This window comes from Lycorma delicatula, chromosome 8, assembly GCF_047948215.1.
Source record: "Lycorma delicatula isolate Av1 chromosome 8, ASM4794821v1, whole genome shotgun sequence".
Lineage (NCBI taxonomy): Eukaryota > Metazoa > Arthropoda > Insecta > Hemiptera > Fulgoridae > Lycorma > Lycorma delicatula.
The window spans coordinates 112,735,604-113,312,319 of NC_134462.1; the positions used below are offsets into that span (position 1 = coordinate 112,735,604).

The 576,716-nt window shown below is 30.8% G+C and overlaps 4 protein-coding genes across 11 annotated transcripts; 2 read left to right on the plus strand and 2 right to left on the minus strand.

Moving 5' to 3' along the window:
* Positions 1-16,538: 16,538 nt before the first annotated feature.
* LOC142329311 (uncharacterized) lies at positions 16,539-58,477 on the plus strand. Of its 6 annotated transcripts, none has more exons than XM_075373792.1 (6): positions 16,539-16,674; positions 48,544-48,605; positions 50,749-50,901; positions 54,207-54,348; positions 55,690-55,959; positions 58,155-58,477. In XM_075373792.1, the coding sequence occupies exons 4-6, from the start codon at positions 54,325-54,327 to the stop codon at positions 58,278-58,280; spliced, it is 420 nt and encodes a 139-aa protein (XP_075229907.1). In that variant the 5' UTR covers positions 16,539-16,674; positions 48,544-48,605; positions 50,749-50,901; positions 54,207-54,324; the 3' UTR covers positions 58,281-58,477. The 6 variants fall into 6 exon arrangements, 4 of the variants coding, with proteins under 4 accessions (XP_075229907.1, XP_075229908.1, XP_075229906.1 ...); XR_012757458.1 differs by lacking the exon at positions 16,539-16,674 and adding an exon at positions 46,101-46,633 and having other exon boundaries at positions 55,690-55,942; XM_075373791.1 differs by lacking the exon at positions 16,539-16,674 and adding an exon at positions 46,101-46,633.
* Positions 58,478-73,733: 15,256 nt separating this feature from the next.
* Positions 73,734-87,924, plus strand: LOC142329308 (uncharacterized). 2 transcript variants are annotated; one of them, XM_075373782.1, is made up of 3 exons: positions 77,702-78,522; positions 81,196-81,341; positions 85,639-87,924. In XM_075373782.1, the coding sequence occupies exons 1-3, from the start codon at positions 78,438-78,440 to the stop codon at positions 85,732-85,734; spliced, it is 327 nt and encodes a 108-aa protein (XP_075229897.1). In that variant the 5' UTR covers positions 77,702-78,437; the 3' UTR covers positions 85,735-87,924. The 2 variants fall into 2 exon arrangements, 1 of the variants encoding a protein (XP_075229897.1); XR_012757457.1 differs by lacking the exons at positions 77,702-78,522; positions 85,639-87,924 and adding an exon at positions 73,734-74,006 and having other exon boundaries at positions 81,196-81,333.
* A 7,285-nt stretch (positions 87,925-95,209) lies between these two features.
* Positions 95,210-105,023, minus strand: LOC142329516 (discoidin domain-containing receptor 2-like). The gene is made up of 3 exons (XM_075374189.1): positions 105,016-105,023; positions 99,205-99,346; positions 95,210-95,353 (listed from the first exon to the last, which is right to left on the minus strand). Exons 1-3 carry the CDS (start codon positions 105,021-105,023, stop codon positions 95,210-95,212), a joined length of 294 nt encoding a protein of 97 aa, XP_075230304.1.
* Positions 105,024-114,472: 9,449 nt separating this feature from the next.
* On the minus strand, positions 114,473-427,499 carry LOC142329012 (discoidin domain-containing receptor 2-like). 2 transcript variants are annotated; one of them, XM_075373255.1, is made up of 18 exons: positions 427,481-427,499; positions 393,381-393,458; positions 248,462-248,564; positions 233,523-233,754; positions 209,282-209,429; positions 184,129-184,305; positions 179,288-179,421; positions 173,450-173,657; positions 172,126-172,236; positions 159,052-159,218; positions 154,366-154,516; positions 153,546-153,757; positions 144,661-144,798; positions 142,362-142,594; positions 138,613-138,705; positions 132,973-133,114; positions 127,294-127,443; positions 114,473-115,177 (listed from the first exon to the last, which is right to left on the minus strand). In XM_075373255.1, the coding sequence occupies exons 2-18, from the start codon at positions 393,448-393,450 to the stop codon at positions 115,028-115,030; spliced, it is 2,619 nt and encodes an 872-aa protein (XP_075229370.1). In that variant the 5' UTR covers positions 393,451-393,458; positions 427,481-427,499; the 3' UTR covers positions 114,473-115,027. The 2 variants fall into 2 exon arrangements, with proteins under 2 accessions (XP_075229370.1, XP_075229371.1); XM_075373256.1 differs by lacking the exons at positions 233,523-233,754; positions 248,462-248,564; positions 393,381-393,458; positions 427,481-427,499 and adding an exon at positions 224,073-224,359.
* Between the last annotated feature and the right edge of the window lie 149,217 nt (positions 427,500-576,716).

Sequence of the window (576,716 nt, forward strand, 5' to 3'; positions counted from 1 at the left end):
TGAAAAATATTGTATATAAGTTGCGCGGGAGAAAAATGAAATATATTAGTATACTTCAATCATCGTAACACTATGCGTGCGTGCGTGCGTATGTGTGTGTGAATTAATTTTTTTTTCTTTAATTATTATAGTTCTATTATATATTATAATAAAACTAAATGATCTAAAACTGATCTAATCGCTTCAAAATATTCAAAAAAATATACACTCTGACGTAATATTAATCGAGTAAATTTTTAATTAATAAAAAACAGAAACCCGAGGGACGCGAAAACACGGGGTTTTAATACGGCCGTCTTACCTGAAATGTAAAACTCCTTCTATACACATGAAAAATATACTGTTTTACTTAAAAAAAACTATGTAAATTAACTACAAAACTAAATAAATGAACCCGAGATTGAAATGTTTAAGTTAAAACGGTCCAAAAACAAAAAGATAATTTCGTCTGATGTACAGACTATTAAATACATAATCGAACTTAATTTAACCGATAGAAGTTTTTGTTCGTTTCGATATATCGCATCGTTTGTATTTCCACGGCAACATTCTGTACTTAAGAAAGGAAACCGAATATAAAAGGATATTTAATAACAGGCGAGAATTTAAAAACAAAAAAAAAATAGAAAGTAAAAATACACAGCAATAATATTCATTCTTCACTAAATTAACACCGTTTGAAATATTTTACGGTCATACTAATTCTAATTCATTACTAGAAGTAGACACGCGTAAAAAATAGATTTAATAAACAAAATTACTTCGATCAATAATCAAAGAAAAACATTTTGTCGGGAACTAAATTTAACGAATCCTAGTATTTACAACCTATAGTGACACCGGCAAATATTAGTTTTTACGTTACGAACAATACTCAAATTTATAAAGAACTAATGAACTTACATATCTAATAACAGAATATCAAATTGAAGGACCGCAGGTAAAATTATTCATTCTTTAAACAAAATTATACAGAATCGACTAATTATTATTTCTTTTACTCACTATGTACACGACAGCGTTGACTTTTCGTTTCGTTTTTCGAAGATAGATTTTCGTGTGATAGGTATCTTCTTACGACTCGAAGATGACCTTCACGTTTACTAAAACTTATGTACGTAAGTAACAAAGAACTAAGAATTGTGAGAGTAGGACTTATATCTTGTTTTCGTTAACATAATACTATACTACAACTCGCTTAATAATAAAACTTTATCTATATGCACGTATATTACATTTATACTTTATATGTTTTCCATATAATGCTATGAATACCTACTTCAATTCGCGATAATGAAACATAATGTAATAGACTTCTACGTGCGCTTCCTGTAATAAACGCTTAGTAACATAAAATACTATTTTATTTTTCACGCCTTATGGATTTTACTAAATTTTCTTAATTTTCAAACGATCCTTTTTTTCCCAGAATCGATTATCAATTAGATTAGATTAACTTCCATCGGTCTTTTTTAGGGTCAACTCCCTCCCCAAAAAAATCCTTTTCGTCTTACATTCCCATCCTCGCGAAAAAAAAACACAATCGGCATGGAAATTAACAGGAGCTTAAATCGATCGTAGCATTGTAAATAATTCTCCTCGTATTACTTTTCCTTCCTCACGGAACGAGTGTCAAAGAGATAATAGCTTCATCGTTCGTGAAAATTACTTAGGTTTGAACAGAAACCATCTCTAGGAAGGCGATATTTGTTTACGTACCATTTTTAACCGCTTAGAAGACGTTGCCTCGGTCGGCCTTTGAAGACGTACTGTTCGAGATGTACCGTGCGCTAGGTACAATATAAGTTATTGACGATGGTAAATTGACGTTCGGTGTAGCGGTAAAACCGGTACGGAAATCGCTAAAGCCCTTAAACCTATACCGGATAAAAACAAAATGCAACCTTTTCGTTTCGGGTAAAGAGTTTTACAACCACCTCACCGGGATAATCTGATTGTTAGATCGATCGAAAATCATAATAGAAAAATATACACTTGGAAAAAGCCAGGCGATACTGTAAGGTATCAGATAGATTATATCATGGTTAAGCAAAGATTTAGGAATCGACTCGTTGACTGCAAAACTTACCCTGGAGCAGACATTGATAGCGACCGTAATTTGGTGATAATGAAATGTAAATTGGGATTTAAAAACCTGAAGAAAAAAAGAGGAGATAAAGAATATTTTTCAGGAGGACATACTCAGAGGTCTGAGTAAAAAAGATAAGGTAGAAAATGTAAAAGAAGAATGGGAGAATGTTAAAAAGGAAATTATTAAATCAGCAAAAGCGAACTTAGGCGGAACAAAGAGAACCGGTAGAAAACCTTGGGTTTCAGACGATATATTGCAGCTCATGGATGAACGTAGAAAATATAAGAATGCTAGTGATGAAGAAAGTAAAAGGAACTATCGGCAATTAAGAAATGCTATAAACAGGAAGTGCAAACTGGCGAAAGAAGAGTGGATTAATGAAAAGTGTTCAGAAGTGGAAAGAGAAATGAACATTGGTAAAATAGACGGAGCATACAGGAAAGTTAATGAAAATTTTTGGGGTACATAAATTAAAATCTAATAATGTGTTAAACAAAGATGGTACACCGATATATAATACGAAAGGTAAAGTCGATAGATGGGTGGAATATATTGAAGAGTTATACGGAGGAAATGAATTAGAAAATGGTGTTATAGAGGAAGAAGAGGAAGTTGAGGAGGATGAAATGGGAGAAACAATACTGAGATCTGAATTTAAGAGGGCATTAAAAGATTTAAATGGCAGAAAGGCTCCTGGAATAGACGGAATACCTGTAGAATTACTGCGCAGTGCAGGTGAGGAAGCGATTGATAGATTATACAAGCTGGTGTGTAATATTTATGAAAGAGAGGAAGTTCCGTCAGACTTCAAAAAAAGTGTTACAGTCATGATACCAAAGAAAGCAGGGGCAGATAAATGCGAAGAATACAGAACAATTAGTTTAACTAGTCACGCATCAAAAATCTTTACTAGAATTCTATACAGAAGAATTGAGAGGAGAGTAGAAGAAGTGTTAGGAGAAGACCGATTTGGTTTCAGGAAAAGTATAGGGACAAGGGAAGCAATTTTAGGCCTCAGATTAATAGTAGAAGGAAGATTAAAGAAAAACAAACCGACATACTTGGCGTTTATAGATCTAGAAAAGGCATTCGATAACGTAGACTGGAATAAAATGTTCGGCATTTAAAAAGAATTAGGGTTCAAATATAGAGATAGAAGAACAATTGCTAACATGTACAGGAACCAAACAGCAACAGTAACAATTGAAGAACATAAGAAAGAAGCCGTAATAAGAAAGGGAGTCCGACAAGGATGTTCCCTATCTCCGTTACTTTTTAACCTTTACATGGAACTAGCAGTTAATGATGTTAAAGAACAATTTAGATTCGGAGTAACAGTACAAGGTGAAAAGATAAAGATGCTACGATTTGCTGATGATATAGTAATTCTAGCCGAGAATAAAAAGGATTTAGAAGAAACAATGAACGGCATAGATGAAGTCCTACGCAAGAACTATCGCATGAAAATAAACAAGAACAAAACAAAAGTAATGAAATGTAGATGGACGAAGCAGTAGCGATATAAAATGCCGTATAGCACAAGCTAAACGAGCCTTTAGTAAGAAATATAATTTGTTTACATCAAAAATTAATTTAAATGTCAGGAAAAGTATAGGGACAAGGGAAGCAATTTTAGGCCTCAGATTAATAGTAGAAGGAAGATTAAAGAAAAACAAACCGACATACTTGGCGTTTATAGATCTAGAAAAGGCATTCGATAACGTAGACTGGAATAAAATGTTCGGCATTTAAAAAGAATTAGGGTTCAAATATAGAGATAGAAGAACAATTGCTAACATGTACAGGAACCAAACAGCAACAGTAACAATTGAAGAACATAAGAAAGAAGCCGTAATAAGAAAGGGAGTCCGACAAGGATGTTCCCTATCTCCGTTACTTTTTAACCTTTACATGGAACTAGCAGTTAATGATGTTAAAGAACAATTTAGATTCGGAGTAACAGTACAAGGTGAAAAGATAAAGATGCTACGATTTGCTGATGATATAGTAATTCTAGCCGAGAATAAAAAGGATTTAGAAGAAACAATGAACGGCATAGATGAAGTCCTACGCAAGAACTATCGCATGAAAATAAACAAGAACAAAACAAAAGTAATGAAATGTAGATGGACGAAGCAGTAGCGATATAAAATGCCGTATAGCACAAGCTAAACGAGCCTTTAGTAAGAAATATAATTTGTTTACATCAAAAATTAATTTAAATGTCAGGAAAAGATTTTTGAAAGTATATGTTTGGAGTGTCGCTTTATATGGAAGTGAAACTTGGACGATAGGAGTATCTGAGAAGAAAAGATTAGAAGCCTTTGAAATGCGGTGCTATAGGAGAATGTTAAAAATCAGATGGGTGGATAAAGTGACAAATGAAGAGGTATTGCGGCAAATAGATGAAGAAAGAAGCATTTGGAAAAATATAGTTAAAAGAAGAGACAGACTTATAGGCCACATACTAAGGCATCCTGGAATAGTCGCTTTAATATTGGAAGGACAGGTAGAAGGAAAAAATTATGTAGGCAGGCCACGTTTGGAATATGTAAAAAAAAATTGTTAGGGATGTAGGATGTAGAGGGTATACTGAAATGAAACGACTAGCACTAAATAGGGAATCTTGGAGAGCTGCATCAAACCAGTCAAATGACTGAAGACAAAAAAAAATTCCCCAAAAACTTCTTTATCACTTATTTAAATGCTTTCCAAGCTTCTTTTTCAATGTCCTCTATATTTTTTTGAATGACTCAGTCTTCAAAAAGTTTACAAACATCTGGACCATTGAAAACACCTTTCACTTTCAGTTCTGACAGTTGTGGAAACGTATGGCATATACATTTAAAACACTCTCCTTCTTTAGAGAGAACCTTTACAAATTGTTTCATCAATCCCAGTTGTAGTAAATCTACTTGGCGTAATAAAAAACAATAAATGAATGCTACAAAGTAAATAATTTATGATTTTTTGTTTAATTTATCAAATTAAAAAAAAAATGTATTTCTAATTCACTTACCACAAACATTAAAAGTGCAGCCACAGTTAAATTATTATTACTTGGTGACCCTTAATTTTGACTACAAAATGTTATCATCCAAACTTAAATGTTAAAAATGCTGCTACTCACTTTACAGATTTTTCTACAAAATGTAATCTTTTACAATTAAATAATTTGTTATAACTCTTGCGGCAATTCTCATGATTTAGTTTTTTCTAATCTTACTGACGTTAAGTGTTAATGCTCATGGTGAAATGTTTTATCGTTATAAATATATCATTTACCTTAAGACAACAACGTTGTCTTAAGATTTTGAATTCTAGTCTTATCTCTCATAAATATTTCACGGATTATAAAAATATTAGTATTGTAAGATTTAATATTTACTAAATGATGCAATGTACATCTACTAATTTTAAGAATTATTTAACAACAAAGTGTATGTAATACACTTAGTTGTAAAGATTTATTATTAAATTATACTGTTAATGTTGAGGAATCTTTATTTAATTATTCATAAGATTATTTTATAGCTAACAAAAATGACGATAGATCTTCTCCATCTCATATGGATTTTGAAACTCTAACAATGATTTTTTCAACTGAAATTACATTTAATTGTAATGACTGCTACAGAAAATGTTATTCTGAGAATGATGTTAAAGTCATTTGCTGACTAATTACAATTTTTTGATTGGCCCAGAAAATATTCATTCTCTTTTAGTGAAACAGATTCTCCGCCTTTTTGTACAGTTTTCAACTAAGCTCTTAAATTGTTCTTTAAATACTCTTGTTTCTAATAGCGTTTGGTAAATTTGCTACATATGCCCATTATTTAAAAACTGTAATATCCATAATTATTTCACTATCAGCAAATGCAAAGTTTTTGCCAAACTCTTAAATAAAGTAGTTTGAATGAAAATTACACCTCGTATAAAGAAATTTGTAATTCCTGAAAAGCATGGTTTTTTGGAACGTAAATCTATACAAACGACCTTTTGTGTATATATGGATAATAATGTTGATTCACTAAATGATGGTTATTAAATTGATGAAATTTATACTGATTTCTGTTCTGCATTTGATGTAGTTAATATCATATTAACCCACCGGGTTGGTCTAGTGGTGAACGCGTCTTCCCAAATCAGCTGATTTGGGAGAGAGTTCCAGCGTTCAAGTCCTAGTAAAGCCAGATATTTTTACACGGATTTGAAAACTAGATCGTGGATACCGGTGTTCTTTGGTGGTTGGGTTTCAATTAACCACACATATCAGGTATGGTCGAACTGAGAATGTACAAGACTACACTTCATTCACACTCATACATATCATCCTCTGAAGAATTATCTAAACGGTAGTTACGGGAGGCTAAACAGGAAAAAGAAGAAGAAACTAACGAGTATTACTTTTACACACTATCAACTGTAGAGTCACATAAAGCTCAGCAAAATGGTTCCTTTTAGAGTTTAATCAAATAATGTTATTCAAAACGTTGTGATGCGTAATATTCGAGGACGAAACGTATGTTTTGGAACTGAAATGAAAGATTTATTATAATTTTCTGAACGTGCTCTTTTCAAAATACACGTCCGCCAGTCGGTCATAAAAATAAATTGTTTTTCTCAAAGACGGACTAAGTGCATATAAAAAAAGATATTTGCGAAATTGCACTTGAAAGCGTCAATATTTGCCGACAAAGACACATGTATAAGGCCTCCTAAACATTTATTAACCATTTCGGAAATTGTATTGAAGATCTTAGAACTAACCGCTCCACGTGCTTCCCTTTAACACATTGAAGGGTCATGTAACTTTCTACCTGCCTGTACTATGTTGAAATTGTACGACGCGTTCGTTAAATAATTTTTTATTTGTTTTTATAAAGGTTATTTTTCCGCCCCCCCCCCCTCAAATTGACCGCTCTGGGTCCGTACTTAGATCTGGGCCTGTCCACTCCAATGGTCTATAGTAACAAAATATATTTTTTTCATTTTTGAAAAACCTTCTTTAATCTAAATCTATCCTGAATGTTACCCGTTGAATTTAAAATTTAACTTTTTGATAGCACTTTTTAGTATTCATTTAAAAAAATACCCAAAAATGTTCACCCTTTTTCTAGAAAATTAACAATTTTTTATTTATTTAGAATTACGAATATATCTTTATATTTTTTTATTTATTTTTTACATTTACTTTTAACATTTAAAGTTCATTCTATTAAAATTTTATTTTATCCGAATGCTACCTCTTGAGTACGGGAATCTCCAAAATATAAAAAAATTCTCAATTTTAAATATTTAATTCTCAAAACGTATTTTGTTAAACAATAAAGTAACAAAAAAAATTAACCCCTTCCCCTTCCCCTGATGGGGAGCTGCCAAAATTAAATAAAAAAAAAACAAAAAACGTTTTTTAGATTTATTTAAAATTAATCTTAGTGAATATTTTAATCGATAGAAAGAAACCGCTGATGAATAAGCCAATATTATAAAGAAGACGAAAACATATATTTCGATATACGATTGTAATGTTTTTTTTAATTATTACCTTCATAGGACAAAATATTGTTGATTTTTGCATTCGTAAATGTTGAATAACATTTACAATTTAAAAAAAATATATAATAAATTTTATTTGACAACATAATTTTATTGTATTATTAGCAGACAATGCTCGCTATTGTTAGATTTGAGTATATATATATATATATATATATATATATATATATATATATATAGATTAAATTAACACAATTGAAAGTTTGATAAATTATTCAAAAAATTAACACTACGAACTTCACAAAATTTAACTTTTCACTTTTCCATTTCCCTGTACCCTTTTCCCTTTCCCGCTATTTCCTTCTTTCCAATTTTACAGTTTCCTCAATTTACTTTTTCCCATTTACCCCTTTTCCACTATTCCCTATTTCTCTTTTTTATTTTATCCCATTTTTTCCGTTTTTCCCGACGCGTAATTCGGTCCAGTAGTATTTTAGTCTATAGATGAGATATATATCAACATTGCATTTTATATATATAAACTGATTATGATTCAAATCGGTCCATAATAAAAATTTTTCTAAATATCTCAACCTCAGTGCCACCTAGCAACACTATTTTTCGCAAAAATATCTCTTTTCACAAAATTAATACATTTTCTGAATATGAACCAAATCGGACCACAAATGCAACTTTTTCAAATATCTCGACTCCAGCGCCATCTAACGGGTCCGTTTTTTTTCAGAGGTATCTATTTCCATATAAGTAACTTATATTCTGAATATGAGCCGTATCGGACCATAAATAGAATTTTCTGAAATATCTCGACCCCAACGCCACCTATCGGGTCCAAACTAACTCAGAAACCTTCCCTGACATGCGTCCAACCGTTTCCCAAAATTTCATCGCTATCGGATGAACGAATTAGGAAGGCATAAGAGACATACAGACAGACAAACAGTTATATATATAAATTTCAATTTTGTTGAATATAATGCAGAGAACCGGAAAACATTTACAATTCCCTACTGATTTTTAAAGAGCAACTATATTTCATTGTATTTTAAATTTTAAATATAATGAATAAAATACAATTAATTGGATTTTAAAATACGAAGATGGAATTCTGATTTAATTGTCCATTAATAATAAATGATTTTTTTTTAATCAATACGTTTAAATATTAAAATAAATAAATAGATATTTTTATTTACAGAAAAGAAATTATCTGTAATATCACATCATAAATTACTTTTGTTTTTTTACAAGATTTCTTAACTTAAGAAAACAAAATTATTAAAAATATAATAAAGTTTTTACTTACATTTAATAGTCCGTATAATTTAAATAATACATAAATAAGATGTAAAAAATAAAAACCGTTTATAATATAATACATTAGCACCGATAAAATTAAAGAACAAATAAAAATATATAAATTTAAACATAACAAACAGGTTCTCCTCCGCGTTATTTCTTTATAAATTATTGATTTTAAATGACCGCCACAAAAAAATGTCCAGTGGTGTAAGGTCAGCAGATCTTATCGGCAACAACTGTTTCTCTTCTATCTATCGATGCTTGGGAAACAACATAAAATTTAAATAACGGACATCGATGGGGGGTAAAACTTTATTATTGCGGCTGCAACTCTAATAAAATTTAATAAATTTTATTGTAAAAAAAGAATCTGTACTAGATCATATCACCTGAAAAGGCGTAATTTTGTCTTTTATATTATTTACAGGAAGAAGAATATCTTAATAAAAAAATGTTACTTCCATATAAAAATTATTTCTCCAACAATATTTATTGACATGTTTATCACATAAATTATACTACGTTAAAAGGATGCTTGTTATTCTTTAAAATGACTGTGTCAACCGGTTTTTCATATCACAATCAATAATCATTCCGGTAATTGCAGATTAACATAAATATTAATTATGGGTGATTAAGAAATCTGGTTTTCAATGCTTGCAACCATTTTTTATTTTTTTTGTTCAGCCTCCGGAACCATGGTAAGGTATTACTTCAGAGGATGACATGTAGCAAATGAGAAATGTATTCTTGTACAGTCTCAGTTAGACCATTCTTGAGATATGTGGTTAATTGAAACCTAACCGCTAAAGAACACCGGTATTCACGATCTAATATTCAAATCCGTATAAAACCTTTACTAGAATTTCAACCTTAGAACTCTCGACTTCGAAATCACCTGATTTCTAATGACGAGTTTAACTAATAGACCAAGCCGGCGAGTTAATGCTTGCAACCAATAAACAGCTTAGATGTAAGTTTTTATTTACACTGGATTAATATGAAACAAATAACTAAACGAAAAATTAAATACAGAAAATATCTTTATTTAAGTATATATTGAAAATATTTGTGTAGGCAATAAAAAGAAAAAAATTAGAATACCTTAGTATTACAAAATAACTTTTATAGTGAGGTTAATATTTAATTCCTCATTATGAACGAAGATGAAAGTTATTTTTATCTTCACAAGTTTACTTATTTTATTAATTAAAGAAACCTATTGAGAAATATTATATAAATAAATAACTTTTTACATTTTTTAAATAGGTAAAAATATTTTAAAATTCACAGGAACCCCCCATTTTATACCGACGAATAGTAATGTAGGGTTCTATAAAATTTAGTTTTGATAATATCATTAATTTGATTATTTAAACAACAAATTCATTACTGATCATATAAATATTCATATTGAAAAAATGTTATAAAATCAATAATTTATGAACTTTATTTAGACAAATTTATTGAATTAAAATTTTTAAGGTTAGATAAGTTAAAGAAAAAATTTAAAAAATGAATTAACCTAATTATTTTTTTCAATAATATTTCTTATACTAAACAAAGAAACGCAATATAGATATAACGTACTCCAATTTAAACCCAGTCAAACCAGATTTTAATTTAAAAAAAGTACAGATTAATCTTCAGGAGGTCCCGGGTTTCTATCGAAATGAATATAATAAACCTTCCGATGTAGGAGATTAAATTAGAATTCTGGCCGTTTCCAGTCGTATTTTAAAACTAATGGCTACTGTATAAATTCTCCCGTCCAATATTCCGGTTTTGGGTTCTAATAAATAATATACTCTTGTTATATAATAAGTTACAAGTATTTAAACTATATGAAATAAGGGACGCAGTTGATAATGGCGGTCGAATGAAGTATAATATGTAAGCAAACATTTCCAGGAAATCGTACGAATCAATAAATTAATATATATATATATTTATGTAATAAATATTTTCTAAATAAATCAAATCAAAATATATCGTATACTGTACTTACTTATATTTTTAAAGTCGTATTTTGCCTGATATCCATTCAAAAAACTTTAGTTGTTACTTATTAAAAAATCTTCACGTTAGTTTCACTGCAATGTATCACATTAATGATGGAAGTACACTAAAGTAAACTATACAAATTAAAAGATAAACATAATTCAAATTCTTTTGTTAATTTATTTTAAATATATAAACTTTGATTTAATCAATTAAATGTTTTTTCAAACCAAAACAAAACAAGTATTAATTTTAAAATAAATGATTTATCTTAAACGACTGTTAACTATATACTAAATTAATTCTAGTTTTAACTTTACTCTCTAGAGAGCATTATTGGTTTCTGAAATAAAGAATACACACGATGACTATTTTTTACATCCCTCACACCCTTGTCGACTGAACATTGGTCACGTACAAGGCTTTTTGTTATATAGTTGTCTTATGCAATATCACTTGTCCTTGAAGTCTACATATAATAGCGTTTTTTTTTTTTTTTGTTTTATCTTGTCATCTTTAATATAAGGTTTTTTTTTTAGCACAAGAGCAGCTGTGGAATTTTAAAAAGAGTTTTAGACTATATATATATATATATATATAACAAAAAAATATCTCGGTAACCCAAAGAAATTTTTTCAGCCATAGTACGGAATAAAGAATGATAAATGAAATGGTTTCCTGTCTTGACAAAAGACGAATATGTATTTCATATATTGATTTACAGATTCAAAATGTTTATTATATTCGCTAAATGGTTTGTCTAATTAATAAACATTATTCATTACTTTCATATAAAATATTACTCTTATATCAGCAGAGAAGATATTTTACATACATCATAGTCATTAGAAGAAATAGAAATAATATGTAAAACAATAAATTAATATACGTAGAAGTTTTACACAAAATTCTTTAAATAAAAGAATGACATTAGAATATGAATAATCACACTATAATAAAGCAACGTAATGATAATTATCTTCTAATCGTTTATTTAGACTAAATAATTTTCCGTTCATATAAGTTATAAAAAAAAATTTCTCAGAATTATCAGAGGAATTCCCATACGAAATACAAAAAATTATCATTAAAATCATTCAATTTAATGAAGAATAAACCTTGAACATCTATCATTTTTACTTTTCCGAGGAACGGATCAAATTTGACCTCCTTCATCAAATTATGTGTTTAATTAAAAATTTATACAGTATTAAAAGCATTAATGTGAAATAAAATTCTTTTCAGCACCTGAGTGCTGAAAAATTCCAAACGTTGCCTGCCTACACAATTCCTTCTACATGTCCCTCCAATATTAAAGCGACTATTCCAGGATGCCTTAGTATGTGGCCTATAAGTCTCTCTTCTTTTAACTATATTTGTCGCAATACCTCTTCATTTGTTACTTTATCCACCCATCTGATTTTTAACATTCTCCTATAGCACCGCATTTTAAAAGCTTCTAATCTTTTCTTCTCAGGTACTCCACTCGTCCAAGTTCACATCCATATAAAGCGATGCTCCAAACATATAGTTTCAAAAACCTTTTCCTGACGTTTAAATTATTTTTTGATGTAAACAAATTATATTTCTGACTGGAGGCTCGTTTCGCCTGTGCTATTCGGCATTTTATATCGCTCGTGCTTCGTCCATATTTAATAATTCTACTTCCCAAATAACAAAATTCTTCTACCTCCATAACCTTTTCTCCTCCTATTTTCACATTCAGTGGTTCATCTTCGTTATTTCTACTACATTTCATTACTTTCGTTTTGTTCTTGTTTATTATCATGCGGTAGTTCTTGCGTAGGACTTCATCCATGCCGTTCATTGTTTCTTCTAAATTCTTTTTACTCTCGGCTAGAATTACTATATCATCAGCAAATCATAGAATCTTTATCTTTTCACCTTGTACTGTTACTCCGAATCTAAATTGTTCTTTAACATCATTAACTGCTAGTTCCATGTAAAGATTAAAAAGTAACGAGGATAGGGAACATCCTTGTCGGACTCCCTTTCTTTTTACGGCTTCTTTCTTATGTTCTTCAATTATTACTGTTGCTGTTTGGTTCCTGTAAATGTTAGAAATTATTCTTCTATCTCTCTATTTGAACGCTAATTTTTTAAAAATGATGAATATTTTATTCCAGTCTACGTTATCGAATGCCTTTTCTAGGTCTATAAATGCCAAGTATGTTCCTTCTACTATTAATCTGAGGCCTAAAATTGCTTCCGTTGTCCCTATACTTTTCCTGAAACCAAATCGGTCTTCTCCTAACACTTCTTCTACTCTCCTCTCAATTCTTCTGTATAGAATTCTAGTTAAGATTTTTGATGCGTGACTAGTTAAACTAATTGTTCTGTATTCTTCACATTTATCTGCCCCTGCTTTCTTTGGTATCATGACTTACATCCCACTTTTTTTGAAGTCTGACGGAAATTCTCCTTTTTCATAAATATTACACACCAGTTTGTATAATCTATCAATCGCTTCCTCACCTGCACTGCACAGTAATTCTACAGGTATTCCGTCTATTCCAGGAGCCTTTCTGCAATTTAAATCTTTTAATGCTCTCTTAAATTTAGATCTCAGTATTGTTTCTCCCATTTCCTCCTCCTCAACTTCCTCTTCTTCCTCTATAACACCATTTTCTAATTCATTTCCTCTGTATAACTCTTCAATATATTCCACCCATCTATCGACTTTACCTTTCGTATTATATATTTGTGTACCATCTTTGTTTAACACATTATTCGATTTTAATTTATGTACCTTAATACTATAAAATAATGAATTTTTTTTTCAAAAAGAAAGCGATAAAAAAATAATAACCAAAGAAAATCCAAAACTTTTATTTTAAAAATAACATAATTAAATAATTAATTTTTTATCTTCATAACGTAATTTTCAAAATAACAGTAATTATTATTATCGTTTTAAAAATTAATCTAGGAAGATATTTGATCGATAATATCATTCGAATAATAATCGTTAAAGCGGTCGTCTAAATCTTATAAACATAAGATTTTAATAATTTAGTTCGGAAATTAAAAAAACGGTAGCACCGTTTACAAATAACATCATTTACAAATAACAGTGTTTACGTTCAACACAGGCCGGTTTTCAAAGTAGGTGACACGGGGAGACAATATAAACGGTGTTAATATCGGACACCATAACATCAGCGGACAAACAGTATCGCATAAAATAAGTTACAATTTAACCGACGCAACAAATAATACTATTTGAAAGCGATAGTCGGGGTAAAGATCGAGCGAGAAGAAATAAATCTTAACTTACAAAAGGAAAAGACATTATCAGTCGGTCAGACGGTCGGTATAGCCGACTTAAAATATGAAATACGGTCGAATAGAACGTTGAAGTAAAGAGAAGAGTAGAGAAATGTCTGAAAAGCAACAGCAGTTTAGAACTTCGAGAACTTTAGAAAGAATAATTAACATTATTAAGGGACCGAACCTGGTTATTAAATTATTAAGACCTGACCGAACCTGGAACCGTCAGTTGGTGTATTATTTAAGAAAGAGCTGCCGCGTCGGTACCGTCGTCTCATGTCCTTTATTCACACCTCTTCTACAAGTAGTGTAGCGTTTCAACCCCGCCTTCTTTCATTACACTTCTTGTTTGTTTCATTACAGACATTGTTAATCTGTACCCTCTTATTACCCCTGAACTCATCTCTTTCTCTTTAATTTTGAGTTTCATTTATTTTCTCGTTTAATAACAGCGCATTTCAAATCGTGTTAAAATATTTGTATTTAATTATTAAAATGAAATGCTACCTGTACTAGAAAAAAATAATAAAGTTTACACATTCCTTCTCTAGTTGTATAACTGGAAAAAAATAAATATATTTCTAAACAAATGTAGTTTTTTCTGCGGTATTGAAATATATAAAAAAATATATGTTGTGTATATTATAATAGGAAACTAAAAATAAATTTAATTCGTTTAAAATACTAATCGCTAATTAAACAGCGCATATAATATTAAATGAAGTACTGACACATTTCGATTAGAACTGAAATTTATTTTTGTCTTACCAACAACTAACGGTTACTCAGTTAGATTGAAAGATCATTTTATATTTGTCGCCGGGCAAAGTCGTTTAATAAAGATCGCCCGGGATGTGTTGAGTACTGCTACCGATACATGTCACGTCTCATTATCGTAACATAATATAATTACAAATTAGCGTAAATGTAATCGGCGAGAAATCGATGTATTAAAAATATAAAATAACGGGTAACTTACCGATAACATTAATTTCAACGGATGTAACACGATATTAAATAATAATACTTACGATTATTAAATTATAATATTTTCTCTAACAGAAATATTATAATAACGATGTTAAAGAACAATTTAGATTCGGAGTTAACAGAACAAGGTGAAAAGATAAAGATGATACGATACAGGGAAAAATCGGAAAAGTAAAACAATAAAAAAAGAGAAGAAGGGGAAAACGGGAAAGGGGAAATAGGAAGAGGGAGAGAGAGAATGGAAAGAAAAACAGGGAAAAGGAAAATGGAACGTGGTATAATTAAAATTGGGAAGGGAAAAGTTAAAGTGAGAAAGTGAAAAAAGGATAAAGCATTTTGTTAATGCTTTATCTAACTTTCAATTGTGTTCATTTATATATATATATATACTGAAATCTAGCGTAGTGAAGAAATTGCCGGGTCTGCTAGTTAAAATAAATAAATTATTTAAAATAGATAAAGAATATTTGTTTTAATAATGCGTGAGATGAAGAAAAAAACTGTTCTTTGCTGGCGTTCGTTGTTTTGTAAACATTCCTCACTCCACCGACTACGAACGTTCAAGGTTAACACAGAGTCTAGTGCTTTTATAAATTTCTTACGCAATAGCAGGATTGAGTGTTATCTTATAAAATAATTAAATAAAGTCAAACATTTTTGGATTAAATTGTTTTATTCATTGAGAGCCAAGTATTAATTAAAACGACGAAATATATTTTTAAATATCTAAATAAAATAAAATTAGGATTTACATGTATAATAAAGTGAATTAATAAATATATCTACGGGTGTATGTACGCGCTACAAACTTAATATTTTTTTTTTTAATTCCTGATTTGATATTTAAAAAATATAGTAACACTTAATAACAAAATTGTATGTGCGCGCGCGTGCGGGTCCGTATTTACATGTACTATATCTTGAGCTTGATTTCGTATATAAAATAATTATTATATGTAATTAAATAATAAGTAAAAATCTCGTTATAACCCCTTTGTGTATGGTTGGCTGTTGTAGTAATATGTCCATTTATAGTTTTAAGTGAAAATTTATTCTCTTTAATTTTTTATCTAATTATAAGTTCGGCAAGATTGATAGTAAATTTTAAAAACAATTTAATATTAGACGACGTGTAATGATGGATGATCTAACGTTAAAAAAATTTGATGTAGAATGAAACAGTTTGCGAACCAAATTTTAGATTGAATAATTTTTCATTACTTTTGTTGTTTAAAATAGTCTATCGATGACGTCATTCCGGAGTGGGGAGACGATGAGATGAGAGTGGGGAGACGATGTGTTGTGTAACTAAAGAAATTCACCGAGATGTTTTGTCTTGTTATTGGCGGGAATTATCGGTAGATAGGCGACTGAATACGTAGTGCCGTCACATAACAGTGTTGTTTAGTCTAACCTAAAACACATGTAACGTTATCCAAATTTCATCTTTTTATTGAGATATTCCTTATTACTGATTTAAGGTGAGTTTTATTTATTTTGTTAATATTATTACATTTGTTAGACAATAATTGGCAGTTGTTTTATTCTGTGTATGTATTATTCAAATTATTTATTAGATTAAAAATGTTAGATTCCAGTTAACGCCGATTGATTTTTACAAACTAAATTTAATAATAATAAATCAATAAATTTGTTGTATTTATCAATTAATAATTTATCCAAGTACTAAAGGGCGGGTAAACACTATCGAAAAAAATAAATAAAAAGAAACAAGTTATATGGTTGTATTTTAGGTTATTTGGCCATTAACGGTGTATATATTTAACTAAACTGATATAAGCAAAGGGTATTTCGTGAGTGATATATTAGATATAATTTTTAAGTCTGGTAACGAGAATGAATCGTGCTAAGCGAGAAAATAATTCGCGTCTGTATCCTTATAAAGAATATTCCTCACATCCACCATCGTAACATAATATCAGCTCCTGGGTTCGACACCCAAAATAGCTTACCGTTTCTTCACCGATCTCAGTTAATGTCGTTAAATATTCATAAATGAATGTATTCTCGGGAATAACACAAAAATTTGAAAAAAATAATTTTTGATAGGAAAGAAAGCTACAAATAATCATTTTAATAAATTCGTAAAAATATTTTTAGAAATCTATCGGCGTATTTTTTATTTAACATATATATTTAACAATAATTAATCGTAAGAAAAGAAAAAAAAAACATCGGTAGCGAGTTTGTAGAAGGCGACCGATATTTATAATTTATGTGAGGTTCTGAGTTCGACACCCGGTAATTGTCATATATCTTAATAATTATGCGTACATAGTATTTAAAGCAGAAATTATTCGTAAAAAGTGTACGACATATATACAACAAACAGTCATTACAAATTTTTATATTTAACATTTCCCGTGTTTACTTTATATTTTTTAAGCTAAATTAAAAAAAATCACAACATTGTTGAAAATGTATAGTCGATCTTTTAGAGGAAAACTATTTTTAAGAAAGATATAACGATCCTCCTTAGATCGATCGGTTGATAAATTAAGCGACTGATATACCAATAATCCTAGGTTCTAATCTCGGCATCGTTTGGCATTCCTTATCGGTTACAGTTCATTTAATTCTTTACTTACAATTATAAACGACGCAAAATAAAGAAATTACAAAAAAAAAACTATGTTTATTTGGCTGATCAAAGGAGCACTGAAATTAAAAAAAAATTGAAGTAACATAATTTAACGATGTACTCGTATTTTCGAAATAAAATTCTATACGCGTAATTTTTTATTACTACAAACGACGTTGTAACTTTTCTTCTCGTCGGGAAAAATCTTTGGATCAGAGGTTAAATTTTACGTAAATTTTTCATTTACAGTTACCGTTTTTTTGTTATAATTCCAACGAGAAATTTTTTAAAGCTTTTTCACGAACGGAAAGGCATTAATAAATTTAAAAAGTGTCGAAAACCTTAACGGTCAATTTTTTTATTACAAAGTTTTTGTAAAAATGCACTTTGAGTGAGAAAATTGAAAAAATACAAACATGTTTAAGTAGCCCACCGCATACAGCGAGAGAGATTGACGGAGGGGGAGTGTGAGAGAGTGACTGCGAGAGAGAGGGGTCGAGTGAGAGACAGAGCGGGTAGTGGGAGAGAGAGCGAGGGTGATGGAGAGAAATTGAGAGAGGGGTTGGTAGGGGGATCAGTGATGGAGAGGAAGCGAGACAGAGGGGGTCTCTCTCTCTCTCTGTTACTTCTCTTCTCTTCTAATACTATTCTTAATACGGAGTGGTATATAAAACGCAGCTCTAACATTGTGACTACAACAGGTGCCCCTATGTTGCCAATTAACCTGACTTTTCCTCCCCCTCTGGCCCTTTGGCCGCAAAGATCGGCATCATTTAATTTGCTGCGTTGCGTCCCATTTACGTAGAATAAATCTTCCAACCTAAACTAGTAAGCAAGATGAATACAAAAAAATATTTTTAATAAAATTTTTATTATTAATTTTTTTTTTTAAATTTAATAACGAATCATATTATTTATTATTTTACTATTATTTAAAAAAAAAAAAAAGTTTACTACTATTGGGGCAAATGTCAAACCTCTTTTTCCCCTTTTCCTTGACTTTTTTCATTCATAAAAACTATATTTTTTTAATTTATAAAGAAAAAATCATTAACAAAAGTATAAAGAAAAGTTTATACTGGATTTACTCGTAAAAAATAATACGCATTTTACTAACAAATAACTGTGCAATTAAAATGTTTAATTTGTAACTCACTAGTTCGATTTTTTTTTTTTACTAAACTGTTGATCATTTTATGAAAAAAAATGATTACGATAACTTTTGTTATTAATTTTGTAAAAGTGCTTTTAAGAAAGAAATAATTATATCGGTGGAATAACTATCTGATATAGACTTAATTACTACATTCCACAAGGACTGGAGTCTGTGTATAACATATCATTTCCTGAAAAAAGAATCCATTAATTTGTCGCATTCTTTCTTGTGATTGTGATAAATATAAACGGTCTCTGGTATAGGAGGTACTAATAAGAATTGCTTTCTCTGATAGTAATGATGCTCGGTATATACAGCCTTTGTTGAGGAGAAAGAAGTGAAGGTGTCATTTGTACGACTGAACATCATTTCCGTTTCAGTAGGTTAGCACCTTGTTACGCGACAACATATGTTAGCTAAGTAAAGTATCTAACGGGAAACGGCTTCTTCCTAATTCTTCTTAAAGAATTTGCTAGTCGTAACTCGATTACAAACTGTTTTCGGACGTATGTTTGTACGAACCCTTCTTCTTAATTTCAAGCTCTAAAATCGGTTCCCAAATTATTTCTCTTTCCTCCTAAATCATCTTATGTGTGTATACATATATATTTAATTACACAAATTAAAATATAAAGTATAGTTTACATTTTATAAAATTATCTTTTTAAAAACATCATTTATGATAAAATAATTTCTTCACTAAAAGTCTATTTAAAGTTTGTAAATTCGATGCGACGATCAACTTGAACGTTAAAAAAATTTAGACGGGATTACTCTCCATTTACAGTGAGAAGTATAATTTTTGTACTTATGAAATAATTTCATAGAATCGATACACGTACATAAAAAAATATGTCAGAGATTCGAATTAAATTTGATTTGACTATATTTATTCCTTATAATATTTAACATAACTAATAAATAAAATAAATATCGTGGAGGTTGGAAATTGAAAGCGCCCTTGAGAAGTTAGATCCGATAACGAAATTATTATCCACTATAGTGCATCTTCGGTAAGAAATTAAATGATCTTTATATCCCTCAAAATTTACGCGCGCACACGCACCCACAGAGAGAACGAGAGAGAGAGAGAGTGTGAGTGTTAGAGAATTTTCGCGCTGTCTGAGACAGAGTGAGGTTTAAGAGACGGGGTGATGATAGTGATTGTGATGTTTTATTACTTTCCAAGAGCGACTCTTATTTTGATAATCGTATTCTCTAAATAAGTATATAATTTCGTACCAAATTCTTACGGTATTTTGTATTTCACTTTTATTCGTTTCTGAAATATTAAATTTCGTATTTTAAAATGCTTGAAATTTATCGGTGATAAATTATAATTTTAAACTTGTATTTACGAGAATAAAGAGTAAAAATTGTATGTAAAACATTGGCAAAAGACACCAGAATTGTAGGTAGTACAGGTAGACAGAAAGTTCTATGTTCAAATTTCGGTCAGAATTGGCTTTTTTAATACGCTTTATTAAAATTTGAAATAAAAGTAAGTGACGAACTGAATGTGGGTCTATTGCCCATACAAATAAATAAATAAATATAAAAATGTATTAGGTATTAATACGAGTTAGGAATAAATAGCATTAATAAAGATTACGAGGTCGAATTGTAAATAAAACTGGACAAATTTTATCTGTTATTATGTAATATTTTTTTTTGTAAATTACTTTACAAAACTGATAAATTTAATCGTAATATTTAAAAAAAATATATTAAAATTAAGGGAGATTAATTATTATTTTAAATAAAATGAGATATAAAATGATCGACAAATCTTGATTTAATTTAATTATATCGAACGTCTATATAAGAAATATATTAGGGATATTAACTTTGTTATTCGACCGCAATACACACACACGTACGCACATTTACGGTTGTATTTGAATTGTTGTACCATCGCGTGACCAGTACTGTCCGAGGGTAGCCAATCAGAGTGAAGTTAGCCACCTGCTGCATTTGTTTCATCTCCCCCCTCTCACCGCACCGTCGTCGCAGTAGTCAGACTGACAAGTTGGCTTTACTCGATGCGTCATCCCAATAAAATTAAACAAAAAAATAATTACCTCTGACAGCGTATGAACGATACAGTTTTATAAATTATTGTTTTATTTTTTATCATTGACTATCGAAGTATTGTTTTTCTATTAAAGCATTTATTATTATAAAAAATTTACTTATTACATTTATTTTATTTATATTTAATTTTTTTTTTAAACACTTCGCTTTTATTATAATCTGAATTTTTTAAAATCTAGCACAAATTATGTATTACAGTAAATAAATTTGTACCTTCAAAACTAGATTGTATGTTAGTTCAATCTAGTTTTGAAGGTACAAATTTATTTACAAGGGGTTGTTGATGAAGCTTTCTATCATTTAATAAAATCTAATGTTACAGCTGGATAAAACTATGTGTGTATGTCTTTATTACACAGAAATCCTTTACTACATAATTAAAATTTTTAATTTTTATTAAAATATTACATACGTTTACTTCTTAACAAATGTTAAAATCGAACGTAATCGGCTCGAAGTGCAGTTATTTTAGCGTCGCGTTATTCGTCTATTTTTGTCAGTTGTAAACTGTTCCAGCTACAGTGCAATATAGTTTCGTTCTTTACGATTATGTTTATTCTAAAATACAGTATTCCATCGAGGAAAGGGCTGCTATCGAGGAAGCTTTGGATCCTTTCAAGAGAAACGTAAAATATTTTCGCTAAGTTTTCGAACGTCAGTATCCCGATAAAGAGTAGTAGTACACGATTCGGTTAAAAAACGGCGCACAACGGAGTCCGTTTCAAACTCAAAAACGAAATAGGCGACCTTTCGTCAGGACTCCGTAGGCCATAGCCCGTATTCAAAAAACAATATCTGCCGGTCCGAAAAAAATCTATACGGTAAATTATCGAACCAAGATCGTGTAAAATACACATCTTGTAAGATTCTTCACGACTTCAATCGGAAACCTTATCGTGTAAAAACTAAGCAAAACAGACTAACCGAAACGTCTTAATTTTTAAGGGGGTCATAAAAGGAGTAAACTTGACGGGTTCTTATGATTTTCACCTGAAAACTCGAATAAAGCAGGTCCCAATATTGTATCTCCCATAGATTTAACGATAACCACCGTAAAACAGAAAAATTCAGTGACGAAAAACGCGTTTTTTTAGGTTTGAACTACAATAATTTTGTTAAACGACTGAAAAATGCGTAAATTTGATTAAGAAAACGTGTAGAGAACTTAATTTTGAGAAAATAGATGAAATGAAGTCTACGAAAAACAAAAAAAAAATATCAACTTTTATTATTAAAAACAAAACTGAACAAATTTTAACAGAAAACAACGAATGAATTTATGAAAATTAAGAACAAATTTTTAGTGTGATAAATTTAGATCGCAAACAATAAATTGATTTGTAGAATTTAATAATCTTCGTGAGAGTAGTACACTTTGCAGCACTCGTGTTTCATCTGAACCCCGACCGTTACAAGCCGATGAAAAGAAAAAAATTCTTCAAGTAGTACAGTTTAGTTCCAAAACGAGCATGCGAAGAATTTCTACGCTACTCGACATTCTACAAAGTACAGTACGGAGGACATTACACGCTCAAGGACTGAATCCTTGTCACATCCAGAAAATAAAACACCTCAAGCTTTGTGACCGTGCCGGACGGGTTTTTTCAGCGGGTTAACATAATTACTTTTAAATCTCATTCGTACTATTTTCGGACAAATCTACTTGTATCCGTAACGGCGTAAACAACACGTGAAATTCACATCGGTGGTGTGAAGAAAACCACACGCTCCAGTCGGATCAAATTTCCAGCCGTAATTTTCGGTGAACGTTTGATGCGGAACGATCGACAACAAATTAGGCCCTTTCTTACTAGAACTTGTCACGGGGAGACGCTGTGACTCAAAATAGATAACGATATGGCAGTCCAAGTAATCCCAAATATTTAAAAGCTTATCTCCTCCAACAATACAAACAGAATTTCTGATATGGAGTTTTAAGTCATATACATTAACCGGAAAAGGAGAAATTTCAGTCTTTATAAAACCCCATAAAAAATAATCTAATCGCAAGGCATTATGCGTGGACTTATCGGATCAACGCCACATTTTCGTCAGTCGCTCGACCAAACCCATCTCTTAGAATATATTTCAACATAATTTCTAACCTCTTTGTCCCGGTGATGCGATCTCCATCTCGTAAAAGAATTAAGTTCTCAATGTCTTCATCAACTTGAGGCGTTAACCGTTCACTTATCATATCGAGATAAATTCCTTCAGTTACTGCGTGTTTCTGGAAAAATGAAGATTTTTATATTCATTTTCGCAGGAAGCATAAAATATTTTCATTTTACGCAAATAGCTTATATAATGCACATCATTATCTCTAGGGTTTTTCTATAATATGAATAGTACACTCGTTAACAAAAATTAGCGATTACAAAAACTAATTACTTCGAAAACAGGTCTTTGCATGTACACATAAACCTTCACGTAAGGCAATATCATCGTCGCTTCTCTTTTAAAACCATATATATATATATATATATTCATTTTTTTAACTGGATATTTAAATCCATATAAATGTTGAAAAAAGTAATATTGTATAGTACTCAGAGTTGATTTTTTTTTCTCTAACAGTTTAAAGATCTGATGCGCTTTTACACGTTTGTAATTCTTAATGACTTGTTAATCTGACTTGGCCAGTAACATTAGTCGACGGAAAATGTTTATTATACATATATGAGTTGTGTTTAGAGAAATACAGTTATTTTTGTTGTTTTAGCTACAGAAAGTGGCCACCGGTATTAATGAATTTATTATTAAAAGATGTGACTGAACTGAACGAATGGCTACTTGGGTATGCGGCAGGTAATAATTGACAACGCTAATAAAAATAAAATATATTTACGATTATGTGATATAAGATGCGTTCACTTATAGTATGGTATATAAATAAATACTTTTAATATCATCTTGTGTGTATATATATACTGTTTAAACGACTTCATATTCAAAACTGGTGGTTACTGGGACGTAAAAGTAAGTGCGGATCTTCTTAGTTACAAAATTACAACTTCATGGGTGTTCAAATTCTTTTCCGCTACCTTGGATACACAACACCGACCGTGGTGTGGCGGAGTGCGTAGTATCTCGGCATTTCATCCGGAGGTTCCACGGTGGAATCCCGGTCACGCACGGCACCTTTTTCATTCGCTACAAAATTTCATTTCCATACGCCACGGATAAGCTTACAGTTTATTTAGCGAAATCATCCGGAAATAAAATATAAGAATTAAACGGAAAACCGACCCGTTAATCATCATATCACAGAAGTAAACAAACTAGCTTATTTATTTTAATATAATCTTAAAGTATAAAATAAAATATTTAAATAATTTTTTTTACCGTTCATGTTTAAGCATTCCGATACGTGAAGAATTTCGTATTTAATCACTTTGATATATATATGCTCAGAGCAAGCTATACACATGTGTGGTCGTTGTTAAGCTCTCCATGCGAACAGACGACTGAATTTTCGCTCTGCGAATTAGTACTCGTTTTCGTTGTTTTTCTATTTATAATATTAGTTTTTGTTATTAAGTGTTATTTTGTTGCATTTTTTCCGTCGTTTTGTTTACGTTGTTGTGTTTGCTGTTAATCGTTTTGCGTATTTTTTGCACTTTTGTGTTTTACTTAATTCCGTAGCGTTAATTAAGTTATTCGTTTTAAACAGTTTTTCGTTTCTATATTTATAAGAAAATTTCTTAGCCTGCGGTTGTCAAGGCTTATCGACTGGAAATCAGCTGTGTTTATTTCGTTTAGATTTCTGTTTACATTCGACTTAGAGAGTTTAGGTCGACTTTTATAATTTTATTTAAATTAACGTTTCACAAGATACAGAAAGACAGCTCTTTTTATAAATACAATTTATCTATTCGTAAACGAATTAAAACGTATAAAATTCGACCGATGACTTTTTCTTGTCCACTAGCGCAAATTAAAAATATACAGTATCCTATTTAATACAAAGTATAAAAACCGTGTTTGTTTATCGAATTTATGTCAAAAGATATTGAATTGAACACAAAATTAGTTATTTTTAAACCGTTTAATCTAATCGCAAACACATAATCATTATCGAATAAAACCAAAAATATTAACAACTTTTGTAAACTTAGAATCTTTATTGAAATATAATCTTTTATTGTGTGTGCGCGCGTGCGTGCGTGTGTGTGTATTATATATAAATAATTTTCTCGGCGAATATAGCTAGAATAGCTATGTTAAAGAAGTATAATTTTCATGTCAAAACTGGAGTAAAGAGTTTTTTTGGTAATGTTAACGTTTTACAGCCAAACTAGTTCATCTAGACCGTTCGTTATTTCGTTTTCAAAAGGGGCGATAACGCTCCCTTGGAAGCGCTGTAGGCCTTCAGAGGGGACGGTAGAAAGCCTACAGAAAATTGGGGGCGTTCAAGCGGTCTAGGATCGTAGATACCAGTGTTCTTTGGCGGTCGGGTTTCGATTAACCGCAACCTCAGGAACGGTAGAACTAAGACTGTACAAGACTACACTCATACATACCGTCCTCATTCATCCTCTGCAGTAATACCTGAACGGTAATTCCCGGAGGCTAAACAGAAAAAAGAAAAAAATCAGTCTAAGAAGGGGATGAACGATTAAAAAAAAGGTAAAAATGACGTTTACCTGATATTTCAAAGTAAAATGTAAGTTTCAACTCAGAAATAGGATATGCCACGTTTAAAAACAATAATTACAATCGGTGTTTTTAAGAGCGCATCTTAAAATCAATAACTGCTATTATTAATTTTAACAGACGGTACGTTTAAAAGTTTTGGGGGACGCTAGAAAATGTTTGATTCCTAATATTGGCAGCGGGCGAAAAAGTTTGAGAATCGATGGTCTAGATCAGCGGTTCCCAAACTTTTCCGAGTCGCGGCGCCCTTTTTCAATAAAAATGTTTCCACGGCGCCTTATCCTACGTAAATGTATATTTACTCGTACGTAAGATAAAAGGAAATAAACTCGGGATCTTCATTATGTTATTTTATTACTTTATTAACATTAAATTAATAATTATAAATATCTTGGTTCGATTAATTATGAAGCTTTTACGATTTTGTATAAAAATTATATCTATTTATATTAACGATAAAATTTATTTAATTTTACTTAATAAAAATTATAAACTTCACGGGACTAAACGCTATTTGTTTTTTCTAATCCGTAAAAGCTGAACAATATAAATATTGACGATTTGTATTAAAAATTAATTACGAATATTTATACTAAATTCGCTTTAGAGATATCCGGTTATAAGCAAACCGCGTTGAGTTGTAATAGAATCTCTCAAAAGTTACGCGTATAAATGATATATTTTGATGTTTTACGTACGACTTACTATCCGATAAATGTTTGATGTTTTCATTTAGCGCCGACTGAATCGAGGTATTTACATGATGAATTTATTACAAAGCAGCTATATTTAAAATTACATATTGCTGTTGACAAAAACACTATAAGTATTATATAAATACTTTTTTCGGTTTAGCTTCCGGAACCACCGTAAGGTATTACTTCAGAGGATGATATGTATGAAATTAAATGAAGTGCAGTCTTGTACAGTCTCACATCAACTATTCCTGAGATGTGTGGTCGGTTGAATCCCAGCCACCAAAGAACACCGTCCATTGATTCCCTGAAAGGTCAAGGTGGACGCCCAGGGGTCCACGGGAGACTCTACGGGGGTCTACGTTGGCGTGACAAAAAAAAGGGGGTTCACAATTCGTAAGGGTCCACGATTTATGAAGTAATTTATGAAGAAATTTATGAAGCAAAATATTAGTCGGCGCTTATTTTCCCAGTTTTCAAACTTGTCACAGGTAGAACGCCTTGATGAGGATATTCAAACATATGTTCAACATTTAATCGCCCTGCACGATGACTTCAAAATCAGATTTGAAGATATTCTGACGATGGAAATACCACCACGGGTCATAAATCCATTTGATGAAACGGATGTGGAGAATGAGATATTACAAGAGGAGCTACTCGAGCTTAGCACTAATGAGGAGCTGAAGGTGAAATTTAAAAGAAGGTATCAAACATTTTGGATGCAGGCAGAAATACCAGAAAAATATCCTGGACTGTGGGGAATTGCGAGAAAGCTTTTGATAGCGTTCTCCTCGTCATATCTTGTCGAAGAAAGTTTTAGTGTCGTTACAAACCTTTTATCAAAAAAAAGGAGTAGATTCAATATCACTGAACGGGGAGATTTGCGCTTATTCCTAACAAAACTGAAGCCAAATATTGATAATTTGCTGTCAATCCATCAAGTACATCCCTCCCATTAAAATTGTAAATATTTTGTGATCGTCATTGTAGAAGTTACATTACGTTATTAATGTCTAATTTTAATTATATTACGACAATTTTAAAATATTACATTGCAATACGATAACAGTAATAATTAATAGCGTCATGATTACATATTTGAATAAATGCGACACAAAAAAATATACTATTTTTCTTTTGCTTTTTACCACTCTGAATGGGAAGTTTTCTAAATAAAATAAGTGAGAATATATTGCTTTCTTGTGCTGTGAGTAGATGTCAAAAATGAAAAGTCGGATGGAAGCATTTATTTTTGATCGGCCAACTTTATTTTTTTGACATCCACTCACAGCACAGTAGATCAAAACTTAACCGATCGAATCTCACTTTTTTCGGAAGCTGTTAGTTCGTGGAACTCAGCCGTAACGCAAATTTTCATAGTTAGATCTAATCTTCACATTTTCCGTCGGGTGGAAATACGGTAGAAATTAGCTGCAGGGGGTCCGCCGGAACCAGCAAAATTTTGAAAGCGGTCTATGAGAAAAATAAGTTTGGGAACCTCTGGTCTACACTTAGCGTTCAAATCCGTATAAAAGTAACTAGTCTTTACTGGAATTTGAACCTTTAGAACTCTCGACGTCGAAATCGGCTGATCTGCGATGACGAGTTAACCGTTAGCCCGACCCGGTGGACATTATATAAATAACGGTGGGGGGACTAATAAATTGAGTAACCCGGTGGATTATATCGCTAACGCAATCGCACACGCTGCAGTAAAATCTCGCTACTGCAAACGACAGCTATCATGCTGAACGCGATGTAAAAACTTAATTTTTCAACGATTAAAAAGTTTGTCGAACAAAGAATAAACTTTGTTGATATAAATTATAGTTTGAAATTAATCATAATACGCTAATACATATAAATACGTCAATTAACACTTGTTTTGTCGTGTTAAGATTAATTATTGTGAAAAAAACCATACATTTTAAAACGTATACGTTATTTTTTATTATCGATTTCTTAAGTCGATGTTGTTGAAATACCTACAATCTTTGGTCTGTTTTGTTTTTTTTTATCTTAAATTATTTTTTAATAATAAAGTCGAATGAATTTTCGCTTACGCACGAACGCATACACAAAATAAACAATGAATTACTAAAAAAAAATTAAAGTGCAAATAATTTACTTAAAACATTTTTTTGTATTAGGTCATCATTAGAAAACTAATTGAAATTAATAAATTAATCAAAGATTAAAAAATTTCGAAAGATTTATAAAAGAAAGAAAGAAAGTTAAATAACTATTATATCGTTCATAAAAATTGTTTAATCGAAGCTAGGATAACGGTGAGATTTAAATATTAAAATTATTGTTAAAATATGCAGCGTGTAAATTGGTAACAAGGATTTAAAAATAATGAGAAAAAAGAAATATGGCGGTGATGTTAAAAAATATTAAAAAAATTAATGGTAGAACGTTTTATTTAATTTTCAAAAACTAATTTTAAAATAATTTCTTTAATAATGTTGTATTATAGTGGAAAAGTTTTAGATAATTATTTTACTTTTTATGATATTTTATGCCGATTAATTATTCTTAATATCGTTTGTATCACGCTTGTTTTTTTAACTTACTTAGAAATAAAACACTTAAAATTTACTTCACGCTCATAAGGGTTACGACGTTTATTTTCAACATTAGTTGAATTACTCCTTATGTAATATCGTCCGTCCGTCGGACTGCTTTGATCGTTCATTCAAAGTCCGATGAAGTTCAATTTCTCATCTTAAGATTACATTATTTTATTCGGTAATTTATATTTATTAAGTTTTACTATGGAGTATTATTTGATCTTTAAAGTGAGAAATCGGACGATATTTTTGCTAAAAAAACAAAGCCTTTCCCCCGTTGTATGTTTATATGAATTTTTTTATCGTTTTTACGTAAGGAATATAAATACAACATATCCCAGGAAGGGGTTGGACAAACTTAAGGGACTAATTTAGAATATCAAAACAAATTTAAAAAAAAAAAAAAAATGCGGAAAAATCGCTTACCTCGATATATTTTCTTCTCTGTCCACCATTTTGTCTTTTTCAATGAAATTTTAAATATTAAAAACGGATAGAATCGAGGGTCATTTAATTATCAAAAACGTAAACAGCTGTGGACACAAAACAGTGTCAGAGGGTTACGATACCTTAAGAACAGTTGAGTCGGTAACCCTACTCTCCGGGTCGGTTTAGTGGTGAACGCGTCTTAGAAAATCAGTTGATTTCGGAGGGTCGAGAGTTCCAGTGTTCAAATTCTAGTAAAGGCGGTTCCTTTTATACGGGTTTGAATACTAGATTGTGAATATCGGTGTTCTTTGACGGTCGGGTTTCAATTAACCACACATCTCAGAAACGGTCGACCCGAGACTGTACAACACTACACGTCATTTACACTCGTACATATCATCCTCAGAAGTAATCCTGACGGTGATTCCGGAAGCTAAACACAAAAAGAATAAAAGTCGGTAACCCTGAGATGGCTTTTGCCAACCGTTTGAATAAAATTGTTTTCTTTATAACCTCAAAATCTCATTTTACCATGGCGAATTCTCTTGAAGTTTGCGAATTAGTTGAACCGAATGCAGCGATCTGTTTTTTTTTACTTTCCTTAGGTGAAAAATAAGTTAAAATTTAATCTCGTACGATCAAACAATACAGTCAAAGTTGTACGAACCGCTGAAATTTTTACAAGCGGATAAAAAAATTTAAATACAGTCGAACTGAATGATTGACGGCCACCGTTGCGGGCGACCTATTGAAGTGTCAACTTCAGCCTTCAAAACGGTAAAAATTCTTTCATCTAAGATTTCCGAGAGTTACAGTTCAGATTATAGCCTAAATAGTACGACTAAGTGTCGGTAAAGTTCATAACAATGTCACCGATAAGCTTCCGTATTGTAAAAAAAAAGCGCAAGGTGGATTGCAAGAGAGTCGACGTATCACCCAAAGGAGACGAAACTTTGTATAGACGGAGACCTGAAAAAATTGTATCGGCGCGGGAAGGTGATGCTTTTTTTGGACGGCAGTCAAACCTGTAATCAGTAACAAATGTAATCGATCAAGTAACAAAGAGCGTTTCGGTCGGCAGAAAGGAATACAGAGAGCAAACTTTCATCTACAGGTGACGGTAAAGTCGCGCAACCCAAATTGTTCTGCTTTGTAGGAATGTAAAAGATATTTTAATTTGGATAATTTTTTGTGCGACAGAATAATGTACGGTAGCACCGGTAGATTACGCCTACGGGCAACAGTCGGTGTGGCATAAAGCAGTTTGTTTAGTCCGAGCAGCAATCTCTTTTACGCAAGAACAACGCGCCTTTATTGTTGGGAGTTCCTGCGAAACGGTATCGTACGCGAAGCGTCAAGAAGATTTTTAAAATGTTTTTCCAGGTGCTAATGCGCCAAACAGATCCTCTATATGTCGTTTATTAATCGTTTTCGGGATACAGCTAGCGCGCACGACCGTAAGCGTACAAGCGGTCCGACTGTTTTAACTGACGACAGTCTGCAGACGATAAATGAAACACTTGTTCGTTCTCCAAAAACGTTTCTTCCAGAACTTTCTAGCCGGATCGCGCTATCTTACGGAAGTGTTCATAAGGCTACTAAAATTATAAAATCGCATCCGTACCGGATTAACGTAAGTCATCGGCTCCAACAACCAGATAAGGAGAAACGAATGCAGTATTGCCGGCGATTTAGAAGTTTCATTCGAAATGTCACTTCTGTTCTAGGCAAGGTGTTTTTCAGCCGTGATGCTTGGTTTCATGTTGTACGTTAACAGTCAAAATTACAGAATAAAAAAAATACAAAGATCAAATTTTAAGATTTTTACGTTTTAAATGTAACGGGTAACTCGAAAGATGAGTTTAAATTAATTTTTTTTTTTAAATTAAAATAGTATTATTTTTTCTTACCACAGTACGGGTAAAAGGTTTTTTACGGTACAGTCTGAAAGCCCTATTGATGTACAAAATATAAATGTAACAAACTCCTATACCCCTTTTTTTTAAGCAAAATATAGCTAAAATGTACATACTTATATCGTATAAATAATAAAATTTTGGGGAGTGGAAAATATGAAAATATTTTGGGTTTTGTTAATTTATAATCTCGATAAAAAATCTTTGCGAAACGTTTTTTGTTTAAGTTCCCCGGTAAAAATTTGAAATTTAAACTTTGTAGACCGGTATTACCTTCGGAGAGAAAGGATGTATTAATTTTTTTCAAAGATTGGAGAAAAGGGTTAGAGGTGCTTTGGTCGAAATATAATTTCAAATTTTTACCGGGGAACTTAAACAAAAAAGTTTCACAAAAGATTTTTTATCGAATGATTTTTTTATAGAGGGTTTCCAAACCCTCTATATACATCTTTATATTTAAAACATGTGAGAGTTTGGAGCTCAGCGCCAAAGTTAAGATGATGTACAATTTTAATAAAAAAAAAAAAAATGATTCTTTTTTTATTTGCATAAGGAACAAGTAAGAAAATAATTTTGAATGTAGGGTATTTTAATTACAATGTTCAACCGATCTTATTCAGAAACACGAACAATAAATCTACAATAATTGTTGAGTTCTACTGTAAACGTTTTTTTAGCGTACATAACATTTTCTAATTTTACATCTTTTTACAATTTTTGACACGCCGCGCCATAAATAACTCATCTGAAATCTAATTCCTCAAACAATCAATCCTTAAAGGTATTTACGTTAATAAACTGAATTATGTTTTAAAACATAAGTTTTAAATCGGTTAGCTTTATAAGATATTTCCCAGTTTGCTGACTGACATATAAACTTCTTGCGATAATTTAAGGAATTACAAACCTCAAGTAACATCGAGTTGTAATTATAATATTTTTATTTATTTTATTTTATTTTACATGTTTACAAGTAAACGTGTTACAAAGTAATAAAATACGACAAATTTTATTACTAATAAAACAAATCTAAATAAAGAAATAATACGTTGTTTGTTGTTAAGAATAAAACTAAATAACACAGAAATTATATGGAGGGTATATCAGTAATAAAACGATCCGTCACTACTTGCGGGGGTTACGTTTCGCGAATGCCAAAAACACAATACATGTAAACCTAACTTTAAACCTTAAGAGCGGGTTATTAAACACGTAAGCCTCCGTGACGCGAACGGTAGCGGTCTAGCCTTTCATCCGGAGGTCCCGGGTTGGAATTCCGATCAGGCATGGCATTATCACATACGTTACAAATCACTAATTTCATCCTTTGAAGCGATACTTAACGGTCATCCCGGTTCCGGAGTTAAAACAAAAAAATTCTTAAATCACAAACAAATGCATCGTTACACAGAAATAAAACGGTAATACGCGATAAATACTTTCTAGTAAGTACATCCAGATTAAATAAATATTTTAAGTAATTTTTGCATCCGACTTTATTGCGAAACATTCGATGTTCAGTAACATTAACATTACAATGTTTTATTTCAAAACGGAAAAACTAAAAACCTGAACCGTCTCGTTTGATAAAAAACTTCATTATTTGTGTTTGGTTTTAATTTTTTCCGAGTTCTTTAAATTCTTCATCGTACAATGCCGGTGCCAAGTCTAGTTAAATTGTAAAATTCATGGAAAGTTCTAGAAAAGTATCAATTTCAAAACCTTTAGTCGCTAACTGTCCGCATAAACCAAAAATTACATTCAACGATTTTAGGTTAATAGGCGTAACTGAAACCTCGTTGTCGTTATCCTTTTCCAAAAGGGTAGTGAACGGTTTCGTTAACAGCTCTTCTAGTTCTTTTCTCGGGAGTTCCTCGTATTTAGTTTGCAGAAGTTATTGAACGTCTGAAATTTCAATTTCGTTGAAGTTTTCGTTTTTAATTTCACGTGTTAATGACACAATTTCTATCACTATACCATCGAAGGCCAAAAGGGCACTGTTTTCTAAAACACTTCTAGAGTTACAGTCCAATAAAATTTTAGTTAATGAAATATTTTGAAATTACAAGGGTAATACACATCGGTTCGAATTTGACTTCATTCCTTTTTTAATTTAAATATATTCATTTATTAATAATTATTAACAAAAGATTATTAGGAAAAAGATGTTTACAATAAATAATAATTCATTGTATAACAAAAAGCAATGTTCACAACAGCCAGACTACCACACCCAACGCACACAGACAGCAGACTGGCGACAGCTGATGTCGACATTCTTACACAGCTCAGAACAATAATAATAAACAACTTGGATTGATTAACCCAGTCCTAATGCGAAATCAGCAACTCTTAATAGTAGGTTTCTCTTAATAGTAATATTTTTAACTATTTCTCATACATTTATATAAAACAAAAAAAAAAAAAAAAATAGAATGTTAAAAAGCATTTTTTTACTTCAGTGCTGTAACATTGATTATAAATTATAAATTCATATTTTGATATTTGTTACATTACGACCTTCATAAAAAAAAAAAAAACATTATTTTACTGTTCGTATAATTTTGATAAAAGCATGTTAAAATAGGCAATGTTTTTTCACATCAGGACATGATGATATATTTTTCTTTATTATTATTATTTTCAGAGATTAATAATATTTATATAACATTAATTATTAATAAAAAATAATTATATATTGCTAAATAAGGTATAAGTTTATTAAATAATATATTTTAGAAATCCTTAATAATTGAAGATGTAATCGATATTATTTATTATAATCGTGAATTTTATTGTTTGTTAAAAAATTAATGTGTAATCCACCGGGATTTGTCTGGTTGTAAACTGGTCATCGTAAATCTGCTGATTTCGAGGTCGAGAGTTCTAAGGTTCAAATCCTAGTAAAAATTAGTTGCTGTTATTCGGATTTAGATATTAGGTCGTGGATACCGGTATTCTTTGATGGTTGGGTTTCAATTAATTACACCGCTCAGGATCGGTCGGCCAAAGTCTGTTCAATACTACACGTTTACCGGTACATTCAGAAAGATATTGATGAATCGCTAATGGCTTTAATTGTTGATGCGACTATAAATAAAAATGTCTAAATCAAAAGTTAATTATAAACGTTGCGTGAATCGCTTTATATCTTTGCCTATAAGTTATATATTTTGTAAATACATATTTTCTAATATGTCGGCCTAACAAATCGAAAGTAAGTGTTTTTTACTAATTTTTGAAAACGACTATCCCTTTCTCAAATAAATTTAGTTAAGAAACTGTTAGTAACCAGAAAACCGTTGATTTAAAAACCCGTATGTCGGATTATGTCGATTAAAAACGGTTGGTTATTTAGTTATAAATAAGACATAATTTTAGAATATTTTTGGTCGTTCCACTCCGATGAGTAAGATTAAAAAGGATTATACTTTTCTTAAATTTAAAAAAGTAGGATTATCTAAAGAATTTAAAATCCCACGGGTTAATAGAAGAGGAAATAAAATTATGCATATCAGTTTTTTACCGCTTATATTATGCAAGTTATTAAGTTTACAAACCGATTAGAAAGTATAACTTATTTAATATTTTTATTTATTTTAATTTCAACATATTTGGCTCTTGAATTTTTCAGCGGTTTTGAAAAAAATTAGTGATATTAACCTGAGAAGTTTAACGCATGAGAATAAGCTAATTTTGTTTTAAAATTAAAGAGATTTCCCAAATCGTAAGAAAAATAATCTAGATTGCACTATTTGTGTAATAATTTAAAAAAATCTAAATTGACAAAATTAAATTTAGAACTGTTTATTGTATTAAAACAGATGTAATATTATAGTAATTTTAAAAGGCTAAATTAACGTAACGGTTTTTTTACTTACAATTTAAGGGTGGATTTCAAAAATATATTTCACTGTTTCTCTACGCATAAGTATCTTTTCAAAAATATTTATTGACATTCAAAAATATATTGTATTATACTCGTGGTGAAGTATTGTTTTTGTTGAACGTAATAGGCGACGAAATAATTAATCATTCTGTAACATTAATTCCGAGGGTGGATAACTATGAATTTTACCCGAAGAGATTTTTCTTTCATTTTAGCCGCTATGTACTAAAATGTGTGTGTTGATCTTACATATTAAAAAAGAGCTCGTGCTACGATGAAGGTTATACGATATATATTTCTTTCCTCACTATCTGTCTCGCTCTTTCTAACTGTCCTAGTCAGAATCACGTGATGTTTTGTTGTGTGACAAAGGAGACTGTTTGTTTAGTCGACTAGCAGACCTGACCTACCCTATTTCTTTTATCTGTCGATAAGGCAACCCCAGATTGCTTCTATCATAAATATTTTGATTTATTGAAATCGATTCCTTTTTTCTTATTAAAATTTCTCTTTTTTTGTTGCCTTCCTATTTCCACATACCTTTTTTTTATATGGCACATCTAAAAATTATAAACACATTGAAAATGCTTTATATTAAGCAATTTTACCATTTTACATTTCATTCTTATTTTTCCTGTTTTAAATGCATCAAAAGGTTTAATTCACGGATCATATTAGTAAACGCTTCCTAGCAATTGTTTACATTATTTGTTGTGTGTTTTCTACTTCACAACACTCTGCAAGCAGATTATTTTCAATAATTAATATTATTAATTTTCTAGACGAGATTTTTGACACAGTGCCGTTAATCGAAATTCCAATGATATTATAAATAACTGTGAGTAAACTAAGTGAATAACATTATATACGGTAATATAATAAAATTATTATACGGTATTAGGAGTGTTTCTAAATTTTTTTTAATAGAATTAATAAAATATAGCTGGATGATGTTCAGCACTGGGTATAGCGAGGCTCTGGCGGCCTTAGCCCTCCGGGTCGCATAATTTACATGTTCGCCGAAGGTAAGCCGCCTGTCCAACACCACCCCCAGGTACTTAACTGTTTTCTCAAAAGGGATTTTCTCCCCTGAGATTTCCAGCTGTCTGGCCGGTTTTCGTGTCTTGCATGTGAACATCACGGCCACCGATTTTTCACCGTTGACCCTGATTCTCCACATGTCGAGCCACGGTTCCACTAAGTCCAGCTGCCTTTGGAGCCTCCGGACCGCGTAATCCACATTTGCGGATTCGTAGAAATATGCCGTGTCGTCTGCGTAAAGGGCCGTTTTGACCCCTTCCGACAGCGGCATATCGTTCACGTACAAAGTGTAGAAGAACGGGGATGGCACTGCTCCTTGGGGAACCCCAGCGGCTATTTCTCTGGTAGAGGAAATCGTTTCCCCTACGCGCACGACAAAATGTTGGTCTAGCAGATATGACCGCATGAGTCTGACATAGCGGTAAGGGATCGCCGATCGCGCTAGCTTATAAAGCAGCCCGCTATGCCAAACTTTGTCAAAGGCCTTGGCCACATCCAGAAAAACGGCTGCAGTCACCGCTTTCCTGTTCAGGCCTCCGACAAGGTCATCTATTATTTTTACCAGATGGAGGGTAGTTGAGTGACCCTCCCTGAACCCAAATTGCTCGGGCCGCACTTCTCCCTCCATGTATCGCCTCAGTTTTTCGAGGAAAATTCTCTCGAACAACTTAGACAATACCGGTAACAGGGAGATTGGCCTATAATTCTGTGGGAAAAGTGAACTTTTCCCCGGTTTGGGTAAACATACGACTTTGGACGTTTTCCAACAATTCGGGAAATATCCAACGTACAAAATGGACGTGAATATCACCGAAATTGTTGTAATCACGGAGGCCGGTATGTTCCGGAATGCACGGGCGCTGATCCCGTCGACACCCGGGGCCTTGTCGGGGCTTGTGGCCTTAATGGCTGCGGAAACTTCCGCTTCAGTGACTTGGCCAATCTCTAGATGGGCGTCCTCCACCTGTGAGAAATAATCTACAAGAAAGGATTCCACCTCGGTTGTGTGCTCGTCGTTCGGGGCCGGAGGGGGGTTTGGAGTGAATTGCTCCTCCAAGGTATCGGCGAAAACCTCGGCCCTCTCTGCCTCCGAATAGGCAAGAAAACCTCGCTGCCCCACAACCGGATGGCGAGGCTTCTTCCCTTGTCGCAGTCTCCTGTTCAACCTAAACACCGAGGAGATGTCGTCAGAGACCGAGGCGAGGTACTCGTTCCACGAATCCTCTCGATGGCTTGTCAGCAGTTGTTTCACCCTGTCCGTTTGATTATAAAAGGCCCGCTTATCAGCGGGGGACAGGGTGATTCGATATCTCCTTCTCAGTCCTCGTTTCTCCGTTATGGCTTCGGAGATATGAGGAGGGAGGTCGATTCAAACAACTGCTGGAGTTTTGGCCGATGAGCTGCCTGCCAGGGCCTCGGTCATTGACGACGTGACGCGCCCGACATTGTCGTCGATTTACTCCGGGGTGTTCAGGAGCTCAGGATTTACCGGCCTGTACTCCCGCTGGAGGGTCTCGTAGAACCTTTTCCAGTTAACTGACCTTCGGGGTATAGGCGGGGGATCTCGGCCACCCCCTGCCTGACCTAGTTCCAACAGGACAGGGGAATGGTCCGAGCTGAGGTCTTCTATCGTTTCAATCATGAACGGGAGGGTACCTCCCTTCATGACTGCGATATCCAGCATGTCAGGCCTACATCTGCCTGTGCGATGAACGAACGTGAGCACCTCAGGGCCTACGACGACCAAGCGGCGGGCTCTCGCCCTTTCGTACAGCAATCTGCCATTCGGATTTGTCAGATTGCTGTTCCATGACACGTGTTTGGCATTGAGGTCGCCCATGAGTATCATGGGCCCATCCCAATTTTCCAGCACGGCATTCAGATCTGCGCCGGTTACCGCATCGTTCGGCCTGCTATAAGCCGAAACCAGCTGATACACCGTGCCCAGATGCTCCACATGCACACACGTTTGCTCTATCACGTTTGTATGAAGAACAACGCGCGTATGCATGTGGCGTCTGTGGACTAAAACCGCAGTTCCACCAAAGGTGCGGTTTCCGGGTCGAACTGGCCTATCCGTCCTATATGTAAAATAGTTCCGAAGGGTCAGTTGCCTGTTTGGGTTCAAGCACGTCTCAGACAACAGTATCACGTCTATCAGTAGATCCTCGGCCAGACGGCTTAGTTCCTCCGTCCGGCCTACTACTGAGTTGGCGTTCCACTGCAAGAGTCTGAGGGTGGGCCTAACCATACCTGGACAGTACAGCTATGAGGCACTCTATTAAGGACTGAATACAGTCCTTGAGAGATTTTGCCTGGAGCAGGCGTGGCAAAACCATCATAATGTCTGGGAGGACATCCCTCACTGTCATCTGTGACAGGAAGTCCATGCCCGTGGTCTCCAACGGGGTAGCCGGTTTCGGTTTGCCGCTGGAGGCGCCTTTTGTAGCGGCCGCCCTTTTGGTGGGGCGCGGGGCCACAGGGGCCGCGGTGTTTTTAACAGCCTGCTTGGCCTTCCCAGCCGGAGCAGGCTTTGCCTTTCCCGTCGAGGAAGGCTTGGCCTTCTTCGCCGGGGCCGGCTTTGGCGCGGCCTTTTGTTTTACCACCTTCTTGGTGGTTGCCGCCGGTTTTGGCTTGGCGGGTGTTGGGGAGGGTACCTCCCCTTTTTTCACTACCGCCTTGGACACAGGTGCCGGCACCTCCGGTTTGGGGGCTGATTTTCCCCCACCGGCAACACGGGCCCAGCTGCGGCCGTCAACAGTCGCGGGCTTTTTAATACCCTTGACCCTGTTGACTTGCTCCTTATAATAGGGGTAATTGGCCGGATGAGGCCCCTTGCAGTTAACGCATGAGGCTGGTTCCTCACGCGGCTTAACACATGTGACAGTGTCGTGGTCCCCACCACACTTGACACATTGCTGGGCTCTCCGGCAATAATTCGAAGAGTGCTCAAATTTTTGGCATCTGTGACACTGGGGCGGCCCCCCTCGTGACACAAAAGCGGTCACTCCGACCTTGCAATAAAAAATATCGCTGAGGTCATAAACTTTGCGGGCGCTAGGGGTCCTCTTAATGGCTACTAGGCAGGTCGGGGTTTCCCGACCGTCCCTCGTGAGGAGCTTCTTGACCGAAGTCACCTCAAAACCAAGGGAGGTCAGTTCCTCCCTTATCTCCTCCGGGGTAGCCCCATAGGGGATCCCCCGTATAACTACCTTCAGCTCCCTGTCCTTCGGGAGCTGAAAGGAGTGGAAGGCAATTCCCTTCGAGTGCAGGAAACTCTGCACCGCCCGGTAATCTGCCTCGCTGCCCAGCTGCAGCCTTATTGAGAGCCCGGTGCTTTTTGCCACCAGGCGCCCCCCAATCCTTGACTTTATGTCCCTCGCCAATGCTGGCCACTCTTTCGGGCAGTCCAGCATTATCGGCGGGATTTTCTCCCGCCTGACGGTAGCAGGCTGTGATGGGCCCCATCATCAGCCTGCGGGTTGGCGGCTGCTGTAGCCCGCTACGGGCTCCGTCTCCATAGGAGGCGCGGAGTCCCGGCGTTTCTGGCGCTTCCTAGCGCCAGACCCGCTTTCCTCTCCACCGTCGGACAGTTCCGGGGTGGCAGAACGGGGTGGGGGAGGCCTTATTTTTTCTTCCATTGAGGAAAAATAAAACAGAAAAATTAAAAATTAAACTTAATGTAACACTTCTTAATCTACACTTGCTGCAAAAAAAAACACTGACAAGAAAAATCAAAATAAGATATAACCCGAAAACAGATTAAATTAAAACTTCAAGTTTGAAGGGGTTCTTAAAACCCCTTCAAACCGTTACTGTTGTCTGAAAGACCTCTGAAAACGTTTTCAAGTTTTAAAAAAATGTTTTATTATACAATTTGATGTATTGTAGAGTTTTCGACATACACAATCAGCTATAAATATTCATTTTATTTTATATTTCCTTCCTTATAAAGTATTGACTCTAGTACAAAATGTATGCATCAATGTCACCGACTGATATTACATACTAGATTATCCTTAAATATTTAACACTAGTAATTACTAGGTGTTATAGAGAGAAAAAAAATTAAATAATGATATTTCAAAATGTTTAATGGTATTTTTACCATTAAATAATAATTATTTTGTTATAATTTAAGGATGATAAGCAGTAATTACATTACTTATGCAGTGCATTACTTTTTGTACAGATAGTTGTGCTCTAGTAATTGGAAGAATCGTGAATGAGTCATTCGTTCGATTTGATTCTTTAATCGGTTTGCAGGAGAAATGAATTGGATAGGCGAGAGGAAACCAAATCTATCTCAGTTATGATTCGATTAGATACGTATCAATCTTTCTTATGCATAGCTTGTGATGGGGGATCCTCCTGCCATACTAAATTCTAGCTTGCATTGTTTACTTCATATCCACAAGTGATGCATAACTTATTACATCACCACCACTAATGTCTATTGAACATTCGGCAAATTTATTACACTGCTGATTATAAGATATTTTCAGTAACTGTGCTATTTAACCAAGTTAATCTTAAACAATTAAATTTTATCTGAAGCCCCAAAACACATTTTTTATGTTTTATCACCAACTACAGCGAAATAAGAGCTAAATAACATATTTTTAAATTTCAAATCATTAAAAGTATTTATATCTTTTTTTTTCTGTTTGACCTCTGGAAGTACCGTCAGGAATTACTTCAGAAGGTGAATATGGGTGATATGTATGAGTGTAAATGAAGTGTAATCTTGTACAGTCTCAAGTTGACCATTTCTGAGATGTGCGGTTAATTGAAACTCAACCACTAAAGAACACCGGTATTCAAATCCGTATAAAAGTAACTGCCTTTACTAGAACTTGAATCTTAGAACTCTGGACTTTGAAATCAGCTGATTGGCAACATGTTCACTGCTAAACCAACCCGGTAGGTAAAAGTATTTAAAATAAAAAATTTATCTTAAATTAATTTCTCTAAAATAGTAAATGACAAGATGAATAATTATTATACATGACATAAATAATTAAGCTGACATCAATGTCAAATTGTACAGGACAAAATCAATCATTCAAAATAATATAGCCTGTACTGTACTTATTTTTGAGCGAGCCATTCATTCCCTCTTTGTGTTTTTTTTTTATTACATCGATAGTTATGATTTATACTTACTTTGATGTTTTTACTAATACTTACACAGACACACACACAAACATTTTGTTTTTAAAATTTTTTGGTTCTATTATCACAAAAAAATAATGAAAAATAATAATAAAAAATTATTAATACTTTTCAAAGAAATTATCAATACTTTTACATGGAAAAATATAATTTTTTTGAAATTTGTCGATATTCGTCTATTTTGCCATTCAGTTATTAACTGTCCAGCTTTTGAAAACATTCGTTCAGAGGAAACAGAGGTAGCAGGAATGCAAAGTCTAGTTTGCATTATTTTGAATAATCTTTGATAAATTAACTGCCTTTCTTTCCACCAAGAGATAGGAGTTTGTGTTCTTGAGATGAGCGGTTCATTTATATATTTAACTACCTCTAAAATTCCTGCTACTGTTGGGTTTGAATTAGTTAAAATTGGTGTGTTACTTTTTTATCAAAATTCTCCCATGCAGTTGAAATGCAGGGTTCAATAAGTTCTTGTTTGATTTCAAACCTATCGCCTTGTTTGATCTGAATACTTTGAACTTTCTCTGAAAGTTTTGTGCAAGTATTTTGATAAAATACTTGTTTTGGTAAAGCCTTGTTTTTTAAAGCAAGGATCAAATAGTAACATGCTTTCAAGCAAAATAATATTATTTTCAACATCCTTAAATCTATGTTGCAGTTGGTCTAACATCTTGTTACGTACTTTAATGATTTATGAATTTTGAGTAGAAGATGTAATCTTAAGTTCACCTTGCCATCGCTCGCACCAGTAAAGAAAGTTTTGATGCAGTGACAGTTTTTTGAGAATTTATTTTAATAGTTATCTCTTCAAACATTTTCAATAATTTGCACATTTCAGCTATAACTGTCCATTCATCAAATATAATATTACTAAGTATTGGATTCACCTAATTAATAGTCGAAATTAATGGTTCTATTGTTTCTAATAATCAAACACATGCAGAAGTGAGTTCCTGTTAGGTACTTCCTGTTTTAATTTTAATTCTTTGAAATTCATTTGTCGCATGTTTTTAAGTTTGGAGGCAGCATGAGAACTTCATTTAAAAAATTCAACAATTGCCTTTGATTTTACCACAATTGTTTTTATTTCTGATACTGCTGCTTGGACAATTAAATTAATTGTATGCGCTAACCAAGGGATATGGCATAGCTGACAATTGCCAATAGCAGCTTTTAAATTTGTTGCATTGTCACTAACTGCAATTATTTTGTCACTCACTAATAGCCCATTCATTGAATTTACCTTGCAATTCAGTTGCAATGTTTTCAGCTATATGCTGACTACAGATATGCATACAAGTAAGTAACCAGGTATTTAAATTACAATTATGGTCAATTAAATGGACAGTTATGACCATATAATTATTATTTGAAACTGATGTCCAACTGTCAGTGATTATTGTGCAAGCTTCTATATATAGATGTAGGATTTAAATTGTAATACATTTCTACAATATGATAATCAGAAGGACAAGGATTTTTTTATCTTGAAATATTAACTCCTGGGTGTTTAACTTTAATATGTCGAGATAGATTACTACTCGTTCCCAAGTGTAGGATACTGAACTACGGCAAAGATTACACAAGGCTTGCTCCAGAAACGTAAGTTCAGATGTTACTTCTTTTTCTGCAGCTCATGTATATAATTTTAAACAAAATATTCTTCTGTAAAAGTAATGATTTAAAAAATAGAATACCAATAAATCATTCAGAAAAAAATCGGCTCTGATTATATAAAGTAAAAAAATCTTACGAAAATGTGTAGGCCCAAATAAAAAAATATAAACGAACTAAAAACACAAGTCTAAATAGAATACGCAAACATTATACACCATGTAAATGGAATAAACTGTTGTCTTTTATCCGTTTACTAAGAATAATTGTAAAATATATCTTGAGCTTGACAGTATACGCTTAAAGAACGACAGTAATTAATTTTGTGCAACTTAGCTTCCCGCCCGAATGAAATAAAGAGAAAAAAGAATAATGATGTGTTATTGAATGTGTGCGTAACAGTTTAAATTTTCCCTTCTCTTTGTAGCGATAAGGTTTGTTGATATAAGCTTGGTTTCGTTAAGGAATCGAATAAGAGATGAAATATGGAGTATCGTTAGATAGATGAAGAGAATAGAGCATGCGTATTAGAAGTGATAGGCTACCAAGTTTAACCCATCGGGTTGGTCTAGTAGTTAACGCGTCTTCCCAAATTAGCTGATTTGGAAAGTCGAGAGTTACAGCGTTCAAGTCCTAGTAAAGCCAGTTATTTTTACACGGATTTGAATACTAGATCGTGGATACCGGTGTTCTTTGGTGGTTGGGTTTCAATTAACCACACGTCTCAGGAACGGTCGAACTGAGAATGTACAAGACTACACTTCATTTACACTCATACATATCATCTTCATTCATCCTCTGAAGAATTATCTAAACGGTAGTTACCGGAGGCTAAACAGAAAAAAAAAGAGAGAGGCTAGTAAGTTAGAGGCTACAAAAAATCATATTAAACCGAAAAAAGAATCAGATGTTTATTTAAGGAGTCGAATGAAACTTGAAATGAGAAAGAAAATCGAAGACATTTAGAAGGTATGTGTCAATTGAGTAGAAAGGAGTATGAAGAGCGATGACTGCTAAACATGTCTTTTTTACGGATTCTTCCTGAAAATCGAATCGAGAGAACCGATTATTGAAAAAGAATTGTTTGTCTCACCACTAGTAATGGGAAGAATCGTGAACGAGTCGTTCCTTCGATTCCATTCTTTATACTGAACGAAAGATTCGAGAATCGGTTTGCAGAAGAAACTGATTCGTAACAATGAATTGGGCCATTGATTCCGTCTTAGTTTTTTTTTTATCACATCGATGTTACGATTTTATATTTACTTTGATGTTTTTACTAATATGCGCACAGTTACTTACACAGACATACACAAACATTTTGTTTTTAACAATTTTTGGTTCTATTATCACAAAAAAAATAATAAAAATGAATCAAAATAAATAATTAGTTATACCTTTCAAATAAACTTTATAGTATTTTATATATTTACACGTAGAAATATAATTTTTTCGAAATTCTTTGATGCAAGTCTATTTCGCCTTTCAGTTATTAACTATCCCGCTTTTGAAAAAAATCGTTCACAGGGAACAGAGGTTGCAGGAATGCAAAGTCTAGTTTGCATTATTTTGAATAAATTAACCGCCTTTCTTTCCATCAAGAGAGAGGATTTTGTGTTCTTGAGATGAGCGGTTCATTTATATATTTATCTAGCTCTAAAATTCCTGCTAGTGTTGGGTTTGAATTACTTTTTTATCAAAATCTTCCCGTGCGGTTGAAATTGAGGGTTCAATAATTTCTTGTTTGGTTTTAAACCTATCTCCTTGTTCGATCTAAATACTTCGAACTTTCTGTGAAAGTTTTGTGTAACTATTTTGGTAAGATGCCTCATCTTTAAAGCTAAGATCTAATAGCATGCTTTTAAGCAAAATATTATTATTTTCAACATGCTAATATCCATATTGCAGATGGTCTAACATCTTCTTACATACATTAACGATTTCAGAATTTTGAGTAGAAGATTTAATCTAAGTACATATCTTGTCATCGCTCACGCCAAAAAACAGATTTTTGAAATAGTAACAGTTATTTGAGAACTTATTTCAATAATTAATTATCTCTTTAAACATTTACAATAATTTGCACATTTCAGCTATAATTGTCCACTCATCAAATGTAATATTATTAAAATAGGATTCACCAAAGCGGTAATCGAAATTAGTGGATCTTTTGTTTCTAATAATCTATTAAACATGTGCAGGAGTGAGTTCCATCGGGTAGGCACTTCCTGTTTTAATTTTAATTTTTTAAAATTCGTTTGTCGCTGCATGTTTTGCAGTTTGGAGGCAGCATGGAACTTCGTTTAAAAAATTCGACAATTGCCTTCGATTTTACCACAATTGTTTTACTTCAGACTCTGCTGTTTGGACAATTAAATTAATTGTATGCGCTAAGCAAGGAATATGGCGTAGCTGACAATTGCGAATAGCAACTTTTAAATTTGCTGCATTGTCATTGACAATTGCTCCTATTTTGTCAATAATAGCCCATTCATTGAATTTACCTTGTAATTCAATGTCATTGTTTTCAGCGGTATGTTGACAACAGATATCCATACAAGTAAGTAATTGGATTTTTAAATTGCAATCATGGTCTATGAAATGGATAGTTATGGCCACATAATTATTATTTGAAACTTATGTCCAACTGTCAGTGGTTATTGAGCATGCTTCTACATTAATTATAGAATTACGAATCTCACAAGAAATTCTATCATATAATTGTGGAATTAACGTAGTTGTAATTGTTTTTCAACAAGGAAGCGAATACCCAGGATTTAACATGTGAACAAACTTCTTGAATTCTTCACCTCAACGAGTGAAATAGGTTGATATTCTTTAGTTATTAACCTAATTAATTGAATATCCATCGCTCGGCTTTTACTTTGAGGGACAGGTTTTGTAACAAGTAAGGGACAACTGTTGAGTTTTTTTTAAGGACTAATTGCTGCCATTCATTTGGTTCAGTTGCAATAGACGTACTAGGATTTAAATTATAATGCATTTCTGAAACAATTAAAAGGTCTACTAAGAATTCTACTAATATTAGATGTTGGTCATCATGTAAACAATTTGGCGGCAAGCACTTTCTTGTAAAGTTATTTTCGTTTACAAATGCAGGAAGATTTAGTTTCTTTCGTCTTAAAGTATTGCACTGGTATTTTGTTTGGTAGTATGTACGTAGTATTAAATGAAAGTTTCTGCTTTCATTGTTGTGAAGTATAAAATTTTGATCCATGAAAAGGGATTTTGTATAATGTAATGTTTTGAGGTTAGAACAGATAGTATTTTTCATAAAATAAAGTGTATTTCTTGTTAGAACAGGTCAAAACTGCATAAAAGATAGTCAAGTTTAATTAATAACCGTTCTACGTGTAAGAAGTATGATGTGCTGCAATCCAGACGATATTGTTGGCAATTTGCTTTTATTGGATTTGCCTTTTGTAAATGTTTTGAGAGAACGAATTGTGGAATTCAATAATGTTCTATTTAATCAAAGTGAAGAAAGAAGAGAACTATTGTGTGAAATTATTTCTTTTATTGACAACGATTTGAAATTGCATTTGGCAAATATAGAAAAGGATGAACTTGAAAATGGTATATTTTTGAATTAATTTTCTAATTTAGCCCTGTGTGCAGTGTAAATTAATTTACTAAGTTACAATATCAGTATTGTTAATGCTTTGTATTGATGATTAGATTTCATCTTAATCTTGGGTACTCTTCTGTTATAGTCTTTATGTAATTTAAATTATCCAGTTTTATTGTTAATTGGTATTTGTTCACAATTTCCTTAGGGAATTCTGACCTCTGTGTTGGAGTAATGGCTTTCTTGTATTTGGTTTGAATTCTTGTCATAACTGGATACACAAGTAATCATTTTATATTCCCACATAAAGCCTTCAGCATATGTAGTGGATCAATCATTAAAAAAATAAAAACAAAAATTGTGGATCATTCCAAATTTGTACTTTGCTATTAGTTTTAAACAACAAAAATGTTATCATAATGTATTTTCTTATATATCATTCCTTGAAATAAATGAGGTATATAAGTAACTTATTTTTGCATTGCTATCTAAACCAGAGGTTCCCAAACTTATTTTTCTCATAGACCACTTTCAAAATTTTGCTGGTTCCGGTGGACCCCCTGCAGCTACATTTTTACCATATTTCCAGTCGACGGAAAATGTGAAGATTAGATCTAACTATGAAAATATGCGTTATGGCTGTGTTCCACGAACTACCAGCTTCGAAAAAAAAGTGAGAATTGATTGGTTAATTTTTGATTGACTGTGCTGTGAGTGGATGTCAAAAAAGTAAAGTTGGCAAATAAAAAAAAATGCTTCCATCCAACTTTACATTTTTGACATCTACTCACAGCACAAGAAAGCAATCAATTCTCACTTATTTTATTTAGAAAACTTCCCATTCAAAGTGGTAAAAAGCAAAAGAAATATAGTATATTTTTTTGTGTTGCATTTATTCAAGTATGTTATCATTACACAATTAATTATTATTGTTATCATATTGCAATGTAATATAATAAAATTGTCATAATATAATTAAAACATTATCTGCCTCGATTGATACGCAAAGTCAAGCCAACATTTTAGTTCTTCACTATCGAAACCAGATGAATTTTCGTGGACCCCGCTTACGAATTGTGAACCCCCATTTTTATGTCACGTCAACGTAGACCCCCGTCGAGTCTCCCGTGGACCCCTGGAGGTCCACCTGGACCACTTTGGGAATCAATGATCTAAACAAAAGCAGAAACTTTTTTTTTAATTTGTTATGTTTATAAGAGTCTTATTGTGTTAATAAGATTGACCAATCATTCTCATAAATATTTATCTTTAGTAGAGCAAATTTTGTATACTGTTACTTAATGAATTTGATGATCTCTCAGTCACACTCTCCTCCCTCTCATACTCTGTGAGAGTATGTGTGTTGTAAAAGGTATCAGAAGAAATTATGTATAAGGAATCTATAGTAGTGCATTATATCCATTCTAAACATCTGAATGACGTGATGTATTTGAAAACTTATTTTTACTAATTATAAAGTTAGTATTTCTCAATATTAATTTTAAACTTTTTTCAAATTCCTAATTGAAAATCAAGTTGAAGAAGGTGTTAATAAACAAAATACCTTTTGGTTGAACATAGAAAAGAAAATGTGACAGTAAATTGAAGAATGTTAATAAGAAATTATCTAATAAATATTAGTATAAGTATTACCTGTTAGAAAAACCATTTCAGAATATTCTTTAAAGCAAAAGATAAGAAAAGCCCTGTTCTGAAATACACATATTTCATCTTTTTAGTGTTAGTTCATTCCATTCTGTTAATTTAGGCATTACTGTATAAATTCATACAATGGATATTCTGTTATTGTAAGTTGTAGCCATTTCTGATGTAAGTTTTTACACAAGTTATTTAGATTGATGATTGAGATGTTTTAATTTAATTTTATTTAAATTATTTAATTATTGTCTTTTTTCAGAACTGATCCAGTTTTATTTCGGATTGGGTTTTATTAAAAAGTCTGAAGAACCATTTATATCAGTGAGTCCTAAATTTGTTCTTGAAATTTTTTTTTGTGGATTCTATTTCATTTATTTTCCTGCACATAGTAGGCTCATTAATTATTATTGTTCAAAATTATGTAACATTAACATTTTAAGCCTAAACTTATGTAAGCTTGGAAATGGAAACGCTACATTGTTTGTCAAAGTTGGGGGTTTATTTTAAGAGTTTCAAGTGACATAAATGGTATTTAAACAAATTATTTATATATTTAATAATATGATCTGTAATTTTATTATTAAATTAAATTATTCAGCCTGACTGATTAGTTTTTAAGCATACTCTACATTTGAAAAGTAGGAAGTATAGAAAGAAGTATCTGTAACAAGACACTAATTGCCCTCAGTGACTACTAGTTTTCAGGAGGAATGTATAATATTGCTTAAATTTTTAAAGATATTTTGGTGGTCAAACTTGAACCTGTTGTAGCATTTAAAACACGTACGATATTGTTGATTATTGACTTATACTAATTTGACAGCTATATTGCGTAGGCTGTAGCATGCCTAGCAAATAAAATTGAATCTCATGCTTAGTCCAATTGAAAAGTATAAAATTCAAAGTTTATTGTTAATCTTAAGAATTTTTACCGATCTCAAAATTATGAGTAATTTAAGATTTTTAAATGATCTTAAATTCTTTTTTCAAAAACTTGGCTGATTTGAGATGTAATGTGATAAGTTTTTTTAAGGGTAAAATATTAAATTTAAAAAGAAAAAAGTACAAATCAATGTCCACTGCATGATTGAGATGGGAAGCCATAGGAAAAAATGAGACAATTTCCATTTTTTCACATATTTCCAGAAATAAGGATTTATTAAAAAAAAGTCAGGAAAACTTCTATAAGCTTATAAATCAACTTTAATTCAGTCTTTGTGTTTTTTAAAGTTTATTTTCAGATAAATTTTCTGGGCATTTCCTTATCTATCCTATTTAAAGACTGTATAAGATCAAATTGTAGTCATAAATGAGGCATTCTTCCTTTATAGTGAAAACAAAAGTTAAAGTAATGTTTTGTCATTAGACTTTTTGGGCATTTTCTTATCACAGCTCAAAAATTGTGTAAGGTAAAATATACACCAATTAGTGTGTGGAAAGAATATTTCTTGTTTTGTATTGATGTGAACATTTTTCTTCAGGGATGTAATAAAGTGTCCAAGTTTCAATTCCCATCACAATGTTGCAAAGGAAGTAATTTCCTTTGTCACAATAACATTTCAGAAGCTGCTCACAACATTCCTTTCGTTTTTTGTTCTTTTCTTTGAGTTTACATGGCACCCACCATGATTTTTCAGCAGTCCAGTTGTACAATAATGTGCCCTTCTTGTTCTTTCGATAGGCTAGGCATACCTGGATGGTGGATGCATTGTTGTGTAATGCAAAGGTCATTTTGACTCATCAGTTTATATTCATCTCCTTTTGGTGCTTCTCATTAGTTACAGACCATTTGAACACTGCAAAATTCATCCTTAATACTTGCTTTATCAGCATCTGATGTAAAAAATGTTATTGCCCACCTATTCACAGTTTTATCGCTGTAAAAGGCTTTTAGAAGATGATGAATGTTACTTTTTGGCCTGTTAAAACTAAATCGCTGCACATTAATTTAGTTGCATTGACATAGCCGGAATATTTGACTCCATATCAATGGGGACTGGAAAAAATGAGAGGGCATGGTTCATTGAGTTTTGGAGAGTTAGTAGTAGGGGGAAATGAAACCACAGATGGCAGCACCTGTTGCTTTGTGCGACATTTTGTTCTCTCATTATGGTCCAGTATGCATTACATTTCAGCTGCCTCTCATTAAAGACTTATGTAAACACTAATTTTATTAAAAAATAGCCATTATAGAAAATTAAAATTATAAATAAATGTAAAAAAAATTCCTTTCAAAATTTTTTAAGTTTGCAAGATGATCCTAAAAAATGTTGTTTAATTGTTAAGCAACAAATTAATTTCAGATAGGTTAACTTCATTTTGACTGCAAATATGAACATTTTATTGAACTATAATTTCTCAAAATATTTAGTAAGTTTAATTTAAATTAATTTAATAAATAAAAGAAATTAAATTAATGTTTATTAAAATGTTATTTATTTGATACCTTAACGTTTTATTACAGGGTAATATGGGTATAGCTGAACAATGCAATGTTTGGTCCAATGTTATAAGTGTCTGAAGGGTCTTCAGAGTCAGCCCAGTTTAAATGAAAAATATGAAAACTGTAACCAGAGACTAAATTATTAATAAAATAATTCATAATCCTGCATTTAAGGTATGACTTATTCTGTGATATGCAAGTTGGTATGTGTAAAGTATTCATTTCAAAAACAAATTTTTTAAATAAAAATAAATAAAAAATAATTTCAAAATTTAGATTTAGTTAAAATTATAACAAAAATAATTCATCTAGTGATGTTTAGAATAACTTATAAATTGTTATTTATATGCATTCTAGGGATAAAAGTATTAAAAATATTTAACATTTTTCAAAAATGATTTTTTTACAAAATTTATCTAACATGAAAAAACTTTATTGGGCATCTTGTTGTTTCTGAATGAACATTTAAAAAAGGATCTAATTCTTGGTTGAAATGAACAAATCTGAGTAAAATATTTGGTTTGTAAGGATTTACATGCACTAGTTTTGCACAAAATGTTTTTGTATCTGTTTGTGTACAGTGAAACAGATTTTCGCTGATTGATGGAAATGACAAAACCTCAGAATATTTACAAAATTTTTTGTAAATATTCTAGTAGTAAATTAACTTATATGTAATATTAAGAGTGAATAATTGTAACTGAGTAAATAACTATTCGGTTACACTGAACGGTTATAAACAATACTTAAATACTGTAGCAGTCATTTCTTTACAACTACTGTCCCTTCATATTGTATTGTTTTTTAAACATCTGTAAAGGTGCTGTAGGAAATGTACACATTTTTTTTAAGATGAAAAGTCCATAAAATTTTATTTCATTAATAACTTCTGATATTTTTTCATATTTCATTTTTTATTGTTATTATTGAATTATTATTATTGTAATTTTTTTTCAGTCAGAAGAATTATTAATAAATCAATATATTTAAATAAAAAAAAAAAAAAGTGGATGAAGTCTGATTCGAACCAATGTACTTTCCCTGTATAAGATCCAAATATTTCATTAATTAAAATTTAATTTGGCCATAACTCTGGAACCAATGAAAATAAGTACCAGTTATTTCATTTTTTAGAGCTTTTCAACAATATAAGTACCACTTATATTGTTGAGAAGCTCTAAATTAATGTTTATTAAAATGTTATTTATTTGATACCTTAACGTTTTATTACAGGGTAATATGGGTATAGCTGAACAATGCAATGTTTGGTCCAATGTTATAAGTTTTTCAACAATATAAGTACCACTTATATTGTTGAAAAGCTCTCAATGAGTTCTTATTACTGCAGTTAGGAAAAAGTCCAAAATCCAATTTTTTTTTTGGATTTTGGGTGTTTTGGACATTTTTGGTTCAGTCAATTGCAATCAAAAGGGAAGGTACACAACTAGATGTCACAACAGTCCTAAATCCAAAATCTCAACATCCTACAGCTAATCGTTTTTGAGTTATGTGAGATACATATGTACGTACATACATACATACATAAGTATGTATAGACGTCATACCGAAACTAGTAAAAATGGTTATTTCCGTTGAAATCTGAAATTTTTCATGATCACAATACTTTTTTTACTTTGTACAAGTAAAAATGAAAAGTGCACTGGAGATAAGCATTAGGAATATGGTTATAGTTCTATTTAATGTAAATATGATGGGCAGTGACAATGAAAGCTTAAAAGCTTTATGTGATACATCAGTAAAGCCTGATTACTTATTTGTCAAATAATAAAGCATAGATGATGAGTAAAATTCATTAATGGGAAGAAGCTTTTTATAAACAAAAAAAAATGTTACGGTAGGCAACTACCATGCACATCCCAAATTGACAAATTTTAGCAGTGTACCAAATTTGTTTCTTACTTCAAAACATTAAATCTGTTTTTCAATGTATGGATCAAGGTGTGATTGGAATATTTTAGAGATTCATTTCATCTCAGACATATCTTATAATTTATTTACAAATAATGTGCAATTTAGCTTCAATTTACATGCAGAAGTGCTTTAAAAAAGCAAACTTATTCCATTTCAACCTGGTTATGGACTTCAGTGAGAATAACATTTCTTTATCAGAGTGGATTAGGAGCCAAAACATTAATATTTTTGATAAATGTACTTGCTGAGTTAGATGATTATGGAGTTAAAATAAAAGCATTACAACTTCTGGTATATTGATGTGAAATCTTTATTTAAATTTCTACTTATACATCAGAAGGAACAAAGAATTCTGATGATGATGGAAGTACTATTTCTGATATTATCAGAATAATCTTTCATGGGATGAAGCTGAAAAAGGATTAAAAACTTTTTTTTGGAGCCATGTTTAGATTAAATTGGTGAGTTAATTTCTACATTTAATAACTCATTGAAATAAAAAAAAAAACATTTTTAAACATGAAGTAAGTGGTCAAATTCACATTTTCATTTATTTCAATAGCATTTAAGATAGATTGATTTAATTCTTAGCTGATTTTGGATTAAATTTTGTCAAATTTGAGTCAAGTCTTTGCAGATGGCAGGGGTCTGGAAGAGCTGTACTTCAGTTGGCATATGCAGTATCAAGTTAATCAATTGTAGACTAATCATTGTCCCAGCTATATATCTATACTACTATTTCTTGTTGTTATTTGATGAAAACATTTCAGAATATTTTTATATATTTGATATATACTACCTGCAAAATTAAAAAAAAAAAAAAAAATTAATTTGAATGTATTATTTAATATTTATTATTTCAGTGATAGCTGATCATTTCCTTACATATAGTATTCATTTTAACAGTTATATTTAGATTAATAAAATTTATCTATGGTCTTAGGTGAATTAACTCAACTGTTTTAATATTCAATTAAAAACATCAATTTTCATTTATATGATTTAATTATTTACTTTATAAATCTATTACCGTATGAATATATTATGAAATATTGTGAGAAACTACGTGTGGGTTAATGTTAGATTATTACTTTATACTGCTTTATATTAATAACAATTTAGTGTGACAACTTAATTTTAAGAGTTTTTAACTTTTATTGTTTTATTTAAAAAAATTATCTTAAAGTGGTAAAATTGCTGATGACAAATAAAATGTGAATATCTTTAAAAATATGATCTAGACTGGTGAAAGACTGAAAAGTGTGATCACTTTTTCTTTTTTGATGATTTTTGTAATTCTGACAAAACTGATTATGCTCACAAATGAACAGAAAAATTATTCTGATTTGGATTGATAATTGAATGAATAGTGGATGAGTGTAGTAAATATTAAGTTATATGTGATTAACTAGAATAAAGTTACACTGAAGGTCCATAAGCGTATGTGTAAAAAGGTTCATTACTTTTTACCAGAATGAAAACCGTTGTGTGTTTGTAGTAAAGAGAATTGATTTCATAAAATAATGTGTATTTGTTTATGTTTACAGGAAACATTAAATAAACGTATAACAGTTGTTAATAATGTTGAATTTAAGAAAAATTTAATCAACATAAATAATATTAGAGAAGAACTTCTAGAAATTAACAATAGTATAAATGAATTAAATGAAATTCTATTATCACATGGAGGTTTGTTTTATGTATTTAGATTATTTGTAAGCTAACCTACTATAACTATTATGTTGTTAACTTTTGATAAATTATCTTATTTCTTTTTAGGATAAAATATTTGACAAAATCAGTTGTGCTGAAGATTAGAAAAGAAATTAGTTTGATTTAATTCTTAGCTGATTTTGGATTAAATTTTGTTGAAATTTGAGTTACGCCTTTGCAGATGGCAGGAGTCTGGTAAGAGATGTACTTCAACTGGCATCTGCAGAATCTAATTAATCAACTGTAGACTATTCATTGATCCAGCTATATCGATACTACTATTTCTTATTGTTATTTGATAAAAACATTTCAACATATTTTTATATATTTGATATACTACCTAGAAATTAAAAAAAAAAATTAATTTCAATGTATTATTTATTATTTCAGTGATTTCAGCTGATCACTTCCTTAAGAGTGTTGATGTTTTTAGTAGTAGGTTTGAATTTATGCAGTATGCAATGTGCTCAATTCCTTTTTTGTACAAACAATTTATGAAAACTGCATAAATACCTTTTAGACTTTCTTGTTAAATAATATTTAATTGAAAGAGAACTAGATTTTTGAATTTGTTTTAATACAGTTGAATATTGTTAAACTTATTTTTAAATTGATTATTGACAATATTGTTTAAAGATCTACTATTCATAAAATAATTACCCAAATAACCTGAATTTTAATGAAGATAAAAATAACTCTTTCAGTCAATTTGTTAATTAGATCTTTTTCAGATTTGTTTTATGAAAGTTATTAAGCTCAAAAATTGTGTTTGAAAAGATGAAGGGAAAAACTCTTTTCCCAAGTTTTTTATTTAATGAAAATGTTGTATTTTTGGTTGATTTGATTTTTCTTATAAAAAATAGAGCAATTCTAAGGCTGTATAGTGATAGCATGTTGGCTTGTAAGCTGGTCCTGGATTTATTTCCCACTGGGGTTTTATTATCATTGAAAAAAAAAATATTTTGTTTTTATTGGTACCTGTACTATTTTATTATTGGGCTAATGCTTAATAATCAGGTATTAGGCTGATGTGGTGAAATAAGTTAATCCATTTTATTTTCTAATATATTTTTATAAAGAATTTCTTTTTTTGGTAGCATATTTACAGAATTTTTTTCAGCTTGCCTTATAAGTAAAGTTTCCATATCTTATAAAAGATCTTTATAAAATTCAGATTTAGTTATTTCCAATAATGTCTAGTTACCTGAAGCATTCTAGAAAGTGAAATATGGAACAAGTTATTAATTACTGTGTATTTATTAGTAAAACAGAGAATTTTTGTTTTTTAATGTACTTATGTTAGCTTTTCATTTTAAGGATATTGATGAAAGTTCAGCACCTTTATCAGTAACAGAGGAGTTAAAAAAGAGTGATCATGAAACTGTTCATATACTTTTAACTGAATGGGTTAATAATATCAAATCAAGAGGTTCATTTCATCATGACATGAATTACGTGGCTCACTTTTCTCAGCTTTCATCTGGTTATGAATCTGACCATGATGAGTCAAATTTTGAGGATTCGTTTCATAAAGATTTCAGTGCAAAAATACTATTATTATATAATAATTGTAAGTCAGTGTCAGAGGTAGATATAGAAATTTATATATTTTTAGAATTAAGCCTATTAATTTATATGTATATATATATTTTTTTACAGAAGAAAATGAACAATGTGTGAATAAGTAATAAAATTGGATTTATGCTTCTAAAAATCTACTACTGATCATTATTCTTTGCTCTGCCAATTCAGTTAATTACAGGATTGTGACATCCATAATTCCTAAAAAAAAATTTCATATATTTATTATCTTATAGAATTTAATTCTCCATTAGATGTAATAACTTCTTGAAAAAGTGAAAATTCTGAATAGTGTACAATGTTGGAGCCAGATTGTTTGTAGTTTAGGGGTGGTGTTTAAAATAGCTTCACTACTTTGTCATGGAAATTATGTTTTTTCAATTTTGAACTTGCACAAAAATTGGAGAAATTGGGTACAACAGACAGAAGCTTGTTTAACCAAAATAATGTCGGCCGATTCAGTTCCAAATAAGCATGAATGTTAGAAAATAAATTTCATGTTCTAGGGATGATAAAAAAATGAGAACTTTTTAATTCTGCTCACTATGGTTTTTGACTGAGTTCCATCTTTTACCTATGCGATGGCAATAATATCTGCAATGTGTAGTAATATTTTCAGCCATATTAAACACATAGCTCAAATTTGGCAGCCAAGTAATTAGGTCATATTTTATTACAAGTGATGATTTATTTTGTCTGAAAAAGATGGAACTATTGATTTTTATTAAAACTTGAATAAAGTGTTGTAAAATGGTGAAGATGTTAGAGAAGTATTTTGGTGAGGATTTTATGTTGACAACAAGGGTTTATGAGTGTTAAAAATGGTTTTAAGAAGGCTGTGGAGTTGTTAAAGTTGACAACAGGGTTGATATCCAAACACAACTACAATCAATAAAAAAATCAAAACAAAGAACATAAGATCAGTTATCGAATTACTATTAGAGAAGTTGCTGAAGAGGTAGGAATCTCTTGTGGCTCGTGTGAAACAGTTTTTACTGATATTTTGGTTATGAAATGAATAGGAACAAAGTTTACTCCAAAACTGTTCAATTTTAACAAAAGTAGCATTGCAGAACAGTTGTTGATGAAATTGCTGATGACTCTGAATTACTTGAACATGTCATAACAAGTGATGAAATATGGATGTACAGTTAGGATATTGAAATGAAGGTCCAATCATTCTAAGGGAAGCAGAACAAAAGGGTTGAAGACTGAAAAAGCATGCCACATTCAAAAGAATGTATGTTTTCCTTACTGCTTTTATCAATTACAGTGATATTATGAACTCTTCTTACAAGATTATACAGTTAACAAAAAGTGTTACTTAGAAGTTTTATGCTGTTTACATGAGGCAAATGAGTTCTGAAGAAAACAACCACAAATGTGTGAGGAAACACTTTTAGCAGCGGGATAACGCTCCAATTTATACTTCACTGTTAATTTGTGATTATTTAGTACAAAGGAACAACAGACCGATTGTTTAGCCTCTGCATTCTCCTTACATCATTTTTTCTTGTTTCCACTGATTAAAAGGAAAAAAAATTGCGACTATAGATGAGATAAAGGAAAATTGCTTAGTAACTAACTTTAGGCTATACTAAAAAATGCTTTCTATAAATGTTTTGAGGATTGGAAGAAACACTACTTTGAAGGGAATATAATTCATATAGAAGAATAAGTAAATTTTCTTGATAAAATTTAAAATGGTACAATTTTTGTGAAATTCATTTCTTGGAGATTTCTGTTTCTTTGCATCTCCCATTTCATGAAATGTTAAATCTATCTTTGAATAACCTTATCAACAGATTTTCCTTGTTCATGTATTCATAAAAATTAATGTTGAACAGATGCAACTGATTCTAATTCTGCGCACTGCTGAATGCATTTTGATTTTTTGTTGCACACCCATGGGTACTTTTGTTGTACCCATGATTCAGCAACCATGAATGTGTTTCGTTTATATATATCAAAGTCATGTTGAATCCATTTCCTGTACATAAGGCAAAATTTTAAAAGGTTTCTTTACATTCTACCACATCCAATAATTGATACTCAATATTTGTAGAGCTGTGTTTTTTTTTTTAATTCTAGCATTCTTTTTTGTTAATCCTAATTATATGATTACATTTGGTACTGATTTGTTTTACTTCATGTTTTATTTATATAGTTTTTTAATATAGTTCTTTTGTTATTTTTTGCAGTTTATTTGTAGTCTTAAAGAAATAAAAGAGGAAACAAATAAAATTCTAACATCTATTGAAAATGAAGATGCTGTAAAAAGTCTTTTGTCATATATACATGCTTTGAAAGGAATTATGGAAGTGTAGAAATATATTTCTCTGAACATCATGGAAGATATATTTATTTATATTTTGTTACAGAATGATTAATTTAAAGATAGTATGTTATATTAAAATAAATTCTTTATGTGCTTTAGAAAAAAAATGTCTCTCAACTGCCGATATAAAGGTGTAAAATATATAACGCTGCCAATGATAAATAAATATTTATTATGATTATACTATGATTAGTTTTTTATTTATTTATGTGTTATGTGATATAATGAAAGGTAAAATATATAATAATGCTGCTAATGATAAACTAATATTTATTATGATTAGGTTTTTTATTTATTTATATGTTATGTGATTAATGAATAAATCTATTATTTTCATTTAACAAAATTGGTTGCTTGAGGGAACAAGTTTGTGCACATTGCAGCTGTATAGGAAATTATGAAAACGCATGTACTAAAATTGGAAAATGTATTGTAAGAGTTCAAATTTGGCAACGTCTTGAGAATGTCCTCTTTATAAGAAGGAACAGACAATTATTAAGAATTTTTACTGAACAGAAAGTGTCCTTTCCTGTGGTTCTTTGGAAATACAGAAAATCCCTCAACACATGAGGAATCTGGTACAGCCCATTGTTAGTTTTGTCCAGAATCTTTCTAACAGTGCACAAAAGAACGAGTGTACATCATACAAAGAACTGACCAAATTGTTCAGGCTTTGTCGTACTAGTAAAATCCCTCACTTTTGCTGCTGCAGCATTGAGAATAGGCAAGAAGAAGGATATTTTTGGTGGAAAAACTGACAGTCAACTAAAAACTACCAGCAAATTTACAACATTTTTGTAACTCTGAGGTAAATTTTCAAAGGTGGTATTCCTCTGTGAAAGGGAGATCCAAGTGAAGAGAACAAGCCTAGGTGGAGGTAAGCAGCTTGATTGGTTGTCAGAATCGGGTCTTTACTTGATCATTTTCAGAATCAAAATTATCACAAAAAAGACAATGGATTGATAATTTTCAGAATTCTTCATGATTGATTAGCCATGCAGGATTAAAGTTTTGTTGTTAATTATAATTAACACAAACCCTTTTGAAAGAAGTAAAATGTACAATGAACATTTTAAAATCAAACTGCTACAGACTAAACATAGTTGCAGCATGTAATAACATTTTATGAATGAAATGAAAAAAAAAAAGTAAATTAAATTCTGTGCTTACATTAGCAAAAGTTTACATATTTACCACATTTTTATAAAAGATATTCAAAATGGGCACCCTGCACAGCGATTTACTTTGCAAAGAAAATAAAAAAATCAATAAAAACAATCTTGTTTTTAAGCAATATTGTTTTAAATATTAAAAATAAACCACAACACCATAATTTATTAATTTATTTACTTTTGACAAAATATAGAACAATATATTGTAATATTTTACACAATTATTATTAATTTATACTGGAATGAATATATATATATATATATATATATATATATATATATATATATATATATATATATATGTATATATACTTATTAGATGATGCATTCTAAGTAATAATAATTCAAGATACTGAACTATTTTTATAATTATTTTGATAAATAATTAGATAATAACATAGTATTTCATTTTACAAAACCATACAATCAATAATCCAACATTTTTGTTTTTTTTTATTATAGATTACATAAAATCACAATACCTTAAAAAACATTTTTTATATAATATCTTACATTACTTTCTTATAAAATAAATAATATGACGATATGATAAACAATAAATTTTCATTTTTTAGTAAACATTATTTTACAGAACATTAATAATTTGCTTGCAGTATAAATAATCTACCTTAATCCTTCAATCTATAATTAATCGTAACTCACTTCTTTAATTTATTTCCATTTACACTTATACATATAGACACAACATACATAACTAAATTCTTTAACACACAGATTATGTACATTGTAAACATATATATTTTACATCATAATTACATATTGTAATACTAATAGTGAACAAAAACTGTCATTAGTTTAAAAAAACATAGTAAATTAAATTTTAAATGTTTATTTATAAAAATATAAAACAAAAACCTTATTAATTTGATATAATATAGTTTTTCTTTCATAAAAATCAATTTATATACATATATGATGAGGTGCATAATAAATAATTTATAAAATTATTTACAGTGATCGGATATATTCTTTAAATGCTGACTGCTTTAAAAATATGTTTTTTATCCAATTATCTATTTCTGTCTTAATTAATTGCATTTTTATAATGAACTTATAAATTAATATTGTATTATATACCACTCCTCTGATCTTTCTGGCAGAGTGGTAACATCTGCATCATTCATCTGGAGATTCTAGGGCAATGTTTCACAAGCAATGAATGATAATAAATAATAATATTAATTTTCATATATTAAATTTTCTGTTGTTGGTTGATATTGAGAGAGGAGGGTGTTCTCAGTAGTCAAATAATAAAAATAGAAACTGTTAACTAAAAAATTATTCAATATAGTTTCAGGCAACGTAAGTCTAAAGTATAGCTTAATAATGGTCTGAACTACTTAACAGATGATTAGTTTGAGGAGGTTAAATGATTTAAATTGTTTTTAAGCTTTTTTTTCTGCTTTGAGCTTGGCATATCTAAAATGATATTGTATAATCTCTTAGTCACTAGTACTTTATTTTACATTCTGATATTTTATCTAATTTATTAGTGTGAGGTAGAAATACTTTTTGTTTGTGAAATTTAGTATTTGTTGATTAGATTATTACTAATTTATTTTTTTATCTCTTAGAAAGTCTTGACTTTATAAATATTTACATTTACCCTATTCCCCTGCATCAACTGAGAATGATTGTTTATCTATAAAAATATGCATTTATTTTGAGATTTTTGTGTTTATAAACAATTTCTGAACATTTTTATTTACGATTTCAATTTTATTTCAATAACGGTTTAACAAAACTGAAAAGCAGTTTTTCAAAAGAATAATAAAAACACTATAAATTTATTTGCTATAGAAAGAATCTTCTTTATTTATAAGTCAAGAATCAGAGAGGTTATTGCCATGTGAAAAGTGCAAAGAAAGCAATAAAATGTTGCTCTATGGTTAAATAGAAAAAAGAAAAGAAAAAAATAAGCTTATTACTTTGAAGAAGAAATTTTCTGAATGAAAACATAGACAAGATATATGTATATATTTTTCTAAAGTCGACTTTTCAAGACCCATATACCTTCTGTACTAATAATTATTGCATGTGTAAAATAAATTCAACTTGATCCACCCAAGTAAAATTGAATAAAATAAAATGACACTCATCTTATTTTTTCATACAATCTCTACAAAAGTGCTTTCGCGGTGATCCACATTTTCAGTTGTAGATTTTTCTTTTTTGTAAACACTAAATATATAACAAATATTTGTTAACACTAAATATTTTACAAAAAAGAAAAAATCTACAACTGAAAATGCGGGCTGAAATAAGATGTCATTTTATTTTTTTCAGTTCTGTACTTGGGTGGATTAAGTTGAATCTATTTTATATATATATATATATATATATATATATATATATATATATATATATATATATAGAGAGAGAGAGAGAGAGAGAGAGAGAGCAGAATGAATGTTTTAACTGTAGATTCAGGATTTCTATAATAAGGGTGCATCAAAGCCAGGGAATATAATATTAATCAGGTTCCCCACCTTGGCTTGATTATCAGGTTCTGATAAGAAACATTAACTTTGAAATAGCTAATAAAACATATGATACGAGCAATTACTAGAATCACACATTGTATAAAAAGATGTAATCAGAACTCAAGTCATAGAAGTTTAATGCTAATTTCCTAATAATAAAATCAGTCATTGATAAGCTCATCATATAAATTACTAGAATCACACAAGCAATTACTATTACTAGAATCACGAGCAATTACTAGAATCACACATTGTATAAAAAGATGTAATCAGAACTCAAGTCATAGAAGTTTAATGCTAATTTCCTAATAATAAAATCAGTCATTGATAAGCTCATCATATAAATTAAAGTAGTCATATAAAATAATTCTGTATTCATCCTTGGAACTGTTCAATTCATCTGGGAATATGCAGACCAATATTCTAAGTTATAATAATAATTATTTATATATATATAAAATATAGATTATTGTGTTTTGCTAAAAACAGTATAAAAAGCATATAATAAAGTTTATAATAAAAAAAAATCCAGCAGGATAGGATGAGAACTATTTTAAATAATTTCAGTAAAACATTTTTACCTAAAGTATATTGTATTTATTCAGTTATTTTAAAGATGTTACCTGTGTGTATAAAAGGTATATTAATTTAAATAAAATTATCAACTGTTAACTTCAGTTATCTGTATCTTTTGGGTATCTATTAAGTCGTAATTGGGAAATAGGCTGTAATAAAACTGCTGGTATGAGGCAAGTCATCTCTGAAAATCTTGTCATTCTCATGATTAACAATTATCTAATACCAGGCCTACTCATAAAAGAGAATTGAAGCTGTTTCCTACTGCCTTCTTCACTAAGGTAAATGTATTCGTACTTAACAGCCCCACATAATGCAAACTATGTTCAGCTCTATAAATGAGATGTTCACTTTGTGGACCACAGGGATTGGCTGTATAATGAGTTTCAAAATTCTCAGAGAAAACATTTGACTAATGCCACTTATGTTACAGATGGTTAAAATTTATTACATTGATAAGAAACACTGGGACAGGTGGTGAATTGCAAAAAATTAATGTTTGGCTTTCTGTCCAGAAAACTGTTTCCACTTATTTAAGTGGTTATCTATAATTTATTAAGAGGTAAAAAGATAAAAATAAAAAATGTTTATTTAGATATTTTTTAATGAATCGGTTATGGGTTAAATCAGTTTTGATCAATTTTTAAAGAATAGTTTACAATTACATTATATTTTCATAAAATAGTAATATGCAATTTTTACCCAGATAAAGAAAATAATTTGAAAGTTAATAATTGATATTCCATCGTATGATGAAGTGTCTTAAACAATAACTTATAATTTAAGGAATTGAAAAACAATATGAAAAAATTCAAGGAGAGTTAGTCAGTTTTTAAAAGTTTTATATTAGTATGTTTAATGGTTCATAAATCTGAGTAAATAGTTAAGTGAAATGTTTCATTTTTCTATATTTTATTAATTATTTAAGTATATTGTGCTCATTAAACTATGTGATGTATTAATATTGCTCTACTGACAGAAGTTCAAAGGAATATCCAGGTGATATAGTAGTTAGGCTTCTTTGAACTAAGTTAGGATATAGCTTTTTTACCTATCTGATCTTCTTTTCTAAAATATGTGCAATAGCTAAGCCAAGATTATAAGAATAGAAGTTTAACAAAAGGTAAAATTTATTAATTTTTAGCATGTTCTTTTAGTTACCAATAAATAGAAGAAATATGTAATAAACATAGTTTCTGTTGGGTATAACTGGACAACATAAAATCTTCATAATAAACAATTATTTAGGTCGTTTAATGAAACTAAAGGCTGTAGTAACAATTAATAGTTATAAATAATAAAATTGCATGATAAATATGAAAATGTAACCCAAGCCTTTAAATAAAAGTTTTCAAAAGAATAAAGGAAACTAAAGTATGAGTTATGCTGATGAGATTTCTTAGAAATGTGGTACGGTAGGTCTCAGAAATGTGACTGCATGAAGAATGTAGAAGTAAAAGCTCTCACAAATACAGAAAGTGTATTGAAACAAAATAGAGTGAGCAAGAAGTAAATGATGTAGATATGTTAAGGTAATTGTGGAAGAAAGAACAATATTGAAAGGGTGAAGTGGATGGGAAATTGGAAGAGAAAGCTAAGGAAAAGATAGCTAAATAATATTAAGGAGAATTGGGAGTAAAAATAGAAAAGAATTCAGAAGGGATAGAACAAGATGGCCTATCTATCAAATATTTCCCAACTCAGGGTACTAGATAAGGAAAAGAAAAAGTATCAAAATATGTTCTGCTACTAATTTTTTATAATTAATTACAATATCTAATATTATTAACATTTAATTAAACTACAATAATAACAAAACAATAAAATAAGTTCACTGTTTGGGTCCATTAAACAGTAAAAACTTACTATTGTAAATAATTGTTATCTAAAATCTACTAATACTATATATTAATAAAATTACAATATTATGAAAAGCTATTTATCTAAAATGTATTACTGTGTGGTTATTAATGATTATGACATAACTATTGTACCATATAATGTTTAATAGTTTGAATATTATGACATGTAGTTACATATAATATATATTTATACTATTAAAATAAGATTGTTAGCAAAAATCTCAATTTAAAAACTTCATCAGTAAATAAAAATAGATAAATTGATTACATTTACTAAGTTAAAAAAAGTAACATATATGATCCAATGTGTATTTTAATATTTGTTTTTTTTGTTATAATGTCCCCTTAAATAAATGTTATATAGAATACATGTGAATAATAATTGTATTGTTACTTGATTAGGAAAAGCCTTTATATTCTTTGACTTTGATTTACTAGCTATATCCATATTTTTAGATTTGAGCATCTTTCTTCATTTGCTGCCCTTCCAATTAACTAACCTGTTATTTTGCAATTTATAGCATTAAAACAGTTATTTTCTTCTACTTTTCTTTCCATGATCATTTACTGTAGACTATTCCAATATGGATTAGACATATTCAACTACCAAACTGAATAATTATCTGAATTATGGAAGAAAAAAGAAGTAAAAGTGCAATTCAATGGATCTTTGAGAACGTGTTTGGATAGTAAGCGACATCCCATTCTTTTCTCACCACTACCTGATAATTGTGCTTTGGCTCACTACTAGAATATCCAGTACATTTAAAACAAATGAACAAGTAGACACCTTACATGAAGTACATTGTACTGGTAGATGGAGGTAGATCCACCAGGATGCGATATTTTTTTTTAAGGTTAAGAAATAATATAACATTGAATATCCCTGACTTATTACTTGGGGATGGTTGTTGGGCAACTCAGCCCAAAATGTTTTTACTCTTTATCATTCTTACAAATTGTGTTCTTCTTTTCCCCACTTGCCTCTATTCTTCATTCTGACTTTCCTTTTCATTTTCTCCACAACTTAATTTAACTTTCATCAAATTCTGATATAAAATTAATCTAACCTATATAACAACCAAAATTCTAATATAAATGTTAATTATAAATTTGCTGGTTAAAAGTCAGAACTAATAAAAATATTACATTTTATAACATAAAAATCTGTGTATCTAAATCTCACTTTACCTTTTATCTCATTTAACCTTAAATTAAATTATAATTTTATTTTTTGTTAATTTTGCGCTAAATATTAAATAAATAAATCTTTTATTCTGATTGGTCTGTAATAATACTTTATATTGATCACATTGGATCTGTCTTAACATTATTACTGGTAAACAAATAACTAAGTGAAACATATTTAGTATGAATATTACTGTTTATAAAAGTAACATTTTTTGGTCTTATTCATTTGTTCAAATCTTCAAATATAACATTTTCATGCTGAAGAAAACATTCTGATTCCATACTTCTTATATAATTGTATATATTCATTGTTTTAATAAATAAAATAAAGAATTAGCCAAAAACAGAGGTTAACGTTCATATGAAAATATATATTGGCATTTTGGAATAATTATCAGTTGGATTTATACTTAGCACCATAGTAAATTAATTGTTATAACTGTTATGTAATGGTGCACCAATTGTAACATTTAATAGAAAAATATATTTATTTTTAATTAGATCTTACTATTGATGTGCTCTGATAATGATATTGAATTCCTAAAACTATTTAAAACCAATAAAAAAAGAGTAATTGAGTATTTCCGTCTGTTGTATGTTGGTGGTTTAATTTCAAAACATATTTTTCATTTATAAAAAGGAATGACTTTTGTTGTCCATGATGGTCACCAAAGAAAATTATATGAAACTGTTAAGTTTAATAAAGAATGAAACCAAACCGATGAATTTATTTCATTAAGTCAAATTGTTTTAGTGTAAAAAACCTGTTTGTTTTTCATTTTGTATGATGTGATACTTAAACAAATAAAAACTTTCAGTTTAGTTCAGATGATTGCATATGACAATTTGAAGTTTACAAAATCTCAAATTAAAACTAAGAAAAAAGGAATCGTTCTATTTAAAGTTATTTGAAATTTTCATTTTGATAGTTATTAGGCCTAGTTTTTTTTTTTGTAATTTTAGATGTTATAAATATATTTATTTCATAATTTTATTCTTATTTACAAAATTATTTAATTTTATTGTAAATTTAAATTAAAAATTTTTAATGATTCACTGAAAGAAATCGAATTATAAAATATTTTTAAAAAATTTCAAAAGGTTTTCAGTTGTCTACGTGATCATTGACTGGTGCTGCTCTTTTCACACTGGATCAGATGATTGCAAATCATGATTTGAAAGAAAATGATTTGAAAGCTTTTTAAAAACGTTTTATTACACAATTTGGTTTGATATTTTGTTAAAGTTTAAAATTCAAATTAAAACATTGCCGATCATCATGTACAAGAAAGTAAATAATCTCAATGTTCCAGATAATTATGGATTGCTGGATAGGCTATCAAAATAATTTTGTAGTATTAATTGCATGTATCAAATGTATAATAAAAAACAAAATTCAATCATTGTGTATAATAATCCAATCATTATTGTATGTAAAAAAAAAATTAAATTGTTACTAAAATTTTACAGTTTGTTTAAAGGATTATATATAATTTTTTTTTAATCATACCAGGATTAACTAAACCTTTTTTTCATATTTTATTAAAACCTTCCAATACCTGTATAGTCAATGTATTTGATATTCTGATTAAATGATGAATTTATCTATTCTGTCATCTATTAACAGTAATTATAATTTTTTACATCTTATCATCACTGACTCCTAATAATTCGATCTACATATCTGTAAAGTAAGTAAAATATACTTGTACTTTAATTTTATATATCTAATTTTCAAGTGAACTACTTTAATAATAAAAAAAAAAGATTACGCTAAATGATAGATATTACAATATAACCACTACTTACTTATTATCATGCAAATATTAGAGAGAATAAAAAGCACAAATATTTGTAATGAAAACAATGCTGATATAATAATTTGTTGTCATTCAGCATAATAAAAATAATGTTATATCATTACTATAAAATTAGATATTTAACAATAATTAAATTAAAAAATATGTTAATACTGAGTAAATATTAGTAATAAATATTATTTAATAACATTAGTTTAAGATAAATAGTAAAGTATATTTATTAACATGCAATACGTTAATAATTTTCAGCAGAACATATTTTATCGATTTTTTATTTTTATCTAAATAAGTTCAGAGCTTGTGTGTGGGTATATGAAACAGATTTTATAGAGTGTGGAAGGGATTCAAACTCTGGACCTTCTGGATGAAAGGGTGAAACATTATTACTTCACCATGGTGGTTCTAGTTTCGATCTTAATTATATATTTTTTGATAACACACTTAATATAAACTCATAGTCCTCTTTTTATTTTTAGAAGTAACTATCACAATATCTTTTACAGGTAAAGTTGATATGATGAATTCGTATGCTCAGGTTTATTATGCAATGATTTTGGAAGTTTCAAATAACAGAAATAAATTAATGACAAAATTATCATAAGTTGTGTGATTGAACTGAAATTTTATTCTTATAAAAGTATTTATTACACATTGTAGAGTAATACATAATAAAAGTATATATTATTTATTTTAGGACAAATTACCTGCAGTTTATCAATTTAATAATTATTATGTGATCATAATGTTTTTGTGTTGAATCTATTGTCATAAGCGTTATGTGCACGCTTGGTTTTGTTTGTGTGCTGTGAACCTGCTCTTCATCTGTGGTTCTTTATTGAACTACAGACCAGACATAATTTATAAGTTTTTGTGTAAATTCAGCACATTCTCATGAGATCTGTTTTGATGTATGTTCAATTATGAGAATTAATAAAACTGAGAAATAACATCAATAATAACTGTCATGAAGATAATGGAGAACTTAAAATAATATTAATTAACTGTTTAGACATATGGAATGTATTCAATGTACATCTCCACAGTAGTAAAAAAAATATTGTTGTTATTCTGACAGTCATCTTTGTTCTTTGCTTTTGATTGTCTGAACATGTTTGAAGACTTACAGGGTGATGAATGAATTTTGATTTTTGGTTCATCCAACTTTCAACACTAGTACATGTTGTTTCAGTTTGGGTACCATTTAGCTTACAATAAAACTTATCTTAAATTTGTTCAACATCTACTGTCACCACTCAAAAAATAATAAAATGAAATTATTTAACATTCCATTGTGAAGCAGTGACTGATTATCAATAAAGCTAGAAAAATTAAGCATTCATAACAAGGTAAATATAGAATGTGCTTCTTGATTTCAACAGCTTGTTAAAAAAAAGAAGTTTGGATGTTTTTGAACAGAGCTCATGCTTAATATTATATTATGTAAAATAAATTATTATTTGAGTAAACAAATAAAAGATAAGTGGAAACTACTACACCTTAATGGTTTAAGAACTAAAATGGGGTGGCCCCCACCCTACTCTTTTCAGTAATAAATAAATAAGTAAATGATTTTTTTTTTTGTCTTCAGTCATTTGACTGGTTTGATGCAGCTCTCCAAGATTCCCTATCTAGTGCTAGTCGTTTCATTTCAGTATACCCTCTACATCCTACATCCCCAACAATTTGTTTTACATACTCCAAACGTGGCCTGCCTACACAATTTTTCCCTTCTACCTGTCCTTCCAATATTAAAGCGACTATTCCAGGATGCCTTAGTATGTGGCCTATAAGTCTGTCTCTTCTTTTAACTATATTTTTCCAAATGCTTCTTTCTTCATCTATTTGCCGCAATACCTCTTCATTTGTCACTTTATCCACCCATCTGATTTTTAACATTCTCCTATAGCACCACATTTCAAAAGCTTCTAATCTTTTCTTCTCAGATACTCCGATTGTCCAAGTTTCACTTCCATATAAAGCGACACTCCAAACATACACTTTCAAAAATCTTTTCCTGACATTTAAATTCATTTTTGATGTAAACAAATTATATTTCTTACTGAAGGCTCGTTTAGCTTGTGCTATTCGGCATTTTATATCGCTCCTGCTTCGTCCATCTTTAGTAATTTTACTTCCCAAATAACAAAATTCTTCCACCTCCATAATCTTTTCTCCTCCTATTTTCACATTCAGTGGTCCATCTTTGTTATTTCTACTACATTTCATTACTTTTGTTTTCTTCTTGTTTATTTTCATGCGATAGTTCTTGCGTAGGACTTCATCTATGCCGTTCATTGTTTCTTCTAAATCCTTTTTACTCTCGGCTAGAATTACTATATCACCAGCAAATCGTAGCATCTTTATCTTTTCACCTTGTACTGTTACTCCGAATCTAAATTGTTCTTTAACATCATTAACTGCTAGTTCCATGTAAAGATTAAAAAGTAACGGAGAAGTATCGCAAATAAAAAATGATAACATCTACTATAACTTTAGATTGATAATTTTTCAAAGTAGCATCTTGAAAATAAAAGGATGTAAAAATTGATAAAATGTCAGCAGTGAATCATTCGCCGTATCATTAAGCATAAATAATGATGATAACTTAATAACTTACAGAAAAAAATAACTATGTATATGATTTTGTTAGATAAGAATTTTGGTTTTGTTTAAGGTGTATCTCAAAGTAATTTGATAATTGTAAAATTTTCTGAAAAAGCACTAATGTTAGATAATTTTTTAATTATTTTGCTTCTAGAAGTAACCTTATTTGAAATCAAATCAATTTTTTCCTCTAACATGTATGTTATTGGTTTAAGAAAAAACAACCTATTTATATTATTTTGAATACTTCAATAAAATTATTTTTAAGATTATGCTAAATTTATCTGAATACGCTTCAAACATACTGAAAGCCTGAATGTGCACTTATCTATTGGAATGTGGTACATGACATATGTAATTAGAGCCAAAGCATTAATAGGGTTTAAACCAACAATTTTCAGGTGAAAGACAGAGATACTTATTAGTTTTTTTAATAATATCGCAACAAATAGTTCTTACATCTTTACTGAAAACAAAATAATCATTTATCAAGAATTCTTAGCCAAGTTGACACTTTTACATTACAAGTTATATATCAATTACAAAACATTAACTTCACGTTCAAATAAATATGTAAATTAATTGATAGGTATTTAACACATTGGTACTTTCATTAGCAATTGATCATTTCTTAAAAAAGTTCTAAAAAAAATAAAATATTAAGTGAGATTTACTACGAGTAAATCTTATGTAATACTGAAGTTCGATCTACCTGTTTGTTGGTATGTATAAATGAATAACCTTTTTATATTTTTCTGTTTTAGAAATTTAAAGGTTTTTGCTACATAGGGTAGCAAAAACCTTTAAAAACCTAAAAAATTATTCTAGCTCAATGAAAATTCTGATACTCCATTGTACTGTGGTATTTACTGTAGTTGATAGAATAAATAACACAAAATGTTATATTCTGACAAAATATTGCTATAGCTTCAAAATAGAAAAGCAAAAGTATCCAACAAGTGTAACATTATGAAACAAACACAAAAAGTATTTTATAGCAAATCAAAACAATTTGTAAAGAAATTCAAATGAAAACAATAAATAATAACACTAATACCAGATGAAATAACAAAAAATTGCTTCAGTAGATGATAGTTAATTGGTTTTTAAAAAATTAGTGATTTCATTAAGTATTAATGGTAAGCTTGTTTATAAACTAAAATAAATAAAAATTTATTTATTCACAGATTGTTGCAGATGTCAATTGATGTTACAAAAGTACAAAAAATATACAGTAAAACTTTTAAATTTGATAAATGATATCTTTAACATACCAACAGGTATGTCAAACACAGTCATATCAAACAATATCTGTAAATGTCACAAAAAAGCTGTAGGTAACAGCTCTGATTCAATAGGGATTATACTTATTAGTTACAATGCTTATTGGGTCAAGCCAGGCGTCCTAATCCCATGTAATCAATGCAGTCAATATAATAATTGCCTATATTAAATAAAAAAAAGGATAGTCACCAGTAAATTAATGGTTAAAAAATTGTCTATAACAAGCTGGAAGTAGGTAGATGGAGATCTACTCTATTACTAATGTTGTAGAAACTTCATAGTTGAGTAATAATAATAGGGACCAATAAAATAAGTTTTTAACATTTTAAATATAAAATATTTTTAAAATATAATATTTTCATGAACTTTCTCTATAATAAAAATTTAATGATTTTCCCTTCTTTAAAATTTTGTTTAAGGAAGGAGACTCGTTTAATATTCATTCTATCTCTATCTTTCTTGAGGTTGAGATAGGCAATTTGAGTTTAGGGTGTTTTTAAGCTAAATTAACGCTTTTGACTGGGATGCCTAAAATAAATTTCTTAATATTTCATCAAAAGCAATTTTTATTTTACCAACCTCCATACCCGAGAAGGTGGTGTCTCAGTATTTTGTGCGGTGCACATGGGTTCAAATCCCAGTCATGCATGGAGGCATGGCATCTTTTCACACGCTACCAATTTCTACAGGGCTAATGATCATAGCTGTTAATGCCTAATCTTTCATAATAAAACAAAAAAAAATTATTAATATATGTTGAAATACTCACCGCATTGTTTTTAAGTATTATTTATTTAGTTATTTTTTATTTCATTTTATTAAGTTTTTAAATAATTAAAAAAAAAATTAAAACAATCAGTTGAAATGATTATGTAATTATTTATATTTTAAATAATTTTTTGTAAAAAGTATTTTAATTTTAAAATTTATTCCACTTTTTCGTAGTGGGTTTATTTTTGATTTTTTTGATTCTTTATACCCACAATTTAAGAAAAATTCATTTTACGAGATAGCGAGATATATAATTTAAAACTGTATTTCTAAAAATGAAACCGAATTAGAAGACTGAACTAGGGAAATATTAAGCAGAAGATTTTTGTTTTATAATTTCAACAGAAAAATGTTATTGATTTGAAGAAATATAACTTAAGGGATTTTTCTATTATTTTCAATATTAAAAATAGATTTTTCAAAGAAATTAATTACTCAGAGAGTTTTCAATCTATGAATTTACTTGTACTTTTCATATTTCTTTTTTCCCCTTTTGTAGTTGTGTAGATGTTGCATTACTATCCAGACCTCTTAATTACCCCTTTTAAGATTCTCTTAAGAATGCATTTTCACAGCATAATATGGCCAATCCTGGTTGGAATTAAAAAAAAGTCGATAATTTATATTATTGAAAAAAAGGTAAAGTTGCTAATGAATAGCAAATGAAATCAAATTGTGGTCGATGACAATCCAAGTGAAAAGGGGTATTAAATAATGCAAATACTAAATGTAATATTGAAGTTACCCTTATCCGTAGGATTATAGAAAAAAATTAAATCTTATTATTAAGTAATCCATAAGGAGGTCTTTCTTTTTTCATCAACGATATGTAATATGTACAAAGAAATTCTATACATGAACAATGGGAGGTGCAGAATGATTAATAGCAGGTGACAGGTACTGATTAAATTCGTAATTGATGAAATTCTAATTTCGTATAAGAAAAGAGAAGGTGCTTGATTTCAGTTTTACACGGTTTGGGAAAATGGTTTATAAAAAATATACATTTATAGAAATAAACTAATAACCAGGCAAGATATGGCATATACTCTAGAAGTATAAATCAGCAGGTTTATATATATAGTTTACTCATACAAAAGGTTTAATGTAGTGTATTTTTAGGTTTAATATTCCTGTAAAAGTTATAAAAGGTGTAATAGTGATGGGCCTTTTAAATAGAACTAAAATGATTCCTGACCGACATACTGTAATAGTTCCTTGATGTTTCTGGGCAGAAGACCAGTATATGTTCAAATACTGCGTGACTGTGTCAAAAATAGATTTATGTAATGTTAGATGCTTTTAGAATACTTAGGACAAGGTAGAAGATGTTTTTAAATGAAAGCTAAAAAAATCTGATGATGTGTTGTATTCTAAAATTTGTTTATATATACATAATAAAAGGGGCATTTTGGATTTAATTTTGTTGTTAAATATGACTATTTATTTAAGCAATTATTTCATATAATTATAAAAATAAAGGCGAATTAGACTGTTTTACATAAACAGATCTAATACGATAAAAAAAGCCAATACTATGAATTAACAAATCACAAATTTCTATTTATTTTTAAAAAAATGGTAAAAGTTGTCTTAAGTGGTTTATATACCATACCCTCTTCCTTAAAATCAATTATATTATAATTTAACCTCTTTGAAGACACAGTTTTAATTCACATTTGTAATGACACAATGTTTTGTAAAAGTGAGGTTAGTTTTTTCTCGTAGTTTTGTGGTACGTGATTGAATTTACCATCTTATTTGAACTAAAAGGTGTTTATTTTGTGAAAAATATGATCAACTTTTATTAATTTTTTTTAATAGCGTAAACATTTAAGTGATGATATTTTGGATGAGCTAATTAATACAAATTTTGAAATGACGTTAGACTGTGACTATATAATTAGGTTTTCGAAACAACTTCTGTTTTGGTAAGTAAACTTTGAGAGTATTATGACACTGTAATAGTAAAAATGAGGTAACACCTAGTTTTAGTAATGTGAATTTACCAGAAGTTTTCGAAGATAAAAATAATGAGCTCATGTTTGAGAATCAAAGTAGGATTACTATGGTAATATAGAGCAGAACTTATTTTTAAATAATGTAAACCAACAAGTTTGCTTTACAGAATTGTCACTAGAACTCAAGAATGAATTTTATGGGCCACACTTCATATCAGGAAGAATAAATATTGCTGACAGTTTTTTTTTTTTGTTTTCAGTCATTTGACTGGTTTGATGCATCTCTCCAAGATTCCCTATCTAATGCTAGTCGTTTCATTTCGGTATACCCCCTACATCCTACATCCCTAACAATTTGTTTTACAAACTCCAAACGTAGCCTGCCTACACAATTTTTTCCTTCTACCTGACCCTTCAATATTAAAGCGACTATTCCAGGATGCCTTAATATGTGGCCAATAAGTCTGTCTCTTCTTTTAGCTATATTTTTCCAAATGCTTTTCTTCATCTATTTGCCGCAACACCTCTTCATTTGTCACTTTATCCACCCATCTGATTTTTAACATTCTCCTATTTTTTTTTTTTTTGTCTTCAGTCATTTGACTGGTTTGATGCAGCTCTCCAAGATTCCCTATCTAGTGCTAGTCGTTTCATTTCAGTATACCCTCTACATCCTACATCCCCAACAATTTGTTTTACATACTCTAAACGTGGCCTGCCTACACAATTTTTCCCTTCTACCCGTCCTTCCAATATTAAAGCGACTATTCCAGGATGCCTTAGTATGTGGCCTATAAGTCTGTTTCTTCTTTTAACTATATTTTTCCAAATGCTACTTTCTTCATCTATTTGCCGCAATACCTCTTCATTTGTCACTTTATCCACCCATCTGATTTTTAACATTCTCCTATAGCACCACATTTCAAAAGCTTCTAATCTTTTCTTCTCAGATACTCCGATTGTCCAAGTTTCACTTCCATATAAAGCGACACTCCAAACATACACTTTCAAAAATCTTTTCCTGACATTTAAATTCATTTTTGATGTAAACAAATTATATTTCTTACTGAAGGCTCGTTTAGCTTGTGCTATTCGGCACTTTATATCGCTCCTGCTTCGTCCATCTTTAGTAATTTTACTTCCCAAATAACAAAATTCTTCTACCTCCAAAATCTTTTCTCCTCCTATTTTCACATTCAGTGGTCCATCTTTGTTATTTCTACTACATTTCATTACTTTTGTTTTGTTCTTGTTTATTTTCATGCGATAGTTTTTGCGTAGGACTTCATCTATGCCGTTCATTGTTTCTTCTAAATCCTTTTTACTCTCGGCTAGAATTACTATATCATCAGCAAATCGTAGCATCTTTATCTTTTCACCTTGTACTGTTACTCCGAATCTAAATTGTTCTTTAACATCATTAACTGCTAGTTCCATGTAAAGATTAAAAAGTAACGGCGATAGGGAACATCCTTGTCGGACTCCCTTTCTTATTAGGTCTTCTTTCTTATGTTCTTCAATTGTTATTGTTGCTGTTTGGTTCCTGTACATGTTAGCAATTGTTCTTCTATCTCTGTATTTGAACCCTAATTTTTTTAAAATGCTGAACATTTTATTCCAGTCTACGTTATCGAAAGCCTTTTCTAGGTCTATAAACGCCAAGTATGTTGGTTTGTTTTTCTTTAATCTTCCTTCTACTATTAATCTGAGGCCTAAAATTGCTTCCCTTGTCCCTATACTTTTCCTGAAACCAAATTGGTCTTCTCCTAACACTTCTTCCACTCTCCTCTCAATTCTTCTGTATAAAATTCTAGTTAAGATTTTTGATGCATGACTAGTTAAACTAATTGTTCTGTATTCTTCACATTTATCTGCCCCTGCTTTCTTTGGTATCATAACTATAACACTTTTTTTGAAGTCTGATGGAAATTCCCCATTTTCATAAATATTACACACCAGTTTGTATAATCTATCAATCGCTTCCTCACCTGCACTGCGCAGTAATTCTACAGGTATTCCGTCTATTCCAGGAGCCTTTCTGCCATTTAAATCTTTTAATGCTCTCTTAAATTCAGATCTCAGTATTGTTTCTCCCATTTCATCCTCCTCAACTTCCTCGTTTTCCGATTTATGTTTACGTAAAACGTAAACAAAAAAATTTTTATTATTTTTGGCTATAGAATCATGCCTTTATTTACCTTAGTGAAGTTCATCAGCTGAATGGTTGTAGTTTTTACTAGTTCTTGTAATTTACTGTTTGTTAGTTTCACTTTATACTTAATCCATCACAAAAACAAAATTCAAATATTTTAAAATTGTATAACAAGATGTTAAAAATTTCAGTTCAATGATTTCAATTTTCATCATAAATCTCATATTTTATTTATGTTAAAACAGATTTAAACAGAACTGCATCTATTATTTTGCAAATATGTAAATATCTTGATTTATCATGTCATCACTACACCTAAGATGAAATATCTGAAAAGCTAAGGTTCATAACCGTGAGGCTGTGACTACACTTTCAATATAAAAAGATTTTTGTTACAAGCCTTATTCTAAGGATATGCATATATCTCCCATTTCCTCCTCCTCAACTTCCTCTTCTTCCTCTATAACACCATTTTCTAATTCATTTCCTCCGTATAACTCTTCAATATATTCCACCCATCTATCGACTTTACCTTTCGTATTATATATTGGTGTACCATCTTTGTACAATTAAATTACAATTAAATACAACAATTAAATTTAAACAATTAAATTTTAATTTATGTACCCCAAAATTTTCCTTAACTTTCCTGTATGCTCCGTCTATTTTACCAATGTTCATTTCTCTTTCCACTTCTGAACACTTTTCTTTAATCCACTCTTCTTTCGCCAGTTTGCACTTCCTGTTTATAGCATTTCTTAATTGCCGATAATTTCTTTTACTTTCTTCATCACTAGCATTCTTATATTTTCTACGTTCATCCATCAGCTGCAATATATCGTCTGAAACCCAAGGTTTTCTACCAGTTCTCTTTATTCCGCCTAAGTTTGCTTCTGCTGATTTAAGAATTCCTTTTTAACATTCTCCCATTCTTCTTCTACATTTTCTACCTTATCATTTTTACTCAGACGTCTTGCGATGTCCTCCTCAAAAATCTTCTTTACTTCCTTTTCCTCAAGCTTCTCTAAATTCCACCGATTCATCTGACATCTTTTCTTCAGGTTTTTAAACCCCAATCTACATTTCATTATCAGCAAATTATGGCCGCTATCAATGTCTGCTCCAGGGTAAGTTTTGCAGTCAGCAAGTTGATTTCTAAATCTTTGCTTAACCATGATATAATCTATTTGATACCTTGCAGTATCTCCTGGCTTTTTCCAAGTGTATATTCTTCTATTATGATTTTTAAATTGGGTGTTGGCAATTACTAAATTATACTTCGTGCAAAACTCTATAAGTCGGTCCCCTCTTTCATTCCTTTTGCCCAGCCCGTATTCACCCACTATATTTCCTTCCTTGCCTTTTCCAATGCTTGCATTCCAATCTCCAACTATTATTAAATTTTCATCTCCTTTTACTTGTTTAATTGCTTCATCAATCTCTTCGTATACATACTCTACCTCATCATCATCATGGGCGCTTGTAGGCATATAGACGTTAACAATCGTTGTCGGTTTAGGTTTTGATTTTATCCTTATTACAATGATTCTATCGCTATGCGTTTTGAAATACTCTACGCTCTTCCCTATCTTCTTGTTCATTATGAAATCTACTCCTGCCTGCCCATTATTTGAAGCTGAGTTAATTATTCTAAAATCACCTGACCAAAAGTCGCCTTCCTCTTCCCACCGAACCTCACTAATTCCTACTACATCCACATTTATCCTATCCATTTCCCTTTTTAAATTTTCTAGCCTACCAACCTTTTTTAAACTTCTAACATTCCACGCTCCTACTCGTAGAATGTTATTTAATTTAATTTTCTGGTGACCCCTTCCTTAGTAGTCCCCACCCGGAGATCCGAACGGGGGACTAGTTTACCTCCAGAATATTTTACCAAGGAAGGTGCCTCTATCATTGCTATATGAAAATGCAGAGAGCCACATTTTCTTGGAAAAAAAGCAGCTGTAGTTTTCCATTGCTTTCAGCTGCGCAGTACTCAGAGGACTGAGTGATGTTGATGTGGTCGTTTAAGTCATTCTGACTCACGCCCGTAACAATTCAGGAATCATTCCTTAGTCTGGCTCTCAACAGATACCTCTTCGATATGGTTGCACCTTTGGTCCAGCTACTCTGTATCCCTGAGCACTCAAGCCCCCTCACCAACGGCAAGGTCTCATGTTTCATAGAGGAGGGCTTTGACAGTAGGAAATGAAATTGGCAGAAAATTTTTAGAATGTGGATTTTTAATGGGTGAAACATCTATAAACAACATAAAACAATTTACAATTCTAAAGGGTGGAACAAGGAATTTCACACTTGTTTGGCTTCCAGGTTTGTGTGTATTGCTTTAAAATGAAGAATTTGTTATTAAATTTGCTGTATTCATTATGCATTATTTAAAGGGTTAAAATTTCTGAATTGTAGAATCAGTACTTCTTTAATGTAAAGGTTATAGGGGTGAATTCCATTAATTTTCATATGTAAATTAGTTCCTGGTGTCCCCTTTTTTTAGAATTGAGCTAATTCAAAAATTATGGTGATGAATCCAATTCATCCTTGTTTGTTCAATTTTGTAATAAATAACTTTCTAACTTGTTGATTCGTGAATTACAGTATTTCATCCCATTCTACACTCTAGCAGAAAAATAAATAATATTATGCAAATATCACTCTACAGTAATGCCGCTGATGCCAGAGGTGATATCATAGTTCCAAGGGAACTATGCACATATACATTAATGCCATAGGTTCTGAGGGAAGATCTTTTTTTTTATTGTTATAAGTCATAAAATGGAAATTGGATTCCATTCAAAAACAATTTATAAAAATTATTAATATGAATACATGTGTGATAAAAGAGGCAAATGTAATTATTAATTGACATATAAACAGTTTTTTTCTTATACTTCAACTTTGTGTTTTAGATTTTAAGTAAAATTTTTGTAAACAGCTTTATAAATTAGTCAATCTAGTTTTCTGGTTTATTTTAATAACCCGTATTTTTATATGGAACAAGTTGATTTATTTAAAATTTTTCCACTACTTTCATTTTTATTTATTTCTTTTTTTACTTTTAAGAATTATTGAATTAATTTTATACATAAAGATTTTTGAGAAAAGAGAAATCTTTGAATTGTTAAGTTGAAATGACACCTAGTAATGGCAGATTTTTAATATTAATCATATCTCAAAGCATGCCATTTAGTTGCTAAAAATTTGTGATGGGATGAACAACATGCCATTACGAGATATATAAAATTCTTCTATAGAAACAATGACTATATGAAAATTGTGTAGTCTGAATTTTGGTTCATTTTCAATTTGTCAACAGTATCTAGTTTGCCAGCTTACACCATTAGGAAAGAACTTGATCAATTTAAAACAGTGGGCTCAGCACTTGAAAAGGAATAGAAGCTTAAAAAATTTTTGAAACCAGGGAAGCTTTCACTTAAGAGTATAACATTCTGCCAGATGACTTTCCACATTAGTTTGTCTTACCACACTTTTTATAGAATATTTTTTTTTAGGATTTAGATTAAAAGAATTCCCAAATTCTCTACATTCCACTTACTCAAATTGTATTTTCTCTATTTTTATTGTTATTGCAGTTATTACTAATCATTTTAACCCCTCAAAACTAAAAAAAACATTAATTACATCCTACGTAGCTGCATATACATTCAAGCCTTTCTCAGTACCGAATGAATAAATTTTAATTTTTTTTTTATTTTGTAAAGGATACTTGTTACTGTATAGTTAGTAACTTAAGTGAAAGATTTTTTAAACAAAAAGTTACATTGAGTAAATAGATAATTTGAAGATTTTTTTTGTCATTACTGCTTAGTTTTTCTTTTTGTACCATAACATTACTTTAGAGCTAATATTAAGCGATGATGATAGTATATTATATAGACTGATGTAATGGTGATTTTCACAAGTATTTTCTTGTGAAAATTCAAGAAAATTAATGGAACAAGTTAAAGAAAAAATAATCCTTATTTCTGCGTTTCACAAAATTACCTCATATTCTGTAACAGTCTCTTTACATTGTTTCTCTGCATTTGTTTTCTTATTTTTACAAAGACAGAGTAAAAAACAAATATATATTCCCTCATTCCAAAGAGTTTTAGCATCAGCACTCTACTTCATCCCACTACGTTCCTTAATATCTCATAAAAAAATAGATCCATTTAATAAGATTCAGCTGAACAAATGTACATCTCACAATAAACAAAACTTAATCAATTTCATTATAACAAGATATCATGTTAGCAATCTTAACAGTTATGGTTACAATTAGGTGTGGTTTTTTTGTTGTTTATTTCAGGGTATAATAATGTACCTTTAATGTAGGTTATAGTATACAAGTTGTTTATACCAAGGTATACCTGAAACTGACTCTATAAGGGTAAATTAACTGAAGATCGATCTAGTATTTATAAGTCAAAAAAACTTATACATTTAACATAAACAATTCTTAAAGTCTCTTCTTAATTAACACAGAAGGTGAATTAACATTCACAATTATAATCGGGTTACAACAAAATTATTCTACTGCCCAATATTATATCATAGAAAAATTTAGTTCTCTTCAGCTATCTTTTAAATATATATATATTTTCTTATTTATGTATAAATATTATTTCATGTTTAAACAAATGATTTTTTTTTTATCAATAAAAATATAATAATAAATGTATCCTGTTTTTGTAGGATAAAAAACTTGTTTTATTAACAAACTTTGGGTCCTCTGTAGTAAAGTTATGAAAGTTTAAAGGAAAGTTAAATCTGAAAAGGAACAAAATCTTCTGTCAAGAGGATTCCTGAGAGTTAAGCAGTAAAGTTTAGTTAGGAATAAGACTATACTGCAGTAGGCATTAAAATAAAATTCATGTTTAGAATGTCAATTCTAACTTAGATCTTTAGAACTTTCCAGTTCAAATTAGTATGAGTGTTTTTTCTCTTCAGTAAACATATTTTCATTTTTCTTTTTTTCATTTTTAGATGATATTAAGTTTATAATAAATGGAGAAGAGAAGTCTATTATATCATCAAATGGCAACAAAAAGCTAAGTTCTGCAGTTGAATTAAATGACTTATGTGACAAGCTTTGGGACTCTGAATCAAAAATTGCACCATTTGATCAAGCTGTAAGATATAATTATTAATGTTGTATAATCAGTCAAGCTCTTAATTAGTATTAGCAAATAATTTATCTCAAAAGTGGTTGAATGGATTTTACTAAAGAACAAATTTTTAGATCTGTAGATTTCATGCTTTTACATTGCAAAATTTATTAAGTCTAATCTGATTGATTAGAAAACAAGCGGTTCTTTTACTTTTTGGAACCAAGCTGCTTGAAGTAACATGCTGATTATTACTGTTTTATCTAGTTACATTGCATAGTTACTCTGTAGTAAGTATAACAATATATTTCCATTTATTTATGATTAACAAAAAACTTATTTTGAAGCAAAACTTCATTAACTCAAGAAGTCCAAGGATACAAGAGACTTAAGTATACCTATGAAGTACCTAAAAATAAAACTTAAGGATCTAAGGATCTAAGTAAAGAATCCTATTCTATCCTTCCTTTATCCACTGTATCCATATATTTTATATTCACCCTATGTTCCTTTTTAAGTTTACTCCTTCTACGTACATACTATCATACTTTCAAATTTGGAACCCAAAATTTAATGTTTACAAGTTACATTAATTTTTTTTACGACTTGTTTATCTATTAATACTTATCCCTATATATTATCCAGAGTGATTCAGGCGTAAAGGTAAATAATTTGGAAATTGATTTTAGAGCTTGAAATAAGGAAAAAGGTTCATACAAACTTATGTTCCAGAACACTTTATCAAGTTAAGGCTAGAGAAGAATTTTGCTTGAATTTCAGATCCCTCACTGAAATGAGGTCATACTGAAATTTGCAAATTTGGATAAGGGAATACTGAAATTTGGGTAAGGGATAAACTTGATGGTGTCTTACGTTTTTGACCTGAAAAACCAAATCAAATGATGTATCTTCCGTAGTTTTCATTATATTTAACATCAAACAGAAAAATTCTGTGACAAAAAAAACAATTTCTTTAGGTTTGAAGTACAATAACTTTATTAAATAACTGATGAATGCATAATTTCAAACAAAATAAATTCATTCATGGCTAATGTGCTATTTATGAATTGTGAACACAACACGGAATTCTAAGAATTTCATATACTTATTTATAGTCTACTCTAATCATGCGACACCAAAATCATGGGTAGACACAACAAACCTTCATGAGGGATTGAAAACACCAGTATCCAAGGGCTCACTATTAATAATTGTTCATGCTGCCTTTGGTGTTCTTTATCACAGTAAAAGAACACTTAACAAATTAACTGTTCTTCTTAACTGTTCTTTTTGTTGGATGTTTTCATAATTCTTCTGCAGTCAAGCCATCATTTGCTACTTATTTAATTGCCTGATGATTTTGTTTATTTTTATTTGATTAGGTGGTATGGATTTTTCATTTCATGTTGCTGGATTTTGGAATTCAAATCTTACCTCAGGTTCTTGATAGTTTAATAATCTTTCATAGTACTTACTATAATTTTGCAGTTTCTTTGTTGTTAAGGCCTAATTTTCCATTTTTATCCTAAAGCATAGGCTGGTTGATTGGTATTTGGTAGGTTTTAAAATTTTGTTAAGTGTGGTAAATTTTAAACCTTATTTATTTATTTCAAATAAACAGGCTTGAAACCCACGAATACTACATCTTAAAAAAAAACATTAATAGGTAAAATTATTATTCATAAGTTAGAATAGCTCTTGATAAGGTGTTAAGTTTACTTAATCTAGTATTATAAATGTCTACCTTAAGTTACTTTACATAGTAAAGATAGCCTAGTGATGGGTGATCTCCTTTGAGATTCATCAATAAAGATATAAAAATATTGAAAATTATGCCTAAGCATTCTGGTTGATTTATGAATGTCAAAAGGTTGCAATAGATTAGATAGGCAAAATAATTACTGAAAATTTTTTACACAGATATTAAATTTGCCCTCATCAGAGATGATTCAGTACTTTGCATTTTAAACAAATCTGAAATATGAATAAAATGATGACTAGAAAAGTGCATAGCATCACGGATTTTGTAGGCAGCATATCTAAGAAAGATTCTATGTGGTATTTCTAATTTTAATTGCAAGTCAGTAAAACTTTGCCAGACAACAGAGCCATAATTTAGTACTGGATTCATAAAAGTATAAGCTAAAGTTCTGAAGAGTTATTTCTAAAATTTGTAGATTGTAATAAAATTTTCAATTTTTAGTGTCTTAGATACAGTATAACCAATCTATTCACTGAAGGATAACTTGCTATCAAAATATATATCTAAGTTTTTAATTGAAGATACCTTTGTATTGCATTATCTTTCATTAAATAATTATATTATCATTTACAAACCTTCCAAATTGAATATGAAAAAAAAAATTTTTTTAGGTTACAAGAAATACCATTTAAGTCCATCATTTTTACACAGAGCTCAAGTCAGTTTGAAGTAACTGAATATCAACTACATTTTAATAGGCTTAAACAGTTACATATCAACTGCAAATTTGGAAAATTGGAGATCACAAATGCTTGCCTACCTTGTCTTTCTCCAGATCTAACTTAAAAAGGCTTAGAGATAAAATCATCAATATTAATGTAGGTAATTCTGTTTGTACAAAATGAATGTATCAAAGATAACAATTTATTGTTATATCCACACCTAGCAAGTGTGCAATTAGTAATTTATTATTAACTACGTCAGTGTGTTGTAATTTGATACAACCTGCCCAGTTATGTAGTGATTCAACTTGTCATCGCAAAATCAGCTAATTTTTGATGTTGAGACTTCTAAGGTTCTAGTACTTGTAAATGCAGTTACTTCATATAGATTTGAATACTAGACACTTTGGATACTGGTGTTATTTGGTAGTAGGGTTTCAGTTAACCACATGTCTCAGGAGTGGTCGACCTGCATATGTTCAGGATTACATGTTTACTGGTACATTTACATTTTCTGCTACAGAGCTGGCAAGCTACTAGCAGTGCATTGGCTTATGCACCCACGCATCAAGATTTGGTAGTAAGCTGGAAAAACTTGTTGAAATAATAATAACTACATCAAACATTGAAAGTTAGTATAATTTGCATCAAGATAATCCATCATTTAGTGCATGAATAGTATCATCCATATATACACATGAGTTCATTTGCGTAGATTTACCTTCCAAAAAAACCATGCTCAGAACTATAAATTTCTTTAGGTAAGGTGTAATTTTCATAAAACCTAATTTATGTTAAAAACTTGCATTTGCTGATAGTACAATAATTATTGGTATCTGAATGTCACCACTAGGAAAAACACCATTATTTAAGTAACAATTGAAGAACTTAGTTAAAAATCGTTAGAATTAATAAGTTTACTAGAGAAACATGTTTCTGTAGTAATTATTATCACAGTTAAAGTTCAATGAGCTTCAAAAACAATATAGATTGAATTATTAAGAATTATTTAAGAGTGAATTGTATGTAATACTCGTATTCGTGAAGATTTATTATTAAATTATACTGTTAAAATTTAAGGAATCTTTATCTAATGATCCCAAAGATTTTTTTTAAACTTGCTAATAAAAATGACAAAAGTAGTAGATCTTATCCATCTTGTATTGATAAGATTATTATTTATACCAAAATTATTAATGCATAGCTGTAATTCCTCAGCAAAAATTTCTGTGTCATGATCAATATTAAATCATATTTTTAATACCTTGGATGGCATTTTTCATGCACTACAATATTCAGTTTCTATCTTTCATGCATAAGCTTCAAGAGTATGTGTTGATATAAAAAAAAATAAATAAAAATGAATAATTGTAATAAATAACTATTATTTAGAATCATATTCTTATTTAGTAAATGTTGAATCTTACAAAATTTATATTTTTATAATCTAATATGAATTTATTAGATATAAGATTAGAATTCAAAATCTTAGGTAACGTTATCCAAAGATAAATAATATTTATCACAGTATTAAATAATTTTGTCGTAAACAATATTAACATTAATGTCAGTAAGGTTCTAAAAAACCAAAGAAAATTATCGCAACAGTTTAACAAATTATTTGATTGTAAAAGATGACAGTTTATAGAAAAATCTCTAAGGTGAGTAGCAGGATTTTTAAATTTGGATGATAACACTTAGCAAAAAAAAATGTTCATGGTTTTACCATACAAAAAATGGCACATTAAAGCTACCTAATAATAATAATTTAACCATGACTGCACTGTTAATGTATGTGGTAAGTGAATTGGAAATAAAATTTATCTTTCTAATATAAGTTACACAAAAAATAATAAACATATTTATGTTATAGCATTCATTTTTTGTTTTGTTACAGCAAGTAGGTTTAGTACGACTGAAGGAGGAACCGCTTGATCAGAATGTGAGGCTAGACGATTTACTTTGGCTGAATTTGATACCATGTGGCATCTGAAGGCCGTGTGTTCAGATGCCACAGGTGGAACACCCACAGAATCAGAGCTGTAATTACCGGATGAACACTTTTGGGTGTTCATCCGGTAATTCTACTAGGTTTTTCCTAGTAGAATACATGTTGAAAAAAGAAGAACAATGGAGGCAGGTTGAGGAATTTGCTACAGAAGTGCTCTGATCCAAGGACCAAGAGGAACATCAACTGGGTATTTAGCATAGGGTTGGATGTATGGCCCCAGTGATGAGTGCTAACATGCCTAGGTGTGTCATTACCGATGATCCACTGGGAATTTCAGGGAACTATATAGGTCAATAAATGAGAAAAGACACAATGATGTGTTTGGCAGATATGTCTGGGCATGGTGTCAAGATGGGCACTCTTGTGCCAATCTTGACACCAAAGAGCTGACCTACCATGCTGGACATACAGCTAGTAAGTGGGGAGGCTCATTTGAGTAATCGGACACTCGTCTGGATGGTGTTACACCTACCAGTTGGACCGATCCAGAGGAGTAGAGAAAAAAAAGTATATTATCCATAAGGAAACCTTTATGGGTAATAAGGATAAAATCAAACCCTAAACCGACAACGATTGTTAACGTCTATATGCCTACAAGCACCCATGATGATGATCAGGTAGAGTGTGTATACGAAGAGATTGATGAAGCAATTAAACACGTAAAAGGAGATGAAAATTTAATAATAGTTGGAGATTGGAATGCAAGCATTGGAAAAGGCAAGGAAGGAAATATAGTGGGTGAATACGGGCTGGGCAAAAGGAATGAAAGAGGGGACCGACTTATAGAGTTTTGCACGAAGTATAATTTAGTAATTGCAAACACCCAATTTAAAAATCATAATAGAAGAAAACTTGGAAAAAGGTAGGCGATACTGCAAGTTATCAGATAGATTATATCATGGTTAAGCAAAGATTTAGAAATCTTAAATACATATCTTAAATCTTAAATACAATCTTAAATACAATTTAAAAATACATAAGAATCAGTTATCAAAAACAAAAAAACACAACCATCACAGGCTTGTGTTATTAAATTATAGGTGGTATAAAAAGAGTCAAATGGTTATTGTTGTTAAAATGTACATACATTATGAATGATGTACCATAATGTGTAAATATGCATGTAATATATTTGTTATTAATTAAATAAATTTACTTTAAATAAATAATAAAGAAAACAGTAAACATTCCTTATTTTCCTTAATAGGACTGGCATGGGGTGCTTATTATTCTTGGGAACAGCTATGTCTCTTTTGAGAGTGACTTTGTTCTGTATCAGGGTGCCTACAACTGTTACTGTTATGACATTTAATGCAATCGTACTAAATTAATCTTTGTGCATAATAATTCTGGTTCACAAACATGATATAAATTTAATTTATTCTTTTTGGCATTCCCCTGCATAAATACAAAACATTATTAATAAACTCAAGCATTCTTTTTTCCTTTAACTTTTGACTGACCAGAATCCGACCATAAAACTGTACTAATAAAGTAGAAAATTAAAAAAAACTAGGAATGCTAGAAATTATACAAAAATTAATCAAAATAAATTTGGCAAATAGTAACTATAAACGAAAAGGTACATAACATGCTATAGTAATTATAAAAAGTAAACAGTAAAATAAAATAAAGATTTCAGCAGGTATAAACCTAGAACCTAGATAATCATTTGACAGATTTGCAGAAAAAAACCAATAAAATTTTTAACAATTAAAATATATTAACTGCATGTACAAACATCAATAACATGTGTGACAACATTATCTTGCCTTGCATATTGCTATTAGTTGACTCAAGTAAGACCTTAAGATACTTGTTTAAAAGTATGTCAAATTCTGTACCTTTTAGCATCTATTTTAGTTGTACAAGTAACACCCTTGTGAATATAGTGAATACTCCCTTGAATACTTATTAATACTAGCATGTTTCTTTTCCTATAATCATCAATTTCAACTGCACTATTGAGAACTGACAAAAAATGTTTTCTTATAAGCGGCTTAACAAAACTTTTTAATTCTACATAAGCTTTATAAGATTTAAAAAAACTCTTATTAAAATTAATTTACCAAACAAGAAAATAATTTCAGTGTCATGATAAATAATATTTTATACTATATAACAGTGTATGTTGTTAGCAAATTCTTTGACATGATGACTGATTACAGCCTTTCCTTAAACGGCCATGTACATTATACACTCATTTACAAAAGAACCAATATCAAAAATGTTTATTATAAGACTACTGTTGCATATTGTACTCATTACTTTTTTATAGAACATCTAATGAAGATTAGGAAATGTTCTTAGTCTACAGAAGAAAGCCATTAGATGCTTGGTTATTAATTATTTAATCATAAAGCAATAATCAAACTTAAGGCAGACAAATTTTAAAAGAACACTCATGAGACAAGAAGTTGGACATGTAGGTTTATGAAAATTGAATTTTTATTTACTGCAACTTACCAGAAGTATACTTTCCCAAGGTAACCAACGAATAGCTGCAGGAGGTCTACCACCAATTTCACTATAATCTTTACTATATACAGGATTGCACATGGCAATATCAGCTACTTTAATAATGTACCCCACACCAACTAAACAATTTCTGTAAGAGAAAAATTAATACATTAAATAAAAAAAGAAATCATTATATAGAATTCTAAATTATTCATTTGTTACCAGTCAACAAGAACTGTTCTACCATAGTCAATACTACTGATCAACAATGATTTTGATAAATCAGACTGAATAACTGATTCTTAAAGTATTTTTCATGCTGATTTTAAATGTGAAATCAGAATTCTTCTATCAGGCTTAGTTTTTTTGTAACTACCATTCTTATTTTCAGGTAGTATCGTGCATGAACTCCATAAGCATAGCATTTTGTAAACATATTTTATTATATTATTTATAAACTAAGTACCTTTTGTTTATTTATTACAGTCCCGTAATTTCTGTTACATTTATTAGTTAGACATTAGTCATCATGTTTATTATTTACACACTAATTAAAATGAACAAGAATGTGAATCATTCGTCCTATTTTCATCTTACTATAAACATATCATCCACTCATTAGTTATTTCAATCATTATTATATTTACTTATACACTGTCGTGCAGACTGGTTCTGGACTTGGAGATTGGACTGTCGTCCAGACTCTGGTTCAGTACCACCAGAAATATGAAACTTAAATGAAGATGAAAATGTTGAATCTTGTGCTGACTTATCAGTCGATGAAGAAAGAGATCCAAACTCTGATATACTGAACCCCATTTAATTAATCAGAATTAAATGATCTGGTTCATGATAACTTTATCAAAGAATCAAACAGAAATACTGGCATCAAGACTGAAAGGATGGCATCTTTTACAACCAAACACTAAAATAAGTGCTTTCTGTGACAGACGGTCAGAATTTGAACATTTCTTCTCTCAGTATAAAAACTTAGTATACTGTAATTATGTGGACTCTATACTGGAAGCTTTGGGACAAATGCACCATCCTGACGAATGGAACTTTTTATTGAGTTGTCACAGCTTAGTTTTTTGAAAGCAGTTTTACTTCACACTGGAAATAAATACTCATCATTGGCATACACTGTTCACATGAAGGAGTCTTATGAAAATACGAAACTTGTATTGAGCAGGATTCAGTCTGAGAAATATTTATGGCATATTTGTGGAGATCTGAAAGTAATAGCAGATACACTAAGTTCTGTTGCTTTGTGTGCTAGTGGGACAGGATAAATCATTACATAAAAGAGCAGTGAACAAAGAGAGAGGTACTGATTATAGTTGAGAATAATGTTGTTAGTCAACATAGTTGTTAGTAATTAGTGATGAACATGGAGAATGCTTTCTCTAGGAGATATCTACAATGGAAATACGATACCAGGAAAAATGGAACCCAAAAATGTTAGCTACTATTAGAATCTAAAGAAGGATTTACCTACAGCAAATTACAGCAGAAAATCCAAAAGTAATAGATTCTGGATAACTTGGTCATTTGTTAAATGAGGAAATGGTTTGTCTTTGGCATAACTTAAAATTTCCCAAACAGTTACACCAAACGCCCATACGCCACTGCCACAAGTATAACGATCCTAAAAAATCAAAATTGTAATTTTCAAAACTGATTATTTTATTTAGATTTTTTTTAATATAAATTCTAATACTAATTTATAAAAATAAATAAAATTTAGGGGTAATTATTTCATGAAGAGATTTTTTTCATAATTTTCATTAAAAATAGTCATCAGGTGAATTTTTATAAGAATGCATTTTTCCCCACTACAATACTTTTATATTATTGTATGTTAAAAACATTAGCTTGTGAGTCTTCATACAATATTTACTATTTAAATATTTTAACATTTTACATTTTCTAATTCACATTTCCTAAGTCCATTTGATGAAATTCCCTTCATATATTTTAATCACTTTTTTTAAGTCTTAACAGAACCATTATTATATACTGCTACATACTTCCAGAAGATAAAATATAAAATACAATGTTTTCTACAGAAAAGGGTACATTAATGTGAAATAGAAGTTTCACTTGTAGGCTGAAGATCACTGGCATTTCAGTGATTTTCTGCTATGCAACAGTTTTAGTAAAACAAATTTCATACCATTCAGTTACTATAATGACAATTTACCAAACTTTGATAAAATAGAAGCTCAGATAATAAATAATGATCAAGTAACAAAGATTGATGTTAAGAGAACAAATTGATTAAAATTTCTTGGTTTAGAGATTGATAGCACCTTAAATCGAGAGTGCATCTAAATAGTATAGCTAATGAACTGAAATGTACTGTTTACTTAATGAAAAGACTTAAACAAGTATTACAAACTCAGCATTTATTCATAGTCTACCATTATCTATTCCATTCAGTGATAAGCTGTGTTATCATAGCATGGGGTGGAGCTTATACCAACGTACTCAACTCATTCAACTTTGTAAAACAGCTCATTTGTAAAAATCCATAATTTACTATTATTATTTATTACATTTAGAGGAGGAAATAAAATCAGGCAAAAAATTATTAGCTTGCATTATGGTGTGCAAATGTACTGGCGGGTTAATTGCCTGCAATAACTTGATTGTTTGTTAATGGATTTTTACAAATGAGGAGTCACTTTGTTCAAAATAAAATGCTTAATAAATTTTGTAATCAGTAAAAAATTGACCAAACAAATAATTACAAAAATATTGAACATTAAAAAATTAAGATGGTCGCTATTTTGACATTTTTGAGGACATTTTCAAATTTTTTATTTTGTAGAATAAGACTCTAGTCTTGATTTGCCACATTTAATTAAAGTAGGTTTACCCTTTCCCAAGAAATAATTTTTTTGTTGAAAATCACAAAATGGCGTCCAGAAGGAAAACAAAGCAAAATAGGACTTATATCGATATGAACTTTTTTGCTCATTTTGGTGTCCTGAATTAGTTACTGAAATTCAGCGAATACGTCCTGGAATACTCTGCATATATTTTAAAAAACTGGTTGTTACAAATAAGACAAAACTGCAAAAATTTGGGTTGTGAAATGGTTTTTACCTTTTGATAATTGATTCGTATGTATGTTTTAGCGCTGAATCCAAAAACCTTCATTTTTTCCATCACATCAGGATTTTTTGTAAATCGCAAATTTCAAAATTTGTGAAAATTTGCAATTTTGAAAAATTGCAAAAATATGATATTATAAAATGGACATAAAACTTATTTTTTATAATAAATTAATGTAATCATTTTTTTGGCTTATACTATGCATTCTTATAGCTAAACAGTTGAGTAGTCTGAAGAGGGGGGCAATGGGGGTTTGGGTTGAAGATGACGAGATGATGGGAGAGCTTGGCTGAAAAAACTTGTTGTGACAAAACTTAACAACATTTAACAAGTTTATTGGAAGCTATCCAAGCCACTCATGCACCATGAAACTACTATCAATGCTGTTTCAACCACTGGTGTGCATAAACAGAGTTTTTTCTATGCTCCATGATCAAACGGGTTTTTGTTGGTGAAAAATATATTTTCAGGCCATAAAGCAAACTTTCTGTTTTCAAAATGCCTTCAAGAGGTTGCTAAAATTCTGCGGGTTCTTTTTGTTACATTTATGGTGAGTTATTGGTGAAAAGGCAAATAAGTTTCATTTGACAAGTGTACCTCATGTATTTTGGAGTGAAATTAAGAAGTCAAGATAAAACTTGGGCACTCCACCATGTCTGCTACATATGTGTTGATAGACTTAGACAGTGGTCAAAGGCTGAACAAGAAGCATTCAGATTTGGAGATTGAATGGTGTGGCAAGAGCCACGAAATCACACCAATAATTGTTACTTTTGTTTGGCTGCTGTTCATGGTTTCAATTTAAAGAATAAAAAAAGAATCAATTATCCAAATATGTCATTCGCTTTACGCTCAGTACCTCACAGTCCAGATGTACTAGTGCCAATTCCACCAGAAAATTTATCTGAAATAGATGATTCCACAAGTGATTTAAATGAAGATAACATTGAGGAGTACAGACCCAGAGATAGCTGTGCACCAGAGCATTACTCACAGTCTTAACTAAACACCTTTGGTTCGAGACTTACATCTGAACAAAGAAAATTCAGAACTGCTTGGTTTGAGGCTTAAAGAGAAGAACCTGCTAACAGTTCGAACCTCATTTTCCTAGTTCTGGTACAGAGAAAAGGATTTTCTTCTATATTTTCAGAAGAAGGAGAATTAGTCTGTTGCACTGATATACATAGACTTTTGACTCAATTTAACATTCTGTACAAAAGTACCGATTGGAGACTGTCTATAAATTCATTCAAAAGAAGCCTCAAAGTTGTCCTTCTTGTCAATGGGAGTATGTGTCCATCAATACCTGTTGGACATTCTGTCCAGTTAAAAGAGGGTTACAATAATTTGGAATTTGTTCTCGATAAAATTAAATACGTCTTAAGTGTATATTGTGCGGCGATCTCAAAATAATATCAATGCTCCTAGAACAGCAAGGAGGATACACAAAGTTTCCTTGTTATTTTTTTGTGAATGGGATAGCAGGAACAGAAAAAATCATTGGATAAGGAAAGATTGGTCAAAAAAAGTTTCATTAAAACCCAGAACCAAAAATGTGCCTTGAAAAGCTCTCATGTATCTGAATAAAGCTCTCCTTCCATCTCTGTATATTAAGTTAGGCTTGAAGCAATTTGTCAAAGCCATACCAAAAGAATGTAAATATTTTAAATACATCTGTGATAAATTTCCAGTCTTATCAACCGCCAAACAAAAAGAGGGTGTCTTTATGGTCCTGACATTAGAAAACTTCTCAAAGATGGTAATTTTGAGAAACAAATGAAGTTGAGAAAAAGAAGTCTGGGGGGGCCTTTAAAGATGTAGAAACCAAGTTTCTGAACAATAAGAAGGATCAAAATTTCAAATCAATCGTTGAAAACATATTGTTGAAGTACAAAATGTTTTCTTATAAGCGGCTTAACAAAACTTTTTAATTCTACATAAGCTTTATAAGATTTAAAAAACTCTTATTAAAATTAATTTACCAAACAAGAAAATAATTTCAGTGTCATGATAAATAATATTTTATACTATATAACAGTGTATGTTGTTAGCAAATTCTTTGACATGATGACTGATTACAGCCTTTCCTTAAACGGCCATGTACATTATACACTCATTTACAAAAGAACCAATATCAAAAATGTTTATTATAAGACTACTGTTGCATATTGTACTCATTACTTTTTTATAGAACATCTAATGAAGATTAGGAAATGTTCTTAGTCTACAGAAGAAAGCCATTAGATGCTTGGTTATTAATTATTTAATCATAAAGCAATAATCAAACTTAAGGCAGACAAATTTTAAAAGAACACTCATGAGACAAGAAGTTGGACATGTAGGTTTATGAAAATTGAATTTTTATTTACTGCAACTTACCAGAAGTATACTTTCCCAAGGTAACCAACGAATAGCTGCAGGAGGTCTACCACCAATTTCACTATAATCTTTACTATATACAGGATTGCACATGGCAATATCAGCTACTTTAATAATGTACCCCACACCAACTAAACAATTTCTGTAAGAGAAAAATTAATACATTAAATAAAAAAAGAAATCATTATATAGAATTCTAAATTATTCATTTGTTACCAGTCAACAAGAACTGTTCTACCATAGTCAATACTACTGATCAACAATGATTTTGATAAATCAGACTGAATAACTGATTCTTAAAGTATTTTTCATGCTGATTTTAAATGTGAAATCAGAATTCTTCTATCAGGCTTAGTTTTTTTGTAACTACCATTCTTATTTTCAGGTAGTATCGTGCATGAACTCCATAAGCATAGCATTTTGTAAACATATTTTATTATATTATTTATAAACTAAGTACCTTTTGTTTATTTATTACAGTCCCGTAATTTCTGTTACATTTATTAGTTAGACATTAGTCATCATGTTTATTATTTACACACTAATTAAAATGAACAAGAATGTGAATCATTCGTCCTATTTTCATCTTACTATAAACATATCATCCACTCATTAGTTATTTCAATCATTATTATATTTACTTATACACTGTCGTGCAGACTGGTTCTGGACTTGGAGATTGGACTGTCGTCCAGACTCTGGTTCAGTACCACCAGAAATATGAAACTTAAATGAAGATGAAAATGTTGAATCTTGTGCTGACTTATCAGTCGATGAAGAAAGAGATCCAAACTCTGATATACTGAACCCCATTTAATTAATCAGAATTAAATGATCTGGTTCATGATAACTTTATCAAAGAATCAAACAGAAATACTGGCATCAAGACTGAAAGGATGGCATCTTTTACAACCAAACACTAAAATAAGTGCTTTCTGTGACAGACGGTCAGAATTTGAACATTTCTTCTCTCAGTATAAAAACTTAGTATACTGTAATTATGTGGACTCTATACTGGAAGCTTTGGGACAAATGCACCATCCTGACGAATGGAACTTTTTATTGAGTTGTCACAGCTTAGTTTTTTGAAAGCAGTTTTACTTCACACTGGAAATAAATACTCATCATTGGCATACACTGTTCACATGAAGGAGTCTTATGAAAATACGAAACTTGTATTGAGCAGGATTCAGTCTGAGAAATATTTATGGCATATTTGTGGAGATCTGAAAGTAATAGCAGATACACTAAGTTCTGTTGCTTTGTGTGCTAGTGGGACAGGATAAATCATTACATAAAAGAGCAGTGAACAAAGAGAGAGGTACTGATTATAGTTGAGAATAATGTTGTTAGTCAACATAGTTGTTAGTAATTAGTGATGAACATGGAGAATGCTTTCTCTAGGAGATATCTACAATGGAAATACGATACCAGGAAAAATGGAACCCAAAAATGTTAGCTACTATTAGAATCTAAAGAAGGATTTACCTACAGCAAATTACAGCAGAAAATCCAAAAGTAATAGATTCTGGATAACTTGGTCATTTGTTAAATGAGGAAATGGTTTGTCTTTGGCATAACTTAAAATTTCCCAAACAGTTACACCAAACGCCCATACGCCACTGCCACAAGTATAACGATCCTAAAAAATCAAAATTGTAATTTTCAAAACTGATTATTTTATTTAGATTTTTTTTAATATAAATTCTAATACTAATTTATAAAAATAAATAAAATTTAGGGGTAATTATTTCATGAAGAGATTTTTTTCATAATTTTCATTAAAAATAGTCATCAGGTGAATTTTTATAAGAATGCATTTTTCCCCACTACAATACTTTTATATTATTGTATGTTAAAAACATTAGCTTGTGAGTCTTCATACAATATTTACTATTTAAATATTTTAACATTTTACATTTTCTAATTCACATTTCCTAAGTCCATTTGATGAAATTCCCTTCATATATTTTAATCACTTTTTTTAAGTCTTAACAGAACCATTATTATATACTGCTACATACTTCCAGAAGATAAAATATAAAATACAATGTTTTCTACAGAAAAGGGTACATTAATGTGAAATAGAAGTTTCACTTGTAGGCTGAAGATCACTGGCATTTCAGTGATTTTCTGCTATGCAACAGTTTTAGTAAAACAAATTTCATACCATTCAGTTACTATAATGACAATTTACCAAACTTTGATAAAATAGAAGCTCAGATAATAAATAATGATCAAGTAACAAAGATTGATGTTAAGAGAACAAATTGATTAAAATTTCTTGGTTTAGAGATTGATAGCACCTTAAATCGAGAGTGCATCTAAATAGTATAGCTAATGAACTGAAATGTACTGTTTACTTAATGAAAAGACTTAAACAAGTATTACAAACTCAGCATTTATTCATAGTCTACCATTATCTATTCCATTCAGTGATAAGCTGTGTTATCATAGCATGGGGTGGAGCTTATACCAACGTACTCAACTCATTCAACTTTGTAAAACAGCTCATTTGTAAAAATCCATAATTTACTATTATTATTTATTACATTTAGAGGAGGAAATAAAATCAGGCAAAAAATTATTAGCTTGCATTATGGTGTGCAAATGTACTGGCGGGTTAATTGCCTGCAATAACTTGATTGTTTGTTAATGGATTTTTACAAATGAGGAGTCACTTTGTTCAAAATAAAATGCTTAATAAATTTTGTAATCAGTAAAAAATTGACCAAACAAATAATTACAAAAATATTGAACATTAAAAAATTAAGATGGTCGCTATTTTGACATTTTTGAGGACATTTTCAAATTTTTTATTTTGTAGAATAAGACTCTAGTCTTGATTTGCCACATTTAATTAAAGTAGGTTTACCCTTTCCCAAGAAATAATTTTTTTGTTGAAAATCACAAAATGGCGTCCAGAAGGAAAACAAAGCAAAATAGGACTTATATCGATATGAACTTTTTTGCTCATTTTGGTGTCCTGAATTAGTTACTGAAATTCAGCGAATACGTCCTGGAATACTCTGCATATATTTTAAAAAACTGGTTGTTACAAATAAGACAAAACTGCAAAAATTTGGGTTGTGAAATGGTTTTTACCTTTTGATAATTGATTCGTATGTATGTTTTAGCGCTGAATCCAAAAACCTTCATTTTTTCCATCACATCAGGATTTTTTGTAAATCGCAAATTTCAAAATTTGTGAAAATTTGCAATTTTGAAAAATTGCAAAAATATGATATTATAAAATGGACATAAAACTTATTTTTTATAATAAATTAATGTAATCATTTTTTTGGCTTATACTATGCATTCTTATAGCTAAACAGTTGAGTAGTCTGAAGAGGGGGGCAATGGGGGTTTGGGTTGAAGATGACGAGATGATGGGAGAGCTTGGCTGAAAAAACTTGTTGTGACAAAACTTAACAACATTTAACAAGTTTATTGGAAGCTATCCAAGCCACTCATGCACCATGAAACTACTATCAATGCTGTTTCAACCACTGGTGTGCATAAACAGAGTTTTTTCTATGCTCCATGATCAAACGGGTTTTTGTTGGTGAAAAATATATTTTCAGGCCATAAAGCAAACTTTCTGTTTTCAAAATGCCTTCAAGAGGTTGCTAAAATTCTGCGGGTTCTTTTTGTTACATTTATGGTGAGTTATTGGTGAAAAGGCAAATAAGTTTCATTTGACAAGTGTACCTCATGTATTTTGGAGTGAAATTAAGAAGTCAAGATAAAACTTGGGCACTCCACCATGTCTGCTACATATGTGTTGATAGACTTAGACAGTGGTCAAAGGCTGAACAAGAAGCATTCAGATTTGGAGATTGAATGGTGTGGCAAGAGCCACGAAATCACACCAATAATTGTTACTTTTGTTTGGCTGCTGTTCATGGTTTCAATTTAAAGAATAAAAAAAGAATCAATTATCCAAATATGTCATTCGCTTTACGCTCAGTACCTCACAGTCCAGATGTACTAGTGCCAATTCCACCAGAAAATTTATCTGAAATAGATGATTCCACAAGTGATTTAAATGAAGATAACATTGAGGAGTACAGACCCAGAGATAGCTGTGCACCAGAGCATTACTCACAGTCTTAACTAAACACCTTTGGTTCGAGACTTACATCTGAACAAAGAAAATTCAGAACTGCTTGGTTTGAGGCTTAAAGAGAAGAACCTGCTAACAGTTCGAACCTCATTTTCCTAGTTCTGGTACAGAGAAAAGGATTTTCTTCTATATTTTCAGAAGAAGGAGAATTAGTCTGTTGCACTGATATACATAGACTTTTGACTCAATTTAACATTCTGTACAAAAGTACCGATTGGAGACTGTCTATAAATTCATTCAAAAGAAGCCTCAAAGTTGTCCTTCTTGTCAATGGGAGTATGTGTCCATCAATACCTGTTGGACATTCTGTCCAGTTAAAAGAGGGTTACAATAATTTGGAATTTGTTCTCGATAAAATTAAATACGTCTTAAGTGTATATTGTGCGGCGATCTCAAAATAATATCAATGCTCCTAGAACAGCAAGGAGGATACACAAAGTTTCCTTGTTATTTTTTTGTGAATGGGATAGCAGGAACAGAAAAAATCATTGGATAAGGAAAGATTGGTCAAAAAAAGTTTCATTAAAACCCAGAACCAAAAATGTGCCTTGAAAAGCTCTCATGTATCTGAATAAAGCTCTCCTTCCATCTCTGTATATTAAGTTAGGCTTGAAGCAATTTGTCAAAGCCATACCAAAAGAATGTAAATATTTTAAATACATCTGTGATAAATTTCCAGTCTTATCAACCGCCAAACAAAAAGAGGGTGTCTTTATGGTCCTGACATTAGAAAACTTCTCAAAGATGGTAATTTTGAGAAACAAATGAAGTTGAGAAAAAGAAGTCTGGGGGGGCCTTTAAAGATGTAGAAACCAAGTTTCTGAACAATAAGAAGGATCAAAATTTCAAATCAATCGTTGAAAACATATTGTTGAAGTACAAAATGTTTTCTTATAAGCGGCTTAACAAAACTTTTTAATTCTACATAAGCTTTATAAGATTTAAAAAACTCTTATTAAAATTAATTTACCAAACAAGAAAATAATTTCAGTGTCATGATAAATAATATTTTATACTATATAACAGTGTATGTTGTTAGCAAATTCTTTGACATGATGACTGATTACAGCCTTTCCTTAAACGGCCATGTACATTATACACTCATTTACAAAAGAACCAATATCAAAAATGTTTATTATAAGACTACTGTTGCATATTGTACTCATTACTTTTTTATAGAACATCTAATGAAGATTAGGAAATGTTCTTAGTCTACAGAAGAAAGCCATTAGATGCTTGGTTATTAATTATTTAATCATAAAGCAATAATCAAACTTAAGGCAGACAAATTTTAAAAGAACACTCATGAGACAAGAAGTTGGACATGTAGGTTTATGAAAATTGAATTTTTATTTACTGCAACTTACCAGAAGTATACTTTCCCAAGGTAACCAACGAATAGCTGCAGGAGGTCTACCACCAATTTCACTATAATCTTTACTATATACAGGATTGCACATGGCAATATCAGCTACTTTAATAATGTACCCCACACCAACTAAACAATTTCTGTAAGAGAAAAATTAATACATTAAATAAAAAAAGAAATCATTATATAGAATTCTAAATTATTCATTTGTTACCAGTCAACAAGAACTGTTCTACCATAGTCAATACTACTGATCAACAATGATTTTGATAAATCAGACTGAATAACTGATTCTTAAAGTATTTTTCATGCTGATTTTAAATGTGAAATCAGAATTCTTCTATCAGGCTTAGTTTTTTTGTAACTACCATTCTTATTTTCAGGTAGTATCGTGCATGAACTCCATAAGCATAGCATTTTGTAAACGTATTTTATTATATTATTTATAAACTAAGTACCTTTTGTTTATTTATTACAGTCCCGTAATTTCTGTTACATTTATTAGTTAGACATTAGTCATCATGTTTATTATTTACACACTAATTAAAATGAACAAGAATGTGAATCATTCGTCCTATTTTCATCTTACTATAAACGGTCAGAATTTGAACATTTCTTCTCTCAGTATAAAAACTTAGTATACTGTAATTATGTGGACTCTGTACTGGAAGCTTTGGGACAAATGCACCATCCTGACGAATGGAACTTTTTATTGAGTTGTCACAGCTTAGTTTTTTGAAAGCAGTTTTACTTCACACTGGAAATAAATACTCATCATTGGCATACACTGTTCACATGAAGGAGTCTTATGAAAATACGAAACTTGTATTGAGCAGGATTCAGTCTGAGAAATATTTATGGCATATTTGTGGAGATCTGAAAGTAATAGCAGATACACTAAGTTCTGTTGCTTTGTGTGCTAGTGGGACAGGATAAATCATTACATAAAAGAGCAGTGACCAAAGAGAGAGGTACTGATTATAGTTGAGAATAATGTTGTTAGTCAACATAGTTGTTAGTAATTAGTGATGAACATGGAGAATGCTTTCTCTAGGAGATATCTACAATGGAAATACGATACCAGGAAAAATGGAACCCAAAAATGTTAGCTACTATTAGAATCTAAAGAAGGATTTACCTACAGCAAATTACAGCAGAAAATCCAAAAGAAATAGATTTTAGGTAGTACAAAATGCATGCAATGTATTTTCATATTATATTCTCTATACATTTTTAGTTTCAAAAGAAATTTCAATTACAAAAAACTGAGCCGATAAAAAAAATTTATTAACATATATGAAATCAGCATAAAAAGTACTATAAGGATCAGCCATTCACTCACTCTCATTTAACAAACACAAAGTTAAATTTTGTTGATCAGTGTAATGAAAAGTGGGTAAACCAGAACCATTCCAGGAAATACATCTGACAGAATTCAACAACAGTTGAATTCCTTAAGATTCCAGTTGGGAAAGGATTCCATTTAATTATATACCACACTGGTTGCTATGAACTTGGTTTTATAAAAGACGGTGCTCTTGTTTTTCAGTCAAATCATACAGGGAACCTTCCACCAAGAAATGTAAAGTGATGTATTCTGAGAATAGTTTGTAAATCTGTTGCAATCTTTATAAAAAGGCTGTGTTGTAATGAATAACGTCAGCAATCATTCTGCACTTAAAAAGGCTTATTTCATGGTTAGAAGAGAAGAAAATACCACAAAATCCTTTGCATACAATTCCCAAATTACTCTGTTGTTAATGAAACTGAGAAAAATACAGATGGTATGAGATTGACAACACTGCAACAGAAATAGGGCATGAAGTCATTTGCCTACCACTGTATCACTGCAAGAATAACCCAATTAGCTAATATTCGCACAGATAAAAGGTGAAGTGGCAGTCAAAATCAGTAAAATTAAAATAAATTGCATAAAAAGGTTATTGGAAGATGCCTTAAACGACATAACAGTAGATGACTGGAGAAAATGCATTCAGACACGGAGAAATCCTTAAAGTAAAAGATTTTTATAAAGAAGGATTGTGGATGACCACTTACCACTTTACCATTTTAGTGAACTTATAAGAAGATAACAGTGACGAAAATAAAACAGATTTATCAGATCATAATTTATCAGATTTTATAATTTATTTCAGGTGATACTGACTTTCATATCATAATTTATTTAGATTTTGTGTAAAGTTTTATGAATTTTTTAGTTTTAAAGTCAATATTTAAATTTAGCTGTAACATTTCCACACTTTTGAACATGTGGGAAAATTAGGGAAATATTTTATGTAAAATAAAACGTTTCAGATGTAAGATAGTAACTTCTGTGCACCAGAATAATGTAATAAATATTTTGCTAATAAATATGTGTAAGATGAGTTGATAAAACGTTATCCTGTACAGAGAAAAGGAACAAATCAATATTGCATTACTACAGTGGTGCAGAGGAATGAGGAGAAACCTTGGGCAGTGGAAGGGGAAAGAACATGTGACCTTCATTCGCAAAATGATTTCAAATCTATATAAGTATTAATTAATGCTTATACTTTTAATGAAAAAAAAATTGTTTAATTTTGATCAAAATTAGATCAGGATATATATCAAGGTGTGGATATAAATTCAGTATTTTAGAATTTATATTTTTATAGTATTTAATTCTTTAGTCAATTTTACAGATTGTCATCTTACTACTCTTTTATAAACTGAATAAAATTTTCTATGTGGCCTATTAACTACAATATAACTTAAATGAACAGCTTAATTTTTATAAGTGTGACTTTAAATTCATTTTTTTTTGTATAAGTTTTGAGCATAAGTACGCATTTTGAATAACTTTAAATATAAAGAAGTAATTAATCATTATATGATTTGAAAAGTAAATCCTCTAAAAGCCATTTAAATTACTGACAATTTTGATAACAATAGTATGTAATAAAATGCTGTAAAAGAGAAATAGGCAATTTCAAAATAAATAGTGGCTAATAACAATGGATTATCAGGTTACTGATAACTCTCTCACAATTTTCAAGTTTTACAATTTGCTAATTTCTATATAATTGGTACTGAGCAGTGGATTGGTGTATGGCATGATTTTTAGTTGAAATATCTTACAAAAATAAGGACAATTAGGAAATTGTTAAGTGAGTTATTTTGTATACTTGAATGGCCATTACATGCCTAGTTATCAAACCATCAGTATGCTGGACTATACAACAGAATCTTCAGTGTAATAAAAAGTCACTTCTGTATGAACATTAAGTAACCAAAAGAACACTGCTTTATTAATAAAGTAGTTGGCAGGAATCCAAAGTATTATGCTAAACATCATTCAATTGCTCAAGATGATTTTTTAAGTATATAAAAAAAATTATATGTCAAAATTTAGGTTTTAATCTAAATAAAATTAAAACTGTATATTGATTGTAACCTAATGATCTCGAAAATATTGTAAACTTTACCTAAGCATTTTTTTACTTTTAACTATATAACATATTTTTCTTCATGAACTGGTTATAACAAGTTAAAGTGCTTTGCAAATATTTTCAAAGATCCTTACTGAAATAATATTATTTTTCCAAACAAGTTTATTAAGGTCATCTGTAATGTATTGAAGGTGTAAAACAAACAAAAAACACACAAATAAACAAACAAACAGAAAACACAGGAAGAAATCTTGAACATAACCAAGATAAATTATACAATGCAATATGTGGTTTTTGTCAAAGATTTGAAGGGTGGCTTCAAGGAATGGAACGCATCTTAGCTATATTCAAAATATATATGCTATGCAAAGTCTGTTCAGAAAATAACTAAACCTTATATTTTTAATCTTACAGATTATTGATCTATAAGATTTTTTAAAAATCTTATAGATTAATTTTACTAATTATTGGTCCTTGTTCCGTTCAAAGTACTCCCTTCCCCTAGTCACACACTTGATGTGATGATTCCACTTCACGAAGCAGTCCTGGAGAGCTTCATTTGAAGTGGCATTTAATGTCTGATGAATTTCGTTCAATGTCATCAACAGTTTCTTCAAAACAATGCCTTTAATCACTGATTTTCATTTCAAAAATAAAAAAAAAAAATTGCAAGGAGACAGGTCTGGTGAGTAGGGAGGCTGAGGGAAAACAATCATCTGATTTTTGGCACAAAACTGATGAATTGACAAAACTGGGTGTGCGGGCGCATTGTCATGGTGAAGGAACCATGAGTTGTCTTGCCACAACTCTGGTCTCTTTTTGTGGATTTTTTCATGTAACCGTCGTAAAATGCCTTGATAGTACCACAGTTCACTGCTTGAAAAAACAGAGCGCATCACTTTGACACTGGGTCGAGGCTGATGTGCTTTCTTGGGGTGTGGAGATCCTTTACCAATCCATTGTGATGATTAAACCTTTCTCTCAATGTCAAAGCCATAAATCCAGCTTTTGTCTCTCATAATGATCCTTTGCATGACTCTTTCATCATCACTGGATTGTTCAAGAAGTTGCTACAAACATCAACTTGATATTCTTTCTGCTGTTTGGTCATCAAACAAGAAACAAACTTTGCTGCAATTGGATGCATGTTCAATTTTTCAATCAAAATGACATGGTATGATTCATTTGAGATACTAACTTCTTCTGAAAGTTCTCTGACAGTCAATCGGTGATTTGTATGCACCAGATTATTGATTTTCTGAATGTGGGTGTCATCAGTTGAAGTCAAAAGCCTTCCTGGTCAAGAGTCATCTTAATTGACTGTTGATCATTTTTAAATTGTGAAAACCATTTGTAACATTGCATACAACCCAGAGCAACATCTCTGTAAGCTTGTTTCAAAAGTTGAAATGTTTTTGTGAAATTTTTCCAAGTTTCATGCAAAATTTTACATTGTATTGTTGCTCCTGAAAATTGCATATTATAAAAATCGCTACTAACACTTAAATTCATTGAATTCAAATAACAATAACACAAAAATTAAACAAGGTATCAACAATTCAAGAACATACGGTTACATAGGAGGTTAGCGGAACACAATGCTGCCAACCGGATGTCACTAAATGTCTCCTTTGGTGTGTAATTAAATGTGTTCGGTTATTTTACAAACAGACCTTATATTTGGTAGAACCCTATTTATTTAGATCTCATTTATCCAAATCTCCAGATCATTAAAAGCAACTTTCATGACCTTTTCATAACACTTGAAATTATTACAAAGATTACAGATTACAAAGTTTATTTATCTTTATAAATAAGATGAATGAAATTTCTACTCACTGTTATATATTTACATATAGATATAAAAATTCATTGTAATTATTAAATTGAACTATAGTTATTTTAAAGTGTTGTATACCTATACTGAAAATATGAACTTTTCCATAATATGAAAAACATTTATACAGTAGAACACAGGCTCACCTTTAGCTTCTACGAATTAGCTAATGACTTGGCATTCAGCCTTCATTGTAAATACATTATGTTGTAATTATTTGTCTAACAGACAAATCATCTATTATTTTTCATCAGTTTTGTTTTTTATTTCATTATGTAATATATATCATTTGCAGCCATAGATCAACAGGTACAAACAAAAGTGGATTTAAAAAAGAATAATTGAGAAAAATAATAGACCTAGATGATGAAGATAAAAAAGGTGTTCTACAGTTTGTAAAATATTTATCATAATTAAAAATGTTATTTACATGGTTGCAATATCATGGGATAAATAAAAATTTGATTAATAACAAATCGTGGAATGAAAATGTGATCTGAAATAATTGCAACAAAGAAACAATTAAAAAAGGCTAGCTTACAGATTCATCATAACAATTGCAAATCTATCTATATACAAAAATCTATATAAAAATGGATGTATGTATTTGTGTATGTTCCAGCATAACTCTGGAATGCCTACAACCATTTCAACCAAACTTTGTAAATATATGACTTATTATCTGGAAAAACATACTGTGGTGATAAGACACCCTTGCACTCCTATTAATGAGGGGAAAAAGTGACATGTAAAAATAATAAAGAATAACTGATATTAGTGTTGAATCCATGGTTTTTGAGGTTGTTAAGGTGATTGATGACAGTCCCAATGCCATTTAAGTATAAATTAATCAAACAGAATGAATACTCAGGTAATGCCGGGTAATCAGCTAGTATATCATTAAATAGGCAGTCACTCTGCCAACTTGCACAATGAAAATGTGCACAATATATTACAAAATAGTGTTTTTCAAAAATCAACATAAAAACCAAACTTCCTACCTGTTCTGAGAACATTCCTGGTGCATAATAGGTTCATCTTCAGCCTCTTCCAGGAGCTTTCCCTTTAGTTTTTTTTCTTTCTTAGTTGACAATTATACAACACCGACATGTAGTTATTTACACCTCATAACTATTCATTGTCTAGTTGTTTCATACCATCAACCATATTACACCCTAGCTGTATTCCAAGATAATGTAATAATGTAGTTAGTATAAGACACTTAGAAAGTTTCCCTCTGATTATATGGATCATATATCCTAAACTTTAGTGTTTCCTTCATAATAAAATCCTTTTGGGAACTCAAGACCAAACTACATTATTTAAACTTTCATTTACATAATGTGAATACATTTTCTTAGCAGGTTGGGATGTGATAAGCCTTTTGAACACTGACTGAATAGCTTCCATAATAGTCTCAGGGATGGAATGTTCATGTATGTATGTATTTATGACCAGTGGCGTTTGCCTTTTGATACTTACACCACGAGTTTTCTCCTACTGGGCACAGTCCATGAATTTGGCTTCTTGTCGGTAGAATTACAATGAAAGAACAAAGCCTAGATAACTCTTCTCATTTTATCAACATCACACTACAATTTTCTGTAACTGCTCGCCAGTAATAATTTTGTAACTGAAGAAGTGCACCCATTCCCTTTTTCAAATGCTCTATGCACTCTATGGTTTATCATCAACAGAAATATAGCCTTTACTTTCTCCATCCCCCAAGTAACTAACATATATTATGTTTTAAAACAGACCTTTTCTTTTTCCTGTTTAGCCTCCGGTAACTACCGTTTAGATAATACTTCAGAAGATGAATGAGGATGATATGTATGAGTGTGAAAGAAGTGTAGTCTTGTACATTCTCAGTTCGACCATACCTGAGATGTGTGGTTAATTGAAACCCAACCACCAAAGAACACCGGTATCCACGATCTAGTATTCAAATCCGTGTAAAAATAGCTGGCTTTACTAGGACTTGAACGCTGGAACTCTCGACTTCCAAATCAGCTGTTTAAAACAGATCAATGAAAAAATGTCCTTACTCCAATAACCTCCATACCGCCACTTGTCCTTGATAATTTGCTTAACATTTCACGGTATGTTGGTCTTTATCTAACCAATGACAGTACTTAGATAAAATTTCAATATCTAATACCTTACCGTGTCCAATGCAACTAAGCACTCCATTCATGGAATAAAGTTGTTTCATTCATAATTAACTGCTTATTTTTAAATATTTGTTCTGTTGTTTGAAGTAATTGGATATAGGTATAAGTTTCCAGAATAGATGCATTAGTTTATATTTATTAGAAAACATATTTTAAAGAAAAATAGCTTCGAATTTATTTGAAAACTTTTTAACATACAATTTAAAAGTCTCCATGTATGTAGAAATGGATAGAGAGTTAAAAGGAGATAGCTTTATTCATGAAGAATTATTTATCTTATAATATTTTAAAAGTTACATGTTTAGAAGAGGGCTGGGTGAAATGCACAATCATCATAACTGGCAAATGAAAATATATATTTAAATGAAACAAATATGGCATATATGGTACACTTTATTTGCTATATAAACTTCCATTTATTTTTCCACTTTGTCATCATTTAGAATTGCACATTTCTCCCAACAATGACCAGATTTCTCATTCATCCATGGTGAAATGGAATGGATACATTCCTCTTTTATTTGAGAAAGAAGTGAAAATCACAAGAGGCCAAATGGTGAGTATGGACGATGTGGAACGGACGGGTTCAAATTTCAACTTCACAAGATCCTCAGAGCTGCATGCGATATGTGAGACTAAACATGTTGCAGATTTATTGCCTTTGGATTGTTGAACACAATCCACATATCTACTAACATGTGTTAGCAATTAAATTTAATGTAACTACACATTTGATGACAGAGATTTTTATAAAAACTCATTTTTTATAAAAATTAATAAATACAAAATATTTTCATAACATTTATAAAAACAAAACATAAATTTTTTGTTAGGCCAATAATAAAATCAGCATGCGAAAAAGCCAAATTTAATGAATTTGTTAAAAAAATAGAATGCATTAAAATAGCTAGAGAAATGGAGTATGCAGTGTGGTAGTACTGTATGTTTGGTTATTGCTGCTGTCAGTTAAGCTCTGGTTTTTTGGTAACTAGTTAATTTGCTGGACGAGCAGTAGTGTTTGAGAAGGTCGGTTCAGCACCTTTCCCTTTACCGGTCATATCAAAATTGTCATAATTCATTCTTATAATGAATTAGTTTTGTTATCAATAGTAAGTTTTCTGTTTAATAGTGTATTAAACAATAGTGTTGTAAATTAAACATTAGTGATTCACACATCTAATGATCCACTACCACTACCTATACAGTCCACTTAGACTTAAGTTATGACCATTCATTTTGGTCCTTTTCGTGGTCTGGATGTGTGAATATTCATTGTTTTTACAATATACAACGTGCATGAGACGTTTCTAAGTACAGTTTTTTGATGAGACAATATTTTCTTTTAGTTTTGTTTGTTTAATATACGTGCGCAAGCAAATTATGTACCGTCGTCTTGTTACAATTAAACATAGTCTTATCAATAACGGCGGGCGGCATGCAACAAGCATGATTCATCGTCTACCAATGTTTCACAATAATTACGTAACCTTCATTCAGACATCTGCGATTGTGAGGCAAGTAAACACATTTCATACTTATCTATTAGCAGTTATCGCTCAGTGTAGTTATCACGTAATATTATTCCTTATCACAAATATTATTCTCAATATTCCATTAATTTATTTAATTCTCATTATTCAATATTCTCGTTTATTCAAAATTTTTCCTTGTTTATTTTTATTGTTATCAATGCCTTATTGGTGTATATCCATATTGTGTATTAATGTTTACTTTGACTATTTGTACCTCATCCTACAACCTATACTGTTGTCATTTACTCTGTACATCTATTATTTAATTAAAATTCAAGTGAATTTATCTAATTTATAATGGTCGGTGAAGATAAGGATAAGGAAGATAAAGATTTAGAATTAAGAACTCTCGTTCATCATTAAGTCATTTAGGTTGACTAAACTTAATAAAATTGTAGATGCTTTAGAAGCTGAAAACAAGAAATGTTGATTTGTTAATTCTTAAACAAAATACATTGCTCACAATTTCCCAGGAATTTGAAGAAATTCAAAACAAAATAGAAGTAGTTTCTCAATCCACTGATGTAGAGCTCGATTATCGAGAAGAATTTGAAAATACAGTTTATCAGTTGTCCGTTAAACTATTAGGTTGGATTGATAATAAAAAGGGTCCTAGTTCTAATTCCTCTAGTTTAAGATCCAGGTCGGACAAGAAAATTTATTAGATCAATAAAATTACCTATTATAAGCATTTCGTCATTTCAAGGTGATTTCAAAGACTGGGTTCATTTTAGAGACACCTTTGAATCATTAGCTGTAAAAAAATGAAAGTTTATCTGACATTCAAAGATTTCATTAACTGTTATCTGCAATTCGTGGTGAAGCGCAAAGGTTAACAAAAAAACATACTGATTACAGATGCAAATTTAAGAATGCCTGTAAGATAGACTAGAATGTCTATTAGATAGACTAGGTATATTAAAAAACGAATAATTGTTACAATCATATCAAATCATTATTAAATTTACCTTCAGCAAGCAAAAGTAATCCTATTCAGTTGCATAAATTGATCAATGAAGTGTCAACTAATTGTAACACTATTACAGCGCTAAAGTTAGAAGAAAATTTAGAGGAGTTAATATTGATACAATTAATATTAAACAAAGTTGATCTGTCAGCGAAAATCAAATTTGAATCATCTCTTAAAACAGAACAAATAGCTACTTTAAAATCTCTTATTACTTTTCTAGAACATAAATGTCAAACAGAGCAGGTAATTCAATTAACTAGTGAACCACGTCAGGTACCTTCAATTACACTAAATCAGCCAAATTCAAAGTTTTCCTATAGTAAATCAAATAAGACCAATTCTATGGTAGCTACTAGTTCATCTTCTTGTTTTTTATGTATGGGCACTCATAAATTACACAAATGTATAAAGTATACCTCACTCAGTCCGTCAGAAAGACTGAATCGAGTTAAACAGTTCCATTTATGTTTGAATTGCCTGAAACCAGGGTCATTTAGCCAAACATTGTTCTTCTTTGACATTGTGCTTCAAATGTAATAAAGGTCATGATACATCCTTTCACTGGGAAAGAACAGACAAGTCACACAATTCGACTGTAATTCAATCTCCTGTAGCAAGTAAACAAATTATTGAAAATAATGCACCTGATTTGTCAGATCAATCAATTAAAAGTTGTTATGCTAGCCCAGACAATCAAATCCAGGTTTTACTTGCTACAGCTTTAGTTGATGTGCAAGACGTCCATGGCAATTATATAACATATTGAGCAATCCTTGACAATAGCTCACAAGTTAATTTCATAATGGAAGATATAGTACATAAATTACATCTTAAACGTTTAAGAAATCCAATGCCTATAGAATCTTTTAATAATTTAGCATATGAAACCAAATACAATGTTAACACACAAATTAATTTTTTGAAATCAAATTTTCCCATGAAGTTAACCTGCAACATCCTTCTAAAGCTTACTACAGATCTTCCAGCTAGCAAAATTAAACATGACTCTTGGAACATCCCTTTTGATATTGAGGTTGCAGATCCAGGGTTCAGTATACCACAGCGTGTAGATTTGCTGCTTGCAGCCCAGGTCGTTATGAAGATAATTGTTGATAGAATAGCAAGCATGTCCAGGTTTAATACCCAATTTTGCAGAAAACTCAACTTGGTTGGATTGTGAGTGGTAAGTTTCGTAATGGGAGACAAGAAGGAAATTCTGTCCAACAGCAAGGTCTTCTAGTTCGACAATACTCAATTGAAGATCAGCTTCAAAGGTTTTGGGAACTTGAAGAGGTCACTGCTCCAGCTTGGTCAGTTGAAGAAAAGGAGTGTGAAGCGCATTTTATTGCCAACACATCGAGGAATAAGGAAGGACAATTTATTGTCAAGTTACCTCTAAAGCAAGACACTTTAACTGAATCCAAGCAAGCTACTGAATCCAAATCAGTAGCTCTTCAACGCTTACAAAATATTGAACATCTACTTGCCTTAGATACGAATCTGAGTAGTGAGTATCGTGGATTTCTTAATGAATATCTTAGACTGGGACATGTGCAACTTGCTTCATTAACTAATCAACCATGTTGTTTTTTACCACATCATGCAGTCTTCAAACATGATAGTACTACCACAAAAACGAGAATTGTCTTCGATGCATCTTCTAAAACATCTAACATGTCCCTAAATGATATTTTAAGAGTTGATCCCATTGTACAAGATTTGTGTTCAGTTTTACATTTCCACACACACCAAATTGCATTTATTGCAGACAATAAAACAAAAATGTTAACAAAATGTTACTGGCAGATGAAAATTCATCCAGATGACTGCTTATGACTGCCAGCAAATACTGTGTTGAAATTCAACAAGTGAACCAGTACAAGAATATCAACTTACTAATTACTTACTTACCCCATCAAAGTGTTGAAAAATGATTTTTATGTTGCTGACTGCTTTTCAGGTGCAGATCAATTGGATAAGGCAATTAAACTAGTCTCAGAACTACAATTACTTCTAAACAGTGGCAGTTTCAAACGCTGTAAATGAGCACCAATCAGTAGTCAGCTATTGGAAACAATTCCTCGCAAACTTCAAGAGACTCAGCTGTCTGAAGCTAGATAGAACTGAAAAAGTGAAGGGCTTAGGACTAAGATGACAACCATCTCAAGATTGTTTTCAAATCATTAGGGGAGCTAATTCAACAGATCAACAATTTCGGCCAATGACTTTTATGAAAAGAAATGTTTTTGCGATTATTTCATCTATCTTTGACCCACTAGGAGTTCTTGCTCCTACATTAATTCTTTGCAAAATATTTATGCAAAAATTATGGATGCAAAATCTTAACTGGGACGACAAATTACCATCAATTTTACAGCAACATTGGGAACTCATCTACAATTGTCTTAGATTGGTCAATGAAATTCATATTGATAGATTTACTATGATCAAGAACCCTAATCACATAGAACTACATAGCTTTCAGATGCCTCTGAGGCTGCCTATGGTGCTTGTGTTTAGCTCAGATCCTGTAATAATGAGGGAGAAACAATTGTTAAATTACTTTGTGCAAAATCTAGGGTAGCATCACTTAAGCAAGTATCTTTACCCCATCTTGAATTATGTGGTGTAGTAATGCTTGCTCGTTTGATAACCAAGGTAAACACCAGAATTGATTTGAAAATACATGATATTCATCTATGGACAGATTCTAGCATTCTTCTCGCTTGACTTAGCAAACCTCCATTGACTTGGAAGACTTCACAAATCATATCTGCAAAGTGCAAGAGCTAACATGCAACTGCAAGTGGAACCATGGGATGTCAGAATCAAATCCTGCAGACATGGTTTCACATGGAGTAACTCCTCAAGAACTCAAGTGTATGAGTTATGGTGGCATGGACCACCTTGGTTGACAAAGGATTCTTCTCAGTGGCCAACGCATATGCCAATAAAACTTGTATCAGGTGATACTCCTGAAATATGTGTCACCAGCCACAGATGATAAATATACAGTCACCAGCTCAGATGATTCTATTATGAAGGAAACATCTGCTCTTTCAAGAGTTCAGCACTCGCTGAACAATTACTCCAATTATTCAATTTATCCAATTACTCATTTTTCCAATTACTCAATTGGATATTATTTACGTTTCATAAACAGCTGTAAGTTAGCTGAGAAATCACATAGTTTTGGACCACTAACTACCATAGAACTAAAGGAATCCTTAACTACTTGTATCAAAGTGGCGCAAAGAGTTTGTTACTTCCACGGCATCACCTTACACAATTATTAATTGAGCATGAGCATAAGCGACTTATGCATGCAAGTCCACAGTTAGTTAACTCACTTAGATCTACCTATTGGATTCCTACATAAATGTATTCATTGTTTTCGTTTATCAGCAAAACCTCATACTCAGCTTATGGGAAGTTTACCGTCTAAACGAGTTGTACCTGCTCGATCTTTCTTTAGGAGTGGACTTTGCAGGTCCATTATATATAAATTCAAGCTCTTGTCACACTAAAATTCGTGTCAAATGTTACATTACAATATTCGTATGTTTAGTTATGCACGCCATTCATTTGTAACTTGTTAGCGATCTTACTTAGAAGTCATTCCTTGCAGCCCTATGCCGGTTCATGTCTCATCAAGGAATCTGTGCTAATATCTACAGTGATAATGGATCTAACTTTATTGGTGCTTCTAATGAGTTTCGTGACGTCCATGACATGATCAAAAACAACAATACATCCATCTTGGAAAAACTGTCATTGGATTTCTGTCAGTGGCATTTTATCCCCCCTAGGACTCCCCATTTTGGAGGTATTCGGGAAAGTGCTGTTAAATCTATGAAACATAATCTCCTTCGCATTGGTGGCAACAGCTCTTTAACATTCAAAGAAATGGCAACATTACTAATGCAAGTATGTCTAAACTCAAGGCCACTGTCTAAATTATCCGATGATCCCACAGATCACTCCTACTTAATACCAGTCATTTCCTTATAGGTGAATCCATTAACTACCTTTCTGATCCTGATCCGAGTGATATACCTGTTAATAGATTAAGCAGGTGGCAACATGTACAGCAGCTCACTCAGCAACTATGGCGAAGATGGTCAACAGATATTTAACATCTCTTCCGTAGCGTAGTAAATGGTTACCAGTGAAGCAAAATCTCCAGAAGGGCGCAGTTGTTCTGATCAAGGACGATCAACCTCCACCCTTAAGGTGGAAACTGGCAGTCATCAAGGATCTTCATCCAGGTGCTGATGGTCTCGTCTGAATAGTTTCAGTCCGTATTGCTCAAGGTGCGGCATTTATATGACCTATTGTTAAGATCTGCCCACTTCCAACAGTGGACAAAGTCTTTGTGTAATGTTTTCTTGTTTTTGTTTTTATGTGCTATTATTAACGTTATCAGAACATTACATTGTTGAGTTTACGGTGTGAATAATTTTTTGTAGTTATTACTAGTCTGCACTGATTATTTGCATATGTATTCTTACATTGATGAATTTGTTGATTTTTGTATTATTTTTTTTTCTATTGATAATCTTGCAATGTAATCTTAGGTTATTTGATTTATTTTTGTTGTTTTGGACATTATTAAAATACTATGTATTTTGGCGGGTGGTATGTTTGGTTATTGCTGCTGTAAGTAGGTGCGATTCGGTGCAAGTGGATTTTTTGGCAACTAGTTAATTTGCTGGACGAACAGTGGTGTTTGTGGTGTGTACTGAGAATGTCGGCTTAGCACCTTTCCCTTTACGGCTCTCATGTCAAAATTGTCATAATTCATTCTAATTAATTAGTTTTGCGTTATCATTAGTATGTCTTCTGTTAATAGCGTATTGTTGTTGTAAAATAAATATCAGTGATTCACACATCCAGTGATCATTTACCACTACCTGTACATTCCACTTAAGACATTTAAGTTAAGACCGTAGACTGATATGTTGCTTTTTACACTTAAAAATGTTTTTTGTTAATAGTTTTTTTAATCAAGAATGTAACATTATCAAGTTGTTAAATAGCTATAATAGTATTTAATTTTCATCTAAGAAATGAAGTAGTAGAAAAATACTACTTATAGTAAATAGTCATGTTAAAAAAATATTTAACATGATTATTAAACAGCAAAAAACTATTATTATTAATAATAATAATAATAATAATAATAATAATAATAATAATAATAATGATGGAATGAATAATTTCTTTTACAGAAGCAGATGAGTTTGACTTCCCATAACCATCAGAAGTAAATGTTTATTTGTTTGCAGATATATGATCTATTTTAAAAAATAAATTAATAACTAGAATTTTAATTGATTTTATTCAATAAAAATGTACTTAAATTATTTAAATTTGACAAAACAAAAAATAAAGTTAGTGAAAAGAGTTGTATTCAGGGAAGAACGATATGAAAACATGCAGCTAAATGATTTTATTTAATACCAGATTAAAGCTTGCTAAAATCTGATTAAATAACATTAGCTGTAATTAAGTCTTATTTCCAATTAAAAATTTTTGTAAAATATACTTTGAATATAATCACCCATAAAAATTCAGAAAGACAGATGGTGTTTGTTATATTAAAATAATACTTTATTGTGTTGTTATATTTATATGATTAATATTCATTAGCTAATTAACAAATACTTTATTTAATTTATCATAGTCTTATTAACAAATTAATATTGCTTAAAAGAAAAATCACATTACATGTCTGTTTATTATTATTATTATTTAGTAACAACATTCTTACACAATAAAAATTATATATTACGCTATGATTTGTTTAAATCAATCAGTTAATACATATTTAACAAGTACAATGTTATAAATATTACTTATTCATTACTATTACTATCATAGCTGTCCGACACAGTCAAAATTTTTCTGTTTAAAGAATTTATAAATCTGTTTAAAAGTAGGTCGTAATGACTGGTCCCTCTTCCAACAATCTGTCATCATCTCATAAACTTCCAGAGGACATAAAGTTGGTTTTGATAGTTGCACCTGAAAAAAAATGAATTTGATAATTTAAACAATAACTAAACTTGAAATACTTCCTATTTTCAACTTAAAAAATATAGTCTTTTTAACTAGTTAGTCACAAAGAGAGGAATCCTTTATTTTAAAGCATTCTTTAAATACCTTTAATAATGTTATTAATGAACTTAATTCTTTAAAACAAGTGTGCCTCTTGTTTAGTTTACATCTAAAAACTACTGAAAGAAAATAAATTGCCGATCTCTGTGGTGGAGTGGTAGTGTCTCGGCCTTTCATTTGAAGGTCCTAAGTTTGAATCCCAGTCAGGTATGGCATTTTCATATGCTATAAAATTCCATTTCCATATTCCATGTGCAAGCTTCAAGCCCCCCCCCCCAAAACAAAGAAAAAAATATATAAACAGGTTTGAAAATTATATGGATAAAGAAAAACAAATGATTGGTTGACTCTTCAACCCAAAAAGCTCATAGTTACATATCAACTGCAAATTTGGAAAATTGGAGATCACAAATGCTTGCCTACCTTGTCTTTCTCCAGATCTAACTTAAAAAGGCTTAGAGATAAAATCATCAATATTAATGTAGGTAATTCTGTTTGTACAAAATGAATGTATCAAAGATAACAATTTATTGTTATATCCACACCTAGCAAGTGTGCAATTAGTAATTTATTATTAACTACGTCAGTGTGTTGTAATTTGATACAACCTGCCCAGTTATGTAGTGATTCAACTTGTCATCGCAAAATCAGCTAATTTTTGATGTTGAGACTTCTAAGGTTCTAGTACTTGTAAATGCAGTTACTTCATATAGATTTGAATACTAGACACTTTGGATACTGGTGTTATTTGGTAGTAGGGTTTCAGTTAACCACATGTCTCAGGAGTGGTCGACCTGCATATGTTCAGGATTACATGTTTACTGGTACATTTACATTTTCTGCTACAGAGCTGGCAAGCTACTAGCAGTGCATTGGCTTATGCACCCACGCATCAAGATTTGGTAGTAAGCTGGAAAAACTTGTTGAAATAATAATAACTACATCAAACATTGGAAGTTAGTATAATTTGCATCAAGATAATCCATCATTTAGTGCATGAATAGTATCATCCATATATACACATGAGTTCATTTGCGTAGATTTACCTTCCAAAAAAACCATGCTCAGAACTATAAATTTCTTTAGGTAAGGTGTAATTTTCATAAAACCTAATTTATGTTAAAAACTTGCATTTGCTGATAGTACAATAATTATTGGTATCTGAATGTCACCACTAGGAAAAACACCATTATTTAAGTAACAATTGAAGAACTTAGTTAAAAATCGTTAGAATTAATAAGTTTACTAGAGAAACATGTTTCTGTAGTAATTATTATCACAGTTAAAGTTCAATGAGCTTCAAAAACAATATAGATTGAATTATTAAGAATTATTTAAGAGTGAATTGTATGTAATACTCGTATTCGTGAAGATTTATTATTAAATTATACTGTTAAAATTTAAGGAATCTTTATCTAATGATCCCAAAGATTTTTTTTAAACTTGCTAATAAAAATGACAAAAGTAGTAGATCTTATCCATCTTGTATTGATAAGATTATTATTTATACCAAAATTATTAATGCATAGCTGTAATTCCTCAGCAAAAATTTCTGTGTCATGATCAATATTAAATCATATTTTTAATACCTTGGATGGCATTTTTCATGCACTACAATATTCAGTTTCTATCTTTCATGCATAAGCTTCAAGAGTATGTGTTGATATAAAAAAAAATAAATAAAAATGAATAATTGTAATAAATAACTATTATTTAGAATCATATTCTTATTTAGTAAATGTTGAATCTTACAAAATTTATATTTTTATAATCTAATATGAATTTATTAGATATAAGATTAGAATTCAAAATCTTAGGTAACGTTATCCAAAGATAAATAATATTTATCACAGTATTAAATAATTTTGTCGTAAACAATATTAACATTAATGTCAGTAAGGTTCTAAAAAACCAAAGAAAATTATCGCAACAGTTTAACAAATTATTTGATTGTAAAAGATGACAGTTTATAGAAAAATCTCTAAGGTGAGTAGCAGGATTTTTAAATTTGGATGATAACACTTAGCAAAAAAAAATGTTCATGGTTTTACCATACAAAAAATGGCACATTAAAGCTACCTAATAATAATAATTTAACCATGACTGCACTGTTAATGTATGTGGTAAGTGAATTGGAAATAAAATTTATCTTTCTAATATAAGTTACACAAAAAATAATAAACATATTTATGTTATAGCATTCATTTTTTGTTTTGTTACAGCAAGTAGGTTTAGTACGACTGAAGGAGGAACCGCTTGATCAGAATGTGAGGCTAGACGATTTACTTTGGCTGAATTTGATACCATGTGGCATCTGAAGGCCGTGTGTTCAGATGCCACAGGTGGAACACCCACAGAATCAGAGCTGTAATTACCGGATGAACACTTTTGGGTGTTCATCCGGTAATTCTACTAGGTTTTTCCTAGTAGAATACATGTTGAAAAAAGAAGAACAATGGAGGCAGGTTGAGGAATTTGCTACAGAAGTGCTCTGATCCAAGGACCAAGAGGAACATCAACTGGGTATTTAGCATAGGGTTGGATGTATGGCCCCAGTGATGAGTGCTAACATGCCTAGGTGTGTCATTACCGATGATCCACTGGGAATTTCAGGGAACTATATAGGTCAATAAATGAGAAAAGACACAATGATGTGTTTGGCAGATATGTCTGGGCATGGTGTCAAGATGGGCACTCTTGTGCCAATCTTGACACCAAAGAGCTGACCTACCATGCTGGACATACAGCTAGTAAGTGGGGAGGCTCATTTGAGTAATCGGACACTCGTCTGGATGGTGTTACACCTACCAGTTGGACCAATCCAGAGGAGTAGAGAAAAAAAAGTATATTATCCATAAGGAAACCCTTATGGGTAATAAGGATAAAATCAAAACCTAAACCGACAACGATTGTTAACGTCTATATGCCTACAAGCACCCATGATGATGATCAGGTAGAGTGTGTATACGAAGAGATTGATGAAGCAATTAAACACGTAAAAGGAGATGAAAATTTAATAATAGTTGGAGATTGGAATGCAAGCATTGGAAAAGGCAAGGAAGGAAATATAGTGGGTGAATACGGGCTGGGCAAAAGGAATGAAAGAGGGGACCGACTTATAGAGTTTTGCACGAAGTATAATTTAGTAATTGCAAACACCCAATTTAAAAATCATAATAGAAGAAAACTTGGAAAAAGGCAGGCAATACTGCAAGTTATCAGATAGATTATATCATGGTTAAGCAAAGATTTAGAAATCAACTCGTTGACTGCAAAACTTACCCTGGAGCAGACATTAATAGCGACCACAATTTGGTGATAATGAAATATAGATTGGGGTTTAAAAACCTGAAGAAAAGATGTCAGATGAATCGGTGGAATTTAGAGAAGCTTGAGGAAGAGGAGGTAAAGAAGATTTTTGAGGAGGACATCGCAAGAGGTCTGCGTAAAAAAGATAAGGTAGAAAATGTAGAAGAAGAATGGGAGAATGTTAAAAAGGAAATTCTTAAATCAGCGGAAGCAAACTTAGGCGGAATAAAGAGAACTGGTAGAAAACCTTGGGGTTTCAGACGATATATTGCAGCTGATGGATGAACGCAGAAAATATAAGAATGCTAGTGATGAAGAAAGTAAAAGGAACTATCGGCAATTAAGAAATGCTATAAACAGGAAGTGCAAACTGGCGAAAGAAGAGTGGATTAATGAAAAGTGTTCAGAAGTGGAAAGAGAAATGAACATTGGTAAAATAGACGGAGCATACAGGAAAGTTAAGGAAAATTTTGGGGTACATAAATTAAAATCTAATAATGTGTTAAACAAAGATGGTACACCAATATATAATACGAAAGATAAAGTCGTTAGATGGGTGGAATATATTGAAGAGTTATACGGAGGAAATGAATTAGAAAATGGATGAAGAGGAAGTTGAGGAGGATGAAATGGGAGAAACAATACTGAGATCTGAATTTAATTAAGCATTAAAAGATTTATATCGCAGAAAGGCTCCTGGAATAGACGGAATACCTGTAGAATTACTGCGCAGTGCAGGTGAGGAAGCGATTGATAGATTATACAAACTGGTGTGTAATATTTATGAAAAAGGGGAATTTCCTTCAGACTTCAAAAAAAGTGTTATAGTAATGATACCAAAGAAAGCAGGGGCAGATAAATGTGAAGAATACAGAACAATTAGTTTAACTAGTCAGCATCAAAAATCTTAACTAGAATTCTATACAGAAGAATTAAGAGGAGAGTGGAGGGAGTGTTAGGAGAAGACCAATTTGGTTTCAGGAAAAGTATAGGGACAAGGGAAGCAATTTTAGGCCTCAGATATTAATCTGAGGCCTAAAATTGCTAGAAGGAAGATTAAAGAAAAACAAACCAACATACTTGGCGTTTATAGACCTGGAAAAGGCATTCGATAACGTAGACTGGAATAAAATGTTCAGCATTTAAAAAAAATTAGGGTTCAAATACAGAGATAGAAGAACAATTGCTAACATGTACAGGAACCAAACAGCAACAGTAACAATTGAAGAACATAAGAAAGAAGCCGTAATAATAAAAGGAGTCCGACAAGGATGTTCCCTGTCTCCGTTACTTTTTAATCTTTACATGGAACTAGCAGTTAATGATGTTAAAGAACAATTTAGATTCGGAGTAACAGTACAAGGTGAAAAGATAAAGATGCTACGATTTGCTGATGATATAGTAATTCTAGCCGAGAGTAAATAGGATTTAGAAGAAACAATGAACGGCATAGATGAAGTCCTACGCAAGAACTATCGCATGAAAATAAATAAGAACAAAACAAAAGTAATGAAATGTAGTAGAAATAACAAAGATGGACCACTGAATGTGAAAATAGGAGGAGAAAAGATTATGGAGGTAGAAGATTTTTGTTATTTGGGAAGTAGAATTACTAAAGATGGACGAAGCAGGAGCGATATAAAATGCCGAATAGCACAAGCTAAACGAGCCTTCAGTAAGAAATATAATTTGTTTACATCAAAAATTAATTTAAATGTCAGGAAAAGATTTTTGAAAGTGTATGTTTGGAGTGTCGCTTTATATGGAAGTGAAACTTGGACGATCAGAGTATCTGAGAAGAAAAGCCCAGTTATGTAGTGATTCAACTTGTCATCGCAAAATCAGCTAATTTTTGATGTTGAGACTTCTAAGGTTCTAGTACTTGTAAATGCAGTTACTTCATATAGATTTGAATACTAGACACTTTGGATACTGGTGTTATTTGGTAGTAGGGTTTCAGTTAACCACATGTCTCAGGAGTGGTCGACCTGCATATGTTCAGGATTACATGTTTACTGGTACATTTACATTTTCTGCTACAGAGCTGGCAAGCTACTAGCAGTGCATTGGCTTATGCACCCACGCATCAAGATTTGGTAGTAAGCTGGAAAAACTTGTTGAAATAATAATAACTACATCAAACATTGGAAGTTAGTATAATTTGCATCAAGATAATCCATCATTTAGTGCATGAATAGTATCATCCATATATACACATGAGTTCATTTGCGTAGATTTACCTTCCAAAAAAACCATGCTCAGAACTATAAATTTCTTTAGGTAAGGTGTAATTTTCATAAAACCTAATTTATGTTAAAAACTTGCATTTGCTGATAGTACAATAATTATTGGTATCTGAATGTCACCACTAGGAAAAACACCATTATTTAAGTAACAATTGAAGAACTTAGTTAAAAATCGTTAGAATTAATAAGTTTACTAGAGAAACATGTTTCTGTAGTAATTATTATCACAGTTAAAGTTCAATGAGCTTCAAAAACAATATAGATTGAATTATTAAGAATTATTTAAGAGTGAATTGTATGTAATACTCGTATTCGTGAAGATTTATTATTAAATTATACTGTTAAAATTTAAGGAATCTTTATCTAATGATCCCAAAGATTTTTTTTAAACTTGCTAATAAAAATGACAAAAGTAGTAGATCTTATCCATCTTGTATTGATAAGATTATTATTTATACCAAAATTATTAATGCATAGCTGTAATTCCTCAGCAAAAATTTCTGTGTCATGATCAATATTAAATCATATTTTTAATACCTTGGATGGCATTTTTCATGCACTACAATATTCAGTTTCTATCTTTCATGCATAAGCTTCAAGAGTATGTGTTGATATAAAAAAAAATAAATAAAAATGAATAATTGTAATAAATAACTATTATTTAGAATCATATTCTTATTTAGTAAATGTTGAATCTTACAAAATTTATATTTTTATAATCTAATATGAATTTATTAGATATAAGATTAGAATTCAAAATCTTAGGTAACGTTATCCAAAGATAAATAATATTTATCACAGTATTAAATAATTTTGTCGTAAACAATATTAACATTAATGTCAGTAAGGTTCTAAAAAACCAAAGAAAATTATCGCAACAGTTTAACAAATTATTTGATTGTAAAAGATGACAGTTTATAGAAAAATCTCTAAGGTGAGTAGCAGGATTTTTAAATTTGGATGATAACACTTAGCAAAAAAAAATGTTCATGGTTTTACCATACAAAAAATGGCACATTAAAGCTACCTAATAATAATAATTTAACCATGACTGCACTGTTAATGTATGTGGTAAGTGAATTGGAAATAAAATTTATCTTTCTAATATAAGTTACACAAAAAATAATAAACATATTTATGTTATAGCATTCATTTTTTGTTTTGTTACAGCAAGTAGGTTTAGTACGACTGAAGGAGGAACCGCTTGATCAGAATGTGAGGCTAGACGATTTACTTTGGCTGAATTTGATACCATGTGGCATCTGAAGGCCGTGTGTTCAGATGCCACAGGTGGAACACCCACAGAATCAGAGCTGTAATTACCGGATGAACACTTTTGGGTGTTCATCCGGTAATTCTACTAGGTTTTTCCTAGTAGAATACATGTTGAAAAAAGAAGAACAATGGAGGCAGGTTGAGGAATTTGCTACAGAAGTGCTCTGATCCAAGGACCAAGAGGAACATCAACTGGGTATTTAGCATAGGGTTGGATGTATGGCCCCAGTGATGAGTGCTAACATGCCTAGGTGTGTCATTACCGATGATCCACTGGGAATTTCAGGGAACTATATAGGTCAATAAATGAGAAAAGACACAATGATGTGTTTGGCAGATATGTCTGGGCATGGTGTCAAGATGGGCACTCTTGTGCCAATCTTGACACCAAAGAGCTGACCTACCATGCTGGACATACAGCTAGTAAGTGGGGAGGCTCATTTGAGTAATCGGACACTCGTCTGGATGGTGTTACACCTACCAGTTGGACCAATCCAGAGGAGTAGAGAAAAAAAAGTATATTATCCATAAGGAAACCCTTATGGGTAATAAGGATAAAATCAAAACCTAAACCGACAACGATTGTTAACGTCTATATGCCTACAAGCACCCATGATGATGATCAGGTAGAGTGTGTATACGAAGAGATTGATGAAGCAATTAAACACGTAAAAGGAGATGAAAATTTAATAATAGTTGGAGATTGGAATGCAAGCATTGGAAAAGGCAAGGAAGGAAATATAGTGGGTGAATACGGGCTGGGCAAAAGGAATGAAAGAGGGGACCGACTTATAGAGTTTTGCACGAAGTATAATTTAGTAATTGCAAACACCCAATTTAAAAATCATAATAGAAGAAAACTTGGAAAAAGGCAGGCAATACTGCAAGTTATCAGATAGATTATATCATGGTTAAGCAAAGATTTAGAAATCAACTCGTTGACTGCAAAACTTACCCTGGAGCAGACATTAATAGCGACCACAATTTGGTGATAATGAAATATAGATTGGGGTTTAAAAGCCTGAAGAAAAGATGTCAGATGAATCGGTGGAATTTAGAGAAGCTTGAGGAAGAGGAGGTAAAGAAGATTTTTGAGGAGGACATCGCAAGAGGTCTGCGTAAAAAAGATAAGGTAGAAAATGTAGAAGAAGAATGGGAGAATGTTAAAAAGGAAATTCTTAAATCAGCGGAAGCAAACTTAGGCGGAATAAAGAGAACTGGTAGAAAACCTTGGGGTTTCAGACGATATATTGCAGCTGATGGATGAACGCAGAAAATATAAGAATGCTAGTGATGAAGAAAGTAAAAGGAACTATCGGCAATTAAGAAATGCTATAAACAGGAAGTGCAAACTGGCGAAAGAAGAGTGGATTAATGAAAAGTGTTCAGAAGTGGAAAGAGAAATGAACATTGGTAAAATAGACGGAGCATACAGGAAAGTTAAGGAAAATTTTGGGGTACATAAATTAAAATCTAATAATGTGTTAAACAAAGATGGTACACCAATATATAATACGAAAGATAAAGTCGTTAGATGGGTGGAATATATTGAAGAGTTATACGGAGGAAATGAATTAGAAAATGGATGAAGAGGAAGTTGAGGAGGATGAAATGGGAGAAACAATACTGAGATCTGAATTTAATTAAGCATTAAAAGATTTATATCGCAGAAAGGCTCCTGGAATAGACGGAATACCTGTAGAATTACTGCGCAGTGCAGGTGAGGAAGCGATTGATAGATTATACAAACTGGTGTGTAATATTTATGAAAAAGGGGAATTTCCTTCAGACTTCAAAAAAAGTGTTATAGTAATGATACCAAAGAAAGCAGGGGCAGATAAATGTGAAGAATACAGAACAATTAGTTTAACTAGTCAGCATCAAAAATCTTAACTAGAATTCTATACAGAAGAATTAAGAGGAGAGTGGAGGGAGTGTTAGGAGAAGACCAATTTGGTTTCAGGAAAAGTATAGGGACAAGGGAAGCAATTTTAGGCCTCAGATATTAATCTGAGGCCTAAAATTGCTAGAAGGAAGATTAAAGAAAAACAAACCAACATACTTGGCGTTTATAGACCTGGAAAAGGCATTCGATAACGTAGACTGGAATAAAATGTTCAGCATTTAAAAAAAATTAGGGTTCAAATACAGAGATAGAAGAACAATTGCTAACATGTACAGGAACCAAACAGCAACAGTAACAATTGAAGAACATAAGAAAGAAGCCGTAATAATAAAAGGAGTCCGACAAGGATGTTCCCTGTCTCCGTTACTTTTTAATCTTTACATGGAACTAGCAGTTAATGATGTTAAAGAACAATTTAGATTCGGAGTAACAGTACAAGGTGAAAAGATAAAGATGCTACGATTTGCTGATGATATAGTAATTCTAGCCGAGAGTAAATAGGATTTAGAAGAAACAATGAACGGCATAGATGAAGTCCTACGCAAGAACTATCGCATGAAAATAAATAAGAACAAAACAAAAGTAATGAAATGTAGTAGAAATAACAAAGATGGACCACTGAATGTGAAAATAGGAGGAGAAAAGATTATGGAGGTAGAAGATTTTTGTTATTTGGGAAGTAGAATTACTAAAGATGGACGAAGCAGGAGCGATATAAAATGCCGAATAGCACAAGCTAAACGAGCCTTCAGTAAGAAATATAATTTGTTTACATCAAAAATTAATTTAAATGTCAGGAAAAGATTTTTGAAAGTGTATGTTTGGAGTGTCGCTTTATATGGAAGTGAAACTTGGACGATCAGAGTATCTGAGAAGAAAAGATTAGAAGCTTTTGAAATGCGGTGCTATAGGAGAATGTTAAAAATCAGATGGGTGGATAAAGTGAAAAATAAACAGGTTTTGCGGCAAATAGATGAAGAAAGAAGCATTTGGAAAAATATAGTTAAAAGAAGAGACAGACTTATAGGCCACATACTAAGGCATCCTGGAATAGTCGCTTTAATATTGGAAGGACAGGTAGAAGGGAAAAATTGTGTAGGCAGGCCACGTTTGGAATATGTAAAACAAATTGTTAGGGATGTAGGATGTAGAGGGTATACTGAAATGAAACGACTAGCACTAGATAAGGAATCTTGGAAAGCTGCATCAAACCAGTCAAATGACTGAAGACAAAAAAAAAGGAAACTCTGCATTAATAATAAAAAAAAAAAAGATTAAAAATTGTTTAATTTAATTTTGTCACTAAGATTTTTTTAAATTAAAATACTTATCAAGTAAATAAGTCACAAAAAAAACAATTCACTGTAAAAAAAGAGGAAGGGTATTACACTTGCAATTTCAAAAAAAGTAAAAGTGAAAGTAGTTAAAATTACATTTGGCTTTAATTTTCATGACTTTAATTTTGTTGTTAAAATAAATTGTTGGTTGACTAGCAAACCTTAATAAACACTGTATTGCCAAAAAGAGGGCAGAAAATTTCTGTTTGCAAATCATAAATCATTAGATTAATAAAATTTTCAAAGTCATTCAGTTTATCATTTATATTAGTTACTAATTCTGATATGTCAGTAAACTGGGTTATTTAAAAAAGAAATTTAAATTGTAGGTATAGCAAGTACTCAACCTTCCCACATATCTGGGAAAAAGCTTGAATGTGTCAATAAAATATTTTATATATATCATTCTCTAATATTTAACTTTTTAAATAAAAGATGATATTTAGGGAAGCTAGAAAGACAGGTCATTTACAGTTATTTGATCTAGAAAGAAGTTACGCTTTCCTATTTACAATGTGAAAGTAATCAGACGTAATGCAATATAATATTTTACATCTTAAGAAAATAATTTAATCATAACTGATGACATTTCAAGCATACAAATTAATCTGAACACATAAATTTAATTAAAAGTAACTTTATTTAGAAAAAAAATCATGCCCGCACAATTTGTGAATATCTAGTAATTAGTATGTCCTCCTGTATGCATAATTACTTCACATACACGATTTGACATCAATTCAACAAGTATACTGTACATTTCTGATATCATCATCATGAAACCATACTGACAACATTCCTTAATGAGGTCAATTTTTATGGTACAGTTTATTTTTAAGTCATTTTTTGACTACTACCCAAGGATTTTCAATTGGGTTTAAGTCTGGGGAATTGCCTGGGCAAAGGCACTTAAATGTTTAATTTTTTGAAAATTTTTTCCATCTTTTTGTTAGTATGGCATAGCACCAAATCTTGTTGAACACTCCATTACCTTGTGAGAATTTGTTTTGAAGTTGTGTCACAATTCTTTCCTTTAGAATCTTGATGTATCCATCAATTTTCAACATAACATCTACTGGAAGTAATGAACAAGGCCCTTCAAGTGTGAAACAAACACAAAACATTTTTTCCTGGGATGTTTAACTAATTGTTGCATATGAGGGGGGTGATGTATTTTCATCTAATGCTTTTCCAATATTTGTCCCTGAACATAAAAATGTGACTCGTTGGAAAACATAACAATTTTCCAGTCTTCTTTGGTCCAGTTAGCATGTGCTTTGGCCCACAAGTCTTTTTTTGCATATTACTGCTGTTAAAAGCTGTTCTTTAGCTGGCCGACAAGCTCTTCATCCAGTTGTAAGCAGCAAGCAAATAACAGTTGCCATGAGTAAATCTGTTACACAGGTTGTTAATTCTTGATTTAAGTCCACGGCAGTTAATTTTGTATAAAGTTTACTTTTTCTCACTAATATCCAACCCAGTCTTGGAGTATTTTTTTATGGCCACATCTGCCTTTCCTTTCAGATAAAAAGAAAACAGTTTCTTTGAATTACTTTAAAATAGCATTCATTGGTCCTAGTCAAACACCACACTCAGAAACTGTTTGTCATTGTTTCATACTAGTATGTTCAGAAAGAGAACTAATCTTGAAAGCTTTCTTGGTGCAATGTCCATTGTTACGTATTCAAGACAAACAGAACAAAAAATACAGAAATATGATTTTGTAATAAAAAATGAAATAAAATTTCACATAACAGTATTTATAATATGAAAATTTCTAAATAACCAAATAACAGCAATCTCACAATACACAGACAACTTAACTGAGTGTAATCAAGAAGTGTAGCCACAACATAGAAATAAACAAAAACTTCGCTGTGTTTAGATTAATTTGCAAGCTACTGCAAGTGAATGATCTTAACTAATCTATAAAATTTATTTTTAACAAACCTGCAATTCACTATCATAATACATGTGTTCTGCATTCTGGATAACTTGGTCATTTGTTAAATGAGGAAACGGTTTGTCTTTGGCATAACTTAAAATTTCCCAAACAGTTACACCAAACGCCCATACGCCACTGCCACAAGTATAACGATCCTAAAAAATCAAAATTGTAATTTTCAAAACTGATTATTTTATTTAGATTTTTTTTAATATAAATTCTAATACTAATTTATAAAAATAAATAAAATTTAGGGGTAATTATTTCATGAAGAGATTTTTTTCATAATTTTCATTAAAAATAGTCATCAGGTGAATTTTTATAAGAATGCATTTTTCCCCACTACAATACTTTTATATTATTGTATGTTAAAAACATTAGCTTGTGAGTCTTCATACAATATTTACTATTTAAATATTTTAACATTTTACATTTTCTAATTCACATTTCCTAAGTCCATTTGATGAAATTCCCTTCATATATTTTAATCACTTTTTTTAAGTCTTAACAGAACCATTATTATATACTGCTACATACTTCCAGAAGATAAAATATAAAATACAATGTTTTCTACAGAAAAGGGTACATTAATGTGAAATAGAAGTTTCACTTGTAGGCTGAAGATCACTGGCATTTCAGTGATTTTCTGCTATGCAACAGTTTTAGTAAAACAAATTTCATACCATTCAGTTACTATAATGACAATTTACCAAACTTTGATAAAATAGAAGCTCAGATAATAAATAATGATCAAGTAACAAAGATTGATGTTAAGAGAACAAATTGATTAAAATTTCTTGGTTTAGAGATTGATAGCACCTTAAATCGAGAGTGCATCTAAATAGTATAGCTAATGAACTGAAATGTACTGTTTACTTAATGAAAAGACTTAAACAAGTATTACAAACTCAGCATTTATTCATAGTCTACCATTATCTATTCCATTCAGTGATAAGCTGTGTTATCATAGCATGGGGTGGAGCTTATACCAACGTACTCAACTCATTCAACTTTGTAAAACAGCTCATTTGTAAAAATCCATAATTTACTATTATTATTTATTATTAATAATATTTATTACATTTAGAGGAGGAAATAAAATCAGGCAAAAAATTATTAGCTTGCATTATGGTGCGCAAATGTACTGGTTAATTGCCTGCAATAACTTGATTGTTTGTTAATGGATTTTTACAAATGAGGTGTCACTTTGTTCAAAATAAAATGCTTAATAAATTTTGTAATCAGTAAAAATTTGACCAAACAAATAATTACAAAAATATTGAACATTAAAAAATTAAGATGGTCGCTATTTTGACATTTTTGAGGACATTTTCAAATTTTTTATTTTGTAGAATAAGACTCTAGTCTTGATTTGCCAAATTTAATTAAAGTAGGTTTACCCTTTCCCAAGAAATAATTTTTTTGTTGAAAATCACAAAATGGTGTCCAGAAGGAAAACAAAGCAAAATAGGACTTATATCGATATGAACTTTTTTGCTCATTTTGGTGTCCTGAATTAGTTACTGAAATTCAGCGAATACGTCCTGGAATACTCTGCATATATTTTAAAAAACTGGTTGTTACATATAAGACAAAACTGCAAAAATTTGGGTTGTGAAATGCTTTTTACCTTTTGATAATTGATTCGTATGTATGTTTTAGCGCTGAATCCAAAAACCTTCATTTTTTCCATCACATCAGGATTTATTGTAAATCGCAAATTTCAGAATTTGTGAAAATTTGCAATTTTGAAAAATTGCAAAAATATGATATTATAAAATGGACATAAAACTTATTTTTTATAATAAATTAATGTAATCATTTTTTTGGCTTATACTATGCATTCTTATAGCTAAACAGTTGAGTAGTCTGAAGAGGGGGGCAATGGGGGTTTGGGTTGAAGATGACGAGATGATGGGAGAGCTTGGCTGAAAAAACTTGTTGTGACAAAACTTAACAACATGTAACAAGTTTATAGGAACCTATCCAAGCCACTCATGCACCATGAAACTACTATCAATGCTGTTTCAACCACTGGTGTGCATAAACAGAGTTTTTTCTATGCTCCATGATCAAACGGGTTTTTGTTGGTGAAAAATATATTTTCAGGCCATAAAGCAAACTTTCTGTTTTCAAAATGCCTTCAAGAGGTTGCTAAAATTCTGCGGGTTCTTTTTGTTACATTTATGGTGAGTTATTAGTGAAAAGGCAAATAAGTTTCATTTGACAAGTGTACCTCATGTATTTTGGAGTGAAATTAAGAAGTCAAGATAAAACTTGGGCACTCCACTATGTCTGCTACATATGTGTTGATAGACTTAGACAGTGGTCAAAGGCTGAACAAGAATCATTCAGATTTGGAGTTTGAATGGTGTGGCAAGAGCCACGAAATCACACCAATAATTGTTACTTTTGTTTGGCTGCTGTTCATGGTTTCAATTTAAAGAATAAAAAAAGAATCAATTATCCAAATATGTCATTCGCTTTACGCTCAGTACCTCACAGTCCAGATGTACTAGTGCCAATTCCACCAGAAAATTTATCTGAAATAGATGATTCCACAAGTGATTTAAATGAAGATAACATTGAGGAGTACAGACCCAGAGATAGCTGTGCACCAGAGCATTACTCACAGTCTTAACTAAACACCTTTGGTTCGAGACTTACATCTGAACAAAGAAAATTCAGAACTGCTTGGTTTGAGGCTTAAAGAGAAGAACCTGCTAACAGTTCGAACCTCATTTTCCTAGTTCTGGTACAGAGAAAAGGATTTTCTTCTATATTTTCAGAAGAAGGAGAATTAGTCTGTTGCACTGATATACATAGACTTTTGACTCAATTTAACATTCTGTACAAAAGTACCGATTGGAGACTGTCTATAAATTCATTCAAAAGAAGCCTCAAAGTTGTCCTTCTTGACAATGGGAGTATGTGTCCATCAATACCTGTTGGACATTCTGTCCAGTTAAAAGAGGGTTACAATAATTTGGAATTTGTTCTCGATAAAATTAAATACGTCTTAAGTGTATAATGTGCGGCGATCTCAAAATAATATCAATGCTCCTAGAACAGCAAGGAGGATACACAAAGTTTCCTTGTTATTTTTTTGTGAATGGGATAGCAGGAACAGAAAAAATCATTGGATAAGGAAAGATTGGTCAAAAAAAGTTTCATTAGAACCCAGAACCAAAAATGTGCCTTGAAAAGCTCTCATGTATCTGAATAAAGCTCTCCTTCCACCTCTGTATATTAAGTTAGGCTTGAAGCAATTTGTCAAAGCCATACCAAAAGAATGTAAATATTTTAAATACATCTGTGATAAATTTCCAGTCTTATCAACCGCCAAACAAAAAGAGGGTGTCTTTATGGTCCTGACATTAGAAAACTTCTCAAAGATGGTAATTTTGAGAAACAAATGAAGTTGAGAAAAAGAAGTCTGGGGGGCCTTTAAAGATGTAGTAACCAAGTTTCTGAACAATAAGAAGGATCAAAATTTCAAATCAATCGTTGAAAACATATTGTTGAAGTACAAAAATTTAGGTTGTTGCATAAGCTTAAAGGTTCACTTCCTAAATTCACATGTGTACTATTTTCCTGAAAATCTGGATTCCATTAGCGAAGAGATGGGTGAGAGATATCATCAGGACATGAAAGGAATGGAAAGGAGGTATCAAGGAAAATGGGCTACTGTGATGATGGCAGACTATTGTTGAATGTTACACCGAGATGAGCTCTTTAGAGAACATAGAAGGAAAAGCCCAAAGGAGAGTATAAGCCGTCTAAAGAAACTTTGATACATGTAATAAAACTGTAAGTATTTTACATACTTCGTCATTATGGGTGGGTGAAGAGGTTTCCAAAGGTATGATGTACCTCATAAAAATTAAATAAATAACTTAATTTACAAATGAACTATAATAGAAATTAGCCTTATTTTATGGCAATTTTCACTAGAAATTAAGAGGTCAATGACCCGTCATCCTTCTCTTCAGATCACTCAACTGTTTACCTATAAGAATGCATAGTAAAAGCCAAAAAAGTAATATATTAATTTATTATAAAAAAAGTTTTATACCTACTTGATTGTATCACATTTTTGGAATTTTTAAACTTTTACAAATTTTAAAATTTGCGAAAAATCCTGACATAATGGAAAAAATGAAGGTTATTTTCAGATTCAGTGCTAAAAAATACATAAGAATCAGCTATCAAAAACAAAAAAACACAACCATCACAGGCTTGTGTTATTAAATTATAGGTGGTACAAAAAGAGTCAAATGGGCATTGTTGTTAAAATGTACATACATTATGAATGATGTACCATAATGTGTAAATATGCATGTAATATATTTGTTATTAATTAAATAAATTTACTTTAAATAAATAATAAAGAAAACAGTAAACATTCCTTATTTTCCTTAATAGGACTGGCATGGGGTGCTTATTATTCTTGGGAATAGCTATGTCTCTTTTGAGAGTGACTTTGTTCTGTATCAGGGTGCCTACAACTGTTATTGTTATGACATTTAATGCAATCGTACTAAATTAATCTTTGTGCATAATAATTCTGGTTCACAAACATGATATAAATTTAATTTATTCTTTTTGGCATTCCCCTGCATAAATACAAAACATTATTAATAAACTCAAGCATTCTTTTTTCCGTTAACTTTTGACTGACCAGAATCCGACCATAAAACTGTACTAATGAAGTAGAAAATTAAAAAAAAACTAGGAATGCTAGAAATTATACAAAAATTAATCAAAATAAATTTGGCAAATAGTAACTATAAACGAAAAGGTACATAACATGCTATAGTAATTATAAAAAGTAAACAGTAAAATAAAATAAAGATTTCAGCAGGTATAAACCTAGAACCTAGATAATCATTTGACAGATTTGCAGAAAAAAACCAATAAAATTTTTAACAATTAAAATATATTAACTGCATGTACAAACATCAATAACATGTGTGACAACATTATCTTGCCTTGCATATTGCTATTAGTTGACTCAAGTAAGACCTTAAGATACTTGTTTAAAAGTATGTCAAATTCTGTACCTTTTAGCATCTATTTTAGTTGTACAAGTAACACCCTTGTGAATATAGTGAATACTCCCTTGAATACTTATTAATACTAGCATGTTTCTTTTCCTATAATCATCAATTTCAACTGCACTATTGAGAACTGACACAAAATGTTTTCTTATAAGCGGCTTAACAAAACTTTTTAATTCTACATAAGCTTTATAAGATTTAAAAAACTCTTATTAAAATTAATTTACCAAACAAGAAAATAATTTCAGTGTCATGATAAATAATATTTTATACTATATAACAGTGTATGTTGTTAGCAAATTCTTTGACATGATGACTGATTACAGCCTTTCCTTAAATGGCTATGTACATTATACCCTCATTTACAAAAGAACCAATATCAAAAATGTTTATTATAAGACTACTGTTGCATATTGTACTCATTACTTATTTATAGAACATCTAATGAAGATTAGGAAATGTTCTTAGTCTACAGAAGAAAGCCATTAGATGCTTGGTTATTAATTATTTAATCATAAAGCAATAATCAAACTGAAGGCAGAAAAATTTTAAAAGAACACTCATGAGACAAGAAGTTGGACATGTAGGTTTATGAAAATTGAATTTTTATTTACTGCAACTTACCAGAAGTATACTTTCCCAAGGTAACCAACGAATAGGTGCAGGAGGTCTACCACCAATTTCACTATAATCTTTACTATATACAGGATTGCACATGGCAATATCAGCTACTTTAATAATGTACCCCACACCAACTAAACAATTTCTGTAAGAGAAAAATTAATACATTAAATAAAAAAAGAAATCATTATATAGAATTCTAAATTATTCATTTGTTACCAGTCAACAAGAACTGTTCTACCATAGTCAATACTACTGATCAACAATGATTTTGATAAACAGACTGAATAACTGATTCTTAAAGTATTTTTCATGCTGATTTTAAATGTGAAATCAGAATTCTTCTATCAGGCTTAGTTTTTTTGTAACTACCATTCTTATTTTCAGGTAGTATCGTGCATGAACTCCATAAGCATAGCATTTTGTAAACGTATTTTATTATATTATTTGTAAACTAAGTACCTTTTGTTTATTTATTACAGTCCCGTAATTTCTGTTACATTTATTAGTTAGACATTAGTCATCATGTTTATTATTTACACACTAATTAAAATGAACAAGAATGTGAATCATTCGTCCTATTTTCATCTTACTATAAACGGTCAGAATTTGAACATTTCTTCTCTCAGTATAAAAACTTAGTATACTGTAATTATGTGGACTCTGTACTGGAAGCTTTGGGACAAATGCACCATCCTGACGAATGGAACTTTTTATTGAGTTGTCACAGCTTAGTTTTTTGAAAGCAGTTTTACTTCACACTGGAAATAAATACTCATCATTGGCATACACTGTTCACATGAAGGAGTCTTATGAAAATACGAAACTTGTATTGAGCAGGATTCAGTCTGAGAAATATTTATGGCATATTTGTGGAGATCTGAAAGTAATAGCAGATACACTAAGTTCTGTTGCTTTGTGTGCTAGTGGGACAGGATAAATCATTACATAAAAGAGCAGTGACCAAAGAGAGAGGTACTGATTATAGTTGAGAATAATGTTGTTAGTCAACATAGTTGTTAGTAATTAGTGATGAACATGGAGAATGCTTTCTCTAGGAGATATCTACAATGGAAATACGATACCAGGAAAAATGGAACCCAAAAATGTTAGCTACTATTAGAATCTAAAGAAGGATTTACCTACAGCAAATTACAGCAGAAAATCCAAAAGAAATAGATTTTAGGTAGTACAAAATGCATGCAATGTATTTTCATATTATATTCACTATACATTTTTAGTTTCAAAAGAAATTTCAATTACAAAAAACTGAGCCGATAAAAAAAATTTATTAACATATATGAAATCAGCATAAAAAGTACTATAAGGATCAGCCATTCACTCACTCTCATTTAACAAACACAAAGTTAAATTTTGTTGATCAGTGTAATGAAAAGTGGGTAAACCAGAACCATTCCAGGAAATACATCTGACAGAATTCAACAACAGTTGAATTCCTTAAGATTCCAGTTGGGAAAGGATTCCATTTAATTATATACCACACTGGTTGCTATGAACTTGGTTTTATAAAAGACGGTGCTCTTGTTTTTCAGTCAAATCATACAGGGAACCTTCCACCAAGAAATGTAAAGTGATGTATTCTGAGAATAGTTTGTAAATCTGTTGCAATCTTTATAAAAAGGCTGTGTTGTAATGAATAACGTCAGCAATCATTCTGCACTTAAAAAGGCTTATTTCATGGTTAGAAGAGAAGAAAATACCACAAAATCCTTTGCATACAATTCCCAAATTACTCTGTTGTTAATGAAACTGAGAAAAATACAGATGGTATGAGATTGACAACACTGCAACAGAAATAGGGCATGAAGTCATTTGCCTACCACTGTATCACTGCAAGAATAACCCAATTAGCTAATATTCGCACAGATAAAAGGTGAAGTGGCAGTCAAAATCAGTAAAATTAAAATAAATTGCATAAAAAGGTTATTGGAAGATGCCTTAAACGACATAACAGTAGATGACTGGAGAAAATGCATTCAGACACGGAGAAATCCTTAAAGTAAAAGATTTTTATAAAGAAGGATTGTGGATGACCACTTACCACTTTACCATTTTAGTGAACTTATAAGAAGATAACAGTGACGAAAATAAAACAGATTTATCAGATCATAATTTATCAGATTTTATAATTTATTTCAGGTGATACTGACTTTCATATCATAATTTATTTAGATTTTGTGTAAAGTTTTATGAATTTTTTAGTTTTAAAGTCAATATTTAAATTTAGCTGTAACATTTCCACACTTTTGAACATGTGGGAAAATTAGGGAAATATTTTATGTAAAATAAAACGTTTCAGATGTAAGATAGTAACTTCTGTGCACCAGAATAATGTAATAAATATTTTGCTAATAAATATGTGTAAGATGAGTTGATAAAACGTTATCCTGTACAGAGAAAAGGAACAATTCAATATTGCATTACTACAGTGGTGCAGAGGAATGAGGAGAAACCTTGGGCAGTGGAATGGGAAAGAACATGTGACCTTCATTCGCAAAATGATTTCAAATCTATATAAGTATTAATTAATGCTTATACTTTTAATGAAAAAAAAATTGTTTAATTTTGATCAAAATTAGATCAGGATATATATCAAGGTGTGGATATAAATTCAGTATTTTAGAATTCTTGGGGTGTGGAGATCCTTTACCAATCCATTGTGATGATTAAACCTTTCTCTCAATGTCAAAGCCATAAATCCAGCTTTTGTCTCTCATAATGATCCTTTGCATGACTCTTTCATCATCACTGGATTGTTCAAGAAGTTGCTACAAACATCAACTTGATATTCTTTCTGCTGTTTGGTCATCAAACAAGAAACAAACTTTGCTGCAATTGGATGCATGTTCAATTTTTCAATCAAAATGACATGGTATGATTCATTTGAGATACTAACTTCTTCTGAAAGTTCTCTGACAGTCAATCGGTGATTTGTATGCACCAGATTATTGATTTTCTGAATGTGGGTGTCATCAGTTGAAGTCAAAAGCCTTCCTGGTCAAGAGTCATCTTAATTGACTGTTGATCATTTTTAAATTGTGAAAACCATTTGTAACATTGCATACAACCCAGAGCAACATCTCTGTAAGCTTGTTTCAAAAGTTGAAATGTTTTTGTGAAATTTTTCCAAGTTTCATGCAAAATTTTACATTGTATTGTTGCTCCTGAAAATTGCATATTATAAAAATCGCTACTAACACTTAAATTCATTGAATTCAAACAACAATAACACAAAAATTAAACAAGGTATCAACAATTCAAGAACATACGGTTACATAGGAGGTTAGCGGAACACAATGCTGCCAACCGGATGTCACTAAATGTCTCCTTTGGTGTGTAATTAAATGTGTTTGGTTATTTTACAAACAGACCTTATATTTGGTAGAACCCTATTTATTTAGATCTCATTTATCCAAATCTCCAGATCATTAAAAGCAACTTTCATGACCTTTTCATAACACTTGAAATTATTACAAAGATTACAGATTACAAAGTTTATTTATCTTTATAAATAAGATGAATGAAATTTCTACTCACTGTTATATATTTACATATAGATATAAAAATTCATTGTAATTATTAAATTGAACTATAGTTATTTTAAAGTGTTGTATACCTATACTGAAAATATGAACTTTTCCATAATATGAAAAACATTTATACAGTAGAACACAGGCTCACCTTTAGCTTCTACGAATTAGCTAATGACTTGGCATTCAGCCTTCATTGTAAATACATTATGTTGTAATTATTTGTCTAACAGACAAATCATCTATTATTTTTCAACAGTTTTGTTTTTTATTTCATTATGTAATATATATCATTTGCAGCCATAGATCAACAGGTACAAACAAAAGTGGATTTAAAAAAGAATAATTGAGAAAAATAATAGACCTAGATGATGAAGATAAAAAAGGTGTTCTACAGTTTGTAAAATATTTATCATAATTAAAAATGTTATTTACATGGTTGCAATATCATGGGATAAATAAAAATTTGATTAATAACAAATCGTGGAATGAAAATGTGATCTGAAATAATTGCAACTAAGAAACAATTAAAAAAGGCTAGCTTACAGATTCATCATAACAATTGCAAATCTATCTATATACAAAAATCTATATAAAAATGGATGTATGTATTTGTGTATGTTCCAGCATAACTCTGGAATGCCTACAACCATTTCAACCAAACTTTGTAAATATATGACTTATTATCTGGAAAAACATACTGTGGTGATAAGACACCCTTGCACTCCTATTAATGAGGGGAAAAAGTGACATGTAAAAATAATAAAGAATAACTGATATTAGTGTTGAATCCGTGGTTTTTGAGGTTGTTAAGGTGAATGATGACAGTCCCAATGCCATTTAAGTATAAATTAATCAAACAGAATGAATACTCAGGTAATGCCGGGTAATCAGCTAGTATATCATAAAATAGGCAGTCACTCTGCCAACAAGTAAATGTTGGCAACGTAAATTCTGAGCTACAATATGAAAATGATAATCATGATATTATTTGAGAAGAAATAACTGCAGCTTATTGTTCTAAAGACATAGTCAAGAATGAAACCTCAAGTGATATAGTTACTAACCTCTGTGATGGAGTGGTAGCATTACTACCTTTCATTTAAAAGGTTCTGGGTATGAAAACTTATCAGGTTGACATTTTTTGGATGCTAGACAGATTTATCTATCATCAATAATGATAACAGTAACTGAGGTAATACTTAAGTTTACTTAAATAAATAAATTAATAAATACTAAATGCAAGCAAAAAGAAATCTGCGGTATGAAAGCAGCCTAGTCATTAAAAATAAAATAAAGCAGGCCAGACATTCAAAATAAATGTTACCTCCTAACAATGCCAACTAGATATTATCTGAAATATAATAATGTATTTAATGATGCTTAAATCTTTACTTAATTGTCTGCATTGTTAATAATTTAATAAATTAAGCAAAACATATTAATGATTTTTGAGGTTATAATATGTAATTACTTGTATACTGTTTATTTCTGGGTTATAGTTGTATTAACATTTACATTTTTATATAGAATTTTCAGACTTTTCTGTCTATTCAAACTTAATGTGTTTTTATGTTTAATCTCTTTTAAAATTAACATGCAATGTTACTGTCTGTGGTTTGCTTTAATAAATAAAATTAAAAGAATAGAAAAAAATAAGTTAATTAATTTTATGTCATATACATCAGGAAGCACATCTAAAAAGAGAAAGAGTAAATTCATTAGAAGTAAAAGAACATTAGGAGTACCATTAATATTAATGCATTAATATCATAAATAGTATTTCACTGTGCACATTACTACCAGTCTTTCACTGTATTTTACACTATTACACTATATTTCAGAATAAAAAATTATGATTTTATTGTTTAGATTGTTTAAATTACTTAATATTAACAAACAGGGTTTTACTACACACTATAGAGCTATATTTATAATTAAATAAATTAATATAGTAGTTTAATATCTATTGGTATTTAATTATTATACTTTTTCCTGTTGTACTGAATATAAAGTAAAAAAGTACTAGATATATAAAGTTTAAAACATGCACATAATTACTTTAAAAAGGAAATACAATTATCTTTTTTACCTTGCTGCAAGATCTTTATGAACAAGATTCTTTGATTCTAAATATTTCATACCAGATGCTATTTGAGTAATGATAAACATAAGACAACTATACCTGAAAAAAATTAATATTTTTTAAATTTTACAATCATTATCAATATCAACAATACAACTAATTTTATAACCTGAGGAGTTATTGAAGTCTATGTGTATGTATGTGGGAACACACATAATTTAATTCTTTTAGAATTAAATCTATTTTTACATGATGTTTTTCTTTATCACATGGTGGATATTTTATTTAAAATTTTTATTCAGCGCTATTTCTTACATAAATAATTTTCAAGTGTTAAGCAAGAGTATATATATAATTTTTTGAATATTTAAATAATTCATTAACATATTGACCACTTTATTAATAAAATTTAAAATAACAATAAGATTGTAAACGTTTATAATGAAAATACAATTACACTAATAAAATAATAGAAAAAATTATTAATATAAAGAGTGGTGCATGAAACGATCCAACATTTGTTTTGGCAATAATTGTTTAGACAAAAAACAATAATAACATAAAACACATTAATGTGTTCTGTCAACATAAAACACACTAATGTGTTTTATGTTGGCAGAAGTGAGAGCAATTCATGAATATTAGTTTCTTCTCTTTCTGAGTGCACTGTTTGGGAACTGTTCCAAGATGCCTGACTGCTGAACATCATGTAAAGAATGTTTTTTAACGAAACAAAGTGTGGTGCTTGCACAAAGATAGTGTGGTGTACATTTTCAATCTCGGTGGTTCCCTCATTTAAAACAATATGTAGACTTTATGAAAAATTGAATAGTGATGGTTCACTAACTGAAAGGAGGCATGCTGATGTTTGTTCTCCACAGAATGTTGAAGCTGTCAGAGCAGCATTGCTGAGGTGTCCGGGCAAATCAACAAGAAAACCAGCAGCACAATTTGGGATTTCTAGGCGATCTGTAGAGCAAATTTTAAAAACTGATTTGCATTTGTATTTGTAGTAAATAACAGTGTTGTCTAAATTAACGGTTGACAACAAACATTAAAGAATGGCATTTGCTGAACAGCCTGTGAACCAAGACGTATTGTTGAACAATGTTTGGTTTTCAGATAAGGTACATTTTCACCTAGATAGGGTTCTTAAACAAAATGTGTGTTTTTAGGCTTCTGTAAATCCACATGCGCTTCATGAAGAGGTGCATCATGCTCCTAGAATTACACTGTGTGCCGTTATTTCAAGTCACGGGATAATAGGGCCATTCTTATTTGAACAAACAGCAAACGGTAAATGTCATCAAAATATGTTGAATAATAATTTTGTTCCTCAGCTTTTTGCAAAAATGTTTCAATCCCAAAACAACAGGTTCATGCAGGATGGAGCCAGATCGCACACAGCTAATGTTGTTTTAGATTCTCTGTATGAAACTTTTAATGCAAATGTCATTTCAAACCGATTTCCTAATTGTTTTGCGTGTGGACAGAACTGGCCCCTGAACAGTCCTGATTTGAAGACATGTGATTATTTTCTTTAAACATTTGTAAAGAAAAAGATTTTCTGTAAACTGGTACAGGGATGGAACTGTGAATGCAGATCATTGAGATGTGCAACGAGATAATAGTGATATGTGTCGTCAAGTTATTAACAACATAGGAGTTCGTATTGAAGAAGTTGCTAGACATGGTGGTAGTCATGTTGAACATGCAATAAGTAGAACATAATTTTCAGGTATATAAAAAACATATTGTATTTTACTTTTCTGTAATGCGATTCAAATAAACATTTTTTAACAAAACCAAATGTTGGATCATTTTGTGCGCCACTCTGTATATGATAAAAATAAAAAAGCATATAAACCAAATAATCACATTATAAATATTTAAAAAGTAATAATAATAAAAACAATAGAGAGGAATATACTAAATGAAATGAAATGAATGTAATAATATTTATATTGGTAAACTAATAAATCATTTAAAAAAAGATTTACAGAACATTATACAAAAACAGACAGAGGTATCTAATGTAGCTGACCATCTGTTAGTAAACAAACATAGTATAACAGATTGCAAAAAATAATTTTTGGGATTTTTGAGATTTGTAATAATGATAAAAAATGAAGATACTCGAGAAATATTTTATATTTGTAAATAAATAATAACAAAAATTTGAAATGATGACCACCAGATCACATTTAGAGATGATTTAATTAAAAACATAATAAAAGTACAATCTAACAATTGGCAATAATGACAACAGAACAAAGGAAAATAATACTAGTACATTTTAAAGGTTTAATCATTCCAGTACTGGACAGTAAAATTTGCATGTACATTCATGTCATCAACATTTCCAAAATAAATAACATAACTTCAAATAAAATAACAAATTATTAAAATATATATTTTAATGTAACAGATATAGAATTTAATACCAACTGAAGATGTAGAATACCACTAAACTGGCAATTGAAAATTAACATAGTAAGTTTAACTTATCTAATTACTGTGTATTGGTGGCTTATATTCCATACAGTATATATAATAATATAAATAAATATTTCACTTGTACTGAATGAGTCAAATTTTGGGTAAAAAATCAAGAGATTCCACTGAAGTGAAAAGTTAGATCAAATAAGAAAAACCATCTTGATAAGATAAGAACATATTTTTTGAAAAGTAAAGATGCAAAAACCTTGTCATAATCATCATGAATGTTTTTTCAACTGAGTTATTTTTTGAAATCTATTAACTAATGATAGTCGCAAAGTGTGAGATTTGGCATTTTGATAGGAAATGATACACTTAAATAACTTGAAGATCCGTAAAAGATTTTGTTTGACACAAACAATTTAAAGATAAACAATGTTATGTAGTTGACAGACTTCTCATGTCAATATTTCCCATCATTTTTTTGTATTGCCTGACACAACTTTCTTAGACTTGCATAAGATCAATCTTTTAGTGTTTTTTGAGGAAAAAATTTAATGAAATAAATCCACCATCCAGTTCTAAAATACTGCTGCATGATTTTCTATTATAACATTTGGTATTTTTTTCATTGGTGGTGGTTTTGAAATTAACTAATGTTTAGTCTACTGACGACATTTTTACCATAAACAAAAATTAAACAGTGTACATTTTCAGCAATAGTTTCTTCTTTTATATGAGGAACGGAATAACTACATCATTCTGAATTTGGTAAGATTTTGAATTAATATGGATACTTTAAACATATATCATAGGCACAATGTTGCTATGATTGAGACATGGTATAATATAGACATCAAGTGAACATGGTCACAACCATGTTTACTATTGTCTCTCATTGTCATGGTCTCTAATGTAAAAAGTAAGTTCCCTTACATTTTAAGTAACAAATGCTCCTTGCATGTATATGTGTAAACAAACTGATTATTTTTCTCTTATTTCATCTTTTTTAGTTTAGTAATAAAAATACCATGTTATTATTCTCATAGTTGTTTAATAAACAAAAAGGTATAACATTGACTTTTCTGTATCCCATTCCATATGTACACAAATATATGCTTAAAATTATTTTCAACAGAGCCTTCTGAACTGTGAATTATTTTGTATGTTTAATGTATATACCTTAACATTATTTCATGTGTTAAAAATCTTATCTTATAAAGATGTAATCTACATAATGTATTAATATGTACTGATCAGAATAAATATTTACACAAATAACATTTTTAAAACTAAAGTTTGTTGAGAAAACTTACTTTAATGATTGATTATTGTGGAGAACTTGTACTAGATCTCCTAATTCAGCAGGATATTCCATAATAGCCCAAGGAGGTTCTTTTTCTGTACATATACCTAAAGTATGAACTACATTTGGATCTGATAAACCAGCCATAAGGCGTAACTCTCTAATGCACTCTGGTTTCAATGTGCGTGCACAAACTTGAACTTGCCCTTCTCCTTCTGCTACTTCAGTTTCACATATTAATACCTGACAGAAAAAAAGAAATAAATGAATATAAAAATTAAAGTTCTGCTGGATAATTATGTCAATTTCAGAAGTATCTCACATTAGAAGTCCAAACAAATATTAATTTAATTTAATACAAATTAAAACTCTCATGATGAATTTATCTTTAAATATTTAATTAAAAAATAAAAAAATACAGCATTCGAGACTGACATTAAATGAGAACACAAAAATTCCTTAAATTTTATCTAACCAAAAAAATATGATAAATCTTTTCATTTTCATAATATGATTTCCTGCATTTGTACAATTTTACAAGTTGACTAATAGTTTGTTACAATGAGGTGCAATTGAAAAGTTCCTGAACTTAGCTTATGAAAATTCTATTTAACTTTCATGTATCCTCCATTTTCTATGAAGTAATTGCCTTATGATTTACTGATCACAGTTATTCTGTAATCCTTTGAAAGCTTTTCGTAAAAACCCTTTTCTTTGAAAGAATTAATTATTTGTTTATCTTCTTCCACATTGTCAAAATGTTCTCTTTTCACATTCAAATACATTTTTTTTTGGAAAGAATGCCAAGTTAAATGAAAGTAAAGTATTAAAATTTTGGTAGGTCCTAAGCAAAACAGTAAACTTATATGATCTACCTTGACGGGCCAGTTTCTCTTTTCTTACCTACTCCCATTTTACTTATCCTTGGTCCTTTCTTTTCCTTCTTTCTTTGATGGCTAAAGTATTTATCAAGTAAAGTTGACCCTTATAATATAAACAAAAAGAAAAGCTTGGAATAACTAGCATGTTATCTGACAAAAAACTGTTATTCTCAGGGAAATGTGAATTAGTAGAGCAGAAAAAAGCCTGATCTCCACAAACTTGAAAACTAATTTACTGCCTTGATATCCTGAGTTCAATATAAAAATTATCCACACTTTGATAATATAAAAGCCAAAAAAAAATTATAGATCAGCTCTAATGCAAGGTTATAAAAATATATCACTCTGGCTTCATTATAAATAGTACTTAAAAGACCTGTGGACACCTCAGGTGTCAGTTCCACCATTAGGTAGTTAACTGTGATGTACTTCTCAAGATCAATTAATTGTTAATACAGTGAGGGAATTCTTCAGCAGCAAGACATTATCATGGAAACAACGTGAATGAGTTTTAATTAAATGCAGTTTCCCTGTAGATATGAATTGATTTGTTGAGTGACTGGCACTAATTTTCCTTAATAAATTGTGTCTGTAAAATTTAGATTTAAAGATTTGCATTATTTGACTTCTAGAACATAAATCTGGGTGAAAGTTTACTCTAGCCGTAACTCATCAACAAAAATTGTTTTCTGACATATATTTGTAGGTACTCCTTTCATTATTTTGATGAAAGGAATATGTTGATAAAGTATGGTAGAAGAAACATCCTGAAACAAGCTGTGTAATTTTCTATAAAAGCAATTACAAGTAAAACATTGTTCATTTAAGATTGAAATTTTATCTAGAAAAACTATACTGTAATTTACCAAAAGAGAATGTGTCCACTCAAAATTTCAAATATATCTATAAAATTTTTAGACAAATATTGAAAATTCTATAAGGTTTAAAATTTACTTTAATCATTTTTTTTTTTGAGAGTGAATGTATCATACAGAATAGGAACATGCCAAAAAAAAACAACAAAAAAACAATAATTTCATAAGTAGAAAGCCTAACAAAATTCTAAAAACAATTAAAAATACACAATTTTTAATTAACACCATGTAATTTAAAAATGCATGATCAAAATAAAAAAAAATAATTTTTTCATCAGAAAAAAACAAAAAAATCTCTCAAATCTTACTACGATTGATGTGACTATTTATCTGATAAGACTGAATAGTTCTAAAAATAAATTACTAAGTAGATAAAATTCCAAAATTTAAAATCTCTTAATTCTTAGATTTAAAACTGAAAACTTGAAATGCCTAAAGACATAAAGATAGAAAAAAATTAGTAATTTATATAATAAGATTGGAAATTTTAGACAGTAAATTTTTACTTTTATTATTTATTAAATTTATTATGTGTTATAATTTATAAACTGACCTCACCAATAGAGCATGAACCAAGTGTTTTTAAAACTGAGAGACAATGATATGGTATAACAGTCAATTCAACTTCTCTACAGCGATATGTCTGTCCCATGCTTGGAGCTATATTCCATGAAACTGATGGTGGTGCAAGCTAATGAAATAAACAAAAGGATGCAAGTAAATAGATTTTTAAAATATGGATAATAATCTTTTACATATATTACCTTTACAGTAATTAAACAAAAACAGCATAATTACCATGTATAATCTAATTTAATATATTCTAGAAAAGGAATTTCTAAAAAGCTTAAAAACGATTTTTAAAGGAAAACTCATGAACATACTATAAAAAACGTAAAAACTTAACTAAATTTTGTAATATAATGCATAAAGTAATGTATTTACCAGAATAATGGAAACTTTTAAAAGAAATCTAATAAAGGGTTCTTTATCTAACTCATAAGCCATGTTGTTGTTTTCACAAGTGACAACCAGAATTTAATTTAACTAATACTATAGCAATAGGATGTTTAGCAGAACAGAGAATATTGCATAGCAAAATGGTAAGCCTCAATTTGCAGTAGTGAGGCAGATTTTTCTTTCAGAAGAAAAAAATTCAAATGAAGTTATATAATTCAATCATCTGAAGTCATCTGGAACATGTTTACATAGAACCAAAAAGTGATAGGTTGGTTTGCTTGGCATTTCTCCCTTCACCATCCCATTCGGTTGCCCTAAAGCATAAGACCGAATGTCTGTGCCACAAATGGCTACTGAGCCACAAAACAGTTTAGTGACTAGTGTCCTAACTAGCTCCTAGAGCTAACCTAAAAGCGTGAGTGGATAAGCGTGGTATCATACACCAATCACTTAAATGTCCCACCGCCCACTTGTCTATATCACTAAAATGGGTAGGTGCACCCCGTCAACTATCACATATGACTATCAATAATTAAATTTATCTCGTTAAAGACAGCAGTTCGCTGCCACGCCTAGGCCGCTGATTGTCAGCAAGTACCGGTCCACCATTAAAGTGCTTGGAGCCTTAATCTGGTTGGTAGCCAGCCATATCTCTTGTTAGCTTCCTACAGCAGCGCGATATGAATCTTTTCCCTTAGGTAGACTACTGATGTCGGCTGAACAGAGCAACGGGATCAAGGAACTCCCACGTGGTCCAACAATGCGGCTCTTGCCACATTGACTTGCCGCTTTTGAGTGGCAAATTTTCCCCTTGACCTCTAAGTTCTAGGGTGGCCTGAGTTCAGGCCCCCCCCCATAAGAGCTGGGCAGTCGAACATCATGTATTCGTTTGAATGGACCTCCCCGTATATGTACAGCTAATGAGCTGGCCTAATATTGGTTTAAATTTACATGAGCACCCGGGCTCATGTTGCCCTTAAAAACAAAGGGGAGGCATACCATCCTCCCCGATCATGCATAAAAAAGTACCAAAAGTGTACCAAAAAGTGATAGAGATAATACTTAAAAATTAAGTGAAGGAATCCTGAACAGTCCTCTGTCGTGGTTAAGGGGAAAGTCTAATTCAGAGTCTGAAGGCGTGACATTAAAAAAGGTTACAAAAAAATTATATCAAATTCTGGTGAAACCAAGAGTTTAATTCTTTCCAATCTTTTCCATGGCTACTTTCTAGGCTGCTTTATTATACCTGATTACTTCATTAGTAATTTTATGCTATTTTTTAATTTCTATCCTTACTGTGATATGTTTCATCAACAGTCAGTACATGTATTGGGATTGTTCAAAGATACCAATAATTTTTTTTTAGAATTTCTGAATTTAGTGGAGTAATGTCTACTGGCAATTGAAGACTATCATTTTCTTTTATAATATGTGTTAAGTTTTAATATCATGTTTTCTTATTCAAATATTGTAATGGTAGCTTGTTGTTGTAGTTACATTTCACGCCGCTAGGGCTGACGACACGCGTGCACTTCTTTGTTACAATCGGGGTGTGGACACGTTGCAAGATGATGTAGTGGGACGGTAACATACAATGCATTTAGTTATTTAATCATTCGTTTACGTTAATTAGATTCAATATACTTCAGTACTCAAAATGTTGTATGTATTATTAACATTCAATGTGTTATTACTAAACTGAAATCAAACTACAACAAACAAGACTACCACATATACTTAGTCAAAAATGTATTCTACAAATGAATAAATACTACATAAACTCAATATGGATTTGTCTACTTATTCAATCTCCAACTAATCACACACATATTTTGGTCCTCCGAGCCGCATAGTGAACTTCAGCAACATATTCGATACGACGTATTCAATTTTAAATTATAAGTTTCAAAATGGACTTAATTCGTATAGACATTCATTCGTATAGTTATACAAGCTACTCCAAAAACTGTAATGCGTACAAACATTATACGCAGTGAAATTTAACTATAAAGGTGTAAGTAATAGTGATATGTAACTGTGATTTTAGTGATATGTAACTGTGATTTCCAAATTGTACGTTTCTTTCTTTCTTTGTTACTAATTCTATTGGAATCGATGTGTTGGAAATTTCCAGATTGAACTGGATAGTGGTTTTCTTACGTCACCGAGTCTAATCTTAAGCAGGTACAACTACGTCATTTTGGCTAGACAAATATATCACGGCCAAGTTCAACTATCTACGAATACGACAATCCACAAGGAGCTACAAGTATCAACATTCATCATATGCGTAACCCATTGTTCATCTTATTAATTAATTTGTTTACCTTTCTTATTATTATGTCTAATTTCTTATTATTATTATTAATGTTTACGTTAATATAATTAAATTCAAAACGACTGACGAGGAATCAGCCAATAGCAAGACTTTGCATTTGCAGACTAATAAGCAAGAACTTATTAAAAAATGTAGTGTAATTAAGGCATCAATCACACGAATAAACACCTTTGTTGATAATTTCAACCCCGCAAAAAATGAAATATATTCTTTACAAATAAAATTAAAAAATTTATTAGAATTACAAGTTAAATATGATGACATTCAGTTGGAAACTATTGATTATGATGGGACTGATGACAGAATACAAACTGAAGATAATCTATGAAACATAGAATGTAAATTAAAATCTTTGTCAGATAAAAATGTCTATAAAACCTCCTGATAAATCAGATGTTACCGATATTAAACCAATTATTAATAACCAAATGCAGTTTTTACAGCCAATTAAATTGCCATGTTTTAGTGGAAATTTACTTGAATGGCAGCATTATTTTAATACATTTAATGACTTAATTCATTCTAGAAATGACCTTTCTGATATTCAAAAATTACATTACTTACAGTCATCTTTGAGGGATGAGGCCGATTAATATCATAAAAAACTTACCAATTACAAGAGAAAACTATTCAGTTGCTTTAAATCTCCTTAAAAAAAGATTTGATAATAAATACATAATCTCTTGTTCATCTTATTAAAAATATTTTAAAAATTGGTTTCATTGATAAAGAATCTGCAGATAATTTAGATCATTTTATTAATAAAATTAATAAGTTCATTGGAGGCAATGAATTTACCTGTAAATCCTTATGAACTCATTGTTATGCAATTACTAGCATCAAAATTAGACAAAATTACTTGAAAAAATTGGAAGGAAAGACTTTCTAATGAAAACTTTCCTAATTTCAAAGATTTTGTTGAGTTGCTTAATAATAGAAGACAAATACTTGAAAATGTTACAGCTAAACTTGAGTATAATTCGCAATCAAATAACACCCACTCTATTAACAAACAAGTATTTAACAAACCCTTTAAAGATCAAGGAAAATATAACAATTCAAATAAAAATTACTGAGGAAATTTAGTTAGTTACCATGCAAATTCAAAAATTATTCAATGTACTATGTGTAAATCCGTTCATTATTTATATACATGAAAAAAATTTCTTGATTTAACAGTAGACAAACGCAAGGAATTTTTAGTCCAGAATAAGCATTGTTTTAATTGTTTTCGAACAGGTCATTATGTTAATAATTGTATGAATAAGCATGTATGTAAAACATGTTCCAAAAGGCATCATTCCTTAGTCCATACCGAGGAAATTAATAAATCTAGCTCTAAGCCTGAAAATAATACTTATTGTGCATTAAAATTACAAACAAACAAAAATGTTCTATTGTCTACTGCTGTGCAATACTGTGGACAAACATGGAAATTATCAGACATATAGAGTGTTGCTTGATTCAGGCACTCAAGCCAATTTCTGCACAATGGAATTTGCTCGTAAACTTGGGCTAACCTTAACAAAAAATAATCTTCCAATTTCTGGAATTAATAACTCGTTATATCAATCAAATTACAGTGTCACAGTTAAACTATACTCTCGCTATGAAAACTTCACAGTAGACATTGTTTGTGCTGTATTACCGAATAACTGACAATCTTCCTGCTGAATCATTTCATTGATCTCATCTCAATTTACCTGAGAACTTATTTCTTGCGGACCCAAACTGATAATAAATACATTTCTTCTAATATTGATGTCCTTTTAGGTGCACAGTACTTCCTAAACCTTATTCTGCTGAATAAATTTGTACGTAACCAGGATTTTCTCTTGATACAAGAAACAAGACTAGGATATATATTAGCTGGAAACCTTCCTTTAAATGTTACACGCAACAATTCCGTTTCTTCTTTTTTCATTCGTAATGACAATAAACTTCTTTTATCACAGATAGAAAAATTCTGGGAAGTAGAAGAACCTATTTTAGTCAAACAAACCTCTCATGATAACTCAATATGCAAAAGGAATTTCATAGAAAATACAATTAGAAATAAGGATGGTAGATTTATAGTTACGTTACCTCGTAAATCAGATAACATCAAACTTGGTGATTCTCTTAATAACGCCAAAAATAGATTTTTGTCTTTAGAATGCAAATTTATTCAAGACCCCAGTTTTAAGAAGGAATACTCTAATTTTATTAATGAATATATAGATCTAGGTCATATGTCTGAACTTAATTCAAAGGATTTATTGATATCTGACTCAGAAGTTTTTTATCTACCTCATCACGCTGTTTTCAAGGAAACAAGCTTAACAACCAAACTAAGAGTTGTGTTTGACGGCTCAGCCAAATCCAGCAATGGTCTTTCTCTAAATGATATACTAATGATAGGACCTACGATTCAACAAGACTTATTTTCAATCATTTTAAGATTCAGAGTCCATAATTATGTTATCACATCTGATATCACAAAAATTTACAGACAGATTCTAGTTACTCAAAGGGACAGTAATTTGCAAAGAATTCTGTGGCATGAAAACCCTGAACAAGACTTAAAGCATTATGCCTTAAGAACAGTAACCTATGGTACAACTAGTGCCTCATTTTTAGCTACTCGTTGTTTAGTTCAAATTGCCAATGATAATAATGATCAATTTCCTAATGCCTGCAGAGCCATATTAAATGATTTTTATGTTGATGACCTTATTACAGGAGCTGATAGTGTACATGAAATCAAGCAATTAAAAACTGATGTATGTAACTTATTAAAACAGTATGGCTGTCCCCTTCGTAAGTGTTTCTCCAACTGTCAAAATATTGTTTTCTCAACTGATGATACTATACCATTAAACACATCTATATCATTAAATAAAAATGGAAACATATGTACTTTAGGTATATTATGGAATAATTACTTAGATAAATTAACTTATGAAGTCAATCAAAAGGAAGTTAAAATATTCACTAAAAGACATATTTTGTCAATTATTTCTGGTATCTATGATCCATTAGGTCTCATTGGACCCATTATATTTTTATGCAAAGCCTTTGGCAAGTCAAGTGCAATTGGGATGATACTTTACCCGATAATTTACTATCACAGTGGCAAATTTTATACAATCAATTAAGTTTAGTTAGTTCTATAAATGTTGACAGATGTGTAAAGTTAAGCATCAAATCCTTTCAACTCCATGGATTTGCAGATGCATCTCTTAGGGTTTCGGATGTTATATATATGTTAGAATTACTTACTGTAATGATAAGGTTTCATGTAATTTATTGTGTTCCAAATCACGAGTTGCCCCTTTAAAACAAATGACTCTTCCAAGACTTGAACTTTGTGCTTGTTTGCTCTTATCACGTTTACTCAATCAAGTTACATTAGCTTTAAATGAAAAAATCAATGAAATTCATTTATATTCTGATTCCATGACTGCACTCCAGTGGATTCATGTTTGTAGCCAATCGAGTTTCAGAAATTCAACAGTTGACTTCTAATGCGAAGTGGCATCATATTGAATCACCTTCGAATCCTGCCGATATACTCTCTCGGGGATGTCTTCCGGAAAAATTAATTAATTTTGTATTATGGTGGCATGGTCCAAGCTGGCTTTCACAAGATTCTTCCTGTTGGCCAACTAATCATCACTTTAATTCTACTGAAAAAAAAAATTGATCCTCAATGCCTTGTTGAAAAAGTCAAACTGTTCAGGTATCTCTTTTGACCGCTAATATTACTGATTATACTGAGAAATACTCATCGCTGTCTAAAGTAATCCGTGTTTTTACTTATTGTTTGAGATTCATTCAAAATATTAAGCATAAGTCTATTAACCATAGAAAATTTGATGCATTGTCTTCAAATGAATTAGAATTCACTCTTGAATTTTTCATTCATCAATCTCAGTTAACATATTTTCAGTCTGAAATTAATGATCTTCAAAACCAACATTTCATTTCGAAACAAAGTAAACTCAGTTCACTAGATCCACTTTTAGACAGTAAAGGTTTACTTCGTGTAGGAGGTAGACTGGAACATTCTAATTTGTCTTTCGATAAAAAACATCAATTAATACTACATCCTCATGCAAACATAACAAGGTTAATCATCCACAGTGAACATTTACGTCTTTTACATGCTGGACTCCAATTAACTCACAGTTCTCTTCGTCAAAGATTTTGGATTGTGAATGCAAAAATAGCTATTCGTTCTATAGTTCGGAAATGCCTAAAATGTTTTCGTTTTAATGCTGATAAGCAATCTCAGCAACTTGGTCAATTACCCTCTTCTAGAATTACAACTTCTAGAGCCTTTTCTAGTTGCACTATTGACTATGGTGGCCCTATTATGATTCAGCATGGCGGACAGAAATCTAAAATTCTTTCAAAGGTCTATATTGCGCTTTTTATTTGCTTAGTTACTAAGGCTATTCATTTAGAACTTGTTTCAGATTTAACAACTGAATTCAGATAACGCTACTAATTTTCGTTGTACTAGGAACACTCTTTATGAATTGTTTCAATTTTTTGAATCAAAGGACTTCAATTTGGCTATTCAGTCTTTCTCAAATTCTCAATATTTCAAATGGTCATTTATTCCCCCTTCCTCGCCCCACTTAGGTGGCTTGTGGGAAAGCGGGATCAAGAGTGTTAAATTTCATCTTCGCCGTGTCGTTGGACAAACCATTCTTACCTTCGAGGAATTTTATACAATTTTAACTCAAATCGAAGCATGTCTTAATTCTCGCCCACTTTTCGCTATTTCTAATGACCCTAAAGATCCTGAACCGATTACTCCTGGCCATTTCTTAATCAGCTCTCCTCTCACTTCATTTCCTGACCCAGACTTTTCCGAAATTCCAGAAAATCATTTAGGTAGGTGGCAATTATTGCAGAAATTTATTCAAGTTATTTGGAAAAGATGGTCTAAAGATTACTTGCATCAATTGCAAAAACGCAATAAATGACATTTTCCCAATAGAAATCTTTGTGAGGGCGATTCTGTTTTAATTTGTGATGACAATACTTCTCCATTATTTTGGAAATCTGGAATTGTTACTCATGCTTTCATGGGTTCTGATAATTTAGTTAGAGTTGTTGACATTCATACATCAAATGGTGTATTTCGTAGACCAATACATAAATTGTGTCTGCTACCCTTATCAGATAATTAATTAAATCTTAATAGTTTTTATTCAATGTTTTTTTATTTTTATATGTATTCATTTTATTACTTATGTATATCTCACTAACTGTTATATGATATTACCTCATATTGTATTATTTGTCAAGGTTACATTATGTTAAAAAACTGTATTATATTTGTATTACATTATACTATGAATTTTCTTATAACTTAATTATTTATATATTACTCAATCGTTTATATTCAAAATCTGCCGATTTTGGTGGGCAGTTATTTTAAGTTTTAATATCATGTTTTCTTATTCAAATATTGTAATGGCAGCTTGCTGTTGTAGTTACATTTCACGCCACTAGGGCTGACGACACACGTGCACTTCTTTGTTACAATCGGGGTGTGGACACGTTACGTTAGATGGTGTAGTGGGACGGTAACATACAATGCATTTAGTTATTCAATCATTCGTTTACGTTAATTAGATTCAATATACTTCAGTACTCAAAATGTTGTATGTATTATTAATATTCAATGTGTTATTACTAAACTGAAATCAAACTACAACAAACAAGACTATCAGATATACTTAATCAAAAATGTATTCTACAAATGAATAAATACTACATAAACTCAATACGGATTCGTCTACTTATTCAATCTCCAACTAATCAACACAACAATATGTCTCATTATAGCTACACACATTGCACTGCTAACAGGATTGGTTAAATTTATTCTTGGTAGTTATTTGCGATGATGACCTCAACATGGTATATGAGATTAACTTAATCATAACAAAAGGGCATATTCTGGGTCTTTGATAAAAATACAGGATGCTTCCCCATTACAAATATTGAATACTGAATACACCTTAAAAATTTGTGATTCACGAATGGGATTAGGCTTCTCAGATTTAATATTAAACCTATGGTGATTTTTCAATAAAAAAACAGCATAGAAATTAAATAAAAATTTAAACCAATTAACTTACTCTATGTTTATCTCGTGGAGCAGTATGATAACGTTTTTTACGAGGTACGCTTTCAGTATTTCCATGTTTATTCAAAGGATGAACAGTCTGTGTGTTACATTTCTTTAATGGTGTATTATGAACACTGTACATTTGCTGTGAATAAATAGTGCTGTCTTCATCAGCATTTATTTCCTCTTTATCTTCATAATCATCCTCAGACTTTATTGTATCTAAAAAGGAAAATGATATTACAAATAATATAAAGGTCTCACAGGAGCTACCTATTTATTTATAAATTTAAAGCAAAAGGCTAAACCATAAATCTTATAGCTAGAGAAGGTAGAAGAAGTGTATGACACAATTTCGCAAAAAGAGAATTGTATCTGCCAATTGTATTTTAAGGAATCTAATTAGTATGATTTGTTGCTCGAAGTTAATCAAAATAAAAACTAAATTAAAACAAACATTAAATTACATAAAACAGAACTGGGAAAGTTACATACACGTTAATGCTATGTATTTTTATTACTTTCAAGGTTTATCATCATTTGAATACTTTAATAATATCTTCTGTTCCTTGTTCTACACTAATCTTTTTAAGTAAGATATATCAAACATTCTCAGTTATCAATTACATACATTTGATTCTTTATCTTTCTCTACTGTTTGTGCCCTCAACACATTCCTTTATTAGCAATAAAAAGAAACTGAATGTTTAACATTCTCTTATAACAACATTTAAATAATGTATTTTTTTTTTCTAAATTAATTACATTTTTTAATTTAAATAACAGTAATCTGGATAAGCTTAAAAAAAATAACTGCATATTATATATACCTTTTTCAACCACTGTATTTATATCAATATAATGTGTCTCAGAAGGAAAACCAACTGATGGTTCGCTAGGTAATCCCTGGGTACAAGGTGTAGAACTTCCACCATTCATGTGCATCATTCCATTAACAGGAGATAGATTTAAAAAAAGATCCTGTAAAAATATGATATTTATTGTTACAGCAAATAACAGTAATATGATCTGTAAATTAATACATATGTTATAAATAAATACTATCCTGAAATCTAGTTTAGGAAAACTCTATCCATAAAAGTACAAACTAAGAACAGTATGTTTATCAAACTCATATGATTACAACAAAATTATTTTTGAAATATTGTCACAGGTAGAAAAGCTTCTAGTAATGGAAAGCACGAGAATAAGAAAAGGAGAAAATGAAGAATGTAAATCAACAAATACATTTTAAAAAAATCTAGAAATAACGAAGAAGTGCAATAGAAAGAATTTCTAGGGTAGTGTAGATGGTTTAAATAATAGAAACTATTTAGTTTGAACGAATAAAAGAGTAGATCAGCTATGGTAAATAAAGCTCCAGGTCTAGAGATATAAATACTCTCAAGGACCAGTGAGCATTGGAAGAATGTGATAAATGTAAGGACAGTGTGCAATAAAATTTGAAGAGTTTTCGTAATAACAATTGAGGACATGAGCAAAGAGTGCATATAAGCTGTTCTTTTGAATTCATTGTGAAAAGGGGCAAAGTGACATTATTCATAGATAAAAGCGTAAACTAATTTCTTTTTGTAAATATTAGAGATAAATAATTCTTGTATTGAGTTAATTAATTATTAGTTTTGTAATATTTAAAGTACTAATTACATATTTCCATAAAGTTAAAAGCAAGTTTTCATGTTCTGTAGTACGTATGAAAGTTTGGCCTTGAATTCCTTTTGATGCCCCTAAATATTCAGTTCCCATCAACTACACATTGTAGCTTGTACTTCCTACACCCTACTTTTGCTTCATTATTATTGATAACTTTCCTTTTACACCACAAGGAGGAATTTGAAGTACACTACATTAAAACATTTTACAATTGCTAATTATACTTTTATTTAATTTCACTTTTTTTTTGTCTTCAGTCATTTGACTGGTTTGATGCAGCTCTCCAAGATTCCCTATCTAGTGCTAGTCGCTAAAATTTCACTTAAAAAATAAAATTGATTTTATTTTATACAAAAAAAAGAAAAGAAAAAATGGGTGGTGGTAAGGTAGTACAACTCTTAAACTACCATATTACCCACCTTCAAAAAAAAATCTTGGGCATAAAATTTTTTGACGGCTAATTTCACTTATATTTGTCATTTTAACTTCAAAAATGTGTATTTCATTAAGAGGTGAAGACAATAATTAAAAATCACCAATAAATATTTTATATACAACATTTATTAGATTTCTGCATTTCATTCTTTTACTTCATCAAAGTCTGTATACAGAAATTAGTGAAAAAAATTTCTGAAAACTGAAGTTATGATTTGTTTTAATGATCATCTGTATTAGAAATGAATGCAGAAAAGTAAAATAAAGAATTAATATTTTTATTTGAAAATAATAAATTTATCTTAATAAATTATTAAGAAGACCCTTTTGTTTGAAAAGGAAGATCTCTTTCTTTACCAAATGAAGTGATTTAAAAAAAAAATTGTTGTAGTTTTCAAATACATTAATCTGGATATTTATTTTTTTCCATCGTTTATTTATAGTCACATCAGTGATTTCAGTATTAGCAACTTAAATGTAACTACATGATCATAAATAATTAAACAATAAAAACCAAACACAAAAACAATAACAGAAAGCAATGAACAAAAACTGCCGGCCTCCATGGCATGAGTGGTACACGCTACTAATCATTCATCTCTTCCTCTGAAGCAATACTTAACTGTGGACCCGGAGGTTAAAAAAAAAATCCTGGAGCAGAAGAGACGTGGTGGGCAGTCCACCAATACTATGATTAGCAGGGACTTATGGCAGTACATCTGGGAGTGCAGTACATTCACCTGCCTCAAATGGGGGTCAAACCTTCCACTAGACAATCACCTCGGAGGCCTACAGCTTGTTGAAAGCATGTGGTGACTGATTTAATGGGGCCATATCCCACAACAGAATGAGGCAACAAGTTCCTAGTGCTGGCGACTGACCTGTTTTCTCACAGGGTAGAGGCTAGGCCCGTTCCTCAAGCTGACATTAACACAATTTTCAGCTGTTTGGAGGAGGAAGTGTCTTGCCACGGGACTGCGCTCACAAGCCGGTAGTAGAAGAAGTTATGCCACCAGTGACACACTGCACACTGGTCTACACCTTTATACCATCCACGGGAGAATCCTACAGAGCGCCATAATAAGGAGGTGAAGAAGACATGGAGAATAGTCCTTAGGCGGGATATCCAACATCTAACCTGGGATAAGAGTATGCCACAAGGGCTGTATGCATTAAGAAATCTGGCTAACGTCGTGACCATAAATAAAAATTTTTTATATATGGACCACCAAGCAAACTGCTCATTGGGAGAAAGTTAAACAGACCCGGGAACTGGCAGCATCCAAAAGCAGAAGAACCACCACAATCCATTGAGGAAAGAGAGGAGAAGGCAGCATCACACCAGGAGGTCTATTGTCAAAAGAAGTTCGTAGACAACACAGCAACCGAGATTTGAGGTAAACGACCAAGTGGTTGTCAGGCACAGCATGCTGGCCCTGCTTTTGTTGGTTGATATACAGGATTGAGGCTCCATGATAAGGCTCGTACATTGTTCTTTAATGAACAGGGCAAGTTTATGAAATCGACCAAGAAGGCACCTGGCTAAAAATACAAGTTTCTGGACTCAAACGTGCACAGCATGCCATGACAATTTAACTACAGTGAGATCCATCAGATCTGCATCTGTATGCACCTGCCTAGATGGAGGAGAGTTGTTACCACATATATGCCTAGCTTAATATCGGCGGACGCAATGCTAGCAACTCAGATGTCAACAGGAGTTCAGTATACGTACGTGCTTTCATAAGCGTCACTCTCACCACGTAGCTGACCACACAGATCTCCTACCATAGTGGCGCTGCAGCCCCACCATTCCCAGGCTCCAATAAATGAGCATACACCAGAGTGAATTTTCAATTTGTTGTTGACCACCGCTTGGAGAAGATCAAGAAGAAGAAGACGGAAGAAGACAGATATTCCCTGATCGGTACAATGGGGGACTTCCCAGCGGATGCCAACAATCCTGTCGAGCAGTAGGCCTGGCCGGCCCACCGAAGGAGCCGTTGGACGCGGACGTTACCTTCCGGCTCCAGCTTGCCGGGCTTCAATCGCCCTGGCCTGGCCGGTGGACTCAGCAGCAAGAGCCGGCCCTGCGTGGGATCGCTCGGAGAGAACCGCCGCGGCCGCGCCGGCGGAAGACGACCAACGCCGACCCTAAACTGTGTAGCTCTGGGGGCCACCACTTCCATGCTGTAGTGGGGATCCAACTGCCGCTGAAGGGAAGCCCGGTCTGAATTTAATGGATGAGCCGCAACTCTCTGACTACAGACGAGTCGACATCGCCGGAGATCAGCTCTTCTTAGAGTTAATGCAAAAACGACCCTTTTCAGGGCCACCACTCCAGAAACTTCAAACGGCCCTTTTCAAGGCTACCAGAATTTTTTAAATTACAACGTGCCGTTGAAGCCATTTGGCGACAATATCTATTGAACACATTCTTTGATGCTTGTTTTGCTAATTACATTTGTTGTTCCACCAAGGAATATGTTTTTTACCTATGAACACAGATGTTTTAGCTAAACTGAGCTCAGAAGCGTGCTTTACAAGATTTGGAAAGTCACTGACATGTTCATTAATCTGTGCCCCGTCGCCTGTCTTATATAGACCTCCAACTTCTTCAGAAATCAATTCCTTAAATCTATTCCAGTCAGTGTGCTGCAATAGCCATCTACAGTTCACGCTTCTTGAAATATTGTTTATTTTGTGGTGTTTAATTGCTATCTTAATAGGAAAATGGTCACTGTCGTACAATTCCTGTAGGACTTCCCATTCATAGAGCTGGGCGACGAGGCATCACATATGGTTAGGTCAATGGCACTAACTTACCCCTACATTCCAACCTATTGCATCCCCAGCTGATGTTGTGGGCATTAAAATTGCCTATCAGTAGAAACGGGTTGGGCAACTGCCTATCTGTTAGTTCCTCTACAGTAAACTCCTGACAGCTAGGAAGATAGATATTACATACAGTAAATGCACCAGAAGTAAGTGCCAAAGTCATAGCCACAACTTCAAGTTTAGTATGTAGTAGATGAATTTCAAGTTAACTGAACACTGTTGTAGATGGTCACACCACTGCTGGCATGGAAAACATCCAATTTGTTTTTGAGAACAACATTATAACCCTTCAGTACTGCACAGTGGTTATCCTTAAAACTAGTTTCTTGAAGCTATATCAGAGTTGGATCAAGCCGATTAAAAAAAAACTGCAAATTTTCTCTGGATATTAGTAACCAAAATAAACGTAAATATTTGGCCTTTAATAAAATTAGATAGATAGTAGTAGTATTAATAGATATTAGTAAATATTTTATCCTGTTCAATACCATCATCAAATTATTAATGATTTAAAATATATTATTCTGGAAATAAAAACAATACTAATATTAATTGGTTTCCTCACTTACCTTCATGTTAAATGGATTTCTTAAAATTGTTGTAGGTGAACCATGCAGTTTCTGACGACGACTTAATAAAAGAATAATAGCAAAAACACTTAAGAGAAGCAACATTATTGCAGTCAAGACGCCAATAACCACTTCCATATAACCTTGAGATCCACTGGGTTCTGCAACTATATTGTAAAATATGTATGATATATTGAAATTAAAATCAACAGGGAAAATGTAGATGTATAGCAAAATTCTGTAATTTAAAACAAATAATTCAAATTTTGTTACATTTTTGTCAGTGAGGTTGACAATGAGAATTATTTGAAACCATAAACCTTTGAAGAACATAGGAAATTTAACTTTTTAAATAGTGTTTAACTTCTTTCAAAATGTTTTAAGTCACCTTTGCATTCAGTCATATAGTTTGGTTTAAAGAGCGACTGAAAGTGTAAGTTACTGAAAAATTGTATTTCTAAAATTTAGTTTGGTTTCTAGCTTCAAAGTTAGTATTCTTAAAATAATTAAAAAAAAAAAAATTATTTATCCTCATTATTTTCTTAGATCAAATAACTGAATTATCTAAGCTAAAATTTACAAATAAGATTATTTTTAAATTTCAAGTATTTAAAAAAAAAATCTGCCATTGATCAATATTGAGCTTTTATCTGTTCATTAAGCTTTGGAAAAAAATATTAAATTGAAATAATTCAGACTAGTCATATAAGTAATGAAACTGTGGAATATTACTGCATGAAAGAATGAATTTAAATTACAATAAATTTCTGTTTAAAATAGTCTCATTTAAAATCTGTGAATTTATTCTTCTTCTTCCTCCAAAGAGTTTGTTGTAAATTTGTCGTTACTCTAATTGCTTAACGTTCTACATGTGAAAAGAAGTAGCAAAAAAAAAAAAACAGATAGGAATATGAGAAATACAATGCAATGAATAATAAATATAAAACACTCCATAATAAACAAAGTTAGGGTGTAAAAACCATCTCATATAACAATAAAAAAAAAAATTCAGCTAAATCAAGGGCAAGCTAGAGATTCAACAAAAACTAATAACAAAGTTATCGAGAGTGTGGTTGAAAAATATAAAAACTCCCAAAACAATAAAATTGTTAAGTTTTCGAAAAGAATTTGCCGTCAATTGAAAACATCAAATATTGAAATTCAAAATTCAACTATTTATTTATTTATAGCTCTTCAAAAAGACATTGCCCGAATCAAAAAAGCACAGAAATGTATGAAAGCCGAGATAATAACTGTTATATATTTTTCCTACTTCATTTTCTCAAACACAAAAATATTCACGGTTAAATATTTTCTTCCTGCTCTACTAATATTCTAACTAAATGATAGAACGTTTTTAATATAAAACAAATACGAAATATCGAGAAATAATTGGAGGTAAATAAATTTTTTATATACTTTCATAAATACTTAATAACATAAATCATATAATAAAAAATTCGTCAAATTTACTAATATGTTGATTGAAAATGCAAAAAACTTTGCGGCTCGATTTCAAAGCTTTAAGAATAAATTTGAACGAAACTTCAAAATTTTACGTTTAACATAATTTATGGTTCACGCAAATGCACTACGATCTCAACAATAAATTCATCTTTGTCCTTTACGGCGAAAAAATTCTATAAAGAACAATAAAAAATTTCAGATTCCAGTGGAAAGATCACTTAATGAACAGATCAAGTGTTGATCAAATATCAAAATTGAAGGCAGTATGGGTCGTTGTGACAATTTAAAGTGAATTAACACCTTATTAAATGAACTAATTAAAATTCATAGGTTTTTGCTGATACGTTTATCAAATGTTCCTAATGGTTAAAACGCCACACGATATTAATCATATGTAATTTTTCGTTTAATAAGCTGTTTAGTTGATATTTTGAAAATTCAAAGTGACGAAATCATTTCTAATGAAACCTTCACTCAAAAATATCGTAAATACCAGTACTGACTCTAATTATGTATTAATTAGCTTGGTAAAACCACCTATAAGTTAATATTTTACAAAAGCACTTCGTTTCACGTAACAAATATATGTTCTGAATATGAGCCAAATCGGACCATAAAAAAATTTTCTGAAATATCACTACCCGAGCACCACCTATCAGGTTCGTGTTTGGCAAAAACAATTGGTTGACGTAACTAACATATGTTATGGATATGAGTGAAATCGGCCATAAATTGAATTTTTCGAATTATCACGTGTCCAGGCTCACCCATAAGGATCATATTTTTCTACAATACTTGCATTAACGTTAACTAATAAGTACTGTAACTATCAGACAAATCGGATCATTAATAGAATTGTTTAAAATATTACAACCCCAGCACCACATAATAAGTTCATATTTTCAAAAACACTTCGTTTCACATAACTAATATGTGTACCGTATATCAGCTAAATCGGAACATAAATAGAATATTTACGATGTATCACAACCTATCAGATACATATTTAGCAAAAATACTTGGTTTCTCATAACTATAATAAGTACAGGATATGAATTCAATCGGACCGTAAATAGATTTTTTTCAAAAAAATACGAACCCAACACCACCTATCATCAGGTTCATATTTTGCAAAAATACTTGTTTGACGTAACTATTATAAGTACAGGATATGAATTCAATCGGACGGTAAATAGATTGTTTTGGAATATCACAAACACAGCATCACCTATCAGCTTCATATATTGCAAAAATACTTCGTTTCACGTCACTGATACATGTTCTGATTCAGCCGAATCGGAGGATAAATAGAATTTTAAGATGTATCTCAACCTATTACACGTATTTTCCAAAAATACCAAGTTAAACGTACATAACTAAATTCTGAATATTATCCAAATCGGACAACAAATATAATTTTACAAAGTATCTCAAACGCCAATTATCAGATACATACCTTTCTATAATATTTGGTTTAACGTAACTAACTACAACCTATGAAGATAATTTTTTGCAATAATACTTTGTTTCATTTTACTAATTTAATTTCTGAATACGAGGCAAATCGGACCATAAATAAATATATTTCGAAATATTACGAACCCAACATCACCTATCAGTTTAATTTTATGCTGTAATACTTGGTTTAACGTCATCTAACATATAAAGTGGACTTTAGGCAAATCTGATAATAAAGAGTTTGTCGAAATATTTCGATCTCGGCACCCCGTATGAGGTTGATATTTTAAAAAAATTCTTCGTTTCACATAATTAATAATATTTTCAGAATATGAACTAAATCGAACCATAAATAAAAATTTTTTTAACTACGATGAACCCATCCCAACCTTTGAGGATCATTTATTGCAATAATACTTTGTTTCACGTTACTAATTTAATTTCTGAATACGAGGCAAATCGGACCATAAATAAATATATTTCGAAATATTACGAACCCAACATCACCTATCAGTTTAATTTTATGCTGTAATACTTGGTTTAACGTCATCTAACATATAAAGTGGACTTTAGGCAAATCTGATAATAAAGAGTTTGTCGAAATATTTCGATCTCGGCACCCCGTATGAGGTTGATATTTTAAAAAAATTCTTCGTTTCACATAATTAATAATATTTTCAGAATATGAACTAAATCGAACCATAAATAAAAATTTTTTTAACTACGATGAACCCATCCCAACCTTTGAGGATCATTTATTGCAATAATACTTTGTTTCACGTTACTAATTTAATTTCTGAATACGAGGCAAATCGGACCATAAATAAATATATTTCGAAATATTACGAACCCAACATCACCTATCAGTTTAATTTTATGCTGTAATACTTGGTTTAACGTCATCTAACATATAAAGTGGACTTTAGGCAAATCAGATAATAAAGAGTTTTTCGATGTATTTCGACCTCGGCACCACCTATGAGGTTGATATTTATCAAAAAATCTTCGTTTCACATATCTAATATATTTTCAGAATATGAACCAAATCGAACTATAAATAAACATTTTTTTTTAAATACGATGAACCCATCACAATCTATGAGGATCATTTATTGCAATAATACTTTGTTTCACGTTACTAATTTAATTTCTGAATACGAGGCAAATCGGACCATAAATAAAGATATTTGGAAATATTTCGAACCCAACATCACCTTTCAGTTTATCTTTATGCTGTAATACGTGGTTTAACGTCAACTAATATATTATGTGTACTTTAGGCAAATCGGATAATAAACGTTTTTCGAAATATTTTGACCTCGTTTTACGGTGAAACTAAAAACGTCACCGTAATCACGAACTTCCGGGCCGCAAAAAAATTAACGGAAAGACGGGTTTGCATCGGCTGGGTTCATTGTGGAGCGTACATAAGAGAACCGGAAGAAAGATGTTTTAGATGTTGGTCTTTCGGCCACGTCTCTGCGACCTGCAAGGGTGTGGACCGTACGCAACTGTGCTTCGGGTGTGGAAAAGCGGGTCATCACAGAGCACAATGTAAAAACCTGACAACGTGCGTGCTATGTGGTAAGGAGGGCCACAGGACCGGTCGGTGTACTGTTGCAAAATAAGATTTCTACAAATCAATTGCAATAGGAGCCGACAGTCATTGGCTTTATCGTGGGACACCGCTTTGACGGAGCGCTCAGACGTCATTTTTGTGTCGGAACCTCCTTATGATCTTACTTCTGGAACAGGATGGCTAGTGGGTACGACAACGACAGCAGCTATTGGTTTTCCGGTGTCTGGGGTCCCTATAATTAGCAGTGGCAGCAGTGACGGTTTTATATGGGCCGACCTCGGTGAAATCGTGGTATTTTCTTGCTACAATTCTCCAAATGCGGGAATAGATAATTTTGTAGTATTCCTAGAAAATCTTGCAGGAGAAGTTATGAGGCATACAGGTCGTAAAGTCTTAATCGCTGGAGACGTTAACGCCAAAAGTCCCGAATTTGCGGGAACTGTAAACAGTCTAAGATGGCGTCACCTGAGTGAGTATGTTAATACACTAGGGCTGACGTGTATAAACGGTGAAGATATGACGTTCCGTAGACGAATGTCGTGTTCGGCAATAGATTTAGCCTTTACAACGAGTACTGATATTAACGACTTCTTTGATTGGAGGATTATTAATAAAGAGAGTTTATCGGACCATCTATTTATAGCATTTGAGTCCCGATCTAGGGAAATTCGTGTAATGTCGGGAAGGCTGATCGTCTCCAAAAAAGGATGCCTACGGTTTAGGGACAGAATAATCCTATGACTTGCTGGCGATATGTCCCCCGAAGACTTTGTGGAACAAGTTCAAGAGGAATGCGGAAAAGCGGGGGTCTTAGTTTATCCCCGGAGGCAGCAACATGCTTACTGGTGGTCGCCTGATTTGGAACAACTACGGAAGGCAGCATGGAAAGCAAGAAGAGCCTACCAAAGATCGGGTAGGCAGAATGCTAGATTAAGGGATGCTGCGCGTGAGGTATACGTGGAAGCAAGGAATGCATATAATGCATCAATTAAAAGGGCTAAAGCCAGTTGCTGGAAGCGACTGTGTCAAGATATAGATGCTGATCCATGGGGCAGGGGTTTTAAAATTGTTACCAACAAGTTAGGGAAGAGATTACCTGCCTTAACAGACGATAAGATACATCGTGTTGTTAAGGAATTATTTCCTCAGCAAGCGGATCCTATTCGGGAAGAGATTGTGATAATAACTTTGAACTTCTTGACGCTAGTGAGCTATTAATGGCGGTGAAAAGACTGAAGCTACATAAGGGACTCGGGCCAGATGGCATTCCAGCCGAGATAATCAGAATATTAGCAGAGAGGATGCCTGCAGAGCTTCTTAATATCATGAATAAGATCCTGAGAGATGGTTGTATTCCAATGCAATGGAAAGAGTCCAGGTTGGCCCTTATAAAGAAACCGGGGACCGATGACTTACAAGTAGCATATAGACCTATATGCAAGATCAATAACATCTGCAAACTCCTAGAGAGATTGTTGGAATTGCGGCTGAAAAATGCGATTGAAGAACATGGTGGCCTTTCTAACGCACAATTTGGTTTCCGTAAGGGGCGTTCTACGGTGGGTGCTGTTAAGACAGTTATGCGTCTGGATACCAATTGTGATATTGCTTGATGTGAGCAATGCTTTTAATTCGCTGAAATGGGATGCGATCCTACAAGCGTTGAGAGATAAGGATATTCCTGGATACCTAAGAAGAATTATCCAGAATTACCTGCAGGATAGGTTTGTTGTTTGTCACCAGGGTAGATCCTGCTTCCGCTTCAAAATGACGTGTGGAGTGCCTCAAGGCTCTGTCTTGGGGCCACTCCTTTGGAATCTGGTCTATGACGGAATTCTCGGGCTGAGTTATCCTCTGGGTGTTTTCCCAGTGGCTTTTTCTGACGACCTGGCCTTGGTTGTTACTGGAAAAACTGAAGTAGAGGTATCGGAGAAGGCAAACGTAGCGATACGAATGGCAGAAGTCTGGATGTCCACTAAAGGCTCAAAACTTTCGCATGGTAAAACAAAATACGTAGTCATGACAGGCCGTAGGAGAATATCTGACATCCTGTAGGAGAATATCTGACATCCTAATCCGAGTAGGGGGTAATCTTGTCCAGCAACAGACTTCAGCCAAATATTTAGGGATCTGGCTTGACAAGAGGAGGAGTTTTACGGCCCACGTGAATGAAATACGTAAACGAGCTGAATGCACGGTCAAAAATCTTAGCAGATTACTCGGTAATATGACAGGATCCAGAACTGCGAAGCGTAAGATTTACGCTCACGTAGTTAATTCCATCTTACTTTACGGTATACAAGTCTGGGAAAGAGCTCTGCGTGCCGACAAGAACAGAAGAGCCCTTGAAGGAATTCAACGGCGCATGGGCTTAAGAGTGATATGCGCATATTCTTCAGTCTCCACCGAGGCAGTAATCGTAATTGCAGGAGTTCCTCCGCTTAAACAACCGGCGGAGATGCGAGTGAATATAGCACGTGGACAACCTTCTAAAGAAGCATATGAAGAGATGCTGCGTAATTGGCAACATCGTTGGGATGTAGCCAACACGGGACGATGGACACATCGTTTGATACCTTTGATCCGACCGTGGATAGAAAGGAAGTTCGGGGACATAAATTACTGGATAACGCAATTTTTTACAGGGCATGGGTCGTTCAGGTCCTATTTATGTGCAAGACTAAGGGTAGATAACAACAACTGTCCTTACTGTGGGGCATATGATTCCCCTGAACATGTAGTATTTGAATGTAACCGTTGGACTGAAAGCAGGCAATCCTGTGTAAGACGTATAGGGCCATTATCTACGGAGAATGTGGTGGATAAAATGCTACTTAACGAGGATAACTTTAATGTGATCTCGTCGTTTATAACCGCAGTTATAAAGAAGAAAGATGAGGAAGCACGTCAAGAAGAAACCGCTCGCTGATGACGGCTTGTCGTAGGTGGAATTTCCGTTTGTCAATATTTGAGAGAATGGGCAATATTGAGATATAGCTTTGAGTGTGGTTTACACACCAAAAAAAAAAAAAAAAAAAAAAAATTATAAAATATGTATAAAAATGTATTAATATACTGAAAACTTACAAGAGAAAATTGTTTGTTGTTGAGGGGAAGCTGATGATGGAGCTCTGGTTTGTAGGTTTTATCGGATAAGTGGTGAAGGAACTTATAGATTCTTAAACTTTGTGTTTCTTATATTATAAGTTTATAAAAATTTGTTAAAAGATACTGAAAACTATCATAAGGTAACTGTTTGTTGTTGACGGGTAATTTAAGGTGGTGCTCTTGCTCGATTGTGATGACGGACAGCCGAAGGTGGAGCTCATGCTCGTTCGTGCTTGCGTGGATGGGCAGAGAGGTGAAGAAACCTGAGGACTCCGTGGCTTAAGTTTTAAACTAATTGGTTGGGTTGGTAAGATATCATATTAAAAAAAAAGAGAGAGATTAAAGAATAGGGGTGACTGTTGCTGAGAGAACAAGGGTGGTGGACTCTCAGTAATCAGTGTATGATGAATATCTATAAAATAAATAAAAGAGCTAACCGGTGAACTGACCTGCCGTGCCGGACATACAGCCGGCGGGCGAGGAGGTGAGCTAGAGTAAAGGACACTCCTCTGGCGCGAGTCAAACTTGATTGTAGATCCGTTCCAGAGGAGTAGGTGGGAATATAAAAAAAAAAAAAAGATAAAGAGTTTTTAGAAATATTTCGACCTCGGCACCACCTATGAGGTTGATATTTATCAAAAAATCTTCGTTTCACATATCTAATATATTTTCAGAATATGAACCAAATCGAACTATAAATACAATTTTTTTTTAAATACGATGAACCCATCACAACCTATGAGGATCATTTATTGCAATAATACTTTGTTTCACGTTACTAATTTAATTTCTGAATACGAGGCAAATCGGACCATAAATAAAGATATTTCGAAATATTACGAACCCAACATCACCTATCAGTTTAATTTTATGCTGTAATTCTTGGTTTAACGTCATCTAACATATAAAGTGGACTTTAGGCAAATCGGATAATAAAGAGTTTTTCGAAATGTTTCGACCTCGGCACCACGTATGAGGTTGATATTTATCAAAAATTCTTCGTTACACATAACATATATATTGTAAGAATATGAACCAAATCGAACCATAAATAAAAATTTTTTTAAATACCATGTACCCACCACTAACTATGAGGATAATATTTTGCAATAATACGTTGTTTCACGTAGCTCAACTATTCTGAATATGATCCAAATCGAAAAATAAATAGAATTTTTCTAAGTATCTCGAGTGCGGCACCGCTTATCAGGTGTTATTTTTCTATTATATTTGGGTTAAAGAAACTCAATTATGTTATGGATATGAGTGAAATCGGACCTTAAATTGAATTTTTCGAATTATCACGCGTCCAGCACCAAGTAACAGGTTCGTATTTTTCTACAATATTTGTTTAAACAAACATAAGCTGTAAATATCTGGAAAATCAGATCTTTGATATAATTTTTAGTTATATTACCCCACACCTTATGAGGTTGATATTTATCAAAAATTCTTCGTGTTACGTAATTAATATATTTTCTGAATATCAGCCGAATCTAAACGGAAATAAACATTTTTCGAAATATCCTATACCGAACACTACCGAACAATTAGGTTGATATTTCTAAAAATACTTCGTTTCACTTAACTAATACATGTTCTGAATCAGCCAAATCGGTGAATTTATAGAATTTTTGGATGTACTAAACCTGTCATATACATGTTTCGCAAAAATGCTAGGTTTCTCGAAAGTATTACAAGTAAAGGATATGAATTCATTCGGAACGTATAACGATTTTTCCGAATATTACGAACCCAACACCTCGTATGACGTTCATATTTTGCAAAAATTCTTCGTTTTACGTAATTAATATATTTTCTGAAAATCAACCGAAACTAAACGGGAATAAAAATTTTTCGAAATACCCTAAACCGAACACAACGTATCAGGTTGATATTTTGAAAAAATACTTGGTTTCACGTACCTAATATATTTTCTGAATATGAGCGAAATCGATCCATATATATAAATTTTTCGAAACACAACGAACCCAATACAACCTATCAGAGGTTTATATTTTGCAAAAATACTTCGTTTTACGCAACTAATGCATGTTCTGAGTCAGGCAAATCGGAGCATAAATAGAATTTTCTGATGTATCACAACCTATCAGATAAATACTTTGCAGAGATACTTGGTTTCTCGTAAGTTTTATAAGTACTGGACATGAATTCAATCGGACCGTAAATAGATTTTTTTCGGAAAATCACGAACCCAGCACCAGCTATCAGGTTCAAATTTTGCAAAAATACTTTGTTTCACGTACCTAGTATATTTTCCGAATATGATCCAAATCATAAAATAAATAGATTTTTTCGAAGTATCTCGTGCGCGGCACCATTTACCAGGTCCATATTTTCCTATAATATTTGGTTTAACGTTATTAACGTATGTTATGGAAATGAGTGAAATCGGAGAATAAAATTAATTTTTCGTATCATCACGTGTCCAGCACATCCTATCAGGTTAATATTTTGCTGTACTACTTGGTTTAACGTTAACTAACATATGTTGTGAACATCAGGCATATCGGATCATAAACAGAATTTTTCGACATATTACGCCCCCCGCACCACCAATGAGGTTCATATTATTCAAAAATACTTTGTTTAACGTTACTGATATGTTTTCTGAATATGAGCCAAATCGGACCATTAATAAAATTGTTTCGAAATACCACGAACACAGCATCACCTATCAGATACATGTTTTGCAAAAATACTAGGTTTCTCGAAAGTATTACAAGTCGAGGATATGAATTCATTATGACCGTATAAAGATTTTTTCGGAATATCAGGAAGCCAGCACCACTTATCAGTTTCATATTTTTTTATTATATTTTGTTTAACGTAACGATCTTATGTTATGGATATGAAAGAAGTCGGACCATAAATTGTATTTTTCGAATTACCACGTGTGCAGCACCACCTTGCAGGTTAATATTTTTCTATAATAATTGGTTTTACGATAACTTACATATGCTGTGATATGAGGCGAATCGGATCATAAATAGAATTATTCGAAATATCATGACCCCGGCACCACCTATGAGGTTCATATTTTGAAAAAATTGTTCGTTTCACACAACTAATACTTATTCTGAATATCAGCCAAATCGGAGAATAAATTGAATTTTTCGATGTATCGCGATTCCACCTCAACCTATCAGGTTCATATTTTCCAAAAGTTTTTCGTTTCACGTAACTAATATATTTTCTCAATATGAGTTAAATCGGACAAAAAATATAATTTTTCGATAATTCAGGAACCCAGCAATACCTATCAGGTTCACATTTTGAAAAAATACTTCGTTTCACATTACTAATACATGTTCTGAATATCAGACAAATCGGAGATAAAATATAATTTTTCGATGTCTCACGATTCCACCATAACCTTTCAGGTTCACATTTTGCGGTAATCGTTGGTTTCACGTAAGTATTATATATTCTGGATATGAATTCAATCGGATCGTAAATAGTTTTTTTTCTTAATATCACGAATCCAGCAGCACCTATCAGGTTCTTATTTAGCAAAAATACTTGGTTTAACATATGTTATGGATAAAAGTGAAATCGAAATCAATTTTTCTAATATCACGTGTTCAGCACCTCCTTTAAGCACCTCATATTTTGCAACAATACTTCGTTTCACGAAACTAACATATGTGGTGAATAAGAAGCAAATCTGAAAATAAATGGAATTTTTCTTAGTATCTCGACCGCAGCACTACCGATCTGGTTCATATTTTGTTATAGTACTTGGTTTAACGTACCTAACATATGTTGTGAATATCAGGCAAATCGAACTATAAATAGAATTTTTCTAAGTATATCACGTAAGTAATATATGTTTTCGATATAAGCCAAATCGGACCATATATAAAATTTTTCGAAATATCAGGAATTCAACACTACCTATCAGGATTATATTTGGCAAAAATACATGGTTTAACGTAACTAACATATGTTAGAATATGAGTCAAATCGGACCATAAATAGATTTTTTCGAAATATAAAGACCCCCAGTGCTACTAAACAGTTCTAATTGTTGAATAAAAATTTTACCAATTTATTTCTGTTTTATTTATTTTTTTTTATAAAAATGTGTATAATCTCTTGTAAACTAATATTTTTGTTGTATGAAGTGAAGGGAATTTTATTTTATTCTTTATGAAGTGATGGGACTTAAAAAAGTTGTTTCATCTTCAGTAATTTCATACATGTAAAATTATTTACTATTAAAACAAGCTGTATTGTAATTTTTTTTAAATTTTTTTTTATTTTATGTATAAATTATTAAGTTTCTGTATATTTTCAAATAAAAAATGTGAAAATACAAAAATTATCATATATATATATATATATATATATATATATATATATATATATATATATATATTTTCATTAAGAACATTTAGGTGATGATGCAGCTTTATTTCATCAACATCATTATTTTTTAAATATTTTAAACAGTTTTTAAAAAGTCGATTTGCGAGTTGGTCAGAGTAAATAAGTCTTTCGGCGTGGGCAAACTCTCGTCGGTGTCATTCTACTGAACAACTTTATATTAATTAAGATTTTAATATACATTTAATTAAAATATATAATTACATAAAATCAATTTACTAAATGAACTCACTTAATTTAAGTATAATATACTTTGGTCTATTTTTTAATTAACGGTTTCCTGACTCAAAAATCTCACAGTAATATCTATGGCTGTAACCACAGTGTAACAACAGCAACAGTGTAATTAATGTAAACTAAAAATGTAATTTGAAAATGTTTTGATTTAAGAATAATGGATAAATACAATGACCTATATATATTCCAACCGAGTCTTACAAACAAAATCCAAAATATTACAAGGAAACTTAATGTTTCTCTGTTTAAATAAATTTATATTTCACGATCAATGCAACAGAGACATCAGAAATGAAACTAAATTCCATGCAGTTCACATGACCACATAATATTAAAGATTCAAGAAATACATAGCTTTTGTAAATGCAAAAAAACAAATGTACATTAAATATGAAAACAAAGATAAAAGAGAAAAATATCCAGAACATCATATAAAATAGGGGGAGAAATTGTAAAAATATAAGTAACAAATTTGAAACTAAAAGCAATAATGGATATTACATGCAGTAAAATATTGTCAGATATATCACTTCATGGAAAACAAATTTTTATTGAACATACTATAAAAATATTCCTTGCCAAGGAAAGGAGTCACCACAACAAAGCTATATAGTCTTACCACTGGCCTGTGATTTAAACAAAAATAATGATAGATAGGCACTTCAAGGGGTCAATAGGTTAATTTATACACGTTTTTAGATGAACATCTTTAAATCAGGTGCTGCAAATTTATTTCTCAGATATTTATTACTAAATTTTAATAAAACAGATAAAAATAAAATATTGAATCAGAAAAATATTCAGTAATAACTTACTAGTTCCATATGTGTCCCACGATAAATCTACAGCATCTCCAGAATAGATGATGATTTCTTCTACAGTTGATGAAGTTTCAACTTCTAATGAATAATTCAAGGGCACAGATTCTGTAACAAAATTTAATTTCTTTAACTTTTTATGTAACTTTCATTAACGAAGCATGAAAAAATGCAATGTTTTTTTTTAACATATTCTGTAGTGAAAGCAAAAAGGATGTAAACATCCTTTGAAGTTGAGAAGTTTGACCTTCTGAAATGTTTAAATTCAAAAAAATATATTTTAGATGAACTGTACATGTTTTTGTTAATCATTTTTTTAAGAAAGTAATAAAACGAAAAGTAAGAAAAACTGTTTAAAAAAATCATCCCAAAACTAAATCATCTTTAATTTAAAAAAAATCTTCATTAAATTAAAACATAAGTAATATCATAGCAGGAATGACTGGTTGGCTATTCTATGAATAAAAAAGGTGTTTATTTGGATTTTGATAAATCAAAGAGGATTTCTGCTGATAAAAACTTGTGCCATTACATAATTGTGCTTGAAACAGTTTTTAATGTTTTGTACTTTTTATTGTATTTATAAAAATGGTGCCTCTGGCTGAGAATAAAACATATATAGCTCTTTTTCTAAACAGTTAAGATTTTGACTTCAACTGCATCTTTATTTTTTGAACACAAATAAAAACCATACACAAAAAAAAAATTTGTAGAAAATAGTACATCTTCAGAGATTCAAATGAACACAACATTTTTTTTCAGTTTTCAATCCAAGTAAACTGTATAAAATTTTGTTGAGTCTGATAAAAGCTAGTTATAATTTAAATACTCTAAAACCCAGTACATATTCTTCCATTTCAGTCTAATGAAAAAATAAAGATACAAATTCCTGGGCTAAGGCTTAATAAATCCCTCGATTACAAAACATCCATGTTTGTTTTCCTATAATTTTGAATGTTTGATATTACTTTTAAACTTATTTTATTTTTATAAATATTTGATTAATAAGATTTTAATCAGTCCTATACGTATATCATAATATGTGAATTAAATAACACAAGGTTCTGGAATGTGGAATAAATATTTCATACATGTTTACTATTTGTTTATTATTAAACTGAAAAATACTAACGTAATACGTAATAAATGTTATTTTTAACTGATAATTTTATTCCTCTATTTAGATATTTTCTATTCAAATACATAAGCAGATTAGAATTAAACATATGAAAAGGGTTTATCTAACATTACTGAGAACTACACATAACATTTGTTGATATTACTACTCAAAACAAAAAAAAAATAAAAAAATAAAACTTACCTGAAAAGAACGTAACTTCGCTAAGCATTATCCAAGTAGATGCAAAGAATAATTCTAATTTCACAAAACGGGCTAAATTGTAATGTAGATTTATGGTGACATTACGAGCATTTTCTAATGCCATATCAGGCATGTAGTTATAACTGACTGTACGACCCCTATACAATTTTCCTCCAATACTAAATTGAATTTTTGCTTTAGAAAATACCTGTATAAAAAAATAAAAGGTATATACTTATTACATATATCAAGCAAATGCTACCATATACAAAATGATTAGGTAATCTGAACAGAAAAAAAATTCAACTGAAAATAAACAAATAATACAATTTTTTTATACTCTTAATTAAAATATACGATTGTTACTAATAATGTACAATATTTTTTTTTTTATTATTTGGTAATTATATTATATATACTATTACGAATCTTTCTTTATTTTATGTTCTTATGGTAGACAATGATTATGATCTAAAAAGAAAAAGTTTTAAAAGTAAGATTATACCTAATAAGGTTAAACTAAAAGATAACACAGCAGCTTCTGATTTGTGTAATGTTTATATAAAAAAGTATATGAAAATTCAATCCTCCAATGATTTTGATGAATAAAGGAAGTTTTACAATTGAAAGACTTTTTTTGAAAAAAGTTTTAAATTAGTTTTATCCTTTTAATTATAATTTTATTAAGGACAAAAGATTGTATGTCTAGTAAACTGGAAATGTTCTCTGAATAGAGACTTCACTTGTTAATTGTTATTATTATTACGATTGTAACACATTCTTAGACATAAATCTAGTGTTTTCAATTTCAATTTATCAAACACCTAGAAAACATAATCTGTTTTTTCTATTTTTAAAAAGATAATAAATTTTAATGTTTTTTTAAATACTCATCTGATGAAAAGGCAATTTCTACTAAAGTAATAAAGAGTGCGTAAACAATTTATAAAAGCAATATGAGGTATTAAAAAAAAAATAATTATAATCTTCTTCTTCTTCTTCTTCTTCATTGGTTTATGGATTAGATTCTTGTTGAAACCTGTTTTTGACATAAAATCCTATTTTTATCTGGCACATAATCTTCCTCGGTTTCTCCTTCGATTTGGTTGATATTTCCAGATGTTCACTGGTAGTTGTCCACTATTCATTCTGTGTAAATATTTTAACCGTCTGTTGAGTTTGAACCTTAGTGATGCTCATGTTATGTGAATATCCTCATTTCTAAACCAGTCCATCCTGGAACAATCTTTAACTGCTCTTTTGAACCACATTTGTGTAGTTTTCTACTCATCGTTCTTGCTTTCTTCACAACCCATGTCTCATTGTTATACAGTAGCATAGTTACAGCTTATCTTACATAATTTTAAGCAGATTTATCTTGATGCTTTACCTCGTAGAGTACTTTTAATTGCTTTACAGATACTAAACTTTTTTATAGTTTTAATTAAATCCATTTTCCTGTCAAAGTTAATTTCAGTTAAACAGTTTGAACTGATCCAAAACTACATCATTAAACTACAATCTTGGATCTAACTATATGTTTTCCAATAAAATCTATAAATTCCTGGCAGCTACTTTTTAAACTGAATTCATCCCAATCATCCTGAAGTTGATACCATTTCTGCAATTCATCTTCTTAATTTTGAATGATAACCAAATCATCTGGATATGCTACAGTATTCAAGGTTAGGTTGTCTCCTAAGTCTATGCCCTTACAAACTAAAATTGTTCATTCTCATAGAATGTCGTCTAGATACAAATTAAACAAATAGGTGAAAAGTTGCACCCTTGTCTAACTTCCTGATTTATTCTAGAACAATCTAGCAGTTTCTGGCCTGTATCTATCCATATACTCATACCATGTGAAGACTTTTAATCACACTTATTAATCGCGAAGGTACTCACTCCCATTCTCTCCAGAATTTGCCAAAATTTCTCTATTGAAGGCCCTCTCTATATCTACAAAAGCGATCTGTGTTTTGATATTGTATTCCTTGTGTTTATCAATAATTTGTTTTAAAGTAAAAATCAGTACACAACTGCCCAATTTGGAAACCCTAATGTTCTTCTATAAGTATAGTCATCTAACATTTTAATTGCAATTATTTAATTATAATTTAAAACTATATATTTAATTAGATTTCAGGATCTGTGTAAAATAGTAAACTGCATCTCTTACCATCTGATAATACTGCAACACATGGAATGTTTAAGGAGTACCATCCTGTCAACTGACGAGTGTAAAATAAAGTAAAATATTAATGATTGACCAAAGTAATATTTAATGAACCGGTTCTTATATGAGTAACAACCAAGTTACGAATGCTGGATGCAATTTACTGCATGTTGTTAGCATTTATTGGTTATTAATGACCATAACAATCAGTGCAAAAAACACTCTTAGATAATTAATGTATTTCACAATAGATATTTTAAATAATATTTAAAGAATAAATTACTATAATTTAATATTTCACACTAATAAGAGAGTAAGTTAACAATATAACAACAAAAATAATGTTTAACAGGTTAAATAAAATACCAGGCAGAAGAGCAAAAGCTACAGCTTTTATTTATATATATAAAATATTTTTGTAGCATTTAAGTTAACTAGAAGCATACTATTTTATCTCACAATATAATAGTAATAAAAAATCTCAGTTAATTTAAAATACTGGTCATTTAATCTTGAAAGGGAATTTCTACCAGTGAGTAGTTATAGAATTTCATATACTGTTAGAGAAAGTGAGGGTGCCTCCTCTAGGAGGGAAAGCCTAATGTATTATTCCTGAGGGCACAACCTCCTCTGTATCATAATCTCTTGGCAGGTTCTCCACTGATTTATTGCACTACGTTTATTTCCTTCCAAATCCTTGGGATCACCCAAGTTACTATTAATTTATTTCTTTTTAACTTGAAAAATGCTATAAATTAAAACAATGGCAATAAGTAATTAGATGTAATTAATATTTTTGAATTGTTTTTGATGTGAGTTTACATGAAAAGAATGATAACATGAAAAACAGTAAAGTAATTTCTTTATAATTGTAAACAAAATAAGAGAGTTAAGACAGACAATTAATATGTTAATAAGTTTTAATATTTTATGAAATAAAACAATTTCTGCACTATCTTTTAAAAACTTATTACTGAAACATTCTTCTCCTTATACTTGCATTGCATTACATTACATTTCCTCTCCTTACATTAATGGGAATATGTAGCTTTTCCTTTTTTTTTTGAACGGACATAGTGACTGACTGGTTTCATGCTTCATTCCTTTCTGCTCTGTGTTGATATATAAATCTTAAAATATTTACTATATCCTACTACCTGTACAATTTTGACTTACACAATTCTGGGCAATAAACAAATATTATCTTACTTTGCACATTTATCCTCTACACACCTCAGTTATTTATCTCATTAAATAAACATGAAAGTTTTTAAGAATGAACCATAAACCTAAACCATAAACTTACACATATTAATTCTTGTTGTGTTCGTGAATTTTATATTCTTCTTCTTCATTGTTTTCCTATTTTTTATATAATGTCTGATTTATTTTTTTTATCTTGCTTTATATTACTATTATCTCTTTATATTATTTGGTCAAAACATTTTTTCTTTTTGAAATTATCTTAAAAAATGTTTTTATTTAAAATTTTAACTATCCATCTAATCAACTTTCCTCCAATATCACTGCTTTTCAAAATTCTTTATTCTCTTCTTTTCTAGTTTTCTTGTTGTCAGTTTTTTACCAACTTGTTTTTACTTGTATGAAGTAAAAGAAGTATTGTGATCATGAAAAATTTTGGTTTTTTATTTCAACGAAAATATCCATTTTGACCATCTCTGAATCCATTTTGACTAGTTTCGGCGTGACGTCTGTACGTACGTATGCATGTTTCTTGCATAACTCAAAAACAATTAGCAGTAGGATGTCGAAATTATAGATTTAGGACTACTGAACCTATACCTGTAGTTGTGCACCTCCCCTTTTGATTGCAATCAACTGAACCAAAAGTGCCCAAAAAAGCCCAAAATCCAAACAAATTTAGATTTTGGACTTTTTCTTAACTGCAGTAATAAGCACTCATTGAGAACTTTTCAATGCTACATTGTTAAGTGGTACTTATTTTCATTGGTTCCAGAGTTATAGCTAAATAAAATTTTAATTAATGAAATATTTGTATCTTACAAGGGGAAGGCACATCGGTTCGAATCAGACGTTTCCTTTTTTTTCTTTAATTTAAATATATTGATTTATTAATAATTATTAACCTCTCATTATAAAAAATGTTTACAATGAATAATAATAATAATTCAATAATAACAAAAAAATATAATATGAATAAATATTAGAAGTTTTTAATGAAATAAAATTGTAAGTGCTTTTTATTTTTAAAAAATATGTAAATGTAATTTAATAGGCGCACAAGGAAGTCGTGTGCTGTCCACATCAGTTTTTTTGTCTTCTTTACTTTAATTAATTATTCTGTGATTTACAAATCAAGCAACAAAGTTTAGCAACATCTGGAATACACACATACATATATATATATATACCTTTTTGGTATCGACTACCAATTTCATTAACTGCTAGTAAATGCCAACACCATGCACCAAAACTTCACTCAACATTGTTGAAATTCAGTGATTTACAGGAAAAATGTTTATAATAATATATGGCTTTAGCCATTGACATTTATATTTTTTTCAGTTTCTATACTACTCCTTGAGATGATCTGTTTTCCAGAAACTTCAATTCTAAGATGTAGTTAATCATCTTAACCGGGACGTTCTGGTATATGATGCTGCACTATCACAATATTAACTTTCTATCCTTCCTTCTGTTACATCTCATGACTTTTGTGTACTGAAAGTGAATTTCTCTTTGAGCAATAAATCCACATCAATTAGTATTTTCTACTACTCTGCCACAAAAAATGAATGTCCTTAATGGCTTGTAACATCTTTCGTTTTATTCTTGGGTTACTACCAAAATTTTTCATTAATTCTCATATGATTTTTTCTATACACAAGTTGTAAAAGACTCTAACATCATTAACTCTATTTTTGAATTAAGTTTACATTTTTTTATTTTGCATTTGTTACGGCATATTATATAGATCTGTCAAGAGTTGTGTACAGATTCTTCTTTCTTTGCATTTTAATTCAACTTTCCTTAAAACAGCAATATAACTTCATTTATTATTTTAGCCTTACTGAATACTCCAATTCTTTAATTTCCAGGTTTCTTTTCTTTTTTTTTTAGCCTTTGAAACCACCATTAGGTATTAATTTAAAGGATGAATGAGGATACTTTGTAAACAAAGTGCAGTCTTGTAAAGTCTAGGTCAACCGTTCCTGAGATGTGTAGTTAATTGAAACCCAACCACCAAAGAACACTGTTATCCACAATCTAGTATTCAAATCTGAATAAAAGTAACTGCCTTTATTAGGATTTTAACCTTAGAACTCTTGACTTCAAAATCAGCTGATTTGCGCTGATACGTTCATCACTAGACCAAACTGGTGGGTTTAATTTCCAGGTTGCTACTTCCTGAGATATTCCAGGAATTGTAGAACCATCAGGTTACAAAATTTACTGCCTTATTACCCAGACTAAAAGAAAATATCTTTTTTCATAATATTACAATGTGCGAGTTAGTAGGAGTAACTAACTGTATGTTGAAAAATTATAAAATGAATAATAAACTTTTTAAAATTAAACTTTTATTAGAATGTTTTTATACAATTTCATTAAATTTCAATAACATTTTAGATAATAACTAATTAAGTAAAAATATTGGGAAAAATATAAATTATTTATACCTGGACATTTTTCTGAAACCAATTATTGGCGAATATGCTTACAGCACTAAAATTCCTTATTGTATCAAATTCAAATATTAATTCAATGCAGTTTGATGGGAATGAGTTATTTTTCCAACCAACCCAACCATTTCCTGCAGAAAAATAAATAAATAATTAAAAAATGTTAAAAAATTTTTTTTTTTTTTTTCCATTTATAGAATCTAAGGCCTCCTCTATGAATCATGAGACCTTGCCGTTGGTGAGGGGGCTTGAGTGCTCAGGGATACAGAGTAGCTGGACCGAAGGTGCAACCATATCGGAGAGGTATCTGTTGAGAGCCAGACTAAGGAATGATTCCTGAAAGAGGGCAGCAGCTCTTTCAGTAGTTGTTAGGGGCGTGAGTCAGGACGACTTAAACGGCCGTATCAACATCACTCAGTCCTCTGAGTACTGCGCAGCTGAAAGCAATGGAAAACTACAGCTGCTTTTTTTCCAAGAAAATGTGGCTCTCTGCATTTTCACATAGCAATAATGGAGGCGCCTTCCTTGGTAAAATATTCCGGAGGTAAAATAGTCCCCCGTTCGGATCTCCGGGTGGGGACTACTAAGGAAGGGGTCACCAGAAAATTAAAAAATAACATTCTACGAGTCGGAGCGTGGAATGTTAGAAGCTTGAAAAAGGTTGGTAGGCTAGAAAATTTAAAAAGGGAAATGGGTAGGACAAATGTGGATATAGTAGGAATTAGTGAGGTTCGGTGGGAAGAGGAAGGCGACTTTTGGTCAGGTGATTTTAGAGTAATTAACTCAGCGTCAAATAATGGGCAGGCAGGAGTAGGTTTCGTGACGAACAAGAAAATAGGGAGGAGAGTGGAGTATTTCAAGACGCATAGCGATAGAGTCATTGTAATAAGGATAAATTCAAAACCTAAACCGACAACGATTGTTAACGTCTATATGCCTACAAGCGCCCATGATGATGATGAGATAGAATGTGTATACGAAGAGATTGATGAAGCAATTAAACACGTAAAAGGAGATGAAAATTTAATAATAGTTGGAGATTGGAATGCAAGCATTGGAAAAGGCAAGGAAGGAAATATAGTGGGTGAATACGGGCTGGGCAAAAGGAATGAAAGAGGGGACCGACTTATAGAGTTTTGCACGAAGTATAATTTAGTAATTGCCAACACCCAATTTAAAAATCATAATAGAAGAATATACACTTGGAAAAAGCCAGGCGATACTGCAAGGTATCAGATAGATTATATCATGGTTAAGCAAAGATTTAGAAATCAACTCGTGGACTGCAAAACTTACCCTGGAGCAGACATTGATAGCGACCATAATTTGGTGATAATGAAATGTAGATTGGGGTTTAAAAACCTGAAGAAAAGGTGTCAGATGAATCGGTGGAATTTAGAGAAGCTTGAGGAAGAGGAGGTAAAGAAGATTTTTGAGGAGGACATCGCTAGAGGTCTGAGTAAAAAAGATAAGATAGAAAATGTAGAAGAAGAATGGGAGAATGTTAAAAAGGAAATTCTTAAATCAGCAGAAGCGAACTTAGGCGGAATAAAGAGAACTGGTAGAAAACCTTGGGTTTCAGACGATATATTGCAGCTGATGGATGAACGTAGAAAATATAAGAATGCTAGTGATGAAGAAAGTAAAAGGAACTATCGGCAATTAAGAAATGCTATAAACAGGAAGTGCAAACTGGCGAAAGAAGAGTGGATTAAAGAAAAGTGTTCAGAAGTGGAAAGAGAAATGAACATTGGTAAAATAGACGGAGCATACAGGAAAGTTAAGGAAAATTTTGGGGTACATAAATTAAAATCTAATAATGTGTTAAACAAAGATGGTACACCTATATATAATACGAAAGGTAAAGTCGATAGATGGGTGGAATATATTGAAGAATTATACGGAGGAAATGAATTAGAAAATGGTTTTATAGAGGAAGAAGAGGAAGTTGAGGAGGATGAAATGGGAGAAACAATACTGAGATCTGAATTTAAGAGAGCATTAAAAGATTTAAATGTCAGAAAGGCTCCTGGAATAGACGGAATACCTGTAGAATTACTGCGCAGTGCAGGGGAGGAGGCGATTGATAGATTATACAAACTGGTGTGTAATATTTATGAAAAAGGGGAATTTCCGACAGACTTCAAAAAAAGTGTTATAGTAATGATACCAAAGAAATCAGGGGCAGATAAATGTGAAGAATACAGAACAATTAGTTTAACTAGTCATGCATCAAAAATCTTAACTAGAATTCTATACAGAAGAATTGAGAGGAGAGTGGAGGAAGTATTAGGAGAAGACCAATTTGGTTTCAGGAAAAGTATAGGGACAAGGGAAGCAATTTTAGGCCTCAGATTAATAGTAGAAGGAAGATTAAAGAAAAACAAACCAACATACTTGGCGTTTATAGACCTAGAAAAGGCATTCGATAACGTAGACTGGAATAAAATGTTCAGCATTTTAAAAAAATTAGGGTTCAAATACAGAGATAGAAGAACAATTGCTAACATGTACAGGAACCAAACAGCAACAGTAGCAATTGAAGAACATAAGAAAGAAGCCATAATAAGAAAGGGAGTCCGACAAGGATGTTCCCTATCTCCGTTACTTTTTAATCTTTACATGGAACTAGCAGTTAATGATGTTAAAGAACAATTTAGATTCGGAGTAACAGTACAAGGTGAAAAGATAAAGATGCTACGATTTGCTGATGATATAGTAATTCTAGCCGAGAATAAAAAGGATTTAGAAGAAACAATGAACGGCATAGATGAAGTCCTACGCAAGAACTATCGCATGAAAATAAACAAGAACAAAACAAAAGTAATGAAATGTAGTATGAATAACAAAGATGGACCACTGAATGTGAAAATAGGAGGAGAAAAGATTATGGAGGTAGAAGAATTTTGTTATTTGGGAAGTAGAATTACTAAAGATGGACGAAGCAGGAGCGATATAAAATGCCGAATAGCACAAGCTAAACGAGCCTTCAGTAAGAAATATAAGTTGTTTACATCAAAAATTAATTTAAATGTCAGGAAAAGATTTTTGAAAGTGTATGTTTGGAGTGTCGCTTTATATGGAAGTGAAACTTGGACAATCGGAGTATCTGAGAAGAAAAGGTTAGAAGCTTTTGAAATGTGGTGCTATAGGAGAATGTTAAAAATCAGATGGGTGGATAAAGTGACAAATGAGGAGGTATTGCGGCAAATAGATGAAGAAAGAAGCATTTGGAAAAATATACTTAAAAGAAGAGACAGACTTATAGGCCACATACTAAGGCATCCTGGAATAGTCGCTTTAATTTTGGAAGGACAGGTAGAAGGGAAAAATTGTGTCGGCAGGCCACGTTTGGAATATGTAAAACAAATTGTTAGGGATGTAGGATGTAGAGGGTATACTGAAATGAAACGACTAGCACTAGATAGGGAATCTTGGAGAGCTGCATCAAACCAGTCAAATGACTGAAGACAAAAAAAAAAAAGAATCTAAGGTTTTTAAGTTTCTTGAAAACATTAGTTTAATATTAAGCTACTTTAAAAAAGTTGTACTCTTGAACTCTTGAAATTTTATTTTCATCTAAATACATACCTACAAACATATGAGTGTAAACAAATGTGCAAACCAGACACATGTAATTACCAAAATTGAATATATATTCACTCACATATTTTTTCATTAAATTTTAGACAATATGAAGCTTATAAGAATCATACTTTTGGAGTAAAACAGTTATTATATTTATCTAAGCAAATGTTTTTTAACACAATATGCAGTTATTAGTAATACAACATAACTGTCATGTATGTGCTTTGTACTCAAATAATACTGAAAAAATTCTTGGAATCTAATACTTCATTATACAATAATGTAATGAATCATCATTTACTGTCTTTATGCATTCTCGGTATATAAATACGTATACAAGTAATGCTTAGTTGGTGCATAAGTATAAGCAACCTTGCTTGCATAGTCAGCTAGTAAAAAAGTCGTTTCTGTACTGTTTTTAACTTTTTTGTACAATAATCAATATCATAACTACAGTTCAGTATTAGAAGTATCTATAATTCAAAACAACTTTAATCAGTATTTTAGTTGTTATTTGTTTTTTTTTGATCGCTAAAATATGCATGAAGAAACAAAATTTATGTTCTTTTATTGTAGAAGAAAAATTACTTATAATAGAAGAAGAATAAAAAGTTGGTAATCAGGCTAAATTTCTGTTAGTCTGATTACCATCAATGATTTTATCTGAGAAAGAAGGATGTGTAAAAAAAAAACTGAATTTTGTTATGCTGTTACTACAGAAAAATTCCATATGTCCTATCATACGTATATGAAGTATATCATATGTCCTTGGACTAACCAAATCATTAATTAAAGCTGATTTCAAAGCAGCTTGAAGATGAATTAAAATTTTTTGCATAAAATAATCTGGCAAAAAGATGAAAAACAAGCACTTTTCAGTGATTTCCTATGTTTACAAATAAAAAATACTAAGAAAAATCATTTGTAGTTAATTGAAAGTAACATAAAAGTGCAATAATTTGCACTTTTCTTAGAAAAGTGAAGAATTATTTGCTTTCTTAAACAGGGACACTAGATTAAAGCCTGGTATATTTTGAAATATAGTTTCATGCAGATGTTAAAAAGGTGGTGAAAAATTAATATTAATTGATTTATAAATTAATATATATATATATATATATATATATAAAACGCCATTTTAAATGAAGAAAACACAGGGTAGGTTATACAAGGGTACAACATACAAGCTAGGATATTCTGATATGAACATTATTGTTGGAGTTTAAATTTTTGAAAAAAATTCATTTTACCTTTTCCATAGCCAATATCCAGTTTAAAATTGTCGCCACCATAGATTCCATCTGAAAGCCTACCAAGACCGGCAGTCAAAAATCCTCTTTCCCTTATTCCATCATAAGAAAGATCACTTAACTCTTGACCAGGATCCCATGTCTGATCTACAGGAAGTTGATAGCTGACTATTCCTTCTAAAAAAAAAAAAATTGATTCGTATTTTTGACACTTAATGATAGTTATTTGCTGAATAGAATATTTGTACAAACCCATTTGGAATATTACACAGTTTCTTTCTGGACATACTTTTGGGCTTTTCGAGATAGGTTGATCAGATTTGGTTTGATTAATTCAGGCTTATGTTCGAAGTGTAGGGCCATTGATGACGTGTGCACAATGACTTATATGTCTGCTCCATGTATGAAGCTGAACATACCATAGTAGCAAGAGAGCTTGCAAGGATCTCTGCAAGTTAATTGGAAAACCGAAAGGGAATAGAACATAGTTGCTAACTTCCTCAGATTCTTAGCCCTGCAGAGAATGGCTGAGGGAGTCTGATGCTGTTATGGATGTATAAAATAGCAACCTGAGTAGCTAGAGGTTCGTCTGGGTGCTTACTTCGTCAAAATAAGCATTTTGGCATTGAGTCTTGGTTAGCTGGATATTCCCTGTTAGGATGAAACGGATGTGTGGAGAACTCTGTGTTGGAGCTGCGGTATGGGAGGGTGTAGGCATTGACCTCGCTTCCGAAAGAGGATCAGAGCAGAGAGAGATAGGGTATGTTTTCGTTCGAGGTTTATTAAACTTGTGAACTTGTTTCTTGATTTTGAAGTAAATCAAGAGATTTTTTAATTATACGACAAAATTGTCGTAGTAGCGATCAACACTTGTTTTATTGGTATGAGGATAGTATTTTGGTGTTTAAATACTCAATCAAGTAATGATCTGGGTGCATAGTCTAATTGAAGTTAGATATAGGAAGAATTTTTGTCTGAAACCTTCGCACAATCCTCCTTAAAATTAGATGAAGGTGCCGGGATCGCGCTTCCGCGAATCGGTTAATTTTACAGTTCAGGGTTCTAAGTGATGGTAGGTGGTCGTGGTTGGAAGAGGACATACGAAGGAGATAGTAAGTTGTGTAAATACACTGATGGAAAGTCTTCCGAGGCATTTGCATCGGTGGCATCCTGACAGAGGCCAAACAGATTACTATGTTGTGTTGTGTTAAGTTTAGAGGGTCTAAAAGACGACCACCGGTAAAGCCCATCAGGACTAGGAACGCAGGGGGTGGTCTGGAGATCGGGATCGTCACAAGGCGGGTGGTGTCGTCCCCTATGGAGGTCATAATGTATAAACACAATTATGAAATCAACTGAAAAAATTAAAGATAAAATTGAAAAAAATTATTATGTACTCTGATCTGCCAGTAAGTGAAAAAAAAATTGAGAAAGACTTGCACGTTAGCAGTAACGAACTAGATATCTACCACAAAACAGTTTTAAACCGTATGAAGAAGGCTGAATATAAAGAAAACGATGTTTGAGCATGACTTAACAATGAAACATTTAATGGATCGGATCTGCGAATCGTTGATAAAATGGAACGAAATCGTAAAATTTTAGAAACGGCTCATAACGGGCGATGAAAAATTGATCGCGTACGACAACAATATACGGAAAATATCGTGGTCAAAACAAACGGTAGCAAAGGAGGATTGTCGCCAAAAACCAACTGATAATTGTGTTTGGTATGAAAAGAGTTAAAGAAATAGCCATAGATATTTGTTTTTTATTTAAAGTAAAATCTGAAACATTGTTTGGTTTATGCGACTTAAAAAAATAATCTTTAATTGTTAAAACTATTTTTATTTTGTTTATTATCATACAAATACATTTTTTTATTGGTTCAATGCTTGTTTTTTTTTATGTCTGGTTATAATGTATTTTTTTTATCACATTTACATTGACGGAGGACTTTCAGTGTACATCGACATTCAAATTAATAGTTTACACAGAAATAAAATAAATAACTACAAAATTCGTTGTAAAGCCGCATTTTGAAAAATAAGTATTGGAGAAAAATTGCAATATTCTAATTTAGTGTGGCCCTTAAAAATTTTAGGTCATCGTTGTAGGCACTGGTGAAATTTTGATTGGCCTGGCCTGTTCTACAGAGATGGGATTATGATTTTACAACAAATGGCAAAAGGTGATCGATTAAAACAGCACATATTTCGTTTAACAAAATTAATTTGAAATATTAAAAAAAATCTTGTTTTAGTTTTCCATTAAAATACAAAACACATTTTACCACAACTCATTATGTTTCTACAGGGAGGTATTAAGGTTAGGTTATTCCTTTCTTTTGTTACAATGGGGAGGAACTGTTATTAGCATTATAAACATTTGATATTTTGTTTCATAGCATGAGTTGTTCAAAACTGTCTATTAATTGATTATTTTGTTAATGTGATTATTATTATTTTTTAATTTAGTTTTCTTCACTTGAAGAAAACTAAAAATAACTACAGAAAAATAATAACTAATAATTAGTAATTGTAATAATTAATTAAATTTTGATTTAAGTACTGTATTTATGTAAAAAAAAAAAACCAAAACAGGATAAAAAATAATAAAGTAACAGCCTGGTTATTTGTAAACAACTGGTTAAAGTAACAGTATGGACCAATTTTTTAAATAAGTGTTATTGATTTTATAAATATAAACTTTTAAACTGAAGGTGGTTTTGGGGTCTAGGATATGTGAAACACGAAGATAGGTCAAAATTTTCTGGAAGTCAAATCAAGGTACCCATTACAATAGGTTTCTTATGAAATCTACCTAAAATATACAAACAAAAAAAATGAAATCTCTTGACTAGGAAATGTGGAATGAATGATTTTTAAACTTCAGGCCTCCTTCTGAGATTAAAGAATACTAAAAAAATTGAATAGTGACCATTATATTTTCTATAATTATCTGAAAAAAATTTACAAAGATATATATATCAAGTAGATAGATGTGTAAGATTTCCCAAGAGAATTTTTATAAAAAAAGATAATAGAAATAAAAATATAGAACAAAATATTTTTCATAACCTACACAATTAAAAAAAAATCAAACCCTAGAAAAAAATTGTTCTTTTAATGAACAGTTTTAAAATTTTCTATAATTTCAGTTTAAGGTTTTCAGTAAAATCGGTTTGAAATATTAAATAATTTGTAAACAATGAATAGATTTAAACTTTCACGGTAAAAAGTTGCTTAAATCATGTTTTTATTTATTAGAAACTTGTGATTCCTATTTTTTTTATTATTAAACAACACATATAGTTTTTATAATGTTAAGATTAATTACTATTCTGCGTCAACTATGTGAAAGTGTTTACATGAATATAATAATGAACTTCTTTAAAAAACTTTTTAATGAAAGTGATGTGTATGTATATGAACTGATTTAGCTACACTTATGGGAATAAATTATTGTACAAAACTATTTTTGTGAGCATCAGGTCTTTATATGTAACACTCAGATTGAAATTCAAACATTTATTTGTTTCAAATTTTTTTCTGAATTAGAAAACTTTAATTTTCATTTTTTGAAAATGTTCTCATATGAATCACTAGTGCAATAACTGTGAAAAAACTTCCTTCTCTGAGAGGGTTTTGTCTTGCAACTATTAGGGCTACGCTGATAGCAGAATTTTGTATAACTTATAAGATGGGTAACACATCATATACGTGTACATTATTTGAGAATGTGACCATGCTTTTTAGAATAGATGCTCAGTATTATTCGTGTAATAAACAAGGTATGGGAGCAAAGAAAGCAAAACAACTGTTAAATGAAAGTACTTAATTTAATACTTAACTTAATTAGGCTATAAATCCCCTTTTCAAACATTTAATGACTTATTACACCATGTAAACAGGAGATATAATCTGGTTAAGATTTAATAAGATTACTATATCAATTGAGAAATGTTCTATACTAAGCATGCTACCACAGTCTTAATAAAATGCACAGTGGATTTGCAATTTTTAACAAGTCATAGCTGTGTAGTCAAACATCTATGCAAGATTAACATCTACCATTCTTATAGGCTTTTTTATTAGTAATTCTGCTCATCTGCAGAATTCTAAACATCTGGCAAGTCAGTTAGGATATGTGAAACACGAAGATAGGTCAAAATTTTCTGGAAGTCAAATCAAGGTACCCATTACAATAGGTAGGTTAGGTTTCTTATGAAATCTACCTAAAATATACAAACAAAAAAAATGGCTTAATATTGTATACTAGCTTTACAAGATCAGCTAGTCTTAGATTCAGTTCACAGTAATAGTTTAAAATTTTTTCCATCTTTATTTTAGTCATAACACGTCTTCCTTAATAAAGTATATTTTAAAACATGAAAGTGAGAGAAATGAAGAAATAAAGATACATTGTTATTTACATCCATAATACCATTACTATGTCTAAGTCTAGAAAATTTGCTTTTGTCCTCGGAAGCACTAAGATAAGATTATATCCATTGAAAGAGCGAGCATTTATAAATCGATTTGAAAAAAGTAATAGTTTTATTTAAGATTATGTACGGCGAACTAATATAACTATATAAGACTGCTTGGACAAGAAGAAGAGTCAGTAAGAAGAGAGTATAAATGACATGTATTCAACATGATTGTTAGATGGCATTATCAGTGAACATTTAGCAACAGCGTGTAAAGTGATGTCACAAACATTCCAGTGTAGATGGTGGGTGAAAGCAGGAAGTTGATCAGTGAGTTACTGATAGCCAATTGTGAATCGAGTGTTAAATGAATTCATAAATTGTTCTATTGTAAACAAGAAAGGTATTTATAGTGAATGGAATTGTAAAACCTTAGACTTGTCTATATTGCTATTAATGCAATACTAGTTAGAGGTGTTAATATTAGTGATCATTATGTGTCTTTAGTCAGTGGGACTGTATTCTGGTTTGTATGATTTAACTACTTTTAAATAAATCCTGAACTTATTGGAAATTCTATTTTGTTTGCAATTTATTGATTATTATTATTTCTGTTTATTATTACTATTTTCATTATTAATATTATTGATTTGCCATATTCTATAATTAATAAGTTGTATTCATATAAATATTTTTCATTGTTAGTCTCTGAATATCCTAGTCGAGCCGTGACTACGCGACAATATAAATAAATATATATATAATGATGGAAATGGATAATCTGGATAAAAATTAAATAAAAAATATATTTAGTCATAATATAAAAAAGCAAAATATAAATAATAAAAGTATGATTACAAAATATGAGGTTATTAAAATAAAAATAGACTTTATAATAATGATTTAATATTATCAAAGTCAAACAAACCTAATACACCAATTATTATGCACAAAGACAAATACAAAGAACATATGAATAATTACATTGAAGGAAATAATTTAAAAAAAAATAAGACCCAACAAGCAAATAATTAAGAATTGTAAAAGATATGTAAATAGAAACCAACATTTAATTATGATAATAAATTACGTTATCATTCAAGATTATCCCTATGCAGTATCACCCCCCGAAAACTCACTAGACTACTAAAATTACATAAAATAAATAATGCTACAAGATCTTTAATAAATTTTAAAACTGCATGCTTTCATAAATTACTTTGAATAAAAATGAATCTAACTCATAAACAAAAAGTAAAAAATGATAACTACGTAATAAATAAATTAAATTCTATTAAAATTAATTATAACACAAAAGTGGTAAGTTCTGTATGATATCACTAATATGTTCCAGTCGACAAGACAATAGAAATAATAAAAATTAGATTATAAGTAACTTCAAAATACACCATTGCATTAAACATTACTATAATAAATATATGTCTTCAAAATTATTTTAAATATGAGAATAATTGTTATTTACAAACAGAAGGCTGACCAATGGGATTCCATATTCCTGCTATTATGCCTGAGATATTTAAATTTAAACAAGATTTTGAAAACAAAATAGTTTATTGGCACATTAAATATAAACCAAATATTAGAGTGGATAAGATGTGTAGATAATATTTTGGTAATTTATAACTCAACTCTAAATAATGAACATTTGATCATTTATAATGTGAATTTAAAATTTGCATATGAAATATAAAATCAACGGAAAAATACACTTTTTAGATAGTGTCAAAATAAACAGAAACAATATAATAAAAACATCAGTTTATAGAAAATATACAACAAATAATATTACAGTACATTTAAATTCTGACCACCTATGGTCATACAAAAATAATATAATATAAAAACATGATATTTAGATTTTGTCTTTATTTTTATTTCATTATACAAAAAAACAAACTCAAAAAAGAAATATATGGAATAAAATAAATATCAATATTAAATGGTTTTTTTTTATGAAAAAATTATAGAAAACAAAATTATAAAAAACAAAATAAAAAATACCAAGATAATTATACTGAAGTACAATTACAAAAAGTAACACAAATATTAATAATAGTTATACCTAAAATACAATTAAACATATAAAATAATAGAAAAAATTATTAACATATATGATAAAAATCAAATAATCACATTATAAAATATTTAAAAAATAACAGTAATAAAAGTAATAGAGGAATTAAAAAGAATTTACAAAATTAAATGGAACAAATGTAATAATAATGATATGTAATTATATTGGTAAAACTCGTTTAAAAAAGATTTACACAACATTATACAGAATACAAAAACAAAAAAATGAAGTATATTAATGTAGCTGACCATCTGTTAGAACACAAATATAGTATTACAGATTGCAAAAATAATTTAGAGATTTTGAAGATTTGTAATAATGATAAAAAATGAATACACTAGAGAAATATTACATTTATAAATATAAACAAAAATATAAAATGATGAACCACCAGATCACATTCGAAGATGATTTAATTAAAAACATAATAAAATTAATAGTTGGCAATAATGACAAATAAAACGAAGGAAAATGCTATGTTTTAAAGATTACATCATTCTGGTACTGGACAGCAAAATTTACATATACGCTTCATAATATTATTCAAAATTTTCAAAATATAAAACATAATCTTGAATAAAATGATAAACAATTAAAAGAATATGTTTTTAACGTAATAGATATAAAACTTACACACACCTTTTCTCAGCACCTACTGATGATAATTGTTTAAAAATCAAAATGGACATTTAATTTGAAATTTTAAGTTTATCATCTGTAAAACTGATAATTTTCAACAGAAAAATAAATTGTTTTACATAGTTAAGCCAGTAAGTAAGCAACTGTTATTTTGTTTTTAATTCAATTCTATTAGAGTTACTGGTAGAATTACATCTATTAAATATTTACTCTGCTTAACAAATAATTAAAGAGGTTGATTTAATAGCTGCTACATAAAGAAAACTATAAATAAGAAAAAACGAACGATTACAAACAGAAAACTCTACATAGTAACAACAATTTAAAACAAAAAAAGACCACACAAGTTTGAAAAAATCTTCTGTATCTTCATTGTCAAAAAAAAAAACAATCTTAAGATAACTAAAATTAAAGAAAAATAAGAATTGTAAAGATTAGGAACATAGAAAGAAAATAAGATAAAAAAGTAAAATTAAAGTATTTATAAAAAAAAATATATTAACTTGAAAAGAATACTAATAAGCTTAATAAATATGGTTGAACCATAACAGTATGATGACGTAGGAATAGTGTGGTAGGGAGGTGGGCCCCTAGCCTCAGTAACTTTTTCTTCTGAACATCAAAATTTTAAATTATTTTAAGTGATATTAAGATAAAAGAAGATGAAAAAATGAATTATATAGGTTGAGAAAAATCATTAACTGATAAGAGTTAATGTAAATGGATGATATCGATCTACCATGTGTTTATTACTAAAAAATCCATCTTATGATTATAAAGAATAAATGTGGATTTGATAAAATTGATTGGCATGTAGTATAATTAATTATATAAAAGAAAATTGTTCTTACTTCTGTCTCATCTATTGTTGAAAAAGATTGCAGTTACAAAAATTGCTGTTGTTTCATTTATGCAAATTAAGAATTTGATGTAAAACATATGCAATGCCAACAATTACCAGTACAACTACACTGGGATGAAATGCATTACTAAAGTTAATAAAGTACGTTAATAAAGAAAATAATGGCTATAATATAAATTTTTTAACTGAGATAAATAATTTGAAGGTAAAATTTTATTTAAAATAAATTTAAAAAAACTGAGTGAAGAATTTTGGATGGTTATAAACTATGATAAAATAATTAAAGTATGTTTATAAATATCTTTTACTGACTTATACATAATAAATTGATAGACTATAATAAACTGATAGTACTTACTATAATAATAAATATCTTACTATAATAAATTGATAGATTATTTTCAAATATTAAAAACCTCTCCGCTGTTGGTATGCTACATTAAAATCATACAGTTTAATGTATAAATATCATACAAATATGTTTAATAAATTTTTGTAAATTTTAAAAGTTATTTTATTTTGTAATTAACTTTAAAAAAACATCAATGAATTTTGTCTTTCAGAAGATGCCGTTAAATTAAAAACAGTTACTTAAAACTTATTAACCTTAATTTGTTGATAACAAACTGTAGAATTATGAATTAAAATTGTATTTAACAATTTTTATTTATTTATTAGTATTAACATATCACTTTTTTGGAAATTTATTTAGGCCAATTTTATTTTTATTTTGGTATGTTTAGGCCTACAAAAACATTGACAGTTTAAAAAAAAATGTTTGTAGGATAAAATGCAGATTAAATAATACACCTTTGCTAACTACAAAAATTTACAACTGGTCCATCAGAGGACTTTCTTTACATAATAAAAATTGGATTATCAAAATATATCCCTTTACTAAAGAGTAAGTGTTAAATATTAAAAAAAAAAAAAAAAAAAACAAAACATAAGGGTTAAATTGAGAACCTCTTCCTTTATTTGAAACTTCTTAAAAAATAACTACAATTTGATAACAGATTATTACTAAATAAAATTAGTATTTAAATGAATAGAACCAAAAATAAAATGCTGGGATTGTCTTAGTAGCTGAGGTAGCAGGCAAGTTTGTCTGTTACACAAGGTTCCAGGTTCACAGCTAGTGTATGAAAAATTTGAGTCAACTCCATTGTAGTTGATGAAACTGATAAAAAATTTAAAAAATTCTCAGGGAAATTATCCAAAATGGATATGTGGGTAGATCGATAGTAACTCTCTTTTAATCTTACATACTCATAGCTTTTAACTTTTTTATTCTCATGTTTATAACATATATAACTCTGCCATAGGCTGTGTTGAGAAAAAAGGAGGGAAAATATATGGTCATTCCTGAGTTTTGGGGACACTGATGTCGAGAGATGTTTTCATTAAATACCATGATTCTGTAGTTTGCAAATTTATCTGCTTACATGATCAGCAAATTCTATTCTAATAAGAAACAAGTGGAGGTGAGCAAGTGTATCTTAATTAAAATTTTTCAGGTAGGATATAGTTACTCCTACTGAAGGATCTTATCCTTTAGATTAGGGACTGAGCACTGGATTAACAAACCAACCTGATAAAAGATTTACGCTCGTTGTGGATCTTAAAATACAGCTTCAGAATGGACAGATAAATTGAAATGGAAAATGTATTTAAGAAGTGGTTGGGGGAAGATTTTCAGAAGATGGGAAGATTGCAGAGGGGGGATAGGAGGCACAAAGATGACTGGAAGAATGTAATACAGGAAGCTAGGACTCTTCAAGGGCTGTAGTGACAGGATAAGATATAAAACTTATATGGTTACAACAGTTGTCAACTGTTGATATTAAAAGTAACATTAAATAAACAATTTACAACTGAAACATTTGCATACATAATATTTTATCGTTATTGCAACATTCCACAAGATAAGAGTGATATAATTCATGAATAAATGTATAAGTATTATTTAAGATCATAGAATTCTATTGGTAATGACCAGTAAATAATTAATAACCTAATTCATCAATTCTTTTTTTTCAGTGATAATTGAGTGCTGATTAAAAAATTGTGTTTGTTAACGCTTTTAACATAAACATTTATTTAAAATAAAGTATCATAAAAATGGTATATAAGGTATTATGATTATGCTAATTAGTTCTAATCTTCCATGATTTACAAAAACTTCCTAACAACAGCTTAATAGCTTTGATGAGAAATTACTCAACTTCCTAAGGATTTATGCTCATATACTCTAAAGGATCTAGTTCCTAGAAGCTAGGCTTCCTTTATTGTGTCCAACTAACTGTAAAATTTCCCTTTAAAACTGGGAAAAGGTTATATTGATATTACTCTTGTAACACACTGTGCAAGACCGATAATGGGAATTTCTGGTTCAAAGCTATTACTGATTGCTGCTTAATAATCTATAAAATAGCACATTTCATTCAAGGTGAGTCAAATGAATCAGGAAGCTATTTCCTTAGTGAAACTAAAGACCAAGATAGGCTGATTACAGAGTTATACTGCCATTGCATGTCTAGTATGTAGCATGATGCAAATTTGTAGTGAAAGAAATTAACTCCAATCTCGGAGGGTACTTCATACCTATGATATAGAAAAGGATTCTGTTGCCTCACACGCAAAGCTTAAAGCCATGTTGTAATGAATAACAAAGTCTGTTTTCCAAAGCAATAATGGTGGAGTAGAGATATTCTGGAAGACCTCTGATCTGAGTGACTCACAAATAGGGATGAGGGCTATCATTTTATAATACATTATCAATTTTTATACATGTATTAAAGTTAAATAAGAACATCTGAATTAATTATATGATTTATTTTTTGTTGTCTGTGTTTAGTAATTTAATTTTTTCGCAGTGAAATTACACTATTTAAAAAAAGCAATGATAAAATGACATCAAAGCAGTCATCAGAAATAAATAAAATGTTTAATTAACTTGAATAAAATCAACCCACAACGAACAGTTTCAAGTAATGCATACTGATGATCTTATGGAAGTATTATTTTTCCAATGGATATATATAATAATATATTATATTTTTTTCCTAAGAATTTATCTTTGCTGATGAGTTTGAAGCTTAATATCTTACTTTATAATCATGTTCAAAATTTTAAAATGTTATTATTTTATCCCAATTACATTTTTGTTAAACTACAAACTTTGATTATGTTATGGATAGATATTTCATTTCAAAAACTGAAAAAAAAACATTGTTAAAATTACAGAAAATGATCTTTTCTGACTGTTTTTAGCTGATTTTGGTAGAATAATTTTCTCTAGTTTTAACTATGTTCATTTGGAAAGGTGAGAAGAGCTACAACACCAAAGAGATGAAGTGACAAAGTGAGCATACATTGACTGATTAAAATAATATTATCGAAAAATTTAATATCATCTCATGAACATTTAAAATAAATATATATCCTCCAAGTTACATAAATATCTTTTTAATATTCATTTTTGTAGTTATCATTATATTTCGAAAATGATTTAATATGGTATGGGTAATAATCTAAACGTATGAAAGTTGGATGCGCATTTCAGAGTTGTGCAAATGGTGTCGAGTTAGTGTCAGTCATACCATTTGAGGTTCGAGTCTAGTAAAGGTTTATTTATTTATTCAAGATCTATTGGCATGAGTGTCAGTTGTTTATACAACAATAATGTATGTACAAGCTTCATGTTATTGCTGAGTATAATAATAAAATGGTAGCCAGTAAACAGGACTAACGAACAGATAGCATTAACATTTAATTACTATGATTAGCACTTAATCTAAACAAAAAAAAGGGCTTAATTATTGTGCTACCATAATGCTAATGACAGTATTTTTACTTTTAATTTTTTGGTGATTAATTCACCACAAACTTCAAGTTTATGTGTGTGAGTGTATGTGCGCGTGCATGTGGGAAGATGGTGTAAAAATTTCGTAAATTGTAAAAAATTCCAAGATAGATTGATACCTAGCAACAACCAAATGAAGAGGTGAGATGCTACCATTCTACTATAAAAATAAAATATACTTTATGTTTTTTTGATAAAAACATACTTTCAAAAAGTAAACAGTATCTTTTAAAACAATAAAGAAGAATTGGAATAAATCTAGGACATATTATGAAAACGCATTATGAGGGCAAATTAAGTCATTTCAGTCTAGATTCCGTAATTTTTATTTAGTGATGCTTCTTTCAATTGTTTGTAATCTAATTTTCTTTTACCTAACATTTCATGAATAATTTTATGTTTTATAAAATCGTTAAATTCAATAAATTTATAAAACGGATGCATATATGTAAATAAAGTGCCATAATTATGATTGATCTGACTCACAAATACTCTAAAAAATGATAGTTATTCTTAAGAATAAGAAGCATCTCATGCCTGACCCCCTGCAGAGTGAATTAATTTTTTATTAATTTCATCACCAGGTCAAATATACAGTTCGATAACAGCAAACACAGCCCACCGAAATGCAGGTGATTTTGAGCACTAAATTGACACACCTTTACTCTGTCTGCTGTAGGTACTGGCTATATATTGAACATCATTAACTTCAAAGAAAGTAAATATGAACAGTTGGTTTAAATTTATCACAGCTATTAGAAACAATGGGAAATAATAGTGTAAAGCAACAAATCGATTCACCTTTTTGTAATGGAACAATGTGTTTAGATAAAGTCATTCAACTCAGCAAGGAAATTGAAAGAGAATATAAAAAAGTTAATTTTAAAAATAATTGTACAATTCAGTAAACAAAACACGAACAGAATGAGTAGAATGTTTTTACCACCTGCAAAAACAGATGTTGTGAGCAGGGAGCTTAAATATATAACTACAAATTAAGCATACAATATATCATACAGTTATTTATGAACATAAACCGTAAATGTTTATACAGGTAAGTTTATATACTAAACAATTATCTTAACTGTAAATACCATACAAAGGTATATAATAGGACGCATTATATTAACAAAAATGATGAAAACCTATTTTGAATTTAGTAAAATATCTTTAACAATAAATATTATTTTTTTATCATTAATTTTACAAACAGTTAATTAAAACCAAAATAATTAGTCCACTGATGATTTGTTTTCTACATTAAATAAGTTGATAATAAGAAGGATTCAGAATAAGCAATATAATCCCAAAACAAAAGCTAGAGATATTCTTTCTATTACTTGGTTAAATGTAAAATTGTTTATAACAGTTATATTGTAGATGATTTCCTTAGAGGGTGTATTTTACTTTACAGCTAGAATATGGCAATGAATATTATTAAATTATAATCCATTATATTAAAAAGTGGCGATATTGTAGTTTAACTTTGCTGGCATTTGTAGAGAGATTCAAATTTAATCTTTCTCTTATGATAACGTTGAAAATTTTTTTAATGGCTTTATTATATTACTTCTTTTCTTATTTATTTTTGTTCTTAACAAAAGCAAAAAAAAATTATATTTTTACAATTTTATAAAAATATTTTTTAAAATAATTACAAAAAAAAAATTGAATCGTCTGATCGCTTCAAAGCGATCAGACGTGCTGTTGTTGAGCTCCTTGATTTTTGTGATTTTGACCGGGTTTTTTGTTGTGCTTGTTGGATTCGTGCGTTGGAAATTGTGGTGAATATTTCTCTGGACATGTTTTTCTAATTTTTATGATTTTTGGTTTGAGGAATAACGTTTTATTAAGAGTTTATTGTGTTTGACCTTATTGCCAAAGGTAATACGGATGATAGTTGTTCCGTCTTTGTGCAATACAAGATTTGACAAGAGTTCTAAGACAAACAAGGACTTAGGAAATTTTTCATATTCTATTATAGTTCCGAGTGAATTATTTCAAGTCTTGAGACACTGTTATAAGGGGATTACATTTCTTGGTTTTTCTACATTCTCCTTTATCCTATCCTCAAATCCTCCCCTGGATCTATCCGATCTGTGTCCCTTCTGATCCTGCTACCAAATTTTTGAAATTTTCCGAACCCATTTTTGAGGGGGTAGATATCCTCAACTGCCCCATTTTTTTTGAACTTATATATTTTACCGTCCCCCAAAAATTCCCCCGAAATACGACGTGTGGATACTCAAATTACTTGGAATTAGCCCTGAACAAGAATCTTCAATCAGATGAGGCATAGGTCCCTCCCTTTGGAAGAGGGAGGAAGCTCATTGGGCACCTCTGAACCCTCCAGTGTGCCCCAAAAGAAATCTGTGGAATTAAAAGGCAAGAAGAGGTTCCGTCAGGCATCGTCTGAGGAAGAGGAACCCCCAACCCGGTAGGCGGGTTGAAGGAATTATCCAATCGTTTGAGGTTGGTTTTACAAATTTTGAAGCAAAATCTGGGTTCTGGTCTCGGTAAGCATATTTTACAACTTGTGAAGGAAATAACAGCGGTTCTTAATGGATTTAAGGAACTTTCTGAGATGTCCCCGCCAGGCGATACAGACCGATGTCGTGCGTGAGCCGGATATTAATGACATACTTACAGCTAAGTTGTTGGATGAAGAGATTATTGACTTGCTACTGCGTAGCTGGCCAGTGTAGTGGCAGGGTAAATAAGTTGAAGGCCCTGCCTCCTGAGTCCGGGGATATCTGTAGATTTAGTTCGAGCGCGGGGGAAAGATGATGACCAGACGAGATCTGCGTCTCTCAAACCTGGAGATATAGTGCATGACGTGTCGTCAATCATGGGGAAGTACTCGGCCTCCTCTGACAGGAATAGGTTAAAGATACATTATAATTCTTCGGCCGGCGAGCGCGCCTCTTAGGCGGTGATACTGAACGCACTGAGACGTGTGCTACTGAATTCGAGTCCTCGGTGTTCATTTTGCCCGCTGGATCTGTCGGAAATCATGTGAGAAAACCTTTTTTGGTCTTTCTGTTAAGGGAACGTACTGAGTAAAAATCGTGGCGCCGCAACCAGTTGATCCTTTAGGTCAGATGCAGTCTGAGGTGGGAGGTCGGAAACGGTCAAAGCCCCCAGTAGAATACAGTCGAACGGTTATTGTCCGGGCGGAGGGCAAACCATATGCTGCCTTGCTCCGAACAATGAAGACGGCAGTGACAAAAGAAGAAGCGAGAGAAGTTTTACTTTAAGGCGGGACAGAAATGAAGAATTATATGTCAAGAATAAAAGGCTCGACTATGGCGGAGCAGTTTACCTCTGTGCTCAGAGACAAAGCGGCTGATTTATATGTTGATGTGCGGTCGCGTGGTGACAGGCGAGCCGTAGGAACCCACCGGCTTGGTCTAATGGTTAACGCGTCTTCCCAAATCAGCTGATTTGGAAGTCGAGAGTTACAGCGTTCAAGTCCTAGTAAAGCCAGTTATTTTTAATGGATTTGAATACTAGATCGTGGATACCGGTGTTCTTTGGTGGTTGAGTTTCAATTAACCACACATCTCAGGAATGGTCGAACTGAGAATGTACAAGACTACACTTCATCTACACTCATACATATCATCCTCATTCATCCTCTGAAGAATTATCTAAACGGTAGTTACCGGAGGCTAAACAGGAAAAAGAAAAAGGCGAGCCGTAGGACACATAAAAGATATAGATGCAGACATTACTGAGTCAGAAGTAAAGGCAGCTATTACAAAGATCGTAGGCGAAGAGGAAGAGTTTAAAATCTCCTCAGTCAGACCCGCATTTGAGGAAACGAAGAACGTGATCGTCATAACTTCACTTACGGCGCACGTAAATTAGCTAAAAAGAAGATCAGGATTGGTTGGGTCCATTACAGAGCCTACATTAGAGACAACTTCGAAAGATTTTACCGATGTTGGAGCGCGGACACCGAAGTGCAGTGGACCTGATCGGACGGAGTCAACTGTGCCGGTAAGGGTCGTAAGGCGATCGAATGTCGGGAGAACGTAAAATGCATTACTTGTGGTAGTCACTTACACCCCACCGGAGGCTGGATGTGTGACTCGCTCCGAAATGATTAGATTGCTATTAACAAATGGCAATCGGAGTTCGCTCCCCCACCATCTCGTGGGGGAGCTGGTGAGGAGGTATCGAGTAGACCTCTTGATCACAACAGAGCCAAACAGATATGTGGTGGCTAGACAAGATTGGTGTGCTGACACTGATGGGGACGTCGGCATACAAGATGTTAGCGGTCGTTTCGGGTGGCAATTGTTCAAACGTTTGAATGGAATCATTGCCGTTGAACTTGCAAACGCAGTTGTGATAGGGTGTTACATATCGTCAAATTATTACCTGGTGATTATGATGAATTTGTTGGCTGTCTACAAGGTGTGGTTAACAGAACCCCTAAGAAAGTCATCCTAATGGGAGATTTTAATTGTAAGTCAGTGGTGACGTAGCGATTACATGAATCATCGCGGTGAAGTATTGGTTGATTTTATTCAATCAACTGGAATATACAGTGTAAATGATAACACCCCGACTTTTGAGGCCAGAGGTCACTACTCTGTCCTCGACTTGACTCTACTGGACGACAGATGGAATTATGACTTGTGCATTTGGCGAGTATTAGATGAAGAGACGGCGAGCGATCATCACGCGACTTACCTTAACAGAGCTGATCCTGCATTTCTTTTTGCTAATCGGAAGATACCTCTATCTCTTACTCAACGTCAGACTGAACTGGTGTTACAAATGTTTCCTCCAGAATTGCAGATGTTCATCGGCCGACGCCGGACATGTTACAGGAATTGATCCGACAGAAGATGACACGAATACCGACCCGTGATGGGGGATTCAGACCTGTCTATTGGTGGTCAACTGAAATAGCTGATCTTAGAAGTCTTTCAGCGCAATAAACGTAGAAAACAGAGATTACGTCCTAACGGCGGTGCAGCTTATGAGGCCGCTGGGCAAAACTTTTTAGCTAGCAGAAAGTTGCTGAATTACAAGATAAAATGCGCCGAGGGTAAAATGGGATGAACTATGCCGTGATTTGGATAATGACCCGGGGGTGGAGGGGGGGTTTGCGAAATAGCCATGAAGCGCTTCGGCCGATGCTTGCTCATCCTCGCGAAGGATCAGGTGGCTCAACAAGTTGTTAAGACTTTTTCCACGTCCAGCTCAAGAAGTTATCCAAATTATAGATTGTGAAGTAAGACGTTTCAACCTAAACGAAGTTACTGCAGCCTTGAACAAATTAAAAGAAAAGAAGAGCTCCGGCCCGGATGGGGTATCGAGGTCCATTCTATAAAAGGTCTTATGCAGAAGGTTCCTTGGCAGATGGTTAAAATAGTTAATTATGGACTGGAGACAAGAAGCTTTCCCCGTTGCTGGAAAGAGACGCGGCTGGTGTTTCTTTCCAAGGCTAGGAAAAAAATGATTAGCCGCTGCAGTACCGTTCCTTATGTTTAATTAACAATTTGGGAAAGGCCGTAGAGAGGATGCTGGCGTTCCGTATCATAGACGAACTTAATGCGTGCGTCGGCATCCACGACAGTCAGTATGATTTTTGGCGGGGGCGGTCGACCACTCAGGCAGTAAACAAGGGTTGTTGAATGGGCGGCCAATATTCGGAGAGACACGTGGAGGATCCGGCGTATACCCAGGCTAATCTTGTTGGACGTTAGAAACGCTTTTGGGTCCCTACCCTGGGAAGTCATTATGTCAACCCTGAGAATCAAAGGTATAAGTAAATACCTCCAGAAGCAAATTAGAGGGTATTTAAGCAAACGATAAATCACTGCCGAAATGGAAGGGAATCCGCTTACTTTTCAGACTTTCGGGGGAGTCCCCAATGCTCTGTTTTGGGTCCTTTGCCTTGGTTAACTGTATACGACGAAGTTCTTAGACTGCAGATGCCAAAGTGTGTAGAATCAATAGCGTATGTCGACGATCTTGCCGTCTTTGTGGGCACCAAGATTGAAGAAGATCTACAAGAGCGAGGCAATACGGCCCTTAATACTATTAACGTGTGGTTTGGGGAGCAAGGACTCCACTTGGCTCCTTGAAAGTGTGAATTTATAACGCTCTCGGGCAGAAGAGTGATAAGACCTATTGACTTGCGTTTGGCCACGTTGCCTTTGCAGCCAAAGAACAAAGTTAAATATTTGGGTGTAATTTTAGACAAGGCCCGTCAGTTTAGTGAACACGTGAAGAGATGTTGTGAGAGCGCAGAAAGGACTATGAAACCTTTAAACAAGATATTGTCATCCCAAACAGCACCTACGGCTTCAAAGAAGAGATTGGTCATGACCGCGGTCACCTCGGCGATGATGTATGCCGTTCCGGTCTGGTTTGTGGCAGTGAATGTGAAGAGAAACTTGGCTAGGTTAAGAAGTATACACAGGACTGGACAGGACTGTATACACATACTTAAGAAGTATACACTACTGGGTGTCGCCTCGGCTTTTAGGACTGTCTCGTATGAGTCGACTTGTGTCCTGATGTCCATTCCTCCATTTGAACTGTTAGTGTAGGAGAGGGTGAGCAGGCAGGGTGGTATGAGTAAGGGTGAAGTGAAAAGAATCACCCTTAATCCTTGGAGGACTGGAGAGACTTCAGTTTGGACACAAAAATTAAAACCAGATCTTGAGACATGATGCAATAGGTGGCACGGAGAAGTTCATTTCAAACTAACCCAGATTTTCACAGGACATGGTAATTTTGAAGCCTTTCTACATTGGATAGGAAGGAGAGTGTCATCATACTGTATGTTTTGTCCTGGAGACAATGCAGTTGAACATACGCTCTTTCTTTGCCCAGAATGGGATACCCCAGTGATGGCGGGCAGGTTTAGATGGTCTTTTGCCTGAGAACTTAATCAGTTACATGTTCGCAGCTGAAAGGAATTGGAGGTTGGTAGACACATTCACTACAGAGGTTATGGGATTAAAGGATACTGAAGGTATTATGCGCGGTTTCTAGTGTAGAATAGGGTGTGGTGAATAGCTCCATTCGTGAAGGCTCGGGTGTGTCGGTTCCGATGATTGGGTGGAGACTCCTGGACTTTTTAGGCTTTTTAGGCTGGGGACTAAAAGACAGGTGTGCGGTCTCTGGGGGGAGGTCCGGGACGAGACAGTTGTAAATAATTTGATCTCGCATGATGGACAGGTTATTTACCTAAAGATAATGTTTAAAAACTATTCCCTCTCTGAATTGTTTTTCAAATTTAAGGCTGAGGCTAAAAATTTTGATTAAATTTTGTAAATTCAAATTTTTAATAAATTTTTATTTCAATAATTTTTCAATCTTATTTTCATGAAGTGGATATAATCCCACCATTAGTAGATGAATGTTTTGAGGGAACTTAGAGCCTTAAAGTATAACTAATCGCTAGGTGCTTGTAAAAAAAATTAGTCATATTATTGATTAATAAATGGAATTGGGGCATTACTGATAAAAATTTATTTGTTAATTTTTGATATTGGAGAAACGGAAGATAATTCAGATAAATGGCTTCAAACCATGACAAGTGGTTCCACTGTGTGTAGTGGTCATATCATCGATCACTATACAAAATGTGTAATGTGGTCACACTTTGTATTACGATTAAATACAAAGTGTGTCCAAGCAGACTGTCAAAGTTGTAAAGGAATTTCTCTCAATGAATCCCATACGTTGAAGAGAATGCTGGAGAGTACGAATGCAGATTTAGAAGAGAAAAGACACAATGATCAAAATTTGTATTATACTTGGTATAACTGTGTTCATTTAAATCTGTGAAAGTAACTACTTTTGTTAAATACTTTGGTCTGGTAGTCAATTCAGATTTACAATAGAAATTCCATGTATTGAAATTAAAAAAAAAAAACGAATGGTTTGTGCTTTTAAATAAGTGAGGAAATATCCTCCCCAGAATGTATCATAAAGTGTTTACAAAGCTCTGATGTGATCTCACATGAATACAGTATTGCATGTCAGTTGAGTACTTTAAATGTTTTTGACTACAGTATAAAAAGTTGTGCTAAGAAAGTTTGACAGAATTATGAATTTCACAGGTTAAATACTTTATAATTTTTTAAAGATTTTAGTATATTACCATTAAAACATTTGTTTGTTTATAAAATTTTAAGAATGTCTTTCAACAGAAGTAGAGACTGCAAAATAAAAAACACAAGGAGTATGGAAGACAATCATACTTGTTCTTCTAGTAAAAACTTTTTTTAAAAAAAGTTAAAAACTTTTAAAGAAAACATAAAAACTTTTTTAGAAAATCTTACATATACATATGACTCAAAGTATGTAATATGTTAAATAAAGAATTAAATATACAACTATTGAAGAAAACTTCCCAGAGAGAGAGAGAGATAAAGAAATGGTTATTTGAAATCCAAAGTACTGACGGGCTGTTTTGAAGACCAGAATAGAGACTAGGTAGTTGTTATTGGATAAATTATATTTAGATGATTAAATAATATTCAGATAAGGATTTAAACTCACACTAAAAAGATCAACAGTAAACTAAAGTTAATTTTCAATGTTTAATTTTTTTATAAAATAATATATATACAAATAATGTATGTGTTCATGTGTAATTAATTTAAAAAAAAAATTGTTTATATAATTAAAAGTAAATTATTTATTTAAACTTCACAGTAAAACAGTGTAATTATATTCTATTATTTTGTTTAGAAGAAGTTTTGTATGTTATATAAAAGGCACTGGGGTATTTTCGGGTGTTTAAGTACTCCAAAATAATTTCTTGTGTAACATCAGTAATAAAAATCTATATTAATGAAGATATTATTATTCATTTTGGGAAAGAGTGGTAGTATGATAGCGATGTACAATATTTAACAGGCATTATGAAAGTGCGCACAGAGTGCGTTCCTGTAATTTATTCCTTGAGATCAGATTTTCATGTGACAAAAAGGTAGCATGAACGCAAACGAAATAGTAGGGATCAATAATGAAAAAGAAAAATATTTTTCTATGTATAATGGTTTAGAAGAACTACTTAAACTACTGAACAACAGCTAATATACAATATTGAGTGAGATTTGAAAGAATAAATCACTGGAGGAGGTCATAAAAGACAAGTACATAAAGAGGATTATAATGAGAAATCAAAACTACATTAAATAGTAATTAGAAGTAAATAAATAAATAAATATTCTTTCCAGATATTTTACAGATTTTGTATTTTTTTTTTTTAACTCCCCCAAGACGACCAGCCCACGCTAAAATGCTTAACACAGTCGCCTCAGGGTTTCATGGCAACGCAGTCTGCCCTCCCTAGCTAGTCCGAACTCGGACATCCCATCGGGGTTTCTCGTGCCTCCTCGAATACATACTAATCACCTCTTCTGGTAATCAGAATTTTTCTCCGCAGGAGAGCACCCTTCCAGTCCCTATTGTACCTGATCAAGACATACATTTCGTTTGCCCTTCACAGTTACGTGTCCCCCCATGCACACCTCGAAGGTCCCCCCATGCCATCATCGGGGGAGCTCCGACCCACCCACTCTTGGGCGTGAGTAGGCCCGAACACCCTAGGCATAGAGGCTGCCTCCCTGGCCCCTCTAGCATCAGATGGACTAGTATCTCTCCTCTATCACCCTCGCATTCCCATGACCCCTCATTACTTGTTGCGCCATGCCTCCTTCGCCGTCAGCGGTAGAGCACCGCACACAATATCCCCCCCACTCCATGTCCATCGGTATATCCGGCAGCATAATCCAACAACAACATGAGCAAAGACACATAATACAATCATAAATTCCTAACCTAGCGAAGTACATTAACAACTACAAAAACAAAACATTTCGACGCCTCTTTTGACATCAAGGGCCGTGTGCACGTCAAGGGGGTTCCTCCTGCCTCTTCGCTGTTAGTACGAGACGAGCCACTCTCTCTACCTCCCTCCACCCATTCTCACTCTGGAGCATGTGTCTGACAACATTATCTGGTGTTAAGGCCACCGGAATCTGACATCTCTCGTTCTCCCACCTGACACAGTCAAACCAGGTGTGTTCGGCTGTGTCAGCTGTCGCACAGTACCTGCAACCCGCCATTCTCCTCCTCTTGAAGCGATGCAGATAGCTATCAAAGTTCCCATGGCCCGAAAGTAGTTGAGTGAGGCAGTATCCAACTTCACCATGCTTACGTACCACTCAAGCACTCACGTCCAGAATCAGACGCATAGTCCACCGTCCTACCTGGCTCGCCTCCCACCGTTGCTGCCAGATGGCCATGATCTGCGCCCTTGCATTCTTTGTTTACGCCTTCAAACCGCAAGCATCGTTCCTCAACCAATAGGTTTATTGGCGGCGTTCCCGCAATGACGCAGATCGCGCCGTAGGAGACTGTCCTGTAGGCACATGTCACCCGCAGAAGCAGCCTCCTATGAGTGGCCTCCAGCTTCCTCCTGTACTTCTGAACCGCCACTGCCCTTTTCCATGCAGGGGCCGCATACAATAGCACTGATGTCACGGTTGCAGCTATGACTCGTCGACGTTTCTCTCGTGGTCCTACTGTGTTCGCCATCAGCCTCGAGATAGCCCTCAGCTGTTGTTCTGCACTCTTTATTGCTTCCTCTACATGAGGTCCGAATGAACGGCGCTTGTCCATCCAGACCCCGAGGTATTTGGCCCTCGAGACTTGGCTTATCTCTGCACCATCGATGGTGAAGCGCATCTCCCTTAGCTGGCGTCGACCTGCAAGCACCAGCGCCTCCGACTTTTCTGGTGCTATTTGCAGACCGTGAGTCACCATCCAATGGTGCACTATTGCCAAGGCAATGTTTCCATTGGCCTCCACCTGCCTCTCATCCCTTCCTTTGATCAGTAAGGCCAGGTCGTCGGCGAATCCGAAGTCTTCAACCCCCTCCGGATAAGCCTGGCAAAGAACTCCATCATATATGTGATGTTCCACAAGAGAGGGCCAGCACCGAGCCTTGCCGGACTCCCGCTCGCATCTGAAACACCCGTTCGCCAGTATCCGTGAACGTGCACACTTCCCTGTCACTTAAGTAGTTACTAATGATCGCTTGAAGTTGTCCGGAGACTCCTTTCGCCCTCAACGCCTGCCCGATGACCTCCCATGGCAGGTTATTGAAGGCGTTCCGGACATCCAACAGTATCAGGGCCGGAATCGCTCTTGTCCGCCGCGTATCATTTGCTGCTGCGTCGACAGAGTACATTACCTCACGAATTGCGTGGACCGCTGACATGCCCCTTCCGGAATCCAAATTGACGACGGGAGAGTCCTCCTTGCTCCTGTACCTCTGCCAAGAGCCGCCTTTCCACGACACGTTCATACATCTTGCCCAGTGTACTGAGTAAGCACACTGGACGGAAAGATCCTGGCTGGTCTGGACTCCTCCCCGGCTTGGGTAGAAGTACCAAGCGTGCCTTCTTCCAGCATGATGGGAAAGCACCCCGCGTGAAGGCCTGGTTAAAACAGTCCAGCACCGTCCACGGGAATGCCCCCACCACCATCTTGGCCACCTCCCCTGGAATTCTATCCGGTCTCGGACCTTTCTTGGGGTTGAGCGCTGCCGCTGCCCCCTCCAGCTCCTGAAGCGAGATTCGCCTTGGCTCTCCTATTGGCGTCGTCTGCCACATTTTACAGATATTACTTTTTGATAAATTAAAAATCTAGGCTTAAATAAATTTTTTTATTTAAGCCGACTCCTTTTGATAGCTATGCCAGGGAGGGTAGATAGCCAGGGGTGGAGGTTTAGTCGGTAGTACGCAGGTATACATACGCTCTTTCTATAACCTAGCGGGACCTGTTAGCGTCACCGACACTGCTTCGGCGACTGTAAAATGGATTACTCACCTCTACAAAAAAAAAAAGACTCCTTTTGATGCAGTATATGCCCTTTATATCTTCCAATTCCTATCTATTAAAAAACACAACAAAACTAAGAATAACTCCATTTAACACCAAAGTTATCTCATCAAATTTCATTATTGTAAATTCTGAACCTGAATTATAAAGTTAAGTAGAGCGTTTTTCACCCTCCCCCCACCACCGCACACAAAATTTAATAATTAATCAAGGATATTATTTTTTTTTTCCTTCCAGATCCATCAAATTATACTTTATTAGAGGAATATGGAGGTTAATATTTTATATCCAGAAGTAAGTACTTGACTTCTTTTACATTTAACAGCTGAAAAAGTGTAAGCATTAAAAGTTAGCATTACATCCCAATTTTTATTCAATTAAAATTATTATAACAGTATATGAATGGTCAAATATAACACATTGAATAGTATATAAAGAAAATACCTGTGCCAACAGTTTGAATAAATTGGCAAAATGAAGGCTTTCAAAAAACGTTTACAAAAATAATTTAAATCTAAATTTTGTTAGTCATTTCGATTGTTAAACAATCATCATCAGTAGATACTGACAAATTGATAATTAAAAAAACAAGTTATAATGAAGAAATAATAATAAAAACAAATAAACAAATTTATGAAATAATCTTATAAAGCATGATCTGTTGGTATGATTATATAATTAATAATTAAAAAACCCACATACCAACAATTCTTTTATATACATGTTCAAGCACTTTCAGAATAAAATTCCATAACCAGGAACTAACAAATTTTTTTCATATGCTCAGATAAAAAAAACTTCTTTTATCATTAAATCTTTTATTTCTTTTTTAATCAATTTGTAGAACTGCAGTTCTAAAAATTGATTAAAGAAGAAAAAGTCTATATCTTAATTAAAAATCTGCAAACAACAAGGAATTAATGTAAAATATTTATTTCTTCAAAAATCTACTTTATTAACTTTATTTAAAACTGTAAAATAACATAATTAGATATTCATTATTCACTTAAATAAATCTGTGACAGCAGGGTAACTTTCAAAACATTATATCTTCGCTAGGATAACAGTTATAATTATTGCCAGTTAATGATACTGCAAGAGTCAGGCTACAAATCCAATTTGAAGGTATAATTAACATTGAATATTTATATTATTGGTGTACTTAGATTTTATTAGTTGAACTAGTGGCAGTGTCACAAGAATGCTCAGCCTGAGGACTGGAAAAAAGAACAAGACTGTAAAAGGGGTTATTGTTTGTTATGTAGTAGTACATATAAAATAATAACATACATACATACATACATATAAAAAAATAAACAAATAAAAGTAAAGATAAATGTTTAAAGTAAAGATTTCTAAATGTTCACTCACCATTATATGGACAACCCTGAACTTCAACACGAAGACAAACCGTCCTTCTGTGCACACTGTAAGGTAATATTCTTATTTGACTGGCAAAAAAAGGAGGCATTAATCTATGGCTCACAACTGTTGATGTATCACTATTACCGCTTAAAATCTGTAATAAATTTAAAGTAAAATAATTTACTATTAGGAAACAAAACATACAACTATTTATTCTTGTAGCAGGCTAATCTTTATATTTCTTGGAAAGCATATTGGATTAGAAATGTAATTTTTAAAATTAGAAAATAATCAAGATGGTCAAAGATAGTTACGTCAGGTGCTGAGGAGGGACAATTGATTAAATATACTAATTTCATCTTTATCGATATCCCTTATTTTTACTTCATACATCTTCTAATATACTTGGATTGAATAATTATGCATTGGTGTCAGCCTCTTCACTGTAATAAAATGGTAAAGCATTTTATTGGCTTACCATCAATGCAATAAAATACCTTAAATATAATTTTCATTAAATTAATGTGGGTTATGCTCAATAATGAAAACTACAAAAATCTTCTTTGCTTGATACCACTACATTTCTACCTGTAGATAATTATTTATTAAATCTTTTAATATTAATTTAAAAAGATTAGAAAATTATACATCAGCAGCTTAAAAAAAAATCATTTGTTGTTCAATTCAACTGTGACTACCAAATTTTAATTATTTATTTTATCATCCCAATGTACTGCTCAGATGTGTGTACCACCGCTACACTGCTAATAATGTAAGTTCAATTTCTCGTCACATGAAATATTTAAATGTCTTGTTAGATAATATGATGTGCAATTGATTTAATTTCCAATAAGATCAAATAAACAGGTCTTTATTAAGATGATGTTATCAAAATATTAAGTTTTATTATCATTAAACTTGACTAAAATATTTCTTTATAAAATTATTTTTATTATTTGTGTTTATATTTATGAATTGAATGTGCAACCTTTGTTAAAAACAATAGTGACTCGCCTACCTCTATCAAACCAGGCAACAGCCCTGTTTTCATGTAACTCAGCAAAATATTTTAGTCTATATGAAATTATTCTTCCAATATAATTTTTAATAAATTAATGACACATTAAGATCTTTATACCAATTTATTTAAAATAAAATTAAAGATTTCCTTTTACAGGGAACATTACTCTGTAGATTAAAAAAAAATATATTACTAATTAAAAAAAAGTTTAATTAAACATTTATGAGTCCCCATTTAATGTGTACTTAAAAAAAAAATGATTAAGTAATATTCATTATTGACTTCTGAATTTATTATTTTTATTTATTACATAATATATAGTGTTAAATTACTTCTCTTTTACTTTTTTCAACTGTGCATTTTGTGATGCTGTTCTCAGGAAGATTTTTAATATATATTTCCTTGAACGATCAAAGAAATTGCAAACAGGTTGAAAATCCCGTTGACTGTGTGGTACATCGTTTTGTATGTATTTTGTTATGTGCAAGGTTTATTTTGTTTATTTTATTGTCTGTAGAAATTCATTGTCAAATTAATGCCATGTATGGGGACAGTGTAATGAATGAAGGAAATGGTATTGTTTATTTACGGTCAAGAGAACATCTATTCATGACAAACAACGCTCAGGGCATCCTAATCTCATTACTGAACAGCTGAAAGAGCAGACTGACAGACATGTCAATGAGAATCAGCATTTCATGTTAGACAAACTTAATGATAAATATCCTGTACGTTCACAGTCTCCTTGTTACATGAAATCATGAATTTTCACCTAAATTACCATAAAATCTATGTCCGACGGGTCCCAAGGATGGTGACAGACAATTAAAAAAATGAAAATGCATGTTTGTTGTTCTGTCAATATTGGAGCAATAGCATTTAGATGACAATGAAATGCTGAATCACATAGTGACTGGTGATGTAATGTGGGTTTCGCACTATACTGCAGAAAGTAAATGTCAATAAGTTTAGTAACATCATTCTCGATCGCCTTCAAAGCCAAAAAAGCATTGAAGCAAACACTTTCAAAACGCAAAGTGATGGCCACAATTCTTTGGGATCATCTCACTTAATGAGTATGAGTTTATGCCTCATGGAGAGACAATCAATGCTGACTCATAATTGGAAATTTTGATGAAACTTTGTCGGACAATTCAAAATCCCTGGCATGGTCTTTTGACTCGTGGAGTGTGTTTGCTTCATGACAATGCACCTCCACATGTCGCTAAAAAAACTTGTGAACTTCTCATAGGTTTCGTACGGGATGTTTTTGATCATTTGCTGTACAGTCCAGATCTTGCTCCGAGTGATTTCCACTTGTTTACAAAATTGAAGGAGTTTAATGGAGGGAACCGCTATGAAAGTGACAACGATGTCAAGACAGCTGTTCATTAGTGGCAAAATGGAGTGGTGGCAAACTTCTTTGACAACCACATACAAGAACTAGAACACGATTTGACTAATTCTTGAAAAAAAACTCAAAAAATGTAGATTATGATGCATACATTAAGTTAAAATAAATATAATAATTTTTTTATAAAATAAAAACAGTTTTTACTTTCTGGATGGCTCTCATATTTCATAATTTATATCTTAGAGAAGCAAGCACTCAGTATTACTTTTATACTATAAGGATAAAAGTATTCATAACATTAAAGACAATTTATTTAAATCACAAATTATTAAGTTTAATAAAATATTTAAGTTTAAATTTAAATGAATTATAATAAAAATTCTCATAACACAACTTAATCTAACACATGTAATATAATAATAAGTATATTATACATATTTGAAAATTTGTCATGTCATTTATAAGTTCTATGTTGAATAAAACAACTTCTTTCTAATTATAAAATTTATTAAAATTAACAACAACTTATTTACAGGATGGATGATAAGAAAAGATTGTTAAAAGGAAAAGATTACAGTAAAAAGCGTAAGTTTATTATAGGAGATGATAAAGCCGGTATATGAGGGTGAGTTATGATGAAAGAGTACAAGAAGAAAACTGGAAGAGAATGAAGGGTGAGGGATATGAGACATAAAGAGGAAGGAAAGAAAAGGCAAAGAGTGAGGGAGAGAAAAAGGGGAGCGAGACAAAACGAAAGAGCGGAGAATCAAGCTGCAGTGTCTGTCAGTAGCAAAAGATGGGATCAGAAGCATTGCCATTCGTCCAAGAGACTTAAAATAACAAGACAAAACCATTTAGGGATTACTAAACAGTTGACGAGGTCTTTCCTGACAAGTTGAGCTTATAAGACTTCCCTACTTTGTACAAAACTTTTACACATACTTTTTAATTAATTATGTCATTCGAACAGAGGCCTGCATCATATTTATAATAAGCATAAAAACCATTAATGTAAAGCTTCATGTTCTTCAGAGCATTAAATTATTAAGGTAATTTTTTTATATAAGTAAAAATATAAATATTTTACCACTATACCATCGCTGCTTTGTTTTCTAAGTAAGAGGATTATAATATAGGAACATAAAATTTAGTTGACAGAATAAAAAATATATTACAGAATATTCTCATCAGATATATAATTGTAACAATTGGTTAAGAAGTTATTTAACATGCAGTAAGGATCTGGTTTATAGTTCAAACGCAATTCTGGTGAGAAGTAAAAGTATTATTCTCGATTAACTCTTTTGTACTTGAAAGCAAAGCAATCAGTTGGGGTACATTTTTGAGCAATGTAAAATTGTTGATTGATAATGTGCTTCCCTCATTCTGGGTAAAGATACCATGATCTTTCAAGAAATTGAGAGCGAGGGCAGAATATACCACCTGAAGAGTCTATGAAGCACTTTTGTTTATTTATCTGTTTTTTCATGGGTACTCCCTTTCTCAGTATCCAGTTCCTTTCCATCATCCTTGATCATCTGGTTTGGAGAATTCTATTAGTTTTGGGCTTTATTCTCAGAAGTACCATAGAGTAACCTGTATCTATGATATATATGTAAATTCTGCCTACAAATCTGTCTGGAGATTTTGTTTCATATTTTGATGGCTGCAAAAAGACCCAATCTACAATTGAGGTACTTATCCATTAAACCCAGACCTCTTAATCTTTCATTACACATATTATTTATATATATAAATTATATATATCAGCTCCTATAATATCATTATAATATATCATAAACCATAATATCATTATGGTCTTATGACTTATTTTAAATTAATTTATTTTTAAATTATTACGGCTTCTATTTTTAGATTAATGGGACGGAGAGCAACTCATTAAAATGAATAAACTATGTGGTACTTTTTTTTAAATTGAATACTCTATGCAGTATTTGGAATTTTTTAGAGAACAATTCTCCAACAACAGCAATATGTAAAGCCAACGACGACAAATGTTGCAATTCTCCAACAGCTGTGAGTTAGAAAATTTAATTACAGTGTAATTACTGACTTTTTAATTTAGTAGTGTCTCATTAGCAGAATATTATTAATTATTAAAAATTGTGTTCAATAAAATTATGTGTTACCGTCCTTAATGGAAAAAGTCGGCAACAAAAAAATAAGCAAGTAAATTAACAAGCAGGTGAGTAACAAATATATGTTAATTTAACTGTAATATATAATATTTTTTAAAAAAAACTGAGAATTTATTATACATTAGCATAGTTTTATTTAAATCATTCGCCTGCGTTTAGAATATTTTCGAAATGCAAAGGTACCGCAGAATTTAAGTACCGGTACAGATATGAAACTCGTTCTGTGAAATTAGGTATAATGATGATATGATCCTATGGTGGCATGGCACATGTTGAAAGGCAATTTTTTTAATAAGCTACTGACCGTACTTGCTTATGCAGTACTGTTCATAGTTGGTGTCTTAAGTTAAAACGTGAAGTTGTGGAAGTGACTGCGAACGGTGAAGAGATGGAGACAGCAAGGTGGGCTAACGCTAGACACGTTTGGTGTGAATGAAACTGAAAAAAATATTTCTACTTTCTATAGCGGTTAATATTTTCGACTAACAACTAATTTGTAACTTAATGCAAAATCATTTTATTCGATCGACTAATATTGTCAGTGCGTTAGTCGTAGAGAACGACTAATTTTCAAAATCAGTCGATTAATGTTTGTTGTTAAATTAGTCGACTAACTTTAGTCGACCATGATAACGTCAGTTGTTGAGTTATGAATGAACGTGCTTCGTTTCGTATTTCTTCGTTTATCGGAATCAAAAGTTGCGAGAAAAGTAACGGTTCTTTCGGTACAGGAACGCATTTTTCTGTTGAACATGTTTTTCTTGAAGATAACAAGTACACTGATTTAGTGATGCAAAAGTTTTCTGAAAAGTTTCCAGATACTACTTTCACCGCAATGCAGTTCGAACGCTTATCGAAACATTTCGAGTAACATGCTTTGTTAAAGACTGATCGAAGTGCAGGCCCACCTAAACTAAACGAATATGAGCATATTCGATATATCGGTTGCTGTGGTCCAAAGGTCATCAAAGTCAATGCATAAGTTAGTACAACATCAACATATAGGACTTGTTACCGGACATAAAGATGTAAGAAAAGTACTGAAACTTTTCGCCTACAAAGTGTGTTCAAGAATTGAAACCTATAGATCATACCAAAAAAGTAGAATATTTTCAATGGTTAAAACTTTTTTTACCAAAATTTCACTAGGTATCCTCGACATTACGTTTTTTTTTTTTTTACAGATGAAGCGTAGTTTCATCTGTAAGGATATATTAACTCACAAAATATACGACTTTGGTCGACAACTAATCCGCATCAATTACATGAACAATCTTTACACGAAGCGAAAATTGGAATCTAAGAGAGATGAGAGTAGAATGCGCGTTGTTGGCTCAATCTTTTTTGAAAATAAAGTTAATAATCGTTACTGAGCTGTTTTAACAAACTTCATTAGTCATTTAACAGAAGTGGAAATCAATCACGGTTGGTTCCAACAAGATGACACCACAGCTAACAGGTCAATGACTTTTTTACAAAATGTCTTTAGTGAACGAATCATTACCAGGGGTTTGTGACCTGCACGATCGCCCGATCTGACTCTCCCTGATTACTTTCAAGGGGGAAAGCTTGTTAATTACCTTCTTAAGTCGTTGTTCATACCCGACATGCCTATTATAAGAATGGGAATGAAATTCATCGCATTCTTTTTTAATATTAGTTATTTTTGTTAGGCACATTTTTAATTTTTTTTTTTTGGGAGGCGATAGATTTTCTGGAAAGCGGAGATTTTTTGGGAAGGGGGATACAGAATGATTCACAAACACTTTCACATTGGTAGTGCTTTTTGGGGGTCGATTATTTCAAATACAGAAACATGAAATAACGTTAAGGTAAATATATTAAATATAAAAATTTATTACAAAGTTATTTACAATCCAGAATCCGTTATTGAAAATTATTTTGGGAACATATTTGTTCACGTCGAACGGGATGTAGATGAATCGTTTTTTTGTTTTTTGTTTTAATTAGTATTATTTAAAATTCCTTCAACACAAGAATAACTTTAAGTTAAAGTTAAGAAGAATAACTTTAACTTTTTTTTTTCTAAAAAAGAAAAATATTTTTTATTGAATTTTAAATAAATTGGTAGGAAGATTTTTTTAAATGGTTCGGCAATTGATTAAAAGTGGCAACGAAAACATAAGGCTCTTTCTCAAAAGCCGAATTATTGTGCTGAGTTTTACGAAACCGTACGTGAACATTTATAACAAGATTAAGTTAACATACAGTATTTAATTCTCTAAGTATAGGTCTACATATTCAAATTTACGCCCGCCAGATAATGATCTGACCGTCCATTTCTGAATCTTAAAAACTCGTTCTGGCTTTTTGAGGGAGTCCCAAGAGAAGAGATCACATTATATTTATATGAGAATGTATGTAGATATAATAGATATTTAATAATGATGACAAGCTTAGCGTTTTATTAAGCTGTTTCAGAGCAAAACAGTACGGCTTGATTTTGTTACGAACGAAAGCAATTTGATCATCCCACGAGAAGTTGGCATCTAATAAAACGCCCAGGAATTTTGCACTGTGGACAACAGAAATACTATTATTATTAACGGAAATTCTATCCTCGCGATCAGCACTGCTACGCCTACCCGAGGAAAATCATCAATATCAAAGGAATATTTTATGCTTTATATTTAAAATACAAGTTTTTACTTCCAACATCAAAGACTACTCAAGGCTTTGTTTGAAATGATTAATATTTTTATTTGAAATACTGGAAAAGAAATTATTAAAGGTCTCTGACTAGGGAATTATTTAAGATAAATTCAGCCCTTTTGTATGCTTGGTGTTATGTGAGCTCGTTTATTTTCAAATCTGATTTCACTTTTGATAACTACCCACATGGTTTTAGATTTATTGTTAGAAATAGATATTAAGTTATCATAATGCAACATTGTAACGGTAATAACTTTAAACAAACATAAATTCAGTTTGTAATACTTCAAATAATTTTGAACGTTATCAGGCAAATTATAATTAGCCATTTCACAATGATTTCTTAGCGTATAACTAGGTTTTACAATTTCTTTAGTAGTCCGTGGATTTTCTTTTTATGTTTAAACTGTTTCTTCTTTACTAAAGGTCAAGGTAAAAAGAAACTTTCTGAAACTCGTAAGGAAATTGTTACATTTTTCATCCAAGCTAATTTTTTTGTTACTTTTGTAATTTGTTTCTGACAACAAGGTTCTCAAATTTCTACAGTTTTTTTTTAATCTTATTTTCTATAGGTTTATAGAAAAAAGTTTTATATTTTATAAAACCTGTAAGTAATTACTACTACGCCTAAATCTAACTCAATGAGCTTAGTGGCGGCTCGCGTATAGGCACTGTGGAATTGCAGCATCCCCTTTTTCCACGTGATATTATCGATAACATTTAATATAACGAGTACTTTTTTCATTAATCTTTCTTTATACTTGTACAATATATAATCCTTTAGATTAATGTCAGCAGCCATCCTTTAGTTTATGAAAATGATACAAAAATCTTTGTATGGAACTGTGCGCTTCACGGTTCCAGCGGCGTGATGTTTGACTGTTGTGCGCATCCACGCATAGGAAGCTACACGCGTGACTGCGAGGGAGAGCGAGAGCACTGTCGCTCCCTCAGTGCCGACCGTGGCGTGCTGGTGGAAGGTAGTTTTTTTTTACTCCGCGTGTGATCAAGGAACAAATTATTGATCTTTTCGCGAAAATTAAAACAAGAAGAATGAATTTCATTTTTAAATGATTAGATCAAGCTTGAACTGTAACAATCGCTGTTAAATTAAATAAAAAATATTTGATTTTGTTCTCTTAGGACTTTATCAAGTTTGAATAAATTTTGGTTTTATACATTTTTATTTCCTTTCACACAATTTTAAAACAAAGGCTATACATTTTCTGAAGCAGCACCCCCCACTAATTTTAGCTACGAACCGGCACTGAGAGCTACCATTTACGACTCAGAAGCTAATCAGACCTGTATATGTTTGCTTGATAAATGTTCTCGTGAAAAAAAAATTTGAAATTAATCCAAAATAAAATTTTTGGTTACTGTTATTATGTTAAAGAAATAAAATAACTGGAAAAAATTAAGAAAATAAAATGTTTTTTTTACATAAATTGTTTCAAATAAATTACACACTTTTGGCAATATCAAAAACTGTTTTTGAAAATATTACTGGAACCCATTCATAGAAAACTCTTTCACTATTTTTGTTTCTAAGAAATCACTATTTATCCCAGTTTTTCTTTTAGCTGTGATGCATTTAACCCACCTGAGGTACAAAATCAAAAATAATAAGAGATGCTTTTTCTGGAAGTGATGTTGTTCAATATGTAACTAGCACCTACAGTGGACATAATAAAAGTGTCACTTTTAACATTAAATAAAAACTTGCAGATTAGTGGGCTTTGAATGTTAATATACAACTATTTGACTCAAGTTAAGAGGTCAAGAAGAAAACAGTCGACTCATTTAGCGAGTAAGCCTGACATGGAATTCTCATTGTTCTTTAAGATGGTTATGCTACTTTTTTTTGGGAGCGACTACTGACTCATGTCAGATTGCTTACAAAATTATGATTATAACACTTAACTTATAAACTGACATCAACAGACCCAAGATATCATTCATAATTCATAAAAATAATGTGTAAGGAAAAAGGAAAATCGACTTATAGGTCTAACTAACCAACCCACCGGGTTGGTCTAGTGGTGAACGTGTCTTCCCATATCAGCTGATTTGGAAGTCGAGAGTTCCAGCGTTCAAGTCCTAGTAGAGCCAGTTATTTTTACACAGATTTGAATACTAGATCGTGGATACCGGTGTTCTTTGAGGTTGGGTTTCAATTAACCACACATCTCAGAAATAGTCGAGCTGAGAATGTACAAGACTACACTTCATTTACACTCATACATATCATCCTCACTCATCCTCTGAAGTATTATCTGAACGGTAGTTACCAGAGGCTAAACAGGAAAAAGCAGGTCTAACAAACCAATCAAAACTTTTGGGTGTATATTTATTTCTTTTTCTTCAAAAAAATGCTTCGATAGGTCATTTGTAATGCAAGTCATATTATCTGTGATGCCATCATTTTACGTAAATGGTAAATAAAATTTACTTAACTAAAAATTATTGTAATGGTTTTTATAATACTGTTTGATAACCAGATGTTTTAAGTTGGGAATTTTGACAAGTGAAATATATGTAAGGTAAAGATATCGAAATGATAATGTACTGAAAAGAGTTTTACCTAAACACCTTTTAGAAAGCAACTTATAGAGTATGTTTTCCTAATTTGTCAATGTGAGAGAAATTCTACTTCAAAGATAGTTAATTGAAAAGGGATCAAAACTTAAAAGTTAAGCGGATTCTAACTTATGACAACTAAATTGAAATACAGTGCATGCTGACTAATAATATCAGACATGTTTGATAAACATTTTAACACGTTACCCGTTATCAAAACTTAAAATACATGTCAAAATGATTACGTAATAAACTATTTCATTAAATGTGCTTTCCGTACAGATCACAGTAACAAAAACATATTTATTTTAATTAAATATTATTTAATTATAACTGCGATTGAAATTGCAAATTTAATTTTGAATCAAGATAAATACGATTTACCTATGATGGCCAGAAATTAAAGTGATATGACAAGTTGGAATAATTTCAAACTATACTAACTGACTAAATTTGACAAACTTTCTGTTCAAAATACATTAGCTTGTACATCTAAAAGTTTATTAACATTTTCATTTATTGAGGTAAGTTAATTAAATACAGCATGCTATAATGGACACCTTTAGATGTTAGTCAAACTTTATGGAACGATAAAGTTTCATATATTTTCATAAATCACTCGACAGATTGTACATTAGGATAAAAATAAATACTCTAATTGTATTTCTGTGTTTGTCTTAATTTTTAAACAACAGAAACATTTCTATAATTTACAGTGAAACCAACACTTTTAAAATAAAAAAATAATAAAAGTAATGTAAGAATAAAATAATGCAAGTTAAAATAAAATGTTGTTGAAGTGTTCTTCTTAATGCTCTTAACTTAAAGTGGACCTCTATTACATTTGTGAATAATAATTTTCGTTTATATTGGTTCTAAGAGGTAAGACTGGATTAAATTAGATTCTATGAAGAATAATAAGTTGGTGTTTTGTAGTGAGCCCCTCAATGAGTTTGGTTTTTTACAATCTCCTAGATAGAAAACAAGAATCATATATATAACACCATACATGAAACTAAGGTGGCAGCTGTCCCAATTTCCATGGCACTTATTCAAGGAAAAAAGAATAAAAAATAAAGAAACAGAACAGAAGAAAAATGGTTAACCCAAAGACAGGCCTGCTTCTGACTTGGGTAGGTTACAATCTCATTCAGTATCTCAGCGTAAGAGGTTTATAAGATTGTAGCTCTATAGTGGAGTAAAAGTTACATTAAGTTTGGGTAAAAAAAAAAAAAAATGTTATGACAAGCTGTGTTATCAAGTACCACTAACTGACTGAAATGTTTTAACAAATGTCAACAAAATACACTTATTACAAAGTTGGCTGCTATAAGAAAAACTGGTACTCTTAAGGTAGTATTATTATATTACTACAGTAGTTTGGAAAGTTATCAGCCTCACATGGAGATGGTGCAAGTACCATCAAATGACTATGATATTTTTCAAGTATGATCCTTTAGATTGTGTGCTACAAAGTTTGAGACCCTTGTTATGTTAAGTTGTTTATTTGTAGCGATCAAGTAAATTTTCTGAAAAATGAATAAAATTAAAGTTTGTGCTATTCTAAAGTACTTTATTTTAAAAGGTTTAACCCTGATGGGTGAACAAAAAGGAATAGATTCCACTTTAAAAGGATTCTTCACTTTCATTTTTATTGGTAAAAAAGTGGGCTGGTGAAATTAATCATGGCTGTACATCCATTTAAAATTATAAATGCTAGGAAAGCCCAAAACATCACTACAACTAACAAACTTGTCACAAAAATCCAAAATACTGAATTAAATGATCCCCGACTGACAGTATGTGAGCTTACTGTGATCACAAACAACTAAACAGATTTTTTCCACTACACTTTACATGATATTTTGTTTATGAAATAGGTTTCTTCTGATCAAAGTTCAATTGAACATTTCTCGATGATATTTAAACTTATTTCAATAAATGTGATTTTATTGAGTTTTTCAATGTTTATATCAGTAGATGATTTCGTCTACTGATGAAACTCTGGCATGTATTGGTGAATTCATTACATGCCACACACCAAACATTGGTTGGGAGCAGGTGAAATGGGCCACAGAAAGCAAAAATGGTCCCATCTCATCAGGTTCATCTCATCTCAAACTGCAATCATGGCTTCAATGTTTGAGATTCTCATGTTGGGGCGCTCATAGATTATCTGGTAAAGGGCAGGACTACCCCCAGTGAGTATTATGTTTCACTGCAAGACTGATTGATGGAAGCTACTCAGTTTTGAATGTCCAGATCTAGCCAAAAGAAAAATGCTCTCTCATCATGATAATGCACTTGCACACGTCTCAAGTTGTGGCTGCAAAACTCAAATTCGAAGTGTTTCCATGTGCATCGTATTCACCAGATTTGGCTTCTAGTGATTACTTCCTCTTCCCAAACCTAAGGAAATGGTTTCACAAATTGCATTATACTAAGGCTATTAAAAAGTTGGAAATTTGTTGGTCTAAATGTATCAAACTGCAAGATGACTATGTTCAAAAATAAAAAAAATTCCTGAAAAATGTTTTCTCTCTTTATCAGGCCAAGAAATTTTTGAACAGCCCTCATATGTATAGGCATATATATCTCAGTGGTGGTTTCCCATTAATATGGATTTGCAAGGTCAAACATTACACTGCAATGCATTCGCTACAATTCATGATGTTTCTGGATTCATATTTACATTTATATTGAATTTGTTACATTTATTTATGATAGTATTGCATTCATTATTAGAGTAGTTCTTTAAAATTTTTAATTTACCTATAGGGAAATGACTGCTTAATGGTTAGTTCACTTAATTCTTAACAACTCTTTTGAGCTATTGAAGCCAATTTACATTTTTCACTTGTGGCCCCTCAGGAACAGTTTTAGTTTTCCTTGTACCAACAGGTGCTGGTTTAACAGTTTTAAAATTGATTCAGTCTGTCATTAAATATTAACAATTTTAAATGAAATGGATATGGATCTTTGTTAAGACAAAAACCTCATTTATTGGTCAGGTGAGTTTTTTCAAATCACAAACTGAAAAATAACAACTGATTTATCATGAAGTAGAACTATTGTTCAAATCCATTGAAACTAAATTACTTAAGTCTGAATTTGAATTCCCTTGTCAGTTAATAACCTTGGTAAATGAGATTTCAAGTGAATAACACTGGCACAAATAATCAGCTGAGAGTTTATAAAACCACAACAATAAAATATATTTTTTTTTAGATTAGGGAGTAGGATGACAGTCACACCTTCAAGATTTTATATTTGAATTTGGCTTCTAATTACATAGGAATTATTCAGATTATTTTTGAATATGATTTTGTGTTGTTTTGGCGTAAGAAGACATTTAAAAATTTAAAACTTAACATTTGTAAATATTAAAATATACATTAAATTTGAAATATATATTTATAATATTGTATGGTAGATGTTAAAATAAAGTGTCATTAGATATTACATTTCAGCAACTAGTGGTGGTAGAGAAGATTTTATCTTTGTAGGGGGAGACTAGCATTTTAATAAAGAACCTCCCCTAAATTTTACAAGCCTGGTATAATTAGAGGACTAATGGTTGGTGTAGGATATAAGGGTGCACGAAGACAGAGAGTTTAATTAAGACTGACATATGGAAAAACACAAGAGATTCCAAATTTCAGCTTGAATATCCCTCTCCCCTATTACTTTCTAACTTGAATGAATACACACCTTTCTCTTTTCTTCTCTTGAAACCCCTTTTGGAACTTGTCTACAAACATAAACATTTTATTCTACCTTTTAAATTTAATGATCAGTATATCTTTCTTTTTTTTAATAATGATTTTATCATTCAAGATAACCCATTAAAATGAATTTCATGAGTTGTTAACATAATAATTTCACTCAGTACACTACAACCACCACAGTTTATCACTTTCAGAGCTGTAGGATTAACAAAATGGAGGAAATGACTATTCACAAACGTAGGAGGATATAAGTTCACAAATGTAGGCACATGCTGGTAGTATCTGAAAAAACAAATGTTATGTTCATACAAATGTCATATTACATAAGATGACATTCAAGCTAAGTGAAAAAAATGTTAGTAATCAATATGGCAGAGTGGTAGCATCTCAGCCTTTCATCCAGGGGTCCTGGGTTGGAATCCTGGTTTGGCAATGCATTTTTCATACGCTATACAATTCCCTTTCCATATCCCACAAACAAGCTTCAAGCTTATCTGGTGATAGCAAATGAAAAAAGAAGAGTCATTAAATGAGGAACTTGTTTTCAAAAGTGAACATATCTGCAAACAAATTTTTGAGAAGATGCAAAAAATTTGTAACTCAGAGCTGTGTGGGTATTTCTAATTTAGTTCTCTAAAATAATACGTCAAAAACGTATATCTTAAGATATACGTTTTTGGCAACTATTTCAGACTTTGATTTCATTTTAAGAAATATTAATTAGTTTCAAAATTTATAATAAAAAACATATGGAGTTGTTCAGTTTTAATTGTAAGTTTGATTGGTATATTGGTAAGTCTGCACATATTTTTATACAATTATACAGTTTTGAGATATTCAAATCTGCTCCCAAATAAATTCTTTTATTTTTTCCCCGTAGTGGGTTTCAGAACATGGGAAACTATTCAAAAATATTCTAACATATTTTCTTTGACAGATAAATTGATTTAACTTTCTACCCCCACACGCCTTTCTTAGGGAACACGACCTTGTTAAATAACTTTCCCTATTCTAAGGACCGCTGACTTAGGTATACTTAAGACGAAACAGAAACAACATTTGCAACCTTGTATCATTTCTTTTGATTTTGTATTGAAAAAAAAATAAGACTGACACTTTTGGGTTTTGTTTCATATTTTGAACGTTTTCGTTTCTGCTAGATAGTAGAAATAATTATAAATATAGCTTTATTTTGATTCACTTTTCTCTCTGCAGAATAAAACAATAAACAATTTTGCTTAATATCTTCACTCTTTATCAAATTACATTGAAACGTTTTTACCTTCATGATTACACGGTCACAACGTGTACTTGAGGATTGTAAGGTTAGGATCACAGTCTTTGTATTTATCGTATTTTCTAGCCACGGCTAACAGAGTTTTAGGTCTACTTAGTTTTCTGGAACCACTATTTAACTGACTAATTTGTTTATCTATCGTACAAATAACATTATATAACAATTATTAATCACGCGCACTAAAGCGAATAACAAAAACGAACCGATATCATGCAAATAAACAACGTTACAGCAAACAGTGCCGCTTCGTAATTACATGTGTCATCCGTGGCGACATCTTTTGACGTATTAAAGAAAAGGGACAAATAGAAAGACGAAATCTCTTTGCAATTGTATACGTTTGTTCACTTTTGAAGAAATCGCAAATTTTTGCTGTATAACATACCAAGGGTATGTTGACGTTTGGTAAAAACACAATTTACTAAACATAAGGGAATGGATATGTTTTGTTCTGATGCGAAAATGATTTTATGTGTTATTTTTAAATGGATTTATTAAGTATTGCTAAAAAAACCTTTACCAGGATAATACACTTTATACCAAGAGTAAGTTGGCAGTCGAAACGCAAAAATGACGATTTGTGGATATGTTCATTTTTGATAACATGCTCCTCATATATTGGGTCAGTATGCTGGGTGTAAATATTACCAGCATATTTTTGAAGTGCTATTAAGATTAATATTGAATTAGAGTAAAGATCAAGGACACATGAGTTTCTTTAACAATAGATAAGTCAAATAGGAGCATTGCTAGAACGAGATATATAACAATATACAGATTGCTTCTAAAATGGCTGGGGCTATACTTTTTCGAATTTTACTTGTAAAACTAAACAAAAAATCTGATGTGGGCACCGCATGACTTCCTTGAACGCCTATTAAATTACACGTACACAATTTTTGCTGCACTTAATTTAAATTTGTTTCATCTGAAAGCAAGATACGATCCTCCAATTCTTTAATAAAGTGGACAGTTACACAATTGCTGAAATATTAGTTTTTATTAACATCAAATATTTATACAGATGTTAATTCAACAATCTTACATGAAATATTAGGATAGAGTAAAAGTCCCTTTATTACTCCTATTACTAGACCAGTATTATTCGTATTTTCAAGTGTGTCGCGTAAATAAAAGTTAACAATAATTAAACAATTCCGTTTAGTGAACTACTGTATACTGGTTGTAATGTTAATTTCGATCTTATGGTGTAAAATATTCAGTTTTTATTATTCGATTATATGGTGAATAATCAAAAATAAAAAAGAAACCAACATACAGGAAAAAGAAAGATAAAATGAAGAAATATGTCTCAAAGAATCGACAAGAAGATGGATGTGAAGACGAAGAAAATGTTCAGCACAAGGGAAGAATAAAAAAATTAAGAGATGATAAATATAAAGAAGAAGAAAATGTTAAAACCAAAGAAAGAATAAAAAATTAAGAGAAGATGATAAATATTAAAAGGAAGAAAACGTTAAGACCAAGAAAAGAATAGAAAAGATTAGGAGAGGATGATGAATATGAAGAGAGAGAAAATTTGAAAACTAGAGAACGTGTACACAAATTAAGATCAGAAGAATTTTATCAAATCAAAGAGCGATTAAATGATCGAAACAAAAAGCAAATAAACAAAATGATGGTCAACTCCAACAAAGGGAGAATATTGCCCAATATCAGAGGGGTAATGAACTAAAAGAGAAGAATATTTTGCAATTTATTAAAGGATCAGGCATGTATGTCTCAGTGTATATTTTGTTCTTGTGAGGGTCTACTGTTCAGAAACTCTGTAGTTAACTTTAACGTAGATAAAATTAAACAGAAATTCCAGAATAATTAAATAAAATTAAACAGAAACTAAACTAGAAAATCGAAAAATAATACGATTCTAAATTATATCTATTACATATTATATCTATCACCAAATCTATTACATATACACTTGTAACAATGCCTATTAAATTACATATACTCATTTTTAAAAGTACATAACATTTTATCGTACCAATAACTTCTGATTTTTTTTATTGTTATTATTGAATAATTATCTGTTGAACAATTTTTTTCGTTCCAAATATTTCATTAATTAAACTTTTATTTGGCTACATCTCTGAAACCAATGAAAATCTGTACCGCTAATGATATATCGTTGAAAAGCTCTAAATGAGGGCTTATTACTGCAGTTAAGAAAAAGTGCAAAATCCAAACAAATTTGAATTTTGGGATTTTTTGGACACTTTTGGTTCAGTCGATTGCAATCAAAAGGGAAGGTGCACAACTAGATGGCCCATCTCGGCCTATCCATTTTCATGGAAAGTTTCATACAGGAAATCTGATATAAACTGACCAAAATGTGTTGGAGCTCCATCATGGTGAAACCACTTACTTCCTCTTAATTGTAGAGTTAGGTCTTTCAACGAATGTGGAAGATTTTTGGTTAAATGAGCAAGATAAATTTTCTCCACTTAAATGATTTATTAGAATACAGGAAAGTTAGTCATTAAAAAAGCCTACTCATCTGTTCAGGGAAAATCTTTGTTGATGGCTACTTCAGAAGGTGCCATGAGGATTCTCATCACTCCAGATATACTGGTTGTGATAGTTTTGAAAACCATTCGTGTAGAAAGAAGCTTTATCTGTGAACAGAATCCTAGCCCAAAAAAAGGGTCTTCAATTAATGCTCTTCAAAACCAGTTAAAGAAAGCCAATCTCTGTGGAAAATCATTGGCAGTCAGCCCCTGTATGCGCTACAAATGCTAAGGGTAAAAACAGTTACCATTTAAAATCTGCCACACAGTCACATGGCCCTAAACCTTCTTCTATTACCAGAGAAGTATACTTATAACAGGGGATTCTTCAACATGATTTAGAACACTTTCTTCTTATTCAATAATCCTAGTACTCCTTGGTCTACCATGGTCATGATTCCCTGGTGTAAATGAACTTGTTTCCCTATGCTGTATGTGAAGGATTTCAAAGGTTTTTTCATTTGGCATATATACATTAGGTAACCTATTTTCATATTAACCCACCGGGTTGGTCTAGTGGTGAATGTGTCTTCCCAAATCAGCTGATTTGAAAGTCAAGAGTTCCAGCGTTCAAGTCCTAGTAAAGTCAGTTATTTTTACACGGATTTGAATACTAGATCATGGATAATGGTGTTCTTTGGTTGTTGGGTTTCAATTAACCACACATCTCAGAAATGGTCGAACTGAGACTGTACAAGATTACACTTCATTTGAACTCATACATATCATCCTCATTCATCCTCTGAAGTATTGTCTGAAAGTAATTACCAGAGGTTCAATAGGAAAAAAAAATACCTGTTTTCATACAGTCTTTTTGCTTCTCCCCTGTTGCAGTTTGCTAAACCAAACATTAAATGCATGTCACACACTTCCACAAAAGAATATTTAAACTTCATGATGGCAAAACAACAAAACTTAAAAAGTAAACCAATGACACTGAATATTAAACACTCACAAATAAACTATGAGTTTAAATTACTTTAAAGTCATATTTTATTTTTAAATAATGTGCATTGCATTTTTACACTGTCAGCATGGACAACAGTAATAGCTGATGTGTAAAATTATTCAAAAGTGAAAAAATTAATATCAGTTGTTTTATTATTACTTAATATTGAATTTGATTGTAAGAAAATTATTACTTAATCTGATACTAATTTGTAATACTAGAATTAACAATAAATAAAAACCATTAACATTCAATTGAATGGAACATAAAGTGGAGGAGACATGAAAACAGACAAAAGATTATATCAATTTTCTGCCATAACTCAGCTATTTGTTACCGAGTTTAAAAATAAAGAGTCATTTTGTTCAAAATAAAAGGCTTAATATTTTATCAGTAATAAACATATTGATAAAACTAATATTTATGGAGATATCATGGATTAAAAAATAAACATGGCCACTATTTTGTAATTTGCAAAGGTATTTAAGTCCTGATTTTTTACTAATTTTAAAACTTTATTACCAAGGCGCTTACCAAATTAATTTGAACTTACTTACCTCTACGTGAACTTGAAATATAAATTTTTATATAAAAATTACAAAATGGGCAGAATGAAGGAGAAATTGCCAGTTTTTCTAATATTTTCTGTTTAGATTTACAAGTAGAAAGTATAGCCAGACCACCAATTTAGAAACATTGTGAATATTTCTATCTATATGTTTGAATTTTAAGAATTAAAATTTATTTATTTTTTTATGATTTAGTTATGATAAATAATAAAATTTGAAAGATAAATAAATAAATAATATGATTTCCTTTTTTCGCTTTAAAGTTCATAAATTTTGTGTTTTGTCATAACTTCTAATGATCATGAGAAGTATGATAAATATTTTCTTTTTTGTGTAATATTTAGATTAGAAATTAACAAAATATTTTTATTTGTATTATATATATATTTTAATTAAAATATGTCGCAATAATCTGGTTATTATTATTACAATTATGTTGTAATATATCAATTGAGATTGTTTTTATTTAAATAATTATTTTAATTATTTTTTCTTATTAATATAAAGTTATTTTGAAAAGTAAATGCTTATTGAATTCTTATTAATGGAGATGTGAATAGAATTTGTATTACTTCATGAATAAAATAAATTACTATTGTTATTATAAGTTAAATAATGTTTTCTTTGCTATTTGTTTTTTGTTATTTATTTTTTATAATTAAAATCACACATAAATTCTTTATTATAAAAAATTTTTTATAATATTTTACCTTAATTAAAATTTTTATCAATGAAAAACATAATGAATAGTAGAATAATGGTCAATATGCTTGCTTTGCATTTGTAAGTTTACGGTTCAGATACCAGACAGTTCGAGAATTCATTAATTATCAGAATTCCAGCGTTTAATTGGGTTCCTGAGGTGTTTCATTTGTAGCTGCTAATAGAAGAGTATTCACCCAGGCCATAGCAAATTTAACATTTGCCTTATAAATAATTAACTATTCTATAGTTGGACAACAGTACTGCCATTTATAAAAAAAGGATATAATCTTCAATACAAAAAAATATAATTGAATGCTTACTAATCTAACAATGGCATGATTAATTTAAAGTTATCTCTTAAACCATAGCTTCAACTGTGAAGAAATAAAGAGTTAAAAGAGGTATTTTGAAGTCACTGATAATAAACAAAGTTATCTATCTACAACACCATTCCCAACCACAATCAATTTCCAACGTCAAATACGACACCTGTATGTTTCAACAGGTGTTTATTTTAGTTGGTAACTTCTATTCACCATGTATACAATTCTGGAGGGAAAAAGGAGCTAAAAAGCTCAATGCTAAAAATAATTGGGCTGGTTGATGAGAAATTTTGATGTACTGTTTGCGTGCTAGATAAAGATATTCAGTTCTCCTGAGTAATTGTAATTAGTATAAAATCACAAAACTTGAAGGAGATCTGATGCATTTTTTTGGGTGGGTTTGTTTTATCTCATTGTCTATCTATTAGTAGATCATTTCATTTCAACCCACTGCGTTGGTCTAGTGATGAACTCATCATTGCAAATCAGCTAATTTCAAAGTCGAGAGTTCTAAGGTTCAAATCCTAGTAAAGGCAGATACTTTTATACACATTTGAATACTAAATCATGGATACCGGTGTTCTTTAGTGGTTGGGTTTCAATTAACCGCACATCTCAGGAATGGTCGACCTTAGTTTGTAAAAGACTATACTTCATTTATATTCATACGTATCATCCTTACTCATCCTCTGAAGTAATACCTTACAGTAGTTACCGAAGCTAAACAAAAAAGGAGAGATCATTCCCTTTTAGTATTCGTCCTCTTCTGTTATACGTCATTAATCTCTCTCTGATAGTGTTCGGTGGGATTTATCTGGGTCAATACTAAGAACCCACTGGGTTGGTCTAATGGTGAACGCACCTTCGCAAATCAGCTGATTTCGAAGTCGAGAGTTCCAACATTCAAATCCTAGTAAAGGCAGTCACTTTTATACACATTTGAATACTAAATCATGGATACCAGTGTTCTTTAGTGGTTGGGTTTCAATTAACCACACATCTCAGAAATGGTCGACCTGAGATTGTACAAGACTATACTTCATTTACACTCATACATATCATCCTCATTTATCCTCTGAAGTAATACCTGATGGTGATACCTGGAGGCTAAACAGAAAAAAGAAGAAGAAGAAGGGTCTGTACTAAGATTATGAGGCATTTGTTTCATCTAGTTAAATTTAAATATATATTTCTTCTAGTATGATTTGTATAAAATAACATTTAGCATAATAAAAGAAAGATGCAAATTTGAAAAAACGTTGGGAAAAAAGGTAGGTCATTTTACTCGCTTTTCAAAAAACATTCCAAAATCATACAAAAAAAAATTTAATAAAAAGAAAAATAAAGCGCATATAAATGCAGAAAACAATCTTTCATGTAGTAAATAACTAGGCAAAACTCAATACTGTAAATTAAAAAAAATCTAACATTTTCTTAAACAGATTTTAACTGTAGTCAAAAAATATTTTAAATTCAGGTTTCTTTACAATCACATCAAATGTGATAATACTTTGAAATATTAAAAATTATTAATGACTAATTTTCAATATTGTACTTTCAAAAGATATTTTTGGAGGAAATTATACAGCACTTTCCTCAGTGTTATTGCCAGTGTGACTACTATAAATGGTACCCACGTTACAGGGTGAGCAACTTAAAACCAAACTGCTGCAGACTAAACACAATTGTGACATGTAACAAACATTTTATGAATGAAATGAAAAAATATAAACATAAATAAAATTTTGTATTTACATTATCAAAAGTTTCCATATTTACCATATTTTTACAAAAGATATTGCCAATGCTGTGACTTCCTGTTTGAGTGTTCAACTTCAGTACTTTGATAGCATTGGGATTTGATTCATAAACTCTATACTTCTATTAGGCCCAAAAGAAAAAAATCGCCTTTATATAGATCTGGGGAATGCAGAGGCCACCAGCCTCTGCTGACATATTTTTCTCCTGTAAAAGTTACGTGAATGTGTGCTAGTGAATTATTTGATATGTGACACTGAAAAAAAGCATACTTTTTTATACAATGTATTAAATGAGTGTAGAATTCTTTGCAAATTGAATGGTATACTTCTCTACTGACAGTTTAACAAAAATATTCGCCCTACCATTTGATTATCAGAAACAGCACAATATACACTGATTTTCTTATCGTGAAATGGACAATCAAATATTTGGTGAGTATATTCAATCATCTAATACTTGGTGTTATATGAATTAACATGCTCAGATAAATGAAATGACAGTTCATTTGATATGAAATACAGAAGGGGTTAATATCTGTCCATCAACAATGTTTCTGAGAAGTCAGTTAAGATATTTGTTTCAGTTTGTTTGTTTTGTTAAGTTTTTACACAGTTGTTACATAATACAGTCTTAAATTTAAATTATGAAGAATCTTTTGGAATGTGGGTATTTTAAATATATTTTTTTGTTGTTATAATAATAACAGATAAATCTTTTTAAATAGTCCAGAAAACTTCTGGACTCCTAATGAAAGGTTAGTATTGCGTGGAAGGTATTTCATTTTGCATTTCAAATCGATTTTGTTGTATGCCTTTTTTTAACAAATTCTTTATGCTACTCTTTGCTGGAAAATTTTTCTACGATATAATACATATCTGGAAATGATCTAGAATCCATAATAGTTTTTACTATAGCAACCATGGCCCCACAACTTACAACACTAGTTACTTACACAACCAGTAGTGGTGCTAGTAGTAATATTAAAGGTGATACTCAAATAACTAAGTTTGAGCCGACTCAGTTTGGTTTGAAAGTTGCTCACCTTTCAGTGAGGAAATTCTTTTATATGTGGAAGAATTTATTTTAAAACAAGATATACATTATCTACAGATACAAAGAACATATATAGATACTACAATACTTGTTCGTATATTAAGAACAGAATCAGCATTGATTCTGCCAACCACCTTAAAGAAACAGGAACACATCAAAGACATTAAAATTAAGTGTAAAATTTACACACAGCTCGTAAAAATCAAGATTTAATCATATTTGAAAAGTATAAAACTTACAAAAACAATAAATTTGACAAAACAATATGTTACATGAGTAAACATAACAGAAATCAAACATAACATGACTAGGTAGAGAAGGAAATTAATTACTTGAATATTTTAAAACTGGTACCTTAACAGTGTTACCAGTAAATATTACACAGTAGAATGAAAAAAAAAAAAAAAAAAAAAAAAAATTAAAAAGGTTGTTCATTGTTATGTAGTACTAGTAGTAGTAGTAGTAGTAGTAGTAGTAGTAGTAGTAGTAGTAGTAGTAGTAGTAGTAGTATATATAATTTTTTTGAACCAACAATTGTGAGCATTGCTATCTAAGTGCTTTTGGATTACTCCTCCATTATCGGAGATTACTGATTAATTATGAACTTTATAGTTGTGCATATAAATTTTTATAAATAGGAATTAAAATGAAAATAAAATTTAAAATTATGTTCAAAACAGTTGATTGTCAGAAGTTAAAATAAGTCAACGTTAAAAAAAAAACGTCTTGTCAGTAAAATGTTTACAACTGTTGTTAGATAATAGTTGTTACATCGGACTGACATTTTTCTTTTAACATTGACTTATATTAACTATTGACAGTCAACTGTTATGAACATAATAATTTTAAATTTTATTTTCATTTTCATTCCTATTTATAAAAATTTATACTCACAACTATAAAATTCATAATTAATCAGTAATTTCTGATGATGGAGGAATAATCCAAAAGTGCTTCGATAATCGATACTCACAATTGTTGGTCAGTGGATACCTCTATTTTTATATAAATTGTATAATACCAACATACCAAATGTAAAGAAAATTAAACCTACAATAATTAAGTCAAATTTGTTTTGTAAATTCTCAAATACATACATTTACAATACATGTTTTATATGCAATACAAACTGTGCATTAAAAAAACAATTTAAAACTGGAGACGGAACAGATGTTTAAAATTTATCAACAGCAGAATGAAATGTGTGTTAGTACACCAAACTCTAAAATCTATAAATGAACGATTGATTTTACCAGTTTAATGAAATATATAAATTAAGACAAATGTATTAAAAAAAGTAACAGTAAGTAAAAAAAGTACAGTAGAATTCAAAGAAACTTTTTAATGGTTGATCATTTATGAACAGTAGTATATATACGTTTGAGTTGAACATTTAGGGGAATAACAAAAATAGCAGATAATTCCTTAAATTAAGTTTGAGGAAAACTGTAAAAATAAAACTGATCACTGTGCATAAGAATTCAGAAATGGTGTAATAATATTATGGACCAACACATAAAAAAAAATATTAAAAAATACATTATTACCTGTTTTCCATCCCATCGTCTGTATTCTTTCCAGTTTTGTAATCCAGGGCGCCAATACTCTAGAGTATATTCTTCTGCATATTCTTGACCTCGGCCGTGATCGTACCTTCCCTGAGTTTGTATTCCTGTTACTAAATGTATTGCGCTGAGATCTACTTGTAAAAATTCTCTAACACCTTGTTCTACCTGTTGCCTCGGGCACCAACCACCACCAGCTCTTTCCACTTTTAATCTGTAAAAAAGAAAGTAGATTAATTACTTAATGAAGTATTATATTCTCAAAGGAAAAATTATTGTTTTGATACAGTAATTAATTATATATATATACATATATATATATATATATATATATATTCATTACAGTAATCGAGTGATAGAAATACATTTGATCATTTACAGATTTATTTAATAATTTTTTTATTGAAGGAGTTCTTGTAATTATCAATACATTTTCAAATAGCTTATAATTAACTGGATTGTTTTTTCTTAAATGTGGGAGTAATTAGAATTCAGTGGGAAAAAGTAGATGTGAGTTTGGACAATTATTTTCTAAAATTAATTTTTACTCTTCTGGCTATAGTAGCAATATGTGCTGTTATAGCTATAATGGGAAAGTACGTATATTTATAATTTGATAACGGGAGTAACAAATATAATTTGTTTATTTAAAGTTAATTGGATTAGGTTAGCGAGCGCAGTTTATGTTTGGTTAGGATATGATCAACCCGGTGGTGAACGCGTCTTCCCAAATCAGCTGATTTGGTAGTCGAGAGTTCCAGCATTCAAATACTAGTAAAGGCAGTAACTTTTATAGATTTAATACTATACTACTTATAGATTTGAATACTAGATAATGGATCTTTTTTCCATGGTGGTTGGGTTTTTTCAATTAACCACACATCTCAGGAATGGTCGAATTGAGATTGTACAAGACTACACTTCATTTAGCTCACAAACACACACACACACACACACACACACACACACACACACACACACACACACACATATATATATATATATATATATATATATATATTACTATTTGATCTTGTAATAACTCTGGACCCCGTCGCCGTAGAATGTATTAAATTTTTGAAAAAATTGGAAAAAAGAGATGGAGGTATTTTGGCAAAAATAAAATTTTAAATCTTTACTGGGGCTCTTTAACAAATACGTTTTCTTAATGAGTTGAAGTTTTTTTTAATCAAGATCACAAACAACCAAAAGTTTTTAGATAATAGTTACCCCTCTCGTAAAAAATCACTTTACATATTTATGTTTATTTTTTTAGCTATATTTTGCTTCAGAAAAGGAGTAAATCGGAGTTTTTTGCATCTACAATTTCTACATAGATATACGACCTTCAAACTTATAAAATTTGTTCCTTTTCATTCCAATGGTCTATGGTAACAAAAAAATATTTTCTTAATTAAAGCATTTTTTTAAAAGTTTATTTAAAATTTAAAGCCATCTTGCAAGTTACTCACTGTATTTCAAATGTAAAAATCTTAATTCTGTGATAGAGCCATTACTCCTTACTGTATCTTGAAAAAAAAAATTAGCCAAAGATTTTTCATCAACTTACTAGAAAATTACAACTTTATTTATTTAGAATTGGTGGTTGTATCTTTGTATTTTTTAAACAATTTAAAAAATTTATTTTTTTAAATATATTATTATCATTTAGGGATAATTTAAAAAAAAATTAATTTTGCACGAATGTTTCTCTTGGGAATGGGAGTCCTAAAAACAAAAAAAATTTGTTTTTTTTGAAAAATGAAAAAAACCTTCTTTTCATTATGACATAGGTCATAATTTTGACCAGTCATTACCAACTTTTTTATTTATTATAAAGAAAATTGATGTATATATGTATGTTTCAAATACATTTCAAATATTATAATGATTATTAGGCTACTTAATCCGATATTGAAATATAAATCCTTCTTTAAAAAAAAAAAAAACAATGTGCGGAAAAGAGAAGGGGAAATCGCTTCACTTTATTTATTCATTATACGTAGAATCTGAAAATAAATAGCCACGTATAATTTATAACACTCTGGGTGTATATATGTTTTAATTCCTATTAATATCTCATTTTGTGTGAAAATCATTTTGTGCGAAATTATATTTCAATTCCTTTGTTTGAAATCGATTTAAAAAGTTTATTAATTTCTGTTTTTTAAATTTATTATATTTTTGAGAATTGCATTATGACATTTATTTAGATTAAGTTTATTTAAGAAGCTAAAAACTATTTAAAATAATATTCTTTTAATGAAACATAAAAAAATTAACATTGCTGAATGTCATATATTTTTTTTAACAAATAAAACACAACAAAAAAAGCAAAAAAAAAAAAAAACAGCAAATAAAACAAAATACTTGAAAAAACTCAAAAGATAAAAGTTGCTAACGTAAAATAGTTTATTTATTTTTGAAATCCCTCATTTCTACTCCCATTCATAATTCTGCTTTATTAATTATTTATGCTAATTTGTTTTACAAAGATAACAAACAGTTTGAAAATCCTGAAGTAAGTTTGATTTCAAGAATTAAGCATTATAAAAACCCAAATTTTTAACCCTACCACAAAATAATTTCAATATATCTATTTCATTATTAGCTTGGCCATGCCACTGGATACACTTTTTTCTCCTTTTTTCCTCTACTTCTTCAGGTTGGACCAAACTGTTAGGTATAACTCCACTCCTGAACTCCAGACACTCCAGAAGGAGTGTCTGGTTACTCTAATGAGCCATCCCACCTACTGGCTGTATATCCGGCATGGTAGGTTGGCTCACCGGTCAGCTCTTTTGAGGAATCTTTTGTGTGCCTTTTTGACGTCGCGTCCGAACAATTCTGCGAAAGACAGCACCAGGTCTTCTGTCTTAATGTTCAACCTACTATTCTCTTGAGTCTCCAGAGGTTCATTGGTACTGTCACACCTACGCATGCCAGCCCTCGCCTCTGAGGCTGTCCTCCCTATCCTACACTAATAGCCAAGGTGTTGCCCCTCTTGATCCTTGCTTTTTAGCACTTCCTTAGCATATGAATCTATTCACCTCCATTGATCTTCACAGTTTAATATGAAGTCCACCAGGTCATCTGGTATAAACTGAGCAATTCCATCCCTATTTTGCAGTGTGTCCCATCGTCTACATCTGAAGACTGTGTGTTCCACAGAGTCTTCCTACTCGCATAACTTACATTACTGTGTCCCGTTAAAATATGTGCTGTAATAGCTCACATCTCCAAATTTCCCTTCCATTTCACGCTTCTAAATCATGTATGTTCTTCTTGGTCCACTGTGCCACCCCTCTTGCTCTCCACCTGTTCTTCAGTACACCTTACTCTAATGAAGCCCCACAAACAACACATTAGAAGAAATCCTAGATCTATATGATCATAGGTACAAGAGAATATTCATTCATTTTCAACATGCATTATCTAGGTGTGATACAAGATTAAAGATTATTTATTCACTCATTCAGTACATTGATTGAGATTTTTTATGCATTAAGAAGATACACATGAGCTTTATGACTATTAAACATTATACAATTACATAATCATTATTCTAATATATGTAAATTGAGTATGAATACAATTTCAACAATTTAACAAAAACAATTTTTTTTTTATTCAACAATTTAATCGTAATATTATATTTAACTGATATGCACATTTAAACTTTGTTTATTGTTCTGTAATATGGCATAATGTATTCAGCATGTATATTATATTATTTATTCATTGACTACATTATATAATACATTCATTTACAATTATATATTTATATAATATATTGAGATTACAAATCAAACATTATTATTTTCACATTATTACTATAACATTTCATTACAATATCAAAAAAATCATCATACAATGTTTGGAGGGCAGTATGTTGAGGCTCGTGTATCATTTCCTCTTTATCTATTCATATATATACATATAAATTAATTTTGTTTGCTTGTTTGTACCGTATGGGTTCCTATCATTCGATTGCAATTAAACTTTGGCGAGTTTTTATGGGCACGCCTGCAAAGATTTCTAAATTAGTTTGAACCCGAGATATTTCGAAAAATTGCATTTATGGTCTGATTGGGCTTATATTTAGAATATATATTAGTTAAATAAAAATAAATAATTTTGCAAAACTATACCCACTAGGTGGCGCCGGTGTCGAGATATTTACGAAACAAACAAATAAACAAACATACTTTCTTCTTCTATATATAAAAGGCTATATATATGTTCGTATGACTGTCCGCTGCAGGCTAAAAAACTACTGGATCGATTTACGAGCGGGAAAAAGGGAAAAATAGAAAAGGAAAAGGGGAAAAAAGGAAGGTTGAGCGGGAAAATGAAAAAGGGGACATGGAAAGAGGGAAATGGAAAACTGAAAAAGGAACAGGAGGAAGGTGAGAATGGGAAAAAGGAAAAGAGAAGGGTGAATAGGGAAATAGGGTTAAAGTGAAAGGTTAAATTTTGTGAAGTTCCGTAATGTTCTGTTTTTTAATGTTTTTTATCAAATTTTCAATTTTGTTCATTTAATATATATATATATATACACTCAAATCTAGCAATAGTGAAGCATTGCCGGGTCAGCTAGTTGTTTCATAAATAAGGATACTAATTGCCTTCTTCTTATTCATGTAAAGCGTTTAAGTTGTTACAATTCAGTTGGCCTTGTTAACAGCTGATATTTTGTATTAATAATGTAACAATGTATCTAATTCTGATATTTTTTAGTTCAAATTTACAGTTAATACAGTTTGCATGTTCATACAGTAAATTACATACATTCTTCAACAATGTAATACAAATTAAACTAAAATGTGAAACATATAATGATCATTATTACTTACAAAAATATATTCTTTACTGAACAATGTATTTTATTTACTAATAAATATGAACCAGAAGTTAATAGACATAATAAATAGACCTAACCAAGGTATGGCACCAAGGCGGTTTTTATTAGAATATATTTTAGTCCCCGGGCCGGATTTGAACCAACGACCTACGAATAAAATAGTTGAAATAATGTTAAGTTTTACAGTATCATTCTTCACTTGTTTCACAATTAAATTAAAGTTAATGAAAAATACCTTTCTGTTTAGCGATTGCTCTTTGATGAAAATAATATTAATAAAGATAAATTAAATATGAATAAATTAAAATTATATAATAATATGAATTGTTGCGAACCCAATTGCAGTGCTGAATAATATCTGAATCTCCACTAATTTCTTTCTCTGGTATTAATCATAAATTAAAGTATTGAATTGTAGAACTTTCAATATCCGCGGTCGGAGGACCAATCTATAATTTTATAATTAATTTAATCTATCTATATTTTAAAAGATGAGAAATATCACGTAAAAATGTCCAAATCTTCTCTAAACCTGAACTCACAATTTTTAGAATGAAAGGCAGACCAGTAATCTTACCACTAAATTATGAAGATGAGCGAATTACCAGGAATTGGGAATAATATATAAAAGTTCTTTCTCTTAAATCCCGATTTTTTAATTCTCAATTTAGATATAATTTTCATTTTTGGTTTGATTTTTTCCTCAGAATCACAAATTTTATAAATCATTTTTTACTCCTTCGAGCACGGATATTCTAGAACACTAAGCGTAAAAGGTGAACTATTTGTAGTAAGCGGTGATAATATAATGAACACAAAACGCCAGCAGGTGCTACGCTCTTCATTCAGTTTAGTTAATAACAGAATTAATTAAAATTTAACACACCTTATAATAATTTACGTACAAGAGCGTTATTTATTATTTTTAAATAAGCGTATTTTCATTAAATAATAAATTATTTTAAGTAATTAATTACAAATATAAAATAAATTATACGCAAAGCTAAACTAAAGTATAAATAAAGATGAATATTTTATAAATAAAATAAACTTATTAAGGGAAAATATTAAAATTTACATCGGTTTAAAATCCCTTTGACAGAAGAGTAGTATTTTATGAATTACATTTTAAATCGCTTAACGTAAAAGGGAACGGATAGGGTTGCACCGTTGATCCGTCCTTACGGGAAGAGACGTTAAGGCTCGGAAACGAGAATAACGCTAAATACAGCGCAAGTTCCAGAACATCCCAAGGGTGTCGTTAATTATTACTTCCCCCAAACCCTTTTCATTCTAATACTATGCTGAATTTGGAAAGACAGTTCGTACCTTAACTTAAATGTATTACTATAGCGAATGTAGCCAACCTGCCCTTCGTTTCTTCATAGGACGACAACATTTTCTAGAGTGCGTTTATGGAGAATCTAATTGAAAATGGTGGGGACAAAGATTTATGCAAAATAGAATATATTTTACATTTTAATCAATTAGTCGATCGCTATGTACCCATTAAGTATATTTTTATTTTAAAAAACCTCTACTTCATTTTGTTCGGAATAATATTAAAAAAATTAAACCGATAATAAATTTAAAAAAGTTATAAATAGGTAATTAACGTAACTGATAGGTTTGTTTTTAAAACCTATTAAAATATTAAGTCTAATCTTTTTTTTAAATAATTCGAATAACAGTATTATTACCGGTTTTCTAAATTCTATTTTACGTTAACTCTGATTTTCAAGATTTTATAAAAATCTTTTCATATACGGTTTTTTTTTATCTTGGGTAAGAAAATTGGTTGTGAAGAACATAGAAAACTGAAATAAGCGAAAAGAATAAAAAAGGAAGAGATAGTAGTGGAATCTGATTGTGGGTTGATGATGAAGAAAAAAAACTGTGGTGGATCATATAATACGTAGTAATTCCAATTTACATCGAGGTTCGTGGACTGAAAATTGAAAGGAAAATGTGGAAAGAAAGATTATTTAGAAAGCAAACACATATGTCAAAGATTGTTAAATCTAAAAGAAATTCGATTTTAAAATTATTTTTTTTAGATTTTTTAGAATAACTATTGTTTTCTGATTTTCTACAACTATTAATGTTAAAGAATGCATCATATTTCAATTTCCATGAACTCTAGTAAAAATTAACTGGGTTGTGTCATGTTATGTTTCATAGATTTTTGTACTTCGTATAAGAATTGTAATCGTAAAAAATTCCGGTTTTCAGATTTTAACGGAAATATCAATTTTGACCATCCCTAAATCTATTTTGAATACTGTTGGCGTGACGTCTTTACATACGTACGTACTTATGTATATCACATCACTCAAAAACGATTAGCCGTAGAATGTTGAAATTTTGAATTTGGAACTGTTGTAACATCTGCACCTTTCCTTTTGACTGAAATCGATTTGACCAAAAGTGTCTAAAAAAGCCCAAACCCCCCCCCAAAAAACTGGATTTTGAACTTTTTCTTAACTGCAGTAATAAGTCCTCATTGAGAGCTTTTCAAGGATATATCATGTGGTATTTATTTTCATTGGTTCCAGAATTATAACCAAATAAAATTTTAACCAATGAAATATTTGGATCCTACAAGGGGAAGTACATAGCTTCGAATCCGACTTCATTTCCTTTTTTTTTAAATTTTTTCTACTTAAATATATGATTTATTAATAATTATTAACCTCCGATTGTAAAAAAATTACAATAAATAATAATTCAATAATAAGAGTAAAAAAAAGAAAAACATATCAGAAGTTATAATGAAATAAAATTTTACGTACTTTTTATTTAAAAAAAATGTTTTTATGTAATTGAATAGGCGTACTAGGAAGTCATGTGGTTTCCATATCAGATTTTGTTAGTTTGAAGTACAACTGCTTTGTTAGATAACTAATAAACTCATAAATTTTATTATAAAAACTTCTAGAGAATTAAATTATGAGAAATTTGATATAATAAAGTCATGAAAAACAAAAAAAATCAACTTTTTTTTATTAAAAACAAAACAAAACAACAGAAAAATGTTATGAATATGTAAAAATTAAAGACTACTGTATTTAGTGCAATTACATTTCAAAGCTTAATATTTGAAATCTTACGTTTGAAATACTATTTTAAATATACTATTTTTTGAATTTTTCGGTAACAAATGAAGATATAAAGTTGATTTTTGATGTATGTAATCTTCTCGTGAATATCTTTTTGAAATTCGACCTTGAAAGGTACAAAGAATGAGAAAAAATTTCGAAAACTGATTGCAAATTTTCTCCATTTCCGACTATACTTCTTTCTTTTTTTGTTTAGCCGCCGGAAATTACCGTTCAGGTATTAGTTAGAGGATGATATGTATGAGTGTAAATGAAGTGTAGTCTTGTACAGTCTCAGTTCAACCATTCCTGAGATGTGTGGTTAATTGAAACCCAACAACAAAGAACACCGGTATCCACGATCTAGTATTCAAATCCGTATAAACGTATCTGCCTTTACTAGGACTTAAACGTTGGAACTCTCGACTTTCAAATCAGCTGATTTGGGAAGACGAGTTCAGCATTCGACCAACCCGGTGGGTTCCATTTCCGACTATACGAGATATTCACTCGATTTGGGCTTGCAAATACTTTTCATATTAATATCTGAAAACCATTTTTGGGTTTTTTTGAATTTTAATATTTTAACAGTTTCTTACTTTTTTACCGTTTTATGCTACCGCTATTAAATCACAGTTTATGAGATTTGGTAACACTGTGATGGTAATTTATGTTTGTAATTCTGATAATGTTATTTCGCAAGGGAAGCCGCGACGGGAAATCTATATAATCCTTAGTGGGTCCTGTATTGATTAAACTGTTGCTCTGAAGAAATTACAGAACACTGATAATTTTATAAATTGGACAGGCTTTAATTCTTTATTCTCATATGCATGAGTTTACTGAACACAGAGCGGTCCAGGAGCAGAGCCCCGGACGCCTCTAAATTGATACCTGGTTGTTTTAATTACTTTTTTTTTATTGGATATTTTAGCGCATTTACTTACTAATTAAATAAAATATGATATGGACACCGCATGACTTCCTTGTACGCCTACTAAATTACATATATTTTTATTAAATTTTTTTTCAAAATTTTTTTTGTTATTGAGCTATTATTTAGTGTAAGAATTTTTTTACAATCACAGAATAATAATTTTAATAAATCAATATATCTAAATTAAATAAAAAAAGTTAAAAAAGAAAAGGAAATGAAGTCGGATTCAAACCGATGTGCCTTCCCTTCGTAAGATCCAAATATTTCATTAATTAAAATTTTATTTGGCTATAACTCTGAAACCAATGAAAATTAGTACCACTTATGATACATCGTTGAAAAGCTCTCAATGAGGGTTTATTACTGCAGTTGGGCTTTTTTTGGATACTTTTGTTGTAGTCGATTGAAATCAAAAGGAGAAGTGCACAAGTAAATATTACAACAGTCCTAAATCCAAAATTTCAACACGCTACGGCTAATCGTTTTTGAGTTATGCAAGATACATACGTACGAACAGACGTCACGCTGAAACTAGACAAAATGGACATTTCCATTGAAATCTGAAAACCGAAATTTTTCGCGATTTTAATACTTCCTTGTTCAATTTGTGATTGACAATGACCAACTGTTGAAATAATATTAGATTTGGTTTAAAATTTTTTGTCTGACTGTAAGTTACTTATGTTTTCACCATAAACGTTATATTGTTTAAAAACTTATATTCAATATTCTTAATATATTATGCACTATATTTTACTGAATATAAGTTTTAATCTATGTAAACGTTCATAATAATAGTCATTCTGTTTAAAATAAAAATATATAATAAAAATAAATAAATAATGAGTTGTACTAAAATGTTCTAAAACTTTTTTTAAATTTCAAGATTAGCAAAAAAATAGTCAAAAATTGATGATATATTAGTTATTCATATCACATAAGTAACCACTTAAAGATTTTATATAAAAAAAGTATTTTTTAAGTGTATACATCACAAATTTGAAAGCACAACAGAAAATGTACGTTGTGGGCAATTCTAAACTTTACTTAATTTTTGTTAGGGTGAGTACTCTACCGTGTCGAAGCGTGACATGAATAGAAAAAGAAGTTAAGTCAGCGGTAAAAAAACAACGAAAAATCAAAAAAAAAAAAAAAAATCATGAAATAGAAGTTGTTTATAATAGTTACCTAATGTACTTTAAATGTTAAAAGTTATAATAAATAGCCTGAAAATCTAATTACTATCAAGTAACATAAACTATAATAAAATCTGTTCATGGTTGGTTAACATGAACCTACATTAAACTAATAATATGTAAATTCAAAAAAGAAAAAGCTTACGTAAAATAAATAAACAAATTTGTTTTATTTCGAGTTTAATAGAGGAAGGAGAGAGGGAATCCTTGAACTTCCGAATATCTAATGTAAGGATACTATTTAAACTTAACGATACAAATAACATAATCGCTAAAAATATTATTCATAAAAATATATTTAATTCTAAAAAAAATAAAAATACTTTCCGTGCTACATCATAAGTTTATAATCATCTATACAAGTGTAACTAGCTATTTCGAGTAAATAATGGAAATCAAACCACACGGTGGATAGATTACTAGAATACTGTGATGTCAGTTTTATTTATATGGCAATGACAAACTTCACAAACGCTTTTAGCACTTTGAACATCTTCAAGAAAACCCGTTTATTTGAAATAAAAAGTACAAAAAATTTAAAAATAATTATATCTAAAGCTGGGTGGAAATATGTAAATTTCCTGACGACATACAAAAAAAAAGAAAAGATAACAGATAAAAACAAAAAGGTAGGTAAATGTTATCTTACGAGGCACCTTCTACGTACATCACACCATGAGATGTAACCAAAAATAATTTATCATTTTTCTTTTTCCATCTTAAATACAAATATATATATATATATATATATATATATATATATCGAGTTATCACAGATGATTAACTTTTGCCTTTCGATGTGGATATGGTTGACTTCAAAATCTAACCGAATCAATTGTATTTTAATGCTATATTTTCCTTCAATGCTATTTTTTCCTCCCAGTGGCGGCTCGTGGCTAAAATTAGTGGTGTTGCTGCTCCACTAATCAAATAGCTTCACTAATTTTACATCTCAAACAAGATGTAAAATTTGTTGGTATCAAAAACATTGTTGGCATTTAATGCAATTTGATAGAATTTTTTTATTTTCAAATATGCTTTGTAATATTTTATCTTTCCGGATTTTATATTTAAGGGAATGTAAGATTTTATTATACCTATTTATTTATTACGGAGCAAATAAATCGGTTTTAAAATACAAAATAAAAAGTTAAGACGTTAAGCAGGAGAAAACAAATATTTCAATCGCTATTGTATATAAAATGGTGAGTATATAAATTATAATGGATAGTAATAAAACATACGTGTGATTTTGTAGTCCTGTTACCCAATTGTTAATGTCTGGTAATTTTTTTCTAAGAAAGGGAAATTTTGTTTTGTGACACGAAGTTGGTAGCGCTACTCAACCGGTATAGATACGGCAGTGTGAGTTGATTCTCCTTGAGCTGTGTAAATTTTTGTGCCGTTTCCGGTCGTGTTACGAACAGAATGTTTTTTACCATAGAACGAGTTTTCATTCTTGAACAATAATATTTTGCTACGAAATCGTACGCGAGTGAAAAAGAATCATTTTAAATTAAATTTGTTGGTGTTCCTCCGCCATAAAAAATGGCTTGTACACTACAGTGTACAAGTTCTAAAAGAAGTTTACAGTTCTTGTAAACCATATTATTATGAGCATTAACTATGGGACATCTGCAACTAAAAAAATTGGCAATAGCTTTTTTCTATAAATATAAACTTTTTATCTATGCAAATTAGAATGAAATTTTGTCTGTTAGAGCATCACTTCTGAACCACTCAATCGAATCTGATGAAATTTGACATTTCTAATTTGACTTCGGTTGAGCTTTAGGTCAATTAAAATTTAAAAAGGGTCCAAGGCTGACAAAAAAGGCTGTCCAAAGGTGGAACTCAAAATTTGAAATATTGGACCGATTAATCTTTGATTTTTATTTTTAGTATATATATTAAAATCGTCTAACCAATTATTATTTCTATACCCCCACTTAACCCTCTGGTTCGAAAAATTGGGAAGGGGGTATTTTAAAACTAAAAAACTTACTGGACCGGTTGATTCAGTATCACGCATATTTCATTAATTAAATTTATTATAATTTCGTTATGAAATAAAACATTTTCTACTTGAGGTTGGAAGAACTATTTGCGATTTATTTGTAACGAATTATATATTACAAAAATAATTATAATAAAACAAATTATATCAAATTTATAATCCGCGGTGTTTATCTAAACCGCAATATTAACATACTTCGATTATATATCCAGAGCGCCATCTCATGGATGTTTTAAATTTATCCTTAAGAGAAAAATGGCTATAACTCATGAATAGAGACCAGATTATATGTATTTGCATATGCATTTGCATATTAAGTCCATTTTCACCGGTTATTGCATATTTTCCTTAAAATCTAGTGATGATGCATACTTTCGTTATATTACAATATTTTTCGGTAAGGTACCTTGTTAAGAAATAAAATCTTACGTTGTAGCCGGCTAAACCTATTAGCTGCACGGCTCTTAGAGAGCACTTAGCAGCCACGCAACAGTACCCCTGATAGTTTATGTTTATAAAAGTAAAAAAAAAAGATAAATAATTGTTAATTATCGAATTTGTGTTATCGATATGTTATTCAACTACTTATTAATTGTATGCTGATTTGGAAATAAAAAAAACTAAAAATTACTACTTTTTTATTATTAAAAGTTGCATATTTTGACACTTTTCATACATATTTTAAGCATTTTTCATACACATTTACATGCATATTTCAAGCTTTTTATTTTGCATATAATCCGGTCTCTATTCATGAACATAGCATAATTTTCCAACTTCTCTTCTAAAATATCTTACACAATTTTTATGACAGAGAAAGTAAGAGAGAGTAATGCCTATTGTTATTTAACTTTCAAATGGTGAAAGAATATTTAAATTTGTTATACTAACTAACGTGAATGCGACCGTAAGTAAAATCTAATGGCTAAGATTAACGTGTCAAAAGATCATCCAAAGATAGCTCAAATACAATATTAATTATATGCATCATCTCTCATAAGGAACTGATAATAAATTCGTATGGACACCACATGACTTCCTTGTACGCCTATTAAATTACATATACACATATTTCTAAAATGAAAATTACGTAAAATTTTATTTCATTAAAAACTTCTAATATTTTTTCATCTATATATATATTTTTTATTGTTATTATTGAATTATTTTATTTATTGTAAAGATTTCTTTACAATCAGAGGTTAATAATTATTAATAAATCAATATATTTCAATTTAAAAAAAGGTAAAAAAAGGATGAATTCTGATTCGAACCGATCTGCTTCTAAGATGCCTTCTAAGATCCAGATATTTCATTAATTAAACTTTTATTTGGCTGTAACTCAAGAGCTAATGGAAATAAGTACCACTTATAATAATCCTTGAAAAGCTATCAATGAGGGCTTATTACTGCAGTTAAGAAAAAGTCCAAAATTCAATTTTTTTGAAATTTTTTTGATGTACGTACGTACCTACAGACGTCACGCCGAAACTAGTCAAAATGAATTCAGGGATGATAAAATAGAATAGTTCTGTTGAAATTTGAAAACCGAAATTTTTCGCGATCACAATACTGCCTTGTACGAAGTAAAAGAAGTATTGTGTTTAAAAACAAACAAATATAAAAGAAATAATAAAGTTAGATAAAAATAATACACTTAACAATAAAGGCACCAAATTATCAGCAGAGAATCAGACCGCCGACTCAGAGTCAACCACCAGCTTCAACGTGTGTCAAATTCCAGTACAGATTCCCAGAGTTAAAACTATCCTTAACACAATAACCACAGTATAATCCCCAATCACGCACTCCAATGATCATCAATGGTCTCAAAAATCAGCAAGGTCCAGTAAATTTAGCCTCCTCCAATCGTCTTATTTCCTCACCAATATCAAGAAGATTCAGCCCCAGATGATTCACACGCTTGTCCAACTTTGATATGTAGATTCTACTGATCCTACGTATCTCCTCACAAACAATGGGACCCCAAGATAAGAACAATGAGGTTCCTAGCGAACCTCATCGTTCCTAGCGAACCTCATCGTTCCTAGCGAACCGTGGAACCCCTGATACCAATCTGAGCACCTTGTTTCGGAAACGTTGGATGATTCCCACGTTACAATTACAAGTAGTTCCTTATACCTGTGTAATATACCGCCACATTAATTTCAAAATAAACTTATACAGCAACAATTTATTCGTCAAGGACAAACGAGACCGTCTACCAAGGAGCGAGCACATAAATGCAAGTTTAGCATTTAGTTGTCTCCTGTTCACTCTGACGTGATCCTTTCAGGTCAAGCGACGATCTAGATATAACCCTAGGTACCGTACCGTGTCCGCATCAAGGGGGAGATTATTCTCCAATTGAATCGAAGGGCAATGGAAACCTTCCGGAAATTTACCTCCTCGTGGTAAATGTCACGGGAGTCGATATATTTTTTATTAATAATTGCAGCAACATTTAGGATAGAGATGAGGAAAAACCCGGGCGAAGTCTGGTACGCAGTTAGTCTTCAAGAAAGATTTAATAATAGTATATAGTTAAAAAGTTAACGGAGTCTAAGAGATCGATATTTGGAGATACAGAAGAAAGTTTGTGAGTAATTGTTTTACTCGAAATTGAAACAGCGGACTTTACCTTCAATCTAAGTCATTAACCTTTTAAGCACAAAGAGGTTATACTGTTTATTTCTTTAAGTACAGAATTAAAGATGAAAAAAAATTAAAGATAATATTTGTAAAATACTGACACACTAAACGTATTGTTTATGAATAATATTAATATAAAAAAAAGTAGAAAAATTACCTCCCATTCTGAGGTCCAACATTTGGCACGTATGAAGAACTAGCACTGATAGACGAATCAGGTATATCTCCAGATTCCATACCAAGTGAACTGTAACATTCTCCTGTAACAAATAATATAAAATACAATTTAATAAAAGTTTATTTAATAAAATATTTAAAAAACTATGGTAAAAACTAAAAAGTATTAAACACACACACACACACACACACACACACACACACACACACACACACACACACACGCACGCACACGCACGCACGCGCGCGCGCACACACACACACACACAAATATATATATATATATATATATATATATATATATATATATATATATATATATATATATATATTTTAAAGATTTATATTTATTAGAAATTTATATAGACCGAAAAATGCTTCTTGCAAGAAATACAAAAACTGCACATTAAAAATTAAAAAAATAGTAATAAAAAAATAAGAAATTGCAATAAAAGTGAGCAGGCTGTACAGACTATGAGGTATGGTTTTCTGGAAGGGTAAAATAATATCATTTTTTTTTTTTCTACTGCGTTTTAATAAAAAAAACCTAATAAAGTAACGACTACTGAGTGCGAGTTAAGGCTTTCTAGAATTCGGGAATATGTTTTTCTTTTTAATCTAACTTTTCCAACTAATTTTCATTCAAAAAAGAAATCTATCTTTCAAAAATACTCTGAATAACAAAATGTCACGTTTTAAATATAATCCAATACTAGAATTGGACGTATAATCAATACTAAGCAATGATAATGGCAAACAACTAAGACACATTATCAAAACTTCAAAAACTTTCACTTACTTATCAGAAAAGGACCATAATAAGTACTTAAACTATATAAAAAAAATTGATGTGGACACCACATGACTTCCTTGTACTTCTATTAAATTACATTTACACACTTTTTGCTGCACTTCATTTAAACTTATTTTATTTGAAAGTGAGATACGATTCTCCAATTGTTTAATAAAGTGAACAATTACACACGATAGATGAAATATTAGTTTTTATTAACATCAAATATTTATACAATTATTAATGCAACAATCTTACATGAAATATTAGGTTAGGGTAAAAGTCCCTTTGTCACTCGTATTTACTAGATCACTATTATTCGTACCTTCGTTTAGTTGCTGATTAACAAAAGTTTCAGATTTCAGGTGTGCGTATAAATAAAAGTTAATAATAATAAAACTATTCCTTTAGTGAACTCTTGTATACTGGTTACAAATGTTACTTTCGACCTTACGGTATAAACTATTCAGTTTTTATTATTGGATTATTTGGTAAAAAATCAAAAATGAAGAAGAAACAATCGTACATGAAGAAGTAAGATAACATGAAGAAATATATCTAAAAAAAACAAGAGGATGAATATAAAGAGGAAGAAAATGTTAAGACCAAGGAAAGAATAAAAAAGATGAGGAGAGGATGATGAATATAAAGAGAGAGAAAATTTGAAAACTAGAGAACGTGTACACAAATTAAGATCAGAAGAATTATATCAAACCAAACAGCGATTAAATGATCGGCAACAGAAAACATGAACGAAATGATCATCAACTCCGACGAAGGGAAAATATTGTCCGACAATATCAGAGCAGTAATGAACTAAAACAAGAATATTTTACAATTTATTAAAAATCGGGGATGTATGCCATGTGTATATGTTGTTCTTGTGAGGATATACTTTTCAGTCACTCTGTAGTTAACTTTAATATAGATAAAATTAAACAGAAATTCCAAAATAATTAAATTAAATTTAAACAGAAATTAAAACTAGGCACCCTGGACAATTTGCAGATGTCCAAGAGTGTCCAGGGTGCCGGTCTCCCTGGAAAATTGGGAATGGTGAGCGATACGAGCTCTGCAGCCATGGGGTATGCCCCTTGGCCCCGGGAGGCCTCAAGGAGACCTTGAGTTGGCTTCGGGATTCGCCGGGGCTGACCTGAGTTCCGAGGGTTCAGGGCCGGCTAGTTCATTAATATAAACACAACAATAAATTAACAATTTTAATTTACTAAATATCAATCTTTACATAATTCATATTTATGGTAGCGAAACAATGACCTGACGTTCAGTTTAGAATTTTAAAAACTCGATGTGATTTTTTGATACAGATCCTTCAGATAATATTATACAAAGCAGTCAGAAATATACGTAAGCACAATGAAAGTATAATTAAATCCGTTGATGTATAATTTCAGTATTAAAAAATTGATAGTAAATTAATTACAAACACTTACACCAGAAGATGTTTTTTCTTAAAGTTCAATAAAAAAAAAAAAAAAAAATTATATATATTACACAAACTCATCAGATCGATCTGCAATTGTGTTTACTAAGAAAGCGTTGATGACTCAAAGGAGAAAAAAAATTTTTTACACACATTACAGTTGAAGTGTTTACATGTATGTAGAGAGAGCATTACCTCACGCATTTCTCTAATCAATGTAGCAACTAACTGATGCGTTAACAAGTGTACTTTTATAACAAAAATGAATCATAAAAACTTTCTATTTATCCATTTGTATATAGAAAAATACATTTTATTTTAGTAATAATTTATTTTACATAAATATGAAAAGAAATTCTGATGTAAAATTGATTACCCTGCCTCGTAGAATGCATCATATTTTTTAACTGTTTTTTTTTTTTTTTACTTTCATTATTTGTTGAACGAGTCACAAATCAATGTTACAAAATAAAAAAAATAATAATAAAAAACAGAAAACGTGTGTAAAATGGAAAAGCTTGAAGGAAAAATAAGTGAAGGAGTAAAAAAAAAAATCGTGGAGAGACAGGTGTATCTTGATGGAAAAGAGGGGGTCGACTGTTGAGGCCACTTCTCACACATCATAGGAGTTTGGAAGGGGAGGGAGTAAGCAATAAGTAGAAAACACACTACCACTATGAGCGGCAAAACAGTAAACTGTAGTGTGTGTATATATATATATATACAGTACAGTGGTATGTACAGATTAATGTTTTGAGAAAGACCATTTCTCATCCTAAGTCTTCCTTCTATATTTTCTTCTTGCTCACTCACATCTAGACTGTAAATAGACTGACTGTGGGAACGCCAACAGAAGCCACCCTCAACTTACAATATCCATCCAACCTTACTATTCAACTGCATTCAGCACTTATGACTCATGACAAGCAACCAAAGCACATAAATATACGCGTTTGTGCATTTTAGTCATATCGGTTTACACAATCTTCCATTTACACAGATTTTATAAAATATATAAACTTTTGTATTTATTTATCAAAATATAAACATACAAATATAAATTAAAATTATTTAAAAAACTATGTATTTTCCCTGTTGATTTTTAGACAGTTAAAGAAACTAAAAAAAAAAATAATTAAGCATTTTCTCAATATATTTTTTTTATTAATAATAAGTAACAGAAAAGCAAAGTAAAAAGTGAAATAATAAACAAATAAATAAATAAACTAATATATATAAATGTAATTAATATATTAAACATTTTTCTATGAAAAAAATCACCTATCAACCAATGAAAAATTATTTATTATTTAAAACAACAAATTTTTTGTAAATATACATAATGTATCACGAGGTTCTCCTGGGACTTTCATTACCTATTCTAATCGTGAAAAAAATGGAAAAAGATCATATAAACATGTCAGAAAATGCTTTGTTTGCGAGTTACGATTAATGAAAGATTTCGCTTGCATTTCAGCTACCCCGGTGAAATGAGATCGATCGTATTGAAAATTTTAGGACGTTAATTAGGGAGGGATTAAGGGGTTATTAACAGCATAAACGAGTAAGCAACGTTTTTTTCTGAAATCCGGATTAATGTACATTAAGTTTATAAAAATATAAAGTATTATATACTTAGATTATATTTAGAGAATATTATTGAAAATTTTCCAACCAATTTTTTACCTGAAAATTATAATGCTATTTAAAAATTTAATCTTATGAAACAATGATTAATATTTTTGTTACTTTCTCGTCTAGATAGCTCAAGGAAGGAAAGTATTGTAATCTATCCAATTTGAGAATATGTGATTTTCACTGAATCTTGACGTTTTGATACCTAAGGAACCCAAAAAAACCGGATGGAAATTTTCCGGGTGTCCGGATGTAAGTGTGTGTGTTCGGTATCACTTTTTAAATCACCTTATATTTCCAGAACTAGTCGACCAATTTTGATCAAGCTTGGTCAGATGACTTTTACTTCTATATATGGGGCATTGATGCCATTACATTTTCAACTTAAAAGGTCAAGAGAAAGTTCACCTTCACTATCTAGATTTCGCCTAATTAAGGTCATACTTTTCTTAGGCACATAACGATTAAAAAATAACAATATTTACAAAAAAGAATTTTGCAAAATGTACCCGTGCCCCAAAAAATGCTCTAAACTAGAGGCTAAGCGAGCATACTGCATCAATAGTACCTTATGTCGTCACAAAGAACGCTAGTGTAGCAGTGACGTTCACAGTGTTTGTAGTCGTCTGCTATGTTCTGACGTCACAGGTGAGCGGTAAAATTAAATAAATGAATAATATTTAACGTGTAAAAAAGTATCTCCGTCTGGCTAGGTCTTGAACTCAATCGCCCGGTTGACTTGGTACCTAGTGCGTTAAGCCTCGCGGCTACACCTGTCTGCCGATCGCATAAGCAAAATCTGTTCTACCCAAGTTGTAAAATTACATTAGTTTATTTAGTGCCGACCGTCGCAGCTAGTACCGCCATACCCGCTCAAATTAAATACGGTGTTCACGCGCGCTTTAGTTAGAATCATTGAATTAAATAAACGAAAAAAATTATATTAATATAAAATTATAAATTATTTAAATTAAGTTATGTGTGTGTAAGCCAAAAAGTTATGTATGTACATTAGAACAACTCACAGTTGCACGACTTTCCCGGAAATCGGCTTTAGCCCCGTGACGGGAAAGTCCTACAACTGCGTTGTCAGCTTTTTTTCTTTTGAAGATATGCTATTATAATTTAATAATGTGGTAATCTTTTCCTAAATCATTTTTAGAGTTGTTCTATAGTTTTACAATTCAGTTTTTTTTTTTTTTACTTTAGGTTTCCATTTTTTCCCATTCTTGTAATTTTTTCTAAATCACATGCTCTACTTATTTAATACTTCATTCTTCAGAAGCATTTCGCACTTTGTCAGTGTGAAATAAATATGATTTTAAAACAGTTTAGATTGTTGAAAAGATTCAATTTCTGGATCCTTTTTTTAAAAATTTCTATTTTTTTTCATGCATAATCAGAAATAAAGTAAAAATGCATTCACATTTTATCTTGCACATATATTGTAGAATTTGTTCGTAAAACATATCTGTTTTACATTACATCTTCTCAATAACGTAATAGTAGTGTGTCTGAATTTCATCCGGAAAGTTCTGGGTTCGAATCTTGATCAGGATAGTCATTTCTCATTCGTTACAAAATTCATTTCCCTTCTTATATACGAGTGTGTGTGTGTGTATATATATATATATATATATATATATATATATATATACACAAACAAACTACAATAAACTCGTATGTATATATAAACAAAAACAACCGACTGGCTGTCAGTTTGTGGTGTTATTATAAAAATAAACACTCGTATGTAAATTATTAATTTTCTTACAAATCAAATGAAATTCAATCCTTTTATAAACGATAATTTTTTCCCAGAACTCCGTAAGAAGTATCTCACCTTGGAACCACAGCTATTTTAGAAAGGTAATTTTAAAGTTGATGATATGAGAATAGAATGAACGGTGTAAACAATAATGCCATGGAATTGGGTCACAATAAGGAAGCGTAATTGAAAAAGGCGCTTTGAATATAATGTTAGGTTACTGCCACGTACCTTGGAATTTCTTTTTTAAAAGAATGATTATTGTTCTTTTATAATCTTTTGCTGTTGATTTAATTACACGGTGAAATTTAAACAATTTATTAAAAAATATTTTTTAAATATATTTATTAATCTTATTAAAAAAATAAATTATTTTAATTTATCTGCGCAATTTTTTTCTGATCGGGATTGAAATTTTTCCAGATTTCAGATTTTATTAATTTCTAGAACAAAATTTTAGTAAAGTGAAAAAATTTTATGATTTAAAAATTTAAAAAAATACAGGACCCTTTTTTTTTTAAAGAATTGGTGGAACCCCATTCACGGGCGCCGAAGCAGTGTTGGGTTCGCTAACAAGTTCCGCAAGGTGTTATAAATTGCGTATGTATTCCCGCGCACTACCGACTAAACGTCCACCCCTGGCAATCCATCCCTTCTGGAAAGTGTTAATAGAGGATAACTTCAGGAGGGGGATAAACGCCCACACACACAATCGGTTACCACAAGCAAACATCAAAATCCAACCATCACGTGCGCATCACACAAGACGCATCAAAATATCAACACGATACCATTCCAAGTACAAACATACCGAACAGGCACATAGATACCTTGCACACACATACCACACGCAATAATGCAACAAATAGAGGAGAATTAAAAAAAAAAACGAGTTAATTTAATGGCAAATTAATAGATTTTTTCCGTACAAATACAGTCGAAATATTATTAAATGTATTTAACCATTCTACTAACAAAATCTTTTTAAAGTAAATTTAAGTAATTTAAAAAACATATGAACTTAATATTTGATGAGGTTTTTAAAACAGTCGGTAGTTTTAACAATTTTTAAGAAAAAAAATTATTTTTCTTCAGTAATCAAGTGAAAACTAGAGATTTTTGACGTGAAACGTCTTTAAGATCACACCGAAACATACGAGTACCAGAACAGAATTTGTAGCGTAACGAAAAGGTCTATATCGTCCTGCCTTAATAACTCCCTAACTATTAGTCTCAGAGACGTAAATGCGGTGTCATTTTATAACTTACACGGTCATTTCACCGATACGACTTTGAGTTAGCGTCACTGGGAGCGGGTTGGCGGGGAGGGAGCACAGCGCAGATCGGCCAAAACTGGCGCTCTCGCTCATTTCCATTCAGCGTAACTCACGACTTAGACGTGATAGCGCGGTGATTCGGGTGTTTGTATTTAGAGTTTGTCGAGATAGATCGATTTAAGTAATAATAAGTGTATTTTGGATAATATTTACCTGTAAAAAGTTAAATTAAACATGTAAAAATGTATAAAAATTCAATATGTCTGCCTCAGCCCGCGCAAAAGCCAGCCATAAATATAAATTACGCATATCGTTGGAAAGGAGAGGTTGTGGGGTACGCATAGGTATCCCGATGTCCGATGTCGAGCCAACGAGACTGTTTCGGGAGCGTCGCAAAGCTAGCACGGTGTGCTTAATGAACGACGCCGACAGTGCGAACACCTCTACCGCTGCTTATTATGCCTTATATATCCTACTTCTCATATCAAAGACCAGTGTTGAACAAAATTGTCGTCGATTAATAGTCGAAATAATTATCATGTACCATTTAGTGTCTGTTGTATGATAATGTTAAATTTGGGACACAGTAAATGCCTCGTTTTTATTTCAATCCAATACATTGAAAGTGACTCGCTGACATACAGACCGACCAATTTATCTGTAGAGTTGGCCAATTAAGGTAATAAAATTTTCCAATGGAAACTTTCAATTTTGTTAAAAAAAATACGATGGTGGCTCTTTTATTTAACTCTACAGATAAGTTGGTCGGTCTGTGGCTCGGAGGAACTTCAAACAAGGTATGTAACTTTTACGTTACCAATGGCCGTGCGCCCCGACACAACCCCACCCTATTTTTTATTATTTTTTGACTATAATTTTTTGAAGGTAGAAAACTAAGGGTTAGTAAATTGTTGGTAATCATTTCTAATTTGACACAAATTTTTAAAATAGAATTTATAGATTGATTGATAAAGGGTTATTTTATAACATTTAATGCTTTTTATACGACTGCCCAAAAATGAGTGTAATGTATTTGGGGTGTATGTATGCATGTTACTTTGTTCCATCATAACAGCATAACGTCTGAATCGATTTAGGTGTATGAAGCCGCGTTGAAATCCTTACGCGTTCGGGAGTGTTATAGACTATATAAATATGTATATATATACCGATATGTTAAAATAAATTTAATACATTTGAAAAAATAATTGTACTATATACAAATACTGTATACATAATTGTCATCTGCATGCTCTTTAATTATCCTACATCAGTAATCATCCCACATTAAAAGACAGTGTTTGTTATCAATGATTTTACCTCCTTGTACGTAGTAAAGGAAGTATTATGATCACGAAAAATTTCGGTTTTCAAATTTCAACGGATATATCCATTTTGACTAGTTTCGGTTTGTTGTCTGTACGTATGTATGTATGTATGTACGTATCTCGCATAACTCAAAAACGATTAGCCGTACAATGTTGAAATTTTGGATTTAGGACTGTTGTAACATCTAGTTGTGCACCTCCCTCTTTTGATTGCAATCGACTGGATCAAAAGTGTCCAACTAAGACCAAAATTTAAAAAAGAAATTGGATTTTGGACTTTTTCTTAATTTCAGTAATAAGTCCTCATTAAGAGCTTTTCAACGATGTATCATAAATGGTAATTATTTTCACTGGTTCCAGAGTTATAGCCAAACGATTTTTTAATTAATGAAATATTTGGATATATAAGGGGAAGGCACGTCGGTTCGAATCAGACTTCTGTTTTTTTTATTTTTTTAGTTTATTTTTTTAACATTTAAAAAAAAAATAAATATATTGATTCGTTAAATTATCCACCGTGATTGTAAAAAAAATTACAATAAATAATTATTCAATAATAACAATAGAAAAAAAATTGGAAGTTGTTTGTGAAATAAAATTTTTATGTACTTTTAAAAATGTTTATATGTAATTTAATAGGCGTTATTACATATGTGTATATGTAACAGACTTGGTGAAAAATCTGATTATTTAATATTAATTGAAAATTATAATTTATAATTGTATTACTTTTGGATTTTCTTAGCAAATTCTTATAAAAATTGTATAATTATTTAAAAAAATTATTTTATTTAATTATTTGACAGAAAAATAAAATACATTTTTGAATTGTGTTCCGTTTAAAGTGATTGTTGAAAGTTTTTTTTCACTTGGGTGTAATGTGTTTCTTACAACTGTTGTTACATAATATACTATTCCAGATCAGTATTATTCGTATATTCGTGACAAGAAAATTATCAGATTTCTGGTGTGTCGTTTAAATAAAAGTTAATAATAATTAAACTGTTCTCATTTTGTAACCTCCTGTATACCGGTTACAAATATTAATTTTGACTTTACAGTGTAGAATAATCAGTTTTTATTATTGGATTATTTGGTAAACAATTTATTTTAACAGTAATCAAGGGACTTTTATTCTAACTTAATATTTTAGGTAAGATTGTTGAATTAATAATTGTATAAATATTTGTATTAATAAAAACTAATATTTTGGCAATTGTGTAACTGTCCACTTTTGTTAAAGAATTGGAAAATCGTGTCTTACTTTCAAATGAAATAAATTTAAATGAAGTGCAACAAAAATGGGTATATATAATTTAACAGCGTACAAAGAAGTCATGTGGTGTCCACATCAGAATTTCTTTTTAGCAGTCGTGTTTTTTAATATTTATCTCTTGTTTATCATCTGTGCTATTTTTTTAAATCTTTGTTTTACATTTAATTTAATTTAATTTTTACAATACACGTGGTCTATGAAAAACCTCTATCCACATGAAAAATAAAACCGATCTGAAGTAACACCAAAAACGTAAACTCTAACCTTTTCATATAAGCATGAAACGTTATAACCTAACCTATATATACGTGACCTAAGACCTCCTGGATTAAAAAAAAAATTATAATTTTTTTAATTCTAAGTTTTCCAAATAATTTTCTAGAAAATATTTGCAAAACTATTTTTAATATCATTGTAACATAAGGTTGTATATTATTACGTTACAAAACTCTGTCTGTATTTCGGTTAAAAATACTAGAAACGGATTCTCAGATTTTATAAAAAATACACATTAAAATTCGGTCTGTTCAGTATTATTTCTTTATTCCCTTTATGAATTTTTCGGAGATTTGATATGAGAGATATTTTTGGTAATCTAAAAAAAAATTTTTTTTAGAGGTTTGATGATTAATTTGACCGATTAAACTCACAAAATTCATGGCCCAATTATTTAAAAATTTAATATCTTATTCATTACAGTGTTTTAAATGAACAGTCAGATTCTCAAACTGATAAAAATTTTAAATTGTTTCGTTTTTTTATTTTAATTTTAGGTATACCTCCCTCCGTAAGCAACGAAGTCGACAAAAATTTGAAAAATATATTCAGAACGTTCATGAAAGAACAGAATTAAAAAAAGAAAAAAAATTATCAAAATCGGTCAATTTGGAGAAGAGTAAGACATGCAAATAAAAAATAATATTTGAGTAAAGTAAAAAAAAAATATAAAAACTCAAAATAGATAGATATCTCTGTATTAAATGTTTCGCGTATAAAGGATCTTGTGGTCGTGCCTCTATTACCTACTGATCTACTCTATTTGAGGCATATAACTGAAGAAGCTGTCGCTTTCATTACAACAGATATGCTGGTTAAAGTACGGGACGAATTATCGTATGATTGAGTGAGTGTCACGTGACAAAAGGTGCTTATATTGAACACTTGTAGGGAAAACTGTAAGAATTAGTCTTTCATTTTGTTTGTCTGTGATACAACTCTGTAAGAAATAGTTAAAAAATTAACGTTTAAAATTACTTATTTTTTCATTTTTTTCTTGATTCATAATTAAGAGATATTTAAAAACCCGATATTCTCTTTTGTGCACCTGGTAAATAAACGCACCTGTTGTGTAACGCATCCAATTTTTTTATTAAATTTTAATATTAATTTTCATTAAATAAACATAATAGAATAAATACGTATCGAATAGTGAACCCTTTCTTTAAATGAAGTCTATTAAAAATAAAGAATTTTGTACAAAAATAATTCCCTTTATTTTTTAAAAATAATTAAAAAGTAACAATAAATACGTGTATACTGAATTTCTCGTAAAAAATTAGAATACTAAAATTTGATATGGGAATCACATGACTTCCTAGTACGCCTATTAAATTACATATACTCATTTTTTTTAAAATGAAAAGTACATAAATTTTATTTCGTTATAACTTCTGATATTTATTAATTTTTTTTATTGTTATTATTTATTGTAATTTTTTTTACAATCAGAGGTTAATATTTATTAATAAATCAATATATTTAAATTTAAAAAAAAGTTAAAAAAAAAAGAAATGAGGTCTGATTCGAACCAATGTGCTTCCCCTTGTGAGATCTAAATATTTCATTAATTAAAATTTTATTTGGTTATAACTCTGGAACCAATGAAAATAATTACCACTCTTGATATACTGTTGAAAAGTTCTTAATGAGGCCTTATTACTACTACTTAAATCCAACTTTTTTTTGGATTTTGGACTTTTTTGGACACTTTTGGTTCAGTCGATTGCAATCAAAAGGGGAGGTGCACATATTACAACAGTCCTAAATCCATATTTTCAACATCCTACGGCTAATCGTTTTTGAGTTCTATGAGATAATACATACGTACGTACATACAAATGTCACGCTGAACCTAGATAAAATGCATTAAGGGTGATCAAAATGGATGTTTCCGTTGAAATCTGAAAAACCGAAATTTTTCGCGATCACAATACTTCCTTACTTCGTACAAGGAATTAAAAAAGAAACAAAAAATTAATTTTGTTTTGTTTTTATGAATACACGTAAATGTATACCAGTTTAAAATAAATTGTATATAGCCTATCAAAGAATATTACTTTAATACAAAATAAACTGTCCAATTATTTTATAATAATATTTAACAAGTGTAGTAAAACAGAAATAATACGTGACTTGACTTAAAGAGTTAAGGTAATGAGGAAAATGTAAAAGGGTTGGTTGACACCCGTCGAGGGAAAATGTAGTAGCCAGTGTAAGTACACTTAAAGGAAGATGGTTTGTCGGTTGGTGAATCAACTCCTAGTATACGGCCTATAATGTGGATCTCTCTCTCTCTCTCTCTCTCTCTGTGTGTGTGTGTGTGTGTGTGTGTGTGTGTTATGTGTATCTATATATATATATATATATATACACTCTCACCCTTTCTTCCCTTTATCCCATCATGCTCATCACACGACTGAATATTAAGATAATGGAACCAAAACATCATTGGATATCTCATTGTGTATTAATAAGTAGGGAATCAGATTGCATAGCATACCACAGTAGTAGAATATAATGTAATGTGTAGACTATGTTTGTGTGTCTGTGTGTGTGTGTGTGTGTGTGTGTGTGTGTGTGTGTGTGTGTGTGTGTGTGTGTGTGTGTGTGTTATGTATGCTAGCTGCAAATAGAGATTAAGCAGGCCCCCGTCACTGTCGTACACACCGAGAGAGATGGGCCACCCGTCTTGTGTTTGCAAACTGTGATGAATGATGATTAATAAAGTAAATCTCTAGCAACCATCCCGTATTCATTTGTTCATTTACTCGACTCATTCCTCATTCATTTCCCTATAAATTTTCTATTCTCTATATCCATATTCATAGGTTTTCTTTTTACTTTTATACTTAATTAAAATTAAACTGAATCAACTTCCAGTTTTTGGCGTTTCCTGATAAGGTCATTTGTGTGTGCTGTGTGTATGTGCGCGTGTGTATATGAGTGTTTTAATAATTAATTATCCTAGACTATCTAATATAAAAAAATTTAATTAATTCATATACATTCAAGCTAAAGGTAAAAGATAAAAAAATAATTAAAAAAAAAATTAAATTTTAATAAACTAACTTTAGCTGTAATCATAAGGAAGAATTCTTTCCCCTAACTGGTAATTTATTTTCAAAAGATTTTTCCAACTAAAATTATTTTAATTTTTAAATTTTAACCATTAAAAAAAATGAAATGTATTGCTTTTTTTTGGTTATAAAAAGCTGATAAAGATGAAATTCTTTTGATAAAAGTATGTAAAACGGCTACTGATAAAATTTAAACTTAAGAAACAAACACTGTTATATATTTTTCTATTATTTGGAGAAAAATGGGCGAAATTTTCCGAAAAAATGTTTGCTTTGTTAACCCTTATTTCGAACTAATTAATTATTTTATCCCAAATTGCCCAATTATATATTATTATTATTATATATTAATCTAAATATTTGTTGTTCATTGGTTCATACGAACAAATAAAAGTCTTGACTTTGAATATAATATAAATTATTTTTATTATAATCTTGAATTTGTAGCAAACACAAGTTGAGTCTTGAATGACGAAACTAGACTGAACTATTCTAGTGCGGAGCCAGCTTTTATACCGTGGATGGAGCCGAGTAAGCTGTCAGGAGCTGTGTGAGCCGTACATAGCCGAGTGCAACTGTCTGAAGGTCCTTTAAATAAAATTTAAAGTTCCTCATTTAAAAAGGAGTCACAAAAGAGTGAACATTTAGCAGTGATGCCAACCTGAGCTAACGAGTAACAAAAAAGTGAGAATTTAGCAGGGATGCCAACCTTCATTTAAAAATTAAATATTTAAAAAACCCTGCGCCTTAATACTGATACTGTAATTCAGTTTTGCATTTTTTTAATAAATGATTACTTAGATTTTGAGGAAGAGCATAAACTTCATCTGCTTACAACTTAGTATTCTCGAAACATGGAGCACTTAAAAGAGTAGCATTTTGGAAAGGGATGATTGTCGAATAAAGATAAAATATTACGTTAATAAACCGGTTTCCCTAGATAGCTGAAGTTAAATAAAGTTGGCTGTAATTTCAACGAGCGTTGTTAGTATACATTAATAGCCAAATGACATAGCAATTCGAAAGTTAGCGCGTCTTCCCGTGTCGGTCGTTAATAGTTTGACAGCCCTGTCGAACTAGTTATTTTAACGTTAACAGTAAATAATTCTTCGACTAGTATACTACGATTGGGTTTTAATTAAGAATATCACCAACTTGATGCGATGATCTATAAATGTAACCACAGGTACAGACGTTACACGAGTAAGATGTAGCTATTTACAGAGCTCGGAATCAAGAAAGCAGCACTAGGTATCATGTAGCTATTTACAGAGCCCGGAATCAAGAAAGCAGCACTAGGTATCACTGCACCTGGATAGATAGTACTGGATAGTATCTAGAGTACTATATAGTACACTAGATTATTTGGAAACTTCTGGAACACTATACGAATCAATCACCGTACAAGATAATATATATTACTCAACAAGGTTTAGAAAGTGTAAACACACTGATGCGTAGTAGATCTACTCCACGTATCTGAGGTGCTACTGATAATGCTAACAGTGCAGTAGACAAAATAGTTTAGTGTACTGCTGTGGGATTTCATAGGTAGCAAGAAGAAAGACGCCGGTCCAGCAATCCATCCCCATCCTACATATATAAATATATATATATGTAACCCTCACGGGTTCACTTGTCGATAATCACTTATTTATCGAATAACTAGAAAGGAGAAATTTTTATTTAAGAATAAGACGATATTTGGAAAATTATTTCAGATTTATTATTTATTATTTAAGATTTTATTATTGGGGTAAAAAACAGGGTTTTACCTCATATTTATCAAAAATTACTGCAGATACGGTTCTGGGAACTATTTTATTCCATTTTTCAAGTCAAAAACCATAAGAACTCACTAATTTTGTACCTTAATAAACGTCCTTAAAATTTCAGTACGACTCATTTCACCGGGTAGTTCCGAGCGAAATCTTTTACTAGCCGTAACTTGTAAACGATGCATTTTTGAATGTATTTATATAAGAGAAACATAAATAGCGTCACATAAGATGTTAATTTAAAGGCAGAAGAAGTGGAAACTTGTTTAAACCTGGCAAAGTATTAAGCTATCACTATGAAGATATATTTTATTTATCCAGAACCGAGTGAAAAACGAGGTAAACCATTTTCCTTAATTTAAATCAGTGTATTAAGTGTGTATTCCATTCTTTAAATACAGAATGTATCACGATATTCTCCCGGTACTTTCATTAATATTCTAATTGTGAAAACAATGGGAAAAGTCCTAAAATGCTTCGTTTGCGAGTGAAAAACTTTGCTCTGATTTCAGCTACCCTAACAAGCTAAACCATCACAAAAGAATTTGGTTTTTGTTTATATTAAATAAGTAATTTTTTTATCAAATATAGTAATGTTTTGTTTCTAAATAAAATTCGAATCTTTCTAACTTTTGTTTGTTTTATTTAACTTATATTATAGCATTAAAAATTATGTTCGTTACTGTTTTGTTTAAAAGTTTTATGTGCTTATTAGCCATTTAAAAACGTTATTTATTGTACGTTTAACATAGAAAAACAGGGTTTTACCTCAATTTATTGATTTTCATTCCATATTTCTCAAAAACTACTGCAGATACGGTTCTGGGAAATATTTTATTCGATTTTTCAGATCAAAAACCATAAGAAATCACTAATTCTATTCCTTAATTAACGTTCTTAAAATTTCAGTACGACCTCATTTCACCGGGGTAGTTCCGAGCGAAATCTTTCACTAGCCGTAACTTGTAAACGATGCATTGTTGAATGTATGTTTATATGAACCTTTACCATTATTTTAACGAGTAGAATAGGTTATGAAAGCTATACTTCTCGTGAATAATAACGAAGTTCTCCCGGGACTTCGGGACTGATATCGGGAGAACTTCGTGATACACCTATATACTTCGATATCCAACTAAGGTAGACGATAAAATTTATCTCAAGTAAACCCAATAACGTCTTTAAGAAAAAAATCATGGCTTACCTTTTTACCATCCCTAGGGTAAAATAGGGTAAGTCCTTATTGTATTTCTAACATATTCAATAGAAATTACTAATTTGGCACAGATATTAACGAAATTATACGAATAGTATTTCAGAATTTTCAATTTTTAAGGATGTAAAACTAGATATCAGTATTTCTTATTACCAGTATTTCCTTGTCGTAATACATATAAAATGTATTACAGAAATATTTAAATTATATCTTAAAAATACACCATTGTGTGCTGGTTATTTTTAATCGTGTTTGGCTTATCGTTATTTTTATTTTGCCTGGTTACAGATATATTCTCAATAAAGGCAGTTACTTTTAAACAAATCTGAATGCTAGATAGTGGATACTGGTGTTCTTTTGGTGGTTGGGTATTAACCACACATCTCAGGAATGGTCGACCTGAAATTGTACAAGACTACACTTCATTTACATTCATACATATCTGAAGTAAAACATTCATAAATTCTTTGAAGTAATACCTTACGGTGGTACCGGAGGCTAAACAGAAAAAAGAGAAATGTTCTGAGCGTGTTTCTATATATATTTTTTTTTTTTTTAGTTTTTTTAGTGTAAGAGTACAGAAATCATTGTACGTTTTTATAATTTAAGTGCCATTTTATTTCGGGGAAAAATGAAAGTACACAGTCAAATAAAATAATTCACATGAATAAAGAGTATATTAAATTATTTTATACGTATATAAATATTTTATTTTAGAATCATTTTGTGTAGAACATGATTAATGCAAACTCTGAAAAAAATTGAGTACTAAAAGCGTTCCGTTTTGCAGAAAATAAATATTAACGATTACAAATTAAAATTTAATTTACAGAAATATTTAAAAATTATTCATTACGTATTTTTGATTTAATTATTTTGTTTATCGTTGCTTTGTTTGAAGATTTATAAAATACCGATGTTAATTAATAACATTTGTATTAGAGTAGTGAATTATTTTGTACCGTATTGTAATATTTTATTATGCTAGAGAGAAAATGATTGGATAACATAAGCTAGTTCGGCTTGAAACTTTGAATAAATAACAAGTAAAACCGCTGTGTCCGGGAACGGTATAAATTTTACATCCCTTTTCGTCCCGTTGAAAAGGGGTGAGTAAGGGGTAATACGTCAGCTTCTATTTCATGATTTAATTATTATAAAGTCTAACCCTAATAAAGAGCAGAATAAAAAAAAAAAAGGCGCCCACTCTGCAGTCTTATATGAGTATCACAAAAGAGCAGTGTATGTTTAGTAAATTCATATTTATTTTCTACTGTATAAAATTTTCTTTTCACTTTCTTTTATAGCAACTCTAAAAAAATTAAAAAAAATTATTAGTTTATTTAATTTATTTGAAAGAGAGAACAAATTGTGTACGTGTTACCACCAAAATTGATTCCAAATTTATCTGAAATTCATCATATCTTCTATACTTTCACATTATTGTATTGTACGTAATATACTCGTATATACGTTAAGAAGACTATTTTATAATTATTAGAAGAGCGATTAACAATAGAGAATTAGACAAGTTCGTTTAATAAGAGTAGCAAAAAAAGTGAGAATTGATAAAGAGTAAGAAAAAAAGTGAAAAATTTTTATTTTTATAAACAAAAAAGGAGGAAATGAAACCTGAGTCTTAACATAAATAATCGATATTATGAAGATTTTACAAAATAAAAAAAAATATATATTACTAATATAGATTACTTATATATATCGAAACATATGCTATGTATCGATACATACACCTGACCACCACGAGACATGTTGTACTAACGAATCGGGATTTTCCGCTAGTGATCGGTACATTCCGTTGCTAAGCTAAGGGGGACGCACACCCACACAGACACACATAAAAATGGCGTTTAGTTGGATAAGATTATTATTTTTTCATTATAATTTATTTATTGTATTTTTATCTATTAATTCTTCAATATCTATTTCTAATTCGTTTAACTGTTTAAAAACCAAAACCGCCAACTGGTTTTAGATTTCAATTATTTTTGTAAACATTTTTTGAAAACCTTAATTTTTTCAGTTTATTCAAAACCTTTGGCATAGTTCTTTTTTATGTACTGTTTTATGTGTTATATCTGACTACACATACACTGTTATTGTAATAAGTTTTAACTCAAATATTTCTTTAATTGACGGCAAAGAAAACAATAAAAAAACAAAAATTGTTACTGAATAAAGATAGAATTGTTAAAGGAAGCTTAAGATTAATTCATTCATTGATCTCTATCATATACCACCTTAACCATGTCAGTTCACAGGATTTTTTATTTTACACTTATACTTTTTCAACTGTTACATGTAAAAGAAGTCAAGTAGTGCTTTAGGATGTAAAATATTACCTCCTATGTTTAGATAAAATACAATTTGATGAATCTGGGAAATCTGATGAATTAAAAAAAAATAATAATAATTCCTTGGTTAATTAATAAATTTTTGGTTTATGATATATTTAACAAGTTCTGCTTGTATAGCTTTATTTATAACTCCTCAATTGTATTTTTAGGAATTAATAAATTTAATGAAACAATAATAAAATGCTGTACACCTATAAATGAAATAGTTTTAACATTAAATATTAAGAGCAAGATTTAATTAAGATAAATATAACGCTTCTGATTTTAAACATAAAATCCGAACGATATACAATTACGATGACAGTATTATGAACCGTTGTAAAATCTAAACGCATATAAAATTAATCCGGGTCAGTTGAAGTTAGTATTAGACAGTTGACTACCAAACCCGCAAATCTAACGTCATCGTCACAGTTCTGACGTAATGGATACAGGCTGCGGTTACCCCACAACTTGAGCAGAGTAAAACCGTTTCCTTGTTTCCTTGTCAGAGAAGTCGACTGATCAGCCATTGTTGCTGGATGGTGAGAGAGCAGAGGGTAAACTACTGGATGGCTGGGGTTGAATATACCTACATACATATATATATATATATATATATATATATACACTCTTATTTGTATGTACGTATATGTGTGTGTGTGTTTGTATTTGTTTACTGTATTTCTAATTCGGTAACCCTCAACTGTGTACTGCAATATTTCATTCTATTGCATTAATAATGCCAAAGTTCCAAATACTTCACACATAAAAATAGAATGATTGACAAGAAAAAATAATTAGATTAAGTCAATCAAAAATTTAACTTGACTTTTATAACCGAGTGAATGTAAAATTTTTTATTGGATTAATTTTTATTCTGACTTGATCATTACGAATTAATATAGATGATCTGAATTTATCAGTACATACCTACATTTACTAGAATAAAAAATCGTTGGTTCTTTTGGAACGATTATTGAAAAAAAAAACATAATCCTTAAAAACTTGATTTTTGTAACGTTTTGTGATACAAATTGCAATCTTTAAAGTTATTTTGCTATAAATAAGACGTGATCTGGATGAAAATATTTTTTATTAAAGGATTAAGAATTATAATTTCCTACCCTTAAAAATCGATTTCTATAAAATTGTATAATTTTTACTTTCCCGTGTAGATAGCGCTACAGTATAGTTATAGCTCTACAAGGGAAAGTATCATACCCACCGGGTTGGTCTAGTGGTGAGCGCGTCTTCCCAAATCAGCTGATTTGGAAGTCGAGAGTTCCAGCGTTCAAGTCCTAGTAAAGCCAGCTATTTTTACACGGACCTGAATACTAGATTGTGGATACCGGTGTTCTTTGGTGGTTGGGTTTCAATTAACCACACATCTCAGGAATGGTCGAACTGAGGCTGTACAAGACTACACTTCATTTACACTCTTACATATCATCCTCATTAATCCTCTGAAGTAATACCTGAATGGTAATTCCGGAGGCTACACATGAAAAAGAAAGAAAAGGTAAGTGAAGGTAGTTATTTTTATACGGATTTGAATACTAGATTGTGGATACCGCGGCTTCTTTGGTGGTTGGGTTTCAATTAACCACACATTTCAGCAACGGTCGACCTGAAACTGTATAAGACTACAACAGTAGTTCATTTGCATTCATTCATATCATCCTCTGAAATAATACCTTACGGTGGTTCCGGAAGCTAAACAGAAAAAGAGAGAGGTGACCGGTAGAATTAAATAATTGAATAATATTTAACGTGGTGTAAAAAAGTAACTTTGTCTGACTGGATCTCGAACTCGATCGCCCGGTTTACTATGAACCTGGTGCGTTAAGCCTTGAGGCTACACCAGCTTGCCGACCGTACAAGTGGAATTTATTTTATGTAAATTGTCAAATTATTTCACAACAGTTTATTTATTTTAATTTAGTTTAGTTAGTACTGACCGTCGCCGCTAGTACCGCCACACCCGCGCAAATTACGGTATGCGCGCGCGCTTTAGTAATCACTGAATTAAATAACGAACGAATATATTTAAATAAAATTATAAATATTTTAAATTATGTTTTGTGTATGTGTGTGTGTGTGTGTTTGCGCGCGTGTGTGTGTGCAAGCCCTGAATCAGAAATAACCGTGTGTCAGCTTTTTTATTATTTTAACTATTCGACAAATCTTCTTATTTTTTATTTATTACGATAAAAATCAATTTCAACCACTATAAAAAAAGAGGGTAGTAAGGTGTTTATATTTTTTAATAATTTAATTTTTTTAATCCTTAAAAAGTTGAGGCTATGTATGCAGTGTAGGCTATTGTTTCTTGACAGAAAGGGCTATATTAATTTGTTGCTATATTAATTTGTTGTATATTAATTTGTTATTCTACTGGGTGAGCAACTTATCGTCCAACCGCTACAGACAATACATAACAATTTACAATTGGTTTTTCCTGTGACGAGTGTTTTAACAAACACAACCAACAGTGGCGCTAGTAGAACAGCGACAATAACAGTGTTAAAGCTGGCACTCAAATAACTGCAATTTGCGTCGCTCGGTATCTGTCTTCCAGTTTTTTTATGAATGTGATACATTTAAAAAACCAGAGGCCCTAATGAAGAGTTTTTCTCAGAGTGTATTCTACAGCCAGTCTCTGTGATGAACAGAATGAATGTGACGCTAGTGGTGTACAACATTCTCTTCATTTCGGCTGGATTGGCATGCAAATGTACAAACAATACTAATGAATATTCCAGTAAACTGTATTCTAGCTATAGCATATAACAGCTTATAAAGATTCATTTTTCCATTTGGTACTTTATTTTATCCTACACATTTAGTTAAAACAAAATAGTTTGAAGAACCACGTTTTTAAACAAACATATGTTGTGCCCGGTAAAAAAAGGGAACTGGAAATTACTTCACTCCTTACTTTCTTTAATAAACTTGGTATAAGAACTTTATCTCGAAAGCGGTTATGCCAGTTTTAGGGCAACTGGAGCCCAAATGCTCTCCAATCATGTAAATTTAAACCGATTTTTGTTTCGGTTCCGCCTAGTAGATGCTGAGCTGTGCGTCTGCGGGAAGGTCCATTCGAACGAACACATGGTGTTCGACTGCCAAGTTCTTGGGGGGGACCAGAACTCAGGCCACCCTGAAACTTAGAGGTCTGGGGGAAAATTGGCCACTCACTAGCGGCGAATCAATGTGGCGAAAGCCGCATTGTCGGACCGTGTGGGAGTTCCTTGATGCGGTTGCTTCGTTCAACCGACATTAATAGTTTACCTAAGGGAAAAGACTCCTGCGCTGCTGTAGGAAGCTAACCGAGAGATACGGCTGGCTGGTAGACAGATTAAGGTTCCAAGCGCTTTAATGGTGAACAGGTACTTGCTGGCAATCAGCAGCCTAGGCGTGGCAGTAAATTGCTGTCTTTAACGAAATAAATTTAATTATTGATAGTCATATATGTTTTAGTAGTTGACGGGGTGCGCTTACCCATTTTAGTGATATATGACAAGTGGGCTATGGGACACGCAAGCGAGTAGTGTACGGTACCACGCTTATTCCGCTCATGTTTTTAGGTTAGCTCTAGGAGGTAGTTAGGACACTGGTCGCTAAACTGTTTCGAGGATCAGTAGCCATTTGTGGTGCAGTAATTCGGTCTTAGGCTTTAGGGCGATCGAGTGGGGTGGTAGCGGGAGAAATGCCAAGCAAACCAATCTTGAATGCCAGTTTCAGGAGTGTTTCATTTCAGGTGTTTATAATTACGTTTAATCAAACATTAAGACAAAGTAAATAAACAAACAATTTATTTTGTTTTTAATTTCATAATTAACGTAATAAATATCTTTTATCTATTTTTATTTTTATTTTTTTTATACGAAAGTTAATAAATAAATATATTGAATTATAGTGATAATAATTTTCAACTTTATCGTTAAGAGAATTCAGTTTTAAGCTCTTTGCCGATGTAAGGAAATTTTACCAACATAATTTTCATTTAATTATTCATTTTTTAAATTATCTTTAAGATTAACAGAAAAAAATGATTGTTTTTACATTAACTAAGCGATGAAATTTTATGCGAATCCATCACCAGAAAAGAAGCTTGGAGGCCAGAACGTGCTTGCAATCTTGTGAGGGATAAATACTGATTGATTATATATTGGATATTGTAGTCTGTAAAACCGAAACTTTCTCTATAAAGCCCAGTTTAGGTAATTTTGTAATTAAAGATAAGGTAAAAAGTGTTAAACAGAGACAATAATTGTAATCATAAAATATATTATACTATTTAAGATATTAGTAAGCAAAAGGTAAGTTCAAAAAATTAAGGAATGGGATGAAAACGGATGAAAATTATTTAAAAATATATCTTATCAAATATCATATCTTATAACATTTAATCTAATATATGCCGCTTATTCTATTTAAATGCGAAGAATTAAATGGATTTAAGATGAACAGCATATTTGATATTGATAAAGATTCTTACTAGATACTGGCTTCTTCTAGTTCTTTTAAAATACTAGGCAAAGTTGCATATAGAGCTGGTTTTTAATTTTTCTAAAAATCTGTTTATTAGCTATTATTACGAAGCATAAAATAGTTCCTTTTTTATTAAAAATCTCGTATTTATAGTTTATGTAATATTATAGTAGAAGACTATACAGTAAAAATATATCAATCAAAGTCAGGCATCTTAAATTTTATATTTTACGTGATACTGAAACACACACACACACACACACACACACACACACACACACACACACGCACACACACACACACACACGCACACACACACACACACACACACACACACATATATATATATATATATATATATATACACACACATACACACATACACACATACACACATACACATACACATACACATACACATACACATACACATACACATACACATACACATATATCTATATAAGGATATAAAGATCACAAAACGAACAAACCCATTTAGTTCTATTTGCTGGTAATAAGCATGGATAGAGAAATTTCTATTACATTAGTAAACAAATTTCATCTCGTACATAACGACATGTAATATAAAGATTCAACAACATTTTGATATATTTCGATGAAATAAGATTTACTACATATGACACAATGACAAGATTATGTGTATGTAGATGTTCTCATATGCATCAAAGTACATTTTATATGTTTACTAAAAGAAAAAAAACTTTTTTATTAAATAATAACAAAATAAATAGACAAGGAATATGTGTCTTATCACATTCTGAAAATTTCACCTACATTTTATAGCAAATTTAGTATTATACTTGGGTAATAAGTTTCCATTTTATTCAATATATATGTTTATTTTATAAAAGATCGATGAACAGTAAAACATTTCCAAGACTAGCTGTCGTACTTTCAATCCCTAGGGTATTATACGCTGTACAATCTACCGCGATGCCCGCGGCAGCACATCACATGACCAATAGTATGGTCCCTAAAAAAAAAAATGAACTGGACTAGATTGATTCTAAATTTAATTCTGAATAACTTTTCTTTATATATATATATATATATATATATATATATATATATATATATATATATATAAAATCTATTGTAAGAAAATAATGAGAAACCTCTTTTCCTTCTGGAGAAAATAAATTTTCTTTAGAAAATTAAACAAAATTAAAAAATTACTAAAAATTGATAAAAATCCTATTTTAGTTTAGCAAAAAAAAATAATTTTAATAAATGGGACAAACAATTAAAAATAGATACAAACAACTTATTAACACAATTTACGTAGGGTCGTTCATAAATACAATGGTAACAGCAGAAAAACTATTAAATAAAAAAAAACTGAAACTGTATGCTCTACCACTGAGTTCCAGTAAAGTCCTAGTAAAGGAGTTACTTTATACTCTATACTTTAGTATAAAGTTACTTTTATACGGATTTGAATACTAGATCGCGGATACCAGTGTTCTTTGGTGGTTAGGCTTCAATTAACCACAGGAATGGTTAAATTGAGACTGTACAGGACTACACTTAATTTACACTCGTACATATCATCCTCTGAAGTAATACCTGAACGGTAATTCCCGAATGACTAAACAGGAAAAAAACTGAAATTGTATGACGTACTGACTACAAAGTATCAGCTGTTCGAAAAGAATTTCCATTATTTAACCTTTTATTTTCTTTAATTCAAAATTGCGTCTCCAGTGATTGAAAAGTGTACCGCGTAACTACAAAGTACTGTAATAAGATTTTTGTTTTGAGAAGATGTAAAATCAGTTGAAATTTACTTACGGTTAAAAACAGCATGGTATATTGTGTTCTGTGTAAGAGCTATCCTAGCTGTTGTTTGTAGTATTAAAATGTAACTGCAGAGTGCGATTATGTTAGTGGAGTATTGTACCGGGTATATCATCCTCATTCATCTGACGTAATACCGGTAATTTTTTTGTTTTATGCCGTCCAAAACTTCTTGCTCGAATCAATTCAAAATCACTCAAAAATAATTATTATTTTGAAAAAAAATTTTGACGAGAAAAAAAGGTAAAAAACATTTTGTCAAAAAAGTTTTTTTTTTCTACTGACATGTTGGTTAAGGAATTGTTATTGTTTAAAAGATTGAGTCATATAACATTTTTATAACATGTTGATTACATCAACATGTTATAAAAATTCTTACACGTTGATTACATCAACATGTTATAAAAATTCTTACACGCTGATTACATCAACATGTAATCAACTCAAGTGGAAAGGATTGAACACACAACAACATAAATGTATTGTTTGGGCGCCCGTATTGTTCGTAAGTCGAAAAATGAAATAAAAAAATAATTACGCGCAAAAATAATGTTTTGGAAAACAATAATATGAGATGTCACAGGTGACATCACAAGCTCCTAGACTCGCTGGAGTAACTATACTTAATCGTATATCGTTTATATTTTCTTTTTTTTTGTCAACAGTGATAACTTAATATAGCTGCCTGGTGCCATCTAAGCAACTCGTAAATAAATCAATTCAGTCAGTGCCAAATGAAAACATCAAATGTAAATCAGTTCATAAATCAAACAAGTAAATAATTTATATCCAAGACATTCGAGACTATTCGACTCCTTGCGGTTTGTTTACAAAGGATAGCTCTTAAATTGAACTCATCGGATTGGTCTAGTGGTGAACGCATCTTCCCAAATCAGTTGATTTGAAAGTCGAGAGTTCCAGCGTTCAAGTCCTAGTAAAGCCAATTACTTTTATACGGATTTGACTACTAGATCGCGGATACCAGTGTTCTTTGGTGGTTACGCTTCAATTAACCACACATCTTAGGAATGGTTGAACTGAGACTGTACAAGACTACACTTCATTTACACTCATACATATCATCCTCTGAAGTAATACCTGAACCGTAATTCCCGGAGGCTAATCAGGAAAAAGAAAGCTCTTAAAGTGAATCGAGAATAAAACGTGTATTAAACTTGTAAATTTTTATAAATCGAACAGCTTAAATCGGGCAAAATAAGTGCTGCTGATTTTCATCGTAGTGAAAGACCGGTGGGAATTTAGGCTGATAGATTTGTTAAATCGTATATTCTCAAGGACGAATACATAAAAATTTGGGAAGATGCTGAAATATTTAGTGCGAATATCGGCACTGTCCATTTAATTTTCCAGGATAAGTTGAATTATTGGCAAACGGTTTTTAATGGAAGTCTTTTTTTTGATCCATAATAACTCTTGATGAAATTCGTATTCGTCATTTTGAACCGGATTCCGAACATCAGATTATGGAAATGAAACATCCAAATTTCAATCCGTTATTCAATACCCAGTTCTCAGCAGGTAAAGTGATGCTAACTTGTTTTGAAAATATAAAAATTGGGCCATTATACTGACAATAATAGCAATAAATTGTGATTTATTGCAATTATTTTGAAGAACAACGTACAATCAACAGCGGGGACTACTGTTTCATGCTAGAGAACAAAGTGAAAAACGCGATAAGGAGGAAACTTCTGGTTCTTTCTCAAAAGGCGTAATTCTTCTTGACGGAAACGTTTACCTCCATACCGCTCAAAAGACGTGGAATGCTGTTCAAAAATAAGGTAGAAAGGTGCTACATCACAGTCCAGATCCTATACTATCGCTTTTTTTTTTAACTGGTCCTTTAAAAGAGTTTATAAAACATTTCTGAAAGTATATGTTTGAAGCGTAGTATTATATGGAAGTGAAACTTGGACGATTGGAGTACCTGAGAAGAAAAGATTAGAAGCTTTTGAAATGCGGTGCTGTAGGAAAATTTTAAAAATCAGATGGATCGATAAAGTGACAAATGAAGAGGGGTGTTGCGGCACCTATTAAGACATCCTGGAATAGTCGCTTTAATATTAGAGGGACAGGTAGAAAGGAAATGCAGGTAGGGAACGTTTGGAATATGAAAAACAAATTGTTAGGGATTTAGAATGTAGGGGGTATACCGAAATGAAACTATTGTACTAGATAGGGAATCTTGGAGAGCTACCTCAAACCAGTCAGATTGCTGAAGACAAAAAAAAAAGAGTTTTTACATTGGACCAAGTTCGGCAACAATAAGCAGAAAAAGAAAGGCTGAGACATCAAGATGAAAAATTCTTTACAACAGGGAAAAGAAAGTTCATAGAAAGATGTAAGAAGTAGCCAAGAATTATATTGAAAAAAGTGTTAATTTCATTGTTTTTGAATAAATAATAATTTGCTAGTTAATTATCTCTTTAATTAATTTTATATTTATCTCTTTAATTGTTGAATGTCTCTTGTATTTAATATTATTAATATATTTTATTATTTCTTAAATTTATTAAAGAATGAAGAGAATACAAAAACCCGCCTGTTTATAAAAAAAGGTCGTTTACAAGAATGAAAAAGAGAAACGAAATAATATGTTTTGATAAAAATACACTAGAAAAAATGACATGAATAGAATTCTTTTAATGTAAGCAAAAGTTATTTTTGACTCCGTATTAATAAATTATATATAACTTATTTTATATACTTTTATTATTTATATATTTATTTTGAAATATTATTAATATTTTTCTTTAAGTTTACCAATTAATTTTATTGAATTTACATACGAGAGTATTTGTAGTATACAAAAATATCATTGTGTTACATAATAATTATTCTATAAATAATAAAATACTAAGAAATAATGGCAACGTAATAATAATAACAAAAAAGGAAGAAATTTAAGTAAAAATTACTTATTTAAAAAAATGTTAATTTCTTTTTAAACTCATTCACTTAAGTCTGAAGAAAAAAACTTGTGACAGGTCTATTAGAGAAAGTTATTTAAAAAAAAAATTAATCGATCATCGATTTGGTGAATAGGTTTTGACATTCATACAAATAAAAATTTGTTGTAAGGTCGAAAAGCTTCTTTATTTATTATTATTTTTTTTAATTAATGGGATGATCACGTGATGGAATGGTATATCGTATCTATTTTTCATTCTGTGGTTTAAACATAAAATAATTTTTTCACACTGAGCGCCAACCAGATAAAATCTGATGTGAATACCACATGACTTCCTTATACGCCATTAAATTACATATACACAATTTTTTAAAATGAAAGGTACATAAAATTTTATTACATAAATAAATTCGGATTTTTTTTCATATTTTATTTTTTTTTATTGTTATTATTGAATTATTATTTATTGTAAATTATTTTTACAATTACAGGTTAATAATTATTAATATATTTAAATTAAAAAAAAAAAAAATGTAAACAAAGGAGGTGAAGTCGGATTTGAACCGATGTGCCTTTCCCTTGTAAGATCCAAATATTTCATTAATTAAAATTTTATTTGGCTATAACTATGGAACCGATGAAAATAAATACCACTTATGATATATCCTTCAAAAGCTCTCAATGAGGACTTATTACTAAGAAAAACTTCACAACCGAAATTTTTTTTTGGATTTTGGGCTTTTTTGGACACTTTTGGTTCAGTCGATTGAAACCAAAAAGGAAGGTGCACAACTAGATGTAACAACAGTTTTAAATTCAAAATTTCAATATCCTACGGCTAATCGTTTTTTAATTACGCAAGATTCATACGTACATACAGACGTCACGCCAAAACTAGTCAAAATGGATTCAGGGATGATCAAAATAGATATTTCCGTTGAAATCTGAAAATCGAGTGTTTTTTCGCGATCACAATACTTCCTTTACTTCGTACAATGAAGTAAAAAACAGAATAGAGAAGTTGGACTTTCTCTCCTTCAAATCAATTATAGACATTTAACACATCTATTCATTGTTTTGGGAGACTGTATATAATTAATGTGTGAAAAAAGATTAACGAACAATTTATTAGAAAAATTAAAATAATGTCCACGTTGCAATCTGTTCAACTGTTGAATATCCCAACCCCGTAGGGGAACACACCCGCCTTGTTACGCTTCCGGTCACCCCACTCCATTCACAGCCCTGATGGAATTTAACGGGAGTCAACTGTTGAACAATAAGCAACTCCCCTTCACGAGCCAATAAGATGAGGATGATTATGTATGACACATAAATGAGGTGTAGTTTTGTACAAACTCAGGCCGACCATTCCTGAGACGTGTAGTTAATTGAACTCCAACTTCCAAAGTAAACCGGTATCCTTTGTTTAGTATTTAAATCCGTATTAAAAGAAACTAACTTTTACTAGGATTTGAACCTAAAAATATACTACTTAGAATATCAGCCGTTAAACAATTGGTTGGCGACGACGTGTTAACCACTAGACCAGCCTGTAGGTTATAAACGAATTATAAAAATATATAATACATAATTATAAAAATACGTAATATTACTTAAATTATATAAATTAAAATAATAATAAAATTAGAAGACTTTTTTCTAGTAAAATATAAAAATAAAATCAGAAAACTTTACGGTTATAAAACTGAATATAGTAATAAAATTAGAAAATAAAAATATTACTTTCTTGTTTTAAAAAAAAAACATACAATGAAAAAACTTTCATTAAGTAGGTTTTGTTTGAGTTATTACAAAGAAACTTTTTACCATGTAGAAATGTTACCAGTAATTTACAATCACAAATAAAACCGTACAATTTCTTTTTTTTTTGTTTAAAAAAAAAATAATTGCTTCAGTAATTTGTAAATATCATTTGTCTAATTAAAAATAAATTGAAGGTCAAATTAAACTTTAGGGTTTAATTTCGTTAAAAATTAGAATATCCGTTTAACTAAATAAAAATAAACTTTTTTTTTTTTTTAAATTATCTGTTTAAAATTAACGCTGTTTGTACTGTTCTACATGTAGTATATCTATCCTGAAATGTCCATTTGATTTAGTTATTTAAATTAGTAGCACTGTTTATAAAGGATGCTATTTTAAATAAAACAGTTCATTAAATTCGACCGTAAACGTATCACTAGCAGACGAGAATTTAGTTTTCAACTTTTTTTTTAGAATAAATCCGATTAAAATATATAGGTAGAATATACCTTTTTTCGTACGTATTAAAAAAAATTAATTAATAATTTTAAGTTTAATCACTTAATGAAATATATCAACTTATACCCAGCGTTAATCTCATTTTAAGCTTTGGTCTGATGGTGAATTCATTCAATAATTTTAAAAATTATAAGGCTATGAACTAACTCTCGCCAAATTCCATAAATTGTTTTGAATGCATTCCTGAAATCTATTCGTGAAATATTCTCCAGCCAGTTCATCGCCTAGGAGATGAACTAGTCTTTCTTCTAATCATTTTAATGCAAGAGTGAGTATAAATAAAAATTAGTCGATATAAGTCGAACAATTTTGATAATGTTCGTTGATTTTAATATATACGTTATATTGAGTTACGGGGTATCACTGCCATATAAAAATATGGTACGTTGCATGTGCTCCGAAGAAAAAAGTCCAGCTGTTTACTTTTTATCCTTGAGGTGAAAAACTTCATACGTATTGATTGAATTTTGTATACGACAAAGTATACTGACTGTAATAAAATATTTGACCACCAAGGATAGATGTGTTCTACATATTTTTTTAGATAAAATTTATCTTTTTAAAAAATTAAAAATTTTTTTTTTAAATTATCTTTTTAAAATGTATTTTTTATTTTTTCAGATCATTACAGATAATAAAGTGATATTATTTCATTGATAGCCAACATTTGACCGCTATTTTTTTAAACAGATTTCTATCTTTCATGTCTTATATTTGAAAACGTTAAAATATTTTCATCATTTTATGTCACGTTAGAGAGGAGTCCACTAATCAACAGTTAACAAAACCTTCATGAAAAGATTTATACGTCATTTGCAATTATTTTTTCACTGCCTTTTAATCATATGATTTTTTTCAATGTACATTAATTTCATTAACGACGAGCAAAATTCAAAATTTGTTAAGTATTCAAAGATGGTTGATTTTACATTATATACGTAAAACTATTGTAAATCTAAATTATTTTTCCTTTTTAATTAATTTTTTTGTACTTTATTTTTGTTTTTATATTTTTTGAAAGAAAACAATAACAAAATTATGTTGACCACTCCCATTTTGTGTTTTTTAGTACGGGTGCCAGCCAACTTATAAAACAATAGTTTTCCTATCGTGTATTTTTGAAATAAAAAATGCAAATTTCGAACATTTTGAAGCAATCTTACATATTTATAATAAATGATGGTACTTTTTCGTTTTACGCTTCCCACTTTTCCCGCATTTTTTCACATAAAAATTATTTATTATAGCGTGCTTTATAATATAATTTGATAAATAAAACATTAGAGGAAACACACATTAGCATGCTGTTTATGCTGGTAATTTTAAACAAATAAACATATTAGTTAAAGTTAGCAAACGTTGGTTAACGTCAACTGAAGCAATAATAGATTGGAAAATATACCTGAGAGGTGTATTTGCTGGTGTGTGCGCACTTATAAAAAAACTCAAAAAAAGGAAGGTTATCCAGCAATGACGGTAGAAATAGACGAACCCTCATTTTCAAAAAGAAAGTACAACAGAGGCAGAATTATTGCAAATCAGTGGGTATTTCGAGGTATTTGCAGAGAAATTATAAATATTATCTAACCAAACTTAACCTACGCTCACTAAGCTTGACTAATTAACAATGATGTTTTGATTATTTAAATAATAAATTCAGTAATTATTGCAATTATTTATTACTTAAATCAAAACAAAACTATTATTATTTATTGAATCAAAACATTACTATTTATTAGTCAAGGTTAACGAGAGAAGCGAGCGTAGGTTAAGATTGGTTAGTTTATATTTATAAATTGAGAGTTCCAGCGTTCGTCCTAGTAAAGCCAGTTACTTTTATACGGATTTGAATACTAGATCGTGGATCGTGTTATTTGGTGGTTGGGTTTCAATTAATCACACATCTCAGGAAGTGACTGTGACTGTACAAGACCACACTTCATTTACACTCATACATATCATCCTCATTCATCCTCTGAAGTAATATCAGAAACGTACTTACCGGAGGCTAAACAGAAAAAGAAAGAACAAAGTTGATATTTATTAGCAATAATATAATATGCAGTATAATATAATATGTAACATATGTTAATAAAGAGAATGTTTAAAATGACCGGTATAAAACAGCATGTTAGTGTGTTTTCTCTAATGTTCTATTCATCAATTATTATAAAACATGCTATATTAAGTAATTTTTATGTGAAAAAATGCAAAAAAGTGTGGAGGGGCGTAAAACGAGAAAATACCTATATTACATCTATAAATTAAAGTAGCAGGTACATAAAAGAATCCACAATTTTAATTAGTTATGTCTTAAATGAGTGTACACTGTTGACTTAAGGCCAGAATCAAAGTGCAAAGAGGACAGTTTTAGTTAAGCGCATGGCCGTAGAGTGATTCCCTATATTTTGTTTGACAGAGCCACTAGCAAAGATGGTGACTCCTGAACACAAAGGCTTATGTTATTTGCAATTTGTTAAACGTGAATCTAGTTCCTTACACAGTTTAATCATTAGGAACATTCTTCTACGGCATAATCCGTTTGAAAGATCGCATGTCTGTGTAATGGAAAACTTACGGTTCGACTGAAGGTGTCTGAAGAAAATTTTCATCAGGGAGTCTTTCTTGCATAGTTAAAAACAAAAAATCAGTTAGAAAGACCGATCGCAAACTACCAATACCGGTTATGAAGCGGTGACATGATCTAAGAAAACGCTGATGTACATCTATCCCATTTATAGCTTTTAAATGTTTTGAAATCTACCTACCATGCTGCGCGTGCTGTCATTGCGATCGAAATGTTGCAGCATAAGATTTTTTTTATCGTTTTGAGTTTACTTATGAGACGACATTACATTTTATTGAAAAAAAATAACAGACATAGTGTATGGAAGTCAAAAAACTCAATGAACTCTTACTACGCAAAGGGAGTCCAAAACGTTAAATGTTTTCTGTATAATATCCCGATGGAAAGCTTACGGGCCCGTCCCGTTTTGCTGAACCAAGCGCTACAGTAGTTACTTATATGGATATGCTGTGTACACGGCTCTTTTTTCAACTTCAAGATGGACCAGAAAAGTTTATTTAGCAACAAAATGGTATCCCTCCTCACCGGCATAACTTTATACGAGATCGGTTGAATGACGTATTCACGAATCGCTGGATATGAGCCCGATGTTAGAGGTTGTTTGCGGTAGCCTCCAGGGTCACCAGATCTGACCCCATGTGATTTTTTCCTTTGGGATTTTATAAAGGATTTTGTGTACGTGACTCAGTTTCCTACTGATTTACGCGATTTGAGGTATATGATTGAAGCAGCTGTCACTTTCATTACTTCAGACTTCCAATTAAAATACAGGATAAACTCACTTATCGGTTAGATGTGTGGCGCGTGAAAAATACTACTCATATTGAAGATTTGTGGGGGAAAACTGCAAGAGTTTCAATTTTGTAGTCAAAATAGGTTCATACCTGAATCTATTTTGACTAGTTTCAGCGTAACGTCTGTACGTACGTATGTATTTCGCGTAACTCAAAAATGACTAGCCATAGGATATTGAAATTTTGGATTTTGGACTCTTGTAACAACAAGTTGTGCACCTTGCCTTTTGATTGCAATCGACTAAATCAAAAGTGTCCAAAAAAGCCCAAAATCAAAACAATTTGTATTTTGGACGTTTTCTCAACTGCAGTAATAAGCCCTCATTGAGAGCTTTACAATGATATATCATAAGTGGTAATTATCTTCATTGGTTCCAGAGTTACACCCAAATAATGTTTTAATTAATGAAATATTTGGATCTTATAAGCACATCGGTTCGAATGCGACATCATTTCCTTTTTTTATAACTTTTTTTAAAAATTTAATTTAAATATATTGATTTATTAATACTTATTGACCTCTGATTGTAAGAAAGGTTTTACGATAAATAATAATAATAATAATAATAATAATAATAATAATAATAATAATAATAATAATAATAATAATAATAATAATAATACAAATATCAGAAGTTATTAATAAAATAAAATCTTATATACTTTTAAAAATGTGTATATGTTATTTAATAGGCGTACAAGGAAGTCACGTGGTGTCTACATTAGTTTTTTGTATATTCTCTAAATAAAACTATATACATATCGTTAAATTTAAATTGTAGTGAAAAGTATAGGTAACAGATAATGCATATAAACGAAATATTTTAATCCGTTTTTCATAGTTTAAATGTTACAATGAATAGTTGCCTTAAAGGGAAGAATGAAGTTATTGAAGGAGATATATATATATATATATATATATATATGAGATGAAAGTAAAATTTCATTGCTGTAAATAACAAGCATGCTGCAAACGTAAAATAGAAAAACAATTTAGACAGCACTATTGTACTTTCATTAATATTAAATTGTTTTATTTATTTCATAATGTTGACTATGATGGCATACCAACTCCTCTCCGGCAATCAAATTCCCCTACAGAAGTGAACAGAAGAAATAAAGGGGAAATATACAAGAGATATGGTACGGAAGAACAATATAACTGGTACATTGATATTCTGCGCGTGTTATTATTTAATTTACTTACTATACCTAAATCACTTAGTAATACTGTAAGTGGATTTTTAAAAATTAATAATTAAATCTGAGAATGGATAACATAAAAATAAAGTAATACATAAGGAACATTAACCTATTTATTAAAATATTGTATTATATTAGTTTTAGTAAATGAATTCACAAAAAAGTATCATACATAATAATAATAAAAACTTATGATTACATCCAAAATATCGACTTTAGATAAAAAATTCAGTAAACATTTTTATTTTTAGAAATTGGTTTCAAAAAAGAGTTCCTAGAGGTTCTGACGATATTTCGATAGCTTGAATAAAATACAGAAATGCTACCTGAAATAAGTAAATGTAAAAAAACTTAAATGATTGCGTGGAAACACGACGGAAGCGAAGCTTCTTACACAATATCATATGAATTATTAATGGTGTAAAATAACATATACGCAATATACGCCAATGATAAAATTTTTTATTAATAAAAAATATCATATAAAAACTAAATACATACACATATTATAAAAAACATTTATTTATATAGAACATAGAAACATCTAAACATAATACTGAAGTTTAATCATTATTGTAAGTTTGAACACGTTATTTTATATTCTACCTGGTCATGCGGTAGGCATAGTGGGGGAATCAGTCAGTGCGTGACGCTTTTTCGTGACGCTATTTTTTTCTCAGTTTACTCCCCATCTCGAAGCCTGCGAGGAGAAGCTTCGCTTCTAAAATTAATTACCTATAAAGATTAATTTCTCTTACAAAGAAACATTTAAACTAAATCTCGCGCGTTAATAAAAATCTATTTAATGATATTAGAATAAAACCAATAATTACGAAATCGGGTACTACCTTACTCTCTTGTATGCGGAAATGCATCACAATTTCAGTCACGTCGCAGCAGTTTAATGATCGATTTGAATAAAGGAGGTCTCTTTTTTCACAAAAAAGGGTTAACAATTAATTTATTTAATAAAATTTTAGGATTTTAGAATTTAAAAAAATAACATATTTTGAAGAAGAGGTTTTTAAAATATACCACATTTTATTAAAATATCTCAAACGTTCTTAATATATATATTTTTTATTGGAAAAAAACACAATGCCGAATAGTAGGAAAATAAAGCGAGATAGGAAATTTATCTATACGAAATTTTTTGTTTTATTTGGATGTTCTGAATCGTTCTCTTAAGTTTGGTCGTCACCTTCCAGGAAAACCACCCGGAAGGAGGGATATGGCGTCGGAGGGAAAATGAAGCGAGATAGTGGTTTTATCTACATGAAGAGCTTTGTATACTTTAATGTCCTGAATCAGTCCCTTAAGTTTTATCAACACCTCCTGGGAAATACTGTTGAGAAAAATAAAATAAAAATATTATGGGTAAAATTATGCCCCACTGTTCGATGGGATAGAAAATCAGGCTAAAACTGGGAATATATATAAATAATATAATATTTGTGCCAAAAAATATGATTACCATTGACCCGATCGGGTCAAAAATAATGCGAAGCTGGGATATACGTACCGAAATATTTGTGCCAAATCTCAACATTTAAAAAAAAATTAAATTAAAAAAAACACGCAAAAAAATCAATGCATGACCTCCGAGAATATGACCTCTGAAGAAACAAAAAAAAAACGTTTTATATAATTAAAAAACAATATATTTTTAATCAATAATGTCCATCCTAATAGTATATATAAAATTAAAGTAGTCTTTTAAGTTACATCGTTTGATATAAATTAAATAAATTAAGCCACTTTCATTTCTATTAAGTGAATTTATATATATATAAAATTTTTAACTTTTTTAAAAGAAATTACGTATAAAATACCATGAACATAATGGAGACTTCAACTTTTTTTTTCTCTTCAGTCATTTGACTGATTTGATGCAGCTCTCCAAGATTTCCTATCTAGTGCCAATCGTTTCATTTCGGTATACCCCTACATCCAACATCCCTAACAATTTGTTTTACATACTCCAAACGTTGCCTGCCTGCATAAATTTTCCCTTCTACCTGTCCCTCCAATATTAAAGCGACTATTCCAGGATGCCTTAATATTACTTAAACATTAACATACCGTAAATTGGTAATTCAATTAGTAAGAACGAAAAGATTACAAAATAAAGAATACACAAAAATACTGGTACACGCTAACTTTAAAAATTAAATTCATTCATTCAACTCATGTGAATCTACTCGAGTAGATTGACGTTGTCTACGATTATAAATTCTCGCAGCCCTAGAAGTTCTTATTCCTATATGTGACCTTGCCGATCTAGATGAAAATATTGATATTAATAACAAATTGAAAGTTGAATCTATGCCAATTGAGTGAATGACTTACTCTAATGGAACTTTTAGTTCAGGGTACAAAATTTACAGTGTGCTACTTCTCTCGTGTGAGGATAAGTTCTCGCGGGTCGCCGTCAGATGAGACAATGACATTAAATTAATCTGAAAATTAAATTAGGTAGAAAATTACATTAAACGTTATAATAACTTTTTGAAGAAGTCGATACTGATATCGAAATTCAACATTTTTGAAACCATCAAAACTTTGTGAAGTATGTCAGTAGCGGTATTCTTTTTAATTTTATATCAAAGTAATTTGTTGCTCTGTGTATTACTACAATAATACACATTGATATTTTATTGAAAATGACGTTAAATTTAGTAAATAATATTGTAAGTGTCTAAAGAAGTCAATATTGAAACAGACAATAATCGATACGAAAAATACCTATCGATACAGACAACATTAAATTTCTAAAAGAAGTTATGGTTTATTTATTTATATGTTTTTTATTTATTTATTATTTATATAATATAGTGAGATAGATGAGATTTGAACTACCGTAAACATTTCGGGGGTCATGAGAAAGCTGTAGTAAAATTTTGTAATGATTAGTTATTGGTTATCGGGAGCAAACAAAAAAGATATCTCTTTATATAGTAGTGACATACATTGTAAGAAAAACAATTTATATCGGGTATTATTCATTATTTAATTTTACTTTAAGACTGTAGTAGCCTGGCAGTCAGTTATAGTTGGGCAGCGGGTCTTGTCCGGTCACATATCGATTATTCCTGAGAGTTTCTTTACCTGAACCGTAGCAATAAAATAACGATTCTTTTAAAATTCATATAAAAAATATTTCTTATTAAAAACTCTTAATAGAATCGAAGAAGGGCAGTAGAATGTCACAGAAAAGCACTTATTATTCTAATATTGCATTAATACGACAATTTTGCGTTAAATAAATTTTTTTAAAAACTGTTAAGATGCATTCTTAATCATTTATATAATTATTAAATCTTCATTAATAAAAAAAAACGAAATAAAAAGGATCTGCTAAAATCTCATCTTAAAATCCTATTTTAAAAAATTTACTTACTGCTTAATTTACTTATTGCTTTATTTGTTTTGTTTGCTAGGATAATAAAAATAATAATAATATAAAAACTATTTTACAAGACGACATCAGAGTATAATAATGAGGCATTTCAGTTTTCAAGCGGATAACCCCGCAACTCTAATGAGCACGAATCTAGTTGCCTAAGAAGGCTCTCAAAAAGGAGCTGTTTCTCATTTACTCGTAAAAAAAATATGAAGCACTCCTTTAAAAAAAATCTCTTATAATAACACCAAAGGTGAGCTTTAGAATTAAATAATAAAAAAAAAAGAAAATTTGTTCATTTCTTTTTTTCTTATGCAATTTGTATTTTTATTTATTTTTCATAATTATTATTAAAAAAATTATTTTTTTTAAAGAATCATTCTTTAAAATCATAAAAAAAATGATTGTGTGTTTATTAATTGGTAAATACATCAACTTGTCTCGCTAGATTGTTAGTCATTTTACTCATCACCTTACTCATAGATACTAAAAGATTATTTCCAAAAAAAAAAAGATTTTACTGAATTTTTCTGGTATTTTAAATTGAGCTTAGAATTTAACATACCAGTGATAATTAATAATATTATTAATAATAAAATTAATCGGTCAAGAAGTTTTGGAGATAAAAGGATTTAGAGTGCGACACCGAACATACACAAGTACATACGAACATCCGGAAATTTCCATCTGGGTATTTTGGTTCCTTAGGTGTCAAAACGTAAAGATCTAGTGAAAACCGCATATGCCCAAAATGGACCGATTACAATACTTTTCCTTCTAAAGCTATAGCTCTGCTATAGCGCTAGACGGGAAAGTAAACATTTAAAAAGATTTACAAATCTGTTCAAAGGATGAGGTGTTTTTATTATTCCATAACTATCTGATTAGATTTACGAAGTGCTTTCTTTAACTTCTATAATTCCATAAGCTGAAACAATTATAAGTTAGAAAAGTACTTTTAAATATTAAATATGAACCAAAAAATGTCATGAAATATATAAATCTTATCTCTTATATTAAAGAGAATGTCCTGATTGATTCACTGACTCATAATCAACGTACAACCAAAACTATTATAGGTAGGGACTTGAAATTTTCAGGGTACCTTCATATCTTCCTTTAAGTAGGCGTGCACAAAGAAAGGATTTTGCGAAATTTGATTTTAAGGGGTTCAAATCGATAAAAAAATAAATTTCTTAAGTTTTAGCAGCGTTATTTGTTGGACGTAAAAGCAACATACGCTAAACTACATATTTTACGATTCCATTGAAGCGTTTCCGATATGTGTGTCCGCTATAGACTAAAATATTACTGGACCGATTTACGCGCGGGGAAGAAGGGAGAAAGGGAAAAATCGGAAAAGGGGAAATAGGGAAAATCGAAAAAGGTAAAAGGGAAGAAGGGGAAAATGGAAAAATAAAAAGGGGAAAACGGGGAAAGGAAAAAACGGGAAAAAAGGAAATGGAAAGGGAGAAGAGAAAAAATAAAATAGGAAGGGGAAAAGAAAATGGGGAAAGGGAAGGGGAAAAGGAAGGGGAAAGGGAAACGGGAGAAAACGGAAAGGGAGAGCGAAGCGAGCCATGACCCTCTGATCGGGAAGCGCAACTAACCATAGAGCACGGGCGAAGTCGCGATGGGGATGCTAAATTTGGGATTGTAATAATTTTTTTGTTTATCTTTATTGGACTTTTATATTGAACTATTTTAATACATTCATAAAATGGATCGGTCTAACAAATATTGTTCAATTTTCTTATCTTAATTTTTTTGTTTTCTTTTATTTAAGTTTTGGGCAACAATTTATTGTTTATCGTATGTTCCTTCAGTGTTTTTCGTAAAAAATTTTATTTACTGTTTTATCAGGATTTAATGAAAATCTAAATATAATATTGCTGATTAAATATTTATTATTTATAAAAAAATAAGTTTGCTATTAAAAAAGCATAGCGATTGTTGCTACATCTATATTGTGGGCGAAGTCGTGACGGGGTACGCTAGAATATATATAATTTTTTCCTACACTAATATTCCTCTTATTTTCCATACTGAAACTTTCAAAAAAGTAATTTTAAATGATTTATTTCCAGTTTTACTTTCATATAATTTGATAATCTTGGATTCTAACAGTTTTAAAACTTCAAAATTAATTCTTAAATTAAATATTAAAGGACTTTTAAGAAATTGTCCATAACAGGAAATAATATTATTTAAAACCGAATAATTATAAATTTGTGTTTTTTTTTTAATCTCTCTTTATAACGTCTGTTTTACTATTTAATTTGATAACAGAGAGAAAATAATCGGAACAATTGTTTTTCTTTAAATTGTAAATATCTAATATCAAAACAAAGACAATTAACAATGTGTATACGGAGTGTTCCGGGAAGTAGTCCCCGAATTGATTCAGGACACCAAAATGAGCAAAAAAATTCATATCGACATAATCCTATTCTACTTTGTTTTCCTTCTGGATGCCATTGTGTGATATTTATCAAACATTATTTCTCAGGAACGGATAAACCTACTTTAATTAAATTTGACAAATCTAAGACTAGTGTTTTGTTCTACAAAATAAAAAATTTTGAAAAGTCACCTTCATAACTTTCAAAATGGCGGCCATCTTAATTTTTTAATCTTCAATATCTTTTTAATTATTTGTTTGAAAACAAATTTTTATTTATTAAAAAATTTATTAAGGATTTTACTTTGAAAAAAGTGACACCTAATTTGTAAAAATCCGTAGACAAAATATCAAGTTATTACAGATAATTAACCCTTTTTTTTCCTGTTTAGCCTCCGGAAATCACCGTCAAGGTGTTACTTCAGAGAATGAATGAGGATGATATGTATGACAGCAAGTGAGGTGTAGTCTTGTACAGTCTCAGGCCGACCATTTCTGAGATGTGTGATTAATTGAAACCCAACCATCAAAGAACACCGGTATCCGCGATCTAGTATTCAAATCCGCATAAAAGTAACCTTTACTAGGATTTGATCGTTGGAACTCTTGACTACGAAATCAGCTGATGTGCGAAGACGGGTTCACCACTATACCAACCCGGTGGGTTACAGAAACCCGGCAGTAAGCTTGGGCACCGTAACGCCACGTTTTATTTTTATTAATTTACTACTATAATTCATCATTAATCATTTTTTTACATTTAGTGGAGGAAATAAAAACAGGCAAAAAAATTATCATCTTGCAATACGGTACGAAAGCGTACCGCCGGGTTAATTGCCTGCAATAACTCGATTTTTTGTCAACGGATTTTTACAAGTGAGGTGTCACTTTGTTCAAAATAAATGCTTAATAAATTTTGTTGTAAATAAAAATTTGATCAAACAAATAATTACAAACATATTGAAGATTAAAAAATTAGGACGGCCGCCATTTTGAAATTTTTGAAGGTGACTTCAAAAATTTTTTATTTTGTAAAACAAAACAGTAGTCTTAGATTTGTCAACTTTAATTAATGTTGGAATACCCTTTCTTGGTAAATAACAAAGTGGCGTCCAAAAGGAACACAAAGCAAAATAGGACGATATATTTTGAGAGTAATTAAATATAAAATCAGCCTTTGTGGTGAACAAGTGAATAATCCACTTACATAGGGCTAAATATCACATGCACTTCGGTAAACTTGACATGATTATAATCCAACCGTACATCTTTACCTCAGTAAAAAAAAAAAGGTGGGAAACCACTTCACTACTCATTTTTCCTAGTAACCTTTGGATAGAATATTTTTACCTCTTTTAGATGGCTATCTCATTTTTAGTAAAGACTTTGAATCTTGTTAAATCGCCTGCAACTATGTCATGGCACTTAATTTACAAAAGCGCAGACGCGCGTTTATATTTTTTTATAGTTAAAAGAGTTACAAAGAACTAATTTATACTATTTAATTTATTATTATTTTTTCTTGAAGTCAAATTGTTGGAATAAAATATTTCAAACAATTTACAATATATCATTTTTTGCAACCGATATCTTTATTTATTCTTCGTTACTGGTGTTATCGGAAGATAATTCACTATAGCTGACTTTTTTTTTCATTTCATTCTTCAAAGACGAGTGCTATTTCACATCCATGGTAAACATGTATGAAATTTTCTTTTAACATAATTATTTAAAATTTGTTTCATGTTATTATATCTGCTTGAATTAAAAGTTTGAGTGATATGAATTCTGTAACCAAAGTTAGGCCATTCAGGAATTTAAATTTTTATTAAAACAATACGATTGTAAAAAAAACACCACTATCAAATAATTTAACGTGGTTTAATAAATTTAGATAGAAACCTAAACAGAATTAAATATATTTGTGAAGAGTTCAATAGTTTGTTAAGAATATACCAAAAAAGGCGATTTTAATCCTTACTCGTCTAGTTTAATAATTAAGTATAAAAATTGTATTATATGAATTACAGTGAACTGTAAATTACTCCATAAATTCAACTTATATTACTCATATATATTAAAATATTAAATGAAATATAAAAATGAAAAACCATCTCAAATATTCAATTATCCATTGGTTTTTCCATAATTCAGTAAGGGAGAGTAAGACGGGATAGATGGCCGGTAGTATATTTGTTCCCGTGGGAGACGTACAAGCAAGACACGGATGTAGAAACGTAAAGGGGATGACCCCCACATACGAGCTATATGTGTGTTTGTGAGTGAATGTGGGAAGTGGAAAGTCATTGTTCTATTCGATACGGTAGGGTGAGAAAACGATGGGGATTTGGTAGGTGGGATGTGTGGTGGATCTATGCTTGTGTATAGCCCTATATATGTGTAATTTGTCAAACATCCATTGTCTACTGTATTGTATTTTAGGTTACAGTATAGTATCCTACAAGTGCTGAGTAACGGTAGTAATCCCTACCTACCAGCTAGAGTAATCTTTTTTTCTTTTATGCTATTTTAATTAATATTTATCACACTATGTTATAAAAAGGAAGCGTTTTATTAATTTTTAGATTTTTTTTTAAATAACAAAAAAAAAAGGATGAGGTGAGTAAAAGAAGGAATTCTCCAGGAAGGGTAGCCAGGATGAAAAGGTTGTTTCTTGTTTTTTTTCTTCTTATTTAGTAAATGAAATTCCAAGCGTGCTTTTAAAGCAGTATTGAATGAATATATATTTATAAAAAAAGCAACCTTTAACAAGTATAAAAAAATTATTTTTATAACAGATTTTCGTTTGAAAAGTACTCCTTAAAAAATGAATAAGGAAAATATATCGGGGAAAAAATTCAAAAACTCATTTAAAAATATGTAATTATTCACGCACCAATTTATCTATCTATCACTGTTTGAATTTGAATTTATGTAAAAGCAAAAATAATGTTCCTAATTTACTTTAAAATGTTTTTTACTACTTTAATTATTCAAATTTTATTCATTACATCGGTCTACAAAATGTTTGGAACAGTTAAGTAAGGTACTGTTTTATAAATTATTTTATCTGCTGAAGGTGAAAATTTAAAAAAAAAATGCTTTATACGTCAAGTTCGTGAGTTATCTTTGTGAGGCATATTTGACGTATAATTAAATATTTTGTTTATATATATTTATATAATTATGACAACTGCCATTTCTGTATAACATATATCACTGCGTTTTCTTCAAAAAAAAAAAAAAAAAAAAAAAAAGTAATATTGTCTACTCAAATATTCCGTCGGCTCAAAATTGCTCTCCATGAAAAAAAAAAACTTTTATGGTAAATTGTCGCCATGAGGAATCAGTCATGAGACTGATTCCTCATGGAGACAATTTACCTAATCCGATAATCTAGCAGGAGATTTCAGATTCTGAAGATGACTTTTCTAAGAATACTGCGGCGGTACAAGCTTCAAGAAACGATAATTTCATACTTGAAAAATTAAATAGTGAACCGCATCTCATTTCACAATTGGAACTTAACTATTTGGTTGGCAAGTTCTTTTTATCAAAACAGCAAGCAGAACATCTAGCTTCGCGCTTAAAGGACTAGAAGTTATTGAATAAGGATACTAAAATTTCATATTTTAGAAACAAAAATAAGAACCTGATGAAATATTTCACTAAAAAAGATCTGCTGTGTTCCATTGTGATGTTGCTCTGAATATTTCTTATAATGCTGACGATTGCCGATTATTCATCGATTTATCAAAAAGAGTGGAGGCTCGTAGCTAAAATTAGTGGGAGTGCTGCTCCAGAAAACGTTTTTTTGGGCCTTTTCAAGACCATGGTTAAAGTTTTCTGTAAAATAAAAGAACCGAAAAAAAAATTATATAGAATAGCTGGAAGCAGGATAATAATCTAATTCTACACTTATCACATTAAAGAAGAATATGGTACATGGTTTTTAAGCACATGTGCTAAAAACAGATAATATTTCTTAATATAAAAAATATTTCTTCAGATAATATTTCTTAGTATTATTAGATAATAACTTAATAAAATATCCGCTTAAAAACACTATAGTTCAACGGTGCTTAATTTAAATTTCTATGTACACAGAAACAAATACGTAATTAGTTTTTACTAATTACCTTCTCTTTCGCCCTTCCAGCGTGTTTTTGCACAGATTTAGGGATAAAATTGCCGTTGCTTTCTGTCATCTTCGGATCGCTACTGAAAAAAACAACTAAACCGCTTTCATATTCCTTCCACCCACTAAACTAGAAAAGGGAACGAACAAGGAACGTTCCATACAAACACGGAGTAAAAAAAAAACTATCTTCCACCAGCACGCCAGGGTCGGCACTGCAGAAGCGACAGTGATCTGTCTCCCTCGCAGGCTCACGTGCAGCTTCCTATGTGGCCATGGGCACAACAGCCAAACACCATGCCGCTGGAACTGTGAAGCGCACAATTCCATATAAAACTTTCTGTATCTTTTGCATAAACTGGGCGATGGCTATTGACATTAAGCTTAAGGATTATATACTGTACAAGTATAAAGAAAACATTAAAGAAAAAAGGACTCATTATATTAAATGTTATCGATAATATTAAATAAAAATAAGGAGTGCTGCAGTTTCACAGTGTCTGTATGCGAACCGCCACTGATCTAAAACAAGTTTTAAAGCGGTACTGCTGCATAATTCAAACAAAAATCCTTCGGTACTTGTAGCGCATCCTGTCGGAATGTAAGAGACATATGGAAGTACGTCATCAGTTTTGAAAGAAGTCAGGTACAACGTTCACTTATAGATTATCTGTGGCGACCTCAAGGTTATCGGTTTGCAAGGTGGATTTACAAAATACAGCTGTTTCTTATGTTTGCGAGACAGTCGTGCAACAAATGAACATTATGTGGTTAAAGAGCGGCCAAAAAGAGATACTTCCACTCATGGACAAAAAGATATTAAGCATGTTCCTTTAGTCAACCCTCAGCATGTTTTTTGTTACCTTTACATATAAAATTGGGGTTGATGAAGAATTTTATCAAAGCACTAGATAAAGAAGGAGTTAAATATTTAAGGAATGTTTTTACTAAGTTACGTGATGCCAAATTAAAAGAAACAATATTAGTTGAATCTAAAATTAAAAAAATTGATGTGGACACACGTAACTTCCTTGTACGCCTATTAAATTACGTATACACATTTTTTGCTGCATATCATTTAAACTTATTTCATTTGAAAGTGAGATACGATCCTACAATTCTCTAATAAAATGGACGGTTACACAATTGCTAAAATATTAATTTTTAATAACATCAAATATTTATACAATTAATTCAAGAATCTTACGTGAAATATTAGGTTAAAGTAAAACTCCCATTATTATTCTTTAAATAAATGTAAATCTTATCTCTATCAAATAGTATGGTTTTTTAAATTATTAAGATGTAACATCAATAGAATGAAAACAAAAAAAAAAAATAGGAGGAGGTTACTAAATTTTATAGCGATATTTATTATCAAGTAGACCGAAACAAATGCATAAATAAAAATAATACGATTCTAAATTATAATTTTCAGTTCATATTAAATAATCAGATGTTTCACCAACTCTATTACTTATACATATATGCAATACACATACACATTAAATTACACATACACATTTGTAAAAGTACATAAAATTTTATTTCACTAATAACTTCTGTTTTTTTCATTTTTTTTTTATTTTTATTACTATTACTGAATTATTATTTATTGTAAAATTTTTTTAACAGAGGTTAATTATTAATAAATCAATATATTTAAATTTTAAAAAAAGTCGGAAATGAAGCGTATTCGAACCGATGTGCCTTCCCCTTGTAAGATCCAAATATTTAATTAATTAAAATTTAATTTAACTATAACTCTGGAACTAATGAAAATATGTACCACTTATGATATATTGTTGAAATCTCTCAATGCAGTTAAGAAAAAGTCCAAAATCCAAACGATTTGGATTTTGGGCTTTTTTAGACACTTTTGGTCCAGTCGGTTGTAATTAAAAGGGGATGTTCACAACTAGATGTTACAGCAGTCCTAAATCCAAAATTTCAACATTCTGCGGCTAATTGTTTTTGAGTTATGTGAGATATGTACGTATGTACGTACAGACGTCCCACCGAAACTAGTCAAAATGTATTCAGGGATGGTCAAAATGGATATTTCCGTTTAAATCTGACAATCGATTTTTTTCGCAATCACAGTACTTCCTTTACTTCGTACAAGGAAGTAAAAATTACTCAATGATAAAAATTTTGACAAAATTTTGAATAACGTAGAGCTAACGGCATGAAAGTATTTAAGGAGTTTATAGTCTTCTGGGAAATAAAAAAGGAGAAAATACTGATCTTTTAGTGCAAAATCTTTTGTTAAACGATAAAAATTTTGGCTGCTGAATGTCATTAAAAATTCATTTTTTCAATTCCCTTCTTGACTTTTTCCCATCAAATTTTGGTGCTGCGGGTGATGAGCAGGGAACGCTTCCACAAAGATATATTGCAAATGGAGCAGCGTTACTAAGGCAGATGGAACGAATCGATGATGAGCGACTGCTGTTGGTTTCTACAAAGAGAGGACCCTAGTGCACACAAAAGGATGAAGTAATTTATATATTAGTTCACCACCTCCAGTTTTAGAAATATTATATCTTTTGTAGCTGCATTCTACTAGGGTTTATTTTATTTAAAAAGCCTAATAAAATATGAGTATTGAAATTAAATATAATAAATTACAAAATTGATTATCCTTATAAACTTGGTCACTTTCAAAATTTAATATTGTAAGATAATAATGGTGCATAACAAAACATGAAGGATGATGGAGAAAATCTGAGTTGATTTTCAGATTCAGTGCGCAAAATAGATGAAAATTCACTTATATCTGTTTCAGTTCCACATTTTTTTTCTAATTTATAGACCAGTGTAATTAAAAAAAAGCTGACAACACAGTTGTTGCTGATTCACGGCGTACACACACAAATTAATTAAAAATATTTATCATTTCATTTAAATATAATATTTTTTCTTTTATTTAATACAATAATCTAACTAAAGTGCGCGCGCACACAGAATTTAATTCGTGCGGACGTGGCGGTACTAGCGGCACTAACTAAACTAAACTAATTTCACAACTTACATAGAAAATATTTTGCTTGTACGGTTGGCAGACTATAACCGTGAGACTTAACACATCAGCTACCGAGTCAGCCGAGTGATCGAGTTCTAGACCCAGCCAAACAGAGCTACTTTTTTATACTTTAAATATTATTCATTTATTTAATTCTACCGCTCACCTGTAACGTCAAAACATAGCAGTATTTTAGAGCATTTTTTGGGGTGGGGGTGTGATTTTGCAAAAAACTTTTTTTTTGGAAATGTTGATATTTTTTAATCGTTATCAAATGTGCCTAAGAAAAATATGACCTTAATTAGGCGCAATCTCGAGATACTGCGGGTGACCTTGATCCACAGCCTCACCCACTTGACCTTTTACGTTGAAAATTTAATTGCATCAATGTCCCAAATACAGAAGTAATCTGACCGAGTTTGGTCAAAATCGGTTCAGTAGTTCTGAAAATATAAGATGAATTAGAGGTCAACACTGAACACACACGTATATACGAACATTAAAATGAGGAAAATTTCCATTTTGGTTTATTGGGTTCCTTAGGTGTAAAAACGTAAAGATTCGGTGAATACAGCATATGCCCAAATTGGATCGATTACAATACTTTCCTTCTAGACCTATAGCGCTATCTAGACGGAAAAGTAAAAACAGATATATACAAAAGGTACACGCGACAGCCATTTAGTAGAGTGAGTATCTGGACTGCCCGAGGACTTCTTGAATTGAAGTACGAAAAAATTTATTTTTTGAAAATGATAATGAAAGCATTTTATAAGAAAAAAAATGAATGCCTTACATGCATTTTCTAATATCGATTACGACCAACAGGACAAAGTGAGTCACAGAAACTTGACGATTTTAAAAATTATATAAAAAATATAATTTATCAAAGTATGTTTGATTATGTAATTTCAAGAAATATAACACCGTTTATTAGCGTAACTTTATTTTTTAAATAACATATCAGACAAATATCCTTCACAATTATCTATACATTGTTGCAGTCTGTCCCGCAGATTTCACATCGCTGCTTGTATCATATGTTATCTAGAGATTGCTCTGATTTCTTTCTGTATGGAGCATTGAGTTCTTTAATTTTGTTAGGTCTACTGATGAATACTTAGGCGCCATATAATTAAACTGAATAACGTATGACCTAATAACATATAAATATAAAACTAAAATAAGCGTTCATCCGAGCATGTCCATCCGTACTGAATGTACAAAACGACTTCTCTTTGCAGGATTCGGGCGCCGAATGCGTGCAGGTCGCTACGTCATAATGACCACTCCTTGCGGTATTATGACGTAGGACATCGCGTAATCTGATCGCCTGACGAAACTTGTTGGTGAGCCCTAGCCCTAGATAGGTAGCAGCACCCGACGGCACAACTGGAACGGAACAACAAGTTAATAAAATTTTCGTATTATGTTATCCACTCTGCTTCTTACGCTCACCTACATCTTGCACCATCATTATTTTATACAAATGAAAGTTCAAATCCTTGTGTGGAATTCTTTTGACACTTCTGTGAGATACAAGAAGAGCGGGAATGTGTTTTCCTGTTAAACGCCGAGAGCTTCTCACAATTGCATGCGTTATATTTTCAGGAGTTCTTACGAAGTGCTTAGGACTGAATTTTTGTTTTGGAAGCAGTAATTTGGAAATTTGTTATCAACAACTTATCGTAATGCGGCTAGAAATGGCACCGTGACGTAGAAAACTGATATGCTAATGGAATATCGTTATATATTATAAACGAAAAACAAATTTTTAAAATACATGTCCACTAAGAAAGTTCGGTGTGCAGAAATCGACTGCTTCACTGCTTTGAAATGGTGGCATCTAGTATGCAATGTGACAGCCATTTTGATTTCCATCTACACATCAGGGTTGACAACCTATTTTCCTTTAAAAAACCTCAAGTTTTCGTGACTTACTGTGTATTATTCAATTAGTTAAGAAACAGATCATAGCCCACAGGTAAATTATAAAAATCTACTTAAATAATTTATTTAAATGGCTTATATAAATAATAAAATTTGGATTTTTTTTGATTCTGAATACAGATCGAAAAAAGCCAAATCTTGTAATTATATTGCAGGAATTAAAAAATGTGATGTACTAACTATTGAAAATAATAAGTTTTATTTTTTCTTCAATGATATAACGAATATTGATATTATTTTTTTTTGGAACTATACACTAGAAAAATAATTTTACATTTTACAACAAAAAACTTAAAAAAAAGAAGCTAATATTACTATTTTTTTTTGGAAGTCATAATGTTAAAATGATAATATTAGATGAATGAAAGATTTGAAAATGTTATATGCTATTTGAAAATTTATAATTCAACAATGGTACGTTTCAAATATCTAAACATGTTAATTCTTTGAAATAATACAAGTCTGTTTTTCAATTTGTATTTATCGTATAATTAATTAATAATAATAATTAAACATAATAGGATTTTGAAAATACTAGTTAAAACTCGTTGTGACGGAATACATTTCTAAGATGATTTATAGTTCCATGTTTTGAAATAATTGCCGCCATGGTACAGTAACTTGGTAAGGTTTAATTATTCTATAATAACTTGCTGGTCCATATTTTGTAATAAATGAAATACAATTATGTTTAAAAATATATTTTGATAAGTTTAACGTTCATTACATGTTTTACATTTAATTAAATTTGATTTGTATATTACATCGTTACAGAATATATGTAATTTACTATATGTGCATGTTTACTGTATGAATGCTTAATTTAGACGGAATCTATTTTATTGCGGAGCCCCGGCTTTTATAACATGGATGGAACCGCGAGAGCCGCCAGAAGCACTTTGAGCCGTACGGCGCTGAGTGATTCGTCAGGAGCTCCGGTTCAACATAACTGCCAGCCATAAATCATATGATAATTTTTTTTTAGTTTAACAATGTAACTGAAATTATTAGAGAAATTTGAAATAAGTTACATACATGAATATAAATGTGAAATCATAGTAATGTAAATTAGATTTTAAACGTTAATACAATGTTTATGAGCATGTTAAAAATTACATTATAAGAATATAAATCAAATGAGATTAAAATAACATAGTATGAAGATGTAATGAAATGTAGTAGAAATAATGAAGATGGACCAGTGAATGTGAAAATAGGAAGAGAAATGATTATTATAATTTGTTTAGATCAAAAATTAATTTAAACGTCAGGAAAACATTTTTAAAAGTATATGTTTGGAGCGTCGCTTTATATGGAAGTGAAACTTGGACGACCGGAGTATCTGGGAAGAAAAGATTAGAAGCTTTTGAAATGTGGTGCTATAGGGGAATATTAAAAATCAGGTGGGTGGATAAAGTGACAAACGAAGAGGTGTTGCGGCAAATGGATGAAGAAAGAAGCGTTTGGAAAAATATAATTAAAAGAAGAGACAGATTTATGGCCACATATTAAGGCTTCCTGGAATAGTCGCTTTTATATAAGAGAGGTCAGGTAGAAGGAAAAAATTGTGTAGAGGCAGACAACGTTTGGAATATGTAAAACAAATTGTTAGGGATATGGGATGTAGGAGGTATACCGAAATGAAACGACTAGCACTAGATAGGAAATCTTGGGGAGCTGCATCAAACCAGTCAAATGACTGAAGACAAAAAAAAAGTATGAAAATGATTACATCAATAAAAAATATTATTTAAATCAATCATTTGAGATTTGTAATAGGCATAATTTATGCACAGTGTGGATGTGTGTTTTGCTGCAACTAGATTGCATAAATTTTTAAAGTAGTTAATAAATTCTTGAACCTAGGTTGTAGATCTCTGCCCGCTATGAAGAATCATACTTGGACAGATTGATAAGAATTTGTTTGTTAGTGGAAGTAGTTTTGTTCTTCGTTTGAATATTTTGATTGTAGCCTTAAATCTTGGTAAGGATTACGTTTATTATTACTATCAATATTATTATCGTTTTTATTTTTAATACTATTTTGATAATCAGGATTTTGTTATCCTTGTGAATAAGGTAACGCATTTAAATGTATATTAATGTTAAGATTCGTTTTTGGTTCACGCGATTTCTTATGTTGTGAATTGAAGGTTTTCGTTGGCATTTGTAGGTTTTTCGTAAAGTCAAATCGTTTTTTTTTAGTGGTTAAAAAGAGTCTTTCCCTTTCAGATACCGTATGTTTATGCTTCAATTGAAGAATCTTCTCTTGAGATAACTTACGCGATCTATATTGATAATCCTGTCACCTCGTTGCGACAGATATTTCTGATTATCATCGATATTTGATGATCTAGTTTATTCTTAGAATATTGTTTATTATTATTTTAAAATTGTTTGGTCGATAATATCGGTATTCTAGGTTGTGATTTCTCAACAACAAAATGTCTTTCGATGTTCGACCTTTGTTGTCTCATCAGGATTTGTTGATGCCCAGAATATCATGAATCATGTTCGTTTAACTCTCCTTCTATTATCTTTTTCTTCATTACATTTCAAACAAATGTATATGATTGAGCTCTACCAATTTTTCTCCGCGACTGATTCTTAGATAAACAACGGGTATTAGTTTAAGATTTGTTACCTTTTAATTTAGAATCGTTAATTTTGTCCATATGGATGAGTGTATTGTTTTTCTTAGCACAAATCTTACATCGAGGTTTTGAATAACACTGAATAATAGAATGGCTTTTATACAAACAAATAGAAAAACAATTATCTCCCAAAAAGGCTTTACAATCATAAATGGACAAATTTAAAATTCTTCACACGGGTATAAAGAATTATTTGAATGATAAAACAAACATTGGTTAAAGTTAGATTTTGAATAATAACCGAGATTATTTCTTTATATTGGTTGTTAGCAGAAGGTAAAGCATTTGGTAAAAGTTTTAGTTGAATTATTGTAGCGCTTTACTCTGACATTGTTTCTTGTATTCACTTGCGTATTTGAAGTATCAACGTTAACGTTTTCGAAAAGTTGTCGTCTCGTGTTGAGAAATTCTATAAAGTCTTTAAAGGTGGTAAACCTTTGATTTGACAATTTCTCATTCCACAGTCTTAAAGTGTTATAATCCAATTTAAATGTTAGACATTAGACTACTATAAATTCATATGTATTAACAGGAAGTTGCATCGCTACAGGGGAATTTACATGTGAGGATATTTCATTAATAAAATTAGACAAAGCATCTACAGATTCTCTTTTTATAGAATCTGACCTTACGATGCAATCAGCATTATGAGATGCAACTAAATATTTGTTATCATATCGTGTCTTTAGTAAATCTAAGCAATCACATAATTGTCATTCGTTATTGAAAAACTTTTAAAGGCTTCATCCTTATAGAAATGAATGTAAATAATGTAATTTTTGGATATTAGATAAATAATTTCTATTATGTACTAAATCATTAAATTTATTAAAATAGTTCTGCCACTCTAACACATTACCTCTAAACAAAGGTATATTAATGGGTTGCAGTTGTGTTTGAATGCTGTATTTGAACTAACGTTTTGATTAGTATACTTTTGATTATTATTAGTATTATTTATGAACTGTTGTAATTTGCACTCTATAATACACAAGTATTTCTCGACTTGTTCACGATCCAATGATAAAACATCATCGCCAAATTCCATTTCAAGTTTTAATTGAATGATGTCATATTTGCCTTGTAAATCAAGAAGATTCCTTAACTTAATTTGCAAGGCGTGACTATCACCTTATGAAGGACCAAATTTGTCAGTGAATGTGGCAATTTTAATTATAAAGGCCTTTAATGACCCTCTTTGTTTAACGAATTGTTCCTTTACCATAATAATAATAGTAATAACTTAAATTAACAACGTGAACTGTTAAGAAAGTAAATGAAATGTGAAATGAATCGAATGATATTAGATAAATGATGAAACAATGTAAGTTAAATTAATAAGTTAAAAAGGTATTACGGAAATGATGTTGTAGGTCTCATCGTTGCGAGTTCTTTTATTGTAACAATTTGTTGATTATAAAGATTCCTATAATTTAGATTATATCCGTCCTACTGGAAGACTAAAAAGATGAATTTTCAAATTTTCCGATGATAGAAGGAACAAAAATGTTGAAATAATTGCCGCCGTTGTACAATATCTTGGTTAGGTTTTATAACTACATACATAATAACATACATACATTTTATAACATCACATTTAATAACATTACATTACATTTACATTGACATTATAATACATAACATAACATAACATTGTTACATTTTATAATAACTTGCTGGTTCATATTTTGTAATAAATAAAATAAATTGTTCAATTATGTTTAAAAGCACATTTTCATAAGTTATAACGTACATTACATGTTTTATATTTAATTTAATTTGATTGGTATATAAGATTGTTAAAGAATATACGTACATGTTTACTGTACGAATGCTTAATTTACACAGAATCTATTTTTTTAGTACGGAGCCGGCTTTTATAGCGTGGATGGCGGCAAGTGAACCGTCAAGAGTGTGTGAGTCGTACGGAGCCGAGTGAAACGTCAGGAGCTGCATCTCATTAACACCATGAGTTTATATATATATATTCTTACCACATATATGCCTAATTTAATATCGGCGGAAGAACACGGTAGCAAATCAGATGTGAGTTGCGCACAGTATACGTACGCGCTGATACAAGAATTACTACAGCCGCACAGATGACCGCGCATTTCTCCCACCGTAGAGGCGCTGCAGCTCCATAACTCTCAGGCTTCAATAAAAGAGCGTGCACGAGAGTGAATTTTCAATTCATATCAACCCCACCTGGAGAAGACCAAGAAGAAGAAGAAGAAGATGGAGGAAGATAGAAGAAGTTCCCTGGCCTCGACGTGGCACCTCCCGTCGGATACCAACATCCCGCCGGAGCAGCAGGCCTGACCGGCCCGCTGAGGGAGCAGCGGGACGCCGACGCTACCTTCCCGCTCCAGCTCGCCGGGCTTCAATCCCCCACAAGTATTCTATTGTTTGTTTGTATTCTATTGTTTCTTCAATTCGAGCCTATACAGCTCGTCATCCTCAATATTTCGAGATTTCTCTTAATGAAAATTTAAATTTTTTAGGCACATTTGTTAACAATTAAAAAGAATTTTTCCAAAAAATAAATCACAACCTCATCCCTAAAAAATTCTCTAAATATACTACTGGCTAAGTGGGTGTATTGTGTCATTAGTGCCCATCTCACCACAAGGAGCGCTAGGGTAGCACTGACGTACAGCTGCTGTAGTCTTCATTCTTTCTTTTTCTGTTTAGCCTTCGGCACCAGCTTTGTTGTAACGTCACAGATAAGCGGTAGAATTAAATAAATTTGTAGTATTTTAAGTGTAAGAAAGTATTTAAAGTGGCCTCTAGTACTGTCATATCCGCGCCAATTAAATACAGCATGTACCTGTGCTTTAGTTATAATCACTGAATTAAATAAACCAAAAATATATTATATTTAAATAAAATGATAAATATTTTAGTTTAAGTTGTGTGTGAGTGTAAGTGTGTGTGTGTGTGTCTCTCTCTCACTCTCTCACTCTCTCTCTCTCTCTGTTGTGTGTGTGTATGTATATATATATATATATATATATATATATATATATATATGTGTGTGTGTGTGTGTGTGTGTAAGCCGTGCATCAGAAAAAAGCCGCGTGATGGGAAAGTCCTACATCTGTGTTGTCAGTTTTTCTTTTTTAATTACCTTTATAAAAAGTTTCTACAAAAAATCGAAGTAAATATTCGCAATTCTTACTATTCGTGTGTTTATTTTTTTTAAACTATTAAAAAGTTTTATTATTTAAAATAAGAGGATTGAATTGGGGTTTGAAATATATTGTGATGAGAAGACAGACGCTTTGAATAACATGAGGGAAACTAAAATTAAAACGACTGGATTAGACTTCTAAAAACTGTTAACAAGAGCGCAAGACTGAAAGAAATCTCAACGGTTTTAACCAAGGCCTAAAGCCTCTTCAATTTAAGGTGATTACAGGAAAAATCCAAATAATTTAAAATAAATCACCTATGTCTTATATACGATTTGTAAAATAATAAAGTTTATTTTATTTTTGCAACATTATTTACATCACTGGTAAAAATTCCAGTTAAAAAAATACTAAACAAATAAAAGGAAACGATTATTAAATAAATTTATAGCTATTTTAATGTCTAGTTGGAATTAGACATTTTTAGAATTTTCTATAAAATTGTCAGTAGGGTAATAATCTACCAAAGAAAATTTTTTTGTGTGTGTTTAACGTCTAGCTCAACCATTAGGTATTGCTCCATTAAATGAGATGAATGAATTGTTTACTATGATGAATGATTCGCCGTTTACTACGGTAACAATATAATCTGAATAGAAAAGCCGATAAAAATTAGACCAGTAAAAACAATTGAACTTTTATGTATCTCAGATTACATTTATCATTAAACGCCCTAGCCCGTTACTACGGTGACAATATAATCTGATGAGAAAAGCCAATAATAATTAGACCAAAGAACAAATTTTGTCGTCTTCCGTATTTCAGATTACAGTTATAATTTAACGACCTCGCCAGTTAATGATAATAAAATGTAAATAGAAAAGCCGATCAAAATTAGACCAATGAACAAAAACTTGAAACCCTACGGTTCCTACGGTAACAATAAAATCTTAAAACAAAAACCGATAAAGATTAGAGCAATGAAAACGACATGTCCTATTGCATATGTCAGGTTACAATGATCATTTAACGCCCTCGACGGTTACTATGGTAACAATATAACATGATAAGGAAAGCCGATAAAAATTAAATCAATGAAAAGAATTGTCGTCTTCCATATCTCAGATTAAAGATATCATTTTTCACTCTCGCCAGTTACTACGGTAAAAATAAAATCGAAACATACAAGCCGATACAAATTAGACCAATGAAAGCATCTCGTTTTCGCCCATGTCTTAGATCACGGTTATCAGTTAACGCCCCTGGCCGGTTAATACGGTAACAATATAGTATGAATAGAAAAGCAGGTAAAAATTAGACCAATAAAAGCGTTTTGTCCTCGTCCATATCTTAGATTACGGTTATCGATTAACGCCCCTCGCCTCTTACTACGGTAACAATAACATCTGAATAGAAAAGCCGACAAAAATTAAACCAATGAAAGCGTTTTGTCCTTGTCCGTATCTTACATTATCGTTATCGGTTAACGACCCTCGACTGTTACTATAGTAACAAAATAATCTGAAAAGAAAAGCCGATAAAAATTAAACCAATGAAACCGTTTTGTCCTTGTCCGTATCTTAGATTACGGTTATCGGTTATCCCCCCTCAACGGTTACTACGGTAACAATAAAATCCGAATAGAAAAGCAGATAAAAATTAGACCAATGAAAGCGTTTTGTCTTTGTCCGTATCGTAGATTATGGTTATCAGTTAACGCCCCTCGCCGGTTACTACGGTAACAATATAATGTGAATAGGAAAGCCGATAAAAATTAGACCAATGAAAGCGTTTTGTCCTCGTCCGTAGATTAGATTACGGTTATCGGTTAACGCCCCTCGCCAGTTACTACGGTAACAATAACATCTGAATAGAAAAGCTGATAAAAATTAGACCAATAAAGCGTTTTGTCCTTGTCCGTATCTTACATTACGGTTATCAGGTAACGCCCCTCGCCTGTTACTACGGTAACAATAACATCTGAATAGAAAAGCTGATAAAAATTAGACCAATAAAGCGTTTTGTCCTTGTCCGTATCTTACATTACGGTTATCAGGTAACGCCCCTCGCCTGTTACTACAGTAACAAAATAATCTGAATAGAAAAGCTGATACAAATTAAACCAATGAAAGCGTTTTGTCTTTGTCCGTATCGTAGATTATGGTTATCAGTTAACGCCCCTCACCAGTTACTACGGTAACAATAACATCTGAATAGAAAAGCTGATAAAAATTAGACCAATAAAGCGTTTTGTCCTTGTCCGTATCTTACATTACGGTTATCAGGTAACGCCCCTCGCCTGTTACTACAGTAACAAAATAATCTGAATAGAAAAGCTGATAAAAATTAGACCAATAAAGCGTTTTGTCCTTGTCCGTATCTTAGATTACGGTTATCAGGTAACGCCCCTCGCCGGTTACTACAGTAACAAAATAATCTGAATAGAAAAGCCGTTAAAATTAAACCAATGAAAGCGTTTTGTCCTTGTCCGTATCTTAGATTACGGTTATCGGTTAACGCCCCTCACCTGTTACTACTGTAACAATATAATCTGAATAGCAAAGCCGATAAAAATTAGACCAATAAAGCATTTTGTTTTCGTCCGTATCGTAGATTATGGTTATCAGTTAACGCCCTTCGCCGGTTACTACGGTAACAATATAATGTGAATAGGAAAGCCGATAAAAATTAGACCAATGAAAGCGTTTTGTCTTTGTCCGTATCGTAGGTTATGGTTATCAGTTAACGCCCCTCGCCGGTTACTATGGTAACAATATAATGTGAATAGGAAAGCCGATAAAAATTAGACCAATGAAAGCGTTTTATTCCTCGTCCGTATCGTAGATTATGGTTATCAGTTAACGCCCCTCGCCAGTTACTACGGTAACAATAACATCTGAATAGAAAAGCTGATAAAAATTAGACCAATAAAGCGTTTTGTCCTTGTCCGTATCTTACATTACGGTTATCAGGTAACGCCCCTCGCCTGTTACTACGGTAACAATAACATCTGAATAGAAAAGCTGATAAAAATTAGACCAATAAAGCGTTTTGTCCTTGTCCGTATCTTACATTACGGTTATCAGGTAACGCCCCTCGCCTGTTACTACAGTAACAAAATAATCTGAATAGAAAAGCTGATACAAATTAAACCAATGAAAGCGTTTTGTCTTTGTCCGTATCGTAGATTATGGTTATCAGTTAACGCCCCTCACCAGTTACTACGGTAACAATAACATCTGAATAGAAAAGCTGATAAAAATTAGACCAATAAAGCGTTTTGTCCTTGTCCGTATCTTACATTACGGTTATCAGGTAACGCCCCTCGCCTGTTACTACAGTAACAAAATAATCTGAATAGAAAAGCTGATAAAAATTAGACCAATAAAGCGTTTTGTCCTTGTCCGTATCTTAGATTACGGTTATCAGGTAACGCCCCTCGCCGGTTACTACAGTAACAAAATAATCTGAATAGAAAAGCCGTTAAAATTAAACCAATGAAAGCGTTTTGTCCTTGTCCGTATCTTAGATTACGGTTATCGGTTAACGCCCCTCACCTGTTACTACTGTAACAATATAATCTGAATAGCAAAGCTGATAAAAATTAGACCAATAAAGCGTTTTGTCGTTGTCCGTATCTTAGATTACGGTTATCAGGTAACGCCCCTCGCCTGTTACTACAGTAACAAAATAATCTGAATAGAAAAGCCGTTAAAATTAAACCAATGAAAGCGTTTTGTCCTTGTCCGTATCTTAGATTACGGTTATCGGTTAACGCCCCTCACCTGTTACTACTGTAACAATATAATCTGAATAGCAAAGCCGATAAAAATTAGACCAATAAAGCATTTTGTTTTCGTCCGTATCGTAGATTATGGTTATCAGTTAACGCCCCTCGCCGGTTACTACGGTAACAATATAATGTGAATAGGAAAGCCGATAAAAATTAGACCAATGAAAGCGTTTTGTCTTTGTCCGTATCGTAGGTTATGGTTATCAGTTAACGCCCCTCGCCGGTTACTATGGTAACAATATAATGTGAATAGGAAAGCCGATAAAAATTAGACCAATGAAAGCGTTTTATTCCTCGTCCGTATCGTAGATTATGGTTATCAGTTAACGCCCCTCGCCGGTTACTACGGTAACAATATAATGTGAATAGGAAAGCCGATAAAAATTAGACCAATAAAGCGTTTTGTCCTCGTCCGTATCGTAGATTATGGTTATCAGTTAACGCCCCTCGCCGGTTACTACGGTAACAATATAATGTGAATAGGAAAGCCGATAAAAATTAGACCAATGAAAGCGTTTTGTCTTTGTCCGTATCGTAGATTATGGTTATCAGTTAACGCCCCTCGCCGGTTACTATGGTAACAATATAATGTGAATAGGAAAGCCGATAAAAATTAGACCAATGAAAGCGTTTTATTCCTCGTCCGTATCGTAGATTATGGTTATCAGTTAACGCCCCTCGCCGGTTACTACGGTAACAATATAATGTGAATAGGAAAGCCGATAAAAATTACAGTTATTACAGCCGATAAAATAACATTATTTACATCACTGGTAAAAATTACAGTTAAAAACATAATAAACAAATAAAAGGAAACGATTTTTAAATAAATTTACGGCTACTTTGATGTCTAGTTGGATTTATTTTTTTATAATTTCCTATAAAACTGGCGACATTTCATTTTTATTCGACTTATACTTACATTCGTGTAATAATCTACCAAAGGTAATTTTTTTTTTGCGTATGTTTAACCTCTTTCTCCACCATTACGTATTGCATCATAGGATGAGATGAATGATTTGTAGGGTCTGTGAAAAAACCATGCCTGACCGGGATTCGAACCAGGGACCTCCGGATGAAAGGCCGAGACGCTACCAATCGCGCCACGGAGGCCACCCACCGTAGGTATTGTTTAAGAATATTTAAATAACGTACACGAAAAGATTAAGTAAACCTGTTTGAACACTCTTTCCTTCATCCTTACATAGTTTTTCGACGGTCAGTGAAGTATAGGGATGAGATACTGAGAAGTGCTATATTTCCAAGTGATTTGAAATTTAAGAAACTTTATACCGAGCGGATCTTTTTGATTAATTAAGTATAATTGATATAATAATAATAAAAGACGACTTACTAATGGGGAAGAATGGTGACTCATACCAAACCATGAAGTACATAAAGACGTAGAACCAGCTCTAGACTACTTTAGAAAGAGAAGAATTCTTCTTCTTTGGATATATAATAAGAACAGAACCGAACAGGATCGGCAGGAAACTGGTCGAGAAATACTGGAAAATGTCTAAAACACCGACCTGGATAACCAAAATTAACCAAGATATGCAAGAACTAGAAATCACAATAGAAGATTTACGAAACAAAACTGATAATATAAAAATATTAGAAGAAGCTAACTCCAGATTTAAAATTAAAGAAAAGAAAAAAAACGACGAAGGTTTATTCAGAAGAACTCAAAAAAGCAAGATCTGACAGAATGAAGTATTGGGAAGTAATCAAAAAGAAAAAAAAAGGAAAAGACGAACCAAATTTGACTAAAGTGGTCCACTGTGACCTCAAAATCCTCAAAAAAGGATAATTTTACGAATAATATCATTATAAATATTTTAAATAAGAAAAAAAAAATCATAAAATTTTTTTAAATTTTTTTATGTTTCAACTTATCGACTTGAAATTTATAATATTTCTTTGTTTTCCGAATTAAGTGAATTAGGAAGGCAACATACTTTAACATTCATTGGAAGGTTAGGTGGTTATTTACTCCCGATCTCTAAAAACTGAAGTTTAACCAACGTTTTTGTATTTACCCTGACTCTTAAAGTTCGACTTTTAAATTTGCCGAACTAATTTTAAAAAAACAAAAGTTTTCTAAAGGAAAGTTTATCAAAATAAACGATTTTTCAGACTAAAAAAAACCTTAGTAGATAATTTTTCAGTTTACTTTAAATTAATTTTTTTTTGTCGAAACAGCCCCCCTGAAAAATCAAGTAGTTTGAATTATTTTTGGTTCTTTCTTTATTATATATTAAGACAAAACTCCTTTCCAATAACAGGATTAAATTTGTATATTTAATTATAATTTTATACGTTTAAAAACGTATAAATTTTAAAAGATTATTTTAAAAAGTAATTTTCTTTTCGGAAAATTAAAAAATAAGTTATGGTATATATAGGTAACTTTATCAGTAGTGAAATGAATAACTTTTAAGCTCTACGAAAATCTAAGAAAGTTCAACAAAGACCATATATATGATCATATTCTAATTAATTCCTAAATCTTTAACATGCATTCATTATTATAATTGTGTGAACTGTTTCATTTATGTCGCAGGAAAAGACTACACGAGAAACTTTATAATTATTTTTAAAATTATAAGAACTGCACGATAATTGACTTTTTTTTTAGAGGAAAAGTTAAAATGAAACGTGGCGTTATGTAGTTTACTGTAACAATAAACATACATAACCATCAAACTCAAAATAAACGAGTAAATACGTCGAGTCGAGTAGAAGTTTTACTGGCTGTGAGATGTTTTAAGATTTGATTGCTACTGCTCATACTACTGACATGAATGACTCGGTACCGGTGTGGTCTGCTTTGACACAACGCTTCTACGGACAAACTTTAAATTGGATTATTTTAAGGATGAGAAACAAACTCATAGAAATCTGCAAAAGGAAGCCGGTAAAAGTTGTAAGAAAGTTTAATGAAAATTTGTTTGTGTTAAGGAAAACGGATTTAATTAGAATAATATTTGTTTTTGAGGGTAGAAGATGATTCGTCACTAAAATGTGTACGAAGTTAAAACAGCAGAATACTCAAAGGAATAGTATATAAGAAAGACCGAAAGAAAAAGGAATAGACTGAGAAAAAGAGATGATGAAACAGTGGAAAGAGAATGTTTTGATTTTCACAGTGAGCAATTAAATAGAAATTAAATTATGCAAATTGCTTACTAAATGATTTTTAAACACCATTTAACAGTCTTTTAGATTACGTACTTTATAATAATCAAAGTGAACAGTCGGCAATAAATGAATTATTTACACTTTACCCGAATACGTTTTCAATCTTAACTGTAAACTAACAATTTATTTACGAATGGAATTAATAAAACTACTTTTATTAACGTAAAATTAAATTAAAATATTCAAAAATATTACAAGTCAAACTAAATAAAAAATAAAAAACTGATATGGACAACACATGACTTCCTTGTACTCTTATTAAATTACATATACGCATTTTTTTAAATTGAAAAGTATATAAAATTTTGTTTCATTAATAATTTATGATCTTTTTTCAGATTTTTTTATTGTTATTATTGAATTATTATTTATCGTAAACTTTTTTACAATCAGGGATTAATATTATTAATAAATCAATATATTTAGATTTAAAAAAAAGTTAAAACAAAGGAGATGAAGTCGGATTCGTACCGATGTGCCTCCCAAATGAGAGCTTATTACTGAATTTAAGAAAAAATCCAAATACCAGTTTTTTTTTAATTTTGGGCTATTTTGGACAGTTTTGGTTTAAACAAATATTTACAACAATTTAAATCCAACCGAGGTATTAAACCAAGACGGCAAATTATTAGACACACATTCTTTGGATTACTTTTCCTACAACCTACAGAAGTACCGGATGCTTATACAGAACCAATTAGTAGCCCAACAAATGAAAATGCGTTACTTACATTGTGGACACATATATTGATACCTCAAATTTCCCCTCTCGAGTGTGGGGATTCTCGAATGTGTAATCATTCAGCCTACTGATGAGGCGTTGCGTTGCCGAAAACAAAAAATGGAGTTGAAACTTTTCATCGGCATTTCAAATTATTATTCCACCCACAAAACCCATCTAATATATTAGTATACTTCTTGAACATCTGAAAGAGTTAGACAGTGAAACATTAACAGTGAAAAGACATCACTGGTTTCAAAAGAAAAACGGAAATTGGCAAAACCGAAGCAATATTTGTACGATTATACAAACAGAAGGTTTTTCCAGCCTACAATACAGATGTTTCGGATTACAGCCTATTATTTCAGAAGTTGCAAAGAAAATGAAACATTTGGATACACCAACGTAAATTAGGTATAACATAACAATGGCCGACATTTTAAAATCTGCCAATTTAAATCGCCATTAATTTACTTAAATTGGAAAGAAAAAGATTTTCAAACTTTTGGATGTCAATAACTTTTATACCGTAAAAGTTATATAAAATCTGATTTCAGAAAAGAATTCCCGGTAAAATTTCAATCTTTTATGATACGTCACATGACCCCCTATCCTTTCCATTTTACCAGGAATTCATTTCTGAAATCAAATTTCACACAACTGTTACGGTGTAGACGTTATTGACATTCAAAAGTTTGAAAATCTTTTTCTTTTGCAGGAGATATATGGTGGATTTGACGAAGGAAGAGGGAATTGAGGTGATCCTGATGTCTGGTGAACGAAGCAGTTGAATCGTTGCAGCAGAGTTCAACAGGCGCCACCCAGAGAGACCACCGATTTCGCATATCACTGTTGCATGTCTAATATCCAAATTCAAGGAAACTGGAAATGTGTCCGACAGGCGACGTAGTGTTTATCCCAAAATGTCCACTGATGAGACAACTTCGACGATGGTCTTGGCTACCTTTGCGAGGAGCCCTCAACGTCTTGCAAGTGAAATTAGTGTTAGTCGTTCCTCCATTCTGCGTATTCTTCATGGCAATAAATGGCAGCCATTTAAGATGCAAATGCTGCAAAATCTTTCTGAGGATGACCCAGACAGATGTGTCGAGTCCTGTACGTGGGCATTACTTCAATATCAGAACAACACTACATTCCCACAGAGTATCCTACTCAGTGACGAGGCAATTTTTTATGCCATTGGCGAAGTGAACCGGCAGAATCACCGATATTGGTGTGATGAAAATCCTCAGTGGATTGACTCATCCAGTGTTGTTGGAGATGTTAAAATTATGGTGTGGAGTGGGATACCCTTGTAGTTGGACCAATCTTCATCGATGGAACTCTTAATTCCGAGCGATACTTGGACATGCTGAGAGACATTGTCTTTCCTTCCCTATTAAATGAAGATGGAACATTCTCTTCGTTTTTTCAACAAGATGGTGCTCCGCCACACTTTGGGCTAAATGTTCGTCAGTGGCTCGATATCCAGTTGTCTGGGCAATGGATTTGTTGGGTGTGGCCCAGTGGAATGGTCACCAAGAACACCCGTCCTCACACCTATGGACCTTTATTTGTGGAGGCATTTTAAGCAACTTGTTTACACAGAAGATTCGTGATGTTCACCATCTGAAACAAAGAATTACGCCGTGCTGCACGGAAATCGCACCAGAAGTACTTCTGCGAGTGTCTGCTGACTGGCTTAAGCGATTGGAGTTATGAATTCAACAAAACGGTGGATATATTGAACACATCATGTAGCCATCCAGTGTCAATTTTGGATTCCAATAACTACTATACCGTAACAATTATGTGAAATATGACTGCAGAAATGAATTCTTTGTAAAACTGTTTTGATACGTCACATGACCCCCTTCCCATTTAAATAAATGGACGACGATTCAAAATGACGACCATTGTTGTGTTATGCCCCAAAAGTGGGCCCTCATACTTATTTACGTTGGTGTATCCAAATGTTTAATTTTTTTTTACAACTTCTTAAATAACAGGCTGTACTGCAACTGTTGGACCACTCTATATATTACAATTATCGGTCGAAAAATCCACATTCGGAGATGTATAAAACTTTTCTTTAATGCGACGTTGCCATTCTCTACTCTTGGTGAGAAATTTATACTTTTGACCAACGTTATTTTTGTTAATTTTTGTTTTTTCCTATTTATTATCAATTTTTGTCCTAAGTCCCCTACTCAGTTCTGGGGAGGGTTATAGTTCGGTAGTCTTTTCATCAGTATGATTCATGACCTTAAAATAATTCAAAATGAACAGGAAGAACCTCTAAAGAAAAATAAAAATATATGAACTTTTGACTTTATGACTTTTTCAAATGAAACCTTAAGTGTAAATATACCTTATATACCTTAAGTATAAATAAATTGCTTACTATTTTACAATATTTTAAATAAAAATAAATCAATTGTATGGTTTAAAATCAGACATTCAGCGCTGCCTATGGGCAGCTTTAGTATTCTGTATACTATCATTCGGAGTTGGACAGTCTTAGAGTATACATGCACGCCAGTACGGCCTCTGCATTATAGTAATATAGTTTAATATTGTTAATCTTATAAATATAGTCTTTTCAGTTATCAATCAGTGTGTAATTATTTTATTTTATGTATACTACAGTCCATTATTCTGCTACAACGTACAGCCCGTAACATCAATATTCCAAAATTTATCACTTAAATTTTTATGCCCCTTTAGCTTAGATCGCGGGCAAATTTGTTACTTTATATTCCATTTGTTAGGGCCACTCTACAATTAAATTCACATTTTCTTAAAATACTTTTATTAATAAATGGTTTAAATGTTTTTTATTCTTTTTCTGACAGTTATGTAAATTTATGTAAAATAATGTTTTTATCTTGTTACGAATTTTTAAACATTTTTTCTCTTTACAATACTTTAATATCACTGCTTTTTTAACTTAATTAGTTCTGACTGTAGCTTTTATATTATACGCTTTTTTATATTTAGAAAACTTTAATTATTTTATTTTATTTATTTTTTGTTATTTAATCGGACACAGAAAATAATTTAATTTTAATTCTGTGAACTACAAAGTAGCTTTCAGTTATAATATAATTTTCTTAATTTTATTTGTAACTTCTTATGGAATGTTTTTAAGTTGATTTAAGTTAGGAATCTGCTCTTTATTTTTTTCTTCTTATATTGCCTAACTTAGACGACAATAAATATCTTAACGATTTTTCTCTTTTGACTTTCCTTTTTCCGAATATTTCTTCAATCTTTCTTCATGTTTTTGCTTTCTCTCTTCACTCCATCTGCGGTCGTATTTCTTTGTTGGTTCCTAGCAAACTTTGTTTTATAAAATAATATTTCTAAATTTATTTCTATTTATGATTATTTCTTCCGTGATATTTAGTTCTCTCATATTTAAAGGCTCATTAAACCAGGTGTTTTTAATTTTTTAGGGAAGGAAATTTTCCCGATCGTCGTATGTACGTGTGTGTGTTCGGGATGTTGGCCTCTAAATCATCAGAACTACCCGACCGATTTTGACTAAACTTGGTCAGATTACTTCTATACATAAGGCGTTGACGGCATTAAATTTTCAACATAAAAGGTCAAGGGGGTGAGGCTGTACAACAAGGTCACCCTCAGTATCTCAATATTTCGCTTGATTTAGTATAATTTTTCTAAGGCACATTTGTTAACAATTAAAATATAATATTTCAAAAAATATTTTTGGAAAATCGCACCTCCACCCCGAAAATGCTATAAATAAATTAGTGGCTGTGTGGGAACACTAGTGCTTTTCTCACCTCAAGGAGCGCTAGTGTAGCACTGACATACAGCTGCTGAAGTCGTTTTTCTTTCTTTTTCTGTTTAGCCTCCAGCACCAGCTGTGTTGTATCGTCTCAGGTGAGCGGTAGAATTAAATAAATAAATAAATAATATTTAATGTGTAAAAAATTATACAAACAAAAAATATTTAAAAAAAAGATAAATATTATAAATTATGTTGTGTCTTTATATGTGTGTAAGCCGGGTGAGAAAGTTTTACAACTGTGTTGTCAGCTTTTTTCTTCCATTCTGAAAAGATGTCCAATAAACAGTCTTCTTTGCCTTATAACAACTGAAAGTCTGTCATTAAATTTATAAAGTTCTTTATTTTTTTCTATTTCTCCAATTATTCTCTTCCATTTTAACTGGTTGTACTATTTTTCTAAATATTTTCCTCTTTTTCTTCTCTAGTTCTTCAATTTCGTCTCTCTTATTCCCGTATAAACACTCCTAATTTTTTATTAATTTTTATTTTCTCTAGAAATTAATTTTTTATTATATAAATGGTTTAAGTGATACGTAAGATTTGTTTTATTAGTTCTAACTTTATTCAATTCTTTATTTAAAACTTTGTGTTTAATTATTTCACCTACATAATTTTAATTTGTTCACTTTATTCATTTTACCATATTCGGTTTTTAAAGTCTTTGGAGAATTTTTAATACTCGTATTGGTCATAAATTAAGTTTTTTGAAAATAAATTTGTAATCTGTTTTTTCAGTTAAATTTTTAAAATATTAATTAGAATTTCTCCAGTTTTATTATCCGGAGACAAAATTGCCAAATCATCTGCAAAGACCGAACAATTTATTTATTTGTTTATGTATACCAGGTTACAGAGTAACAACATAGTGACGTCTATAGAGATGTTAAAGCATGTGTGCGAAGTTTGGAGTGTAAATGTATCTGGTATTGTGTAGCCTCGTACAGTCTCAGGTCAACCATTCCTGAGCTGTGTGATTGATTGAAATTCAACGGACAAAGAATACCGGTATCCACAGTCTAGCATTAAAATCCATATAAAAGCACCTGCCTTTACAAGTAGTCGAACCTTACAACTCGCGACTTTGAAAATCAGTTGATTTTGCGATGACGTGTTTAACCACCAGATAACCGGGCGAATTGATTTTGAGATTCTTATCCTTACTTCCTAGTTCAATTTTTTTTTTTAATTTTAAAACTTCCATCTGTTTGTTACATTACCTAATTATTTTTCCCAAGACTACATTAAACGGTAAGGGCGGTTGACCTTCATCTTACCTCTCACCCGTTTGGATTTCAGAAGGTTCAGAGCTTAGTCCTTGAAATTTTATTTTTGAAAAAGTTTTTGTACAGGTTTCTTTTACAAAATTCAACATTTTATTGTCTACTCCAAATTTCTCTTTGTTGAGCAACCTTTTTTTATCTATTGAATCATAGGCCTTTTTAAAATCCATAAGAGTAATTACAATATTTGTACTCCTTTTACAGTAATCTAGAATAATTGTTTTTAAAGTAAAGATTTTCTCTGGACCGACCCTTTCTGAAACCACCCTGGAATTCTGCAATGTGGATTTCTAATTGTTCTTCCATAGTATTTAATTTTTTTTTGTTGAGAAAATGTATACGTTCTTTCTTTTATATATATAAATATATATTTTTTTTTTTGTTGTAAATTATATAATATTTTGTATTTTTCAGCAATGAAGTTGTATGTCGGAGTCTTTGTATGAAATGTATAAATAAATATAACACATTAATTCTTATGTACAAAATAATTTAATTATTTTTATTATTATAATGTTTTAAAATCGTTTATATTGTTTAGTGTATATTGATATTATAAAACTAGAAAAAAGGCGCCGCTAAAACAGATGATTTTGTTAAATATTTTTGCCAATTGTAACTGAATAACTTTCATGAATTTAGCGTACTAACAACAAAAACAATTTTTACAACGAAAAGCTTAAAAAAACTGAACATTTTAGCTGTTTCCTTAGTTGTGATTTTTTAACAAAGCAAACCCCAATATTTTCCTCTTTTATACCCAAAACACAAATATAATTTTAGATAACTCGTTCGTATCAAGAAGTATAAATTCTACGAACGAATGAATCGTTCGTGTGCTTCATTGAAAATAAAAATCTGATGTGGACACCTCATGACTTTCTGTTTAAATTACATAAACATATTTTTAAAAGTACATAAAATTTTATTTCTCTAATAACTGATGAAAAAATTTTTTTTTATTGTTATTATTGAATTATTATTTATAGTAATTTTTTTTTTTTAGGGGCTAACGCCGTATTTTTCGGTGTATAAGATGCTTTTTTTACCTTAAAAATTCATCTTAAAAATGGTGTGCGTCTTATACAATGAAGGTAAAGAATGTTTCTTCTTTTCACAGTTATACGCCCTCCATTTTATGTTCTAAGATCTTTATAGCGGGTGAATGACGCGACCGAGTCGATGCGTGACCTTCACGTGACTGCTAGCACGTCTTTGGCTCAGAGCGGGGAGTCGCAATTTAAGTCGCGTAATCTCTTATCCGAGTAATCAGTTACAGACGTTTATCAGTACTGAGTTGACGTGTTGCGATAGTTTGAGTTAGTTTGATAGTTTTTAGTGATAAAAAAGTAGGTGACGTTCAAGTTACAAATTGCAGGTTGTAAATTAGCGGAAGAACACTGAAATAGGGAAGCTGAAACGCATTTTGGTGATTAGAACTTGGCGCGGTCAGAAGGAGATGTCGTTCAATTTGCATAAAGAAAAGCGAGCGGTACGTGATAAAGTTGCGACTTGGCCAGAACTCGAGACCGAAGTTTTAAATGGGTGCAAGAAAATCGGCAAAATGGTACTGCCATTTCAACAAAAATGATTCGTATACATGCAATCAAAGTAGCCTGTAATAGCATAATAGAAGATTTTAAAGATGGTGTTACCGTTTCATGAAAAGTAGTGGACTTTGTATGCGTACAAAAACAAAAATCAATCAAAAAATGCCATAAGAATACAAAGACAAAATTATTTCCTTTGATAAATATGTGATTCAGCAACGAAAAAATTACAATTTTGAAATAAGACAGTTAGCCAATCAATATATTTAAAAATAAAAAAATAAATGATAAAGAAAATGAAATGAAGTCGGATTCGAACCGATGTTTCTTCCTCTTATAAGATCCAAATTTTTATTAATTAAAGTTTTATTTGGCTATAACTCTGGAACAAATGGAAATAACTTATGATATATCGTGGAAAAGCTCTCAATGACGGCGATTAAGAAAAGGTCCAAAATCCACTTTTTTTTTGATTTTGGGCTTTTTTTAGAAGCAGCCCTAAATCCAAAATTTCAACATTCTACGGCTGAGATTTTTTGAGTTATGCGTGTGTACGTATGTACGTATAGACGTCACGCCAAAACTAGCTAAAATTGTTCCAGGGATGGTCAAAACGGATATTTCCGTTGAAATCTAAAAACCGAAATTTTTCGCGATTAGAATACTTCCTTGCACTTTACAAGGAAGTAAAAGTGCGTGCACGTACAGCAAACAACCACCAAGTCCACCATGTATTTTTTTTATTGGAGTGATTATACCAAGTTCTTAATAGACAGTTTAATTAAATAAAAAATAATTTCACTGAGCCATATAAATAAATTTTAAAAAAAATAGAAAAATAATTTTTTCTAGAATTTTTGTTGGTTATGGAATATAATAAAAATTAAAAAATCATCATATTATTTAATGATATACATGCAGCAAAAACCGCTACACAATTCTTTTAATAAAAACTATTTCTGTAGCACAACTTAACACTTTGAACATCACTTGACGATTTTTCGTCAGGTTCAGTTTTATGCTAAAATGATGGAATAGCAATTTTTCCTCAATATAAATTTATGCGAGAAAGACGATTTGGCGAAATTTCGTCATGGCAGTTCGCTTGATAGAGTTTACGTTTGTTATTGTTTAAAGTCATACGTGACATCGCTATTAATATTCGGATGATAAACAAAAATAATTATTTTGAACTTAACGAATGTTTGTTTTTATTTTTAGATAATACTTAATTCTGTTCGACGTGTAATACTTAAATATCATTCGTTTGTTATTGCTTTGAGTCGGCCGTGAAATCATAGTTCGTTTGGATTGAAAAACAATGGTTTATTTTAATTATTTAGTTTTTTACAATACTGTATTTATTGTTGTGTTGCATAGCACGTAGATAAGCCGAGAATACCGTACTTTTATCATTGTTTTTAGTAGTTTGAGATGTTCGGATCGTATTATTATGCTTATTTCATCTTAGTGTTATGTTTTATTTTTTCCGGCAGTATTTATTAGCGAGTTGCTAAAATACGCAAAATGGCAGTTATTTCGAACACCGAGTGAAATTGATCGGGAACTTAAGAATGTTCCAACTGATAATGATTTGTGTACAGACAGTTATAAAATACTTAATTTTACAAATTAACTGAAATTTATTAATTTCTTGGCAAAAATCATGAAATTTTCAGGTTTAATACAAAACAGGACAATAGTTTTAAAAATCATGATTCTTTAATGAAATTGTTTTTTGATTTTGAGTTAAGTAATTTCAAACTGGTTTTTTTTTTTTTTACTTCATTTTTCGGGTTATTTAATCTTTTTAAAAATGTTCGAATAATGTGACCGCAAAAAACATTATTACTATTTGATAGTGCATTAGTTTTCCTACAATTAAAAAAAGAAACTGCTAAAAAATATTGGTAATAAAAAATGTTATAAATTTTTTTGAAGAAGCTTTGAAGAAGAAGGGGGTACTGTACAGTTTTTTACCAACAATAGTCTAAGCATACAATTAAAAAAAAAAAAAATCGCACGAGAACAAAAAAAAATTGGTCCTCAAAGGGTTAAGTAATATTGCTCTACCGTCTGGAAAAACTTAGCTTTATCGGAACACACAAGAAAAATTAAGTTGAGTTTTACGACTTTAAGATCAATAATAAAATTTACGTCACGTATTGCAGAGATTAAGTAAAAACATATTTCTTGACCGGTAATGTGAAATATAATTATTTTTACGAACTTAATCCTCTATAACAATAATAAATGCTGCTGAATTTATTGTTTACGACAAAACTATTAAAAATATTACTTTTCTATTGAGAATAAAAAATAAATTATAAAATTAACAACATGTTTTTATATGTAACATAAATTATTATTTAAAGTAAGAGTACAGTAACGGGCTAACAATATAATGAATTTCTTGGCCGGTTGCAATATAACCCCTTTCTCTCCTGCTATTAATTAAGCTTGTATTAAAGGGCCCAGGTGGATGCCCTTTGCGCGTGCATTTACTCGTCTAAACGCTTTGAGTTACGACTATAAAACTGAAATGAACTTTAAATTATTCACACAATATTATGACTCCGTGGTTCGGTTACCGCTACTACTTCATCTCGCTCATCGACCTCAAAACACACCACCCACAGCTTTAACTGGATGTTTAATTCAAAAGTGAAGCCTCAGCTTTCTTCTCCCTTGAGATAGCTCACTAATACAACCGAAATTAACAGATTTATTACCTTTCCGACTAATGAAGGGAATTATTACTCGAATATTTGTTACTCAAACATCTTAGATCGTTAATCATCTTGTTAGGATTACGTAACCCAGTTTTGGATGTATAAAATAAATATGTAACGACGGTAATATATAACAGTTAGCTGTAAATTGAATAGATAACAATAAATAATTGGTAGATTTGTTTCGCCGTTGAATAAATAAATAATAAATTATCTCATTTTTATTTTTAAGGTTAAAGAAAATTATGGGAAAACCTTGTTGACAGCAGAATCATACCATTTTATTTACTCCCGATTACCAGTTCAAAACTATTAGAAATTTTTTATATTTCATTATAAGGGTGGAGAAGAGGAAACTCATGTTTTTAAATCTCTATTACTCAGAGGCGAGTGGGAATATTAACCTTCGGTGACCTCTGACGGACAGCTCAGACTACGCAGTTTCAGTCGCTATGGAGCATTGGAGGGTAGAGCGTCGTGTATTTGCTGTCGAGCAGTTTTTTTTTAGAAACAATGATTCTGTAGTCATGGTTCAACATCTTTTCCGTCGAAATTTTAACTTCGAACGTCGAGATACAGTTCCAAATAAAACACGATACACCGGTGCGTTGAGGCGTTTAGAAGTACTGGATCTGTGATGAATAAAAAATCACCTGGCCTTCCTCGTTCAGTCCGAACTCCGGAAATCGTAGACAGAGTGAGAAGCGCAGTTCTTGCTAGTCCGAAGGCTAGCAAGAACGATCCATTAGGCGACAGGCTATAGCGTTGAATATGTCAAGTCATTCGTTTCATCGGATCTTACACGGTGATCTCAAATTTCACCTGTACAAAAAAAAATGATCATCCAGCAGTTAACTGAAAGTGATTTTGTAGCATCATGAACGTCATTCTTACGGAAGATGCAAATGATGAGTAAGAAGCTCATTTCCATCTGGATAGCTATGTTTATGTACATAACTATCGGTATTAGGCGTCGGAAAACCCACATGAATTACACCAAAAACCTCTCCACAGCTCAAAAGTAACAGTGTTGTGCGGTGTCTCAAAGGTAGGGGTTATTGGTCCTTACTTATTTGAATAAGTGAAAACCGCAGTTACATTGACATCAGCGCTCTACATTGACATGTTAAACAACTTCCTGCATCCAGAACTGGAAAGGCATCGGTTGAACATGAGAAAAATTTGGTTCCAACAGGACGGTATTAGAGTTCACACGGCGAGAGCATAGATTGAAGTTATTCGACAAATGTTTCCTGGATGTGTCCTGGATATGATTTGGCGATCGCTCCCGATCTATCGATTTATGACCTCTTTTTGTGAGGCTGCCTGAAATCAAGAGTGTACGTGAACAGGCCACACACAGTCGAACACTTGAAAATTTTCATTGGTCAAGAAATTGAAGCTGTGTCGAATGAAATGTTGGAGAAAGCCGTGCAGAGCTTTGAGAAGAAGTTCCGAATTTGTATCCGACGAGAAGGATGTCATCTTACTGACATTATATTCGGATCTAATTAAGGTATGTTGATTTTAAAAATGCAATAAATTATTATTATTTAATGTAAAACTTTCAGCATATGCGATTTTCACCGGATCTTGACGTTTTGACGTGTTAGGAACCCAAAAAAACCTGAATGGAAATTTACCGGATATTACTGTTCGTATGAACATGAATGTGTTCGGTGTTGGTCTCTAAATCACCTTATATATCCAGAACTACTGAACCGATTTTGACCAAATTTGTTCAGATTCTTTCTATATATAAGGCACTGTATTAAATTTTCAACTTAGAAGGTCAAAGCCGGTGAGGCTGTAGAGCTGTAGGCTTAGGGTGCATACGTAGCACCCTAAGTATGTCGAGATTTCGCTTAATTAAGGTCATATTTATCTTAAGCATATTTTTTAACGATTAAAAAATAAAAATATTCGCGAAAAAATATTTTTTGCGAATCACACTTCCACCTCAAAAAACCCTCTAAACTACTGCTATGTTGTGACGTCACATATGAGCGGTAGAATTAAATAAATGAGTTATATCTAAAGTGTAAAAAAGTAACTCCGTCTGGCTCGATCTCGAACTCGATCGCCCGATTGACACGGTACCTGGTGCGTTAAGCGTCGCGGCTACACCAGTCTGCCGATCGTACAAGCAAAATTTGTTCTATGCAAGTTGTGAAATTACATTAATTTTGTTAGTGCCGACTGTCGCCGCTAGTACAGTCACATCCTCGCGAATAAAATACGTATGCGCTCGCGCTTTAGTTAGAATCATTGAACTAAATAAACGAAAAAATATAATATAACTTTTTAATGTAATATATTTCTGTAATAATATTACGATTTTCAAAATGTAGTGTAGGTCACACCATTAATTTTTTTTTCTATGTTTATATTGTTGTGAGACTTGTTTTCTTGAGTTTTTCTTCTCTTGCATTTGTATATTGTGTGACTTTTTTCTTTGTATGTTAGTTTCATAATCTGTTTTCTGTATTTTGATGTATAGTGACGTATTTTGTTTGCTGTTGTTTTGCTGTAACTGTTGTTTCTGTTGATTTTCCTAATATGATGCGATTGCACTATGACGTATGAATGTGTGAGTGGGCGTGTAATCCACCTTCCAGAAGGAATGCTTTGTTAGCGGTTCCAGGAAGGGTGATAGTTTAGTCGGTAGTGCGCAGGTATGTGATTAATACGCATATTAATCACATCTTGCGGCACTTGTTAGCGAGCCCGACTCTGCTTAGGCGTCCGTAAATGGGATTTCCCACCTCTTTAACAAAAAAAAAAAGAAAAGAAAAAGGTCATACCATTAATCCTGTTTTAGGGAAGAAATTAACTTTTATTTGAAATTGAATCGGTTACATCCTTTTACCTATAAATCGATGGATTTTTTATTCATCTGAAATAACCTACAGAAATAGTAAACTAGACTCAAAATTCGTTCTGGAAACCAGACCTAATTTATTATTAATTTAACTCTATAAAAATCAAAACTTACAATTTAACTAATTATTTATACTTATCTATTAGCGGTAAATATTCTACGATAGTGGAAATAATAATATATAATTCATCTATTAAATCAACAGAATTTTAAATTTATTAGTAGTTTCTCATAGCGTGTTGAATAAAAGAGAATATATAGTAGCAAAATGGTCTGATAAATTACATATAATTGATAAAGTAAATTATTGGCTCATTTAATACTCTTTAACAACACATTTTTAGATAAGAATAAATAAAAATATTTTATCTATGTGTACTTAACGTTCAATATTAAAAAAAATCATATATATAAAAAAAATTCCATTAATAATAAATTTAAAAAAAGGAATATTTACGATATGTCGTTAAATACAAAAATATTATTTATAAATTCAGTACGCAATGATCGTATATTTATGTTTTACTATTTTCCTAATAGTAAAGTATATTTAAAATTTATAAAGTTATAAAATGTACGTAATGTTACGTACAATTTACGACTAAAAGTTAACGTGCATCTAACATTTACGACAAAGAAATTTCATTAGTTCTTTATGGGAAGGAAGAAAATTGTTTTCGAAATGTCTGCCAAGCTGATCGTTAATTGAGTTACGTACATCTCTTAAGAATACTAATACTACATCTAATAATTCTATTGTTCTTGCTCTACATTTTTAAACATAATAAAGAAAATCGAATGATTTATGGTATTTTTTTTTTTAATTTACATTTTCCCAGTTTTTGTAGAATAGAACGAAAGGAAGTATATATCGGTTAAAAAACTCCTTCAGGATTTTTGTATTGCACAATATCTTGAGATCTCTTGAGTTAAAAATAATAAAATTTTGGTTAAATTTTCTGTATATAGCCCACCGGGCTAGTCTAGTGGTTAATCTGTCTCCATAAATCAGTTGTTTAACAGCTGATTTTCGAAATCGAGATTCTGAGGTTAAAATCCTAGTAAAATTTAGATGCTTTTATACGGATTTGAATACTAAACAGTGTAATTTGGTGGTTGGGGTTTAATTAACCACACGTCTCAGAATGGTCGGCCTGAGTTTGTACAAGACTACATCTCCTATACATGTCATACATCATTCTCATCTCTATTGACGGGTGGCGAGAGGGTGTTGGTTATTGTTCACTAGTTTAACAGATTGTAAAGTATACGTTAAGAAAAAAAAAAGTTTTTTGTATATGCATTTAGAAATACGTAATACAATATTTTTCATGGACCGTTAAACCGAACAACGGGGAAATTTTATTGAGATTTTATCCATTAGAAGGTTTTATGCTGTTAAAACACAACAAAAAAAGATAACATATGAGAGAAATATTGTGGGAGTGATACTAACTCAAAGTGGACTAGATATTTACAAATTCTACTTGCACATTACTTATAGATTTGTGAAAAAGACGATGCCGAGTATAGTTAAAAATAAAAACTGAATATTTAAACTTTTTTTTTTTCAAAAAAGCAGCTGTCGAATAATATGTTATACAAAATGTTATACAAATAATGTAGAAAACATTCAGGAGGTGTTTTCCTTGTGAAGATAAAGAAAGTTTATGAACAAATAGGTTCGGAAATACTTTGTTAGCTAAGGTTGGCTAGCGAAAGATTTCGCCCTAATTTCTACGCCTCCGGTAAAACTAAGCCAGATGGGTTCTAAATTCTTGAAACCCAAATTAATGGGTAGATTTAGTGGTTTTATAAGAAATAAGACCTGAAAAATAAAAAAAAAAAAAAAAAAAAAAAAAACTCTTGAGAACTATTCTTAGTAGTTTCCGAGGGGTGAAAGACAAAAAATTGAGTCGAAAAACACACTATTCTATTTGGCGTAAAATAACTTTGTTAAATGAAGAATGGATTCATAAACCTTTTAATCAAATCTTCCGGAAAATTTTATACTGAGTAAAATAATACGAATAAAGTTTGCAGATACTAAAAACAAACGTAAGAATTTTGATATTTATTAAAAACACAAAGAATCAAAATTTGGCAGATTTTAACTAGTTATTAAACAAAAACATTGTTAAGATTCAGTGGCGGCTCGCGTTTCGGCACTGTGGAACTGCAGCACCTCCTATTTCCACTTGATATTATAGGTGACGTTTAATATAATGAGTCTTTTTTTCTTTAATTCTTTCTTTATAGTTGTACAATATATAATCTTTAAGCTTAATGTCAGTAGCCAAACCCCAGTTTATGAAAAAGATACAAAACGTTTTGTATGGAACTGTACACATAGGAAGCTGCTCGCGAGCCTGCGAGGGAGAGAGAGCACTGTCGCTCCCACAGTGCCGACCCTGGTGTGCTGGTGGAAGGTAGATTTTTTTTACTCTGTAAGTGTATGGAAGGTTCCTCGTTCGTTCCCTTTTCTAGTATAGTCGGTGGAAGGAATATGAAAGCGGTGATCAGAAAATGGCGGAAACCAAGTGCTTTTGATTGCCAAATCTGTCTAAAAATACGTTGAAAGGGCGAAAGAGAAGGTTATTAGTAAAAACTAATTATGTATTTGTTTCTGTGTACATAGAAATTTAAATTAAGCTCCGTTGAATTATAGTGTTTTTAACCGGAAATTTTATTCAGTTATCTAATAATAGTAAAAAAATACTATCTGTATTGTCATGTTATTATTTATTCGGTTAAACCGAATAAGGTTTTTAAGCACATTGTGCTTAAAAACCGTGTACCAAACTCTTCAATGTGATAAAATGCAGAATTCGATTATTATCCTACTTCCAGCAATTCTATTTGATTCATTTTTTTTGTTGGTTTTTTTATATTACAGAAAACTTTAACCATGGCCTTGAAAAGGCCTTGAAAAAGGTTTCTGGAGCAGCACCCCTAGTAAGTTTACATACGAGCCGCCGCCGTCAAGATTACAAAAGAATTAAATATTTTAGAAAAATGTACAATAAAAATGAAAAAAATAAACAAGTCCGTAAAGCTTTTTATTAGACATCTTTAAAAGTAATTAAAAATTAATCTCATCTAAATTTATTTCATAACTTGGCAATACTAAAAGCTTATTCCAAAAATTATTATTATTTTTTTATATTGTAACAATAAACATTTCATTAAAAAATGGCATAGTACGTTTATGTCATTATTTAACAATTCCTTATCAATTTTCCATTGAAGAATACGCAGACATCATTTTAAACGTTTCCGAACAGAACTGTGTTTATATGAAATTTCTTCGTTATTTTCACCAATAGAAAATGTTCTGAAATTTTGTTACATTCTTTATGAATCACTTTGTACATATTTCCGTAACTTCTTACTACTTTAACATAATGATTTGAAATATTTCTATTTTTTTTTTAAATGATAAATAAGAGGTTGATAAAACGTTCCAATTTTTATCTAAGTGGTAAGTGGTAGGTAGCAACTTTTTCTAAAAGTAAATTTTGTACATATATACCAAAATAATTTCACTTGAACTACCTTTTATCTAATTTAATTATAACTTAAAAAAGTTTATCAATTGATTTTGGGGAGAATTTTTTAGTACATCTTTCTGGTTAAACAAATTAGTCTAATAATAATTTATTTTTAATTATTATTTTTAAAAGCTATTTTATTCTTTTTCATTTACGACTAAATAAAAATAAGGACGTAAGTTTTAAAAATAATTTTAAATTTTATCCCTGAAACAAAAATTACTTTTAAGTTCTAGGGGTAAATTAATCATTAATGTTCTGTTAATTAAATTGTTATTGACAACAAAATTTACAAGATAGTTTATAATTTTTTATTTTCATTTATCAAAATTGGAGGCAATCAATCGTTCCCGCGAGGTTTTATAGTTTCCCATTTTTAAAAATAGACAAGCAGCCAATTTCCCCTGTGTGGAAATGATGTTTACTACTAGTATAAAACGTTACTTCTTACAAAAGAGAAACATAATTTATTCCTTTACGCTATCTCTCATAGTTTTTTTTCATGGCTATGACAAAAATAAAGGATATGAGGAATAAATAAAACTAGTCAGATATAATTTCTATAAAATTAATGACAGTGAGTGCGCAACCAATTTCTGTAAATTGTGATTCGAGAGAAGGTGTTGTTTGTAGGTCTTAATACCATCTAGATTTCTCTGGGCTTGGATTGTTGATAAACAACAATATTCACCGCTTGGAGAAAGAAGACAATGGGAAACCACTTCACTCTTCACTTTTCTTAGTGAGCAAGGTGTGGGATGCTTGGTATTTTTGGGGATAGCTAAGCCATTTTTGAGAGTGATTTTATCTACTCAGATTGCCTACAAACTTTTGTGTTTGTGGCAGCTAACAAACCATAAACATATGTATATATATGTTTATATATATATATATATATATATATATATATATATATATATATATATATATATATATATATATACATATATATACATATATATAAATTAAAAAAATAAATAAATATACGTATTAATTTTAACAGTAGTTTTGACATCGTTATATGAGAAATATTTTGTGTGACGCTAGCAGAGGATAGTTACCTCAAGGGATATAAATTAAAATTACAAAAATGTAAATAAAATATTTTTTGTAAGTAAATATTTTTAAATATCAAATAAGAAATTAATTTTAAGGGAAACTGATTTGTTTTATAACTTAAATGCTTATAATGCATTTTATCAAAACACTTCAACATAGCCCACAAAAATAATTTTAAAAAATTTGGAAAAAAACAAAAAAATATATATAATTTTGAACTGAGAATTTTCCAATTAGTTTTCATTGCTGTATTGTTTTATTATTTACTCATTCTGAATAGATTTTATTAGAAACATTTTTGTTGGTATAAAGCAATTAAAATTTTAATTAACCCATCGTTTGGGATGGGGTTGTTTTAATGGGGTAAACTTGTCATAAATCAGCTGATTTCGAAGCCGAGAGTTTGGTTTAAATCCTAATAAAGATAGTTACTTTTTTACGGATTTGAATACTAGATCGTGGTATTTGTTGGTGGTTGGGTTTCAATTAACTACACGTCTCAGGAATGGTCGGCCTTGAGTATGTTCAAGACTACACGTTTACCGATAAAGTTACATTACAGTGATAAGTCGCTAATAACATTAATTATTGATGCGACTATAAATAAACAAAAAAATTAATTATTATTTTTTTTACAAAAAACTTTTGTTCAATTTTAATAACAGTATAAATTCTAATGTGTAGCATTTTCTTTTGTATTTGGACGATAATAAACTTTTTTAAAAAAACCATGAAAAACCAATAATAGTGATAGATTACACATCAGTAATGGAAATTCTTACACACATGAAGAGAGTTAAAGTTATTTAGATACGGTTTCTAGCCGTATAACCTCCTTGTGTACCGCTAACCATAAAATTTATTTATGTTATCTTCATTAAAGTAAAACGGTAAACAATACGTTAAAAATTAATACAAAAATCCCTTTTACAAGGAACTTAAAGAAAAATTAACGGTCACAAAAATCAGAATTTACAATAACTTGTTCATGCCGTATTTATTATCAGGAATAGTAAATATAATATTACAACACTTTCACAAATAACCGTCATGATTACAAATATCAATTTTTAGCCTACAGTTGCATGTATAAACACGCAAATAAACACGCTTATAAAATTTACCTTTTAACTGTCAGTTTATGCATAATTTTTTATTATGATTAAAAATAATTGTTTTTTTTTTGTATATTACTATTTACATTAAAAAAAAAATTACGATAAAAGTTTAAACTTAACAAGAATTTATCTAACAATTTAAATCAACATTATAACGCCATTTCTTACATTATTACAGATCGCTGAATTCACCCAGAAAGTTAGGCTGTGCTTTAGTATTGATTTACATCTCTTGTTCTAAAAGTGTACAAACTAATTAAGAATCGTTAAGCTTATTTCTTGAACCAAAAGCATCCACCATTCCTTAAAGTATAACAGGAAACAACTTAAATACTTCTGTTTTATTACCTTTATTTTTAAAGCATTAAACATTAAAAAAGAATTGTTATGTTATCTTATGAGGATCCTACTGTATAAATGAATACCACACGACCGCAACAATATTATATACCGGCAATATCTTTCTACAAAAGATAGGTATAAATACGATCTCATTCGAAACAGTATTTTAGAAAAAAAAAGAGTATACATCTAATAAGTTTAACAAAGACAAAAAATTCTATTAAAAAATAACTCCGTTACGACAAGCAGATAAAGTGCACTTTTATAATTCTACACGTCTTTGTTTTTTTTTTAATTATTTCAATTAATTTACCCTCAATTCACTGTGAAAGGTTATAAATCAATTATTTTCTAAAGAAAAAAAAAACTTCAAACTAAACGAAATTAAGCTTCAAATTAAACGAAATATTATATTAAAACTGAAGGAAAAAATTAAATTTTTTTAGAAATATTTCAACCGTAGAATGTACATATAGTCATTATTTATGAAAGAAAAATTTCTTGAAATATGATTTTTTTAAAAATCTATTCTCCAATATTAAGCGAAATATTAGAAAAGGAATGCCTTTGTTAATTGAAAGCCGCGAATGAAAATTTCATATTGATTAATTTCATTATCTTTGAGGTAATATCAGAATGTAGATATTCAATTCCGCTGCATTCTAACGGTTTATTAGTAATTACAATTGAAATAAATATTTTTATTTTATATATATAAATAAGAAAGGAAACAGTAACACAATTGAAGAATGAAGAGATTTTGGCATGAGAAAAAGAAGAAGAAAACAACTTAGGATCCCATAATCATGAAACATTCAAATTCAAACACTGTCCTTAAGGGCAAAATGAATAATAAAAGTTTTATATATATATATAAAACTTATCGGTTGTCATCATCAGTTAAATTAATCGATTATAAAACAAAAATTTTTTTACATATTCTCCAACCTTCTGGTTACAGGCCTAATTATATAGATTGATGAAAAAACTATATTTGAAAAATAGGTTAATTTTTACAGAGTGGTTCTGATTATAGTTATTCCGTCAAACTTTATTTTATTAATATTTAAATTTGAAACTGAATAATCTATCATTATCAAATTGGATTATTTCATAATTACATTTTTTTAATAAAATTTTAAAATGATTGGGTAGATTTTATTTTTTTAATATAAAACAAATTTTCCAATTATTTATTTATTTCTACATTTATTAATATTGTTAAGGAGATTTTAATATAATTATCTATGTTTTAATTTTTTTAATTGTTTACGTATGTTAGATAAACATTATTTATAATTTACCTAAGCTTTGTGGTCACTGCCAATGTCTTTTATAAAATTAGCAGTTGACCTATATAGACGTAATCGATTGAAATCGTTTTATTTCATGCTATAAATTCCTGAATTATACTATTTTACATTTTTTCAAATTAAATCTTCTGTTATTTTATTGTCAGTTTTAAATGCAATGTTGCATTTGTTTTCTTTTTTTAAATATTTATTACTTTTTTCCGAACAGGCCTGCAGAAGACCACGCAAATATCATTTCAACTCCTATTTTGATTTTCCTTCCTTCTCCTCAACAATTCTTTCATTCTTTCACTGTGCTCTGTTTTTGGTTATTCAGTTCAGCACATGCGCTCTTTTTTTTTTTAGAGGTGTATGTGTCTCTATTTGGCGGATTTTTTTTTTCTAAATTTGTTCTACCTTGACAATCTTTTATTTCTATATTTGCTTTTATCACGTCTTCCTTAACTTGTTTTAAATAGAAGGGCGGACTTATATATTTCCAATATTTATCAAAACGTTTTTTGTTCAATCTATCTGAATCCATTCAAATCATACGTCTCTCAAAATTAGTTTTCTTTATTTGTTTTAATTATTTCTTTATTTTATCGGATTGTGGTTGTTCAAATCTTCAAAAGTATTATCGTTATTATATTTAATTTTGTAAATTTCTTTATTTGACTTAATTCTGTATCCGTCTTCCGTTTTTCTTGTGCCATGGATCGTTTATAAACTTTTCCTTTCACTTTTAAAAGTGATTCTAGATTTTTATATCTGAGATTTCTGTTCTATAAAGGATTATTGGTTTCAATACTGTCTTATGTGTCTCAATTTTAAATTTATGAATAAATTTTACACGTTATATATATTTTTACTTCCTTGTACGAAATAAAAAAGAGTATTATGAATGCAAAAAATTTCGGTTTTCAGATTTCAACGGAAATATCCATTTTGCGCATCCCAGAATCCATTTTCCCCAAAATCAAAAAAATAAAATTGGATTTTGGACTTTTCTTTAACTGCAGTATTAAGCCTTCATTGAGAGCTTTTCAGCGATATATCATAAGTCGTACTTACTTTCTCTGGTTCCAGAGTTATAGCCAAATAAAACTTTAATAAATGAAATAGTTGGAACTTATACGGTGAAGGCGGCACATCGGTTCGAAACAGAATTTATCTCCTTTTTTAATTTAAATATATTGATTTATTAATAATTATTTACCTCTATTGTAAAAAAAAAAAAAAAATTATAATAAATAACAATAAAAAAAAAATATGAGAAGTTATTAATAAAATAAAATAAAATTTTATGTACTGTTTATTTTAAAAATGTGTATATGTAATTTAATAGCCGTACAAGGAAATCAAGTGGTGTCCATATCAGATTTTTAGTTAAAAATTTCAATCTCTCAAAAACAATTTTTCTCATTTTAAACACCTTCTTATCCGAAACATTTACGGTTACTATTTCGCCTAGATATTTAAATCTATCTCTGTATATAATTTTCTAAATTTGGTTTTTACACATTTATGGTTTTGTTTAAAATTTGTCGTTATTTCTGTAGAAAAGGAAATTTGTAAACCAGCTGTTTTAGCGAATATTTCACCAACATGCCTTTTTTTTCTGAACTCGCTAGTAAAGCCAAATCATCTGCGAAAACTAAACAATTTACTCTTATTTTTTTCTTTTCCCTGCCCCGATTCCGAAAGCAGTTTTGTTACCATTCCAAAATGTTATTTTATCAATTATTGATGTTATTTTGTTTCATTATTTTATCTAATACTAGGTAAGAGTATAGGGGGAAAGGTCATCATCACTCTGTCTCAGACATGTCATTAGCCGGTGAAAATTGGTAGCGTATGAAAAGATGCCATGCCTGACCGGGATTCGAAGTCAGGATTTCCGAATGAAAGTTTGAGACGCCACCAATCCGCCACAGAGATAGGTTCTTTAAAAAACTTTCCAAAAAAAATAACTAAAGGTATCAGCTAAAAAATAAAAATAAAAAATAACAGTAGAAAAGTTAAAAAAAAAAATTATAATAACTTTTACATAAATTTATTATGGATGCATTCACGAATGAATAAGTTGCGTGTGCTTATTGATTATAGATGATTACCGTATAGTCAAATGTGGTTAAGAGAAAAAAATTCCCTGTTTATCTATAACTCATGGCCAAGTTACACCTTTCTAACTATTAAATTAAAGAAATATGATTAAAAATATTTTAAGAGGAAAACATACATAATATATTTACTACTGATAAAAAAAATACACACAAAAAGCACAGTTCACTTAGTATTCAAACTTTGCGTGAGAATTATATGCAACTTTTAAATCGCTTGTCAAGATAAGGTATATATATATATATATATATATATATATATATAGTTGTTATTCTATGACCTAACAGATTTGAGATTAAACATAATAGGAATAAAGATTATCATTTTTATTGAATAAATTTAATGTTTTATTATTTTGATTAACATAATAAAAAAGCTTATTATTAATATTATAATAATTATATTTTTTAAGTCTTGAAAATAAATAAATCTTTTATTCTGATCGGAACATAATAATACATTATGTAGATCACGTCATTGTAAGATAATTTATGAATTTAACAATAAATTATAAAATAAAAATAAATCTGATTGAAGTCCATATTAGTTATTTAAATACAAACACATAAAATAGAGTTAAGATAGCGTTAATAGAGTATTTAATGCACACACACACACACACACACACATATATATATATATATATATATATATATATATATATATATATATATACACACACACACACACACACACACACACACACACACACACAACGATTCAGAAGTTCTTACAAACATATGTCCGAAAATGCTTTGTTATTGAGGTACAAGTAGTAAAACATTTCGCGCGGATTTCAAAAGTCTAAATTTATTGTACTAAAAACAGCTGTTTTTAATTTTTACAAGTTCATAACATTTTTCCTTTAAGTTTTGTTCTATTTTGTTTAAGTCAATAAAAGTTGATTTTTTTGTTTTTCATAGACTTTATATTAAATCAATTTTCTCAGAATTAAATTCTCTACAGGTTTTCATAATAAAATTTACGCATTTATTAGTCATTCAACAAAGTTACTGTAGTTCATTTAAAAAAAAAAAAAAACGTTGTTTTGTTTTCACCGAATTTTTCTGTTTTAAATAGGATATGAAAACTACGCGGTATACAATTCTGAGACCTGTTTTATTCGACTTTTCAGGTTAAAAGACATAAGCAAACATCAGGTTTACCCCTTATATAACGCTTTAAAAATTTCAGTATGACCTCAGTATCACCGGGGAAACTGAAATCCAGGCGAAATTTTTCGCTAGGCGTAACTCAATAACAAAGCGTTTTCGACTAGGTTTGTAAGACGTTTTTACCTTATTCTTGAATAAACTCATTATAGAGAAAACTGATTATAGAGCTTGCTCTAAAATCAGTTTCCAGATAATTTCCCTTTCCGCATGAATCAAGTGAGTGTGTGTGTGTGTGTGTGTGTTAGTGTCCGCGCGCGCGCGTATACATACACGATGCATATCTGTAAAAACCGCTGGGAAATATCTGTCCTTAAGGTTGGCGAACCTGTGTCGTTCATGGGCACGCTAGTAATATTCACACTGTTTGTTGACTGTAAGTTGTGTTGTAGTATCACGTGATACTACACGTAGTATCACGTAGTGTCAGTTGGGAGTTAATACGTTATAAAGTGAATAGGAAAATCGATGTTGCCGCCGACTGTGAAATACGTGGTCAGACGTTTTTTAAACCATGAAAACGTTATGCCGGCTAAAATTCATAGGCAGTTGGTTACTGTGTATGGTGGTAATGTAATGAATGAAAGAAACGTCTGAAAATGGGGTGAACGATTTAGAAATAACAGAATTTATGCATGATGAACGTTCGAGGGAGGGGGATTCTCGATAATCACCGAGGACTTGTTGAAACTAGTCGATCAAAAACTATCGCTCAACGATTTCCGACTTTTTCCTAATGTTTCAAGAGCTGTTATCGGTCGCATTGTTCATGACCGTTTAGGCTTCAGAAAGGTTTGTGAACGTTGGGTATCGCACGTCTTAACGGAAAGTCACAAAAAAATCCAAATAGGATCTGCTTTGGAATTTTTGATGCGCTTTACAGAAAAAGGTGATGAGTTCCTTAATTCAATCGTTACCGGTGATGAAACATGCATTTCTTATTACACGCCAGAGAGAAAACGGCAGTCAAGTGAATAGAGTCATCCTCAATCACCAACCACACCGACAAAGGTCAAGCCAGAGCCATTTGGACGCAAACTGATGGCCACAGTCTTTTGGGATCGGTTTGGCGTACTGCTGATCGATTTCATGTCACGTGAACGACTGTAAGTGCAGTAGCCTACTGCGAAACTCTACATAAGTTTCGGCGCGCCATTCAAAATCGGTGACGTAGGCGGCTGACCAACGGCATCGTCCTGCTGCACGATAATGCACGTCAACATATTGCGGGTCTGACACGTGATTTATTGAGACCATTTGAATGGGAATTTTACATCACCCATCATATAGTCCGGATTTAGTTCCTTCTGATTACCATTTTTTGGGGAAATTGAAAGAATTTTTGAGCGGTAAGCGATTCGCCGGTGATGAACTTAAAAATGCTGCTAATCAATGGCTAAATGGACTGGTGGCGGCAGAAGAATACGACGTGATATATTGAAGTGGTGTATCGCTATAAAAAATGTTCTAATTCATGCGGCGATTATATTAGAGAAGTAGTATAAGGTATGTAGTTACCAGAAATAAAAAAAATATTTATAAAGTTTTCAGAATACATTTTTTACAATGAAATGGTCTACTTTAGAAATAACCTCTCGTGTGTGTGTGTGTGTGTGTGTGTGTTTCCTTATATATATATATATATATATATATATATAAGGAAAAAAATAACAGATTACATAACTCCCTTAGAAATATATAGTGTAAATATTATGTAAAATGTTCATAATTGTTCTGCTTAGCGTTACCTTTTTAAAATAACGAAAGTTAGATCTTTCATTAAATTAACTGACGTATAATTTACAATGAAACTGGTCTTCATCACAATTATAATATATACATACGTATAATACAACAGAGGTTTATTGTAAATAGAGTTCTAGTTTGAAATGACAACTGGTAGGAAGGTAATACGCAACAGAACAAATATGAAACTTATATGGCTACGTTAAAACCACTGGCAAATGCAACTCTAATACTGTTATTCAGATACGGTATATTATATATATATATATATATATATATATATATATATAAAGAACAATAGCTATCGTTACTTCGTTATTGTAATAATATTAAAGCGAACTGTTGTATAAACAGTGACAATAATTTTGTATATGTCAGTAAACGACATATTAAAAGAGCATTCGAGAATATTATTATCAAATAAAGTAAAAATTTTAAACTAAAGTATAAAATAAAAACATCCAAACTATTATAAAAATGTTTTCTCAATAAAATATATCAAACTTAATCAAATAATTATCGTTAAAAAATGTATAATTAAATATGATGAGAGAAAATTATATAAATAATAGTACAAGTTTTCCAATTTCCAACGTTATACGAGTACGCAGAAAAAATTAATAGATCTATAAAATTTAACGCTTTCTATTAGTTTGGATATTCCAGGCCTGGGCAACCCAGTTACAACACGGGCCGAATTGAAGATCTAAAATTATCCAAGAGCTGCACACAAATAAGAATAATTCCAATTTTTTTTTTCGAATTCTGGCTTTACAACGAACTTTGAATTTATTGATCTATTTGAAAAAGAAGTACACTGGAAGTGTACAATCGGTGTAGATTGGCGATATTGAATAGCATGCGAACAAGTATAATTCACTGTTTTTAGCACAACATGCACGACTTGGTCGTAGATAATACTTGAACGCAATGCTTTAAGAAATGTTCAGAAACAAATCGATGTAAACGGGTTAATTTACTTAATTTTAATACGAAGGGGATAAATGTAATGGGAAAGCAGCATTCTTGGAAACTTACAGTTAAAAAATCGAATTTAGGTTTTTAAATAGGGGAACACTACAAAAAGTTACGTTATCGCTTTTCTCCAAAAATTTTATAATAATAGATTATATCTTGATATTTTCTTAAAAAGGAATGGCCAGTTTTAATAAATGAAAAGGAAAATTAAAAAAAAAACAAAGAAAAAGATGATAAGGAAATTTCTGCTGAGGGTATTTTTGGGTAATGCTAAATGTGGTCAAGTTAGAAGAGTGGTTCGTTATGATGCTGCAAGTTGGTACGCGCTAACGTTTATTTATTTGCCATACATATTGTTAGTAATATTAAACCGAATTAAATTAACGAAATTCGGCTTCTCGTTCAGAACTGTTTAAGAAATTTTTAATATATTTATATATATATATATATATGGAAATATTTTGCGAAATAATTTAAAAACGATCTTATTTAACATATCTATTGAGAATAACTTCATTTTTTCAAAGTACATCTTCTTTTAATGAATCATCTCAAGCTAAAAATCTGGCATGGGCTCATTCCTATCTTGAAAATGATTCAGGGGTGGTACGTGTTTCTCGTCAAGTCGTCTATAATCTTTTTTGTTATAGAATTCAAAAAATTCAATAACAAAAAATTATATCTTGACCAAGAAATACAAAAATTTATCTTTTTTCCAGGGACGAACCATTGCTAAATATTTTAAGTGAAAATATTTAATGTACACTTAAATATTTTAAGTTTTAGTATCAGGGTAGTATAATATTAATTGCTATGATTTGTCTTAATATAATTATTCAGAAAATTTTATCAAAATAAGTTTTACTAATCAGGATGTTATTCCGTATAAACTGAAAGAAAAACAGACAAAAATGAAAACAATGAAGTGATAATGATAGAAATATAAACTGAAATAATGAGTCTCTTTCTATTTTCTACGCAACGGAAAAGTTAACATAAAAACAGTGCTCTATCTAAATGGGTTGCCACTTAGCAACAACAATTTACGTCACTTGACCGTCTACGATGGAAAACACTACAATTCTCTAATCATTACATGATATCTACAGAAAACGTTTTCCCAGTTTTGATAAATTTCTAAAAAATAAAGAGGATTTTTAATGTCCTCCAAAGATTTGTGATTTACACAAAACATCACTACATAAGAAATAAGGCTAAAATGCAACATACTAATCAATCGTTAAGGAGTTTTCTTAAAAAATGTACGTATAATTTTTCAAATGAATCTGAAAGATTATTTGCTTAAAAACTTGAAAAGGATTTCCTTGTTTAAAAAAAAGGAATACTTCTAGTTCGAAATAAACGGTTAATTTATTTTACATTAATACTTTACAAAAATCGGATTGATTTATTTAGATGGTACATTTATTTACAGAGCAAGTAGAGTACCACTTGATCTTGAAAGTTTTTTTTTTACCGTAGTGTTTAATTTACAATCGGTTCCAATTTACCCGAACCATAAGTAAATTTGAATACCAAAAAAATGACATCCAGTGAGGGGTTTTCATTGAAATCCTAAATGAACGGGATTTGGTTTGTACAAAGATAGTGTAAAGTATATTGATCAAAACATAAAAAGCAAAGAAAATATCAGAACATCAAAAAATAGTTTTATCAATCAAATAAAGAATAATTAATCAAACAAAGATATATCCTAACGCCGTAGGGGAAGACATCCACCTTGTGACGTTACCGGTCATCACACCTCCCACTCCGTTCAGAGTGCTGAGGGATTTTACCGATGGTCGTCTTCAGACCCTCTAATTGATTACATCTCACAGTCATCAGCCGGGCCTCGCTCGGGATGCCACCGATGTAAATGCCTCGGCATACATTTGCATCAGTAAAATACAAATTAAATTTTACCTTCACGTAGACCTCAAACGGACATCTTCACATCCAACATAGCATGATTCCCTCAAACTAACTAACCGAGACCGCGAAAGCGTGGACCCCGCGCCTCATCCAAATTTGACAATACCGTTCGTGACTGTGAATACCTCAGAAAACGAACGAGTTGTAAGTTAAACCAGTGCTACATTCATATTAATCAAAATTATATTTTACCAAACATACAAATTCAAACCTAAACCCAAATAAATCGACCAAAGTAGGTCACCTGACAAGGGGAACGTAACCTCATTCCGGTCCGCGCAAGAGCCGGGGATAAACCCCGCAGTCCCACAAAGAAACAGTGAAACAATTCAAAGAACCGACAAAAGTAAGCGGTGAAACGAAATGAAGAATTTTGAGATGCAACAGATCTAATACATGCAGTCGTCTTAGGCGCCTAACGTCTTCGCTGTTATCCACGAAGTTAACCACGAGTCAGTTCACATGTTTGTTCGATCTCATTTTGTATCTTGTACTGAATCGCTGTATCTTGAGAATTGAGGAGCAAGGAAAGGATAATTTTATTAAAAGGATAGAGGAATTGGTTTTGCAAGAGGATAAAACTATTAACAATTTACAGAATAAAATCGAGAGCAAAACAGTTTTTCTTCTGAATAACAGAGAAGGATCTAAAAGGAATGTTGCATATTGATCTCTGTATAGCATTCGGGTAAAAAATGATTTACAAAGTCACGTTTGACCATTAACGTTTCACCAGAAATAGCCGTAACGGCTACTGCTGGTGAATTTGTTCATATTCTTGGAAACGTTAAAGATAAAACTGTAACTGTCAAAAGGGGACTTTCATAAATTGGTTTATAAAGTCAATAATTATAGAAATGATTACTGCAACTCAGGATAAGTACGGAAAAGTTAATGGATGATCAACAAAGTAGAATAAAAGAAAATTTGGCTCATTATAAATAAGGAAGACCAGAAATTATCACAAAATTAGATTATTACATACGAAAATATAAAAAAAATGTTGGTAATGAACAGAGTTAAGAAACTTACTTCATCAAAAAATGCAAATTTCACTATCGATTAGGGAACCAATCAAAAGTTTTTCAGAAACTTAAATTTATTTAAAATTCTTTTTTTTATAAGAAGAAAATATTCCTTTTCTTAAATTTTGTTTTTGGTAGGGAATATCTACTGAACTGGTTTAAATTCATGCTACTTCTATATTATGATAAATTTCTATCTTTCAAACAACGTATAGAGTTTTTTTTTGCTAGATGATAATAAAGCTTGAAGCTTGAGCGTGGCTTATGGAAATGGAATTTTATAGAGTATAAAAAAAAGCCATGCCTGACCGGGATTCGAACGCGGCACCTCCACATGAAAGGCCGAGAAACTACCACTTCGCCACGAAGATGGCGGATTAATTTTATTTTAATAACAATATTAAAAACACACATTTTAAAGTGCGTTTTAAATTGAGTTTCATAAGTTTTGTTTGTCTCTTCATATTTACCTTTTTATATTCAGAATGCTCCAGCAGTAAAAATACACTATTTTGGAAGGTGATTCAACAGTTAAAAATGTGAAAAAAGTCATTATAGATTTAGAAATGTTTTGATTTGTATTAGTGATAAAAACTATCTCGATTTTTGTAGGTAATAAAATAAAATATTAACAATTTTTTGACGGTAATATAAAAAAACTGGAGTATTTTTAGTTTATTTGAGCTGAAAATTATTTAAAAAGTGGTTCATGGAACTGTATTTTTAATATTTAAAAAAGTCACATTAAACAAAAAGTCACATGAAACTCAAAAAGTTCAACAAAACAGAATTTTTTAGGTTTGGTGTAAATTTTATAGATAATTTAATTGTGAGAAAGATTTATGTAAATAAAAAAGAACAAAACATTAAATACTAGTTTGAGAAATTTTACTTTAATAAAAAGCAAAACATGGCAAAAATTTTTTATTATTAATCAAACAAAAAAAATTAATAATTATAATTCTTCAAGTTAGTAAAAATTGTCTTATTTTATTAGTCCTGCATTATATATCTACAGAAAAAACATTTAAGATGAAGTGATTCGGTAGCTGTAATTCGAAAACAAAACTATTGTTTATACTCGACCTGTGTTTATATAACACTCTGTATAATCTTTTCAGTGTCTACTGATGATTGTTCAGTAATCGAAATGACCAATTATTTTTCTGTTTTTAAATAACGTTTGAAAGTTTTTTTTTTATTTCAAAATATTAAAGGTTTTTTTTTAAATCAACATATATAAAACAAAGTGTTGTGCCTGACTATCAAAGTTCAGCCCAAACCATTTAGCCTAGATGGGTGATTTTTGGAGAAAAAAGTTTATAACGTACAGTAAGATAGGATCTTTGGTAAAATTTCGTCTATAAACGGGGTAAAGGAGGGGAAATTCTTTAATGTAAATTCTATATCTCAGATTCGAAGGTGTTACAATTAAAACTGGTATTTAGATCCTCCTTTGAAAATAAAATTATATATATTTTACCATTTTTCAAAAATCGTTTGGGGTTGGCATAGTTTTTCAAGAAAGTACATAGAGAACATTTGCGTCGTGAAAATTCGTACATAAACTTTTTTTGCAAACAAAAAGGTACAATTTTCAAAAAATTGGGGAGTAAGGGAGCGGACCACAAAATATTTAATGAAAATTTAAAATCACAGGCATTATAGAGGACTTTTTAAGGATTCCTTAAATATTCATTTACTTCGGTGTTCCAGTTCTAACCGGTTATGATTAAAGTTAAGTCAATGCTTATTCCCTAAATAACTATTATAACATCAGAATATTTTTTTTAGTTTAAAAAACTTCAGTTTTCTTTAAAGCTATGTTTCGCCATGATTCAATAAATCTGAGGGGCTGATTCTGAAGGTTGTGGGAATTGATGAACGGTAAGATTACTTCTCTCATGAACAGTTCTACTGTGAACCCATTTAACTCTTGTCCATTCTCGTACGTAATGTAATATACAAAGTAGAATTTAAATAGATATTTTGTAAAGGTTTTATTTGTATAAAACAACACTTGTCACAACGCTAAACATCGCTGATCAGAAAGGTCTGCATACTAAGAACATTCCTTAGAAACAAATTAACACGACCAAAATCCTAGCCAAAGTAAATAGACCAATTTACGAATATGAATAATAAAACATATTCTTTAAATTATAGCAAAATTTTAAAAAAATAATCGGGTGGGGCTGTGCGGGGCCCAACGGCCGTTGGTTTAACGTGAAACGTTACAAACCTTGAATGAAGTTCCTCCGAGGTACAGACCGATCAACTTATCTGTAGAAATGGGAGAGCCACCATTGTATTTTTTGTACAAAACTGAAAGTCTCCAATGGAAAATTTCAGTTCGGGTCAAGGGGTGGCAGGCCGTCCGGCTTCGGAAATGTCAATATACATTTGAGCACGACCGCGTTGGGATTGAATTGGCATCTATCGACTTGCTACTCGGTACTGCATAAAACGAAATGCCGCGACATTTTCGCCGGGGAATTTATTCTGAAGAAGAGGAATGTTGCAAGCTTTTGCCTGTTTTAAATCTCTGTTCAACCGTAGTCGATCACAAACGCTGCAGCATAGACCAAACGGATTGTTCTCAAATACCGTTTTGAAGCATTTGTCCGCTGCACGCCGATGGTTCTGCATCGCATCAATTCGACTGATGTTGATATCCATCAGCCCACGGACGTCTTAAACAGATGTATGGGTGTTATCTTCAGTCGTTATGTCCATTACTTCAGGTACAGCAGCGATAGAGGTGCCGCCCGTCGGTGCCGTTGACTGAGCGTGTTGTGATAGTTTTGCAACGCTCCCGAAACAGTGTCGCTCGCTCGGCACCGGACATTGGGGTACCTGTGCGTGGCCCATAACGTCCCCTTTCCAGCGATATGCTTAATTTAAATTTCCAGCTGGCTTTTGCGCGGGCTGAAGGTGTTCAGTTTCATGTCCACCTTATTATTTATAAACAAACTATATAACTCTTTTCTTCTTACTTATGTCGAGCATATAGATATGTTAATCGAGTTTAGTTCAACAGCTGTTTTATAATATATATTTCTTCTTGATAATGCTATTGTTAAAGTACTTTTCATTTAAGTTGTTATTAAAATAAATTCTCTTTCTAAACTGCTGTTACAGTAAAATCATTCTCTTTAAAAATGTTATTAAAGTAAGTTCGAGAAAAGATGTCTTAAAGATTAAACATTAATCTAAATAAATAATTAAATATAATACTTCATATATAAATATTGTACATGTATATACTGATTAATCTCAGTAATGTAAAACAAATGTAACTACGAATATAATAATAAAATAAATGAGTTATATATAAATCTGTAATAAAATCTATACATAATAAAAATATAATTTAATACACTAACAAAGTATTTTTTGATATCATTATTGATCTAGCGGCATACGTTTCGAATACTGGAAGGTGCAATTAGACACAATTATTCGAACAGAGAATGACATTTTGAATTTTATACATTTTTACAAATTTACTTTAACGTTTTACACGTAAATATTGTCCAAAATAACTTATTATTACTTAAATCGATTTATCTCGACAAACTCTTCACATAAACACACGAATCACCGCGCTATCACGTCTAACTCATGAGCTATACTGAATGGAGATGAACGAGAGTGCCAGTTTTGGTAGGTCTGCGCTGTGCCCCCTTCCCACAAACCCGCTCGCCAGTGATGCAAACTCAAAGTCGTATCGGCGATCTGACCGTGTCAGTTATAAAATGACACCGCATTTACGCATCAGATACTAGTAGTTAGAAAGTTATTAAGGCAGGACTATAGACTTTTTCGTTACGCTACAAATTTCTGTAGTACCCGTATGTTTCGGTGTGATTTTAAAGATGTTTCACGTCAAAAATTAACTTTTCTTTTGAAAACCTATTCTAGATACAAATCTAAAATCAACGCATACGAAGCCGTGAGCAACAACTAGGATTTAATAAATTTTTGAGGTAATAAAACAATCATTCAGATAAAAACATTGTGATGTTGCGAGCAAACACTTGTAGTGAAAAATAGAAAATAAAATAAAGACAAAATTTCTTCTTTATATACAAAACTATTATATGTAATAAAGCATAAAATTATTAGTTATTATCATAAATTATTTGATTTTATCAGAATTCTTACAAGTCCATTCTAAAAGAAATTATACAAAAAAAAAGGAAAAGAACTAACAGAGTAACGTAATGTACACGAAATTACGCTACCGATCCTTAGTTGAACACAAACAAACGATGTTTTCAAAATGAACCAATATTGAAATGAAAAAAGATATCAATAGCAGAGCAAGCTTGATGAATACAGTACTTATATATATATATATATACCATATTCTGTACACATATATGTATACAATATTCTATAATGAAGATTTCCAGCGGCAGCCGTTAGATTCAGTTTATGTATTGGTGTTCAGGACAAGTTAGTATTACGTACGCATAAATACGTCTGATGGTGTATATATATATATATATATATATATATATATATATATATATATATATATTGTGCTACAGAACGAAACCTATTAAAAATTTCAATGAATAAAAGAAATCAATAATTAATTTCCGTTTCTGTTATGTCATGTTATCTTGGTTTCCAATAACAGGTTTGTTTTGTTAAAGATCACTTTTCAGTTATTTCAATTTATGTATGTTTTCACCCTTTCAGAAATAAAATGCACATTTTTTTATTTTTTATTTATAAAAGTAAAAAGAAAATTTTTAACAATAAAAAAATATATTTAAAAATATAAATTAAAACAAAAATAATAAAAATATCCCGTTTTATGTTCATTCGTGAATAAGAAATTTTGTAATGTTTTCTTTGAATAAAACAAAATTGGTTATTTGTTTCAATTTATTTTTACTTTTCCGTGTAGCGCTACAGCAGAGCTATATATTTAGAAGGGAAAGTATTGCAATCGGTCCAATTTGGACATAAGCGGTTTTCACCGAATCTCTACGTTTTGACATCTAATGAACCCAAGAAACCAGATGGAAATTTTCCGGATGTTCATGTATGTACGTGTGTATGTTCGGTGTCGCCCTCTAAATCACTTTTAGAACTACTGGACCGATTTTGACCAAACTTTGATTACTTCTATATATGAGGCATTGATTCCATTTATTTCTCAACTTAAAGGTCAAGGGGAGGGGATACAGCAAGGTCACTCTCAGTTCACGAGATTTCGCCTAATTAAGGTCATATTTTTCTTAGGCATATTTGTTAACAATTAAAAAATAATATTTCCAAAAAAATGTTTTGAAAAATCGCACCCCCATTCAAAAAATTCTTTAAATATACTAGTGGCTAAACGGGTACACTGCGCATTAGTATCTCCTCTCTTTACAAGGAGCGCTGGAGTCGTCTAAAGTGACGTTACAACCTAGAATTAAATAAAAGAATAATATTTGAAGTATAAAATAATATTTAAAGTAGCCGCTAGTACCGCCACACCTGCGCGCACTAGTATGCGCGCGCACTTTAGTTAGAATAATTGAATAAAATAAACGAAAAAATATTATATTTAAATAAAATTATTAATATTTTATATTAAGTTGTGTGTGTAAGCCGTGCATCAGAAATAGCCGCGTGACGAGAAAGTCCTACAACTGTGTTGTCAGTTTTTTTTAAAAATGTTTACTAAGTCATTAGGTTTATTATTATTATTATTATTTTTTAATAAGAAATAATTAGAAAATAATAATTTTTTTATCATTTTAACTATTTTACTAATATTTATGTGTAAATAGAAAGCCGTATAAATATAAATATGTAATAATGATCACTTAATCCTCGGGAACCACAAACTGTTTTAGTGAAATTTGACGACAATTTTAGGTAAATTTATTTATCCATATAACTCCATTACTGTGAAAAATTAAAGATTAAACAGCGTATTGTATTTATGGCGTCATTTTTCATGTTTTAAGATTCTTAATAAATCATGAAAAAAAATTATCGAAATCTATCTATCGGTTTATATTGTAATGAAATTCAGATAACCAGTAAAATTTAAAAAAGTTTCATTTACTTTGATGTAATATCAGATAACTCCATCAACCTAATAGCTTTCGAAAAGAAAAAGAATTGGGAAAACAGCCACTGAATGAAAAAGTAACCGTACGCTTATATAAAAATCCAAATAAAAAAGATAACGTTCACATTTATTCCAAAAAAAAAAAACTAAAACAATCATCAACCATGATGAAGTTTGATAAACTGATCAGATTGAATAAAAATATTATCAAACATTTTGACTACTGAATTATATCACGTATTCCAACCAACCAGCTTTAGCGAATTATGTCGTAAAGCGATATCTGGGTATACATTTTCCACTATCAATTTTTATCTGACATATAAGCGGATGAAAATACATTCTTTTATGGAAACCGGTAGATTATAAGAAATCTGCTTCTTTTTTCACAAATTTGTGAATTCGTGAAAAACTTAAATTTTGTATTAATAAAATCCACCTTTATCTTTATTTTAAGGATCCAATTATACAAACGTAATATTTAGTACACATAATTTATATATTATGAAAGGCTAAGATAAACACCATTAATTCAATTAATTTAATAAGGTGGATAAATATTATTGAAAATTGTATGCAGTGTTTACAATATTTAAATTATTCACGCATTCATGTCAATTCTCTTAAAAAATGAATTTCTTGTAGTAATACTGTTTTATACAAAGCACAATTAATAAAGCTTATTAAATTTATTAAAGGATCTGCTGTATATTTTAGTGACATGTTTAAAATGTTCAATAATTAATTAAATTTCTATTAAAATAAAGACACATGAAAAAATAAAAATTAAAACTCAAGAACTGTAAAAAAAAAGTCACTAGAGTTACATAGAGAGTTTAAAACACATGAGGAGGCATGTGTGTCGTGTTCTACAGATTGATGTTTTTTCCATATGTTGGGGGTGATGAGGGAAGCGTAACTCCAGATTTTTAACATCCCCCCTCCCAAAGATTTTTGAAAAACTCAAAAACTTTTTGAAATGCGTTTTTCTCTGAAGCTATGCATTTTAGAGAAAGGTTTTTCAACAAAAAAATGTAGAGAATATTCTCCTCTACAATTAATGTTTTTGAAGTTATGCCGTATAATTTGAAATTGAAATACTAGGTGACGCTGAAGTTGTAAAAACGTGTTTTTTCGGGTTTTTCACCGGAAAAAATTGTTTTTCGTCTGTATTGCATTTGAAAAAGTTGTTAATCTCAAAAAAACAGACAACTTTTATTTAAACAATTTTCTTCTACGACTTACCGTTTTGGAACTGTAGTTTGTGAAAGTGTGAAAATGTTGTGAATTGGGTAACTGTTCGAAACCGGTCTAGTCGTTTACAACTTCAGCGCCACCTAGTATTTCAATTTCAAATTATACGGAATTTATGCATTTTAGAGAAAAGTTTTTCTCTAAAATGCATAGATTCAGAGAAAAAAAGCATTTCAAAAACATTTTGAGTTTTTCCACTTTTTCAAAAATCTATGGGAGGGGATGTTAAAAATCTGGAGTTAAGCTTCCCTCATCTTCCCTAACGCATGGACAAAAGATCAATCGATTGGTAATGATTTTCAAATACAGCCTATTTTAATGAGAAATTGCCTGTACTAAAAGTACGCAATCGAGAAGTGAGCTGTTCAAAATACATGTCATTACTTTTTACTCCAAAAGAAAATGAACAATTATCAGTAAAAAAATTACCTTTTTATCAACAATTTACATCAAGACTGAAAAAAAGTCTAGCTAAAGAACTTTTTTTTTACTTTAATCCTATCTGAAAGAAGTAAATTAATATAATAAAACAAATTAAAAAAAAAATTTCACTCATGATTTTAATTTACAAAAAAATGCTAATTTAAAAGATTTTGTGGGATATTTGATCCAATTTTTTTACCTTAAGGGTGCAAAGTCTATGTGATTGTCCCGGAACCCTGGCAAATTTATCATAGTATTATCGCTTCATACTTCGTAGAAAGATAAAAAAAAAATATATATATATATATATATATGAAGAAGATTGTCTTTGTGTCTGTTTGTTTTTTATACAGATCTACAGTTTTATTCCGATCGTGATGAAAATTTTCACAGTAACATTTTCAAACAAGAGGAAAATTATTTATATTTCATTTTAAAATCTAATTCTACATCCCTTTTCACTCGCTCAATGTACACTCTAACCAACCTCAAATTTTGTGAAAAAATTTTTCGCGATCACAATACTTCCTTTACTTCGTTCAAAGAAGTAAAAATTAATGTCAAAAATTTCCTTGAAAAATTAAAAAAAAAACTGAAAATTACACAATAATTCTAAACTATAATAAAACAATTACTTAGGTAATTTTTTTATTAATGACAGAAGTACAATATAATTATTTGAAAAATTATTATTTCAAAATTAGTAATAAAATAATAACAGCTGATAAAAATGCGTAATACTTTATTAGTATTTAAATCATTTTGTAAGGTACATTAAGTATATCGGGTTCTGTGAATTGTGCTTTCGTTAGCAATTTTCCGTGAATTTGAGGTCGAACGTGGTCTTTTTGCCATTGAAGTAATGCCGTACTTAGTTACAACAGAGAATACGCCGATACGGTATTCAGTTTTTATGTATGTAACGGTAATGCTACAGTTGATATAGTAGAATATGAAATACGTTTTCTGAATCGCAGGATTCGAGATCCCAAAACAACTAGTTTGACTTTTCGCAATCTTCGGGAAACAAATTCTCTACTTAGTATTCGTAGCAGTTACGAACTATTTGTCTAACACGATGCGATTATTCATGAAATAATTATCGATGCACTTGGGGGGCGCAGTCCAGGTGTCCAGAATACGACGTCTTTCTAAGCTGATCCAACATCGTATTCCATGGTTTGGAAGACACTTAAAAGAAATTTTATCCTAATCATAAACAGCGAGTTCAACATCTACACCCAAAAAAAGAAATAATCTTATTACGCCCTTAATTTAATCTTATTAAATTAATTTTTTTTTTTTAGTTTAATAAGGTGTTGTGTACGTAAAATGTAACTCAGAATTATTCAAAGATACGATGTTATTTAAAGCCGATTTTAATAAAGTTCTGGAATTAAAAAAATAAAACCGTATAAATCGTAGTATTTCAATAAAATATCAATATGCTTATACAATCATATATCAAACCGGATTGATAGATTTATAAATAAGGAATAACAAAAAAGGACAATGGAATAGTAGTATTTCATAAAAGTTATTTTTTTTAAAGGATAAAAAATGAAAGATAAAAAATCTGCTTGTTTTGTATTATTCTAAGAAAGAAAAAAAAAGTTATGCAGCTGTCATAAAAGTGAATCACATTTCATGGTTATATTTGTGGTTGTACGATCGTTATACATTTATTTGTATAGGTTATACAATAGTGGTTACACTACCACTATTGTCCGTGTACAGAACACGTCCCAAATGTTGCATACGTCAGGGTGCATATATAATATAAAATACAACGGTAGTATAATATATAGGCTATGTATATAGAACGGGCTGAATTGTAGCAACCCCGCATGTGCTTTAAACTGCTTTAATAAATAAGAAACTTTAAGTAACAACAAGATACTTTTTCTCTTATTTTAGAAAAAGTAATAATTTTTGTATTATCATTTCTTATTTGTACGTTTAGTATCTATTAATGTCCTTATATTATTAAATAAGTAGCAAAAGGTTTATTGTTCTTTTACCCGACAGCGTAAGATGAAGTAATATGTTTCGATGGTCTTTTTGTTCCTATAACTTTAGAAAGAATGTATCGATTTTTTTTAAATAAAAAATAAAATTTCAATTTTATGAGTTCTAAAAATTTCGTTGGTTTGGGAAAAACAAAATAGTGAGGAGAAGACGATACTTTAACATGGAAGTGTATATAAGTAAATATATATATATATATATATATACTCATAATATACTTATACTCTTGTGTATATAAATATATATATATATATATATATATATATATATATATATATATATATATATATATATATACTAGAGTATAAATCGAAAAGATCTATTTTTCGATATGAGACCTATATCTAAAGCCCCCAGGGAGCTCTCTGGTGGGAGCAACTAAAACTTTTTAAATGAACAAGTAGAATTGTAATATATTCTTTAAAGGGCATTGAATAAATAAAAAAATTAATAAAATAATGTGATGTGGGCATTACACAACTTCCTTGCACGCTTATTAAATTACATATTTTTTCAAATGAATAGTACATAAAATATTATTTCATTAATAACATCTATCTTTACATATTTTGTTAATTTTTTTATTGTTATTGAATTACTATTTATTGTAAAATCATGTAAATAAAATGTATGTAAAATATTTATTGTAAATTAATGTATTTAAATTTAAAAAAAAGTTAAAAAAAAGGAAATGAAATCTAATTCGGACAGATGTGCCTTTTCCTTATAAGATCCAAATATTTTATTAATTACAACTTTATTTTGCTTTAACTCTGGAACCAATGAAAATAAGTACCACTTACGATATATCGTTGAAAAGCTCTCAATGAGGGCTTATTACTATAATTAAGAAAAAATCCAAAATCCAAAGTTTTTGGGATTTTGGGCTTTTTTGGACACTTTTGGTTCAGTCGATTGCAATCAAAAGGGGAGTTGCACAAAATTTCAACATCCTACGGCTAATCGGTTTTTGACTTGTGCAAGTTCATACATAGGTACAGACGTCACGCTGAAACTAGTCAAAATGAATTCATGGATGGTCAAAATGGATATTTCCGTTGAAATCTGAAAACCGATATTTTCGAGATCACAATACTTTCTTTACTTCGTGCAAGGAAGTAATAAACATTTTCAAATTCATTTTTTTTTGGCCTATAGTTTACTCTAACCATTGCTAATATATTGAGTAAAACTCATTTAATGTAGGAGCACTTGCTGAACCATTTTTTTTTTTGTGTTTCACTCTTGAGCTATTGTTTAAAGGAATACTATGGACTAGTTTTGAAACCAGATGAGACAAAGATTAAATGGTCACCAATTTGGATAGGAAGGTCTTATAGCTCAAAGACTTTAGTCAAAATGTGATTATTTTAATTCCTTTTAAAATGATGCGTCACGTCGTTACTCTTTTCGTGTGAAATTTTTAAGTTGCTCACGAATGGGCGACCTCTGGAAATGGGTTGTGATGATCTCATACCAAACAATAATTCGTAATTTGAGGTAAATTTAGCATTTACTAAATTTAATTTTTCTGCGTTTAACCTCTGAAGTGTTATTTAAGAGTGTCCATGATTTATTAACACAGTAAACACTGTTATATATATATATATATATATATATATATATATATATAGAGTGTTTCATGATGGTTTCCCGGGACTTTCATAACCGATTCTACTAATGAAAATAATGGAAAAAGATCACATAACCATATGTCCTAAAATGATTCGTTTGAGAGTTACGGCTAGTGAAAGATTCTGCTCGGATTTCAGATACCCCGGTGAAATGACATCACCGTGAAATGACTGAAATTTTTAGAACCTTAATTAAGGGCAAAATTAGTGATTTATTGTGGCTTTTGACCTTGATAATCGAATAAAATAAATCAGAGAACCATATCTGACTAGTTTTTGAGAAATCTGCGGTGAAAAACAAAACATTGGGGCAAAACAATGTTATTGTATGTCAAGTTTGACATACAATAACATTGTTAAATAGGTAATAAATACATAAAGCTTTTAAACAAAACCTGTTATTAACTCATAATAATAACAATAATAATTGTCAAATATTATTGGTTGTTCAACTTACTTACACCATTTTGTCAGAATAAGTTTATGTACAAATTTTGTTTAAAACTACTGCAGATAGGTTCAGAGACCTACTTAATTCAACTTTTCAGGTCAAAAATCATAAGAAGTCACTAATTCTGTCTCTTAATTAACGTTCTAAAAATTTCAGGTAAACCACATATCTGGGTATTTGAAATATTTTATACGTAGTAGAACTTCGTAATACACTCCTTGTATATATATGTATTGTTACCACGTATATGTCTAAGTTAATATTGACGGACGACATCGGTAGCAGCTAAGATGTGAGCTGGAGCACAGTATACGTACGCGAGAGTGAAGAGCATGCACGAGAGTGAATAATTAATTCATAGATGACCACCAACTGAAGGGGGAAGTGGAGGAGGAGAAGATGAAGAAGAAGAAGAAGAATGAAGGGGCCGGCCCAGCACGGGATCGCTCGGAGAGAACCGCCTCGACCGCGCCGATGAAAGACGACCGACGCCGACGCCGACTCCTAAGTGCGGGGCTTCGGACCCAACAGCTCTTCTCAGAGCTAACGCAAAAAACGGCCCTTTTCAGGGCTAAAACAAGGTTATAAATTACAAGCTGTCGAAGCCATTCGACGACAACAGCCCTTCTCAGGGCTACTACAAAATTATTAAGTGCCACAAGCCGTCGAAGCCATTCGGCGGCAATATACGAGGGTAAATCAATTATTATCCGCAATTTGTTTATATTTTTGTTTATGTTGGTAGTACTGTCGTGTTGCGTAGATGACGCATGCGTGGTTTAATTATTGTTATGTCTGTGCAGGTTTCATGCTACTAGGTTAGTTCCATTATCGCTGCCCTGCCTTTAACCATAGCTGCTACGCTTTCTGTTTGTACCAAAGAAGAGCAACGTTCAGTGATCCGTTTTTTGTGGTCGGAAGGTGTAACAGGGGCCGAAATCCATCGAAGACTTTCGGTACAGTACGGGAAAAGTGTGTTGCAGCAACGGAGTGTCTACGAATGGATTTAAAAATTCAGAAACGGTCGCACAAGTGTTACGCACAACGAAGGAGCCGGACGACCGTTTACCGCTACAAATGAGGAAAACATTGAGGGTGCACGTGACATGGTTTTCTTAGACAGACGAGTAACTATTGATGAACTGGCTTACAAGTGATAAGTGGTTTACAAATTAGTCACGGTTCTGCCTACGAAATTATCCACAACAGACTTGGGCTTCAAAAAGTCTGTGCAAGATGGGTCCCAAAACAATTCACACAGTCGCATAAACAAACGCGCTTGGACATCTGCCAAAAACTTTTGGATCGCTATGCTAACGAACGGGACATCTTCTTAGACAGAATCATCACTGGTGACGAAACACAGATCCATCATTACGAGCCGGAGAGTAAACGGCAGAGTATGGAATGGAACATCCAAATTCGCCCTGCAAAAAAAGTTCAAGACCCAACCGTCCGCAGGAAAACTGATGCTTACGGTTTTTTAGGACTCACAAGACCCAGTATTGGAACATTATGAAGAAAGGGGCACGACAATAAACAGTGTGCGTTTCAGTGAGATGATTACTGCCAAGCTAAAGCCTGCAATTCGAAGGAAACGCCGAGGACTGCTGTCGAAAGGTGTTGTTGCACGCCAATGCCTGTCCACATACTGATGCGCTCACTGCTGAAACGCCCCAGAAACTCGACTTTGAAGTACTGGCTCGTTCTCCGTATAGTCTTGATCTTGCCCCTTCTGACTACCACTTGTTTGGTCCACTCAAAGAGGCATTAAGGGGCCGTCGATTTACCTCGAACGAAACAGTGAAAGAAGCGGTGCATTCCTCGCTCGCAGCTCAACCGAAAACCTTCTTTTATGAGGGCTTCAAGAAGCTTGTGCAACGATGGACAAAGTGCGTTGAAATGAAAGGGGACTATGTTGAAAAATGTGTGTTCAACATTTAATGGATGTAAATGTACAGATACAATGATGATACAATGAATGATACAATGATACACAGATGTAATGTACAGTTTCCTATTTGTATTCCAATAAAATTTATAACTACTTGCTGATAATAATTGACTTACCCTCGTATATATATATATATATATATATATATATATATATATATTCATTTAACTTAAAATTTAATTTTCATCATCTGTAATTTTTTTATGAAAATTTACGGAATATTATTATAAAAGAAAAAAAATTGTTTTGAAAAACCGTAAACTGTTGATGACGATTCGAAATGAAAAAGAACAACTACAGAAATTTATTTCGAATAGTACTATTGTTATCTGAAATTTTTTAATAAAATATATTCTCTCCACGTAAATTATTAAAAAAAAATCAAGAAAAAGAAAATCAGTACAGTTATTTTACCTCAATTTTTATCATTATTAATTTTTTAATATGTATTCAGATTAAGTGAATGATAAAATGCTTTCATTAAAAGGAGGTAGTCATTTGACAAACCTTATATTCCAAATCGTATGCATCTTATTTTTCGTCTTCCTATACTGTCTTTTCGTACTTTCTTCTTCACTTTCTTTTAATATATTCCTTATTGTATCTTTAACGTAAATATTGAACAGTGTCGGTGAGAGACAGCATTCTTGCTAACCCTCCACCAAGACCTACCCACTCAGCCATATTCTTATTTACTTTCATTGTTGCTGTTTGTCTGCTATATACATTTTTAATTAACCTTCTGTGTTTCCATCCTACTTTTTTCTCTTTGAGCAATTAATTTAAACTTATAATTTCATTCTAAAAATCTATTACTATTATTTTACTTTCCCAGTTGTCGTACAATGTAATAAAACGAAATATTACTTTATACTATTTGAATTAAAAATTCAATCGGAGAATGAAATCACTAAAAAAAGTTTATGATTTAATTCAAAAATATTTTAGTGATTTTTAGTGACGAGATGATTTTAGTGATTTTACTAAAATGATTCTCCTCGCATGGTTTTTGATATTTATAAAGAATTCAGGTCAGATATCAATGTTCCAATCTCGTATAATGTTTTGGAATCGTAGTACGAAAAGCGACCTAGTTCAAGAAGCATTCTGATGATCTATCTACGAACAGCCGTTGATCGATTTTCTTTTTTAAAACACTTATCGTAAGAGTTTTAGTAACCATGAGCTATATTATTACCCCAAACACAGGGAAACAAGCGTCCAATTTGTCAGTCGATTTTGCACTTGGCACTGCTTATATCGTACATAGCTGCCACGGAATTTATATTTTCAAACCTATTGCGTTTCAACCTAACATTTTGAAAATAACTTTCCGAGCGCCGCCTTTAGGTAAACCTGAGCTCTTACATCGCTAGGAAACTAAGGACCCACACCCACAAATTATTGTAGTTACAGCTAGGATTCTTCGCAGGCTGGAACCTAATTGATAGTAATCGCTACATCAAATCAATATGACTGTTAGTTGTCAGTTAAAAGCTCTCTCTCGTATATTAATTCGGGTGATGCTTTGTTACTGTACTACGGTAATGTGGGCTGTTCTCAAAATTTATGTGAGCAGAAAAATAATCGGTTCCTTTTAGGTAGGCATATTTGATTTATATATTAATCGAGCGGGTACACCGAATGAATACTGCACGTTTGATTTACGTGTGTTCAACATTTAATATTGTTCTATAACTCAAGGCGATATTTGATATGGTAAAGTATAGCCTGTGGATCTGCCAAGTTGACGTTGCATAGTGAGGTTTGGAGATACCAGAGGGTGTGCAGATGATCAGACTTAATGGAGCAAGTGATTGGGGCGATCCAATCAGGACGTGACCTTAGTAAATCCCCTTAGGATAAGTGTGACGTTTGTCCTTCCATATCTTGAACCGTCTTTGTCCAGGTGAACCTTAATCGTAATAATATAATTAAGTTTAAAAAATGTATAATTCATTTTTATTATCTTCTTGAAATTTTTTAAATACATCTCTCTGAACGAGGTATTGTTAGGTTCAGAATACTTTTTAATCCTTATTACAAGAATACTTCTATTTTTATGGGACTATACTATTTTTTACTTTAACCGATTTTAAGCAATTGATTTGAAATTTTTTTTATTTCTAAATACTTTTCATCAGATTGGGAGTAGTTTTATTTCATTCGACCTAGAAAATTGTATAAAATCAAACTATAACTTTATATAAATCGTTAAATTTTAAGCTTTATGAAAATGCTGTGAAAATTCAATATCACCGCCTACATTTTTAATATTACAATAGCAGAAATTTACGGAAAATCTTGAAACTTTTTTATAAACTCCTCGTAAAAAAGAGAGGAAACGTGAATAAGATAGATCCAAAAGAGAAAAAAGGATGAATATCATCACTCAAAAAATGTTTTATTTGAGATAAATGTATTAAACTTTTTGAGGTAATTCTAAAAAAAAATTGATCATCATATGTGAAAAAGCGCAGCATATCTTGTGGTTGTAAAATTGTTAAATCGTTTGTCAATATGTCTGGACCTATTACCAATTTGATAGACGTGTTAATAAAGTTGTGTTAAGTAAAAGAATATAGAAGGATTTTATTATTGTTAAACATAGCCATAAAAGCCTAATAAAAGATTGAGAATATCTAAAATTATAAAACTGTAAAATATATAGTATTTGTCGAATGATATGCCGTCTTGGTTCAATACCTCGGTTAGGATTAATTATTCAAAATATTTTATTGTTCGCTGGTTCAATCAAATAAATAAAAGTCTTTACTTCGTTTATAATATAAATTGTTTTTATTATAATCTTGAACTTGTAATTCATGTATATATCATTATTATATTAATTACATGTACATTCATAACAAACACAAATCGAGTTTCTGGATGAAGGAACTAGACTAAAATATTCTAGTGCGGAGCCAGCTTTTATAGCGTGGATGAAGCCTAGTGAACTGACAGGAGCTATGCGGGTCGTATGGAGCCGAGTGCAGCCGTCCGAAGGACTTTTTTAAAAATTAAAAGTCCTTTAAATAAAATTTGAAGTTCCTCATTTAAAAAGGAGTCACAAAAAAGTGAACATTTGGCAGGGATGCCAACCTGAGCTAACGAGTAGTAAAAAAAGTGAGAATTTAGCAGGAATGCCAACCGTCATTTAAAAATGAAATAACCTCATTTAAATAATCCTGTGTCTAACAGAATTAACACAATAATTTCTGCAAAACATATGTAATTGTAAATAATTTAATAAATTTGCAACGTGGTATCTGTATTGTAAATTTAATTTATTTTAATAAAATTGTTAAATTATACACTGGAATCGTAAAATAAATAAAAAGTACCCTACTGTAATAAAGTAATTGAAATTTGCATGCGTGATTAAATTAAGTCTTCCAAATAAGACGACTGTAGAATAACAAATTATAAGTTTGTCATTTACAGATTTTCAAATTTCTAAGAATCTGGCAGACGTCATAATAGAATAGAAACTTATTATCAACCTAAAGCGTTATAATTGAATACTTAAATTATGTTTTAATTAAATAAAATCTACTAATAACTACAAAAATAGTAAATAATATTTATGACAATAAATTTTATGTTAATGCTTTCAATGATTATTTAACTACAGACAGTAATAAAATTTATTAATAGGAAAGAAACCAAATTTGATTTTTAATTAAAATCAATAGATTACGAAATAAGTAATTTATTATCATTTGTTTAAACGCATTTGCTAGAGATGAAAGTCTATTACTTATACAACCTTGTTTCAAGAGGTAGGGCCTTTTAAAAAATTTGGAAGATATTCCAAATAGTTATGGTTATTTTCTCCATCTTCATTCAATAACACTGTACCAAATTGGAACAACTTACTGAAATAAATAATTATTCCAAGAGATACATTTTATTGCAAAAAAGAGGATGAGTGAGACCCGTAATTAAAGTATCAATTTTTTTTAAACTTTAATTTTTCAATATTCTAAACCTTCAATTTATTTAAATTCGTATTATTAGATGGCATAAGAACTTTAAAGAAGAACGATCTCATGCGATCCGACTTAAGAATTTATAATATATTTTGAAATTATTGTAATTTTTTATATTTATCTGTTTTTCACGTTGAGGCTATTGTTAAAAATCTTTTGAGACTGAAATTGTTTTAGTAAAATTCTGATTTTTTTTTTAACAATTGTATTCTAAATAATGTATAATTTTGTTGATAAAACGATCATTTTCAATTCTTTGTCGTCTCTTTTCTTTTTTCTTTCTTGCCAGTACGTTTTCATTCTCTCCTCATGTTGTCCTTTGCGTTCTTTTGCCATTTCATGTTTGTATTCCCTTTCTTAATCTTTTGCTTTTAGAAACGCTTTTACATCATAATTTTGATTTTAAATGTGTTCTAAAGGTGACATTTTTAACATTTTTTTCTGTTATATTTTTAAATTTTAAGGTTTTTTTAACTTTAATCCAGTTTACTTCTGTTTTTCTATTATAGAAATAATCAACGATTTGCTTAGTTAATCGATTTTTATTCATTTTGACAAGGTAAATAACATTCTAAAGAATAGTCAAGATAATAGTATATACAAATCAAGAATAGTAATAGAGGTTTGGGACCAGTTTTATTTCATTTTTTAGATCAGAAACCATAAGGAAGCATGAAATTTACTACTCGATTTGTACCCCAAGAATTTTCGTACGGTTTATTTCACAACGAGTGCAGAAAGCAGGGCTAAATGTTTCGCAAGCCGAATTTTCTAACGAACCGTTTTCTGACCTATGTTTATATTAACGTTTTTCTTATTTTTGGCTATAGAATCATTTCCCGAGAGATTACTGCGCAATTTGGAATTACTATGTATATATATATATATATAAATATTTTATACAATTTTTGACTGATACAGTTTAATTTTCGCGCGGATATGCTTTGATCATAGAAATAGCACAAGGTTATATGTTATAAACAAAGAGAACAAAGAAGAACGATAAAAACATAGAAATGAACGATATTTTTAAATCGTCGATGTATGCAGCGTAATTTATTGTTTGAGAAATGTTCCTTTTTTTATTTAGAAAATCTATTAACGGAGCCACCACAAAAGTTCCTGTGTAAAATAAAATTCTATCGAAATCATTTCATTCATTGAAGAATAAAATTTAACAAATCACAATAAAAAAAAAAGAAAAAAAAAAAAAAAAAAAAAAAAAAAACTATACAAATATGAAAATTAAAATAAAAAGGTAATATTGAATTCGGTTAAAAAGAAATTTATTTTTTCTAATAATTTTTAAAAGCAATCTGGTTTATGAATTTATAAACTGATCAATTCTGAGACGGGTGTTTAAAATTTTACAAAACTATTTAATAAATAAATATTAAAATATTAAAAAAAACTGGGAAAACTGTTTTAATAAATATTTTTGCCAATTTTATTAGATTTAACTTTTTCATTCAGTAATTATATACAATAAAATAAATTTATACTGTAACAAATTTTCTAGTAAGTAATTTCTATACACATGCTGAAGATAAAAATATAGTAATATATATATATATATATATATACTATAATTTTTGTAGAAGATTGTTTCAAATATGGAAAACCATTTATGGACGATGTCACAAAGGTTTTTATTGAAAAATTCGTACCGCTTTTTTGAACCTATTTCACATTGAATTCTTATCCTGCACTGTATCCTCTTGTATCGTGGATTCACTTCTACATAAGTTCAATATATAATTTTACGTTTTTATTTACGTACAACACTAGTTTATTATGCTATATTTATGATTTAAACGAAGATTAACTGTTTATTACAATAAATAAATTCACATCAAAATAATTGTATGGATACATTTTTTACTTCCTTGCACGACGTAAAGGAAGTATTGTAATCGCGAAAAATTTCGGTTTTCAGATTTCAACGGAAATATTCATTGACCATCCCTGAATCCATTTTGTCTAGTTTCGGCGTGACGTCTGTACATACGTACTACGTATGTATCTCGCATAAGTAAAAAATAATTAGCCGTAAATGTTGAAATTTTGTATTTAGGACTTTTGTAACTTCTAGTTGTGCACATCTCCTTTTGATTGCAATCGACTGAGCCAATTATGTGTGTACTGTCAGATCTCTAAATAAACCGGACATGGGTTCGAATGCGACTTCATATACTTATATTTTTTTATTTAAATATATTGATTAATTAATAATTATTAACTTCTGATTATAAAAAAAAATAAACTACAAATAATAATTCAATAATAACAATACAATAAAAAACATGAAAAAAAATTAGAAGTTATTAGTGAAATAAAATTTTATGTACCTTTCATTTTAATTCAAAACTTTTTACAATCAGAGATAAATAATTATTAATAAGTCAATATATTTAAATTAAAAAAAAAGTTAAGTAAAAATATATATAAATGTAAAGTCGGATTCGAACCGATGTGTGCGTGGTTACGGATCCGACACGTTCTCACTTATACCACACATCTACTTCAGCGACGTGAAAAAAAATTAATATATAAACTAATGTAAAATCCTAAGGAAATTTTTTGGGCCATTTTTGTTGAGTATAATTGAATATTGCGTGTTAGTATTTTGTGATGAAGACACGTAAACAGTGTACTATTCACACACGCAATGTGTTCAAATCGGTGTCCCGAAGGCCGTGCCTTTCCCTTGTTAGTTACAGTAACATGGATCTTAGGTACCTTATACTCATTTAAATTTTTATAGAAAAAGATCACTATAGTTATTTTATTTCAGAATTAGAAATAATTTGCATATGAAAAATAATTTTGTTTTTAACATTTAAGCATAATTTTAGTATATCAGAATAATTTTATTTCCAAAGCCTATCTTGTTTTTTAAACATTAAGCATTATCTTAATACTCCACCCTAAGAACGAAACAAAAAAATGTATGAAGCTTTAAGAGAAAATTTCTCAGTACTGAAAACAGAAGATGATGAATCATGTCTATTCCGTTCGTTATCGTTATGTTTATTTGGGGTACAAGAATAATATAAATGCATTAGAACGTTATGTTGTTATATTTTTTACAAAAATCTGTGTGGACATCACATGACTTCCTTGTACGCCTATTAAATTACATACGTATACACATTTTTTTTTAAAATGAGAAGTACATAAAATTTTATTTCATTAATAACTTCTGATATTTTTTCATTTTTTTGTTGAATTATTATTCATCGTAATTTTTTTTACAATCAGAGGTTAATAATTATTAATAAATTAAAAAAAGGAGATGAAGTCTGATTCGAACCATTGTGCCTCCCTCTTCTAAGATCCAAATATTTCATTAATCAAAATTTTATTTGGCTATAACTCTGGAACCAATGAAAATAAGTACCACTTAAGATAAATCGTTATAAGTCTTATTACTGCAGTTAAGAAAAAAGTACAAAATTACAAATTTATTAAATTTAAAAAGTACAACAGTTTTAAATCCAAACTTTCAACATCCTACGGCTAATCGTTTTTGATTTATGCGAGATCCGTACGTACATACATACATAAGTACGTACAGACGTCACGCTGAGACTAGTCAAAACGGATTCAGAAATGGTCAAAATGGACATTTTCGTTGAAAATTGAAAACCGAAATTTTTCGCGATCACAAAACTTTCTTTACGTCGTACAAGGAAGTAAAATCATAGTATTAGATAGATATAAGACTTAAACTTATTTCAAGAGTAATAAAGGGACTTTTACTATATCCTAATACTTCAGGTAAAATTACAGAATTAATAATTGTATTTTCACTTTAATAACTAATACTTTAGCAATTGTTTAACTATTCTCTTTATTAAAGAATTGGAGATCGTATCTCACTTTCAAACGAAATAAGTTTAAATGAAGTGCAACAAAAAAGAGTATGTGTAATTTTATAGGCGTACAAGGAAGTCATGTGGTGTTCACATCCGATCTTTTCAAACGTAATTAAAATGATTTATAAGAAGTATAAGGAAAAATTATACAAACTGTAAATGCAATATGATGTGTAAAATTATTATAGACGTGTAACCTACAGCCGTATTTTAAAAATTATTACGTACATTTATATTGTTTTTTTACTAACCTATTAAAGTTTATCAGCAAAGAAAAATGTAACCGTTTCTTATACGTACTGTACTTATAAATAAATTATGTTGTTGATATTCAGCTATGTAGACTATTAAATGACCAAATTGCAATTCTTTAATGTTTTATTGTAATACACGCAAACTTCTCGTCATTGTATTTTAAATATGTAGCGTACAACGTATCGCACAACAAACCATTCAAAAGTTTTCAAGAAAATATTTCTATACCGTTAACGAAGAAAATTATTATAAATTAATATTAAAAAATCTGATAACATAAAAATGCCAAACGTTCTTTACTTTCTCGTTATAAGGGAAAAATATAATCTAATAATCGTTAAAACTTTGAGTGCAAAACATTTAAATCATAAAAGATTTGAATACACTGTAAAAACCTTATAAAATTTTTTAAGTTAATCCTCACTCTTTGATATATGTAAATTTGCTTATTTTTGTTTTGAGTGGCTATAATAATGTTCAAAATGGTTCAAAAATCAAATAAATTGATCAAAATTTATAGGAAATTGTATGGAGTATTTGGAGGCATATTCCCGGAAGTAATTCAGGACACCAAAATGAGTAAAAAGTTCATATTTAGAGTCGTCTGAAGTTAAACCATTGTTCTCATTTACGTTGATTTCTCGCTGAATTTTCACCTTCAGTTCATCAATAATGTGGGGATTAGATGCATAAACTGTCTCCTTTAAATAGCTCCAAAGGAAACAATCGCAAGTAGAGGAAATCTATCTGTCCACCAACATTGTTTTCAAGAAGCCAGTTGCAACAATCAAGTCGTTTTGGTTTGATGTCTCCTTCAGTTGTTGCCCAGTTGTAACGCGGTATGGTTTCAATTTTAATTCATGAAGAATTTTACAACAAGATGTGTATTTAACTTAACTTAACTTAACTTTAACTTAACAAGATGATCATTTGGGATAACTTGCGAGTGATTTTTTTTGGACTAGCAGTAATTCTCCTTTCAATAACGGCAATGACCTGTGCAATCCTAAAAAGGTTAACTATTTCGTTTTGCATTTGAAACCGAACCTGTTGTACGCAATTTTTTAACTAATTCGCTGGGATACAGGCATTCGGAAATTTTTCTACGAATACTTGACGTGATTCTTCAAACGACCCAGAACGAATATAGGCATCAAATATAGCTATTCTTTCCTAGATTGAATAAGACATTTTCTTTTTTAGTTTAACCTCCAGGTCCATCGTTAGGCACCGCCTCAGAGGATGTAATGAATGATTTTTAGTATATGTGAAAATTCCCCGGGATTCAAACCCGGGACTTCTAGATGAGAAGCTGAGACAGTACCGCTCGAGCTACGGATACCGGCGAAATAGGCATTTTACACATCTGCACTCACAATACTGCACTGCAACAAAACGTATACTGCACTGACACGTAACCACCTGACAAACAGCAGCAACAATCAGTAGTAACATATACATCGACTAGTCACACTATTTGTATGGAGTCTTTCATAAATAGTGTTGGGTAGCGGTTTCATTATTGGTTCGGTTTTATGTTGCTTATCCTATATATATATATATATATATATATCAATTTTATTTTATTATTATATTTGAACTTGTAGTAAAATTAATACTAATAATGTATTAACATATGCTGGGTCATTGATGGTTGGCGCAAGTCTGACCAACAAGAGCGTTAGACCGTGGTTAAAAATTCATTTAAAACGTCGTAACAAAAAAGTGAGAGATTTAAAAAGGAGTAAGAAAAAAGTGAGAAACCATCATTTAAAAATTAACACAACTCAATAACATCATTTAAATAACCCTGAGTTTTAACAATGGCGGCCAGAAGGAATACAAAGCCAAATAGGACTTATGTCGATATGAAGTTTTTGGCTCTTTTACGTCTCCTGAATCAGTAACTGAAGTTCGGGAATACGTTCCGGAACATCAGTATAAAAAGCCGACACAGATTCTGAATTTTCAAGAAATTTACTTAACTTAAAATTTAATCGTAAAAAAACTTTTTTATTCATTTTTATTAATAAATGATTTTTATGAAGTCGAAGGTTCTGAGGTTCGAACCCTAGTAAAAGCTTGTTGCTTTTATACAGATTTAATACCAGACAGTGGATGCCGGTGTAATTTGGTGGTTGGGATTCAATTAACTAGATGTCTCAGGAATGGTCTGTTGACCTGAGTCTGTACAAGACTACACCTCATGTATATGTCATATATCATTCTCATCTCACAAGGTTATGGGCGGTTGTTGTTGCATACTATTTAAAGTTAAACAGATTGCAATGAAAACTTTAGGAAAAGAGATATATTAATAAATTTATAATATTTAAATAATTATATATATAATTTATTTATTAAAAATAAATACTTTGTTATAAGGTTTCACAGAATCATTTTGCATTGATGATTTTTCCTCAAGAAAAATAATCGATAAAAAGCATACCTTTCCAATCTCAACAGTGATGACATTAGACTCATCATGAACATTTATTCTTTTTTCGATGAAAAACCGACACCACTTACACCCATCTGCCTTTTATCAATTTTTTTCCATAAACTTAAACTAAATGGACGAATGATTTTTTGCATTTAAAACATGGTTCATGGTTCGCATTTTGCAATCACTGGAGCTAATATAAGGTCAGAATAAAAGTAAGACAATGAGCAAAAACTGAGTTTTTTTATTAATTTGTATGATATTCGGAAGGTGTTTAAGATTCCAGATAGCTGATACAGATTTCGTAATTTGGAACAAAACCGGCAACTGTGACCCTCACAGTTTGTGTAACCCTCGTTTGTGTAACGAGTCTGACTATGATTTTTAACATCTACGATTACCGAAGTTATCCACGGTTATTGTTTATTAACAACAAACACCGAAATAGTCTCAGAGGAAAGTATCAAGGAACCGTAAGAGTTAAAATGTAGCTAGTTTGACCTGGCTTCGAATTACCGACCTCCTATTCGATATTACTAACGCTAACCATCTACCCCATTTCGCCACACATCATTTATTAGAAAAGTTTTAAAACTTAAAACGTATTTTGACCATAAACGTCTTTAAAATCACACCGAAACATACGGGTACTAGAACAGAAATTTGTAGCGTAACAAAAATGTCTATATCGTCCTGCCTTAATAACTCTCTAACTATTAGTCTCAGATACGTAAATGCGGTGTCGTTATTTTCTAACTGATATAGTCAGCTCACCGATATGTCTTTGAGTTTGCGTCACTAGCGAGCGGGTTTGCGGGGATGGAGCACAGCGCAGATCGGCCAAAACTGGCTCTCACTCATTTCCATTCAGTGTAGCTCACGACTTAGACGTGATAGCGTGATGATTTGTGTGTTTGTGTTTAAAGTTTATCGAGATACATCGATTTAAGTTATAATAAGCGTATTTTAGACAATATTTAAACAATATTTAGACAAAAAATTAAAGTAAACATATAAAAAAAGTATAAAAATTCAATATGTCAACATCAGCTCGCGCAAAAACCACCTCGAAATATAAATTATGCATATCGTTGGAAACGGGAGGTTGTGAGCCACGCACAGGTATCCCAATGTCCTTGCCGAGCGAGCAAGACTGTTTCGGGTGCGTCGCAAAGCCGGCACGGCACGCTCAGTGAACGACGTCTAAAGCGCGAGCACTTCTACCGCTGCTTAATATGACTTATGTCTGTTATTTCTCATATCGCAGACCGATGTTGAACAAAATTGTCGTCGAATTAGTCGAAATAAATATCATTTACCATTTAGTGTCAGTTTGCTGTTAAAATTAAATTTAGTACGCAATCAATGTCTCATTTTTATTTTATCCAATACACCAAAACTGACTCGCTGACATTTTATCGACCAATTTATCGGTAAAGTAAGCCCAATGAAGGAACTAAAATTTTCTATTGAAGACGTTCAGATTTGTTTAAAAAAAAGATACGATGATGGTTCTCTCATTTAACACTACAGATAAACTGGTCGGTCTGTAGCTCGTAGGGACTGCATCCAAGGACTGTAAGGTTTGATGTTAAACCAACGGCCGTGCGCTTCGACACACCCCACCCGATTTTTTTTTGTACGTTCAATTTATCATACATTTTTTCGTGATAATAATAAATAAAATACTTTAGAAAAATATATCGAGTACGTAAAGGAGAAAAACAAAAGTAAGTCTAAAGTTAGATTACCTTTGAAATAGCAGAGCGAAAACAGAAAAACAGCACAGTGCAATTCTTTTATTTTATAGCCAGTTTTATTAGGTAATTTCGCTTAAAATTTAAATCATATGTAACATTAATATAAGAATAATAACATAGTGTGTTATATAGAGTATAAGACTGTTACAAAATTTATACCATTATTTTTTTTTTTATTTTTGTATTATTGTCGTAGCTGTAACTATTTGTAGGGTAATGCCTGTTGCACACGCGCTTCGTTGATACGTGATTAGTAAAGCGCACTGTGATTGTATTAAGTCACGATATTTCATTCGTCTACCCTAACCGAACCAGACCGTATTTAAACCGTCCGACCGACTCTTTTACCATTATTTTAACGTAACCTTGTTTATTACAAATATAACTACTTGAAAACGTTTAACTTCAAAACGTATTGTTATAAATAAAATTTATTAATACGTTTTATGTTAGTTAAGAGTATCACTGATTTATATTTTCTTACGACAACAAAAATTTGTTTTTATTTAATTTTAACTTACACGATTTATATAATTTATTATATGATATTACAGAATTATATTATTATGTTATTTTATAAATATAAATATGAAAATAAATTATTACGTATTTGAAAAAGGTAGGCAGTATCTACAACCTATATTACAGAAGAAATATCACGCGACTAAAATAATTTATATGGATTATTTCATAATAAAATCTATCTATAGCAATCATTTATAAAATATGTTTCAAACAAGCCTATAATTTAAATATAGACTTATGCTTTCCTTTGACCGAATACTTTATGCTATGAAATCCATTATAGCATATTTTGTTCTACCAATGTTATACCTACTACTCCCAGTAGAGGGTTGGATCGTGAGAGAATTGGATTGTAACAACTTACGAGCGTAATCCTATTCGAATGAAGAGTATTTTATATCCCATGACAAAAGGCAATTGTACGCAATTTTTAAAGGAGAAATATTGTAATAAGTCTCAGCTTTTCATTCAGAAGGTTTCATGTTCGAATCCCAGTCACATATTGTCTTTCATACGGTACAAATATTTCATTCCATATACCCCCATCTAAAAATACATGTTTCAAATTTATCTGGATGAATTATTACATATCGTCTAAAAAAAATTCAAAACTCTGAATATTTATATTTTTACATTTCTCAACAATATGATTTAACATTAGAAAAATGCAAAAAAAAAACAAAATACTACGGAATAATTAGGCACATATGAATGAATGTACGTGTGGTCTCCTTCCACTTTTTCCGCGATAACTTCAGTCGTCACTCATAATTTCCATACTGTCTGTCAGCGCTTACGGATTTAGATACTACTATTTACAAAATATTCCATTCACTTATTTTTTTTTAGTCTAATGTTTATATATATATATATATATATATATCAGGTTGTCTAAAACGTATTGAGCCTTTGCAAGTGAAAATTTAGAATATATTTATTATTACTGGAAAGTAATATTATGAGACCATGTATGCACCACATTTTTCAATGACCTGCCATTTTACCGGCAACACCATAATCTCATCGCTATAGAACTTATGTAATTTCTGGTCAAAAAATTATGGCACGTGGTTTCCACAGGCCTCTTTCGAAACTAACTCAACAACACTCCCTGAGTGTTGTTGAGTTAGCAGAGATCAAACAAATGGTAGTCTGACGGTGCAGGTCTGGGCTATGCGGTGGATACATTGAAACCTCCCAGTCAAGTTCTCTCAATTTCTGACGGGTCGTTAAAGATGTACACTGTATGGCGTTGTCAGCATGGTATACAACACTCTTCCTGTTGACCAGTTCAGACTGTTTATTTTGAATTGCTACGTGCAATCGCGCTAATTTTCAACAGTACAGGTCTGAGTCTATCGTTCCGCAGCAGTTGGTGGCAGCAGTTCGTGATGCACGATGCCCTTCCAATCCCACCAAACGCACAGCATAACCTTCCTGGCCATCAGCGTGGACTTTGCAAAAGACAAAGCGGTTTCTCCTCGCTTCGGCGGCGATTTTTTTTCGCATTGTTGTCGTCCACTTTTCATCACTTTTGATCAACCGATTTAGAAATGGCTCGAAACTGACTGATTCATCAATGCCCAGAAAAATACTACTGAGGACAAATTGATGAAAATTTGGACACATGTTCTTTTTACGGTGAAAGTGCTCACCAAGAAAGAATTTTTTGAAATTCCGAGTTCAAATAGTTAAAATGAAGTAACAATAAAATTTATTATTTTTTTAAATTTCTCGGTAAAACTGAAGATATCAACTTCATTTTTCGTGTGCGTAATTTTCATGTAAATATCTAAAAATTAATTTATAAATTTTTGAAAATTCGACCTTGAAATGATTGAAAAAAGATAAAATTAGTTTGAAGAATTATTCCAAATTTTCCTCATTCTCGACTATACTCGTTTAGTTTACACGATTTAGACTTGCAAATACTCTTCAGATACATTATCTAAAAACCATTTTCGGGTATTTTAAAGGTGTGCGACGTATACGGTGCGTCGGTTGAAACAACACAATCACTGTTACTATATGTGCGACGCGACTGGCTACACCTGCCTCCAGTTAGTTGACTAAAAATTATAAAAAACTACTTCAAAATTTAAAAAAAAATGAGAAACGAATTACGGTCACTTCCTAGTGGTGTTTGTCGGATAACGCTAAGAACCGGGCAAAATACGTTTTTACCCGTTTCTTCGATCATTCATCGTTTCGGGTCCTGTACTGACCAAACTGTTGCTCTGAAGAAATTACAATACACTGATATTTTTTATTAATTGAACAGGCTTTAATTTTATTTTTATCACTGTTATCCTTACAAGCATGAGTTTAATGAACACACAGGGAGCCAGAGAGCCCTCTGGCTAGATGGGAAGGGCGAGCGAAGCCGAACCATGCTAAATATTCCCTGATCGCGACGGGAAAAGCAAGAAACCGTATAGAGCGGGCGAAGCCGCAAGGGAGATGCTAGTACATGTCGTATTTACATATATTTTTTTTATTCAGAAAATAAAATAAAAGTACATGAAAATAATTAGAGTACCTCGTGAACATTCACCGATCAGTGAAATGTCCTGTATCACAATTAAATTGTTATTAAAATAACATTATTTTTGATACTGATTAATTAAGAATAATCAAAATTAATTACAATATGCAAACCTAGTTTTCACTTTATTTTAATCCTAATTTTATTAATTCAATTCTGCTGTAGACCTCAATTTTTTTATCGATTTTCGAAGAAAAGTACGGTATTACTTTCCGTCGCATGATGTGATTGTGGTAGGGGGGGGGGGGTGAAAATGAAATTTCTTTACGTTTTAATGAATTTTCTTTACTGTTTCGGAGTACGAAAAAACCGTTCACTTAAATTCGGGGTTGTACATTACGTACAAAATAGTGTGGCTCAAAAATCTTCAAAACTACTGCGTAAATTTTATTGAAATTTAAATATGCTCTAATAGTGTATCTGAAGTTGTGCATGTGGACATTTGAAGAAGATCGGTTGAATAACCAATAACCTCAACCAATAATAACTTCAATTTGAGATTATGTTGACTATATAATGGTGTAGTTTTCATACGCGCTTATGCAGTGAGTCACAGCGATGAATGGGATGCTTGTGTTAGGGTCTACTCGTTAATCGAACGTATGAAGTGCGTTGTATGAAAATTAGCGCGTTTATGACTGCGAAATAGTTAGGACATCGGAAGCGAAGTGTCGGTCTTCTTGGGAAAAAGTGAACGAGAGTTTTTTAATTCAGAAAAAAGTTTCGATGTTACTTACATACTGTTAATAGAAACAAAAACGGAGATAAAAATTAACATAGAATTTTATATAAAACAGTTTTGAAATTGTTGCTACCAAAAGTTTATTTCTATATTTATTTGTTAATAGAATTATAAATAAAGTCATAAGCACGTTTAATTTATTTGTAGATTAAGTAGTAAAGTCATAGTCGCTTCTCCGAGTTCTGTAATATTGTATTAATTAAAATTTGCGTATAATGTAGCTAGCCCAGTATCGGCTAGCTACATACTATTGTACTATTATCAAGGGTTACTATTATATTTAGTAGACTACTGCATGCAACCGAGTTCCAACAAACACCTATACTCTCGAACAATTATGCTTGTACGTTAGTTAGCCCAGTGTTTTACTTAAAAGCTTTTGCTTAAATTCCTTACCTACTTGCACTGTTAAATAATGCATGAATTCGCTATGTATATTTTAAGACGGGTGACATACGGCAGATAATGCATTCATATTCCCAAACAAAAAGGGATTACATTGTTAAATGTGTAGGCCTAATTAAGTGACCAGGAGGATGTATTTTTATAATACTTACAAGTACGTCAACTAGCCATGTTTTGTATAGTTATATTTTTTCCCTTGGACAAAACTACAAGGAAATTTTTTTAATCTAAACAAATGTGATTAAAAATATGTTTTTATAATTTATAATTATTATTATAACTATTTTACTATTCCGATCGTAGTATTTAACTGAGAGAAGCAATTGATATATATATATATATATATATATATGCATTTTCTTGACTTTATATTTCAAAAGTATGTATATACTAATCACTTCTGAAAATATAGCTATTCACTAAACGGTATAAATCCTATTATACTAGGGAAGTGATTTCCTTTCGCCTTTTTCATCATACCTAACCAATCAAAAATTAGTCAATGATAAGCCTATTATTAAGCCGTATTAATAAACACTATACGTACTCAATCTTTTCATTTCAGTGTGTAGCTGGATACTGGACAAAATTACTTTCAGAGAAAGGTAACCTAGTAGTAATATTAGTTTCTTACATGGTTTACCTGTTTCATAGCCATAAGAAAGGCTAGTACAAATAAAGTAATGTTAAATAGTAATTGTCGAGATAATATCCGCTTTGGTGTAGTACATTGGTTAGGGTAATTACTCTATGTATTTACCGCTGGTTCAAATATATCAGTTCGTAGTCAGATATGATCCTTTGAAATTGGAATGAATAATACAAGAATATGTATGAGTGTATATAAATAATTTTAATGATTCTATAAATGATACGTTCTTAAAGAATATATATTATATTTTTTTACGTTGAGTCCATGACGATTGATAGAAGAAGAAAGCTGGAAGAATACTGCCTGAATGTAGGTCGGAGCCGGCTTATGCAATGTGTACGGAGCTGCTGAATCGTCAGGAGCCGAGTGCATTCGAAAGGAGATGTGTGAACTGTACGGATCCGAGTGTGAACTGATAAAAAGATCTTTAAATTTTAAAGTACTTAAATAAATTTTTAAAAACATGCACCGAGTCTGAACAATAATTCCGTGTACTACGTACCACGTTCATTTTATACTGAATTTAACAAAGAATACGACTTAATAAAGGAGAAATGAAAATAAAACACAAAACTGAATTTCCAGTCGTTGAGTGAATGTGGGAAATTCAGCCAGTGCCAAAGATTATTGTATTGTATTAACAATATTGTTAGTATTGTTTCCATGAATACTGGACGTCACTAAGAGGTGGATGACTGTCAAAGAGGTACTTCTACAACATTCCAGTAAAATTATTCAATTTTTTAAAATTTTGTTGTTGCTTCATTTTTAAACATTTTAAACCGTATATAATAGATTAAAAGATTTAAAAAGTACTGTGCATAAACTTAAAAGCAAGTAGTGACTCAAAAAATAAATTCCCGGTTGCTGGGGAGGGCCTGGGAACAACATAGTCGGACCCGGCTCACCCTCCGCTGGCAATTTGACGTAGGAAAAATGTGGTATTAAATCAAAATGTCAGACTGCCGGTCCCCAAAGGGGAGCCCAGGAACGACATAGTCGGGTCTGCCTAACCCCCTTCTGGCGATTAGAGGCAGGCAATGGGTAACAGAAATAAATTAATAAGTAAAAGATCCAACCGGCATGTCGACCTGCCGTACCGGATATTACACCGGCGGGCAGGAAGGCTCGTTTGAGTTACAAGGACATTCATCTGGGCTGAGTCATGCTTAACTGCAGATCTAAACCGGACGAGTAGGATTAAAAAAAAACGAAATAAAGAAATCAAAAAAAAGATAGTGACTCAAAGAGTGAGGGCTTCATCAATCGGCAATTTTCATAATAAACCGAAATTTTGAAACAGAAAATTTTATTAAAAAGAGTTATTTTTTCCTTTGTTTCATTTAATAACAAGTTAATTTTTTAAAAAACTTCATTAAAAAAGTCATAAAATACTGTTTGCTATAACTGCATCATAAAACACAAACAGATGAAATCCCAAAAATTTAAGTTAAAACTGCATCTTTCTTTTAATCGGTCAGAAATTATGTACTTCCTTTTTTCGGTAAACAATACGTAACGTAAAAATTCCAATGGGAACTTTATAATTTTATGTTTTAATCTCAATCTTCAATTTCAACTTTTACTTTATCTAACTAAATCTAGCCCCATCACCATAAAAAAATTATCCCATAATATAAATTTTAACTTCAAATTGTTCTTTCTTTACCTTTCAACTTTTATTTCCTAAATATTTCTATCATCAAATCTGAATTCTAAATTTAACCACTCTTTAATTTTAAACTCCTCCATTTAAAATTAATTCTCATTGTTTTATAATAAATCTAACAATACAGTTTAAAACTACAGATTAACAGTAAACATTTGTCACTCTTGAACGAACAGATTAGTATTCGAATTTTTAGGTATACGAGCTCTGTTCAGAAAGTAACAGAACTTTATTTTTAATCTTTATTATTTATTTTACAGATTACTGCTTCTTGTCCTCTTCAAAATATTCCCCTTCCCTATTCACACACTTTTCCCAGGGATGCTTCCACTTCCAATAGCTTCACTTCCACTTTTCAGATGCTTCAGATGCTTCCACTTTTCCTGGATAGCTTCATTTGCGATGGCCTTTAAGGTCCATGACAAATTTGCTTTAGTATCATCTATAGTCACAAAACGGTGTCCTTTCATCACTGATTTTAATTTCGGAAATAAGAAAAAAATAGCAAGGAGCCAGCAGGCCTGAGGAGGGAGACCAGTCATCTGATTTTTGGCAAAAAACTGATGAATTGACAAAGCTGAGTGTGCGAGCGCATTGTCGTAGTGAAGGAACCGTGAGTTGTCTCGCCACAATTCTGGTCTCTTTTTGCGGATTTTTTCATGTAACCGTTGGAAAACGCTTTGATAGTACGCACGGTTCACCGTTTCATCTTGAGGCAAGAATTCAAAACGCACAATTTCATTAAAATCGAAAAAAAAACAGAGAGTATCATTTGAACATCAGATCGAGACTGACGTGTGCTTTCTTGCGAGGAGATCTTTTGTGATCCGTTGTGATGATGCAACTTTTGTCTCCATGTCGTAGCCGTAAATCCTGCGTTCAGCTCCCGTTATGATGCTTTGCATTCATCGTCATCCGCTTCTTCAAGAAGTTGCCGACAAACATCTACTGGATGTTCTTTCTTCTGTTCGGCCACTTCCGTAAAAGCCCATCAGAACTATGATCGGGGGGGGGGGGTTGGTATGGCGACCGGAAGCGTCACAAGGTGGTGTCTTCCCCCTACGAGCTTGGGATGCTTCCGGCCACTAAACGAGGAACAAACTTTGTTGCAACTCGACGCACGTTCAATTTTTCAGTTAAAATGTCATGGCATGATCTATTCAAGATTCTAACCTCTTTTGCAAATTTTCTTGACAGGTAATCGGCAATCTGCACGCATCAGATCGTTGATTTTCTGAACGTGGGTGTCGTCAGTTGAAGTCGAAGGCTTTCCTGTTCGAGGGCCATCTTCGATTGACTGACGACCGGTTTTAAATTGTGAAAACCATTCATAACATTGCGTACGACCCGAAGAATAATCTCCGTAAGCTTTTTTTCAAAAATTGAAACACTTCTGTGAAAGTATTTCCCAGTTTCACCAAATATTTTACGTTTTTTCGTTCCTCCCGAAAATCGCACATTACAAAAATCGCCTAACAATTAAACACGTTGCACTCAAATAATAATAACACTAAAACTAATCGGGATATCAACAATTTAAGAATATGAAGTTACAGAGGGGGTTATGCGGAACACAATCCTGCCAACCGCACGTCACTAAATATCTTCCTTGACGTGTAGTAAAAAATGTTCGATCGCAGGTCATAGATTGCATTTCTGAAAGCCATTCGCAACAAAATCATCTAATCATTTTCTTAAGTGAGTTATTGAAAACTTTTATGACATTTCTTAATCTACGGGTGGTAGTGGTTGTTTTTCATTATTATATACATGATGGCGGATCTTAGTGGAGGTGAGATAATATCTCTACCTTTTATCCGGAGGTTCCAGGTTCGATACCCGGTTAGGCGTGGCTTTTGTCACGCGCTACAATACTCATTATCATCGATCACTATCTGTTATTTTACCTTAAAGTTGTTGCTGTATAAATAAAATAATAATATTATCCAATTTATCAAAACGCATAACTATTCATTTATCTTTTTTTTTATAAAAGCTATTTATGAATGAACTTATTTTTGAAAAAAAAACTTTCTGTATCTGAAATACTATTAATTTAAATATATGTATTTTTATATACAGTTTAAATTTGCCAAAGCAAATGAGAACGATATTATCGATTAATTAGGCCAGATTTAAAAAACTATTCTTTTCACATGAGCATAACATTTTATAGGCTTAAAAAATACTGAAAAACACACATAATAGTAAATAAGGGTTCTTTTTTCTAATCTTTCTTCTGTTTTTTTTTTTTTTTTTAATGTCAGTAAAAGATTTAATTAAGAAACTAACATAGCACAATTTGGGACGCAAATAAATGACATCTGATGATGCACTGAAAGATAAGTGGATAGTATATTGAACATTAATTATAATTATTATATTTAATGTAAAACGAAACACGCCAAGCACAGAAGCCACGCACTGATTATTTCAGAAGCAACTGATTATTTCTCTCTCGCTTAAACAAAAGTCCCCGAGTTTATCCGAATGAGCATATGACAACAAAGCCTTTCGGATCACACTTATTCACTTCAAAGCTGACAGTTTTTCCCTCCCTCGTCTAAACTAGACTAATCCGAGTTTAATCGAATGAGGGTTTCACGTCAAAGTTTGACAGATGAGTCTTATTTACTAACCAGCAGACTGTTTCCCGCGCTGGCTCAACTCGGCACGAACGAGTTTACACGAATGAGTATTTCAGAGCCTGATGGATCAGACTTTTTCAATGATCATTCCCAGTCATTGTAATATACGTGGGAATTTGGGTATGTATGTTTATTCCACATGTCCTCCTAAACACGACCCGATTTCAATCAAACGTGGGACAATTATTACTTACCAACTGAGCAAAAATACTGCGGGTGCTAGACATTCCTATCACAACCGCTGCAGAAGAGGTGAGGCTGAGATTCTTAAAACATTATAAAAGGTTAAAATTCGGGAACATTTGGGGATATTATAACATATTGTCAAACACAAATTGGAACTTCCTAAACATCTGCTGAACGTATGGAGGAGTCTAGATCATTCTTCAATATTTTTTACCATTATTAAATTTTTTTAAAGAAGGAAAGACAAAAAAAAAGTTGTTATCGGCAAGCAATAGATTAATTTAAGTCTAACAACTTTGAACTCTGTTGTATTGTAGTTTCAATGTTGTACATATTTGCATAGTTGCATCCGTTATTGTATTTTATATTGTTTGAAATATATTTATTTCTTCAAATTCCTTGCATTTTCATTCAAACGATACTATTACAGGACAATAAACAGGTTATATTTCAAAGGTTAACTTCAACAAGAAGGAATGTAAAGGAGATTTATGTTTGTTGTAAAAAGTTAGTGACCATTTCTGTAAAAAAGAAATGGATGAGGCTATAAAGAATTTATGACCCCGAGAAAAGCCGGGAACAGAATCTTGTAATAATATAACAACCGTGTGTAATTAACATTTTAGTTTGAGTTTTAAATGTTTACAGTTTATTTTAATTTGGAAGAGACTGTGTGTATGTAAATTCAACTGAACTAGATTGTTATTTAAAAATATCTAGTAAAGGTAGAACCTATATAGTTCATTGTTTCAGTTGAGAAAGATTAATTCATTTCAAAAAGGATTTCATTTCATTTTGAGAGAGACTATTTTATTTCATTCTGTACTTAAATTTTTGGGGAACCATACAGTTCTGGTAACAGAACGAAGGTTGGTTTAACTTCTAGAGTATAACCTTTGATTAATATATAAAATTAACAGCCTAGAAAGATGTCCTTTGCTGGGATAATATTTCATTTCACACTTATCAGAAGAATTGCGATTAAATATGTTTTTTAATTATCTGTCTACCTAAACGTGCGCGCAGCGCACAAATGACTCATTTGTTCGAATGATTTATACTTCTTGAACGATTCATTATTTTGAAGATTATACTTCTCGAACCATCTATTCGTTCGGACGATTTATACTTATTGATGCGAACGATTTGTCTAAAATTATATTTTTTTTAGGGGGGGGATGAAAAAAAAACATTGGAGTTAGAGCAATGTTAAAAAATCACAACTCAAGAAACAGGTAAAAATGTTCAGGGATTTTAATGCTTTTCATTGCAAAAGTGTTTGTTGTTAGTACGGTAAATTCATGAAGGCTATTTAGTTACAACTGGCAAAAACATTTAACAAAATCATGTGTAATGAAATATAAATCATGTAACAGTTTAGAGGCGGGCCATAACACCGCTTTTTTCCTAGTGTATGATCGTTATAAATGTTACTTTTCAACTGTTGTACATATGCACTGTGCAATGTTTTTTACTTCCTTGTACGAAGTAAAGGAAGTATTGTGTTCGCGAAAAATTTCGGTTTTCAGATTTCAACGGAAACATCCATTTAGACCATCCCTGAATAATTTTGACTAGTTTCGTCGTGACGTCTGTACGTACGTATGTATCTCGCATAACTCAAAAACGATTAGCCGTAGGATGTTGAAAATTTGGATTTAGGACTGTTGTAACTTATAGTTGTGTACCTCCCCTTTTTGATTGCAATCGACTGGATCAAAAGTGTCCAACTAAGCCTAAAATCCCCCAAAAAAAATTGGATTTTGGACTTTCTTAACTGCAGTAATAAGCGCTCATTAACAGCTTTTCAACGATATATCATAAGCAGTAGTTATTTTAATTGGTTCCAGAGTTATATCCAAATAAAAGTTTAATTAATGAAATGCTTAGATCTTTTAAGGAGAAGGCACATCGGGATGTGCCTTTGCGATGAAGTTTTATTCAAACCAAAGCTTCTGTTTGAATCCGACTTCATCTCAGTTTTTTAACTTTTCTTTTAATTTAAATATATTGATTTATTAATAATTATTAACCTCTGGTTTAAAAAGAAAAATACGATAAATAATAATTCAATAATAACAATAGAAAAAAAAATATGAAAAAATATCAGAACTTATCAATGAAATAAAATGTTTTGTACTTTTCGTTTAAAAAACAAATGTATGTACTCGTATGTAATTTAATATGTACAAGCAAGTTATGTGCTGTCCACATCTGATTTTTTTTTTTTTTTTTTTTTTTTTTTTTTTTTTAATTTTGTCGCCTTGGGTTTGTACGTGCAGATAAACTACAAGTTTTGTAAATCATTTAATTTTTTGATACAATATAATCTAATAAGGTAAATTTCAATAGATGATAACAAATCGTGCGGAACTTTGTAAGTTCTTTAGTTAAATTAGTTCGGTATTATCTGAACAAATATATTTGAATTTTTTTTGTATATCACACAGCTGTTTATTACCATAATGAGCAATACACAAATATAGTCAACGTTCATTTAATAGCTAATTATGTAGTTAGAAAATTAATATATCTCTTGTACCACGTTCTGATTAACAAATCGGTAATCATCTAATCATCCGGTATCGCTGCTAGTAGATATTAATGTTAAAAAACATTTTACAACTTTCAATTAAATAATAATAATTATAAATTTATTATAATTAAAAACTTAAAACACCATGCAATGGAAGGATTTCATCTCCAACATGTCTGTTATTACGATGCTTACTGATATTTATACTAACGATCAGAGTGAAGCATGATAGAATTTTCAATACAATAAACGAGAGATCGTTTACACTATAATAATATTCGCTCATTTTATGTTTAATGTGTAATTATAATAACGTATTACATAACATTTTAATAATAAAACAGAATCAATTAATTTAAATTGTTTTATCCTTTATAATCAAAAAGGCTGTCATTTCCAAACAACAGGTTTTTTGAGAACTCACTTTTTTATAAATGTTCTCTTCAGTTTTTGATGTTACTTTTAATATTACATACAGGAAATATAATATATATATATAAATATAGTTACGGTAAACTGTAAAACTCTTCTTAAATAAATTAATAAAAACCCATCTTTATATTATTCAGAGAATAACGAATTCAATTACTGTCACTTACATTACTGGGTAATTAAATTACAGTTAGAAAGGGTTGTAGACTGGAAATTACTAAAAAATTATTACGGTAACAAACAGTTTTCTCTTTATTATTAATATATAAATTCTCTATGGATTCCTTTTAAAATAGAAATAAAGCCTAAATTAAAGATATTATTTTGAGGGTTTGATAATCTTTTAACCCCTTAGGAGTTCGTAATTAAAATCTCTACCGGAAGAATAATAGGTAAAATTAATTAAAATGCAAAATTCTGTTTTCTTGATGTTCAGAATATCTCAGAATTAGCATTATTAAATAAGTAGGTTTCATCCCCTACGTTTACTCAATCGGGTTTAAACTTTTTTTTTTTTTTTTAAATTTCTTAACTGTCCCCAGGATCTAAATAGGATTTCCCTGCACTATTAGAAAATTTCAATAATTTAGAGAATCTTCTTATACCGACCAAAAAAAAAAAAAAAAAAACTTATAAATCCTTGATATAATTATAGATGATTGATTGGCTGACTCCTTATCAGGATAAGTGAACGTACAATGTAACTACGAAATCATAAATTTAAGTATAAAGAGTTACTAGAAAGTATGGAAACACAAACATAACTTTTCGCTGAAGGAGCAAAGATGTCAAATAATATGCCGCCTTGACCTCGGTTAGGTTTAATTATTCTAAATATTTTATTATTCGCAGTTCAATAAAATAAATAAAAGTCTTATTTCATTTACGATATAAATTATTTTTACTATATTTTGACCTGTAATTCATACATCAATTAGTTATAAATTCGTAAAAAATACAAGTTGAGTCTTTAGAGAATGGAACTAGACTGACTAAAAATAGGGCATTAAACCAATTCAATTAATAAAAAAAGTGAGAATTTATAAAGAGTAACAAAAAAAGTGAACATTTTTATTTTAAAATTTAATGTTCCTCCTTTTAATAAAAACGGAGCAAATGAAACCTGTTTCTTAACATAATTCAACTGATAACCTACATAAATGAAAAATAGCAAATCTTCCTATCTCAAAACGATCTATTTTTTGATATGAGATCACCACACTGAGACAACCAAGGGGGACACTCAAAAAGTTTAAATGGAAAGGATTATTGTGGGTATAGCCCTTTTTATCCCTTTTTACCTTAACGTTTTTGAATTATAAAGAAAATTTACGAAAATAAAAATCCTCATAATATATATTTACACTTTAAATGAAACTTGTTTATTTTAATAAGAAATAAGAAAAATGATTATCAAAATAGCAATAAAATTCTACATTAAAATACAGTGAGTGTGAGGTAACATCAACACAGATATGGAAAATATAGAAAACGAGAATAATTAAAAAAAATATTAGATCCAGTAAAGAGTAAAAACACATTTAAACATAGGAATAATAATGAAATATATCAAAGTGCAGAAAAAATAACAGACACAATGAAAAAGCTAATATTAATGTTATTCAGTCACACTGTTATAGAATGAGTAAAAATAGATTAACTAAGCAAATAATTGACTTCTTCTATAATAGAAAAACAGAAATAAACTAAAGAAGTTAAAAAGGACTTAAAATTTTAAAATATAACAGAAAAATATGTTAAAATTAGAGAACCTTTAAAACCAAAACTATGATGTTAGAGGGTTTGCAAAAAGAAAAGATTAGAAAAGAAAATCCGAAAATGAAATGGCCAGAAAAACGCAAAGAAAAATGTGCGGAGAGAATGAAGTGGTAATGGGAAGAGGGAAAACAGTAAAAAGAAAAGAAGTAAAGGAGATTAGAACGTCGTCCTTAAGCAGCCAAATCGAAAAGAAAAAAAAGAGGAAAATAAATATATATTTTTTTAATATAAAAATAGAGTGTCCACTTACCAACAATTGTGAGTATTAATTATCCGAGCGCTTCCGGATTATTCCTCCATCATCAGGGATTATTGATTAACTATGAATTTTATAGTTGCATATATAGATTTTTATAAATAATAATTAAAAACGAAAATTAAATTTTAAATTATTATGCTCATAACAGATGATTGTCAATAGTTAAAATAAATCATACGTTAAAAGAAACGTCTTGTCAGTAAGATTACGACTTAAGCGGTATAAATTGGCTCAGTTAGCCAACCTAATAATAATTAATAATTACTGTATAATTTGTTTGAATAAGATATTGTTATCAAATCTGATTTGTTTATTTATAAGTTTATTATTATTCTTCAGATATGTATGACATTTCTCCAATATACTAGTTTTATGAAAATTATTAGCGTAGTCCAATCTTTTAAAACATTCGTTTCGGTTGTAATTATGTCCATTCTCTATAATGCGTTTAGCAAAGTAACTTTTGCTTTTGAAATATTGGACTACACTAATAATCTTTATAAAAATAGTATATTGAAGATTGATTTTCATAGCACTTCTCCAGCCACCACCCAATTTGATCGCTAAGAATAAGACCGAATGTCTGTACCACATACGACAACTGAACCTCGAATCGGTTTAGCGACCAGTGTCCTAATTAGTTCCTACAGATAATGCGTGAGCAAACTAAGCATGGTGTCACACACCACTTGCTTCGTGTCCCACCGCTCACTTGTCATATATTCTAAAATGGGTAGGCGCACCCCGTCAACTACTAAAATATATATGACATTCAATAACTTAAATTTATCTCGACAAGACAGCAAGCAATTCTCTGCCACTCCTAGGTCGCTGAATGCCAGCAAGTATCTGTCCACCAATATTAAAGCGCTTGGAGTTTTAATTGGTTGATGGCCAGCCATAATTCTCGAGTAGCTTCCCACAGCAGCGAGGTAAGAGTATTTTCCTTATATAAACTACTGTTGCCGGTTGGACAAAGCAACGGCATCAAGGTACATCCACACGGTCCGACAATGAGGCTCATGCCACATTGACTTGTCGCTTATTAGTGGCCAATTTTCCCCTTGACCTCTAAGTTCCTCTAAGTATATTGGAGATATTTCATATGTATTTGAATAATAATAAACTTATAAATGAAAAAATCAGATTTAATAATGATCAATTTATACTGACTGCATAAAAATCGCAAACATCTTACTGAGAACACGTTTCTTTAAACATATGACTTATTTTAACGATTGACAATCAACCGTTATGAACATAATTTTAAATTTTATTTTCCTTTTAATTCCTATTTATAAAAATTTATATGCACAACTATAAAATTCATAATTAGTCAATAATCCCTGATGATGGAGAAATAATCCGAAAGCGCTCGGATAATTAATACTCACAATTGTTGGTAAGTGGACCTTTCTATAAATTATATAAATACCAAAATACCAACGGTGGCAAATGTTAAGAAAATCAGTAAGTGTATATATATATATATATATATATAAACGAGTATATATACTTTATTTATTCAATAAGTATATTATGCGTACTTAAAAAGATCAAAAAAATTGAAATCGATTTTGAATCAAAAGATTACTCTTAGAAATATATTTGTACAAAACTCGATTATTCACAAAGTAAAATCGATTTTATTAGTTATATACAAAATTATTAACTGCAAGGATACATACAGATCTCAAACTGGTACCAGAAAAGAATATCACATTAAATAAATAACAATTGAAATTGTGTTATTTGTTCTGTCACCGATGGCTATGCTTTGGAGAGAATTAAAAGGAGTAAACATTAACCAGAGATGGAAACATGTTTTATTTTATGTAAATCTATTTCAAATTAAACCGTAAATTTTCGGTGAATTAGGTTCATTTTCGAACTCAACCGAGGTAATTTTGTACAGAAGATTATTAAATGAGCCGTTCAGGAATTACTGCGTGAACCGCCGGACAGATCTAGTTAAATATTCATTTTACAGACTACCCACAATTGAGCGTACAAATATGAGTGATGTTTAATTGCACATACGTATGAATTAATTCTGAGTAAACGTTTTGTATTACTAAGTGTAACAATACTTCGAAGTTATATAATTGATAATATCATCTAATTGAAGTCATTGGACGTTGAAGTGTTAACATGAATGTAAACTCTTTTTATTATGTCATAAATCTTCCAAGTACTTCATATTTAATTTTATAGTTATCATACTTCGGTTTGAGGATATCATTACGATAAATTACTTTTATATATGAATCGAAAAAAATATAAGAACTTAAAAGAAAAATCCTTGCAATAATATATTCGAATTTGGTAAAAAAATTCTGCCCCTAAAAATATTTTCTCAGATTTATCATTGGAAACTCATTATAAATTTCGATTAAAAAGAAATAGTTAAAAAAAAATAAACGAATAAAATACTTCCTCAGAATGAAAAATATTACGCCGTTTTATAAGTTGACTAAGAGGTCAAATGAAATAAAATTGATGTCGGTTTCTCCATTTTAAAACTACACAGAAATCTTTCCATGTAATATAGGTTAGAATATATTTATGGAGTGAATAAAAATTAAAAAACATTTAAATTTTTAATTAATTTACAATTAATTTACATTTTCAATTAATTATTACAAACAATTAATTTTTTTCTTTTTAATACAAATGTTTTTTATTTTTTTTTTGTAAAACAAACTTAATAGAAACTAATACACAAGAATATGGATAAACTTTCAAAAAATTAATACATTATTGAAAAAAAGCCAATTACAAGAAAACAAAGGCAAGAAACCTGCGTTTTTAGACCGCTTATGTACGAGTTGAGCAAAGGTTCTCTGTAATACAAAAAATATATTATAATTTTTATCCTAAGTTATAACATTAATTTTCTTATATTTGCACACCAAAATGCTTTTAGTATTAGAAGAATTAGGTCAAGGTATAAGCCATATCATTACGCTAAACCAATCCACTACAATGTAATGAAAAAATGAAAATATATTTAAACAGTCTATATATTGTAATGAACGAAATTTTTCGTTAAAAATTTTCCAGTTGAGTTATTTGGTAAAAAAAAACACATACAGCGGAAATATCACAGTAACTTTTCCTATAAAGTTAAAAAAAAAAATCAATGAAAATAAAATAATTAGAAGGTGAAAACTATAAGAAACAAACTATAAGAAAAGAACTTTGTTTTTTTAAGTCTGGTAAAAATATATGTAAAAAAAAAAAATGGCAAATTATTACACGGCTCGGCCAGTTAAGTCACACACAGTTTTTTCATTGTGAACTCTTTTGCAATTTTTGCAATTCAAACATTAAGGGTCAATATTTTATTTTAATAATAAAATTAATTTCAACATTTTATAAAACAAAAAAACAAAAAATGAACTAACACGTTTGGAAAACCTTTTTAGTAACCGAATAAAATTAGGATATTAGGATATAAGGCGAGATTTAAGGCTAGTGCGACGCACATATGTTTTTATGGTGTGGAAGAACTACAAATGTTCAAAAAGTGTCGCAACTTTAAGGAAGAATTTTTTTTTTCTTTTGTTACATGTTTAATTGAGGAAAAATGGGTTACACAATGTAGCAGAGATTATTGATTGTCTCTCAATACATTACATGCACCAGTTATGCACAGACACAGAATACATTCACAGATAATTATGGTGTGGATGCAACAAACAAATCCTCCATCAAGCGACAAGTTCCAAGAAACAGGGAATGCAGCAGGTGCAGCTAAAAGTGGTCGGAGAAAGTGCTAACACCAGAAACGTTGATCGACGAACAAGATGGATAGAAGTCTGTGGGCCTATCTAGCCAATCTGATCTCTCCGTTGGTGTTGCCTATCGCGCGAGTGTTTAAAGATGCATCCGTACAGAATTTTTGTTGATGACCTGCAGACACTGGAAAAGGTGTAGCTTTTTGTCAGTGGTTGATGTTATATTACCCACCGGGTTGGTCTAGTGATGAACGCGTCTTTCAAATCAGCTGATTCGGAAGGCGAGAGTTCCAGCGTTCAAGTCCTAGTAAAGGCGGATTTGAATACTACTACTTATGGTGGCCCTCTGCCGTGTTTCAGATGCAGAAGCGTAAGTGCACACGAAATGAACTAAAAGTGCTCTTAGGTTATTTGAGACATTAGACCGTTTTACTGCGTGACGGCGGCTCGGAGGTTCGTAAGACTTTAACTAAAGGATACCCTCAGGGCAGTGTACTGAGTTACCTTCTTTGGATCGTAGCATTCGATTCGATGTTGCGTTTAATGTTGGCATGTGGTTGTCGTGTCGTAGTTTATGCTGACGACGCGCTGCTACTGATTGAAGGGAATTCGCGTAACGAGGTAGTGTTCCGAGCTGATCGTGCTTGTGAGACACTTCCACTGTGGAGTCTCGAACATAAGATGATTTTCAGCCCAGAGAAAACCACAATGATGCTGCTTAAGGGCCGATTGGCTGCTCCCCAACGAATCCGGGTCCAGATGGCTGGTCTCCCCATTCGGTACGTTACGATTCAAAAATACCTGGGTGTTATCCTTAATGAGAATTTTCGGTTCAAGGAATATCTACAGTATGTAGCAACAAAAAAGGCCGTTGATGCTTTTTATGGAATCCGTAGAGTCATTCATCCCGATTGGGGGTTGAATTACCGTACCATGCGTATCCTTTACAAAGGTGTTAGCAAAGCTATTATGCTGTATGCTGCGCCTGTCTGGGCTCACCGCATGGCTTTTAGGTATTGCGCGGACATTTTATTGCGGGCCAAGCCACTTCTCTTGCTGTCTGTTATAGACGGTTATAGAACAGTCTCGCGAGAGGCAGTCTGTATTATAGCCGGAGTCAGTGGTTAAGGATACCGCTTACAAAACTCGTCCTCACACCAACTATCTGCATTAATATGTAAAATATACTAAATGAATACGGGCGGGGCAAAAGGAATGAAAGAGGGGGACAGACGTATAGAGTTTTGCACAAAGTATAATTTAGTAATTGCCAACACCCAATTTAAAAATCATAATAGAAGAATATACACTTGGAAAAAGCCAGGCGATACTGCAAGGTATCAGATAGATTATATCAAGGTTAAGCAAAGATTTAGGAATCAACTCGTTGACTGCAAAACTTACCCTGGAGCAGACATTGATAGCGACCATAATTTGGTGATAATGAAATGTAGATTGGGGTTTGAGGAAGAGGAGGTAAAGAAGATTTTTGAGGAGGACATCGCAAGAGGTCTGAGTAAAAAAGATAAGGTAGAAAATGTAGAAGAAGAATGGGAGAATGTTAAAAAGGAAATTCTTAAATCAGCAGAAGCAAACTTAGGCGGAATAAAGAGAACCGGTAGAAAACCTTGGGTTTCAGACGATATATTGCAGCTGATGGATGAACGTAGAAAATATAAGAATGCTAGTGATGAAGAAAGTAAAAGGAACTATTGGCAATTAAGAAATGCTATAAACAGTAAGTGCAAACTGGCGAAAGAAGAGTGGATTAAAGAAAAGTTTTCAGAAGTGGAAAGAGAAATGAACATTGGTAAAATAGACGGAGCATACAGGAAAGTTAAACTGCGCAGTGCAGGTGAGGAAGCGATTGATAGATTATACAAGCTGGTGTGTAATATTTATGAAAAAGGGGAAGTTCCGTCAGACTTCAAAAAAGGTGTTACAGTCATGATAACCAAGAAAGCAGGGGCAGATAAATGTGAAGAATACAGAACAATTAGTTTAACTAGTCATGCATCAAAAATCTTAACAAAAATTCTATACAGAAGAATTGAGAGGAGAGTGGAAGAAGTGTTAGGAGAAGACCAATTTGGTTTCAGGAAAAGTATAGGGACAAGTGAAGCAATTTTAGGCCTCAGATTAATAGTAGAAGAAAGATGAAAGAAAAACAAACCAACATACTTTGCGTTTATAGACCTAGAAAAGGCATTCCATAACATAGACTGGAATAAAATGTTCAGCATTTTAAAAAAATTTGGGTTCAAATACGGAGATAGAAGAACAATTGCTAACATGTACAGGAACCGAACAGCAACAGTAATAATCGAAGAACATAAGAAAGAAGCCGTAATAAGAAAGGGAGTCCAACAAGGATGTTCTCTATCCCCGTTACTTTTTAATCTTTACATGGAACTAGCAGTTAATGATGTTAAAGAACAATTTAGATTCGGAGTAACAGTACAAGGTGAAAAGATAAAGATGCTACGATTTGCTGATGATATAGTAATTCTAGCCGAGAGTAAAAAGGATTTAGAAGAAACAATGAACGGCATAGATGAAGTCCTACGCAAGAACGATCGCATGAAAATAAACAAATACAAAACAAAAGTAATGAAATGTATTAGAAAGAACAAAGATGGACCAATGAATGTGAAAATAGGAGGAGAAAAGATTATGGAGGAAAAAGAATTTTGTTATTTGGGAAGTAGAATTACTAAAGGTGGACGAAACAGGAGCGATAAAAAATGCCGAAGAGCACAGGCAAAACGAGCCTTCAGTCAGAAATATAATTTGTTAACATCAAAAATTAATTTAAATGACAGGAAAACTTTTTGAAAGTATATGTTTGGAGTGTCGCTTTATATGGAAGTGAAGCATGGACAATCGGAGTATCTGAGAAGAAAAGATTAGAAGCTTTTGAAATGTGGTGCTATAGGAGAATGTTCAAAATCAGACGGGTGGATAAAGTGACAAATGAAGAGGTATTGCGGCAAATAGATGAAGAAAGAAGCATTTGGAAAAATATAGTTAAAAGAAGAGACAGACTTATAGGCCACATACTAAGGCATCCTGGAATAGTCGCTTTATTATTGGAAGGACAGGTAGAAGGGAAAAATTGTGTAGGCAGGCCACGTTTGGAATATGTAAAACAAATTGTTAGGGATGTAGGATGTAGAGGGTGTACTGAAATGAAACGACTAGCACTAGATAGGGAATCTTGGAGAGCTGCGTCAAACCAGTCAAATGATTGAAGACAAAAAAAAGCATTAATATAATGTTATTAATAAGAAGTAACACTTTTAAGAGATATAAATACTACAATAAAATATTATAATATTCTCATTGCAATACATCCAAGGGACGAAGATAAATTTTAAAATTAAAATTTATAGTAAGATAAATAATAATTTTTAATAAAAAAATATATACTTCAGTTATATTGAAATTAAAAAAAAAAAAAGTTTTAGTACAAAGATTTCATACAATTAAAATAAATTCCTATTGTTGGAGAGACAATTTATTGTATCGTATTTTTATTATTATTATTACTGGTTAAAGTAAAATGTTTAATATTTAGTTTTTTAATACTGTACGTAGATGAATAAATAATAAAAATAAAGGTACATAAAAATTCCGTTTTATCAATAAAAAAAATAAATAAAAATAAGGAAACATAAAAATAAAACAAATTTATACCGAATATATGTAACGAAACACGAGAGGAAAAGCTAACTGCAAAAGATTGCCCAATCAAACGTTTAGTACACGCACGAGTGATCACGATAAATTGCTCTTCTTTTAAAAGAAAGGTCGTTTTCAAAAACAAGCATCTCCCTCAATGTCCACTTTGACAATTTTATACTCCATTTAATTTAAGGTTAAAAACTAATCTACATTTGTAAGCTAGAACTGATGTCTAGTCGAAATACGTATATCTTATTCTGTTATATAAAATTTAAGCTTTCAAAAATACTCACGTACATTTAAAACCAAGAAAAAACCCAAGATAAACATTCACGTTTTTATTTATTTAATGTTATAAGGATAAAACTAAAAGCCTATTTTATACGTAACTACTGTGTCCTAAGTAAATTACAGTAAACAGAAGTTAGTTTAGAAAGTAAATTACTACGGATAAATTGCGGTTTCTCTCAACCGTTTATCAATCTTATATATATATATATATATATATATAAAAATGAATGTTTGTTTGTCCCGTATGCGTTCCTATACCATTCATCCGATTTTGATGAAACTTTGTTGAGTTGTTGTGCGCAAGCCTGCGAAGGTTTCTGAATTATTTTGGACCCACTAGGCGGCGCTGCGTTAAGATATTTCGAAAAATTGTATTTATGGTCCGATTTTGCTCATATTCAGAATATGTGTTACTTACATGGAAAGAAATATCACTGCAAAAAATGGACACGAAATTTAAAATAAATGGTTGGAATTCAAAATTGGGTCTTCTTGCGCAGATTTTCGAAAGTTTTTTTTTTGTTTTTATTTGTTATAACTGCTTCCGAATGAAATAGATTTTTAAAAAACAGCAGGAAATTGGTTGGACCATAAATGTTCAAAGTGGTCGAGGACAGTGAAAAACCGTTACTTATTAGAATTTATTTTTAATATTTCATACTGGTTTAATTCGTGAAAAATTTTCGATTGAAAGCCAACAAAAAACTTTTTTTTAATCTTTATTGAATATTAAAAAAAAAAATTGTTAATGAAATGAAATTACAATAATTAACAGAAAAGAATAATTAGGGAATAAATAAGATCAGTCAATTTTATAACCGATTAAAAAGAAGGAAGTTTTGAAGTCGACCCGTACATATAAATAATATATATATTATACATTAAATATATATATATATATTAGTTTTCTTTGCTGAGAAAAACTTTTAACCAAGTGCCATTTGAATGAAATCTTTTTTAAATAATATACGGTGGCCTCTGATAATTACCAGTGGTACTGGACCATTAAAAAAAGCTCATTGGGCAAAAAACTCCAATCTAGACGTTAGAATATAGTTACTGCTTTTCTAAAAGATGAGTTGAATACCTGTCTTTGATTCCATGATAGTTGATGTTTTTCTTTAAATAATTTTCTCATTGTAGCTCCCTTACTACTGTCAATCGATGTGAATGATTTTCAAGCGTTTCGTTATAAGAGAGTTTATGACACAACGAGAAACGGTGTGAGCTTTGTTATTTAGTATCATTTGAAAGGCGCTTGCAAATCAAATTTTTTTGACGTTTTCTTTCAGAGTGCATTTCTCTTGAAACATATCCTTCATGTATTTCCGTATTTTAGATAGCCTCTATTTATGTAGATCTACACGTCAGAATCTTGATCCTGAATCCTGCATCCTTTCTCTCGAGTCATAAAGTCGTTTTGAATGATCCTGTTTTGTTTCGAAAAAAACGGTGTTTTCCCTTACGAGCAGTCTATTTTGTATGCCTGCCTATATTTCCGCTTCCATATTATAAATTATAAAATTAAAAATAATAGAATTTTTTTTTTAATCTGAACCGATTCCAAGAAAAAAAAATGTATGTATGTATGATTTCAGTAGTGGACAACATAAGTACATGTTCTTTCACATTATTATTTAAACTATGACAAAGATAAAATATTACAGTTTCCGAAACATGACAAATTATTAAAAATAATAAGTTTTAATGTTATAAAAATAGAATTTAATACCATCTGAATATGTGGGATACTGTGAAATATATTTATTGAGAATTAATGACGAAAATTTAACTTATCCCACCGGGTTGGTCTAGTGGTGAGCTCGTCATTGCAAATCAGCTGATTTTGAAGTCAAGAGTTCTAAGGTTTAAATCCTAGTAAAGTCAGTTACTTTTATACGGATTTGAATATTAGATCGTGGATAAACCGGTGTTCTTTGGTGGTTGGGTTTCAATTAACCACGCATTTCAGGAATGGTCGAACTGAGAATGTACAAGACTTACACTTCATTTACACTCATACATTTCATCCTCATTCATCCTCTGAAGTAAAACCTGAACGGTAATTCCCGAAGGCTAAACAGGAAAAAGACAAAGATAATTAAAAAAAAAAAGTAAAATACATTAAAATTGATACAGTAAATAGATACAAGCCGGCTTCCGTGGTGCGAGTGGAAGCATCTCGGATTTTCATCCGGAGGTACCAGGTTCGAATCCCGGTCAGGCATGGCATTTTTAAAAGCTACAAAAATTGTCATTCATATCATCCTTTGAAGCAATACCTAACGGTGGTCCCAGAGGTTAAAAAAAAAAAGAAAAAGTAACTAAATACTTATTCAGAAGGCCAAATATCATATTCCACCCCATGAATCATTTTACACCACTATTCCATATTTTTCTCGCTTTCGAAAAGTTTCATATTAATATATCACCCAGACTAAAAAATTAAGTTATTTAATAATTCCAGTTTTCATATTCGTTAAATTATAAGTATTGTAGGTAACTCCCATATAGCATTTCCTGGAGAGTACAATACGTGAGCTGAAAGTTTACCCCTTCCCCATAATTGGGTCTAATGTGCTAGTCATTATGTTGCACTGGTCTGCTGTGCTTGTGTTTTATATACAAATGTGTCATGTTATTAGTAATCGGTTGATATCTGCTTAGACAGTACAACAAACCCCGCTCGCCCGTCCGCCTAAGGCAGCCGACATTTCGGTTGACAAAGTCGGCAAACCTTCAGCTCACTTAGTGTACAAACTTCTCATTTTTTATGATGTAAAAATGGTAATATATCCAGAATATGTTAGGTAATTTTTTTTCATTTGTATTATAAGAGTACTATATATATTATTATACATGTATACACTGTATATCCATATAGCTGAGTAAAAATGAATTTATTTTATCTTAAGTTTACAAGAGTTATTGCAAAGTTAAAACGTAATTTTGTAGGAAATGTACTTTTTAAAAGATGAGAATAAAACTATTATAATTTATCCTTAATATGCCTTTCGAGAGACATCCTACTTTCCGCGAATTTTTTTGTTGTTGCTCAAGACATGAGGATCTCGTAACACATAGAACGATTTTTAGGAAGAGTTAAAAAATTTGCAGTTAACAATTCTTTTATTATTGTTGTTGTTACTGCATTATTACTATTACTGTTATTATTAATTGATAATTATTATTAGTATTCACAGAGTCAGTGCCTGGCTGGACTACCATGGCTTGTCTCTAGTCCTCAGCAAAACGGAGATCGTGGTTCTAACGAAGAAGCGTATCGACACCCTCCTCTCACCGCGGATCGGGGTGCAGGTTCTCGAGACCAAGCCGGCCGCATAGTACCGCAGTATGATGATTGACCAGAAACTCAGCTTCGGAGAGCCGCCGATAAAGTTGCGAGAGCCATAACTGCTCTCAGCCGGCTCATGGAAAATTTCGGCGGACCGAAGGCCAGCTGACGGCGATTGCTGATGCCACGGTGCATTCCGTCCTGTTACACGGGGTGAAGTGTGGGACCAGGCATTAAAAGTCGAAAGTAACCGGAAGCGGCTCGCGCAGGTGCAACGCACCGCGGCCTTGCAAGTCGCTTCCGCGTATTGTACTGTTTCCGAGCCTGAAGTACGGTGGTCGCCGGCATCATACCCATTGCTATTATCCAAGGGAGCGCCAGGCGACCTACAGGAGTTGATGGACAGGCGAAGACCGGGAGATCATTGCCAACGAGGAACGCACTCGCACGTTTCTCGCATAGCAAAGAGGCCTGGGACCACGAGACCAGTGCACGATGGACCGCAAGGCTTATCCCTCTGGTCAGACCGTGGACGGAACTGCGGCATGGAGAAGTGGAGTACTACATGACCTACTTTTTAACGGATCACGGATACTTCTGCGCTTACCTCCATGTCATAGGGAAAGCGCCGTCCCCCGACTGCCCTGATGAACGGGACGACGCTGAGCACATCTTTTTCAAATGTGCTCGGTGAGGGGCAGATTGAGAGACACTAGAAGCGGATCTCGGAACAGCTGAACGAATCAGAACAGCAGAAATTCGTAGACAAGAATCTCGAGAACAGCGAGATGAACATATGCGACAAAATATCTAAAAACCGTGCTCGGGTTTTACTGGGTTTTAAATTTGTGCGCCAATGACTCTACCAACATAGCCCCTGCCATTATTACTGTATATGTGACACGACTGGCTGCACCAACCTCTGGGTTACTTAATTAAAAAACATGAAATAAAAAAAGAATTGACTGCGACGGGAAAGGCAGGCAAGCATATTTAGCGAACGAAGCCGCGACGGAGATTCTAGTATAAATATATAATTTGCAATGTACTGTTTTTTGATGTGATCGGAAAAAGTGTACACTGGCATTGTGAAACAAATAACAAAATTTTAGTACTACGAACGTTAAATATATTTTTTTTATAATTCTATTAATCGTATTTTCTTATCTTTACAAATTAAAGACAACTCTCAGACACGACACGTACATCCTATTATTTTTGTGAACACAATATTATTTTATTAAAAACATGAGAAAACTACTTTCACCTTTTTTCATTAAAAAATCGAGTGAATCGGAACTAATTTAAAATCTGATACCAAATTTTCCGGGTTCTTTAAAGCAATTCATGCTTTAACAGATCAACTGTCATCAGTAGTTTGCCATTAAAAATAATAATTTTTGTAACTATCAATATATATTTGTGTTGAAGAAGTTATTGTTGTTTTAAATTATATATTTAAAAAAAAAATTAATTTGTTTATGTTTTTCATTATTTTAAGTTTTTTTATTTTAATTTTAAAGTTAATAGTGTATTCTTCTTTGGTATAATTTCACGTTGTAGTTATAATACTGCACAGATATTCTAAGGATTAATTTTCTCAATAAAATAAAATATTAATAGATAATATTTCTAAAGAATATTAAAATATTAATCAACAACATGACAATTTGAAAGTTTGTTTTTAGTTTACATACAAAGTAATAAATTAGTTCCGTCTTTTTTGTAATCTAAGTTTTTCAGTAAGTCAAAAAAAAAAAAAAAAAATGAAGTAATTACTGTTACTGGATGATGATAACAGAAGTTCATCGTAGAAATATTTAAAACCAATGAAAAGAGAGTATTTGACAAATGTTTTTATATAGAAGAAAAATAGCAAACATACAACAAATAAATAAAGGTATCAAATATTTAAAATTACTTTTACAATACGTGAGAAAGGAGTTTTATTTCAGTAAAATGTTAGTAAGAGCAAATGTAATATATTACTTACCTAAATACAAAGAAGAGGTACTTGTTATACCATACACCACTAGCAGCAAGAATGTAGAATAGATTTTCATTTTCAGTACTGAAACAAAATGAAAAATAAATAAATAATGTAAACTTTTATCTTGAATAAAGATACATATGAACTAGATAAAAATTGTTTATGTAACTGGGAATTCAAAACAAATTGAAAAATTCAGCCAATAATAATAAAAATACTTTTTTTATTTTAATATCTGATTTTTAGTTGTTTATGGATTGAGATGGATTAGGACTAAATTCTTGTTGTTTGATTATTTATTACCAAAATTTTAATTATCTTTTTCTGGATTGATTATTTAGAAATCGACTTTCAGTTGTATTTTTACTTTTGGGGATGGGTATTTTTTAAAAAGATATATTACAAAATTTCCTTTTAGGCGGATCCTCCTGAAACCGGCATATTTATTTTAAATATAATTATGTCATACCACTGAGGAGATATGTGGATTTCCGTTGCATTCTTCTCTGAGTCAAACATATTGTCATGTGAGGGAAAGTCAAAAAGTAATCAGAATTTTTATTTTCCTCTCAATCACGTGTATCGCAACACTTGTGATCTTTATACTACAAATAATTATTTAATGTAATTCGTTCAATGAAAGTATTATTTCAAGTGTTAGTTGTTTGTGGTTGTGTATAAAAGTAAATTAATAATTATTGATTCTTTGTCCAATTGCACCGAGGAAGAAATGCATGCAGTAGTACAATTTTTCCATTCCGAAGGGGTGAAATCAGCAGATATTTCTATATTTCTAATAATACAGCAACAATATGAAGAAGATATTTGAGTGGAAGTAATATCTATGATGAAAACATCGAAATACGTAACAAATCATTAACAACGATCGACAACAAACTGTAATTGATGAAGTTAAAAGCGATCACTGAAGGCAAAACTCAAATCCAAAAAGCGTGGTCAAAAGGATTGATTTTTTCTCAGGATAACTTTCGACCTTATAGGGCCGACAAAAAATTCTCGGTTTTACCGATACTGTACACACCGTACATTTCTGATCTGACTACAAGCGATTTTTATTATCTTTTTAGCCTATTAAAGAAGAACTGCAAAGGAACTCTTGTCTTCAGATGAAGAGATCATGGAAGCTGTGTAAAATTGTCTATTGTCTATTGTCGGATATTGTTTAAATCGAATAGGCACGAGGCAGAGCGCTAACACGGTATCTTCGAGGTCAGTAATACTTTAACAGCTTCACTCAGGAGGACAGGTTGTTTATGGACTTCTCTTCTAGTAAAGTTAAGGAATATTTAAGTATCTAGCGTTGTTTTAAATGCTGCAAGTACGTTCACAGGGGCTAAGTTCTGTAATCATCCTGCAGTATCTGCTCGTTTTGGCGTTGAGGGGCACAAGCGTGACGAGTGTCCTAAGACGTCAGAGGGTCCATCATGCATTAATTGTAAGCGCTGTCGAAAAGACCACAATTGTCCTGTCAATAGTAAAGAATGTAGACACTTTCTGAGAGCTGTTGAAATGTATTACAACTTAACATTTAATGGTTAGATTTGATCAGTTAAATGCATAGGGTGCCTATATTGTTCAGATTGAGGTTGGTGAGATAGCGCTACGTCGAGGGTTGGCTGTTGTTCTGTTACAGCATCCATAAATTGTATCTGGTGAACTGTCAGATTTTTCTCGTTGGAAGAGATTTTATTTTGGTTCAGTTAGTTTGTTCGCTCTTTTTTGCAGAAGAGAGGTTGATTTTGTCTTCATTCGATAGCTCTCAAATCACGTTCTGGTCGTCTGGATGTTCTGAACCTGCATTGTATGTTGCAAGTTCATATTTTCATTATAGAGATCCTGCTGATCGTCATCTTGAGAAATTGAAATTATGCAAAATAAACAAACTTAAAAAAATGAAAAATCAAATAAAACAACACAATTAAATAACAATACAATTTATTAGATATCGTTATTAAAAATTAATTTTATCTAAATTTTTAAATTGTACAAGTTTTGTTTAAAACGTTTACGTGTTCATTACCTATTTAACAAAGTTATTTTTAAGCCAAACATAAAATAGTCTGTACCCTAATATTTTGTATTTTACGCCACATTTCTCAAAAATTACTAAAAGGAACGATTCTGGGATCTTTTCTTTCACTTTCTCAGATCCGATTTTATATAAAAACATTAAATTTACCCCTTAAATTGGATGTCAAGGATTATACTCTTGCTTACTTTTACTGAAGGGCAGAAATCAGGGTGAAATATTTGGCCACCCTACACTCGCTACCGAAGCGTTTCCAAAACTATGCTTATATGTACTTTTTTATTTATTTTCACCACATTTCCTGAAAGTTTGCTACATTCTTCGTGAATCACGCTGTGTAACTGAATTATAACAATGCATTAATAATCGATGATGACGAAGAAAAATTAAATGTATCTTTACATTTTGACAGAATAACTTTTAATTCGTTTAATTTTTCACTTAAATTATTTTCTACATAAATTAATAGGAAAATACTTATAATATGATACCCGAAGAGATTACTATACAGAAGAAAATATGAACCGTCGGTATCAGCCCATTTTTTGAAAAGTAGGGATTAAACGTATCGAACAGATACGTTCGTTTACCTGTTCGAACAGGAATAGGTATTATACGTATCGAACAGAGAAGTTTTTTTTGGTTGAGAAATCAGATAAAAGATCAGTGGAGTTGTTCCCTAATTACATTGTGAGGGGGAGACATACCCCTTTAATCAGATTAACCTTCTCTGGTAGTAATAAAATAAAGAATTATAACAAAATAAGAAATACAATCATGCCATTAAATGTAATCATAACCTTAGGTTTGTCGGTTTAGTAACAAATGAATTTGTTAGAATGATTATTGAAAATTATTAAATTAACTGTAACTTGAAGATATATAACTGTAAAATTTTTTAGAAGAATTTGACATATTAAAAGCGTTCTCCAGAATATTAGATTAAAAACATTTCAATTTACAAAACTGTTTCCCGCAATTAAACAAAAGGAATATTGTATTTGTGTGCGTCAATTTATACGTATGTGTATATTTGTGTGAACATTTATTTTAATTTCCAGTAATATTTCAAGTTATTTTAATTAAGCTGAACATTTTACATGTAATATCAGAATGTTTCAACCCTTCATATTACTTTACTGTACTAAAGTTACTGTACAGAATGAAAGTTATAATACTAGATTACAGGAAGTGCATTTTCTAATTTTCGTACCGCCAAGTAATATCAAAATATTAAATTGAATAAAGTTAAAATTAATTTTACGTTACTAACGTAAATATATTCGTGTATATTTTTACAAACTCGTTGAAACGTTTAAAGTTCAAATTTAATCATAATTATTAATAAACACCGATACCGCGTTATGTACTAGATTACAAAAACAAGAAAGAAAAAGGACTTCCACTCAAGAAATCAATGATTCTACTCTAAAAATAAAAGTTTGTTTAATATATTCAAGAAATATTTGTCGTTGAAAAACTAAATACCTTTTATAAAAATTGCTAATTTATTCATTAATATTGATTAGTGATTATGCATGAAAAAAATTTACGATAAATTTTACATTTAACTTGAGTTACTTTACACTATCTGTCTAGTAGTCATTATAAAGGATATAATGCTTATAGAACCATAAGAAAAAAGTTATATGTTTGAGATATAATTCATGGGATCAATCACGGTACTTTACTGTGAAAGTAATGATGTTTACTATATATGTTAAGATGTACATAGAATTCATTTAACTGTGCTTATAAATTACTGGTTATGTGTTATTAAGACGAGCACAGAGAATCGAGAGCTAACAACCTAGAAAGGCAAAATGTTATTTACTTATCAATTCACAATTAAATTTTCTACTTTTCTAATTGAAAAAAATAAATACAACTTAATTAATTATTTAACAAAATTTTCTTACGTTAAACCAAAAAAGGTGTTATTTGTTACCCATAATTTTTGTATTTTATGTCAGATACCTTTAAAACTAATGGAGGTATAGTTCTGGGACCAACTTTTTAATATTTTCAGATCAGAAACCTAAGAAGTAATTACATTTGCCCCTTCCAGAATTTAAGGAAATCTTTTTATACCCGAGGGAGCCGGAATCCGGGTGAAATATTTCGCTAGTCATAATTTGCTAACGAACTTTTTTCTTAATTTTAGCTATAGAATTATCAGCTCCTGAGAGATTGCAGTATAATTTTTAATCACGCTGTATATCAGGTGGCTAAAAAATAACTTAGAAACCCCTCTAACATTTTTTATAATATGATATAACTGGATCGGTTTGCGGCATTCTTCCTTGTACTGAAAGGCTACTTTAAAAATTTTCAAATACTATTTTTTAATTTACATCACAAGAAACGAACGCATCACTTATATAATTAAACATAAAAAAATAATTATTAAAAATTATTAAATGGCTAGTAATATTATTAATTAATTTTTATATTTACAAATAACAAAAGTGTAGTCACTTTTTTCAACATTTATTTCAATTTAAAGCGGTTGGTTTATGTTTAACTGTTTTATTATATGTTAACTCTGACTTATATTGGGAATCTTTTTAAATCCCAACTTTTCACTTCGTACGTCAACGAACACAGTAGGACTGAGTGAAGAAAAAAAGGAATACCAATTCACTGTTTACTTTCCAATTACGCCTTGCCTTGGATTGTTGTTGCATAGGAATATGCTATTTCATATCAGAAGCGTCTACGACTCAGCCGTTATGATAAGGGAGACAATAATTTAGTACCAATAAATCTCGAATAAAATAAAATGAACGTAGTAACTTTCTTGAACCGTACCAGGCTTCTGACATTTTCGTAAAAACTAGAATTCTTCTTAATCTTTTCACCTTTCCTTTTTTTAAATTGTCAACTTCTATAAATACTGTGTCCAAATGATATAAATTTCCCCTCTCCCCTTTACCTGTTATTACTAATGTTTTTTATATAAGGAATAAGCAGCATTAGATAAATTGTCTGCGGGCAATAGGTGTAGAGAATTGACCGATTCCTATCTCCTTTAGAAGCAATGAAAAAAAAAATTATTTATGATGATTTAAACCCTATGTACATCGTACGTAGGGATGTACAATGTAGAGGGTATACAGAATGAAACGACTGGCACTAGATAGGGAATCTTGTAGAGCTGCATCAAACTAGTCAAATGACTGAAATAAAAAATAATGGTTACTAATAATTATATTATAAAATAATTCGTCTTTTAAGAATGGATTTTTTTAAAAGTTTACAATGATTCAACGTAATTCCCATCTTAAGAGAAAATTGGGTCATACCTTTATGAGCACAAATTTACAGTATTACAAACACACACACACATACACACACACACACACACACACACACACACACACACACACGCATACGTATATATATATATATATAAGTTCGTGACTCAACGAGTTCTGTTTTTTAAAAAAAACATGAACTTTATTTATACAGTTAATGTTGTTACAGCTAGTATACATGTAATCGTAAATAATAATTAACTGTTAACATCATTTATTACGTACATGCTAAATGATGAATTAAATAGGACGATGCAATATCGAACGAGTCTACTGTTGTAGGTCTTCACATCATGAAAGCTACTGCAGAACTGAATAATTAATCTGTACACTTGGTACCAGATGAAAACAAAATGCACCTGCATTCCATTAAATGGTGGATTTCTTAGCAATAAAGTGTTATGAAGCACACGTGGCCTATGGAATGCAATGCGTTAGGGTTTTACTGTAACATAACATAAACAAATATCCGGTGATCAACTTAACACCGAACCGAGTAGAGAAATGAGTGAAATTATTTCCTAATTGTTGTGTTTAATTCTCTTTCTATACAAAAATAATAACTTTCTTGCAATTTTTATATAAGGAAAAGAAAAAAGGTGACAAAGTATTACATGACTTTCCCAGTTTCGTCGGTCGTCACACAATATTTAAAAAAAAATGAAAGTGTTAAAAATTCATTATATAATCTTGCACAATTTTGCCATTATAAATAATATTTTTAATAAGATTAATATTCACCAGAATTAATTTTATTTTCGTTGAGATCGAAGAAAATAAAAACCCTTATTGCGAATTTTTGAAATTTGAAAGCTCAAGTAACAAGGGGGCTTTTTTATTGATATGATTATTATCAAAATAAGACTAAAGCATCAAAATTTCGAATAAAAGATTTTTGATTTTAGGGGCTTCCTTATTCTGTGAGGGAAAACTTATGAAAAAATTATTTATAAAGAAAGTAATTCCTAACAAAAATACTATGATAAAAATTGAATACTATGATTAAGGTTAGATGTTTTGAGCGTTTTAAGACGCAGGATTATTTAAATGAGGTTTTTTAATTGATTTATTTAATTTTTAAATGAAGGTCGGCATCCCTACTAAATTCTCACTTTATATGTTACTATTATTAAATGAATTTTTCTAATACTCTTTTGTTAGTCTAGTATCAGCCATCAGAGACTGAACATGTATTTAATAGTCATGTATAATTAATTTATAACGTTACATACATGAAGTCATAAGTTTAAATATTACAATAAAAATAATTTATATTATAAATGAAATAAAGACTTTTATTTCAATGAACCAACGAACAATAAAATATTTCGATAATTTACACCCAACCGAGGTATTAAACCATGGTGGTAAATTATTAGACAACCGTAATATTAAATCTGTATCACTTCAGGAGATTGGTTGCGTCATTTCGTATGTGTCAACGGTCTTTACAAGGATTTTTCTGGATTTAAAATGCTTTCGACAGGGTTTTCATGTCTGAGAATATTGTAGAGAAAATTGACTGCTCCCCATTAAAGCGATACATTATGCACACACAACCATTCATAGTTCCAGAGAACCAATGTGTGGTGCGCTCAGCATATTATTTTCCTAATGAAGAATTCTACAAGTACGCATGTTGACCGAAAAGATTCAAACTTGCAGCTGTAATGACAATTGGTATTTAAACTTATTACATGATCCCAGAAAAATATGGACAATAGTAGAACAATCATATGACCTATCCGATATTTTGATGCCTGGTGCTGAATATTCTTTAAAAAAAAATATAAAGCTGCTGAGTAGGGAATGCTTGCACGTTTGATAAAATAATAACTGCGGCGATGCAGCAATGTTAAACGGTTGGCTGAAAATATAACATTATTCATCGAGGTGCCGAAAGTGTATTCAGGGTATGAGAGGTTCTATAAATTTGCTGCTGATTATTTTTTTCAGAGCAATAGAAATACTTATAGCAGTACATATGATTAAAAAGCTTAAAAGAATACGTGATAACAATAATTAGCAAATGGATTATAATATTTTGTATTAGTTGAAAAGTAATGAAATTAGACGTATCTGATACTCATTCAAATTTTAGCGAATTAATTCAAATATTTTAAAGAAGTTTATGTGATTACTATGTGACTATGGAATTTATAGGAACTAATTTTACTCTAGATTATAGTTAATATCGTATATAAGATATTTAACTTTACAAATAATTCAACCGAAACGGGTATTTCGTCTTCGTTGATGAGGTAAGAAATGGGTTCGAACGTGTTGGTTCGAACGTGTTGGAACCTTTTACCTATATCATGAGCTATTAAATAACATTGATCTACTTGTTTCATCTCTATATTATCCTGTGAGAGAGAGAATTTTGCTATAATAGAAATTTAACCAAAATCAGCTTATTAATAATGTAAATAAGAAAAAATGAGAATAATTAATAGTTTTTATTCAAATTTATATTTAAATGAAATTTTATTTAATTAATTAATTTTTTTATGCGGTTAATAAACTTAATAAAAAAAATTACGTTATATAAAACGGGTAAACTATTTATTTTTTTTTAAACTACTGCTTGTAATGTAGGACACACGTTTTCTCATCATAATAGGAAGACATCAGAGAATGGGTGTGGTAAAGGAAGTATCAAGACGCGAGTACAAGACATTTGTTGCTATCAGAGGAAGCTTTATCAGGCTGGATTGCCCATTGATCCCATTAGGTTGTCCCGCCCAGGCCTAATCACTCACCGTCTTATCTCTTTCCCACCCTTTACTCCAAAAACCACCATCGCTTTTCATCCCACCGACGCTTAAGCTCGATGCGGTTGTGATGCCACTGCCACTGTAATCTGTTAGCACTGTCCAGATCAACAAGTAACCAAACCCTTAACAGCTTTGGTCTACTCAATGTGATCACGTAACCTTTAATAATTATTATTATTATTATTATTAACACTTGGAATGAATAATTTTCTGTATTAGCCGTAATATATAAGAGCTTAATTTAAAACGATTATAGGCAAAAGATAGAAGGAGATGAAGACGAAGACATACTCAGGTGTTGAGTAGAAATAAAAAAGAAAAAACAATTAAAAAACAAATATAAGGTTCCAATCATTGAGTAAAATAAAAATTAATATAAAATGAAACCGTAACTCCGGAATGGTTTATCCACTTAAAGAAAATCATTTGATTTCGACGTGGACTTGATTTGAAATTACGAGTAGAAGCTATGTAACTAATACTAATTCAAAGAAATAAGTTTGAGGATACACCCTCACTCTAGTTCATATAGTTTAAATAAGTAATATAGTTGAAAATTATTATTTTCATTAAGATATTATTTATTTTCTTATCAAAAGAAGAAAGCCCTCAGTTACTTAAATTTAAAGAAGAAATAATAATAGAAACGAGAAAAAATTCAATTTTGTGCTATATTTTATTAAGTAAGGTAGAATGAAACATTTCAATTGACAATGTTTTTATATACCTTTAAATAAAATAATTTTAAAAAAATAAAAATTGAAACTGTAAAAATGTCTACTCTAATAATACTTCGTTTAGAAAAAAAAGTTACCTTTCATGTAGATAAAGTTTACAAGAGTGAAAAGTTAGAAAATCCTATAAAAATAAAATTCCTTGAGAGAGTGGAAAAAGAAGAATTTCTACGAATTTTATTTTTTTTTTAAATTTCAATTTTATTATTGTTATTTTTTGAGGTAATTATTATATGAAAAAATTCAGCGAAAAATTAAATCTAAAAAATCCTCTATCTAAAAACTCTAAGAAAAAAACAATTCACATTCAACAATCCACATTTTTATCGACTGAAAAATGCAGTAAAATCTGGTACAAAAATTTGTGTCCCCTCCTAACTTAATAACTATAACAGGAAAAATCGGGTCGGTGGCTCGTCACGAAAATTGTTACATGGTTTTTTTTTTCATTAGACATGATTTTGTTAAATGTTTTTGTCAATTATAACGTTCATGGATTTAGCGTACTAACAACAAAAACTTTTACAATGAAAAGCTTCGAATTCCTAAACACTTTTAGCTGCTGCTTGAGTTGTGATATTTTAACAGCTCTAACTCCAATGGTTTCCTTTTTCTATCCCCAATCTGTCCATCTGGACATCTGTCCGGACCAAAGGACCAAAGGACCATCTGTCCGAAGCATTACTATTGATCCGCTCTGCGCCAATAGCGGCTAAAACAAAAATGTGAACACATACGACAAACAAACAATTCCGCGCACCATCCTTTTTTATCGGAAAGAAAGATAATTAAACATTTCCTAAGATATGTATAAAGCCCAACATTTACAAAGCTACTATATGTATATGAATTTTTTATTCAAGAATTTATTTACTTTGTATAGATTTATGCGACATCAAAAGTTGAAAAATATCTAAATGGCAGATTTTTTGATCAGTAGGCCTTTATTTTCTCTTTTTCCTCTGTTATATGGATCCAACAGCTAGAAAAGAAAGAATATATATATATATATATATATAAAATAAATGGAGAGAGAGAAAGAGCGAGTGAGAAAGGGCGTGAGGTCACGTGGTTGTGAAAATTTCCGAACCTCTATTGGTTAAAGGGAAACACTTCCCCGCCAGCTAAACTATCATAAAGATTTAATACAATTAGTACACCCTATACATTAGTACCCCAATTGTATCCTTTCTACCCTCTCATATATATAAACACACAAACGACGACGAGATACCTTATTGTCTTGCAGAGATATTTTGATGCTTACATAACACATAGATACAATACATGTATTATCCGGTACATACAAAAATTGTGCCCTAAAGACCGTTTTTTCTATTTTATTAACAACAAGCGATTGTTAGACGATTTTATAAAACGTTTAGAAATGAAAATAACCGGTTACTACAAATTTTGACATGATCTCCTTATTGTAAATATAAAATCTACCGTACAAAAATAAAAAAATAAAAAAGTAAACAAGAAAGTAAAAGTTAAACAAATGACTGTCACTATTTCCTACTTATTTTTCTTTGAATGCCTTTTTTCCCTAACAAATGTATCTTTGGCAATCTCACCTGTAAACATGAGTTTAAAAACTGTTATAATTATTATTATTTCTAGTATGATTATAATTATTTCTATAAAAGAATTTTGTTTATAATTCATTTATTTTACGTATCTTATAATTTATATTTAGAGAATGTACAATTTCATTACAGAGTTTATCTTTATTTGCATTATACCATAGGATTTATTTTGTAAAATGTGAAAAAGTACAATTTTTTATAACTTGCTCATAAAAACTTGCTCTGAGATTAGCGTCTAATCTCAGAGTTTATCAATAAACTCAAATGCATCTAAAACTTAATAAATCTTTGAAGTACCTTCATTGTAATTCAACAGTAGAAAAATTACGTAGTCTGTTTTTTTCCAGGCTATAGTTCTATTGCTGTTGAAGCATCGCTGTAAAGAGAAAGTATAGCGATCGCTCAAAATTTTTTATACCGGATTTGGCAAATATCGATCGAAGTTTCAAGACTTACTTTATTAAAAAAAAAAAAACACAGAAAGCTATATAAATTTCAGGAAGATATATGTACATACCTGTATTTTGATTAATATCACCGGACTGATTCAACAAAAATTCTTCAAGAATGGCTCACAAAATTTCTATATTTTTCGGCATTGGCATTAAATTATAGAAAAAAAAAAACAGGATTATGTATAGTTTTCACACTTCTGAATTTCCTACTTTTAGTATAATGATCAAATAAGGAAGTACTTATTAAGTTATTTAAAATTCTAAAGTTTTTAAGTCCATCGGAATTAGAGGTGGAGGCATATACAAAATATTATTTCTAAATAAATTTGCTTCTTATCTCAAAAACTGGTCGACCAAAAACATTCACACAAATATTTGAATATATATCTATGTATATGTATATAAATATTGTTACCACATTTATGCCTAATTTAATATCGGCGGACGAACACGGTATAGCAACTTAGATGTGAACTGGCGTACAGTATACGGATGCGCTGATACAGCATCACTGCCACCGCGCAGATGACCGCGGAGTTCTCTCACCATAGCGGCTGTACGGCCCTACCACTCTCATGCTCCAATAAAAGACCGTGCACGAGAGTGAATTTTCAATTCATCGTCGACCACCATCTGGAGAAGACCAAAAAGAAGAAGAATATGGAAGAAGAATTAAGTTCTCTGGCCGCCTCAACGTGGGATCTCCCGGCGGATGCTAACATCCCCGCCGGAGCAGGAGACCTGACCTGACCAGCCCGCCGAGGAAGTTGCTGGACGAGGACGCTACCTTCCCGCTCCAGCTTCAGCTCGCCGGGCTTCAATCGCCCTGGCCGCGGCGGACTCAGCATCAAGAGCCAGCCCAGCGTGGGATCGTTCGGGGAGAACCGCCTCCGCCGCGCCGGCAAAGGACGACCGACGCCGACCTGAAATTGCGGGGCTCTGGGGGCCACTACTGCCGCGGTGTAGTGGGGACCCAACTGCCGCTGAGGGAAAGCCCGATCGGACTTCAATGCACGAACCGCAACTCCCCAATTTCGCCGGAGACCAGCAGCTCTTCTCCATACATTACCCTAACGAAAAAAACGGCCCTTTTCCAGGACCACAACCAGGTTAGTAATTACAACGAGCTGTCGAAGTCATTCGACGACAGCCGTTCTCAGGGCCACTATAAGATTAGTAATTATAAAGAGCTGTCAAAGCAAATCCACGACAAAAACGGCCCTTTTCAGGGCTACCATAAGGTTAGTAAGTGTCACGTGCCGTCGAAGCTATTCACCGACAGTATATATATATTTTCTAAAAATTTAGTGACCAATAGATGTCAGTACAGAACATCAGAATATCAGATGAACAGTACCATGAAAAAGATCCTACAATATACTATCATGAAAGGCCCTAGAACAAATCTTATTAAATTAATTATTCTATTGTTTGATTATAAGTTTTTTATTATAACGTAGGCATTAATATTTTAATTTTTACTTTCCCGTCTAGCGTTATAGCAGAGCTATAGCTTTAGAAGAGAAAGTATTATAATCGGTCCAGTTTGGGTATATGCGGTTTTCACCGGATCTTTACGTTTTGGCATCTAAGGAACCCAAAAAACCGGTTGGAAATTTTCCGTTTCTTCGTATGCACGTGTGTGTGTTCGGGTTGTTGGCCTCTAAATCACTTTATATCTCTAGAACTACTCGACCGATTTTAACTAAACTTGGTCGGATTAGTTCTGTTTATGGGGCACTGATGCTATTAAATTTTGAATTTAAAACGTCAAGAGTTGAGGCTATACAGGAAGGTCATCCTCAATATTTAGAGATTTCTCCTAATGAAGGTTTTATTTTTTTAGGCGCATTTGTTAGCAATTAGAAATAATTTTTCAAAACAATAAATCGCAACCTCGTCCCAAAAAATGCTCTAAATAAACTAGTAGCTAAGTGAAAAACTAAAAATTTCATTAAAATTTATAAACACTGTAGTAGTGTTTCTGAAGTTGTGCATGTGAAAATTTTAGGATGTTTGAGGTTCTGTTGTTCTTGAGTTACGCTCAATTTAAAGTCAACAACAGACAACATAACCTCAATTTGAGATAATGTTGATTGTGAATGGTGTAATTTTCATACTCGCTTATGCAGTGAGTCAGAGTGATGAGTAATTTGAAATTTGATGCTTATTTTAGGGTGTACTCGTTAATCGAACTATGTGTTGCGTTTTTCTCTGAAAATCAGTGTTTTTCTGACATCGAAATAGTGAGGGTGTCGGAAACTAAACGTCAGTCTTCTTACGCACTTCTGCGTAAGAGATTTTGGCTGTTATTAAAAACATATAAGAGGTAGCTACCATCCAAGAGTTAAATGGAACCAAAATTTCTTACTAAAAATTTTGATTTGTTTTTTAAAGAAATTCTAATGTAAATATGCTATATAATTTTGATAATAATAAAAGTAATTTAGTTAACAATAGTATAGAACAGAATCTAAAATGTTTGATACAAATTTTAACTTTTTTCTCAATTATCTTTTAAATTATATAATTTTTAAGGTAAAAAATCAAAGGGATTAAATTCGATCCAAAGATTCTACTGAACGTTTTGATATTTTTTGCAGTTTTCCACTAAATATTGCGTAATAAAATATTAAACTTTGAAAAACCCTATGGCGTGTTTGGAACAAAAATTTATTAAGGGAAAAACAGGGAAAGTTGTGCGATCCTTTACCAACTTTTTTAAAAAATATCTTAAATTTAGAAGAAATAATGAAATCTCTTCAAAATATTTATATATGTATATGTATAAGGTAGAGGAATAATTTTATATATTAATAGGACATCAATAAATGTAATGCCCTAATACAATATGTCTAGGAGTAAATATTCCCAATGGACTTCTGCGCATCAGCCCGTATCGCTACTGATTTAGCAATTGAACTGGTATAATTCAACGACTAATTAAGTGCACTAGCTTATGTCATGCATATAATGCACGATATGCTTCAGAATTCTAATGTCATTAACAGCTTTACTTATAAATTCAATAATTCAATTCCTGGCAACTATGATTATATTTAATAAATAAAAAATAGAAATTCATTAGTTAAAGGTGTGGTCAATAGTATTTAAAGTGCGAGATCAAAAAAATAAACCTTTGGGAGAGATTAGCATTAGCGTTAAATGTAGTTACTGTGTCCTCCCACGGGTATTTTAGTTGGATTAAATATTTATTTAGCAATACTAATATAAACCCTGCAGTTAAAAAAAATAATATTCCTAAATGATTACTCATGTCGTTTAATTTTACAATACATTTACTGTTATTTACCCACATTATTTAAATTGCGTCCTTATGTGTAGGGTCTTCTCGTTAATCGAACTATTTAGTGCGTTGTACTCTAAAGGTCAGTGCACTAAAAAAAATTCCCAGAAAATTAATAGGCCGATAAAAATACTTCCAGCTGATTTTTCTGAGCATTTGCCATGCCCTGAAAACTCTCCAGTACACTGTCCTAACTGCGTCTATCATAATACATTTCGTTATTCTGGTGATAGTCATTTACTTCACTATATCAGTCATTCTCTTCCGCTTTTTCCGATCCAAACTCCCTCTTTTCCATGGAAAATTTGTATCTTACTATGCCTTCTTTATCTCCAGATCCCAATTTGTTCTTTATCTACCTCTTTCAATTGGATAGTCCTTCTATCCGGTATATTTTTGATTCACCTATCGTTACCATTTGATGGGTATTGACTGGCGCATCTCCATTTCTTTCTGAGAAGTTATCTCCGCAATAACTCTTCTTTAATTAGCGGTTTTCTCTCTCAACCACGTCTTCGTTTTTCTTTTTGGGAAAGCATACTTTGTAAAATATGTTTAGAAACATTAAATTTGAATTCATAAGAACAATCTATTGTCTCCTCCTCAGACCCGAACTCTATTATACTCCGTTTTTTTTCTTTTCATAATAAAATGACGATACCCAGAAAAATGGTGAAGTACATAAAACTACTCTCAAATTACAGTTTTAAGAATATTTAGACCTTTAGGTTTTTATTTTTACTTTAATTTTCACAAAGTAATTTTCTAATCGTGAAACATGAAACATAATATTTCAAATCCTTATCTGTTATAGAAACTGACATATCAGTACATCTTTCCATAGAAAATTATTTTTCCTTAAACTTATTTATTAATATATTTCTCTGTAAAGAAATTGAATGAATTATACAATTACGATTAAGGAAATAAACTCTCTGAAAAAATTACATGAAAATAATACAACATAAAAAGAATAAAAAAAATAAAAAAATGATACAATTCTAATACATAAAATCTTGTATTGAATTTATATATTCTGCTGAATAAACCGTAAAAAAAGTAGAAATTGTATGACAAATGTAGAAATAAGGACTTTCATAAATATATAAAATGTGTTGGAGAGTTTAAAAAACCGAGAAATAGTTTGGATATGTAAAAAGAGTAAGGGAAGAAAGAACGGCGATGAAAATATTGAACTGGAAAGTAAACAGGACGAAAGAAAGAGGAAGAACAAGGAAAAAGTGGTTAGATAAACTTAAGGAGGATATTTTAAGTAGGGTTCTTAGAAAGGGTTATAGAGAAAAATGGTGCAGGAAAGAACGTGATGGCGGTCTCTGATTCATCCCCGATCCTGAATATTGAAGAAGGGGTGGTGATATATTCAGAAATGCGAAAAGTTTTTATTGTTACTTCCAACCGTGTACATTTTATTATGTTTGTTATTCATTAAATCCAGTCTTTTTAAAAATTGTACGCAATTTTTCTCCGAGTTATTCAGTCTTTGTCAAAACAAATAGTTATACCCAGAACACAATTACCAAATACATTATCTCAGTTATACGTAAACTAAAATGGACTGCACGATGTTTTGCATTGAAGCAGGTTGAGAGACAATATGAACATTTATAAAAAGTTTCACAACAGCATCTGTAAAAGAATTCATAGGCACGTAACATAGAACAACCTTCTCAACTTGCCTATATTTTTACATACACGATAAACGAATCGTAAGTTAAACATATTTGAATAGTATTGAATGCAGTGGCGGCTCGTAGCTGAAATTAGTTGGGGGTGCTGCTACAGAAAACCTTTTTCAGGATCTTTTCAAGGCTGCGGTTAATTTTTTTATAATTTTTTTTCTGGGCGAAAAACGATTCGGCGTTATCATCGCCCGAACATGATGTACTTATTTAAAAAACTAAAGTTAAAATTTCACGATTAGAAATTAAAACACTCCCGGAAAACAAAACATGAAATATAAATACAAAAACAAGAGAATAAATAATTAAAACAAAATGAAAACTTAGAGTAGAAATTTAAAAACAAAATCGAAACAAACTAAAATATTAAAAATAAAGGAAAAACAAAAAAACTAAATGTTAAAACACAGAAACATACAATTATTACAAAAAAAAGAACACACTCGGAGTAAAAAAAAACTACTTTACACCAGCACGCCAGGGTCGGCAATGCGGAAGCGACAGTGCTCTCTCTCCCTCACAGTATCGCGTGCAGGTTTCTATGTGCAAATGCGCACAACAGCCAAATACCACGTCGCTGGAACTGCGAAGCGCTCAGTTCCATACAAAATTTTTGTATCTTTTTCATAAACTGGGGGATAGTTACTCCTTATATTAAACTTAAGGATTAAATATTGTACAAGTATAAAGAAAGAATTAAAGAAAAAAAAGGACTCATTATATTAAATTTTATCGATAATATCAAGTGGGAATAGGCGGTGCTGCCAGTGTCTATACGCTAGCCGCCACTGATTGTATAAATACACAAAACCACATAATAACAATATTCTAAACAGACACATTCAAATCCATTATACTTTTTGATTCCATTCTTGATACATGTTTCCTAAATTAAAAAAACTGCCAACAGTAACACCATCTTCACTATTGTGACAGCAGTACCAGTTAATGAACATAATAGCAAAAGCGACTGAAAATGCATTGAAATGAATTCTAAGAAATCTTTGTTGTAAAATTTGGTCCAGTTTATCACTGCAACGATTTATTTAATTTATATAATAATTTATATGTATTGTTATTTTCTTATTTAGTACAAACACGTTTATTTATGGCGGTGTATTTCAATGCCAGGTAATCTTAGGATAATTCAAATGTTTAAATTTTTTTAAATAGTTCTGTTCTATGCGTATCCGTGAAATTTGAGTCAGTCATTTCAACAATATTATAAGTTCCACGCTTCTGATATGGAACGCTTGGTTTGTTTCATATTTTTCTTTTTTAGGTTCTACTGTTTTGTAATATAACTCGTATTTTATATTTTATTTATTAGTTTATGACTTGTAGAAGAAATTTTTTATTTTAAAATTTCAATATATAATTTTTATAACATTTATTATTTTAGAACAATTTTAAAACATTCTGTTACATAAAGAAGAAGAGGGTTTTTTCGGGATAAACAAAAAACTATCCGATATATCGCTACTAAATTCTTACCCATATTTCTCGGCATAACTGAGAAGGTTTTTGGATGTATTTCATCTCGTAACATGAACCAGTCGAAATAAGTACCACTTATGATTGAAAAGCCCTCAATGAGGGCTTATTACTGCAGTTAAGGAAAAGTCCAAAATCCAAATTTTTTGGATTTTGAGCTTTTTGACACTTTTGGTTCAGTCGATTGCAAACAAAAGGGGAGGTAGATAACTAGATTTTACAACAATCCTAAATCCAAAATTTCAGTATTCTAAGCCTAATCGTTTTTGAGTTATGCTAGATACATACATACGTACGATGTCATGCCGAAAGTAGTCAAAATGGATTCGGGGATGGTCAAAATGGATATTTTTGTTGAAATGTGAAAACCGAAATCTTTCGCGATCACAATATTTCCTTTACTTCATACAAGGAAGTAAAAAGGTGATTATTACACAACAGATGAAAATTATGTTTTGAAAAAAATTCAACTATACGCGGCAATTTTCAAAGAGAATTTAAGAAGGTAATTCAATCAACTGTTAAAGGTTGTTCGCATTGGTATGTTTTTCTTTTTAACGGTCCTTTTATATTTATTGAATCGTCAAAAAAAATCCTCAAGTAATCTTTAAAATCTTCAGGAATATTTTCTCGTATTTTTTATAGTAGGTTAATATAATTCGTATCTCGTTTGTTTAATAATTTCTGTTGATTTTCAAATGTTCATCATTTGGTTGTAAAAATGCTTAGCGCAAATGTTTTTTTAAAATTTATTTTACTAGGTAATAAGCTCATGGTATCACTTAACTTTATCTTTTACTACAAAATCGGACTTGCTGTACAAAAGTAAAACTGAGCTGCAGGTCAAACATTTGGATGGAATTCTTGACATTTAAACTTGGAAGGGTAAAATGTAAAGTTTTTTGTCCAGAATCGAACGCGCAAGTATTTCCCGCTCCAAGTACGCGAGTTTGGAATGTCAATTTTAAATTGTGTTTGCGGGTACTTAGAATATAGTATTTCAAATCTGCGAAAAAGTATGGGATATTCCAAGATCATGTTCCAAATATCAGATAATAATGGTCGAAAAGTATATCGAGGAGCCGCTACACATCCCTATAACGGATACTTCTCCAGTCAAATATTTTATCTACATAACACATATTTTTAATTTACAAAAAAAAAAAATGATAATCTAATTAAGTATTTATTTCAGAAGTAAAATAAATACCATTACCTTTTATTTTAATAAACGTTATTTGTTCAATTGATTTCCTTTTATAATAATGTGGTGAACATATATAACCTACTTTTAGTTGTAATATTGCTACCGTTTCAGTCGCAATTATAAACAGTCAAGATGATATACTTTATGTAGAGATATCACTTTACTCTTGTGTAATGTAATGTTTTGTATTATTTTCAAGAGAAAATTACTCCGGGTGGACTTCCCTAAACTACAGAAATAACTAGGTCACTAGCTGGAGCAGCGTTTTACTTAGTATAGAACGAATCCTGCTCGAGTCTTAAAGAGTATATCAGTAGTAATGCAAACTGCATAGAAAACAACTTGAAATCTGCAATTGCAGCGAACCGCATTCAATCATTGATTATAGCTTTCTATTGCTGTATTTACTTACATTTGTTGCGGTATTTACTGTAGTTTACGCTATGTTCCTTTTGTTTTCCATATTAGTTTTAATGAAGTCACAGACACTTTAAAAATATATTATAAGTAATAGAATATTTTCCGGATTGAACTTACTATACCACAAATAACTGAATATACACAAAATACAATTATCTCTCTTTTTCTTTAATTCTTGCACTCAATTGTGTTTATTTATTATAAAAAAAAAAATCACAGACCTCGAACAGGTCAAATCAATTGCCATCCCAAAGGAATGTACCAAGGATAAAGCAGTTTTTAAGTTGTCCACGTATCTCGTAACATGTTATGATTTAGATACCAAAATAGAGGATTTACCAACCACCATCCTGAAGAAGGACGATCCTACTGGAGTAAAACAGCACAACATAAAAGATTTCACTCAGAAAGTGGTTTCAAGTTTTCTTCAAGAAAGCAAGAAACTATACCGCACGAAACTTCCATCTTCCAACAAGTGTACAAGGAAATGTTTATATACATTTATAGACTAACCTATAAATTCCTCTTACATTAAAAAAAAAACCAATAATTAAAATCAAAACGTACGATCCGTAATCTTATTTAAAAAGCTAATTAAAAAAAAAAATGTTTAATTTGGATGCTTATGATTCGTAACTTTAATTAAATCATATTTGCTGTTATTAAAATATGAGAAACATTCCAAGAACTTTTTAACAGTATAATATAGAAAAATTAAATTTACCAAACACCTCTACCTTACAATAATCTGTTTTACAATATTAAACCATCCACTTCAAGCTCCCAGGAGAGGGAGACAACTCAAACATTTAAAATGGAAAGGATAGGGTTGTGACAGATCATTTTACAGGATATTAAAAAAAAAAATTGATAAAATGGCGGCCGTTTAATATTTTTCACAGCTAGTTTCAAGCTAATAGCTAGTTTGAGCTAATTATTTAATGTATCGTCTCATACTAAAAAGAAGATAGTTTTGAGGTAAAATCACTTCTTAAATTGTATTTTGACGCAGAAACTATTGGACAATAAAAGTTAACAAAACAGTAGTCATTTCTTATTTTACACAGCCTAGTTTCAGAATAGGTTTGAAATACCTTTTACCAAAACTATTCAACAGTGAAAAAATAAATAAAATTTAACAAACTTATTATCGTAAACCATCTATTTCTTGGTATAGGACCACCATACTCTAAATATAACATGAGGGGCAAATCAAAATTTTCTAAATAGAAAGGGTAGGGCTGTATCTCATCATTTTAGAGGGCATTGAAAACAATCTTTAATGTAAAAGATCTGATGTGAAAACCGCATGACTTCCTTGTACGCTTTGTACGCGTAATGTGTATATGTAATTAAATTACATATACACATTTTTTTTAAATGAAAAGTACGTAAAATTTTATTTTACTAATAACTTCTGATTTTTTTCAGATTTTGTTTTTTATTGTTATTATTGAATTAATATTTATTGTAAAATGTCTTTTAACAATCACAGGTTAATAATTATTAATAAATCAATATATTTAAATAAAAAAAAAGGTAAAAAAAAGGAAATGAAGTCAAATTCGAACCGATGTGTCTTCCCTTTGTAAGATCAAAATATTTCATTAATTAAATTTTTTTATTTGGCTATAACTCTGGAACCAATGGAAATAAGTAACACTTATGATATATCGTTGGTACGCTCTCAATGAGGGCTTATTACTGCAATTAAGAAAAAGTACAAAATCCAATTGTTTTTTTTATTTTGGTCTTTTTTGGACATTTTGGGTAAGGTCGATTGCAATCAAAAGGGGAGGTGCACAACTAGATGTTACAACAGTCCTAAATCCAAAATTTCAACATCCTACGGCTAATCGTTTTTGAGTTATACGTAAGTACAGACGTCACGCCGAAACTAGTCAAAATGGATTCAGGATGATCAAAATGGATATTTCCGTTGAAATATGAAAATTTTCCCCATCACAATACTTCATTTATTTCGTACAAGAAAGTAAAAAAATATTGGGCTATGACAACACTAAAGAAAATGGCAGCCATTTAACATATTTCACAGCTAGTCAGACCTTGAATAGTCGTTTTATACCGATAATAAATTTCATATTTTAATATTTCACTCTTGTCTATTTTATTTAAGAGATACTGTAATCCACTTTTGTGAACTATTTGTGAAAAATATTAAGCGTAACCATTTTCGTTAGGGTTATTTTAGATCAATGTTTATTATCAAACATTTTCTTTAATCACTTTAAAATGATTTGTCACGATTCAACCGTCTCCATTTAAAGTTTTTTTATTTTCCCTCACATGAAGAGGGTCTCTGAGTGTTTCGGTTGTGTTCTCATAACAAAAAATAAGTTGTTTTAACATATGAGCATTGCCTTAATTTACTTCGTCAGAAACGTCACTCTTCGCTACGATGCGGGACTACACGTCGTAGTCCCGAGGTGGGGTTGGTGCAGGCGCGCAGACTGTTCGGGAGAGCGGCCGTGTCTGAACACGGCCATCTCCGGGACATCTGCCGAGAGGATCGTACATCACAGGGTATCAGAAAACGGCCTCATGCCGTATTAAACGAACCACCGTGAAGAGGCGGTACGAGAGTCAAAAAATGACAAACCAGGCTTAGGAGCCTCTATATCGCGTAACCTATAAATGGAATGGCCGCGCGAAGATTCCGGCCGCAAAAGTCACCGTTTTCGCAATTAAATTTTGTTAAAACTATAAAAAGCTAGACAATACCACACATCGTCCCACGAAGAGACCACAATTAGTCAGTATGTGCGACTCCCTCCGTAGAACGGGGCGCATTTCTCCCTCCAAATAACTAGGGCTCCGGTAGGCGCACTCCTGCTAGCCAATAGTTGCTGGTACCGAAAGGACTTCAGCGGATGGACTGAAGGGAAATCACGCTGGGATTACGAGGCTCAAAAGCTTGGTCTCCCATGGTCAGAACCAGTAAATAAATTTCACGATGGTCCATACGGATAGGAACGCAAATGACCAAATCCGTCCATAAATAAAACTTAAAATTTACAACCGCTCCTAAATAACTGATGAAATCCGCCCGATAATAGAAAGATACAGCAGCAAGAGAGATAGACCAGGATCTGCGATCTGTAGGGAGAAATATTGGAACTCCCGCCATTCTTGCGTTCCGTTCCGTTAATTTACTTATTTTATTGAATATTATTTGTCAATTGACATAATTTATTTTATGTACGTTTAATTTTAAGAATACAATGAAATATTAAAGAAATATAGTTAAATAAATAAAAAAGTAACACAAAATTCTTAATGTAATGAATAATTTTTTTCATAATTAATAAAATAAAAAAAAAAATTAATTTAACAGAAATATTAAAGATAACAATGCAAGGAAAATGACAAAAGCAGAGTAATCCCTGTAGGAAAGAAATCGACTTAGAATCGTATAAAAATCTAAGAATTAAACTGAAATTCTTAAAATAGAAAAAAGGAAAAAATCTTAAGTAAACTTTAAAATTAATATGAAAAAGAGGAATTTAATATACTATGGATGATTTTATAAAAGCAAACTGAGACGATAACGTTTGAAATGAAAAAAATTTAAGGTAAATTATAGGCGAAATAACTTTATAAGAATCTTGTAAAAAGACAAAAAACGTTAGTGTACCATATATTATAATATCCAGATAAAAATAACTTGATAACAAAACGTAAAAAATATTAACGTAGAAAAATTATTGTAATATATAAAATAGATAACTAAATACGTAGATTGCAGTATGTAGGTTAAGTTTAAAATATTAGAATACATACGAAGGAATGAAAAATAGAACAGATCTTATAATGATTGAAACAAAAAAAAAATCATCAATGTGTGTTATCCATAAATCACAATACTAAATTTCATTTTTATTCGTACAACTTGTTAAGACTCGATTTCATTTGCTCCTTTTTAATTAAAAGGAAGAATTTTTAATTTTATTGATGGGGACTTACACATTTAAAAATAAAAATTTTCACTCTTTCTGTTACTCTATAAATTCTCCCTTATACTCTTTTACTCTTTACCCTTTTACTCTTACTATCTGAATTGGTCTAATGCCCTATTTTTAGTCAGTCTATGTCCATCCTTCAAAGACTCAACTTGTGTTGTTAAGATTCTATAATTAATTGATATAATAATGACATATATATCAATTACAAGTTCAAGGTATAGTAAAAATAATTTATATTATAAAATAAATAAAAACTTTTATTTATTTGATTGAAACAGTGAATAATAAAATGTTTAGAATAATTAAACCTAACCGAGGTACTGACACATTATTCGATACAATTGTTCTATAGTTAAGAAAAATAGGCAAAAACCTAACACATATTGTATCGCGCCCTCACATACACACATATTCTTATAACGTAATTGCACTCCATTGTTATGTTATTATGTTTATAAACTGGAGAAACGAAAAAAATCCCAAAATGTAAAATTTTACAATATTTGCAAAATATTACTTTATTAAGTTATTAAATTACAATAGAAGGAAAAATACAAATATTTTTCGTTAAATGGTTAAGACGGATCCATTGTAAATATTTTAATTTGAAATAAAAAGAAATATGATTTTAATCAAGGTTAGATAAAATCACCTTTAAATATTCATTAAAATCATTTCAACTACTCGTTTAAAATTAGGTTTGAATTTTCATAAAAATTAATTAACCTCACTGCCCAACCCCATACGCATTAGCACTATGTATATATATATATATATCAATCACTACAAGAGATTTCATTATTATACATTATACACGGTTCAGAGATATTAAAAAATAGCTGATAATATTCATACACTCATCCATACTTACAGAATCGCCTGCTAGTAATTTTTTTTTTTTTTTAATTTAGGAGGTCTCAAAATATCTAGAATGCAAAGAAGCCCTTGTGAATATAAAAAGAAAATCTGATCCATAGCATTACTTTTCCTTGTATTATTCAACAGTACAACATCTGGGAAGACAAGTAAGAATAAACATTCATACAAATGAATACTTAAGAAATTAAATACGAAGAAGAAGAACAAAAGAAAATACAAATATTGCATTAAATTTTTATTTAAGAACTTTTACAAACTTTTCATAAAGATATTAGAAGAGATATTATTAAATTGCTCGAAAAGAAAATTGAATTAAAAAATGATAGCAAATGAAATAAGCAATTGTCGGGTAGATAAGTTTGAAAAAAAGTTCTTAATACGTGGAGTAAGTTTTTCACTTGTAATATTGCTCTTTTGGGAGAGAGATAAAGGAAAAATGAAAGAAAACGTATCTATATAAAATAGAAGAACAATTCTAATATTTTGAGAAGAAAGAAAGAAAGATTTGTAAATATTTAAAAGAATAGAATTTGAGCTTGATTTGGTAGAATGTAAAAAATGCCGAGTGAATTCTTTCCAACTCCACCTAACGCTACTAAAAACCCAACCACCCTCTCGTTTTGTTACCGGGTTCTTCTTCCAAGAGGATCACTTCCCCGTCCCTTCATCCCTCCGATTCTCAAATACTCTTTCACATCCCTCGTGTTGAACACCTCTACAGAGAGTTACGACTTTAATCACCGTACAGACGTCCTGGAATTACTGCCCGAGGGAGTATATACCTTATAACATTATTCTCTAGACAGACACCACACGCACACAGATCTGTTTTTTTATTCAAATGTGGATTCGCTGTTTAGAAAAGCAGGAAGTGAAATTTATTTATTAATGTCCTGATTTCAACAGATTTACCCTTACCCCTCGTCTTTCTAACCTAAAATTTCAATGAGCTCAAATTGTTTCAGATTTTATCTTCACCTATATTACAACAATTTTATTATAAAATCGAAGTAAACAAAATGGACTATTCTATCGAGACAAATTTATATGTATAGTATATTTTTTCCAAAATCTTTTATATATTTAAAGAAAATAAAAAAAATGAAAAAATTATACTTTGCAAAAATTTGCAATTATAATTATACTTTTAAATTATACTTTTCAAAAACAAAAATTTGCAATTTTCTTTATTAGTTTCTAATATTTAAACTATTGCATGTTTTCAGTTAAATTTTAATAAAACTAAATAATCAATTATAATTTTCTTTAAAAATAAATATCTGTTTATTTATAAAATAGGTAATATATTATACAGTCGAGTCATGTAACATTCGCAATGAGGAGATGAGACTGCCCACGTGTCTACCTCGATGGCGTTTTCATATAGTACGCTAAATGTGTACAAGGTCTGTACAAAAAATAACAAAGTTTTAAATGACGCACCAACGTTGATATTTACTGACTTGCGGTTGGCAGCATTGTGTTTCGCATAACCTTCTCTGTAACTACATGTTGTTGGATTGTTGACATCTCGTTTAGTTTTCGCGTTATTTTTATTTGAGTGCAACGTGTTTAAGTGATAGTAGCGATTTTTGTAATGTGATATTTTTTGATGACCGTAAACCCGTAACCGTAAACCCAGCGGCTCCCGTTACGATCGAATAAATGCTTCATCATCTTCGGCTTGTTCAAGGAGTTGCCGGCAATTCTCCACTCGATATTGTTTCTGCTACTCGGTCATTAAACGAGGAATAAAATTTCCTGCAGCTCGATGCATATTATTGAATTTTTCAGTCAAAATATCACGGCATCATCCAGTCGAGAAGCTAATCCTTTCTGCAAGTTCTCTGACAGTCAATCGGCCACTTGCACACATCAGATCTTTGATTTTCTTAACGTGTGCATCAGTTGAAGTCGAAGGCCTTCTCGATTGAGGGTCTTCTTCAATTGACTGACGACCACTTTTAAACGGTGAAAACCGTTCGCAGAATTGCGTACGACCCACAGCATCATCTCTGTAAGTTTATTTCAAAACTTGAAAAGTTTCTGTGAAAGTTTTTCCCAGTTTCACGCAAAATTTTACATTGTATCGTTACTCCCGAAAAACACACATTACAAAAATTGTTACTAACACTTAAACACGTTGCACTCAAATAAGAAAAACTAAAAATTAAACGATATCAACAATCCAAGAAGATATGGTTAAAGAGAAGTTTATTATGCGGAACACAATGCTACCAATCGCACATCACTAAATATCTCCGTGGGAGCGTAATTAAAATAATTCGGTTATTCTTTGAACAGACCTCGTACAGTATCTTTGTATTCATCTTGATCTTTGTCTAACATCGAAGGTCCATGTAAGGGAAAAGAGAAAAAAATGAATATTAAGTTTAAGGAAATATACTGGTTGCTAAGTAGGAGATCACAACTTTCAAACAAGCAGTTTTTTTACACTACTATTCTGAAACCGATTTGGATCTACAGAATCCAGTTTCGGGATACTAAAAGTAGCAACAACTTCTAGATAATACAGCAACTCCAAAACAAATTACTGAGAAGCATAAGATTCACGAGAAAAAGTAAAATCCACGAATACCTACGTTTACCCTACTTTTGAGAAGAAATACAGCGATTCGGTGTAAATTATAAACTGCGGTTAAATAACCACGTGAACTATTTAGCTATAACCTTCTAGGCAATAGTGAATACTTTAGAAGGTTAAAACGACTCTTTATATAAGACTTTGGTGACTTTATGTGAATTGAGTTTGATTGTTACCCAAAAATTCATTATTTCACTTCTTACAATTTGAATTATTATTTTTTCGTGATTATTTTAAATTTTATTTTAATTTTTTTCGTGCTTCGTCGTTTCTCTTGTTTATTAATCCTTTGATAGTTTTTTTTTTGTGTTGAGCGACCAATGGGATTATTCTTTGACAAAACTTAATGTGTGTACTTACATTAAAAATGTTGTGTATAGGAATATTCATAAATAAATAGGAATAAATAGGAAATTTCATAATTCATAAATAAATAGGAATATTTATTATAAATTTTTTTCTTTTACAATCAGAGGTTAATAATTATTAATAAATCAGTATATTTAAATTTTAAAAAAAGTTAAAAAGAGGAAATGAAATCTCATTCGAATCGATTCGCCTTCTCTTATAAGATTCAAATATGTCATTAATTAAAATTTATTTGACCATAACTGTGGAACCAATGAAAATAAGTACCACTTATGATATATCGCTGAAAAGCTCACTATGAGGGCTTATTACTGCAGTTAAGAAAAAGTCAAAAATCCAAATATTTTTGGATTTTGAGATTTTTTGGACACTTTTCAAAGATTTTCACTATAGGCTCACTTTTTCCTTGGAATAGAAATCAGGGAGTAATATATTGTTAAATTTAACTCGAATACAAAACATACCAGATTTATGATTATATGATACATTATGACAAGGAAACGAAACATTTCGAAGTAACTCTCACAAAAGTACAAAAAATAAATTAAAAAATTTATTGTTGAAAACAAAAAATAAATTACTTCCCAATAAGTGTTCCAACCCAAAAAAAATCAATTTTTACAAACGAAGTCCACGACGGCCATTCGAATGAATGCATTCCTGGAAGCGAATGCTGAGATTTTGCACAACACTTTGAAACGGTTCCATGAAAATCGCAGCGATTTCTTCTCGAATCCTTGTTTTTAACTCGGCGATTGTAGTTAGGCGAGTGGTGTATATTTTACTTTTGAGGTGATCCCACAAGAAAAACCGCACACTAAAAAATCTGATCTCGGGAGTCAATGAATGACGCCAAACCGTGATATTACGTGTTACGCTATTACGGCTGCCACTAAGGCGCTGGCAGTACAGGCCGTGGCTCCATATATTGTTCAGCCGTTACTGTTGTTGCATTCTCTATCTCATCCTTAAAGAAGTAACGCCCAATCAGACCTAGCATTTATACAGTAAAGCACAACTGTAAGCTTTTGGCTGTTAATGGTCGTTCATGTCATTGACGAGGGTTTTCAGCCGTCCAATATCTGCAATTTTGCTTGTTTACATAACCGCTGATATGGAAACGAGCCACATCCGACATGAAAAGGTTGTTAACAAAATTGGTCATTAATCTTTTCAATTATTTATCACAGAATTATTGTTGCACCACGTAGTCTGATGGTTTCAGTTAGTGTACGACTTGAATTTTGTAAGGGTGAAACTTCAAATCACTGTGGAGTATTGTACTACTTCATTACTTACCGATCGTTGTGGGGTCGTTACAATTGAGGCCCGAACTACTTCAATGTTTTCTGTGGTTCGTTGACTTCCTCCTAGTGGTTTCCTTTTTAGAGATAAATCTATCTTCTCGAAATTCTCAACCCGTGTCTTAATGGTCTGACAAGATGGAACGCGACCATGACGTCCTATAAATTGTAATGACGTCAGAATTGCCGTTGAGCAGCAGTCACACTGTCAACATTCTTTTAAATTGCCTTCACAGTAAATGAACGTTGTGTACCGACCCACTGGTCCATGATTAATAAACGGCATGCAGTTGTGCACGGAAGGATGCCACTCCCACCTTTTTACCAGCTCTTTAGGGCTGCCATTATCACTTTCAAAATTTCCCGTTTCCCTGTGCCACTGTGTTTTTTTTTATTGACATAAAAATACAGGATTTAGTGTTTATTACCAAAAAATCCCGGGAGGGAGGGGATAATTTTTTAAACGATTGAAATATTTTTTGATTCATATATATCTATATAATAAAAAAAGAAAGGAAAAGAAAATTAATTTATGGGTTTCATCAATTAAATATAAGAGACAATAGTAATTTAAAGTCCTTTAAAATTTAAATAACTATTATTTAAAATCCTTTGACATTAGATTTATTTAGCACGCAATAAGATAAAAGGATAGTATAGCTTATTTTGAATTAAGAAAAAACGAATAATGATAAAGAAAACGTAAATAAATTATCTAGTACTTTTTTTTACAATGAAACAAAGTCAATTTTAGCATTAATAAACAATTTAACGATTGATAATATCCTACCATTGTAGAGTAACAGGTTATCATTTTTCTTGTATAATTTTTTATAATATCGTCACATTAAACAATAATAAATATATATTTAACGAAAACAAAAGAAAAGAAAAGGGGAAAACGAAAGAAAAAAAACATGACCCATCCGACTTGAATATTGCACAAAGGTTAATGGTTTTATATCACGGAAACGTTATGAAAGCTACGTAGCTTTATCCGGCTAGTACGTAGCTCGGTTTAGTTATGTGGTAAACGGAATTGGAAATTTTAGTATGAAAATGCTAAAACATCTGTCTCATAAATATATGAAAATTCTTAGTGAACGATCTTAACTGTCTTTATGCACGAATGAAATACAAAATAAAAAAAAAACATATATCCAAATTTGATGTAAAGACTAAATCTCTATTTAATATTACCTAACTTAGAATAATAAGTTAAACGTATACATCTCTACCTACCACTTATATTCTATTATAAAATCGGCAAACTTTCATCAAACTCATTATCTGTTTATCTACATAAACGATCATGTAAATCTATTGTAAAATTATTCATTCCCTCGTATTAAATGACTATAAATATTTCAGGAGTAGAGAAAATGTTTTTTTTTCTATGATAACGCGGGAAAAGTATGGCATATTTTTATTACCGAACGGAAAAAAATTTTCTTGAGGAACTAAAACAATTTCTTTCGTATGAAAATTGTTATCAATAAGCTGTATCCATAAAATTATCATCCATAAAATATTTTTATCGAAATTAAAAGTCCGATTAAAAAAAAAACCATACGTTTAATTAGATTCAGATTTGTTTAATACAACATCATAAGCAACTCATATACGGATTTAAAAGAATTAATAAACGTACAAAAGATTTGGGATTTAATTAACATTTTTACTTTTCTGTCTAGTGCTATAGCGGAACTATAGCTGTAGAAGGGAAAATATTACAATCGGTCCAATTTGGGTACATACGGTTTTCAAAGGATCTTGACGTTTTCCACCTAAGGAACCCAAAAAACCGGATGAAATTTTCCCCGGATGTTCGTGTGTGTGTGTGTGTGTGTGTTTTCATTATCACACTCTTAAATCACCTTCAGAACTACTCAACCGATTTTGACCAAACTTGGTCAGAATACTTATAAAGATGCCATTAAATTTTCAACTTAAATGGTCAAGGGGGGTGAGGTTATAGAGCAAGGTCACCCTTAGTATTTCGAAATTTCGCTTAATTATGATATTATTTTTCTTAGGCACATTTGTTAACAATTAAAAAAATATTTGCAAAAATTTTATTTTGCAAATATAATCGCACCCACACCCCAAAAAATAATCTAGATAAACTAGTGGCTAATTTGGATATACTGAATAAATAGTATTCCCTGTCACCACAAGGAGCGCTAGTGTAGTACTGACGTATTTTAAATTAAGTTGTGTGTGTAAGCCGTGCATCACAAAAAAGCGGCGTGACGAGAATGTCGTAAAACAGTGTTGTCAGCTATTTTTATTGTTTAGAATTATATTATTTTATCCCCTTAAACGAAGTCATTACAATTAAATAATTTCGATAATTTAATAAGAATAAAGTCATTTTATAATAAAAAACCTTTGGGGAAAATAAAAAAAAAACAAATCGACTTAAAAAACAGCAAATTAATAATTTACAGAGATATGGTTCATATTTTCATTTCTTTTTGTTAAATCAGAGCCAGAGTAAGGGGTTTTAAGTTGTTGATAGTTGTCTTTAGTTTGAGAATTTAAAGTTACAAAAGAATTAAAAATAAGAATCTAATTAAGAAGGATGATTTTTTGGTGGATCTTTTTTTATTCATTATTTTATAGTGGATAGGCCAGTGTGAAATGATTCTAATATGGGTACCGTTTACGTAAGAAACATCTACGCCTTGATAAAAATAAGAAAATTAATGAAAAAAAAACTACGTAAAAAGAATTGCTACAGAACGTGAATTATTGCTCTTTGAAATGAATAATTTGCATTATTATAAATTACCTTTTCGAAAGAAATTTGTCTATGCAAGAATTAATTGGATAATTAAACTGGCTAATTGATATCAAGAATGAATTCCAAGGAATAGTGAAAACAAAAATGAAATTTTTTTTTTACTGACGAAAAAATCGCCTTATAGACAATTAAATTGTCCGGTTTAAATTACAGTGGATCCTACCAACAGATAAACTTGTATAAAAAAAAAAAAACATTAAAATCGGCCAATGTTTATTAGCGAAAATTTCAAATATAAATAGATAAATACACGTACAGTTGCCGCCATCTATCGTAATCATAATGAGACACTACTTAAGATAACAATAATTATTTCAATAGTTAAGAGAACAATTACTAAGATAATTCAACAATAATTAAGATAACTCAAGACGATATTTATTTTAATTTTCTTCATTTCTATATAACAACATTAACCATTTTGGTTAAAATTATTTACATATGAAAACTTTTCGGTCAGTATTTTTATTTTTCAATGCATTTTAAAATTATCTGTCGTAACCATAACCTTTTCTTTTAAACTGCCCTTATGAAGACTTCTGCGTGCGTGGAGTGTAATGGTCTCATACAAAAAAATCTGATGTGTATACTACATGATTTTTCCTTGTACGCCCATTAAATTACATATACACAGTTTTTTATAAAGGTTAATAATTATTAATAAATCAATAATTTAAATTTAATAAAAGTTAAAAAAAGAAAAGAAAATTAAGTCGCATTCGAACCGATGTGCCTTCACCTTGTAAGATCCAAATATTTCATTAATTAAAATTTTATTTGGCTATAAATCTGGAACCAATGAAAATAAGTACCACTCATGATATATCGTTGTGAAAGGCTTTCAATGAGGGCTGATTACTGCAATTAAGAAAAAGTTCAAAATCCATTTTTTTAGGACTTTTGGGCTTTTTTAGACACTTTTAGTTCAGTCTATTGCAATCGAAAGGGAAGGTGTACACCTAGATGTTACAGCAGTTCTAAATCCAAAACTTCAACAATCTACGGCTAATGATTTTTAGTTACGCGAGATACGTACGTACGTACAGAAGTCATGCCGAAACTAGTCAAAATGGATTCAGGGATGGTAAAAATGGATATTTCCGTTGAAATCTGAAAACCAACATTTTTCGCGATAGCAGTACTTCCTTCGTACAAGTTAGTAAAAAAGGAATATTTTGTATATACATCCGTATGTATACAAAAATTACCGTTTTGTAAAAGTATTTATTACTTTTTTATTGTTGTATTTAGATGAATTTTCTCAGAATTAAATTCTCAGTAAGTTTTGTTACTAAATCTTTCGCATTTATTAGTCATTAAACAAAGGTATTATATAACAAATCTAAAAAAAAAATTTGTTTTTCGACACCGAATTTTGTGTTTTACGTCGAAATCTTAAAAACTACCGCAGTTACAGTTCTAGGATCTGTTTTATCCTGTTTCTCAGCTCAAATTACATAAGAAATCATGAAATTTTAATCCTTAATTTGAGTCCCAAATTATAGCAGTGTTTTTTTTTTATTAGAAGAGCTGAAATCTGGGCGAAATATATCGCTAGCCGTAACTCGAAACCAAAGCGTTTCCAGACCTAAGTTTATGTAATTTATTTTTCATTATTTTCAACAGTAGAACGTGTCCGGAAAATTTTTTCCGTTTCTTCTTGCGACACCTGAATATACACATATATATATATATATATATATATAATATAGTAAAAATTTTACCAAAAAAATTCTTTAATAAATAAAGAAAAATGTTTTAATATTTACTACAGATTACTAATAATTCGATGTAAATGTTTGAAACATATTAAAATAATTATAAAAATAAAATAATCATCATTCAGATTCATGAATTTAATCTATTGGTTGTACATAATCAATTAAATGTTCTTTTTTTCTCTCCGGATAGGTCTTCAAGGACCACGCAAATAACATTTCATATAGTTACTTTATTTCTCTTCCAGAGGTTCTTTATTTTTTCGTACTATTTTGCTCTTTTATCTTCATCCCATTCTCCTATGATGAGGTTTTCTTTTCAGTACAGGAACCTTTAATTCAAAAATTTTCTTCTTTTATTATCTTCGATCTAGACAGTAAGTTTCTGTAATGTTGTCAATCTTTATGAGTTCTTTCATCTGTTTAACACAGACACTTTGATCTATATAATTCCAAAGTTTATTGAAAATTTGTTTGTTGAGACTTGATTGGTTCATTCGGACCGCGCGTCGTTTTCTTATTGTTACTTCCAGGTTTTCAATTTTATAGTATATATTTGATCTCAATCTGTGGCTTCTTGTGTCTTTGGACCGTAAATTCTTCTTTCTATCTTGAGTAGATTTTTTATTCCGATTATGTTTAAAGTTTTCATGCCATATAAGGTGACTTGTCTTACAACTGTGCTATAATACTTATTTCTTGTATTTATAGAAAGGTTCTTTTTACTGTAAATATCTTTTTTATGTAACAATTTAGTTGTTTTAATTGGTGTTTTTTTTTTGGTCTCAGTCATTACTAGTTTATCTGTTCCGTTTCAAATAATTATTAATGAAAGATATTTAATAATTATTATTTTATGTTTACAGGTTTTATATATAAAAACTATTAGTGATAAGTTTATAAATAAATTCTTTCCTTGTTAATATGACTGCCATCGACTGCGGTCATTTTTCCGTATAAGAATGGAATTGTAACGTATGAAGAATGCCTATGAAATGTAGCGTATGGAAATGCCATGCCTGACCGATTCGAACCTAGGATCTTCGGATGTGATAAAATGTTATTCAATAATCTTTTAAATCTCATAGCTTTACAACCAAACCATTAAAAAACTTTAACTTCCTTCATATTTAAAAAAATAATTAAAATATGTTAATATATTTTAAAAATTAAATAATACTGATACTAGTGTTGAATCATTATTTAGTTGAAATGTATTTTTTTAAATTTATTAAAACCACAGAATGTTTTTTGCAAAATAAATCAAATAAGTTAAACTGAATTCCTCCTTTTTAAAACTCGGTCAAAAAGTCAATGCTAACGTAAAATAAAACATATTTTCTTTTACATAAATTGAAAAAAGCAATAAAAATTATTTATATAACTTACTGAGTCGAGATACCGGCTTCACACTCTCAAATATTCATCAGGCACTGCAGCAAGTTATAACTTCATTTGACCTGAAACGAAATTGTATGATTGAATTAAATTTCTAATAAGCTAAAATTGAAATCTGACGACGATATACTGAACTTCAAAAAGCAATCCTATAAAGCTTCAAATTTAATTCAATTTTTTCTTAATGTTTAATTTGATAATTTTTTCTTCATATTTGTTATATTTGTTCACATATATATTTACTTTATAAAATATAAAAAATAATCAGAGGTGATCTACAAAATTTGGGAAAAATTAATCCCATTAAACTGCTTTAAATTATAGTTGAAAATAACTCAAAAGAAAATATATTAGGCAAAGTTATCTTCAATCTGATAACGTCTAATTAAAAAAAATAAAAACGCCGATCGGTTGTACAATGTAAGTTCTATATTTAGGGTTAGACATATATAACTGCTACATTTAAATTATGGTTAAACTTACTAAAGCTCCCTCTGTAAAAAAAATATAACTTTCCAATTCTGTAGGTTGAAATAGTAATAATAAGCAAAAATTTATAAAACTCAATCTTTTAAGGCTGAGATGTATTATCCACTACCACTAAAATATAAATTATAAACAGTTAAAAATTTAAGAAAAAATACATATAATAATTGATTTTTAGGTGTGTGGTTATGGTTTTAAATATTTTCAATATTAAACTTTTTTTTGTTGATAACTTTAAAAAGCGCACAAGTAAAATTTTAATTTATCCCGATTTATTTAAGAAATAAAAAAATATGAACTAATCATTTATTAACTGATAAGATTCTTTTTCAAAATGTCGTAAAATGAATATGAGCTCGCTTCGCTCGCCCGACCATCTAGACACGAGGCTTCACCCCCTAGATCCTCGACGCCTTCGTATCCACATGTTTGTGAGAATATTAAATATTTTACAGATATTAATTAAAGAGAAGATTAGTAATTATAGGTACTTTTCAAGAAGATGCCCGCAGGTGATCTGTAATTAGTTAGTCGGTTAGTCGCTATAATTAGTCAGTCAGTTGTCAGATGGCGCCACTGAAACAAGAAAAAAAAAATTATAATCTAACTAAACTTAACTTATGCTCGCTAGTGAAGGTTGGCGAGCAAAGCGAGCGTAGGTTATTTATTATAAATATTATAATTATAAAGTTAGAATATAATTTTAATTTATTTTCTCCTTTTAGTGGCGCCATCTAACACCTATCTGACTAATACTGCGACTAACTGACTAACTAACTACAGATAGCCTTTTTTGTGCGGCCATGTCTTTGAAAAGTACCTTTTTTCCTTTCTTTTTCCTGTTTAGCCTCCAGTAATTACCGTTCAGATAATACTTCAGAGAATGAATGGGGATGATATGTATGAGCGTAAATGAAGTGTAGTCTTGTACAGTCTCAGTTCGACCATTCCTGAGATGTGTGGTTAATTGAAACCCAACCACCAAAGAACAACGGTCCACGCTAGTATTCAAATCTGTGAATTGAAAAGTACTTAGGTTTACTTAATTATACTTTTGTTGCTATGGTGACAGAAATATAATGCAGATAAAGATTCGTAACAAGAAGCATGGTACTTCTATATTTATTTTAAAAAAAAAATGTCAAAAAACTTATGTCTACAATAGTTTTTTTTAACAAAAAGGAAAAAATTGATAAGTATAATAAATGTTAATGTAAACAACGTACTGCTTATAGTATAACATTTATTATACAGTTGTCAGTTCAATTTTTCGCTAAATGGTGGCGCTCAACAACGGCTGCACGCAGCCGCTCGCCGCACCACGTGGTCCGCTCTGCGCCAATAACAGCTAAAATAAAAATCTAATGGGCGCACCACTTGACTTCCTTGCACGCCTATTAAATTGCATATACATATTTTTTTATAAATGAAAGGTACATAAAATTTTATTTCTTTAATAACTTGTGATATTTTTCATATTTTTTGTTTTTTTATTGTTATTGAATTATTATTTATTATAATTTTTTTTACAATCAGAAGTTAATAATTAATTATTAATAAATCAATATATTTAAATTAAAAAAAAGCTAAAAAAAAGGAGATGAATTCTGATTCGAACCGATGTGCCTTCCCCTTGTAAGATCCAAACATTTAATTAATTAAAATTTCATTTAGCTATAACTCTGGAACCAATGAAAATAAGTACCACTTATGATTATCGTTGAAAGGTTCTCAATGAGGGCTTATTACTGCAGTTAAGAAAAATGCCAAAATCTAAACTTTTTGGATTTTGGGCTCTTTTGGACACTTTTAGTCCAGTCGATTGCAATCAAAATGGAAGGTGCACAACTATAAGTTACAACAGTCCTAAATCCAAATTTTCAACATCCTACGGCTAATCGTTTTTGAGTTATGCGAGATACATACGTACGTACAGACGTCACGCCAAAACTAGTCAAAATGAATTCGGGGATGGTTAAAATGGATTGAAATTTGAAAACCGAAATTTTTCGCGATCACAATACTTCCCTTACTTAGTAGGCCTACAAGAAAGAAAAAATGGATAATTCAAATTCATCCACATTAGGGAAAGAGATGCTTTACGTAGAAGTAACTTAATAACATTTCTTTTATTGCTAAATGTTTGGGGATATGAAAATTTTTAAAAATACGCTCTAAACTTTTAAAAATATTAATTAGATTAAGACTCACGAATCATATTTTATACTGACTAATGTTATTATTTACTAAACTACAACGAAATTAGTAGAAATCAACTTTGATTGAACTTGATATATTTAAAATACTTGTGCTAGTAAGAGGTTTCCTGAAAATATTTTTCGCCAATATTATGAAAACTTATATCAAACAGGCAATAAGAAAGGAAATAAATTTGTCCCTTTTACATTTCTATTAGAATATGACATCTGAAAATTTTTATATTCCCACCCAACGATGGATTCAAAACAAAAATTATGTCATGGCTGTCTCTTATATAAAAATTAATTCTACCAGATTTCAAGTGATTACGTAAAAATGCTGTTCAGAGATATGAAATGTAATTGAATATTGCTATCTCACAAATCTTTTTGAAAAATTTGTCAAAATCAGACTTAACCATCCTTAAAACATATTGTTTGTAGATGCAACTGTTAAATCACAAGAAAATTAGCAAAAATCTATACTGAAATAAACGTACCGAAATTCGTATATATTTAAAATATCTAAAGGAAGATACTTTTTTTTAAATCAGTTCTCTTTGCTAATATTTTTTGTAAGTAAAAGTAAATAAAAATTTGTTCGAAACCTTACATTTTTGAAATTTTTACCAAGGTTTAACAGCCTCGTACCATCGTATCTTATCACTTCTCCTGCGAATTCTTTTCTTTTTTTTTAATTTAATTGAATCAATAACCGGTTTATAGAACACATTTATCCTATTTAAAATTTTTATTTGAAATAATTTCCAAAGACATTAAACAAAACTAAAGGACCAACATACATATACAAAAAATTTCCGGATCTTAACGTCTCATGATCCTTTCAGTTATTTTTGACACGGCAGGACTTATTTTGTTCTTAAAAAAAAACAAAACTTTGTTTCTAAAAAAGGACAAGTAAAAATCTTACACTGCAATTAAGTAATTTTACATGCAGTTTCGTCCAACTTCATTACTTTGATTTGCGGTTACATTCGAATTAAGTACACATAAGAGTACACGATATATGTTGACATACATGATTCAACATATGATCATACGTTCGTATCATACTAGATAAATGCCGAGACTGTCGCTGCGCATGATGCACATAAACGGAAAATTGTTAGTTTATTAATTACGACCAGTATTATTTAACTCTGATGTTTACATGGAAACCGGAATATTGATACGTCTAAGGCCGTGATGGCATATGTATATAATACATAGTAACGTTGTTTGCTGTCATACTTGTAAAGGATGTGTCCATAGATAGGTGTACACATATCTATGAACACATGCTTTATCACATCTATTTCGTTTCAAAGTGGATCCATTTTTTTATTAATTATGATGCTAAGATTTGTGTTATTATTCCATTGAAAAAACTGAACGTCTATTACATTGGATACACTCGTACAGATGTTTGATGAAATACCTAGTTATGAAAAAAATTATTATAACAGTGAATGATTAGAGAAATCATTATTTTAAATGATTTTTTTTGTTTAAAAATCTACATCGCTCGATTGAAATCGGTCAGAATTTAAAATTATTGGCTTTATAAAAATAATTAAAGGAAATATAGATTAAAATTTTTTTCTTATTGTAATGAAGAAAATATAAAATAACGATCAAAGATTTTTCACAGGCCAAAAATTTTGATTAGAGCAAAATAACATAAATATTTTTTTAAAAATGAACGTAAAAAACATGAATATCCACACAAAATAAAAATAAAATAAAATTTATAGCACAAAGTTATTTTAAATTATACATAACCTCCGAGCTGGTTTAGTGGTTAACTCCTCGTCACAGATCGGTTTTTTAACTTTTCGAAGTCAAAGGTTCTCAGGTTCAAATCCTTCTTTTTTTTCGGTAGGAGGAGGAAAAATCTGCAATCCTCCCAGCAGCCCACGCTACTCGTTGTGTGGGGTTTCCCGCATAGTGCGAGGAACCAGGTTCAAATCCTAGTAAACATTAGTTGCTTTCATACGAATCTAAATACTAGACAGTGAACACCGGTATACTTTGATGGTTGGGGGTTCAATTAACTACACGTCTCACGAATGGTCCATCTAAATCTGTACAAGACTACATCTCATTTTCATGTCACACTCATCTCATTGGACCGTGGGGAGAGACTTCATATTGTTCAGTAGTTGAATGGATTGCAACGTAAACAACAGAAAAATAAAAATATTTTATATAAATTAAAAATTCTTCAAGTTTTTCCTTTGACCATTTTTCATTAATGTAAATTTAATTAAGAACTTTATTTGGAACCTTTGTTTCAGAAAATTAATCCTGACTTGATATAAGGAGTAAACATATTTAAATACAAATAAAAGTGCTAATTGTAACAAAACCAAATTCACAATGGTAGGCAATATTTAAACGATAAACATCGGGTGCAAAAAGACGAATATGGGAATTTTAATTTGTTATAACATCTCATGGATGAGGTATACACTTTTGATTTAACACTGAAATCAAACAGAAAATGGAAGAGGTTTAATTGCGCACATGGCCACAGATTGTTTCGTACATTTCCGCTTGACAGCGCCACTAACAATGACGGCGACTACTGGACAGAAATCCTTCAGGGTTTTGCATGTAGCTATATGTGAATCTGTAGTTACAGTTCAATGTGCGTGCCATAAAAAAGTTTAATTTTACTTTGATCCTTCAAGTGACAATAACATTCGTCGATGTCGTAATCGGTTTGAAACGAGTGGATGTCTGTGTAAGGGAAGAAAAGTAAGGGATGACCGAGAGTGTCAGGAGAAAATTTTGAGTGTGCCAGAGAGTATTTCCTATGTATTCCTAAAAGTCTGTTTTGAAAGCTGGCCGCGGACGACTAATACCAATGATGACAATGTGTTATGCTTTAAGGAATATTTACAAAGACGATCATACCGTATACAGCTGTTGCAGGTTTGAAGTTTCCGAGTATGCTGTGCGTGCCGACTTCACGATCGATATATTGTAGCATGATAATAATTACGAATTACATAAACCGAATTTCTTACTATCAAAATTTCTCTTAAAAAATTGGATGGTGGAACGACCGAATGGTGGGAAGAGAGAATGAAAATGAATTTTCTTTACGTTTTGAGGAGTAGGAAAATACCATTCATTTAAATTCGTTTTTATATATATATATAGGCCTATTTATAAAATTTTGTGGATAGAAAGCTGGATTGAAATTTAGATGTGCTGTAGTAGTGTATGTGAAGTTTTGCATGTGAAAATTTCATGAAGGTTGATCGAATCGTTCTTGAATTGGGCTCAATTTAATTTATTCGAAAAATATTTTCGAAGAAAGTACGGTATTATTTTTGGTCGCCTGGTAGGTTTGCGGGGTGAAAATGAATTTTCTTTACGTTTTGAGGTATTAGGAGCACGAAAATACCATTAACTTACATCTGGGTTTCCTTATACACGTATATATGCAACTAGAACGACCGTTCCACCACTTTTTTTTATATTTTTATGAACTCATATTTCCCTATAAGGGTAAGGATTTTAAGTATGTTAACCATGTTTTCATGTTTCTTGTGCTTCGTTTGTTTCTTCTCTGGTTTTGGGAAAACAAATCCAATCTGTATAATCACACTAAATACATTTCAATAAATTAAATACTTGATTTTAATCACGCAGAATTTAATTTCCTTTAGAATAAAAAAGCTAATAGTATATTCATCAATTTTATATCCAAAGATATACAAGTGAACGTGTTAAAAATAGATATTTTACACCATTACCAATACATTTGGTAATGTGGTAAAGTGTAACAGATACGATAAAAAATTACGTAAATACGAAAATATTCAGAAAGTAAAACATTTTATTCCTTCATTTAAATTACAATATTAATATTACATTAATAATTAATTACCGTAGTAAGTACTTCTTTAGTTCAGAATCAGTAGGCCAGTAAAACGAAAAGAAAGTGTCATGTTGAAAAGGATCATTTCAATATACTTTTTAATATGGGATTTTATTTTTAATTAATCACTGTCACTGTCAATGTCTGTAGAAGAGTTACCGGTAATCTCCACGTCGCTCTGCCAAAGGTGCTCGTCTTCACTACCATCAAGTTCATTAGATATTCCGCAATTTTTAAAACTTTTAAACTTTTCCTTACTAATTCGGTGGAAATACCTTCCCAAGCATCTTTTATCCAAACACAAATCTGGTTAAAATCTGGGCGAAGACGGCAGGACGAAGAGGACCCGCCCCGCACCCGACCGAAGACCGCAGGACGAAGAGGACCCGCCTCGCCCCCGACCGAAGACAGAAGAGGACCCGCCTCGCACCCGACCGAAGACCGAAGAGGACCCGCCTCGCACCCGACCGAAGACCGAAGAGGACCCGCCTCGCACCCGACCGAAGACCGAAGAGGATTTGCTCCGCACCCGACCGAAGACTGAAGAGGACCCGCCCCGCACCCAAAAGGTATTGAAAATTAGATTTAAAATATAGTGTTAATTTACTGGCCATACATATAGGTGAAACGCTGTAGATATGTTTCGATGGTATTTTTACAATTGTACGAATATATGTTTTTTTAAATATTGAATATTTATATTATAATTGAGTTTAATATTATAATTTTTATTATAGAAATCTGATGAAAAAAGCTGTATCTTAAACAGGTTTACGAAAATTATTAGTTTACTGTGTATGAACCCTCAACACATTAGAACAAAAAAAGGGACATACGAAAAAAATATTATTGTTAATCAAATGTAACAAATTCACATTTATTCGATCAAATAAAAATTTTCAATTAAAGAAAAGTATTTTATTGTAAATGATTCTTCTTTTAGTTTTGCTGAAAATCTCAATACAAAAATATTGAAAAAACGTAGTTTGCATTTTTACTCGTCCTTCGTACGGGTAAAAATATATTTTGTCCGGTTTTAACGTTATCCGAGAAACAGCACTAGGAGGAGGGGTGACTATACTTCATTTCTAATTTTAAAACAAAAATTTTATTTAAATTTTTAATGTAAGTAACCTGAGGCAGGTTCTATCAGTGACGTCGCCATACAGTAACAGTGATAGCGGCTGTGGCTGAGTTGGTTAATCCGCCGCGCCGTACACCATCGCATTCCTTATTCCTTATTAAATTGAGATACAAAAAAAAAACGAAAATGGTTTAAAATTATTTCACTCCCAAATAGAGTGAATATCTCGTTTAGTGTATTTGGAAATGGGAAAAATTTTCAGCTATTGAACAAAATGTTTTACTCTTCTTCATTCCTCAAGGTTGAATTTTGAAAAATCTATAAAGACTTCAACACACAAAAAATTAAGTTGATATCGACATTTGATTCCCAGAAATTAAAAAAAAATTGTATTTTTCATTGTTACTTCATTTTAACCCTTTAAACTCGGAATTTCAAAAAATCCTTTCTTATTGCAAAATTCTTTCTTAGCACATACACCATATGAACGTGTGTACAAGTCTTCATCAATTTATCTTCAGTAATTTTTACTGCGCCTGGCTCAACCCGAGCAAAGATTCCTCGTAAAAGTGAACCAGGTTCATCCGTGAGCGAAGACTCCAGGATGGAGAGGACCCGACCCACACTGAGCTTTCAGTTGCATAAACAAGGTTTATAACTTATATAAAGTACGATTTATATTCCATTAACAATTTCTGATTATCTTTTAACATTGTATATATCTTTAAATTTCATTTGTTAAAAAGAATTTTAACTTAATATCGTACTCTGTAACATTATAGATTATATATTTATAACTGAAAGAAATTTGGTGCAAAATAGGCTTTTTAATTTTTACAGACATTTTTAATACAAAATATATCTTCTCTCTAATCTTACGAAACGTTTTTAGGGGAATTGTTTTTAATTTCCTCCCATTTAACATAGTAAACAAATCTTTTTTATTTTTACAAATAAAAAAACATTTCATAAGACGTGATATTGCGGGTGATAGAGTAGAAGAAATTAAGAAAATATTGATTTTTGATTTAAAAAAAAATATTTTAAACTTTTTTCATTTATCATATTTCCACTAAATGTAAGAATAACCAATGCCATAAAAACTGTTGTCAGCTTTTTTAATTTTCTTTATTTATTTTTTACAATGCTAATTATGTAATGGTATTCAAGTCCAAATATACAGAGAATTAGATATAAAATTTATGTAAATCTTCCATAAATATGCTATTATATTTTTGGAGTCTATGGGACGGAATGTAGCAGTGGCGGCTCGCGTATAGGCACTGTAAAACTGCAGCACCTCCTATTTCCACTTGACATTATCGATAACATTTAATATAATACGTCCAATTTTCTTTAATTCTTTCTTTATACTTGTATAATATATAATCCTTAAACTTAATATCAATAGCCATCCCCCAGTTTATGAAAATGATAACGTCTTTTCATGGAACTGTGCGCTTAATTCCAGCAGCGTCGTTGGCTATTTTGCGCATGCGCACATAGGAAGCTGTACGCGAGGATGCGACGGAGAGAGAGCACTGTTGCTCCCGCAGTGTCAACCTTGGCGTGCTGGTGGAAGGTAGTTTTTTTTTACTCCGCGTGTGTACGGAAAGTTTCTTGATTGTTCTCTTTTCCAGTTCAGTCGGTGGATGGAAGGAATATGAAAGCAGTTTAGTTGCTTTTTCAGTAGTGATCTGAAGATGGCGGAAAGAAAGTGCTCTTTGATCGCCAAATCTATCCAAAAACACGCTGGAAGGATGAAAGAGAAGGTAATTTGTAAAAACTAAATTAAGCACCGTTGGACTAAAGTATTTTTAAGCGGTCATTTTATTATGTTATTGTCTAATAGTACTAAAAAATATTACTGTTTTGACGTTTTAACGGTTTTTTATGCCTAAGCGCTTAAAAACTGTGTATCATATTCTTGAATGGATAAAGTGTAGAATTAGGTTATTATCCTGCTTCCAGCTATTCTATATGATTCATTTTTTTTTCAGTTCTTTTATTTTACATGAAATTTTAACCATCGTCTTGAAAAGGCCCAGAAAAATATTTTCTTAAGCAGCACCCTCAGTAATTTTAACTTCGAACTGCCACTGGAAGGTTGTTCGTACTAAAATACAGAATCCGACTGAAATAATTCCCCGATTTCCCACCGCTGCTGGTGGAGCGCTAGTAGTACAGGGCGTAGTGCCAGTTCGTCATTTTGTAGCGGATGTCTTGCCGTTTCAGTTACAATCACGACATGGAGTAGTTATCATCCCAAAAGGTGATTCTGTTATCAACATGCAGCGATTATTTCTTCACACTTTCGGCTAGGTCGACACGCCGCAGTACCCGATAAGAAGAAAATTCAGTTACTGGTGTCCAATTTTAGAGCTACCGTCTCAGTTTTGAAGAAGAAATCACCAGGTAGACCAACAAGCGTTTGAATTCATGAAAATATTGAAACAGTGAGACGCAGTTACACAATCTCCAGTCGCTCAGTTCTTAAACACGCTGCTGCGTTACAAATATCTGTTTGAACTGTAAGGAGAATTTTACACGTCTTTCATCCTTATAAATTGATGGTCGTACAGCAGGTAAACGAACGTGACTGGATCAGCCGTATTGCTTCTTGCCAGGCCATTCGAAAATGTTTTCGGTGAACTCGATTGTGCTCTCAAGTGACGTATTCATTTATCGAGTTGTGTTAGCAAACAAAACTTTCGATACCGGGCGGAAAATAATCCTCTACAACTTATAAGCGCCCTCTGCACTCTGAGCGTGTAACAGTTTGGTGCGCGGTTGCTGAATTTGGAATCACAGAACCATAATAATTTGAGGAAGAAAGGCAATCGGTTACAGTAACTTCTGAACGTCACGTAAAAAGGTTACGGGATGTCTTGCAACAATGAACTCGGAAATATGGTTTCAATAAGATGGGACCATTGCTCTCACAGCAAGAAGGTAGATGAAATTCTTCAGAGAAATGTTTCCCGGACATGTTATTTCTTATGTAAAAATAAGTGAAAAACATTTTTCTTTCAGAATATATTTAAGTATTTTATAATTTTGTCGTAATGTCTATTTTATTTACATTTTTCAGATCAGGAAGTTATCTCTGCCGGACTCTGTATAAAAGAGTTTTTAGAGATAAATTTCGTTACTAATTACATTAAAACTATCTAATATGAGTTTTTTGATTATAAAATTCTTAATTAAATTATAGATTTAATTAGATTACAAGAAGTTATTGTCAGTTTACCGTTACAGTCATTTAGACAGAATTTATGCTTTTCATTTTAGCAATAATATCATCTCTTATCTGTATCGTAATAAGAAATGAGAAAGTTAGAATCCTAAGTTAGTAATAATGATTATTATTATCATCATTATAATACTATACGAACACTCGTATTATGTATATGTATTTGGTTTGTGGAATCTAATTATTTTATTTTAGGCTAACTTTTTATTGTTATTTTAAATTAAACGAGGAATTTTCAATTTAAGTTATCTTTGTACGTATGCCTGCATCACGTGATATTTTTATTACGTGAGCGATATATATTTTTATTATATTTTATATATTTTTATTAAGTTTTGAGCGATATAATTTCAGTTAAGTGAAAATAATTACTATTTTATCACGTTCAGAGAGAAGTCTTCTATAATTTTGTTTCTATGTTATTCACATCTTAACAACCACTACGCCATTCTAATCAAATCTTCATAATTAAAACTACTTGATTATTCAAAATAATAATAGGTTTTGTAATATTTTTATTAACCTTCGGGACCAATGTTAGGTATTGGCTTCAGAGGATGAGCTGAATAACAATTTTTGTAGCGTCTGAAAATGCCTTGCCTGACCGAGACTCGAACCCGGGACCACCGGATAAAAGACTAAGACGCTACCAGATGCGCAACAGACGCCGATAATGTCGCTGCAATTTCCTGGCATTTAAATTGAGCTTACAATTGAATCTCTCTCATAATTATAAATTTCTCCATTGACTTTTATTATTTTATTATTTGTTTATTAATTCCCTAAATTAATAAAAAAGGAATATTTAAAATATTCGATAAATTTTATTAAAGACGAAAGATAGTTATTTAATATTTAAATAAATCGCCCTTTAACACCTCTGTAATCAAAGATACTACATACTCCCGCCGGTGCTACATCTCTGTATTTATTTTACTTAAAAATTTAAACCCTGATCGTAATTTTTTTTTAATCTGTTACCAGAATTTAAAGGAAGAGAACAGTTTAACGGTTTAAAAAAGTCCTCGGTCAAAGTTTCATATTCGTATTTTTTAAACGGTTCATCGTTGAAAACTGTATGAAAATCACGAAATTATAAAAAAAAAGTGTATGGAATTGCCATTGAAAAGAAAGTTAGAAAAATAATTCTGAAAATACCGAGTGTCAGACGAAATGATCCAAAATTTTGTTTTTTTAAAAAAAATATTTTTATGAATCGCAATACAAAAAAGTAAAATACAATGAGTTTACTATGTATATGGAGATTATGTCCTGCTTATCAGGTGTTCAATATGACCACCATCACATTTACCAATTTCTTTAACACATACTTCTATGTTGTTAATAACTCGACGACACATATTCTCGGTTATCTCGTTGCACATCTCAATGATAAGCACTCGCAGTTCCACCACTGTACGAGGATATTTAGGGAAAATCTTTTCCTTCAGAAATTCCCAATGAAAATCACACGGATTCAAATCAGGACTTTTCGAGGACCAGTTCTTTCCACGCGCAAAACGATTAGAAATGACATTTGCGTTAAACGTTTCGTGCCGAAAGTAGCTGTATGCGGTCTGGCTCCATCCTGTATGTACCACTCGTTTTCTAATCGAAACCCTTTTGTAAGACGCTGAGGAATAAAATTATAACGCAGCATGTTTAGATAACGTTCACTGTTCACTTCCATAAAAGAATAGCCTTATTACCCCATGACTTGAGATTCTTGGAGTGTGATTCAGCTTTTCATGATGAACGTGTGAATGGGGCTTTCGAAAATCCACACGTGCTTCATGAAAAGGTGCGTCACACTCCAAGAATCCCAAGTCATGGAGTAATAGGGGCATTCTTTTTTGGACAGTGTACAGTGAACGTTATCTAAACATGCTGCGTTATAATTTTGTTTCTCAGCTTCTTGCAAAAGGGTTTCCATAGGACGAGTGGTACATACAGAATGGAGCCAAGCCCAAAAACGCACATTTTGTTTATTAACAACCTTGTCTAGATGCCTCATCTGAAATCCAAATATTGTTCAATAATACGTCTTTGTAAACATTCTTTGATGTTTGTTGTCAACCGTTAATTTAGGCAAAACTTTTTACGGATACAATAATTGGCGCACAGATTGCCTAGAAATCCCAGGTTGTGCTGCTACTTTTCTTGTTGATTCACCCGGCAAATCTACAAGAAAATTAACTCTGTTCTAACAGCGTCGACATTATGTGGAGAACGAACATCGGCAGGCCGTTCGAGTTTACTCTCAAATACTGAATCATCAATATTACATTTTTCGTAAAGTCTACTTATTGTTTTAAATGAAGGCGACCACGGAATTGGAAGAGGAACGAAACCGTCTTTGTGTTAACACTACACTTTTCGTTTCATTTAAAAACAACACAGTCTTTACCCGCTGTTTAATAGTCAGTTTTCCTTTGTCAGCCATCTTGGAACCACATACAAACAGCGTACTCAGAAAGAGAAGAAACTAGTATTAATGGACTGCTGTCACTTCTGCCAACATATAAAACACATTATTCTAAACAATCACTGCTAAAACAAATGTTGGACCATTTCGTGCGCCACCCTATATTATTAGTTTTGTTAATGACTTAATTGTAGAAAAATCACATTGTTTGTCGGAGTAGTGAAAAATATTAGCGCTAATCTATCCAATAGAAGTTTAGTAATTCGAAATCTGAACAAACCATATATATTTTAATAGTAACAACCACCCACCAATATATAAATGAGTTTTAATTAACTGGAAATTCTGGTCTGCAAATTAACAAGGAACGAAGTTGCCTGTACAGGACCCGAATTAAGAACACTAGACTTCTGGGAATTTCATAGGAATTACAATCTATCGGTTAAAATATATATATTTATATAATTTTTTTACGGTTAATTATATCATTTTTCAGAACATTTATAAATGTATAAAATGGAAAAATAAATAAAATAACCCAAAAACTTTCAGAAAAATTATATAATTAACCGTAAAAAATATAAACCACACATAAAGTCAGTTGTTCTTAAGTAGCAGATCAGTAGATGATAAAATACGAATACCTTTTTATAGAAAAACAAACAAAAGGAGCTTCAAAATAAACTTAATAAAGTAAAAAAAAAAAAATACTTTTTTTTTTGTTCCATATCGATCAGTATGAAATTACAAATAAATAGCTTAGAAAAAATAATACTAAAAATAAATTTGGGGAAGTCGAAACGAAAAAAGAAAATTTAAATGTTTTAAAACATTTGTGCATTTTTGAAGGCGATATCTGCATTTTTTAATTCTTTATAAAAATATAATTCTCGATGTACTTACAGCCTAAATTACGATTTATTTATCTTTATTTCAAGCCCTTTTGCAGAAATCTATGCTTTCTCAGAACATATGAAAATATAAATGTGTGATTAAAAACATATATATTAAGAGTTAAAACGAACAGAGGTATTACTATTCATATTTAAACGTTGATGGATAAGTGTCTCAGTTGCTGCTACACTACTGGAGAGGTGAAATTTGGCTTCATCAGTCTACACCACACCGTTTCAACTGTGAATCCTCTTCCGACCTGGTGAGTCACTCTTCAGCAAATTGTAAGCAGCTAGCAATAAAAAAAAAACTCTTTTGGAAGATTGCAGTATGACACCTCCGATATATGCTAAAAATGTTAACCCCTTCAGAAAGTGCATTTCCGCTAGAAGTTATGGCGATTCAAACTGTAGTCTACTACTGAGCCATATGAATATATATATATATATATATATATATATATATATATATATATATATATTCATGAGCCAATCCGAATATATATATATATATATATATATATATATATTGAACGAGGGTAATTTAATAATTAGACAAATGGGAACAACGGAAAACTATCAAATAAACTAAACTGTCTGGCCTTCAGTTGACACCCATAACATAGAAAATATCATCTGTTCGAAAAGAATTTCCATTATTATAAACTCCTTTGCTTATATCAAAATAAAGAAAATTCTGTTGAAACGTGTAACGTGGAAGAACAGTATACATAGATAAGTTTTATTTTTTAAAGGTGTAAAACCGGCCCAAATTTACTTGTGAATGTTAAAAACAATAAGGCAAAAAATTTTATAAGAGGATCGAACAGTTTAATTCGAACAGAACAGGTGTCATCGATTTTTATCGCATTAGACGGATGAAGTACCGACTGAGGCTTTGCAAAATCGCATTAATGATCTCATTCTCTAGAAAAGACGCGTGAAAATAAAAAATTTTCTGAAATTTGTAGTGCTATTATTGGTACTGAACATTTCATTATAAGCTGAATTACTGCAAAACGTGTTTGAAGTTGGTTCCGAACCAACCAAGTTTACTTTGGATGAAAGTTAAACAACGGTTTTTAGTGGAAGGTATTGCTTTTTTAGATAGTATGCAATAGCATACTATCGGATGGATAAATACATATCGATACATAAATAAATACCGCGCTTAGTCCGCTCACGCTGTTATGTAATCTCTAGGAGCTATTTAGGACACTGGTCGGTAAACTGTTTCGAGGCTCAATAGCCGTTTGTGGCACAGACATTCGGTTTTATGCTTTAGGGCGACCGAATGGGGTGGTGGTGGGAGAAATGCCAAGCAAACCAAATATACGGATGGAATTGGGGATTGGCGAATTTGTTTTCGAAGTTGGTTACAAATGTATGAAAAAGTAAGTGATATAATATAAATATAAGAAAAACAAGTACTTTGTTTTTGTTGCTACTTTAAATTTTTTCAAGATTCTAATTATAACTTAAAATAAAGAGGAAGGAAAATCTTGGGAGAGACTAATAAATATATCTATCATTACTATATTTTAAAATAATCAAAGTTTAATGTTTGAATTACTTTAAATGTATTAAATATATCAAGAGTAATATGTTGAATGAAAAATCAAAAAGGTAACATTAAAGAAAGTTTCTCCAATTCTACTACGTACTAATGTACGTTATAAAATACAAATGCAAACTTTTGAAATAGAGAAAGTTTGACGATTCGATGGTTAAAATTCTAGAATTACATACATACAAGTGATCATAAAATTCATGGAAGAAAAATCATCCACTAAATCTAAAACTAAATTGAACTTCTGAAAGTGTAGTTAAAAATAATAAATTACACTTATCTAGACTAACACTAGTTACTGTTCTAACAATAGGTTTACATCCCATTATATTATATTAGTTACATCACAGTTTTTTATTATTACACTTGGTTATTAGAAAATAATTTAAGAGACATTGTAAATTTGTCAGATAATTATATATAATAAAAAAAATTTTGAAACCTCAATCTCTATCTGAATAATTACTTTATCAAATCGTACCCACAATTACTGTTGTATTAGGTTGAACACTTCCTTATAATTTTTGTATTAACTAGACTCCTTAAAAATTATGAACATAAATAAAAAAGATTGTTAAAAATTTGTTATAATAATTTTTTGTACCTTTTTTTAGAATTTAATAAATAAATGAATAAATGGTTATAAAGCAAGTACAGCATCTAAGTTACAAGTAATGGTCTCAAACCCACCGGGTTGGTCCAATGGTGAACGCGTCTTCCCAAATCAGCTGATTTGTAAGTCTAGAGTTCCAGCGTTAAAGTCCTAGTACACGGATTTGAATACTAGATCGTGGATACCGATGTTCTTTGGTGGTTGGTTTCAATTAACCACACATCTCAGGAATGGTCGAACTGAGACTGTACAAGACTACACTTCATTTGTTTGCACTCATACATATCATCCTCTGAAGTATTATTGAACGGTAATTACGGAGGCTAAACAGGAGAAAGAAAGGAAAGCAATGGTCTCAAATTACTTCCTCTGAGAGTAATGATACTTATTATACAAAAATCCAATCAGTACTGTGGTTAAGTGAAAATTTGATATTTGTAACTGAACGTCATCACTATTTCTGTGACCTTAATATTTTATAGTGCAACAAGTATATTTGGTTAAGTTAAGAAGGAGAAACGACTACATATCTCAACTTCTGTAGAAAGAAATTCCTTTAGTAAAGGTTTCTCTTTATGTTTTGTAGTTTGATGGATATTTCCATACACAAAACACTTCAGGTGAAGGGAGAAATTGTTTTAGAACCCCAATTACATATATCGTATAATACTCAATTGATTTCCAAGAGAAAATCAATTATTGTTGCGGCTATTAGTTTAAGCTCAACACATAATCAGGAATGGACTACTCCCAATTCTTTTGTCGGCGGAATGCTAGATGACTACTGGCTGGAAGGGACCGTAAGCTTTCTCAGCCTCTGGATGGGCTTTGTTTGAGTACATTTTTCATTATCCACCTGTTTTCTTTATCCTCTATCCTAAACACGTATTTTCTATTCTGGATATGTAAGCCTACTTCTGTTTGTTCCATGGTAAGGTGGCCATGACCTGTAGAGCCAGTTGATTCTTGGTGTGGATCAGTAAGGAGAACTACCTACAGACCGACCCATTATACAATCTTATGTCCAGTGGCCACGCAATAAAATTTATAGCCTATTAAATAAAACTAGTATCCTAATCTCTGATATGATATATATAAATAGTAAATTTTGTGAACAGAATGTTTGTTATATGTAAGAATATCTACGCTACTTCGGAGAGTGGTATCCATTTCATACCGAATAGTACAAAAATTTTATTGCGGTATCTTAACATAATAGTTAATTAAGGCAATGTTTAATAAAAGGTTTTTTTTCTTCAGTCATTTGACTGGTTTGATGCAGCTCTCCAAGATTCTCTATCTAGTGCCAGTCGTTTATTTCGGTATATCCCCTGCATCCTACAACCCTAACTATTTGTTTTACATAAACGTTGCTTGCCTGCATAATTTTTCCCTTCTACCTGTCGCTCCAATATTAAAGCGACAATTCCAGTATGCCTTAATATGTGGCGTACAAGTTTGTCTGGCTAAAATGTGTAATTTTACCAACAGGGCTAATAGCTTTCTCAATACCGGAGAATTTAGCCACATCATTGGTTTTATTCAGTTGGATACCGCTTGAAATATTGTTTATAGGCGGAAGTTAGCACTAATCTCCGTATACAAAAATGTTAGAAAAACAACAGAATAACGATTAGGCAGTATAAGAGTAAATAACTTATTACTTACAGGAATGGGAAATAACGTAGTTACGGATATAAATGTGTCAATAGTTTACTTCTAGTTGTATAAGTAATGAAAAGCAACAGCATCTAAGCCGTTTTCCTGAACAGAATTTCTATGATTTACATATTCGATTTTAGAATTTAAAATACGAGGTGTGTGAGAAAAGTAATGAGACTGGTAACACTGCGAGCGATCTGGCAACGCTGTATCTACCGGTCTGTGCTAGACCGGTTTGTTCATCCCTTCCACATGCTCAGTACAAGTTTCAAATCCGTTCAGCCAACACATTATTTTTGATAGCGCCATCAGTGAAGTTGTGTTTTTGTTGTGCGTTACGAAAATGGAGCGTCGGAATTTAGAGCGACGTTATGCAATCAAGTTTTGTGTAAACTTAGGGAATCCGCGAGTGTGACTTTTGAAAAGTTAAAACAGGCATATGAGGAATATTGCTTATCAAGAGCACAAATTTTCCGCTAGCACAAATCATTTTTGGAAGGCTGAGAACACATTGAAGAACAACCTCGCTCAGGGAGACCTTCAACTTCAAAATCTGACGAAAACGTTGAGCGTGTGTGGGTTCTTGTGAGATCAGACCATCGTTTAAAAATAAGTATGATGAGTGAACAGTTAAATTTAAACACTTTCACTGTACATCAAATTTTGACAGACGATTTGGACATGTGAAAGGTTTATGCGAAATTTGTGCCGAAAAACCTCACAACCGAACAGAAGGTCAATCGAAGAAACGTGTGCGTTGATCTTTTTGAGAGGATTGACAACAACCAAGAATTCTTCAATCGTGTGATCACAGGTGATGGATGAGTCGTGGATATCTGAGTACGATCCTGCAACAAAGCGGTAAAGCGAAGAGATGGTACACTCCGTCATCTCCTCGACCGAAAAAATGTCGAATGAGCAAATCAAAGATCAAAACCATGCTGATTTGCTTTTTTGACAGTAGGGGTATCGTGCATAAAGAATTTGTTCCTCCAGGACAAACTTTCAACCAAGTTTTTTACAAAGCTGTCCTTGAAAGGCTCAGGAAAAGAGTCATTCGCGTGAGATCAGACATTGGAGACATGTGGATGCTTCATCATGACAATGCCCCGTGTGACACGGGGCCATTTTCATTACGGAAATTTTGACCTCAAAACGCATTCCTACGGTTCTTCAACCCCCCTATTCACCTGATTTGAGTCCTTGTGACTTTTTCTTTTTCCCGAAATTGAAATATATATTAAAAGGACGTCATTTTGGAACTCTGGAGAACATTCAAAAGACTGTGACCGACCAGTTAAAAGCCCTACCAGTTGAAACCTTCCAGCGTTGGTATCATGAGTGGGAAAAACGACTCCGCCGGTGTACTGCTGCCCAAGGGAACTACTTTGAAGGGGATAATAGTAAAAAGTCAGTCTCATTACTTTTCTCACACGCCTCGTATATTCTTTTCTTTTAAGTTTTACGGAACTGATTTCAGTAAAAAAATGTAGTTGCTTTAAAATTTTATAATGATCATCGATAGAAATAAATCGATATTATAAATTGACAAAGTAATTAATTTTGTTATAACACCTAATATCAGTAATATAGTGAATCAGAAAGAGATAGCGATAGAGAGTGAGAGAGCGAAAGAAAGAGAGATATCTTTGAACTAATACCAAAAATATATATTCCTTTAAAATTTGATAACGATCATCGATAGCGATAAATCGATATTATAAACTGAGAAAGTAAATTATCTTATTATAACACCTAATATAAATAATATAGTGCATCAGAAAGAGAGAGATAGAAATGACTTTGAACAATCATAAACATAACATACGAAAAAATTATTATTTATTTTATTTTATTTTATCAATGGAAAAATATTTTTGAAAAAAGAAATATTTCTGAACGGTGAACAAAGGAATAATGTTATTTAAAACAATAAAAAAATAAATAAAAACCATCATATCTACAATAAGAATTTTTATATAATGTACCATTCCTTTTTAGAAACATTCCCCTTTGAATGAAAGATTTTTCGCGGTATTTTTTTTTGCTTCTATGTAAAAACACACTCCATTAACCGACTACTCCTCTTCACCGTAACAAATAAAATGCCTCAAGCGATACGTAAAACCCTCTTATACTACAAAAAAGGACTTTGTTGTTCATATCCGCTTTTTGTAGTATTAAAATCTCAAAAACTAGTTTACTACTGATATTTTATCCGATTCCATTATATATACAAAATGTTCACAAATTATAAAATTGGATATACTTTTTATTAATGACATGTATTGTATAGTTAGTAATATATATATATATATATATATATATATATATATATAATTTTTTTTACAGTTACTAAAACATATGTACGTTTTGTTTTAATTTGATGTATTATATTACATTAAAAGACCAGTCACGTTACCATGGTGATTACATCAATATTCTTTTTTTAAGCCCTCTTTTCACCTACCCCCAGTACAAATACTATCGTTTTTTTTTTTTAAAGGTTAACGATTTAACAAAACGAAGAAAAAAACAGGTAAAGTAACAGTAATTAAAAATTAGCTTCGTTAATTTTTTCCGCAAATAAAATTAAAAAAGATCTGTAAACCTATATCCGATGTATATTAAAGTCAGTATTTTTACAAATGTTGTTTTATATAGGGAATATTTAAATAGATAAAGTAAATTAAATATATATTTATATTTTGATCCGATTATTCTTTTTCATTTTATTATTTTGCATTTTAATTAATGAAGTTTTTACACCGTTAAAATTACATCATAATTTACTGAAAAATGTCTCCAGTAATTAAAATAGAAAATAATTTAAAAATATAACGGAAAGACTAACGGAAGAATTTATGTAAAACAAATTATTAATAAATATTACGTAACATCTAGTTTTAAATTTTTATAATTCCAACGTATTATTTCTCACAGATTATTTGTATTTATTTATTCAATAAGAAACTACAAGCTTATTCCTAATTATAAGTTACCTTAATATTTTTTAATGATGGAAAGGAATTAATTTTATTGTGTTACGTAACTAATTTTTTTAAAGCCGTATAATTAGGAGGAGATCAAACATTTTAAATCATACAGCACTTTACTGTTGCACTATTTTATCCAAGTGCGGTTCAAATTTTATTGTGTAACCCTTTGAACAGGACTTCTAGGATTAAATTTCCTTTAAAAATTAAAATATCTCGCATTTCTATTTATTTATGAGTAAGTTAAATGAGAAAACGTCGGGAGTTCAAGTTAAGAGGCTTGTTCAATTACCTTTGTTGACCTTGAGAAAACGTTTCAATGTATAAACAGGAGCTTACTGAAGAAAAATTTGGAGAATAAATGTTTTTCCACCCGCTCGATTAAATCTATTAAAAGTTTGTTCTACGGAACAATTATAATTATGATCAAAGGAAATGATTATTTATTTACCAATATAGGTTCCAAGGGTATTCTTTACAAAATTACGTTATTATGTTCGATAAGGGTTGTACCAATATTATTAATTCCATATCATTACTTAGAGAGATCCGGTATGCCGATAAAATATTTGCATCTTAGCCTATTCAAATGTGCCGACCTCCGTGGCGCGAGTGGTAGCGTCTCGGCCTTTCATCCGCAGGTCCCGAGTTCAAATCCAATCAAGCATGGCATTTTCACACATTTACAACAAAATTGCCATTTCATCTCATTCTCTAAACCAAGAGGCTAAAAATGAAAGCTTATTCAAATATAAAAAAAATTGCAAGCATTTTAATTGAAAAGTATCCACAAATAAAATAAAAGTAATGGTTTTTAAAGGAAAGGACTACATTAGAAGTGAAATAGACAAAAAGATTTTATTTTCGAGCAAGCCATTTGTTTCAGTTATTTAAATTATTATTTTTCGTTAGACTAAGATAAAAAAAAAAAAAAACATAAATCAAATAGATAAAAGAAATATATTTAAAGCGATGGGTGGAACAATTAAAAATATTCTGAAATGTTAAGGCAAGAATTGAGACGTACCTGAAACTCTTACTGATGGCAAAATATAAGAAGGATCGGGAAGAACATTTAAAAAGAATGGATCATAGATGTGTTCCAAAACCAGCTCTATTTTATAAACTCAATGGAATCGAGGCAGATCGAGAAAGCGATGCAAACGAAATACATCACGCGAAAGAAATAAAGATGATGTTGATATTTGTATGTAGGAACTAATAAAACAGTTGATAATTTTTGTTGTAATTTCATAATCTTTTTCCTAACTTTACATCTGCAATCAGCTTTTTGTAAAAACTTATAACAATTATATTAATTTGGATGAAATAGGTTAATATCTATTAAATCTGCATGATACTAATTATTTTAATAAGTTCTTGGGTGTTGACTAAGAAACTGATTACACATTAACGGATTTTGATGGTTTTATTAATTTTTTTCAAAATTTTGACTATTTTTAATTCTTTAAATTTATTCTATACTTATAGAAGAAATTAAGGTCGTTATGAAATGTTTTGTTAGTATATAAATAATGGTGTAATTAAAAATCTTCAGCATTTCGTTTGAAAATACTGAATTTATTTTAAGGGCAGATAGGCAATCATTTCCCAAAGTTCTATCTTGTACATTTAAAAGGGCTTTAGTGTTGAATAAAAAATTTATGCCGATAGCTGTAATTTATTGGTGACCAGATAAGATAACCGAGGAAGTTTCAATCCAAGTTTTTGTTTCATCCATAAATGTTTTTTTCATACGAGTTATCTATCTAGATTCATGCCTAAATATTTCATTCTCTAACTGCGAATTAAATTTGCCATTTAAGGTCAAAATTGGACATTAAAATAAAGGCTACATACCCTTTATTTAATATATTTGTTTATATAGATTTTCAGACATATCTTCATTTACTTTAATTTAAAAAAAAAAAACTTTTGATATTATTAATTTGGTTTTTCGGTTTTCAGAGACTCGAATCCGTAACGTACCTATTGCCAATTTCCTATATAATCTATGAAAATCACTGTAACAACTGATAAATGTTCTAGAGAATTCTTTGATATAAAAAAAAGAACGGGATTTACTATACTCCCTTGAGGAACTCCAGAATAAAACAAATTAAAAAAATGATTAACAAGTACGTAGTTATAATATAAATAATATATTACATTTATGAATATAAATATAATTTATTATAAAATGTTACCTCTACAATCGTTTCATTCGAATTTATTTCCTGCTTAATATGAGCAAATACTTGTACAGGGTTAAAAAAACAAACCCGCCGGCTTCGTCTAGTGGTAAACGCGTTTTAGTGAATCAGCTGATTTGGAAGTCGAGAGTTCCAGCACTCAAGTCCTAGTAAAGGCAGTTATTTTATACCGATTTGAATACTAGATCGTGGATACCAATGTTCTTTGGTGGTTGGTTTTCAATTAACCACACATCTCAGGAATGGTCAACATGAGACTACAAGACTACACTTACATTCATACATATCATCCTCATTCATCCTCCGAAGTAATACCAGAGGGTAATTCCCCGAGGCTAAACAGGAAAAAGGAAAGGTTAAAGAAACAAACACTATATCACATGTAACTACATGTTATAATAAAAAAATAATTTTCAAATCACGTGTTTATTTTTTTTTAATTTTCCATTTTCAATTATTTATTTTTTTTGTAAATGCTTTCATCTATGTGTAGTGGAAAACAACGTTATCAATTAAGCGAACTAGCGATTCCATTTAAATATTATAAAATTGTTTTTTTACAGTTTCAATTATGTATTACTCCCTTTTTTTTTGCTTTGATTTATTATCATTTAACTCCAGAAGAAACCGTTTAATAACCTTTGAAAAAACAAATTGCGCGAGTAACTTAATAGATATGATGATGTGATAAAATGACGAACTTTAAACATAATTTATCCGTAAAAATTAGAAAACATAACATGAGACAAAAGTAAAGTTAAAAAAAGAAGAAATAACTGTTTTCGAGATAAACAAGCATCATACCAGGCTTACTATAAAAAAGTGAAGAACGAAGTGGTTTTGTCTTCCCCTTTCTTCACTCAGATAAATATATTGTAGTGTATCTATATTGCATACAATGCCTATTTATATACAGCTGATATTCAGGCCTATAAATGTGAAGCGAGCTCGCTTGATCACAGCAGGGATTGATAGTACAATAATCATTACTTTCATAGAAAAGAACGTTGAAAAAGTAGTTACATATTCAACGCGGTATAATATTATGAACGGCAATTTTTTTGATTGAAGATCTCATCTCATGTACATATGTTATAAAAATTAATATATATATAAATTTTTTTAATAAATAATCAATAAATATATATAAAATATTAAGTATCGGGTATTTATAAATTTTCATTGATGAGATAAAACTATTATATTACTAAGTGCAGACACATGAGCTCATAATCTATTGTATGAATTTCTAAACTGTTAGAAGGACGTTTTATTTTCCTAACATACTCGTATTACAAAGTTTTTGTTGCCTCATGTAACCAATATATTGAAATATAAAATATTAAAAGAAAAAGACTTAAACTGAAAAAAAAGAAAAGGTAAAAATAAAACAAGATAAGGAAATAGGGTTATACATCAGTTTACAGAGTAAGTTTTACAGTACTGTGACAAATAGTTTGAGTCTATTAGATGCCTCTAGAGGCCGTTTATCAACTCACCTCACGCGTACTCCTGTCCGAAGTGAAGCATTCCTATCGTCTTGTAAAGGAATTTCCAATGGGCTTATCTTCTTGGTTTCAGTATCTCATTGGATAGCCATTCTTTTCCTGTTTTCTGTTATCGGACACCTAAATTGCTTCAGTTTTGTAAAGGAATGGAAGTTTCGACTGTCTAGCCTACATAATTTTCCCTTCTTTGACCACTTTAACATGTATACTGCTTACTTCTACCGACGTCCCAGCGTTCAAATTTCTTTAAAATTCCTTTTAAATTGCTATGTTACAATATAAGTATTAATATTCAGTCTCAGTATCAGTCAGCAATATAAGTATTCATTAATATCATAATGCTTTTTAATTTAAAAAAAATATATATTAAATAAAATATTTCATAATAATAGTAATATAATGTTTTACTAAAGAAAATCAATACACAAATTAATTTATCAGTTATAATTTATCTTTGTATGCATATAATCCGTTAACAGAGTCGCTAAAAATATATGATGCTAATTATTCATAAGTAAATTCTGTAACTAGATTAGTTCTACAGTATAAAGCATCCTTTAAATAATTACAAAATAAATTCAAATCTTGTCCGTTCAAATAATTACAAAGTTTAGATTAATAATTGCAAAATTACCTTTGTTTAGAAATTTTTATTAAAATATTTTATATTTTACGTTTTAAAGATATTTATATATGTGTGTATGTGTGTTATACGAGAACACACACACACACAAACACACACACACACACACCACACCACACACCATCCAAACCACACACCACCCACACCACACACAAACACACACACACACACACAACACACAATACACACACACACACACACAAACATACAACGTTTTATATATTAATATATAGATGATAAAAATGGAGTATATCCAAAGCAAATCTTTCCTTTAAAAAAATTGACTAACATATATACATATTTAGAAAACAAACACAATTGTGGATTTTTTCCATAAAATATAGTTATAAAATTAAAGTTCTGACTTATCTTTACTAAATTATTTCGACAATAGTTATCGAAAGAAAATTTGAGTTGAAACTCATAATTTTGAAAATATTCATGTAAATAAAATAAAGTTTAAAAATAAATGGCTTAGTAAAAACACTAGAAGTAAAAAATAAATTTTAAAATTTCAACTTTTTGACGTTGGTGCCAAATTATAACTAAAAACTAAGCGGCAATGAGTTTCATAATTTTCCCCATTTTATTGGGAAATATTTAAACAACAATATTATTTAAAATTATATCAAAAAAAAGAAAAAAAATTCTTAATATTAATATCTCATACATTTAAGTCACGCTATAAAATTTCCTGTTGTAATGTTTAAAAAAGCTGGCAGTGAACTGAAAAAAAGATGAATTAATAATTTGATTAATTTTAAATATTTAACACTAATTTTGAAGCCAAGATGGAAAACAAAATAAAAAAAATCAACATATCACAATTTCAAAAAATACGTTTACGACTTTTTAAAAATTTAGGGCTTATACATCAGGGGGAAATATTTTTTTTTTAACTTTAGGAGCTCCTCCGTCAGGGGAGGGGTTAGTGTACTTTGTTTGTTTTAAAGAACGTTTTAAGCATTAAAAATCTGAAATTAAGGAAACTTTTTTTTTTCATTTTGGGGCTCCTATACTCAAGGAGAAGGATTCGATTAAAATTAAATTTTTAAGAAAGTAATCTCTAAGTGGTGATAATTAATTTAAAAAAAAAAAATTTTAAATTCTTTAAAAGTTAGAAACATTCAACCATAATTCTAAATAAACAAAATTTTAATTTTTTTTTTGGAAGAGGTGAAAATTTTTGGTTAATCTCTTTTTTTTTTCAAGAAATTCTAAAGAATAACAGAAATGTAATGAGTAAATGATGATGAGTGGATGGATTTAAATTTAAGATAAAATTAAAAAAAAAAAATCATTAAAATATTTTTTTTCATATACACTATTGGTGTGGGATGGTAAAACAAAATTAATAGTGGTTTAAAGGCCTAACGATATAAAAAATACAGATACAAAAACCTGCCAACTCCTTTTCTTAAGTAAAGTAGCTAAAAAGAAAAATACAGTTATTTTTTGGGGAGGGGGTGAATATTAAATAAAACGTTTTTGAAATTTGTAAGAAAAACTTTTGTAAGAAAAAGGTTTTGCTAAAGTACCCTAATAAAGATTTGAAATTTTATTTCGGCTAAATCATTCCCACCTTTTTACAGTTTTTGGAAAAATTTAACACTATTTTCTCCCCCCCTCCCAGAAGATCTTCCAAGTTTGAATAAAATCGGTCAACGGAATCCAGAATTATAAGACTACATTCATACATACATTCATACAATACATACAATAAATACGTTCATACAGTACATAAGGCTAACATACATACGTACAAGCACAAATGTTATAAAACCAACATTTGTCTTATATATGTTTAATATATATTGTCAATATGTTTACATATTGTCCGGCTGACAAAAATTATTATTCTAGGGGAGCATTGGGATAAACAATTTTTTTCGCGGATTATTTACAATTTATTTAATTCTATTTTGTTAATTTTTAAAAAATATTTCCTTAAGGTACAAAGCTTAAAATGGCCAATTTTTTTTACCGACCTATATACTTTCCTGCTCGTTACAGCTGTAGTAGTATATATCGTTATATCTCGGAAAGTAATAACCGATATTCCGTATTATCTCCTTTTTTTAAATATTTTACAAATAATAAATAACTTTGGCATGTACAGATTATATTTAAATAGCATTAATTAACAATTAAACTATAGTAAAATTAGCGACAACCTACTGTGATTGAAATTCATTTATCAATAATATTTTTTTGGAAAGGGTTGGTTTTCTGAAAATTTTTTCGCCAATATTATTTATATAGAATAGGCAATAAGTAAGACGGGAAAGAAGTTTGATATTTTTATTGGAATGGATTACTTTAACTTTTTCATTTTCCCCCCAGCTCGGCGGAATTTTTTATAAAAATTCTATAGCATCGATGTCCTACATATATATAGAAGCCATTCTACCAGATATTAAGTTTTTATATTACAAGTTCAAAGCTTAGTGTCCCTAAAACATACTATGCATATGTGTAACTATTTAATAACAAAAAAATTAGTTAAATCCAACACTGTTTAAATTGTTATATTTGATGGATGGATTACTTTTTTGTAAATAATGTTTTCTCACAAATATTATATTATTATCATCATAAAGGGAATAAAGAGAATAAGAAAACATTTACTCTAAAATTTTAACCATTTACGCAGCTACAATTTTAGTATTGGTTGCCGTTGCATTTTATTACTGTTTGAAAAAAAAATTATGCAAAAACACGTTTTTAATATCTGCGTTTTGGTGGTAGGCTAAACAAATAAAGAGCTCTACGTTCATCATATATCTATGTAGAAAATGAGTTAAACATACCTTCAAAAATAGGTAACATGGTAAAATAGCGAAAATTGCACGTTACACAAAACTATACAACTTCTCGGTTGGTAGCGAGTAAAGTAGCGAATTACTACTACCGTTTAATTCTATTGTTAAAAAGATACAGGTTAGCTTTAATCCCAGCAGGCTAAAACACTGAACCCACCGGGTTGGTCTAGTGGTGAACGCGTCTTCCCAAATCAGCTGATTTGGAAGTCAAGAGTTCCAGCATTCAAGTCCTAGTAAAGCCAGTTATTTTTACACGGATTTGAATTCTAGATCGTGGATATCGGTGTTCTTTGGTGGTTGGGTTTCAATTAACCACACATCTCAGGAATGGTCGAACTGAGAATGTACAAGACTACACTTCATTTACACTCACACATATCAACCTCATTCATCCTCTGAAGAATTATCTAAACGGTAGTTACCGGAGGCTAAACAGGAAAAAAGAAGAAGGCTAAAACACTGGCAATATCCCGTACTAAATTGTCCCACATTTAAACCCTAGCCTATATTTAGACAATGTCTGTTAAGACGCAGGGTATTTAAATGAGGAACTTTAAATTTCAAAAATGTTGAATAACTGCCGCCTTGGTTGGATTTAATTATTTTACATATTTGATATTCGCTAGTTAATACTCTTTTCAACTTTCAAAATAAGTTAATATATGTTAAAAAAAATATATATTTTTCTTGTATTGCGTGGCAACGAAAATAATGGTATCGAAATAAAGTAGTATTACAAAAGTAATTCAGTGATTTAGCCAGGGTGACTTACGGGAAACGGATGTTTTTTGAACAGACAGTGCATTTTTGTTACATGTGGTAGGGAGATTGAGATTAGGTAATTCACTTGAGTGCGGCCTACCCCATTTTAGTCACAATGGAGCAGTGGACGAAACAGCATCGTGTTTTCGCTTACGATACTTTTATTCGAAATAATGAGTCTATTGTCACAATACAGCGGATCTTTTGCCGCCACTTCAACCTCGGTCGGAATGACAAAGTTCCACGCCGAAACACATTGTTAAGATGGCTTGAGGCGTTCAGAACAACAGGAAAAATAACAAAGAAAAAGCCACCAGGCCCTGCAAGAACCGTAAGGACGCCCGAAAACATCGGCAGAGTCCGAGTCGATCTGCACGCAGACATGCACAAGAACTAAACATGAACTCTGATTGTGTGAGGAAGATTTTACGACTTTATTTGAAATTCCATCCGTATAAAATGCAAGGTGATCTAGCAACTCAAAATGGAGGACTATGAACAAAGAAAAGACTTCGGGGTGCGTCTTCAAGTGTTGTTTAATTATAGTCCTAACGCAATACTGTTAATGAGCGACAAAGGTCATTTTCACCTAAAGTGCTCGTAAACAAACAAAACTTTCGTTACTGGGCCCATCAAAAACCCTGTAACGTTCATGATAAACCTCTCCACTCTCCGAAAGTTACTGTTTGGTGTACGGTTGCCCGTTTTGGAGTAATGGGGCCGTATTTTTTCGAGGAAAATGGCGTCACGGTGACGGTAAACACACACGTTGAATACATTTCTCGGACCAGAACTTCAGAGGCGAGAATTAAACATGAAAAACGTTTATTTCCAACAGGCCACAGCGCACATTGCCCGCACATCAATGGCAGTTGTGAGAAACATGTTTCCTGGCCAGCTGATTTCGCGCTTTGGTGACCTACCGTGGTCGCCAAGGTCGCCGCGTCACCGGATTTGTTCTCCTGTGATTACTTCGTATGGGAATTTTGAAAGAACGTGTTTATACTCACAAACCCCGTAATTTAATAGACTTGAAAGATGAAATTATAGAAGAGGTGCATTCGTATGAACAAGACATGTTGACCGGAGTTGAGGATTTTTCTAAAGAGGCTGGAAACTTACATTCAAATGAATGACCACCACACGAGTGACATAATTTTAAAAAAGTGATTTTTCATTAAAAAGTATGTTTTCACCTTTATTTGTGAAAACAATAAAATAATATTAATTTGTAAATTAAATTTGTACTGCTCATTTGAAAACCGTCCGTTTCCCGTAACTCACTCTATACAAATGTTAGTTTAGAAAACATTAAATTCAACATGATTAGAGAAAAATAAACCGGCAGTTATAAAATACAATCTTTACGGTGGAAGAGAGCTTTTGTTATCAATCTTTTTAAAAGTTTTCATTGAAAGATGTGTCAAAATAAAATAATATATATTTATTACAATATGTAACAATATATATATATATATATATTATTTATTTAAAAGTGTTTAATTTTCTTACTATTGAATAAATAAATATAAGCAAAATGTTCAAAACATTTTTTCTCATGATAATATTTTGTAACCTATTTCCATCAATATTTTCCAACCCTTCAGTTCAATATTTTTCTGCGAGAAAATTGTTACAATCAATATATGAAATATAGTACACACAAGCTACAACACCAAATTTTATTATAATATGTTAAATTAGACCGTTTATGATATGTAATACAAAATTGATAACAATATACATTCTTATATTTGTGAACGTATCCATGCATAGAGTTACTGGTATATATGTACTAGCAGACCATTAAACGAAAAGAAAAATCATAATTAAAAACGAAAAGTAAGAGAAAACTCTAGGGTAAGCCTATTTTCTTTCTAGTAGAAACGAGGTTTCCTCTTTTGTGTGCTATAATCGCCAGGAATGTAAAAACTACTAGTTTACATTATCGAAGTCATTTTATAAAATTGTTTATTTTACTTCAGGATTTTTTTAATGTTGCTCTATAATATTTATTAAAAAATAGCATGTTTTTGAAAACATTTATATTACGAACCCTTTATTGAAAAAAAAAAATTAATTTTATCCTGTATTAAACTATTTTGTCTGCTTTCACGAAATTACAATTTAACATTCAATAAGTTCCTTAATAAATTTTTACTACTGGGAAAGAATTGTACAACTTTCTCGGTGGAGCCGGGAAAAATATTAGACTTATTATTAATCATTAACTTATAAGTATATTTTATTTTAATTGAGGGAACTTATTATTAATCCCTTACTTCTGAATTAAAATGGTCAAACTCATAACTAAAGTGATATACTAATGTAATGAAAACTAATTAGTACAAGTAGGTAATAATTCTACCTACCTAAACTACATTTACCTTCTTTCTGTTTCCTGTTTAGCCTGCGGTAATTACTGTTCAGATAATACTTTAGAGGATGAATGAGGATGATATGTATGATTGTAAATGAAACGTAGTCTTCTGCAGTCTCAGTTCGACCATTCCTTAAGATGTGTGGTTAATTGAAACCCAACCGGCAAAGAACACCAGTATCCACGACCTACTATTCATTTATTTATTAATATTCATTTATTTAGTATTCATTTATTTAGTAAAAATAAGTAGCTTTACTAGGATTTGAACGATGGAACTCTCGACTTTCACAAATCATCTGATTTGGAAAGGCGCGTTTACCAATAGACCAACCCGGCGGGTTATCTAATTTTACCTAATTCTATCTTTGAATTCAGAAACGATAAAAAAGTGTTTTTTTCCCTACGTACGTATACTACATTGTTTTTAGCCTCCCTGACCACCGTTAGTACTTCTTCAGAGAATGAGATGAAATCGCAATTTTTTAGCATACGAAAATGCCATGCCGGGCCGGGATTCGAACCGGGGACCTCCGGATGAAAGGTCGAGACCTACACTCATAAATCCTTCCGGAATTTTTCAATATTCATTTTTTTTTTTTTTTGGTTGGAAATGCTCAAGAAATTTCAAGATCTAAAAGAACTTTGAGAGGTAAAATTTGACTAAATCAGCAAACGTTCCTTACGAAGTATACAACCAGGAAAGTAAAATAGTTTAATTAAGAACAAAGTTTTACCCTCCGTCATCTATGTTTTTGAACTGTTCTAAGGTCATTTCCACACGTAAGAATCTATATTGTGTTTTTAACTTAAGATCTGTACTTGTAGTATGATATGACGTATGATTGTGTGTGTGGGCGATCTCCCCCTACCTGATTGAATGCGTTATTAGCTATGCCAGGGAGGGTGGATAGCCAGGGGTGGAGGTTTAGTCGGTAGTGCGCAGCTATACATACGCTTTTTCTATAAACTTGCGGGACCTGTTAGCGACCCCGATACTGCTTCGGCGTCTGTAAAATGAATTTCCCACCTCTACAAAAAAAAAGAATAAAAGTCATTTCCACATACAGCAGCCATTATTATTATTGTTATTTAAATTATTACTTCAGATCTCGAAAAGATCTGAAGTAATAATGAAGGAAAGAAAATTAAAAATATAATTGGGGAGAATCTTGATTGTTAGAAAAGGATACCATCCATAGAATGTAAGCAAACAACATTGTAAAGACTTGTCTAAACAGGTGATTTCTATAAAACACTGTAGGAGGAGAAGTAGATAAGCTTCTACTCTCCATAAACAATTTATATGTAAACATGCAGGATAGGAAGCCTTCTCTAACTGACAGCCGTGATTTCCAGCGATTTCAATGGAAAGTCTGTTTTCCAACTCGCTAACTGAATTTATAAAAGTATAAAAATATTATTATTTTTTAATGTAATAATGATTATATACAGATGGTTATTAAAGTATGACAACTATTAATAAATTAACCTTCAGCAACAATTAAACATACAAAAATGAAGTTTAAAAAATGCTCCTTCCTGGAAACGATATGTTTCTTAGTATGCGACCACCACTCTTATAATCTCCCATTAAGGGCAACTCAAAAATTTTAAATGAAAAGGGTAAACATTTTAAAGGGTATTGAAAAATTAAAAAAATCTTCTACAACCATAATAAAAATGTTGGCCAATTAGTATTTTTATAGCTGTTTTCAAAAGTGGCTAACAGTACACCCCGTTTAGTAGGCTAAGTTCTTTGAGAGTATTATATTTTAAACAACTCCCCCCCCCCCAACACACACACAAATATATATTTAAATTAAATGTGAAATAAGTGCTTTTTTTCATATCAATTGTTTTGAAATTGACTAAAAGAAAAAAAGTTGACTAATAAAATGCTATACTTAAACATATCTATTAATTTTTTTTTAATATATTATCTATTATCTACATATACATAATAGTGCATCGTACTGGTTAATTAGTCGCCGCAAATCAGTTGTTTAACAACTCGAGGTCGAAAGTTCTGAGATTCAAATCCTAGTAAAAGTTAATTGTTTTAATACGGATTAGAATATTAGACGTGGATACCGGTTTAATTTGGTGGTTGGAGTTCAATTAACCACCCATCTCAGGAATGATCGGCCTGAGTTTGTACAAGACTATAACCTCATTTACGTCATTAATATTATTCTCATCTCATTGGACCGTGGGGGAGGGGATTGTTCATTAGTTTCAACAGATGGTAGCGTACGCATTAGGAGAAAAAAAATTAATATAGGAATGCCACGATGAAATTCAACTTGCACGAATACAGATGTGAAACGGGCACTTTTCATGCATAATATACTATTATTTTCTATAGCCATTTGCGATTTTATACCATATGCACCGGTTTTCTTTAAATTAATTTTTTTTCTTTGGTTTTATATACACCCCTCCCGGAGCTGGAACCGCAATTAAGCATAACTCAGCTCGGGGAGGTAATACTCTGGTCTCTTTTCACGTATTTGCGTTTTATAAAGTCTATTTCAGTGCTATTTTTGAGCCGGTGGTCGAGTGTGTACCTTCCTAAGTTTAACAACCTTGCTGTCTGAGAACTGTTACAAGGGTTTTGCGCCTTTATTGTTGATACGATTCATCTCCATTTCACGGGGATTCAGAGTGTTTTGGCGCACGATTTGTTCGAATATCCGCCTCAACGCGGTGAAAAGAGTGGCAACGACTCCTGGTCGCTACTATAAACAAAGGGGGCCTTCCCCTTAGTCCTGCTCGCGGTCTTTTAGAGCGGGGGCCGTAACCTGTAACTTGATCTTTGATTTGACGTATTTGATCCAGTAATGGAGAAGAGGTGCAAAGAGTGACAGGATAATACAGAAGGTCTCCAGCTCCCCGAGGCTAACTGCGGGTAGCGTCACTCTTGTGGGCTTGTACCCAACATTTCTTGAAAGAAGGAATACAGTAAACATCTTGTTCGTATACTGTTAGATCAAAGAATCTCAAAACACGACCGATTTTAGAGAGGTAGGTAAAAGTCGGTAAAAGTTTAGAGAGGTAGGAGGAGGGGGCCGGAGATTTTACCTTCGACCTCCTCAAACATTGGTTCTGACAATGGTGGTTCGGGATTGGATGTAGGAGTGACCAACCGGGAGGGTATGAACCCAATTGTTGAAGCTACGAGGTGTTGTCACCAACTCGACCTAACCAAGACCCACCTTGGATCTTGGTCGTAACAGTTGCCTGCGTTTAACTGGGTCCCCCGAGGGAGCTCCAGCCGGGTCTCGGTTTTAACACTCGTGGGCGACGGAATCCTCGTGTCTTATCATCCGCAGGAGGCTGTCCATCACCCCCCCTCGCTACCTCGTCGTCCCTGCCTTTGTGCTGTAGAATCGTTTTTATTTATATTGACACAACCCTGAATTAGTCGACTCCAGATGGCATGTTTGGTGCAATCTAGTCTATATCGTGGGGTCCAGTTAGTTGTTCACAGATGCCTCTTTCAACCACCCACCGTCGATTTCTCTTTAAATTGCTTAAAACTCTGTAGCATATCGCAATAAATAATGTTTAATGTAGTAAAAAACTTATTTTTTTGTGGTTCCTATATATACAACTTTTCAAATACTCGTACAAAATTTTTCTATCGAAATAAATATTGCAATCTTTTCTTTAACAACTTAACAGTTACAAGTTATATAATCGGTTGTATGATTTATATTATACATCTATAATGATCGCATTAAAAGAAATAATAAGAGTATAATATATAATTATATTAAAATATACACGCGTATAAAAATGAAGTTTAAAAGATTCTAAAATAATTTTTAAAAAAATGTGAAGCACTGAAAAGAAAAATGAGATTCTATTGAAGATAAGTTTTACCCTCAAAAAAAAAAACACAATTCCGGCCAATATATCGCCGCAAGGGAATACACGAGCAGCGCAGCAACTCTCTATTGATGAGTAAAGTTAGTATATTGGAAAAGACGGAAGCAATGAAGGGCTGAAATAAAGGTTTTTCCCTGATCTATACATACAGTAGTCATCAATAAAGAAAGGGTCGCTCGGTGTTCGGTGCCCCTCGGCATCCAAATGAAGAAGAAGAAGAACAAAGTATAAGTAGAAGAAGATGAACAGTTAAAAGAGAACGAAGAAGAAGAAAAAAGGATGAACTAACTCCCAACGATCATCACGCGCTGTTGGCCAACTGCGTCGTCAACCGTTCAGTAGTATGACACCGAAATAATAGAGATGACATCAGGCTTTAATGAAACTCTCTCCGACATTTCATACCCTTAGGTGTACTGCAATACAAGCTCTCTACATTACGACCAACACTACCCACACTAAAGCCATTATTTACCGCTTAAGATAACTAGGTACACATTATTTCTTGTTATGATACAGCTATATGGAATTAAAATAATTAAATACATTTAAAAAAAATTACAGTTTTAAATAGAATACAGTTAATACAGATTTTTTTTCAAATTAATTGTTTTCTCTTCTTTTTTCGTTACTAAAATTTTATTCGCTAATTATACTTAATCACAATGTATTATAAAAAAAAAGAATAATAAAAATAATTATCTACCTAAATGACTGTAACAGATCAGCTTAAAACCACTATCCACAATCCACAACTTAGAAAGCTCTAATGGTACAATATATCATTTATATTAAAGTGTTTTTACAGACTTTTCAAAGAAAATTACCGTATTACTTCCAGTCGCACGGTGTGATTGGAGAGTGGGGGTGAAATGTAATTTTCTTTACGTTTTCACGCATTAAAAGTACGAAAATACCAGATGTATGAAATTTATGGCTCGATTATGTCCAAAATTACCCGATCAATTTCGTTGAAATTTAAGTATGATGAAGTAGTGTACCTAAAGTTGTGTATGTAAAAATTTTATGAAGATTGGTTGAGCGTTTTCTGAGTTACGCTCAATTTAATGTCGACAACAGACAACGTAACCTCAATTTGAGGTTATGTTTATTAGTTTAACCTTAATTTGAGTTTAACCTTAATTTGGGGTTAAACTAATTGTTTGAACGTATGTTGTGCACTTTACTCTGAAAACCATTGTGACTCTGATTGCAAAATAGTGAGGGCGTCGGAAATGAAAAGTCGGTTTTCTTGCGCATAGCTGTGCAAGAGTCTTTTTTTTAATCTCGGTCGCATTACAAGTTTTTTTTAAATTTCTAACCATTAATACTTTTTAGAATACTTTCAGTTAGACCGTAAAATGTATGACATTTTTTCTCTGATTTTAAGAAAATTCAGTAAGACTCCATCTCTTTAACGGTAAAAAGTTGTTTTATTATACTGAAAGCATGCATTTTTAATCGGCTCAAAAAAATTTAATCAATTCTAAAAAAAATCCCTTTCGGCATGCCGGAAGGCGGAGGTGATTTCAGCGGTGCTAAGTAGGGGATAAAAAAGATTTCCACCTTAAAATTAAAAAAAACTTCAAATTTACTCAATACGGCAATGGTTTCATGAGAAAAAAGTTTCACATGATTAGCATACAAGCCCCATCTTCTTACAATTTTTGACAAAAGAAAAACCATACCCGTTGAATGGACATCTTTCCTTTTAGGTAGATTTCATAAGAAAGCAACCTATTGTAATGGGTACCATGATTAGACTTCCGGAAAATTTCGGCCTATCTTCGCGTTTCATATCCCCCAGACCTCAAAACCACCGTAAGCTCAAAAGTTTGTATATACATTTATATATATATATATATATATATTTATATATATATAAATATATATATATATTTCACTTCTTTGTGGACACGATAACTGCCGTAATTTTCCGCCAATCACTTTCAAATTGTTCCTTAAAAATAACTCGTCCAAAATCTCGGTCGAGTTCGTTAACGGCCAAAATCGGACCATGGGATTGGAAATGGGAGAGGCTTTTTCGAAAAAAAAAAAAATATCGCTATAACTTTCTTATGAAGTAAAATACTGAATTTGTTTAGTTCCTACTATTTTTGGAATAAGGGCCTAAAAATTATGTCAGTAAATTTTTTTTATATCACCAACCATTGGCCCAGGGGGTGGAAAAAATGCTGATTTGAAGGAAAAAAATCATACTTCCTTTAATAGGCACAGTATCAAATAGGTTTAAAGTGGTCGTTAGTCTTCTAAATATTACCTAAAACTTTTGTCTGAAAAAATTATGATATGATCAACCCTTACGGCAAGGGATGACCAAAATGTTGCTAGAATTGTAATTAGTTGGGGTTTGTCGTATGCTAAACATATGAAACCTTTTTTCATATTAAACCATTGCCGAATTGATTAAATTTGAAGTTTTTCTTAACTTAAAGGTGGAAATATTTTTTATTCCGTACTTAGCAACGGTAGATTCTACCTCTGCCTTCCAGCGTGACGAAAGGGATTTTTTTAGAATCGATTAAATTTTCTTTAGACGATTAAAAATGTCTGCTTTCAGTATAATAAAACAACCTTTTACCATAAGAGTGACGGAGTCTCACTGAGTTTTTGTAAAATCAGAAATAATAAAAAATTATTTTTTTAATGTATGACAAAGACTTCCCTCTTTATATATTCCAATAATTCTGATATTTCAAAATGTAATCGGGTTTCAAAAAATTTGCGTAAACATATTTAATGTAAAATGTGCATTTTAAACATAATCTTTGACATTGTACTTTATTCTTAATACAAATACACACTTTTAAATACCTGGGTAAAAAAAATTCTGCTGAACCTGAACAGTAATTCATTTACGTTTCTTCTCTAAATTACTTTTCTTATTTTTATGTAGACGCAGGTCTTAGGTTTTTAGCGAAAAAGATTTTATAAGCAAAACTTTTTTTTTTACGGTCTACCCGTATTTAAGGGTAAATAAAACTAACATTTACTTCTTACGCGAATAGTTTTATTTAATTATTAATTTGGATGATTAATTCACCATATAAACTGGAAGCTTATGCATGGGAATATGAAATGGAAATTTTTTTAACGCATGAAAAATATTATGCCTGATCGGGATTCAAACCCGGGATTTCCTGTTGAAAGGCCGAGATTCTAACACTTCGGCACGGAGATCGGCAAAAGGATATTCGTTAAGAAAAGAATAAAAACTACTCCGTAATATTTTTCTATTTAACCTCCAGAACCACCGTAACGCATTACTTCAGAGAACAAATGAGGATGATATATATGAATGTAAATTAAGTGTAGTCGTACAGTCTGAGGCCGACCATTCCTGAGATGTGTGGTTAATTGAAACCCAACCATCAAAGAACACCGGTATCCACGATCTAGTATTCAAATCCGTATAAAAGTACCTTTACTAGGATTTGAACCTCGACTTCGAAATCAGCCGATTTGCGATGACGAGTTCACCACTAGACCAAACCGTTGGATTAGGCGACGACTCTGAAAATAATTCTACTGAAACATAATGGTACACCTTACAAGGATACGTTAAACTTTAAAAAAAAAAAAAAATGTGAATGAATTTTTAATTACAATTTGTTTTAAACTAATAATTTGTAACGTTTAAAAGTCTTCATTTTATTATGAAATAAAATGTAGAACATTAAAATAAATTTTTTATTATTTTCCAGTATTTTTTATTTTATTATCTTTTTAAAAAGTTCTAAAATGTATTCATTGTTTTTCAACGGCTTATTCAGGTAGTAAATCCTATTTTATTTAAATTCATTCTATCAGCATCCTTGGAATACAATCTTTAGTAAAAATAGACTACCATTCTACATATCCTTATGAATTTTTACCTAAGAAGTCTAAAGGTAAAAATATACACTTTTTATTCTTACCTCTACTCATCTACAGCGTAATCTCATTTTTTATTTTGTCACATCGTTTTATCTTTTTCATTTTCCTACATTTTTCTTCTACTTAAAAAGTTTTAGAATATTTCATCTTTATTTTTATTACTGTTAATAGCAATCGTCTTGAAAAGGTTAGAAAAATATTTTATTTTGTAGTTAAAAAGTTTGTTACATTTTTATTAACGCTTAGTTTTATCCAAAACTATTTAATTTAATTTCTATTATTATTTTGGTATTCATATTTATTGGTACGTAAAACAAGTTAGATTATCATGTTACATAAATAAAAATTTGTAAGAAATTCTAATAATCAACCCCGTGATAAGATATTATGTGACGAAGATATGATAATAATTAATTTACAACCAACATTAAAATATAATCATTTCAGACACTTTAAATATTAAATTTTAAAAATATAAAAATGTTACTGCATCAGTAACTATGATGCAGTTTAGTTTATAAAACTAAAGTTTTATAAATCTCCTACACTTTTATCTTTTTCTAACGTTATAGTTTTTAAGATTTTTATGTTTTATAATATAAAATCATACTCTAACAAATTAAAAAATATATATAAATCTTAGAGAATCAATACCTCTTAACACACAATTGTCACATCAAATTTCATGATTGTAGGTTAAGATGTTTCTAAGACGTAAAGACAAATATAGACGCGCGTCCTACACAAAAATATAAATACACAAACATACATGCAAAAGTTCACATTTTAATTTATCAAGAATCTTATAATACTAAAAAATACAAAAAAATCAAAATAGATTATTTTTACGCCGTTGGTAATTAATTTCCGTGTTGTTTATACAGTGTCTTACAAAGAAACTTAAGTTATATCGGAATATGTTCAACTGGTGAATAAAATCTCATATGAGGTTTGAAAACTGTTTGTATTATTTTTTTTGCTAGCGCAAAATTTCGTTCTAATTTCTGCCGAACTATTTATTTTACGTTTACGTTGCAATCTGTTCAACTAGTGAACAATAAGACCTCTGTTCACGGCCCGATGAGATGAGGATGATATGTATGACATTTAAATGAGGTGTTCTACAAAACACAGGCTGATCATTCCTGAGACGTGTGGTTAATTGAAGAGAAACTATCAAAGTACACCGGTATCCATTGTCTATCGTTTAAATTCGTATAAAATCTAGTAACTTTTACTAGGATTTAACCTAAGAACCTTCGACATCGAAAATCAACTGTTAAGTGATTTCCGACGACGAGTTATCCATTTGACTAGCCCGTTATGTTCTGCCGTAGTATAAAAAATATTCTTGGTTTAATTTAGAATTATTACATCTTTTGCCAGATTTATTATTTTTTTTTTTTTAAAGTCAGAATATTATTTTTAAATTGACTATATTTTCAACAATTTTCCCAGAATTAAATACTCTTCACAATTTATTACAACATTTAATAAACATTAAATTAACAAAAAAAATCGGGTGGGGATGTGTCGGGGAGTATGGCCGTTGGTTTAACATGAAACGTTACAGAACGTGGATTAAAATTTCCGAGCTCCAGACCGACCAACTTATCTGTAGAGTTGAATGGGAGAGCCACCATCCTATTTTTTTTAACAAAACTGAAAGTATGGACAATTTTATTTCCTTCATTCAGCTAAGTCTACAAATAAATTGGTCGCTCTGTATGTTAGCGGGTCACTTTTACTGAATTGGATTGAAATAAAAAACGAGACACAGACTGCGTACTAAATTTAATTTTAACATAAAATAGACACTAAATGGTACATGATGCCGGCCTACCGGTCAGGTATGGCATTTTCACACATATTTGGCTACAAATCATTCATCTCATCCTGTGAAGCAATACCTAACGGTCGTCCCAGAGGTTAAACACACAAAAAAAGGTTCTACAAAAAAAAAAAATTCGTTCGACACTGGTCTGTAGTATGAGAAATAAGAGACATAAAATATAATAAGCAGAACTGCTCGCGCCACCGGCGTCGTTCACTGAGCGCCGTTCCAGTTTTGCGACGCTCCCGAAACAGTCTCGCTTGCTCGACACCGGGAATCGGGGTACCTGTGCGTGGCTCAATACCTCCTCTTTCCAACGATATGTGTAATTTATATTTCCGGGTGGCTTTTGCGCACCCGCAAACACATAAATTACACATAAATATTGTCCAGAATACACTTATTATTACTTACATCAATGAATCTTGATAAACTCTGAACATAAAAAAAAGAATCACCGCGCTATCACATCTAAGTCGTGAGCTACACTGAATGGAAATGAGCGAGAGCGCCAGTTTTGGCCGATCTGTGTTCCCCTTCTCGCCAACCCACTCGCCAGTAACAAAAAATCAAAGTCGTATCAGTGAGGTAACCATGTAACTTATAAAATGTCACTGCATTTACGTCTCTGAGAGTAATAGTTAGGGAGTTATTAAGGCAGGACGATATAGACCTTTTCGTTTCGTAAAAAAAAATTCTGTTCCCGTATGTTTCGGTATGATTTTAAAGACGTTTCAGGTCAAAATATTATTCTAAACCTATAAACGTTTTCTTTACGAACTACTAATATTTTTTTAAGGATTAAAAATATTTTTGTCGAAAACTCTCATGGAGATGCAGTTTTCGTATTCTTATTTACCTATTTAAAAAAATTCAATCAAGAACATGTAAAACCAGAACTTTTCCACCATAGTATTTTTACTAAGATTATTTTTCAGAATAGTTTTTTATCGTTTCAGCAAAATTCAGGGGAAATGTTTTCGATAGCCGTAAACGCTCCGAAATTGAGCGCTTCCTCCAGACCATAATTATAAGAAAATGCTTTCTTTATTTTACCAGCCGAACACTGCTAAAATTATTTCCATTCTTACTTCTCGGATGATAATATATATAAATAACAATAGATAAAGGAGATACAAACAAGAGTCCAACCAGTTGATCAAAAAGTCAGTTTAACTCGCTTAACTTCTTAATGGTTGTATTGAAAAACTAAAGTTTATTTTTAGCGCTTACTATTTCATAAAAAAATACCTATTTACCCAATATAGAATCTCCCCGATTTTTGAGATTACTACAAGGAGGAGTTCAAAAATTAGTTTTATAAACACAAAAAAACAAACTTTTAAAAATCTATCAATACAGAAAAAATGGAGCAAACCGGAGTTCAATAAGTTTTGTCGTTTAAAAATGGTGGTCGTCTGATGTAACACTATTTACTACAGTCTTAAAGAAAGAAGTAAAAAGGACATTATAAATGTTCCCAGTATTTTTTAGACTAATCATCCGATATTAAAAAAAAAATTGCTGTAAAACATTCATAACTAAATTCGGGTTGTAATTACTGATGAGACTAAAATCAGCTGCTAACACCAAACCATATGTAGTATATATATATATATATATATATAATAATAACTAAACTCTATTCTTTGGTTAGACAAATATAAAAAAAACTAAATAAGTTAGACAATTATACAAATTTAAAGAAGATTTTTTAATGCAATTCATTAGGTCAACAACCAAACAAACAAAATAACAAAAACAAAAGCCGAAAACCTCGACGTTTCGTCCAAGATGTAGGACTTTATCAAGACAAACCACAAATGACAAAAAACAACATCAGCAAACACTTATATACCCTCGAACACCTAATCTAATAAAAATCAAAACCCCACTAATAAAAATGTTATCATTTTCATAGATACTTCCACCACCTTTCCAATGATAACATTAAGTTACAACCCAAACAAAAAATACTAATCCTAAATTAAATTAATAAACCTAAACAACACAAAAAAACAACTAAAAACAACAAAAACCAATAATACACAACCCATTTTATCATTAGAAGCATTAAACATTAGCATATATATACTTAAATCAGATATGTCCGTTCATTATTTGTAGAATTCATATCCTTTTAATATGGCTCATCTCCAATATATTTCTTTTTACGAAATTAAGTTCCCTTTCTAAAATTTTTACGTTTTTCAAAAACGAATTCAAAATCAAATTTATGTTTTTTGGCTTTTTCATGCTTATTCAATGCAGTAATTTCATTTTTCCTATATTTATGTGCCTCAATTCTTTTTTTTAAATATTGAGATGTTTGTCCAATATAACATGCTGAATAACCATTACATGGTACATTGTACACAACATTAGACCGAAAATTTTGCTTCTTTGTTGGCGCCTTTAATTTAAAAAAAAATGTTACCAATCGTATTGTACCTACTATGAGCCACCATCATCTATTTTTAAAAACTTTTTGAATATTTTCATACAAATCAGGAACATATGGAAGCGCCAAATATTCTTTTTCAAATTCTCTTTTTTTATATGAAAACGTATGACTTACATTAGAAAATTTTCTATTAATTTGGATAAGTTTCTAACTTATTTAGTTTATATATATATATATATATATATATATATATATATATATATATATATATATATATAATTAAAAACTAAAGAATTAACTGAATTAAAACCTAAGGAAATAATTTTACAAATTAATAATCTATATTAATTTGTACATAAAAATATAATACATATAATATAGTACATAAAAAAATAATTGTCCCATATTAGTTGTTCCTACACCATTCATCCTAGTCGGATGAAACTTTGGTGAGTTGTTGCGCACGCCCGCGAAGGTTTCTGAATTAGTTTGGACCCGCTAGGTGTCCTGGGATTGAGGTATTTCGAATAATTTTATTTATAGACCGATTTGGCCCACATTCAGGATAAATGTTAGTTACGTGAAAAGAAATAGTTTTGCAAAAATTATACCCGCTAGATAGCGCCTGTGTCAAGATATTATCCTATACTAGATCACGTTTGTACATGTCTAAACACGTCTGAATCTGCACAACAGTAGCAACGCTACTCTTTGAGTTAGCTCATTTGGTTCCATCATATTTACAACGCTCTAGAAGTTTTTACTTGACAATGGAAAAATGGACGAAAAAACGTTTTAAAATATTTAAAAAAATTAAAATTACAAAAACTGTGAGTGATAAAGAAATTCCGAATACATATTTTAAAACAGGATAAAACTGCATTAGGACACCTATTTGTACTCTTGAAACAAAAATCATGTTGATCAGTGTAATTTTTTAACTTTTTCTTTATTTAAAAAAATTATTTTAGAAGATTTTTTAAGTTAGTTATCAGCCGATTTTAGTTGTGCGTGTCGTTTTAACATCAGATGATTATCAAAACGTCTCAAAAAATGTTGGAAACCTCAGCTAGTTGGCTAACAACTTTAGTTTTCCTTTTTTATTAATTACTATAAATAGTTTTGCTTAAAGTTTTTACCGGCACCACTTTTAAAAGGATGAATTTATCAAGCACTATTTTGAACCATTTTTCATTCTTTAATTAAGCTTAGAAAATATGTGCAACGCACTCTAAGTTTATATTTAACATTCTTAAATAACCCTCTTACAGTTTGTTTGCAACGGTGAGATCAGATATTGCGCAAAATGATAGTTACTATGACTTTAATAAGCGCTCTAAAAATTAAAAAAATTTCCACTTCAACTGTATATTTAAATCCTGAATTTTTAACATTAAAGAATGTGAGTACATTTAATTTTTTTAAATAATAAAATAATGTAGAAATAATAAAGTTAAATCCTTCAACCTTTTCTTACTTTTATTTTCATTAGTTTCTATATTTTTCAGCACTTGGGTCACCGTGTTCAAAAAAAATCGGATCATTTATCTTAAATATAAAGTAGATTAGGGTAACCCATTACAATCTCTGTATGAAATTATTTCTTAATAAAAAATAAATAACTATTATTTAGTAAGGTAACTGCTTGTTATATTATTATTATAGGTAAATCAAGTCAACCCGGCCCTAAAAAAAATTGTTATAAACAAAATTTAACTTCCTAAATTGGTTATATACTAGTAAAAATGAACAGTTACTAAATATACAATACGAACAACAAAAGCGGGTAGCATATATATTTATAGTTCGTCTACACGGCGATCTCCTGATTACCACTAGGGGTATTACGAGAAAAGAAACTACGGTTCAAAGGGAAGAGAAATGGGATTACGTAGTAGGAAGAGGGTGGAAATGGATTCAAAATGCAGATTAAAATAATGCAGAGGGTGGGATAAGGTGATGGGAGATATTAGAGGGTGTATATGTTAGGGTAGTTTTGGTTGTTTGTATGGTAGGGAGGGGTAGTTTTCTTCACCTGAGTCACGACATGTAAAAAGATATCTTTTCCCCTTCAGGCTTATGACGCCTTCAAAACAGTGAATATAATGCTACTTATATTGAATATATAATAAATGATACATGGTTATTTAGTTATAACCTAAAAAAAAAAATCACATTGTCTTTTACTATAGACGCGCTTTGATTTTCATAAAACTTTCGTTCGAATCAGTAACGAGAAACTAGATTAGATTGGTAATAGATTTACAATTTAAAAATCTGAGATTTTGTATTTATACATATATTTTACAAGTTTTAATTATAAGCAAGTAAATGAAAGCTATCCTAACAGTTTTTGAAATACAACAGCAAACGCAAAACCTCTTTTTTCAAGAAATCGTAGAACACAAAAAGTAAAAATCTGAAACCAGATATGTATTTCAACATTTGCACAACTCAAGTGACAATCTAATTTAGCATTGTAGTTTATAAAAACTTTGTTTAGATAAAACATTATAAAAATGTTTGTTTAAATAAAATAAGATTTAACTTTTTTTTTTTTAAATCTGAAATATTCTACAACGCAACAGTAAAATTTAAATGTTGCTAGCATATAAATATAGAATGGAAAAAGTCCTTAACAAATAAAGGAAAATATTAGGTCTGAGGTGCAAAGATAATAAAAATATTTGAGGTCAATGAAGAGCTTTAAAGGAAATTTGAAAACATTACAAACAAACTCGATACGAAAAAAAAATTAACTTCTTTGTACATTTAAAAAGAATGACTGAAAAGCAACTGACCAAGAAGATAATACTTAACTATTTTCCGAAATTTAACAGCAAACTTAATCAGTTTAGAGAAGTGTATAAAATAAAGTGTATAAGTGAATAAAATCTAAAAGAACTAAATGTAAAGGAATAGGAAATATATTATAGAGAATTGTTTGGAAAAAATATATAAAATATGTAGTGTTCAGGTAAACCAAGAACAAAAAGAGGAAAAAATAAAACAGAAGAACAAAAACATACTCAAAGTGAAAAAAAAAAAAATAGATAAAATATCAAAACCAAAAAACAAAATTCAAAGTGAAGTTGTTTAACGTAGTCCATAGAAAAACCAAAGTGAAAAAAAATCTGAAACTAACATTTATTTTAAACGACATATAATTATCGTTTAAAGATAAAAAGAATTTTAAAACTAAAACTACAAACTATAGTACTCTGTTAGCAATTATGATGATTGCTTAACAACCAAAATGCGCGTCCAATTTTACAATTTGTAATCAATTCTGAAAAGCATTTCTCTTTGTAATTTTTTTTTAATTTGTATTCGATTTTTTTTTTTGTTTAAACCTTGAAGTCATTTTCTAGATTTGAATCAGTTTGCATTCCGCCAGAATGGCCATATTAATTTTTTTGATATTTGTAGGATAAATATATTTAAAAAATTTGGTTGACATAAATTTAAATATTAATTAAAATTATTTACCGTGAACTGGCCTCCACCTGATATATATAAATCATGTTTTTTAAAATGAATATTTTGAGTAGGAAAGTGATAAGGTGTTATTAATCACCAATTCTTTCTTTCATTATTTTTTTCGATTGATTTATTGGATATCGTATCGTTTTCCATATATCTATTGCAACTTTCTTAATTCGAGGTCAATAGCTACGTCCCTGGTTCGTGTAATGATTATACCTGTATTTTATTAAAAAAAAGTTCAAATAAGATAGTGGCAAACGAGAGTTATTGCTAAATATAGGTCTATTAATTTATCGATAATAATATATTCCAAAAGATGCTAAATGGCAGTTAACTTTGATCGCTTATATCTTCGGAAATGATTAAGGAATCGAAACTTTTTTCTTCCTTGTACGAAATAAAGGTAGTATCGTGATCGCGAAGAATCTCGGTTTTCAGATTTCAACGGAAATATCCATTTTGACCATCCCTGAATCCATTTTGACTAGTTTTGAAGTGACGTCTGTACGTACTATGTATGTAGAATAACTCAAATATGACTAGCCGTAGGATGTTGAAATTTTTGATTTAGGACTGTTGTAACAACTAATTGTGCACCTCCCTTTTTGACTGCAATCGACTGGACCAAAAGTGTTCAAGAAAAGCTTAAATCCAAAAAACAAAATTGGATTTTGGACTTTTTCTTAACTGCAGTAGTAAGTCTTCTTTGAGAGATTTTCAACGATCATAAATGGTACTTATTTTCATTGGTTCCAGAGTTATAGCCAAATGAAACTTTAGTTAATAAAATATTTGGATCTTATAAGTGTATGGCATATCGGTTCGAACCAGAATTCATCTCCTTTTCTTTTTTTTCTGTTTTTTTTTTTTTTTTAATTTAAATGTATTTATTTATTAATAATTATTAACCTCTGACTGTAAAAAAAAGTTTTACAATAATAACAGTTATTATAAAAGTTATTCAATAATAACAGTAAAAAAATTATTAAACAATTTCAGAAATTATTAATGAAATAAAATTTTATTTTCTTCTCATAAAAATAAAAACAATATGTGTATTTTGTCCACATGAATTGCAAAATTATTGTCAGACCGATTTTGTTGAAATTTAGCGTGTTGCTTAATCATATCAAAAAGTTGATTGAGGCAAAATCAGAACGTCCTACGTATAAGTAGTACTCGAAAAAATTCCCAAAAAATGTGGGATTTTTTCATTTTTTTAGTTATTGCTATTTTTGCATCCATAATAACGTATTTTTTGATTTTCAACCGATGATATTGTGATTAAAATTTAGTAACATTTTTTTTTTCTCTCTTGATCGTTTCTCTAAAATGAACAGTTATCTAGGAAAATAGGAGGAAAAACACGGATATTTTTGCAATTTTTTTACATTTTGTTTAATAAAAATTTAAGCACACCTCTTTTTCAACTGGCGCGTAACGAAATAATCATTTCTGATGATATTCCAGAGGCATTAAAGCAAAAATTAGCGATCATGAAAAAAAGGCTTATCCAAAACAGATATCGCGTTGACTATTATGGTTATAAATTTTTTTAAATATTTATTGGATTAATATAACTTTGTCCTGCATTATGTGTAATGCCTACAAAAAACATAAAAATGCGTGATAATGGGACACCGTACGTAATATTTGTGGAACAATATCTATGTATATTTCTTGCTCATGACTTCACTCACCTGGATTTGTTTAGAATAAGTGTTTTTACGGTAAACACTCATACAATTGTTCTTTTATGTGAGTAGAAAACATTATAAAAAATCTATTTGAATACTATATTAGCGATTGTAAGAAGTATATTCGTGGAATAAACACCGACTTTCATTGGTCACAACCGGTTACACTGGACGACAGGAAACGTCTTGAAGAATATAATCATTACACTGATTGACAAGATTTTTATAACATTACTGATAACGCTCTTTTTGCGTTTCATTTTACTAGTTAATAAAATATCTATTCACAGAAATGTCCTGCCATGTCCCATTTCCGAGAACACCTGTTAACCTGTTTTGAATTACCTGGAATTGTTTATATCTGGCTTTAATGGGCATTCTCATCGTATTCTACGATCCTTTTAAGATTCTGTTATGTTTCTTTAAAGGTTAATTTGATTCTATTTTGCGTACAGTCAAGTCCCTTTTAGTGATTTTGTTATATTTTTTATAAAATAAATGTTAAGCTCTAGTCATTGATGTTACAAAAATCCAACAGATAAGTTTTGCTATTGTGCATATGAAAGATTTACTTTAACTAGATCAATATCAGGAAGTCAAAAAAGCTTTTTTTTTGTATAAGTTAACATAAATAAAAACAAAATATTGATACAATTTAATTAATAACCTAAAACACCAATTATAAAATACAAACAAGAACAAGAAAAGTTGCAATGCCCATTTAAGTGAAAACTTGTGTGTGGGCTAATTCCTGTATACAAAATTAAAAAAAAAAAACAGTAAAAGTGAATGACCATAAATAAATAAACCATATGACAAACATATTATTCAAACATGAATCAAATACGAACTATAATTATGTAACTAAGAAATAATGAATAATCAAGAACAAGATATATAAATCATATAATATATAAAATAATGCATAAAAAAATGTATAAGTAATGTGATGTTAAGTAATAAAGTAATTAAAAATTGCAAATCAACTTAAATAATCTAATACATTTAAGACGATATTTAAGAAACCATGCAATAAAAAAAAAAAAAAACGTTAGGAAGTATCAATTAACTTCCAAATATTTTTGTTTATGAGTTGAGAACAAAAATTTCTCCCGTTTTCCTCTCCAAGCCACAATTTCAAACATTTCTTGAAGACATAATATTTAGAACAAGATTTTAGAAAGGCAGGAAGAACTTCGATAAATTTCCCGAAGATATAGTCAGCATGTCGCTGATCAATTCTATTGTGCCGGAAAATTGATCTAATACTATTTCTAAGGTCATATGATTAGTTATTTTTAAATAAGTATGAAATCGAGGATTCTTTTTGTAAAAGAAAGTTAAAATATTATAAATAAACAACTGTCTACAGCTTACCTTTTATATTTTAAGTGCCAAATTGGAGATCAAGATAAATTTTTTGGCCTTCATGTTTGCAATCTAAATTTTCACTTAAATCTAGTGCAGTAGATGCACGGGAAGAAAAATTCTATGCCGCTTTCCTTTCCTATGATGTAGAACGAATCTTCTGACAATTTAAGCGATTGCTACTGCTACATTATTAAAACAGAGAGGTATTCAAAAAAGCAAAGGAGCAAAACTGAATATCCAAATTTGCCTCAGTACTAAGAAATTATTAAACATTAGCAAGGAAATTTCTTCACAGCCAGGAGTTATGGGTGCCGATTGAGCCTTTAAAGTTGGACAACGCCATGCTTCCTGATGATTCTTACTCTTCATCAAGATTTGTTTCATAACTTCCTGAGATCACTAGTAGTGACTACGTTTTTACCGACCACCAGCGAGCCTTGTTTAATAACTCAAAACGAATTAAATGATTTGTTACATGACCTGAGTTTGTCAAAACAAAAAGCTGAAATTCTTGGCTCCAGACAGACATCAACAGTGGAACCTGTCAGATAAAAACACAAAGTGTTTCGCTTGACCGAAAACGGAATATATCATTATCAAGTTTTTATGAAATGGAAGGATAGCTATGAGTCTGTTATGTTATTAATTGTTTAATGAATGAACTTAATATGGAACATATTCCTTCCGAGTTGCATATTTTCATAAATTCATCTAAATACTGCTTCAAAAGCAGTTTTGCTTCCTAATGGATACAAAAAAATTCCTTTAGCTCAATCATTGACAATGAAAGGAAACTTAGCTACCACATACTAAATGAAGTTAAATACGAACAGTATCAGTGGAAATTTGTAGATATTGGAAAAAGATAGGTATAACGCTAGAGCTTTAACGGGGTTTTATAAAGTATTGTTGGTTTTTATGCCTGTATGACAGTCGGGCAACATAAGAACATTTTCAAACTCATAGAAATTCTTTTAACCAGTTTCTTTAAATATAAAATATGTTCCCTTCGTTGATCCAAAAAAAGAATGCTTCTCCCGCCTCTCCATATTAAGTTTGGACTAATGAAAAACTTTGCTAAAGTTATGAACAAAGTAGGTAATGGTCTGAAGTATTTAAAGAAGAACTATTTTCCCAGTTAAGTGATGCAAAATTAAAAGAAATCATGTTTATTGGATCTCAAATAAAAAAGCTTTTAAGCGATCCACTTTTAAAAGAAAAATTAAATGACAAAGAATTGGCAGCTTGAAATTGTTTTGTAAGTGTTGAAAAGAGATTTATGGGTGGTAAGAAAGATAAAAACTATAAAATCCTTATAGATGAACTTTTAAAAGAATATGAATTTCTAAAATGTCCATGTCCTTAAAAATGTATTTTTTGCGGAAAATTTGGGTGTAGGACGTGACGAACAAAAAGAGAGATTTCACCAGGCCATAAGAACAATGGAAACACGATATCCGGGACGCTGGAACCCATCTATGAGGAGCGACAACTACTGGTTTTTAAAAAGAGAAGATTTTACTGAACACAAGAGAAAAAAGTGAAATATTTCGTCACTATACAGTACCTTCATGTACCATTTTATATTTTTTATTAGACATGGTCCTTAATAAAACATATTTGATTAGATTTAACATGATTTAGATGTAAATATATATTTTTTATTCAGTATACATAAATTGAAAGTATATCTCGCCTACTGTTTCTGACGTGAAACGTCTTTACCATCACACCGAAACAAACGGGTACCGTTTGTCTATATCGTCCTGCCTTAATTACTCTCTAACTATTAATCATAAATGCGGTGTCATTTTGTAACTTACATGATCAGCTCGCCGATACGACTTTTGAGTTTGCGTCACTGGCGAGCGGGTTGGCGGGAAAGGGACATAACGCAGATCGGCCAAAACTGGGGCTCTCGCTCATTTCCGTTCACTGTAGCTCACGACTTAGACGTGATAGCGGGATAATTCGTGTGTTTATGTTTAGAGTTTGTCGAGATAGATAGACTTAAGTAATAATAAGTGTATTTTTGGACAATATTTTATTGTATGAATACGCGCGCGCGTGCGCGTATTACACAATTTTAAGTGATCTATATAAATATATATATAAAATGATCTGTATAAACAAAAACATAAACTTTTTGGTGTGTGTGTGTGTGTGTGTGTGTGTGTGTGTGTGTGTATACATATATATATATATATATATACATATATGCATACGAGTATATGTATAAACAAAAATAAAATACCTCTGACCTTCTGTTTTTATCAACATTATTGTACAGTATTATAGATAAAATAACATCTAATTTTGCTGTGGTGTTTTTGTTAAACTGTATAGCACTATTTTTTGCTGAATTAATGGTTAGAAAGTACAGTAAATTGGTTGACGAATGACAAAGGTTTTTATGTTTAATTACGTCATTTGTGAGCACGCGCTTCATTACATACAAATAATATATTAGTATATACATACACATACACACACACACACACACACACACACACACACACACACACACACACACACACACACACACACACACACACACACACACACACACACACACACACACACACACACACACACACACACACACACACACACACACACACACACACACACACACACAAATATATATGTATATATATCACATTATAATTAAAGTATGTTGTATATCAACATTAACTATTAACATCAGAAAATTTCAACATTTCAAGATTAATATAGTATTATATTGTAGAGCTGATAATCCCGTATCCAATTTCCGTTTAATAAATTATTTTTTTTCATTATCATATAAAATGATACACCGTAATGCATATTTAAAATTCGATTCCATGCAAATTTTAAATATAACATCTTTGTACTCAACACTATAAAAAATATTAAATGAAAAACAACGCAAAAGAGAAAAAAAGATTTCCTGGATATTAATAGTAAACAATTTATTACAAAAATAAAACTAATTTCAATTTCATATACACATTTTTAAATTATTACATTCCTTCCATTTATTATTGGCATAACAATTGTTATTATTACTAATAATAATTTTAATTTTTTGTTTTTAATTGAAACAAATTGTGATTAGATATAAAGGGAAGATCTATTTTGAATTTGCTATTTCATTATTTTTTAATCATTTTTCATAATTACTTGTAGATTAAAACATTGTTAAAAGTTTAGTCTACAAAACAAAATTAGCAATATAAAAAGTTATGATCGATTTTAAGTAGCCAATTTAAATGCACAACTGTAAAAAAAAAATTGCTGGAAAATATTTATTTCAATTTTTTCTTCCAAGTGAAAAATTATTGTAAAAAAAGTAAACAGAAAACATTTTCTAAAGAAATAGGCTTATTTGCTATTTTATCCTGACTTTCGGATAATTTGAGATGTGATTAAAGATGGTAGAAAAAGTAAACGGGTAAAATTTTGAAGACTACCAACAATTTTGAATACGATCAATAATTATTTTAAGAATAGAAATACATTACATACTCCTTGAAGTTCACTAAGAAGTTCACCGGTCTTTTTCTAAAATGAGTCAATGTAGTTAATTTATTGCACTGTGCCCTTATTGCAATTGTTGCCACAGAGGAAGAATTTAACCTAACTGACTCCTGGAGTCAAGAATGGACCCCAAAGCAGAATAACCAAATCCCATGTATCACTCAAAAACCGCCGGGATTTGACTTGCCACGTAAGTCATGGTCAACGCTAAACAGAATAACTCAGCATCGTAGGTGCGCCTATTTCCTGTATAAATGGGGTAAAACACCGACGCCCCTTTGCGAGTGTGGTGAAAATCAAACTGTTAAACTCATCACAGAAGTTTGCCCTAGGACAGCTTATGAAGGGAATCCTGAAGATTTTCTGATGGCGACTCCAGAATCAATAACTTATATTAATTTGTTAGATTATTTGTATAATTTTTGACTGTAATTGGTGTTGTGTCTTGGTGCCATACGCAAAATAAATAAATCCATTGTTCCTTAAAAGTAAAGGATACATTGATTTACTGTTTTACACCGCTTCTTCTAGTTTTTCATAGAACTATTTAACGCGGCTGTGTTACAAGAATCAATTAATATTCTTTTATTTGAAAGTTACGATATAAACTGCACGGTCAGTCTCTTACGTGAGCAGAATAAAGATATCTTTTGTAGGAATGAATATTACTTGTAGTTAAAAGAACTTAATGTGTAAAAATGCAGTACTGTATTTTAGTTCAGTGGCGACTCGCGTGTAGGCACTGTGAAACTGCAGCACCCCCTATTTTCACTTTAAATTATCGATAACAATTAATATAATGTGTACTTTTTTTCTTTAATTCTTTCTTTGCACTTATACAATATATAATCAATCCTTCAGCTTATTGTCAGTAGCCATCCCCCATTTTATGAAAAAGATACAAAAATCTTTTTATGCAACAGTGCGCTTCAAAGTTCCAGCGGCGTGGTGTTTAGCTGTTGTACGCATGCGCACATAGGAAGCTGCACGCGAGGCTGCGTGGGAGAGAGAGCACTGTCGCTCCTGCAGTACCGACCTCGGCGTACAGGTGGAAGATAGTTTTTATTTTAATCCGCGTGTATATAGAACGTTCCTTGTTCGTTTTCTTTCCTAGTTTAGTCGGTGGAAGGAATATGAACGCGGTTTAATTGTGCTTTCAGTAATGATCAAAAAATGGCGGAAACCAAGGGCTCTTTGATCGCCAAATCTGTCCAAAAACATGCTAGAAGGGCGAAAGCGAATGTAATTATTTAAAACGAACTATGTATTTGTTTCTGTATATATAGAAATTTAAATTAAGCACCGTTGGGCTATAGTAGTTTTAAGCGGACATTTTATTAAGTTATTATTTAATAATACCAAAAAAATGTTATCTGTATTGATATTTTATTATTTATTCGGTTAAAAAGAATACAGTTTTCAAGCAGGATATGCTTAAAAATCGTGTACATATTCTTAAATGTGATAAAATGTAGAATTCGATTATTATCCTGCTATTCTATTTGATTTCAATTTTCGTTTCTTTTATTTTACAGAAAACTTTAATCTTGACCTTCAAAAGGCTTAGAAAAACATTTTCTGGAGCAGCATCCACACTAATTTTAGCTACAAGCTACCACTGTTTTAGCTTAATAAAGATGAAATCAATTTCAAATCTTTCCCTAACAAATCTTTTATATTATACCTATGAATAGTCATGACTTCTTTAAAAGAGAGACTTGTTACCAATATTAGGTCAACAGTCAATAAGGTATTTAAGAACTCTTACATATATAAAAGCATTGATGAAGTTGAAAGGAGCGATTTAAAATTTAAATAGACATTAATAAGTAACATTTTATAAGTGTCTTTTAAGAAATATCTTCTTATTTAAAATATGGAAAAATTATAAAATTCACTGTGGATTAATTTATTAAACCGGCAAAAGTTTTAATAATTACCATGCAATCTAAAAACCGCTAATAACCACAGCACTAATACATGCAAACACAGTAAAACCCCCTCCCCACGTGATAATATTTTTGACTATTTAAAAAATGATTACGTAAAATTAATTAGTTTAATCTCTACAATCTAATAAATATTAAAAACTAATTAACTCCTACACCTATAACGCCTCGCTTAGAAAAAAGCCAATAGTTTGGTAAAATACCACAGGATTTATTTCTACGATTGACTGTACGTTTCCGTATGTCTGAAAAAGAAATTCTCCGTCCGTATCCGTAAGAACTTTCACTTAATAAAGGAATACTACGTAGTTGCGTCCCTTTATGGCTACTCCTTATTCTAATTTCAACTACATCCATTCGAGAAATGAGTGTAGTCTTAACTTATTTAAAATGCTCAGATAACGAGCAGAATGGGGATGGATTGCTAAACCGGAGACTGGCTTCTTGCTACGTACATCGCGTATATATTGGTGTACTATCTCTTCCGTTGTACTATTAGCAGTGCCAACGTAACTTCCAATATCCTAGAGAAAACAACTGGGCTTTTATGTGTTTACGCCTTCTAAACTTTGATAAACAATTTGACAATTAAAACCCTAACAAGGAATGATGGTCTGAAAAGAAGATTCAAGATCCATCACGGTTATTAAAGTACGAATACTTCAACCTAATCTCCAAATATTAATCTCCTTCTCGTACGACAGCAGCTGTATTTTCTCTAGCTCTTTACGGAATAGGTAAGATTTTTAAAATTTTACAAACTTAAAAATATTTACTACAAAAAATGATATGTTAAATGTCGATAAGTTTAAAAAGCTGAAAGTTTTAACTTAATGATATTCACATGTTTAGAGATCACTTTTTTATATTTAAAATATTTTCCATTATTAATTGTGTTTTTATGAATTAAAAAATCACTACGTGTAAGATAAACCTTTACAAGGACTCGAATTTTACAACTCTAGACTACGAAAATCGCTGATTTATGATGACGAGATTAACCACTAGACCAACCCCGGCGGGTTACATTCTCACAAGAATAAATAATTGATACATAAATAACGTCAGGGATTGCTACTCCATAGAAACAAACGAACTGTATTCAGGATTTATCTGGATGAATCAAAGGAAATCGTCACAGAATACAGTAATATACAGAGCAGCATCCGAGAATACACAATTAATATACGATAAAAAAGCTGACAACACAGTTATAGTTAAGTTCTGCAACTGTGGGTTGTTTCTGAAGCACGGCTTACACACAGATACACACATAACTTAATTTAAAATATTTATCTTTTTATTTAAATATATTCTTTCGTTTATTTAATTCAATGATTCTAACTAAAACGCGCCCGGATGACATATTTAATTGGCGCGGGTGTGACAATACTAGCGGCGACGGTCGGCACTAACTAAACTAATGTAATTGCACAACAAATTTCGCTTATACGGTCGACAGATTGGTGTAGGTTCAAGGTTTAACGCATCAGGTACCGAGTGGACCGGGCGATCGATTTCGAGACTGGGTCTCGAAATCGAGTTACCTATTTTATACTTTAAATATTATTCATTCAATTCTACCGCTTATCTGTGACGTCACAACATTGCAGATGACTACAATAGCATTTTTTGTGGTGGGGGTGCGGATTTTGCAAAAAAAAAATTTTTTTCAAATATTGTTAATTTTTTATGTTTAAAAAATGTGCCAAAGAAAAATATGACCTTAATTAGGCGAAATCACGAGATACTGAGGATGACGTTACTCTACACCTTTACCCCCTTGACCTTTTAAGTTGAAAATTTAACGGCATCAATGCGCCATGCATAGAAGTAATCTGATCACATTTGGTCAAAATCAGTCCAGTAGTTCTGGAGGTATAAGGTAATTTAGAGAGCGACTACGAAAAAACACACACACACACCACACGTACATATGAACACCCGGTTATTTGGTTTTTTGTGTTCCTTAGGTGTCATAAGTCAAGATCCTGTGAAACCCGCTTATGCCCAAATTGGACCGATTACAATACTCCTCCTTAGAGAGCTACACCTCTGCTATAACGCTAACTAGACGGGAAAGAAAAAATTATGAGGAAGAAATAAATTTTTACTGGGAATAGAAAGATCAAACATTATTGTTGTTATAAGAGAAATTACTCCCTTATAGTCGTCATTTCCTTTATTTACATTAACAAAAACAAAATAATATAAGTGATGTAGCAATTTGTAACGTAATAATAACAATAACAACATGGTAATGGTACACATATTATTTTTAATCAGCATTTAACCTGAAAACATAATAATAATAATAATAATAATGACAACAATAAGTAACAACTTTATAGTTTAGCTAAAAAAACCAATATAAAAACGGTTACAACAAAAATAAATTGTCATTAAAAAGATTACATTGTTAATTGACATATTAATAAAGATTAGACTCCTGACAATTATTATTATTATTGTTATAGAATTTACAATAAAAATAATAAAACCCGTTTTTAAAATTGGTTTAATAGATGGAACAAAAAAAGGTACTTTTACGAGCCCAGTGAAAATTTCATCATGCTAAAAAATTCATTGATACGATGTAATAGAAGAAAAGGGTAGAAAATAGTATCAGAAACCGAATGGAATGAGAATTTCTTAGTTGAAAAGACTTTAACCTCTGAAACAGGCCCGGCTATTACGCGGGTAGGCTTCAATTTCTGGGAATTGCGGCCGGGATAGGGGCGCACCGTTTCGAATTCCAATCAGTAAAGAAGTGAGTGAACTAGATAGAGCGGCGGTACCCACCTCTTGCAGTACCTCAGTCGTACTGCCGTGTCGGTGGGGCGCATTCCACAGCTGATAGCGAAGTACTTCTTTTCCTATCTAAAAAACACCCCCAATTCCCTTCTATACTACACGGTGCTCCCCTCCTCACACTACTTACTATCAACTTCCTGTTTTCGCAACCTACTTTTTTTCCATTTACACTTTTACAAAACTGATGGAATCAAAGCACGTATTAACACTATTCTGTATGGAAAATGTACAACTAAATAAAAAATAAAACACGTATCCGTAAATGCGAATAAACAAACATCAAATTAGATTTTTTTCAATTTTTGAAAAAACAACCCACAATAAACCGCTGTTTGTACATCATTACACGACGAAATAACTAAACAATAATTATAAATTTTATTCAGCTACTTTCCATTATATTAATTTAGACGTTGTAATAAATAAAATGTATGATGATAATTATTTTTAATAATTAAAAAATATTCCTTTCTCTGATAATAAATTTCAAATTATTTTTCAGAAAAAAATAATCCTACAGAACATTATTTGTGATATAATCAAAAATATACAGACTGTTAGGAAGTTTAATGTTGTATAAATCTTTATTTCAAATACTCATTAATATTTAATTATTTCTGAAGAAACAGGAGCGCAAATTATAATAGTTTACTAACGAATGAAAGTACCATTTAAGTTACGAACTCTCATAACTCGGTCAATTTTGGTCGGACAGAGTAGAACAAAAAAGCAAATGATCATGAATTAAAACTCCTAAAACTTTTATATGTAAAAGTTTCATTCTGAGGCTTTCTCAAAACGTTATTTATACAAGATGAACACAAAAAAGAAATGCGTATATGTGTACATATGTATCTATTTACAATTGGATAATACTTCAAAAAACTGTAGCTGGATCACTTTTAATTGTAGAAAGTTTTTTCAAAAATGTTATTTTTTAGGAATTTCATATGATTTTCAGAAAAAGAGTTCATGGATATCCTAGAATATATAATTTTTAAATTATTCACAATAACGATAATGCAGTATCGTTTGGACTAGTGTAACAGCAATATATATATATATAAGGTTGTAATAATTGAGGATATTATAATTACTTATATTTGGTCAAGTAGTAAAAAGATTTTCCGTATTTATTCATTTAATATTTTATTTATTATTAATATTTATATATTTAACAACTCGAAGACCGATTAACCTATTAACTACTTATATCAGCTCCTGCTACTTGTCGGAGAGATCTTAGTCCTTTCCCCCTATGAAGTAAATATTGTTAATTAATTCTTCATGGATTTCTCTTGTTATAAAAGATAAACGTATATAAAAATGTTATATAATCAATATACTCACTTTGCCTTTTAATTATGAACCATTAGTTAATCAGATATGTACCCTAAAAATATTCTATAGAAAGAGAAAAAAAAAAGGTGCAATATTCAAAATCTCAGTATGTACTGTCGCGTGTTTAGCAGCTCGATTAGGATATTGAGAGGTTGACAATTTAGAATGTTTATATAATTCGAGTTTATTGGTTTAAAATGGTCATAATTATAACCAGACAAATTAATAATAACAATGATGATAAATACAATAATGATAATAAGTGACAATTAATGAACACAAATATTTATATAGTAATTACAACCGCAATAATAATCAGGATAACAGTACTAATAATAATAGTAATAAACGATAATAATATTACATTCAATAATATTAAATCAAACAATTAATACATAATATAGTACATGTATAATACATAACGTAATCAACAAAGTATAACAATGAAAATATTACACATAAATTGTCAATAGTAAATAATAAATACAGATTACACACAGGACAGAGTTCAAAATAAATAATCGTTCAGAATTTATTCCAGGTAGATAAATATAAAACTAGAATTCAGACCCATTAAAAAAAGAAACCCTTTTTAACCACTATTCTTGTATTAACAAGCAATCGAATAGTGTTTATTTGCAAATATCTTTGCTATCTACCTCCAACAGTTTTTGAATGAAGTTTATTGCATTATTTCTTTGACATATACACCTGTAGTTTTAATGTAACTCACCGACAGTATTTCTGGTTTACTGGAATTACTCGTGGCGTCATCTTACTCGTATCGAACTGGATTCAAGACTCTCTTTCGCTGGACACACGTGTATATATATATATATATATATATATATATATATATATATATATATATATATATATATATACACATATATATATTCTAACATTCTAGAAAACCTTATCTCACGCTCGGTAATAATCTCTTTATGTCATTACTTTGTGTAACTTTCCTTATTTTGTCAATTTTCAAGCCTTCATCATTGTCATTTCCTATTCCTTTAATCTAAATTTCCTCGAATTGGGCCTTTTTCAAAATCTATCTCGATCCGTGAACCATATTTTTTCCATTACTGTAACCATATCTCTTCTCTAGTGCACTTACTCATCACCGTATTCATCGGTCTACACTTTGATCTTCTTTACCTTTTTCCTTTACATGCTTATCCGGTTTGTAATCTTTCCTCATCCATCCTTTCAATATGTCCATACAACCTAAGGTTTGATCTTCCGATTGACTCGACAAGACTTCTCTGTTTCAGTTCGTCTTTTAATCATAATGCTCCTTATCCTATCCCTTCTTGTCTTCTCTAACGTGCTTCTCTTGAATTTCATTTCTGCTGCCTATACTCGACCCTCCATCTTTCTGCCGCCTGTCCAGGTTTCTATCGCGTAGGTAAGAATTGGTTCAATGTTTTCTTTATCATAACACTGTTACATTGCAAAGGTATTTCCTTTTTCCAGGCCATACTTTGCATACTCTGATAAATTCCACTTACTTTTTGTACTTATTTCTTTAACCGTTCTCCCATCCTCACAAAAAATTGTTCCCAGATAGATAAATTCTTCTACCTTTTCTATTTTTCTACCATTCATAGTTATGTCCGTTGAAGTTCCCTTCTTTCTGTCTTGTTCCGATTTTAGTAATTACTCGAATAGTTTCATGCAAGTTCCTCATTATTTCGAGAATAATATCAAATTTAAACAAACACCTTCTTTCCTTACATATAGTGTTGAAATGATTATTCACGGTAATTAAGTTTTACAACTTTTGTTTTAAAATTACATTCATATGAATAAAAGAGGAACTAAAATTTTCAAATTTTGTATAAATCTTGAGGTCTTTACGAGATGGAGAAAATGAAATATATTTTATTTTAGTATAAAAATTACTATTAAAATATAAATAAGAAATACATTTAAAAAACATCACCTGCGCATTTATTTTTTGTACAATTAATACAAAATTTTTTACTATACTTATATGAAAATACAAAGTGCTGTTACAATACTACAAACGAATATAAACAGAATTTAAAAAAAAACGTTATTATTTAATTTAAAAAAAAAAATCACATATAGCTAAACTTCTTAATCCTTCTTAAATACAATTACAAAATATCAGGATATTAAATATTCGATCATAAATAATTAAATTTTTTATCTGAACATTAACCTGTAAAAATAATATAAAGCTTCACCAAAAGTAGATATATTAATTAATTAAAAGTTTTAAATCCACAGAGTACAATATTATAAAAGTATACAGAAAATGAAAATTAAAAAAAAAATAAATAAAAATCGACTAAAATCATCAACAAAATGAATCAATCATTAAATTATTATATAATTAATTAATCCTCCATTCGGTTACCTAATCATACGATATTTTAATCTCATTAAAATTACATATATATATCTCAAGCTATTTTATAAAAAATTCATGAGTTATTATAATCTTTATTCAATAAATAGTCAATGAATCATCAGGGGGTGATACTTATCAATAATTCTGTTATTCGCTTTGATGGATCACTCTCAATAAATTAGCGACATCATCATCAATCATAATAGTAAAGGAAGAAATTCATAACTTCTATTCCGATACACTGATTATTTATTTATACAAATATTTTATTTTTATCTACGTGAAGTAATATTTAAATAAATAATATTATTTAATTCATATTATCCTTTATTATTTATCAGTTAATTACACCGTAATTAAATGTAACATGAATATAATGACGGTGCCGGTTTCCGTGGTGCGATTGTTAGCGTCTCGGCCTTTCGACGGGAGGTCCCGTGTTCGAATCCCGGTCAGTTATCGAATTTTCACACGCTACAAAAATTGCCATTCATCTCATCCTCAGAAGCAATACCTAATGGTGATACCGAAGGTAAAAAACGAAAACGGGGGGAAACGAAGCTTAAATTTGATCAAGTACTATTGAAAATAACTGGCTTATATCAAAAGTAAGCACCTCCTAAACATGACAGATAATTTTCTATCCTGCGATCAGATATTGTTATCGACAAAAAAAAAAATTAAAGTAAAGATGAAAATATTGGTAATATTTACTACCTTAAGAATCAAATATTATTTATAAATTAAACTAATTATATATTTCGTACCAGTATGATCGATTTCAGTAACTTTGTGAAGAATATATTATACCTATCTAAGCCTAAGTAAAAAATTATGACAATTTCCGGGCTCAAAAATGATTAAGAATTGATTCTTACTGTTTACACAATTTTTTATTCAAATAATGAAAATTTTATATAGTAAAATCAATTTTAATGAACTTATTTTAAGGATAATTTGCTTCTAAGGAATATAAGAAAACGAATTCAAAGAAACGATATAAATTGACTAAAGTAAGGAATTTCTTAAGAAAGTCGAAAAAATTTTCTTGAATTTTCCAACAAACCCCTTTGAAAATCATATTAATATTCTGTTACATTAATAGTTTAATTTGTTTACATCCAAATTGTTGTACATAGCGTACCACAGGGACACTACTAGTTGTTTTGTTTACTCCATATATACAAAATAAAGAATTCCGTCCAAGTAATAAAATTATTTCATATCCTGATAAAGAATGTTAGCTTTTAATCTAAAGAACAAAACTCACTAAACTGTGATAAATTTAAAGGAATATTTAAAAAATTAATGAAAATAAACCAAACTAATATTAGTTGATTATTCGTCAGTAACCAAAGGATTAAAAAAAAGCGTTTCTCTACAATAAATACTGTGAAACAAATTACAGTCTTAGGTACGAATATGAATAATAATTATCCTAGTCAAAACACAATGGTGAAATGTGTTCTAGGATCTTTAAATATCTATTAGACCGGTGTAAAACGGTATAACGATACCAAATTTATTATTTACTTGTACTACCAGATGATCAAATGCTATTTCTAATAATTAGCCTATCCATATGTTGAGGTATGCTACCTTTGTGCAGTTGAACTAGGCGTTTTATTCCAAAACAAGACTCTAAGAATATTACTTAACAATAAATGAAGCAAAATTTGTAGAAATCTTTTTAAAAAAAATTATTTCATTTAAGATACTCTGACGTTGAAAAATCATACATACAAAAATAATAGTATAAGAATTCAGTAATTGGTTTCTACGAGTTTCCTAGAATAAACGTAGTTTAAAAACAGCCAGATTCATAAAGATGCCAAAGTTTTCAACAAATTATTTCTTCAAATTCGGCAGCTTACAGGTAGAGCTGTCAAAAAATCTTCTTTAATTAAGGAAGTACTCAATAGCGGAGCTCCAAAATGTTACAATTATTAATGTTTTTACTATTATTATATGTTTTCTGTACTTGTCTCTCTTTCTTGTAAATATATTAATTTTTAAATAAATTATAGTTTTTTCAATATTGCTATAATTACATTTAAATTTTGTACATTCTATGTATTGTACTAACTATGTATCAACCAATTTACCGTATAATAGTGCATTTAGTGTATAATAGTTTTATTGCTTTAAATAATTTTTAGTGGATTTCAAAATTGTTTCAAAACCGCTACTGCGCACGATGATGTTTATAAACGTATGTATATATAATACTTTTTCATCCGCTGTACCGGACGCAAATCCGAACCGACTTTGACGAAACTTGAAGGGGTGATATAAATCTATTGGGAATAGAAGACTGTTGATTTTGAAGTGAATCGGTTCACAGGAACCAATTCGCTAAAAACCCTGTAACAGCCTTTATTACATAAAATTATTCATCTACCAGTGAATACTACAATACTAAGTGGACAGTGATGAAGAATCACATTCGCAGATTAAGTTTTAATTCATCTATTCTATTCATTTTAGTTAGTTAAAGTAATAAAATCAGTTGAAAATATTTTATTGTAATTAATTAAATTCATTTTTTTAACTATATTCCGTACGTATTTTGTTACTAAATTTTTTTTTGTAATTGGAAATTTATCAAAGTTATACACCAAATTTATAAAATCGTAATTTTGAATTTTATCTAACTTTTCTCAAAAAAAGCAGACTCAGTTCTCAGAACCATTTAAAAAAATAATAATTTTCAACGGTTTTTGAAATTTTTATGGTGCGGTACACAGACTACCAGGAAAAGTCAAAACTGTAACGGGGAATATTACCCTTCACTACCAGACCGATTGACAGATGGATGCTATTTAGGCTAAACGTTCACATTCGTCCAAAAAGAGAGTGCCTTTTTGCTCGAAAATGCGGCTGCAAACACGTTTCGACTTGTTACTTGAAAACTCCATGACATACACTTCGGAGTGCTTCTACATGTGCTGTATTCTCCGGATTTTAGTCCCAGCGAGAACTTCCTCTTCCCAAGCCTGAAGAAATGGTTCGTTGGACTAAGGTTTTCGTCAAATTATGAGTTCAAAAATGAAACAATCACTTATTTTACAAAGATAGACAAATAACATTAAACTGAGAGTACCGGTTTGTTTGACATTTCTGCCGCCACTACCCCATTTGGTTGTCCTAAAGGAAACGACCAAATGTCTGTGCCACAAACGGCTACTGAGCCTCGAACAGTTTAGCGACCAATATCCTAAACAGCTCCTACAGTTTACCTAACAGCGTGAGCGGACTAAGCGCGGTGCCATATACCACCGGCTTACGTGTCCCAACCGCTCACTTGTCATATAAAAAAGGGTAGGTGCACCCCGTCAACTACTAAAAATATATATGACATCCACAAATTAAAATTTGTTTCGTCGAGACAACAATTTGTGGCCACGCCTAGGTCGCTGAATGCCAGCAAGTACCTATCCACCACATTAAAGCGCTTGGAGCCTAAATTGGTTGGTGTTCAGCCATATATATCTCTAAGTTAGTTTCCAACAGCAGAGCGGTAGCAGTCATTTCCCTTAGGTAAACTACTGATGTCTGTTGAACAAAGCAACCGCATCAAGGAACTCCCACACGGTCCGAGAATGCGGCTCTCGCCACATTGACTTGCCGCTTGTGAGTAGCAAAATTTTCCGCTAAACTGAGGATATGAAAACGTTGGAAATTCGTTGGTGTAGTTGTATTGAATTGCAACGTGAAATTTCTGAAAAATTTTGTGTTTTCTTAAGCCGAGAACTTTCCGAATGGCCTTCTTATTTTATCATACAGTAAAGGAGTTTTATTATTATTATTACTGTTATTATTAAATATAAGGTTCTTTTCATCCAACAAAACTTAAGAATAAATTATTTAATTAAGAGTTTATGCAATTTAAGGCCAAAATATGAAATTTCATCTCCATTAAAAAACAAAAACCTCATTATTTTGTCAAAAATGTATGTAAATATAATTTTAAAAAATACAAATAAACAAAGATTTAAACGATAACAACCTTTAGTAATTAAAATTTCAGTTTGAAATGTGTTTGAAATAAGGATTAAATTGTAGTACAGAATTTGACATTTGGATAGCAATAATTTAAATAACGATGTATATTTATCTAAAAGTAATCAATCCAACATAGGATAAAATTGGGGTGAAAGGATTTTAGCTCTTGTTATGTATGAGATGCATAATGCAACTATAGTTACTAGTGCATTGTATATGCATTACATTAATCTGAACTTTACCGTTAAACAATTTGGATTATAAGGTCAACTCTTGCACTCAGTCTAATTGTATCTATGACGAATAACAAAATCTATGTCATCCAAATGTTATCCGGTTATATTTATATTTGACAATACGATAGAGTAAGTAAATTTCAATGTAATAACATTTTACAATCTACAAATATATTTATATTGAAAGTTTTATGTTTGCATGAGTGCAAAAACTGTACTCTATTAAAAAGAAAAGTAAATTAAAGTATGTAAATTAAAGTAAAAGTAAATAAATGTAAAGTATGTATATTAAAAAAGTATGTACTGTAAGTCCTTAAGTTGCATGAAAACAATTCTTTAATGAAATAAAACAGAAAAATAATAATTTCCAAACAAATAAAAAGTGTTATTAATGCTAAAATCATTAATAAATAATTTGATATAAGTTTTTAAATATATAAAAGTAAATGACTATAAATTTTTTTTTAATAATTTTATACTTAAAATAGTAAGTAATCATTTATAAGTCAAATAAATTACAAGGATTATTTTTGATTACTTATAGGCCGAAACAATAAAAGCCTTTAAAGAGATGAAAACAGTATGGTATAAAGTATTTCACGTTAGTACAGGTGAAGTACTGTTTCGAAAGAAAAGTAAACTCTTGAGAGAAATTTATTAACGACCATAAAATCTTATTAACATTAATTCATAACAGCTGTCATATTGACTATGTTACTACATATCGTTACAGTAACTTTTTTTCTAGTAAGCTTTTACGGCACTAATTTTTAAAAGATTTTTTCAAATACCACTTCATTTACTGTTGTAATTATCGTACTGCATGACCAAATTAATATTACATCTTAACTAAATCTGAGATCAACACCGATCTACATCCCAAACATATAACTTCACATGCTGAAGAAATGTGAACGAACAACATGCGACTGAAACAACATGCAACTTTCTCCTAGTTGCGTTCGGTTCGGCACCTCTCATTAGCATTCCGTTTAGGACGGGAATAGAATTTTTCACGACCATCCCGATTTGCTCATCTTTATGAGTGATGAGGCACATTTTCACTTAAACGGAGAAGGAGGATGCAGCAATAACAGTGATTCCAATCGTCACACGCCCATGATAAACTCTTTTCTGCCAGAACTGCAGATGTTTAATTCGCAACAAGGTGTGTGGTTCCGACAAGATACATCCTAACCCCAATGAGGAAAATATACTCCATGGCGTTACGGTTGCCACTTCACCCCCACCGTACCTAGCCCTGAGGGGCTTTACCGGAGATCATATTCAGTACTTCAGCAACAGACATCTTCCAGTCTCGATTGCCTCATTTTGGATGCCACCGATGCAAATGCCACGAATGACATTGCCATCGCTGTACTACGCTAATCTAGTTAACCCTAAAATTACTTACATACTCTTAAGTAAGACCGTTCCGATTGGATAACTAACCGTACACCTATCCGAAAACGGAAAAAAGCGAGCCCTACACGCAACACCAAGCGAGACACTAAAACAAAAAACTATAATCTAAGAAAACAAAACCTAAAAATGTAAACTTGAAATCCAACAAAACATAAAAAGATACAATAAAATATACAATAATTGTTAAATTGAATACCAAAAAATTATTCTAAACATAAACACAAAAACATAAAATGAAATCAACAACTATCCAAACATTAAAACTAAGAAAAACAAACCAAAAAACATTAACGTATACATAAACCTAGTCATAACCAAGAGGGGGACGAGATTGTTGAAGAGCGGGGACAAGATTGAGGTAACAAGATGGCAGAGGGGTGTGGACAAAATGGTGAAGGAGGCAGCATCACGTAATCAGAATACTGCAATCCTAATGCTCCGCACATTGAGATGGAGGGGTGATCTTGGACACTGTTGCGACACAGCGTCCAAGTTCAAGGTTTTGCTGAAGTTTCTATTTCTTTACTATTACCAAAATGTACTATTTTTAATTTTCCAAATTAAAAATTTCTTGACAGAAATAGCAACTACTTTAGAAAATGAACGATAACTGGAAAAACATTACTCTAAAATTTTAAAATTGAGCAAGAAATTAGAAAAGAAACTTATTACAAAGTTATACGATATAAGAAGTCTGTAAATAAAGTAATGAGACTGGTTCAGAAAAACTTTCTGTTTACAATCCAATTATACATGAACTCCATCACCTTAGAAGTAGTTCTCTTGGGAAGCCACGCAACGCTTCAAACGGGTTTCCTACTCTTCATAGGAGTGATCCAACTCAGAAACCGGAATATCTTTCAGACAGTGAGTTACATTTTTTAAATGTTTTTACTGTTCAAATATGGTGTCCTTTGAGGTTTTTTTTTAAAGTCGGGAACACAAGAAAGTTGGAGGGACTCGTCAGGTGAATAAGGTGGTTGAGAAACTATAGGAATGTTTTTCTTTGCGTAAAACTCCTTGATTGAGAGTGCAGTGTGACAAGGTGCATTGTCATGATGCAGCATCCAGTTGTCTTTGATGGATGATCTCACGCGGGCAACTCTTTTTCGCAGTCTTTCAAATATTTCTCGGTAAACATATTGGTTTACAGTCTGTTCTGCAGACAAAAACCACTTATGGAAAATGCCATTACTATAGAAGACACAAACTAGCATGATTTTGATTTTTTATTTGATCATTTTTGCTTTTTTGAGACGTGGTAAGTTTGAAGTGTGCCACTCCTTGCTCTGGCATTTTGTTTCTGGGTTGTACTCAAATATTCAAGATTCATCACTAGTAATAATATTTTTTAGAAAATCAGGATTAGTTTCAATTCGCTCTAGAAGATCGCGGCACACTTCCACCCTGCTGTTTTTTTGTTTGACAGTGAGGTTTTTGGACCAATTTTGCACAAACTTTTTTTATGTCCAATTTATTCGGCAAAATTAGATGGACTGTGGTACGGTTCAAATTCAATTATTCTGCAATCATTCTGACAGTTAATCGCCGGTCGCACCGTATCAAGTCTCTGATTTGCTCAACATTGTCGTCAGTTTTTCATGTTAACGTCTTCTAGAGCGTGGATCGTCTGCAACTGATTCCAACCGACAAAAAATTTGGGCTTGTAACAGAGCGTCATCACCATACGCCCTTTTCAATTTTTAAAAAGTTTCAGCAGCATTCTCACCGAGTTTAACACAAAACTTGATTGCACAACGTTGCTCATAATTAGTATCACTCATTTTTGTAACGAACAAGAAGAACTCAGTTCACGAAACGTTTGTTTACGTTTCACGTAGCAATAATAGACTAAAAATATTAATACCTAATATAAATCAACTGTTCATATAACCATATATTTACTAGTAACTTTATAGCGTTGTCACTTTGGCTGACAAAAAAAACTTGTCTCATTATTTTATTTACAGACCTCGTATTTTACAGTATTTGTTCGTGCATTTCTATGGGCATAAAATCGATTTCAACAAAAAGAGAAAGATGAGCTTTTATTAAGAAAACCCTTAGTAATGAAATAAAATGCAATAATTTAATGGAATAAATTGAAATTACTGTCCACATGTTACCAAATATATTTTCATGCAGATTGAATATCTGTGCACGCGTTTTGTGTGTGTGTCCGCGCACGCGCACGTAAGTTTGTTTTTAACTCTAGTTTTTATCTGATAAAATAAAAAACCATTCATATATACACATATGCATATGCATGGGCTGCAAGTTACATTTATAGTCAAGCCCAATATGTTCAGAAAGTTCTGTAAGTCTATAAACAGAAAATACATAAGATTAAGAGCTACAATTATTAGTGCTCTAGTGTAATTATAAATCTACAGTGAATATACATTAATAAAAAAATGCTACTTTTTTATATGAATGATAATTTAAATGACAAGTGAATTATAACGAAACGTCCAAATAATATTTATTAAAATTAGGTTGTAAATTTTATCAAATAAAATTCGAGATGTTTATAAAGGTATTTCGATTAATTTCACCAATAAACGGTTGGTATTGTGAATTTATTCAAAACTTAAATAACAAAAACAATGTCGTGGGTAAAGTGATTTCTTTTTTCTAGAAACCATAACGTTTAAAACGCAAAGAAAAGTTATAAAAAGTAAAGTAAGAAAAACGTCTGAAAAAAGTCTCATAAGAAAAAATAAATAAATCCCACGCCAATTAAAATAATACAAATAATCTTTTTGTTTATATATTTTCTAAATATCAGTTATAAATCTGCCATTTAATTCTTATTTGCTGTAATAAAAAATCGTTACAGGAACAGAAATTTCAGCACATGAAATTTAAAACAAACTTTTTCAAGTACACTTTTTAAAATCTCAACTTGAAGCTTCGTCCCTCTGATGGAGGTAAACGGTTTCGTCATCGTACCACTTATTCTATATTCGATCAAGGACTGAATACGTAAAAAGGTTAACCTTTTAGGGTTTTTGTCATTTTTCTCTCTAAAAATGTTTTTCGCTAGGTGAGATTATTTATTTATATTTTCTTGTTTATACATTGTATTGAATGAAAAATATAAACATAAAACTTGTTAAAAAAAAATCCGATTTGTAATTTTCCACGCAGTTGAAAAAATCTATTAAAAATACCAGAAGTTATTAATGAGATAAAATTTTATGTATTTTTTATTTTATTTTAAGAAAAGTGTATATGTAATTTAATAGGCGTACTAGAAAGTCATATGGTGTCCACATCAGATTTTTTTCTTGATACTAATTCACAAAAACGAATGAAGTTTTGAAATTTTTATCGTGTGAAAAATGACGTGCATAATCGGGACTTAAACTAGGAATGAATATTTGTAAATTACTTAGTATACTTCAAATATTAGAAAATAAATAAAAAAGCACATAATCACTCACACAATATATTTAATGTCATACAATAAATCGATGATTTATTTCGTTAATCTACGGTACTGTGAAAATAAAATGTACACAGACACACACATCTATAGATTAGAAACAAAATAATCATTCGGTAAATTAAAAATGCAATTAAAATTTTATCACAAAAAAAAGTTGAATAACGTTAATATTTAATTCCTGCCTTTTCCGATCATCTATCCACCTAACCATTTATTTAATACGCGCATAACGCCAGCACATTTGATCAGCAATCAGAGTGTATATGTGTAAAGGGAACTACAAATCCCAATAGAATTGGATAACTGTATAGCATCAATCAATTTTATCGCTTACAGTTACAAATATGTTCATTTATAAAAAGAGCAAAAAAAAAGCGATTGATCAATAATAGTGAACACTGTGAACATACAGCAACCTAAAACAACTGGGCCTATTGTTTATTAATTAAGAAATAGAACTCTAATATGGACATAGAAAAAATACAGCTTATATTTAATAAAATATTAAAACAAAACATTAAACAAGTTGAGAAGTAAAAAAAGTGTACATATGAGGAAAAATATATCAATCCAGATGAATTTGTGAAATAATTGTTAAATTTAAAATTAAATTTACAATTGAAGCCCGAAGCCTTTTCTTGAAGTTATGTTTGTTGAGAATGACATAAAAAAGGAAGAAATTATAACAGCGTTAAGAAAAATGAAGCTTCGTAAATTTCCAAGCAACGATAATATCTGGCCTGAAACGGTTAATTTTATGGGTCCTGTGGCTAAAAAATTACTTTTGAAAAACCTGAGAGTCGCTGGGAGACATAAGAAGACTCCAAAGGATTACGAAGCAGCAGTTGTCATCCCTATATACAAGAAACGAGATAATAGAATGCGAAACAATTGAGGAATTTTCTTTTTAAGTTTTTCGTGGAAGGTTTACTCAAGAATTCTTCAGAGAAGACTGGAGCGGGTAGTGGAGTCAACACTGGAAAAGACAGTACGGATTCCGGTCGTAAAGCAGTACCCAGGATGCAATATTTATCTTACGGCAGATCGTGGAGAAAAGTAATGAATTCAGAAAGAGGTTTGTTCGTGTTTATTGATCTAGTGTAGGTTTCGACCAGGTCCCATGGCGTGACATGTGGAGAGAGTTACAAGAGAGACACATAAATTTAAATTTTATACAGACCGTAAAAGCTTGTACTGAGTGCGTAGGAAATATGTTCGAGTGAGCATGTAGTCTCAGAGCAGTTTCATTCGAGAACTGGAATGCAACAGTGGGGTATAATCTGTCACCGTAACTCTTTATCGTTTTCGTGTATGAAGAAATAAAAGCGTGTAAGCAGAGATAAAGGAAATTTGCAGTCAGAAATTGGAGGCTGTAAAAGGTACACGTCTTAGAATTTGCTTTTACATACTACCTAGTGCTTATAGCACTATTATTTGCTTATAACTCTATCTAAGCTAGATAGCTTGCCAGAAAATCTGAATTGTAACATAAAAATCTGAAAATTAGAGCTTGGCAAGAGAATGATGGAAATAAGTATAAAAAAGACTAAGATAATGTACGTCTCGGCGAAGTCCAAAAATATGAGCGTATCCATCGACGAACAAGCCCTGAAGCAAGTTTCTAGCTTTAAATACGTGGGGAGAAAAAATTGGTCAGGATGGGAGACAGAAGTCGGTAATAGAACTGCTGTTGGTGGCAAGCTCTAGTAATTGCTACCCGGGAGCTTCTTGAACAAGAGAGAGGTGAGGTGGCTAAAATCACAAAACAACCCTACATCCCTCATCTATTTTAGTCATCGTAATATGTACTCTGGTGAGACTTGGACCTTTACAGAGAAGAGCCCACCAGTCGTAAACTGCAGGGTCAAGACATGAACACCTCAGAACAGTATTGGGTAAAACTAAACGAGATCAAATTAAAAATAGTATTTTAAAATCGACCGTGAATACAAAGCCCATTTACCTACGAGGCAGAAGGTCAATTAAGAAGGCCGGAACATGTCTTCAGAACGAACGAAGATAGATTGTCTAGAAGGGTAGGTTATGGCAATACAAGACAGAAGGAAAAAGAGGTCGGGGGTAGGGCCAGGAAACGGTGGAAGTATGAGATTAGGAACCGTTTTGGGAGACGGTGCGACTGGAGTCGAGTGAGGCAAACGGCTGGAGATCGGAAATCATGGTACCCTCGACACCTGGCGGTAGAAGAGGACACGAATAAAAAAGAAAAACTTTTTAAAGATAAATTATAAAAATAAAACTGATGAGGGGGATTCAAATAAAGAAAAAAATAAATCAATAAATATATTGTACGTACTTTACAAGCGCATCAGTTAATAATTATTATTTGTTTACAAATATAGTAGAGAAAAACAAAAGGGAGGATTTAGATATACATATAATGATAAAGATATTGCATCGGTAAGGGAAGGTGGAGAGACAACTAGGTTGTTATCTCCTACCACTGCTGTTGGTAGGAATTAAACAAACAAAGAGTTATCACATAACTGTATGTGTTATAACTAAAAGCAACTAACCTGACAGGATTTTGTTTCCATTTACCGTTCATTCTTTCTGGAATCAATTTGTTCTAACTTACAACAGATCAAATTTCAGTTTTATATAATTTTACCAATTTAATGTGTTTATTCTCGTTCGTAATTACTTTAAGACTAAATTTGATCTTAATCGTAATGAATATATGATTTGTAAAGACTTAACAGAATTTAAAAAAACAGAGATCGTGAAGGTAATAGTTGATAGGTAGGTAACAGTTGTTTCAAATTGTTTTATTTTACAGCCAACTCACAAATCTATTTGTGTACATTTATTTTCTTACGCTAATTTATAGGATTTTTATTATTTTTATTTTTTGTAGTTAAGGAAAATATCACATCCTCGTGGATAAGAATAAATAGTATGAATTGAAAAAAAATCCGTTTAATTTTGATACTTCCTCTGCGTATCTTACAGCGTGATTATTTTCGGGCATAAGTCTTAATTATTGTATATCGAATCACCTAAATCAAAGGGATCACTGAGATTATTATTGTATATAAACACTGTAAACATGATTGTATGTAAAAAGTTATATTAACATGATTGTATATAAACATTTCAATTAAAATAGACTGATTAATTATTCATACAATAAAAATTCGGTCACTGTCGAGGGAAATTAAAATCAAAATACCTTTAATATTAAAATATTCTAAATTTGACATTAAATTAAAATTTAATAGGAAAAAATATACATTAAAATTTTTATGAAAATAACTCAGCCAATCATTATTATTTAATTCAAATAAAGAAACAAACAAGCGTACGCGCACACACACACACACACACACACACACACACACACACACACACACAAACACACACATATATATATATATATATACACAAATAAAGAATTTCATTCAACAGTTTGTACGTAAGCTCTGAATATATCTTCCTTCAATCATAAACATATATGAATATAAAAATTTAATTTTAGCCATCGTTAGCAGGTTATGAATGTACTTCGTCAGCTATTTCTATACTTTTTTATATGAAATAATTAAAATTAGAAGGATAAAATCAATTATAAGGATGAACAACATAATTATGTTATAAATTAAAAATCCTATCTGTTCATTTGCATACATTTGTACATCTGAAAAATTTGCTAGAATGATTCTGTTTTCCTGTTTATGCTATTGATAAAAATGTTCCTCCTGTTAGATTTTTTTACGTTTTCAGATGGTTAACCACAAAAATGCTGAACTCTTGGATGTAAGTTGTAGTTTATGAATTTTGTATAAATTACCTCTAGACATGTATGTATTGTATGTGGATGTGGGTTGGCATAAACTTACTATTATAGGAACTGATATAGCTTGTGTATAATTAAGATAATTTCAAATGTCAGAGAAAATTTGATAAGGGTATTGGAAAAATTAAGAAAAGCATTATTTCAGAAGAGGTTTTATTTAATAAATATATTTCTTGCTTGGTTATGCCTATAAAAAAAAAAAGCTGACAACACAGTGGTAGGACTTTCCCGTCACGCGGCTAAAGCCGTGTTCTGGGAAAGTCCTACAGCTGTAGGTTTTTTCTGATGCACGGCTTACACACACAACTTAATTTAAAATATTATATTTTTATTTAAATATAATATTTTTTCGTTTATTTAATCCAATGATTCTAATTAAAGCGCACACACACACACATCGTATTTAATTTATGGGGATGCGGCGTAACTAGCGGTGACGGTCAGCTTTAACTAATGTTATTTCACAACTTTCATATAACAAATTTCGCTTGTATGGTCGGCAGAATGGTGTAGCCGCGAGACTTAACACACCACTTATCAAGGCAACCGGTGATCGAATTCGACACCCAACCAGACTAGTTACTTTTTTACACTTTAAAAATTATTCATTTATTTATTTGTATCAATCACCTGTGACGTCACAACGTAGAGACAAATACAACAGAAATTTTTTTGGGGTGGGGGTACGTTATTGCAGAAGGTTTTTTTTGCAAATATTGTTGTTTTTTAATAGTTAACAAATGTATCTAAGAAATATGATCTTAATTAGGCGAAATCTCGATATAATGAGGGTACCTTGCTCTACATAAAGATCAAGAAGGTAAGGATTCCTGATCTTTTAAATTGAAAATTTAGTGGCATAAATGCCCTATACATATAAGTAATCTGATCAAGTTTGGTCAAAATCGGTCCAGTAGTTATGAAGATAAGAAGATTTACGGGCCAACACTGAATACACATACTAGAAACATTAACATCCGGAAAATTCCCATCCGGTTTTTTGGATTCCTTAGGTGACAAAACATCAAAATCCGGTGAAGATTGCATATACCAAAATTGGAATGATTACAATACTTTTCCTTCTAGGCATATAGCTTTCCTATAACGTTATCTAGAGGGGAAAGTAATAATTTCATGAAAAGAATAGTAAATATAACGGTGTATTTAACAACATGGATAAAAATAATTACAATAACGACAGAATTTCACAGATTTTTTTCGGAGAGATAACACTACTAACTTGATTCACAAGGAAATAGTGAACGAAGAAGACTGATATCACTACGCCGTTCAAAAGTTGGCTTTCAACCTGTGTGCGATACCCTAACCGATGAAACAAGGATACAACAATAGTGAGCTCCACAGGCGGTTTGTCATATTTGTGCTGACGATGGATTGCGATATGCTGGTTCCTTCGCGCGTATCAAAAACAGCGGGCTGTTTGCCGAAACCGAGGATGATTAATTATTACATTTCGATATTTAGATTTTTAGTAATAAATAAATCAGGTAAAGATAACGATTATTTACATTTTCTGAAATTAAAATAATTTTTATCCTGATTTAAAGCTGATTTTAATAAAAATAGTAAAATCGAACTTTTTTGACGCCTATTCAACCTCTCAACTGCTTAGAGAGAGTAGTATATTTTATCTTGAAATTCCCTCCTGTAATAACATCAAGAGTAACGTATTGATAAGCGCCAATTGTCTGTTCTCAATATATGCTATAGGGTTTTTTAAACAGTGACTGATTCAAACAGTTCAAAGGAATTTTATTAAAAATTATGAATATAAAACGAATCAATACATTTTTATGAATCTACTTGTTTTTTTAGGTTATAGAATGACCAAAGAAGAATCCTCAATCGGAAAGTAGTCCTTTTAATGAATAAAATCTATCGAAAATATGTATCTAATCTGTCGTGTTGCGTAGATGACGCATGCGTAGTTTAATTGTTGTTTTGTTTGTGCAGGTTTGATGCTGCTAGGTTAGTTCCATTATCGCTGCCCTGCCGTTAACCATGGCTGCTCCGCTTTCTGTTTGCACCAAAGAAGAGCAACGTTCAGTAATTCGTTTTTGTGGTCGGAAGGTGTATCAGGGGCCAAAATTCATTGAAGACTTTCGGTACAGTACGGGTACAGTGTGTTGCCGCAACGGAGTGTCTACGAATGGATAGAAAAATTCAAAAACGGTCGCACAAGTGTTATGCACGACGAAGGAGCCGGACGACCGTTTACCGCCACAAATGAGGAAAACATTGAGCGTGCGCGTGACATTGTTTTATCCTAGACAGACGACTAACTATTGATGAAGTGGCACATCGTCTGCAAATTAGTTACTGTTCTGCCTACGAAATCACCCAAAACAGACCTGGGTTTCATAAGTCTGTGCAAGATGGGTCCCAAAACAACTTACCCAGTTGCATAAATAAACGCGCTTGGACATTGCCAAAAAGATTTGGATCGCTATGGTAACGAACGGGACATCTTTTTTTAGACAGAATCATCAGTGATGATGAAACACGGATCCATCATTACGAGCCGGAGAGTAAACGGCAGATTATGGAATGGAAACATCCAAATTCGCCCTGAAAAAAAAAGTTCTAGACCCAACCGTCCGCAGGAAAACTGTTCCTTACGGTTTTTTGGGACACACAAGGACCAGTACTGGAACATTATGAGGAAAGGGGCACGTTAGTATACAGTGCGCGTTACAGTGAGATGCTTAATGCCAAGCTAAGCCTGCAATTCGAAGCAAACGCCGAGAACTGCTGTCGAAAGGTGTTGTGTTGTTGCACGAAAATGCCCGTCCACTTATTGCTGCCCACACTGCTGAAACGCTCCAGAAACTCAACTTTGAAGTACTGGCTCATCCTTTGTATGGTCCTGATCTTGCCCCTTCTGACTACCACTTGTTTGGTCCACTCAAAGAGGCATTAAGGGGCCGTCGATTTACCTCGGACGAAATAGTGAAAGAAGCGTACATTCCTGGCTGGCAGCTCAACCGAAAACCTTCTTTTATGAGAGCATCAGGAAGCTTGTGCAACGATGGACCAAGTGCGTTGAAATGCAAGGGGACTATATTGTAAAATGATGTAGATGTAAGTTTCCTATTTGTATTGCAATAAAATTTATAACTACATTGCGGATAATAATTGACTTACCCTCGTATATATATATGTATTTATATACATCATTGGTAAGGATTCTCTAAATTGAAAAAAAGGGGAAACTTACTTTATATTTATCTTTTATAATTCATTGTACGGTATAGTAAATGTAATTTAAATCATTCAAGAAAATTAATTATGTTAATAAAGAAAAAAAAAGGTTAAGATAAAGAAAAAAATGCTGACAACATAGTTGTACGACTTTCCCGTCAAGCGGCTATTTTTTTATGCATGGCTTTAACACACATACACACACAACTTCATTTAAAATATTTATCATTCATTTAAATATAATATTTTTTCGTTTATGTAATCTAATAATTCTAACTAAAGCGCGCGCGCACACCGTATTGAATTCACTCGGGTGTAGCGGTACTAGCAGCTACTTTAAATATTATTCATTTATTTACTTCTACCGCTCACCTGTACGTCACAAGAAACGGATGACTACTACAGCTGTAAATCAGTGCTACACTAGCGGTCCTTATGGTGACCATGGGTACTATTGATGCAGTACGCTCACTTAGCCACTAGTTTAAAGAATTTTTTAGGGTGGGGGCCCGACTTTGCAAAAAACGTTTTTCGCAAATATTATTATTTTTTAATTGTTAACAACAAATGTGCCTAAGAAAAATAAAACTTTAATTAGGCGAAATTTCGAGATACTGAGGATGACCTTGCTGTACAGTCTCACCCTCTTGATCTTTTTAAATTAAAAATTTCATGGCGTCAATTCTCCATATGCAGAAATAACCAAGTCTGATAAAAATCGGTCCAGTAGTTCTGGAGAAATAAGGTGATTTAAAGGCCGACACCGAACATACATACGTATATAGGAACATCCGGAAAATTTTCATTCGGTTTTTTAGATTCCTTAGGTGTCAAATCGTCAAGATACAGTGAAAACCGCATATGCCCAAATTGGACCGATTGCTATACTTTCCCTTCTAAAGCTACAGCTCTGCTATAGCGCTAGACAGGAAAGTAAAATTTAATTATTTTATTAAAGATGGAGATATAAGATACTAAAAACAGAACTCATTACTTTTTTTATATTTGTAACTTGTGCTGGCAATTACATTTATGAAATTTTTTAATAAAGTATAATTTTATGAATACCTTATGCAAGGTGTACATATACTTCGGTAATAGAATATACTGCCAATTAACGGAAAGGATCCTAATTTTCTTTTAGTAAGGAGATAAATAACTAATTTATTAATTTAGGAGGGAAGAAATAATAATAATAATAAAAGTAATAATAGTAATAATAATTTTTAACTTTATCAGTGGAAAGGATTAAATTATTTAATTTTAATTTAAATACCGTAAAAGTTGAAAACATTGTACCAAGTTGTTTTTTTCTTTAATTAATTAAAAATATCTTTTAAGAATATATTTATTTAACGATAAGTAATACTTGATAAGCCACGGATAATCGATAAAATCATAAAGAAAAATTAAATTCAATATACCTTGTTAGTCAGGTAAGCGATATCATATTTCCGGAGAATAAATCCAAACTGAAATTAATAAAAAATTATAATAAAATGAAATGTTTTAAATTTTACTTATTCATCTGGAAAAAATTAAAATTAAATGGTTAACATACATGTTTTTTTTTTCTTTTATACAAAATACAGTTATACATACGGTAAATATATTGAGAGGTGTATTGAAAGAAAGGGTGTAAAAGGGGAAGAAGCAAAAAATAAAAAATAAAAAAAGGAAAGAGAAAAAAATACAGGATAGAAAAGAGAAGGATGATTTGACTCCAGGGAAAATCAGATGCCTGTTTGAAATGGAAGGTAAAAGAAGTAAAAGAAACACAAGTTGGGTTCCTACAAACTCTTCAGACGACCTCCATCCAGTAACCAAGCACCTGTTCAAAATTTTCATATAAACCTCTAGTGGAAAAAATGAAAGTAACATTCCTGATCATATCGTGTTTTTTCCTTTGAAAAATAAAAACCTTAACAGAAAACTGACAAAAAAAATACTGATGTTGAAAATGTAGAAATTTTGTTTTGAAAATATATAAATTTATATGGAATTGTAAAATAGGTAAATGTTTAACAAAATATAAAAAAAAACTCAACAGTTAAATGAAAATTAATTCTAAGTGATAAAATCAGTTCTGGAAGAAATTAATTTAATTATTTTATTACACTAAGTTGATACGATCAACTCAACTTCTATAATAAAAATATTTTGCATATTTTATACCTTTTACTCATTACATGTTCAATATCTGTAATCTGTGAAATTTATTTATCTTTTCCTTCTTTTTAATATAATACAAATATTTTTACTTTAAATATCATCGAGGAAAAATTAATCTAAAAATATAAATAAATGAAATAATAGTAATAAAAAATTAGTACATTACATAATATAAATATTAATTATACAAAGTGTTCCGAGACGTATTCGTCGAACTGATTCAGGGCAATAAAACGAGCAAAAAATTTCATATCGATATAAGTCCTATTTTGCTTTGTTTTCCTTCTAGATGCCATTTTGTGATTTTCAACAAAAAAATTATTTTTCAGGAACGGGTAAATCTACTTTTAATTAAATTTGGCAAATCTAAGACTAATGTCTTGTTTTACAAAATAATATATTTAAATTTGCTCAATTTTTGAACGGCAACGTATCAATAAATACAGATGAAGAAAACACACAGTAAAAATTGAAAACCTTTCTAAAGACTTTAAAAAAACAAATGACTGTCAAGAAATTTAATATTTAAAAGAGTAGTTTACAATAAATTAATCTGTGGAAAAACGTATACATTCTTTTTTGGGAGTAAACAAATTTTTTTAATTAATTTTTTGGTCTTATCGTAGAATCTTTCGATTGCTTATTTATAATAAAGCTTTCTGATAAATTTGTACAAAATCAGAAATTTAATAAATACACAGATTATTATGGTTATTCTAAAAAATATATGGATATTGGATGACATAACGTAAAAAGCAGGAGGCGACCTGAAAATATTCCGTGAGAAAATAGCATAACTATTACCAAGCCAAGCGAAAGCCTCATTCTCAATTTGTTTGGAATAATAAGAATTGCTTTCCCATCACTGTCCTTATTATTCCGAACAAACTTCTCTCTTTATCTTCAAAGGACTTCAGAGGATGAATGAGGACGATGTGTTTGAATGTAAATAATGAAGTGTAATCTTGTACAGGTCGATCGTTCCTGAGATGTGTGGTTGATTAATAACCAACCACCAAAGAACACCGGCGGTATCCACGATCTACTATTCAAATCCGTATAAATGTAATTGCTTTTACTAGGATTTGAACCTTAGAACTCCCACTTTGAAATCAGCTGATATGTGATGATGAGTTCCCCAGTGGACCAACCCGGTGGGTTACTATTCCGAACAAACTGTCGCATATAAGCTCACTGAGAAAACGAGGTGATATTCGTCCCTAAAATTGGCACTATTACTTAACTCATTCTCAGATGGTCACTGTTTAAATGAATATTACATGTAAATTTTATTTGTAATAAAAACTCAGATATATTCTGTACAGCATCTGTATCTGCATTATACAGCGATATGATATACCCTATCATCATTATCAATAAGAAACTTTCAGTATTAATGATTACCATTAAATGTTAATTTTACGTTTGTTTATTATAATAATATAAACGAGTTGTCACCAGCGGCTTCGCTTGCATGGATTTTGGATTTGTATCTAGAAGTTTTCATATGACAAATTAGATTTTTTTTAAATCCTACCATTATTTAAAGATTAGTGTTTTAGTAGACATACTAGCTGAGGGGCGTGCCTACGGCATGCCTCCGCAGCTAAGCTCTCCGATGGGTTACCCTGGCGGGCGGCGTCTTCGAATGGGATTAGGGATTATTAGATGTCCAAAATGGATTTCCTCCTGTGTAAAAAGATTTTTTTTTTTGAATGATGAAAATTATATATAACGAAAGTTAAATCTGATCGCTAAACTGTTTCGAGACTCGGTAGCCGTTTGTGGCACAGACATTAGGTCTTATGTTTTAGGGCGACCGAATGGGGTGATGGCGGGAGAAATGCCAATCAAACCAACAGTACATAATTGAAATAACGAAAGTTAAATTAGAAATTTAACTCTAGAAATTGATACTAACGAATCGGGATTTTCCGCTAGTGAACGGTTTATTCCGGTCCTAAGCTAAGGGGGACACGCACACAGACACACATACAAATTCCGTTCAGTAGGGTAGGATTAACGAATTGGGGTATTTATGTTTAAATTACTCTAAATCATAGTTGAGCGAGAAAATAACAATATTTTTCATTGAATTTGAATGACAAAGGGTGGAAAAAGTGAACCGGGTCGTCTCGAAGAATGCAATCATTATTCGTTATATATTATTAAGATTTAGAGTTTTCATCATTTAAAATTTTGGTCCACCAAATGACCCCCAAAATAGTATTTTATTTTTAAAAAAATGGTCAAACGTAAGTCTAAATGTTTCCAAAAAAAAATCTAATTACAAATTTCCACGACTGTAACAGCTTCGGTTTCGGAAATGTAGAATTTCCATTAAAAACATTTTCTCTCTTTTCAGCTCACCTTACAGATGAAGTTTTCAAAAAAATTGCTGATTTTTAAAACTCACTTTTTTGTTACTCCTTTTTAAATTAATTTTTAAGTACGGCTTACGCTCTCGTTGGTCAATCTTGTGCCAGCTGTCAATGACTCAACATATGTTAATGCAATATTAGTATATAAAATAAATGTTATTACAAGTTCAAATATTATAATAAAATTAATTTACGATATAAAATCATAAAGACTATTATTTATTTAATTGAACCATCAAACCAAAGTTTTTTGAATAATTAAACCTAACCAAGGCGGCAATTATTCGACATTCAAATACAGTAAACGTATAAAAATCAAAAAAAAATCTTGGAAGATGATTTTGGTGGTGAAGAATAGAAAAAAAATACCAGTTTTTTATACTTTTTTTGTTTATTTAAACATATAATAATAATTCTATAATAAAACTTCATTATAAATTATCCACATCCCAAAAAAGAAATCTTAGGTACCTTTTACATGTACATTTATTTTTTCACTATATAAAAATAGATAACCAATAAAACTAGGAAAGTATTACAACTTTGTTGTTCGTTTTTTTTTTTTTGTAGACATAAGCTATAGTGTTACCTAATACAAATAAATTTTTTAGCGAACCTTCTTCAGAACCAGTTAAAGAAAAAACCCATCCTCATGCCACTTTACTTACCTACTATCTAGAATAACCGGTATCATATGTTAAGCTTATTAAAATAATAAGGCCAGCGTCCGTGACGCAAGTGGTAAAATCTCGGCCTTTCATTCGAAGGTTCCGGGATCGAATCCCGGTCAGCCATGGCATTTTTTTCACACGCTACAAAATTGAAATTTCATCTCATTCTCCGAAGCAGTACCTAACGGTGGTCCCTGAAGCTAAAAAAATTATTAAAATTAAAAAATAATGTAGCTGTTTCTTGTTATCGTCTTCAGCAAAGCAAACGTACTTTGGTATAATTAGTAAAATTATGTTAAATAATTAGGTTATATTAGTAAAATGTGTATCATTAATTTATGTTAACTACCCTTTGATTAAAAATTATGATAAATTTTTGTATACAACCAACTCTGTTCAGTAGACGTGTGGAAAATTCTTTGTTGAGATTAAACCTCACTTGATTATCCCAATCTTTTCTTAAGTACTTATTAACTTGAAAAAAAATAATCTTAACTAAATAAATAAAATCCCTAAATTTTTTTTCTAGCTATTGAGTTTGTAACTCTACTGTTATATTTTAGTTTTCATAATATTCTAATGAAATTTGGAATAATTTTTAATAAAAAATGAATCATTAGTACGAGTTTTTTTATCACAATGCGGTTTGTCACAATTTTTTTTTACAAGTAACAATCCAGTTTTGTTTAGTGAATTTTAATTATTTATTTTATCTATTAATAAGTTATACTTTATATTATATTTGTACACTTTTAAGTACGTTCAATAGACATAATATATTTCCATATGTTATAATTGACAGTTATTAAGTAAGTTCATTTAGAAAACTTATTTGTCATATTCTCGATTGTTCCAATTTTAGTTTGTCCTCTGTCAAATTAGTATATACTCATACAGTTCACTCGACCTAATTAATTGTGTATAAACTCACTCCATTTATACTGGCTACATTCATTCCAGGAAGCAAATTGATATATTTAGTTATAGCTAATATACAGAAGTAGCAACAGTAACAATATCGTATTAAAAGGGCAAACGGTATTGATTATTATTTTACTTAACTGTTATTATTACATAATTGCAGGAAAATTTTGAATGTTATTATTACAATTGGGTATTAATTAATATTCCCTTAATACACAAAGTATATTAATTTATTTTGAATCAAAAATATCACTAGTAAATTTATTGCGTATACACAGTAAAATAAACTCATTGCAGAACTTACACTGTTAAATCTAGTATATAATTACAGCAGCTGAGTTTTTATCCGAGATTGCGAGTTCTATTCCCGGAGAGATATAATATATATTTTTTACAAGATAACCTTTTCCGTGTTACATTTAGATGCAAATAAGTTGTGAGCCATGAAAAATCGTAATATTCAATAAATTTCGGTCATATAACCACATGAAATGAGAAAAACGGCGGTTAAAAATAAAATAATTTTTATTTATTAAGTTTTTATTTAATGTTTTAGAAGAACTAAAAAATATTCAATTAATTAAAAAATTAGTACATGTAATAAGTTGCTGAATTTGTAATTTACTTCCCCGTACCTTATCTATAAACAGCTACATTGTAGTAGCTTGTAACCATAATAAATAAGAAATTTTGCTTAAATGTTTCGGAATTTACAAAATTTAGAAAGGTAGTAGTAATATAAAGAGTTATTATTTACTACCTTTGTCACCGAACTTAATTTTTTATCAAAAAAGAAATTAGTTCTTTATCTTTTTGAACTAAAGAAAATTTGATGTGGACACCATATGACTTCATTGTAAGCCTATTAAAGTACATAAACATATTGTTTTTAAAATGAAAGTACATAAAATTTTATTTTATTAATAACTTCTGATATTTTTTTATATGTATATGTTACGGTAAAACCCCGAATACAGGTAGATCTTAAGTTTTACCAGTAAATTCTAAAATTTACCAAGTCTATTGGTAAAAGTCCGAAAAAATCTTGAAAACACATTTATTTCGGACTTTTACCAAATAGTTTTGGTCATTATTGACATTTACCATAGACTGTTGGTAAAAGTTGACAATTCTGTAATGAGATCATTCAAAAGTATGAATTTAAAAATGCTCTTCCCAATTTCGGAATTTCAATGCACTGCGGGTGAAAAATGAAACAGGTTTTTTCAAAAGATTACAACAAAAGATTCAAAACATTAGTTGTAATCAAAAGATTACAATAAAACATTCAAAAGATTATAAAATAAACATATAAAGTGAAAAATAAATATGAAGTAATGATTTTGAAAGAGTAAACAGGATAAAGCCTGTAGAATACAATTACCATTAGGAATAATCGATTAACTTTTTTGTTTGAAAATTATTCTTAATAATATTAAATAAAATTAAATCACATTTTCTTAGCAGCATGTTTTTGTAATCGTGGTGTTTTGTAAAAGGAAATACGAATTTTACGATAAACAGAAAACTGGAAGGCTATATTTTAAAAAAACAGAATTTTTAGTTATATTTTTTAGGTTTCTTATATCTTTCCTTAAGTTTTAGAACGGTTTAAACGAACAAAATGACTGTATTTAATGAAAAACGTTCTGTTGGGATTCAAAACTATTTGGTAAAAGTCCGAAATAAATGTGTTTTCAAGATTTTTTCGGACTTTTATCAAGTGACTTGGTAAATGTTAGAATTTACCGGTAAAAACATTTACCGGTATTCGGGGTTTTACCGTAACATATATATGAACTTTTTAAATTGTTGGTAAGTGGAAACCTGATTTATACCATGAAATAACTGCAGCCAATACAAAAACCTCCACCAAGATATATCTGAAGTTCTCATTTAGGCGTTTCCCATTCTGCTTATAATTATTTTTTGATTGCGATATTTTTAACCATCAGGAAAGGAAGTGAATTATTGATTAACGATTCAATATTAATCAGCTTAAATGTACGTTTCTACAAAAAAAAATTTCCCGTAGAAATTTAAAAATCCCCTAAAGGTGTTTGCCTGTGTTCTTTTAAACATCTAATTCAGCTGTATTTTTTTGAAAATTTAACCGTATACAAATTCGTATACTAATTAACCGAATCATTATAGTTTTTTCACTATCTCAATAGCTAGAAAAAAAAATTTTGGGATTTTATTTATTTAATTAAGATTATTTTTCTACAAGCAATAAGTATTTAAAAAAAGAGGCTTGGGATAATCAAGGGAGGTTTAACCTCAGCAAAGAATTTTCCACACGTCTACTGAACAGAGTTAGTCGTATACAGAAATTTGTCATAATTTTTAATCAAAGGGTTAGTTAACATAAATTAATGATACACATTTTACTAATGAAGCATTAAACAAGGCTCAGTTCCAAATATAGAGTTTATTTGCACGAATTTTATAAAAAATATCATGTGAACACCACATGACTTTCTTGTACACCTATTAAATTACATATACCCATTTTTTTTTTTTAAATGAAAGTACATAAAATTTTATTTTATTAATAACTTCTGATATTTTTTTTAATTGCTATTACTGAATTATTATTTATTGTATTTTTTTTTTATAATCAGAGATTAATAATTATTAATAAATCAATATATTTAAATTAAAAAAAGGAGATGAAGTCGGTTTTGAACCGATGTGTTTTCTCCTTGTAAGATCCAAATGTTTCATTAATTAAAGTTTTTTTGGCTACAACTCTGGAACCGATGAAATTAAGTACCACTTATGATATATTGTTGAAAAGCTCTCAATGAGGGCTTATTTCTGCAGTTACGAAAAAGTCCAAAAACCAAATGTTTTGAGTTATTGAACACTTTTTGTCCAGTCTACTGCAATCAAAAGGAGGGAGGTGCGCAACTACATGTTACAACAGTCCTAAATCCAAAACTTCAGCTTGCTACAACTATTCGTTTTTGAGCTATGCGAGATACATACGTACGTGCGTACAAATGTCACGCCGAAACTAGTCCAAATGGATTCAGGGATGATCAAAATAAATATTTCCGTTGAAATATTTATTCACTGAAAACCGAGATATTTCGCGATCATAATACTTCCTTTGCTTCGTACAAGGAAGTATAAATGACTTACCTATAACATTCATGTAACGCTATGGACAATTTTTCTCTACATAGCTTGAAGATACATTCTAATGATAAACCTCTCTAATTCCGGGTGAAGGTCTGTTGCTTTTCGTATTCTTTCTACAAGGCACAAAGTTATTAAGGTTGAAATGGGATTAAAAAATGACTACTCGTATTTCTATTTTGTGCCGTTTCTCTTTATAGATAGTTAGTGGGATAAGGTTTCCTAACAGTCATCTACAGTGGGATGGGTGAATGACCAATTTATTTTTCAGTGAATGTGTGTGTCGTGTGGTCTAAAAGATTAACATTTAATTCGCCCAATCACATTAAGAGTAGTACATAATCTTACAAAGTAAAAATACGTAGATATTTTTATAGGATGAATTTTAGAATGGACGTACATTTTCAACACGGCGAACTTCTCCACATCCTAGTTATCATTTAGTATCTTAATAATAATCATAATTAAGAAGCATGCGTTTCCGGGTCCAACAAATTTTCTCGATAACACATGGAAGTCCAAATTTTGTTTTAGCATATAATTTGTTCTTCCTCTTTTGAATACCACTATTTTCATAGATTTATCTCGTTCAACACACCTCCGCACACTTCAACTAGCTGTCGATGAATTTTAGTTGAAAGAATCGTCTTTGTTTAATTGAAAGAATCTAAGAGATTGATAATTAATATGATTACTGAAACCGTACTGAAGAATAAAAATCGATAAAATTAAGAGTTTGGAGCTAACTGATAATATCAAAGACAAGTTAAACCAACCAGGTCGAATTCTAAAGCGTCAACTTTTGGATTGTTAATATATGCAAACGATTCTTATTATAATAACGATCCTGGTATATTAAAAACTATATAAAATCTTTATATGAAAAGTTATTCGTACACCCTATTCTTTATTATCCATCTTTCAAAAATGAAAAAGCTTTCGTGTGGAACGTATATTAAGGGTGGCATTTTTTACGTCCTTTAATTTTTTCATTATTCCCCCCCCATTACGATAACGTCATCGTTTATTTTATTTATTTTTTACCTAAAACCTTTATTTTATGGAGTTATTTATTACGCAGCTCAAACTTATAGTTACCGATAAATTATATTAGCAATTAGATAAACTGTATTGATTATTATGGAGTGATAGCTAAATTATACGAAATGATTTTGAAAATAACACATAGATAAATGCTGGTAATCAGAATGTCACATAAATCAAAATTTTTGAAGGAAATTTCATAAACTGTTTTCCAGAGAATTTTTTGAATTTTATTTATTTTTTTTTTACAAATATGTAGGACAAAAGAACTACACGAATGAACTTGTATTCCTCGTATAAAATTAAATTTTCTAAAAACACTGTTTAAAATGCTACTTATTTTATTGTTTAAATCTTTAAAATTTACAATAGAGGTATAAAACGGTTATAAACTCTTTCCAATTAGTACCAGAGATAAAAAGAAAGTATTCAACTGATTATGGTCGAAGTCTTCGTCAAACGTTTTAGAAAAGTGTCTCCGTACAACAGTTAACGCAAATTTTATGTATTTTAATTTTTATCCTATATTTTTTCCCCGTTAAAGTACATTCTACGAGAGTAAATGCCAAAAAACCTTCAACAACAAAAGGAGAACGAAGTTTCTTAGTAGATATTTTAAGTTAAAACACAATTTCGTTTCCAATTAGAATTATTGTAGTAAAATAATTTCATGCTGCGAGTTTCATTAAAATAATTTCGGTCATTCCAGAGTGAAGTAATTACAAATGCACAGAGATAAAAATGAAGATAATTTTTAACTTCTTTACGTTTGTTAAAAAAACAAAAAAAAACACAAAAAACGGAATATTCTAACGGAAAAACTGATTCAATTTTATATAAATTTATTTGACCAGAGAAAACTTGTCGGACCTCTACACTTTTAGATTTAAATAGTTTGATTAAATACTTCAGTAATTTTCTTAGCTATTTTATTATGAAATTAATATTAATATCAATCTGTTTTTTTACTTCCTTGTATGAAGTATTATAATCGCGAAAAATTTCTGTTTTCAGATTTCAACGGAAATATCCATTTTGACCATCCCTGAATCCATTTTTACAAGTTTCGGCGTGAGGTTTGTACGTACGTATAAACGCACGTACGTATCTCCGTATGTATTTCGCATAACTCAAAAATGATTAGCCGTAAAATTTTGAAATTTTCAGATTTAGAACTGTTGTTAACATCTAGTTGTGGACGTTCCATTTGGCTGCAATCCACTAAACCAAAAGTGTTTAAATCCAAAAACGTTTTGGACTTTTTCTTTACTGCAGTAAAATGCCCTCATTAAGAGGATTTCAACGATATATCATAAGTGGTACTTATTTTCATTGTTTCCAGATTTATAGCTAAATAAAATTTTAATTACTGAAATATTTGGATGTTACAAGGGGAAGATGTATCAGTTCGAATCCGCCTTCAAGTGCATATAATTTTTTTAAATTTAATTTTCCAAATTTACGTCTGAATGAAAAAAAATCAGAAGTTATTAGTGAAATAAAATTGAATGTATTTTTCATTTTAATTTAAACATTTTTTACAGAGAATAATAATTAATAATAAATTACTATATTTAAATTTAAAAAAATATATATGTATATAAAAAGTCGGATTCGAACCGATGTGTGCGTCGTTACGGATCCGACACGTTCTCACTTGACCACATAACTACTTGAGCGGCATGAAACAAGATTAATTGGTGAACTAATATAAAATGCTGATACACGCAACGTAAAAATATGTGATGTTGTGGTGTTAACCACAATGGAATTTTGTAACTTGTCCACTTAAAGAATTGGAGGATCGTATTTCATTTTTAAATAAAATAAGTTTAAACGAAGCGCAGCAAAAAATGTGTATACTGTATCTAATTTACTGGGCGAGCAAGGAAGTCATGTGGTGTCAATATTAGGTTTTTATAATTGTAATTTATGTAAAGCGTTTGAGGTACTATTCAAAAAGAATCTTTTTCTTTGAGTGTAATGACATATATTATGCAGTTAGTTTCTTTGCTGGAATAAAGCCGATGTTCCAAAATACGTTAGCTTTCCTGAAGAAGATAATGAGAAACGGCTTCATTCTTTTTTAACTTTATTACTTTTTTTTAGTCTCAGGGATCACCGTTAGGTACTGCTTCGGAGAATGAGATGAAATGTCAATTTTGTAGCGTGTGAAAAATGTCATGGCTGACCGGGATTCGATCCCGGAACCTCCGAATGAAAGGCCGAGATGTTACCACTTGCGTCACGGAGGCCGGCCTTATTATTTTAATAAGCTTGACATATGATACCTGTTATTCTAGATAGTAGGTAAGTAAAGTGGCATGAGGATGGGTTACTTGCACTACTAGTTTGCCTGAGCGTAACTGCTTAATTGTTTAACTGAATTATGCTTAACTGCATTTTTTTATCATAATAAAATGTTATCAAAAAACTGTCAAAGAATGACATAAAAAAAAGCAGTTAAATAAAAGCAATAAATAAAAAGTTTGCAAGCTCTCTTCAATTTTTTAGGAAAGCATAATTTTGGGGCAAAATGTTTGAAAAATGGTAAAATAATCTTGCACGCATGTAAAATTTTGCAAACATAACCCCACTTTATGGTTGAAAAATTTTGAGAAAATTGACCCCAAAAAATTACATACGCCACACCTTGAAAATACTAAGCCCAAAAATGTTATCAACAAATTATCGTCTTCTGTTTGATGCACATCCGGGGGGTAATTCCCTAACCACCAATACTAAATTTATGGGGTTAGTGTTGGTGGTGTCTTATAAATGGGGCATATAACCGTCGTCTTGCCTTAACGTATTAAAAATAGAGTTATTCCCCACACGAAAATAATTTCATTTCATATTACAAATTAGGCATCAAACTTGTTTCAGTTTTCTTCGACCGTTTCTTGGTCTTTCTCCCTTTTTCCAACAGATTCATACAGAATTTTTTGAATATCCATTCATCTAAGATGCGGTTCCCAATTTTCTTGGTGTATAATAAACGCCAGTTCGAACGCAAAAAAAAAAAAATTCCAATGCCTATCGAATATTTTAATTTTATACTTTATTTATTCAGTAAGGCACTTTAAAATTTTCCGAAAAGACAATTATTTTTTGTGTCATACGCATCTGCTAATTTCTTTCAACCCAACCTTCACATGAAAGAAAAAGATCAATGTAAAGTACCACTACAACCCAATCGTCAAAAAAGAAATGATAAGTACTTACGGGGAAGGGTATCAATCTCGTAAAAGTTCCGGATGGTAGTAACTATTTTTTAAAGGATAACAGAAAAAACTGTTAACTGTCTCAAAGGCAACAAATTCCCAATGGAGGGAGCGGAAGAGTCTAGAGGTCTGTAGTAGTCAGATGTCAGTCCCATCATCATCATCATCATACGCACAACCGGACAAGATTTTCTCAATGATAAGTTTCAGAAAATGAACGGAAAAACAGATAAGAGATTTTATTTTATTCGTAATGTTAAATTATTTTTTACATCGGTTCCAATTTTTATTCAACAATGAAATTTCCATATAATTAATTGATTAATTAAGTTTACAAACTAATTTCTTTTAATTAATGTCACGTTTACCTTTCTTATCAAACAAACTAATTCTTTGGTTGATTTATAGGAAATTTTCAGCTACGGCCGATTTCTCTGAGATATAAACAATTCTGAAATATTTCATCTGATCTTTTTCTACAACTAAAATAATTTTTTTTTTTGCTGTATTTGCTAAATATTTAGCCGATTATTTGCTATATATTGTTGATAGATTATCTAATAAAAATATGAATCGCCTTTGTCTAATAGAATAATTTTATGTGCTTTTTATAAACTTTCCTAAAAATATTAAAATTGATTTGATTGTTTTAGAAATTAATTTTGAATCCAAAAACGATAACACCTATCGTTAACTATAACCTATTTGTTAACTTACAGTTTTATAAATAGATTTTATGGGTTTTTTTACCAGTATCATTTTTACAGAATTAACATTATAAAAAAAGGAATCCATCCATCTGGTGAAAAGACTGAACAGATACGAGTAAAAAGGAGAATCTCTTCCTTCGTTCAGATTCGCTTAAAAATTAAAAACTAGAAATCATAGCAATATTTATGGATTCTTATTTCTGGTATAATAATTTCACTTAATTTTTCTTGTAACTTGAAGGTAGTTAAGAAAAAAATATAATTTGTCTCTTTTGAAATGGATAAAAACGTTATAGAAGGTGAACTTAAATGTAAATACTTGTATATAAATCAGAATACAAATCTGAAAAAAGGAATTAGTAGAACTAAACAGTTAAGTTCAAAATAACAAAATCTCTTTGTCAAATAGAAGAAGATTAAATAAATATCAATTCGTTAACATAGTGATGGATCCTTAATTTAAAAAATTATAAACCAAAACTAAAAGAATTCTTTCCAAATAATCAGGAAAATATTAATATAAAATAGACGTGTTATACAATCTACTGCATATGAGATCGATATTAATTCGGGATTTAATTATTAATTTCAATATAAACTTAAAAAAGGTTTTAAAGTATAGAATTATTCTAACAAATAAAATTTTAATCGTTTGGTGCAAAAGTATATATTAAAAAGTATTACGATAATAATGAACAAAAAACAGATTTGTAAGAATATTTACAACAGTTTAGACATTCCCATCATCTTCAAGGATTTGTGATCCATCAAACACTAAAAGAATGAGTGTTTGATGATGTGTCGTTACACAAATGAGGATCTGTATGATTCTTGAGGAGGCCTCTTGTAAAATCGATAACAAAATTGTTTAGTTGCATTCAACAGAGACAAAACAAAACTTGAAGGTTAAAAAAAAATTAACCAAATTTAACGATTTCCTTATACATTTATTCCTCTTTAAAAAAAACAAAAAACATTGCATTATTAAAAATAATTTTAATGTTTAATTTAATGATTTTAAAAATGCATATTGAAATTTAATGAGTTTAAAATAAAATTGTATATCATGCTAGTACCTATAAATTAAATATTAGGCAGGCTGCATTAAAAATAAGTTTGTCACGAAATAATATTATAGTTAAAAATAATTTAACAAAGAGTATACGATTTGAAAAATAAAATTTCCACTGTTTATTTATAATAGAAAAACAAAAATAAAAATCTAATAATTAATTCAACTTAATACGGATGGAAAAATACAATTTCTCACAAATCTAAATTTCTTATTTACATTACTAATAAATAAATATTATCTAAGAGGTCCACATCTTTTGAAATGTGGATATGGAAAAATTAAGACGGACGGATAGAGACAGGAGTGAGGAAATAATGAACAGAATTAAAGAAGAAAGAATACTTGTGTAGGAAGTAAACAAAATAAAAGAAGACTCGTTTAGGACATATGGTTAAAGGAAGTAAAATCTTAACAACTGCAGCGGAAGGGTCAATAGAGGGAAAAAGAAAGTGAGGAATACGAAGGGGAAGGTTTAGGACAGGGATGGATGGAGACAGCGGTGGTTCTAAGGACCTGCAGTCAGAACACCTGACGATGATGAAATAAAAACATGTGATGTAGACACCACATAACTTCCTTATAAGACTATTAAATTACATACAGTGTACACATTTTTTTCTGCGCTTCATTTAAACTTATTTCATTTGAAAGTGAAATACGATCCACCAATTCTTTAATAAAGTGAACAGTTATACAATTGCATTGTGGTGGATAATACATTGCATCACATTTTTTTGTGGTGCCCATATTAGCATTTTATATTAGTTTACATATTAATTTTGTTTTACGTGGCTCAAGCAGTTATGTGGTGGAAGTGATTTATTATATTGATTTATTAATAATTATTAATCTCTGTAAACATTTTTTGATTACAATGAAAAGTACATAAAATTTTATTTCACTAATAACTTCTGATTTTTTTCATACTATTTTATTGTTATTATTTATTGTAAAAAAGTTTTTACAATCAGAGGCCAATAATTATTAATAAATTAATATATTTAAATTAAAAAAACAAAAGAGATGAGGTCTGATTCGAACAATGTGCTTATAAGATCCAAATATTTCATTAATGAAAATTTTATTTGGCTATAACTCCGGAACCAATGAAAATAACTAACATTTATGATATAGTGTTGAAAAGCTCACAACGAGAGCTTATTAATACAGTTAAGAAAAAGTCCAAAACCTAAATCTTTTTTTTTATTTTGGGCTTTTTTGGACACTTATGATTCAGTCGATTGCAATCAAAAGAGGAGGTGCACAACTAGATGTTACGACAGTTCTAGATAAAAAAAATTTTTCATTCTATGGCTAATCATTTTTGTGTTATGTGAAATACATACTGACAAACGTACGTATATATATATATACGTACAGATGTCACACCCCAAAACTAATAAAAATGGATTCAGATATAATCAAAATGGATTGTTCCATTGAAATTTGATAACCGAAATCTTTTGCCATTAAAATATTTCCTTGTACTTCCTACAAAGAGGTAAAAATACTCTACTAAAAAACTATAAAGTTTTCTTTTAAAACTTTAGTTAAAATATAACAAAACTAATTAAAAATGTATTTTTTAAAACAAAAATTATAATTATATATTAGAATTACACGATCTCAGTTCGATTCTCTTTGAGAATACGAAGAAAAAATTCATCAGATCTAACTAGCTCATATCATATATAGCAACTGTAACTGGTCGAAAGGTAAAGTTATAAACGTAAATAAGTAAATTAATAAATAATAAAGAATAAATTGCTTTATTTATTGGAATTATTTTTTGTCACTAGTTTACATCTTCTTACGTTACATTATTGACCGATTCATTCCTTTGTTCTATTTATTTTTGGTTGGCGATTTTTGCTATTTTTACTTTTTGCTATTTTGTTCACTAATTTTCGGTGTTTCCTGAGAATCTGTGCGCGTATGTATGTAATCTTGTTAATGTAGTGAAAGATTGTTATAAAATACGAGAGGAATTAACATTATAATAACATTAAAAACGATAAACGATAGTTACAATTTAAATAATAATTTCGTTTATTTTGGCTGACATCCTGCAACAGTTGCCGACGAATGATAATGAAATAAATTGTTTTTTTCTTGTGTGAAAAACTATCATGCTTGAAAAGAACTCAAATCCAGAATTTCCTAATAAAAGGCAGAGGCATTCCGTCACGTAGATCGGCAATTCGTAAAAAAAGAAGGAATAAAAAAAATAATTACACGCATTAATTGTCAATTAATAATAAAGTAATTTATAGAGCTCCCCGATAAAACCAAGTGAAATGTAAATAAATTAAAATTCACATATCACTTATTTCAATAATTTGAAAAAAGTAAAATTTCAACCGCATCATCATCGTTATAAAAAAAAAAATGCATATTCTGTGTTTTAGTTTGAACAGATGACGCATTATCAAATAAGGTCCACAATCAAAGTGAATGTGATTCAGCGTAACGCGGCAGTTATACAAGGGTCATACGTATTGGAGCGTCAAAAGATGACATGAGGTATCCGTGCGTTAACACAGTGTACCACAAAAGCAGACGATAGAGGACAACTTCTTCACAGCGACTGTATCGCATTAACGGCAAGGTAATATACTGGATATAATTTGACGTAGCTTACGATTAACACCTATAATCTGTTCATTCTGTCAAACTGACGTTTGACAATGTTTGTGTAACGAGATAAAAGAACATTTTTTCGAAAATTTACTAAGCGCAAGCCTCCTTCGCGGCTGTAATCAGTTATTTTATAGCCTGCATATATAATTCCTACGCGGCAAGGAATCCAGGAAAAACTAAAATATACAAGAAATAGATATAGACGCAATGTATGAAATTATTTATTGGATGCATAGTTAATACGTCTGACAGTGCTTGTAGAACACTTACATAATTATAACGCAGCAAAGCATGGCGGAACCATCAATTGCTTGATGAAGAGCCATTAGTATGGCTTACAAGTCGGCAAATAATTATTTAAGTGCGCGAAGACCGAGTGAAATGTAGATATTTAAAAACTACTGTAAAAAATAAATGTTTAAAAATATACACTAATCGATAAGAAAAACAAAACCAATAAAATATTTTATAATTATAAAAGAAAAAAATCTGATGTAGACACCACATGACTTATTTGTACGCCTATAAAATTATATTTCATTAATAACTTCTGATAATTTTTTTTATTGTTATTATTGAATTACTATTTATCGTAAAAATATTTTTACAATCTAGGTTAGTAATTTAATAAATAAAATTAGTAAATTTAATAAAGTTAAAAAAAAGGAGATGAAGTCTGATTCGAACCGACATGCCTTCTGGAACCAATGAAAATAAGTATCACGTACGATATATACATCGTTGAAAATCTCTCAATTAGGGCTTATTTAATTAAGAAAAAATCCAAAATACAATTTTTATTTTGGATTTGGGCTTTTTTGGACACTTTTGGTCCAGTCGAGTGTAATCAAAAGGGAAAGTGCACAACTAGATATTAAAAAAGTTAAATTCAAAATTTCAACATCCTATTGCTAATCGTTTTTGAATTTTTCGAGATACATACATACGTACGTACGTACGTACAGACGTTACGCCGAAACTAGTCAAAATGGATTCAGGGAGGGTAAAAATGTATACTTCCGTTGATATCTGAATACTGAAATTTCGTGATCACAATACTTCCTTTACTTCGTACGAGTAAGTAAAAAGTAAGAACTAAATAATTACTGGTTGTTTCAACACGTCTATCTATTTTCTGGAAACAAATTTCATTAAAATGAACTGTATTATTTATAACTTATTCATAGACGAAAGGGTCTGTAAAGTTTTTATTAACATAGAATTCAACCGTGTTTAAATTACGAGTATATAAAAAACATATACAAAAACTGAAGTTTCAAACTCTAAAACTAATGGCAAAAAGTATAAATTCTGATCTGTTAAATTGTTTTCAATTTAAGTGAGAACAAACAGTACGTATAAATACTAAAAACTACTGTATGTATTATGTAAAATTTCTTATTGACGTTTGCTAGGAGTTAGTAGAAAAGTCAAAACTAAATTTTATGATAAAAAGAACACCAAAATTCAATTTTCAAAACGTAAAATCTCAACTAAAAAAATGTTAGTTAATTACCATATGTGTATGTAAAGATATAAAAAAGAAACAGCACTCGCTTACTTTTTCTCATCAATACGTATTATTTCCCTCGTGGTATAGAGAATTCATATTTTTATGAAGGATTTTAATTAGAATTCATACAGTTTTCTAGTTGCAACAGAAAATATTTTTTTCTTTTTTTTAAATTCAACCTGGATAAAAATACGGGTTGATTGTATTGATTCAATCATTCTAATTCTACTATTTCACGAAGTATGAAAAACTAAAAAATTGTGTAAATATTTATTTGTTTCAATTGTAATTTTACCAGTAAAATGTTTAATATATTAGGGAATTGAAACGTGTACAACTCCACAAAAGCGTATTAATATATCTCAAATATTTTTTAAACCTTTTCATTGTGATTCAATATCTAAAAAAAATTTTACTACATCAAAAACAAAAATCTGAAAGAAAATTTAAATTAAATTCACATTATTTCATTATTTTTTTCATTATTTCATTATTTTTTTTTTTTTAGTTCATTATTTTTTTCTTTGATTTGAAATTAATGTTTTGGTTAAAAATTTCTAAAATAAACTTAACCCAAAAATTTAACTAACAATAAATTCGATAACAATCTACTAAAAATTAATATATATTATACATATTCGTAATGAGTACGTTGCAATCTATTCAACTAGAAAGGAATAAGCAACTCACCGGGCTGGTCTAGAGGTGAACGCGTCTTCCCAAATCAGCTGATTTAGCAGTCAACTGTTCCAGCGTTCAAGTCCTAGTAAATTCAGTTATTTTTACACGGATTTGAATACTAGATCGTGGATACCGGTGTTCTTTGTTGGTTGGGTTTCAACTAACCACACATCTCAGTAATGGTCGAACTGAGACGGTACAAGACAACATTTCATTTACACTCAAACATATCATTCCCTGAAGTATATCTTCTGAACATATCATATCTTCTGAAGTATTATCTGAAAGGTAATTGCCGGATGCTACACAGGAAAAAGAAAAGTAGTAATAAGCTACTAATAAAGTAAGTAATAAGCTATCTCTCTTCCATGGTCCAATGAAATGAGGATGCTATGTAAATGAGGTACGATGTGTAAGTCTTGTACAGATTCAGGTCGAACATTCCTGAGATGCGTGGTTAATTGAACCCCAACCCCCAAAGTATACTACTGTGTTTAGTACTCATACTCAAATTTTAAGTCTAACAATGTAAAATATCTAATATTTAAAGCGTTAAATAAAAAAGCAACACCACTTCCGACAACATACTAATTTGGCGCTGATTTTAAAGTCGAAATTTAAAGAATTAAAACTTATGAGTACATATTTTTTCTTTGCTTTTCATCTTTTTAAAAGTCATTTTTGCTTTCTTAGTTATTATTTTTTAGAATAAAGAATGACTCCGGTATAATGCGGCCATTCGGAGAAAACTGTTATACCCCTGTTATAGATTAACCGCTTTATTTCAAAAATAAAGTAATAAAAAGAGAAAAAAAATTCTAATTGAATTATTGTAACACAATTAAAATATTACTGAATGTTATACTTAAAAGTAAGAATATTAAGAGATGAAATAATAATTTCTGTGTGTATGTATTGTATGATATTTACATTTTAATAGGTAAATATTATTTGCATATGTTTTTTGTTTTTCTGGAACGGTAAACTTCAGTAATTGTTCAGATTTTCAAGTACTTTCCCTTATAGTCTTAATTGGAAATTCGTACTAAAGTAACCGATTTGAATTCCGTAAAGTAATAGACAGTACTATATTAATACAACACATCTGAATTTAAGGAAACAGATTAAGACAATATAAATTGTTGATATCGTTATTTTACGTTATCTTACTGTTTGTTCAGTACATTTACGTGTAATTTCACATAGCTATTTATTCTGTTCAATTTATTATTAAATATTTACGTAGTTCAAGTACGTTTCTATATACCTAATAAAAAGTAGAAACATTTTTTTTTAATATCTGATGGAGCGCGTTTCTTTGAAACGCGTTATACCGGGGTCGTACTGTAATTCACTATTTAGCTGTTTTAAACGTGATTTATTTTTTACTTTTAATAATATTAGACTTACAAAAAATGGTACATGTATGAAAAGAAGGGAATCGTAAAAAAATTTGCATTAAATAAAATAATAAAAGATATGAAGAAAAGGACGTAAAAAGTGAATGATACTGACCGTGAGTTACGGATATCTGGAATGAGTGTGTGTGTGGTGTGTGTATATATATATATATATATATGTACGAGTATATTTATACTACATTTTTCTATTAATTTTCTTAAGTTTTTCCCACAAAAAACGTGTTGCAATCATGATATTTTTCTAAAATTCTTCGTTTAAATATCTTTAAGTTTAAAGCGCAATTTATGTTATAACTTATTTGATAGAGTAATAAAAACAGTTAACGATTACTTGAAAAAAATATTATGAGAACATTGTAGGAATCTGATCAAAAAAATAAGAAAACAGTCCTCGATACCGGCTCATTTTATAAACGTTTTGGCTGCTTAAATGTAATATTAAAAACTAAACGAACGAGAAAAACGTTTTAATTTTTTTAAGCTTTTTAAAAATTAAAAACATAATTTTATAATTATAAATTATAACAGTAAAATAAATTCTAAAACGATGGTCCTTTTTAATTCTTTTAACTTAACTACAGCAAAAGAATTTTTTTTTTTTACAAAACATTTATACATTTAAATAACATCATATAAAAACATTCATATAGAATTACGTTAAAAACATAAACATTTTTACAGTTTTATAATACCGAGTTATATTAAGATAAAGTCCACTTTTTAAATAATAACTATGATTTAGAAATTAAATTATGTAAATAAAATTGTACTTACTTGAATCAAATGGAATATAAACACTTCAAAAGCTTCCCCGTAAAAGAGTAGTATGTACGTAAATTAATCAAACAAACTAATAATAAAACTTTTAAAGTTCAAAAACAACAAAAAATAGTTTGTTAATTTGTAATAAAGATAAATAAATAAGTAAACGAATTATTTATACAGACAAAATGATTAATAACAGTTTAAAAAAATTAAATCATAAAAAAAATTATTAATACGACGCGAGAATATAAACGCGACTAGAACAATATGAGCTCCGACAACAGAGCATCAGCAAACTTCCAGAGCGTTGCAACGCTAACAACTGGCCTCGTGGAGCGCAACGCATCGATTTTAAATGCGAATTGCATCGGTTGGACCTGCGCATTTCAACAATTTTGGTAATTTACTTCTTTTTTTCTTTTTCTTTAAGTCTATTTCTTCTTTATTTCAGATCGACTTAAATCTTTCTATGTCGAGACGTGGTTTAAGACTTTACTAGCTTTGAAATTTTAATCAAGCGACAATGTTTACTATTATTTATATTTATCTTTATTACTTTTCCTTCTTCTGATGCTCCGGCTGCTGCTGCTGCTGCAATAAAGCTCTTTGTTTATTGTTCTTTTAAATAACAAAATTCCATCTCTTCAGCTGAATTTATAAATCTTATCAAAAAATAAATGCGTTTGGATACAGGAAATTCTGCATATAATCATAACGCTGTAAAATAATTTTATATTTTATTACAAATTAGATGTCTTTTCTACGTAAAATGTACTTTTTATTATAACAAATATGAGAAAATTTGAAACTGTTTAAAAAAAAAATATATATATAAATTAAAATCCTTTATTGAAACAGAAAAAAATTATATATTTTGACGCGTGCTCCTTAACAGTAATTAATATATTTGTTACCTATTGGATAAAATATAATATTTTTTCTAGCTACTGAGCTTGCAGTTTGATGAATTTAATAATTCCCTTAAAAATAATAATAAATAAAACATTATAAAAAATAGTGTACTCGGAAGGAAAAAAATAATTTTTTCACTAAGTCTACAACACATTCTTTGAAACTTATTTTTTTGAAACAGGAACCAAATTTTAAATAAATTATTCATAACACGAGATACGAATAATGAACGACATTTATTTGAATTAAAACTTCAAGCTAATTCTAAAATCTGACGCCAATTTTAAAAAAGTTTCAAACATTGAGAAATTACCTTTTTCTTTTCAGTGCAATGTGTATGTATATATATATATATATATTTATATGAGCATATAATCTTTTGAATATTCAAATAATTTAATAGTTTGTAAAATACAAACTACCAGACAACCTAGTGTTTTTTATTTTTTTCTGTTTAGCCTCCGGAAATCACCGTCAGGTATTACTTCATAGAATGAATGAGGGTGATATGTATGAATATAAATGAAGTTTACTCATGTACAATCTCAGGTCGACCGTTCCTAAGATGTGTGGTTAATTGAAATCCAACCACCAAAGAACACACCGGTATCCACGATCTTGTATTCAAATCGGTATAAAAGTAACTGCTTTTACTAGGATTTGAACCTTAGAACTCTCGACTTAGCTCACCATTAGACCAACCCGGTGGGTTCAAACACACTAATTAGATAAGTTAAATTTACGTCATTAATTCTCAATAACTAGATTTCAAGGTATCCCGCATTTTCAGTTGATAATAAATTCTATTTTTACAACATTAAAGCTTATTATTTTTAATAATTTGTCATAATGTTTCGGAAATTTTAATATTTTATCTCTGTCATAGTTTAAATAATAATGTAAAAGAACATGTACTTCTGCTTTCCAGTACTGAAATCATACATATATACTTTTTTTCTTCGAAGTAGTTTAGATTAAAAAAAAATATAAAATTATTAATTTTAATTTTGTATCATCGAAGCGGAAATATAGGCAGACATACAAAAAAGACTGCTCGTAAGAGAAAGCACCGTTTTCTCGAAACAAAAAAGGATCATTCAAAACGACTTTATGATTTGAGGGAAATGATGAAGATTCTGATGGGTAGAGATGTACATGAATAGAGATTATCTAAAATACGGGAATACATGAAGGATATGTTTCAAGAGAAACGCAGTCTGAAAGAAAACGTCAAAATGGTTTGATTTGCAAGCGCTTTTCAAATGAGACTAAATTACAAAGATCACACCGTTTTTCGTTGATCATAAACTTTCTTGTAACGAAACGAAAATCATTCACACCGATTGACAATTGTAAGGAAGCTACAATGCGAAAATTTTTGTATATATGTTTACAGAGATCAGCTATCATGTAATATAAGGCAGGTATTCAAATCATCTTTTAAAAAAGCAGTAACTATATTCTAACGCCTACATTGGAGTTTTTTGCCCAATGAGCTTCTTTTAATGGTTCAGTACCACTCGGCAATTATAAAAAAGGCCACCTTAAAATTATCCCATATTATTTTAAAAACTTTCATCCAAATTGGTGCACTTAGTTAAACGTTTTTCCTGGCAAACAAAAATAAGATATACATCAACAGGTCGACTTCAGAACCTCCTTCTTTTTGAAGTCTGTTATAAAATTGACTGTGATCTTATTTAATTTCTAATTACTCTTTTCTGTTAATTATTGTAATTTCATTTCATTACCAAAGTTATTTTAAAATATTCAACAAAGATTAAAAAAAAAATGTTTTTTCGTGGCTTTCTATCGAAACTTTTTCACAAATTAAGCCCGTATGAAATATATAAGAGAATATTAAAATATAAATTCTAATAAGTAACTGTTTTTCATTGTCCTCGACCACTTTAAACATTTACGGGCCAACCATTTTCCGGCCATATTTTAAATAACACCTATTTCAATCGGTAACAGTTATAACAACAAAAAAAAAAAAAAAAAACAACTTTCGCCAATCCGCGCAAGAAGAGCGTCTTTTAGATTCAGACAGCCTCCCAAATTCGCAGTTAGAAACGCACTGATTTTCAGAGTACAACGCAGTACATATGTTCGATCAACAAGTAAACTTTATACACAAGCATCAAGTTTCAACTCGCTCATCACTGTGACTCACTGCATAAGAGCTTATTAAAAAATAATACAAAGCCAACATTTGAGGTTATGTTGTCTGCTGTCGAAATTAAAATGAGCGTAACTCAAGAACGACTCAACCTAAATTTTAATGAAATTAATCCAGTAGTTTTGGAAATTTTCGAACTACAAATTTTCTACATAAACCTACGTGTATATATATATATATATATATATACGGAAATTGCATTTTAAATGAATGGAATTTACATACCTCAAAACGTAAAGAATGTTATGCAACGAGCCTATAATGATAGCATTGATGCACGTGTGCGAAGTAAGTTAGAACACGAATTTCGGTGATTGTCATAAACTTCACAAGAGTACATTAATGGTCATTGTAAAGCTGCATACCGTATTTTTTCTGTGGTTGAGAAAATATTTTGATTATTAATTTAAATCAATGATAGGATACATTGTTTACGGAATATTTTTTTTTTAATTTCTCAAAAAAATTCATTATACTACACGCTTCTGTGGCAAAAGGCTATTAGTTTTCTTTTCTTTTTTTTAATATCGATCGGTGTTAAAGACATTTCTTCCTCAGAATCTGACACAATTAACAAAAGGATAAACAGTGCAATATAGAAGCTTAGCTACCTATCAGTGTACTTTCAAATTAAACTTTCCTTGCTAACTATTAAATCGGATTAAAATCAAAGTAAAAAAATAGCACATTAAACAATACCCGCTTCTCATTGGTCAGGGGTTAAAAATGTAGGCTGTTGATTGGTTGAACATCTATATCATAATTAATATCTTTTTCATTATGACTCTCATTATGATACTGGTTGCAGACGCGTAATTTAAACGTTATAATACAGACGTACAAAAATTCAATTTTACCCGCAATCCCACTGTACGAACGAAATTAACTCCGTAATTTTGTTGGAAAAGTCGGTAAATAAATCCGAACGTTCTTTTTAGTAAACTGCTTAAAAAAATGCAGTTATAGTAGGCAAATTAATAAAAATATAATGACTATTCTTCACTGCGAATTAAAATACGATTGCATCTTTCGCTCAATTAATGATGAGTACAGTAACTTAAGCTAGAAACATAGAAATATATTTACGTTAAAAAGTAATCGGCCAAAGTACCTTTGATCAACTTAATTAAATAATGTTTTTGTGTAAATAGCAATGATGAAATTAAAGTGTAACAATAATAGTGTTAATAATTATAAAATATATAACACCACTCTAATTAAGTTTAACCATTTTGTTAGGGGAATTATTACATTTCAAACTCGCCATCAAAGTTAATAACGTGACTAATATAATGCAAGAATTATTTATTCGTGTAACAGGTGTATCGTAGTTTAAGGATTATGAAATCCGAAAAACAAAGTTGTTTAAAGATAAATTGAAAAAGTTATATTTTTCAAATATTACAGTTTTTATCGTAACTGAATCGTTAAAACATTTTCTATATTCATTTTCTCATTTTCCGTTATCTAGTTCATACAAATTTAATTTTCGTTCGTAGCATAAAATAATATAAATTTAACAGAAACTTCGTATCACTGCGATCAGTAATTCGGTAATAAATTCTAATAGCAATAATTTTTATTTAACGTCTTTGGTCCGATGACTTAAACAAAAACTTTACAAAGAATATTTAATTTTTTATGGCATATTTGCTTAATCCTACTAAACCGCTTGTTTATCATCTAATCCTTTTTCCTCTATCAGATCTAATCATGTAATAGGTGAACCTTAGTTTAAGGATAACGAAAACCGAAAACAATTAAAGTTGTTTTATGATAAGTTAGAGAATATCCATTCAATCATCTTACGTTTCTGGTCTTATAATTCTAGAGCAATCAGAAAGTATGATAATCAGTCAAAATATGACATGCCTTTTTTTGCATTTCTCAACGCTTCATGGCTCAGGTATTACAAAAAGCAAAAAAAAAAAAGGTGGGGATAATGTTCGTCCGTATATACATATGTACGTGTGTTGTCGTTTTTGATTCTCAATAACTTTTGATTTGATTAACTAATTTTTATTAAAATAGCACAGAGACTTGTGTATGTAGGGCAATTTTTGGTAAAATTTGGGGTAAATATCTCCAGACGGGGGGATGGAAAGTCTTTACTTCCTTGTACAAAGTAAAAAAAGTATTGTGATCGCGAAAAATTTCGGTTATCAGATTTTTTCGGAAATATCCATTTTGACTTGTTTCGGCGTGATGGCTGTACGCACCTACGTATCTTGCATAACTCAAAAACAATTAGCCGTAGGATGCTGAAATTTTAGATTGCTGACTTTTGTAACATCTAGCTGTGCACCTCCTCCCTTTTTGCTTGCAATCGACTAGACCAAAAGTGTCCAAAAAAGCCCATAATCTAAGAAAAATTGGATTTTGGACTTTTTCTTAACTGCTGCAATAAGCCTCATGGGAAGCTTTTCAACGATATATCATAAGTGGTACTTATTTTCATTGATTTTAGAGTTATTGCCAAGTGAAATTTGAATTGATCAAATATTTGGATCTTACAAGAGCACATTGGATCGAATCAGACCCTCCTTTTTTTTTTAAAAAAAAAGAAAAATAATAATTTAAATATATTGATTTATTAATAATAATTATTTACCCCTTATTGTAAGAGAATTTTTACGACAAATAATAATTCAATAATAATAAAAAAAAATTTTTTAAATCAGTTGTTAATGAAATCAAATTTTATGTACTTTTCATTTTAAAATAATGTGTTTGTGTAATTTAATAGGCGTACAAGCAAGTCATGTTGTGTCCACATTAGATTTTTTGGGTTCAATCTTCTAAAAATTTGCAAACATAACCCCACCAATCATAAAACCATTATAAAAACCATGTTACTACAGTTTTTATTACTGCTATTTGCTATTTTGCGCTACTGCTTATAACTCAAGATACTTCCTAATCATTTAATGGAATGCAAAGTTGGCAGGAGTCTATTACTCCCTACTTTATCGCAGAACCTGGACAGAGTCCCTTGCTGCTGGATCATTCTAATCGGGCTTGTTTTTAAAAGGGTTATTTTTTAATCTCGGATCTAATTTTTCAAGTTTTGTAATCATTTAGGAAAAGTTATACATCGTACAATCGAGTTCAAAATATGAATCTTATTTTATTTAAAAATTTTATTTTATTCAAATTGTAATTTCATCATTAGTATTCAAAAAAAAAGAAAAACATTATCCATCTCGAAAATGTAGTTAATTTATTTTTTAAAAAGTCATCATCGTCGAGTAAAATTTGAAAAAAGAGAGGAAATTATTTAATTAGAAAGAAAGGGAATATTTAAAAAAAATTATTTTTGGGAACTTTATACGGGCGTAAAATCACAATAAATTTAAAAGTAGTCAAAAACGTAATATTGTTTAGCTTTGCTTTTAGGTTTTACAAAATAAAAACTTTAATAAAGAATTAAATTTGAATATGTATTAACAGGAAAATAGTAAAATATATAAATTTTTTTTTGCTATTATTTTAAAATGATTTATTTAACCTCAAAAAGTATGCCAAAAATATAGTAATGCTATGTATAATAAATGTATGCTATGTATTATAAATGAATATAAAAATATATTTTATATTTGTTTATATTTTCATTCCTGAGTATCAATTACCAACCCCAAAATTTTTGTTGAAATTGTGTTATTAATTTATTTTATGTTTTCCGAAGAAATAATCTACACATAATAGTGGTTAAAAATCTGCTTACTTTTGAAAGTAAACAGTAATTCATGATGCAATTTATACCGTTTGCAATCACAGTACTATGTATGTTTTTTCATCCCAGTATGAAAAATGTTGTAAATTTATTTGTATATTTTAATTTTTTTTCTTTTATATTTAAATTATTTTAAAAGGTTATTTTATCAAGAAAGTAGTACGTAAAAAGCGATTTCAGTCTGTAAAATTTTAATGTAAATTCTATTTTATGTTTTGCACGAAATTACTTCATTACGTTACAACACGCCATGTATTAAATACATAAATGACTATAAATCAAACTCTTTAGCATTCGGTTAGACACAATTCTTATTTATAACATCGATTCTTTTTCTGATAACTGTAGCTAAAAATTAATTTCATTATTTCCCATTCAAATGTAAAATCTTAGAAATTAAAGACACTATTATTTTGATTATTAGAATAGAAAAATGAAAAAGAAATCTAGTTAACCTTGCACCAACTTTAGGTGTTCTACTACCAAGGATACAGTAGTGTCCTATCTCTTTGCATAATCGAATAATGTATTCCCAAAAAAACTGTTAGGTTCCACTAAAAGTAAACGAAAGGTTAATTTAAAAAAAAAAAGTTGTTCATAATTTAGTCCTGCGTTTATATTTATTACACTAAATATCAGCACAGGTTACGAATAGAAAGGAAAGATATATTGATTTGAATTTAATTTTCGTGACTTCATTTTTCATTCAGATATGAATATGAATGAGAAAATTATTTTTGAATGGAAGTTCATCAGAACGAAAAAAATTAGGAAGTATACTGCAAATAAGTTTAGTAGATGAAGTAAAACAAAAATGAAAGAATAGCATCACGTAACACTGATTCTGCTACAAAATATGCAGTCCAAATTGTCTAATTGCAACAACAAAAAATGCATTGTTACTTCATAAAAAATCATGGATTACGATAAAATTAAACCGACAAATGAAATTTTAACGAACTATTATTCAAGGTTGTGATGTAATTTATTTGTGTACATATATACAACCGTGGCCGAAGCGTTTATAGAGTCATTCTTTAACACCTATGAAAAGTTTATCGTTTATAATTACGTTTAACGCGTCGGGTTACAATCCCAGTCTGATCATGGAAGTTCAGAGAAAAAAAATAATAAAAATGTGCCAGACACTACAAAGTAGTAATGTTTCCGTTATTACCAAAAACATTAAAAAATTTATTGTTAATTTTTTTCATTCACCAAATGTTTTTAATTACCATAATTTAATTAAACGGTCAAAAATTACTTTCACAGTTAAAAAAATATAAAAAAGAAATAAATAAAAATTAATAATAAAAATATCCCACAACAAACCGCTGTCTTTCTTTTTTTCTGTTTAGCCTTCAGAACCCCCGTACGGCATTACTTCAGAGGATGAATGAGGATTATATGTATGAATATGTAAATGAAGTGTAGTCTTGTACAGTCTCAGGTCGACCATTCCTGAAATGTATGGTTAATTGAAACCCGACCACCAAAACAACACCGGTATCCAAGATATAGTATTCAAATCAATGTAAAAGTGACTGCTTTTATTAGGATAAAAAACCGCTATCTAGCAAGAAAGATTTATCACAATGCTATCACGAATCGTTTGAAGTACGAGTCGTATTTTGTAATCGATTTGGGTATTCTACACCCACCTAATCGGTTATAAAACTATTTGGCAGCGCGGCGCTTACCACTGTATGTATCTTAGGAACAAGTGTTTCGTTGCATTGCAGAACATCTTAATGATGTAGAGATTCGATATTATCAATGCTTTGGTCAAAAGGGTTGGATATTTCAATAGGTTATCGTAGTAAGGCTAATCAACCAATTCGCTTTACGAAAATAATGACTGAATTTCAATCTTGTTTCTTGTTTTACATTCTAATATCAAATCGTAATATGAAATTAATCAATGTAATGCGGTTTGATAAATAATATCAAATCGTATTTTGTGTTACAGTAAGATATGTATATCAAAGTTTGATTTTTTTCCATTATTGCAAATGAAAAATCATATTACAAAAATCTTTCAAAATGTTTAAAAACTTTCTTTATACTTATTAGTCATACTTTAATCAAATTATTATCATATATTGCATGAGTTTAATTAGTAGGTTAATTTAGATTTCAAAAAATAACATCATATATTGAAACCCCGCATAGCTGTTTTGCAGATTTTTTACACTCGTACCCTTAATTTACCCTTAAATTTCCGTACGGGGGGGGAATGTTTGCAAAAGTATTGGTGGAATATTGTATTGTCACCCGGCCTTAGTAACTGTGCAAAATTTCATCATTAGGTTATGTCAGGAAGTATGTTAAATTAAAGATACAAAATTTCAGAACAAACATGAAAAAAACATCGTGAATTAAAGGAAAACGAGTAATAAAACAATGCAATTACGGTATACAATATTCTCGCAATCATTAACGCCAAACAATTGTTACTCTCTATTAATTTTGTACACTTATAAAAAAAAATTTCAATAAAAGAACCCTACCAACGAAAAATTCAACTGACTAGAATTCCACTAGAATTTTATTAAATTATTTAGAAGTTGTGACTCAGAATGAGAAATGTTTACCAGTCAATCGCGATTCGAAAACGTGAAAATAAAATTACATTTCGTTCTGAAGGTTATGATGCTTTCAAAACTTAAATTTTCAACTTTGTGATGACTTCTGGTCAGCTGTTTCAGTAAAATTATTTTTCTCATAACCTACACTGGCGAGTGTTCTAGAAGTTTACAAATAAATTGAATAACGTGCAATGACCAATTTTTTGCTTTCCGAATGTGAAAACCGGTTAAAGTTTATTCTCGTATAATCAAATAATGTAGAAAAAATTATACGAACGTAGAAATATTTACAAGCGGGTAGAATAATTTAAAAACGGATGAACTTCAGTGACTGACGAGCACCATTCTGGACGCCCAATCGATGTTTCAACACTATTTAGACTCTCCGATTCAAGAAGACCAACGAATTACAGTTAAGATTACAGTTGAAAAATTACAAGTAAGTGTCGGTACAATTCATAACATTACCACCAACAAGCTCAAGTACCGTAAAACGAGCGCAACATGAGTTCCAAGGAAGTTGACACATCACCATAAGGAGACAACAGTTTGTACTTGCACGGAATTGAAACAACGGTATCAGCAGGAAAGTGAAGGATTTTTGCGCAGTACTCTAACCTATGATGACACATGGATTCACCATTATCAAACGGACTAAAAAACATAGAGCATGGACTTGAAGCATACGAGTTGACCTGTCAAAAAAAATTCCGAACTCGAACAGAAGCAGGAAAATCATGATGAGAATCTTTTGGGATGCAAACGATTCGGTTTTTGTCGATTTTCTAGAAAATAAATGACAATAAACAGCGCAACACCCTTGTTAGATGCTTATCGACAAAGTGAAGCCAACAGTGGTGGAAATGGATCTCAGCGTAAAGCAATCATTTTACTTCACGATAACGCCCGGTCTCCTACATATCAGGTACTTCGACGAACCATCAAAGGAATGCATCGGAAAGTGTCTACCTCATCCTCCATACTTTCCTTCATCGGATTTCCACATCTTTTGTCGGCTTAAGGACGCTCAACGCGGTAAGACATTTAATGGGAATGATGATTCAAAGAAAATGTGCTAAATTGGTTCCGACTTCAAGACAAAGATTTCTTTGCTGCAGGCATAAATAAGCTGATTTAGAAGTGGAATGAGTGTATTATTGTTGCAAAGTGAAAAGAATTTCATATTAAGTAAATAAATTGTTTTACCTCCAGAGCAATTTGTGACTTCAGTTTTTGAGTAGTCCTCGTGTTAAGTTCATGATGAAGTAAATTCCCACTCGATCACAACCGACGTGGACTAGTTGTCCCATTAAAAATTCCTAAAACATAAATACCTATTCACAACTCATATAAAGTAGGAAATGCTGTGATAAAAGTAAAATGAAGTAGCCGTTAACAAGTAATGATTCATGGTTTTAGGAGACCCACCGGGCTGGTCTAGTGGTTAACGCGTCTTCCCAAATCAGCTGATTTGGAAGTCGAGAGTTACAGCGTTCAAGTCCTAGTAAAGCCAGATAATTTTTACACGGATCTGAATACTAGATCGTGGATACCGGTGTTCTTTGGTGGTTGGGTTTCAATTAACCACACATCTCAGCAACGGTCGAACTGAGAATGTAACAAGACTTATATACACTTCATTTACACTCATACATTACATCCTCTGAAGAATTATCTAAACGGTAGTTACCGGAGGCTAAACAGGAAAAAAAGAAGAAAGAAAGTCTGCAACACAACGCAATTTAATTCATCACATAATTCATCCATAAAATGAAATGAATGAAATGGTTTTAGGAGGGATGAGTCTAATCCCATCCTATTCTGCTTACAGTAAACCAACTGGTGATCACCTCAAGGAATAATTCACAAAATATCTTGATCAGGTTTTCATCTCTTTTCATTTTTATTCCGACGGCTACACATGGCAGTTATTTTAATACGGGAGTGATAGAATGCTAACAATCATTATTGCTAATAACTGAATTGTTTAATCATTCAACAACAGTTGTAGAGAATGAAAGGCAATAACTTAAAACATTAATCAAAATAATTTAAGGTACTACAATTCATAACTGCTACGTAGAATGAGTTACCAATAACCAACCAATAAAGAATCGAAATCAATACACACAGAAAAATAATAATTTTTGGCTGCTTCTTATCGTCTCGTAGTCAAAGTAATTGGAGTGAAAAAGTGTTTCAAATGGGAAATAACAGAATGCGAAAAAATTTATGCAAGAAGAGTAGGAATAAAAATAAATAAGGAAAAGTAATGGAAATAAACAGCTAAGAGAATCTAGCAGTAAGTGAAGGAATAATAGAAAAAAATAAAACAATAGAGTTAATTGAGAACTAGAAGAGCACAACAGCTAAGGAAATCTTCAGGAAGAAACGGAAATTATCGTGTAGTGAAGGTCTGGATTTAGAGTTAAGGAAGAAGTTAGCGAAACCCTATATATGGAGTGTCCTATTTTTCGGTTGTGATGAGGAAGAGAAAAAAGGTAGGATTGAGACTTTTACGATGTGGATATGGAAAAAGTAAGATGGACGGATAATAAATTAATGAAAAGGATTAAAGAAGAAAGAACACTTATACGGGAAATATGGGAAATATACGAAATAAAAGGAAAGGCCGGTTAGATCGTGTGGTTAGAGGAAGTGAAATCTTGATAACTGCATTGAAAGGGTCAGTTAGGAAGAGAAACGAAACGAGAAAGAAGAAGGATGAAGTTAATAATTAGGTGAAGATTGGAAACTATAAAATAACGAAGGAGAGGGGTTTGCAAAGAAACAGGTGGGAAACAACGATGGCGTAAAGGATCTGTCGCCAGGCAGAACATCAGATTATGATTATGATGATATATGACAAATACTCTAAAAGCAGCTGGCCAACAGAACTTTTAAAACATATCAATTAAAACTAAAAGTATGAAATAATGTTAACTAATAAGCGTCCGATTAAAACGCTAGATATATAAAAAAACTTTTCTTCTTGTTTTATTCAAGAAAGAAAATTGATAATTTTCTTTAGCTCACTGATTTTCTTAGTTTTAATCATTTTGTTAAGCAAACTTATAAAATGCACAATAAATTATATACTTTTAACATTTTTTTTTACTTCGTTGTACGAAGTAAAGGAAGTACTGTGACCGCGAGAAATTTCGGTTTTCAGATTTCAACGGAAATATTCATCTTGACCATCTCTGTATCCATTTTGACTAGTTTCGACGTGACGTCTGTACGTACGTATGTATATATGTATCTCGCGTAACTCAAAAACGATTGATTAGCTGTAGGATGTTGAAATTTTCGATTTAGACTGTTGCACCATTTAGTTGTGCACCTCTCCTTTTAATTGCAATCGACTTATCCAAAAGCGTCAAAAAAATCCGGATTTTGAACTTTTTCTTAACTGCAGTAATAAGCCCTTGTTGAAAGTTTTTCAACGATATATCAAAAGTGGTTCTTATTTTCATTGGTTTCAGAGTTATAGCCAAATAAAATTTTAATTAATGAATTATTTCGCTCTTACAAGGAGAAGGCACATTGGTTCGAATCAGATTTCATCTTTCTTTTTGTACCTTTTTTTAAATTTAAAAATATTAATAATTATCAACCTGTAATTGTATAAATAATTTACAATAAATAATAATTCAATAACAACAATAAAAAAAATAAATATGGAAAAAAATCCTAATTTATTTATGTAATAAAATTTTATGTACTTTACATTTATAAAAAACTATAAATGTAATTTATTGGCGTACAAGGAAGTCATGTGTTGCCCACATCAGAATTTTTTTTTTGGTAAAAAATTTCATTTAATAATTTATTAAAATTCCTATTTGGGAGAAGCTAATCATATTGTTCTATATATTGTGGTTACTCTTGTATAAATGAACTTTTCCCCCGAAAAAAATAACAGAATATGAAAAAGCCAAGAAAAAAGCAAACACAAAAACTGTTTACAATAATTTGAATTTTAGGTAAATACTGTTTGTTCATATTATAGCCAGACGGTTATGATAACTAGTCTGATAGTGTTCGGAATCGAGAGGTGATATAACGCGCCTTCAGTTTCATTCTATTCCCAAGTCGAATTTGTATGAAAATATTTTTTTATAACGTATTTCATACGTTGCGACAAACTAGATTATGCTTTACAAATCTTTTTTTTATAATAATTTAATTGAAAATTGAAACAGTGCGTTCACAGTACACAAAACTCGGACTGCGTGACTACCTATGGTTTCCGTTTTATCTTATCACAATATAAACAACGATTAAAAATTTGTTATAAAATTATAAAATATGATTCAACTTAATTCAACCAAATAATACAATTTTACGGATTTATAATGGAATTACTTTTTATAACTTAACAGATACCTTTATATGTATTTATATATATATATATATATATATATATATATATATATAGGACCCGACAGACGTTTTCCTGACGTGGCATTGTTTTGTAATAAATGCACAACACATAAATATAAGTAACTTATTTAAGTTAAAATTAGCAGGAATTTCATTAATAAGACTATTAGCATGTCTATTATCAGTTTGTGATTGTTGTATTATTGTAATGGGTTTATTGATTAATTATGTGTAGTATGGTTAATATTTATTTTCACTAAATATTGAGATGTCCGATGAAAATTGAATTAAAAAATCGAAACGTCGTAATTAATTAATTTGTGTAATTAATAAATTTTCATCCACATTACTGCTTACTGCTAATTTTCATTTAAGATCATTTTAAAAAAAGTGCCTCCTACATTTTTTGTTTTTATTTAATAATTTTGAAGTTTCATAAACATTTGATAGCTTAATTAATCAATTAATAAAAAAATTAAAGCACCGTAAAAAAAGCAACGTAATTAAAATTTTAGTAGAAATTTTTAATTACTTAATTTTTAATTTTTCTCATTCTTTATTTAAATACCTATTTTACCAAATTTTACATAATTGTAAATTAAAAATAATTTTAGAAAACTTTTTATAAAATTAATCAGCTAAAACATTATAAATTCAATTTTTTTAAATATACTTTAAACTATAATTATTATAAGTAACTTATGTTTTAATTTTATAAATGTTATAATTTATTTTACAAACTTACATTTTTATTTTCAAAGGGCCGTTCAATATTTCATAAGTTACATAGAATCAAATGACAACTGACAATTTAAATTTGTAGGTTAAGTTGATTGTTATTGAAAGCACGTGTATACATCATTAAAATTCATGAAAAATCATGTAAAGTACTCACTTCAATACTGCACCTTACAAATTTGCACAATATATATTTTTTAATTACACTTTAAAACGTTATTTCAATAAATAAAAATATAATATAATATAATATTCTCAATAAGCGCGCAATTTAAGCTGACTCTGCAATGCTTCGCTATTGCTAGATTTGCGTACATACAGATTAAATGAACGCAATTGAACGTTTCATAAAACCTTAAAAAACTGAACATTAGGAACTTCCCAAAACTTAACCTTTCACTTTATAAAAGTAATGTAAATAAATCCAATTGTCAAAACAGCACTACCTATCGGATTTGATTCAAACTACTCCCTAAATACAGTAGTCCGTTAAAAATACGAATTCTAATGTAATAACAACACTAAGCTACGACGCAAGTAACTGATATGCGAAAAAGCAACAAAATAAACAAAAATTCCTAGAACGCGATCGCAGCACCAACTACCGGGTCTGACTGTTATGCCAAAAATTAAAAAAAAAAATTGTAAAACACGATCGCAGCGCTTCCTACCGGATCCATTTGTGAACCTTAACCATCCCAAGATCAACAACAACACATAAATAAATAAATTAATTAAAAAAATATTTTCTATCGGATCAAATTGTGAATCTAAACCATTCTCAAATCAACTTAATCACACACAAAATTTCATCAAAATCAGTCCAGCCGTTTAGGAGGAGTTTAGTTCACATACACACGGATAGAAGAAATATATATATATATATATATATATATATATATATATTTAACAGTAATACAAAAGAGTAACAGATTGCTTCGTGTAACAACCTTACTGACATTCAATAAATTTTTCATCTTAAATTAATTACAACTAAATTATATAAATTGAAACTAAACTAGAGGTAAAACTAAGAAAACATACTGATTTTAATTACTCATTTTCTATGGCTAGTGAGCGATTGTTGACACAACTTAACGTGAGATAAACTACCATTAAATATATCAATCGTCGGATTAAGCTATTAACAACAGACAAAACCCTTGAGGTAAGACGTAGAATGATAGACCGTACTAGTTCGTCGAATAACGAACAATCGGATCTAGGTCCATTTAGCGGCACATAGAAACAAACACACTTCAGAATGGTCGGAAGGTTTACAAAGTGTTTACCAAGGTAAAAAGTACTATTGAGGCGATTTCCTGCCATACTTTTAAGGATTTGATGTTAAATATTTCTTCCATATTCTGAGTGCGATATGACAAAGGACGAAAGTTTTTAATTTCTTGAAATATAAGTATTAAAAATTTATTCTGCACAATCTCGATTGAATCCCCGTAATTCTGTTAGAATGGATTCCAGATAATAGATCCATATTCCAATCTGTTCCGTAATTTAGTGGCACTATCGATTAGGTAGTTCAATCTGTTGTGAATAAGTCAATGTAGAGTCCAGTAATATTCCAAGGTCATTCATCACAAATACTCTTAACAAATTTGTATCATTTACAAAGTAATTGTAGATCTGATAATTTAATCTCCTGATGAATATTACGTATTTATATTTTTTTATACTTAATTCAAGATCATTTATATGACTCCACCTTATAATCATATCAAAATCCTACCGAAACAGAATTAAATCATCATTAGAAACGATTGAGCAACAAATTTAAATATCATCCGTTCAATTTCCATATTTCAGGTATCTAGGGAAATCGTTGGTTAATTACAAAAATAAAAGTGGACCTAGGTTACTTCCTTGGCGAACTCCAGAAATAGTACAAGACATATCTGACCTACAGCCTCGATATAATACAAAATTATTACGACTTACCTAAGAATTTTATAAAATTATTGTGGAACCCAAAATAACGCAGTTCTTTAATAATATCGATCAACATACAGTAGTCAACACTATATAAAGGTGTATCTGATATATTTATCAAATACTTTTATATTTTATCAGATTACGCAAAGCTAGCCGCGTTTGAAAACTGTAAATGGATTTGAATTTTATTTCTTTAATTTTAATTCTTAATTTAATCAGGATGAAAACATTAATTTCTTTTAAAAATATACACAATGTACAATAACATTTAAAAAAATACGGTTTTAATTGTTTTTTCAGTATTTTAGATTAAATCATTATTCATTACAATATTCCACTTCGCAACTACCATAGCAAAATCTTATTTATTTCTTTTCATAATTGCAACAGACATATGTTTTACACAACAGTTACAAAAAATGAAATCCTATGATAAAATTACAGTTATGTTTAATATTTAGAGAATTATCATTCCGATTTCGACGTAGTATGAGGTTAAATTTAAAAAGTAAATCGGCTCTTGGAATCGGGAGATTAGGTATTTAATATTCTTATTATATAAAAGGTTTCTTCTGCTACCTGAGTCAAGGATAAATATGTTGAATAAAATTGTATATGTAATTTTCAATTGACAATAAATAAATATTATTATTATTCCTTACCAGAATTTCATGTTTAATTGAATACGAAAAGAAATTTTAAGTACCTTATTATATCTAGAAGTTTTCCAGAAACCTTTTTCCGTTGTCGTATCTAAAATAACGCATAACCTTTTGCATACGTTGTCCTAAATCGTATTTTTATTCGACTATCCAGAAAGGAGTGTAATGTATTTTAGGGTACATGAATGTATGCATGTTTGTTCTCCCGTAGCAGCTCAACGACCGAACCGATTTAGATGTATGACCCCGCGTTGGAATTCTTATGTTACCGAGAATGTCGTAGCCTATAATTAATAATAATCGGCAAATCGTGGAGATTTGCCGATTCAAGAACAAACTTAAATAAATTGAATTAATGATATGAACTGTGAACATCTATCACTGTTAGCTGGGTTTGAACTGAATGATTCAAATCAATCGAATGAATAACATCACAATAATAATAGAATTAAATTTACGTTAAATAAAATAATATTAAATAAATTAAAAAAATTCCTGTTTAATAATAATGAGTTTCCAGTGGGATTATGTGTGAGGTATCTGTTGGTTTCGATTGGTATTCGACAATTAAATATCTAAATTGAAATGTTACAGTTTTCTAATTTGGCTCAGTACGTTAAATACGTTATATCCATAATTTTTCGAGTCATAAATTTTTCTCAATGATCATTAAAAAGTATTAAATAATAAAACAATTATGAAAATTAAATAGCACGACTGCAAAATAATAAAAAAAATTAAAAATGTACGTACGTATCTCGCATAACTCAAAAAACGATTGGCCGTTGGATGTTGAAAGTTTGGATTTAGGACTGTTGTAACATCTAGTTTTGCACCTCCTCTTTTGATTGCAATCGACTAAACCAAAACTGTCCAACAAAGCCGAAAACACATATTTTTTTTATTTTTGACTTTTTCTTAACTGCAAAATAAGCCCCATTAAGGACTTTTCAACGATATATCATATGTGGCACTTATTTTCATAGGTTCCAAAGTTATAGGCAAATAAAATATTTATTAATGAAATATTTGGATCTTACAATGGGGATGTCACATCGGTTCATATGCGACTTTTTTTTTAAATATATAGATTTATTAATAATTATTAAAATCTGATCGTAAAAAAAGTTTTACAATAAATAATAATTAAATAATAACAATAAAAAAAATAGGAAAAAATCAGAAATTATGAGTGAAATAAAATTTTATGTACTTTTTATTTTAAAAAAAATGTGTATATGTAATTTAATAGGCGTACAACGAAGTCATGTAGTGTCAACATCAGATTTTTTATATAATGTGAAAAGAATATAGTTTTTTTTTAAATTTATATTTACTTCACAATGGAGCTTTTCAAGCAAAGTTTGATTTTGGTTTAGCTTTTCAAGGATTTATATAGAGAAAGCTTCAAAAAATTCAGTGAGTTATATTGTTTTCAGTATTTTGGTAAAACATTAACAAAAAAAAAAATTGACTTATTACAAAACAACCGTCTACTAACAAGATTGACATATTTTTAAGGTAGAACATTCTGTCATACCTTAACTGTGTTTTATAACTTATAAATCGTGTTTTACTTTTAAAAAAATAATACTGAAAAATTCGCTGCATTAAAATTAAATCTAATCTATGAAGTATACATTGTTTAAAATTTATATTTAATGTGCGTTTATATTAAGTAGTTAAATGGCATTGTTAACCAGGAAACTAAATATCTACATTTGAATTTAGTTTCATAATTATTATTTCATGTCATATCTAATTTATAATGAAAACATTCATCTGATAATAAAAGTGATAATGTAAATATTTCTTTACGTAAGTAAAAATTAAAAAGAATTTCAATGTTTTCACATTATACAAAATACGATTTCGGACAACATATGTAATCAATTGTACCTTATTTCAGATACGATAATGGAAAGCGTTTTCTGGAAAATTACTTGAAAATAATAAGTTATTTAAAAAATTCAACCAAATAGTATAATTTTACCGAGTTACTTTACATAATTTCGATGTAGAATAAAATCATGATAAAGAGGTAGCTTGGATTTGGAAACTGTAAACTATATTTGTGGATTTGAATTTCAGTAATTTTTTTCACTTTATTTCAATGTCAACTCTACATGAAAACAATTTCTGATATGGAAATAACTGAATATAATAAGTTAGATAATTTTATTTCCTTTTATTCCAATGTTCGATCTACACGTAACTATTACATTAATACGGATAGCGATAATACATAAAAACATTATATAAAAATTTATTCAGTTCATACAGTCGTTCCTTATTAAAAAAAAAACAAAAAAAAAAAACGAAACATTATTACAAAAATATTTTTAAAATATTCCATTACATAATGGTAAAGTTTAACCAAACAGGAGAATGTTAGTAGATGTGTTATTAGGTGAGTTACGCAACCAATCGGTGTTATTGGAATCAAGATTAGCTATTTTGATTAAAATTTATTTTATTTTAATCCATTATCAAATTATGAAAATATAACTTTGTAACGGAATGTAATATAATCCAAAAATAAAAAAAATGACTACCCCGCGACTAGCTTTGCTAGCATTTGTATTTTAATAAAATTTTAAAAAGGAAACTTTCATCCCAAAGAAATATTGAAAATTATTAGCTACTAAACAAATCAACTTACTGATTGCAATTTATATAAATACTTTTCGTAATTTAGGCATTATACAGGATTTTCATGCGGATTTTTTAAGAGTGGATATTTTGATTTCTCTTTTTACCCACGATGGAACGGAGGCGGTATATGCGGTTTATGTAGTTTTTAGTCACATAATTATAGAGACTCTTCTATTGACAAGACGTATAAACGTTGACTTAATTTTATTATTTTGACGATCATTGTTATATTTATATAAATTTTAATTAAAATATAGAAGTAAATATTTATAAATTATACTTTATCATCATATATTCCTGAAGATGGAAAATAATATTTCCGAAAGCACTTGAACATAATTACTCACAGTTGTTGGTAAGCGTAGCTTACACTTATATTTTTTAAATTATATAGCTACATGAAAATAGTCGAAGAATTTCACATCGTATTGTCGTAACTCTTAGAAGTATGTACACATACTTAGAAGTATGGATACACACAATTTCTCCTGTTTTTTTAATAATGGATGAATACAGAATTCTGTTACGTCACCGTTTACAGCTAGAATATAAGAGCAACAAAATCATAATTTTCTGTACTCAGCTCTTGACAGCAGGCTGGCACATCCCAACAGCAGTTATAAGATTTTTATTTCAAGCATCTCAGCTATCGGCTCCCGGTTTGTAATCAGCTGAACCAGGGTAAGTGAAATCAGCATAAAACTCATAGCAGTATAGTCAATAATCACATCAGGCGTTTATAGAAAGGTAAACGACATGTGGCTATGATAAACAGCACGTGGGTACTGCAATGTTGATCAAAACTGAATACCTAATTGCAGCCGGGAAGCAAAGAGTAATCAATGAAATTAATTACTACCTAATAAAACTGGATTATTATCTGTCGATTTTCCGTATGGTAAGACAACAATTTACCTACTGGTCACCTTGGGAAGCTGCTTAAATCAAAATTAAATAAAATTGAAAAAAAACTGATAAATCACCATAATTATCTACTGAGAAAATTAAAAAATATAAATCAAAATAAAAATTCAAATGGTAAGTGGATAATCAAAGTTGTAAAACGTGTTTAGTGTTAACAGATTAAATAATTACAATGAGAAAAGAGGAAAAAAGAAAGGTAAAATAGAAAAAATTTAAGTAATAAATTTAAAAAATCTACTAACTAGCGTAATTTATGTCCTAATATCAATCAACCTTCATTATCATATAATTAATTTTATCATTATATCTGTTAACAAGTGCAACATGCAACGTGCAGTGTAAAAATTTAAAAATAAATGGCTATAACTTTTGTAACGAGGAAATTAAACCCCAGTATTTTTACTTTTTTTTTATATACGGATATAGGATAGTATTTCAGAGTATTCTGTAAGTACATTAAGTTGAATAGTTAATCTTATCACTCAATCCTAAGATGGTGACGTCAATTGAAACCAAACGTATTAACTAAATCGGTGTTCAAATCCAATTAAAACTGTAACTTTATATTAAATTGAAACCGGATCCTAAACCGTTTTAGAATAACAGCTTATCAGTACCAATATTAATCACTTTTGTTTATGAACGAGATGGAATGAAGAATGTCATTTCCGACTTTATCTGTAATACAATAAAAAAATAAAAGGAAAAAGTGTAGATTTACTAATTTTAACGTTGTATTTTTTTATGAGTTTTTCCACTTGCTATTGCATTTTACTTACAGGAAAAACAAGTAAAGTTATTGAACGGTAATACAATAATTATAGGAAAATAATAATTATGGTTTGAAATTCAGGAACGAATAACACACCAGATTGGTCTAGTGATGAACTCGTCATCGCAAATCAGCTGATTACGAAGTCGAGAACTATAAAGTTCAAATCTTGGTAAAGGTAGTTACTTTTATGCGGATTTGAATAATAGATCGTGGATGACGGAGTTCTTTGGTGGTTGGGTTTCAATTAACCATACAGCTCAGGAAGGTCGGCCTGAGGCTGTACAAGACTACACTTCTTTTACATTAATACATTTTCTCTGAAGTAATACCTTACAATGGTTCTGAAGGCTAAACAGAAAAAGAAAAGTCTAGGAATGAATGAATTAGAAAAGAGTTTGAACGGTATATATTTGTTGCTCAAAAAGAAATTTGGTGCATCTTCATACGTAAAAAGGGTAAGTAAAGAGTTTAACCAAATTCTCGGTATCGGCCATTTTGAAAATGTTGACATTTAAAAACCCCACTTTGTTAAAAAAAACCATAAAAAGTGTGTAAATTTTCGGAAGGTGTAAGTCCCGAATTTAAATTTATATCTCCGATCTGGGTTAGCATAAATTCTTCGAATATGGCTCAAAAATGTCTATATATATCCCACATAAGATGGTACTGATGGCATTAAATTTTTTTAAAAATTATAAAAAAAGGTAAGGTAGCGTTATTTATAATTTTTTACTTTTGATATAATGGTCGTAGAATACTGAGTTTTTTACGATTAAATACTTATTAAACTATTCAAAATTCCAAAGTTTTATATCGGTCGAATTCAAAGTGGGCGATATTCAACCAACTTATTTCCAGAAGCAGCTTTTGTATTATGTCTGGAACACTCGTCGACTAAAAAAGCTTTTGATTGCTGTCGGAAAGGGGAATTACTGTAAACATATTATTTAAGAATAAATTAGAATTATTTACCCTATTTGAATATAATTCCACCAAACAGACCCAACTTACTGAACTAAATAATTACTCCAATAAATAATCTTTTAAACTCCCAAAAAAGGAGGTTGAGTGGGTCTCCTATTTAAAACATCAATGTTTTTCAATTTAATTTTTAAGATTGAAAATTCAATTGTATCTAGAATTAATGTAGGCGTCATGGGAACTTTTTAAGAAAAGTTTTCAATTTTAAATTCTTTTAACTTTTGAAACTTTATTTGTTTTTCAAGTTATGGTTGGTATGTTACATGAGGTAGGTATCAAGACGGGAATCAAGTAGGACCCTCATTTTTTCCAAATATTTATTTATTTTTATTGTAGCAATTATACTCGTAGAGTATAACTCAATTGATAAAAGCATTATTCGGTCGAGGAAGTCAACTGGAACCCAAAATTTTCTACTAAGAATTTTGATTTTTTCTCAATTATACTTTTAATACTGCATAACGTTTTAGATAAAAACGTCATTTGATCGAGAGGTCTTGGAACAAATGGGTTTTTCCTAATTGACCAACCAAGAAATTAATATTTAATAACTAAATGGCGCGTATGAAATAAAAATCTGTCAAAGGCAAAGCCCAAAATGCTATCAACCCTTTGCATCCATTTTTATTTTAATCTAAAAAAGTAATTATACAAGATGGACAAAAGCCTTACTTCCGAAATACTTTTCTTCATGTTATATTGCATAATTACAAAATTATCAGTAATATTAAATAAATATTTGATTCAAAATCATAAACTAGTTATATACATTATAGATTATGTCATAATAGCAAACGTGAAATTCTACGGTTTACAAAAAATAATGTAAAACGGCATTTAGCCGGAAGAACGAAGGAAAACTATGTAAAACTATTGATCCCAACAACATTAAAAAGCTGATTATAGTACTTTCCGGTTACGCGTAAAGTTGCATTCCGGGAAAGTCCTACAACTGTAGGTTGTTTCTGATGCACAGCTTACACACACAATTTATTTAAACATATTTAAAATTTTATTTAAATATAATTTTTTTTCGTTTATTTAATTCAATGATTTTAATTAAGCGCGCGCACAAACCGTATTTAATTCATGCGGATGTGGCGGTCCTAGCGGCGACGGATTGCAGTAACTCAACTATTGTAATTTCACAACCCACGTAAATTTTCGCTTGTACGGTCGGCAGACTGGTTTAATTTTTTTTTTTTTTTTTTTTTTTTTTTTTTAAGGCGAAAAACGATTGGTCGTTATCATCGCCCGGAGACTGGTGTAATGCGAGGCTTAACGAACCAGGTACCGAGTTAACCGAACGATCGAGTTCATGATCTTATCAGACCAAGTTACTTTTTTACACTTTAAATATTATTCATTGACACACCGGGTTGGTGAAGTAGTGAACGCATCTTCGCAAATCAGCTGATTTCGAAGTCGAGAGTTCCAACGTTCAAATCTAAGTAAAGGCAGTTACTTTTATACGGATTTGAATACTAGATTGTGGATACCGGTTTTCTTTGGCGGTTGGGTTTCAATTAACCACACATCTCAGAAATGTTCGACCTGAGACTGTACAAGACTACACTTCACTTACACTCAAAGATATCATCCTCTGAAGTAATAACTGACGGTGATTACCGGAGGCTAAACAGGAAAAAAAATATTCATTAATATAATTCTACCGCTTACTTGTGACGTTTCAACATAGCAGCCGACTACAACGCATTTTCTGGGGTGGAGTTGCACAAAAAATGTCTTTTGCAAATATTATTATTTTTTAATTGTTAACAAATGTGCCTAAGAAAAAAAAAACCTTAATTAGGCGAAATCTCAAGATACTGGGGGTAACTTTGCTCTACAGCCTCATCCCTTTGACCTTTTAAGTTGAAAATTTAATGGAATTAATGCCCCATATATAGAAGTAATCTGACCAAGTTTGATCAAAATCTGTCCAATTGTTTTGGAGATTTAAGGTGATTTTGAGGCCAACACCAAAAACACAAACACACACATGAGCACACGCACGCGCGTACATAACTTTCGGAAAATCTCCATCCGGTTGTTTGGTTTTCTGGGTTACTTAGGTTTCAAAAGATGAAAACCGCACATGCCCAAATTGGGCCGATTACAATACTTTTCCTTCTATAGCTATAACACTATCTAGACGGGAAAGTAAAAATACAAAATTAATTAATGTAAAAAAGAAATGCCTAAATGCACTTAATGTTACATGGAATTAATATAGAAATTACACAGTTTTTATTGCAATTCCATGAATAAAATAAAAAAAAAGGGTTGTGTAAAATTCCCGGATTTCAACAAATTTTTATATCAAATACGTCCAGGTTTTTAAATATTAATTGCGTAACTATTAAAAATATTTAAAGTACAATTACGAAATATATAAAAATTTGAGTTAAAAAATTTGTGTCCGATTTTTCTTGCTTGATCAAATGATGTTTTTGTTAATATAATTCCTATCATTATTAATTTGTGGAAAAACAGTTTTCTTTTATTTTTCAAAATCTGATAGCTGATTATTATATCCTAAAAACTATTTTTGACTTTTGAAGTAGCCTCAAGATATAAGATGAGCGTATAAATAACATATAAGCATAAATCATTTTTAAACAATGATGAAAGGATTACCGATTAAGATACTTTATATTAAAAAATCTGATGTACACCTTCTTTGTACACTTTTAACTTCTTTGTACACTATTGACTTCTTTGTACACCTATTAAAGTACATATACACATTTTTTTGCTTAGCTTCATTTAATCTTATTTCATTTGAAAGTGAGATACGATCCTCCAATTCTTTAATAAAAAATTTTTTTTGTAATTATTGAATTATTATTTATTGTAATTTTTGTTTTTACAATCAGAGGTTAATAATTATTAATAAATCAATATATTTAAATTAAAAAAAGTTTAAAAAAAGGAAATGAATTCGGATTGGATTCGAATCGATGTGCCTTCCCCTTGTAAGAAACAAATATTTTATTAATTAAAATTTCATTTGGCTACAACTCTGGAACCAACAAAAATAAGTACCACTTATGATATATAGTTGAAAAGCTCTCAATGAGAGCATATTACTGCATTTAAGAAAAAGTCCAATTTTTTTTGGATTTTGGGCGTTTTTGGACACTTCTGGTCCAGTCAATTGCAACTCAACCAAAAGGAGAGATGCACAACTTCATGTTAGAACAATCTGAATCCAAAATTTCAACACTCTAAGGCTTATCGTTTTTGAGTTATGCGAGATAAATACTTACATACGTCACGTCAAAACTAGTCAAAATGGATTCAGGAATGGTCAAAATGGATATTTCCGTTGAAATCTGAAAACCGAAATTTTTCGAGATCACGATACTTCCTTTTCTTTGTACAAGGAAGTAAAAGTACTTTTTGGTAGGACTGAATATCTAAAAAAGACTGTGAATATTTAATCACCACGATCAAAACATAAACGGGAACCATTAGTAAATGTCTATAGCTAACTTGAAGGCGAAAAAATGTCTAATAGCAGCAATTAACTCACCTACATTCCGCTTTATTCTGGCTAGCACCCTGTCACAACTATCGATTGATGATAATGAAATGAATTATTTACTGTAGCGTTTGAAAAAATACCATGCCTAACCGGGACACGAACCTAGAAATTCCAGATGGTGGCAGAGATGCTACCATTCTGCCAGTGAAGTTTTGCATAAATAAATAATATAAACAAAAGAATACGTTTGTACATACTTTTAGCAACTGTAATGAAATTAAAAAATTAAGTAATGAATGATAATAAGACACTTCAAATTAAATGTTAACATTTCTAAAATACAAAACTTTTCTCAAACGGATGTCTAGCATATTGATGCGAAGTAGCGTCTTTATAACAACCAAAACGGTAAAAAGAAAAAAACGGTGTAAAAAAACGAGTTGATTTTATCCTTAGTCACTCACTCGCTCACTCTCTCACTCTCTCTCAATCGCCCTTCTCGTTTTCCTATCATCCCTCTCGCTCACTATTCACACACACACACACACACACGGGCGCGCGCGCGCGCGCACTCACACACAAACGTGATTATTTTCTTTAAAACTGACCGTTTCATTTCTAAGAAAATTACATTTATTATAACAAAATTATAAAATATAAAATAGTCTGCTTGGTTGCGCTCAAATAGTCAGAAAATTTTATAAACTTCCATTTTAAAAGTATTAAGGGAAATTTAATTTAAAAATATGTTTTGTTCTTGTAGTATAATTACTTTACAGTCTAAAACTCACGGTAAGTAAATTACTTCTTTTTTTTTTTAATTCCGATCTCCTTTGAAATCTAATATCTCTCCCTAACTTATATATATCGACATCATTCGTTTTCTCATTCAATAATGGAATGTGGAAATGCAATTCAAGTGCTCGTGGTAGTATATAAAAAAAATAAAATTTCTACATACTTGTAACTATTATACGTTTCCTTACTTTTCAAAGTAAAATAAATAACTGATAAACATATATATATAAATTATTAAGCACAAAAGTTTTGATTTCTTTTAAACATAGCAGTACAATGTCTCTTAAACATAAAAAAATAAATTAATTAGTGAATTATTCAACATTAAATTATGATATTTTATTCTTAAAATAAAACTATGGAGGTTGTCTAGTGGTAAACTCGTCGTCGCAAATTAGCTGATTTCAAAGTCGGGAGTTCTAAGGTTCAAATCCTAATAAAGGAGTTGTTGATTTTACACAAATTTGGAAACTACATTGTGGCTGCCGGTGTTCTTTTGTGATTGGTTTTAATTAACCATACGCCTCAGGAATAGTCGGCCTGAGTCTCTCAAGACTACCCGTTTACCGATACATTTACGATTACATTCCAGCCGCTAATGACTTTAATTGTTGATGCGACTACAAATAAAAAAAGAATTAAAAAAAAGAAATAAAAGTGAAGAAAAAACTTAGCCTATTTTTTAAATTAAAGCAGAATATAATGTTATCAGACGTTAATAATAATCTAAATTATGTTATCTTTCATATTTTGTAATTATTTTGAAGAGCGTTTTATGAGGTGCTATGTTTGTTTTTATCTTCATGGATATGATAACAGATAAGGTAACAAAAAAAGGCCGAAAAATTAAATTTGTGCAATAAGGTAATAAAATAAAATGGAATAGATGAACAGAGTGAAAAAATGAAGTAATTATAAGATTGAACGAGAATAGAGGCTTAATCAGAAAAATTCAAAACAGAAAAGCTTCTTACATTATGAGAGGATAAGGAGATTGATTAAAACGGTGCTAGCAGGATCAGCAGAAAGTGTAAAGAAAAGGAAAAGTAAAAATTATAAACAATCTACAAGGAAATGGGAGTTATCACGATCTTAAAAGTTTAGCTGGGTGTTAAGACGTAGGGTTTTTTAAATGACCGTTGGCATCCCTGCTAAATTCTCACTTTTTTACTCGTTAGCTCAGGTTGGCACCCTGCCAAATGTTAACTTTTTTGCGACTCCTTTTTAAATGAGGAACTTTAAATTTTATTTAAAAGACTTTTAATTTTTAAAAGTCCTTCGGACAGCTGCACTCGGCTTCGTACGGTTCACACAGCTCCTGACAGCTCACTCGGCTCCACCGACGCAATAAAAGCTGGCTCGGCACTAGAATAGTCTAGTCTTCTTTCATCCTTCAATGAACCAAAATGTGTCTGTTACGAATGTAGAATTAATTAATATAATAATGTTATATATAGGAATTACATTTTCACGATGATAATAAAAATAATTTATATAATAAACGAAGTAAAGACCAGCGAATAATAGAATATTTAAAATAATTTAAACCATACCGAGGTATTAAACCAAGGCGTCAAATTATTCGACAATAAGTATAGAGGAGATAGGAGAAAGAACAGGAGATCAGAACGGATAATAAATACCGTATATAGGTCGAAGTTTTTTACTTAGATTTTCTCCAATAAAATGAGGGGTGGTCGACTTATATGCGGGCCGACTTATTTTTGGTTTCGACCGGGCTTATTTTCGTTTTTATATTAGTGATGCAAGACTTATTACAGTTTATATTTATAGTAATAAATACCTTCAGTTAATATTATTACCTATTATTAATAATAAAAGTACCTAATTAATGATATAGGTTGGGTGGATGAGTCTTTGGCCAAAGATTGGCTTAAAACGGTATGGTGTAGAAACTTAGGTTTTAAAAGACAGCGATCCATAATAATAATAATAGATGCATTCAAGGGTCATTTGACTCTTCAGCGGACTGACGCCAGTTCCCACCCAAAGATTTCGTCGGTCGTAGCAACATAGCGGTTTTTGAACGCTCCGAGCGTTCATCATTTTGAATGAATATATTACTACATTTTAAATTTAACAGTCAACGTCTATACTATAGAAAACAAAAGGACAATAATCCTTTTGGTGAGAACAACATTTTTTTTGTTCGATGGGGGTCATACATTTTAAAACAAAGCATTTTATAACAGTTTTTTTTTTCAATTTTATCCATTTTTCAGAAAATGTCAAAATTTGTTTGGTACACTCGATCTGTATGTAAGCCGGGAACTTTCAGAATGGCCAAGATATAAGAGTAAAATTTTTACGTAAAAATACTAAGCATAATACGAGTATTAGAATCTTAAAAAGAAAGAAGTAATAAAGTCAACTTAAAAAGCTTACGAATACTAAAATAAATTCTTTATCAACTATTTTTACCAAATTTTCGAAAAATACTTTCGATTGCACGGTGGTATTGAGGGTTAAATTGAATTTTCTTCGCGTTTTGAGGTATGAGGAACACGAAAATATCATTCACTTGAAATGTAATTTTTGTTATATATTGATAGAGGCATATGTATAAAATATGTGGCGTGAAAATCTCCAAAATTACTGGAGAATTTTCACTGAAATTTAGTTGTGCTGTAGTAGTGTATCTGAAGTTGTGCACGTGAAAATCTGATGAAGATTGGTTGAGTATTTCCTGAGTTATGTTCAATTTAGAGTCGAGATCAAATAACATAACCGCAATTTGAGGTATTTTTTCGGACACATGGTGGGATTGGGAGGGTGAAAATGAATTTCCTATATGTTTTGAAGTAATATGATTACGAAATTAACATTCGTGTATGAAACTTCATGGCTCGAAAATTTTCAAAATATCATTCAGGTATCAAATATTTGGCTCAAAAAATACTAGATCAATTTTATTGTAATTTAGATATTCTGTGGTATATCAGAAATTATGCATGTGAAAATTTAATGAAGATGGGTTGAGTCGTTCTTCAGTTACGCTCGATTCAAGTTCAACAAACAACATAACCTCCCTCAATCTCAGATTATATTGACTGTATAGTGATGTATTTTTCAAATGCGCTTATGCACGAGTTGAAAGTTGTTGTTTGTGTGTGGGGTCTACTCGTTAATCTAAAATTTAGATTAAATGCAATAATTACGTTTAGAAAATAAACTGCATTGCAGGATAGACTGAAAACTATGTAGAGCGTTATACTCATCAGTGCGTTTCCGAAATAGTAAGGGCGTCGGAAACGATAAGTCGGTCTTGCGCATAAGTGCAAGAGATTTTAATTGTTAAATCCAATGCTAGAAGAAAAATATTGTCGCGTGTTCTCGGCTCGTGTTCGGGTATTGAGATAATTACGAATGAAAATGTTTATATAACTACAATTTATTACTTAAAGAACATAATAAAAAAAAGACAAATCAATAATAAAACAAATAAAAATTGTATAGTAATCATAACCACAATAATAATTAGAATAATAGTAATAATAATATTAATAACAAACAATAAACAAAAAACAAAAATCCCAGTATAATAATTAAAACAATGACAATAATGGATGGCAAAGTAAACAATAATAACATTAAATGTCAATAACAAACAAACAATCATAAATGTAATAATAATAATAATAATAATAATAATAATAATAATAATAATAATAATAATAATAATAATAATAATAATAATAATAATAATAATAATAATAATAATAATAATAATAATAATAATAATAATAATAATAATAATAATAATAATAATAATAATAATAATAATAATAATAATAATAATAATAATAATAATAATAATAATAATAATAATAATAATAATAATAATAATAATAATAATAATAATAATAATAATAATAATAATAATAATAATAATAATAATAATAATAATAATAATAATAATAATAATAATAATAATAATAATAATAATAACAATAATAATATAATAATAATAAATACTTCCTAGAGAAGAGCCAATCCAGCTTGCTCCACGGGGTTATAGTAAAAAGTGACAGTAATCTAACCCCTGTTCTGACGGACAGGACAGTTGAGCATAATAGGCCAGACATCGTTCTGACCAAGAAGCAGGAAAAAATCACCTTCCTGATTGATGTCACAATCCCATTGTCCACCAACATAGTGAAGAAGTACACGGAAAAACTAGTGAAGTATAGGGATCTTGCAGAACAAGTCAGGGAGATTTGGGACCAGGAGAGCGTAACGGTGGTCCCGGTGGTTTTGGGCGCGATGGGAGAGATTCCGCGTTCTCTGCATGGTTCATTAAGATCCGTTGGAGCACCAGCAAATCTGTTACGACCAATGCAGAAGGCTGTGTTGCTGGATACATGCCGCTTGGTCCGTCGGTACATCACAAGCTCGAGCGATAAGATAACGCCTGTTCTTGAGGGGCCACCTGATCGTCATCAGATGGAGCTGCAGACGAGGGACAATGGCCGTTAACATCTGGCAGTTCATAAATTGTTATGTCTGGTATTTTATCTTTCATTCATACATTTTACCCATAGTTTTCAATAGTTCATGTTACCATATACAATGCACGTCAGAACAATAGTTATAGCTCCTGCGCCTTGCCTATGGGCCGGCCAGGATGCTTTTTACTGGGCTTGCCCAAGAGAATAATAATAATAATAATAATAATAATAAACAGAGATTACAAACAAAACAGAATTTAAAGTATTCGTCAGGATTTATTCACAGGTAACGAAAACCAGAATTCAGTTCCACTGAAAAAAGACCTAGCATGATCGCTAGTCTTAACTCTTTTAATCACTAGTCTTGAATTAGCAATAGGTATGAAAATTCTTTCGCTACAATTACCTTTGCTGTTCAAAAACTACCGTAACAGTATATGAATGAAATTTAGTAAATTATCTCTTTCACGTCTTACAGTAACTGAACCATTTCTTGTTTTCGTGTACAGGAATTACTTACTAGTTGCCTTAGTTGCATCGAACCTGCACTCGAAATTTGCTTCTTTCTGTACTCCTCGCGACTGACATCTCGCGAACTTTCATCTCGCAGACTCTCATCTAACAGGCTGACATCATAACGTCTAGACTGATTTCGCAGCACTCGTATCGCAGACTCACATTGCAAATTCTCCTAGTGGATCTGATTTTTAAATAGTCTTCCCCGGAGTATTTATACTCCTATCTTCATTACCTGCCGGACTAGACCCCAGCTGAAGGTGAGAATGGTCGACCGAGCCCTTTCGTTCCCATGCATTCCTAACCTTGTTCGATAACTCTTCTCATTGAACAAACATCTGTTTAGGTGTGTCAGTAGGGAATATTATAAAAGACGATTGTTAAACGGTCCTATTAACCCCTTTTTGGATTCCTCCCATTATTATATTTTCTACTAATTTCTTGTTAATTGGCAGGAATCCGTTACTCAGGTCCGTTACACCGGTCTTGTTACAATATAACCAACCTACTTCACTTAATTTGGCGTTGATATCGAAATGTCAGCATTAAAATAAGAAAATTTAATAATACAATTTTATACTTTGGAGAACGAATTTTTGAAGTTATATACATATATTTTTAGATTTATTTTAATTTTTTTTTTTTTAATTTTACGTAAGGTATTAGATAATGCTATATAAAAATGCTACTTCTAAATAAAGTAAGCATTCAGATAAAGTTTGATATTAGATCAATATATAACTTCAAACATATAAGAAATCAAATGAAGAGAACGATGATAATTAATACTTATCGAACATGAACAACGGATGTTTGGATCGATGAAATACATATATATATTTTCCTTTTTGATTTTTATCACTTTAGAACTATGTTCTAATTTCTTTCACTTTTTTCTTCTTACTTGTTTTCCCTCTTCCCAGTACCTCTTCATTTTCTCCGCATGTTGTTCTTTGCGTTCTTCCGACTATTTAATTTTCCGATTTTCTTTCCTAATCTTTTCTTCTTGCAAACCATCTAATATCATAATTTTGGTTTTAAAGGTATCTTTACTTTTTATATCTTTTTCTGTAATATTTTAAAATTTTAAGTCCTTTTTAACTTCTTTAATTAAGTTTCTATTTTCCTATTATAGAAGTCAGAAATTTGCTTAGTTAATCTGTTTTTACTCATTCTATGACAATGTGACCCCATAGAATATCAATCTTTGTTTTTAATTGTGTCCTTTACTTTTTTTTAATATTTCATTGTTGTTTCTATGTTTGAATGTGTTTCTATCCTTTCCGAGATCTAATAATCTTTTAAGTATCCCCCGTCTTTTCTTCATTTTCCATATTTGTATTCATGTTAAACATTTTAATGTTAAACGCTTTGATTTTATTACCGAATTATAATGTCTGATTTTCAGGTTATTTGATAAGCATTTTTTATTGTATGAATTTTTTATTATTCCATGATCTTTTCTATTTTTTAAATTCTACCTCTTGTTGTTCATTTTTCTAATCCTAGTTACTATATAAATTCACCCAGACAGCTGAATTTTTTGACTATTTTTATTTTCCGTGTTTCTTTTTTTAATTTCCTATTTTTAATGTTTGTTATCACTTTTATTTTTTATCCTGATATTTTTAGTCCTCTTTCACTACCTATTGTATGTAAAATGTTAATTTGTGCTTGTTCCGATTCCACAGTTTCTAAAAATATTGCAAGTTCATCTGGGAAAGCTAAACAATTGATTATAATTCCATTTTTTGTTCTTAATATTATTCGTCTGAAATTTTATTTATTTTGCACTAATTCTTTCAATCAATTTATTTGATTTTTTCGTATTAAAATACAAATAATTAAGATGAAAATTTTCCTCACGTTTCTTTACGCTATGAAAATTCAATTCTAAGTACAATAAATTAATCAAACGTATCTTCGATTCATTTTTATGTAGACGATGAAATTTTACTTTAGAAAAATCTTATACTGAAGCTAACAAAAATTACTATTCAAAAACTTAATATTACTAAAAAAATCTCCTCCACAAAATAAAAAAATAGAATTTTCAAGATAGGTGCATTTGAATTTTTGTAACGTTAAATTTTAGTACGGCATGAATAGACCTATATATATATTTTGTTTATTTCTCTAATGAGTACATTGCAATCTGTTAAACTAGTGAACCTTAAGCAACCCCCTCCACAACCTAATGAGATGAGAATGATATGTATGACGTGTGGTCTTATACAAACTCAGGCCGACCATATCTGAGACGTGTGGTTAATTTAACTCCGACCACCAAAGTAAACCGGTATCCACTGTCTAGTATTCAGTTCAAATCTGTATAAAAAAACTAGATTTTACTAGGATTCGAACCTCAGAACCTTCGACTTTGAAAATCGACTGATTTGCGATGATGTAACCAGCCTGGTGGGCAATTAGTAAATATAAAAAAATTTAAAAAAATTCTTGTACGGGATCAATTTGATATATTTTAATAAAGTTCATTAAAACTTACATGAAAAATAAAATTAATCCACTCTTATCTAAAAATTTTAATTATTTTCAATAAGTATAAATAATAATATAAAATCCAAAGTTAATTAACTGTTATTTTTTTTTATAACGGCAACATTGAAGACATGAAAAGTAAGCATTTTACAGATCAGCATATTACCCGTACTAAGGTAAAGTAAAGTGATTTTATATCTCATAAAATTTAATTAAAGTATAGAGTGCAGTGTGTAGCCTATATATGCAACCTAATGGAAGATTTTCTTTGTTTTAGTTTATAAACTTTTTAAAATGTAACTAAACTACCATTTTTATGTAAATGAAATTTTCACTCGGAAGACTATTTTATTGTTATTATCACTATAATAAAAATAATAATTTTAAAGAGTTCATTTTATAATATTAAAATAATTTTAATAAAATAAGGTTACGAGATGAATCGAGATTAAATAATAATTTATTTTTTTACAAAGAAGTAACTATATAACCGTATAACTACACGAAACTAATTTATTATTAAAACGTCCTTGAAAGTACCTACTTTATTTCTTTTTGAAAATAAGTCACTTTAATTATGTATAATGAAATTTTATTCTTAGAAACAAGAACGTGAGGGTTGTGTCAGCAAAAATTTCTCTTAGTTGAAATAAGGTTTTTTTTTTATTAATCGTGTAGTTATAGCTGTATAAATAGTGTATTCAGAAAGCTGCTGTACGCTGGAATTATGGAAGTGTAATGACTAAACTTTCTTAATTACTACTTTGTATTTTTATTTCATTATTTTATAGAAACGGATATTAAAATAACTGCAATAGTTTATAAAACGTGTTGAAAATGACCTTCCCCAACATCAATGTAATGCAAACGTTTCAATTTGTTTTCAGACATTTTAACCAGCTGATGTACTGGAATGTCTCGTATGTATGCCGTTTTTGCGGTTATTAGTTCGTCAATCGGGCGTGATCTGCTGCGATACACTGCTCGTTTCACTGTTTCCCATAGAAAGTAATCTGAGGTAGTCAGATCGAGCGATCGTGCAGACCACAAATTCCACGAAATGGTACGTTCACCAAAGACATTTCGTAAAAAAGTAATTGATGGCGCCACAATGATATGTACGCTGTGGCGCCATCTTTCTGGAACGAACTGTGATTGATTTCCATTTCTGTTACCTTACTAATGAAGTTTCTTAAAACAGCACAATAACGATCACTACTAAAACTATATTTTCAAAAAAATATTGGGCTTACAATGCGCGTTCTAATCACACCGACCCACAATACAATTTTCGCTTCGTGCAAAGATTGTTTGTGTAATTAATAGGAGTTTGCTATCGACCATTGTCGTGCATTCTGTGAATTAATATACCCTCCCAGATGTAACCACACTTCATCGGTAAAAAACCGTCATTTCGAAGATACCTACGGAAATTTGATCTATAAAACTTTTAAACCATTAATAAAATAATTTAGTCTTTTGGCATGATCTGTAAGTTTCAGTTCTTTAACATACATTACTTTGTAAGGGAAAAGTTTCAGTTCCTTTCTTTCATCTTTACGTATGGTAGCAAGTCCGAAATATTTTTCTCTCGAGTTTTCCATGTTACGCGTTGACACTGTTGGAATTTCGGCCATACTATCGGAAACATTAAGCAGCTTCTGTCTGTTTAATTTAGGTGTCTTCCACCTAAATTTCTTTATTCCGAAAATAAAGGAAACTGAACAAAAGTTTCAAAGTATTATGGAAAGTTTGTTCCTTTGCATGGAATGGTTCAAAGTGGTTTACTGAATTTCGCTGTGCTCGTACGAGTAAAAGTGATGCTGAGCGTTCGAGAGGTCTAAAAGATGTGACTAATCAAGAAATTATCGATAATATCTATGATATCGTATGGGAAGATCGCCGAACAAAGGTACGTGATATAATAAACATTTCATCTGAACGTGTATAGTGAATTTTACATGAGTGGCTGGGTAGGGTGGTCTCAACTTTTAATAAACAATTCTGGTCCCATTTGACCATGTGGCTATTTGAGATTTGCTGGAGAATTATCTTATAATCGTCAGTGATGATCAATTCTTCACCTCTAAGCTGGTGACCCGATTTATAAGCAATCGACAATTTCCCGCCATAGATCACGGTTGTCTGCCATTCGAATCAATTTGCCTAACGTTTCTCCAGTCCTTCTTCAATTTGATCCAGCCATCTTTTCTCCACGTTACTTACTGCTCTAGAGTTTTCTCTGTACGACTAGCTTCCCAAGATTTTCGCCTGGCCTACGTAACTATGAAGTCAAAAAAGCGGAAGGAGGATGAGATGCAAGTATATTGCGGGCAACCAACCACCTCTGTATACAAAGTTGTTCATCCTCTTTTCCGTCCATGCGATGCCGAGAATTCTTCTGTAAGTTCTCATTTCGAATGCATCAGTTCTCTTCCGGTTTTTCACCTTAATGGTCCAGTTTCAACGCCGTACGTGACTACTGGGAAGAAAAGTTACCTTATATAAAATTTTTATTAAAGCCCCAATTTGAAAAACAGATAAAGTATCAGAAATTATAAATTTATTTTTTAATTCTTAAGTCGGGTTCCGTAGCATTCCTTCTTTAAAAATATTCTCTAGTTGTCTACATTAATCTTAGATATAGTTGAATTTTCAACCTAGAAAATTAAAATATTAAAAAAAAAATTATATTTTAGGTCCCATTCAACCTTGTTGGGTTAGATAATCTAATGGAGAAGTTATTTACTTCAATTAGGTTCGGATTCGGTGCAATTTTATTTAACAAGGTTAAAAAAATTTTATTTTACTAAAAAAAGTCTGATCGGATTAAAACTTAGGCCAAATTTCATATATATATATATAACCAAATATTTGTGTCCCAAAATTTCAACTTCTTTATTCAACAGATTTTCGCTATTATGTAGAAAAATAATGTTGAATATACCCTACCTCACATCGGATTGTCTTAAAACTGTTTAATTTTAAATAACTTTAAAAGTTCTTTCATTGTACTAAATCTCAATTTTCTACAACCATTACACAAAAAGAGAAAAAAGAAAAAAGGTGAAAACTACAACTCCAATTTTTTAATTTTTACCAATATGGAATACATTAATGCCCCACATATAGAAAATTTTGATCTATTTTCGAAGAATTTGTGTTGAGCCAGTCCAGAAATATTAATTAAAATACAAGCCAACATATGTGAGTACGTACATGTTCCGGAAGTTTCTATTTTATTGTGTTTTTTGGACTAAGGGGATTGTTGAAACTTTGAAATTTAAAAGTTTGACATAAAAAACTACAATCAAAATTTTAGCCGATACTCTTTCATTTTAGCTATATTGCTGCAAGATTAATAGGCGGGAATGAGTTAAATAAAAATTAGTACTTTAGCCATCACGCGGCTAAAGCCGCGTTCCGAGAAGGTCCTACAACTGTGGATTGTGTCTGATGCACGGCTAACAGACACATACATACACACATTAATTTAAAATATTTATAATTTTATTTAAATATAATACTTTTTCATTTATTTATTTCAATTATTCTAACTAAAACGCGCCCGCATACCGTATTTAATTCTCGCGGGTGTGGCGGTACTAGCGGTGATGGTCGGAACTAACTAAACTAGTATAATTTCACAACTCACATAAAATAAATTTCGCTTGTACGATCGGTAGACTGGTGTAGTCGCGAGTTTTAACGTACCAGGTACCGAGTCAACCGGGTGATTGTGTTCGAGATTCAACTGACCGAATTACGTTTTTTGTACACGTTAACTATTATCACAACCATCAGTGATATCACAACATAACAGACGACTACAACAGCTGTACTTTAGTGCTACCAATCTTTGAAATATTGACTAAATAAAATTAAATAAATAATATTAAAAGTGTAAAAAATAATTTAGTTGGTAATCCGGTGGAATGTCAAATTTCCGGGTCCAAGAAGACGATAGAAGAAGGAATTTTGCGCTCTTTGTGGGGGCAGGGGTATTATTGACGCAGTATTCCTACTTAGCCATTACTTTAGAACATTTTTTTGATTTGAGGGTGCGATTTTGAAAAAGAAGATTTTTTTGTAAATATTGTTATTTTTTAATTGTTAACAAATGTACCTAAGGAAAATATGACATAAATTAGGCGAAATTTCAAGATACTGTGAGTGACCTTGTTCTACACTCTCACCCCCCCCCCTTGTCATTTAAGTTAAAAATTTAATGATATCATGCCCTATATGTAGAAGTAATCTGACAAAGTTAGGTGAAAACCGGTCTACTAGTACTGAATAAATAAGGTGATTTAGAGGCTAACACCGAACACACTCATACTACGAACACTGACATCCGGAAAATTTCTATCCGGTTTTTTTGGCTTTTTGGGTTTCTTAGGTGTCAAAATGTCAAGATCCAGTGAACATTGTATATATGTTGTCTATTACATATATATATATATATATATATATATATATATAACACGTATTTTTTTTTTAAACAAAATTCTAAATAAATAGATTTTGATAATAGAAATGTAGTGTCTTATCTTTTTTTGATATCAGTATCATTTTGTTAAAATAAGTTTTATTTATCATTTTGTGCGGAAGAAATGATATCTGCGAGACTCTTACCGTACGGTTTACAATTTCATTGTAATTTTTTTTGGATTACAATATAACATTTCACGAGATGCTTCTTTCAATCTAGTTCCACCTTACTACAAAACAATCATTCCTTTTTATTAAATACTTCCTTAACCTTTTCTAGTCTTGGTTTGTTTCGTTTTCATTTTTGTAATCTGTTAACTGGTATGTAAATATATTTTCTTTAATATTAACTCAATTCTTCTTTTTTTGTGGTAGAAATCAGTTATTATAATGTCTTCTATCTTTCTTACTTTTGTTTTCCTTATATTCATTTTTATATAATATTTTATCATAACGTCTTCTACTTTTGAAATCACAAAATTTTATAAAACTATAAATGTGTGTATACGTATAATTACCTTTTACTATGATTTGTATCTGAAGAATTGTTTAAAATATTAAAACAATTTGTGGTAGGTTTTGTATTAAGACAATTGATTTTGTTGTAATACATTTGAAAATTAAACAAGAGAATGGAGGTGTGTTATTTTTAATGCAGAATCTTTAAGTCCTACTTAAACATTTATGTTTATTTAATAATTACCCTCATCGATAAATAATTTATTGTAATGTGTCTTGCAACTTATACAATAAATAAAAATAATTTTAAAAATATGCAAATTTCATTCTCATAACGTTTCTAATCCACCTGTTATACATTAATTTCTTACGTTTCAGTGGATCTACCGTCTTCAGATATGTGATATTTATTAAAAATATGTATTTTAAAAATTCATAGAAGATACTCTTCAATAACTTTACCCTAAAACTAATTTAGTGCAATAAATTTTCATTGCAGTTTTCATTTTATTGCGAGTAATAAATTTTACTGTAAGCAATAAATTGTCATTGTTTCAAATACACAGCAGCAGCAGTTTTGAACAAAGTATAATTTATTAAATTATTGTTTTAAAATGTTCATTAATAAATGTTTTCTGTAAGTTTGGAATAGTAAGGAAATAAAATATTTGGATATTTCAGTGTATATATTTTTCAATTATATTTAAATCGTGATTTATATAGCCGAACTTTTCAAATATTTAGCATAATTAAATTCTTCGTAGCTATACTTCAAGTTATTTAATGTTCATTAAATCTTACAAAAAAATTGTAATTGTTACATTTTTTTAATTATTACTTTTTTAATAAACTAATAAAATTATTGTAGCCTCTAATAACCATTTAATTCCATAATAACGCAAAAACACGTAAACCTTTAGGAATTTTAAATCAATGTATATCTTTGATGTATCGTTAAATAAAAATGAAGTTTATTATTATTATTATTATTATTATTATTAGCAATATATTCTTATTTTAAAAAATTATCGAGAAATCAGAGTTACAAATAAAAAATCTGATGTGGAAACCATATGACTTCATTGTACGCCTGTTAAATTACATGTACACATATCTTTTAAATGAAAAGTACATAAAATTTTATTTTATAAACAACTTCTGATACTTTTTCTTTTTTTTCATTGTTATTATTGAATTATTATTTATAGTAAAAATCTTTTTATAATCAGAGGTTAATAATTGTTAATAAAGCAATATATATAAATTAAGAAAACCAGATTCGGCACGCCGGACGGCGGAGGTAGATTTCACCGGTGCTAAGTAGGGAATAGAAAAGATTTTCCACCTTAAAGTTAAGAAAAACTTCAAATTTACTCAATACAATAATAGTTGCATCTAAAAAAATTTTCACATGTTTAGCGTACGACAAGCTCCATCTTCTTACGATTCTAGCAATATTTTGGTCATCCCTTGCCGTAAGCGTTGGTCATATCAAAAATTGTTTCATACAAGGGTTTTAAGTAATGTTTTTAAAGGTATTTTTAGAGGTGTTTAGAGAGTTTTAGGTAACTAACGACCACCTTAAACCGATTCAATAATGTGCGTATTAAGGTAGGTATGTTTTTTTGTCTTCAAAACCCCATTTTCCACCACTGGGCCAGTGATTCGTGATATCAAAAAAAAATTACTTATATAAGTAGTAGGTTTAAAAAAGTAAGAATTTTAAACGAATTCGATATTATACTTAATAGGAAAGTTATTGCGATATTTTGTTTTTTCAAAAAAGCCATCCTATTTCCACCCTCATCGTCCGTTTTTGCCCATTAACGACCTCGACCGAGATTTTGGGTCGTTATATTTTATGTATCAATTTGAAGTGATTGGCGCAAAATTACAGCAGTTATCGTGTCCACAAGAAAGTGAAATATATTTATATTGTCGCCGAATGAATGGATTCGATTGCACGTCGAAGCCATTCGGCTTGTGGTGGCTCTGAAAAGGGCCGTTGTTTACGTTAGTTCTGAAAAGAGCTGTTGAGTTCGGAAGCTGGTCTCTGGCAAAGTCAGGAAGTTGCGGCTCGTCCACTGAAGTCCGACCGGCCTTTCCCTCAGAGGCAGTTGGGTTCCCACAGTATCGGGTCGGCGTCGGTCGTCCTTCGCCGGCGCGGCCGAGGCGGTTCTCCCCGAGCGATTCCACGCTGGGCTGGGTCCTGCTGCTGAGTCCGCCGCGGCCAGGGCGATTGAAGCCCGGCGAGCTGGAGCTGGAGCGGGAAGGTAGCGTCCGCGTCCAGCGACTCTCTCGGTTGGCCGGCCAGGCCTGCTGCTCCGGCAGGGATGTTGGCATCCGCCGAGAGGTCCCACGCTGAGCCGGCTAGGGAACTTGTTCTGTCTTCTTCCATCTTCTTCTTCTTCTTCTTGGTCTTCTCCAGGTGGTGGCCGACGATGAATTGAAAAAATTCACTCATATGCGCGCTCTTTTATTGGAGCCTGGGAGTGGTGGGGCCGCAGCGCCCCTACGGTGAGAGAACTGCGCGGTCATCTTCGCGGCAGTAGTGATGCTGTATCATCGCGTCTATATACTGTGTACCAGCTCATATCTGAGTTGCTATACCGTGTTCGCCCACCGATATTAAATTACGCATATACGTGGTAACAATATTAATGTATATAAAATTAAGGGTCTGGAAGATGTGAAACGCGAAGATGTCGAAATTTTTGGGAAGTCGAATCATGGTACCAATTACAAGAAGTAGCTTTCTTATGAAATCTACGTAAAAAAAGTTACAAAAAAAGTAGATGAAGTCTGATTCAAACCGATGTGCCTTTCCCTTGTAAGATTCAAATATTTCATTAATTAAAATTTTATTTGGTTATAACTCTGGAACCAATGAAAATAAGTACACTTATGATATATTGTTGAAAAGCTCTGAATGAGGGTTATTACTGCAGTATTGTATCTAAATAAAATGATAAATATTTTAAATTAAATTGTATGTGTAATGCGTGCATCAGTAGGAACTCACAGTTATAGAACTTTCCCAAAACTCGGTTTTAGTGGCGTGATGAGAAAGTCCTACAATTGTGTTGTCAGCTTTTTCAGTTTACTTTTAAAAATTTTAATTTATCATATTTATCAAATTTTAATGAATTAAATAATTTATTTTATAAACTTAATCCATTAGAGAGCAGTGTATTAGAAGACAATATGTCTGACTTATGCCGATACAAAAAAAAAACAACTTTCAGAATTTTTACTTATTTTTATCCAAAAATGTTTGAATATTTTATCAAACAATTTTAAAAATATACATATTACAGCAAAATTAAAAAAAAAATTACGGTAAAGGAATTTTTATTAAAATTTGATGATGTGGATATTTTTTTATAGGGGTTAAAGTTAACAAATGTAAATTTTTATTATAGGAAACGGAAGGACATTACCTCGTGTGGGCTAGATACTTTTTTAACTGTGCAAACATCATTGAGACCGCAACGAACAATACCCTAGTGATTGTATTAGTAAGCTTTTTTCTTTTTGTCTTTGCGAGATTGTAAACTCAAAATAGGTTTAACCTAAATATTGGGTTTAAATATTAAGGTTTACCTAAATATTGTGTTAAAAATTAATGAGTATAAGTAATTAGGCTATAATAAGGATATGTTTAAGGAAATTAGAATAGAATTACAAAAAGGAATTTAATTTCGAAACAGCTACCTATGTTTATTCGATGGAAAGAATTTATTTTTGTTTTTGCAGTATATTGTTTTATTGAACAAAAAGTATATTATTAATTAATTCAACTGTATATACGTTTTAAGTTAGATTTTGATTAAAATCGCTTAAGTTGTTTGTGTATTATACACGAGTATAAATATTTTTTTTGCAATATTTATTAAGAATTGTTTATTTATTAATCAATCATTCTCTCATTTATTCATGGTTATTTGATATATACTCTGTAATTTTCTTATTATCTAGTTTAATGTCATCTTAAATGAATTTTGTTTTGTAAATTTTCCCTGTAATTGCCGGAAAATTTTATAAAACTCGTTTCCAGTTAAAAAACTATATCTTTCTTTGAATTAGATGTAATTCTAAGCAGTATATAAGTTTAGTAAAATTAGAAGTAAATGTCATGATTTTTTTTTTTTTTTGTTAGTGGAAGGGGGAAGTAGGATACAAGTATTAATATGTTTTGTTTTCTTTTATTTTTTCGAAGCTTTCTTTTTTTTTCCTGTTTACCCTCTGGTAACTACCTTTCAAATAATAGTTTAGAGGATGAATGTGGATGATATGTATGAGTGTAGATGAAGAGTAGTCTTGTACATTCTCAGTTCGACCATTCCTGAGATGTGAGGTTAATTGAATCCCAACCACCAAAGAATAACGGTATTCACGATCTAGTATTCAAATCCGTGTAAAAAAGTCTAACTTTACTAGGACTTGAACGCTGGAACTCTCGACTTCCAAATCAGCTGATTTGGGAAGACGCTTTTACCACTAAACCAACCCTGTGGCTTGTTTATTCTAAGCTGCCTACTAAGGACCACACCAATTTTTTTTTTTATTACTTTTTTCCATACTTCCTTCATTTTTTCGGAATGTCCATTTTTTGGTGCTCTTTTTTTCATCCACAAAAATTCAATTATATATTATTTCATTAAAAGTTTATTCTATCCATACAATCCTCCTTTTTTTATCGTTAGATTTTAAAATTCCTTTTTCATCTTCGTTACGAATCCTGCTTGTTATAATTTCCAAGGTTTTTCGAAAATTTGTTTCTTTAGTCTTTTTAATTCATTCGAATCATGTGTCCAAGCAATTTAAATATTCTTTTTCTAATTGCGGTTCCCAATTCTTCTTGGGTTTTATAAATATCCTTATTGGATACTACTACTATTATTTATATATTCAAAATATGAAAACATGTGTTCGTTTAAAATTTATTAAAATATATTCTTTAAGGAAAATTAAATTCTACTAAACAGAAGTTATCGCCGTTAAAAATTTACATGAAATAACATATAAAATAGTCTTCATAAAATTCGCATGCGTATTCGGTCCTCTAACATGTACTTCAAATGAATGTCGGGGTTTTACTTTTGTAATATTAATTAAGTTTTACTTACATTGATAAATTGCACATGATATAAAAGAGCAACTCAAACAGTCCTTCCCATAAGTGTTCAATGTGAGCACCATTCGACATCCAGCCGATAGGAGGGCTCATCCCATAATCAACAAGTCTGGAGTAATTGATGCGACAGCTGCTTTATCCTGTATCTCAAGAAGTGTACATCATCCGGTAACGGTGGCACGTACACTTGATCCTTTATAAACCTCCAAAGAAAAAAAATCGCACGAGATCAGACCGGGTGAACGTGAAGGCCGCGGCAAACAAACCCTCTCATCTGGTCACCGGCGACCGATCCACCGATCGGGAAGAATTTCATTCAACCAATCACTTACAGGTTATTCCAGAAAGGTGGCGCACCATCTTCTTGCCAAATAAATTTCAGTGGTTCGTATTGCAGTTGAGGAAACAACCATAGTTATAGCATATCAAAATAGTTCATTCCAAACGCACTTGCTTCCCTGAAAAAGTTAACTTGCCGTCGGGGTATGGCTGAATGTTCCCTTAAACATTCAGTTTCGGAGAATCTCGTTTACACTGCAATATTTTGTGAGGATTTTCTGATTTCCAGATACGCGCATTATAAGTGTTTAATTTTCCATTAACAGAAAATGTTGATTCGTCATTGAACGAGACTGTAAAGAAAGTCTTCATAGTCACGGTGCATTATTTCGTCTACGAAGCTTGCAAACAAACCATAATCTGTAGGCTTTAGAGCTTGTAACAACTGTAAACGATGTGGAAGCAGTTGTAAACGTTTTCTTAAAACCCTCCATACAGACGTCACTGGACTTGCTAATTCGTATCTAATATTCCTAATGGATTTTCTAGAACTACGCCCAAAAGACACTCTTACAAGTTCAACATTGTCTTCGGACACACTCGGTCATCCTGTATTCTTCCCTTTACAAATACAATCGTTTATACCATCGATGAAGGTTATTGTCAGTCGGGCGATCACAATGGAACTTCAAACGGAATGCCCGTTGAACGGTAATTACAGATACACAATTTACATGTGGTGTAAAACACAGAACGCTTTCTGTTGGAGAGTCGCCATCTTTGCTACTAGCGCTTTCAAGCGGAAGGTACAAGAAACAGTTTATGAGGTTGCGCACAATTCACTCACTTGCTGTAGAAAGGATGAATGAGGATGATATGAGTGAATGAAGTTAATCTTGTACAATCTCCTAAGACGTGTGGTTAATTGAAACCTAACTACCAAAGAACATCGGTATCCACGATCTAGTATTCAAATCTGTATAAAAGTAACTGCCTTTACTAGAACTTGAACCTAGGAACTCTCGACTTCGAAATCAGCTTATTTACGATGACGAATTCACCACTAGACCAACCGGGTGGGTTGCAAACAGATAAAACTGTATAATTTGCTCTTTCTTTTCATGCATAATGAATGTCATGAAATTTTAGAAATATTACATAGCTTTAAAACACCCGATATTCACTTTGAAACACAGGCGTGTATATATATATATATATAATACAATGCTGGATAAGTATAATGGTTCTGGTAAATATAGAATGATTTGCCATCGTATCATGATATATATGTTACGGTAAATTTGATTAATCTGGTGATAATGCATAATTACTAGAGAATTTGATTAATCGCCTCCAATGTGGAGAATTTAATAAGTATATAGCAATTTATTAAATATTTTTACACATTTTCCATATTAACATATTTTACATATTAAAATAACAACTCGACTACAAACAGTAATTATTGAATTTATTAATTAAATATTCAAAACGTTTGAATGTTTGATTAGATTACGTTGATTCCGTGTACTGACAAATTGTAAGTATATCAATATAACCTAACTAAACATAACCTGCGCTCGCTAATCTTATGTAATTAACGTTAAATACACCAATTATATATGTTATTCTTTAACATTGGAGGCGATTTATCAAATTCACCAGTAATTATTCATAATCAACGGATTAATCAAATTTACCGTAACGCATATACGGGCCAAACAGTAAATTTGTTTGGCCAATATAAATGGCCACTGGAATAAATGTGATATTCCAGTGCCCGCGGTGGGACGAGAAACGCCACGACTCTACTGCCGCAACTGGGCATCTCGAGGTAGGGACCATCAATGGAACGATGTTACGCAGTACGGTGGACTTGGACACTGTGACGGGGTTTGTGTCGGGAATACTGCAAATGAAATATCGGAATGTGAGAGGGTGAGGAACAGCTCCGTCCGGAGCTGCTGTTCGCTCGTGCTTGCACGGGTGGACGGTGTTGATGAAGTGCGGGGACTCTCGAGCCCCTGAGCTAAAAGACTGTGTCCTGGCGGGGTCGTCCGGAAGGACGACCCCGTTAGAGGCAAAGCACAAAGGACCGAGTACCGGTTGCTGGGTGAAAAAAAACAAACAATAAATTTAAAAAATAGATACAAAAAACAACATATAGCTGCTGTAAGATTGAATAAGCCTAAAAAAAATAAAAATTACGCAAGTCATATTTTCAATACGGAACATGAATATAATGTAATTGATAAAACAAAAGAAGGTAATAAAGGCTGTAATATCAATGGGTGGGAAAGTTTATAAATACATAAAAACAAAATATTACTCGGTAATGAGTTCATAAACGAAGAAATAAAGTTTGAATCTATAATATTTTTTTTTGCATTGGTAATAAAAGATAATTATTTGTAGAATTTTAATCAGTTTAAACCAAAACCTAGACCAGATAACATGGCCGTTTTGCATGCTTTTTGTTAATATTGTAGCGTGATGTTATGTGTTTTTTGTACGTAAGATTAAAAACAACGTGATGTGCATAATTTTCATTCCCTGATGATGCTGATTCATTGATGCGGCGAAACATATAAGAGAAAATATCCCTATAACAAATAAAGGGTAAGATAATAAAACAAATTATATATGCATTTTTAGTGAAAAAAAATTTATATATATATGTATGTATAAATACGAAATGTGGTTGAGTACGTACACGCGCGCCCCAAATGCCAATAGATCTTATAATAGGTTGCCAAGTAAAAATTGGAATCTGGCACCGTTATAGACAGAATTGGTTGCTTTATAGTTAGTTGTTGGGAAGCAACCAATAATTTTTGGATAAATTATATCGTTGTAAAAAAATTCTTAAAATCTTTATTAAAATTTGTAAAAGTAATAAATAATATTAAATTTTCATACATTATTTATATAAATTTAATTAATTATTAACATGAAATAAGGTGATATTTATATTTAAAATCTACAGTACCAGTTTTCTATTTTACATATTTTAAAAAATATATGCTGGTAAAGTAAGATTTCTTAAGACAATGATTTCAAATTTTTCTTTTGCGACGTTTACATGTAATATGATAGAAGGTAAATTTTGGCAATATCGGTAAAAAAAATTTACCCGTTTTGTAGTATTTTTCACATATTCTGGGACCAAAATAATGCAAAAAGATTATATTTTTTTTATGTGTATATGTACGTATTTTATCCATTAGTTTGTCATGGCCTTGATTTGACTTAAATCTAAAGAAATGTTTGAAGTACATTTACGAAATTTAGTGCAACAAGTTCATGTACCGGATTTGATTTTAATAAATATATATACTTAATCAATTTTTAAAATATATATACTTTATCAATCAGATGAAGGGTAAAGTAATGCTTAGGGATGATATATCTGGTGTTTTTCGAACGGGCGTTTATTAACTTTTTAAAGAAAATTATAATTTCATCCGTACAGGAATAATACCATTGAAAAAACTTATGAAACTATTCCCAAATTTTGATTACATTAAAAACTCCCAACCCGTTTTATAAAAATAAAAAAATTATATTTTAATAATAGTCAAACATCCTTCAAGATGCTGTTATTTATCTACGTAATCCCTTATTGGGTTTAGCAAAAAATTTAGTAGATTTAATCCCTTTATAATATACATTTAAAAAAAAATAATTCACGACCGTTCAGTCCATTTTTGAGACTAACGCGTTCGCTCCCATGCAAAAACAAAAACACACGTACACACAAAAAATTCACACCGTCATTTTATAACAAAACTTTTAGAATTTTTGGGTTCCCAGACTTTAAAACGTGGAAGTTGTAAAAGACTTGAAACATCTTTATTTTGCCAGCTATAAGGGGTAAAGTATTCAGATCGGTCAAAAAATCTAAAAAAATTGTCTTTCTTGTCCCTTAAGGAGACTTTAAACATTGTTTTAACCAAAAAAAAAAAAAAAATAGATTTAAATAAATTAAATTATATGCGGTAAAACGATAAATTTAATAATGTGAGAACAATTTTTTTTTTATTCTAATTCTCCCTAGTCCAAAAATCTACTTTTGTCTGACGTCCGTATGTAT

Bases quoted from the DNA above. Each gene is read 5' to 3' on its own strand.
- LOC142329308 (XM_075373782.1), top strand. From the start codon at position 78,438: ATGGGTGAAACATCTATAAACAACATAAAACAATTTACAATTCTAAAG. The intron at 78,523-81,195 runs GTTTGTGTGTAT...TTTCATTTTTAG, and splicing joins CACACTTGTTTGGCTTCCAG to ATGATATTAAGTTTATAATA. The intron at 81,342-85,638 runs GTAAGATATAAT...GTTTTGTTACAG, and splicing joins TTGCACCATTTGATCAAGCT to CAAGTAGGTTTAGTACGACT.
- LOC142329012 (XM_075373255.1), bottom strand. From the start codon at position 393,450: ATGAAAATCTATTCTACATTCTTGCTGCTAGTGGTGTATGGTATAACA. The intron at 154,517-159,051 runs GTAAGTGAGGAA...ATATTTTTACAG, and splicing joins GAAATCCATTTAACATGAAG to GATCTTTTTTTAAATCTATC. The intron at 144,799-153,545 runs GTAAGTTAATTG...TTATTTCATTAG, and splicing joins CTCCACGAGATAAACATAGA to CTTGCACCACCATCAGTTTC.
- LOC142329516 (XM_075374189.1), bottom strand. The intron at 95,354-99,204 runs GTAAGTTGCAGT...TTGATTTTTTAG, and splicing joins CTTGGGAAAGTATACTTCTG to GATCGTTATACTTGTGGCAG.
- LOC142329311 (XM_075373792.1), top strand. From the start codon at position 54,325: ATGAAATTCTATTATCACATGGAG. The intron at 54,349-55,689 runs GTTTGTTTTATG...TTTCATTTTAAG, and splicing joins AATTCTATTATCACATGGAG to GATATTGATGAAAGTTCAGC. The intron at 55,960-58,154 runs GTAGATATAGAA...TATTTTTTGCAG, and splicing joins ATTGTAAGTCAGTGTCAGAG to TTTATTTGTAGTCTTAAAGA.